General features: G+C 39.5%; 2 protein-coding genes and 3 long non-coding RNA genes across 13 annotated transcripts; 2 read left to right on the top strand and 3 right to left on the bottom strand.

Moving 5' to 3' along the window:
- Positions 1-69,349: 69,349 nt before the first annotated feature.
- On the top strand, positions 69,350-324,750 carry CREB5 (cAMP responsive element binding protein 5). Of its 9 annotated transcripts, XM_032704197.1 has the most exons (14): positions 69,365-69,428; positions 70,356-70,460; positions 70,603-70,657; positions 73,465-73,523; positions 111,955-112,026; positions 114,245-114,338; positions 122,752-122,873; positions 150,887-151,059; positions 250,177-250,303; positions 252,413-252,523; positions 309,881-310,204; positions 315,522-315,749; positions 316,748-316,856; positions 318,009-324,750. In XM_032704197.1, exons 2-14 carry the CDS (start codon positions 70,458-70,460, stop codon positions 318,170-318,172), a joined length of 1,641 nt encoding a protein of 546 aa, XP_032560088.1. In that variant the 5' UTR covers positions 69,365-69,428; positions 70,356-70,457; the 3' UTR covers positions 318,173-324,750. The 9 variants fall into 9 exon arrangements, with proteins under 9 accessions (XP_032560157.1, XP_032560098.1, XP_032560107.1 ...); XM_032704207.1 differs by lacking the exon at positions 70,603-70,657 and having other exon boundaries at positions 69,357-69,428; positions 70,374-70,460; XM_032704216.1 differs by lacking the exon at positions 70,603-70,657 and having other exon boundaries at positions 69,359-69,428.
- LOC116794987 lies at positions 223,437-225,486 on the bottom strand. The gene is made up of 3 exons (XR_004359938.1): positions 225,359-225,486; positions 224,494-224,634; positions 223,437-223,828 (listed from the first exon to the last, which is right to left on the bottom strand). It is a non-coding gene; the product is annotated as an uncharacterized LOC116794987 (long non-coding RNA).
- Positions 294,289-298,894, bottom strand: LOC116794994. Its single transcript, XR_004359941.1, has 3 exons — positions 298,829-298,894; positions 297,342-297,489; positions 294,289-294,544 (listed from the first exon to the last, which is right to left on the bottom strand). It is a non-coding gene; the product is annotated as an uncharacterized LOC116794994 (long non-coding RNA).
- Positions 324,751-374,018: 49,268 nt separating the features above from the next.
- On the bottom strand, positions 374,019-378,565 carry TRIL (TLR4 interactor with leucine rich repeats). The gene has a single exon (XM_032702426.1). The coding sequence runs from the start codon at positions 378,362-378,364 to the stop codon at positions 376,175-376,177; it is 2,190 nt and encodes a 729-aa protein (XP_032558317.1). The 5' UTR covers positions 378,365-378,565; the 3' UTR covers positions 374,019-376,174.
- Positions 378,566-392,567: 14,002 nt separating this feature from the next.
- LOC116794090 lies at positions 392,568-400,511 on the top strand. The gene is made up of 4 exons (XR_004359684.1): positions 392,568-392,610; positions 393,118-393,221; positions 395,597-395,677; positions 400,491-400,511. It is a non-coding gene; the product is annotated as an uncharacterized LOC116794090 (long non-coding RNA).
- Positions 400,512-453,860: the final 53,349 nt, after the last annotated feature.

Below are 453,860 nucleotides of genomic sequence, written 5' to 3'. Positions count from 1 at the left end.
CATTTTGCTAAAATGTCTAATTCTTTTGAATAATATAGAGGTACATCTGTCATTTGGTTTACCTGTTTCAAGCATAGCTGCTTTGCAGGTTACTATTCCTCTAATTTCTCCACAGCGTTTCTGATGTTATCAAAGGAACTTCCTCACTGTGAGTTGACTCAGCAAAGAAGGATTTGTTCCTGCTTAAGACCGTAATTCTGGAAACTCATGCTGCACAAGCTGCTGTTGTGAATAGTACCACAAAATCAGGTATGTGCAAGTGCCCATGTTATCAAGACATAAAGCAACAAATAGTAAGTGTGGAAGAGGAGTAAAATGGTAAGATAGGCATCTTCCCTAATAAATTGTAATTTTAAGACTAATTTGTGGAGTCAAACGTGTAGGCCTTCTTAAACGTATAGAGGTTTTAGAAAACATGAATCTTCAACATTGTTAACAAAATAGGGATTGTAGATTTTAGTTTTTTGTTTGATTACGAGTAGGAATCGTCATAATTCAAATAGAAAAGTTCTAAGGCAGGAAATCAAGCTTAATCAGAATGAATAATAAAGATAAGAATTTCATGTGGCTAATTTATGAAGGTCAATAGATTTGTCAAGATCTATTGTCTATTTGTCAAGATGTCTGTTATGAAACAAAACTGTGATGGACATTGGGTTGTTATCAATAACTTTTAATAGCTGTTAACAAAGAGCACTGCTCACCTACAAAGAAATGAAAGTAGGTTTGTAGCTGACAAGTAATAAACATTCATCGTTAACCACCTGCTAGTAATAGACAATGTAATGATTGCTTTTTGATGTGTGAACTTGTCCAGTTAGCTACAGGTCTGTTTTCATTAATTGTTTGCTAAATTCTCAGGATTTTTGAGAGCCTTTGAGCTAGGGAGAGCACTTAACTCTTGCAGCAGTCAAGAAGAGCTGAAAAGCCAGGAGTTATTGGTATTACATAGAGTAAGGATTCAGGTCAGTATCTTTTGATGCAGTTACACCTCCTGCTCTGTAGGGCCTGTTTTTGTACGTATTCAACTTTGATGGCTTTAGTTAGGGTAGTTTTAGCATTTCTACTTTTTTTCCTATGATTTAAGCACTTGGAACACTCTCACTGTTCTTCCATAGAGTCAGGAGAGTTTTCTTCCCAGCATAGTTAAGAGATTTCTGCCCCTGGTTTTGGTGTCCGGGCTCATGACAGATGGGCAGGTCCAGTAAAGAACGCCCCAAAATTAAGTCTTCTCATGCCTGATTCACTGTTGTTGTCATGTTACTCTCTGTGTTACAGACAAAATACATTATATTCTGATAATAAGTGGTGTTTGTAGAAAGATCACACACTCTTCCTCATGTACTTGTTCTTTTCTCTAGCATCTGGGAAATGGAGTAATTTTATCAAACTTTTTATCAGTATTTTAACCAATCCAATATATTTTGAAGTTCTTTATTATGAATGATCACAATGTGAATGATTATGATGTGACAAGTGTTGTTCCTTGGGGGTCGGTGTTGGGACCAGCACTGTTGAACATCTTTGTTGGCAACATGGACAGTGGGATTGGGGCCCCTTCAGCAAGTTTGTCAATGACACGCTGGGGAAAAGGGACACCATCCAGAGGGACTCTGACAGGCTTGAGAGGTGGCCCTGTGCAAACCCCATGAAGCTCAACAAGGCTAAGTGCAAAGTTCTTCATGTGGGTCAGTGAAATCACGAGCACAGGCCGGGGAGAGACTGAACTGTGAACAGCCCTGCAGAGATGGACTTGAGCATGTTGATGGATGAGAAACCTGACATGATTTGGCAACATGTGCTTGTGGCCCAGAAGGCCACCTGTATCTTGCGCTGCATCCTGGGTGGCCAGCAGGTCAAGGGAGGTGATTCTGCCCCTCTACTCTGCTCTTCTGAGACCTCACCAGAATACTGTGTCCACCTCTGGAGTCCCCAACATAAGAAGGATGTTGACCTGTTGGAGCGAGTGCAGAAAATGTCCACAAAGTTGACCAGAGGACTGGAAGTCCTTTCCTATGAAGATGGGCTAAGAGAGTGAGGCTGTTCAGCCTGGACAAGAGAAGGCTCTGGGAACACCCTATAGCGCCTTCCAGTGGCTAAAGTGGGGCCTATAAAAAGGCTGGAGAGGGAATTTTGGCCAGGGCATGTAGTGATAGGAGAAGGGGTGATGGCTTTAAACTGAAGAGGGTAGGTTTAGATTAGACATTGGAAGAAATTCTTTACTATAAGGGTGGTGAGACACTGGCACGGGTCTCACAGAAAAGCTGTGGATGCCCCATCCCTGGAAGTGTTGAAGGCCAGGTTGGATGGGGCTTTGAGCAACCTGGTCTCAGGGAAGGTTTCCCTGCCTGTGACAAGAGGGTTGGAATTAGGTGATCTTTAAGGTCCCTTCCAACCCAAACCATTCTGTTATTCTATGAGCATTTTGTTATTCAAGCTTTACTAGGACAGAGAACTAGAGTATCCATGTGACAAACTACCAAAGTGCTCAGAAGTTGCCCTGTCATTTTGTTCTGTGGGAGAAATAAATGGAAATTAGGCCCAAGTGATTTGTCAAGCCACAGCTAATTGCTGAGTAGATCTATTTCAGAGGTGATAATAGCTACTGTAAAGGATACTTCGTATAAATAGAACTGAGAAAAGGCTCAAATGGCTGGTGGGCCCTGTTTTATTTGTTTTTGAAGAAGTTATTTTGAAGGCCCCTAATACTCTTAGCTCAACAATCATTTCATCTTAGGCAGACTGTCAGGCACAACTGAGGGCAGGACTGTAGGTGAGAAGGATGTGCTGCTGACGGCTGGTTACCTGTGTAGATTTCTAATTCATCTGAGTACCTGCTTAAAAATGCATATGTTAGGACTGCATCTTTTCTTCACTAACTTAATGTATTTCTGCCTCATTTTAAGTCCATTTTGATAAAGTCAGAAACATGTTTAGTGTAATTTTAATTCAGTTCTTCCTTAAACTCAATGTTTTATGGTCTAGGATCCCTTATATTCTTGGATAGCCTGGTTCTTAGACCCTTTTCAATGCCTTTGGACTGCTGGTCTTCCTAATAACTAATTTTTGCTAATAACTCAGTAGTTAGACTGTGGTAATTAACTGCTATAACTGCAGGGCCTTATCTGTGGATAGGTTGCTACCAGCCACTCATACTGTTCTGGATTCCCAAAAGCCAGTTTTTCTGTCTGGAAGGCTAGAGGTCTGAATCTGAAAAATTTGGTAGTTGCTACCCTTGGTAGCCTTGAGGGTGATAAGACTTTTATTGAAGACAACACCCCTCTGTCAAATACTGAGAGGTGAAAGAAAGCCAATGCTTTCTTCAGTCTTATTTAAAACCCAGTTTAAGTACTTGTTTTCAGCTGTGTTTATAATAGTGGAGCATTACTGGGAAGACTGTTCTGACTCTTACACGAGGACAACATAAATCTGTGAAACTTGTGAAAATGATAGTCTTTTAAAAGTACGTGTTCTGGTTTTTACACTAATGAAGTCATACTTGAAAATATCTACTTAAAAATAAATCAAGGGTAATCAGATATTACAAAGCAATGTTTGGCCTCATGTTCCCCTAAAAATGTTACTGATTCATTCTTCAATAACAATTTTAATAATTTAATTTCTGCTTGCCTCTGCATACTGGCCATATCAGAAATGTCCCACAATTTGGGAAGATTTTATAACAGAGACATATCACTGCCACAGAGTAACTGTACAAGTAAAACATATTTATGCAATTTGTGTCACGAGAATCCTATTTTTAATTTATACTACTGAATTAGTTTTCTCTTGGCAGTGCATTGTATAGCTTCAGGGTGCAATGGAAAAACAAAATGTTAAGCTGGGAAAATACTGTATTCCCCACTAGTTCCAGATGCCCCAAAACAATAGAGAGAAATTCTGTTTAGCTGAACTTTCTGAAAGACTTCAAATTTTCAGAGGACAGAACTTCAGACAAACAGGAGTTCAAAGCTACCTCTGTATTTCCAGTTACCTATAGCCCAGAAAAAAGAAAATTTTCTTGTTTTGTTTTGATGACTTTAGGAAATTTGGAGCTAACGTGATGTAGCATAAACCACTATTACGGTGTTAGTCTGCCTCGGAATTATAAAATGCAAACTATTTCAGTGGTCTCTTGTAAGAACCCACAATTATATAGGTATTGAATAACCTACTCTATTCTTACTATGGATTATAGTGGAAGACCTTGCTAAAACCTTTTATGTCGTTTCACTCAGGCAATCGGGGATAATTATCATGTACATTTTAAAATAACTGGCTGGAAAAGTAACATAATTTTGTAAGTTTGTCTCAATGAAAGGCAAACTTGTTCTTTAATGAAGGTTAATGGTATAGAGTGAAATTTTCATTTTAACAGGTTTTACAGCACCTCAAAAATACAGAAATCTGTATCTGAAATTTTTGCCTTTTCCACTTTTATTTCCTAAATTGAATTCCCAGCTTGTAACCAGATTTCATGGCATCTGCTGGCATAACAATTTCTGAAGTCAATTAAAAAAGACAAATTCATTCCAAAGTATATTGAAATTATAGTATCATTTTCACACAAAAAAAAAAAAAAAAAAGAAAGAAAGAAAAGAAAAAGGTCCTAAATTAGAATGAACACTTTCTAGTGTTCTTTGTTTGGAGTAGAAGTGCCATGACAAAATACAGATGTCAAACTGTCTTATCCTCTCACCCTGAAGATCATTTGGGATTCTGTAGTTACAGGGTGACTTAAAGTGAATATAAGGCAACTCTAACTTTCGGGAGTGCATAGACATGGGACCCAAATCCCACATGGTTTCGTGTCGTCTCATGTCTTCCTTCCTATTCACCTATTCCTCTGCCCTAAATCAAAATTTACTTAGGAAAATCCAGGTCCTTCATTTCTGGATGTCCCAGTCATAGGGAGCTGTGTATCTTAGAGCCTGCAAATTCAGAACAGACTCTCTTCTGTTTAGCCTGAGAATTCCCCATTTAAAAAGTTCTTCACTGAGCCAAGAACACCGGTGACAGGGAGAATTCTGCATTGAGGCATAGATGCCAGCAAAAATCCACTTGCTAAATCATATGTAGGGGCGGAGAATCCCCAGTTTCAAACAGGCAGTTACTCAGGGAATGTTCCCTGTTCTTACAAGAAGTGCTTTTTTTCTCATTCTGAAGTTAGGTGGGGGAAAAGAAGACTTTGACATAAAGTTAACTCGCAGCTCTGGGGATGCATTGCAGTCTCAAAGAAAAGAAAATCAGGTAACTTTAACAGGAGGCTTAGCAATCATTAACTGTGGAGCATCATATAATTGGAAAGGAGATTCAGACTTCAGAATAACCCTCATTTGCAAATGAAAGAAACCTCCACCCTAGTAAACTTCTCAAATGATCTTCTTTCGGGAATAAACCATCAGAAGCTGAGATGCAAGAATATTGCAAATCAGTTGCTATCACCACTGAGGGTGGTATGCCTTATAAACATATGCTTATTGTGACAGCTTAAATCAGAGAGACAAATAATGTGCCTGTCATCATCACATGGATCATGAGGAGTGAATATGGCCACTGCAGTTCTGAAAAAAAACCAGGAGGACATCAGCTACTGAAAATTTAGGTAGTTCTCTAGTAAGAGCTGAGGACCTATGAGTATTCTCTGCCCTTCGCTGAGCAGATTGCTACATGTAGTTTACATGGAATCACCTGTTCAAATCCACAAATACATTCTACCATTGGAAGTAGCTATTAAATAGGAATAAAAGAAGCAAAATCTCTGGAATATTAAAATTGTGCTGTGCAAAACATCTGAAATGAAGAAACTTGCTGGTGAATAGTACGGTAATTAGAAAAAATAAAAAGGAAGTGGGAGAAAATGTGTGAACAGTCCTCTGAAAAAAACGTGGGAAGGATGGTCAAGGATGAGGGTCTAACACTTTCACAAAGACAGTATTTACTGTCGGCTGTCCTATGCAAGGGATGCAATTCCATATCATATAAAATATGAATGCTCACTGAAGAAAAGTGCCAAGCAGACGCAAAGCCTCCACTGTTTCCTGCAGAGGAATGCATAACTGGGAAGGCTTCAAGGACTCTTCTGATACCTTTGAATGTGTATTACATCATAAATCTTACATTAAAAAAAAAAATCGAAAGAAAAAAAAGTCAGCCTGTTTTTACATTTATCCTTTCCCTCATCTGGATAACAGTGTACAAGTGTTAGAATCTGTGAGATACATAATTACTTGAAACACACACTCATTTTGTGTGTACTCTGACTTGCATACGCACACTGACTTCAGTGTGATTGTAGGTATTTAGCGCTTTGGAGAATTTTGTCTGTAAACAGCTGCAGAAGCTCCTGCTTTACATAAACAAAAAACTAGTCATCACAGTGCAGCAAGTCACGGGTCTCTTTCTAAATAAACAAACAAAAGCGCCTGTGCATAATGCAGTATTTGGAAACAAACTTGGACATTACTGACTCTTCAGAACATTTTCTGATTTAGATATTTCATATGAAACAAAAGGAGCTAACATGCTTCTATGTTAGATACCAGGAACATCTTGTGAGGAAAGATGTGAAATAAAAGAGGATAGATCTGAGGTATTTTGATAAGGTATTATAAAGCACTGGTAGAATGTTGAAGTCTCTTACTTCTTATTTCCAGCCTTTATATCTGCGTCCTGCAAATTCACCGTATTTCAACCTAAACAAATTACTGGCTGTCCAGAACCAATTTTTTCAAACTACATTCTATAAAAGTAAAAAAACATGTTCCATGGAGATAGAGGTACTTAATCTTGCAGAAGAAGGAAGAAAATAAACAAAACCATATCCTAAGCCCTACTCATTTTCGGGTTCTTTACTACAAACTTTTAATGGAAATGTATCTTTGTAATAGTGTCCATGTACCTACAGATAACAATCCTGATGTTTTCAGTTATTTTCCCCCTTCTATGTTTATACTGTAACTAGACCATGGCCAGCCCTCCCAAAAGTATCAAAGGACATAGTGAAACGAATCCTTATCCCTGCTTTTCTCCTGTCTGTGAACAAAACAGAACAGATTATTTCTAACAGCTCACTCCTTTGTGCTCTTGTTTGGAGTTCAGATTACTTATGCTTAATTCATTGTCTCTATGAATCCATCTTCCACTATATAATTTGTACACCCAAAATTGTACCAGAAAGAAAAGATCTGAGGAGTTTAATAAGCAGAAAACTTGCTTAGCTTTTTTCTGAAAGAAGATCAGAAATGCATGCATGTGATGATTTTTTCTGTTCTACATCTATTTTTAATACTTCGTTTTATAGTTTTGGGGTATACAGATGCGTGACTAAAGAGTAGAATTAGAGGCTTCTTATGTGTTTAACAGATGTGCCTTCTTGTGATGACAGTAAAAATATATTCAGGCGCTGGCAGATTCACACTTTGTCTTCAGCTGGTTTGAGTAGCACATTTCTAGCTTAGCCATAGCTTGAGAAGTTGCATTTTCACCTTGTGTTGTTTTGAAAGTACACAGAAATATAATCTCTTAAATTGTAAACCTGAAATGATTCTTTGATATACAAACATAGAAAAAATATGATTTAATTTAGAACTCATAGTAGGTAACAATAGTTTCTTTCCATCTCCTCATTGGATTAGTAGTCAGATGTTCCTGGTTAGTCTTTGTTTTGGTGATTCCTTTGTCCTTTGAGCTTCATCACAATAATTTTTGTATGCATAAACGAAAAGTTAGATTTTTCAACTTGGTGTATTAGGTAGATTAGAAGGTCTCTTTCTGCTGAAGTAAACTCTTACAGAGCCATAAAAGTTGTTGGAGCTTTCATTTGGGTTAGGATTTCAGAGAAAAGACTATATCAGACTATGCATTGTGGAACTCTGGCCATACCCTACCCTCCACACCACAGGTGTTCCACTATGATTTAGGCCCTGATCATAGAAGGACGATGAACTCCTTTCCTTTGTCCCTTAACTAACCCCAGCTGAAGTCAGAGGGGTTCCACACCTATGTGCATTTACATGAAGTTCACAACTAGTTTGCAGTGCCAACATTTTCTGAGTACAGTTCCGCTGTCAGATCTGCAGTGTCAAACTTAACAAGATTGGCAGTGGGAAATTTATGATTCACTTTGTTTTGGTTTTGTTCTGATTTTCTTTTGTTTCTGCTGTCTGGGAAAGCAGGAGCCGAATCCTTTTTCCCTCCCTCCTCTGGGATGTTGGTTTGTTTGATAAACATATTCAAAGGACTATTAGTACTCAGGCAATACCCTTGATTCTTCAGTGTGTGTCTTGTGCACCTTTGATGCTAAATAACAGCAATGATGATGGCTTGACTTGACTCTTGAGAGCCTGATTTCCTTGGTGAAGAGCCCTGAGAAGGGTCTGCATGCTGTATTCCCCCACCTCCCAGCAACATACCTGTGAGAGAAAAGAATGATCTCTGGAGGACCTCAGGAGGCTAGTGTAGGTGATAGTGTTTTTCTAGCTGCTGTAAATGAGTTGTCTTAATAGGCCAGGACAAGTCAAACCCAGAAAATAGCACAGGTCTACAAGAAATGAAGACAGTTTGGTCAAGTGGAAGAAATCGGCTTTTATTTTATTCAACATTGTTAAACCTCCAGGGCGGAGGATTTGACATGGTACTGAGTTTCAAGGACCTTGGTGAATCTACAAACTATTTATCACTGAAAATGACTGCTATTATTGATTTAAGCAAGTTTCCAGACCCCCTCTTTGTTTTGAAAAGTAGACTTGTGCTTGTGCAGCCTATTTTCAGGTGAGAGGTCTATTTCACAGAAAGTTCCAGGCTAAATCTATTTCTGAAGTCATCAGGCCAGACTTCTCATGCTTAACTTTATGCTCTCACCACAGTATCTGCATAATCATAGTCAGCAGATTTAACTTGGCTGGACAGGTTAAGTAAGTCCAGACCATCGTTGCTCATCCAAATTGTTTGAATATCCTTCACTGCAAGGAAGCTGCCTCTTACTCTGTGGGTGATGCCGCTCAGTTCTGTCACAACTATTCACTTTTTGGGGAGGAGTAGACTTGCAAAGAGGTCACATCCTCATTGCCAACATTATTCACTGGAATATTAGAAGTTTGGAAAAATTCCCTCTTATGTTTGAATCTTGTCTCCTTTTTACTTCTGGCAGTGTTTGGGAAGTGTTGGGTCCCACAGTGACGGTAGTTGTCAGTGCTTCTTTAAGGACCATAAACTGTCAGCTTGATTTGAAGAAACACACAATTTTCTTATTGCTTAGTGATAATCTATTGTTAATTAATACTCAATACTCTTCTTATTACCAGATGTTACCTAGTGTTTTTTCATTTCAGTTTTGAGTCCGTATGGGAAAAGTTAATATATTGTCTTTTGTCCACAGTGCTGCCAGACTCATCCAATTTTGTTTGTTGAGTGGTGGAACAGATGCCAGAACACTCTGGCATCTCCTCCTGGAGGTGGATTAAGATCTCTGCTAATGGTATTAAGCCTTTCACTGCCTTTGATCACAAAATGATTTTGTCTCATTTGCTACTAAAAATGGAGGAGGTACCCTCTGGATGATAGCATTCTCACCTGGCTGAGCACTTCCAATGGCTAAAGATTGTCGCTTCATTGAGTTCCATACAGTACCTGCTTGTTTTACCTCATTTAATACATATAAGTGGTCATTTGAGAGTTCATTAGCAGTGCCATTTTTACCCTTTTTCCACACTTGGTGACCAAGCTGGCTCTATTAGTAGCAGGAGAAAGTGGTTGTGATGGATAAGGACCAGCAGTTGTGACTTAGTCAAGGCAAGGGCAAGCTGGTACAACAACTGGAAGAGATAATGATGGTTTCTGTCTTACTGATTTCAGGAGATCTTGGACACCTGTTAGACACCTAGCTGCTCATTCTTTCCTCTCTTGTCAGCAGGGATAGAAGTTGCCTGTTCAAGGATGGCAAGGCTGTACTTTTCTTTGGGTGATCAATCTCATTCCATCATAAGACATGAGCCCACATGACAGAGAATGCAGTACAAAGAGAAGACAACTAGTACAGAGAAGATTGTGAAGGTGCCATAAATCAGGACAGTGCAATTCTACAATCTGTTATACAAGCTGGTCATTTTATGTAGACTACTCTGCTGGAAAACTTAATCTCTAACAAATTGGAGCCACTGCAGAAAAAATCAGTTGTTTTCCTTATTAAGAAGCATCTCTTTCCCAGATACACTGTTACTCTTCTTTATGATTGGCACTGTCTGCCTCCTGGTTTCTGAAGTACTTTTAGCTGTTGTTTGTGATCTGTATATGACAGAGTTCTACTTAGCTGAGATATTTACTCCAGCTCCATGATATGCTAGTGCACCTGAGTCCACCTCAGGTGCCTGGCTTGAAAGCCATAATTTTTTTAGTATTTGCAAATCTGTTAAAGCTTTTTTAACACAGGCACAGACAAAGGCCTTGTTTTTCCTTTGAACTCATTGGAAGTAGCACAAGGATTCACTGGCATGCCTAAATTTAAAGTAGGTTGAGAGTGAATGGTCTAAGGAATGTGTTGTGACAAGCCAGTCTTCTGAGGGCCCTGGGCCATTGGATCTTCTTTCTTTGGCATGTAGAATATATTATAGTCGCTTATTATATTTCAGGACTACCTTTTTTCCCTTGCTTGTAGAAACCGAGTGTTGCTTGAGCAGGGATTTGAGGTTTGGAATTCTGGAAATTGTTCATTTAGTCAGGTTTCTTGTATTGCTTTTATACACACACATTCATATATATACAAATACATATATGAGTATACATCTATATGTATAAAAACATGCACATATACATATGCACACACATACATGTTTACATTATTTATGATAGGGTTCTAATAGTTCTGCTTATTTGTTAAGTGGAGTGCCTGGGTTTTCTGGCAGCATAGTGTTCTATGTAACCTGCCATTTAACCTAACAGGGAGAGGGGATCATAGTTCATCATTCTGGACTTCAGAACAGTGCCTTTTTCCATTTCATACTGCTAAGTGGAGAGTCAAGAAATAATCCTACTAGAAGGCTTCAATAATGCCAGAGACTAGGAGAACTTGAAAAAAAAAAGATGCAGTGTTTCTGTACAGCAAAAATTTGAGGGGTAGGGTAGAACTTATAAAATGCCCAATTATTAACAAATGTGTACAAAATATTACAAGTGTATTTTGTTGTGTTATGTTTATCTGTTGCCTAATACAGATGAAACACTTTAGTCATTGTCTCTCTGAGAACCTATTTTTTTCTTTTTTAATTAAAAAATTCCTTCAGCAAGACCTCAAACCCTTAAACAAGGAGTAAAAATAACTAAATCTCTGTAAATAGGAATTTAGTTCACCTACAACTGAAGCTGTTCCTTTTCAATGCCATCTCAAACAAAAGAAAAACAATCAGGTTGCATGCTCATGAAGCAATTTGTTACAGCTCCATGACTTTAGTAGTGGGAAGAAGTGCTTCCTTGCAGATATTATTCTTCCTTCTCTGAAAATAAAACTGGAGGATAAGGGGGAATTTACCAGGCCTGATTTACTCAGAAATGCAACTGAGTTTCTTAAAATCAACTTTCTTGGGTTTAGCACTTGGGTTTTTTTGTTGATACTGCTTTTTTTCAGTAAACTACTTAAAGTTTATATAGTTAAAGATTTAAGATTATCTAAAAGTTTCCAATCAGGAATTTGTACTGACCTAAATACATTGTGGGTTGTTTTTTTTTTTTAAACCCATTTAACTCAAGCCAGTGCAACTTCTTTGTACAAACAATCTTTGTATAATCACTGAACAAGAACAGGCATTAATAAGTACCCAGGCAAGGTGGAATATCCTTTAGAAGTCTTTTTCTTCTAAAATGAATGGAGGCTAGATTACTAGTGTAATCAGAGAGAGAAAAAGGCATTAGAGAAGTAAAATAATGAACACATGTAAAAGCCAGAATTCTACCTGTAGAAAATATTTATAGTACTATCGAAATCACCTCTGCAAATACCTGCAATATTATTCTGGCACCATTTAAATGGCTGAGAGTGATGCATAGATGATAATCAAAAGAACAAAGAGGTCTCTTCAAATAAAATCTTGAAGCTGCATCAGGGGAGGTTTAGGTTGGATATTAGAAAAATGTTCTTCACCCAGAGAGTGATTGGGCACTGGAACAGGCTCCCTGGGGAAGTGATCACTCCGCCAAGCCTGTCTGAGTTCAAGAAGCATGTGGACAATGCTCAGGCATCGAGTGTGATTCTTGGGGCTGTCCTGTGCAAGGCCAGGAGTTGGACTCAATGATCCTTGTGGGTCTCTTCCATCTCATTATATTCTGTGATTCTATGATTCTATGAAAGTCTCCTGAATCTTCTAGACTTTTTCAAAAAGGCAGTATTAAGAGGGTCCTGATACATTGCCAAGCTGAAGGATAATAAATAAATAAATTAAAAAAAAATAAAATAGTGACTTCCCCCCAAAATGCCACCACCACCAACACCACTACCACCAACAAAAAACATTTCTGGTTTTACTCTACTATGTAAAGTTTTGCAAAAGTGTAGCCTACTGTATTATATCCACCATAGGTTTTCTGCAGTTGCAAAACTGTACAAGGACACTTCGTTAGGTTTAGAAATTATTTGGTCTTTCTTTGATTAAAGCAGTTGATGTAACACAAACTGAAATAAGCCCAGCCTGGAACAGAATAAGACTGTCCTCACCTTTTGCACAAGGTAATTTATATCGCTTAAGGAAAGTGTTCCACCTCACAGTTTGGATAATAGAAGTATATTAACCACAAAGTTGAAAGCAAGCTCTTTGGACAGACCTTGTCTGTAGAGACAAAGAGCCATCCTATCTTAGAAGGAAGCAAACTTCAGAAAGGGCCTCCTCTCTGCAGGGGAATGCTCTGCTTTGTCACTGCCAGCCCACATTACTGAACATTGGTGGTTTTCTTGGTTTCATTTGTTATGTGTGGTGACTGTATGAACATTCACTCTGTGTGTTCTGGAGTAATGGTGTGGTTAATGCTAATTTCTCAAACACTTTATGGTTTTTTAAATAATTTGAGTGTTTTCAAAGTTTGGCACCTAGTTTCTGCCTTTGACAGGGAAAAGCCGCTACAGTGTGTATGATTTTTCCCCCAGAATTAAATGTGCCAGCAGTTTAAGAGCCACAAATATATACTTCTCTTTTTTCCCCCCTTATATACAACCAATTATTTAAATGAATATTAAATGTAATTAAATGCAATTTTGCAGTGAAAATAATTGAAGTAATGAGGGTCTAAAAATGAAAGTCTAATCAAGACAATACTACTTTAGAATGCAAAGTATTTTTGTCTTTCCTCTCTCTCTCTTTGCTTATATACGTATGCATATGTAGTACGTGTATGGTATAGAATATGTAATAGCTTTAACTTTTTGCTTGTGAGTTTTGGTCTCTCTGGTATAAGGATGCTGATGTGCTGTAGTGGGTCCAGTGGAGGGCAACAATGATCAATGACTGCTGCACATGATGTATAGGGAGAGACTTACTTTAATCTGAAGAAGAAAAAGTTATGAGAGCATCTTACTCTCCCAACCCACTTAATGTGAAGGTGCAGAGAAGACAGAGCCAGACCCTTCTCAGTGGTATGCAGTGACAGGAAAAGTGAAACAGACACAAATTAGATCACAGTAAATGTCGATTAGATATTAGGAAAATCTTTTTCACCACAAGGGTGTTCAAAATTTGGAATAGGTGCCTAGAGAGGGTGAACAATCTCCTTTTGTCTGAGAGAGCTCGAACTTGGCTGGACAAGGCTCCAAGAAACCTGCTCTTGGGTGGGTAGTGGGCTAAGCAGAGACCCCTTCCAATGTCAATTAGTCTGTGATTGTGTGGTTCTAATGACAGGACATATTGCATGATATATGCATGACATATTGCTGTAAGCAAATTCTCAGCCTGAATAATTAGACAGTTCTAACCACCTCTCTTCCTGAAAAGTTTTTTAAAATCCCCAAAACTGAAAAAAAGATTGTGATTCTTCACTATACATTAAAGTTGACACAGCAAAAATTGTGAGCAATATTTGACAACATACAGCATGGGGTTATTATTTTTAGAAGTCGGTTATTATTTTTAAAACTCCTGTTATGAGTCATATCTATTAAAGTAACTTTTATCAGTCTGTTACTGAGACAAGTGATGGCATCATTTAAGTTATCTGGGCAAGTGTACTTTCATGAAGGACCATGTTCCTTCAGAAAAATCTTTTTTTTCTTTCCAATGGAAAACTGGCCTATGGAATTTTGAGATGTCTGTCTAAATAGTACGTTTAGTATACTTCACATTCCTTAAGTGTTGTTCATGCTTGTAGTCCCTGGAAACCATGGAAGTCTGGGTTGCACTATGGCCTAAGAATATCAGTCTGGACATTTTGTAACCATAGATTCTTGCTTTTTTATATTTTCATTGCAAGTACCAGTTTAAACTAGAATCCTGTTAGGTTTTCTATAGAAGATAAGACTATTTTTTTGTGGCATATGTATATTTGAATGGTCTTCTGTAGTATGGAAACTGAACTACAAATGTATTGAGTAAGACCTTATTGATCTTCAATATTTGCCAAATGGCTGGGTTTCATAGACCAGTACCTTTTACCTCCCTCATGTCTTCATCTAAGAATGGCAATATAATTGAAGCAAAACCTGTAAATTACTATATGTAAGTTATATAATTTTTTCAGAGCGTTCAAGGCCCATGGGAGCTTTCAGCCTCTATTCTAGAATACATTCTAAATTCTTAGGGTCTTAAGTTTTTTACTTCATTTTGTTTTTTGCTGAGGCTTAAATGTGGTTCCATGTCTGTGCCTGAGGTTTTGCAAATAATTGGTAATCCAGAAATTTTTCTGTGAACCGTTTTGTTGTTTTGTGGATTTACAAGTAAAGTGTATACAGCAAATTTAACCTTCACTTAAAAAGATTGCATCTTTACTCTTGAAGAATATATTCCATTTTTGCTGCAAGATAGGTAAAAGGAATAGATCAGAAAAATGGACTGGTGATATCTGTGCATGTGAGGCAACTTCAACATATTCAGTGTTGGAGGAGCAACAGCAGATAATACAGGAACAGCCTTTATTCGGTGGGTTTTTCAAGGACAGCAGGGGGTACTGCAAACTCAGGTTTGTCTGGATGAATAAAAGTATGTGACTCAGAGTAAAAAAAACCCTCCTCTGTTACAGAGGACTGCTTTTCTGTGAGTTTAAGTACATCTTGACAAGTATAGGTGAAGCTATCAAATCCCCGGAAAATACTGGACTCTATTTATTTACAGGACAGCGGTTGCACTAAACTCCCTATATTGGCTGCCTTGACAGCATGCCTGAACCTTCCATGGGAATAGTTTAATCTCTGCAGAACTTTGGCCTCTCTGCTGAATATGTCAGAGAGTTCAAAACTTTATGTGTTAAGTCTCTTTTTTGGCTCCTTCAACTTTCGTATCTCCTAGATGGAACAGAAAGCACCAAGTGAACAAAGTAGGCTTGTTGCTCTGGCTTGACTCAGATTAGTAAATTATACCTCACTTGCTGTACTTAACACATAACACTCACATGTATATGCTAACTTTATTCTTTATGCATTGCTTTCTTGAAATATGGGTTTATTAACTTGAACTTTTTATTTATGTTTACAAATCTACCTCCTGGATACATAACCAAGAACTTGTAAAATGCATCTGTTTTCTGTGAATGATTTATACAATCAGATGTCCCATCTTATTCTGAAAAGGATAGACTGCAACTAAGTGTCATGAAATTACTTATAAAATAATAAAATTATATGTTCAACTAGATACTGTATTCACTATTTACTATATATGCTGCTTTTTTTTTCAGTATATGCCTCACTGTAACTTCAAAACAGAATGTTACATAAAAATAGAAATCTAAACAGAAAGTCTCCTTGGAACACTTGCTAACCTAAGTACATTCAAACAGTATAATTACAGAATTGAATTTAATTTATTTCTGTCTCTAGCTCTACTGGAATCTCCTTTATAATCATAGAAAAGCATAGCATCATCTTATTTTTCTCTTGATTCATACCTCAAGAATATAAACTGTCTGACATGAGAGATCATGCACTGTAATTCAAAACTCAGTGTAAGTAATAATTCACAAACTTTTAAAAAAACACGCTGTGTTTTGTAGTTTGTCTTTTTTTTAAATTCCTGAAGATGTTCTTTTGTAAATTATGTGATAGAAAAGGATAATTTTTAATATTTGGTAAGGCTGTTATAAATTGTTAGAAGTTATACTTTCAGCCTGAGATAAATTAGTCTTTTGATAGTCACACAGTAATTTGCCATAGCTTTTTATATTAAATATAAGATTGGATTCCTACAGGCAAAATACTTGACTTAACTCACAAGGGAATGAGAATTAAAATTCATGGATGATGAGGCAGAAGGTGGTGTGATCCATGACCATTACCTGAGGGCTTCTGTGTGTACATAGTAAGTTGTATGGAGCTCAAGAGATGTAGGTGGATAAGTGGTTGCACTGTAAATTGCCTAACAATGATTTTCTCAGCAGAGTCTTGCATGGAGGCTTCCTCCGTACTAAGAAAATTCCCTGAGGTGGAAGGATTTTCTGTGATCAGTGGGTTAAGGGATGTAATCAATACCCTAGAGCAAGATTTCTTCACCTCATGAATGAGTGACATCAAGAAGTCTTGAAGTCAGAGATAATGCAGAATCACAGTGATTCGTTCCTATCTCACCTCTCCTTGGGGAAAAAAGAAATCTCTAGATGTATCAGATATGAAAAAAGAAAGCAAATTATAGGAATAACAGAAATTATAGGAAATCAGCAATACTTCTTTTTTTTTCTTTGTAGATACTTTATGAATAGCTACCAGACTGCACAAAGTTAGACTACTTTTGTCTATACCTGGAAGTATATTTTATATATATTATTATGTAAGTATATATAATTCTATTATCATCCCTAAAAGTGTTCAAGAAACAACTTGATGTGGCACTTAGTGCTGTGGTTTAGTTGTTATGGTGGTGTTCGGTGTTCGGTCAAAGGTTGGACTCAATGATCTTGGAACTTTTCCAACCTTAATGATTCTATACATAAGAATTCGGAGGAAATAGCTGCCCTGATTGCTTCACGAGTGAGACAGTATCATGGGGTTAAGCCCAGCCATCTACAGACTTTGTAGGCAAACCCCCTGACAACATTACAAAGAAACTTAAAGTGTTAAGCTTTCAAAATGAAGCTTGCTTCATTCAGTAAATGTCAAAATTAAGGCTACAAGCATAAGTCAACCCTTTGAAGTACCACCCTTTTTAACCTGTGGTCTGTAAACTACTGATGGACTACAATGCTTATTCCTATACATACTGCAAAGCAACCAAAATAATCAAACCCAAACTTTGTGTTTAGTTATTTACTTAGATAAAGCAATCATGGAAGCAAAAGTTGGTCCCAGGATTTTTTCAAGAAGCTTGACTAAAACACAGAAAAGCACCTTTATGATAATATTTCATGTAATATCTTTGTGGCACAATTAGGGAAAGAAATAGATCTCCTGAAACCAATCCAATGTCTTAGAAAGAGCAGCTTACTGTTTATCCAATGCAATAAATGCATTACACAAAAAATATTATGCAATACCCTGTTTTCTGCTATACATTGAGGGTTAAAGTTAATTCTGACATTTTTAGTATTTATTACATCGGCAACTAAACTTAATTAACATTGTTTTGACTGCAGGAAAATTATGAACAACTTAGAGCAGAAATTTGAAACAGAGTATTAGAGTTGTGTATAAACTTGTTTGTCACAGCTCTGTAGGAAAGAAAACAAAAGGTACCTGATGTAACTGTTCAGTTAGTAAACTACATTTATGACCCAACTAATATCCCATAACTTGGAATGAACCTAAATCTTAATTCATTTCTTGAACTAGATCATATACAATTGTGATGGTTTAACCTTGGCTAGATGCCAGGTGCTCACTAAAGCCGCTCAATCACTTCCCTCCTCAACTGGACAGGGGAGAGAAAATAAAACGAAAGGCTCACAGGTTGAGATAAGGTCAGGGAGAGATCACCACCTATTAACATCACGGGCAAAACAAACTTGACTTGGGGAAATTAATTGAATTTATTACCAATCAGAATCCGAGTAGGATAATACAAGGAAAACAGATCTTAAAAACACCTTTACTTCACCTCTTCCTGCTTCCCAGGCTTAACTTAACTTCTTATTCTCTACCTCTTCCCCAGCAGCACAGGGAGACAAGGAATGGTGGTTACAGTCAGTTCATCACATGTTTTTTCTGCTGGTGCTTCCTCATCCTAAGGGTGATGAGTCCTTTCCCCTGCTCCAGTGTGGGGTCCCTCCCATGGGAGACAGTTCTTCATGAACTTCTCCGACACGAGTCCTTCCCACAGGCTACCTGCCTCTATGTGGGCCCCTTCCATGGCGTGCTGTCCTTCAGGAACAGACTGCTGCAGTGTTGGCCCCTGTGAGGTTACAACTTCAGCCCAGAAAATCTGCTGCAGTGTGGGGTCCTCTCTCCACAGGGCCACAGGTCCTGTCAAGAGCTTGCTCCAGCACAGAATTCCCATGGGGCCTTCTTTTGGGCATCCATTTGCTCCAGCATGGGTGTCCTACATGGGCTGCAGGGGGATCTTTGCTCCACCATGGACTTCTGTGGGTGGCAGAGGGACAACCTGACTCACCATGGTCTTCACTATGGGCTGAGGGGAATTTCCGCTGTGCACTGAGCACCTCTTTCCCCTCCTTCTTCATTGACCTTGGTGTCCACAGAGTGTTTCTCTCACATGTTCTCGTTCCTCTCTTCTTTGGCTGCAACTACTTCTGCATAACATCTTTTTCCCCCTTCTTAAATATGTGTCAGCAAGGTATAAGGAAAAACATCCCCAGGAACTTTTGGTTTTGTTCTGCTAGCATTTAGACAAGATCAACTATCTCAAATTTCTTAACACCTCCATTACCATAGAATACATATAATTATTTATCCTACCTTTTTTCGTCAGTTCCATCAGATATACCACTGTGATAGTTCCTTAAACTTCAGATCTTCTAGCATGGATCATATTAATGTGGAAATCAGCAGTCTTTGCTTTTCTATGTTGCCCTACGCACATATATCTTATCTGAGGAAGCTATCTCTGACATTATCCATTTAGTACTCTTGTCAGATATCCACTAGCAGCTAGGCTAACAAGCAGCTCTTTTTACAGAGATCGTAAGATAGTTGTGGGCTAGTGAGTGGTGTGATCATACTTACCTGGGCCAGATTGGAACAAGCAGCTGAGAGCTGAAGTGTCTTCAGTCCCATCACCCATAACATACAGACTTCATTCCATCAGTTGCTGTGTTTTTCCGTGTGACACTAGGAATATTTTGCATAAGTGTCTTTTTATAAAGGATTGAGCTGCATTACATTCTGAAATTTTATGTGTCAAACTCAACTCTTGATTAAGTCATTAAATACCTAATGAACTGAAAGCTCCTGATTTAAAACCTTATGAACCAGGCAAGAATCCAGCCTTCTTCTACAGTGTTTGCAATCTCATTGCTAGATCTGTACCTGTAACAGACGCTGCACATTTCTGAGAGGATACTTCCCAGTTTTATACTTGTTACAACCCTTCCAAATAATTCATCGGCAGATCTTGATATTAACACAGTTGCTTCTATAAACAGTGCCATGATGAGGATATTTGTATATTTCAGAGCACACGGTATTCACATTACCTCTGTAATATTGTGAACTGATGTCAAAGAAATGTGGGCTTTAATCTGACTAAACAAGTTTTTTTCTTAAATTGTTTTGTCTTTTGGAATCAGATCACTCTTAAGTCAGCAGAAAACTCTTGTGAATTAAAGCAGAACTTGAACTGAAGCTTTAGAATAGGCATGCATTTCTTTTTTATTATATACCTTTTAGATTAAAAAGGGAATAAGTATAAAAATAAAAAACACAGTAGAGTGAATATTAAAAATAGGAACCTTTGAAGTCAGGTGTTCTACAGATTACTCAAATGCATTTACAATAACCTATATAGCAGATAGGAAATGGGGTTGGGACGTTTTTGTAATGTGCAGAGAACATAGCCATGTTTAATGGCAGATGAACAGTCTGCATTTGCTAGAAGTGGCAGCTGGTGGTTTTAGGCTTTTCTATTCAAGGAGCCTGGAAAAAGCTAAGCAGGCATCTAACCTGCATCTCAGGTTATAACCTGAGCCTATATTTCATTCTCCATATCATAGTACCACCCAATTTGGCAACGTTGTTTGTATCCTTTTTAAGAAAGCTTTGGAATTGCTGGATTGCCTTAGCAGGAAAGCTGCAGGTACAGACCATTTCCACAAGCAATGCACTGGTGGGAACTGGTGAGATCCTAGCTGCTGCACCCTAAAACTGAGTGTCCCCTAGAAAATTCAAAATCTGAAAAGGACAGATTCAGAGCTCAAGCGCATTAAAGAAAGAGAAAAGATGCTGCAAATCTCCTGTGCAGCAGTTGACTAGCTCTCCAGGAGTAAAGTAAATACAGGTGAATACTTCCCCACCGAAGTAAGGGAGCACTTTAACATGGACTTCAAGAAGACCACGGTACTGTCTGTAAGTGAACAAAGTCTCTGTAAGCACATGGTCCCAGCCGTATATATCTTATTCCTGCATGTAATCCCTTTCCTATCTAGTCTCCTTCCAAATGGTTAAGTTCTTGTGATTTTCTCTGTGAATGAAGACTTGACCTCTGATTTTGTTGCTAGTGAGTATTTAAAAGTCTCTGTCATAATACCAAAAATTTGTCACTTTGCTTGCCAGTCTCTTCAGAGAGGCTAAAGCATGTGGGAGCAAAGGTGTATATGTCAGTCGTTCCCATGGATAACTGGAGAAACTCCAAATCTTCATATCCATTGATATAACACTGCTCAGCTACTAAAAATGACCCAGTCTTTAAGTGGAAAAAGTAGATTCCCTTCATGCTCCTAACTTGTCATCTTCTGCATAAACACTTGCTTCCCCAGATGAGGTTTCTCTTAAGAGATAGGACATCTTTCCTTTTTTTCCTTCTGTATTTAATCATCTCATCATCCATTATGTAGTCCATCTGCCCTCTTGTGGTTTCCTTTTTGATCTTTCCACTTTTACTTTGCATTTTTCAGAGACTTCTCGATGATTTTATATTTCCTGTTCTCTAAATGTGGGATGAGCTCACGAGTCAAGTTTCACCTCTCATTGTATTTTTCTAGTCTGAGTAATGCTGAAATCCATTTTTAGTCTTAGATAAGGCTGGGAATTAGTTGCAGCCCTGGGAAGACATCCAGTGTCATGGTCAGTTCTTTTAGGACTTTTCTCGGTTGCTCTGACACTGTGAGGAGAAAGTTCTTTCACATAATTCTCTGTTTTAAGTGTATTTTTAAGGTGTTTCTCAGCTGACTCATCTCTTTTGGGGGGTGGCAAATGAATTTTGAGAGTGCAGTTCTGACAGCGGTGAAAATGTGAAACTAGAGAAAGATGCACAACAGATGCACAGCTGTGCTAACACTTTTTCTTGGAAATAGATCCTTTAACTAAGAAGTAGCCTGCACTGCCCTTGGCTTGATGAGCACTCTGCCCTGTGGATTAACGTTAATGATGTCTATAGGCCTATTTGTTAAAAAATGGTTTTTCAGAGTGGCTTTGCATTCACCTTGGCAAATCAAGCTCTGTAGGGCAATAGGAGGAGGACTTTTTGGTGTGTGGTTGTATCACGTGATGCAAGGATGCTCATTGGTGATGAGAGGGAAGAAAACGCCTCCTTCCTCATTATCCTTTATTCTTCAAATGGAGTAATTACTAAATCTCAAATCCTGCCATCTTTACAAAAGAATGTGTTTAAAGAGAAAAGTGTATCTTCCCAGTGTATCACCACCTGGTGCTGAACAGCCCAGGTAGAAGAAAAAGAAATCAAGGATTTGATTCTTGGTTGTTTGCGGTTTTAAAATGCTTTTCAGGTCTGTCCCCCCATATAGGCAGCTGAGATGTGTGTGGGAGGTGGCTGGCAGGAGAGAGCCAGGGGCTATTCTGCAGCTTTTCAGAAGTGACAAGGTCTCTCACTGGTTCTCTTCCAAATACTGCATAGTACAAGCTTTTTGACAGAACTTCTACAGCTGGCTGATGTGTGTGCTAGAATTTGCTGAATGACGTACTAAGACCTACCTAATTTGACATTTATTTTCTTATTATTTTGGTTTCCAGGAATTTTTTACTGTTATCTACTTCTGAACCCCCTGTTTGACGAAAAAAACATGCACAATGCTATGAACCCCTCCCATTCTTTATGGCTCCTTCGAGACTCACGAAATGACCTTGTACCTCGCTTAATGAGACCTGAGAAGTGTGTGTGGGGGGAGGGAAGTTCAGTACTGAAAACGCTAAGTGTTTGTCAGAAATTCCCAGGACAGAGTGTGGAAAGTGAGAGAAATAAGAATGGACCATTGCTATATTTTTATATTCCTTAGCTTGGAAAGAACAACTTAATATTATTGCTAAAAGTACCCTGTAGGCATTTCTAAGCCTATATGAGCCTTGAAAATTAAGGAAGCTGGAAGCTGCTTCCAGGAAGCCTAAGGGTATATCTTTATAGAGAGTTGCAGGCAGATGAAGGGTGCTCATCCCACACTAAGTTTACTGGCTGCAAGCCAACTGTGAACAAGGGCCAGGTACAGCTATTTTAGCACAATCCTCAGCTTCAGCTAATGTGTCATCTGCCTCTGGGACAACAGCCTCTCGCTCTTGTGTGGAGAAAGAATTTTTTCCTTTCAGAAGTTCCTCTTTTTGAGTTGCTTAAACTTAGTTTAACTTTAGTAAATCATAGGTGTCTGCTATCTGTGATTGCTTATTGTTTGGGATGAGGACTTGTACATCGAGATTCAGAAGGAGAGGACATAGTTATTGCACTTGATTTTCCACAAAGTGAAAATAAACCTATGGCATCAGGGTGATGCACCCTTCTAAATTGAGCTCCTCTAGTGTGAGCTATAAAGTGCAGCCAGTTGTATCTACAGACAGATGGTCAAACTGTGCAGGTGTAGGGAAAGAAAGGAGCTGTCTGTGGAACAAGCTGTCTGTGGAATAAGCAAACCAAACAAAAGTAAAACCCTATCCTGCAGACTCTCAGAAGTTAATTGTAAAGCTTGGTTGTTTCCATCAGAAGTTAGAGGCTGGAGGGGACCAAAATAAAGTAAGGGGTTTTTTTTCAATTTGTTCTGAAAGCCTGGGTGACTTCACTTTTTGAAGAAGTAGAAGATTTTTCTGTTCATTTTAGGAGAAAACTCCAATTTCATGTCCCAGATCTTGCCTCCAAAATATGACTTCTGTTGATACTCTGATCTTTTTCTGATCTATACTTGACCAGAGTATTAGAAGCCTGCAGTGGTTTCAGTATTCGTGAGAATAAATTTGGTCAGCAAGAGTTACTTAATGCTACCCAAAAGTTACTGTAATAATTAGAAATCTGGGCTAAATTCTGTGACAAAGTAACTGGCGCAGTTCAGTAACTTCAGTAACTTCTGTGAAAACTCACCAGGGGTTACTGCCATGAAAACCTATCCTGACTTTTTTGTTTTAAAAAACAACAATCTTCATGTGGCTTCTGTGAAATGTAACACTTTTTTTCCTAAATAAAAGTGAATTGTAGTAAAATTTAATTTGTCCTATGCTTTAACACTTAAATTTAGTGACTAAAATGTTAGCTTTCCTAAGTTATTGCAAAGGAGTAACCTGGGATTCCAGGTGTTGGCTGCCTTTTTTCAAGAAATGCCTGAGGAAAAAAAAGAAGCAGGACAAGGCAGGGCAATTTATTGTTCTGTATTGTTCTTGGGACTTGGTATGAAAAATTAAAGGCTTTTGAACTGCTTATACTCCGGTTTTGTTTTTCAATTAAGTATTTCTGAGTTGAAGTAGAAGTAATATTTACTCAGAAAATGTAAGCAGCAAATGATTCTGTTGTGTTGCTTATTATATTCATATGATGCCACAAATAATATGGCATCATAATATCATAATTCAAGACAGATTGAGTTATACTTCTGCTGCTTCTCTGAGTGCTGATAAAAAGAGTTGATGATGGTGATGTTCAGAAATAGCCATGTTCAGTTAATGAACACCGGTATCATTACTCTAGTGTCTAGTAATGAACTCCGTAAAAACTGACAGACAGAGCACAGTCATAACATTATTACAGAATTAATATGATCTGTTAATAGCAAAAGTCTTGCTCTCATAAGGCATATGTATAGTATCAAGAAGTCCTCTTTCTGAAGTCAGGCTGCACCATTTTACCTGGAATTCAGTTGAACTTGAGCTAAGAAAACCACAAAGAGCCTAATAGCAGCTGTATCAATTAATTGGCACCACAACAAATGACAGTGTGTGATAGTGTCAGAAGAACCCATCTCATTTTTATTATGCATATCAAAGTGAAGTTAGAGTGATTTTAGAATTGCAATATTAAAACCAGGTAACTATAGGCCAGTTTTCATGGGCTTGCACGATTAAGAGTATTAAAGGCTCTATCGTCTGATAGTCTAAAGTGGTATTGCTGACTTTGGCAGGACTGCAACAGTATACATCAGAAGACCTTTAAATTTAGCTGGAATCTAATCTATGTCAAGTACTCTTCTTTAAACCTGATCATGTGAAGTTGTAAGCTAACCAAATATTGAAAACTCCTGTTGTTTTTAGAAGGAACTGGACTGTATCTGTGCTCATGTTCAGTAATGAGTACATATTTTTGTCATAAGAGACGGAGATTAAAAAATGGCTGATAGTAGCAGGAGAGAATATGAGCTATGTTCTATGGGGTTTTTTTCTTATTGAGATTCAAAAGCACCTTGAAGAAAATTATCAAAAGACTTTTTGAGAGTTTTTTGTCATTTCTAATAGTATAAAAAATAGCTCTGATAGCTTAGAGGAGCCAAGTTGTATACCTAGTGTAACAACTGGTTGAGCCTTCTGCTTTGAATTCTGATTTGAATTCATCTTGTGCTGAGGCGGATACAAGTGTTACCACATATACATGTCATAAAAACAAAAGCATTCCCCTATATCAACCTTTTCTCTTTCATTTCTTTGAGACATTTCCTAACTCCCAGCACTTCATGGAAGTTCATTCTTTCATCCCACCTCCTTGTAACCTTTTGGTTCCCCTAAATGACTCATTCCTTCTTCCCTCCAAGAGTGAGGACAAAGCAAGACCTCCTAAACCCATACTGGATGGGCCAATCAAGTTATTATGATATTTAATATTTTCAGCTCAGCTCTGTGTACGTATTCAGAGGATCCCGGAACAATTCCAAAAGATCGGCAATGGAATGGTTAAATTATACTTAATCTGTTTTCAATAAACTTTAGAACAAGTGGTGTATTGAAACCAATTGTTTTCATCAAGGTAATTTTTAAATTTCACTATTTGAAGATGCCCAGGTATGTAACAGCAAACTTAGTGGAACTGCATTTCTGCAGCTGCTTTCTTCACTACTGCTGTAGCGTTCTGGTTTCCCCCTTCTGTTCAGAGTTTTAAAAGGTTGGCAATAGGGCCTCTTGTGAATACATTAAAAATGTAGGTAACCATTAAAATGTTATTATCAAATGTTCTAGTCCAGTAAGAGAGATATAACATCATCAGTGCTCAGTAAGTCATAGCTTACTGATGGTGTTGTTTGTTTGTTCTTTTCAAGGGGTCAAAATATGAAAGAGAAGTACAAAAAACCATCCCCTTACTCACTAACTCATAGGTTAGGCTAGGTGCAGCCCCTTTGGCTGTAGCACTTATCATCCTAGTGACTTAACCCAGCAAAGCAGATCTTGTCTCTATAATGTTATCGAAATACACGGCCAGTGCTGTTGAAAGATCTGTGTCTCATCTACACCGGCAATATAACCTCTCCCACATTCCTTTTGCTTTTGAGGTCACCTATGTTACAGGTTAATACAGCATTTGGTATATCAGGTTAACCTGACTAAGTTGATAGGACACTGAGATAATTCTAAAACCACCAAAGGTGGTGTAAGAGCAAACTAAAGGACAGCAGAGAACACTAGCCTTGTAAATCCTAGAGTGTAGAAGCGTCCTTGAAAAAGCCATCCTTGAGGGGAGCATGGTTGCTAGCAGCTTCAACAGAGAAATTAGGCATGCAATGAACCTCATAAAACCACAGTTCTTTCATCAGTTTGAGGTCATGTTGTGGCTAAAGTAGATTGAAAAGGAAGGGAGAGTTTCCCCTGTGTCATCCCAAGAGGAACAACTGGAAAGAAAGCCTTGCCTGCAGAGGGAAGAGGAGGAGCACACATCTGTCTCATGCAAAGGAGCAAGAATGGCATTTTCTTTTCTCTAAATAGTTTTAAGTCTTGTAGTAAAACATAGTTGTATTGGCAGTGCAGCAAAACAAACCTCTTTATGTGACTTACGCTTTTCTTTTCTGGCAACTGTAATCTCAAGAACACCAGTCAAGGATTTTCTCCAGCTGCTACATTCACACAAAGAAGTAGTATAAATGAAAGTGTTATTGCTGCCAATCATCAGACCCTCTGAAGGAGCTTCTGTCCTCTCTGACTACTATGGTGCACAAACATTGGTCACTATTGAGTATTGTATTTTTAATGTTCACCACTTTAAATGACACAACTTTGAGTAGAAAAAGACAAGTAGCATAATAACAAGTGGACTAGCTACATCAAAAATTACCTTATTTTTATAAACATGCACACCTTCTGTATTTCACATTGTACCACCATCTCCAGTGCAGAAGGCTGATGCACCTCTTTCACTTAGGTTGACTCCAAATTATTTTTCACATTCCCTAAGAAGATCTGACAGAATTCCCACTCCTATGGATCTCCCTTGACTAGTCTTTGCCCAGTAGTAAAGTCAGTCAGCAAGAGGCCATCTCAGGACCAAAATCAGTGCTAAATAAGAAGAAAGAGCAACCTGAATGAAGGAGCCCAAGCTAACACAGCCATTCACACTACGTATGTCTGTCTTACAGCCATTAGCTTCCTCCCTTGTCTTCTCCCAGGAATCCTGTGATCTCTGAGAAGCCTAATCACTTCAGATAGGTTGCGCTGGGAGTGGATATGATTGTGTAGACAAACCTCAGTTTCCATAAGGAACATGTCAGAAATTCAGTGCTATTTAACTAAATCCGCACACTGATTTCTGAAACTTGCTGACATATGCTTTGGTGTGGCCAAACAGCAAACACGCCAGAATGGTGTTGCATACCTCTTTGAACAGCTTTTCCTCCATTGCAAGAGGTATGGCTGAACTTCCAAGATCACTCGCAGATGCTGCATCAACACACAGCATTGTTTCGTTATAGAAAGGGTCAGATTTTGAGGAATCCGCAAAACAGTGTAGAGGCTACAGAGGATCACATCTGAATGAAGATCTTGCTTCAGTGTGAATCATTCAAATAGTAGGAGAGGAGACACTGTACTGACTCTCAGGTGAAGCAGCATAAGCTTCAAATCACTGCAACTGCATATCTAAACATTGAAGTGCAGGTTGATATTCCAGACACAAGAACATCATTGACCACCATTTGGAAAGCACTGAAGGAAACTCTACCTGAAAAATCTCTGGGTTTATTGTATTTATCTTTTGTCCTACATCAGAGGCACTTGAATATCTACTCTCCCCTTTGACATGGGAATTTACAAGAAGTTAAAAAGGTGTGTATGGCTCCTGGATGAATGCAAGTGTGATCTAAGACACTCAGCAGCACAATTATTTAAAGTTACTGCTTATTAAATCACTTTACCTTAACAGTGTATTTCTAGAAAAATCAGACTGTAATGCTTTTTCACAGTTTTGCAAAATCAATACAGAGGTTATGATTGTATGTATTTACTACCACTCATTTGAGTCAGACTGTGCAATATGCCCAAAAGATAATAACTTTCAAAACTAACCATGCAAATCTTCAGTGGCCTGGTCACAGTTTGTCATACATCCAGCTGGAATTGGTGCTGTTTCAATAAAGTCAATCCATGGACTGGTCTTGAATATCAAATATAGCTGTAATTTTAAATGACCTAAGTCAGCAACCTGAATTAATCTCAGTCCAATTATACCCTGTAAAAATGTCTGAAAGAAGATTTCTGTAACAATTGGCAAAATCCTCTATAGTACAAATCATTTCTATGATTCATGTGCCTGTGGATGAAGAGAAGGCACAATGCAGCCCCTCTGCCTCCTGGTCCACTTGCTGCTCTCCCTGCTGTCCATATGTAGTTCCATCCAGAGACATGGACAGCATTTTTCCTGGCCTTCACAGGTGTGGCTTAAATTGAATATGCCCCAGTGTCCCTGAAAGGACAAGTAAATACTCATCCTTGGTGAATTTTGCCATTCCTGATGAACAGGAGAGCCTATGTGAGGTGTATGGCCAAACCTGCTGGATCTGCTTGCTCTCTGTGGTGGAAAAGCATCCCATCACTTTGGCATTGTGATAAGCAATGAGAGCAAAGAGATGGAAGGTATGAGGCATGCTAAGAGAATAATATTCACGAGGCACCATTTGCAGGCAAACTGGGCAGATTGTATGCAGCTCATTTAGATGGCAGATCAGGAGCAGCTCTAGAGAGAAGTTCAGATGCAGGGGCTTAATGCCCATCCTTGGAAAGTGATTTTGTAAAGGTGGTTGTAGACCTCTCTGCCAGAGTTCCCCAGACAAGAAGAGAAAGAATGAGATGGCTCTTGCCTCTGAGAGAATTTTTTGTATATGTGGCTGAAGATATCCATGTTGAATTCATTGAACTATGTGTTGAGTAGATGGTGTGTCTCCTGGTGAGTTAATGTAGAACTTTGACTAAAGTGCGACTGAAAAAGTAAAGCTTTGTTAGCAACTTACCTCAGTGGGATGGATATTATAAAGAAATTTTGATATCATAAAGAAATTACCTGAAATAAAAGAAAGTAGATATCTTTAAAGAACTCATCTTAAATGTTTTAAGAAATCTAATGATTTAAGAAGAAATCTTATAGATGTGATTTGAAAATGAATTTTTTACTTTAGCAAAAGTAAAGAAAGAAAAACAAAGGAAGAATTTGAATGTGCTGAAAACCAAAGATGGAAAGAATTGAAAGAAGTATTTTAATTCTTTATCAAAATTTAATCTATTCTTTATTCCTTTGGCCACCAGTGTGAAGCGCTGTGCGGTCTTCTTATTGTAAAATGTAAAATTTCTTCCCTCCACGTAGTTCTGCAGAATTGTAATGTGTTGTCCAACTATATTCATGTCTTACAAGCTGTCAGAATACTGATGGGATATACTGGCTCCCCACCCAGGCTGGGAATGAAAGTGTTGCAACTAAATGGCTGTGCTTTAAATAGTTAAAGCTGGTAAAATTTCTTCAAGACACCTCTTGCTGGCTATTGCTGAACTACTGTAGAATGACACTTCAGACAAGGTACGTTTCCTGATCCAGCCCTGGTAGGGAATAGGCCAAGGGTCCACGAAAAGAGGATTGTCACTGAGTGGCACACCTTGTGATGTGCAGAAAAATGCCTTTCTTGCCATCCTGGAGAGACATGATTTATAAGCTGATGTTGTTCAGCAGCTCTTTTGAAGAAAGTTGGCTATATTGGTGTCAGAAACTTGCAGCTGTTGTTTACTCAGGTGTTTCACAAAGCTAAAGGGTTAATCAGCAAGCTGACATGAGATTTAGTTTCTTTTAAAGGAATCTTATTTCTAAAAGCCATGCCTTTTTATGGAGTGTATTAGCTTAAGAAAGTATATCTAGAAGCAACAATAAAGAGAACAAGTGCCCAAGCCCAGAACAATCACTGACAACTTGAGTTAATTTGTATTGTCCTTCTCCTCCTTCCATTTCAATGCCACATAAATCCAGAGCCGGGTCTAATGTAGGACAAGGTGCAAAAACTATATAGGCATTCAGACCTGTATTATATGCCTTTCTTGGCAGTAAAGCTGTTTCTGTCTTGAGCGTTGAGGTGTTGAGGGAAGGGAAAGAGTTTGTCCTGCTGTTGAGTTCACGCACTTCCTACATCCCATAAACCACAGTCAGAGATAGTAGTGCAGTCTGAATATTACAGATATATGAATATTACGGATATATGAATGAACTTTTGCACCTGCAAAGATTCTAGAGAGTAAGAGTAGACCTGCGAAACACTGAATTGGGACTCAAACATCTTTTGCTCAATGACCTCAGCTTTACTGCAATCTTTTTATTTCCTGTACTGGGCAAGCCACTGAGAATAGGTACACTTCTGTCTGGAGAGGTAACTTCAGCTTGGGTTTACTTACATGGGCTAACTTTAAACTAACTCTGTCAGTCCAAACTGTTTGAGAATGGCATGTTGAGCTTCGGTGCAGATCCTTTGGGTCTGTGAGTAGACATTCAGTAGGTAACATTTGTGATTTAAATGTAGTGAACCACAATACTTAAACCCAAGCATAAAACTCAAGCAAGTGACTTTAAAGGTTTGACCTGGTGTAGGTTGCAATGTGAATAGTAGTTTAGGACTACGATGGATTTGATCAGTTTGTGCTGCAGTACCCAACTGTGTTAGGGAAACACAAATATTATTCTTGCCCAGGCTTTTGTCTGTCTTGTCTACTTCAGTGGTGACTTCTTTGGGTAGAAAATGTTTTTTATGCTTATACAGCAAATAAGGCTTGGATCTTCCTTGTGATTTGGAACAGCTATTGATGTTATGGAGCCACCTTTTTTCTACATCTGATAGTATGTTGATTCATGAGTCTCTTGCTCACGAAGCTTTCTATGGGATTTGTTGTTGAACTCCCTTCTGCACCAAGGGAATCCAGCCAAACAAAAACCATCCTCAGGTCTCTCAGGTTGTATGCTTTTCTTCATTCTCTTCTCTTTTGTATAGTTCTGAAGCAATGCTTTGGACTGTAGGGAGAAGCACTCAAATATCTATTTAATATGGCAAAGAATATTTCTCTATTTATATTTGTTTTTCCAGGAAAAATTAATAATTTGCATTGCCTTGAAACCACATTCTGTGAGTAATGACCACTGCCTCCTCTTCTTTACCTTTTGTAACAAAGCCCTTGTTTAATTATTAAGAGATATCTGTATATAATCAAACAGGACCTACTGTTAACTGTCTGCTTTCTGTTTTGATCAGAAGTCTGACCCAAAAATGCATGCTGTTCCAATAAGTCCTACTTATTTACCAGTTCAAATATTCTTCATGTATGTTAGTGTTGTCAACGGTGGTAGAAAAGAAAAACAATATAGAAAATTTCCATTTCCAGTATTTATGAGAAGAGGGATTCAAAAGTATTAGTGTAATAAATCACCTGAGACAAGTGAAATGTGTTATTCAGTATATTATAATGTTGTAACTTTGCCACTGGAAACAGTAGCCCAGCTAGGAACAGAAACCTGGGTGGGACACAGGTTATGGTAGATGGGCAATGACAAAAGGTCTGACTTTGTGGCAGATCATTTGTGTTGCAAATGATTTAGAACAGACTCGAAGCTGGACAGGCTTGGGTCAAACTGAATGAGCTGCTGTCCACCCATGGCTGCACCTTTTGTTGGAAGGATGGGTGAGCACAGACATTTAATAAAATGTTTCAAATGGAACTACTGTCCAATGCAGTGGCAGTGGCAAATTCTCCAGGTATTCTACATTTTCAGCTTCATGACAAAGCTCACGTCTGAGAATAGAATTGGGATGTGTGCAAGGATGTGGATATCTGAAGTCAGTACAGCTCTTTGTATCAGTGTCAGCCTACACTTGCTCATGGTAGTTTCTCCATGCATGTAATATGCTGGACATTCATTTTGCACGGAGATAGTGTTTGGTACTTACAGGATTTCCTTTTCCCAAAGATTTGTAAGGGATCTGTGAACCTGTGCTTGGACTGCAGAATAGTCCAGGATAATGTATTGCAGGAAAGACAAAACAACGTATTTTTTTTGTTTCTGAGGATTTAGAAGAGCAAAATTAAGTTCAAGACTGGCCATCTCTAGAGTTGTATAATTTTTTTTTGTTTGCTTTGTGCTATTACTTTCAACTATTATTAGCTCTGTAACATGATGTGCACTGACAAACTCAGTAACACCATCCTTGTAGTAATCCTTGGGCATAATGAAATAATGAATATTTGTTACTAATCTCTACGTAGCACGTACCTTGCTATTTATTCTCCATTTGAGAAATTCTCCAATTTATGAAATGTATGACCAAGGTAACCTGTTGCCAAGCCCCAGTTGAGTTCATTTGACTGTCCTCATATGCACTACAAGACTACAGCAGATGCAAGGTAATGCCTATTGAGAACTAAGCTAAATTGCATTATGCTACACTGACTGTGGACTAGGAGTGAGCATGAATTATTTCTTTTCTCATGCATTCAGGAAGATAAATGCTGCACTTCTCAACTACGTATGCCTAACTATATAACATATCAATATTAATCTATATTTGAAGAATAAATGTATAGTCCACATACAGAAAGGTGGCACCAGGGTCACCTACTGATTCCATAATATTTTTTCTGTGACGCATTGTGCAAGCTTAATATCATTTTTTTAATACAGAATATAGGTTTCTAATATCTAAACAGCACTGGTCAGCCATCTGCTGGAAAGAGGATGCAGCAAAAATTCAAACCTCCTTCTCTTAACCCATCCTGAGCCTTTCACAGAAAGCAGTGCTGGGACAGCCTTTGAAAGGCGCTCATGTCCCATGCAGAGACAATATTGCTTCTCTGCATAGTTGGTCTGCTAAGGCATCTAACTAAGCAGCCCACCAAAAAATGCTATGTATTTTTAGGATGGAGTTTAGCCAAAGTCTGCATCCTTTTTAGTCATTAACTCAGTCACCTTTCAATATATGTATGAAGTATTTAGTTTTTGCATAACCAAGCATTTTCAGGCTAAGCAAAACCCGTACTCCTCTGTAATATCTATGGATTGTCCAGGTATAACATTTCAAAGGTTTGCAAGATCCTCTGCTTATGTCTGAGAGGATATAAATAGTATTCAGTTTGATTAACACCACCAAAGGCATGCTGCAAATAGATTTGCTCTGTTACTGGCTTTCTCCATTTCTTAATTTCAAGATGTTAGGCCTTCCAAAATAAATGTATCTATTTTTTTTAAGGAGGAGAAACTTCTTCCTGCTTCTTGATAGAGAGAAATTGTTTTAATTCAAATGTTCATTTTAGTGGTGAGAAAGTAGTGAGTAAGTGAAGCTGTAGCTATGATGGACTAAGGATATAAGGCAGGTGAGACCGTGTAGAGCAGCTCATATAATACAAATACCACATTTCCCTGTTTTTTTTTCTTTCTGTAGCATAATTAAAACCATTTTGGAAGCTGTTTCCAATTATGGCAGCTGCCATTGCACCATGCTCTTCTCCCTACCCATACCCCTTCCTGATTGCAGAGGAGACGGGTTGTCACTGAAGCAGCTCCACACCCCCCCCCCCCAAAACACTTCTGCTGCAGCCACCTTCACGCAGCATGGGAGGAAACTTTCTCCAGTGGGTGAAGAATGGAATCTGTAGTTGTTACTGGGACTTGGAATTGAAAGGTTACTTAGGAGACAAGTGCTCTGGTTTCCCAAATGCAGGCTTAAAAGGCTGTAGGGTATATTTTCAAAGCAAGGTTTTAGCCATGTGAATCATTAATGTCAATGGGAATCATGTTGTTAAAACTTTGTGCAGTGCTTTGAAAATATATCCATATATGTTAGTTTTCTTTTCTAGGCAAAATTATCAAAAACAGACCTTGTGGGCCTTTATTTTAAAGCTTTTTGGTATTATATGCTAATAAATCAATGGTTTAGCAGGCTTGATCTGCTCTCATTCTGTCCTCCTCCATCTCTACTTTCCATTTTATCATTGACTTTGATTTTATGCAGAGTTATGGTAACATATAGTTTTTACAGGCATCACCTGGAGGAAGAAAACTGCAACATTTCAGGCACTGGATTGCAAATTGTGTGGAAAGCAATAATTGTGGTATAGAGGGATAATAATATTTGTTGCATCATTTCAAATATAAAGCAGAATCAGTAAGGAAAGAACCATGTATTTAGATTTTTTTAAATTACTGTTTCAATTAGCAAATTGCAACACATTAACTCTTACTTATTAAAAAGAAATTAATTTGTAGGATTCAGAATTACCTTTTCAGAATAGCTCTGGGATCTGCTAATGACAAAATATCAGATGACAGGACTGTATGCTTAGCAAAAAAACCAAACTAATATAATCAGATCTCTGGTTTCCCAGAAAGAGATTACTCTTCCTTTGACTCCATTGAATACAGATAGAATTACCCTGAAATGCTTGTAAATCCTGAACTACAACAGAGGGATGATTTGTGTAGTACTATTAACTGTGGTTTGTATTTGGTCACTGCTATGCTTTTGGTCCTTCCTCCAGAAATCAGAGACATCTCCAATGTACAGTTTATTACTTGTGCAGCAAAAAGGTGCATCATTTCTATAAGCTCCAAAACTTTTCACCTGTAGATCAGCAGTCTATGTCTGTCTTGGGAACCACATCTAAATTTGAATTAATCTCTGCAATAGGATGATTGCTGTCTGTACAGTGTATCATATGCTTCTGTAGTTTTGTTTCTCAGTTGACAGTTGTTCCATTCAGTAATTGCTCTTTTACAAGTCTCAGCAAAGACAGAAGACTAGAATTACACTCTTTTTCTCTTGGAAGTCACTGCTATGGAACAGGTTTGGGTTAGTGTTAAGAAACCTTGCATGCTGCTGCTTTGTGATGGTGACTGGCGGTCAGTCAGCAGGAATGTCTCTTAGATAATGTGAATTGAAAATAACAGATCTGGCTTCATGACTGCAAAATAAGAAAACAAGAAACTGCCAGAATTCTCTAGCTACCTAGGCAAAGGTAGATGAAGGAATTCCCGGAGAGCATAAAGAAAGTTCACCCATCCTCTTACCTGCTTAGTTTTATCTTCATTTTTCCTTTCTGTAAAGAAATCACATTTTTGTCCAATCTGCTATGTTCTTTAGCTTTCTGACAATATTAATTGTTAGTTTATGTAATAACTTAAAAGAGTAGGATTATTTTATTCAATGATAATCCTCTGTAATGATGGTCTCCTATGTTCCAAGAGCTTAAACATGCTCCTTCTTATGACTTCACGGAATGTGGCATAGTGCCACTGAAAAGTGCATATCTGGGTTATAACACCAAATGTAAGGTTGCCACAAGGATTAGTTTGAGAGAGACAAGTTCCAGCACATTTTCCAGTAGTCACATTTCCTCCTTTTTTATTTATAACACTTCTTTTTCTCCCCTGGTCTGCAAAAGCTTTTTAATATGCTTCCCTCAAAGTGTTTGGGAAAGTCTACCTTCTGGACTCTGTTGCATTGTCATATTGGTTTGGGGGAAGACAGAACTCTGTTCTACACCCAATAGTCTGTAGTCATCTGAAGTGTAATGCTTAGGAAAAAACCTGAGATAGAAAAGGTGGTTTGATTCATTGTTTTGTCTGATGGCCAGCAGCAGTTATTTCAATGTAAAGAGTAAAAATGAGAAATTGAGATCAGATACCTTGAGATTCAGTGTAGACGCAATAGGAAAACTCGAAACTCAACTTCGGTTCAACAAAGAGGGGCTCTTATGCCTTTCTTCCATCACTGTCTTATTATTGGTAGGGAAATAATTTCTCTGTTTCCACAATAGTTCTTCTCTAAAGCTCAAAGCACTCTAGTAACATCTTTGTGCTCTATAAATTCTTTATGCAGGTGGAAAAACTGGCACACGGAGAGGTGCATGTTCTCTAATGCTTCCCTGAAATCCCACCTTTCCCTGGTGCAATTGTTAGCATGGTGGTTATTGCTCTTTCTCTACTTGTAAGCTGTCCATTTTTTTCTCTGTAGAACACTGAAAGCTCCTACCGAGAGATTTTAAGAGTATTTTGGTTTGGATACCATGGTGATAAATGTAATACAAAACTACAGTGAGAGAAGGAGGGCTAAGTTTCTAAAAGTTAGGATCTGGGGGGGTTTTGTACAGTACCAAAAAAGAAATTTTAATAGATTTCTTTACACAAGGGTGTAAAGTCTTTTCTAGACTAAGTTGATGTACTGTGAATCTCATTACAATAATTACTGTTATAATTAAGTAATACTAATAAAACTCTTTCCTCATTGAGAATGGGATAATTCTATTTTTATGATGATAAGGCTAGATAGTTTCAATATATGATTTTTGTAGAAACACGAAGAGGAAGCTCTACAAATGATAACAAGGTGGTTATTTTGTGACCACAGATGTGCTTTTAAATCCTGAACCTTGTTTTCCAGTAGATTTTCGTTCTTTCATCAGGTGGACATGCTGCCTCATTGCCTCCTTTTCCAAAGATGTATCAGTTTAGCTTCTAACACTCAAAGTAAAGCAAAATCCGTGAATCTGTAGTGAAATCCTAGACAAGCCAGGTTTTGTCTAATTAAGCCTAATTAATACAATCAACGAAATCCGTAGTTTCCCTTGTCTTTCCATGGGTAATGGCCTGCTGCTTCTCATATACTCTTCCTGTGACATAACAGAGAAGTATGTAACTTCTGATGTCTTTATTACCTATGTAACTTCAGATTATATTTCAGTTCTCCTCTTTTCTATCTGTTGGGGGTAGGAAAACATCTTTTTTGTTTATCCTCTGAGTTTAAAGACTTCTTTCTTACTAATGTCTGAAAGCAGGCTGACAACTCATTCTCTGATAATCATATTGTTTTCCCTTAAATCTCAGTATGTTATAAACAAATTACTCCAATTAACGTATGACTGGGCTGATACAGAAATTGAATAAAAGTGTTGAGTACCACCACAGCTTGGTAAAGCAAGTACTTACTGTATCATGCCTGCACAGGTACTTAACCTGCCCCAGGCTCCTCTTTTCAGCAAGCAGTTGGAGAATGAACACTGGGCCCGTGATCACTGTGTTGAACAGGAGATCTGTGCACTGGATCCATTACATGGATTGCTTTGGAGGTTTCAGGATTATCTTAGAAGACTTGATTGCTCTTGTGGCTGCAGCAGTTTGAACTGGAGATACCTGCAAGACTACAAGTTTGATCAAAGGCATGATTGAACCAGAGCAGCAGGTGGAAAGACTGACACAAAACTTTTCAGTGATAATCCATTAATTCTGTATTCTAACCTATTACGGAAAGAATTGTAATAGGTGCTGAGTTAAGTCAACTTGTTTATAGAGAAAATAACCAAAAGGGAAAAGCAGCTCAAGATCAGTCACTCCCTTGGCAAATTCAGTTTAACCTCAATTGGTGGAAAACGTGGAAAAGCATGATCTGCTCCCACACCTTGAGGCTTTGCACCCCACAGACCCATGGGTCTGCCAAGGTCTGGCACTTTGCCTGGACTAATAAACTCTCTGACAAACGTGAGCACTGGGGATCTGTGTGCCGAGATACCCTTGTAGTTCATGTCTGGCAGAGTTTAATGAGTCAGGTTCAGCATCGTGTGAGAGCAGCTGCACTGCTGCTGGACGTGGTCCCAGAGCTGGCTCAAAGTTTCTCAGCAGTATAATGACTCAGTCTTGCAGTGGTGGGTGAGAAATTTTGGAGCAGGTAGAGGAGAATGGGGAAGGGAAGAGGCATTGGGAACAGTTATTAAGGCTTTCATAGTTCTGTTCATGGAGGTGCTACAAAATTTTGCACTATGATTTTGCTGAGGGAATGGACTGGGTGGAGTTAGCCATGTTTTGAGTGGATGAGTCCATTAGAAATGGATTTGGGGGTTTACAAGAAGGTTTTTCTTTCCATCTCTACTTCTGGAACCCCCTTGTAGTTTTGTCTTATGAGCGTGGAGCCTCCTCCTCTTAGGTCCATCTTCTGCAAAGATCATGGACTTTCTCTTCTCCCTTCAGTGCAGTCACCTGCTCTGAACCCTACAAAGGCAACCACTTCTCCTCTGATGTGGGAGGAAGTCCAGGAGAGACACCAAGGTGAAGTAAGTTTTGATTCTGAAGCCATTGCTAGGGTCTTAGAGAAGCCCTGGGAGGCCTGCTGGGCCACGGACTTTGCTGATCCTGGGTGGACATCCTGATCCAGACTCAGCCCATCACTATGTCCTGGGGGGTGTCCCATGCTGGGGCTGGGGCTGCCCTCACTGTCTCACAGCTGCCCTGCTCCTGGCTGGAGTGGTGAGATGGGAGTCAACAAGCTGCAGTAACTTACCACTTCTGCTGCTTATTCTTATCCCTCTGTATCCACAAGGTAAATCAAGATTGTATGTCTTGCATTGGTTGAAAATATTTTTTAAATGACAACAAATCCATTTTAAAGCATTCCTAAATCAAGGTAGAAAATTTATGGAGCCAAATTCAGGATTATCTCAGATTTTGGTAGCTACAAAATTTACAATATTTATAGACACTTGTGAAATCACCCGTGATTGTCTTATATTTTTTTATTGAGTCATATTTTGTTTTTCTTTTACACTGCGTAGAACTTTGTGTCTTTCCCCCCATATTTTGGTTCCTGTGCAAGACTTCTTTCCTTCCCATAATCTTAAATTATTTCTGTTCACCTAGATTTTATTGGCCGTTTGTATGTGTATTCATTCTTCTGCAAGTATTTTTGATTTGTATTTTTTAACAGTTTAGTCTGGTTATATCTTATTTTTTCTCTAAATAGAAAGTTAGGAAAATAAGTAAAGGTGGGGAACAGCCATCGTAGCAAAAATGGTTTCAGTACTTGCTGAAAAAAGTTGCAAAGTAATCAGCGTTGTTGCAACAATTTGTTGAGCAGGCTTCAAAGTCCTTGTAGCTGTAGAGAGCGTGGTAAATGAAGCTGAGCCCTTTGGGAAAGGTGAGCGCAAGGTCAATGGGCCATGGAAATCCCAGTGTGACTTCACAAAGAATGGAGTTTAAGATGAAATGTCACTTCACTTGTAGATATTATATTAGTTTATGTTTTAAATTTTTTTTTTTTTTTTACTTTTGTTGCTGTCTCCTTTGTTTCTTCTCACTTTCTTCTATTTCCTATTTCTTGTACTGTTTGCTCCTTTGCTCCACCCACTGTCTTTCTCCACCTTGGTCTCCTGGCTGATCAGTGCTAGAGATAATGACCCAAATGATGCTTGCTACAAATACAAAGGAGCATTGATTTTGTTATTAGTCACTAAGGTACAAATAGATTCCAGTTCTCATGAAGACAGTTTTCACACATCTGACTCACTGGGGCACAATGCTGGAAGTATTTGAAATAATGAAGGTCTTGGTCCAGTTACTGTGTGAATTGAGCTCTGTAATTGCATTTATTTTATTTTCAACTCCAGTTTTGATTTGTGTGCATGTGTATGTGTGTTAATTTTACCAGTCTGTTTTTGTTTCAGGTGCCTCTGAGTACTGTTTTCACTAATGGCGTTATTGCATTTAAGTTCTTTCCCCATATTTCATGAAAACTACCAGCCAAAAGATCAAAAGCTTTTCTGTGCAAAACAGATTGTTTAAACAGCTGAAATACTTCTTACATGTGTCTGCTTCTACTGTAGATTTCTGTGAAGTACTAATATCACACATTTAGGCATCTGCCATCTTCGAAGTGATTTCTGAGTAATGAATGTGAACAAGTCAGCTCTTCAGATGGCAACTTTCCATAACTGTATTCAATTTTGGGAGTGCTGTTATTAGATACTGCTTCTTTTTCTGGTAAATTTTATTTCCAAATTTCATTTTCATTATGTTTCTTTTTATACCATCTCCATTATTTATCCCAGGGGAGAAACCAAGACAAGTACTTTTGAAACAAGAATAACACAGAAATGACATTTGTATTCTTTTAAAGCTGGAATTTATATCCTCTCTCACAAATCATGGAAATTCATAACAATAGGCTCATCTGAGTTCAAGATGAATGGAAAAACATTCCATCGACTTCAGAAAGTTTTGAATTGGGACTTGTACTGTGTTCTTTGGAGTATCAGTGAAGCATTTGTGCTTTAAAATATTTCTGTACATTTTCTCTTCTCACACTTTTCTTTCTATTTCCTTTCTGAATTTTTGGCTTCAGAAGGTTTCTGCAGGTGAATTGTGTATGGAGAAAGTCCATTTATGCAGTTTTACATTTACTACCTTCTTTTTTTTTTCACTGATTCTTAGAATATGTATAATGTGAATTAATGTCTATATTATTTTTTTCCTAGATGTCTGGTATTTTCTTATGACAACTTTTAGTTAGTTTTTGCTTTGAAGCAGAGAACTCCAACATTTTCAATTTCTCTTTCTATAAGATTTTTCCATGTCCTTTTTTGCTTCTTGTTCTGAATTCCATCTCATTTTGCAATACCTTTATTGAGATAGCATTCATAGTACTGACTCATTTTCAAAAGAGCATGAACTCCATGAACTCTTGATATAAATAATGGCATCATTCATACAGCAACATTTCTCTCACCCTTTTTTTATGCCCTCTCACCTTTTGTTTCCTTTCTTGATCTTATCTGGGCATTGAAATGACTTAGCTGTCCAGGGCAATGTCTGGGTCCCTCTCTTTAAATAAAGCTGTCAATTTAGGACTCAGTAGCCTTTAGGGAATTATTTTTAAATCTATCTACCCACGGGTGGTGGGCTGTCTTCCAAAATTCCTTGATTGGTCTTTTATTTACTGCTTAAGAGGCTTCATAAGAGTTTTAAAGTTTCTCACAATAATTAGTCAATAAACCTCCTGAGCTGGTGGGAAGAACTGATTCCTGAGCGAGGAAGAATGTTTTATTCTCTGTAGGGTAAGTTTTCTAATGGTGTTATGTATGAGGCTGGTAGTGCTGTACTTAGCTCTAATTCAGTGTACTCTTCTCTCAGATGTTAAAATAAAGGTTGTGTTAGGTCAGCAATAGCTCGTTTTTTAAAGTTTGGTTCCAGTGCGGGAGAGGAAAAAGAAAAGACACCTGGATTTGCAGGTCTTCCTATGTGTGCACATATCTCTAATTAAAATAGAACAAAAAAAAGTATTTTTAAATTTTTCTTTTCCAAGAGTATTAGGGAAATAAGTGCTGTCCAACTGAAATCACATTCCTGGAAGGAATTTCTATTCCCAATGCTTAATGTAGTGGTACACACTAATTCCCTCTCATAAGGCAGGAATTTTGTTGTTAACACTTTTTTGGGGGGGAAAAGAACAAGCTTCTTTGTCATGTATGTATTTGCTTACTCAGGTCCTCTAAGGATTAACAGCCTTCCTCAGTACTAATGGCAAGACTTTGCTTGATACCACTAGCATTTGGTGATTCCCTTCAAATTTTTCAACATTATTGAACATTTCTTGAAGGCACAGGAATAGCAGATTGCCCAACCTTTTCAACAGCATAGGATCAAGCTGGGTTGATAAAAAGTTCTGCTTATTTTAGGGACTAAATTCTGAGTGAAATCAGTTTAAATTTTCCCTGAAAGCAGGTCAGTTATTTCAGAATTACACCAATATAACAGAGCAGGTTTTTACTGCAGATCTGAATTGTTGAACTGCAAGCTGATGTGTTATAATGTAATTATTGAAATTTCAAAAAATAATAACAAGTGATTTACCACTTCTTCAACGAATAGGTTCTGAGACACAGGTTTTTTTAAGAACAAAATAATTTCAAACTTCTTAGAAACTCACTTGTCTTATCTGGCAGAACAAAAATCTGTAGTATTTTAGCTTGGATCTGCTGTTAGTGACTGATGTGTCAGCTTCATTTAAAGAGCAGGCTTGCCTGGCTTCTTATAACTTGGCCATAGGTTTTGGAGGACATCTGCAAATCATTGAATGAATCAGAAAACACAAATCCACAACAGTTCTACTCTCTTGAGTTGTGTTTGATACTTCCTGTTTTTACGGTTTCCTTGGTATCTAACACATAGACTACTAAACACCAGCTGCTCCCAGTGACTCAGATCTGCAGACTTAGATCAATTTATCTTGTCATGATTAACCAATTTATATACTGGAAGGAGAACGTTACCCTTTTTTTAAGTAAAAAACATTGAGCAAACATCCTCTGTGTTTCTGTAGAGTACAAACCCCAGTCTTTGGTGTGTCCCGTATTGCAACTGCAGGTCCCTTTCTCCCCATTAACTCAAATCCTCTGAAGGACATGAGTTTTATTTGGAACCCTAGCTATTGTCAATAATGGGTTGCAGTTGGAACACTGTGACTAAACTGGGGTACTTTTTTCTTCTTTTTTGGAGTACTCATTTTCTTTCAATTAATTTTATATAAATATTTTATTTTATCGTCTGGAAAGAACAACAAAGGGGAAAAGATAAAAATGAAACAGTTTCACCGTGGTGAAACCTCTTTCTGTTTACAAAGTAAGACAACTTACTTCTTCCTTAGTCTCTAAGTGGAGGGATTTCAACTTTGTAGACCTGCAAATGTTGATAATGAGCATGGAGGCCCCTGTACAATTCCATTACTGATTTCCTTCAGAAGCTTTTGAAACTTCAGGGCTCTGTAGGTCATAAACAAGGAACACTTCTATGAAGCATCATATGTATGGGAGGAAGGTTGATCGTTACATATGGATATATCAAATATAATTCCATATGTATATATGCACATTTAGTTTATGTTAACAATTTTCTGCTGTAGCAGGTAAATTCCAAGTGCACCTTGAAATTTGAAAAAATTGGAAGTAGCAGCATGCATGTTAAACTTGATTCTCTTTGATGCTTACACACACATTCATTTCAGTTGTTGAAATCCTTGATTCAGTTGGAATCATTCCATTTCTATGGCATAGTTCTAGTTAGCCACAGTCACACTTATCTGAGAGAAAGGTGGTCAATTTACCCTGTTATATTTTAAAGTCCCCTAATAGCAATACAGACCAGTGAACACTTTCCTATCTGTGTGTATTTGTCCAATGTCTCTTTCTTTCTAGGTGTTCCTATGGACTCTTTTATTTTATTATTTTTGTCGAGTATGCTTGGTATGTAATAATTCAATAATCAGATTAGATGAAAAAAACCCTAATCTTTCCTCAAACCAGCAATGTATTAGTGCTCACATCATCACTTCAAATACCAAATTTAAAACATGACCTTTCTATACAGCCCTATGATGAAACTTTTTTTCTCATGTTGAAAGTTTTCACAGCCATTCTGTCTTTTTTTAATTATTATTATAATTTTAACATTACTACTACCCAGGATGGGCATTTGCCCAAAATGCAAAGGTTTCAAAAAGTTGCAAAACCACTAGATTATTCTGGAAATCCGGTCTATAGAAGATCCTACTGAATGACTGTAATGTGTTAGCAGCACCAAAGCTTTCAAAGCCCACAGGTCATATCTGGGACACTTGCTTAATCCAAAATGCATGCCACAATTATAGACTAGGCCTTTATTCCACTGGGTGTTCATCTCCCAGGTAACAGGCTTGGCTCCCAGTGTGATGGAGGAACCTAGTTTCCTTCCTCTTCTCTATCCGAGGATAGAGACAGGTGGATACTGGGTCACTGAGCAGCGATTTTCCTGCTTCCCAGTCATTATGACTATCCCACATGGGTATGGTACAAGAAATCCTCTTTGCTTAGAAGCCTGTGATCTAGGCTGTTAAGGTGTTATCTGATCAAAACAAAACTATGATTTAACCATCTATAGATGTCTTCAGAAAAAGTAGCCAAAATCAGCTGATTCTTAATATATCTTATTTTTCATTGGAAAGGCTGAGGAAGTTTTCTTAGCTCATATGAGGTCCCTGCTGTCTAGCAAACATTATCTCAGTAGTTGTTAGCTTTTCCTCCACGTCCTTCTTTTTCTTCTTTAGCCTTTTTTATTTATTTTTTTATTTTACTGTAGTACTGCATTAGAACTAAAACATACAGATGGTATAAGGAGAGTGTGTTTTCCAAAAATATTTTTTCTTGCTCTTCTTAGGTATCATTGCATTTCTTCCTGAACAGACGATCTCTCAGCCATCCACGGCTTTGTCTCCTGTTTTCTTCTCAGAGTGACACTTTCTCATACCCCTCTCTGTAGGCAAGTAGGTGAGTAAAAAGTGATCATTAAAATATTCATAATAAAGAGATTTCCTTTATTCCTCAGTTCTCCCCTTTTTCTTCTTACCTTTATCTTGTGTAGAGGAAAGAAGAATGCAGGGTTGGTTTTTAGGGAATTCCTGGTTCTTCATCCCTAGTTATGGTATCTGGTGCTGTCTTCAAATGATGTTTTAATGGGAAAATGTTTCCGCAGGTTTAACAGGAGCTTTTTCAGGGTTTCTTTCAGGTCTTACAAAAGCTTTACCACTTTGTGAGTTCCCCTTACTACATTTAAGTTTATTTTTCTTGCGTGTTTTGTGACAGGGCACATGCAGTCAGAGAGACAACACGCACAAAATTCAGCACAATTTTTTTGATAATACCTGGACATATTGAAAGGACTTCTAAAAATTTTTATTTCTAGTATACTGTTCCATTATTGGAATAATATACTTCTGTTGTTTTATTGTTCTTTATCCATTAAATCAGCACTGCATTTGGACACTTCTTCAGTATTAGGGTTTTTATTTTCCTGTGATTGGTTAAAATGATCAATTGTATGAACATATGCCAAGATGAATGTCCCCCCACCTTTCAAAAGGCTGACAGTACAGATGTTGAAAAGTAGCTGAAGCAACCTTGTATTCAAAGTATAAAATCAGGAAACTGGGAAGACATGCTCTGAATGCTGATAGCAGATTTTCTAGAGTGCCCAACAACCTTTTGGACTATCCTTTCTAGTCTCTGCCCAACAGCAGTATGTGTTGCACATCAGCACTCAGTTCATGCTAATCCACTCAGAGGCTGATAATCCCAGCCGCATGGGCATCCACAGTTTTGGTGATGTGCAATGACTCTTTTATTGTGAATTGATCTGAAAATCCACCATTGCTCTAATTCTCGTCTAATTAGCAGTAAACTGTCAATTCTTGTTTGGCATATGGGGTCCTGTTTCCAGCCCATGAGAACTGTCTCAGCAGAGCTGCTGTGCAGCTCTGGTGTTTTTGCCTGCTTTTCCCTCTTTTTTTTTTTTTTTTTTTTTTTAAAAATTATTTTTTAGTCACTTGCATCCCTATATTCTGAGAAAGGATATGCTCGGTCAACTACATGAGTCTGAAGAGATGTCAAACAGCTTTACCTGATTCCTTCTGCTTGAAAAAATATTTTTTTCAAAAGATGCCCATGTTTTGTGAAGTCCTCTTCCCCCTTCAGTAAATTTCCCTGACTTCTCATAGTGAAAGATCTGTTAGTTTTTTCTTCCGTTTTATGAGGAAAGGACCAGAGCCAGCTCTTTCAGTTATTACAAAATATATATGCCCTTCCACAATAAAACAATTTCCATCTGCTTACTTTGGAAGCAATATAGAGGTGGTATTAGATTTAATTATGTTATTTGTTTTGTAATATCTGTACCACAATTAGGAACTTTAAAAGAAAGGAAGGGGAATATCTGAAAATTGCTCATGATTGTCTTGCTTTTTTTCTGTCAGTTGTCTTCTGATACTGTCAAATCATCATCCTTCTGTATTTATAATCATATTGTTAGATCTGAATCAGATAACTTCCAGTAAAAATTCTCAATGAAACAATACTTTTGATGGTTTACTCTTGTGAGTACTACACTAAATTGCATCCTTCATGGAGAAAAAAAAGCAGCACAACACAAATGTCTTATGGTTGGTAGTTATTAAACATATTACTTTGTATGATATCAAACATACTACTTGGTTTACATCTGTGGTTTCTTAAGGGCCTTGCCACTAAAAATATTAATCAGACTTGCCCTGATACTAAGAGTTTTCAATAGCCAGAGACCAAAAGACCGTAAAACAGACTCTCATGAGAGCAGCACTTTCACAGAAACATAAGGCAGTCATGTGTATGAGTACTTCAGCCATATATATTAGGCATCTATTTACTTTTTTTCACATATTATCTTATTGAAAAAAACAAGCCATCAACTTCTACTTTCTGATTATTTTTCTTACTCTCATTTTTAAAGCATTGCAAAAGCTCATGGGGAAGCAAGACCTCTGAGAACTGAATATCAAGGCTTTTGAATATCAATACAGGCTTTTTGTACTTCACTTTGCTGGATCATATTAATTCACTTCAGATTTTGTTACATTATAATAGTCTTCAGGAATCTTTCTAAAATTAGTCCTGCAAGAAATATTTGATGTGAAATTGCTTAGATTTGAATAAGAAAAGTGGCTGCAAATCAGCACATTTTGGACAATATTCTGCAAAGTCTGTGAAAAAAGCTGTCAAAGCTGGGTATGAGTATCATTTTGCATTGTCTGGAAGTCTGGAAGCATTTATAAGTAGATTATATGGATGCATTTGACTTCAAGTGTTTGGGCAGGGAGTGGACACGTGAAAAAAATTGCAAGCCTCAAACTATATGTTATCCATTTCAAATCTAGCCTGCTCTCAGAAATGGTGGCTGAAGATTATTTGGTTTCTTTTCTCCATGGAAATACTGTCTTGGATTTTTGTGATCTAATTGACAAACATAAGCAAAGAAGTACTTTTTTTCTAGGCGGGGTGTAGGGACTTCAATATTTCTAAGAGTCAGTCAAATAAGTGTGTAGGATCTATCTATCATGTAGCTGTAAGTCATTCTGCACTGGAAAATTCAAGACAGTATTTTTTTGCTTTCTACTGTAATGTATCTACCATTGAAGCTCAAAAACAGGGAGGGAGGAAAGGAAGGAGAGAATTGACCTGGTCTTGACACAAATGAGTTAGAACAGATAAACTTCAGCATGAGGCATCTCTGTTGGGGATGCGTGAGAACAAGGAAACTTTTGGATAAGGCACGGTATTGCAGTCTGAGACTTTGGAGATACATATAAATTTTAGATTTTTTTCCTAAAATAATCTTTCAGCCCTTTGGACTTGTATCTTATTCATACACATAGATGAGTGTAAGTGAAGCTGTTCTGCAAAAAACTCATTGTGTCTTTAAGGCCAAATACTTCTTGCACTGTGAAGAAGTGGGACACGGAAGCAACACATCTTGGGATTCAGGGCAGAGGAGACTGTAGACAGCATTTAAAAAAAATGACTTACGTAAAATCTGCCTTCCCTCCTGCTTCTGCTCCCTGGGTCTTCTCAAAGGAGCATATGACTTCTGTGAATGGACAGGTCACGCACTGAGTAATGTTTTGGCTCAGTATTTACAATAGAGGTAATGGATGCTGGTGGGGGAGCACACTGGGCGATCTGTGCCATCTGTTAAGATCTGCTATGGACTCCGTTGGAGATAGCTTGGTGTATTATCTTTCTATGAATCATCATTGCTCCTCTAACAGTGTGCAGAATTCAGCTCAGCATAGCTGATAATGCTTTGGGTACACGTTAGGTCAGAAACCTATTTTCTACAGCTCCTGCTCTATGCTTCTGCCTTATGAGTCTTATTTTTTAAATTCACTCCTACATTATTCTTCTCATCTGAGAGCTGCTACTGTGTTAACCTTCTAGAAGAGGCTCATGGCAGCACAGCACATTTGTAGCAGTTGAAGGAAAGGACCTGCAATGTAATGTTTTCTTGCTTTTTGTTCTAGTTTTACTTGTTTCTGAGCAAATAGAATAATTTTGAGTGACTTTTTCCCAAGTTTGAACATACCAGGAGTGAATTTGGCCTGAAGACAGAATGAATATAACGGACAGAATGTGAATTATTAACTTGGAGGTTAATGAAATTTGAATGACCAGTGGAGTTTCTCCAAACACACTTTTTAAATATAAAAAGTGAGTTCTTGCTCTCTTTAATCAGATTATTGGCTAAGATTCAGGAATCATTTGGCAAAATTATGTAGCTTATTCAAGCTAGGTTTACATAATAGTTCATAATGGAGGAAAACCTTGTATCATGCTCAACTTCAAAATCACCACCAGCCTTCAGAATTCCAAACTAAAGATCCACAGAAACAGATATTGCAATGCCCAGAGAAATACCTTTATTCCCAAATAGCTCAGCTGTAATAAGCAGAGTTCACTGCTTTAAATAGTACATTTTAACCCTCAGAAGACTAGGATTTTCATAAACAACATTCATCTGGTTTTATCTTTGTATGATTTAATTATTTTTCTAAGAAAGTCAGATGCATCATATATTTTTTTTTTATTAACCAGCGAAGTGCTTCTTTTCATGTATCAGTGAAAAGAGGACTTGCCTTTTAAAACATATGGAAAATTCCTAAATGTTATTATGTTGTAAAATAGTAAATATGTGTTATTTATTGGAATACTTCTTATTATTCACTTTTGGGTAGAAATACCTTCGGATAGAAAGAGAAAAATCAAATAGCAGAGCATAAAACCAGTTTTCTGGAAAAAAAATTCCAATCTGCCAAAGAAAGAACAAGTACATAGGATGTGCTGGATGCATAGAAAAAAAAATGACACATTTAAAACCAATTTGTTTTAAAGACATTTTACCAGCGAAAAATGGACTTAATATTTCTGGTCATTGAGGCTTTCAGAATTTTAGAACTAACATTTCCAAGCCCCTCAGACTTTTTATTCGTAGTTTAGAAAAGAAAAACAAGTTTCCCGACTATTCAAATCCAAATAAATTTCTTGATTTGAATGAACTCATTACTGACTTGGCAAAACTAAATAAATAGAAATGAGGAAGATGTTCTCTCTGGAACTGTAAAAGAACCTATATTGGTCCTGAGTTTATCCCTTAACATATTGTGTGTCCCTATTGTGTGGGTAAGAAAAAGACTCCTCCAACTCAGTACTGTCCAATAAACTCCTTCAGCAGTGAAAATGCATTTCTTTATTACGATTATTTTAAAAATTATTTTAAGAGTCTGAATTGAAAAGAGATAAGTACATAACATTTACATATTGAGCAGTTACATTTTTAAAATAGGAGTACTAAATAAAAATATGGTTTATATGACAGAAGTGCCTTTGCTTTTTTCTTCCAAAAATTTTGTTGACTTTGATAGTAAGCAAATGTTCAGAAATTGTGACGGTGGACACAATTCCTACTAAAATTTTTAAACTGTGCATGAGGGTACACCCTGATTCTAGCAATGGGCAGGCAGAGCAGCCTTCAGCACCTTTTTATTAAAAGGAATTACCAGCTTGTGCATTAGGTGTCACTGCTGCCTAATCACTTGGGATGAAACCTTCTGCATAATGAGGTAAGGAGATGCGTGGTGAGATATTCAGAGAGATGCTGTGGGTGAGCTGTGAATAGACCTTGTCCCTTTCCTCCTTTTCTCAAAGCTCCTCTGTGCAGGTCTCCCTCAACTGGGATTTATTTATGTTAAACTAGTAATTTCCTTCAATTAACAGATCTGGACTAAGAATATCTAAAGTGTGATGTTTGATAAAGCTTTTGGAGAGACAGAGAGCCTCATCACCATGGCCTGTGAGATCTGGGCAGAGCTGCACGACTCATCTGCAGTTTTATGCAAGAGGAAAAAGCCTCCTGACAAGTCAATGTAGAGGAGGTTTACATTTTGCAAGCAAATAAACCACAAATAACTGATTAGAACATTTGGTTTCAAAGGAAAAAGGACGTTTAAGGCCATTGGGTCAGACTGCAGAAAGAAACAGTTACATATAGGATAATATAGTACTAGAGGGGAAATATTTGTGTGTGGAACAGAGCAAGAAGGTTTTCTAGGTTTATCCACGATGTACTAAAGTGCTCTTAGGTGTTTTCTTTGCCTGTCGTAGTCTCATAACCCATGGTTTTGAAGCTGTTTGAGGTCATACTCTCTTACTTGTTTGAGAGTAAAAGTCAGAATCCAGGTTGCAGTTGGGGCTATAACTCCATTGCCTGATAATACAAATAAAAGCTACCTTAGCGCCAAAAGTGTGTAATTACCTCCCCGCAGTTCCTCCACAAATGTAATTTCTCAACCTTGTTCTGTTTCTTTTAGAACATGTATATCCATCAGGTGATCAAGTCTGCAATATTTTGCATTTCTACGCAGCTCTTTAGCAGAGAAGACTTTGGGAAATCTTCTTCCCAGCATGTGCTGATTAAGCAGTGGCTCTCACCTGGGTTCAGGTTAGCAAATACAGAACACCAGCCTAAAATGACTGCTTGGATATCTTTATGCAGTTAGTGGTGGAAGTGGCTTCTATAGGTATCAGTTCAGTGCAGGGAAAATAAAAAACAACCTGTGGAATGTGCATGTGTGTGTCTCTCTCTCTCTCTGTGTGTGTGTGTTTAAAAACAAAAGATTTTTAAAAATTTATTTCTTCATTCTGGCTAAGTCAAAAGATATGAAACATTTTTTTTTTTGCGCGAAAGTGTGGTTAAACCACACAAAATGACAAAAATAATGCTTTCATTACTCTTTCAGTGCTAAAAATACAAAATACTAAAGGAAAAAGAGATTTGCCCAGGTTTTAGATAAGATCTGAACACCTTCCCACAAAATGAGTTGGGCAAATATCTCTCAGAAAGGTTAAAGTCGCCAATTAGCTGTGAAAGTTTTATCCCATGGCTGAAGCATGTTTTAAATCTGTATAAACATGGCCCACGGATGTGGGGTCCTAGAGTAATGGTGAAGCTTGATTTCAGTTGGACAAGTCGATGTGACAGCAATAGCAGCAATGTGCTATTTTGACACTTTGGAAGAGTTGTTGTCTGGCCGTGCTTGGGTTATGGATCCAGATGTCTGCATCTGAAAACAACCAACCTGAGGGCAGCCCAGAAACATCTGATAGGAACACGCTGAGGAGGGCAACAAAGCTGGTGACAGGGCTGGAAGGTATGTCCTATGAGGGGTGACCTCATTGCTCTCTACAGCTTCCTGAGGAGGGCAAGGGGAGAGCAAGATCCCTTTTCACTGGGATCCAGTGATAGAACACATGGGAATGGCTCAAAGCTGCACCAGGCGAAGTTCAGACTGGACATTAGGAAACATTTCTTCATCAAGAGGGTGGTCAAACACTGGAACAGGCTTCCTAGAGAGGTGGTCTATGCCCCAAGCCCGTCAGTGTTTAACAGGCATTTGGACAATGCCCTTAATAACCTGCTTTATATTTTGGTCAGCCCTGAAGTGGTCAGGCAGGGGGATGATCACTGTAGGTCCCTTCTAACTGAACTGCTCTATTCTGTATCTAATTCTTCATGTTTCATGTAATTTAAGATGTCTACTTTCAGATGAGAGGAATTGTGCCCTAAAAGCGCCTCTTTATTCCCAGTGAAAGTTGATGCCCTTTAAACGCAGATGTAGATACATATCAGAGTTGATGGGAGGAATCTCATACTTGGTAATTTAAATCACTAGTTTTACCAATTATATAAACAGTAAGTTTCTATTTTTAAAATAATGATACTTAAACTTGTCCTGCTTTTTATTTTTTTTTTCTGTTTTTCCTATAAGGACTATTTTCACTGGTTAGAAAAGCAGTTTAAATGAGTAAACACTTCAAGCTCAGTTTGATACTTGGTTGTACATTTTGGTTTTTTTTTCCAAAAAGAACATAATACATCAAGATATATTTATTTAAACAATTAAATGGTTTAATCTTTATCCAGATTCTCAATATTTATTTATATTTCCTCATATTAAGAAATGGTAAATTAAGTATTTCTTATTTACTGAATTTCAATTTTTACTGGGTATTTTATCAAGCTGTATTTAGATGAAAACTGTTAATGGTCAAAAGCCAACACTGTTAATTTTAGTAATTTACTTGTCAGAAAGTATGGAGTAAAGAAGAAAGCTTATGAAATTATTGTTTCGAATGTAAAATTAATAAAGCTAATGACTCTATGAAAGAAATCATAATGATATCACAGACTAAGTCTGTGCACCACAGGCATGGTATCTAAGAGTTCTATAAAGTAAATTTTGTCCTCAGAAGGTTTTCTGAAAGTGCTCAGCCAGCTCAATACTCAGCTGCTTCTGTAGTAATCAATGAGGGATGAAGTCAATGCGAATTGCACCCTCTGAAACCTTCCTGTGTTCTCATGCCTTTGAAAAGTGGGTGCCTTTTCTCCGAGGTCCTGATTCTCTGATCCTGGTGAAGGACAAACTCTGTTTAATGATTTAAATGGGGAAATAAATTTTCTTGGTTTTTTTTCCAACTGCCTAACACATTTCTAAGCAGCACAAATGAAGAAAAGATTCTTCTTGCTCCTATGAGCTAACTTAAATGCTCAGGCAAATCCAGGCAAACTTTTTTTTAATGTACAACAGTGTCTGAAAGTGCTTTCAGTCAGGAGAAATGTAAATATCAGAACTTGCTTAATTGCAAAGACTGAAAATAATGTAAATATTTAATGTAGTGCGTGACTTTGCAACATATTTATAGGGTGAGCTGACCTCAAGAGTTTCCTTAAGTACATATAAGAATAGCACCTTTTATCTCATTGGAGTTAAAGGAGAGCTCATTGATTCAGAATATGTCTAAAGTGTACATAAACAGTTTTCAGGTATTAAATCTTGGCCTTAAAGTAGGGTGTTATAAAATCAAATGTAACTTTAAGCAGGCCTATTTTTTATAATAAAATTATGTTTAAATAAGAAAAAATATTAGCTGCTATAAAGTAGCAAATTTTATCCATCCTGTTAGAATTGTTTAAAAATGCATCAGTTTTTTGGCTTAAGTAAATTAAAATTTATCAGACTGGATGAGGCAGGTGCTGCCAATGGCCTGTGTCTTTCCATCCGAGGGACTAAAGGTGTTAGGCAGTGAGTTTGGAGTGGGCTTTTCAAGCTTGGATTCTGACAGGCCTTAGACAGAGAGACCATTTATTGCCTTGGCCAGGAAAACAAGTAAGCATTGTGGAAGCTGACACACTGTCCATGAAAAGCAGAGACTCTTTTCTTGACTCCAGGGTGGGCTCAGAAACCCATCTTCTCAGGAGGGAGGGGTTGACCAGGTTGGAAACAAAGCCACATCTTCATCTGAAGAATGAAGAAATACCCTGTGAGAGTCCTGGTGGCTTGTGGAAGCAGATGGGTGCAGAGCCTGCATGTGTGTGTTATTACTGTGACTGTGGCTCATCTCTTCTGCCTGTTGCCTCTGTCATCCAAACTCATCCTCATCACCTTCTCCTTCATCTGCAAGGAGCATTTTGGGCAGTGGGCGATGCAGCAGCAGCAGCAACAGCCAGGGGCTTGCCAAGGTCCATGTGAAGTAGGGAGAAGAGGCATGTAGAGTGGAGAAGAGGATGTGTGGGTCATGGAGAAATCCACCACCAGCTCATATGTCCCTTACATAGCAAAACTAGCATTGGTAACAGCTACCACAACTCAGTCACACTTGTCCTTGTGAAGCTTTATTCACCTTTTATGCTGCTAATGCAACAGCAGGTGAGTAAATAACCAAAAGGAAGCGACTAAAAATGAATACTTCAACAACCTCCCTGATCTCGTCTGAGCTGTAGTATCAGTCGGGCCTTTTCCCTGGGGGACATATTCCCTTGAGAAAAGCCAAGAAGATTGGTATGTCTGGAGAAAATACCATTTTTCTTTGTTGACATTCCTCTTTAAGAAAAAGGTGTTTTGAAAAAAAGTTAAACTCAGCATATTAAGCCTTCCTCAAATGGATGTGTCACTTTTACTGGAATTCTAATTAAACATGGACTCATAAAAGAGTATACCTTCCCAATTTAAATATAGCTAACTCTCATGTCTGTATGATTCCAAAACTTATGACGACAGATTAATGAGTAGACTGAAAGTCTGTCATAACCTGGTAGGATAAAGCTAATCCAAATTGACTATATGCCATGATTTTGTGACACAAATTTATTGAAAAGTACAAGAATAATTAAGTGGAAATATAACGGAGGGAGCATTTTTCTGAGGTCTAGCACTGTGGGCAGAGCCTGCCACCTGATATGGTAGGTTAGAATAGCAGGTCTAGAGTAGTAACACATTTTTACACTACTTTTTAAAGAAACCATGGCTCACTAAAATTCCTTCTGAAAAAAATCATGACAGCTTTGGCAGTTTTAAAACAGAGGTGCTTTGTTTAACTGGGTGACACTAATTGTAGGTAAGAGCTCTATAAACACACTTTGTTCTCTGGAAGCTGGAGAACAGACAATAAAGCTCTGACATGACAAAAATGTCACCTAGAAATAAACAGAAAATAACTGCACTTTAATTGAACATGGATAAGAAAATAAGTTAGGAGCACTTAAGGTTAACTTTGAGGCTTTGTTTTTTCTTTCAGCAATGCTACTGAAAAGGTCTTTGGAGTACCTCCATCTGAGTTTTTCAGTGGTGTTACTTTTATACAGGTTGAGCTGCTGGTATCTGTATTTGGTATCTCTATACCAATAGGTATCTATTGGTATAGAGAGATCAGACTATTAGGAACAGATTAGTTAATTGAAGTATTATATAAACTTTAGGTGAGATGCAGCTCCACCACCTCAGCTCATCATGTATGTCTGAAACCTACATAAAGCTCATCTATGGTGTGTATACAGACTTCTCAGTAGTTGGTGGAGGGAGTGGTGCTATTCCACAGGATGAATTACCACAAGTAGTAGATGCCTATGCTGTGTTATGTTGCTGTTACAGAATAGTTTTTTAGTTACTTGAAAATGCCAAAAGTATTGTAGGTACAACATGCTTTGTCTTTACACACTCTTTATGATATCTGGCCTTGATACATTTCAGATACTTTAGTACAAACAACACTTTAAGTATTGTCATACTGAGTATGAATGTAGAATCAAAGAAACAATCTAAAATGTAGAAGTGTTCTGGTTTGTGATTAGAAATACATGTTCTGTACAGGTGAAGTATGTTTGGAGTGGGTGAAAGAAACGCATGCAGTAGCGGTCAGCATGGTAGATGCAGCTATCTTGGCAGGTGCTGAGGCACTACAGCACGAGCACCTGTACAGCAGGCTGCACTTTGCCTTCAAGGCCAATGTTTCTCACCCAAATACAGAGTGAGGGAACAGGTACGCTGTTCCTGTTCATCCTTGAAAGCCTGAACTGAAACCATTTCTTACCACTTCTGCATAAGGGCTAACTCCAAGTCACTGTGAAACAACTCCCTCCATCAGTCCACCTCTCATTTCACTGTGGTTTGGAAATCCACCTGCTGATAACCGTGGTGGTGGTGAAGAAGCAGGCAGTGGTCTCCTTGGATGTGATGGGTTTTAGGAGTGTGAAGAAAGGTGGCTGTGTTTATGACTATGTTTATGGGATATTTGCAGTCTACCTCAGGGGCCAGTTTATCAAGGTTGATTTTCGTGTGCCCTTTTATTCTAAACCCCATCCTATAGTCCAAACTATATTTTAATAACTTGGGGCAACTTATTATAGCTGGTCTTTTGTAAACAGCATGAGCTCCAATGATCTGGATGTTTTCACAGGTTGTATTGGCCATCAGTCACAAATTCAGTAACAGCATCGTTGTGTGGCTGACACCTCTGTGAACAACTGTAGGAATTTGCTTTCCTTCAGCTTCTCTTTTCTGCCTGTACAACAAACCTGCTACCCCTTCTTGCCCTCCGCGTTGCCCCGAGCCCGGCAGAAGAGGATCGGGGCAGCTGTCGGGCTCCAGATCTGCGGGGAGCGGCAGCGCGGGAGCGGCTGGCTGCCGGCAGCAGAGGGAGCTCTCCGATGGGGAATGGCCCGGGAGACATGGCAGAGCCGAATGTGCTTCAGCTCAGCTTTTCTCTCGGCCTTTTAGAAACCAAACGAGCCCGAGCCCTGTGGCCAGCGCAGCCCTACTGAGCTGACATATACAGCGCTAGGATCCTTTCTTTACCGAGAAGTAATACGGCCAATGATCCTAACCATCCCCAAACTGGGATTATCAACATGACTTTAGCTCTTTGTCGGAGGTTGACACTGAAGCATGTGCCACAAAAAGGTTGCCCGGAGATGGCATTTGTGTGGAAACATTAACTGTGGGATTTCAGTGTAAGAACAGATGGGCCATAGGTAGTGTTAGCAACGGGGTGTGCATTGCAGCTTGTACATCTCGCACATTCTGAGCATGAGACGTAAGGTGAAAGGCCAAGTGGCTGTAATTACAGTTGCAGGAACACAATTGGAAGCCTGAGTGCTTTCCCGGGATCAGAAAATATGCTTGTATTATTGGGGATGAGGGAAGAATATAAAAAAAGGTATTAAATAAATTAATTTAAAAACCCAAGTGTATTCTGAGCGGATTTTCATGCTTTTGTAATTGCAGTACTTACTTACATCTCTCTTTTCAGCAGACAATTTACTAAGTTTTCAAATAATATTGAACTGATATTTAGTTTCTTCTAAACTGCAGAGCAATAAAAATTTTATGATAATTCTTTATAAAACAGAATCAAACAAGGTAGCTCACTCTTAGAAAAGCTGAAGTAACTGAAATACTGGGAGCTAAGTAGCTTGCAAAAAGTGTGGTAGTAAGAGTTTTGCAACATGGACATAAACATGAAGTTTTATGTGCCTTTCTTATATTACTGAGTAGTATATTTTAAAACTCTAGTTTTCCCTGGACTTGTGAAGAACATTAAATACGTTGCCAATTGGAAATATGACTGTTTACTTTAAGTGTCACCTGTAAATTAAAAATTAAATAAAAAAATCAAACTTAAAAGAGAAATTCATTAAATTTATATAAGCCCAAGTGCATAAGTGCAACATCTCAAATGAAAAAGCATAGGGCAAGAGCTTTTTTGCTGGAGACTTTTTGGCCTCCCTATATAGTTTTTGTTCAGCATTTCTAAATGGTACAATATAAATACTTACAAGTTCTGGGCATTTTCAATTACTATTGTTAGACAGAAAACCAGCTCCAGTTTCTCCAAACCTTATTTCATTGAATGTGTCTGAGTCATAGGAAAAGTCATTCCATCATGTCTAGAAACTGTTTTTACTCAGAGCACTTGTCAGGAAAGAAAATAAACAAGTATTAGTTCCTGCCACCATTCATTTCAGAACAGTTACAACCAATATAATTAGGGCTCAGATTTTTTTTTTTTTAAAAATTAGGTCTGAATGAAAAGATATAAGATTATATATGTCAGTTGCTGAGCATTTGGCATGAACAGCTTTTCCAACACTTGCTCTGGTTATTATAAGGTTTGAGTTCTAAATGACTGCATTCAGCAGCAAACCTGTCAGGTTGGAGAGCTTTTCATTAAATGTTTGATCTAGAAATTTTTAATCAGTTCACAAATAAAACAAATTATTAAAGCACTACATCAGCTGCAGTATATGTAATTGGGATGAACAGGTGATGTAACTGGTGGAGAACAGCGCAAGCATTCTTGACAGAAGGCCTGGAGCTACAGAACTTGTTACCACTGGAGATGAAACAGAGCCTGAGCCTTAACCTGTATCTTGAAAATGGTAAGATGCACCTATTAAAGGCATTCCCAAATAACCTGGTGATAAATCACATACCTTGCAGAGAAGCATACACCTTGGAGAAGCTGGGGAGAGATCACCTTTTAAAATACCCCGTGTTTGTGAAACAACGCTGGGATGGAGCATGTGCTGAAAGCACAGCAGATTTTATTTATAAAAGGAAAAAAAATAAGTATTTTATATTCTTAAGATTTTGCCATAGTTCTCTGTCTTAGGTGAAGACAAGTCTGTAAGATCTGCTTTAGGAAGTTATCTACTGAAAACTATTTTGTGATTTCAATACACTAATCAGGAGTAGTAATTGTAAATGTGCTGAAATTAATGGACCTATTATTACTTCTATAGGAGGCTCTGGTACAAGTGATATTAGCGTTTCAGTTTGAAAGCAGCAGTTCTTTTAGCTACTCTGGTTAGTGAAATTTCTGAAAATGGGAGCAATAAGGTGTTGCAACTAGGCTAAAAATTAAAAGGAGTTCTAATTTATACATAGAGATTAAAACACAAGACCACGTAACAATCAGATACAATGTTATTCTACACCTCAAAGCAGAATGTTCAAGGTGGTTTTGTTTAACATTTATATCTAGACTAGCGATAAAAAATTTGTAATTTTTAAGTTTTGTTTCCTTTCTTTGAAGAGTTTAATTCAGGAAAGATAATACAGAAGTGGAGAGTTACATTTTCTTTAGAACCCTGCAATAAAACTAATGTTTCATGGCTGACAACTCTGTCACTCTGTCAGCAGAGACTGTTGCTGCAGGTTTGTGTGCTTGAAGTCAGTGGCTGAGGTGGGTCAGTGAGTATTCCCATCATCAGACTCAGGGGTGAAATCTTACCCCCATCCAAATCCCCAGAAATTTTACTACACTTTTCAGGGGAGACAGAACTTTGCTTTAAAACATTAGATTTGGCAGCAGCAAGGGATCCCAGCAATCTGTGTATCATAGGGGTTACATGCCAACCAAACACCTGTTGGCTTTGTGTTGGGATGTCCATACAAACTTTTGGGTGTTTTCATCTTCAATCACAGATAGAGAAACTCGAGATAGAGAAACTTGAGGTAAAGAAACTCAAGCCCTGTTTCTTATCCAGAGCCTCACAAGTCTGAAACAGCAGGAAGAGAACTATGTCTTAAAATTGCAGGATCTGTCAAGGTTAAACACAACCCTTGTGACAAAAACTCAATGCAACAACCAGCCCTGGCTCTTGATCTCTAGACACACATGCTAATGCTCATCACATGGAAAGGCACCAAAGAGAAATGAATGCAATTTTTGGTCAAAAATCTTTCAACTCCCCAATTTTAATTCTGTTACAGGTACCAGGCTTTGGTGGTGCCTCCCTGCAGGGTGAGGGACCTGGAGGTGTTGGAGCACCAGCCTCCAAGGCAGGAATGGTGCTAAGGGGATATTTTTAGGTGTCTTTGGCAAATATGTCTAGCACTCTGTAGGATAAGGGGATTAAGAGGTATTATTAATTGATTTAAGATGAAAGCTGTTTTGGCCATGGTTCCCTAGGCCACAGGCAGCTCCACATATAGCTGTGCAGCCTCAGCTGGCTCTGTGGCTCCCAGCCCTGACAGAGGTGCTCTGTCTCCCTCCCACTGTGTCCTTCTGGACCACTGTGGGAACAGAAAATGAGACTAATATAATTTACCCTCACCTTCAGTCTTTATTCCTGCTGTACCTTTAAACAAAATGTATCTTTCTTTTTTTATTGTAATTTTATTTTTTTTTTTAAATTTTAGCCCTTACATTTTGAACAGCAATTTATATCCTGTGTGCCTTATCTCAGGTAAGATAAAAATAGTGGCTTCACTCCATCAGTGTAATCAGTTGTATTCATATCTCTGATTGTAGACTTGGCTCAGAGTTTGCATTACCCCATATGGGCTGTGTCTGTGCAGGCACACTCTACAGATACTTTTAAAAACTACCAAATGTTTGAAAAAAAAAAAAACAACTACATGATGAGAGAGTAGTTTTTAAGAGATGTTTTAGAACAAAAAAATTTAAATATATTTTCCTTAAGGTTACAAGTCTTTAAAACTTAAATTGAATGACTTGGAGTACTTCGTCTCACTGCCACATTACTTTCTAAATACGCTCTGGCGAAGTACAAGTCAGTACTTATATAGACCGAAAAAAGTTCCCATTAGCAGAGTGAAAAATTGTCATGTGTCTCTATACACGGTAAAAAAAATATAGGTGCTAGAATTTGCTGCCTTTGAAGGTGGATGAATTCTGTACGGCCAAGTATCTAATAATATCCCCATCAGCTCTGATCAGTTTATTTCTTCCCTGATATCCTGAAGACCTCCCCATATACTACATCTTATGGTTTGCCCGGCTATTTTCTGCTCCACTTGCAATGCCAATGTGTCCAAAAGAAATTAAACTCCTCAGGAAATACTCAGCTCCCTGTTCCAAAATTACTCTTTCTCTTCTAGAGACACTTAACAGCAGCAGCCTTCTAGACAAACTTTCTCTCTGTGATTTTATTCCTGAGGCATCGAGAGCCTCGGCATTTATCTGTGTATATATTTTAATAACTCACAACACTTCTTCATTATCTGTGATCATCTTACCTTGTGTGTCCTATATGTCCTCCCCAGTTGGCCAAAACTGGGATGCAAACACCGACTCAGCAATTAATAATAAAACTTGTATGAGAATCACTGAGTCTAGGATTTCAGAATGTCACTCTTTTTTTTTCCCCCTTGCATTCCCAGCAGGCTTTTTACCATCTCTTAGGCTTTCCACAAACAAATTGATGCCTCAATCAGTCACAATTACATTCTTTTGTTCTACATTCCTGCATACTAATAAGCTGTTACTTTTCTGTATTTTCCTAGGTATTTTTGCTAAGGAAAACCAGCTCCATTTCTGTCTGGCCATTTAATTTCCATTCTAACCCTGAGATCTTCATAGTGCTGTTTATTTCATGCTACCCTGTACTGAGTGTCATCGGATCTTCTGGTGAGAGTTGTGTCGTTTTTCTTTCCTGACACTAGCTATTTATCTTCGCTACTAAAACGATACTTGAAACTATTTAGAAAAACAAGTTCTCCCTTCTTCCACGATGCACCTTTATTTCCTAAAGGCGTTTCTAGTCAACCTTGCTATAGCTGAATGATTTTTAGTGGTGCCATTTGCTTAAAGGAGCTAGGTAATCCATCCTGTATATTTAACAACATTCATCTTTTCTAGCAGCAGAGACTATGAAAAGCTGTTTTATTCTCCATTCTGATTATTCTTTAAGTTCGGATATGTCCACTCCAGCTATACAAGCGGGGACAATGGGTACTCTGTGCCCGGTTCATATGGCGGTTATTAAGGAAAAATTCCCTTGAATTTAAGGTGGGATTTTATTGAGCCAGAAGGATGAGATTTAATTTCTATACTTCTCTGTTATTTGCTCATATAGACCCCCCCATACACCCATGCTTCCTTGTAATTTATTGATAGGGCTTTGTGAGACTTTTATGCTGACAAATATTCTGGAAATTTACTTTTATTGTCACTCTTACAAATGAAAAACATAATTTTCAAAAGAAGTAGTAAATTTATTGTTCCATTCTGCATCAGGAAAGTGTGAATTGCAACTTGCTTGTTTACATAATATGTTATTTTGGTAGCTAGTGCTGCTATTAGTAAAGTTCAGCTATGTCTGAATAAGTGTCTTAGTTGTGACTTTGTGCACATGTAAGAAAAACATCTCCTTGGAGATTTCACTGCATTTTACGTACCTTGTATTTTAGAAACCTTTTTTAATTTGTTAGTCTTGAATATTACATTGCAAATCTAACTGTTGCATAAAGTGTGTTGCTTGATCTGTGAGGGGAGGGGAAGGAGAAGAGGAAATCAGGTTCACAACATGTGCTGTGTCTTTTGTCTTACTTCTCAATTTTCTGTCGCTTTCATATGTCATTTCTTCTTTTTCACACTACTATGGTGAAGTTTGGAGACAGACTTAATACACTGTAAAATAAATTACCTGCAAATATTTATCTTGCATTATCATCTAAGATTAATGAATGTCTCCATTTTTAAAGTGAAGATATTTGAATGTTTCTCCTTTTCAACCAAAGAACAAAATGTGCAAAAGAAACTTGCATAATTAACAAGCGAATCATTGAGAAAGAGATGAAGTTAAAACTGATGTATTTTTTAATACCAAGTATTGAATGTGCTTCAAAAATCCAATCTGGAATTCACCTACATACAAGTACAAGTTTTGTAAATGTTTTTCTAGGAGTAACTAGGAGAGGCATTAATGCCCGAGTCTCCAAAATATTTGTAAGCTACTCCAAGTATTTTGATGTCATTTTTTTCCAGTGTAGTCACTTGTTGGACCCTGCTACATTTTAATAATTGATTACAGACACGGGATGAAATGTTGGCCCCACTGAATCCATGGGAGTTTTCCTATTGACTTCAGTGAAGCCAGGATTTTACCCATGGGTTTACAGCAGCAAAACAAAACCAACCTGGTTCTGTACTTCAGCTAAAATAAACCCCAGGACATATTCTCTGTTACAAGAGTGACAGCAAAGCTGTAGCCTTTCTAGAAATGGTTTTGTGCGTCTATATGCTTTTGATTAAACAAATGTTTTTGCACCTGTTGGGGTAAAAGCAATAAAAAGTCAAATCGCTGTTGTTGTTTTGGTATGTGTATCTAATTTTATAATACATACTGCAGTAGTTCATCCTAAATTAAAAAATTGGAAGTTTACTTTTTTTTCCATACACTAGTAATATAATCTCTAAGTCACATGTGAAAGTACCATGTAATTTATATAGTCATGATGTCAGCAGTATATTATGTAAGTTCTTAGTGGCACATGAAGTTTAGTAGTGCCGACCGATTTTTGTTTTCCTGATTGTGATTTTTAGTAATTTTCTTCTTGAAAAAAATATCTTTTAGCCCTTGGGTCGCTATGGTTTTATTTTTTCCTGATAGGGCTGCTCTTTACGTGTGTCTAAACCAAATCACACTAAAAAGGCATTATTAACTTTCTTTACTGATGTCTGTGTGAAATGCTGGCAGTGCTGCATGGCAGCAAACACTTTACTTCTCCCGCTGTAATATCACAATTACAAACTTTGCAATTACGTGGGAACTGCTGAAGTTATTCCTCGTCATCTCCTTCTCAGCTTTTCGGCTGGAAAATAAGGCAGAAATTTGACTCTCCCTGCACAAAGCCTATCTAAGCAGACTGCAGAGAACTCTAAGAGGGGTTATGAATCCACAAACTGTGGGGAGGCTCCATTACAACCCCTCTGCAGCCCTCACCTGTGGGATAAAAAATGAGACCCTGGCAGTTCACACTATAGAGTACCCGCAGATTCTCATGCAAAATACTTTCTCGCCTCTGTTTTGAGCAGCAAAACCCATGAAGTGAGTCAAAAGAAGGTGTGAATGAGCTATCTTTATAGCACAGAAGAACAACCTTTGTATCTCTGACACTCTTGACATCCTCAAGAAGAGAAACAGCATGAGAGTATGTTAAAAAAAATAAAATTAATTACATTTAAAATATCTGTAAGATCTTTTTGCCACGTGATCCCATGAATTTTATCCATAAATATAGCTGTAATGTTATTCCAGTCAATTCATAATCAGACATGTGACCAAATGAGACAAATGAGAATTTATAGAAGAATTTGTATTTTTTCTTTCTGCTTAAATATGGTTTCTAAATTAGATTCTCAGAAACATAAAAAGATGTCATATCTTTCACCTCTTTTTTCTTACTTCATTCTGTTCCTAAGAGTGAAAAAACAACAACCCATCAACTAAAACCAGAGTACAAAGGATAGTCAGAGACCAAAAATCTCTATAAACCTCCATATGTGTCTAACTGGAGTTATACTACTCAATTATTGCTTATCAAGTCAGTTTTCCATCTTATGCACTAAACAATGATATTATAACTAGGAGAATTCCAAAAAACATAACACTGAAAATGGTAAAATGAATACAAAAGAAGACTTACAGAATCTCTATGGAGGAAAAATAATATGAAAAATTTTGTTACCTCATCCCAAAAACTCATGAAATAATGGTGTCTGCTTATGGTGGACACAAACCATTCTTTGAATTGTTGTGAATGTAGAAGGAAATATAAAATCTCTCTTTGTGGTCTCCTGGAACAGAACACATGGCACTCAGATATGAGGAAGAGATCATTCAGGTATCGGGAATCAGAACCTGCTTGGAAAACCATTGGGTACCTGCTTGTTCACAAGAGTGAAGAGTTAAATGGCGTTGTGTAGCAGAGCTGAGAGAACATGTGTGCTTCACACAGGCATCAAGAACAAACTTACACTGAGATTGGAGGGAGAGGAAGTTGGTCAAGCACAGTGTGCTTCCTAAGCAGGGATCATTCATGAATAGAGCAAGAGAAATGATGAAAAAAGAGGAGAGACAACCATCTGCCTTGTAGTTCTGGGCCTTGAGTGCATTCTGGCTGTTCTCACCAGGTTAAGGAGGCCAGCACACATGTTTCTGCATGAATTAGCTTCCATCTGGGTCTTATCTGTGGGAAGGGCTGTGCTTCTCCATTTTCCTGACTATTTTTTTCATATGGCTCAAGCACAACCCATGGCCTCTCTTAAGTTTACTAAGAGTAAGGAGAAATATGGAATAAAACTGATTTTGGGTAACTTAAGAGTGAAAAGTCATCCTTTTAAGTATTACTTAAAGCTCAGTTAGATGTACCGAATCAACAAATCTCAAATATTGGTTAAAAGCCTGCAGCTCTAGAGTGAGCCTCCTTCCACCAGCTAGCTCTGTTGCTTCTCAGTAGTACACATTGATTTTGTCCTACAGACATTCAGCAATGTAGTTCAGACAGGGGAGTTTGGTGTTAAGTGATTTGATACTTCACAGGCGGCCTTCCAGGAAATGGAAAAAATGGCAACGTTTCTGGGCTGTGGCTTCTGCAGCACAGATGAGGCGAAACACAGAGAGCTCCTGCTCATCCAACTTCAAGTCACTTTGCCTTTGCAGATACACTCAGTCAAAGAGAACATGAATCCCCTATTAGATCCATTTTCAGTGCACAAATAATCTGTAGGAGTGCCACAGTTTAGGACATCATTCAGAAATTGGAGAGAACTAAGATTTCAGTTTGCTGTTGTAAAAACTAGGAGGTAAAGCTAGACCTCTTTATTTCCAGAAAGCATAGAACTGTGGCAATTAGTACTGTTGTTGGACTAAATATGCTCCCATGTAAATCCATGATAGATGGATACTACAGATGGATGTAAAAGCCTTCTCTTGCAAAACATTTTTTTACTTTCCAAAAAAGCTCTTACTCAGACCTGTTTCTCTTTTTTATGTCCTGCTTAAGACGCGAATGTCATTAAGAAAAGGTGAGACTGTCAGATGACTGGGTGACGAGATTTACATAGAGCAAAGAAATGCAGATATGACTTGCTTGGTATCCCACAGGACTGTTTCATATCCCTGTGATGACTTCCTTTCCTCTCCAGCCCGTTTGAGAAATGATACAGTTGAACAGGAACATGGCTTACCACTTACATTTCAGCTTATAGATGTGGTTTTTTAATGTTTAATACTATTTAACTTCTGGTTAACTCTACTTATTCTCCAGTTTCTGTCTCACTTTTAAGACTAATCTGGTACTTCCTAGTGAGCTCCTGAAACCATGGAGAATACTTGGTTCCCTTTGCTCATATCTCGTTCAGTGTGTTACTAAAATAAGGAGAGATCTGAACAAAGATATAATAATTAAGAAATGGAGCGTTTCGTAAAAACACTAGAATTACATTGGTTCAGGATATCACTGGGATTATTATACATTAAATAGCAAAATTTGTATCCCCTTTTAAAATGCATTTTACTATCACCATGAATTAAAGTGTATGTTAAGATCTAGAAATCAATTTTCCCCCTTACCATTTTATTTCTAAGTCTTCACTTCTGTGTGACTAGTATAGATCTTTGCTGAAGAGAAAAGAGCGCTGAATTACTTTTTTTTAAACTTTTTTCGTGGGTAGTTTCACATGATAAATGGGGAGATCTGAAGTTTTAGTAGCATGTAAGAAGGTGAATAAATTACTGTTCGATTCGACTAAAAGATATTGCTGAAAAGTACTTGTAACGAGATAATTGCAAGTGCCAAAGCTGAGAGTAACACTCAACATTGGCAGCAGCTTAGTTAAACATGTGGTAATGATGTTAGAGGAAGAATGGGTATGTAAAATATTCAACTGTACCAGCAGTAATTATTAATTTTATGTGACAGCAATAGTGGCTTGCTGAGACTGATATTTGACATACAAAACTCCTATAATTATTTTAATATCTTTACTTCCAAATGATTTTAATGATATGACAAGGATTTTAAGTGTTTGCTGAAACAGCACTGCTGTCGTTTACTATCAGTCAAACAAAATGTCGTTCTAACTCATTTCACTTCAAATGTTGGAGTAGTTTTCATACTGATTAAACTACTGCTGTCAGGAGTATGTTCTTCTTTTGAGGTTTTATACTTACAGAATAAAACTGACAAAGAAATATCTGGAAAACAGTTTTTAGAACATATAATACAGAAAAGTGTTTAAGTAGGGATTTTGCCATCAGAATAAAGCAGCTGTATAAAAGTTTAAGCATAAAAATAGAAAAGCAGCATATGACTTTCTACCTTTCAATTAGTTTACGAAAAAACAGGTAGTGCCTTGTAGTTGATTGCTCAGTACTCTTCATTATAACTTTCTTCAATCGCCCAAAAACACTGCCAAGTTTTGAACCATTCAGGATGGAGTTTTCCATGCCAGGTGCCTGCCCTAGGCAGGATTATTTTGAAAAGCTGCTTCTAAAATTCAATCATTCCAGAAGCAATATTCCAGAAAAAGGAAGTTTCCTTGCCTGACATTAACCCATAACTCACAAGTTAGTATTTGTTTGGTTTTTCTGTTGGGAACATATAGTGCTTTTGCAGCAGGAACCTGAAGTTCTGCAGAATGATCATTTTGCTGTTCGAGGAGGTGCCTTTGATTAGCCTCTAAGATTTGTTCAAATTTGTCCCCCAGATAGAGCATGTTCTCAAGTTACAACTTGTCAGCTGAGCTGTGGTAACTGACTCTGCATACATTCCACATTTGCCAAGTAGAATATGCTAATTCAAACCACCTTTATAGGAGTTCATATTAAAGAGTTGTTCTTCACAGTGACAGCACACAAGCAGACATCAGCTTAACCTGAAAGCAGCAACTTTGCAGGCAGAGGAGCTTCTCTTGTCCTATCACCATCCCACAGTTGAAATCAAGAAAAAACTTAGAAATTATGTTTTCTCAATGTCTCTTCTCTGCTCAGTGTCCTCAGGCTAGAGGCATGGACACATTTTCTTCTCTGTGAACTGCTCAACCATCAGGCACTGAAATGAGCGTAGAACAAAACAAAGCTGCATCTCATTGTTCCTTTTCACATCCCCATTCAGAGATCAGAGTGGTTGCCTTAGGACAGAAAGAAGGTTGGTAAAAGGCAAGAGAAAAATGGAAATAGAGAAGTAAAGAGCTGGAAGAGGGAGGAAAGCAACAGGATCTGAGGGTGGCAAGTGAAGCAGAAGTTGGGCATGGGGGAAAGCAATGATATGTTACACATGTTGCAGCAGATTTCAACCTCAGAGGAACCATTGACACTATTCTATACTCATTCTACCCCCAGGACTACAGCTCATTTCAAGAGTCAATAGTCTCTCCTTGGGACCTGAGACTCATTTCAGGAATCCAGAATCTCTTTGCTCTTCTGTCAATGAAAACCAAGGTAACCACCTATCAAAGCATTTGTCACCACCCTCCAAGGGGCAGACACACACAAACTGCTGCCTCAAGCAGTCCCTTTAAGTGGTAGAGACTTGTCCAGACATGTATGTCGCAAGTAAAGTTACTGATCTGAATAAAGTGGCAGTTCTTTTCATCTTGACTTTAGGATTCTTCTTTTTTTTTTTTGCACAACATCCTGTACAGGGCAGAAGGATGTGCAGAATGTTCAATTCAGGAGCTGTAAACAAAATTTATTAACCTACAGTGAAGACCCAAAGTGAGGCCATTTGTTTTCTCACTATAGTCTGTGTACAAGTCACACAGGGTCTACAATATCATTCATATGAAAGCATCACCACTAAGCAGAAAAACTATAGCAAATACTTCACTTAGCATTTTATTTCCTTCTGTCAAATTTGACATAACTGAGCCTTACTACACAGGTAGCTGGGGGATTTGGGCCCTGTTATCCTCGACTAGCATCTGAATTCTCCATTGCCATTCTCCATGTTGGTCTCATTGAGAAACCGGGAGAAAAAACCCTGCTGTGATCCTAGAAAAACCATCAAACAGCCACAGTCTCAGCTGCATCCCTGTGAGAAGTCTGAGAATATAAATTGTATGAGAAAATCTCAATGAGAGATGCAGAGCTGCTTCCTGCATTTAAATCTTTTTTTTCATGGCCTTAAAAACTGCTGTGTTTGTGTATGCTAAAACCTTTCCTATGAGACAGAAGTAACTGCAATTATTAATTTAGTCATCTGTGTTGTTTATAATTTCAGGACATTTAGAGGTAAGGCACTTTGCACTCAGTATGCAGTTTCCAAGGATAATACCTGACAAAATGAAGGTTTACAGTGACAGCAGCATTGAGCTTTATCCTAAGTAGTTAAATGAGTTCAAAACCTATCATCAGTCACTGATAGGATCCGCTTCTCTATGCTTAAATCCTGCATAATGTGCCAGTGAATTGTTAAAAGCTGAGGATGATTATTAGACAGCCTAATATAAGCCTGCAAAAGAATGGTATTACTGAGAGTAAAGTGCTGTATTATTGCCATTTGTAAAGCAGTTCCTGATTTTGGCAGTACACGTTCAATTACTCTCTCCTCTGTTAATGGAGGATATCAGACAAAAACCAAACCAAGCAACATGTTGCGGATTCTAAGACCCTTGGAACACTGAGGTTTCCTCATGACACATCCCAGGCTTAGGTGCTAAAACACTGCATTAGAATTAAGTCATACCTCCTGGCATGAATCGGCTGCTAAATACAGTCAGTTATCACGTGTATCTTTGATACGAACACCTCCTGCATAATTGCAGTGTGGACAGCCAGGTGCCAAAGGAGCCTCCAGACCCAGGTGCTAGAGGCACTGCTGAGGAGCATTAGGCTGAGAGTAAGGGAGTATTCTTAAAACAAGAAAATCCAGAAAAGGAGGCACCGAAGAAGTTACAGAGTGGAATAATAACTTTGTCACCGGTAATCGTCCCATTCAACGGCACAGGCACACTGCCAACTAGCTGCAGAATGTTTAAGAGCTGAAGAAGCAGTGAGACCCTTAATTCTATAGTTTAAGATTCTTTATGACTGCGCTGCCCCAGAGCCCCTGGGTCCGCCCCGGCACCGAGACCCGCCAGGCGGACACGTGTGGACCGGGCACACCTGAGCAGGTGGACAGGCGCACATCCGCAGGGCTGAAGCTTTGGAAAGAGCTTCTCGGACACTGCGCTACTTATTAGACATTTCCTAGATAAAAAACCCAACCAAGCAAAAAAGCCGAAAGAGTTCGGGGCTGCCACAAGTCGAGTCCCGGCTGAGCGCGGGCCTCTCCCGCCGCTGCCGCTCGGCGGAGGCTCCGCGCCTGTGGGAGCTCGGCATGGCCGGGGATCGGGATCCGGCTCCCCCTGGCTGGCCGCTGCCCTGCCCGGCTGCGCCCCTTTCTCCCCGGGTGTCTGTGCCAGACCCCGCGACCGCGGCTGCCCGGGGGGCGGGACGCGGTTTCCAGGCTGACTCACGCCCGCCCCGCCCCGCCCCGCGCCCGGCGGGGCGGGACCGCCCGAGGCCGCGCCCCCGCCCCGCGCTCCTGGTCGCCCCTCTCCCCCCCCCGCCCGGCACGGACCGCAATGATTTAGAAGTTCAGGAATCCCACGTGACGTCACGGAGGGTGATGTAATGCTTCTCTAAATAGAACGTATTGTAACCGTCCCTCAGTCCAACGTGGTTCCTCCGGCCGCGCTGCCGGTCCCGTCCCCGCCGCGCCGGGCGGTAAGTTCCTAAAAATACAGGGCTACCCCGGGAAGGCGCCCGGCGCGGTGCGCGGCGCACCCCGCAGTGCACTCCGCATGGAGCGGAGCGGAGCAGCAGTGCCGGGGTGCGCGGTTGGGGAAGGGGCAGCCTGCGGCTGCAGGGGCTCTTCCCTCCGCCACCGCATCTGCTTCGGAGGCAGCAGCGCCAGTCCTCGCCGCGCCGCTGCCGGCAGTGGGGATCCCGCCGCCCCCCCGTCCCCGCCGTGCTCGGGGAGAGGGGGCGTGAGCGACTCTCGAGTCCCGCGGAGGGTCGGGCAGAGCAAGGCAGGGCGGCGGGGGACGGGAGCGCAGGGTCGCCGAGCCGCGGGTTAGCCGGACTCCCCTCCCACACTTCGGGGAGTTTGAGAAGTCTGCGTGTTGCTTCCCGGGATGGGCCGGGGTGGGATGCGGCAGGCAACACCCCGCTGCGTGCTGCCCCGAGCGGAGCGGGCGGGTGGCAGCTCCCGTCGGAGGGGCTGCGGAGCCCCCGCGCCCGCGGCGGGACGGACGGCTCCGGACGGCACCCGGCGGTGACAGCTCGGCGCGCGCTGCCCCGCCGTCCCCTTTCCCCGCAGTCCCCGAACTTCTGGACAAGTTTCGCGGTGGCGCCCGGGATCCCCAGAGGGCCGGGCCCCGCCGTCGGTGGCCGCGGAGCGGTGCGCGGGGCGGTGCGCGGCCGCCTTCCCCGTGAGACATCCCGGGTGCCGGGCTGCTGCCGGCCCTTACGTCATGCTGCGGGCCGGTGCGGGGCTGATGCTCCTTTCCTGATGCCGTCGGGTGCGGGGCAGGGGAGGAGTGCTGACAAGGTCCCTTCTCTGCAGTCTCGGTCACCCTTCTCAGCCCCTCTGCTCCACTCATCATCCCCCTCCCCAGCTCCGCGTCCCCGCGCCACTATCCTCTCTTACAGGGGTCTCTCTTCCCCCAGCGAAGTTTTCAGGACGATAAGAGCTGCAGGAGTGTAAAGGGAATACTTGCTAAACTCTGCCTCCTCTATTATTTATGTCCAAGCATGGTGAGTGATCCTTCATCTCTAGGGCTCAATATTAGCTCTACAATCGGAAAGAGAGAGGTTGTTTCAGAGATGGGGGTAGGAATAAAGGAAAATGAAATGTCCATATGTTGTTTGGTTTTTGTTCTTTTTTTTTTAAGTCCAGAACGATGTGGGAAGTGACTTAAGCAGCAAGATTAGAAGATTTCCATATATTATCAGTAAGAAACAGTGCTTAGCTAGAAGAAATTGAAGCTAGAATAGAAGCATATTAGTTACTGAGAAGCATCTTTTTTTCGCTTTCCTTGAGAGTGTGCAGTTTTCGGAGGGATACTCACCCACTAGCGTGCACTAGACTTTCCCTGTCTGGCTGTTTGGACAAGCAGCAGTGTGTCAAGTAACAGTGGTGTCGGAAAACTTTCTTGTAAAACACTGTCATGCAGACATAATCTAGAAACTGGACTAAAAGAAAATTGAGAGGTGGAAGGTGAGAGCCGAATGAAAAACATAGCATAATTTGTGGGGATTTTGCTGAAGGAGTTATGCTTCCATAAATGTATGGTTTATTTTCAGTAAAAAAGTGTACAGTGGTGAAAATCCTTGCTCGGTAGTTTGTAACTTTCATGTAGTGAATGAGATTGTTGCTATCAAAAGCTCAAAATTCTTTATAAAAAATGGCTAAAATCCTTATTTGTGACTCCTTAATCCTAAAGGGAGCTGTACAGGTCGCAAAGCACTAGGGAAAAGCGTGATTAATGATCAGTGATTAGTGATAAGTGATTAGTGGTTTTATTCAAACTGTTACCTCTGACCAGAAGCACACATCAGAGGATTAACAGGCTCTTTAGATAAATGCTCATTAGTGGAAGGGGGAAAGCAAAGATAATAGGCATGCACACAGGGACAACTTTCTAGGAAAATCATTCCTGTCTCTGGCATAATAAGCTCTATTAGCAGAAAGGCTCTTTAATTTAAAAGTTGCTTTTATCTTGTAAATCAAAGATGGATGTAGAAGTTTGCTGCGCTATTATAGCCTAAATTTTCCCATATCCACTAGATGTGGATTATCTCGGTAGCGATATTTTATTAAAAAAAACCCACCACAATTGAATCTGTAAGAAACTGAACATTCCCAAGTGCTAAAGCCCTGCATCCCTGAGGCATCTGCTCCTAACAGGCACAGCAGCTAACTAGATGGCGCAGTCCTGATCTCTGTGAATATGTACTCCTGGGTTATGAACTTAGCAAGTAGCAGCTTGCTAGGTGTCCTTCAACACTTACAACAAAGTTGATTCTGTGCTGGGTTGGAGGCTAGAAAGTGCTATGAGTTTGTAGTCACATTTTCCGTGTCAGTTAATCTAGGGAGTTAAAGGCTATTGGAAAAATTAGTCTCATATACTGAAAGAAATGGTGAGAGAAAGAAGAGAATGAGAGGAGGGCAAATAGCTACAGCTTGGGACATAACTCTTGATTGAACTGTTTTTTACTGCTTAGATGAAGTACAGCTCTGATAGCCTTAATTAATGAAGCCTAAAAGCTCTCGTGAGCTTTCCCCCCATCTATCTCTGGCAAAATGAGAGTTTTTTTTTTAAAAAAGTCACTAAAAAGAAAAAAACAGTTGGTGTGGTGGTTGAACGAAACAACTTGGACTTGACTGTACCCTACAGATTTTGGTAAGGAGCCTGTTTTTATGATAACTAGCCAGGGATTTCTCATTACGCTTTATCATGCATGTATTGTGAAGAACTGGTATCTACTGCTGTCGATAGACTTGGGGATGTTTCCTTTGTCACGTTAGTTTACATGGGATTTATTTTTGGTTTCATCTGTGGAGATCATCAAAGTTTCAAAACTTTAAATGAAACACTTGAGTGTAACAGGAAATAGAAATAATGAATTTACGGCATAAAAAGAAACTGCTGTAATCTTCTATTGTTGCGTCTTTAATTGGAGACTCTTAGGAATAGTCAGGCTAGTGCTTAAAACCAAAAAGTTTTGTAATAGCATATAAAAAAGGCAATAAGTGCTGTTGCCAGTCTGGAATATTGGACGGCACTTTTCCAGGATTTAAAATTGCAATATTTTTAAACGTTTGCACATTTAGAACAAGCAGAAACCTTTTCCCCTCACCAAAACACCCATTTATAGTTCAGCTTCAATTTATCAAACTCTAACTCTGCTAATTTAACCCGGTGAATGTCTTATTTAAAGAAAAGGTAGAAGTGAGATTGTATATGTCATTTCATTTATATCACCATTTAGCAAAATGACTTACACTGGTAAAGAGTAATAGGTGCTTTTTTAATTTGATGTTCACATCTTCACTTTGAGAATCTAAAATGTGCTGCAATCATTTACACATATCCTGTGCGCTGCCGAGGAATCTTCTGTAAAAGATTGTTACAGTGAGAGCTAGAGTTCACTCTGGAGCTGATAAAAGAGTGGCAATCTCCCACTGCCTTCAGAAGGTAGCTTTTACATACTAAATCTTTCAGCTCTGTGTGGGCAGAATCTCTGAGCTCAGTAAGTCTTGCAGGATGATTTGAAACTGGGTTATTAAGTTGTCTGCTCGTGGCTCCCTTTAAAAACCTGTCTCTGTGCCCTTAATCAAGACACGACGATCTTAAATATTGGAAGAGCTCTTGCAAGGTTGTTGTTGCTTTTAAAACAATTTATTTAATCAAGGACTTTACTCTTTCGTTATCCTGTGTCTCTAATTTCTGCTCTTAATTAACTTTCTGGATTTCCTATAAACCTGTTGCTTTGAGGACTTATACCTGTGTTAATGTATGATTAGCCGTCTTTCGAGCTTAATTATAATTTCAGTGACTGTCTTTCTTATAAACTCTTTATTATGAGAAAATTATTTCTGAACAAGATTTTGCAATAAAAGCAATAACAGCAAAACTGTTTCTGCTTAAAACATTTTTTAAAATTATTCTTAAGGACCATATGATTTATTATTGGAACAAACTGGTATTTTTTCTCAAGGCCCATAAACACTGATTTTTCTTGTAACTCATTACAGGAATACTCTACTCATCAGACGCAGTTGCTGGAAACACAGATAGATGTATAAACCAACAGGTATTTCAATTCTTCTTCATAGGTCCAGGTGATTCTTTTGCTTTGATGTGGTTTTGGTGATCCCATACTAACCAAGTTAACGGTAGGAACATATAATTAAGCTAGCCCATTCAGCTTAATCTTAATTCATGTGTTAATTCTCATTGATATGAATACATAGGAGTCCTGGTGGAAATATTTAAAATGCTCTGAGATTCTGTCAGTCATAAATACTGACTCCAGGGCTGATCAGACAGCTTGGCAGGTCACTCTGCAATATTTCAAAACGATTTCTGTTGATTTGCCTTCTCTCTGTGCTGCATGCTATTTAACCTCTGAAACCCCCCCCCTTATTTCTAGGTATATGATATATTCTGCTCTGCAATATATAATGCTCCAGATCTTTTAGGCCTCTAGCCCTAAAAAGGATTTTTAAGGCTTCTGCGTTTCTCTGCCTTCAGAAATGATCAAAGTTGATCATAAGTTTAAAGCAACAGTTTGGAATAAGAACTATGAAAACATTTTTTCCTCTTACCAAAACTCATATTACTATGCTAATTTAAAATTCTTAAGGTGTAGTATTCTCTGACACAGACAAAACAGTTAGACAACATCTTATCATGCTGTATTTTAACACTAGCGACATTATAGCAGTAAGTACAGAAAATAGCTTGACATGTAAAACAAAAATCCTGTTATGGAAATACATTTTTTTTTTTGGTTACATATATAATCAAATAAATCATTTAAATTGTCTCAGGTGTACATAACAAGCACAATATGACATACATAAAATAATTGTTTTGCTGATGCGATAAAAGGGCTTGTTGAAGCAGATAAGCTGTTGTGTCTTTTTACGTCCAAGGAACTGTTGTGTTGGTTTGTGTACTGATTGTTTTGCTCTTATTATGGGTCATGTTGAAGGGGCAATCCTGAAACTTTAAAATAATAATTCCTCTACTATTTTTCACTAAGATGTTATTTTACTCTGAAATTAAAATTACCGAGAGTCAGCATTTTTTTTATTAGCCATCGCATGGGAAATGCAGCTGTTATTTGCCCTTAGAGAGTTTGGAAAGGGTTGGTTGCACTGGTTTGTAAGTTTCTAGATTGTGATATCAAATGCTATTTTATAAACACAAAGAGATTTTCCAAGGATTTCGCTGAAGGCTGTAGGATTTTTGAAGTAAAACATTGAAAGCTTACAACAATTTCCTTAGCTTAAAAGATGTTTTGCTTTTGGTTCTTGTTTCCATCTTGTATTTTTTAGAGAGCTTGTTCAAGAAGTCAGTCCCCCACACAACTTGAAACACTGTCATCAGCAGTGTTTGTCTAGGTGTGCCATTTTAATAATCTCATCCTTTGAGCCAGCTCATGTCACTGTCATGCCACTCTGCCACATAAGGTGATTTGAAGGTGTTGGATGCAGCCCCACTTGGCCCCAGAGCTCCACTTAATGGGTGATAAAAATGGCAATGTCTTTAGAAGAAACCAGAAGGAATGAGATTTGAAATTAATTGGGAAAAAATACTACAAAGCCTCTATTACCTTTGCTAGCTGATTCTGCTTTTCTTTGGCTCTGAATGTTTTCATTGCTCTTACTAGGGTACTGAGACCTCTGTTAGCTCAGGAGTAGACATGGTTTGATCTCACCTGCAGCTTTCTACCCCACATAAACTCTACAAATAACTTCTATTGCCTTTTTAACCTTTGCAGTGTTTTCTCAAACAGCTTGCTTTGGGCTCATCTCAGTTTCTTTCCTTGTCTTTGGGTGCCACCACTCAATGAACATTTCGATGCAGTTAAAATGCCAATCTCAGTATGTTTGTGTGTTTTAAAGTTTTTTGTCCAGGGATGTACTGAGTTTAAACTAGTCATCCTTAAATATACTGCCTAACTTTAATACAGAGAAATGTATTTAGTTAGGCTGATTTTTCTCATTTAGAGGAAGCTGCCTTTTTGCCTATTTACTTCATGGGCTTGTGCTTTCAGTTACTCTTTTATTGCATATAAGAGTGTTGTTCATCACCACCCTTTTCTGATCTGTTTGCAAGTACTCAGAAGTTAATTTGAGGACTCTGTAGCACAGTAAATATAATCTGAGATTGAGTTTAGGATGCATTTTATGAAGTGGCTAAAACAGTAAGCACTAAATTGAGATTTTACCATATTGTACTCTCTCTCTTTTTTATTTTAATTGTCCTTTACATCTTTCAGTTCTGGAGTGCTGAAAATACTACCTGCAGAGTAGTATTCTGCCTAAGTAAACACTCAAAGATATGGATGATGATATTAGTAGGTCACTTGGTCATGTATTGATGCTGCAAACCAACTGCCAGTAATTCCGTCATGGATGAACTAGTTTACCGTCGTTCACAGTCCAAATATACCTCTCACTTAACTTTTTAAAAAACTTCTATTCAACAGCAATAGTCTGTTGCTAGGTAAGGAGCTACAAATTGTGAATGGCTTCAAGTTGTGCCAGGAGGGGTTTAGACTGGATATTAGGAAAAATTTCTTCATCGAAAGGGTTGTCAAGCATTGGAACAGGCTGCCCAGGAAAATGGTTGAGTCACCATCCCTGGAGGTAATTACAAGATGTGTAGATGTGGCAGTTGGGGACATGGTCTCGTAGTGGATTTGGCAGTGCTGGGTTAACGGCTGAACTTGATGATCTTAAGGGACTTTTCTAACCTAAACGATTCTATGATTCTCTAATAGTAAATCATACTTCCACGGGTGCTACTCTGAATTAATTTTAGCCAGTTGGTTAAATCTGGGCTTGGTTTTGGTTCTGGTTAGGTCAGTGAATGAGTTTGTCACTAAATATTTTTAGGCACCCAGCAGGAACTCCAAAGGTGACCTGATGGCAAAGAGCCTGGAATTGTGCTTGTCCAGAAATGTCACTGTCTGTATTAGAAATCTGGGCTTGCCAGGACCTCACGTATAGGAAACTTCTCTTGGGATGATTGTAAAATGCAACCTGAAGAAACTAAAAGTGGAGCAATGGAGTAGGAAAAAGATCACCAATTGCTCTGGTCACAAATACCTTTTATTACCTGTTGTTTAACTTAATTATTGAATGAATGCTTTAGGTAGAAGAAATCTTTATTAAGGGTTTCTGGCAATTTCAGCCACCACATCAACTTCCTTTTTTGTAACATAAAAAAAGAGCTCCTTTTGCTGGCCATGGCTGGGGGGAGAGGTGGCATTTGCATATTTTTTTCAAAGGTTGAAGAGATCAAGATCAACATCTGTAGAGACTTTGATCATTTTCTCGAGAGTGCACAAAATGATGGAAAAGAAGGGATTCTGTAGTTAAAAACAAGTTGAGGAATTTTCCTTCTTTCCTTACTTTTACATCTGTGAGTGTATCTGTGTAGCACTTAAAGGTTTTTTTATACCCATTATTAGATACAGTCAGTGTAAGTTTCTTTTACTGGATGTGCAACGGAAAAGTATTTAAAAAAGATAATGGGAGAAAAAAATGAATGATGTAAAACTTAAATCACTTTCTGCAATTCCCATACTGTTCTTTCATTCTTCAGTGCTAATAAAGCAGCTCATGGACTCAAGCTTGAAAATAGGTTAAATTCAAGTAATTGATGGTTTATCACAAAAAGTGAGAGAAAGCAGTAATTTAACTATTTTGATGAGAATCTTTTAAAGACAAGTTTCTCTAAATAATTTTCCATGAAACTAGAAAGCATCAAAAGAGCCATGGGTTTTATGACTGGGTAAGGAGAATTACATTCTTGTGGATTTAAAAAATATCGCAGTAGAGCCTAGTTCTCCACTCACCCCAATACAAATCTGGAGCAACTCTATTGAAATGTGGAGTTACCAACTGCAGTAACACTCATTGAGAAGAAAATTAGATTCACGGGGTCTATTCTGAACGTAGCCTATCAGTTGTGCGCTGTGCAAATCCCATTATTAAAGTAATAGCCTTACATGTCACGTTAAGGACGGCTGTTTCCCCAAGATGAACATGTTTGTAGCTCTCCTCATCTTGTGGCTACTTTTTAAGGGGGCAGGGGGATATTGAGAATACTTATTTTCAGCTCAATTAATATTCCTTCCGTGCACTCTCCTTCCTCTCACGCGCTTTATGTGTGGGTGCGCAGTCTGCACTCTCCATCATCTATCTGTCTGTGTCTCTTTGGCTGTGACAGTCTCCACTCTGGCCTCAGGCTTGCATAACATAGATGAAAAGCCCACCAAGATTTTCAGTTAAACATGGCAGGATATAATTCTGCTCCTAAATATGATGTGCATTTTCACTCTTAACGATGCAGCTGTGAATTGGAAGTAACACCTTAGACTTCAGTTATGATTTATTATTATGGAGTTTTTGGGTTTTCTTTTCAGTTTTGGAAAAAAAAAATAGATGGGGGGAAAGAAGTGGGGAGGCAGTGTAGCTCAGAAGTGTTAATAAATTGAAGTATTTGTTTGCAGCACTGGAAAGCAAGACCCAGGCCATTCCAGCATCTTGCACAGTTCCCAAGCTGACCTGACAGCGAGAACAAAGTCTTTGAGAAATGGGGAAGAATATCATCACTGCCTGAGCTACACTGATTTTTTTTTTAAATAGCAATCAACAGGGAATTTTGGATGAAGAAAAACACTGTAAAGAGTGATAAATAGACAGTGTCCAGTGTACAACCCCCACTTTCCTTAGCTCTAATCATGTATGCTTGCTTCCAGTTTTCTTCATTTGGCCCGGGATATGTGGGATCAGCTCTGTTACTTTTGAAATTGGTATAAATCCATTGACTTCTCTGAAACTGTGTGGAGTGAGGGTATGGCCCACTGTTGTTTACTAATGGCACACAGTGGGCAACTTCTGTGTATAATCTTTTATGAGAGGATAGAACAAATATTTTTAGGCCTTATAACAACTCTGGTGTGCAAAGGTTCTCTGGACCCTTAACAATCCAGAGGTTAATTTAAAAAAAAAATGAAACAAACCCACAGCTATTATTTCATTGCCAAACATTTTTAAAAAGCACTATTTATGTAGGCCCTATATAAGCACACATTGTTTTATGTTCCTTCTGCTGGCTTTGCGTTTGACTAAACCATTATTCTCAGAGTGCTGCTGTGCTGAGATCATCAGTGATGATGGTGTGAAAACAAACAAGTTTTAGCATGAGGAGTCACTATATAATTTGACAAGGAGGTTGTCAGCACCAAAACATCCACATTAATTTCATCTCTGGTCAAAGCAAAATAAAAATCAGATGGCTAGTGGGAAACAATACATTCTTAGGAGGAAGGGAAGGGGACTGGATCTAATTCTGCAAGGTACTGTGTCAACCAAAAGGAGGACCCATCTCAATTCCCATTGAAGTCAATGGGTGTTGAGGGCACTCAGGACTACTGGCATTGTGTCCTTTTTCTCCAAAGTTTAGTAAAACTGCTGACATGAAACTAAATTCTTTATTAATTCAAACTGCTAGCAAGTCCTTGGGAGAAAAGCTCTTTTTGTTAAAGCTTGAGATATGCTCAATCTCTTCAACAGAGAGCTAAAAAAGTATATATTCTAATTCTGTAGCCTTCAAGGAGTCCTTCAACATGAAGAGTTCTGCATATACCTTAATGGTACAAAAATCCTGCTTCAGAGAAAAACTTTTCTGGCCTCTGTTACATTACACAAAATAGGGAGACAGCTTCCTATTTTGTTCTATTGAAAGTGATCTTTAATATTATCAAGAATGATTTTGTATTCCCTGATGTTAAATTAAAAAGCTTTGGTACTAATGAATGCAGCTACATGTAGTCAAATAGGTGCTGTGAAAAATAATCAGATACGTGAATGCCCCCCCAACTTTTTTTTTTTTGTTCCTCAGTGAAAAATTATGGTGAGCTGTTTTTAACAGAAACAGTTAAAGTCAATGAATCCCAGATGAGTCAACTAACTTAATAATACTCTAAAATTTAGGGGTTCCAGATAGTTACTTTTACTGCTATACTGTGGTCTTACCTTTGAACCTCTTACTGCATTATCTAAGTTGACTGCAGCTTGCAGGATACACAAGGAAACACTATGGAAAACATTGCTCCCTCTGTAGCAATCAGAATGCTACGTTTTATTTTCTCTCTCATGCTGTCTGATTCTATACAATTTTTCTTGCCAAAAAGTTCTTATTCCAAAATATTAAGACAGCCTATTTCTAGGCTGTCAGTCTTCCAGTTTTCATTTCAGAGTTTTGAGTCAGTGCAGTGTCAGCCAAAAACTTTTCAACTGACTGAAAATTTTTAGGGATAGAATGAGCTTAGAAGAAATATTTTCAGCATTGTAATTAATTCTAAATTAATTTATAATGAGGACAATAAGAGATAGGATGATGGATGTTTCATTAAGCTAGTCATGAAAATATATCGGATTTTCTTTTTAAATTTTTATTTGCTATGTTGATTTCAAAGGTACTGAGGATGCCTTGCAAGGTAAGGGTCAGTTCAACATACTGTGTATGCAGAGCTCCTTGTTACATCTCTTGTTTTGAGGAAACAGCCTTCTTTGAACAGGGGAAGATGTGACATTGGGAGTGCTGTTGAGCCCCTGTGGCCACGTTGCATGGTATGACAGCCTGTGATGCACGGCGGGTGTGACTGTGGCAGTGACATCCACCCACGCCTCTCCCCACTAGCAAAATTGCAGCCATCAGGGTTCAGGTGCTTTCAGAAAGCCCAAGCAAGATTTCAAACAAGTCTCTCACTTGGCTCCACTGCTAGAAAATACTGGATAGTGAATTGCCCTTGTTTACATTTATAGAGGTGTTAGTGCAGTGTAGCACCTGAAATGGGCAGGTATTGCATGGAGAACAGATTTTGTAAAATATCAGTTGTTTGTAGGCTCACATCACAGAATTTTAAGAGCAAAACCAAGTCTGCAATCTGGCAACTGGTCCTACATACTGTAGGACTTTTTTTAAGCCTTTTGTAACTCTGTGGATACCACTTTCCTCACATACCCAGTGCCTTCCTACTAATCATCCTCAAAATACATGCTAAAAGAATATCATCCCTTTGGTGCCTACGCTAAAATACCAGTTATTTCTCCATTTAATGACCAACTCTGCTTGGAGCCACCTGTGCTCTCTCTCAAGTATGGTGTATGAGATGGCCTCAAAACTGGCAAGGTCCTGACAGAGCCTCCTGTCTCTTTCTAAGTCCCATATTTAGCACCGAGGGGATTTCCTTATCGTTGCATAGAGAAGACAGTTGGGCCACAGAGTTCTTCTCTTCACCTTTTCAATCCTGAGTTAAATCAATTAGCAGTTGCCAGGGGTAAGGTAGGTGCACTGTGAGCAGTAGTTTTGGAGACGAGTACACCTGGCCTGTGCAGCCATGCTGGTGACATTTTCTGAGGCAAAAATTATTCACCAAAGACTTTGACACAAAGTACTTCACTGAAAAGCTTGGAGGCCTGAAAGTGTTCACAGTTACAGATCAAATTTTGTGAGTAGCTTCAGCCAAAATAAAAGGGGAGGAAAATATGTGAAAAAGTCAAAATACTCTCTTTCAACATTTTTTCAAAATGAGATACATCTCCTTTGAAGATTGACTTACATTAAGGAAGACATAAGGCATTACATCTTTCAGAGATTTTTATTTTTTTTTAATTGAATAAAGTCTTTCAGGTTGATGCAAACACTTTTATGTTATCTGTTTTTATTTGTCTGCTCTTGGTTTAGGGGGCTCGGGTCTCTTTATCTTTCTTGTCTGAACAATATAATTCTGTTCACGTAAGACAGGGACAAGCTCCTGGAAAGCTGTATTGGTAGAAAACTTCAAATGGCTGGGTAGAGGCCTTTTTTTGGCCATACCTCCCAAGTATTTCCTAAGACTTGGTCTGATCTGTTTTGATGTGACTGGAACAGAGAAGATGATTGCCTTCCCTGGAGGGCAGTGCAAAATTGACTCAATCAACTGATGGGATCAGAAAAAAATTGGCTGAAAGAAACCGTCTTTGTACAGCAACTTTACTGAGAGTAAATTTAGTAGAGGCTGTCTTCTACTAAAAATGCTGTCAGAAATACCTTGGACCTTTTATCCATTAAATAATTGCATAATCGTTAAATTCATAATTTCGAGAAAATGAAGAAATCGTCTCTTTTGGTTATGCTCCTGGCTTAGGTTTTTAGGTTTTTTTAAAATTTATTTCTTCTTTACAGGAAATGTGGATATCTTAAATGGAAATATCTTATTGGGAATTATCTGGTGGAAGTTCTGATAAAGGCCTAGGTTAATTTAAATATCCAAGGATGGATTAGAAACGAGCTGAAGGAATAATTAATGTTTCCTAGGTACAGTTTTTTTTTTTTTTTTGGCTTCGAGCATATTAGTTTTTCGTTTTTTATCATGAGACATAGTGGGTTTTGATGAGGAAGAAATTCTTGTTTATTCTAGTTGTGTGGAATTGCTTTTCTTAAATCATGTGTAGTATTTAATCTTCATGTGATGGCTCTTTAACTTGTCTTTTCAAGTGTGTGTTTTGGTGGCTTGATGGTATGTAGAACATTTCCTTCCTGTACTTCAGCATTTCTAACCAAAAATCTGAGTATGTTTGAAACCTTAGCTTATTCACACTTCCTAATCATAATCCCCTTGGTTTCCTTGTCAGCACCTTTGTGGTATTTCTCTGGACACCTCTATCTAATATCTCCAGAGGTTATTCTACAGAGTAACCTTTGACAAGATCTATTACTTACTACTTACTGCTTTTAACAAGGTGAAAAGAGGTCAGTCTCTGTAAAAAGCAGGCATTATTAGAAGACTGCTGTAGAGTCTCTTGGTGGCTTGTACATCTCTTCTGGCAACACTGAAAATCAGTTCAGCCACCTCCTCTACAGCACAAAGTAAATTACATTTATGACTGGATATGACTCTATGTAGGTAACATACGTCCTTGGGAAAGTGGTTACTTCGTGCATTACAAAGCTCCAGGTTCTTTGTCAAGGTTGTAGCATACTGATGCACCCACTGGAATCTGTGAGTTTTTGCTGAGAGCTTCAAGAGTAACAGGATTTCAGGCTGTTAGTTTCTGTATGATCCATTTAACTGAATTTCATGGCCAATGCTAATGATGTTTGCTGCTGCAAGAGTTGAATTGGTAATTTGGTTACACCTCCTGTCAGAGTTCAGGATCTTCTAAATGAGAGCTGGTGTTGCCTGTTTCTTTAACCAAATTAAGATGCAAAATCTACCTCTTTCTGATTTGAAAGAACGGATTGCAAAATCTCACTTAGTCAAAAGAGTAACTACATGATCCTTTTGGCTGATGTACAAAATCTTAGAAATGAGACAAAACATATTTTCTCCCAGATTAATTAAGAAGATGAGAAATTGTTCAGGAGAGTTTAGACAGATCCCAGAAGTATTGAAAATACAATTTAAAATGAATGTCTAGTCAATTTATCTGCATGCATCCTCTAAAACATGAATGAAAAATCTTTCCAAGGAGCTTTGAAATATCGTAGTCTGGGATTTTGCCAATGAAGGATGATGATATTTTTAGTCTGGTTCTATCAGTTACTTACCACATTGTGTTCCTTCATGGTTGCTGTACATGTAACTCTTACAAAAACTACTGGTATACCTTTCATATGCAAATAGCTATAGTGCAGGGAAAAACCCCACTATCTGAGCTTAACAATAAACAATAAAGATTTTTCCTCTCAACCCCAGACACTGAAAACCAGCTAACTTGTTGATGACATGGCTTTCACTTTCTGTCCAGAGTCTATCAATTAAGCACATGCAGCCAGTGCCTGAAATGCTTTGTCTTGGAGTAGAGTTTAAATTTGATTTACCTATTGGAAGCCCATTGCCACATGACTACTGTACATGTATGGCCTGGGCAGCTGGGGTGGAGCTCTTTGCAAAAATTAGGCATAATAACTGTCTTGAGAATATTAAAAGGTATATAGGAAGAGCAGGTTATAGATGTGAAATGTATATTACTTATTTTTGCTTCAAATAAGGAAATGAAAAATGAAGAGAAATATTTCTTTTTTCTTTGGTATGATCATATAGAGGTTAAAATATAAACTACTAAGGCAAAACAACTTTCTGCAAGATGAAAAAGAGATTTCCTTGGAGTGTTGTGGTTCCTGATGTTCTGCTTGTTTCCTGTGTTAGCAACCTCTCAAAAATTAATTCACTAAGAATTTACCTGTAGGAGTGTTTGGCATATTTCTTTTTTCCAAACCCAGTCTTTATTTTTCAGCACACAGACAAGTCCATTTTTTTTTTTTTTGGTGAGGTGGTGGTGATGGTGATGTAATTTTAATTTTATTTTTAAATTGCATCTTCCCCTTTGGTTCAAACTCTTTGTAGCTGGAGATTTAGTAATATACCAAGCAAATTGACCTTTACTTTAAGTGTTAACTTTAACCATGGGATACAGCTTTTAATTTTGAGGGCTCTGGTCTTGCTGAGATGAGCAAGTGTTTGCAAAATGTTTCTTTGAGACTGAACTCTAGAGAATGAGACCAAGAGGTTGTGAGGCAGCTGCATGCATCAACATGGCAGACCAGGAGAGGGATATAAAAATCCTTACTAACAGAGAGATGGAAGAGCTGCTAGAAAGTTTTCTGGTCTGTTTTTGGAGTGAGAAATGTAAAGACTACGTAGTGGAGACTTTGGAGACAGGAGGTGGCGTAGGACCAGGATCAGACTAGCCAACAGTGGGTGAAATCTGCTTCTTTCCCAAAGCCTTCTGGTTTTGTGGAGGCTCTGAAAAAAGCCATAAAGTCATCATCCACAGGTGGAATCCATCCCTGCTAGAAACTGTTGAACTTTTACAGTAAACCTAAGTCTTAACACAAATTTAGTGCTTTGTGCATTTTAAGTTCCTGCCACCAAAGTAGGGTGCTGCCAGAATAGAAAGAAATTACTATCCTATTTTGTCTATGATATGTTAACTCACAGTTGATGAATGACATCCGATTTATATTCTGTCTGAAAAGCTTGTATATGTGCTTCTTTGTTTGTTTATTTTACTTTTCCCCCAGACTAGCCACAAAAAACTTACTGCTCATCAGTGTAAAATCTTGCACTGACTGAAGGTGGAATTCCATGTACAATTGCCAAAAGGAAAAAAAAAAAGCAGAGGCTGTAGCGAGGGAGAAAAGGAAAAAAAGGTGATGTCTCTTTATTCCCTTTTATGCTTCCTTTTACTCACGATTTTCAAATATTATCAATGTTAGAAATGGTGTCCCATTTTTGTTGCATTAATGCTATAAGGTAGATTTATATGGATTTTAGTTTTCTTCAGGCAAGACAAAAGCCTCTGCATGATGGGCAAGCTATCACTTAAAACCAAACTCCTGCTTATCAGTTCCCTGAACCAAGTGGTAGGTGGCACACAGCTTTGCTCCAGTCCCCAAATTTGGTGGCTGGGCAGTCTCTCTGCTGAACTACCAAACCCCTTATTAATTGTAAAAGACTGTGAAGCTGTAAATACAGAGACAGTAAGTAGTTGCAGTGGAAGGTAAAGGCCAAAGAAGTTTAGAGGAGTTCAAAGAAAAGAAGGAAAAGACTCAATAAATCTTTGTGAGTGTGATGACTGAGAAGATGAATTCCCTTGACTGTTAGCTTTTGTTTGTGCATAACTTGGTTGGGAAGATTTAGACCAATTTAAGTGCATCTTAGATTTTCTGTAAGGTACCTGTGTGACAGTTAACTTTAAGCAGATCAAATCACAGCTACAGATCTGTTAACAGTGGAGAAACTCACAGCTCGCTCTCTCTCCTCCACATGTACCTATGATGAGTCCAAAAAAAAAGGCTTTCTTTCCAAAATGTTCGCTTTAATTTTAAGTTTTGCAGACATGGAAATGGGAGGTCTGCTTGGCCTAGGTGGGTGTTTGCTTGTCTCCATGGGTACAGCTTTTTTAAGCAATTTTTGGTGATGTGCTTGGTTTGAATTAGCTGGAGCAGGAACCTGGAACGTGAGGCTGAGGCTCTTCATCAAGAGTTTGGACTGTGTTAGCTTTTGCCACTCATGGATCTCCTGATGAGGAGGATGTATCTCTCCTCCCTTCACTGGTACCTGCTGGATAAGGGAAAGGCACATCCTTTGCCCTGCCTTTTCCTGTAACTTTCTTGGTAAGCAGTCTGCCCAGGCTCCCTACATGAGCACAAGCTGTGGCGCATGTATCAGGGAATGCCCCCAACTCTAAGGTCATCAAAATTTTGTCTAAACATGGTGTGCTACAGTGTTTCTAACAGGAAAGAACAGCTTATCGGTGCAGAAGAGGTGTTTGCAGATTTCTGAAGGTATTCAGTGATGGTAGGACTTGTGGTAGGTGGGTGAATATTCCTTCTTCATAAGCTGGAGGATAGGATTTTCCTTTCTGGTAGACCATGCTCAAGTGATGAGCAGCTCTGTGCTCCTAGAGCAGCATCTTCTGGTGGCCTCCTGTGCTCTGTTTCTCAAGGCTGCTGAAAAAAATTTGGAGGAAACAGCCCCAGGTGAATTGGAAGAAGGGTAAAAGTGTGGAAATGTGATATTTCCCAATCATGATGTTCTTAGCCCCTCCCCTGTCTCCAGGATAAAGTTCATTTGCCATAAGATAAGGTAGGTTTTCTTATCATGAAAGAACACTCCAGAACAACTTTGGCTTTAATTTCAAAGCAAAGGGAAAATGTGAGTTCAGATCAATCAGGAAGTTGGTGAAGGTATTTTGTGTCAAAAGACAAGTTCTTTTTTGGCTGTAAATATTGTTACACTATTTACAATATAGTACTGTTGTTTACATTTCTAACTTTTTGCCCATTAGAACAAATTTACTTTCAAGATGATTAAATGCTTTTAATTTTTTAACATCCTCTTTACCTGGTTGTGTAGTGATTGTGATTTCTTATGGAATAAGTCATTCAGGTTAGGTGATTCTGCTGTGCCAGCTGGATGAAAGACCTTGCAGTAAATCGGTATGGTATTAAACCAGATTGCTGCTGTTTCTACTGTTGAGCTGGGACTCTGCTCTAAGACACTTGTAATTTCTGCATTTCCAAAGGCTTGGAAAAATACTCTCATGAAAAACTAAACATAGTGGGTAATGAAGGCTAAAATTGTTTATACTAATCACATCAATTGGAAAATGATCTTCACTCAGCAACTCTTCTATCAGCAAATTAAGACAGCAAGTGAGTATGTTGGTGTTAGGGTCTGGCTTTACTTTCTAGTAACTTCTAGCAGACTCTTGTCCTGTATTGTGCCTCAAAACAATGAATGCATCTTGTCTTCCTCTGTGTGAGGGCTTTTCTTCTCAGTTATATGGTTTGTGTAAAAAACCATTACTATGCTGTAATTTGTTGCAGTCTATCCAGCAGAAGTCCGAGTTTGTGCTCTGTGTTATCTGGGCTTTTGACTGCAGGCTATGCACACCTGCCTGTACTTCAGTGGTGCCTCTTCACATCACTAAACATAGCTTTTAGTTACCTTTTACAGGCTTCTTTAGATGAAAGTTTGAAAACCTGGAGGAACTTTTTGCATAGTTTTCTAAATAGTTGGAGGGAAGAAAATCAGAGCACTTCCAAGGAAAATACTAGAGGGTTTTGCTAAAAATGCGAGCGGGCATTTTCCAGTGCTTAATGCTGTTGTAAGCCTCCCTCTCGGACGAATTGATGCTCAGCTGCGGTTGGCGTAGCGCGGCTCGGCATTAAACGCGAGTCGGATTCGCGGTGCCGGATTCCCAGGCCTTCTCCCTGCTCCCGCTCGCCAGCAGAGGCTGCTGCCAGCCCGCGCCTGGCGGCGGGAAGGGGCGGGGATCCACCGGCCCCGCCACGGCCCCGCCCGGGCAGCGGCTCTGGCGGCGCCGTGCCCGCTCCCGGGCACCGGCGGTTCGTGGGGATGCATGGATAGATGAATGGGTGGATGGGCTCACCCAGGGTGCCACGGGGTACACACGCAGTAACACGCGCAAGAACTGACCCACGTCGCTTCAGAGGCGAATATTTCCTGCTCACTGAACAAAACCCTGGTGAAAAGGGGGCTTATAAAGAGAACTGTTGAGTTCACGTTAAGAACTCGGGGCATTTTTTCTGCCATGTACATTTTCAATCCATTCTGTCTATTCTTTCTGCAGCGATGTTTGGTCTAAAGCAAGCTCTCATCTATCAGTTTGTTTCATGTGTTCGAGCATGCAGTAACCCAGGGGACTCGACGTCAGACGAACATAAATCTCTCTGAAGAGCAGGGGAGCTACTCAGAGAACCGACTGTTTGCAAGATCAAGATTAAAAGCCAATGAATTAATGTGTTTCTGCTATGGGGCATTAAAAACACTGTTTGCATTAACAGGGATCCCAGTATTTTTGTGCTAATATGCTACTCTTTTTAAAAAACTGAGCATTGTAGGCGTCAGTGATTGTTTTGTATAGAGCCGTTTTTTTTCCCCAGGAGTGCATGGAGTTTAGTCAGCAAGATTTAGATCTTGGGCTTGTTCTCTCAGCATAGTTGTAAATCATTCCTAAGTCTTAAGGAGAGGTTCCACAAATTCCACTGACTTTCAATGTAAGACTTCACATCCAACAACATTGATTTATTTAAGTATAGGTCTCGTGCCTTTTGAGAACATATTATCTGCTTAAATTGTGTTTACTGTATGGAAGAAGTCAGCGTTTTCCTGGTGAATTATAGAAAAATGATAACCTGACTTACACTGTAAGTGACACCTGTTTGGGAATAATTTGTTAATTGCAACTTTGAGGTTGATTCTTGTGTTCTTCAACTGAATAGGTTTAGTTAACATCACATACTAATTTACTGAATAGCTACTCAGTCTAATGCAAACCTAATAACATGTAATTACCTGCTGCAGTTACTCCGCTCTGTTTGCAGGGTTCAGTTCTGGAGAAGAGGGAGGTAGAAATACATGGGATAGAGAGGAGGTCATATTCTCCACCGGTGTAAAGTTAGGTTATTCATTCATGTCAAGAGATTGCAGCTTGTAAATCTGCCACCCACTTGCTCAGTGTTGGAAGCCTTTCTCTGAAGTAGCTCTGGTGATGTACAGTCTAGGCTTCCTGCAAAGAGGGCTTGCTGGAATTAGCCTACAACTGCAGTGCTGGCGTTTGCATAACTGCTCTTCTGAAGCATGTAACATCTTCATTTAAGTCTAATTACATTCCTAACAGCTGGCCCATGAAGTTGATTGAGAATTTTTCCTAGTGAGACAAAGGGAATTTAATATTTTTAGTGAAGTAATTCTTCATATCTTCTTTCTATGTCCTGTTTGAACATGGAATATGTGTCTGACATTATAGCAGGCTATGTATATGCACGAATGTACTTTTGGTAATGTTATTTACTTAGTATACATGTAAAATTGTTAACTGTGAATGTGAGACTTCAAAGTGAAGCTGGGCAGATGACTGAAAATTGAAGGTACTGTGTTGTATGCACAGTGCTCTCACTGTTGTCAGCTGGAGCTGTAGGTGCTCAGTCAGTGAGAAGAAATTTGCTTAAGACCTTATGTACTGCTGCTGCAGGCCAGATTTCAGCCTATGAAAAGCTTTATGCAATTGTAGTGAGCCCTTTTATTGGTAATATTTATTTTCTTTGCACAGTATTTTTTCATGGCATGTACTGCCATACACACTAGTAACACAGGCACTGCATAGTGATACCTCTGGTTTAGTGCAAGACCTTTAAGTTATATTCTAGCAATGCACAAGAAAAGGTATAATTGGTCATTTTATTATAGGAAATAGATTTATTTACATACAAAAGTGTGTAAGTAAATGTATACCAAGGGGTACAGTACGTACAGTACATACAGGGGAGTAATGATTCCAGTGTTTGTAATAGATTTCCCAGTGCTAGAAGGTCTATGATGGTAATGCATTTGGCTACAACAAGGACAACTGTGGGAGAAAACCTTTTGTTTTATAGCTCTCCCCTATGGTAAAAAACATACTACTGGGAAACTGGAGAGGGACTCCTGCTGAGAAGGGGCAGTGGCCACCACTGAGTATGTGGGTATTTCATGTATGATATTCTGCGTATTACATGAGTGGACAACATGTTGCTAAGAGAAGCTACTTTTAGTGAGATAACTAATTAAAGGGGTACTGCAGCTTTCGCTGTCACTAAGTCCAGGTGCATATAAAGCATATACATGAGCTGTAGTCCCTTGGGCGATCTGAGAAGTGAGTTTGGGTTGTTTTGTTTATCTGGGGGAGGCAGGGTTGTTACTCACTTATGACTGGGCTTGAGAGTGAAGTGCTGAGATTTCTCTAGTCTGTCTTAGCCACTAGATCCTTCTCAATTTGCCATCCTATTTTATTTTTATTTTATTTTTTTTTTTTTAGTTTGCCTTTGCCTGTTTTCACTGTCTGGACTTCAACTTCCAGGATTCCCACCACTCTCACTCCCCGTGCAAGGCTGGATTTTAACTGAGTACAAGCATTACATTGCTGATGCATATCAAATCTGGAACGATGGTCAAACACTCTACCCACTTGTGTCTGGCTGTTTCTTGGGGGTCTTGGATTTCTCAGGATTTAGCACTGAGTCCCCATGTCCAAAGCAGGAAGTTGTATTGCTTTTCTATTTCAGCTTACCAGTTTTCAGTCACTTACTCTGCTGCATTTAGGAATAGCTGAAGTCGATTCTTACAGTCCTGAAATGGCTCTTCTTTAACATTTTCTACAGTGGTGGCAACACTAAGACATGAATCTCTCCTTGTGTCTGGTCCAGTTTGCAGTAGGCAAGGCTGGTGCCCTTTGTGCTTATATTTGGTAGCCAATAGATGCGGTCGTGTGCCAGACCTACTTTTATCACCATAAACTAAGATGCCTCAGCTGGTGCTAATGGGTTTTGACCTCTTTGCTGTGCTTTTTTCTCCGCAGTTTTGAATTGGTGTACATGCCCTGATTTATTTTTTTTTCTCTTTTTTGCTAAGGTGGCTGATCTAGTCTTTGCTAGTTTCTACTGATACAGTGCTTTTTTGCAGCATTACTGGATTCAGTAGCTCTCTGCATTTTAGCATGGGTTGTTTTGCTTGGCTGTACCTTGTTTTCTAGGTGTTCTTGTCTTTGCAACTTAACCTATGTGTTCAGCCAGAGCAGTGCATGACCCACAGTGACTATTCATTCTCAACGTATTAGATGAAGGAGTTGTGGTGTTGTATTGCATTCAAATCAGTGTCTTGCTCTGCCCCGTTGCCCAGCGGGGGGTGGTACTCCTATGAGTCATCTACTATAAATGCCAAATGATAGCATCTTTTGCTTCATGATGTTCTTATTGGCAGGGCTGTGCATCACCAGCACTCGGTCACATTTCTCGTGTCTAATATTGCTGCTCATCACAATTGCAGTGATCATGTTGCAGCTGGCTCCACAACCCAGCTGCAATCTAGCTAGTTGTTTGATCCAAGTGGCACAGTTGCAGATACAGCTGATAGTTTTGTATAGTGTTTGTGCACAGAAGTCTTTGCTAAAGTTACATGTCGTGTATTCTCTTATAGCAAATTTTTCTGTCCTCAGTCAATGCACCTACAACTACATGAACCACTCACTGCCTTCCTCAGGATTACTGTGGCATTATTATATAAAGCAGTTCTGTTTCCCACAGTTGTCCATAGTCTGTGTATTTTTTTTTCTTTCAGCCTTTCCTGATGCTTTCCAGATCCTATGGACAGGAGCAGGGTGCCACCAGTCTCATCTTTGTTCTGCCCTCTAAATTCTTCAAACGTGTCTCTATGTACTTAATCTTCACTAGAACTTATCATTGTTTTGATCCTTTCCCTGTGTAATTCAGCTGCCTGTGTTGTTTGCAAATACTTACCCAGGGTTAAATTTGTTTTCTTCTATTGATAGTTCTACAAATGCTCTTGGCCTAAATAATGATTTTTGTCTGTCTGAACTTGAAGTGGATGGCTGCATTGTTAGTTCTCTAATGCAAGCATCTCTTTCTTCTTAATGTCTCATGGCATCGGGCTGAATTCTTTTTCTAAGTATCATTTTATTTGAGGTCACAGAACTCACTGTACCTGATTTATTTTTCCCCCCAATATTTCCAGCATTTTAAACATAATTTTCTTATTCACTTTTTGACTATTTTTCCCCTATACTCTTCACTGTTAGACTGAGGGAATGATGGAATTATGGAGTAAAGCTTTTAAATACTGGTACAAATTCAGGTCCTTCTCCTAAGACTGTGCAATATGTTTTGTTTGAAAATTAACTTTTTTGATTAGTCTGAACTTCTTTGAAGGTCTGAATCCCTACATCCCTTGCAGCTATCCCACTAGGCTGGTTGCTACCATGTTTTTGAGTACTGATTATCGATGCTAGAGGATTCTGTTCCTCAGGTGAAACTTTTAAAAACTAAAAGTTAGCCTGCTACTTTTGTCAATGCAAAATGCTACAGAATGCCTCTTTAACTTTCTGAACTTGTGGGCAATTTTAGTAAAGTCAGTGGGAATTAACTGTTCTTCATCCCCTGGCATACAGCTGGTACCTGACATACTGGTACACCCTGGATGGCCTGGTGCAGGGATGCGGCAGTGATTTATCACAGGACAGTCTGTGTCTGCATGATCCATGGTGAACCATGGTGATGCAGACCTGTGTGTGACAGAGCTACTCAAGTGTCATTGGACTGTATTTCCTGGTGCTCTGAGTCCTATGGGGGTAAATTTGATACAGCACAAACTAGCCTGCATTGGTTTCAGGATAATAGCTCAAGGAGGACAGCGGTGTTTGAACTACCAGCCTGACCTCAGAGCCATGCCAGAGCCTCACAGGCTCCGTGTAACACCAGGTACTGTGTTTCTCTGTCGGGAGCATAGTTAATCCACTGAATCTGGTTAAGCCACCCATAGATAATTGAGAGTTGAGAGTGCTGGTGTAGGCTGAAACTTAAGCACGCAATTGAGTGCTTTGATCAACCAGGGCACTAATGATTACTCAAGGGGCAAAGCAGTGGGGAACTGGAACCAGGATTCCTGGCACTTCAGTGGGAACATGGAGAAAACAAAGCAAGTGACCAGCTTAAGGACTGATTTACAGAAGCAAGTGTGCTAATCCTGCAAGTGCCTTACTCAAGTAGGTAGCTTGGGAAGACCAAAAATACTAATACTACTCCTGAAAACTCCTCTTTTCTGCAAACTTGCGCTTCCTTAAATTTTTGACTTTGAAGCCTGTCTCATTTTTAATCTGTTCTTAACACAAATACTTCATGGCCCATCATCTCTTGTTTTAATTTGTTCTGATACTGATGTTTTCTCTCCCCTGAAGTCCCTTTGCTTGTGTACCCTGTGAATAGAACAGAGAAAATACCACATCTGTACCTTCTAATGTTAAAAGTTGCTATGGTTTAACCCCAGCTGGCAAATGGCCCCTTGCAGCCCGTCGATGGGAAGGGTAAAAGTAAGAAAACTTGTGAATTGAAGTAATGACAGTTTATGCACACACAAACAAAGCAAACCAAGTAATTAATTCACCACATCCCATGGGGAGGCAGGTGTTCAGCCATCCCCAGGAAAAAAGGGCTTCATCACGTGTAATGACTTGGGAAGACAAGTGCCATCACTCTGAATATCCCCCCCCACTTCCATCTCCTTCCCCCAGCTTTATATGCTGAGCAGGACACCATATGGAATGGAATATTCCTTGGGTCAGTTGGAGTCAGCTGTCCTGGCTGTGTCCCCTCTCAACTCCTTGTGCACCCCCAGCCCACTCACTGGTGGGGTGGTGTGAGAAGCAGAAAAGGCCTTGACTCTGTGTCAGCACTGCTCAGCAGTAACAAAGATATCCCTGTATTATCAGCAGTTTTTCAGAGCAAATCCAAAGCATAGCCCTACACCAGCTACTATGAAGAAAATTAACTCTGTCTCAGCCAAAGCCAGCACAAAGTTTATTTATGCTAAACTCTTTGCAACTGAAAAGTGATTATTATTATTACAGCATATTATACTGTGGATCTCCTCATTTTTGTTTAACTTTTCCAGATTACTTAAAAACTTTCATTTCTTCTATATTTGCCAAATCTTGAGACTTGTTCCACATTCAGAGCCAATAACATTATCACTGTTAGTCAGAACTTGCTTGGAAAGGGGATTTCTTACATATTGGCCTACACTTCATCATGGCATTGAACTTGGAAGGTCTTTGTTGCTTTTCTGAGCATAGTTTCAAACACATTCATGCCAAAGGAGAAAAAGTAATTGGCTAAAAACAAGTGATCATAGTATCTTTTAAAAAAGTTATTATGTTGATTTTCCTTGAGGGACTTCCCTTTGGATTGTTCTGTAACTTAATTAAAAAAAAAAGTCATCTTGGTTCAAAAGCCCTCTCACTGGTTATGGAGGAGTTGGTATTGCACTTATAATGAATTTAGGTTTGGGTGTTTTTGGGATTTTTTATGCACCAGAAGACAGTCAGTATTTTTTTTAATTAAAGACAAATGAGGAAAATGCAAATATTCCCTTGTGCTGGAGAGATATATTTCCGGGGAGAAACCAGGCCAGGAATGGCTTTCAAACTTCTAAAACCTTTTTATGTGGTGTATAAGAGATTGCTGTCATCACCCAGATTCAGGAAATACCAGTGCTGGGCTTAAGGGGGACAAAGTAAACTCGACAATGGACTGAAAAGAAAAATAAACAATTGACCAACCGTTTTTATAGCTTGTTTTTTCTCTTGCTTTAACAGTAACATTCACCTTCATTTACCACAGTTCTGTGAAACATCTGTATCAAGCCTTAAACTTGCTTGACCTTAGTTTAGGTTCAAGGTTCAATATATTCCATGTGCATGGGTGATTGTACAAATCCACAAGAGCTCTGCCTCTATGCAAACCTTTTCCCCTGTCCCAGATTTGGCCTCTTTCTCGCTAAATAAATCCGAGGACAACTTTCTCTCCCTGTCTTTCTTTCTCCAAAGATTGCTGCAGGGGTGCCCTTGAGGCTTGCAGGGTGTTACGGGGCTTAGGAATAGAGAGGAAAAGTTGCCTTAGAGGATGAGGTCAACCTGCTGTAACAACTGCCCTGGATGGTATTTTATAACTTGAAGAGTTGGATTTAAAGGCGTAATTTTGCTAAATCTTTAAAACAAATGGTTCAGCATTTGCATAGTTTTTAAATCTGTATTCTTCTCTCATTTGTAAAATCAGAACAGATTTCTAAATGGCTCCGAGCAAGTCTCCGAACTGAACAATTTCTCTCCTCCAGCTGCCTGGCTATATTTCTTCCCAGGGCTTCTGTGGGTTACTTTAAAACGGCATAACAAGTAGCTGTCTGAATAGGATATAAAATTTGCGTCTTAAAGAGGAACCCAGTGGCAGCCAAACCATGAGGCTGGAAACAGAAATTAAATTTTGAATTTTTTAGAGCTCCCAGCATAAGTTATATTTATAAAGTTATCATTTAAATCTATTTAAAAGTAACTTCTGTGAGCAATAGCATACAAGCTCAATCAATATCTAAAGGTGATATCTTTTACACCTATTATCTGAACACAGATGTAGTTTGGGGAAAGAAGTTTGAGAAAACATGACTTGTTTTCAGTGGCTTAGATACTCTTTGTGCTGGATTGGTCCCATAGCACAAGGTGCCACACCTTGGTTGGGGTCCTGCATCATAGTGGTTTTCCACCTAAGAAAGGTCTGCACATATTCAGCTGGAGGGTTGTTCTGGCATGATCAGGCAGGTCTCCATGCACAGGGTGTGCAGGGTGAAACACCCCTGGGTTGGTATGGGATATTTTCTCTTGCTAATTCCAGCCAGGCCTGTGACCAGGCAGTGCTACTTGAATGGAATTGAGGAGAATGTAGCCAGCTTTCTGCTTTGCTGGCAGCAAAACTCAGTCTGGTTTCAAAAAAAAGTGACCTATCTTGAACAGGTTCTGAACCTATCATTTTCTCTAATCAATGCTTTAAGAACGTGAATAGCATCCTTTAGACAGGCAGCCAGCATTATCTTAGCTCAGATATCTTTGGCAACTTTCGTTGTGGAGGAATTGGTTTTTCTGACCACATGCAGGCATCTACATGGTCTCAAGCTGATCATCCAACCTTCCTTCACGGCCAAAAATTGGCAGTTCTAGCTCATCATTCCTCTCTTCCCAGTAAAGGTATCTATGTCAAGTGAACAGTGTTCATGTGCCTATTTCTCTCCATTGATTATGGAGGAAATCTGGAATGATTGACTGAGATGGAAATGCTGGGGATGCTTAAAGTCAAATTGATTATTTGCGTGTCATAGAATACAGAAATCTCTCAGATGAGTGTAGATGGGCAGATTTCTATCTGGAAGAGGCCTTTCCCCATCAGCAGAGTTTTGTGTGTTTTGTGTGGATTAGTTAGCTCCACTGAAAGACATGGCTGATTAGCTCATGGGCAATGTTTTGCTGCTATTGCCTCCATTATTTGAGCTAGTTATCTCTGCCCAGCTCTGCACTGTGCTGTGTGAACAGACACATTCCCTCAGAATGAACTTGGGTATTTTGTGTGGCACAGCATTAGCCCAGAGAGCTAATGAGACCAGAGTTAGAAGTTAGTTTGTGATTTTACATACCTGTAGGCATGTTGTTAAAAAGAAGGCTTTGCTCTCCAGAGGGCAGGAGTTTTGTTGAAGCAGCACATAAGGCACCGGTATTTGTTTTTATCTCCAGATGGAAAATGCCTGATTGCAGGCTGGCAAGAGACAGTTCTACTCCTCTGATGACTTTGATGTCATGAGATGCAGACCTTATTTATCAACACACCTCTGGGAAACTATAGATCCCTCCTGCCCTTTCATCCCCACACAATCAGTTCAATTTTTGCCTTGAAGTAAACGAACTTTTAAAACAACTAGGGTTTATGGAAGAGGGTTCATGGAGCTGTGATAAAGCACTTCAGGCTGTAACTTACACTTGTTTCTGAGGCTTCAATTTTATTGCTTTAAAAAATTCTCATATGATCTCATTTTAGAATTGGGTACTTCAAAGGTTGTTCAATCCATGTTCCTTTGAGGCTGCCTATGCAGCCCTATAATTTTTTCCCATGTTCTGTTCTCTTTTTTTTTTTCCTTTTTCCTTTCATCCTTATTAACTGGAAAACACCAAAGGGATTTTCACACACCAAAATGTGTAGTCTTGCAATATTCTAGCCATGCTGCTTTAAAAGTTACTGTAAAATCACAGTCCATGGTGGATACGCATTTTCACGTTCATGCTTTATCAGCGAGTGCCTGAACTAGTCTTTGCTATGCAGACTCACTTATGGTAGATCTGCAGGCAGAACTGTTCCAGTAAATCCTTCCAAAAGGGATTTGATTTAAATCAGAAATCATTTTTTTACCAAATACAATTTATCACACAATTAAAGCCTTCCATCAAAAAGCACAAGCTATACAGACTTTGTGAGAAGGGATGAAGGCAAGAAAGCATCTTTCCCAGCATGTATGTAGTCTGATTTTCTTTGCTTCCTCCTCCCTGCTTCCCAAATACAGAATCATATTCAGTAGTGAAAAGGACTTGACCTCTCTTGAAATAGGAATCTTCACCACTATGAGGTTTGACTGTTTGAGTCCTGTGTTTTCTATTTGGAAGTTGTGATGGCCTCACTAATGTTGCTTCATCAACTCCTGTGATTTTGTCATCAGTTATGTCATGTGCATGAACAGAAGAGATGACCTGGAACTGTAAAATTCCCTAAAAACTGCATTGAGCACAAAACATAAAAAGTTCCATAATTATTTTTCCCCCAATATTCCCTGAATTCTATGACACAAACACCCTCCCTGAAATATTTTTTCATTGTGGTTTCAGTTTCTTTTCCCTTTTCTTTTTTCAGTAGGAAAATATGAAAATGGGAATGAGATTGCCAGAGAACGCCATTAAGAAAAGAAGATAGCAAGAACTTTCTTGAAAAAATGAAGTACATTCCTTTAATTTCTTGTTAGTGCAAAGGACCAAAATGACTGAATTTTTTTTCTTTTCTTTTGCTCTGATACTTACTTGCTAAAGTGATTAATTTGCTTCCTTGTATCTAAGATTGGGCTCTATAAAGAAAAATGTAGAGTCTTCTTAAAGAGCTGAACACTCGTGCTGAAAACAAGACAGTCTGTGAATAGTTCTAACAAATTATTGAAATGAAATAAGTTTTCATTGTATTGATCTTTGCTCTTTTATGTTTGTTACAGCCTAGGTAACAATCAGTGAATTTTTTTCAGGTTAACTTCAAGTAGAAGGTGCAGTCTGTATCTCCACATATGTTTTTTGTTATTTGTGATGTGACACCAGAAGAGATCCTTGTATTTTAGATTGGTTAGTTAGCCCAGATGTTCTTACATGAGTAGGGATATTTGGCTGCTTCTGTTCTTACATGAGTAGGGATATTTGGCTGCTTCTTTTCTTACCATTGCATACATAAAGGAGATAACATCTTAAGCCTACAGCCCAGACAAGACAACACCAAAGGTGTTGGTGTAGTATCAGAGTGCCTCAGAGAAGGACCTAATTTTTTTAAAACACCATAACAACAAAAGGATCATAACACATTGTGTACGACAGGGAAATGCATTCTATGAAGTAATAGAAAAACGCATAAAATAAACTGTTATGTAGGTAAATGCAAAATGAATGGTCCAAGATCAGAGGCTTCTTCATTTCAGACCAAGGCAGTACTTGAGACAGGAGAACACTAGGGAGAAGGAGGGAAGTATAGCATAGGGGTTTGCTAGAGGAGATAAATTGTAGTCCTTGGAAGGAGATTCATGACAGTCACGTTTGTTCTTGATGCTCTCTGAACATTTTTTGTTCTTCAGAATTATGCAAAGAATCATATTATTTTGATTATCCAACCAAAACTCATGTTAAACATTTTCTTTGCCTGTTTTGACATAAGATAATAGAACCTGTTTATAATTGCCTCTGACTTTCTTGAAAGAAAATCTAGCAGTATTAATATTCAAAAAGCTATTTGTGGCATTGACAAATGCAAAAGCATTAGTCGGTATCTGTAGCTGTCCAGAGAAATAGCTCCCTCTGTGAAGAAAACCGAGTCTTACCTATAAAAATATTGGATACTATGTCACATGTAATTATGACAGCTAGAGTGTACAGACCTAATGGCCTTCATACTGTTAGCATATACTTGGAAGGGAGTATCCTGCAGTAATACAGCTTTCCGAGAATAACCCCTGACCCTCCTCAGGAGCATGATCAAAGGCAGACAGTACACGGGGAGGATCCATCATGTGCTTAGGATCTAAGTGTCTTTCGAAAAGTGCACTGCCACTCCAGACACTGAGGCCTGGATTTGTAATCCCTTTATTGGAGGCAGTCACTGATACTACTAACCTGTGAAATCTGCCTTTGCTGGAATTCTGCCACCTTAATTACGCCTTTATTTTCTGATTATGTTACCTCTATAGCATAGGTACTGCGAAGTATAGATGGATCTGGCCAGTTGATAGAAGCCATTCATAACATGTATGCTGTACAGACACACAGATTAAGGATAGTGATTCTGAATGCTCTTTGGGTTTTTTGTGTAATGGATTATAGTATCTATATTATCAGGGAATGTGAGTGCTTACATTCAGATTACTTTCATAATAAGGCTATTTTGTTCACTGTTCTGGTACAAATGTGAGTGGTCTTCTGTTCCTGAAAGGGAAGGAAAAGGAATTATGCATTCATATGCTTGCTAGACCTTCAAAGCAGCTTATATATTAAATTCTCTTTTTAGAAACTGAGGCAATTATATGTTAAGATAGTTTTTTAATTTTTTTTTAATTCTATTTTAAGTTCTCATACAAAGTATTCATTAGTAATAACTCTGCACCCTACTTCAAAATGAGATAAATTATATTAATTAAAAATGCAAAAAGGCAGATCAGTCTATGCAGTCCATTCCCAAAATAATGATCATGTAGTTAATCAGTATATTGTAACTATAAATACATATGTATTTATTTCCTGGATTTACCACCAACTTTGCATGACTTGGGATAGATCATGTAAGCTAGAATTTTTTAGATGAAACTACAGATAAAATATACTTAAAGCTCATTGCAGTTAATTATGATTGTGAGCATCTTTCAGCTCTGTCAGAAAGAACTAAAATCAGTCTTTAAACGTGTGTTCTTTAGCCTCTTGTCTATAATTTGGCATAGAATTACATCTTCATGTTACAGAGACTACTGAGAGAAGAATGAGCAGAATAATGTGTATGTGTTTGACTTTTCCATATTTGCTTACTTTTTAAGATAAATATTCCCTAAAGGGATATGATTGGAAGAGGGTGTGTGCAGCAGGAGTTGAAAATGAATCCTTTTAAAGTATTTATGATTGGACACATAAAAACTGGAGGCACTCAGTATCACCACTTGCTCTTGAAAATCTTAGCCAAGATTTTTTCATTTTTCCCAGAAGAGCTATGGCCAGGATGGCTGAGGCTTGAAAGCTGTGTATTTACATAAGCACAAGTTACAAATCTGTGGTTTTTAGAGATGTTTGAATTTCACCGCTTTACACTCGCAGTATGTTATAAGTTGCTGTGAGTTGTTCGCAGATTGTGAACGCACAGTCTACAGAGGATTACCCCTTCTTTTTAGGAAAAGTAATTTTTTTTCATACGTGTCAGTTTTTAATATTCTTGTTTGTAGTTATGGATTGATCACTGCCAGAAATTTGTGGCTATTCACTGGCTAGGAATTGCTTCATTTTGATGTACTGCCTCCTTAACGGAGGCAATAACCCATGAGCCAGAAGTCTTCTGATAAGACACTTTTATTGGTGAGGGGTACTTTCATCCCTTTAGGAGGGAAAAAAATGTCCTTTTGCACACTCCCACCTACCCCACATCCCTGTGCACACAGACGTGCAGTCACTCCTGGAGTGCAGAACTCTCTCTCTGCTCCTGGAAGAGTTTCCCATAGTTTGCAGTGGCATTTGCCTAATGATAGATGCTGTTTCAATTGATTCTGGAAAGCAGACTCATCCCCCTGCCCAACCACTGGTAACTGTTTGCTTTGTGGTTGCTGTATTAGTCGAGAGCAGAGTGTCAGCCCATGTCAGATGTCCCCTGCTTGTCAAGTGGCAGTTGAGCAATGGCTGCATTTATGTCCCTTCTGCATCCCAAATCACTCATTCCTTGAGGTAGAGATTGAGGTCTGAGTAGGCAGAAGTATACAGGCTGGACCTGTCCAGGTTTGTTAGCAAGCCCTGAATCCAACCATGGTCTATGTTGGTTTGGGAGTGCTCCCAAGGCAGTAGCAGCTGAGCAACCTTGGGTGTGTGCCTTGGGCTGTGCCTCCACTCACTCAGCTCCCTCCAACAGAGACCGCATGTCAGGCACCGTGGAGTCTGGGGGACTCTGTGGGGGTTAGAACTAGAGGGGACTCATGGGGTGTCAGGGTAGGACTCATCCCACCTCCCCAACGAGGGAACAGGGCATTGGCACATCCCTGCCTACCCTGGAGCTCCTCTGAGATGCTGAGCTGCTCTTTTGGGTATAGAGAGGGAGGCAGACTTGTTTATCTCACATGAAGCAAATGTATTTGCAGGGGACTAAATGTATTAGTGCTGGGGACTGGAGAAGCACCTCTGACCCTCAGAAGTACCTCTGAGGCACTCTTGTTTTTGCCCAAGGAGAGGATAGGGATCACTGCTTTTGTGGTCAGAGCAAGCATATATTTGCAAAAAAGCCTTTGAAGACCTGTGTTGGATTCTCATCAAAGTTAGCCCCTCTCTTGGGTCCAGTCCTTCAAAGGCTGAGAAGCTTGACCCAAGGGTTATGGACACATCCAGGGCAGACTGGGAAGCCAAAGCCAAGCTGGGGTGTAGGAGGGCAGGGAGAGCAGCACAAAATCCTTTGGATTTTTTTTTTTTGTTTTGTTTTGGATATCTGCCAAGCAGTTTGTGGGATGTTCTGTTCTCCTTCCAAGTCAGGTACCTGAATTGCTGAGGCAGATGGTCCTCAGCCTTTTGGTTTGGTGCTAGCTGGAAGGAAGTGCTGCAGAGTACTCTGTGTTGTTGGCCTGTGTCATGGCAGGGGAGAAGGAGGCTTCTTGCCCTGGGCATCGCTTGCCTCTCCTGGTGTTTTTGGTGCTAGGACTTGGTAGCGACTGATTTCAAAGCCCTGGGAATGGCTGTGCCTGCAGCAGGGCATTGTTTGTTAGTATAACATGCATGGGACATGTCCTGTGATTACTGATGTTGCTTCAGATAATCCAGGAGACTGAGTCTAAAATACCTGCCCTGCCTCCCAAAAAGACTTTCATTAACTACTGTGAATTCTTCTTCTAGTCTGTAGTTTTAACTGTTTTGATAAGCTGGAAGCCTCCTGTCTCACAAAAAATCTCCATAAGGAGCTGGTTGTAATATGTAAGTGGGCCACCACTTATGGGGACAACCTTTTTAGCAGGGCCTGTTGTGATAGGACAAGGCTTAATGCTTTTAATCTGAAGAAGGATTGATCTACAGTAGGTATAAGGAAGAAGTTTTTTACAATGAGGGTGATAAAACACTGGAAAAAGTCACCCAGAGAGGTGGTGGATGCCCCATCCCTGGAAACATTCATTACAGGGCTCTGAGCAACCTGAGCTAGTTGAAGATGTCCCTGCTCATTGCAGGGGTTTGGACTAGATGACCTTTAGAGATCCCTTCTGACTCAAACTATTCCATTATTCTATAAAAATATAAACTTTTGTTTTAATATCTGCAGCTTCTTTGAGCGTGTATTTTTTTTTTCAGTTATTAGTTTAAGTGAATCCTTTCTTACTTTATTTGCTTACTGCCCTTTTAAAGTCTAGTTGGGCTGTGCTGTATTTGTTCAATGCAATGGATGATTTGGAAACAGCTTTTAAACCAAGTTTCAGAATTCAAAATCTCTTATTTTTATGAAGGTATTTTAATGGTAAGATGGTTCCATCTTTGTATTCCTAAGAACATATAGATAAACCTGAATCCGAATGAAACTTACCTGAAATAGGTTGTTACACAGCTGTTAGTAAAACTAGTTATATGATGGTGAGAAACGTGATAAGGTGTATGTATTGGAGGTTGCTGGTAGCTTCACACGCACAAAGTTTTAAGTGTTGCAAATCAGCCTGCCCTTGATTTGTCAGGGCTGAAAAGAATAGTATTTAGCTTTTAATGTCTAAGACTCTCTGGTGCTGAGTACTGCCTGAGGGGACGTGTGGGCTGCCAGTGTTCTCAGCAGAGATTTGTCACCCCAGAGGATTTTATCTTAGAAGAGTGAACATTGAAGGTTTGATTCAGGACTTTTTTTTTTTTTTCGTCATTTTGCGGAGAGAAGTTCCCAACAAAAAAAAAATCTCTTTAAAAATGGTAATTAAAAATTAGTGAAAGTTAATAATTAATGGCTTGTAGCTGATTTATTAATGCCCTCATTTTTCTATGTAATGAAAATTTTAAACTCTCTTGTATGTTAACTATAAAGAAAAAAAAGCAAAAAGTGAGATTGATCTTAATTTAAAATTACTTTAAACATACAGAATTGCAGAGTTTTACCCATAAGATACTAAAGTTTGTTTGCAGAGTTCTGGTTTAGGGATTATTTTATATAATAACGAGAAGGAAAATTTGGGCTGGCAAAATTTTCAAAGCTTGTGTTAAAGCCCCTAACTGCTTCTGGTATGAAAGTCAGCTAAGCAGTCTTGTGTTGTTGTTTCCCCCAGGATATCTTTTATGCTTTCTTTTTTTTTTTCTTCCTTCCCTTTGGAAATCCAAGTGTTTATTTGCATGCAAGGTAGGTGAATTCTTTTATCTATTTGTGTATCGTAAACCAAAGCAATTAGCATACTGCAGTTACAGTACACTTAAAAACCAAAATAATCCTTCAAAACCTTCAGTCAATATTATTCCTGGAGGGAAAACTCTTAATTAAATTGTATGCAAACGACAACAACAGGCAAAGTTGTTTGTTGTTTAATAATAACTGGTGGGGGTGGGGGGAGGAGTGAAAAAAGTAAGTGTAGCAGAGAGCTTCGCATGCCATTAACCCAAGGATAGAAATGAGGTCAGCCTTTGAAAGGATGGACAACACACTTATCTGCCAACATTGGAAAGTCCCAAAAGATTAGCTTATTTGCCAGATGTTACTGGGAGTTCATCATTGACACCCTCTGCTTCATGGGCTTCATCTCTCACCACAGTTGCAGTTGCCTTTTCTGCCCTTTGCAGGCTTCCTGGAGGTCTTCTCCAGTGCATAACGCTTGAATTTTTTCCTTGAAGTAGGTTTTTTTTTGTTTCACAGCAATAGGCATGATGAACCATCTTAACTTGTAAAGTTGATCTGAAGATTCTTTGTTTTTCTTTCATACACCCACAATAATGCTCTTGGCATAGGAACCACTGACATGAAGCACAGTGAGTGCTGCAGCTCTGGGAACAGGGCTGTGATTGTGAAGGGGTTTGTAGAATACAGGCGACCCACCTCACTTAATACAGTTACCCTTTTTGAGATGAGTGAATATTGGGGCAGACTTTGTGACAGGCTAAGCATTTTCTGTTCTTTTTTATCCCTTTGCCTGGAAAATAATTAGATACAATTTTAAGCAGAACATTCTTATATTATTAGCAACTTTGCAGGTAATCAAATATCACACTGAAGTGTTGTTAAGTGTGTAACCCAAAATAATTAGTAGTGAGGGAGAGTGGGTGCTATCAGGTCCATGTTAATAATGACTGTAAGAGACTGGAATGGTGTTCTCTGCATGTATCTTCTCCTTTAAATCTTTCAAGAATTTGGTAGTAAATATTGATTTCAGCTAATGGTGGTTTTAACTTTGTGTGCATGCTGTGCCCCAAGGGACTCTGTCCTGTAGAGGGAGAAGCCAAGACTTGCTCATAAAGAACAGAGCGAATATGTTTTTCCTTTAAAATGATAGATGTTAGTGGTTGTCTCTTGAAGCAAGATTTTTGCCACTTCTGTTATTGCAGTTGTTTTGCAGTTCCCCCACCTCCCTTTGAGCAGAACAATTTGTGAGATGGACAGTGACCTAAATAAGGACAGATATTATCACCATGTACATGCATCCAATCAAGGAAGTCTGAGTGTCGAAGCTTTTAAAATAATGGAGGGTCCTTTTGTAACAGACAATTTAAAGCATTTGATCCTTTGAATCTTGCTTTAACATAGCCCATTCTTTCCTTCCCTTCCTCCTTTTCTTTCCTTTCCTCCTTTTCCTCTCTTTCCTCCCTTTCCTCTCTTTCTTCCCTTTCCTCCTTTTCTTCCCATTTCCTCCCTTCCCTTTCCTCCCTTCCCTCACTTCTTCCCATTCCTTCCCTTCCTTCTTCCACTTTTCCCCCTTCCTCCCCTTTTTTCCTCCTCTTTTCCCTCCTCTATTTCTCTCCATCCTTCCTTCCTTCCCTCCCTTCCAAGACCCTCAAGTCTAACTCAGTCTCCTGACACGAGCACTTAAATTGAACATCTGATGATAAAGGACAACGACAGTATTTGTTCACGTTGAGATAAACACAGCATTAGATGCTGTTTGACTACCCCTAGACACATGACATTCTTCCTAACATTTGTCATGGTAGGTCCATAGACCCAGATACAGGGTTTACTTCAGTAGGTCTGGATTAGCTGTTGAATTTCCAGCACTGGAAATCAGAAAAACTGTGCATAGGGAAAATGGAGAAGAGCTACAGGAATGGTTTCTGTCTGCTGGTGTGCAAAATGTTGTTTTTGAATAATGCCTTTCCTTTTCCTTACATTGCAGCTTGTGCTGCTGCTGCTGCATGTTCTGTTAAGCAAACCTCAGTGCTGTCAGTGAGGTTACAGTCTGGTCTCTCATGTCATTTTAGACTTGTAACTAGGGAGAGCAGGTATTAGGGCTATTCTGCAAATGCCATCAGTGGGGGACAGTTCCAGAGCTACAAACCTGGGCCGCATCCAGGTTAGGCTGGCCCTGTTTGGCCAATCACAGAGTGCAAAATAACCATATTATTCTCAAAGTGTTTTTCCAGAGTTGAAGTAATAGCCATCTTGCCCTATAAAGATCTGAGTTCTTCTATAGAATATTTCTGTGCTGAGATAACTTACATGAACTGTTTTCAAAAGTGCTAGGTGTTGGTTTTTTGGGTTTTCTGTGTGTGTTTTTGTTTTACTCTCACTCTTCACCTCTGTTCTCCTATGTTCATTTTTGTCTTCTGTGGCCTGTGCTTAGTAACCCCATGGCCATTTCTGTAAAACACCAAATCCTTTTGCACTATAGCAAGTAAATCCATGATGGGTTTCCTATAGTGAAATGGAGAGTCCAAGAAATGTAATCATTTAGACTCATGCATTTCTTCTAGACTTGAAATACAGCTCTATGCAGTGCAGAGGACAAATCGTGCCCTCTACCAAATACTTGCATGGGTGATATACCGTGTTGAGCTCTCACACTGCTGCTATGTGGAAAGGCAGTAGGTCATCCACTTTCTATTTTGAGTTTCTTTTGCAGAGGTATCCTTTTACTCCCTTCCTCTTCCTCAGCCTAGTCCTCAGTGTTTGCAGTCCTTACTTCTACTGTTTTTCTCTTTCCTATTTCCACCGGTGGCTCCTTGCCCCCAGTCCCTTTGTGGTTCTTCCTTACTTCCTCCACTCCTTAATTCTGGAGTTTTACAAACTTCATTCTTGTTCCATTTTGAAATTTCCTGTCTTTGCCCCTTACTTTTTTAGTTATGCCCAGGCAGCCCTGCTCTTTCTTTGGAAGAAAACAGCTCTGCATAAGCAGAAGAAAGCCAGAAGGCAGCTACTTGGCTTTCTTTGATAACAGAAACAGTGATGTTTAGCAGCCAAATACTGAGTTGCGGGATCAAAACCTCTTCTCCCTCAGCTTATTTGAAGGTAAATGGATATATTTGTAAGAGGGACATGGGACAAAACCTTAGGACTGCTGGAGAGCCTTCTGAGCACTGGATTCTGTTTAGGCAGGCAATAAGCAAAACAAGTGGCCATTTAAAAAGGAACTGGGGTGTTTGGCAGCACAAAGCAAGAATCCTTTTCTTACTGTTCTCAAACGATCCTGAAGCATGCCAGTGGCCAGCGACTTCACAGATGCCAGCCACAGGGAAAAGACTGAAGGAAGGCTGCCTGCTGTTGAGGCAATTCACACATCAACTACTTTTTGAGAGCCCTCGGCTCTGCCTAAAAATTTATGGGGCTCTCTTCTTTTAAAACAATCGAGTAAAGGCCCAAGCTAAGTGTTTTTCCACATATAAATGTCATAAATGCAATCACAAGAACTTCACCGGAGTACCAGTGAGGGCTCAAGCCCCAGCTCAAATGTGCATCGTATTAAAGTCCTTCTTAGGGACTCCAGATATAAATTGCTTTCCAGCATCCAGAACCATTTGGAAATGCTTTAATCCTGAAACCAGGGGGTTTCTAATGGAAATGCTGACAGACCCGTCGTTGTAGCAGCTGAAGCAGGCAGGGTTGTGATAATGAGCCCTATATGTGTGCGTGTGGAAAGCGTGATGCAAGTTCAGAAAACAAGCACTTCCACTGAAAAGCCCATGCTGACGAAAAACACCACGCACCGTTTCAGCACAACGGTACTTAAAATTGACTTTGCTCATGCAAGTATGTATTGCTCAACCATGGGCATTAACCCTGTGTGTATTACATTTCCAAAACCAACAAGTCGTAATAGCATTTCTAATAATACTCGAATTATCTATAAATAAAGCTGCACTGAATAGCCTTGACTAGCAGTTTAAAATGCTGCATAAACTGATGGGGGTCTTTACTATTCACAAGTGGAGTTTAACCACGTCTCCTCTCACTTTTTAAACGTTGTGCCCATGACCCTAAAAAACAGGTGATGCTTCATTTATTGCTCATGTCTCTGCATACTGCTGCTAACGCCAGCAACTGTGTATTTTGTACTTGTATTTGGAAAAATCAGTGACCTTGGTTACACCAGGCTGAAGAAACCTGTCTTGCAAGCATGTGCCCAGGTGATTAATTTCAACAAACAGGTTACTTGTAAGAGTGTAATTACTCACTTGTGCAAATGGCAGGATGGGTGCATTGACCTGTATTAGACAGACACATTGTAGTATACACCTCCCCATCAGTTCTTTTCCTCTGTTAATCAGAGGCCTGAAAACCCTGCAACATTTAGACAGCTTGAGGTTGAAGGCTGAAATGTCACTTTTAAAAGAGGGTTAAAAAGGTCGCACAGCTGCAAATAATAATAGCCCAATGAAAATCAGATTCTTACTGCAGCCCACTTCAAGAATAACATTGAAACAGGAAACAAGCCTGCTTGATGTTTTTACCAGTATGGCAGTAAGATTACTGCTGAGTTTAAAAAGGAGGGGAGAGAGACAGAAAGGAGCATGCTTTCTCGGTAGTAGATGTTAGAACTGTTTTTCTGGTTCAGAAAGGATGATCCCAGGGCTCTACAAAATCTCCTTGAGGAGCCTGAGGACATGGGGTACTTTTCTCTGAATGCTGCTGAGAGGAGATGTAGTTTGTTGCTGTGTTCTGAGGGTGGTTTCGTTTCTTTTGTTTGCTTTTTATTTCTTTGTTATGTTCTTGCATTCCTTGCTGTGGGCTTCAGTTTTATTAATTATAGTAAGAATTCTTTAGAAGTATCTTATGCAAAAATCAAGGGATAGAAGAAAATCTTGGCTTTCTGCAGAAATTACTTGTTTCTCTTCCATGTGACATGGCTTGGAGAAGTCTTTCTTTTGTGTTTTTATTTACTTCTTTTTCTAATCAGAATACCTTCACTTTTCCTGAGCAGAGTGATATTTGAGGATAATGGCAGGCTACAACAGCGTAGCAGATTTCCTCACTTACACATTCTGCCAATAAGGCTCTTTACATGGTCACAGTAGGGCAATAAATGCTGACAGATGTTGTTAACATGTCTATTAAAATTCAGCCCCCTTTTCTGCTGCATAATGCCTATTGTTAATAATATCAGAACTAATGCTGACATATCAATATTAGTGTTTGCTTGTATTTATAATCCTTCGTTTCTTCAGAGAGGTCACAAAGTTGCAATAAATTAAGCTATTGATAACAGACCGAAAAAATGCAGACCTGAGCAATTTTTTAACTTTACAGTTATGAATTTGTCTGATATTCTTCATGTGCATTAATTGCAGCAGTTATAGGTAGTACTACAAGAGTTCCATGAGTGTAACTTGAATTTTTAAGATCCCAAAGGTTAATAAGCACCCTAATTTAGATGGAAAAGCTGCTGTGATTTATTTTTATTAGGTGAAGTCGAAATGTTGCCATTGGTTGCGTTATTTCCTTCCTTCACCTGCACACAGCGTGGAAAAAGAAGATGTGGAATGTGTGGCCCAGCAACACACGTGAGACATGTGAAGAGAAGTGTGTGCCAGAGGCTGTGTGCAGCTGTCTATACCCCGGGCTGAAGGATGGGAGATGCATGCCTGCATCTTGAAAAGGATGCCGTGCAAGATGTGCTGTGCACAACCAGAACACCTCTGTTGCTGAAAGCCCCCACCCTGCTGCAAACCTGGGGTGAGACCCTGTGTTGCTTGTGCATCTGTAGCTCTTGCAGGGTTCAGCAGGATTGAGGCATGCAGAAGGTTCACACTCACAGCCCAGACTTTCAGCTGCTTGTTTCTGGTCGACATTCAAGCATAAAGCTGGAATTGCTGCCACACAATAACCAAGCACCAGACACCCTTTCAAAAATTGTAGGCAACAGACAGCTTCTTTCATTCATGTACTGTTGTAAGACAGTCAATAGTACCGCAGTCTCAACTGCGGTGATAGCATCACATGTGAACACAAATTCTGCATGGGGCAATTTGTCTTGAGGGCACTGTTCTACCTGGTAACATGTAATGTGGGCTAAGTTTTGCTAGACAGTAGTGCAGGTGATACAGCTATTCTGGGTTATTACTTTTTTTAAGTTTAGTGTCTGCAAAGAATGATTCTCATGGGAACAAGCATTTGCTTGTACATTTGTGGAAACAGTTAGATGTTGAATCTGACACCTTTTCCAAGTACTGAGAATAAACACCAAGTTCATGTTTTCCCAGAGTTGATTTCCTGGAGTTGATGCTCATGCTCAGGATTCTAGTTCTAATCTAGTATATTATTTAAGTGCTTAGTCTGTGCTTATCTATCTAGATAACCTTGAGAATCATTTTATTTTTATCAGAGCATACACTGACAGATTCAGGTACTAAAGGTCAAGCTCAGGGTGAGGAGTCTTAGGCTTGCAATATTCAATAAGAAAACAAACTCCAAATAATTCCTGGTAATGTTTTGAAATCCACTTGGACGCTTGGGACCAGAATTGTTACTATCTTGTTTTCTTTAACTGCGTCTCATCTGTTGTTCTGCTATTGAAAATACCGTTGTCACTGTCCCCTGAGGAGGGGAGAAAGGGGTAACAGAAACCTTTGGCAGTGCTTCAGTTGCAGGAGTAATTGAGATATTAGATAAAGCCTTTCATTATTCACTCGTAGCTTTTCATTTTTTTTCTTCTTTCTGTGAAAAGGTCTTTAGGAAAGACAACATCCCGGGGTTACATCCCATATTTAAAAATCAAACTTAGCTGGAGGTTTTGGTTTTGTTTTGGAGGGGGTTTGTTTGTCTAGTTTGTCTACTGCTTGTTTCTTTCAGACAGGATAGCATAATTTAGAGTATTTTTATGGCTTCATCTCTGAAGAGCTTGTCTCTGCACAGTCTGGAACTGAAATAACTGAAATTAGAAGTAATTTGACACCTTTAGTTATTTTAGTATATGAACATACTCTTTCATTTCTGATTATGAGTATCCTATTTCAGTTTAACATAGCTGTAAGTTAAATCAAAACAGGATATGAATAATCTTAAAGGAGTAAATTAGGTACAATTTTAGTTATTTCAGTTCTAGCCTTCTGTGCATACATGGTTAGTCCTGAGTTAGGGTCTTTCTTGACACCTGATTGTATGTGGTGCAATAAATCACTTGGCTCAGGCCTGATGTTGGTGGAGATGCCCACATCGTGAAGATCAGTTGATGCTTATTATCACCTTTAGGGAGTAGTGTCCTTGTGAAAGTTAAAGGGCAAATAAAAGTAGAAATTCATCACTTCTGGATGCTGCTTCTATGAGTCTGTGGAGTCAGATAAAAAGTGGGGTTTATTTATGTCACAAGTAGGAAAATATCCTGTCAGGCTAATGTTGTTCACCGGAATGAATTTTAATGAAAAAGAAAATGTTATCATCCAAAAGTTTTGTTTGGTTTTTGTTTGTTTGTTTTTTTCTTTGAGAACTTAGGGCAGTGAAAATAATTGCTGCAAGTACAGGTCTGGCTGATGTTCAGGTTAATGATGTATTTATTGTTTGCAAGGGATGGGAGCAACTCTTCTGGAAATAGAGCTTTCTGTTAAGTGTGTCCTGATAATAGGAAGCAATGAATTGTGTTTTTAAAAATTACGGTGGAGTTGTGTAACTTTAGCAGCTGTCCTTCTGCAGATTTCTGTAGTTTTGAAATCACAATCTGCTTCTCCATAAAGATATTTCTCTTTTGTTCATGAAAAAATTATACAAACACAGCCTGGGTATTTTTCTAAGTGGGACTGTGGGGAGGTTGAATTTTAAGGGATTTCAGGTAATCTGAAAACAGAAGTCACACGTAGTGCTTTAAGGTGTGTCAGCCACTACATTCTAGCTGGTAATTACAGTTGCACCAAAAGGCTCAAAACATTTCCGAAACGAATGACTTATTTATTTTACATCCTAGAATGTTACTAAAAAAAATTATTAGTGTTTTTTTTCTGGTCAGGGACACTGCTCTAATATTGACCCAAATTCCACTGTGTGTTCTGAGGGTGAATGTTTCATCCTTTGGTTTTATTCAAGACTCAGGAACTTTCTCCCAGGGTTTAGTTGAAGGTTACAGGACTGGAACTGCTATGGGGAAGCTCAGTTTTAGACAAAACTTCACTTCTCAAGCTCTTGAGGATCTAGCTGACCTTTTAAAGGATGGGGATGCACCATTACCTTGTGTTTATAGAGAGATGTATGTAATGTATTTAAGTTATTAATATCAGACAGTATGGATTCAGAACTTCAATAAGTGGGTTTTTTTTCTCAGAAGTAATGTAGACGTCTGGTTTTAATGTAGTTCAGCAGGAACTGAAGGAGGAAAGGTAAAAACCTTTAATTCAAGATATTTTTGAGCAGACACAGTCTTATCTAATAACAATACTGAACATATGCTATTTTCTGAGGCAGATTTCTGCTGTGAAAGCTGAACATTTTTTTTCTTTCCTCAAAGTAAATATGTGCTCAGGAAGGTTAATAAGAATTTAGACCACAGGGAGACTGCTGAATATTAGCAAAATTAGTACTCTGAGGATGAAAACTTTGTTCTGGTCTGTTTGTGGAGTTTGAAATAAAAGCATAAACCATGACGACTGTATGTTGCATGCCTGTGTGAAGTTTAGAACTTATATATTCATAGGTTCCCTTTCTTTCCCCCTCCCCCTTTTAACATGTAGATTTATGAGGAATCAAAGATGAACTTGGAGCAGGAGAGGCCTTTTGTCTGCAGTGCCCCAGGCTGCTCACAGGTGAGTGGAGTCAGCAGTGATATTAATTGAGTCCTCAGCGCTAGCTCTGGCTTGTATAATGCCTCCTGATATTTTAACACGTGTCTAATAATAATATGTGTATCAGGGTTTTGTTTGGTGTGTATTTTTTTTTAAGTCCTTCTCCCCCTCAATTCCCTTCTTTCCCACAAGACATTATTACAATATATTTCAAGCAAATACAGCAGCCAGTCAAAACTGAGTCAGTACAAGTGCTTCTAAATCTGCTTCTGTGCCTTCTCTCATCCCGAAGCCTAATGTTTCAAGCCAGGTATTGCAAATTCCTTTAGTGACTAGCAAGAGAGAACACACTAGGCAGGGCACATTTGTCTGTCTTCTGCTTAGATGTATGATGGAATATATTATGCTTGTTATTGGATGTAGTAACCCTCCTGATTTTTTCTGTTTTAGATACTTAAATACACTGATATCTTATTAGCTGCTGCTTATTTATTTATTTATTTCGGATCTTTAAGACATCTTCCTACTAAATATTTTCTACAGAAAACGCAGCCAGTAGATAAATTTTGCCCCAGGACGTACATTTGGGATTCCTGTCCTGTTTACTGGTGGTCTGCCCTGTGTCTCTGGGGGTATAATCTGACCTGTAACATTAGATGTCTAATAAGCTTAAAAAGCCTGAAGTGACAAGGATTTCACCTGCCGAGGTTTGAATTGGGGTTTATGTGGTTTTTTGGTGATTTTGCAGTGGTGAGGGAAGTTCCCCCAAGCGCATCAATGAGGGAAATTCCATCTGTGGCACTTTTGACCCTAATTTGGTTTAGTGACAAGAGTTTGTGAGTAAAATCTTCAGGCAAGGGCGTTTTTTGGGCTTGTGCCACAGGGTTCCTGTATGCATCTATTTTAAGTGATTTTGTTTGGCACTGTGGGGAGGCTGAATTTTAAGGGATTTCAGGTAATCTGTAAGCAGAAGTCACATGCAGTGCTTTAAGGTGGGTCAGGCACTACATTCTTGCTGGGATTTCTTTATTTTTCTATTTTTTTCCTCCAGAGAATTCATTACCATTATTTAGGCTGCTTTGTCTATGGGTTTAGAGAGATTCTCAGAAGGTGTAACGTAAGGCAACTGTCTATACTATAGTCACAAGCAAGGTCACTTAGCCAAGAGTATATTGTGTTGAAAACTTTAGGTCCCTTTAATTCTGTTGCCTTTTTTTTTTCTTTATTTTTGTTGTTGTTGTTGTGGTCTCCTATGTACTTGTTGATTTAAAAAGCTACTTTAAATTCCTCCCCCCCCCTCAAGCCTTGGTGATACAACTTTTGGCCTTTACTGGTCCTGAAATAATCCTTTTAAAACTATTACAGTAGCAGAGACCTGTGTATGATCATTCTGATGAAGGAAACTTCACAGAACCAGTCTGCTCTTTGAGCCCAAGTGTACAAGTGCTCGAGCATTTATTCAAGCTTATCTCTTCATCTTGTTAAAAAAAAGCTATTTGTTGTAGATGTCTATTATTGGACTAAAAACAAACTTAGCACACTGATTAGCTTCTTACAAAGAACATCACCTTCTCTTCTTGACTAAGGAAAAGAATAAAGGGTCATAATGAGTTGCTATAAAACTGAGCACCATTGCTTTGCCACTTTGAATCAAGTTAAAGTATCAGACATTTCCAAAATTAAAACCACATTCTGCCTGAATGCTTTTGGGTAGGGAAAAGCTGGCTTATTTGATTATTTTTATTGCTGTTCATCAGATATAGGTTGCAGAAAGACACAAAAGCAGAAAAATCCAGTAGTGATTTAAGATTTGCCTTATTACTTAGCATTTGCCGTGGGCTAAGAGCACACACAGCAGCAGCTATCACAGATCCTCAGACACGTGGTGACTTGTGAGACTGTGGTAGCTGGAGACCCTTAGAATCCAAAACTTCATCTGCAGTTTTTTCAAGCAAATGCATGACACCTTATGGTTTTCCTTTCCAGAGAGCACGGCAGCAAATATGTTTCTAAATCGAATACCATTATTTGTTACTCATACTCACTTGCATTTTCAAATATTCTGTTTCCTGTGCCATGTGGACACATTTCTAGCTGGATAAATTTCTTTCTCTCTCTCATTTTTGAAATTCTGTCCAATGCCAAAAGTTTATTAGAGAATTAAATTCTTCTTTTTTTTTTCCCCCCTTTTTTTCTCTCTCTCTTTCTCTCTCTCTCTCTTTCTGTGTTTGCCTGACAGCGTTTTCCAACAGAGGATCATCTGATGATTCACAGGCACAAACATGAAATGACTTTGAAGTTTCCTTCAATAAAAACAGATAATATGTTATCAGGTAAGAAGACATGAATTCAAGAGTCAAGATAACTATTCAGATGATGTTGAAAGCATAACTCCTACCAGAAAGCTACTGGCAAATTGCCTCCAAGATTGGTTTTAAAAAGCCCCAGCTCCAGTTAAATAATAAGTAGACATGGAATAAGCTAGAATACATATCTTTGAACAAAAAGACATTTACCATTCTTATGCCTTCATACACATTTGGCATGAGAGGGAAAGAAATTGTTGAACCTCAGCCATGCTGGCAGCTCTATCATTGATTCTCGTGTCAATATGCCAGTGAAATATAGGCACTTAAGTGCGTGTCACCTGGGAGCCCAGCAGTCAGTGTGTTAATGAAGTGAATTTTGCTGTTCCTGTAAGACCGGCCATTTAAGCTGGACAGGTTCACTTCAGCAACTGGAACAGGCCACACTGTACAAGCCACCTTTATGGTGACTCAAAAACTGCCCACTGTAAATAGCCATAACCAGAAAGGTAAACCATTGGGTAATATCCAGTACCCTTTCCTCCCGAAGTGCATCTCTCTCTGCACTACCCCCATCATACTCAGGGGTTTTTTGGTATTAGGTGCAATTACGCCCTTTAGTTTCTTATGTAATATTTTTCTTACACCATCTTTTCACACTCTTGTCTGTGTAACTACACATCGATGACTTGCTGGCCTTCACTGAGTGCTGGGTAACGTCAAGCTAGCCTTCGTTTTACCTCTTCTCTCCTCTCCTATTCCCTTTCCTATTGTTTATTCTATGGGCAATAGTAATGGATTATTTAGAATAATATCACTAGGATTTTTCAGGTTTCAAAGTAATTGCAGAAAAAAACCTCTATGATGCAAATGTGTGTGTGGATGTTCACCAGCGTTTGATATTTATCTTTTGCAATGGGGTTCTTCAAGATAAATTGTGCCATTTTAGGTGCAAATACGTAATGATTAAAGGGTCTCCAGCAGACTAACTCTTTTATGATAATCATAGTTAGGTAACAATGGTTTGCAAATATTTTATTTAGGATTTTTTTTTTGTTGGGACTCTAGGCACCAGTGATAATGAGACAGACTTTATCCCAAACAGAGTTTATTTTGCTGGGACTCTAGGCACCAGTGATAATGAGACAGACTTTATCCCAAATAGAGTTTATTTTGCTTTTACATTTGAAAATGCCATAGTGGACTAAGTTTAGAAAGAAACAGTACACAGCATGTTGAAGAGTAGGACTTGTAAAGTGCCTGTGTGCCAGCTATGCCTGCAGAATCCTATGTTTGCAAGCAAGCACAAGTGAGAAAATGCTACTTTTCCATTTTGCTGTGTCCTTTGGCAGTGAAACTGTTCAAAGACATCTGTGCTGTGGGCACATTCACCCTATGCAAGTGCTGGCTTTTGATAAAACTTTCTGTTAGGCAAGACTTTTGTTCGAGTGCAGTGTCTAAGAAGTCTATTCTGTCATGAGGAGTCCCCTGAGTAGAGTAGCTCCATTTGGGTTTGGTAACTTCTATGATTTAACTGTCCTGCTCCTTCCAATGGCTTGTTTTCCCAGGCAAAATGACTGTCTTCCAGCACTACCATCAGTACTGGGCCCTCTAAACCTGCAGTTAGCCAACAGTATATACTAATGCAGAATTTTCTGGCCAGAAAGACTTCAAGATTGCCTCTAAGGGATGTATTCTTTGAGCTTCATGTATGACAATGCTCTGTAGTAGTGAAAGAGTATACCTGTTCTCAAAGACTGTGGCAAATGTGCCTGACTGTAATGGCCTGACAACTTTGTGCTGCTGTGTATTGAATTCTCTTTTTGTATTTGTTTGCTGGATTTGTTTGGCATTTTGCAATCCTTACTCTGGAAGCATCATAGATCATCTACTCTCTTCAGGGAGACATTGAAAAATAGTTGTTTCATTACCCACAAAAACCCTGGGGAAATCTAAATACCTTAAAGTTCAAGATGTTTTATTCTTAAATTTCATAATGAAAAAATAATGATATATGGGAAGAAGAAACAGACTTTTCTCTTAAACATTTGTCTTCATGTCTTCCTTGTTTTTTGCATTTTTGCTTATTTGACTTTTTTTAAAATTTTTTCTGTCGTCAGTAGGTTCAAAGAATTGCAGCACCAATTGCCCTTTAATAAGCCAGGTGCAGTGTTAGTTGTTTTTTCTTTCCCCCTCTTTTTCCTAAGCTGCCTGGAAGTCAGACTTTTTTGAGTTTTTTTTCCAGTATATTGTATACTATCTTTTAATGTCGTATTTAATGTATTTATTATTAGCAACTAATCATGAGAAATAATGGCCTGTATGCTTTCAGTTAGACATTAGAATTATCTACCTTGTTTCAAGAGATAGCTTAATCCCCAGTCTGGGATCAGTATAATATCAGTAATATTTAATGCACACTGAACATGTTTTTTATAAAGTGTTACTGGAAGTAGGCACTTAAATTGAGGAGCTGTTGGTCTTGTACCAACATGACATTTTAGAAACTGAGAAAATATGGCTTGGGAAGAAGGAACTTGTTTTTTGTGCGAAATCTGTGTTGGGGTCTGAAGTATAAATTTCCAAGGGAGAGATAAAATTATTTTACATGTAAAGTTATATGTCGTTATGTAGGTGGGGTCAGTGTTCAATAAACAATGGTTCATGACCTGATCAAAAGTATTGGTTCTATCAGGTATGTCTGTCCAAAAGCTTCCTTGTTATCAGCTAACTCCACTATATTTTCTACTATTTTTCTTCATGCTGGCTTAAGAAGAACAAGCTATATTAAATCTAGTGACTCTTGAGCCAGTTCAGAAACTCCAGATACGTGCTTACACTAAACAGCTGTTCTGTTCTGTGACTGTGTAAATGGAAGGGATGTCTGCTAGAGGCATTTCATTAAAATGCAAGTGACCTTTGTTGGATAACTTGACATTACAATTCTTTTTAAAGAATCTTATATTTTCCATTTCCATCTTTCCAGCCAAAAAAGGCTGTTTGAGATAACACGGAATATCTTGTGTAAATTTTTCATGCTACTCATCATTGCAGGCAACTTTGTAGTTAGATTGACTGAAGGAGATGCCATCTCTTCATTTTTGTACTAACTGAACATTGATTGCGTTGCCTTGAAACTCTGTGGTTTCTTTGTGTTTAAACACCTAAATATTAATGTCCGTGGAATAAGACTGTTCCCTCCAGGTAAGTACTAAAAGCCTTGTGGAACTGAACTTTGGGAGCTGGGGATTATCTACATAGAAACCCATTTTCTTCTTCATTCTATTTACTGAAGTCCAATCCTCTAGAGTTTTGGTGTTGAAGCCTACTTTGGAGACAGAAGTAGTCTTCTCTAGATGAAAAAAGTGCATGTGCTAAAGGTAGTACAAATGTATTTCTTTTCCCAGGTAATGCCTGTGTCAGTGAGATAGCTTCTGTCCTCCTTGGTTGGCTTAATTTTTTTCTCCTTGTAGTTTACACAGACGGGTTTATCTAGGCATGAATTTTGTGGAGTGCAAAATTATTTGGTATAAGGACCAATACGATTGTTTGCTTTCTTGTTTGCTTTCTTGTTTGCTTCTCTGTCTCTTGCTTTACCAAATAATGAAATGATAAGTCTTCTAACATTCTACTGGTCAGGTTCGGAGTGACCAGAAGAGTGTAAAAATTTGTTGTACCCAGTATGTGCACCCTCTTGGAAAGTCCAACCAGTGCTTTAAACAATACACTATTAAGCAGTAAAATTCCTCGTAGACTTAATCTGAGTGGAGGCAGTTTCACCATTTATGCCTAGGTGCACCTCTTCTTCCTCTCCGGTTTTGATCACCTGTTTGAGGCGTTACGATCTTGAGCTTCTCAGTACACTTGGGTAGGAACTTGCCAAATCAATGAAGAAACTTTTTTAAATTTCTCAGAACATTCCCCTGTCCTTGTGGCTGCTTGAAGGGCAGCACTTCGATTTTCCATGTTAGCCCTATTACTCTGACTTTGTTATTGTTGTATGAAAGTACAACACAGGCAAGTGTATAACTTAAACAGAGCCCACAGCTGAACAAGCCGAATGCCTGTTATTACTGCACATCAGACTAAACATTTTTTTTTTTTTGAAAGAAAGATGAAGAATCAAGTTACACACTTGGGAGCTGTGCTGTTAGGTATCTTTTACTGAAACAGAATTTTTTTTTTTTTTTTAAGAAATCTTGTTTCACATAACTGTTCTTCGGTTCTCCAGGGTTTTTAAAACTGGTATCATGCTTTAAAGTTTTCTTCTATGTTTTGAGGGATGACACTCAAGAATTCAAGGTAGTTTTATAAAACACATTCTGGGTGAGTCAAGTAAACTTTCTATAGAGCAAGCTAATGTTGTGTTTCCTGAGCTGTTGTTTTGAAAACAATATCTTGAGACTGAGTGTCCTTTCCGAGGTTATTATTTCAACTCCCACACCCTCAAAGAAACAACAACAAAGAAACCCCCATGCATTGCCAAACATTATGAGTACATAGTGGAATCTTTTGAATTTACTGAAGACTTCAAATTCCTCATTGCCATACAGCATAAATTTTTTAATGAGTCTGGAAAATCAAGTATCACTTCAGACATTGAGGGCAGATTTTCAAAATGGTCAGCAACCAAAATACACATGATATGTCAAGTTCTGGTCAGATTCTGATTGCTGAGTGCTTCTGAAATCCTCTCCTGTAAGATACAGTAGATTAACTTGGGATCTGCACAGATGAGACCTTTTGGACTTGCTCTGGGGCTTATATATTGTCCATTTACATTTTTGAGGTTTATTTAAACTTAATGTTTCTTGCAGCCTTCCTGGTCATGACTATGTCATCAGAGAGGCTGATTATTCACCTGAGTAATAGGCTGAACAAAATATTTATTGCCTAGTCTGAAGCTTGACAATTTCTGTGTTCAAGCTGGTGGTAAAGGTGAGAGAGAAATAACTTCCTAAGTAATTATCAGATGAGAGGTTCACCTACAAAGTGAGAGTTGGCTACAGGTAGATGCCTCAAAGCATAGTAAACTAGTTCTGGAGGATGGAACTAATTGAGGATGGAAAGATTTTTACACGTCGACCAAAGGGACCGGGTTGAGATGACTGATCAGAATAACAGGCAGATATCCAGGGATAACCCAGATAAACCTGTATCCCACGGATCCCAATTCAAAATACATCTTGGGACATTAAATTCCTGGGCTGTATGGGTACCAGTGTGCCTGCAGGACAGCTTCCTACATTATGCGTATCCTCAGCAGGAATGCTGAGTGGTGCTGGCTCTGTCTGAGTTTGGGTCCAGATGGATCTGGCTTATCCCGTTGCTGAAGTACAATAAATTAAAGCTCCATTCTCAGTGAGCCTGAAATAGCTGTGCACACTAGTGATAGTAACAAAAACTTTATTTGTATCAAGAGAGAACAGTGAGGTCAGGCACAAGATGTTGGAACTATTAATACATTTTTAAGTGCTGAGAATGACGAATATTTTATTAATTCTGGGAGACCTGAATATGTAGCTTATGCCAGGGTCTTCTTTGTGATACTATTCCCAGTTAAAACACAAAAGCTTGCCTAATTTAAGTAAAAGGATTACTGTGGTGTTGAGAGTAATTTCTTCTACTAGTTTGCCCACCTCCTAAAGGAAAACTGGTGTTTTGCGGAGGCAAAATAGTTGGTTGCTCCAGAGCAACACAAACCCACTGGATTTGGTAGCCCTGAAGTCCTGAAACCAGTGAGTTCAGTGTTAGTGAAGTTTAACTATGTAAAGTCTCAACATTTTAAAGTCTGGATCTTTATCAGTTCTGCTCCACACAAACATAGGTTTTATGGATTCCTGGTTTCTGTGAATGTTGAAGGATGAAGTATTTTAAGGTAAAAAGGCAGCTCTTATTTTATATCTGACTGAGCCGGCTTCCAGAAGCTCTGTGCATGGAGTTTAGGCTGGGTGGTTAGTAGAGCTTCTGCCCCATCTGGGAGGAGAGAGGGGCTGTCTGTTTTAACAAAATCTTTGTGTGAATTCCTATCAGTCTGATTTGTGGATCATAGAACTACAGTAACCGTATGGGGAGACTAAGGTAGTAAATAAGATCACCATGTCAATATGTTGGTGGTGTAAGTAGTGTCATTGATCTATCAGTTTTGATACTTTGAGATAATAAAGTAATTAACTGGAAAGTTCAACGGTAGGCAAAATTTGTTAATTTTGTGGTGCAGCAGTTACACTTTCAGCATGTGCAAAGAAAAGCCATTGAGGCCTTTGTGTATTTGAAGTCACATTCTTGCTCTGGGTTGCTTGTTTTTACTGTTAAAATGGATCTACTTCACTGAGATAACTTTTTTTTGTCAGTCTACCATTCATTGAATAGATGCTGAACAGGTTGGGAATTCAGCTGCATGTACCTCCTCACCACCTTTTTATCCATTAAGTTGCCTTTGACCTCGTGTAGCCTGTTGTACTGATGCTTGATTTTTGGATTAGTTGCATACTTTGATGGAAAATAACACAGACGATGTTAGCATATTCTCTTCTGCCCTGCCCCCCAAATTCTGGGCTCAAGCAACTCTAAAAAACCCCAGGAATTTTTAATTCTAGTGAAAGTGATGCCATCAACTTCTTTATGAGATGGTAGTTTCTAATCTTGGCCATGAAATTGATACCTTCCTTATTTGATATGGACGTGCCACTTCTTACAATAAAAAATTTATTTACCTCACATTCAGATACTAACATGCCTTTTGTGTCCAAGCTTGTTTTTTCTTCAAAGCAGTTGGGTTGTTCACTAAAGTAACATTTAATCCTTTTTGAAATTAAATCTATTTCTCCTGCATTTTAGTGCACTTCATTTCTAATACAAACTCCAGTCAAGGGTCAAAGACAACCCTGGTGTAAATCTACTGAGTTCAGTGTGGTTATCCTAGAGATTTATTTGGCACTGCTTATTTAGGATATGGACCTAAAAAGTGCTGAGTGTCCTCGGCTCTCGTTACTGTCAGCACCTTGTCCACTCATTTCCTTATGCTGAGTTCTTGCAAGATTTTTGAATAGTCTTACGTTTCTGACTCTGGTAATACAGTAGTTAGCTGTGAAAACTAATAGATAAATATGTGTGCATTCCTAAACACTTGAGTTTTGTTTCCTTTAAGCTCACAAGTAGGACGTTCAAGCCAAAAGAAATAAAGCAGAATTTTAACATTAAGTACTTGCTTTTTGAATTACGTCCAGATCTTCCATCAGAAATGCAAATGAGTGTCTTCACCGTTGGATTACCTGGAGAGTCAAATCTGCATGACCACACCTCATATAGGTGGAAATTGGAAATTCTTTATAATGGAGGAGGGTGATCCTCCCCCTTAGTTTCCCAGTGAAAACTGCATTTCCTTTTGTATGCCTTTCTTTTGTGCTGCCTTTTGTTTAAGGGTTGCTGTGTATTTCTATGCTGATCATGTAAGGTACATTGTGTCAGGTAACTGCTGTACGGGGGTAATATTAGAACTTGACCCAGCTTATCTAGGTGCAAGAAACCAATTTTTTTTCTTCCAGAACTCACTAAAGTGGGAAGCTCTTTTCTGAGGTCAGTATTGACCTAATATGAGAACAGGGTTTAGTATGACAGAGTTTTCATTCTTTAAGAAATGAATTACAAACCATGAGGTAGTTGTCAATGACTATGCAGAAGGTGTCTGAAAACCTTGTTCCTTCTTCGGTCCCTCCTGCCTGTGACATTAAAGAGAATCCTGTCCTTCATATCAGTTCTGAGAGGGCAAAAAATTCCTATAGATGAAGGCATTAAGGATCGTTTGACTGCAAATTTAATGGTTTGTATGTATTATCAACACTTTTAGATATAAAACACAAAAGGACACTTCTTTGTGGCCAAAGTTTATGATTTCATAGCTTTTATAAGTGTTGTTTCACTCCTCCTTCAAAAACTGTGGTAGAAGCAGAACTTCTCACTGTGGTTACCTTCATGTGTTTTGCTAAGTATGTGTATTTTTGAGGTGGTTTTCAAACGCTTGAAGACATTAACTACTGCACATCAACAGCAGTTACCTGCCTACTGTGGCGCAAATGTGCATTATGCCATGCACTGTGCTTTGTTTTGCATGCAGCTATTTTTGGAGGTTTATAGACAGTTCTAATGATCATTTACACGTGTTGAGGATATGCACTTGTGTTATGTGCCCTGTGAAAAGCTATCCTGTTGTCTTTCTGGTTGAATGATGCTGCATGGTTTCGGACACTGATGGCAAGCACTGGCTGTCTGCAATGTATAGTGTTGAAATTCAGCACTATGTGGGTTTTTTAATGATGACGTGGTAGGGGTGGGAAGGCAAGAAGTTTAGTTATAATTTCTCTTTTCTTGGAAAACTATATAGTTGTCTCCCTCTCCTTTTAATATTAAATACCAACAATAATTTCTTGTCATATCTCAGATCAGACTCCTACACCAACACGCTTTCTGAAGAATTGTGAGGAAGTGGGGCTCTTCAACGACATTGACTGCTCCCTAGAGCACGAGTTTAGGAAGGCACAAGAAGAAGAGAACAACAAAAGGGTAAGTGTGAGAACACTGAGCCCTTCCTACCCTTCTGATTCCTTGAAATGTCCTTTAATCTGTGTGAACGCAGATTGAGCTCTACTACCTGGTAGTAACCTTTTGGTTAGAAACTAGGTGGCACTATACATTGTGACATGCTTTTTAAACTATTGAAGCAGTTGACAGAAATGAAACCCCCAAACCAAAAAAAAAAAATCCCAGCATTAAATTTCCAGAAGTGTGTACCTGTGTTTGCCAGGGTTTGATTCCAAGTTTCTGCTTTCAAGTGAACTCTAACACAAACCACACACCTCTTGAGGGAGAGGCTTGGGAAAATTATATCATCTTTGAAGTGAGGATTTCAAACTTACTCAAATATATTACAGGGAATTGTGGATTATGAAGGAGCATTTAGTTAAGAGCAAATTTTTTTCTTTTTCTTTTTTTTTTTATTCTATTCCTTCACTATTTGATGGGCCTCTGGATTTATTTGTCGTCGCTACCAGCTTTACCATGTTTCTGCATTTCTCATATTCATGTTGAGTGGGGAAATTTTGACTTCAAATACCTAGTAGATAATGTCTCCCATTTCTAATTAATGTTCTTTTGGTCCCAGTATTGCTAAATTTTGGTTGAATTATATAGGCCACTTTGTGTGGTGTTAAGTGTACTTCTGTACCCAAAGGTTGTTCGAGTATTTTGAGGGATCCTAAAGCACTGTTAAAATTTTCAAGTAATTGTAAAAGAACTTAATGCACTACAGAAGCCAGCAATAAGTAATGCATGAAATTGTAACTTTTCTAATAATATCTAAAGTTCTGGTTGCTTGTGAGAATGAAAACATGAGCAGTGCAGGGCTTCCTACTGGAGCATATTGCACCCTGCAACATTTCAACAATCAGCCTAATGCCTCCCCTTCACAATGTTCCCTTTTGTGGCTCTGTTTCCCCTTCTCCCATCTCAGCAGCTCTTGGAAATTCTTGTGTAATGTGTCCCCTGTCATAGGAATTCCCCAGTTATTGAACACTGTGTTACTTAGTTCTCACGCTAATCTGTATTTGTCCAAATTGAACCTTAACTGGGACTAAAAGCAGGAAAAGGTTGCCACGAAGCAGCTACAGTGCTTTAGCCAGAGGACGCTTCTCCTTTGCTTGCCTCAGCATTAATTTGCCTTTCAGATTGTCTGTGCCTCCAATGACAAAGGGTTCCTCTATGGGTACACCCTCTTACAGCTACTGTATCATCTCATTTGCTTTGACTGTTGGTGATTGCTGTCCAACTCAAAATTCATCCCTGCAAGGTGTGTGTGTGCTGCTGGGGCTCATTAAATTTGGAAGTAGCAGCATTTAGGGATTTTGAGGTCTGCAAAGTAAAGGCCCAAGAGGGGCTTTTGCAGAAGAAAAGCAGTGTAAAGCTGCTTGCTGAGGTGCAGAACAGGAAAAGAGGCTTGTAGAAAGAAGATGTGAAGGGAGTCTAGGGGTGTTTTGGTTTTGGCTTATAGGGAAAGAAGTCTAGGGATGGTTTATTTGTGGCTCATAAGGAAAGAGATTGGGACAGATAGAGGAGGAGAGAGGCTGTGTCTTGGTATGCTGAGCAAGGCAGAAGAGTGTCCAAATATGAGAGAGTTCAAGTTTTGGTCAAGTATTGGGAAAATAGCCCAGACTAACCCTCACAGCTTTGTGTGTGGGACAAATATTAGGAAACAGCCTGTATTGAGATAAATAGGTCTAATTTTAGATTTAACTCACAAACTTAGTGGTTAAAGTGCTGCAGGCAGGAGTCGTAGCTAGAATCAAGGAGAACGTTTCTGCACATTCCTACTTCTTTGTGCATTAGAGGATTCCTAAGCAGCTCTTTCTGCATGGTGTTTATTTTGCAGGAGTGGGAGATGAAATCTGCATAAGTGGACCTCTGTGCAGTTAGCCACAGATTGCAACGCTTGATGTTTCGTTTTAGCTTACAAGGGGTAGTTGCACAATCTGATTAGAACCTAGACAAGGGCATCAAGTTACCTGATGATTCCAGCTGTTTAGCGGTCTCTGGGACTCTTATTCTGCCCTCCTTCTACCGACCCCTGCAGCTGCCGTTGCTGATGGTGAGGGAGCAAAAAACTGATGGTGGGGATGGGAAAAAAAAAACAACAAAAAAAAAAAGAAGAAAGGAAGGGGTGAAAAAAGGAAAAAAAAAAAGGAAAAAAAAGAAAAAGGGGGCACAAGTCCCACTAGCTGACTAACATTTGCTCTGTGTTTCTAATTAGTCTGCTGTATGTTCATTCTTACATTACCGACTGACTGTCAGATAGGAATCTGAAGCGGGTCCCAGTAGGGCTTTACACAAATGCAAGAGACAAAGGCCAAGACAGAAGGGAACTCCTCAGGCTGCAGCTATCCCTAAGGAAATGCTTCTTACAGCCTAACCCTGGAATATGAGTGCGATGTAGCATTGGCCTAATGGACTGGCTAACACATGGAGACTAAGGTTAACTGCATGGAAATCTTACTCACAACTCAGAAAAGTCTTCTGAAAATATTTTTGGTTATATTAATTTCTCTGGGTTCTGAAAGAAACAGCTTTGTTTATTTTAGTATATCACTGTGGCTTAGCACACAGCTTGACTCTGAAATCTTGTAAGAGAAAAACACTTTCAGTTTTGGTTGGGCTTTTTTTCTCCTTGAGAGTCATAATTTGAAAACTCAGAGAATAAAGTTCATTAGCTGCATTTTTTTTTTTTTAATCTTCTAAGTGAGAACCCATGGATAATCCATGAGAATTTGTTGTGATAAAGCTAGTTTTGAAGACTGGTGACATTCCAAATTAGCTGTGAAGCGCTGAGTGCATGGTTTTAGGAACACCATGTGTAAGTGTTTTTGTAAAGGTAGTATTGAGGGGAAAGCACTTCCATTAATATCCCAGCTGCTTGTCCAGGAAGAAATCACTTGACATCTTTATGCCATAGTTGCTCATGTGTAAAATGGTAGTAGTGCCAATTTCTGCCTCCAATATTTGATATGTCTTGTCATCGCAAGCTGATCTGTCAAGGACTATCTCTGAAAATATATCTGGATTAGCCTTTGCTTGGGAACTGAGTGGACTCAAGTAATAATAATGATGATTTCTCAGACCTGAACTGAACTAAGAAAAGTAAAGCTACAAACAGAAGTGAGATTGTCAGTTTTGTTTGACTCCTCTGGCTCCTATACCACACAATATTAGCTGTAAGTCTCTGCTTGAGAAAGGCCTGCTCCCTAAATGCAAGAGATGCATTATTTAGCAATAAGCATATTCATAAACATATGAGAAAGAGGCTTTTTGCATACTCTTGATGGCTTTCTTCCTGACGTAAGCATCCTACCTGCCAAATTCACCACCAAAATTAGCACAAGTAAAAGCATACCTATAGTATATTTCTACTTGCAGAAGTGTAAATATTAAAGCTCTTAGGAGCTTGAGGTGGACATAATTGACATCTTGACCCCAGACAAAATATGCAACCCAACTCAACGAGATAGGTAGTGCTGGCAGATTAGGTGATTGTCTTAGCCTGCTAGCTGCTAAGGTTTATACTGCTTGGAACATTTAAGTATCCAAAGCATTTGTAATGGGTTATACTTGCAAGCACGTGACCTTTGCTGCTACTGGACAAGCCCTGCTGTCACGTCTTGTTTTGAGCACTGAGTTGGAGCTGAGAGGATAATGTAAAAGATGGGAAGAGTTAGGATCTGTTTCTGAATAACTATTTGGATCTGCTTCATTAAAATGCATTTAGCCTGACCTCCCTGCATGAAATAAGAAAGAGTGGAAATATGCTGAGAGTAGCTAGTCGAGTATTACATCAAGTAGTATTTACAAATATTGAGTATTTTCAACATGAAGGCGTTTTTACAAACATTCTGCTTACGCTAGAATTTGGACGCATCACTTCCTGAGGCTTATCCTGCAACTTTGAAATCTTCTAACCTGTGTTCAGTTCTACAGGTTAATATGTAAATTATGCAAATAAAGCAGGGAAACAGCTATTCTCAATTACAGCTTGGTTTTAATGTGGATTGTTCAGTGTCAGTTCGGGAAGCTCATGGCTAGCAAGTCCTCTCTATGTCTTAATATTCCTGTTCTAAGTATACTACCCCACTGCAGGCACCTCACTGCTAGAAAAGCATCAGCAAGTTGAAGTAGTCCAGTAAAGAAAAAGAACAAAATCAAATACAGAGCCTTTGGTGGTTAAATAAGTTCAGTCTACAGAAGGATTAAAGAGCCTGAATATCCAGTTTAGTTGTGTTAAGCAAGGAGGACCTGTAACTGTAGTGCCCTGTTGAACACCACAGTCCAATGTGTGTTTGAAAGACATAAACTTGGGTTGTACCTTCTAGATTCTCGTTCTACCAGCATAGAAAAGTAGATAAAATACACTTGCCTAACTTATACCATCTCATGATTTCATGCTGAATTCAGTGACTCTATGACCTCCAGAAAAGAATTCTGCAAGTTTGTTTTTTTTTAAAGGAAACCTCTACAATGCAACAAGGAGATAAAAAGTAAATACCAAATCAGTGCCTTTAAATTCAGTGGAATAGAAAAGCCCAGTAAGCATTTCTTGTGTTGCACAAACTCGGTGGGTTTCACATATGAAGATGTAAGCATCCTCATACCATAGCATTTTTTCTGGATGATGCATTGAAGTACTAGAAAGATACACTATAACTCTGTATCAGAGTTTTTCTGAGGGTTATTTTGAGTTTTCATATGCGTTCATTGCATTAGGTTATTGATCTGGTTTTTTGGGTTCATTTTTGTTTTGTAACATCCCCTTTTTCTTAATTAAAATAGCTTTTGCAGCATTCCTATGGAGAAGGTAAATGCTTTGTCTCTTATTTTCTAAGGAAAAAGAAATTCCAGAGGATGTTGCTTTCCAAAGCTCCTTTGTAGTGTGACACCAAGCTCTTGAAGGAATCACAGGCTCAGAGTGAGAATTGCAGGGGATCTGGGTCCTCTCCACTGTTCAGCCAAGCAAGCAGCTTTGCCTCTTGATTCCTAAATATCTTTAGTAGCATGGCTCCAAAAGATTGATAGACACCCTCAAATGCATTTTGGTGCCTTGCTCTCACTGAAAGAAAGCAGGAGTCAATCAGAGAGCTACCATAAAGGATCTGGGCTGAAGTGACATGCTGAAAATTGCGCAGGAAGTCTGTGGCAGAGCCTCGGATTGATTCCATATCTCCTCGGTCTCAGCATAGGGCATCCCACAAACCATGTGTGTTAAAGATTTATCAGCTGTTGTTCAGTGTTGCCAAAGACAGGAAGAATGCTCTCCTCCTCTCTCCAGATGAGTAGGCTTGCTGAATTTTAACTGCTTTTCTTAACGTGCGGAGATTTCATGGTAGACATGTGGTGGTACATTGTATTTTATATGGCAGCTCTGCAGTTGGCCCTTCAGTCCCCTGGCTTTATGAGTCCTGTTTTGAGTGTGTATCCATCTCCAGGCACTTAGTTGCCACACTGAACTCTGTCACAAAAGAGACAGTTTCTGTGTAATGGTGCAGGAAAGCTGGCAAGACAAAACAGTCTTCCATAAATATTCATATAAATAGGCTTTAACTTAGGTTTGTTGCTGCTGGTACGGCACCTTATCTTCTGACAGGCAGGTCTATCTTATCTTCTGTAGAAATGAACTGTTTGAATGGATTTGTGGACTTAGATCCTCATACTCCAAGGGAAGACCTGAATGTGTTTTCAGGAGTAAGTGGCTATATCGTGCAGAAAGGCAATTCTTGAGGGCGTACGTTTTTGACTGAGTTAAACTTCCATAACCATAATCCTTCCATGTTCTTCTGAATTCCAGCTGATGACTCATCCTGCAGAGCTCAGTCAGGACAGTCCACTTTCCTTCTGCTTCTTATTGTCTCTGTCTGAAAGAAGTTGAGTCACCCTCTTGTAATGTTTGGGAGTTTGTTGTGTTTTGTACATTTTGGTTACCCCAAAAAAGAGACCTACCTAATTTCATTCTGACATTTCTTTCACAACAATGTGGTGTAGTTGTGCCTTTTGCCTTGGTCCTCCTAGGAATGTTTTTAATGGCACAGCTCTCTTGTTACTAGTTCAGATTTCAGCAGGATGGACTGGATGGCACATGAAGAAGGGATAAACCTTTCCTGTAGCGGCATTTTTATAAGTCTATCTTTTAGGTAAAGCCCCTAAATCTCAGCAGTCTCTTTAGAGCGTGCACTGTGCTATTAAACACGAGCTCTTTGCTCCCCAGAGTGGACTGCAGCCGATATGGTTGGGTGAGTAATAAGATACTGCAGATATATTTCAGAGCAAGGTGCACTTTTACTTTATTTATGAAGATAGACATGCTGGTTGAGGGCTTAATCACAGCTGATAAATCATTTTAAGAAAGCCTATTAGAACCATATGCTGATTCTTTGTATTAACATGGTGTGTCTGTTTCTAGTCTAATAAGGCAAGATCTCTTCCCCCCCCCCTTCCCCCTGCCTCATGTGCGAATTATTTATCTGTTTAAGTGATATTGCTTGCTTGGGGGCATTTCCCTCTATAAGAGGTATCATTAATAAGGCAAGGTGAACAGAGGAAAGAGGGTTTTTTGCTCTCCAGAGTCAATGAAGCTGCGTGTTCTCAGTCACCTTCATTGAGAGGGAATTGCAGAGCAAAGGTCCAAAAGCTGAGACAAGGGAATGAATTGGCTAAAGACTGGAACATCATGGCATGGCCTTGCCGGCAGCATAAGGTTGTCATTTTGGCCCAGGTGGTTACAATCCTGGAGCCCCAAGAACTGTGAGGGTTTGGGTGTGCTGACATTTCAGTTACCTCACCTTTCCCTCAGTCAGAGAGGCCTGCTGCAGGAACAGGTTCCATGGCCATCTAATGAGATCCATATTGGTGAAGTTAGTCTGTGCCAAGTCGTATTTATCATTAATTGGTGGGTTCGCTTGCAGATCTTTCCTATTATTTGCTGATTATACCCCTGCACATTTTATTATCTTGCTAAAGTTCAAATGCTAATAATTTCTTGATTTAATGTTTGTTTATAACTCTGTCTACTGCCTAAATGGATGTAGTTAGAAAATTTCGGAACAGCAACAGCTCTTTTGCTGACTGGGTTTCTTTCACATTTTGCACATGGCAGTCAACTATTTATAAACCTCCATAGGGACTCCTAAACCTTTACAGTTGGGTTCCTCCCACAGCCTCAGCCCCTTTTCTCCCTTGCTTCCCCAGGGCAAGTCTTGTTTTTTGGCATACAGACAATGATGGTGATTGTTAGGCAGAGAAAATGTCCACAAGCTATGAACCATGGGTAAGGATTTTTAATTTGAACCTCAACCAGGATAAACTGAAAGTCAGAGACATCCAGGAGAGTAAGGGTATTTTCACCATAAGGTAGAAGGAGATCCACATCTGAGTTGCTGGTGTTCTTTAGGCTTACAAAATGTGAAACCGAAACCCTGAAAACTCACTTTACACCAGTTGTGTGCACACTGTAGCATGTCCCATTTTCAGTACTGTACAAAATTACTGTCCTTCTAAAAGCCCACAAACTTAACTTTTAAATCTGACATACTTCAGAGTAACAAAAGGAGTAGTGGAGAGAAGAAAGAAGCCAGAACAACTGATCACATGTGATGGCAGTTAACAAAGCTACAGTTGGATGTATAGCCTCATACATCTCTGGGGCAGTTTCATTGACTTTAATGGCATTTCAATTTTTAACCTATTACAACTAGGCAAGGCTCTGAAGGAATAAAAACCTTTGCTCAGAGACTAGAAAAAAAACAACTGTGGTCATAAAGTGATGTAAAGTATCTGGGTAGTTGATGTTCTATTAATATGTAAAAATAGGGCATTTTAAAAGGCATACTAGGGAGGTAAAAATACATACATCTTAACTGTTTCCTTATTCTGGTTTCTCTCTCACATGATTCTTTCTGGAAGTCGCCAAGTCCACTCTTTTCAAATAAATATCAGCTTTTTTTCTTCCCTGATATGTGAGTAAACTGTGTGTGGCTCAGTCTGATCCCTGGGAAGGGAACAGACATCAGTTTGCCATGTGAATGTGCATGTCAAAGTGCAGCTCTACCAGCCAGTCTGGGGCTGGGTGGGGAGAGACATGGGGAGAATGAACTCAGTGTTACAAACCGTTTCTTTTGAATTTCTACAACCTATTAGTCACAGCAAGCTGCCCTTATTGATTTTGGTAAGAGAGGTCACTTTTAATCCTCTAAAGTGGAGAGAGCTACATGCACTCTCCATAGCATGACATTAAAATTGACACAGCTCTGCATCAGTTCTATGAAAAAGCCCTGAACCTAGATGGATTATTGCCTCGCCTTTCAGTGGATACAAGCTGCTAACCAGAGCATGCTAACTTAGATTAGGTGTAAAAGCTTTAAAAGACTTGATAAAGAAAGTAGAGCCAAAAGAAGCTAGAAAATATGTGACCATGCTAAAAGAGCTGCCCCTGCATAAATAGGCCATTAGTTTTCAAAAACTATTTTCTCCATTTTTTAAAATTTAAAAGTCAACACAGAGGCATTGAGATTACCATATAAAAGAACAAACAAAAGCTGACCTTACTCTATGATTATGAAGAAAGCTTTATTCTGGCTGTTAGCCCTTGCTAGTTTTGTTTATGTTCTTTAGAGAACTAAATCATTGAATACAATTAGAATCGTCCGACTCAAATCTTAAGTGTGCCTCAAAATAAACAGCAGAGGTGAATTCTCAGCAGTTTTCTTTTCATCTTTGTTATCCTTGCCCTGGCCCGCTTTTCCTGCCTAATGATCCTTTGTGGCATACTTTTATTAAGAGAAATCTTCTTGATGGAAAAATAGGCTTAATGGGGATAGGAAAGTCATTGTGAGCCTGGAGAAGTATTTTTTTTCTTTCTTTGGAATTCCAGAAGATGACTAGTGACCCTTTTAATTTTATGCTGGGTTTTATTTGGAAATTTGTTTTCTGAAGGTTTTTATGACTTTTTTTTTTTATTTGAGTCTCAGTAAATACTTATAATACAGTGTTTAGGGAAATTTGTTGGCTTGTCATGTAAGCCTGGTGTTCTCCCTTTTCGTTATCGTTGGTCCGATATTTTTTATTAAAGGCTAGAATTTCCCTTTCTAAATAAAAGACACTTGCAAAAGAAACTGTAGTAAAAACCCATTAAAGTACAATGTTTATCTGTGTAGCCCGTAAGTGTAATGCATGTGACATGAGGGAGGTGCCACAGCACCTTTCAGTAAATGCTAAAAGTCTTCTACAGCCGTTAGTTGAGTAGGTCTCTGAGCTCCTTCTCAAGAGATTATTGAAGCATGTGTGTCTGTGTGGGCAACATGGTTTCACTCCTATATTAGGAGATATTTACTCTTCCTCCCCATTCTCCTCACCTGAGGCATGTGTGTGTGGGGTAGTGGTATTTTCCCTGTCTGTGGATTTAGCAAGGCCTAGGGAAATTCAAAGTGGGCACAGAAAGGGAGCTGTGGCTTCATCACTTACACTGCCACATGATACCTAGAAGAAAAGGTGAAAGCTGCCTGATCTGCAGATTATCTGGGCTTCTATCTGGCAGCTTATTTTTGTCCCAACCCTACCTTTTCTTCTCCTGTCAAGGAAGAAGGAAAAATAAGGTATGTTGCCAGTCTCTCCTGCTTTGTGTTGGAAGAGTCCTCCCTGATGTCCTAGAGGGGTGAGAAAGTAGGAAGACAGGAAAGTATGGGTTGAGGAAGGGGAGCAAGAAATGAAAGGAAGAAAAGTGTCTTTGTTTTTTACTTACTTAAAGGACTTATTACTACTGCAAGTCAGACTTGGTAGGAAAAATGGAAAGGAAAATTCGCACAGAAGAAGGGGAAAAGTAATATTACTTACACGTGAAGAAAGCTGAGGAGGCTATCAGGCTTTTCAAGTGAGAGAAAGAGTGAAAAAACAGCACTCACATTAGGCAGACATTAAAAGGAGAGTTCTTTGTTTTCTGAGAAGTGGGGCATTAAAATATTCCTGTGATGTACTTGTCAGCAGAATTGGAGGAGCAGAAACAGAGGAGTGTGAAAAATATAAGTTCCTTTTCTCCCCACCACACCAACCCACCCCCAACCCAAGGAAATGGAATCAGTTTCTCCACTAAATGTCAAATTGAGATGTCAAAGGATGTGGCTGTACAAGAGAAGAGGAGAAATGAAGATGCTCAGTTAATGTTGGGTATTAGAACAGTTTTTCCCTGAAAAAGTGAAAAGGAGAATCAGTCTGGACACTGTTTTTTCTGCTTTCTTTTTAGTCTTTTTAAAATATTCTTTCTCTCATCACACTGCTGTCTTACCTCTGAGATCTCTGTGCATGTCCCTTGGGATGTATGCATCAGTGCAAGGCCAGTTGGTATAATGACAAAGTTATCATAGTTCTCCTATGTATGCTATTTTTTTTCCAGTACAGTAAACTCATGCAAGTGTAAATGCCAACATATATGTTTCAGGAAAACCAGGAAAAGTATTACACATATTACACCTCTGCACATAAGTTCTTATTTTGTGGCTTATTGTTTGGCTCCAGTCTTCTTCAGGTGCACCTCCTGTATCCCAGTTTCTTTTCTTTGCTTCATCCATCTCAGCCAGTTAAATGTGTATATAACTGATTTTTTGAAATGGGGCCAAAATCCATGTACTTCAATAGGTTTTAAACATATGGTTAACTTCAAGCATGTGTACAGGGGTTTGCTGAAGAGAGATAGTTTGCTGAATCAGGACTTCCCAACATCAAGATTTTAAATCAATGCAAACAATCCTCTATTTAATGTATTGTAACTACTGCCTCCCGTAGACTATAGGTGACTATTGTTACTCAAGCCCTGCAGGTGAAGAAAATTGTAGTTGGATAAACAGAAACTTAAGGGGAAACCCAATCTTTCTGATAACCTTCTGTGACAACTGTTTTTTTACTTCCTCTTAATAAATAGTTATGTTACATGAAAGGGAATAACGATTAGAATTTAATGTTATGATTAAAAACTTATTTTTCTGGGGGAATAGAAAAGGTCTGCTACTAAAAAAAAAGGAATTTGTTATAGCTTTTTGTTTTGTTTTGTTATGTTATGATATTTCTGTACAAAATATGGTACTGAGATGATATATGTATGTAGATGATATATATATGTAGATGATATATATATTATTGGGTCAATAATGTATGCCATTATTGACCCAATGAACATGAGTCAGCTCTCTGCTCTTTTGGATACATGAATCTGTGTGATTTTTTGAGCAAATACTTCGAAGAACTATAGAAGTGTGTATATATGTAAAAAAACCCTAAAAAGATCCAAATCAAACCAACCAAACAAAACCCTAAACCAACCGTGAAACAAACAAACCAACCCACCCAAACCCAACAACAACAACAAAAAAAAGGAAAAAAAACCCTCACAGCAAAAAGTCCAGTTGCCTTTCTCCTTCACTTGCATTCTTCTGTGTGCAGGGATAAATGGGATAGGGCTGCCTGCCCTGTATTGTTTTAATTTTCTCCATTCTGAATCACAGGTAGGTTGAGGTGGAAAGTAGATTCCACAGAACAAATGCATCTGTCGGAAGGTGCAGGGAAGGGGAAAGAGTCAGTGAGGGAAATGTTCCTTTCAAAACACTTCTTAATATACTGTTAGTGATGGAGCGCTCAAATTGCCCTCTTGATGACAGTCAGGGAAGAAAAAAAACCATATTTTACTTCTGCAGTTGATCCACTTAATACAGTGTTTTAAAACAAAGTGCTCTTTCCTTGTTTTTATGTAAGGTGGTAAGATTAAAAATATAATTGGTCTTTCTCCTTCTTTTCTTACTACTTTTCAATATTCGTTTCCTCACATTCCATCTTCAAACCAGCTAATCTGTATCCCCTTCTTCTTGAATAGCATTATCCTGACAACGGAGCAGTGAAAAGAAGTGAGACTGCAGGACTTCTAACAATGCCAGAGGGCCCCAGGAATAGGAATGCCCTGAAAAAATGTGCTTCCATCCAGCTGCCCTTCATATTGTTGTCTCTCTATCCAATTTACTAGAGAATTTCCCACTGGCTCCTGGCTCATTCCCAAATGAGAATGTAATCTTTTAAAGATTACACTGCATAATGGAGGGACAAGGAGCTCTTTATTAACTGGGATGGGGAGTCACTTGCTATTAGGCAAGGGAGAGGGATGGGATGTAGTAGTGTTTTGTGAGCTCTGCTTTCTGCCCCTTCTTGTCTCATCAGTGACAGGATGGCAGGTTGGGAGTGGGAAACCACTGCAGCTGCACTGTAAAAAAAGAAATAATTGAATGTAGCTTATGATTATGGCAATTACTTTTATAACATGAGGGATTATACCATAACTATTATATTGCCAACAAGATTAAATTACTAACCTAATACCACAAGATGTTTTCCAGGAGAATAAAAGAACCTCTGCTTGTTCCAGAGTTGATGCATTCAAAGTGTGAAAGAGCTGAGCAACTAAGGAACCTGGAGTGCTGGCTGTACAGACGTTGTCTGGATCAGATCCCTGTCACTTCCATGAGCTCTGATAGCTAGACACGCTCACTCTTTTTGGGATGTAAAGCAATGTTGTACTCTGGTAATTGTAAATGCTCCTTCTCTCTCCTGTCAAGCAGATAAGCTTCTGCCAACAATAGTTAATAAAGAGATAATCAGAAGCTAAAATTGCAATGGAGAAATTATTAGAACTTCACCAAGGGACCAATTTTGCTCATGTAAACCCACTGAACTGATTGGAAAGCTTAAGCTTCAACATGTTATCATATTGGGCTTTCCTTTTACTACATCTTTTGAAAATATTGCTTAATAGAGTGGATGTCTGTATGTATAATGAGGTAATCTTAGATCACCTCTAGTGTGAGGTCAGTTTTGCTGAAGTTTCTGGAGTCTGCAGTGTGATTTTTGATGGATTTTTTTGTATTTTTTCTCCTACATGCCTAGCAAGGTCAGAGATGAGACTTTGTCATATCGCTACTATAGATATAGCCTTGTATAGACAGTTCATGGTAGGAGTACAAGCTAAGTTAATTATGCAGGAAGAGCAGCTTCCTTTTGTTCATCAGCTGAAAAATGAGTAGAAAATTAAATTTTGGAGACTTCAGAAATATATAATGTGTTGATCATTGTGAGCAAATTAACTGGCTTCATGGGAAAGCTAGTTCTGATTCTGAAGAGAAATGTAAGTAAACAATATAATTCTATAAATATTTTAATATTTTTATATGCTATGTGCTGAATATGAGCAGTTGATTTAATTTTTGTTGTATGTACATTACAGTCCACTCACGCCATTGTGCTTTATGAAAATACCTGTTATCACAGGTTCCTGGATGCATTTGCAAAGGCTGGACATGCATTTGTAAATCACCCTTTTCTTTTTCTAGTGAAGAACTGGAGTTATGGATATCAAATTGAAGTCAAACAGGAGCATATTATTGTTGTTTTTGTCAGGATTAGAAACCTCTGAATGGCAGTTTATACCTACTTTTATTCTCCCCCTCCTCCTTTCCTTTCTTCTGAGTCTGTGAACAGAAAAAGAAGCAAATCTGATTTCACGGTGGATCTTTCTGTCCTGTAGGTTGCAGATCTGACCATTACCACGTACAAACTGTTTGTCTCAATGTCACAGACTCTTACCTTTTTGACCTTTCTATTCATCTGAGCTTGAAAGAGTCACCTTCGGCAAAAGGTGCTCTCAGTTACCTTCTGGGATTGAGAGCGCTGGGCACTATTAAGAAGGTATTAGTGAAAGTTGTGATCATAATTTCCTTGTGTTGTCTAACCAGACTAACAAGGTTATATCTCTATTTGAGCATCTTTTTGTCAGGTAAGAAAATATTTCTACTCCCTCTCTTGGTTTATATCACTTCAGACACGGACTCTATGTTCCCAGTGAAACATCATGTATTAATCTCCTCTGAGGATTTTTTAGTTTTGTTCCTGGTACATCAGTTCTTTGCTGGTAGAAACAGTTGCGCAAGCAATCAACCTCTTTTCTTATGTCTTCTATGCCCAGGGCATCCTATTAAGCCTTTGGTTGCTGCTTGCTTTTAGAAAGAAGGTCAGTATGGGTTTATTGCACATCTGCCGGTACTTTGCAAAATGCAAGATCCTCATAGTGACCTATGTGACCACCAGGCAAGTGTTACCTTTCACAGACTGCATGGAGGGAATCATAACCCGTGGAAAGAGGCCCACCAGATGCCTGAGGGCCATACCTCAAGCTGTCAGAGGAGTTTCACAAGTTCTTGCTGTTCACTGGCTTCCCTGACCTCTTTGCATCATATGCTTAAGCACCTTCTTAAAAGTCAGACTGTGGCTCAGGGCATTAACTCCAAGTGCAGTGCAACAGGATCAGCTGGAAATTGTAAAGTCAGTGATACAGATTTGTGTGGACTTCTGTTTGTGCCCTCTCACTGTTAATAGGTAATAAAACACTAACATTTCAGTGTGATGGGGGATTTTTTGGTGTGACCAAGACACAGGTGTAAAATTTTTCAAGTTAAATGAGAAACACTGGAATAACAGCTAGAGATACTAGTATGTTCAGGAAGTCTTGGAGTCATGTTTGTGTGGTTTTGTTGATTATGCTGATACTAGAGCATAAATTAGTTTGAATATAGTTTTTTCTTTCCTTTCTACAAGCATTCCAGTGGAATTATTTTTACAGCCAATGGAAAACTTCTGTAAGACCTTGTCATAAGCCATGTTTTTGCATTTTTCTTTTTTCTGCTGATCTGTAACTTCCCTTACTGCCATTAAAACACTTTGAAAACTTTCTACCATTTTATGTCAGTTTCTATGTCAGTTGATGTTAAAATCAGTGCCAAAGCCACAGCCAGAACTTTTATTTACCAAAATATTTAGCTTCCAGTTTAACCTGACCTTAGACTGAGCACACCTGAATTAAAGCAACCCAACAAATCAGCTACCTTTTATCTCCTCTGACATGCAACTGGCTGTGTGAATACTCTTAGCTTGCCCTAAATATTATGAAGGGAGGGAGAGAAGCATGTGAAGGTCAGTACTGTGGTTTACTTGATGGACAGTAGTTTATTATAAACTGCTGTGACTCAATTGTTTTTTGATACTCTGTTTATCATATCTCAACTGAAAGATGCTAGGGAAGCTTCTGATCTTTCCAGCAGTTAGATGAGCCACATCTCATGAGCTTTTATTTTCATGAAGCAATATGGACTACAAACTGCTTGGATGAAGCATGCTGTTTGCTGTATGTCCATAGAAGACCAATGTTTTGATCTCACCTTCGAGTAATATTGTAGTGCACACAACTCCTAAATTATGAGCCTTATTTTTACATTAAATATTTTCAGCTGGATGATTTTTTTTTTTTGCTTTAAAACAATAGGTATTTTTGCAATACATAACATAGAAGATCCTTTTGATGATTTCTTTGCTTGATGTAGCGACACAGCACTAGCATCTAGCAAGCGAATACATTCCTGTGGTGTTTTCAAAAGCATATGAGAAACCATATGTTTTCATAGGAAAACAGCTGTTACCAAGCATATGCTTTCTGAGACAGAGTGACAGTTATTGGAAGGGCAAAGTAGGACCACAGCCTGTCTTTTAAGTCGAATAAAGCTGGCAATAAGTCACTTTGAATATGCAGTGGCACTGCATGCAGATATTGCCATGTAGAGTGTAACTGGAAGGAGGGAGAGAAATTAACATCCATAGTCTGCAGCTTGGAAGAGACAATATAAATCTCTGTCCTGCTTTGAGCTGTGAATGCCTCTGTAGGAGTTATAGTAACAGACAAATTAGCATAATGTAATTGGCTGGCAAGGTCAGCCCTTCTCCAGGAGCATTAGCAGTGTTTACTATAAGAAGAGACAGACCAAGTATTGTAGGGTCTGTCCTTTTTGTAGGAAGAATAATCATGTTGCATAAACCTGCATCACAGACTTTACCATATCTTATTAAAATTCAGTCTATCATATTTCTGCCTTAAAGCAAATTATCTGAAAGAACAACAAAGAATATTCTCTACTATCACGCAAATCTTTATTCATTTTTTTGCTTTGAACCTCATTGAGTTTGCTTTTTTTTTTCTTTCTCTCTTGAATAGCTTTTCTCTCGGTGCTAAACGTAAACATGCATCCCTGCCAACACTTAATAAATCTTGTTGGGAGAGTTAAAATTTCTGGTCTTATTATATATCTACTATGAGTAGTAAATCCAGACAAAGTTAGCAGCTCTCTTGTTTGGATCTTTTGGAAGTGAAACTCTGGGCAAAATTCTGGGCCAGATCTAGCAATCCAGACTCACTGGATTCAGCTTTGCAAACCCTTTCACAGCTGTAGGCCAGAAATGTGAGATGATGCCCTGTATTTTGAAGAAGACCTGCCGCTGAGTCACAAAAAGCACTTTTTAGCCTTTGGTCTCAAATATGACAATTTGCACCAAGTATTTGAAATGAGTTCAAGCCCTTAGTTATGAAATATTTGGGAAATGGCTTTCAGAGTGTCATACAGGATTTGTATTGCCTTTTCCTATATACTAATCATCATGAGTGCTGAAGGTTATGCTGTTTAGCAGCTATCTTCAGCTTAAATCTTTAAAATGCTGTTTGTGTCCAGGAGGTGCCACTGTAATTTTCCTAGAGAACTGGCAGAAAGGCTAAAACAGTCACAGAATCACCTTCAGATCGCTATTTTACTGGAAAACCTATTACCTTGTGCTTAGATACTGTGATCCAATGGATTTCCAAAGCAGTGTCCATTCCGTGGTCTTCTGATGATGAAGAAAAATCAGATGGCAGCACCTAGACTCCATGGCAGCTGTATTTTGAGTCTTGTGTAGTAAAAACTTCCAATCAAACTGTAAATTAGGTGGGTTTTAAATGGCAGTGTTGTTATTGCGTTTAAGGGTAATATACTCTTCTTTAATGCTGATACCCCAGACCTAGCTGCTCTTGATAACAGGATCATGGTGCTACTTGTGCCAGGCTGGTATTCCCAACTCTCTCCTCTGTCTTTCAACTTGCTTCAGTTGTAAATATCCCACTGACACCCACTTTGTAGGCAAAAGCTTCTGTGTGGAGGAGGGCACACAGAATTAGCAGCTCTCCGTGTGCAGCTGGGTTGTTCCTCAAGAGTGCCTGCTTACCCTGTTTTGTTCATGGCTTAGCTGAAACTGCTGCTTTCCATTGCCTGAATTATGTTTTTCCTCCTTGAATGAAGTTATCTATCTGGCTGAGTCACACCATTAGAGGAGGACCAATTGTTTATTACTTAGGAGAAGGAGCATTGTGGCTCCTCAGATGGAGTGAGATTTCACCAAGACATTTCAGAAGCGTATGGTATTCTAAAGGCACGTATGTAATTTCCCCAGGATGGCTCCACACCACATTTAATTAGTGTGACTGGAAGCGTGTACATCTGGATGATCGTCTGATAGCATTATCAAATATAGTGCAGCTTGTTTGTTTTCTCTCCATTTATTCCAGTTAGAAAAGCAGATGCCTTCTCAGTTGCCTTTACAACTGAGAATTCACCCCTTCCACCACCACCATATAACCTCTGTAAGATTTTTAGCCTGACTCTTCTGAAATGGCCCACAATTTTTAGTGCCCATATTTGGATGTACAGCCAGCAATGCATTAATTGGATCCAATTTTCTGCAGACAAGGAACTCCCCTTCTCTGAAGGATAGATCCTACAATGTTATCTGGACTTTCTGGGTTTGAGTATGCAGGTTTTTTACTGATTTATATGTCCTTTTCTGCTCTCCTGTTTCTAATCATCAAAGAACTGTTCTTTTGCCTTGCAATTCTACTAATTGTATTCACCATGTAACTATTTTCTGTATTGGTTAAAGTATCTTGGTTATGATTTCTTGTCATTTCTGTGAGGCTGAAATGCATGCTACTCTAAAGTCCTGTGGAGTTCTCTTACCAAAAAAACCCCTTTGGCTCTGTCACTGCTGTGTTATATTGCTTTCTTAGGTATACTGTGTTGTCTCTAAAAGCTATTCCCTTCTTGTCACTTCCAAGCATTCTGTATTTGTTGAAGATATTTGTCCTGCTTTACATGTAAGACAGAAGAATGTGAAGTAATTTGCTCAAAGTCATGCAGTAAATCTGTAGCAGAGTGAGGAAAAGGGTGGCTGTGCAGTTCCCAGCGTACCTGATCTGCAGAACACTGTTGGAGTCTAAGGAGTTACATTTCTGATCTCTTCTGCTGTCCCAGTCCGGGGAAGTTGTATGTCTCAGCTCTACACCAGGTTGCTTACTTGTTCTTTTGCCCATTAACAGTAGCTCTTCTTCCATAGATCTCCAGCAAGCTGTGCTTTAAGACCAAAGGTGCATGCCTTTATCAATGGATGGTCAATTCTGTTTCTTGTAGAAGGATCACTATTGGTTTATCTTTCTTCCAAGAGTGTTTATTCTCATTATTCTCCTAGTCTTGTTAGTGTTTTTTCCTGCCTGTCTGCCAATTGATGAAACCAAGACAGAGATGGACAAGGGCAGCATGTTTCTGCTTAACTAGACTCCTTAACGAGCTTCAGGATTTCAGGGAACACTTTCTTGTAATACCTGTTTGTCTGTAGCCTTTTCTGTACTCACTCGAAGTGAACTTTCCTCAGCTAGAAGTGTATTTAACTTTTTTGCTTTCTATATAGACAGTCTTTTTGCCTTTCTAAACTCTAACTTTTAAACTCTTATGGCTACAAAAGTTATTAATTTTTGTCTGAATGCTTCAAAATGATGTACCTTATTCTATTTAAGTTCTTTCAGTCCAAGATTAAACTAAACTAGCTCCGTTCTCCTAGCTCTCCGTTTTTAGGTTGAAAGCATCAACCTAAAATCCATCGAAACTATTGAGGATGCTGCAAAACTGCATGCTTGCCTTTGTGATTACTTCCCAGGACGCCTGGTGAATTAACTTGATCCTGACTTGATGTTTCAGTGTTCCTTGTATTTTCCTTCCAGCTCACTTGACAACTCACTCCACTGGTTAGACCTATGATCTCTTGTGTGTAGCAAATGGTCTGTCTGGGAGCTTTTTGAGACCACCCCTGGCCTTGACTGCTGGACCTTTCCCAGCCTTTTGTTTTAGTCCCCATGTAGTACCAGCCAGCCTGGCCCAACACAGCTGCCACAGTGGGTTGGGGTTAAAAGAATATTTAGGAGATGCATTTTATTACCAGAGTAGCGGCATTTCCACTTGACTTCTTAGCAGAAAAGTTAAGCCTGCTGGTTTTCTGCTTGAAACTGCCTGAATGGAAAATCACTGGCTGTTTTGTTGCTATGATCCTTGCTCTCCTTTACCAACTGCTCTGTCTAAAAAATATTCTGGTCATTGAATGCAGTCAACAGCCACTGCTGTAACTCATGCATGATGCCAATAACTTATGCCAGGGAAATCAATGATGAGAATTTCAAAGAAGCTTTAAATAAAATATAACAAATTTAAATGCCAAAGTGCTGTCTCTGTGAATTTGCTATTAACAGATTATAAATGATTTTCATAGTGTTGAAAATGCTAGTCCCTTCAGTTAGCAGTATCAAAGGCTTGCTTAAAGCAATTCCTGGAGGATTGCCGCCCTCCCTCCCCCCCCGCTTTCTGTTTCACGACGGATAAAAACAAAACTCCTTACAATAAAGAAAGGAAAGCCAGGTTTTCAGCTACCCTCTGACTGGCCTCCAGATCTGGCAGCTGCTTTTGGATGTCTAATTGCTTGTCCTGCAAAAGTTGACATGTTCCTACTTTGAGAAGGTTCTTTGAGTACCCACTTTACGTTCACTCTGTCTGATTTACAGAAATGGAATGATAGTGCTGGAAAAAACTCAAGTAGAGCTTCAAATTCTGTTTCTTAGAGCTTTCATTTATGCATGTATTTATTTATTTATTTATTTAAAGTTTCCCAGTTTTCTGAATTTGGTCCCCAAGATAGCATTACAGATATAAGTAAATTTTGCCTTATGCAAAGTTCTATGGAGAATGTATTTTCTTATAAACATGCTTTTTATAAAAGAGCTTGTTGTTTTTTGTTTATTGGTGTTCCATCTGCTCTAGAGAATACACTTGAGAAAACCTAGCTCCAGCATGGCATATAATGTTTCATTAGCAGGCATAACCTCGTTTATTTGCTTTTTAAAATTGTATTTAGAAAAGGAAATCAGTTTGCACCATTGACATACTGCCAGGTTCCTGTTTATAAATGTCACAATAGGCAACTTGGAAGAAACAAAATAGTCAGTTTATGGCTTTTGCATAAAGAATGATAGAACTGGGTAGATCCATGCAGCCAGTTGTGCTCCCCCTATTTTTCAGCCTCCCAATTAGGAAGATATAGTGTGGTGTTAGCAGTGCAAAACACCCCAAGTGACCCAAACTGGGCTTTGCACACTTGGTGTTACTGATGGTTACTTGAACAGAAGAAGCTCTTTGTGCTCTATTGCTTTAATGGCTATCTTGGGCAAGTAATTGGGTATGAAACAAGCAACCCTGAAGAAAAATGGGACATATCTTTAGGAAACTTCAAGACATAAGCATGCAATCTAACGTCATCTTTTCCCAGAGAGAAGCTATTTCCTTTCAAACTCCAGTGAAACCAGTCTTCCAAAATTTCCTTCTCCTTTGAAATATATTCCTTTATATAACTTTTTTTCGTTTTCTCTAGTGAATGGTTTATCATGGGTACATCTGGTATACACCATATATTACTTACTGTGTATGTAAAGAAGGCTTCATATGTCAAAAGCATCGTCTGGACAGACATGCTGAAAAGGGCATGAGGAGGGTAGTGGGGGAAGAAGGGAGGGAATCCTGAAAGACAAGGGTCATCTTTCAGTATTCACTTCTACTGGTAATTAGAGGGCACCACTGAATGACTGCAATTAGATCATGTCACAAAAATTAAGATAAAAGACCAAAAATTCTAAATATCCTGCATTTTGTTCATAATATCAGAGAAGTCAGAGCATTTGCTTAAACCGGTAGCCAACGTAGAGGATAGGCAGGGAGTCTTAACTTGCCCATTGAAGAAATTTATGTGCATTTTCCTGTGAAGGTGCAAGGAAGGGACCAGAGGAGGAGACTGTGCTCTCCGCGTGTCTGGGGTGGATGTGTGGGGGTGGTGGGAGGGTGAGGGGCAGAGGCCAAGCGGAGGCATACCAGAGATTGGCCTGCAGCACAAGCAGTGTCATGGAAATTTTGTGCAGGGCTGTCACCCTTCAGGCAGCAGCCTTAAGAGGATTAGTAGTGCTTAAATGGGCCTTCTGGACTTTGAGTTATGGTGGTGACTGCTAGAGCCTTGAGATGGCTTACACCTGGCTTAGCACTTCATACGTCTGTCCTGTGTCTTGTGCCATGCTTCTTAGCAACATCACATAGTTTGCTGGAGATAAGCAGACGAGCTTTGCATCACTTGGTGTATCTCAGAGACTTTCTGATAACATAGTAACAGCTATTGAAAGAAAACAGGATAAAGAGATTATTTATGAGGTTCTTTTTGTTTGGTTGGTTTTTTGTCTCTCTTCAGGAGCATCCTGCATGTCTATGTTTGACAATAATTCATCCTAACATAAAACAACAAGGAAGTCTCCTTGTATGTTCCAGCATAGATATTTCAGATAAAATTTTGCAAAGCTCCAGCCAGCCCCAGTACACAAGTCTCATCTATTAATTAGTGGTAATTGTTCACTAAGGCTCCAGATGACTGAAGACATTTTTAAAAAGGGACGGGGGCTATTAAAGTTCATAGATACCTTTGGAAATGTTACCTTTTTCTGTCAAGAAATTCTAGTCATGGTGCTCCGAATCAGTCTTTGAGTGGCAGTTAAACTCTGGTCTGTGAACTGCTGGTGGTCGCAAAGCTGTGGTAAGTCATCTGCATCTGGTCTGTGGAACCATCTTGCCTTAATTACACAATTTATGATAAGAGTACAGAGTGCTCTGTGTGAAATTCAGAGGGTTGACAGAGGTCTGTGATCCAAAAAATTGGAAACCAGTGGCCGAGACTGATAAGTACAGATTCAAAGCTTTTTGATTTCAGTGAGAGCAATGTTTCCCCTCTTTCCCCATCTGCCTATCATTACTTGTTGTTTTTGAATAAGGAGTTTAATTTTTCTTTACATTTTTACCCCTAAGGAGATCAGGTTGATAACATTTGACTGAGCAGTGGTGCCTGGGGTTCAAGAAGTCAGATATACCCGTACTCTTCCTGGCCTTTCAGTCTCCAGCATGGTGTGGACAGCTGGCTGGGTCCAGTTAAGGGGTAAACATTGGATGGTTCTTGGGGGCAGGGAAGAGTCCTTTCCCATTCTGGGATATATCATGCCTGCTGTTTTTCGTAATGTGCCACTTTTATCAGGTAGCCATTAAGTGAGCATTTGCCTTTCTTTGAAATGTTTTGAGGAATAGATCCTTTGGCATCAGTTCTGTGTTTTTATGTGTCAGCCTCATTCAGTGACTTCATACCTCTTGCTAAGTAGGGGAATTAAATGGATTTTAGCAGTCTTCAATAAGAACTTCCTAGTGCTTTGTCCTTATGTTTAATGTTACTACAGAGCATTTTCCAGCAGTTCTTTTCTGTCTTTTTTTTTCTGCTTTAGTGCTTTTCCTCATTCAAGCTCTACAGATGTTACAGTTTAAAAAAAAAAAGACGAAAAGGTATTGCATTTCAGTTTCCACCAAATTTACACTCTCCCATCTCTTGCATAATGGAACTTTTTTCTTTTTTTTTTTTTTAAGCGTAAATCTTGATAATAGACTTTCTTTTTCCTGTAAACCTTCAATTGCATTAGTAATGTGATTCATTTTTTATCTCTCTTTTCTTCCCTAATTCCTCTGCTCTGTTTGATAGCCTTGAGTGGACAGCAGGCTTACTTGAGTGCTGATGGCAGTTTAGATTTTGCATGCTAGTTACAGATGAAACAGTTGTGATGGGCTCATGTTAGGGTGTTTTCCTTCCACATTGACCTGAATAATGAGAAAATAAATGAGCTGGTGCTGTTTCTGTGGAGACTTGCTAACTTTTGTTTTGAGATTATCTTTCTCTTCTGTCAGAAGAGAATTCATAGAGACTTAATAATTTTCATGGAGATTGAATATGATTAAAATAATTTTGAAGTCTGCCATTATTTGCCACATTTAATCTATAATTTTCCTTACAACAGTGTCGTCCAAGTTTTTAAGCGAGCAGGTTCTTTGGTTGTGTAAGCAGCATGTGCAATGGGTGAAATACACTCGTGTGTATTACATGTATTGTGAAGCTATGATCTCAATAATCAGATAAGATATTACTGTACACTTCTTAAAAGTCCATATATAATTGCCATTTGAATGTGTATCATCTTAGAATGTTTGTCCTTGTTAAAATATATTCACTGAGAGAACAGGCTATAAGAATTCTAAAATAGTGTTGTATATTTGATTTCTCTCTATAATTCTTAAAGTTGATGCCTTTTCTCTTGAACTATGTGAAAAATATTTTAATTTGTTGTGCAGGAAAATATAGTTAAATGACTCTTTGCAGAAAACAGAGTAAAAAGTGCTTTTGTTTTTGTTAAAATTAATTACATTTTTATTTCATTTTTTTTCGTGACAAATGCCTTCTGACTTGAGAATTTATGTAATAATCTGTAAAATACCTTTATGTACAACAGCTTATAGGTGACAGATCTATTGATCTAAAAGTTAACACAAACCGATCTTGAATAGTCTGCAGCTTGTATAAAATTGTTGTTTGCAATTTTTACTAAACTTCACTGTTAAAAAAAGAATAGTAGGAAAATAAAAACTGACTTTGGTTCAGAAACTAGCTCTTATAGTTTAAAACCACAAACAAACTCTGTTTGAAGCTCATATTACAAGAGGTCCTAAAGGACGTATCAGTTGTTTTCATCCTTTGACTTCAGTATGTGGTGATGGGTCACACAGGTGGTGCTGTATGACATGGATGGGTGTTTCTCTGGAAGAACCAGAGTTTAGGGCAAATGGTGACTGTCTGGAGTCATGGGATGTATTTTCCCTGTGTCTGTGAATCTGTAATTTCTCTGCTATGCTTGCCAAGAGGGTGTGTGTTCTTGTGGAGTGATGTGTAATCCTCTCCACCAGAACATGGAAGCATGACTTCAAGAAGTTTCTAGCCTTTAGAAAAAAAAAGTGTGTTGCCTATCCAAAGTTAAATGGTTGCACGTGGGAGAAAAATGCTCAAATGTTTTCTTCAAAGTCTGAAGCTAAAATGGGGAATAAAGTGTAACTGGGGAGAGGTTAAGCTGATGATGATCTGTTAGCTTTCCACTTGCAGCTGGAAAGGTTGAGAATAAGCACATTGATTTAAAAGTGTTTTGTGGATATGGCTTGTTGCTTTTTGGTTTATTTATTTGAATGTTAAATGCTGATGGAGAGTACTGCATGAGCACATGGGCGAGGGGAGCATTCCTATAAAAGTTCTTCAGTGTTATAATCCTGGTTTCTGCTTCAGTGGGAGTGACTGGGTACTTTAGTGAGGATTAAACTTAGTCCTAAAGGACATAAATTCTCTTAATATAGAGGATCATAATTAAGATTCACTAAATTGATCTCTAGGAGCAGGGGATGACTTTTGTGGCTCTACAGCTCCTGATATAAGGATGGCCTATTCCCTGTGTGAACACTTACATTCAGTTTAATAAAATAGATAATAATAATAAGCTCATATGCTGTCTTCCAGTGCTGAAGCAGAGTTGTGAAGATATTAGAGAAAACTCTGAGTGTGTGTGTGTCTCAGAGTATAGATGAGTCTTGGGAATATTAAAAGTAGAGGGAGAGCTCAGTCTGTATTATTGCTCCTGTAGACACTGAGCTGGAATGCTGGGAGCTCCCTACCTAGTATCAAATAATCTTAACCTTTGGCTTAAGAGCTGGAGTATAACGAAAAGGGGAATCAAATGAGATGTCATTTCTGGATCTCTGGTGGAAGAGCATGCAGAGCTCCTTAAAAGTAGAGCTGGAAGCAGCCTAACCAAGCAACAATTCAACTATAAAGTGGAGGTCTTCGTTTCAGCCAATGTTGCTGAATTTTTCCTGTTTCTGTAAGGGCCAAAAGTTGAGCCTTCAAGGAGCTCATTAATATCCTATCCAGACCCATTCAGAACCAGATGCAGAGCTCCACACAGCAAGGCCATTTTGGGAGTTCTGAAGACTGCCTGCATCACACACACAACGAGCCTAGTCTTGCTGTGCTGGTGATACAGAGTCGTTCTGCATGTCATGATGCGTACAAGGAGATCAGATAGGCTTAGTGTCAGATCTATTGTGCATTACCTTTCTGCCATTTTTCAAAGCATAGGTATTGTCATTAAAGTATGAACTTGCTTGAACTTCTCTTTAAATTCACAGGCATCTCACCAATGTAAATTATTCTGAGATGGCCAAATCCTTTTCTTATGAGTGTCAGAGTCATGCTGAGTTTGATGTTTTGTTGGGAAATCTCAGGCTTTTACTTGGAAGCATAAAGGTATAGTTTCTGCCCAACAACAGTTGCATTACTGAGAAGAATAGATCTCTACATTGACAGATTTTCGTTCTGCCTTTGCTTTCCATGCATCACTTATTTAGCCTGCTTTCTGAAAACAGGCAGTTTATTGGGAATTGTTAACACTTTGAAACTGTATTTCAAGTTTATGCATGTAAGCTAACAATTACAATGTCTTATGGGCAAGCAAAATTTTCCATACCCATCATATTTTATACCGTTCATGCCTTAGAGAGCTCTGGAATTATAAGAGAAAATGGGAACAGAAGGAAAAGAAAATACCAAATCTAGGAGCACAGTCATAAGATATTAAATCTTCAAGTTCTGCCCTGCCATGGTACAAAAAAGTCCAGTAAAAATTTGGGCAAATTCCAGAGAAAGGCTTTCTGAATCCTGGGCAGTTTCATGCAGTGTGTGCTGGCAATGGCAAAGGCACTGCAGAGCAAACTCATTGTGGTGACTGATGCTTTTCGTCTTTGCTGTTCCCATATATATACAGAGGTACAAGTACTGTATGCCTCTCCTCAATTTAATATTTGCTCTGTTAAACATACTACTGAAAGCAAACAGGCAATACAGAAATAATTGGGAGCATTCAGAAACTGTGGAGGCAGTGTAAACGAGAAATTAAATGAGGATGAACTTTGAAGCAAGTAAATATCACATATGGATAGGTTTTAATTGAAGCACCGCTACCTAATATAAAAGGAGAAGCTTTAGGAAGTGATAGCATTAAAATATTTACTTGCACATGGATAGATATTAGACCTGCTTTTGCAAAATCTTGTAATGATCAAAAAAGTCAGTGCAAGTTTGAATTCTGAGATTTTATATATTTTTATATATATATATATATATATATATATATATGTATTTTAAACTGAGCAGGTTTTTCATCAGAAAACAGTAATCTGTTGAAGAAGTGACATTTAAATAGGAATGTGGTCGAAGAGGGAGAATTTCTTTTGGAAAAGTTTCCATATATCTAAGGTTACTGCCTGATGGTCATGACATACTACTGTGCTATGATAAATTAGGATTAAGGTCCTTGGTCTGGCTTCCTCTTGCAATTCATGCTCCTTAAGTGAATACTTAAGAGAATAAGGAGCTTCTAGACCTGATTCGTAATGTGTAAATTATTTACTGGAAGAGGAATTCAGAGCTTGGGTCTTCTTCATTCTGTGTGAGTGGTCCAACCATGCGACTGTAGGCAGCACCTCTGCCTCTTTATGTGTTAATGAAGAGTGGAACAACTTCTGTAAAAGAAGCAGAGATTCCTGTGTCCACACTATCCTGGAAATCACATGAAGTATATAAAACTGGGAGATAGGGGGATGACAAATAATGCTTTTAATTTGGGTCCTCTAATTATTAGCTCTCCTTTCCCATGAGAAATATAATACAATCTTTCTTTTAGGTCTAGGATTCAACATGTTACCTGCCTTTTCTGTCTTCCACATTTGATCAGAGCTCTGAATTTCCTTTCTCACCAACTTTATCTATTGGGTTTTTTGTGAGGATTTTGAATGAAATATAGCTTTGGTTTTTTTAATCCTGCGTATTGCAGTGGTCAGGGAGATGCTTTGTCTGAGTCTTGGTGGCAGTGTGCATATAAAGGTGGTTTTTTTCCCCTTCTCCTCAGCCTAGCATGAGGTGACAATGGAAAGTTTCTTTTCCTCTTGCTGCTAACAATCCACATGTTGATGCCTGATAGGAAAAATAATGCTCTCAAGGATACCACACTTTTCGTATGTATACACTGTGGGTTATCTCTGGCTCGAGAGTTTTATTTGTTTTTAAACGCAGGCCAAGTCAAACCCTGCGGTTTAGCAGCAGTGTGTATTGAATGTATAGCCATAACAGGAGAGAAGTCTTATTCCATGATTCCTTCCTTAGTAGTATCCTGGTCTCTTGTGGCTTGTTTGCTCAGTGGATATGAGATATCTGTGAACTTTCTTTTGTAAGAACCTTTTAAGAGCTCTGAACTACCTGAAGCAAAGGTTATATATGTGAAAATACTATTTTATTATTCTAACCCTCTGGGATATTATTGCTCTATAAAATATACGGAGGCTAATAGAAATGGCTGTTTCATGATATATGGGATACTGTTTGTTACTTTATAACTGTAAAACTTGATTTGCTTGTCAGTCTAAGCAGACCTAGTACACACTAAACAACTCATGCAGTAAATCAAGGTGTCCTGCACTCATATGGTGTTCAGTTAGGAGAATATGTGCTGAATATCCCCATTATAAATCACAAGACAGAATCACAGAAGAGTGATTAGTCAACTTGAGGGTATTTTTCTGTTTATATTGCCCTTGAAAGTATAAATAGTTATTTTTCGTTTCTTTATCATTGTAGGTTATAACAAGATCTATTGACTTGGGATTTACCTGGAGCCATGTTGTTGATACTTTCAGATTTCTAATTGTACTCCTGTAGAACAGAAAACCAAGATAAGACATTTATTTCTTTTCATTTTCTTCTACCATCTCCCATTTCTCTTCTTTTCACAGAATATCTCCATGCATAACACAGTTGGAGGAGCGATGGCAGGACCTGGATCTCACCAGCTGACAAACACAAGAATGCCAAACCATGACACCAGCGTTGTGATTCAACAAGCCATGCCATCTCCACAGTCCAGTTCTGTCATTACACAAGCACCTTCCACAAATCGACAGATTGGGTGAGTCCATTTCCGTTTTCTCATTTCTCCCATTCTCTGGCTCCAGCAGCTGCATGTAGGTCCAGATGTTGTCCTCATCGTTCTTAAAGTTCAGCTGCAGGCAGGACCAGATGTTGTTCTTGTGGTTTTTGAGGTTACAGTGTTTGCACTTGATCCTGCCAGCATGCAGCAAGGACCCCTGCAACCCGTGTTGCAGACTGTGTGGGAATGGCCAGGTTATTCCAGACCTGACACTCTGGTTCAAAAAGGGTAGAATGCTATTCTTGTTGGGAAGTCTGCATTCTCCATCCAGTTTCTTGTTTTTATCTTCTTATGTTCAAAGTTCATGTTTCTCTTAACTGTTCTGGAAAGAAAAAGTGTTTGTGAAGCTGATCCTTTCACTTCCTTCCATGGGAGTTTGGAGTGCTCTGTGGGATTGGGCTATTTTCTATGTACTCTGTTTAATTAAGGAATGCTAGAAGACAAAAAGACCATAAAAATAAATGGAGTTTGGCACAGTGATCTCTGTGAACAGTTGCGCAATCTGTGATTATTGACAGTATGGATGCTTATTGTATTGCTTTGAATGCCAACTGTGTGCTCATGTTAGAAAACTGTGTGAACAAAACCATTCGTGTTTTGTACCCTTGGTTACTTCCAGCAAGCATGAGGTTCTCAAAGTCACAATAACTTGTTTTTAATTCTACAGAAACTGCCCAGTTGGCTTGAGGGTATAGTTTTTCATCACACAGCTCTGAGAATTTGAGGGGTTTTATGCATGAAAATGTATGGATAAAAAGATATATTAATGGACTAAGAAAGAAGCAGCAGTCTAGATTCATTATCTATCATTTGTAATTTGGTCACATCCATTATATGGTAGGTGCAAAAGCAGTTTCTGTCCCCAGTCGTCATCTAAATAATTGATGATCAACTTGCAGTCCCTTCAGAGTAAAACTGAGAAGTGAAATTCTGACATTGAAAACTCAAAATCCAGTTATTCTTGTGTTTTCTTTCAAGATTCTTGGTGGTTGGGTGAGGACGTAGGCCACAGGCTCTATGTATTCCCTCTATGTATTCCATGGTAGCAGGGATGGCCCAGAGTACTGACCTCTCCGGAAGGGTTACCCAGTCATGCACAGAACATGGATTCCATCTGCTGCTCCAGTTTTTTGCTCCTGGCCAAGCTCCTCTATTTTCATTTTTACACTACTGTTTCAGGATTTGGTTCTTAATGCATAAGTCTGATAGGATAGGTCAGGTAAACATATTTGATAGATGTGCCTTTGTATGTGTTACATATTAACAAAACACAGTATTCACTGAGATTTCATGTGCAATACAATTTGCCTATGAATCCAAGAAAGTGTTTGTCTTATATATGTCTCATTCTGTTCATGGACAGGGGGTTGGGAGAGAGGGAGGGAGGAAGGAACACTTTCTTTTACAGTTTTAGAAAGAAAAACATTAACTAATGCCATTATTTGCATTAAAGATGATTAAGCTCCTGTTCAAATTGTGACTTAATAGGTCTAGTGGTAATTATAATCCTAATTAAAAACATTAAAAAAACCCAAACAACTTTTAATACTCAGTGGTGAGGTGTTTTATGTGGGACTGTACTTGGCTTCCAAACAATTGTTTCCATATAATGAGAAAAAAACTGCATGTGGTTTTGCAAGACCCTGTCAGTCAGGTTTTAAGTTTGTGTTGGTTTGGGGCCATGGTGATTAGAATCTCCAAAGTTAGAGGGGTTGTGGATAAAAAGGCCTTTTCCTAGTCAGTGGTGTGTGTCATTTGGGAAATTTTGTCATGGCATATCTTAATTCTTCCCTGTGACTGAAACACACAAACGTTTCCTAAGTCTGAGTCTAAAGCTGCTTTATTGGGAAGCAACTGTCAAGCATTTTAGTCTCTGTGTGAGTTGGTGTGTGAATGAGACTTATGGTGTGACTCCCAGCATACTCTGTTCCCCATTCTTCCCTCTTCCTAGGAGGTTTTGTTTTTTGTTCATGGTGTGTCCTAGGAGATAATTGCTACATTTTCGACTTCATTTACTTGCCAAAGTGTTGAGCATCCTTGTTTGTCCTCTTTTCCTTCAGTCTTTTCTCTGTGGTGTGTTTTATTTATTCAAAGAGAATATCTTGTCATTTCCATTTATCTTCATCTTATCCTTCCAAATGTGCTAAGAATTATATCTAAGACTCTTTCATGAGTAATACAGACTGGACAATGGTTTTGGTATAGACAACTGAAGAAAAAAGCCAGATGGATTCAGAAAATATTTGAGTTCTTCAAAGTTTGGTTGTTTCGATTTGACCTTACAAAGTTGAGATGGTTCAGCTGTTTAACAAGCCCAAATTCTGAAGTGCTCAAATCAGTGAGTTTTGATTGGGTTCTCCTTTTTTTAAATCATCTGAAGCTATCCCAAAGGGCAGATGAGTCCTTACCATGAAGAATTGTGCCAGGGAATATGCTTTTTAATGAGCAATAAAACCCTCAGAGAGCAATTGGGTAAAACTCTCATTGAGTTCTGTAAGAACAGGATCAAGCCCTAAAGGTTATATAGAACCATCTTGTAGCAATATTCTGATTTTTATCACAACCACAAATATTTTAGTGTCAGACTATGGCCAAGCCACCTGCAAATGTTTATGATGGCCTTACTCCAATGAAAACAGGGAACAGCAATGAAAGTCTTCATTTAGCCCCTGTTCATAGGCTGGGCTCTAGTAATAGAGAATGGGACCCACCTGTGCCCGCACACAGCTCGTTTCATGGTGAGGAGTGGGCGAGTTTATAGCAGCTGACATTCCCAAGGGCTGTAAGTTTTCCCTACTTTCATCTCTCCTCTTTCTCCTCCTTATCCCTCTCCCTCCTTCCCTCCATGCCTCTCTTTTTTCCTATCCCCTACTCTGGAGTCTTGCATATAAAATGCGATATTGACACAACACATCGGAAAACAGGACAGAATGAGCATTGTTGGGCAAGCCTTACTGGCACAGCATATATACACACATTGTTTCAGGTGTTAAGCCTCAGATACTACTGAACAGGCATTCAGCCAGATTAATCAAAAAAAGAGAAGAGCATGAAGTTTATTAACTTTAAAAATAAAACTGAGTGCAGTCTCGCTTTCCTCTTATCGTGTGTATTTTGTTGAGCAACATTACCATTACAGCAAAATGGCAGCTTAGATAGTATTTATTTGGTAAGGCAGTCTCTAACCTCCTTGCCATCCCTCCTCCGTCTCCGCCAAGGCTTCTGCATGTGGGAGGAATGCTGTAACTAGTAACTACTTGTGCCGATGAAAAACCAGTTGAGGAACACTTAGCAGTGAAGGGTGTCTTTGGCTGATTAATAGCACATCATTTTGAGATAAGATACATGGAGGGAAAGCAGTAAGGCATATGGAGGAAGGGAAGAAAAAATGATATAAGACATACATTTGTCATAGGTATAGAAAAGCAGATAAGCTGAATCAGCTTGAGATATGGGACTCTGAACTTTGCTGTACAATAGCAGTGCTTGTCTTTTTTAAAATAACTCCATTTTTCTGTGGCTGAGCATACAGCAATGTGTGAAAATTCTGGTCAGACAAATTGATCACAACACAGTATACTGGTTGCTTTATCTGGACACATCTTTTGCTAGGAAAGATGCGTTTTTCAGACTATCAAATACTGCAGGTAGCTGCAACCTAACAGCTCAGCATTCCTGGAGAAGGTAACCTCCTTTCAAACTAGTTTTTCAAGCTAGTATTGGACATAACTAGTAATTATTCCATCTTGAAACTCACTTGTACAGCTCTGCAGCTCATAGAGAATATGGGAGGATTGAGGGTTGTCACAGATGCAGCAAGTTGTTAACATTGTACTAAATGGAGAGAGAGAGTAAGTTTCAGTGAACTCAGGCTCCAAAGTGAGCATAGAGCACTAACAATGTGATGTAGATTATCTGGTTTTAGTGTTCTAGAGCATTTTCAATGAGATAAGGTGGTCTTCTGGCACAGCATCAGAAGGGGAAAATTTCAACCACATTTGGTGAAATGCAAGCAGGTAGGAGAAGGCAACAAAAGGGGTTTGGAAGATGCCTCTGGTGCATTGATGTACTGAAGAAGCATGGTACTAGCGGAAGAACAGCCTTTCAAGTCCCCACATGCAACATTTGTTTTAATATCTATGCACTGTCTTCCTGTCCCTCTCTCTTCTCTCTCATGATGCCGTATGTCTCTCTGTGGTTCCGGTTTATCGTCTTTTCATGGGGTTTAATGCTTTTCAAACAGAGGGATGTGGGAAATGGAGTAGTCAGGAAAACTGCCTGTAATGGGACTAACAGAGGTTTGGTGACACAGTAAAGAGCAGACTCATTGTGACTGGCCTTGGCGATTTGGAAAATGAAAAAAAGCTTCTCAGTCTTAGACTCCTCAGTCTTAGTATGGGGCAGAAGGATAGATCATCTCTGTGGCAAGCACAGGATTTTTATGATAGTGCAAAATATCTGAGACTGCAACTGCTGATTAAGTTCTCAGAGAATACTGCTATCATCCTTTATAGCTTGATGAAACAGAAAAGATTCCTATAAGAGACAATCATGGGCAGAAACCCTTCCATAATCAAGCTAGTTTTGGAAGGCACTTGAAATAGGCTGGTGACTGAGAAGGGTTTTTGTACATAAAAGAAAAAGTATCTCTTTAAGCTCCTAGTAAGTTAGTGGAGTGTGTGGCATTGAAGAGGCCATGGAATGATGCTCATTTATTAAATTCAAGGGCTAATTCCCTTTCCAGGGAATCTGGGCTAAAAGCCTCCGTTCCAACTTATGTATTTGAACTGAAGCACCACTGTGTTGTGAGATGAGAAGAAATGTGCAGTGAGAGATGAAGTATCAAATGACCACTCAGTCACTTGATCAAGTCCATTCCACAGTCTTGGTTGTGCAGGATATAAGAACACCAGTTAGATCACTGGAAGGGGAGGAAAAGGGATTGGTGGGAAGAGAGAGAGCATCTGAGAGTGTCATTCTGTCAGAATTTTATCTTTTTCTGTCTTTGTACTCAAAGTTGGGCTTTAATTGCTGCTTAATATTCCTGCTTCTTTTTCTTCTGTTTATGCTAGGATATGTTTTCTGTAGTCCTTTCTGCTACCTTGGCCAACCTTAACACGGAATTCCATCAAGCCACTTGTGCGCGGCCACGAGCCTCTGGGAAGCTCAGAATTACATAGGAAGTAATTACAAGAGTGTCTTTCTCAGAAACAAGTTGTCTCATAGCTTACATTTAATAGAGAGGGTGATGAGGGAGAAAATGAGATGGATCCTTTCAAGCTGTTCGTCCGTTTTAGCAAGCTGCTGCCCAGGTCCACACATTGATCTGCAGATCAAACTGTGCTGGTCTGTCTGTGATGTTTAGAGGCTCTGTCTGCTCCCCAGCCTCCTCTGTTGTTTGCATCGGCATGCTCAGGAGCTGCTGACTCAATCTCTCCTGACACTGCTGAGTCAGGAAGAAAAAGAGCAAACTGCACTGGTCTATGTGTCAGGCACAGGGGTGATTGTTCACAACTTCTCTCTTCTATCCCCAGCCACACACTCCCATGCCTTCCAAAAACTCTTTCTTATTATAAGGTCTAGTTTGGGGCTGGAAAGTACTGACCTATATCAAGGTGACTTTCAGGGGTCTGAAAGTAGGATCATTAGCTTGGTAATGAATAGCCTGTCAACTTGGAATAGAGAGAGCTTAGTGTGTTTCTTATCTGACTTAAGTCAACTGTTACTTGAAATTTATGCGCTTGTTATACATGTTGATTAAATTTATTAATGAACACAGTATTTTACGCTTCATATTTTCTACTTGACAGAATTCCTAAGCTTGATAGAAATGTTGCTTTCTCACAGCAAGAACACACACACAAAAAAAGTATCAGGGATATTGTGTGATCCACTGGCCACTGACTCTCATTATGATTGTTGTCTTTCATTATGAAGGGAAACCAACCCTCTCCTGATGGTTGTTTGAGATAGGCAGCAAAACCACACTCAAGCCAATTCTCGTGCAAGTTGTTTCTAAGAAATGGATCATGAGCTCTCTGTCCTGAAAAGCTTGTCCCACCCAAGAACTAAAGGAAAGAAATGTCAGAATAGTGTACTGCACCTATAACTGTATCTGAACAGAAATACTGAACTTTCATAGGCATTGGTTGGCTCTCACATCAGAGAAAGTCATAAATAGGACTTAAATGTGATATACAGAACTTGAATAATCTAGCATTTATTCCTTAATTTTAGTGGTTGATATCTCTCACATACCTCCCATATATATATATATAATACACACTGTATAAATCTTTAAAGGTGTAATCAAAATTTATAGGCAGAGCTTCTGATTTATATGACTTTTTGAACTAAAACAGATGTAAAATCATTTTTGGATGGAAGAAGATCTCGGAGTTGCAGTGGGTTTGATATGACAGATCAAGCTTTCCTAGACCAGAAAAAGCTCATTAGAGCTCTCTCTGCTTAGCCAAATCACATAGCTCTGTTCTTCATCATGGCTTTGCACTTAACATGCCCTGATGCATGATTCCAGTATGTGTTTTATCCAAGTGTCAGCCTGTTTGACAGGTAACTAAGCCACAGTAAAACTCTAACTCAAACAATATAGATTTAGGTTGTTGTAAGGCTTTTTTTTTTTTTTCTTTTAATTTCTTTTCATTTAAGAGCATAATTTGCAGGTTCCAGAGAAACAGCAAGCTTTGGGATGCTCCCTCATACCATATCAGTTCAGAGACGGGCTTAAAGGTTTGCTGGGTGTGGCACAATTGCTATAATGAGTAAAAAGGGAAGACCTTTATGTGCAAAGAACTCTAATAAAACTTTAGTTGCTCACTGAGAAGTTATGTTTGTACCTGTTTCAATAAGGGAATTGGCACTGATGTACTGAACAGACAACACATTGATTTTACACGGTTTGTCTCGCCAGTGTTTTTTTTTTTTTTGAATGGTTGGAAGTTTTGTTTGTTTGTTATTTTGTTTTGGTGTTTGTTTGTTGGTGTTTTTGTTTTGTTTTTGTTTTAATCTGGTGCCTGGATGAAAACCAGTTGCTATAGTTCAGAGAAAAATGCCTGGGGGAAATGATAGACTATGTGTAAAGTATAGGGATCCTATTTTACCACCTGTAAAAGTAGGCCTCCTTATTAACTGATGAGTTTTCAAAATCAATGGTACAGTATAGTCCCATTTAGGGACTATATAGTTCTGTTTATACTTATGGACAGGCCAAATACACATTTAAAAAAAAACCACCCCAAAAAAACCCAAAATACCAACAATTTAAATCAAGGGCATAGATAAATCTAAGTTGAAACATCATGAAAATTAGTTCTTTTAAAAAAATGAAATTAATCTTGATTTAGAAGGAAAAAATAATTTAAATAAATTTGTCATTTTAGAGACCTTCTAACAAAGTTTCACGTGGTAAATCATAAGTTTAAATTCTCTCAGCACTTTTCAGCAAAAAATTGCTGAGTTGAACAAGGCACTGATGGCTAGACAGAACCTGCAGGTAGATTGAGAGTGCAGGAAGACTGTTCTGTGGAAGAAAGAACAAATTAGAGAGTGTATTTTAGAAACATTTGCTGCTATGACCATCTGTATTCTGCCAACAGAGACGTTTATTCTAAGCTCACATAAATGAAGTGGAATTTTGCCAGTAAAAAAAGGGGTTGTATTACTCCAGTCATAGGATCCAGGTCCTAATTGGTTTATGAAATGAAAGGGGCAATCTTTGAGCTATTACCAGCTTCCTCTGCTGCAAGTGAAGTGAATCGCAGCTGTTCTGATAGGGTCCATAAAACTTGTCGAGGTAATAAAATGTTTGCAGTGAACACTTCTCGAAATGAGTAAAATCTAAATCCCTAGCTTATTTGACAGTATTAAGAGAATTGAATGCACTTCCTGGGGAATTCTGAATATTATGTTACTTTTATCTAGTTCTCTAACTATATGAGCCAGGCTCACTATTGCTGTAAATGTGAGGGCTCAAAGTAATTTTCTTCTTTTTTAACCCTACAGATTGAAATGCAATGTGTACACATATACATATGTGATACAAGAAAAAGTTGTATTGATTGTTCATTTTCTAACCTGTCTTGCTTGTGTCTTTATACTTTTCTGTTCCCTCATCTCTTGATTTTTTTGGTGAGATGTAAAAAAAAAAAAAAAAAGGCATGGTTAGCATCAAATGATCCTACACAGAAATACTTCTGGTGCTCCTTTTGATCTTTGTAAATCTTCTTCAAGCGACTGAGAATTTTCTTGAACTGGTTAGAAGTCAGATATGTTAATTCTATCTTCTTAGCAGAGCAGTTGTTCTGAACCACTTGTTCAGTTCATGGTGGTTTTGAGAGTGATTACATACATCCAATAGTCCCTAAAGATCTCTGACATGGGTTCAAATACAACCTAACATCTTTGGGATCATTGTATACATTGAGGAATCCACAATTTTTCTTGAAAACCATTTGGTGTTTGTTTAGAGCTATGTTGTTCTTCTCAGCATTCCCAGCATTATGCATGTTTATTTAGGACTTCTTTTTTTTTCCTTCTTGCCCTCTCACCCCCCTTATAGAAATGTCCGTGATTGCCCAAACAAAGACAGGGTGATCACACCTTTGATAGTAAGATGACCTAAAAAGAATACAAATAGAAATACATACTGAGAAGTTTCTTGGAGTAATGAAGTGGGTTTCCTAGTTGGTTAACCTGGGCTTGCAGCTCACACTGCTGTGAGCATTCCTTTTCACACCTGCAGCTGGACATTTAAACAACATATTAGTCCTTGTATGGTGGATGTTGCTTGTCATATCTTAGATAAGCTGTTGCCTCAGGTGTCTAGAGGGTGATCAGCCACTACAATTCAGCTGCAAGGTGCTGCCCTCTGACCCTTTAAGCACTTTGGAAGCAAGTGCTAGCTACAGTTGAATATCTGGCTTCCTTTTCTGACGTGGTTTCTCATGCCATAAGTCCCTGGCTTGGAACATGCAGTAGGGTTGTCCCAAGTATTGCATAGAAAGATGTGTAAGAGATATAAAAATCTGAATAGTGATGCTCTCCTGGAGCATCTGGGCAGAGCTGCATGCAGAAAGCTTTCCTGACGTATTCATGGCTGAAGCTTGTGTTCTCAGCAAGTGTTTTTGAGCTGTTATTGGAAACTGTCCCTGGTGAGATGAACTGCTGACTTAATGTGTGTGAAGGAATCTCTCTCTGGATATGCTGGACTTCATTAATTCATTATTGATGTGAGTAGTTGATGTAGCTTTTTTGTGCAGCAGATGTAAATGAATATAAAGAAGGTGGGCAAAAGGCAGCAGTAGTTTTTAAATATTCAAGCAAGAAAGTCTTAAACTCAACAGGCTGGTATGGATGACTGATTCTGGTTGATATTCAGCTACAACATTCGAAGACATGAACTGTCGCTGATAATCAAAGGAGTTCAAATTTGAACAGATTTCATATTATTTCTCTCAATTTGTGCTTGTTTCGAGTGGTTTTGTTTGTCTGAGATTACATGGCACAGGTAGTAAACTAAGTCCAGACTGAAGATATGTAGCCAGTAGATTATCTAATCAGAGCGTGTTAATACAGACACCAAGTGGAAGAGTTGTGTGAAAATGTTACCTCTTTACAATTAATTGCCTTTTTAGTCTGCTTTAATTTCTTCTTTCTCTGCAGTCTGCTCCAGGCCCACAGAGGAAAGAGACCTAGAGTGTTGTTGAATTGTTTCTGATCTGTAGGGAAGTTAAAGAGGAAGTAGAATAATATTTCTACTGTGAAGTAGCAAAGGAAGTTGGGAGAAAGGAGTCAGTGAGTTCCCTTTGTGCCATACTAAATGGATGTGGAGAAAGATATGGATTCTGGGCTCCATGACAGGGAATAAAATCCATACTTGCTTCCAAATTTTCCCCTGGCCTCTATATAGTTCTATTGTTCCAATAAGAAATTTGTGGCTCAGAGGATTTATTCAAAATCTATATAAAACATAATAGGCAAAGTTCATTCCAGAATCCATCAAGTTAAACTATATTTCTCTGTGGGGAAAGCTGGGGTCCCTTCCAGTCTGGTCTTTTTCTGTACACAGTCTAGTAGCATGGAGCTTTTTGTTGCACGTTAATGCAAATCAAGGGTTGTGGGGCCCTAAGTCCTATAAAGCAAATGCTAGAAACAATATTGGACTCAAGTAGAACCCATAAATACAGAGGGAAGCAAAACCCCATATATAAAGGAAAACAGGGATTGAGAACAAAAGCACAAAACCACATTTCAAGCCTCAAGGGGAAAAAAAATCAATTTTTGTTTTGGAAGAAGCATCCTTGGAAATGTTCAATTTTCCTTATGACCAAGTTGGGAAGCTGTAAGCTGTGTCCTTGGAAGAGGGTGTAAATGACTCCAAGACAAAAAAACTGTTCTGTGTTACAATAAAACCCCGCCACTGAGGTATAAATTTCCTTCTTACTCCTCCTCCTTGTCCATTAGACGAACAGGAAAACAGAGACGCCCCTGCCATGTTTACAGGCCCTGCCTTGTTATTTGCATGATGGCAATACAGCTCTTAGCTCTCTGTCCAACACTGCTTATTGGAAAAACCTGGAAATAATTAAGGGACCTCATTTGTTATTGCTCATATATTCACCGGTGGAAATTACTTGGGAGGACAGTTCTACTGGTACAGAACAATGCTCAGTAATAGAACTGTAGAAAAAATGACAAAAACAACAGCTTTGGGGAATGGGATGTAAAATATTAGCCTAAAAATTTTGCTACATTGGCATCTTCCAGTAGGGAAAACAGAATGTAATTTGCCAGAACTAGATGACTTGTAATATTTTTACTTATTGCTGATTTACTTACTTGAATGAAACTTATGAATTACAGTGGAAGTTTCAGTTGAGTAATGTTCAATATTGGGTTATGTTGTTTTATTACTGGGTCTACTGAATGTTTCTTTCTATGGTATCTTCTTCCAAGAGCTATGGGCACTGTGAATCTTTTTCATGTTACTTTTTCAAAATCAAGGCAGTGCATTGCAAAACCAAGAAAACGATCTAACCAGGCAAAGGGACTTTTAGTATTTCAGCACACTGCTCCTTTTCTACCTACATTTCTCCTGAGCTGTCTGCTTAATTCCAGATCTGCTCCCACAGGCTGATACAGGTCTATGTTTACAAGTTGGGTCACAGGATATGAGGTGAGCGTACCTGTTGTACAGTGCCTTCCATGTTGATGCTGAGATACTGATGTGCTTTTCTGGGTGGGAAGGAGCAGTTCTGCTGTTTCACTCGAGCAAGGCATATGGCACAACATAGTGCAACAGAGAGGAGGGTTGATGAGTGAATGATGACTCATCAAGGGAAAGCAGCATAGGAAAAAAGGCAAAAATCAACAATCTGAAATCAGCTTAAGATCAGTATCTGAAGATTTCAGACTTTGTTGGAATTTCTGTTCACAGTTCCTTCTCTGTTACATAGTGTGTTGGATGCATTCTCTGTTGTGACATTTGCTGTGGCATTGTGAGGCAAACATCTGTATGCATGCTCATGCAGGTTTTCTAGAGACATGATCACTTATTGTTGCACTTAGGTGCTCTTGTTCCCTCCCGTTCTCTCATCTTAGAGAGTTGCAAAGGCAAAAATCTTTCAATATAAGTTGTGACTTTTCTATTCCCAGTTCAGTGGTGGCTCCAGGGTTCAAACTTGCAGCCTCAAAATGAACCAGGCTAAAGGGCCGTTACTGTCAAGAATAAAGCCATGTACTGTAACTGAGGGTAATCAGTTTGGATCACATTCGCAGATTCTTTGTATTAGCTTTATCAGGTCAGGCCATCAGAGAGCAGATAGACAGGTAAGACCAAAAGACCTCTGAACCCAATTAAAGTTGTACCACAAAGAAATCAAATTCATGTGGTTTACATTTCAGAAAGCTACATTTGGTGAGCTGTACTTACTTTTATTCTGTAATGTAATGCAGACCATGTGAACATTTGAAACGCTTTTAACAGTTAAACCAGCTCAAATAACACAGAACCAGAGCAGCAATAAAGAATGAATTAAGACTGATTGCAACTACAGCCAATTTTTTTTCCTCATAAAGAAATATAAATGACTGATACATTTAAAAACTACCATATATATAGTAATTTTGTCTTCAGCTTTTAGCTTGACAATAGCCATTCTCTTATCTTTTAAAATAAATGTTTGGTTTAAAAAACAATCCTAAACCCACAGTCTTTTATTTGCAGTGTTTCAGGGTGAGTTTGGATGTGCTGTGGAACCACTGGTATTCCCAGTGATGCACATAGTTTGGGAATTGGTCATACAGCTCTGAGATAATCCTGAGGAGCTGACATTTAAAATACTTGCCACAATAAGAGCATGAGCATGAGAGGATAAGAAAATTTTGCAGTCTCCTTTCTTAAAACCAACAGATGTGTGTGCAGCTTTTCATTCACAAACACTCCTTGCTTGCTGACATTAGATAGGCTTTATATGTGAAGCAAATAAAGGTTCAACTGGTGCAGACTGCTATGCGTTCAGTTTTCCTATTTGCCAAACAAAAGAGTCTGAATCAAAGTCCTGAAGACTCCAGAAGGCTCAGCTGGTGGTGGACAGTGCCAAATGCACCTATGTCCTGCATCTAACTTCAGGAAAGTGATGTGGTTTACATACAGAGGGAACAAAGTGACTGGATTGCTTAGCACCAGCATCATTCAGTTGGATCAGTAATTTTTGATCTGTAACAATGATGCTTAAGGACTCTGGGAGATCTTCCCAGAGCTGGGGAAAGAGCTTAGGCCCACAGCTCTTGCGTATGTGTTACGTTCTCTCCTGAGGAAAGAACTTACTAGGACCCCAACCCTTTCCTGGTTTCTCCAAAACACTGAAATGCAGAGCTCTTGCCATTCTGCTTTCTGGCACAGAGCCACCTGGCTATCAGCAGCCAAGCCCATCTTCCTGGCTCTGGAACATGACTGCTATCCTGAGTGGATATAGCTGCTTTCCCTCAACAGCTGTCCTGATGTGCCAGTGTGCAACAGTTTTCCTTACTGTTCCTTGTGTAGAGCAGACTGCTCTCCTGTCTTTGTCCCCCCTTTTCCCATAAGCTTTTTGGGCTGATATGGCAGAAAGGGCATTCAAGCATGGGGCTCTCAATTTGGCTTGATTGGAAGTTAAGGTGGTATATCACCCACACTCTTTTGTGCTGCTGTCCTTTCCATGGGCCACAGACAGAAATTCAGAAACTGTCCTCCTCTCCCTGGAGTGAGCACCTTGAAGATCTGCTCTGATGCTTAGTCCTCAGAAGCAGACAAATAGAGAGGAAAGACCTATATGGATTTTTTCCTTATTTTTTTTCTTCTTTTAAATCTTAGTTAAAAAGGTAGCAGATTGCTTGCTTTCTGTGATGGATTCTTCCTTGTATCACCATTCCCAAGCAGTGGGTGATGTACTGCTCATGAAACGCAAGCTGTTTCAAAGTGTTAGTGCAGGAAACTGGGGCTACCATTGCCAATTCACAGAAGGGGTGGGACCGGAAGAAAATCTGCATCACCACCAACACACAGAGATTGCTCTGCTATGTGTGGACCAAAACTGGTGGAGTAGAAGGGAACACACTCCCTGCTTTCTCTCACTTTTGCTAAGTATGGGGTTTGGCAGAGTAGTTTGAGATGCTTGCATTGAACTAGGAAAAGAGGGGTGTATCCTGAGAAGGTTAAATGGTTGCTACTTCTAACACTGCCCTCTCACTTGATGATAAAGAAAACCAGAAGACTTTGACAAGTTCTTTAGAGAACAAACACTGTAAATGGGGAAAACATTTTAAGTTCTGACTATAAGAACAACAGAACGTTCATGAAAGAATAGATAAAATCAAGCGGATGTTGGACAGAGAGCAATGCCAGACATTGTGAAAGTGCTAGTCTTGTCCTAGGAGAGTTCACTTTGGTTTCTTGTTCACCACTGATTTCTTTATGAACTTTGGCAAATTTCTTGGCTTCTCTGAGAATCAGTTCACTAACTGTAAAATATGAAAAGAAATACTCCCTCACCTTGCAGAAATATTAAAAAGGATGTAGCTATTGCAGGAGCAGAAGGTAAATAGGTTCCTCTCATATAATGTCTTGAATATTTGATGTAATTAACCATCAGAATTTTTCTCAATGTATAGTTCTTTGCCCCAGAAATAGAGAAGAATTATAGTGTTATGTAATCATCTAAGATAATTTGCTATTAACTTCCTGGAAGCTAAAATAAATTGCTGAAGATTCTTTAAACAGAGTGAGAAAAATGAGAATGCTTATACTAGACTTTCTCCAGGCATCATGTTAATACAGTCCCCTCCTATGGCAGAGGGGTTGGACTGGATGATCTTTAAAGATCCCTTCCAGCCCAAAATTATTCTATGGTTCTGTGATTTGCTAAAAATAAATTGAAATAGAATTTAATTATCAGACATATTTAGTAAAAACAACAGAATGCTAATTCAAACAAAAAATATAAAAGAAATTTTCTTTAACTTTTCAAAATCAAGGTAAAGCAAGAACTAATAAACATTAAGATCTGCTTCAAAGGTGTTCAACATATTCAAGTGTAGGAAGGTTTTTGATTTCTTTCTCTTTTTTCTTTTTCAATTCCATGGAGTGAGTTGGACATATAACAGATAAAAGTGACAACAAAGCTTGGAGGCATATCCATGCAGACTGTTTAAATGAGACAAAGCATTTTAGAAAGTAAGAGAATTATGTTTCCCTGTACATCCAAAGGGACTCTTTTTGCTTCCTCCAAACGAGAAGAACCTGCTGAATTCCAGGAGTACCTCCATTGCCTCTAATGGACAGGACAACTGGAAAGGTGATTAGAAACTATAGAAAAGCGCTGCATGTGCTCTCATGCCAACAAATGTGAGCTTCTCGTTAGGGTATGAGAATAGCAAGCTAGAAGACTAGGACAGAAGTCCATTATGCCATACCCTGAAAATATCCAGCTTTTATGAGCAGGGACACACCAAACACAAACACTGGACTGTTCAGCAGCCCTTCAAAGCAAAAACCTTTCTAAAATAACTTCCACCTGGTGTGCTCCTACGCTTTTAGAACAGATCGTTCCAAGAACACTTCATGTCTTGTTTTTTTCTAGCAAGCTATTAACAGCAGATGAAGAATTACACCCTCCAAACAATTAATGCAGCCTGGGGCCTAACAAGAAAAATCTTTATTTCCAAAAAGTCCTATTGACAGAACTGCTACGGCAACCTTTCAAAGCTGCACCCACATCCGATGACAACAACAATAAAATACTGTGCTATTTTTCTTACCTCATAAAGTTGTCATCTCAGCACAGCTAAATATCTGAGTTGCCACCCAGCCTGTAAACATCCTTATGTGTGGAGGGTTATCAAATAGGTCATGGAGAAGCAGCTCTCACATTATCTAGAGTATTATCTAGAGCCCTCAGATTTCCTGAAGCCCTTTCAATCTGGTTTAAGACATGGTTAAGTTACAAAGACACAGCTATTTCTTGGCCATTCCTACTCTCTGATTTACTAGCTTCTGCTAATGGATAAAGACTAAGTGCTCAATCTAATCTGACCTTTCAGATGTACTGGCTGTCAGAGTGTGTTTGCAGCCACCCCTTCTATTTTAATGGTGTCCCTCTAGGAAAGCGTAGCAATCTAAGAAGGAGAACACATTCCCTTTGGGTTACCAGCTTTAATTCTGTGCCCTTCACAACTTCTAGTGTTGAATGTGGTGTACTTGGCTGCTGCTTCTGGGAACAGGACCAAGCACTCCACTGTCCTAATCCCCTTGTAGCAAGCACCCTTTCAAAGATGTCCTGAGTTGGACAGGTAACGTTCTGTGCAGCATTTACACCAGTTTGATAACCTTCTTTAGTACCTATTTGACATGCCAGGCTCTAACCTCCTGGCTGCCAAGTCCTTCCTCCCCTGCTTTTGTCAGTTCTACTAAAAAAAGGAGACTGCACTGTCCTCTTCTGCAAATTCACTTTTAGAGGTTCTGTAATCAAGTTTTGCTGACATTAAAATTGAGATTACATAAAATGTGGATGCCTTGAAGTATTAACAATGAAGTGGGCAGGAACACTATCTCTAAAGATCAGCTTTAGCCATTTAAAAGCAGTGTATTCCCAGATTCTAGGTCCCCTTAAAACCTTCTCTCTCTGCACAACCAAGTGCTTGCACCTCATAGCAAACAATGGAAAAGAATCACAGTAGCAGGATCTTGCCCAGTTCACATTTATTTAAGCCTTTGTCACTCCTATATTCTTTTCACCTGGCATCCTCCTTATGTCTAAAATGCTGAGATTGCTGGAGCCAGAGAGTTATCTTATTAATAGTTTCTGTGTTTATTGTCAGAGTGACTTGGTTACACTCTCCTCTCTGGGCCAGTAGGTCAAGGGATTCAAGTTCCCCACGGAGGCTTGGAGTGAATCTCAGTGCTGACTGTGCACATTAGACTGGGAGAGGGAGAATGTGCTGCAATGGTGCAGACCTTGAATTTCCGGTAAGACATTGAAGTGAGGTCTCTGTTGTCTTTTTCAAATACATTCCAGGTAGAAACTACTGAACCACTTCTGCAGTAGGGAATTTGACTTTGGGTTTGAATGTCACTCCTTTCACATGATGGGAAGATGTGAGTTTGTGTACCCCACACCACAAACCAGATGGGGCTAACTCACTACGTTGTCATCCAGCAGGGAAGTGTCCCCTTCCCTCATATCCCTTAGGAGGGCTGGTGGGGAGGCAGAGAGTTGTGTCTGGGAGCAGGGCCTGTGCACTTGAGGTACAGGGGACTGACACACTCACTTCAGATTAGCAGTAAGTAACAGATTTATGTTGGAAGGAGTAAAAAAACATGAGTCCAAACTCCTTTTCGTAATATGACATGATGACTGAGTTCAAAAAGGTGAAAGGGAGAGAAGAAAAGCTGAGGAAGATGTTTTCTTTGGGCTTTCCCTGGAACTGTCCCTTTTTCTTCACTAAGTGGAAACTTCAGGAGTTCATCTCAGCCTTTCACCCGCCAGTCGTCTGCACTGGGAGAAAGCAGCAGAGGGGGTAAGAATGGAAAAGTGCTTGTGCTCAAGTGTTTCCAAATGTTTCACAGCCATAGGCATTTACTGGTTTTCAACCTCCACCCTATCACTACTCCCTCCATATAAAATCAGAGACTGAGTTCCGGAATCCAGGCAAGAAGGAAGCTTTCTTCTTTTGTAGAAACCTGCATGTCCCAGTGCAATGCTTATAATTCACTAGGACTCAGCTAGGACAACTTGCCAAAAGGCAATGTCAGGTAGCTGCTGAAAGAAATGCTGTTCAAAGATATCCCAGAGAGTCAGGTCATTTGGTGTGAAAAACAGGCAATAGCTCTTTCTGGGCTCATGGATATAGGGAACTTCAGCTAGACCGAAATGAAGGATTAGCAAAATTATTCTCCCACCATACCCCCTGCCTTCAATACAAACCCAGCAGTTACTTTCCACTCCACTCTGCGTGTAAAACAAGGCTGAAATATGATATTTAAATTATTCCCAAGGATGCATTTGCTGAAAAGGAAGGCATGAGCCAGACCCTCCCTTGTGCTTATTCTTTGTCAGAGTCTTGAATTTTGGATCATTATAAGGAGGGAGAGAACACACTAATTCCTAACACCACTAGTATTTCAATGAGCGCTGCTATCAATCATTTAGGTTCTCACTCTTCCTTATTATATTTGGATAAGTAAAATTGCCAATAGTGCAACAAAATCAGCCAAAGTCAGCCCACAGAAAAAAAACCAACAATAGGATTGAATGAAGTCCATTGTCTATTTCTGTACAGAACAGAAATAGTAAACCAGAATGAGCATATGAGAAGAACTCATGCCTAGATGGGATACAGAGGTTATAAATACAGGCTGCCACATGGCAGTACCGCTTTGCTCTTAGCTACTTGAATGGCTGATTGGGTTGCCTGGTCATTTAAATGCTCTGGGTCTGAATCTGGCTTCACTGCTGATATTCTGTCTGCTTTATACGGACACTGCGAAGAGCTGTTTGTTGATATAGCAGTGTAAACATGGGACAGACTTTAGAAACTTTCACTCATGTCATTATTTTCAGAAAGAAAATAACTGCTGCAAATTACATTACAAAACATGCATTTCTTTTCTTTCAAATTAAGTCTGTTGCTGTTCCTAGTATTACCAATAATGGGAACAATATTAGAATAGCTAGTACATTTCCATATACAAGATCTCAAAAAAAAAATATTTTTTTTTGAGAATGTAGGGGTTCTAGAAAGACACCAGAGCTGGGTGTCCAAACTAGGGTACTTCTTGTCACGGCATTGCCTGCAAGTGATTTCCTCATACATCTTGCAATTTGGCATTAATTTAGTGAAGCAGCAGCTTCCACATTTCTGCAAATGTAGATGTTTATCTCCCATTTTCAAGACATTTCAAATCCTTACAATTGGAGATAAATCTCAAAAACATGAGTCAACAAGTCTAAGAAGAGCAAAACAATGTTTACTTCTTTTTTAATCTTTCTGTCTCTAATCAAGAGTAAGGCACAGACATTAATAAAATTGATAATAAAGTAGGTGTTCCTTCCATTTGACATCTGGTTTTTCATCCTGTGGGGCATGTTGAGACATGCTTTCAAGTGATGCTTTCAAAGTTTTCTCTGTGTCCATGAGGGCTAGTAATGTAAGTTTTCTTTTTAAATGGAGCATTAAAGTCTTCCAGAGCCCATATTTGAAGAAAAGAAGGACACAGTGATATTCACAGCAATAATGCTGACACTTGAACTGAAGTGTTAATAATGGAAGGCCAGAGAGGGTCTCTTATTATCTTGGCAGTACTCAATTACCTCATTTCTCAAGATCTGTCTTGATACTGTCCAGTATCAAGGCTACATTCCAGTTCTACTTGTGTAGCTTTTCATATCTTTTTCTTAAATGGTAGAACCAAGTGAACTATTATAGATGAATTATAGAGAAAAATATATTGAATGGTTTGACCTAACTCTGAGATTTCATGATGCCATTCTACAGTTTTGTTGTGGACGTTCCTGTCAAGTTTCTGGGTCACTTTCCTGGTGGTGGCAGCCATCTCCACTAAGCGAGCTGTGCCCAGCAAAGGGCTGGTCCTTGGATGTCTATTTTCACCAGAAATTACTTACACATGAAGAAAATAACGGGGATTTTTTCTTGTGTTACAAATGTGTGTATGTATTTTCTTTGTATTCAATAGTGGTAAGTTGCAGTTGCAGGGAGAGTGAAGAGTAAATGATATGAACTACTGTCAAAGTCTTTGTCATATTCCTGGAATCTCGTCCAACACCTGTGTTGGCATAAAAGGTAGATCGCGTTGGAATGGCGTGCTTGCTTTTTGTTGTTGCTGTTGCCTACCTCAGCTAAGGAGCTTTCAAGCCACAGGAGATGACAGAATAGAAAAGATGGTGACCTGCTTTAATATCTGCTCTTTCAAATAAAAAGGAAAAAAAAATCCAGTAAATAATCATTGTGCTGGTGAAGAGATTGCTGGAGCGCTGCAGCTGAGCCCAGCCTGGCCCTTTGGGCAGGGAGGGATGAGTCTAACTGACGTGCTGGCACTGGCAGACTCCTGAGGGACCTGTGTCCAACCTCTCTTGGCTGGGAGAGTCATCAGGCCTTTGGGGATGGGTGGGAGGGAGGGAGGAACAACCTACTTCCACCTCTCAGCTTTGCAAGTCTTGAAAAGTGAAGTCCTGTGTGTGTGGCATAAAGTAAAAAAAATTAGCTGGAACAGAAATTAATACTTCTTTTTTAATGAATGTATGTGTCAATGTGAACATATGTGGAGAGTTTGGAGAATAACTAATATAGATCTAATAAATATCTCACTGTTTTGAAATGATTTAGAAATCAGCTTCTTCAACTGATACTTAGTCCCAGTGAAGCTATTGGAAAAACTTCTATTGGTTTCAGTGTCACTAAAACTACACTGTTACACACTACTCCCCTTTTTGGGGAGCAATCCGCCATAATCAAATCTACCAAGACTCTCCATTTTTGTGAGAACTGAGTACTGGCATCTGCATTTGAAAGACAGTGCACCTAGAAAGATCATTTTGTGCTGAATAAATTAATTTTTTTTGGTCAGGTTGGTTTAGTAGAATTGCCATAATATTGTTTTTTAAACCAGTCTCTTTCTGGTCTTTTCTACAGAATAGGCTCTGTGAAACACAAAATAACACAGGACATAGGATTTTCTGGGCTCTGTCACTGTTTGAGAGAATTGTTTATCAGTTCTGACACAGGGGGATAGATATTTTCTTATATTTCTTCATCTTGTCCTAGACAGATTTCCCTGAACCTCCTCTGCTTTTCTTCTTCATTCATGTTTGCCCTTCCTCTCTATCTGGAATCAGGATGTGGATTTCTTCCAAGTGTATTTAATGTTCTTTTTTTCCTTTGTTTTGTTTTTTTGCTTCTTAAAAGATTGATAAGTTTGAAAGTTAGGAGAGATGAAAATATGTGAATTAAACAATGTTACCTCAAGCAGAATGAAACTAAACTGTTGATTTAAACTTTGGAAAATGGAAGATGAATTCTAGAAAATTTATTAAATGGTGGCTTTGATAAATGTTGACAGATTTGGGAACAAATTATAAACGCATTTTTAAGAACCAAAGTTCCTCTAAAGAATTGCTTTTTAACTGTGACTGAGTTTGCCACAGCAGACTTCTTCTCAAATCATACTTCAGACGTACTCTTTCCCTTTCCCAAAGCCTGAGTCAAGGACTGACGTGTGTGGTGCCCATTGTATCATCAGGACCTGTGTCTGAAGATTGAGACAAAACCAGTACAACACTTCATTCCCCACTGTTCACCATCACTGCCCATTTAACACTGTTTCTCTAACCATAACCATGACTACTATTTTGCCTTGAAATCTTTAAATGGACACATTGGTTTTGTTTTGTGTCTGGCTTGTCAAAATCTTGGTGAAGATTTCAAAAGAATTTTATCATGGGATGAAACTTGTCAGGAAAGAGGACCAAGACTGAATATGGTGTAAGACTTCAATCAGAACTATTTTTGAGGCTGTTGCAAATTTGGGTTTCATGGGGGCTTTTTCTCTTCAGGCTTTCCCATGTCCACATCTGATGCAGCTGAAAATGGCTGTTTTAAGTTTCAGAACATCCACCAGTACACTGTAAATACTCAGGGATGTGCGAACTTCGCATGGTTTTGCAGCACTATTTACCTGCTTGCAGTGAAGCCAAGCTGAAATAACTTACTGCCTCAAAGCTGTATTGCACAGTTTTGCAAGAACTTACGCTGTACAAATGTACATGTCAGTAGTCTCACTGTCTGAGGTCATTGAGAACACTGAGTTGAGAAGTTTGATAATGCTTTAAAGAAGTTTTTTAATTTCACTGAAAAATGATTATATTCCTAAATAATTTCTGAAAATGAATTTACTTATGTTTACTGAGCCATAACACTAATCCTGCATTCACCTAATTTGATGTTCATGTAGTCACATCTACTTCCATATGAACCAACTTAATGCAGTTGAAATCACTGTGGCTATAGAACTGAATTTAAGTCAGTCAGCTGCTTAACTGCTGTTCTTAAGCAGGGTATCTGCATTAAAGATGACAAAAGACAAACCTTCCACCTCCTGTTGCAAGGGACCTCCCCTGACATGGGACTGGTACCTAAGCGTCTATGATAACAGCCAGCTGCTGCAGAGCACACTGCCTTGTGCTGGCAGTGCTTTCCTCCCTCTCTACTGCCCTTACTTTTGTGATAGCTCAGGCAGGCTATCACTGTGCAGCAAACCTTATCTTGCTCTATCAGTGCCAGCTCCACAGCGCTCTCTGACCTTTTCCAGTCCTGATGTTTCTGAGCTGACAGCAGCTTAAGGCTGGCTTGTGCCAAGCTTTTTTTTTGTCCTGTGATGATGGACAAAACATGATGCAGCTCGGCCTCACTCTGTGCTCCTCTGATTTGCACAGTGAATGACACTGAGCTTGTCAGAGGTCTAAGAGTGTTGAACTGATTTGTAAATAATGGGAACAGTTATTAATAGCCATTAAATACTTTCCTGCAGTTCTGTCATCATTGTTTTCTCCTTTTTTCTCTCAAAAACCAGAAACTGGTAAACAAACAGTAGAACTGCAGGTTTCTGCAACATCACATTGGTCAAATTAAAACCCAGTACTTGAATTTAACTGTCTTTAAGGGCTTGGATACCAGATACGATATTTCAGTTTATGACAACTACTGAATTTCTTTTAAACAGAACCTGCCCCTTGTCAGGAGCCCAACTGGGGAGCATCAGCGGTGGTTTAGTCTCCTAAAACCAGCTGTTTCTGTTGTGCCATGCCCCACTGTACACATCAGCCCCAAGACACAGTCACTGTGTGGCCCAGCCTTCTGCTGAGGCGTTAAAACTCGTGGGGTGGAACAGGGGTGCGGGGTTGGGTGCCATTTGTTGGTGGTCACGGGCAGAGTGGGGCAGACTGTCAGGACGATGCTGTTGCCAGTTGCAGAGGAGCTCCGTCATACAGCAGGAATCTCTGCCCTGGGTGATGGACAGTGCTGATTAGAAAAAGGCTAAATGTCAACATTGTTCTGAATTGGTAATTGGCAATTTTCCAAGAGCATTTTAGACACGAGACTTTGGAGATTTTCTCCTCCCAGGCTGCTCTTTCTCCTCCTCCTCCTTCCTCCACTAATCGCTGTAACTCATTCTGTCAAGTACTGAGTGCTGTCCCTTCAGACCTTCAGATAAATCCTTTACAGCAACAATTTTAAAAGCTGCCGTAGTGTCTCTTTCTATCTGTCTGTCTTTCCTTCTTGCCTTCCTCCTTACTAATTTATCTTGTGGCAAGGGTACAGTAGCCCTGTGTGGAAGGTGGGGGTGGCACGAAGCAGAGGGGTGAAAGCCATGTTTTGACACGTGTGGCTTTTCATTTTTGCAGAGGTTGTTAGCACACTGCTTAGTGACCAAAAGTTGATTACAAATGCCATGTAGCAGTGATGCTTTGCCAAAACACTTGGAGAGGAGACCTGTGTTTATACTCCCCTCGTCTGATTAATTTTAAAATACATTATTACCAAAAAGATGTAAAGAAAAATTTATTGCTTGCAAAGAGGGACCCAAATCCCCAGGGCAGAATAAATAAAATAAAAACACGAGAAGTGCATTTATAGTCCTACTGAAAATAGGAGTGCAGTCTTAAAAAGGTTTTCTTAAAATGAAAAATGAATGACTAAGTCGCCAACTGCTACTAATCTAAAAATTAGTACTTTTGATAGTAATGGCTGTGCTGCTAACTCTTCATTAGCAAGGGTATTTAGTTGTAGAATAAGAGTGCTTTATAGAACACTTGCTCCCCCATGGTTTAGAAATTAGCCTGTATATGGAATAAGTGAGCAAAGATAGAGCATATTTTCCATTGCCCTAGTTATCCCTATGCATGTGTGTGTGTTGGTGTGCTTTTGCACGTGTGTGTGCATGCACTAATAGCTTTGTGGTGATGATGGAGATGATCAAGATGATATAGAATGGAAATACTGTGTGATTTTCTGGAGTAAGCCTTTTAAGACTCCCTTTAGATGAGAAAGGCAATGATTTCTGGAAAGCAGGATTGCCAACAGGCTGCACTTAAGATCCTCAGATGGTATTTACTGCAGAAACTTACATTACTGTGATGTGTTTGAATCCAGAAATTATTTTTCCCACAAGGGAGAAAACACCTTGTCATAAAATATAGTGTATTTTACTTGTTTATTCAGTATTATGTTTTTCTAATAAACTGTGGACTTAACCCTGTTTTAATTTGTGTTAGTGGAAGATTTACACTTGAATTCAATCTAGTAAGATCAACTGTATCTAATACTGATTCTCAGTGTGAGATTTGCCTTACAAAGCTTATATTGACATTTCTGAGTGTCAGAAGCTGCAGCTGTTCCTCAAGCCATCAACAGCAATTTGAGTCCCAGCAGAAAACCTGTACAACCTTTTTCTCCTATGTTAGTTCATGTTTTTTCAGCCTGCATCATACTTTGTGTGAGGACTCTATCTCCCACCCTCCAATGGTCTCTGGGCAGGAGAAGCAGAGATGTTACGATAGGAATACACTGGAGTTTTCCTCCAACTCTGGCAGACAAGCAACCTGCACTGGTGGGGGCAAGAGCCAGAGAACTACATGGGCAGAACTTTCAGTTCAGCTGTCAGATCTGTTTTTTAAGAGTGGCTGGCAATGGGGAAATGAGACGTTCAAACTGATTGGAGTCTTGGTTGTACTCTGGAAAATGGATCTATTTTCTTCTTATTGTGGTCTATTGAAGGGAGTATTGTTTTCTGCTCTTTCCTGGAGAAAGACCTAAGAGAAATTCCATTTTTCTATATTGTTTTTTGAGCTGTCCTCTCAGCAGGTGAAGTCCTTCCCTGTACCACTGCATACTTAACCTCATCACCTTTTTATCAATTGGTAGCAGTGTTGAACCAATAAATGGTTTGTGCCCTGGGGCAATGTCTTAATGCTCTTGATAACAATCCTTTAAGCAAAATTTCTATTTTTTAAATTGAAAGTCCTGATAGCAATTAAAAAAACCTCTCATTAGGAACCACAGTGGCGAAAAGCCTTGGAACAACAGAAGGAGGTCTCTTGGAGAGACTACGTACAGTATCACGTCGACACCACTTGCTGATTTCAGTTATTCCACCTCAGCGTAATGCTGGACGTCCTTGGCAGAGGGCAGAGTGGCAGCACAAGCTTTATTCATTGAAACCCTTCCCGGCACTGTGGCCACGAGAACACCCCGAGTATTTTAAGTTAGCTACTTGGGTCCTATTCTTAACTTTTCATCTCATCAGATACTTTTCCTATTAGAACTCAAGATCCTTCCCTCTAAGGTAATGATGATGTACATTAAGCATCCGTGATCAAGTCCTAGCTTGTGTGTTTCTGATGTGTTATGACTGTTTTCTGTGCAATAGCTGTGCTCCAGCCTTGCTGGGCCATGTGACATAATGGCGTTTTTAATTTCCTCCTTCCAGTACGATTGTCTGTTCACATGTAGGAAATTAACTTGTTTTTCGTGTTAATTGATGGCATGACCTGTTTCAGCAATTCACCATCTCAAAGGTATGTCTGAGATCTCCAAATGACTCACTGACATAAATGCAGATGAGCTAAAGCCGCTTGTGTTACAGAAGGGCTGAAAGCCAAAGCAGAGTAGCTTGATATCCAAGATAGCCTTTTAGCCTGTAGGACCGTGAGCCCATGGCCTGCTTTGTTAATGACCACCTTGAAGTCTAGTGGCAAATGGTAGGTTGTAAGAGGCAGCCTGCAGAAACAGTCATGTTAAATTCATGGCCTCTAGCTCACTTGATCAATTGCAAGCTGGTAGACGTTTATTTAAAATTTATACCACATGAATGTCTGAGGTAATAGGTGAATACTGTAAAGGGTTTATTTAAAAGAATATTTGACCAGTAGGGTCTTTGGAGATCAAATATTTCATTTTCAAGGGTGTTCTGTGTATTTGAAGAGGAGGAGGGTGAAGTAAAGAGGGATTTGGATAATGCAAAATACCACAGAAAGCAAGATTTTCCAAGGAAAACACCAGGAAGCTTGGTATGAGCATTTAATGTATGCTGAAGTTTTTAAAAGGAAACATTAATGGTGAAACATGCCCTCAAAGGACAAGCCAGCAATAAATTTTGTGTCACAAAATTACCTGTCAGTGAGATTATGTTTAAATAACGTAGAATTGTTCCTGCTTCTTGAGGGGTTGGAAGAAACTTCATGGGAGAGTGTTCAAAGTATTCAGAATTATGTGCACAAATCCCATTAACAATAATGGGATTTGTGTGTTCAGCCCTGCTCAAATGGCATTGAAAAATGTGGCAGTTGGTTGTTCTTCCCCAAAGCACAGACATAGCAAGGGAGCAATGAAATCCAAAATATTTTCTCTCAAGATTTTTTTTACTACCTACCAGACACGGAGTATCTGAGTAGCAGCCTGTGTGTACTGCATCATGATTAAAGCCTACAGGCAGTTCTCCTTTTCCCTGGGCCAGGGGTGGGGTGGGAAATAACAGCAACAGCAAAAAGTCCCACCAAACAGATTCGATATGTCAGCGTTCCCATTATCTGTGTCAATTTGGAACATTATTACATAAAAATTCAGCAGTACTATGAGCATTTTGAATGAGTGGACTCCAGTAAAAGGGGTTCAGTGTGTTTTGGTTTTTTCCCCTAACATTCTTACTTAAAAAAATCAGGGTCTGTGTTTTGATATATTGTAGATGAGACTGAGTTCTTATAAACTAGAGAATAGTATAAGGCAGAGAATGCTCCAAAGGTGGAAGGCAGAGGAAGAAAGGGGAAAAATACACAATTAAGTCTTAAATATGACTGAACATGTTGCCATGGGATTTGATCTTATCCTATTTACAAGAGAAAACTTATGACTCATGGGTTCTAAATGATCGAGTCATTACTCATTTATGGAGTAAAAAAAATGGATACCTTTTATGGGATTTTTATAAATACTGATTACTTCCCCATATTTGTGAATACTGAGCAAAGACATGCTGCAGTCATAAAGCTCTCTATGCATGGCTTCTGTGCAGACTTTTTGAGAAGTAGTTAGTGTTAACTGATTGTTTCTCTTTTCAAGCTCTATTCTCCGTGGTGTTCTGCTCATTACCCATGCTGAGTTGTAACCCTTATTTCACGAAATCAACAAGGGAAAGCAAGATAGGTTTTACCAAAATCCAGATAGATGTTACCTAAAGATCCTGTAGTGCAGTTCAGTAAATATATGTAAAAGATATCTTTTTTTACTATTTCCTTTCCACCTAAGCCTGGGAGGGCTCTGCAGGATTCCAGCAGCGCTGGTTGCCAGTGGTCTGTTGTGATGATTATGATGCTGCTTAGCATGTACTTTTGCCTAGTCAAGACTTTTCAGCTGTGCCTGAGGAGCAAAAAAGACACTAACCTGGCCCTGCACCCTTTCTGGATACTCTCGACTTGTGGGTTATCACCCTGTGGCTCTCTGGTCCAGCTTTAGTGCTGTTTTTTTCTGCTGGTCATTGTTAGGTACAGTTAATGCTTTCTCTACCACTGCCCTCACTCACAGAGTTATTAAAGGGTAAAGAGTATAATTCCTTTTTGAACTCTGTGTTTTTTCCCTGGGAGGGATCCATGCTCTTATCACGGTGCATCTGAAGTGTTAACCTTTTGTGCTGCTAACCTTCCTATATGGGTTTAAAGAAGTGCATGTAACCATTAATAGGAAAGAGATATTTGCATATCAGATTAGAATCTGAATTGGTGAGAGAGAAATCTGTTTAAGAGGTTGTACAATGTAGACTGTCACAGAAAAACTAATCTTTTATGAAATTTTGATGTATGACAGCTGGGTAGACATGTTAGGAGGACGGATTTTTCAAGGGGAGAAATTGTGTTTTTTAATTTCATTGTTTGATGCACAGCCTGTGCAGTAATGTTTCTCCTTGGGTGGGCAGTAATTTTATAATGACCCACAACTGGCTTCTGACTGAGTTCAAATCAAGAGTGTTGTGGATCCTAGAGATCAAGCCCAACTGTAAACTTTGCATTTGAAGTTATGCATGTTTTCCTGAGGGAGATTATGTGAAGAGGAGAGGATGTGGGAGCAGTGAATGCTACATTCAAATCTTGGGTTACAATCTACCTATAATATCTTTCCAGTTGTGTTTGTGTATCCATTTTCTTCATATCCATGAAAGTATCTCTCTCTAAAAATTAGACAGACATTCTACAGAGAATTCATACATGTGAATTCTTGAAGCAGCTGGCCATAGTATTGAGATATGTTTCCAGGACTTTACTTTATTCTCTGGAGAAATGAAACAATTGGAAGATATGCATAAAATCAGTATGTTTGTACAACAAAGACATCCCATAATGTAGACATCAGAAACCCCTTGTTCACATTCATTCCTGCTACCACCTTTTTGTGTAGAGATGCGCAGGGTTTACTTTTAGGTGGATTGACACTGGGTACCAGAAGAAAGTGTAATCTACTTTTTGTTAATTCTGTTTCTGTACCAAACTATCTAAGCGTTTGTGGGAGATTATGGCTTTTAGTATATCAGGCAATAAAATCAAGTATTTGACTTGGTGTGATTCTAGCTAGCCTATGACATCCTAAGTGTTACAATACCTTCATACATTTTGGTGATTGCTCCAAGTCCTACAACCAGTCAAGGAGAGCTACATGCTGCTCTTGACATAGTGAAACTGTCCCAGCTAAAAATGAAAATTAGATATTTATATTTTCCCTTCTTTTCTCTATATATGCCTGTACTATTGAATTGCAATCTGCAGAGAATCCTTTGAAGAAAACAGAAATTACTACTTGTGGGGAATGATGTACAGAAGACAATACATTCGTAGAGAAAGAGAGGATACTTGCATCCTGTCTTTAATAGAAGACATAGAAAACATTCACATGGACTTTGCTAGGATTTTCCACTCAGGCACCTGTCAACATTACATTCTCTTCTATGGGAATATCTATTACCAGCTCTGTGGTTTCTGTTGCACTTGATCAGAAAATGGCCACTACTCAGCTGGAGCTTGTCGTGCTTAACTCTTCTAGCACTTACATGGTGTACTGTCATTCCTGCTAATAGTTGCTTGTTGAAGGTGTAATCCTGTTCTGTTACTGTGACAGGTCTGACCCATTTATCTTATGCCACCAGAGTGGTGGCACATCACTGTCCTGAACACAGGAGTCAGGGAGAGCTGCAGAATCTGAGTTAACAGTTAGGTGACAGGAGCCTGTGGGCTGGCTTTTGGAGACAATGTGGAAATCTGTTGCAATGTAGGAGCTCAAGGGGCCCACCCTGTGCATGGAGAAGGTGTGAGATGTGGGTTGTCTCCAAGTGTGACTTGGAGATGACATCCGAAATCCATTTGAAATCTAGGGATTTTATCAGGACAGAAAATATTGAGTGAGCCCCTTGTTTGCTGTTGGCAGAACATCAGTGTATCTGTGTCACCTGTAGAGAAGAGATGCTGAGAAGTTGGTCCTTAGAAAATGCTTTTTAGTTCTAGTATTCTTTTATTTGCACTACCCAGTGCTGAAAGACTGTTTTTGTAAGTTAAGCATTAAAACTTCACACATGCTTTAACTTGAGGATGTTGAGAGAATTCTGGATGTATTGTTCCTGTGAGCAGAGCCGTTAAACTATTATCCAAATCCTTCTTCTGCTTTGGTGTCAGACAAGGAGATCAGCCAAACTGCTGGACTTATCTGGCATGTATTGGAGGTCAGATGTGAACAAAATCTTAGTGCCAGCTACCAGAGTCATATCTCATATTTGCTCTCAACAAGTTAGATCAGGAATGCTGTGGTTTTTTGTTTGGTTTTTTTTTTTTTTTTTTTTTAATCATTTTGCTCTCTGCAAGAGAACTAATATCAATTGCATTCTGGATGGCTGTTGGACGCCACAGCTGTAACAACAAAAAGTAAAATTTTCTTTTTAACATCGTACTTCAAAAGTTAAATTAAAAATTCTCCTGCAAAAATAGCTCTCTAATAAATAGAGTTTGCATCAATAAATGTACCAAGGAAGGGCACCTGATATAATAAAAATATTTCTCACAAAACTTCTGTTCAAAGAAGTGGAACATTTAGTTGTGATTGGTGACTTCTGTACAGAATTTTAGGAGTCATCTATGGGATGGAATTTCTGTTTTAATAATGTACAGCATTTTGGCTTCATAAAAGGTACTTAAATATATAGGAATATCTGATCTATAGAATTCTTCTGAGAAGAATTATTTATTAAATTCTACAGGTCGCCACACTTTTCAGGGCCCTTTCTGTAGAACTTAAAAGTTTTAATAATTGTTAGTGTAAATATGGTAGGCATCTGTGGCTTTAATTCTCAACAAAGCATGCAACACTTCCTGTTTCATAATTGCACTTAAGCTCAGGCTAAATTTATGCTTACAGCAGCACAAAAAGATGTTGAATTATCCTGAACACACTTGGCAGCATTCAAACTATATAAAATCAAAATCCTGCTGGCCTGTTGGACAGAGGTGATTCTTCTGGCAAATTTCTTTTGGATTGTAAATACCATGTAGTGAAATCACTACCTGATTGAAAACTGCATTGGAGAGGAAGGTGTGAGCTTCTGCTAGCATGAACCAGGTTATACATATTCTGCTAATGTTTTCATGTGCTTGAAATCCTGCTTGCGCACATTACTGCCCACTTTGAACAGGGATTATTTAAGGAGAGGGAAATCTTTCACAGTTTAGCAGCCAGGAAACAAAATAAAGGATGATGAGGAGCTGTAGACTGGTGTCAGAATTGAAGAGATTACCCCCACTGTGTCTCCCATGGCTCCTGCCTCATATGTGCACCTCTGTGCTTGTTATGTCACAATTCCTGCCACTGCATCACTTCTGTTTATCCCTTTGTCTTTAGATCTAACTAAATTTAAAGAACTTTCAATTTATTAGTTATTATTCTTATTTTTTATTATTGTTTTAGTTTTCTACTCTTGCTGCATTTTCATCACAAAAGGGCAAGACATTTCTCAGAGGTGCTGATTTTCCTGCCCTTGCTGAAGGATTTCTCTGTCCTTCTTCGCTCTCCTTTAGGTCACCAGATTATTACACTGAGAAAACTTGTTTGTTTTATCTACCAGCTATAGCCTTTAGATCAGGGTATGTTTTACTTCGTAGCCTAAAATTGGCTCTTACTCCTTGATCTGACTCACTGTTTTACAGTACAGTCAGTACAGTATAGATCAGTTTATTTTTAGACTCTCAAAGAAACAGATTCTATGGGGATCATTTGTTTCTGATCAAGAGATGGTTCCAAACTGAAATATGCTGCTGGAGGGAATATCCTTTCAACTTGACCCTTAATGTAAGGACTCTCTGACAGTTGTTTCATGCCATTTGTATGTCTGTTTCACCCTTTGGCAAACATTTTGTGACGAGTTTAAGGAAAAAATGGGCAAATGCAGACACTCCATGTCCTGTGAGGCATTTGAGTTACTGTTTGCTGCTTTTCTTCCTAAATACAAGGTAATTTCTTTGGGCATGAAAGGTTTTGCTCCTATCTGTTCTATGAATTTTCTTTTTCTAAGAGTGGAAGTGGGTGTGGGGGGAAAGAATTTAAATCAAACTCCGCATTGTCATACAGTTGTCAGTGTTTAGAAGTTTTGAAGATGGTTTTCTTTGTTTTTTAACTCAAAAATGGAAGAGTTGGGAGCGCTGTGGTGCGCTCTGTGCTCAGCCCTAGCTGGTAGAAGTGGTTAATTAATTTTTTTATATAAATTACCAGACATTTCTTGTTTTATTGGAAGAAGAGTAAAAACTGTAGAGAGTTTGTATTGATGTATCATCACTGCCACCTGGCATATTCCTCTTAATATTCTTTTTTTTTTTTTTCATTTTTGAAGAACTTAATACTGAAAATATATTAGCATGCATGACAAAATAACAATATACTGTTAGTGTAAGAAAGGAGGGAGTCCCTGGACATACCTACTGCAGATCTCTAACATTCAGCCAAGCCCCATCCAGATGCTGATACGTGATTGAATGTTTTTGTCTGCTGGATCCCAGACAAGCAATGAAAATATCATGCTGTGCAGTAGATCCACTGGGGAGAAAACACATGTACACATCTAATTAAAAAAACTCATCCCTAACTGTGAGTACAACCCTGTGATGCTCTCTCTATTTTAGCTGAGGGTGTCATGCTGTTGAAGGGTGTGAGGAATGCTATAACAGTATTTAGTAGGATTGTTCTTCTGGAAGGCACCTGCTTGCTTCTGACAAAGTTGTTATCCTAGGCTGTGTTACTAACAACGAGAGTTACTACAAAAGTAAAATGTAAAGATAAGTTCTTGTATCCCTGCAGTGTATCTAATTATTATTCTCACAAGTTAATGTTAGATTTAAAATGTTATTCTCAATATGCTAAGAGGATAATAGCAAGACAATCTAATTTTACCTCTTCTTGTAGAAACTGTTGCTTCAACCTTAACCCATGAACACTTTTTTAATACCAGAGAGACACTCAAGGATAAACAGCCTGAGCTTGCTGTAACTGGTAAATACTTCGTAATTTTTTTTTACAGGAATGACAAAAGGCAATAATTTGGCGTTTCTTTTTTTGAAGGAAGAAATAGAAAGGGAAGGGAAATAAGGAAATAAAACCAGCAATGCCTTTTTCTCATGAACAGAAGTGGAGAGACAGTCTGATAAAGATGACTTTTGAAAGTGATTGTTTTCCTTAGAAGAGAAAGGGAACAAAACACCTACAATAAATTTGCTTCCACATTTTTCTTTAGTTAGGTGAAGGAGAGCACACATGGATTTACATTCTTGTATCCTAGCCTTTTGCAATCCCTCTGATTCTTGCAGAGACTATTGCCTTCTATTTGTCTTGGTATTAAGCACCCGAATGACCAGATTGAGGACCTGCTGGGGTCTGCCACGTGATGACAAGCAGTCAGCGAGGTGAGAATGAAGCACTCGGGCATCACAAAACACATCACAAAACACGTGCTCCACAGATAACCCAGAAGGAATTTTGGCAAAGTTAGGGTTGTCCTTAGGCTATCCCTATAGCTTACTCCCTATGCTCTTTTCAGGTAATTGTAAGAGATAATGCTCTCTGCAGGCTTTTAGTCTTTTTGTGTATTCCCACAAGAGAATCTAATTAATGCCTATTATAGCATTGCCTCTGTGAGAAGTCATTTAAATGAGGCTATCAATCTGCTGTCCAGCTGTTACTGATCCAAGTGGAATTTGAATTGACAGCAGAGTCTGAGAGGAGCTGTTTTATCTCTTTATCAGATTCTGATGCATCACTTTAAAAGCGTGCGTGGCAAGACATAGGGTTCCCAAATCTGAATTTAGGGACCTGACTTCCAATGCATCTGTCATTGAGTTGTACTGAAATTGAAGATGATGCCTCTGCAGACCAGGCTTGCTATAATTCTGGAAACAGAATTTCCAATGTGTGCTCTGTGGGCAACTACATCCAGGGATCCTTCTTGATCACCACTGCTTGTCATACACACCAGCAGTGCTACCACAGCCACCTCCTTCCCTGCACACAAATAAAAATGGGAACTGAGATCCTTCAACAAGCAATTCAGCTTCCCCTTCAGATGACTAAAGCTTCCTTGATGCAATGCCACTCATACAGTAGTAACCACCTTCCTTCCTACCCACACTTCATCATGTCCTCCTGTCACATACTATACTAGTTTTTGAGTTATGGGGAAAATCACAGAAGTTTAAAGGAGGTCAGGGCTATAAGCCAGCAACATTAGTAAATTTAACTCTAAACAGGGGCAATGAAAGGAGATGCACTAGGATGTGAGAAGTAACCAAAGTAAGCTCTTTGAAGTTTGAAACGAGGTAATGCATTTACAAGGTTGCCTGTATTTTTGGCTGTAGGCAGTGGGAGATGGGAATGGAGGAGAGGGAAGAGTAGGAAGGCCATGAATTCTTTAAAGGTTTTGTTCTTTCCTAGACTCTGGTACTTTTCAAAGGCCAAAATTTAGTTACCAACCATGCGCTAGCACTTCAAGCATATGACATTTATCTTTGTGCTTTACAGTGATCCATTTGATAAAATTTGTGATCCTTTTCTGTCTGTGATGTACTTCTAGAGTACCGCTAATAAGCTTTGGGACTTATTAGGAAAAAAGTCCTTTGACATCTTCAAACTGTGGACAGCTTTTGAGGTGGGGTTGGTGGTTGAGTCTTGTTACTCTGGCTGTGATCTAAAGCCTGTTGAAGTGAATGGGAGTCTTTCCACTTACTTCGACAGGCTTTATATCTGTATCCCTCCCTGTAAGCAAAGCTAAGCCTAAACCATTTAATATTTGGAAGTAGACAGCAACAGATCTTACACTTCCTGGCTTTGGAGTTTCCTTTATGTTGTCCTCAGGTCAAAACTTGTCTTCAAATTCTGTCTCTGCAATGTTTATTCTCACAAAAAGAGTTGAAGGTCTTTGTTCCTCTAGAAGTCCCTAGATGACTAGATTTAACAAACAGAGCAGTAGTGTTCTCACTGTTTTCCATCACCTACTAAAGAGCAGGACCTTCTCCCTTCCCCAGTGTTTCCATTTCCTCTACCTCCTGTCTTTGCAGATTGGGTAACAAATGCTGAATATTTCCTGAAGTTGACTAATGACAGGACATTGGTGTCTGCAGCTGAGCAGTCTGGTTAGTGCTGAGTTGAATTCTTGACTGAGAGGAGGTGCTACAGCTGTGTTTATGGAGTCATACTGTCATATGTCAGCCTCAGTATGCTACTGCCTTTTTCATACCTTTAAGGTATTGTATCAGCCTAGTCTAAGCTGTAGCCAACATACTTCAAATTACTTTTGATTTTATTGCAGTATTATTATTGCTTCAACAAAATGAAGACTATTATAGGCCAAACTGAGGCACGGTGTTTATACGTCTTTTTTTTTTTTCTTTCACATGCTTTGCACAATTAAGGCCATTAATGATTGGGGAAATACATTATTTGAAATGAATGGCTATGTTGGGTTTGTGTGGGTTTGGACAGCAGGGGCAGTGAAAGGGGTGAGAAGCTACTAGAAGCTTCACTTGTGTCAGAGCCAATGCCAGCTGGGTCCGAGATGGTCCCACCTCTGGCCAAGTCTGAGCCCATCAGTGATGGTGGTAGCACCTCTGGGATAACAGATTTAAGATAGAAAAAAATGTTATTGCTCAGAAACAATTGTGTCCAGAGATGATAGGAGTGAGAATACGTGAGAGAAACAACTCTGCAGGCACCAAGGTCAGTGAAGAAGGAAATGAAGAAGGTGCTCTAGCTTCCAGAGCAGAGATTCCCCTGCAGCCTATGGTGAAGACCCTGGTGAGACCTGCAGCCCATGGAGGTCCACAGTGGGAGCAGATATCCACCTGCAACCCAAGGAGGACCCCACACCTGAAAAGAAGGCTCTGACCCTGTAGGAAGGCCATGTTGGAACAGGCTCCTGGCAGAAACTGCGGACCCATGGAGAGAGAAGCCCACACTGGAGGAGGTTTTGCTGGTAGGACTTGTGACCCTGTGGAGGATCCACACTGGACAGTCTGTTCCTGAGGATGGCACCCCATGGAAGGGACCTACACCGGAGCAGTTTGTGAAGAACTGCAGCCTATGGGAAGGACTCACACAGAGAAGTTCATGGAGGACCTTCTCCTATGGGGAAACTGACCACAATCCTCATCCCCCATTCTCCTGTGCTGTTGGAGGAGGGGAGGTAGAGAAACTGGGACTAAAGTTGAGCCCAGGAGGAAGGGAGTTGTTTTAAGATTTGGTTTTATTTCTCATTATCCTACTCGGACTTGATTGGCAATAAATCAGATTATTTTTTCCACAAGTTGAGTCTGTTTTGCCTGTGATGGTAACTGGTGAGTGATCTCTCCCTGTCCTTATCTTGACTCATAAGCCTTTTGTTATATCTCCTCTCCCCTGTACTCTCTTGAGGAGGTGAGTGACAGAGCAGCTTTGGTGGGCACTTGGCATTCAGCCAAGGTCAATGCAGCACAATGGCCTTTAAAATTAAGAGGAAGAGAAGATAAGATCTTCCACAGGTGGAAATTAGTTTGGGTTTGGTTTACACAAAGTTAGGTTATGCATCCCCAAAACTGTGAATGTTTAGAACTGGGTTTCTTAGGTCTCCCAGCTATCTTTTATACTGAGAATGTAACTGCTAAGAAGGAAAGGAATTTAATGAATTTTATTTTATAGCTTAGGCTTTTCCTCTGAAATGGCTAGACTGTTCTCTCTTGTCTGGGGGATTTCTTTCTCATTATATCATTAAAACTTCAGTTGCTCCATTTCTTTGTGCTGACTGAGATGCATAGATCTGTCTTTCCGTAGGTATCAAATTATATGATCTTCTATGAGAAAAAAGTCAAATATCCATGTGTCCCTTTGTCTGATTAGTAATGGCATTGATGTGAGCAGAGTCCAGTGGCAAAGAAAAACAGACTTACAGATTATTTTCTTAGCTGATATGAGATGGCTGTTGATTCCAGTGTCCTAAAGTACTACCATATATGCTTGCTTTGGAACTAGAAGAGTCTCTTTAGAGCTAGACAAAGATCAGCAACCAAAAGCAGTGGGCAACATAAAAATGTTGCCTAACAAGGAGGGTGGGAAGATGGGATAGAAATGAGTTGTATAGTGATATGAAGATTAAGAGAAATAAGGAGTCACTCCCATGTTGCAGCAAAGTTTGTGGATCTTTGATTTAGAATCAGATTGTTCCCTTGTGCATGAATCTAATGGATGGAATCTACACCTAAATACCTGCTAGGAAATATACCTGTGAAAAAAATCTTAAAATGAGTGGGCTCAACTCCTGGCACACTACAAAAAACTATTTCTTTAACACATATGCTTATTTTGGCAACATTGGCTTATTCTTGATGTAAATAGAATTTTAGCCTTGTTTCGTAAACGAAATTTTACATAAGTTGAGAAAGATTAAAGTTTTCTGAATTTGGTATACACATAAAAACCCCTTGTAACTACTTCTGGAGCATGTTTTTACTTGCTATAACCATTTGTCTTTTTTGAAATTGAATAATATCTTCGCTTTTATAGAAATATTTATATGTTGACTATAACAAAACTAGGAAAAATGGGCAGTTCAGCAAAAAAACCACACACCATAATGCCCAAAATCCTTTTCTTCCTTTTCTCCATCTTTTTCACTAATTTTTTCCTTTGCCATGTTCTGATTGTCCGGTGTAGAGACTTTCAGATGAAAATTAACAGATGCTCTTCCACACAACCTGACTGCTCCTGAGGGGAGCTTGTTCCCGCCAGACATTTTACAACATCTGTTTGAAGCTAACTTCACGTTCCTTCTGTTCCATCTCAAATTGGAAGCCCTGATGGGAAGAGATGAGAAGGTACATGTACTGAGGCAGGGCTTTGATCCATGATGCCACACACTGACTGACATTTCCCCTCTACACTGAAACATGCTGCTCTCAGATATATGGTAATAAACAGGACTGTTCAGCTGGCTAACAGAAATGATGTAGAGACAGCAGGAAAAAAAATCACCTTTGTTAGCAGAAATTTTTTTTTAAATCTAAAACTCGGAAATATATTGCCTTGTTTATACAGTCTGTTTATTTTTTGTGTGTGTTTTATTCACCTACAACATGAAATTTCATGGATCTATTGGTATGGTAGCACACTTACACGAGCTTACTGGAGTTTGTAGGCAGAGCTTCAGGATTTTTCCCTATACCAAATCTTATCACTTCTAACTTATGCTTCTACAGTGTGCAAATATATTTTCTTTTCTTCATTAGAGCAATGCAAACCTTTCTGTTCATATTAAACGTTGTCATCCCAACAATTGTGTCTTTCTCTTCTCAATTAAAACTAGTTGCTTTTGAAATGACACCGTTCAATACTGTCTCTTTAAAAAAATAGGGAAACAAACATACACATTTTTCAGAGCGGGAAGGATATTGCAAAATTGTTTTCACAATTGTTCAATACATCTAAAAATATAACACTGCAGAAACAAAGAAATTATTTCATTTCAGGACAATAACACTAGCAGATCTGAAGTTAACTGAAAACTTTTCCACTAGTGCTGATGAACAGAGTGTTCTAGAGCTCTCTTTCTTTTCTTATGTTACCTTTTGAATGTTGAGCTGTGAGCATAAAGAAATTTTCTACAACATTTAAAAAACTTTGATAAAATGTAACTTATTTTCCTTTTTTGAAAACTGCACGTTTTGTTATTTAATCTATAGCCTGAATGCCACAGAAAAATAGTGAAAACCTTAGTTTGTTGTGGGCATTTTAACTAAAGGTGTTGAAGTACATAAAAGCTTATATACTTTGAAAATGAATAGTAATTTTACCAAAAATTCTCTGTGTCCAGTAATTATGTCATCTTTCATTCTGTTCTGGCTCCTCAAGCTTTCACAAGTTGTTCAACTCTAGTCCTCTGAGACAGGAATTTAGGAATAAATTGGGTCATCTTTCAAAGTAGTAGTGTTGTCTGAGTAATAATCTTAATAATATTTCAGTGATCCTTCATGAGATCCTCTATATCTGCACCAAGAATATGTCTCCCATTTGGATTTGGTTTGTAATGCTTGAGATGTGATGGCCACACTCTGTAGGGCAAGGAAAAGAAATGGGGTGGAGGAAAGGACGAGAGTGTTGTTTTGTCAGAGCTCAAGAGCAAGCTCTTGGGAGACTATTAACTGCCAAAACCAGCTCAGACCTCTTGTCTTTTTAAAATGCTTCGGAAGGGAAATGATTAGAGATTTTTCCTTTCTTGCTGAACTTTGAACTAGTTCCCCGGGGTATAATGAGGGATTTTCAGTAAACATGAAGAAAATATTCAGATATTGCTATGGTCTGTTCTAGTCCTTCTTCTAACAAGTAATTTTCCTGACTTATTATCTACTTCACTGTGTTGTGTTAGTGTCTGCTGGAAACAGAACTTGGTCAATGACACAGCATGCCTGTGAGAATACATTCTAGACTCAGTATTTGAACTATTTTTAGTTGAAAAATCTCTTTTAAATTGTGTCTCAAAAGGTCTGAATGTATCTTCAAGGGTTCCCAGTTGCTTATATACTATATTACATATACTTACCTACTATATTGCATGCATCATGTAACCGTGATTGACTGAGTATCTACTTGAAGATCATCACATGGTCTCACTATGATGGACACTGAGAGGTACAGAAAATTCTGTGAACTCTCTTACTTTGTTCTTCCACAAACTAAATAGATTGGCCCACTGATCACAAGATCAGTAGTGCAAAATCAGTAAACCAGGCAGGGGAAGTTGCTCCCAGATGTGAGAACCTGGTACGAGAGTTTCTAATATTTTAGGTTTTTCAGATTTGCTTGAAGCTGGTTTTTGAAAGTACCACAAACCTTAGCTGAACTATCTGACAGGATGAGGCTCAAGTGAGTTTCCTCATCTTCTTCCAGATCTATTTGAATTATTGTGTCATAGCAGAGAGAAAGTGTTTTATCTTGAGATTCAGACTCCAAATCCACAACTCTTTCCCTTCCTAGATGGTTGGCTTCAAGAAAGATTGAAGGTTTAGGCAGTCTGGTCATGTCACTTCAGATTCATGGTGGTAGGTCTAGCAGCAGTGACATGGATGAATGACTTCAATAAAGAAGTACAGTGGAATAGCATCTTCCACAAACCTATTTGTACCATATGTTATGCCCCCAAATGCTGCTTTAGTAGTACCCCCAACCTTGGGGCCTTCTGTTTGTTATTAGTAACATTTGCTTTCAGTTCCTAACAATTTTTTTTGGGGGGGGGGGAGGGTGGTCGTGATTGTGGTGTGGTGTGGTGTGGTGTGTGTGTGGGGAGAACATGGAATATCTGAAAACAATAACTCTTACTCTTGTTCATTGACATAAACCGGCTGTCAGTTCCTTGTGGGACCCAGGCTGATAAAAAACAGGGAAAAACTATTTTATTTGCAATGTAAGGAATTTTAGCCTGTGGAGATTTTTAGTTCAACAGCAGTAAAGGTAGGGACGGCAACCAGCGAGGCTGTTAAAGGTTACATTCTCTCCCACCCTCTCTTTTTTCTCAGTCCCCTGAGTCATAATTAAAACTCCAGAAAGTGAGAAGCTGTTACTAATGCTAACATACAGTTTGGCACAGCAGAATCGTGCATTTACTGACTTGTGTTTTTTATTTAATTTCATTTTTTATAGGTCAAGCTGAAATTTTACTTTACTATTTGGTTTACAAAGGGCTTTTTCTGAATCTGAAACATTTTATTTGATTTGACAGTTTCCCAGGTATAACAATTATGGAAACAACCACCTTGTTCAGCAACCTGACAATAATGATCTCCTAATGGAACAATTAGGTACTTTAATCAGATGTCTTTGGTGCTCTCAAGCTGAAAATGCTGGAGATGGCCTCTTGTGCTTTCTACTGCTTAGGATTTCTCCCAAGAGATTAGCTGGACACAGAGGCAAACTAACTGCCCTTCGTATCTTTTTGAGATCTGTTCAGATTTGAAAGAGCAGTTTCACAATGATGATATTTACATGCCATCTTTCCCAGGACTGAAACACTATACAAGGTTACTTAGAAGACCCCTACTCAGACAAGACTTAGTGAATTTGGTGGGTAAAGTCTGAGAAAGAGTTTAGAATTTTATAATGCTGCTTTCAGCCATTTCCTTGATGCTCAGAAATGTTTTGTCACTCATTTTTAAGAAGGACTCTCTGTCAACACAGGACTCCTTTGAGTACCTGTTGGAGAGGTTTATTTACATGTCTTTATATCCAGTCATGTCTTAAGTTAGCTTAGGAAGGCTTAGGAGGCCATTTCTCAGCAGAAGGTGATTATATTTCTAAGACAAACTGAGGTGAAATTGTGTTGCTCAGCCCTGAGACTTGTGTATGAGGTTATACTTCCTATGTACAAATATCACTGAGGCAATTTAAACTGATCAGTGAGATCCTTGGAAAATCTCAGAGTGAAGGAGAAAACATTATTGGCACCTGTTGGATCGCCATTACCATTTCTTAAAATATATAGCACCTTTTAAGGTCATCTATTAAAATACTGGCCACTCCGACCTTGAAATCTGCTGTGAATTCACCTCAATGTAATATGAACTAGTAGAGTTAAAAAAAAGGCATCCTTCCTTCTGCAGATAAATTTCAGTGCTTAATAGCCACTTGTGTTGTCTTTTTTGCCTTTCTTGTCTATGGCATAAGTGCCTTCATGCATACTGTTCATAATAGGCCCCAATTTTTCTTGCATACTGAGACCACAAAGTTTAGATCAGCCATTCCGTGTTTTCTGTTTTGGCATTGCTGTGCAAGACATGGATAATTGCAGGGCAAGAGTTTTCCATGGGCTTACTTACTTACAACAAGATCCCTTGACTGTGCAAGAACCCAAGTATGTAGGTGAAAAAAACAACAGCATGTCCTGAAATGTAGCTGTAATCCTTGGAGAGTATTTCAGCTGCCATCCTCATCCTCACATTGATTCTTAATGCTGCCATCTCTCCAGTATGACACCAGAAATGTGAATTGAGGAGAAAGCTTGCCTTGTTTTTATTCAAAGAATACCATCAGAGGGTTAAGTCTTCTCCACAGATTGTAAGAAATCAAAGACTGTTAGATCAAGCTGCTTTCAGAGAACGAGATGTTGCAAATTGTGAAATCAAAGAGTACTTCCCTTCTAGTTGTCCAGATAGCATACCAAAGTGTGTCTGTTGCCATATTTAATAAGGTAAAACTGAAATTTTGCATAAAATTTTAAAACAGAAGCTTAAATATGAGTGGTTTTTATTAGCTTACCTACTAAGAAGTGAAAAGAGAGTAGAATTACTTGATAAACTTACCTGTGCTGCTGCTACTTGGAGTACTATTTTGTAGTGCGTATTTTCTACATATATGCATTCATCCAATTTTAATAAGAGTGAAACTCAGACCAGGATACCAATTTCCAGATGCATTTTTGCTATCCTGGGGAATGTTTATTTTCATTTTGAATCAAAGTGAACTTTACTATCACAGAATATTTTAAATTAAAACAAAAAATCTCAAATGATGTATTGACACAGTACACTTGTTTCTAAAACCTCAGAAGAAACCAAATAAATATTCATATTGAGTAAACAGATTATTTGCTTTTTAAGTATTTTTAACTTCTGGTACCGCTCCTAGTTTGATCTCTGGCTTCTTGATTATTGAATCCTGAGGGTAGGGTCAGAAAGCCAGATGTTCTCTCTCTTGTTTTAGGTCAGGAGTTGGGAATGCTTCTTTCGTGTCTTCATGGTTTGTGACCTGTAGACACCACCATAATATAAGTAATAATAAACACACGGATGTGCACCTGGTGGAACTCCTCTGAAGCCAGTGGGATTATGTTAGTATAAAGTAAAAATTAGGCTTATTATTTGCCTTAGAGGCATCCTACACTTCTGCGTATCTGTGAAAACTATGAACAATTACTCTATGGGTAGCAAATACAGCTATGGTGCGACTGTATGAAGTTTTCCTTCTTTTTCTGTGTCAGCAATATTTAAATGTGTGCTGTCATGGAGGGTTATTAGTGCATCCCTAAATTGCTGAACATCTTATTCTGTAATGCAGCAGCATTATAAATGGCAGTCTGTAGTGCCCTTTACAGCAGTATATCCCAAGCTCTTAGGACTGTTCGTCTACATGCCATGATGGGAGATGGCACTTGGATTGACATTTCAACACCTTTCTTGCCCATACAGCAAAGCTTCAGCATTGCCAGCTGACACTTTCTTTTCGCACTGGAATTCAGTAGTTATAACTCAGTCTGTTTGCATGTCTCAACTTCTATATTTAAGCACTGCTAATCCTCAGTTAAGGGCCAACCTTTCATCTGGCCTTACAAGGGTGCGTGGTGGTGAGGGAGGTGTAAGGAGCTTTCCTGGACCTTGTGCAGTCGTCCTTGAGAAGCCAGGCACAATTGCTACCTTAAAAGTGAGTACAAACAAGATGCTCTTGCCTTATCTCCCCTTTGAATGCAGAGATGGCAGCAGCTGGAGGAGCTGTGCCCCATCATGTCCCATATGTGCCAGAGGAAGAATGTTCCCTCTCTTAAAGGTGCTCCAGAAATGGCAATGTAAATCTAGACATCTCTTCTATTGGAAGTGTTGTCTGAAGAGTGTAGCTGGTCTTTGAGGTGGTCAGATATGTTTTTTTTCTTAAACTGTGAAGGTCCTCACTTTGTGTGCTTTCCCTCAGGTTCACAGAATCATAGAATGGTTTGGGTTGGAAGGGGCCTTAATGATCACCTAGTTCCAACCCCCCTGCCAAGGGCCAGGGACACCTTTCACTAGACCAGGTTGCTCAAAGCCCCATCCAATCTGGCCTTGAACACTTCTGGAGATGGGCCACCCACAACTTCTCTGGGCAACATGTTCCAGTGCCTTACCACCCTTACAGTAAAGAATTTCTTCCTAATACCAAATCTAAACCTGCTCTCCTCCAGTCTAAAGCCATCACCTCTTGTCTTATCAGGGTTAACAGTTGTCGGTTCACTCAAGGATATTAGCGCTGTAGTCTGTGCAGACCTACCCTTGCATTTGTTGCATGTTTTCCTAAACAACAGGAAAGTAGAGATAACAGCATGGAAGTCATGGTGCAGGCTGAGCAAGCAGCCTGTGTGCTGCTGAAAGGAGTAAGGAAACTGTCTGCTGCCTGTCAGAGTGATATTTTTTCTGCTGGAAAACTCTGTTGGGAAGGAGTCAGGGCACCAAAATGGGGACACAACAAATAATTGTTTGCTTGGGAGGACCCTACTCTTGGTTTTCTTCTGTGTAGTTTTACAATCCATCTCCTCCAGCAGCTCAGTGAGGATGTGGAAGATGGCTTTCCTGCCACAGACTCCTCTGACTGCCCAGCTGCTGTTGCATCCAAACAGACAATGGAGAGTGAAGAGTTTGTTTTATTGTCTTTTGGAATAGCTGGCTTACTGAAGCAAGGAAGAATCAAGCCTGCTCTCTTGTTTCTCCTGGAAATGTTGAAGTCTCTATAGATAGGAAATTATGTTATGCTTTCCAAAGAAAAGAGGGGTAGTACATGCTATTTTTTTCCTGGTGAAGGCTCCTGTTTGTTAAGTGGCCAGCAGAAATCTAACTGCTAATACTTGAAGAAGACATGATTTCAGTGTGCTTTTACAATCAAAGCTGAGAATGATATGTTCTCTTGGAGTTTTTATTCACCTTCTGTTTACTTGATATCCTTTTTAGTCACATGTTGAAATCTGTTTCATGTGATGTCTTAAGTAGCCCATCCAGGTCTGGAGCAGTGTTTTTTTTTTAGCAGGACTAATTAGCCTTTGGCTAATAGCAGTTGGAAGAAGGACAGTGGTTTGGAGGACATGCATAAAGAAGATCTAATCAGTGGTCATATCAAAGAATGTCAGCCAAGCTGATCTTTGCAGGAGGTATAGTGGCTGTAAGACATCACACTTACCTTCCTGAAGACGCCCAGAGAACCTCCAAGCCTATAGGTTTAAAAGCATTAATCCATTAACATTAACCTTTGAGGACAAAGTAAAACACATTCAATTAACTTTTTCTTTCAAGTTAGAATTTGCAATTAAAGGTTTTTTCATCCAGGCACAAGATGGACCCACTTTCCATCTTGCATCTGGATCCCTGATATCTTTTAAGACCAGCTGTGAAAGTCTATCACAATACAAACTCATCTGCCATGTGTTAAATACAAAGCCTAAAAAAGAGGGGCCATACATCCTGTGCAAGTTAAATAAGTTTGTTTTCCAAGAGATATCTTTCTACCAATGCCAAGAAAATATCTTGAGACACACCAATTTTTCCATTACTCACTTGCACTGATATTTAGGTGGATGGTAAAGGTTGTGGTACTTGTTGTGCTCTTCTATTGATATTTTTTTAATTTATCTACTAATTTCAGTGATGATATTTCCTTGAGTATAAACTGGTATGAAATTGTCCAAGTTTGGAGCTGAATGAAATGTGCTCCTTAGTATCTGCCTCAAATCTGATTCAGTACTGAGTAGCACACAGTGTTCTGAAAGCACCGAGTATTGAAACTTCATCTTTTAATTTTTAACAGTAGAAATGAGAAAAGGAAATAATTGACACTCTGTGTATGAAGACGCTATTAACAATTTTTTGTAATTTATTATTTTACCTTATTATTAGGGAAACAAAAGATACCGGACATTTTGTTTTTCATGAAATTATATAGGCAGTAAAAGTTTATGAATGAAGAAACACATTTTGCACTAATACCACAGCACTTCTATTTCATTTTATGATTTTTTTTTATTTCACTTCTGAGAGTGCTTCTACTAAATCCAGGGAACAGTAGGAAACCCACCCAGCGGCTACTTTAACCTGTAAAAATTGTCTTTCTTCAAGTGAAAAAAAAGTAGCCTGCTGACTATTTTATAAATCTCATTTCTTTTTCCAAGATTGTTCATTCGTCTGTTGTGAAACTTCGATTTTGGTTTGGGTGTTTGTTTCTTTTTCTCCATTTGTTTTATAATGTATTTCTACTGCTAATCTAAGTTGGAAAAAAAGATAAAAATTTTGTATGTGCTTAGTAAATCAATGGACAAATATGCAAAAAAGGTGAACTAAATCTACAGATGCAGAATCTGTAGAAAAAGGAAGGGAAAAAGCCAGCTTTTTAGTGTTAAAATGAAGTAAGACAAAACCAGATTGGGATGGGATTTATGAAGCAAAGCATTCTAAAATGAAGGCATGCAAATATTTAACTCTCTTTTTATATGGTTGGTCTCAATGTTTATATAGTGAGTCTACATTGATATGCCTGCTTATCTAGGTAAGACATCTGTATATGGCTCATTTTCCCTATTACCAGTTGTCTTTTAAACTCCCACGTGACATATTTTTGATCATCTGTTATAATCCTGTTTGATGCTTATCTGAAAGCATTTCTTCTTCTCATTTAAAAAGTCTAAGTGGAATGTGACTACAATCTTTTATTTTACTTCACAGTGGTTTTACTGAAATGTTTGGGTTACTTTTTCAGAGCAGACTTTTAGCTACTTTCTTCATTCGGTTACTGTAGATTCTGCTAATCAGATCATCGCAGCTATAGAGTTACAGAGTGAAGTTTGAAGAGAATAAGGATTTGAGTTTTGCATCTAGTTGACATCTTTGCACATCCCTTTTTTATTACTGTGCTTTAGTCTGTGATTCCAACTCATTTAATTTATCATAAGAAAAAAAAACTTTCCTTGTTCTGCTCCTCTTGCAGACACATGCATTTAAAAGGCTTTGAGCCATCATGTCCCTTCCCATTATTTATGATCTGCAGAAAACATGCTTATTTAGAAAGTTATGTGACTTAGCCAGCAAATGCTGTTCGGTATCCAAAAAATAAGCTGTGGAGACAAAAGAATTTTTCTTTTAAAGAGAACTTATTTGATGGGATGTCTTACTGAATTCCTGGAAAATTCTCATTTTTGGCTTGAATTAAAATCAAAAAAAGTTTGTGACTGCATACAGAATAAACGCATGTGCAAATGCACAAGTAATTTATGTATGCAGTTACCTCAACCCTGCCTATTGGGCTCCATCTGTGTTTGAAATGAAATGAGGAATTAGTGAGCCTGTGTGTGCTAGTGCGTGTGCAACAGGTGGGAGTTTGACCCAACCAACTACGTGTGATGTTAATATAGGAGGAGGAGGTTTCTGCTCCTGACAAAGATATATTTTAGGGTGAATTATGGCATGGTTCCTACCTAGGTTTTACTCCTTGTTTTTATTGTCAGTGTCAGACTTCTTCCTGTTGCACTCCAGGACAGCTTTGTGTAGTTGGCGCTGCTACTTTTTCCAACCACACACGTAAAAGCTAATGTTATGTTGTTGGTTGAAAATCTGATCTGAGTCATGAGGCTGAAAAGAATGGTATATTTCCTTTTTCCCAGCACTCTACCCTCATTTGCATCAAGGTAATCTTAGCTTAATATCAAAGAAGCCCTGCAGGAAAGCAGTTTGTCACTGTTATTCACACATCATTGAGCAGTGGGTGGTTTCATGTGTAAGTTTTGGCTGTCCACTGCATCTGATGTGCAGAACGTTTTTTGGTCCCCACTCTTCACTTTCAGTCCTTTCAATTATTTAGTATTTTATCAAGCAAGCCTTGTGTGACTACTCCATGGTGAAGCAGATAGTAGACCAGTCAACATGAACAAGTTAAAAATCTGGGATGAAGGGGAATAGTCTACTGAATTTACCTACAGAGGGATTCTTTGAAGAGAAAAAAATTATCTTAACTGGTACTTAACATTTAGAATAAAGGGCTAATCATAAGTCTTATGAAAAATGGTGGTGCATAATTGCCACTCTAGGGTGAACTTCAAACATAATCTTGCACAGCCCTGCCAAAAAGCTCCTAATGCCAATACAAGGATTTGACTTGTAGTCAACTGACATTCAACTAGTTTTGACTTAGAGGGTAGAGTACTACTAACTGAATTGTTAACACTGAGCAGTTCCTAGGAGGCCACTAAGTCAAAAATGTGATCTTGCACAGCAATGCAGCACGTAATGAAACACGACGAAATCACAATTTCATATGCTGTGATCTCCTTGAGGCTGATAACTGTTAGGACTTAGTTGGCCATCAGATCTGGGCTAATGAACTAGACTTTCTAGGATATTAATTGTGATGACTACAAGATTTGCTTTTCCACTATTTGCAGCTGTTGTCCAGCTGTGACTGTTAGCTGTGAGCTGGGAACCTCCATTCTGTGGTTCATGTAACTTTAAACAGGCTAGCTGAGCTCCTGTCACCTCTATAGGCTGTGCCACACGGAGGTTGAACGAGTTGTCCATGCTAACCTCTTTACTGTCAGGACTGTGTTGCTTACAAAGCTCGACCTGCATAGCATCAAACTGACTCAGCATACTCTGTGAGTTACGTTCAGCACAAAACAGACTCAATCCAAGACTATGGTGAGAACTACTTAGATCAACCCCAATCCCAAAGAAATACAAGTCTGGCATCAGTGTAGCTTTTTACCTTGAAATATTTAGTTTTAAACACAAGTTCTTTGTGACATCTAAGATATTTCTTTACTGTCATTTTATGACATGGCTTTTCAGCTATCAGTAAAGGTAGTTCATGTTTGTGTTTTGTGTACTGACATTAACTTTTTCTTTATAAGGATTCCCTGTCATTGCCGTGAAACCTGTTTGGCAGCCTAGGCTTTTTTCCATACCCTGCAGAATAAATGACTCGTATGATCAGTGGAACACTAATCTTCAAATACAGTTTGCCAGATTTATATGTAAATGATCTAAAATAGAGCCTTAATGCATACCTCCTACTATTTGACCCTTTGCATCTGGAGGTGTGCTTCAGACTGTGTGTCTGTCTCATGTTATGCTGATGATGGGATAGTTTGTTGTTATTTGAGGCTCTGAGTTTTGCCTTGAATAATTAATTTTGCAAAATTCTAGCTGATCAGTCTCTTGTGTAATACAGTGGAACCAAACAGCCATCTTAAACTGGCTGTTTAGATATGTGCTGGCATAGCTGTTAGTGCAGTCACAGGCTCATTCACTAAAAAATTCTGAGAGATGTTTTTATTGCTTTATTATGTTTGTAAATCTCTTTGTTTGTGCACACTGAACAGTGATTGAGCAGAATGATCAACTCCTAGCTATAATTTCCGGGCCATTTACTGAGCAGGTATAAAAGCCCAGCTTACGACTCTCTCATGCTTTTAAATCAGCTGCTACTGACATTGTTCACCCTGCACTGATCACCTCTTTAATGAATAGGCACAAAATAACATATGTGGACAAGATCATGTCATGTGCTGCTTGAGCAGCGCTGGTAGTTACTGGTAGTGAAATAATAGAATGTGATGCCAATCTTCCGACTTGCCTCCCTCTCTGCAGGCGGTTGTCCAACTGCATTCCTCCCTGTACTGAGCTATATTGATTATCTCATGTTCTATGAGTCCAAAAGTAAGCCCCATTTCAAAAACTGCACCAGAATATTTTGCAGCCATGAATATCAGCGGCTGCTAATTTCTATACTTTCGGAAATACTTTTCAAATGTGCCCCCTTGAAATGCCTGGCACCGATCACTTTTTACTCCACACCTAGTGCGTGTGTATCTTTAATGTATCTTTTAGGTTTTGTCCTTCTATATCTTCTTTCTGAAAGATCATTCAGATCTCACAGCTGTGCTGGAGGGCTCTGGCATGCACCAGAAAGATCACGTCTGCACTGATTCACACAGAAATGTAGAAGACGGTATCAGATAGACAGCTAGATGAGGTCTAGCACACTGGCCCGCAAGCAGCTCATAGTGCTCCCAGGAGGACTTAGGCTGGGTTTCTCAGGCTCCAAGCTGATTAAAACAAGAGGTAATGTAAAGGCCATATCGAGTCTCAGTTCTGGGGCTGGAGAAGAAGCTGACAGCTGTCTTGCAACTGGAGGTAAAAGGGGCACAGATAGCAGCCACAAGTATGGGAAAATCAACTGTAGGGACTGATTGTCAAGCGCAAATTAAATTCTGGTATGCCCGTGTATTTCTTCAGGGTATGCATATATTCACAAAATAGTCATTACTTTTCTGTGTAGACTTAGAATGTCAGAAATAGGCACCAAGTGCTGTGCTCACTGTCTCTTAAAGCAGAGCAGTTCTGGTTAGCAAATTTTAAATACAAATAATATTAATGTACTAAAATACCATGAGTGCATAGTGAAGTAGAAAACACATGATGTAGACAACCCCTATCCTAAAGAGAGTGTAAGGTAAGCAGTGTCTGACACAAAACTAACAGAACTCACTGGAAATAATTAACATACATTCTTAATGTGTGGTGGTGTTTATGTATATTATAGTTCTGATGAGGATTGTCACAGGAGATGCTTTTGGAAGAAGGCAATCTGCATGGTTTGTCCTTGGGCATCAGGTGAAAGTATTGCTTCTTTCTGAGGTGTATGGGTAAAAAGAGGCAATGTGTTAAGGAGGTGAATGCAGGTACTGGTTTGGGGAACTACAGAGATGCTTATAGGGAAAGTAGGTTTGGATATCGGTGCTGTTGGCTTATCATAAAACTGGAGATCACTGTCAATATAGAAACACAGGTACATCATTAAAATAAATTTGTTGAGGTCTTTTTGCCTTAAAAACATATAATTTTAAAAAACTCAAATCTGAAAATTTACTGAGTATGGCATGGAGGGTTTGCAATTGCATTTCTTCCCTACAGTTTTTCTCCTAAAATGTCCTTGCTACTTTGCAGAGTGCCTGAGAACAGTTACCAAAGTTCTGGGCAGAATTTTTAAAGCAGGTATTGAGGCTTGTTGAAAATGCATGAATGAGATTTTATGTTCAGTTTAGCTCATGTTACGTCCTGTAAGGTGAGAATCTTTTAGAGAATTTGTAATGCTGAATCTGAGGAATGTATGAAGTTCAGAGGACTTTCAGAAAGGATTTAGATTCTATAATGCCTCGAGTGTGAAGCTACCAAATCTTATTATGAAACTTCACAATTCTGTCTCAAAGTCTCACCAGTGACTTCAGTTAATACAACTTACACAGAAAGTTTAACATCTCTGAATTTGATCTCTTGAATTTTTTGGTTTCTGAAAAAGCTGGTACCTAACTTGCTTTCTTATGACTCCTCCAAAAAAGACAGTTAATTAACTGTGGTGATAAAAAAAGACTTATTTTCTCAAAGTATTCTTTCCCAACAGATTTGCCACTGTCTTTCAAATTTTCTGCTGTGAAGATTGTTTTTATAGGTAAATTCAGGATCGTGTGGCTTCAGTGAGATTGTTGTACAGTTTGCAGTTAAGGATGGGCTGAAGTCACTTGGGCAGTATTCCTGGGCTTAACTCATCATTCATATAGTCCAAGTTTAATTGCCAGAATATTAAGCAATGCACTGCATTCTGCATCATCTCCTTAATTATTTTACCTGGTCTTTTAGCTGACTACATAATGGAAAAAAGGAAGAATACTGACTGACACCTCTTTCCACTAACCTCTTGCTTCTTGGCTACTTATTCTTTAGAAAATTAAGTGTCTCGGGCTACTGAAAGTGACCACCTCAGCTTGAATGTCTTTTGTAGCAGACAGATAAGTAGTTGCTCTTTCGGGTTACAGGGACTTAGAAAGGTCCATAAAACACTTTTTTCTCCATTTTGTAGTTCACTAAAGTCATAGTTAATTCTAGAATCATTCTACCAGTAATGAAGCAAGCTTCATGTCAGCTTTTAAAATAAATATATCTTAAAAAATCCCCACTGTAATCAAACCACCAGATCTAAAGATTACTTGCTAGTGTAATGAAGTGATGGCATTAAAAGAAAAAAATTATTTTGGCTGATCCGAGTGCAAATTTCCATGTACTTCTATTACATACTTTAGGTTTCTAAACACTTTTCAAACTGCAGCTGAGCTTTGCATGCTTAATGTAAGATCCCTCTGACATTGAAATATGAGCAATTTGGTGCTGCAAACCCTGTTACAGGATCAATATTAGCATCACAAATGCTCCAAAGTAGCACACATGACAGGTAATAGCTACTCAAGTAAAAGCTAACAGAAATTTTAGGAGAACTTATGCCAGAGAGTATTGTTTCCTGAGCTGGATCTGAGCCTTGGTATCAACCAGGCTGTCTCAGCAGAGTGATGTAACCACAGGGTCTATTTCTGTTTAAAAAATATATTTTGCCCAGGAACAAAATCAAGCCAAAAATTTCAGTGGAGAATATCTGACTTTTCATTCAACACCCAACAGTATTGCAGTGTCAATTTCCTGTTGGGCTGGGGAAATAAATCAGGATGTTCTTGAGGAAAGCAAACTTTGTATTTGAAAATTAGAAAGTACAAAAATACTAGTTTTTTGAGGTCCCTCCCTCTCCCCAAATTTAGTAAAATGTTATTAACCATCCCTTACCCACACTGTTATTAATATTGGCATGAGTTCTGAAGAGATCAGAGACAGACTCTATGGTGTCTAGTGGACAGTGTGGACAAAATGCTTTTTTTTTTTAGCTTAATATCTTTTTCTGATGACTTAGTGTATTTCCTGACACTATGCTAGGAAAGCACAACAAATGGTTTTGCCTAGTCTTTGCATGTATGAGTCTGATTGATGTGGCTGGGATTTCTTTCAGAAGCACATGAGAGGAATGGGAAACACTGCTGATGAGAACTTGCCCAAAGGGATGGGATGTACATATTATGAGAATAAAGGAGTGGCTAAGCTGCTTCCTTAAAAGGGAAATTTACCATAAAGTGATTTTTACAAGATGTCATCCTGAAAGGAGTCATGCCTCATTTAGGAAATAGAACTTTAAGAGCAAGGGCCATGTAAGTCCTTGGATACACCTTGGATCTTACAGAGTGTTAAAAAAGCTGAGACAGAGTTGAGAGACTGAATGTCGCTTCGAAGAGTCTGGAAGTTGTTGCTGGTGTAACTTTTGTAGAGGCTGTAATAAATCTTTCTTCTGTGAAAATGTGGTGCTACAAATGTGGTATTAGTTAGTTAGCCAATCTTTGAGAATAAGGAAGACCTTTCTCTTTTCCAAGCTGTGCATTGACATGGTGTATGTTTGGGAGTAAGTAACTGCAGTCACGTCATGCTCTGGGTGTAACTTCACTACGGAGTGCAGTGGGAAAGGGTGGTACCTATTTCTTGAAAACCCAGCAAGCACAAGAACATTAGAGCTGAGAAAAAAACATGTTGGTTTATTTTCTTTTTTTTTAACTGAGACATTATATATTGAAGTGTGGAAACATAGTCATTGATTTGTCACTATATAGTTGATCTTGTACATCTGTGTTAGCCATTTAACACATATGCAAGCAATTTAGGCAAGGTTCCCCTCTCACATTTACAGAAGGAGCAGGCAGTGGCATTCCCATGCGTGTGCTCCATCAGTGCTTGCACAAGTGACTGTCCTCAAAACCATAGGAGCACCACGGGCATGCATGCTTGCCTGACTGCTTTGGTGTCTTTAAAAGTATGTCTTCAGAAGATTTAGTCTGACTTTCTACAAGACAGTTCCCAAAGTGCATGTTCGGGTGTTCTGCTTATTTTGAGGATTTTTTTCGCCCACCACTAGAAGGGTAAAGTTATTCTGCAGGACAAATTACATACATGTTGCGAGATAAGAAATTAGTTCAAGGGTACATAAACAACAGAATATTACTGAAGTGAGTTTGGGTTTATAAAAGAAGCAAGAGTTTGCCTTGCACCTTTCTGATTATTTTGTTATATAAAACCCAACTAATTGATTTATATTTCTGGTCACACTTTGTGCTGAGTGGACTCTATTCTTCTCTCTGGCATGGCAACACAGGTCATATTTTTCTGTTGTAATTTTCGAATTGCTGCCCATTTTATGTTATGAGCTTTTCAAAACACATTGTAAGATAAGCCATTTATGTTAAAACCAAAGCAAGAATCCCACATGCCTATACATACATATAAAATACACTGAAAAAAAAGAAAGTTACGAGCAAATGATAGTTGTCCCTGAAACAACAAGCAAACCAGCCAGCTGTGAAGGAAACTAACATGATGTACTAAAGCAGAAACACAATATAATGGGGAAATGCGGTTCTTTGTTCAGATCCGTTTCCTATTAACACTTATAATGTTATGCTTGTGCATGCCATCCCCTGAGGACCACTTGGTCAGCCTTAAATGAATAACAGTGGAATATGTAAAAACTGCTAGATGCATAAAACTTCTGTGCACCCCTAGTCCGTTGTGTGTATGTGTTCCTTTTAAAGGAAATCTGAGCTATTTATTGCATGGAAGTTTGAGTTAAAATGCTGTTGTGTTGCCAGGGGCCAACCACTAGCAGTGATTTTAAAGGGTGAGAGCAGAGTGATATTAGGGCAATTTGAGCATGATACTTAAGGTCTCTCTGGCTATTAGTGAAGGAGAAAACATTTTAGTATTGAAGGGGGGGAAACAGACTTTGTAAAGCCATTCTGCTGGGCTGACAGCAGTGAGAGGGGCTTCTGTGAGGGGCTGCAAATCGGATGTCCTTTTGAAGTCATCAGTTTCTTTGCTCTGTAGGGTACTGAAGCAGATGCTAGTCAGGTGCATGAAGGCAGTTCATGGGGAAGGCTGCTGTGAAGCACTTTTTCCTACTGATTCGAAGCTGAAGTGGAAGATTTAAAATAACAGTCCATATGTCTGATCTTACATCCTTTGCCTAATTTGGAGATTGTTGAAGTTGTTGAAGCCAAAGGAGCAAACATTTCTCAACTACCAAAACATATTTGTTGGAGGGAGTGTGGGCATGCATATACAAAAATATGATGTGGATAAATGTAGGAAGACCTGGTTTATTGACTGCATTAGTTGCAGAACTTCACCCTGGTATAAAGAGATCGTGATTTCAGGTATTTAAGCATCTAGCATCATTAGAAATGTAAGTATACAGTTCTACTGAAAATAATTCTGAAAGAAGCTGAATGCAACAACCTGAACTATCATTGAGACAGGAGCTGACATTTACATTCTGAAAAATAAGCGAGTTTGTTGACTGATACATGAGTTGCTGCACTAAGAGCATGTTCCTCCTGAGAGGATGTGGACTACCTCCTAAGCCTGTTTGGTGTTTAAGGACTGTCCCACTCAGGGCATCATCAATGCAGCTTGATCCAGAGCTGTGGTCCTCCCTGAAGGGCTCTCTGATTAGCACAAGAGGATATTAAAAGGAGAGTATTTTTCTGTGTTAGCTGTCTGGCTTACTTAAAAGAATAATTGCTGGCCTTCCTTCTAAGGAAAAAAAAGGAATTTATAATATATTTAAATAATAAAATAACATTTTGATGTTTAGTTCTATCCTAATGAGGGAGGAAGCTGGGGGAGAAATCTAGGTGTTAAAAATAAAACAAGCCCTTTTAAGTGTAACAAAATTGGGATCTCAGAGTCTACAAGGGCAAAAGACATGCATTTGGTGTCTCAGCTTCTTAACTACCTTATTTATATCCCTCCCAAAAGCACAGCTTCAATATGGCTGTAATTAAGCAGAACTACTCCCTAAAACTCTCTTACCACAAGACATTCTCTCAGTGTCTCTCTGTGCAATATTTCTGAACACTCATCATGTCCATTTCTCCACCCTGAGGTCTGATGAGTTGAGGCTGATGAAGTCTGAACACAGACTTTGAGAGATTTCTAACGGGATAATCAGGAGGTGGCTGTTGAGTTTCAGAACATGCCATTTTCAGACTTCAGTGTTTGTTTTAGATCCTAAAGGGCACCTTAGGATTCCTTAAAGATTAGTGAATAGGGCCTGCCTCTCAAATCTGTGCTAATGCTCTTGTTGTTGGTTTTGGGGTTTTTTTGGGAGGTGGTTTTTTTTTTTAGTTGATTTTTTTTTGTTTGTTTGTTTGGGGGGTTTGGGTTTTTTGTTTGTTTTTTGTTTGTTTGGTTGGTTTTGGTTTTTTGACAAAATTGACAGCATAGTAGAGAACCTGCCAGGTAAGGGAGATAAATACAATGGAAGAGCAAACAGCAGGAGAAGAGAGGACTCGTGTGATAACATATTCTCCCTGGATGTCATAGACCATGTGCAAATAATGAGCACACTGAAAGAAAGACAGAACCTGGTTAAGTATTGTGTCAGGAGAGCTTGTGATCTCAGGCTATTAAATACTACAGTGCTCTTTCAGAGCATTATAATTCAAAAGGAAGGTGACAGTGTGGTACCCATGAGCTGCTGCCTAGCATTGGGCTGGAAGGGAAGGGGGAGAAAAATCAGAGCAGGCTTTGGGATGAAAGAAGGTTACCTCATTTTCATAAGGAAGATCACTCAAATACCTGCTCTGACCTCTTATGTTAGAGCATGAATTTCAATGAAGGGATAAATGGTGACATCTCACCCGTTAGCCAGTTTTTGAGGATTGAGTTGTGTTATATTAAATCATGCTTGGAAATCTCTGGTTAATACATTTAGAGAAACAGCTCTCAGGAACATCTACCTCCCTTCCTTCCTCCTTAAAACAGTAATGAATCCAAATTGCTAATAAAATATGAGAGCTCAAAGATGTTGTACACAGACCATGTTTCTGGGCTGAGTATTTTTTTAATGTCAGTTTTCCCACAGCAGTTAAAATGTTACAGTCATTAAGGTATCAAAACTGTCTAGCCAAAAAGAGAGACTTTCCTTTCGTTAGACTTTTGAATTGTTTGAATATTTTGTTTAGAAGGGCTCCATTCTTTGTTTCAATCTGTGGAGAAAGTAAAGCTTGTAATCTGTCTAAACTGTAAATCTCAGTTAAGAGCCATTCACTGAAAAATAAACTATGCCTCCTCTTGTGAGGCTATTTTTCTAACAGAATGAATTATGTGCCACAAACTAACAAAGGGAATTAGCACATACATGTTGTCCTATCTGCATTATCTGTTTTCCTAAATCGTAGGAAAAACTCATTTTAAGGTTTAATAAAAAATTAATTTACTGACATTCAGTGGTTTTTTTCTGCTTTAACGTGAGTTGCCAAGCAAAACCAGAGGGGCTGTATTGTAGTTCTGAACTAGAAAAGGAATTGAAGGATCAGGAATATTTTGAAGTGTATATATTTATTGAAGGACATTAGGTCCTTTTCTCATGAGCATGGGGAGCAATCAAAGAACCACGGATGTCTTCCCCTCTGCAGCCTCAGGCTACTGCGCTCTGAATCCTGACCCAAGAGCATGTTTTTTCTCAGGGCCACATGGCCATACTGCTCAGGCCATGTTAAACCTTTCTTCTTATTATATTTATATGCTGCCTCTTTGTCTCCTTCTTATGGCCTCACATGGCCTTCCCTACAAAGTAACTTGGCAAAAACATTTTCCCCCAGATCATCCAAGTTACCAAGTAACTTTTTACTTTCTTGTCTTTGTTCAAAAGAGAACAAAAACTATCAACAGAGAAAGAAATGATAGTTTCAAGATACTTTAAGCTGGACTTTAGCAGCTTTTTGTATTTTCAGAGTGGAGATCCAAACTGCCCTGAACTCAGCATCTTAACATGTACCCAAGTGATGAGGAAACCTCCAGGAAAAGTTGGTGTGTTTCTTGAGATCATACTTAAGTTTCAAGGAATGTCTTCCCTCTTCTCATTTTCCCTACCTTCCCCCTTTTCTTCTTTAAATAAAAAATGATCTGATGCTTCCCCAAACATTAGTACATTCTTCATTGTTTATTGACTTAGATGTGAAACTCAGCTCTTCTCTGTGACTTTTTGAGGAAAGAAAATGAGAAACTCAGGTTATGTCTATGTAAAAAAATGCAAAAAAACCCAAAAGAGCAAGATCACATGACCCATTTTGCTAAAAAATCTTAAGAATGGGTAATTTTTGCTGTCATCCCCCTGAAATCATGATGTGTTTTAGGCTTTTCCTTTGGTGGGGTGGAATTATTATTTTAAAGTTAATATAAACAGGAAGAAATCTGTAATGCCAAAGCTATAAATCTTTTGCTTTCATAAAAATTATGGAATCATTGAGCTATATGGCTGGAGGGGACTTCAAGTGTTCATCCAATGCTCTGCCCAAAGTAGGATTAAGTAACATCTACATCATTTCTGACAGAAATATCTCTAATGTGTTTTTGACAACCTCCAGAAATGCAGAGCACACATCCTATTGCTGTGTTTTACTGTACTCACTTTGAGACAAGGTTTTCTTTCAGGCTAACCCAAACCCTCTCTGATGCAAAAGTAAAAGTTTCTTTTATTCTTGATTCTACTTAATATAGATACAGAGAAAGATATTGTTTCTTTTTTCTATCATTAGCAGCCTCTTGTGTATTTGAAAATTCATTACGTCCATCCTCTGTCTTGTCTTCCATAGACTAACCAGCTTGCTCAGTCTGTCCTTAGTCCTCTTCTAGACTTTCTCTAGCTGTCCAAAGGCTTCTCCTTTGCCTGACCCCCCTTTAGCTAGGAACAATCCCTAAAAGTGGATGTGGTACTTCAGATGTGACATACTGAAGCAAAGGAAAGGATCCTTACTCCTATGTTTAAAAATGTGGGTAGGAAATAAAAAATTCACCTGCTATTGGTGAGGACCAAGAAGCCCAGCAACACTTACAGATGGTTCTCATTTGAAACAATGTTTGCAACTGAAAAAACTAGAAATAAATTCTTTCAGCTTCTCCAAACTAAAGGAACTCTGCAGAGAGGATTTCTCAGCAGCAACGATGCCTTTGTTTTTAATTGCAGAATCCATAGCATCACTAATAAATCATGACACTGTGACAAATGACCGGTCTCAGCTGAGGGATCCAGCCTGAAATCCCATTTGGTTAATTGTGTTGCACCTACCAAGGTTTCCGTTGGAGTAGTTGGTTCAGAGCTGACTCCAGGGGAAGTGTGCCACCTACTGAATCACCAGCTCTGCTTCCTGAAGCACCCTGGGATTTCCTTGGAGGGCTCCCAAATGCATTTGGCCAGGACCAACCCTGTTTAGCTTATGAGAGCAAAGCAGATCACAGCCTGAGGCTGTTATGGCTGCTGGCCATATTACTCATTGGGGATATTTAGTCATGTATCTCTATGAAGGGAGACCATATTGCATTATATGTCTCGAGTTAGTTCTGCATATATTGTTTGTAAATTGCTTTGTGAGCCTTTTTGAGTGGAAAAAGCTGCATATGTATAAAATATTAAGACTTAATGGAGTGTATATAACATGTATGTATACTTTCAGGTAATTTTTATAATAGCCATTCATGTATAACTGTATCATTGAAAATATAATAAAACAGACTAGGAAGGCAGCCTTTCTTAAGAAGCTTAACTGTTTCAGTTCTGAACTGTTCTGTTTTCACTGTTGAAAGTCTGAATTTGATACTTAAATACCGGTAAATCTTCAGCAAGATGGTTGTTTAAATCTAATAGAAGTGAGTACTAGGATAAACACTGTGCTGCTAACATTAATTGGAATACAATTCCACTTGACTGCAGTAAGTTCTTATTGATATTTTATTACTAATAAATTCACAAATGGTAGGCGGCTTTGCATTAACACACCTAATTTTCTCATTCTAGGTAAGACACTTCTCTCTTCCAGTAGATAGCTTACAGCAGTACTGTACAAGTCTGCCAATATTAGGAGGAGTTATAATCTGAAGAGGGTGGATTCTACTATATTGTATGAGGTATTTACTCCCTCTCTCTGACTTTTGAAGGGAATAAGAGCTAGGCAAAATAGTCATTGGTAGCTGAGTATCCTCACTATAGGCTCGACTATTACAGTTGGTCTGCTTTTAAAAGTACAGATAAACCCCAAACAACGACAAACTAGCATGCTTTGTACCTCTGTACAGATTACTAAACCTGGCCTTCATATTTTTTTTTTCTTTTAAAGATACTAGGATATGTACTAGTACTAGTATATGTCTTGTTTTCTGTGAATGGTCTCTGATCCTGGCATTAATACCCCTAATGACTTCCCTGTCCGAAGTCTTTGCCCCATTGTACCCCTGCTTTGACTGTGTATAACAGGAATTGAAAATAAAAAAGCATTAAAGAACTGCTGGCACCTTGTGGTAAATGTTTGAAAAACATTTTTAGCAACAGTTTAGACTGTAAAACGTATGAATTTTCTCAGTCATTAAAACTATTCTGATGAAAAAAGGATGCATATTATTTTATTCAATTTACATCCATTCTATGACACTTCAGTCCATTTTCTACCTGCTGCCTACAGTGTTACCATAATGAAAATAAGGGATTTTTTTAAAGCAGTTCGTAAAGGTACAGTGGGCCTAACTGTTTCCAAATGAGATAATTTGGTTTGCAAGACTACTGAGTGAGAGGTAAGACTACTGAGCCAGAATAGATTCGTGTGCAGGAAAGAAAGCTTAGCTCAATGGAAATATGTTTAGGCAGAGAAGTTAACTCAGGTGCTTCCTTGTGCTGTTTTTGCTGCCTATTAGCTGAATGCAATAATGAAGGACATGAGTTGGGTGGGATTTGAAAAAAGCAGAGCAGTGGCTTGGTGAACTGAGTTGGGAGGTTTTGCTCAGCAAAAAGAAGAATGAGACTTCAAGGGGCCTTACTGCAAGGGAAGTGATGTGGTGGAAGGGAGTAGAAGGACTAGGGAGGTCATAAATGTAGCCTAGAGTAGGCTAAGTGAGAACAGGAAGAATAAAATTGGTATTGTAGACCAGGAGAGCCAACAGATTAGATCAAATATATGTATGAAGAAGACAAAACAGAAAGTTCTTATATAAAACATTTCTTGTGAAGGAGCTGAGCTGTGTTCCACACAGTATATCAGTCTGTCTCTCATCTATGCTTGTTTCTAAATTCACTAGCACTCTGCATTTTACAGACCATTTTCTTTCTATAAATTTTTTATAGAAGCCAGGTTAGCTGAAATGAAAAATAGAGTTGTTTTTCTTAGGTACATGATTTAAAGCTTAGCGAAAAAACTTGGGGAAAACTAACTGGCCTAAACAAAACAAAACTTTCAAGGGCTTTACCAAATGAAGTCTAATTTTTATCAATGCCCTCTAAAGAATTTTTTTAGTGCACTGTTTTCTTGGTGAAGTTCAACTTAGTTCCCAGGGTTTCTGACTGTACAACTTTTTACACTTTTTGCTGTCCTTATAAATGACAGACAAAATAGTTTAAGGAAATATTTTTAAAAATATTCATTGTCTGGCAAAGACCAGGCCTGCAGTATTTCAGCCTAAAAAGGGAAAGTTTTGGAAGTTTTTAAAAGTATCTGAAAAAAGGAGCTAAAATGAAAATGATGATACAAGTGTCAACATAAATTTTCATGTCATTCATCCTGCAATATTCTTTTGTCAGCTTTATCTTTTTACGTGTCACATTTATTATATATGCATAATACTTTCTGTATGATAATATCTGTTATCTAGGTGTGCATTTGTGATATATATGTGTATTATGAGCACAGTAGTAAGGCAGGTGAAATCCCACCAGTCACAACCTAGAATTAATTCTGGTTTTGCTTTTTGTTTGCCTAATTGACTCTCAATTGACTAAATCCCGGAAGCTGCTTTTGGGTACCTGCAGCTTCAATTTCTTTTAACAGCATTTGCAAGTATTTAACATCATTTTGTTTGAACACTGTGGAAACGCTGACCAACTAAGGAATGAGATGCAACTGAAAAGAGATTTTATGACTCAACCACCAAAATCTTATGAGCTGTCCTGGGTACAAGTTAGGTGGTGATTGTGAGGGCTGCCCACCTTTATGTTCAGCCCATCTTTAGGCTGAAGATACAAAATAGCCAACACAGACAATCAAAGTGAAATAAAAACAGGAATGTGAAAACATATTAACTGACCAATAAAAATAATAACATTCATGATAATCAAGCAAACAGACTGTAGCTTGTGCTCTGAACCTTGCCAAATTTGGGTCTGTTGGCAAGCCACCAAGAGTAGCACGTCCAACAGACAAGGGCCCCTCATCTGAGAAAGCCTTGCTGCAGTCTCCAGAGAGCTTTGCCCCACGAACTTACGGCAAGAGCATCCCAGCTAGTCTGAACAAATGGCATGAGATTGCTGTGAAGAGAGAGATTCAGTTAAACTTGCTTTCTGTGCGAATTGAGATTAAGTGAAGGGACTCGGTTGTTATTTAGTAAAAACAGTTTCCTAGGTTACCTTGGAGTAATTTTTACTGTGTTGGTATGATGTAATCAGCTGGTTTAACATTTAAAGCTAGTAAAATACGCACATATAATTTTTTTTTTTAAAGATGTGCCTAATCACTTTCATTTTGCACTCACTTAACTCAATATTAATTGTTTGCATTGGCTGAGGATTTATAAACAGGCTTGGGAGTGTAATGGTCTACATTTCTACATCTGATGGCCTGAAAGTTAGAGGGAGTGAAGACTCTTGTCAGGCTCCTAGATCTTTCCTCCCACACATGCTGGCCACCAGATAAATCATGTGTATGAGTTTATAGTGGAGTCAGTACTGGATGTTAAGCAACACCCAGAAGTGAGGTTCTTGAAATAATTTCCTGTGAAAGCAACAGTAGACAGATTTGTAATCACAGATCACGGCATTAATCAAGTAAACAAACCATCCATTTTTTACTGTGACATTCTTGAAATCCCTTTTAGGAACATTGAAAATTGTACATAATGATACTGCCTAATAACAAGTGTAACTGGAGCAAAATGGCACGCAGTGACACAGGGGGCTTCTTAGGTCTGTGGAGCACAGAAGTAAAATTCCTCTCATAAAGCTGCTGAGAGTCAGAAGACATCTGAAACGTTGCTCAAATATTCTAGTAGTATTAATACTACTTATCTCCATTGTAGTTAAAACACTTGTCCTCTTTAAAACTTTCCAAAAAGTTGCTTATTCCACTCTGTCAGCCAAGAGAAATTTCAGGCAGGGCTGAGAGTGAATCAGTAAATAAGGGTAAACTTTGTCATGCACTGTTATTCACTCTGACAAATTCCCACTCAGTAAAAGCTGCTGACAGCTGCAGACTGCTCAACAACTACAGCTAATGTGGAGGAGTCTGTCCTAGGGAATAGGACAGCTATGTTTCATTCAACATGCTTAAAAATGAAGTTTGCTGGAGGAGAGAAAACTGGGTGGTGTTGAAAGGGAAAGTGCCAAATTGGAGGAGGCTGCTTTTGGGGCTACACAATGTTCAGTATAGTCCTGATTTTGATTAGTGTTTTCATTAATGATGGCAATGCACATATAACAAGTACTGCTGGTGATGCAGGGTTTGGAGACACTGACAGTTCGGAGAAGGACCTGGATATCATGCAAAAGAAAACAAAAAAGAAAAACCAACCAAAAACCCTCAGTGAGCTTTTAGTACCGAAGTAATGGCAATGGAATGAAATTCAGTATTAAAAAATGCAAGGCTGTGCCTGGAGGGACTAATAAAAATTTCTAGAAGCAGAAGAAGCTAGGAGCTCATCATCTGGAAATGGCTATGTAGGAGGAGGGCTCATGGATTGAGGTAAGTAGTCATGGAGTGGCAGCAAGCTTCTGTGGTGATCTGCTAATTTCCTAGGAACCAGTACTCTTAAATAACACTGCATCAGGAAGATGGCTTTGCAGAGGCATTGGGAGGTATTAGACTGGTATGTTGGATTGATCTGGAGCTAACTTTTAATACTGATGAAAACATGCTAGGCAAGATGGGGTGAGGTTGGTTACCAAGGGTCTTGAAACAAAGTAACTTCAGGAGGAAAACTTCGCTGATTAAGGGATACACAGAGGGAGTTGGCATGTTCAACACAAAGCGTTCGGAAAAAGGTCCTTGCAGCAGGAGTCTGGACAGATATGAAAGAGGTACAATTGCATTGGTAAAAGCCAGAGAAAACGATGTTGCAACTATTGACGTGCAGGGTGGTGAGACATATGTTCCGGTTATGAAGCAATTAAAAGAATATATAAGCCCTGAAGTGTTTTCAATCTGAATTCAGATTGGCATCTCCATGCAGAATAATTAACACATAAAAACTTGAACATAAGGGTCAAAGACAGTAGAAAATTTCTAAATCCTAAGAAATTAAATTCATGCTACTTGGAAGGAGGAAAGGATGGGAAAGTTCTGGGCAGACGGGAAGAAAGTAAAAGCTCAGGGTTTGGATGGTTAAAAACTCATGGGAAAGATCCCAGCTAAGAGGGAAAACTGATCAAAGTGCTGCTTCTCTTGTATCAAAACTATTAAGTTATAATCACAGAAGTGTCCACTTGTATTACGTCTTGGGCTGTGAGTGAATTGTGCAGGTTCTCAGATGAGTTAGTCATCATTGCTTTAATTAGTTTACCCTGTTTCCATAATAAATATTTTTTTTTCAATTTAAACAACTTAAAAGTCTAGTTTGTTTGTTGTTTGTTTTTATTTAAACTGAGTTGTGAATTATTTTTCAACAGGGTGCACTTTTTCCAATACAGAATTTACAAAAGTGCCTCGTTGACATGGGCTGCAATCACTAAGGAAAAGCACAACCATTTGAGTTTGTACAGCAGCAGGAACAAGACAGTGTTAGAGGGTGTCCAAATAGAAGACTGTGTCAATCTAGTAAAAACAGTTTATGTGGAATGTGTACTTACTCTCTGTGTATTTCAGTACACATGCTTGTTTTGTAGGGATATTTTTATTATTCTGGAGTTTGTTTGTGGGTTTTTATGCAAGAATGGAAATGCTGTATGTTTTGATTCATAGAAACTGGCATTGAAAGTAAAGCATCATCCTGCACCACAGAATGTGAAAGTGAAGTTAGAAATTATTTCTCTTTCATTTATCATTACAGTAAAACTAGTGGTTTGATTCTGATGCTAATGTCAATAAAATACAGATGCTTTCCTTCCAGAGTCCTGAAAGGATTTGTCTGAGTGTCTGTGAGAGATCTGTTTGGTTTTAGTATGTTTAGAGTTAATAAATAGCCATACTTTTCCTGAAGAAAAGCATTGAAAGACTAAACAGTATGTAAATCCTAAAAACATAAGTGAGTACAGATGGACCTCACTTGATTTCAGAAAAGATCTATCAGATAATGGATCTGTGGCTGGAGAAGTCACTATAAAGGAAACTGAAAGGGGATTTCCTGTTTAACTCGTATTACAAAAGAAAAAAAAAACAAAAATACAATAGTTATTCCCTTTTAAAATGTTTAAAATATCTACTCATGTAATAGCTTTATGTTACCAATAACAGAGTTTTAATTCTTATGGCTGACTTGTTATATTGGAAACTTTACACTACAATATGTTTCAGTTGGAGTCACTGCAAATAGGGAATTGCAGGCTGGCCCTTAGTTGTGGCTGCATCTCAGTCTCTGTGTTGCAGACTTCTTTGGTTTTTAAGAAACATTAAAAAATTCTAATTTGTACTGAGAGGGACTGGGGTTTAGGTGTCAAGATGCTGGATGTAAATTAAATTCAGATTTTTGGATAAAGCCAAGTTAAAAATGGTATCACTCAGATCATGAATTCTCATCATCCTGATAGTGATTGAACGGTGTAAACCCTGTGTCTGAGGATAAGCTAGGATCAACAGAATTACTTGGCTCCTTGTATTTCATGGAACTCCAAAATTTAAGTCAGTTTGTCCAGCAAGAGTCCAGAAAACATTTCCTAATGGCCAGTTATAGCTGTTCATTTTCATAGAGGAAATACTGTACTATCAGCTGGTTTACTAACAAAAGAGGGTGTATCTTTAAAAAAAGCTATCTTGTGTATGTATTTATCAGATAGCACTGTAAATCTGTCCTGTAATGATGGTGGTCTGAGTTCCAGCACCCTCATTTCCCAGTTGGAACTGAGTTCCAGATATTTGCTTATTTAAAAAAAAAAGTTTCATTAGAATATTAATTACTGTTGTCATGCTGAAAAATAAAGAGCTAACAAATAAAGGGCTAACAAAAATGCATGGATGTGACAGTTTAGAGGAAGGATGAAATTTGGTTTAGAGCTAAAATTTATTTTAGAGCTGTACTCAGTACTAACCATACTGTACTTCACAGCATTTATTTAATTACAGCATATGAGATTTGTATTTTAATCCAGATTTTGCAATTTTAGCTCACTTTTCTGTCTGTTAGAAGCACAATGGAGAAAGAGCATCAAAACCAGACCCTTTTTGCTGTTATAAGATTTGAGATCAGCTATACGTAATAAAGTTTTCACTGTGTCCAAGATAAAGCCTGTAGGGTTTTGCACTAACGATTAAGATATCTGAGATCTGGGGTCAAAATACTTAGTGTAGACGGATGGCAAAGCTTCTTCAAGCAATTCTAAAAATAGCAGTGTCTTCACATTTTAACCAGCACATTCTAATTATACATTAGACTAATTAGAATCCCAGTGGGGGAAGGGAACCTCCTGTTCATTATGCATGAACGTTAAAGATTACATGATGGTTTTTACCTAATTGCAGCTGTTTACTTCTGTCCTTAGTCAACATCTCCCCTTTGCACTTTTGTGCTGTTTGCTGGCTGGTTGTGATCTCCCATGTCAGGGATGACTGCACCACATGACTTTTTATGGCTGGTCTGCAAGATGCTTTGGAATATTTTGGGGTTAAAGGTTATACCAAATTATAAAGCATTATTTATTATTCTGCATAAATTGATACATTATTTGTCTTAGGTATTCGTGGCTTACATCTGTAATAAAATAGGTGGCTAGTCTGACTGGATGATTCAGTGACATATAATTGGATACAAAGCTCTTCACTTCCAGGTCATCTGCTTGCCACTGGTCCACGGTTATTTGATGAGTATATAGTAAGTAGGCAATTCTATTTCCTAGTAGTTGAGTCTCCCCAGCACAAAAAACCATGATCCCAACATGCTTAGAACTGTTATTTGGGCAGTGTTTCTTATCTTGAGATCATTCTTGAAGATTTGGGTTAAGATTTACTGCCAAAATGTTTGGGGGAAATCTACTGGCCCTCATGCCCATTGCACATTTCTGGGTCCAGAAATGTTGGACTCAAATTTTGGCAGTTCTTCTTCCTTAAATATTTTCAGTAGGGTGTTTCTAATGTAGCAGCATGTTTGAGCATGTATGTGAGAGCAGATCTTTGTTCCAGAATTCATTTAGACTTCATCCAATCCAGTGTCTTATGTTCAAGAAATCTGAGGCAGTTCTCATAAAGGATGTTTCTAGATACTTTATTTCATTACCGTTTGGAGAGCTCATAGGAAAAGCAGCTATATCTCTGATACAATTCAATGCTGAGCACTTTGATCTGAGTCTCCTTTAACAAAGAATGTCTTTTGCTGAAGTGAGTTGGGAACATATGCCCCAGTATCTTATGAGCGACTTAAGAATCCACTCTTAACCCTGCCTTCCTTTAGGTCAGCTGAAATTTTGGACCTTTACATTCTTATGTCCTTGCTAGTGACATCTAGCCTTCTCAGACAGTCTCCCTGTGCACGCACTTGTGCAGACAGTCCCTCTGTCCACTACGAAAACACAGGACACCCAAGTTGAGCTGAATGCTGAATACCACCACATGGGTTTGCAGTGGTCTGTAACTGAAAAGGTTCACTGGAAGCAATTTGCAAAGAAATCCTTAGGAAACCACCTGGATGGTTATTTTAAATTAAAAAAGGAAGAGATGCCACTTAAAAAAAATAATTTTTAATACTAGGTTTAAGGTTCCATACATGTGATAGTCATTAAAGCTTATTTAATCCTGAAATTATCTGGCCTCTTTAATTCCACAGGGACTGTAAGGCTCTTGGGTTAGAAATGAAAAATAATGTCAGAATGAAAATGAGACTTTCCTGAGTGCAGGACCATTATTGCAGAATAGTTTCTTAATCAAGCCTCTTTAAGAGCCAAGTAGTGGAGAAAAAAATAATCAGGCTGTACTGCTTTCATCCACAGGTCTTTGCTGATGCTTTGGCCACTGATTGAAATAGGCAAGAGTCAGTCCCAAAGGCTGTATATGACAAACTCATCTAAAATGCTTGTAGGATCGGTGATTTGTCCATCCACAATCTCAACTGTAGTGTTACAATACGCATTTGAGATAATTTCAGTGCACTCTGACGTTTGGGCTCTCAAAATTCAGAGCTTTCTGATCGTTGAGACTGGAAACTTTCAGCAGACGCTGTGATTTTTGTCAAGTTTCTGTTACACCAAACATCTGTGGTGTGCCCCACCACCCTTTCCCTAAGGATGAAACATTCTGCAGGGAGGGTGTTGCAAGAATTCCTGAACTAGACAGCTAAGCTGGAGTCATAACTGTGCTGGCCAGGGCCCTAGTTTGAAGAAGGCTCCCATTAGAATTAAAACATCCCATAACTCTCATCACAACAGCTCTATTCTTGAGCATGGCTGAACACAGAAATTTAAGGCTGGGGTTGGAGTGGGGGGAGAATGAAAAGACAGACAAGTAAACAGATAAAGAGGGAGCTCTTGCATGCAAGTGGAATTTCCTCTGAGCACAGGACATTCTTTATCATTAACTGGTCTGTCACAGGAAGGAAAATGGGAAAACTGTGTTTCCTGTTAGGGGGAAGAAAAAAATCAATCAATAGGCCTTGGAAATACCTGCCTGGAAAGAACTTTTTGTTTTCCCACCAGCAAGCACAAATAAGTTTTTAACTCCTTTGGTTCATGAGCTCTGTTTTAAAGCAGTTTCCTTCTTGAAATAGGACTTCAGTCTAAACACGTAATTTGGAAATGATCAGCAGTTCAGACTGCTTCGACCTTTCTTGTTCACTTCAGAAAATGCTCTTACTCCTGGAAATATCTTCTGTAAGATGAACACTTTTGAAAGCAGCTTAATTCTTCTGAGTTTGTGTCCATGAAGATAATAATAATAAAAAGGGCCATTTACCATACACACACAGTCTCTCCTGTGCTATTTTGGTTAAAACACCTGGAGATGGGTAATGGATCTATTACTGCTTCTGGTGAACAAAATTTTTTTTTGGAAAGAACACAGTTGCCAGGCAAATGGTTGAAGCCTCAGGAGAACAAGGAACTACACTGCAGCTCCTGTGTCATCTCTTTGTTTGCATTTTGCTCTGAATATCTGCAGTGGTGGAAGTTAGGGTTTTCAGAAGAGTGAGAAAACTGCAGGAATGGCTGCAGGAATGGATGTATTTGCATAAACGGCCCCACGGTAACTTGGGTTCCTCAGGGCAATCCTTTTTCCTTTTGGTGGCAGCTTCCTTCCTTCCTTCCAAAGCTGGGCCTGAGAATTTAAAGTTGTGCCTCAGTTGTAGCCCAATTCCCCTGTTCTGAGCCCGGGATCTGTCCTGGGCCCATGACAACATTATAGTCAGTGGCATAACTGGATGAGCAGAAGCAATGTAATCCAGCAGTGTAAATGTAAGAAGACAAAATAAAAAGAAGGAAGAAGGGAGGATGACTTAGATGTGCACAGAAAAAGGGCTAGAAGTCTCATTTTTTTAAATGGAGAGGGAGAAGTGGGCTGATCTTAAAATGAAACTATCAGCAAGGCTGGAATTAAAAGAGGGCTTTAGGAATGATCTAACTTTTATTTTATTACATGTCAGAAGACAAAAAATCAATAGCTGGTAATTCAGACATAAATGAGTTATACAGGCCATTGACACAATGGACCAAACTTTATAACAACCACATCTGATGCTGTCAAGCCACAGGCTTCAGTGGCGCCAGTAATAATTATGGCTGATCACCTCTAATTCAGAGCTCCCTTGCTTGATAAAGGTGTCACTCTGAGTGGCTGCAGCATCAATATCAATTGAGGATGTCATCCAGCAGGTCAGGCTCCCACAGAGAACTGTGGGTTTTTTTAATTGAATAGGATAAACTCTTGGTTTACTCCTCCTTTTATTCTGTCTGTAAAAATAAATATAACTTAAATAAAAAATCACTTGAATTCATGACTACTTGAATACAAGACTAAACCATGACAGAAGCTAATGGTGTTGTTCCATAGAAATATAAAGATAATTTATAACCATAAGAGTATGCTCAGAGGAGACTTTGATACTTTACGATAGTCTCTGTTGCATTGCTGCTGTGATCAATTAATGAACCCACCCCCAAAAACCCTAGTGTGGTAAAATGGTGCTAGGCAATAGAAATTGCTTTTCCATAAACTCACATCATCATAAAGAAGAAAACATATTGACTTTGCTGTTTTCCTACTGTTTTCTGAATTTTGGTGGCATAAGCGCATCCACTGAGTGTTGGAAAACTGAGTTTCACTCTGAGGCATGGGGTGAAGTGTCTTTGTGAAATAGTTCTTGATCTATAAAGAAAGGATTAATTTTTAAACACCTGTCTGGTGTTATAGGTGCCAAAAATACTTACATCTGCAGATTGATGTTGAAACTATTAGTCTTGGAATTGCTCAGGGATGCTATGTGTACTTAGACATTTTCATTTATTATTATTACTACTGCTACTACTTAGGCTTTGCATTCTTTTGTGAACCAGCTGCTTGGTACTGTGTTGACTACAATTAATTTGAGTGATGAACAGGAAAAAAGCCCTCTATGGGGGAGGACACGAGAGCTTTTTCAGCCATGGTCACTAGCGTTTAACATCAGGAGGACTCAACCACAATACGATGCAGCAGAGTGCTTCACACTACAATACCTTTTGCTTGCACACGTGAAAGGTTATAGTAAGTTCCATTTAGAAACATTCTCTATCCTTAAAAAAAAAATCACTAGTATCAGACTTGGGAGAGAAACACCAGAAAGGCAATAGCAGCAGCACAGCAGTGAATTAATCATAACCTTGTAGTGCTGTACAGTTTGGGGCTTTTCTGATACTTTATAAGTCATGGAGAAAGAAGGTGCTTTGCACCTGTGTGTTGGCATACAGAAGAATACAAAGCAAGAAACAGCCCTGTCGTTTTCCTTCAAAAACATGGGGCTCAATTCCAGCCATGCGCTGCTGAGGCAGAGAAATCCCAATCTAGGGCACAACCTGCAAAGCACTTCCTTCTCCCCAGACCCACACACACGCGCTGTGTCCGCTTCTCCATTGCCCTCCTCATCTCCTGCTCCATCTCCTCCTTTTCCAATGGCCGGACCTTCCTGAAGCGCAGACCATGCGGGTGTTCGGGAGCGACTCAGTATCTTCTGATGCTCCCCAGTCAATCATGTCATCCCCGTTCCTGGTCCCTGGGTTTTCCTGCGCTCCGATAGGCAGCTGCGCAGGCCCTTCAGAGGCAGCACTGTTTCTTTCTCTGTTTACCCGTTTCCAATGGCAATTGCACCACCGAGTCTCAGTACGTCTGGAACTTGGCCTGGGGCTGTTTTGGTTACATTGAAGTTTTTGCTTCAGCGCTGCCAGATTTAAATGGTGACTTCACCAGCACTGAGCTAAAAAGGAGAAAAGGGGAGGAGGGAGGTAGTGCAGCGAGCGGGAGCGAGGGAGAGGGCCAGGGCATTACATCATCGCTTGGACGGGAATCAAATGGGAAGGATATGACTCACTCGGGCTAGTTAAGCTTTGGCTCAAGTTCTACATACACTCATTCCAGGGCTCTCATGTTCTGCACCTCAGCAGGGAATTCAGGCTCAGTGATGTCCATGAGGTTTGTTTTTAATTTTCTTTTCCTTTTCTGATTTCTATATAGTTTCCCCCCCTCCTTGCCTTCCTCCTCCTCTCCTCCTCCCTTCCCAAGTCCCCCTTTCCCACTCTTTTCCACTTCTACAGAGTTTGTTTTCTGGTGCGTGTTACCTCAGCTCTTAGGAGCAGAAGCTGTTTTTGTTGACCAAACCAAACCCAAACAAGGAGTACAGTAAACTTGAGAGAAGTTTTGGTAGTTTGTTGTGGTTTGGTTCCCTACCGCCTCCCCCCATCACTGTGTTGCTCCTAATCGGAGGAGACAGGGAGAGAGTTAAAATGCAGGAACCAATCGCTTGGATGGTGATGTAATGCTGGAACTGCAGGGTTGTTAAGTAATGTGAGAGGAAGGGGGTCAGGGTTGCAAAGCATTTACCTGCTGTCAAGGGGCTTTAAGTTTATTATCAATTGCAGTGACTGTAACTGGCTTCAGACTGCACTCTCTAATTATTCACAGACTCCCCTTTTTTTTATCTTTTATTATTAAAAGTAAAACTATATTATGGTATTTTAAAAAAAATGGTATTATCACAGCTGCAAATTATTTTCCACCAGGGTTTTTTGATATTTTTTAAATGGCTTGAAACTGGATGTTTCTTTCACAAAAAGCCTGGAGAGAGCAAAAAGAAAAGAGAAAGGCAAAAAGGGGTGGTTCTTCGAGCGTGGCTGGCGAATTTGAAACTGTATGAAGAAAGCAGTTCAGCCTCTGCCTAGCAGAGCGAGTAAAAGCTCCTACTGTTGGAAATCTGCTGTAGAAAATAAAGCATTTAAGGGAGGCACTTAGCAGAGCTCATCCTAATGAGCTTCGGCTTCCTTTGGTTAACCCTGTGCTTGTGGCTGGTTTGGTGGGTGGCTGTCCTGCTGTTGCTGAGACCGCGGAGGTCCTGACTTTGCACAGCAGATCCCTTGCTGTCATGGTTCTGCTCTCTGGAATGACCTGGGAATTGGGGGACCTGCCTGCATGGGTTTCCTTTGCAGGACAGAGCACTGTCTGTAAGTCTGTCTATGTCCCTACAGACCTTTCCATCTTTCTTCCACATAACAGTCTCTAGGTCTGGCAGGATGAGAGAAAAGGTACCTCTTTCCTGAGTTCACTGTGAGTACATTACCCTTGGGATGGGCCACAGAGCTTAATGCTGACTAAGCCCCTGCTTGGGCATTGCTTGTGTTTAGATGTGGTATGAATGAGAAATATCAGGTGTGTGTTGATGTCCTGAGGATACCCGTTCTGCTCGGAGGAGCCCTGCATCAGATTTCTGTGTCAAGAGCTGCCTTAAGATATGGCTCTTGGAAGTACCCCTTTGAAAGGGAATTTCTGTCTCAGATGGAAGCACTGTATTAGTGTCCACTGGATCAGCAGCAGACCACAGATTTGCTTGGCTAACTAAAGATAGCCCTAAACATGCTCTTAAGGGTTTGGTGAATTTTTTTTTTTTTAATAACCTGTACTGGGGACTGACTGAGCAAAATAATAAACAGCACTGTTCTGTGGTGGTGGCAAAACCTCTGCATCTCTTTCTGAACAAGACAAGAGCCCCAGCCAGCTCCTGCCTTCCCTTCGCTCCAGTAGCCCCCTGCAAAGCCGTCTTATGTCGAGCTGTTATGTCCCTCCACTTTATTCACAGCTTTTCCCTAAGTGCCCTTATTTCCAAGCTCCTCAGTCAACTGCTAGAGCACAAATAATTGCTCACGTGCCAAACTTTTATCATATGAGAGCCTAACGTAAGGCCGCACCCGACTCTGGCCCACGTTGCAGTGCAGATACACCATATGGATTGGATTGCGCAGTGCTCTGTTGAGGATGTGTGGGTTGTGGAGGGAGCTGGGCTGCTGCGGGAGTTCCCGTAGGATTTCTGACTCATACTTTCTCCTAGAAATGTTGGGAAGTGCAGCTCCATGGACCATCAGAATAAAGCGTAGTAGATTCTTCCCTGCTTTCCAACCCGCTTCAGGTGCTGGGGTGGACTTGTCTTCACTCTTTCCCTTCCTACCTTTTCTGGCTGGAGACTGTGCAGGAAAAGTCCATCAGTGCTGTCATAGGATAGTGTCTAGCCACACTTGCAAGGTTCTGGGCAGAGGATAACAGATTGTCACACTGCAACTTTGCCTATGCAGAAATGCATCCTTGCTGTTTCTTTTATAAAAACACTTGTAAAAGATGCTTTTTGGTACGGCCTGAAAGTCTTTGGGTATTGGATTGCATTCCATGGGGGATCAGAGTATCACTTGTCTGGTACTTGCTTTTAACATTTCACCTGTCTGGAAGGGCAGCAAGGGAAAATGTCATGGTGCTCTAGTCAGTGTGGACTGACTGATGACCCTGCCTTGTACTCACAGCTTTCACAGATTATGCACCCTGTTGATTCACTCTCAGTGAAGCTGGGTAGAGGGTGTAAAGATGTAAATCCTTCTTGCCTTTCCAAAGTGCACTGCAACTCTAAGTTACAATTTACTGCCGCTACTTCACGAATTTCAACACAGCACCACAGGAAACACAGAAAACAGGCTTCTTTCAAAAAGTTGCAGTTGTGAATTCCATAGGCGTACACAAAGGTGTGTGTATGTATGTATGTATGTATGTATGTTGTTTGTTGAAGCAATGAAACATATAATTCAGGAAGTATAAGTGTCCAGATGAGAGCCAAACAGCTCTGGTTATGCTTGACAGGTGCTTTTGAAATGCACATTCATCTCAGACAACAAAAAAAAAGAAAGTAGCTACCCATTTTGGATTCTTCTGCTACTAGCTGCTCAGCTTACCTGGGAGTCAGTGTGCAGGTCTGCCAGTAGACTTGAAGCTCATGGTAGAGGTCAGCAGCTCTGACAGTCAAGTTCTACATGCTTAGAGCCGGGTCTTCTGGCAAGAGGATTTTCTTATTGAAGGATGATATCTTTAGGGACCTAATTTTTAAACAGCAGCCAAAAGAAATGTTAACAGCACTATGAAAATGAACATCAGAAGATATATTCAGAAGCACATGTAACCTGTCAAACAAACCAGAGGCCAAACACAGCAGAGCTGGGGAGTGATGTTTGCACTGGAGTGCCGACTGTGCATGATCAGCCTGTGAAGAATGGCAATCTGCTCCGAGCAGAGCCTGACTGGACGAGTCCCAGTAAATTTTCCCCACCAAGATCCTAAGTAAGATTTCCGCCTGCATCACTGAATGTGTGCATTGGCACAATATCCGCTCTATAAGCTGTGTGATTTTAAGCCATAATTTGGTGCTCTTTAGCTGGTCTCTGCATGCACGAAAGAACTGGCTCTGTACTTGCGGTATGAAACAAGAGGTAAAAATCAGATAGCTTGTTTTTACTTCACTGAATGTGATCCCTCTGCCTCTGTATTCCTCAGTTTTCCTAGCTCTACAGTGAGACTATTTCCCTTAAACATTTCTGGAAGACTCGGTTGATATTTGTGAAGGCCAGTGAAGTTTTCAGGCTGGTGTCATGAGTGCTGGGGTCAGAGCAGGTCAGGTGTTGGACAGAAGTGGTGGCAGGGCTGGCCTCATGTCACGTTTTGGACACATGAGGCAGGAAGACCAAGTTGTTTGCTACATTTGGGTGAGGGTGCTGGGGCAAAAGCAGACCTCTTGCGCCCTTCCCCATCTCTCTCTACTCTCACCTTCCACCCTCTTTTGTTCGTCCTGCACATGCCTGGGCCGTGTTCAGCCCAAACTGTTGAGATCAGCTTTGCTGAAAATTACACTTCAGATCAAAATACGAGTTAGGTTACTCCAGTGTAAAGTGAATGCTGGGTCTTTCTCTGCAGCTACAGATAGACCAGATAGGAAGGTAATTACATCTCATTCCTATCTGACTCTCTTATTTGCCATAATCTCTTTTAATCCCTTTGATAATCATCATAATAATGTTAATCTTAATGAACTCATTTGGTATTAATGCGGATATGATTTGTAAGTTCAGAGCAGGCTTGCCATTCTTGTTTAGTGTTCATTAATATCCACTTAACTGTGTTTATGCTCTCTTTCTCCTGCAAATGGACTTCCATATCTTTGTCTTCCACCTAGATGATGTCACAATTCCCATAGTGGAACCCTCTTTCCACACTCAGGTTTGTATTTCCTTTCTCTTCTTCTTCCTACTTACAAGATATCAGAGCAACGAGCAGTTGGAAACACTGCGTCCATCTGCTAATGGCTTTCTGTACCCCATCACTTAGTCATTTCTTCCACTTTCAACATCAAAATTGAAGGAACCCTTATCCTCTTATTTCTTATTCGTGTGGCATTCCTTCTTAGATTGCTTCAGAGATATTACCTTACTGTAGCCCTCTTTTTATTCTCTCAGAGGGTGAACAAGTAAGAGACACAACCCCTAATCTTGGCAAAGAGAAAAGTTATTCGTTGTTTACTACCATACTCTCCCCGAGCACACTGTTTATGGGTGGGGTACCTTGCCCAAACATTTTCCAATATCACCAGCCAATTTTCATGAGTGAGCACTACTTTTGGATGTTAAGGATGACCCAAAGCTTGTTGCAGTGAATGGAGTGCTGCCTTGATGGGCTCTGGATAAAATCCGTGGAACTATGCTCTTTTCAATCCTTTGAGCACCCACATATTTTTCAACATCTCTAGCTTTGGAATGTGCCCTCTTGAAAAACTACTTGTTCAGTCACAGTGATCCCAGAGACTGATGAACCTTGGATCTCTATTAATGTGTGATTTCCTCCCTACGTGGGTGCTTGTGTTTGTTTTTAAACGTGGCATGGAATTTCTGTGTTGTAGTGCTTGCCATCCTCCCTCTCCACTTCCTCCAAACACATTTTTAAAGCCTTGGTTGTCAAATAGCATGAATTATTTTTCAGTTCTCGTGACACACATTTTGCTTTTTAGGTCTTTTGAATCCTGACAGAGCCAGGAAAGTATCATTTACTTAACAGAACACTGTTTATTCCATCCTCACTTCCATTCTTTATTTTATGTCCTGATGTTTCCTTGTAGCATCAGCTTCCAGTGTTAAAATGAATAACTCTATTGAAAACATATAAGTTTTAATTTACTGAAAGATTTCTGCACATTATAATAAAACTAGCTATTGTCTTGGTAAAAACTACTAGCTGGGAGTGAGAATTATAGTCTCTCAGATCAGCACAAGCTGTATTTCTGTGGTACTCTTTATTTTAACATAATATCTTTCATTCAAGAGCACTGCAGGATATTTTGCAAATTGCAACCATTAGTCAAACATATTAAAGCTCTTTATTAGTGTGAATACAAGAGGCATTCATGTAAATAACTAGATGGAGAGTTTTACTGCAGATATCTACAACTCTTGTGCTGTTCCATGACCGTAAAAAATACGGACAATGTGCTTCAGTTGGGCACTATTTTCTGCAGATCAATAAATCTGTGCCCATTAGCAGGAACAAAACAATAATTGTAATAATAAAAGTTCATTACATTTTTAAAAAATGTCAAGTAGTTATCACAAGCCCTGTCAAAAATAATATCAGTAGAATGTTTTACCACACTGGAAAAGCCCATCAGCACCAATAATCTTATGTCAGATTTAACATGAGCTAGTTTTTCCCAAACAGAGTCCTACAAACTAGAATAGAAAAAATGTACTGGACCAAATTCTCCCTTGACCTCAGTTTAAGGCCATGCAGTATCATGAAAAGTCAGAAAAGTTCCAGTATTGTGTTCTTTGTTATCGTTTGGTTTCCAGGTCAAAATGAACTTTTCTTTCACTGCAGCTAAGGATATGAGCTGTATTTCTCTTGTACCATCAGAGGACTGCAGGAATTCTTATTGCCCTGAATACTTTTTAGTTTTCTGGTATACTTAGGATAAACGAGTTTCTTTTGCAAATTCATGTAGGAATAAGATTGGCTGAAAAATTAAGGTTCAGTTTACAGATTGCCTGAACCACCAGATTCCTTGCTATTGGAATCCAGTATTGACAAGTATCTTCTGTGGCCATTCGTGTGAAAGAAGAATGTGTTGCACAAAGTGCAGATTATTACAGAAATCTCTGTATATGTGGATCTGTATCTGCGTGTGTGGGGTGTGTGTCTGTTGCCATATTTGAGACTGCAAGCAAAATTAACTTCTCTTATTCCTAAGCAATCATATTGGAAAGAATTTATCCAAGTTGATGACTTAAGGCGGTGATATCGGTGTATAAATTTGAATGACGATTTCTTTCTTTTTGAAATTAACACTCTATTAGCACCCCTCTATTAGCTATACCTCACATTTCAGGTTTTTCCTTCAGAATGAGAAAAGTGAATTTGGGGCAAAAATTCAAATAACAGCTGCAGGGGGACATAGCTGTGCATCACTAAATGTTTAGTTTGGCTTTTTACTTGCTCATCTTGTGCAGTATGGAACTTTTTCCATTCAGAGCAAAACCTGATGCAGCTATTGCAATTCAGTAGATATTCTAATATGTTGAATGAACGAGCAATATATAGCAGATTCCCCTTTAGTAATGAATTTAGCCAGGTTTTTTTTTTCATTTAGTTTTAAACTATTTTGACAAGACTTCATAGTGCTCTATAAAAGAACTGCAGTACATACTTCAGGAAAAGTATAAAACCTTACCAGCAACCTTTATAAAAAATGCAAAAATAAATAAATACTATAGGAAAAAAAAAGTTAGTTGGAAAAGCATGGATTTATAAAGATCTACTTAGAAATGTGAAATGTGGCTGATTGGAAAGTTTCCAACAAGATCGAATAATTGTTAAAATTTGGGGGTTTGATAACAATTTTTTCAAGGGAGATTAGGAATTGTTTTAAGAGAAAATGCTTCTCTTTCAAATCGGTAATTGTTTTTGCTGAGAAATACTTTTTCTGTTATTCAAAAAAGGTCTTGAAAAAGAATAAGTTTCTCACTTGGTGCACACTGAAAGATGATTAACCTTTGTACATTTTATTTTCTGTTTGATGTCCAGTGTCTCTTCTAAATTGTTCTGTTACTTCTGATTTGTTTCTCTGGGAAAATGCCCACAAAGTGTGAAAAGTAGCAAATGATGAAACAGGCAACAATACTCTGGCAACTGCATATGTTACATTCCAGAGTTTTAAAATTTGGTCTCACCTGCTCTCATCTGGGACAAGTTCTTGACTGATAGCATGTCCAGCTGCAACTTTAACACCTCCTTTCCCATCCTCCCTTCCTCCCCAGTATATAGTTCTTTATCTTAGGGGACTTATTTTAAAGATGCAATGCTCCAATAAGAGGACTTAAAGGAGCACAGATCTGATGGAGCTGGATGTAGGAAGGGTATGAGTCTGTTGCTTCTCCGTGTAGCACTGAGCGCCGAATTTCGACAGCACATCTGCATTGGCATGTATCTCTTGTGCAGAGTAATTATCAAGTAGGACAAACATTAGATATAATAAGTAACTGGTTGGCTCAGGGTCAGATATTTGGGATTGCCCAAACAATCCCCAGAGGACTTAGAAAGATCTGTGTTATGAGAATACGAAATTTCTGCACCCAATCAAAATCTTGGGCAGTTTTGGGTGAAATCTATTCGGACTGTTGAATATCTCCAAGCAAACGAGCACCCCAAAACTGCACACTGTTCCGCACTGAGCCTGCAGTGGCTTATGACACTGCAGCAGAGGAAGATGGGTGAGTTGCGCAGAGGACAGATGCCATTAGGGACATCTTCCCTAGGCTGAAGGTAGAGAGTATCCTGAGAAGCAGAGAGCAGGAGAATTTGGTTTATTTAGCCTGGGCAGATGCAGCTAACTGGATCTAATTGCAGCCTTTAGCTACTTACAGGGCAGTTACAGAGGAGGCAGAGTCTGCCCTGCTTTGTAGTATGAAGATGGAGGGCAACAGTTGCAACTTTCAATGAGAGAAATTTCCATGAGACCTAAAAAAAGAAAGGCTACCGCAGGAGGACCATGGCAGGGCATAGCAACTGGCTGGAGTCAGTCTCTGCTGCTGTAGATTTTCACACTTTGCCTAAACAAGACTCCCAGCACCCTCCCTGATACTGCATTTAGTCCTGGTTGGAGCAGGAGGTTAAACAAGGTGATCTTCTGAGGTGACTTCTGACTGAAACTGTGCTCTGTACTTGCACTGGGCATTGATTGCAGCACTGGCAGTCTGTACAGGGGTTGGAAGCAGGAAGAATTTTGATGAGGAAAAAGCAATAAGAAAAGCAAATGGTGAGATAAGAACATAATGTCATCTAAAGCATAACCTGTGCCTGCTTGTGTCCACCTTGTTTCGAGAAATAAAGAGTGTATGCACCTCATGTAGCAGCTGTAACTTTGGACTCTGAATTGCTCCTGCTGGGAGAACATGAATTATGCTTCAAGGTGCTTAACTTCCTAGGTTTCCCACCATGCTGTAAGTGTTGCTCACCTAAGTTTTAGTAGATGCCTTATAAACATGCAAAGATAAAACAGGAATCATGGAAACTAACCATTTTTGGCTGAAATGTAAGTCAAAATGCAGCCAAATATCTTTTCAGTTTATAAACATCTGAACAGGTCTTGCTCCCTCCTGAACTGATCATCTGTAGTGTTTGTTTATAGTCAAGAATAACAGAATTCTAAAATGCTAGGAGAAAATCTGTCTCTGAGCTACTTCCAAACCAATCAACCATTTAAAGTACCCTCACCCCCCTTTCTATTTTTTAAAAAATAAGGAAATTAAATCATAACAAACAAAACTTCTGAACCTTCACGGTAATTTTCAGCATGTTTTACAAAAGTTGGAGACAAGCTTTGTCCATAACCATGTGAGAAATCCATTTGCTAATATCCCTGTAAGCTCAAAGGTATGTTTTACAGGAACTTAGCTAGCAAAAACTGTCCCCACTATAAAAGTAATGGCACATTAATGCCTTTTTGCAGTGAACTCCCTGTATACCTTATCCTGCATTCATATTTGTCCATTAACTAATGACTATCCAATATGCTGTCGCTACTATTGCACGTAAAATCATGCGTGCTCAGTTATTTTACTATTGCAAAATAAATAATTTATTACAGATTATAACATAAAGACTGAGGAATAGTGCCTGTATATGAGTTTTCACCAACAAAAGCATGTGTAGTGATGCTGACTCAGTCTTATATTCATCTTGAGCTAAACGGCTCAGAGAACGATGTTGTTCCTATTTCTGAAGTTTCCAAAAGTGCGGTCCCAGGGTGTACAGCCTTGCTCTCACTACACCCCTGGTACATTCCTTACTGTCATGCATTCACCTTGCTTGCATACTCTTTTTTTGCAATCAAGATAAGGTCTGTCCTTTTAAAGTGCTGCATCTGACGCTTCGGTAAATGTCCAAGATGATTTTGCACTGCTGTCAGACGCAGAGCAAATCACGGAATATGGATGTGTGGTAAAAACTTCCTGGCTGGAAGAGCTAATCCCATTGGAAAACAAAACAAAAAGTCCCATGCTTTCCTGTAGAATATTGTAGTTTCTCTTGAAAACAGCATTCCTACCCAGTTAATTTGTTACTGAATCTAATCAGTCTTTAAGATAGCTTTGAAATACCAGTGTTAGTTCTGTTTTTCATTAATATGTTGATACTGATGTCCAGGTCTCTAACTAGCTGTTAGAATCAGTTAGAAAAAATCTAGGAAAGAAGACATAAAAGAGAGGAATGAGTTGTAATACTGGTTGTTTTTAATAGAACAGGAAATGAAGAAAAACTGACAGATTTAAGATTTCTTTTGTGTCATTGGTGTGCTTGAGGCAGGTGAGCTGTAACAGTTACTAGTTTTATGTGAATAAAAACTTATTGACTTAGTAATGTAGGTTAAGTCAATATGATTTAATTTCTTAATTATTCTGTGCAAATAAAAAGCGAAGACATTCTCAGGTTTTCAAGAAAATTAACTTTTTTGAATGAACTAGGTAACTTTCCAGAAAAATACAGCATTTCAAACTTGAACATTTAGACATGCTAAAAAATTCTGCTTTTCCAAATATTCTATACTTTTCCACTTCTAAGATTTATTACACATAACTTATTAGTGAATTTAATGATTTTGGTCAACCTGAAAGTACTACTCTACCTTTCGAGCTTGGCTGCAATTTTCTGCATAAATCACATCAGTTACAGGGCAAGTGAATTAACCACCATAGAGTATATTTAATTTGCACACACGCTATAGATAATTGAAGTCTCTATCCTCATATAACTTCAGGGTTTAAGCTGATATCAGGAGCCTCTAGAAAAAGCTTTTTGTCATTTCTAACACAAGCATGGTATTGTCCCTGCTATGAAAAGTAAGGGGGTTGGTGCAGAAAAGCTTTTGCAACTTAATTTTTTCCAGTGTTTGTTGTTGCCCAGGGTGGGTTTCAGGGCCAGCAATAAATTGTGCTATACTTTCATCATCTCTGCCCTCACTAGAACTAGCTGCAAGTTACTGTGGCTGAAGAAATCTTGCAAGATTTGTAAAACTGAAGAATATTAATGTAGGGCCTGTAAATTCATGTATCTAGATGCTTTCAGGATTGGAGACTAGATGTCCATAGCGGATGATTGAGAAAACGTGTTTTTCACCAGTGACAGGTTAAAAATAACTCTCCACTTTTACCACCATTTCCGATTTTTCAAGACCTCTGGGAAAGAGCTGCTTTTTGCAGAAACCTTGTGCACAGTGACCTATAGAGTTAAATCTTCTCTTTGGTGCCTGCATTCCCTGGAGTGTCAGCGGCTTATCATTTTGTGCGTCTGGGATTTTCACGATTTGAAATACCGAACTGTTTTCACTGTCACATAGTCCTGGGACTGGTGGTCAGTAGGGTAGGTGGGATTGGATGCCCAAAATGATCATTGCATTTCAAAACCATGCTTTTTTTCGTATGGGATATTTCTCAATTATTTTTTCCTCTTCAGGTAAGAGTCGGAAGTTAATGAAGAAGCCCATAAAATTTCATTTTAAGTTTGCATTCTCTCAGTCAAAAATAAAGGTCCTCTGAGTGAGACAAAATGTACTAAATATTGAACGCATTACTCAGGATGACTTTTTTTTAAAATGGCCTTTTTCCTCAGAAAAGAATACAAATGAAACATATGTAACCCTAAATCTAAGAGAAAATTATCAAAATCTGCCAAGTTTCAGGGGTTTTTGTTTTTGGTGTACAGCAAGGTTTTGGCTGTGATATACTTTCAGTTGTTGTACTCTTTATCCCGTAACATGGAGTTCTCATTTGGTTATTTCTCTTTGCACTGATCCTGTTGCTTAAAAAAAAAGTCTGAGCAGTTAGACCATATGTTTATATCATAGCCCCTAATGTCAAAATTTTAATTGATTTTCCCACATTCGGGGTTAGGAGGGGGCTGTATCATGTTCCACTACGTCATAAAAACAAAAATATTTAAAATATGTTTCAAATAAAATGAAGGGGTAGAAGAAAAAATGCTTAACTTAGAAAAGATGTGGGATTCATTAACAAAAGAAAATACTGGCCATGGACCAACGGCAAGCCAAATGTTTTGCCAGCAGTTTGCAGTTCACAGTCATCATTGCATGTCACTCTGCCTCCTGCACCAGCCCCTCCAACCATACAGACCTTTATTTTAAAGAGAAACCTGTCTGGTTTGAGTTGAATAAATTAATTTGGGTTTACTTAGTTTAAAAACAAAATATAGAGGGCCCAATTTTATTTCATTATGCCCATGGGTAAAGCAGTCCAAGGTAATTACAACCACAGTGCTGGTTGCTCTATCTTAATTAAAGAGGGTTTTTTTGCACAGAGGTTTTTGCACAACATAATAAAATAGTTTGTGGTCTGGCTAGCCTCAGTGTCACAAGAGTGTACTCACTTCAGAAATTGTCCAGCTTTTCCAAAAACTGAGGCCCTTCCATTGAAGAGGAAGCATGGAGCTGCTCAGCAGAGCACAGGTAGTTTACAGTAAGGGCACTATCATAAATCATGTAGCAAACAACCTTTCATACAATCTTGTACACTAAGTGGCATACTTGTCAGCAGCAATGAATTTGGACTTCAGTAAGTCTTTAAGCAATAAGGTACTCTAAAATGTGCAACACTGTTATACATCTGTGACCAAACCTCTTATTTTTCCAAACCTTCCTGGTAATGTTTTGGGTTGTTTGGGATTTTTTTTTTTTTTGAAGAGGGGTCTCCTTTGCAAATAAATATGATTTATTGCCTAGCAAATAATTTTAAAGAAAAGGCATCAAAGACATTTAAATAATGTACTTGGGATGCTAATTAAAAAACCCCAAACTCAAATCCCAACAAGCATGACTAAGATAGCCTGTTATTAGAAAAGTCAAAGGAGGCATGTTTGCTAGCTGAATAAATCAAGTAGTGTTTTAAAAACACTGTCTCAGGATGATTAAGGGTAAGTGATTTTCATTACTACATTAAGTTCTCCTTTCTGTTGTGGTGCTTTTTATATCACATCAAGCTTAGCTATTCACTTATGCTGCTTTAAAAAGCCCCAGCACCTCACTTACTTAAATCATGACCTGGTGCATCGATTCAGAAAGACAGCAACCCAGGCTTGACTTACTGCTCAGGAACCTGACACAGGTCCTTCCTTTGCGTGCTCTCGCTCATACAGTTGGTAAAACTGACTGAATTCAGTTTGGCAAATAGCACTGGACCAGACCCTGGGGTAACTCCAGTCAGTAAAATTTCACTGCTTCCAGCAAGTTCCCCTCTCAACATGGTGGTTTCCTTCAAGTTGCACAACTTTCCCTTTCCTTAGATTATAATACTCTGATATTTAGGGTCACCATTTGTCCCCGAGCCAGATTGTGGTTGCACTACTTTGCACATTTGCAAGGGCACGGTTCACCAATATTTGTGAACCTTGCAGGAAGGATCTCAAGGTTGGAATAAGGAACATAAAAAAGGGCACTGTATGCTTTGCTCAGTGACCAGCAGTGGATTTTGTTTCTTTCTGTTGGGGACATAGATTTTCCTATGAAGGGATAAATGGGTTTAGCTTCAGCTGCTTGAACTGACAGTTTCACCTGAGCTTGCATTTGCGAAGAAGGAAATGCCAAGGGGATGTGCACTGTATCCCAAGCCAGGACTCCAACCAAGGGGAGGGCAGCCCTCAGCTGCATTTGTGCTGCTTGAAGTGCCATTAGCAGTGGCTACCTGCAGGACAAGGGGAGCTGGAACATGCGGTATTTGACAAAACTGGGAGTGTTTTCCAGCTTCCCTAGGCATGGCCCAGGTCCTTGGCTACATAGTCCTGGGAGTGTGATTATAGGCATCTGGTCTTCCTAGAGTCTCCAAGCATAGAATTAGGCATGTGTAAATGGGGAGAATTAGCCTAGAGGTGGATCAGAGAGACTTCCATCCCCCACATTAAAGTTCAGAACATGAAAATACTGATTTACTTCCCACTCAGTGTGGCAAGACTGAAGCAACAACATCCAAATATGCTTCTAGGATGCAGCTGCCAAAGAAACGTTTCACAACGAACACAGAGGGGCATCCCTGTGGCAGCCTCAGCTGAGGTGCTAATGATTTCATAACCTGTTCTTTTATTATGCAAGCTATAATACTTGCTGAGACTATTGAGCCTGGGAGTGCCTGCCAGGGCAGGAGCCAGGGCACAATGGCGGATTGATAATGGTTTTGCATGTGGAACAGATCTGTACTGTGTTTTACATATATGGCTTTGAAACTATAAGAAAGCAGACATTTTCTATTTCCATTTGCATTAAAGACTTCTCATGAATATGGACATTTATTGTGATCATAACCCTACTACAAATTAAAATCAGATCCCAAGTCCCCTGTGAAAAAGAAGCTCATTATAATGTATGGAGATGTCAAAATGATACTAAATGACACTTAACTTTAAACCCCAAGCACTACATTTATCCATAGCTTAGGGTTAAATCTACAGTGGAAATAAGACCAGGAGCTAAGCAAGGTTTACGGGGGTGGGGGATGTCCCAGTAGATGTATAGTCACAAGCTGAAGAATAAACAGCTGGTTGTATGTGTCTGCCAAATATGAAGTGTCTTGCATATATACTGCTGCATTTTCTTCTCTCAAGTCACAGATTACCTGTGTTACATATCCTACATGGACCAGGTCAGATTTATACGAGGCGTAATTTGTTGATTCAGATGGTTTGTTGCTATAGGGAAAGAGATAAAGGCAGATTTCCATGTTGGTCTAAAGGTACACATATGAACTAGTATTCCTAAATACTCAGTTTCTCATCAAATTTTATGTACGAGCCATTTTAAGGACTTGTTATTTGGTAGGCTAATACAAGGGCTAAATCCGTGCTTCACAAAATAGAGAGACCAGGGGAAAATAAAACAAAAATATGCTGACCTGCAATCTGACTTTGCCACTATTCTTTACATTAATTTGCCTTTCCTCTTAAAAAAAGTGAAATAGAACGACAACAGAAAATGTGGAGCGGAGTGAGTAAGCCATGGCTTCCGACCCCTGGAAATCGGCCATACTCACTGCTGTGCAAATTCCTGCTGCTCTCTGAGCTGAGATCATACTGTTGGAGATGGCAAGTGTATAGAGCACAGATCCCTATCTTTCTTCCATTGCTAAATATTAACAGTAAAAAATAAATGCAGGTGATGCAACAGGCTTTGACTGGGTCTATTTATGTGATTGTTGAGATATTTTAACCAGATCAGTCAAATGTCTGGCTCCATGTGGCCAAATCAAACAGATCTGATGTTATTGTAAACTGAGTGGAGCTGCCACTTTACTGTTTAGGTAAAGTTAACGTTTTTTAACATGTTCACCTGTCATGTGTCTCAGGGCACATGTATGATATTTTATAGGAGACATCTAGAAAAGGACATGTCTCCCTCCTTTCCATTCTTCACCTTCTGCCTCTTCCCCTCCCTAAGCTGACAGTCTTTTTCCTCTGCCCTCTCAACAGCTCCAAGCAGTTAAAAAAACAAAACCAAAAAAACCCCAAGCCAAACAACAACAAAAAAAACCCACAAAAAAACCCCCACCACAAAACCAATTAATGTTTCTTGAATGTCAGCATGCACTGACTGTCAGGCCAGCAGGAGAAACAAATTGCATTGTCAGAGGCCTTCCACTGACAACTCCAGCCTACTCGTTCCCACAGTTTAAATCTGGAAACTCTTAATTCAAATGCTGCAGTTGATTCTGATGGCTATAGTGGCACTTCACTGAAAAGCAGTACTTTAGAGTCGGGTTTTGCGCATCAGGCAGTCAGTGGGAGTTGAAATGATACTTACGTTCCTGGGAGGGCTGTTTTCAGACCTGCCTGTCTACAGGAGACCTGGAGCATCTCTAAGTGAGTGGCATTACTTTAACTGTGCAAATGCAGCGAGAAAGGCCCTTCTAGCCTGGTCAGCCAGGTCTTTTAGATTCTTTTATACAAAGACTGTTTCCTCCTTGCTGAATTGTAATATTGAAAACTGCAAGGTGCAAAATCTTAAAGTTATCCAGTACCCTCAGAGTTTCAAAATTCATCTGATTCAATTTTTGTCTCTGCTCATCATAAAGCTGCTCTTTTTCTTTCCCTGGCATGGCAGCTTTCTAGTTAAAGCACTGTTTCAGTAGCAGTTCTCAAAGGAGAAAAAGTGGAGGAAAAAGAAACAGTGCAAGCCATAACTATTCATGGAGTATGCATCAACACTTAGGGTTCATGTTAAAGACATTAAATAAATAATTAGCAATGGGTTAGTTCATAGTGCAGACTCTTGGAAGTTGACAGGATGACCTGAGCTTTTTTACATGGCTGCCTACTGACCATTAAACACTTTACTCTAAACTGGTGCAGAGGATGTTATTTTAATCTTCAACACAAAGTTCTAGTTTAGGAGAATGTTTACTCTTTAAGACACATATCTTTCAAGATAAAGATAAAATTTAAAAAAACCACAAACCACAAACAAACAAACAAAATGCCTCTCAACTGTGAAACACTAAACCAGAAACATCAGTACAAATTGGAAGGAAAAGATGAAAAATAAGCTTTTTTTCCCTTAGTATGATGTAGCATATCATTAACACACATAAGTCAGTATTCTGGGTATAATTTAGGAAAATATCTTCTTAGGGGTCATACATTTTTATGGATCTAGTTCTGTTCTAAATGACTGTATTAGCAGCATTCCTGTGAACTTTAATGGCAAGAACATCATGCCCAAAAGAACATCTGCCATCTCTCCTTGTCTTTCTCAGCTCAACTGTACATGCTGCACAAGGCAAATAGGATGATCGCAAAGAATAGTGGAAAGCTGGTTTGCAGATCAGCATATTGGGTTCAGTGACAGTATCAAGAAGAGCAGTGAGGGTAGAATTTGGACAGTGTTTTCAGGAGAAATTCTGTGAATATTATGGTGATCCCTCTGCTTCACTTCATAAGCTAATCACCACCAGAGGTCAGGAGAATTTACTTGGTAGTAGTCCACAGATATCAAGGTGTAAGATGGGGATTTTTGTTTTCTTTTGAAGCATAAGACATAGATCACTGTCAAAACTTCTTTTACAACCAGATGTAATGCATGTAGTATGCTGTCTGTTTATGGAGTGTGTGTGCATGTGTGCATATGAGTGAGATTCCCAGTTGGTTTAAATCTATTGTCTTTGGCAAAGCTGTGTGCTGTACACCATTGAGAATTGGCTCTATTGCTGTTGATGTATTCATGCTTTTCTTATTGTTTTCTCAAATTATTGTGTTAACTGGGTTACAGCTCATGAGGTCTCTTTATTTTTCAGTTTTATATTTCCACAGCAATAATTGGTCATAAATGAGCATATTTTGAAGATCACCAGGTAGACTAATGTGGAAAGCTTTTTAGGAGAAAAATTATGAATATACTTCTGATTGTTTCATTTCAAAGAACAGTTCAAAAGAGAACATCAAAATCCTGGTAAAAAACCAACCCCTAGAGATACTTGTCTTTTCGTATTTTATCCCACTTCCACACGCTATTTAGAATATTTCATAATAGTAAGTAACATTTCTGCTTTAAGCTGGAGAGTCTAAAAAAAGTGTACTTTGGTATTTGACATTACTGACCACTTAGACTTGCTGCTTTTTATTATAAGCATTGGCTGGTTTGTATGCATATTTTTAAAACTAAGATTTGAGATTTACATGTTATTTGGAATTTGATCTCTAACTTGAAAGGCTACTGTAGCCACAATAAGAATGAAAATAACCCTGAACTGTTGAAAATTCAACTCTGAGCACCCAAAGTGGTAATGACTGCAATAGTAGTTTTGTCGATATTTATAAATCAATGCAAACCAGAAACTGGATGTTTTAATTTACTACAGTTTCAATGTAACTGATACCCTCAAGTTGAGAGCTTTAAGCTTTCTGAAGTGCAATGTTATTGCAGGGCATGCATCCAATTTTTAAAACATTATATAGATTGGAGACAGATGAGCTTTTCAAAATTATTTTAGGCCTATTTTGATTGAATGCCTGAGATGCATTTTCCAGTGGAAATTAATTGGATTGATGTGAAAACAAATGAACTCCAACCTCAAAATTAGCTGCAGGTTCATGCTTAAACCAGTACTTAAAAGGGAGGGAGTGGGCACTGATAGTGACTGGAAATCACGATGAAAATATGCACTTTGTTGGAAGAATAAAATAATGTTTCTTTCAATGCTTGCTCTTTTTTGGTGTCTCTCTTAGCACGCATGCATGTGTAGGGAAAGAAATTTTCCCATGTATCTGTGGTTGCACATGAATAGACAATGGCTTTTACTAGCTCTCACTGCTTCCCCTTGCATGCTGCTGGAAACCTCTGCTGGCCTGTGCCGGCAGCTGAGCATCGGCAAAATCTCCGGCAGCCACTACCTGTTGTCACAGGAAATTTCTGGGGCACACCATTCATGGGGATTGTTCTGGGCAAATTTATTAACAAATAGCAGCTAACGTGATTTCTACTGTTCAGTGAAATTTGCCTTAGCTTTGTAAAAACTGCTGTAGATGAGGTTGGGATTCCTGTTTCTTCGACTGATGCTCTCAATCAGTGGATATCTCCCACTGAGATGCAGCGGAGAAGGAAATGTGAATTCTTTAAATAATGAGACGAGAAAGCACTGGCTCAGAGCTGATCTCTCTTGAAGTACAACTGCAGCAGTTCTCCGTGACTTTGTTCTATCTGCCTTGAAATTCACCTCTTCCCCGTGCTTTTCATCGTTTGTACTAATACAGCTGTCAGCTGGGATTTTTAGCATGTTTAAGAGATGAAGCGCGTGCAAAGGTTCCTCCCAAGAAATGGCATATATTCATTTTGATCAGTTTGAAGGGAATCAGTGGAGTGAGTTGGGAGTGGGAAGAAGGTCACTGAAGATATAGAGCTATTTGGCAGCACTAAGATATTTTTACACCTGGAAATGACTTGCTGAACACATAATGGAGAGTACATCCTCATGTATGTGCTCCTTTCCCTTCTTCCCCACTGCCACCCACTGAAACAACCAGCAGCTTTGAGATGCTGAGCACATTTGGGGCTGTGACCCTAGTGGGCCATGCACAAGTGCTAACTTTCCTCTGGGCCACAGAGAGATATTGGCACCACAGGAGCAATGTGCTGATGGCAGAAGTGCTCAGGAAGCAATGAACATTAAAAAACACAGAGTTTCTCTATGGTATTCTTGTTAAAGAATAGGATTAAGAGCTGGATTTTGGTCTGCTGCTGATGTCATATATCATCTCAGAGTTTTTCGAGCTTCCAGTTCTCAGTTTTACTTATTTGCTATTTTGTTTAAGAAACCATGTATTATTTTCTTATATAATGCCTCAACAGTAAATCTCAGTAAATAAATAGTCTCACACGTTGTCCTGATTAGCGACTGTGCTCTGCTAACTGTAGCAAACTCTGCTTTCCACAGTGCATACAGTACACTTGTGTCTCGTCAGCATTAAACAGACTGAGTCTGCCAGTGGCAGATACTGGAGTGGTTTTTTCTCCTTTAGGCAGTTTTCTGTAGTCAATCTTTTTCTAGCAAAATTGTGATCAAATTGTTGCTTCCTGTCCAACCACAGCTTTATGGCTACATGTGCTATGAGTTGTATTGCCACATGGTCTTGAGACTCAGCAACAGTTGGAGCCACTGTCTGTGTCTTTGTTTAAGCTCTAGACTGATGAAAATGAATAAGAAAGTGATGGGTACAGTTTTATTAATTTATTAATATGGAGATGAAGAAATGCAAAGATTCAGATTAATCTCTTATTTGTTAATATTACTTTATATTTAAATTCCTGGAAGCTTCTTTAGATGTGTACTATGTCTGTTGACCACCCACAGCAGCTGTGTTTCTGTGGGGACCTAAGTTAGGTGCCTGAAGTGAAATAGCCATGATCAGAAACTAGTCTGCAATTTAAGGCCTTCACTTAAGTAGCAATCTTAATTTAATTAATTAATTCAGGACCCTTTTCCCAACCTCTTTAGGCACAGCAACCTTCCTGCTCTAATTTTAGAATGTTGGATGTGGGGACTCATGGAGGGGATGTTGAGGAGGAAAAAGTCAGGAGATATTAAGCCACCCAAATTATAAGTATAGCAGTCCTGTCGGCCTGCAGGCATATGAAGAGATCAGCAAGTACATCCTGCTTAGACACCCAAGCAGGTAACATCTCTGAAACATGGGGGCACGAAACTGCTGCTGCAGCATCCATCGTCCTGTGAAGAACAGTGAAAACATGTACTGTCATCTTTGACATTTTAATTGAAAAGAAAGCTTACACAGATTTTGACCTTAAGCAGTGTGTTTATACAAGTGTATACAGAGAAATAATCTGTCAGTTCAGTGCAGGCTCATTGCTATAGGAGTTGGTTTAGTAACTGAACAATCCAACATTAGCTCACACACCTTGCCTTGTTCCATGCCTCAATAATTTTTAGTAGAAATACTTTGCCTAGAGGCATGCAGTTATTAAAAAAGAGACTCAGCTTGCTTAAAGTCTGGAATTATTAGCTCATGGTAACAAGCCTGCACTGGAGAAACTGTTGGTTCTTTGTTTTCATAACTTTGCTGTAATTCACCATCTTATTTTCAGAGACAAACTTCTACTTTGTTTGGGAAGTTTAAAAAAAAAAAAGAACAAAAAAAAGAAAAATAAAACACTTCAAAAAGATTATATTTTTTTCATTTTTATTATAAATAGAGTTTACAAAGCTCTTTTATCTTAGTATTTCTATTAAATTGCACTGGTCCAAATAATAAAGGTAAACAGAAAGACTTGAGAAATTTGTTTTACCTCATTTCCAGTATAAGGATCTGTTGGTAGTGAGTATTCAGTGAGAGCTCTCCAAAGACGCTCTCAGCCCTTTAGGAGTAAAAGGTGCTTTTTCTGTATCCTTTTTGCAATCTACTATTTCTTTCAGATTAAAAGTTATGAAGGTCAAATAAAATCCATTTGCACTGCTATAACATGTTTGTGGAAAAAGTCACTTGAGCAAATGAAGGTTCAGCACGTTTCAGTAGCACAAACCTGGCAGAAGAATTACTTGCTGTTGAGTTGCCTTTATCTGGACAGTAGGGATAGATTTCTTTCCAGGTGTTTAATCTGTTGATATTTTTCCTCAGTGAGCCTCAAATTTTCAAATTTTCTTAAATTTGCACGCCAGGCTGGAGTTTTAAGGCCAGACTTTAAAAAGAATAGGCATGTTAAAAAGTGTTTGTGTAAGCTTTATTGCTGTTATTATTCCTGGTTTTAAATAAGTTGCCATTTGGTGCATTTGTGTATTATTGTTACCTTTTTCTTCATTGAAAACTGATACACCTTTATTTGCAGTGCTGCAAAATCACTTGTTTTCCTGGAGAATTAAGCTTGGTCCTCTCTGAGCTAAGAGACTGTGGTGGAAGTGGAATCGGTTTGACGTTGTTGCTTGCTTTTATGATCAAATCATGTTTATGCTGCAGTTTTTTTGGTTTTATCCTACTTTTTTTTTAAATTTTATTACAAGACCATGTTTTATATGGGCTAGTTCTTTATAATCCCTTGAACCTGACTTTTGCAGTGTTTCCCTGCTTTGCTTTAACTATGCCATTATCCTCCACATATCATTTGTGAGTTCCAGCTGTGTGCATAACACTGTGCAGAACATAAACTTCTCCAAGGAAGTTATAGTCTAAGAAACCATTCTAGCTTTTCTTATTTTTCTTGTAATGGGTCAGGCAACAAGACCCAGTGAAATAGAGGGAAGGGAAGATTGAAACCAGCAGTTTCTAAGACCTGTAAGAGACAAAAGGCAAATGTTAATGGGTTCTGTGAGGCTACCAAGGACCTGCTGGTCCTTGTACTTGTGCTGAATTTGCAGAGGTTCCTCAAACATGTGTTCAGGAAATATAGGTGGCATTAGCAAAATTGGGGTTTCTAAAGGTAAGATTTATCCTTGATTAAACCTTTAAATAGGCTTTGGCCCACTGAATACATGATGGGGCCACTGATTTGTAGGGCTTTTCTCCTACAAGCTTGGGTGAAAAGTACAGAATTCTTAACAAATTTTGGAGGCATTTTTCCACAGGTTTATAATATTTTACTATATACATCCAGTCACTGGTTGTTTTTTTGTATTACTTTCCCTTCATTTAAGTGTTCTTGTCCCTGTGTTTTAGAGCAAGTGATCAAGAATGCATTTCTGATGGAGTTGCTTTGTTCCCAGTGAACAACTTCTCCTTAAGTGACATCAAGGGATACATGAATTGAGAAGTAACATCTCTTGGTTGCTTTTGACTTTGTCCATATAGTTTCATATCTGTATGCTGCATCTTGCTCTTTTTGTGATGCTTGTTGTTGAATTCCTTCTTCCTGTGTGCCGATGTATATTTTGTTATCTTAATTGTGCCAGCTCTTCTCAAATACTTACATGGGCTTTTCCTTCACTTCTGAATCAAACTTCTTGTCTATAAGACTTTTTGCAGCTTAGCCTTATCTAATCACAGTCCTGCAGTTTCTCATTACAGTGTCAAGAATCACTTTCACTTTGCCAATGTCTTTACCAGCAGCTAGTTTCTTTTTCACAGGCTGAAATCTCTTCTTGTGCAACACTGGGAAAATACCTAAAGGTAACATATATGAAGATATATGAACACTCCATTTAAAAATCTCTACAGAAAGCATATCTTTGTCTAGATGCTTCCCAAATCCTTTAAGTTACGAGCCATAATTGTCCCTCTACTAGAGTGTTGCCCTTCCTGTGTCTCAATCTCAGTTACTCCCTTCCTCTTGCAAACTTCCTCGGTCCTGTCATTTCTGAGCATATCAGTTAAATAAAAAACTTACAAAGAGACAAAAAAGAACCAGAGGAGTGCCTCTAAATTGTCTCCAATTTTTTAGCATATTTATTTGCTTGTGTGTTCTATCTCTGTCTTCTACTTTTCATCTGGTTTTCGTCTCTAGATTGTAAACATATTCTGTAAGAATTGTCTCTTATCTGTGTTTGTACAGTGCCAGGCTCAATGTGGTCCTGCTCCCGACTGAGACCTTTGGGCACCACTACAGTATAAATGTCTGCTACTGATAATAATAATCTACCCACATCATGCAGATGTCTGAATTATCTGAGAAATACAAAAAAGCATCTTTACTAGGTTGGCAGGGAGCCATGAATTCTAGGTGCCAGTTTTCTTTTCCCCTGAATATGGTTTGACTCTCTGAAAAATCTGGTGACACAAACCTCCCACTTCTTGGAAAGCTTGGCTCTCTAGTGATGCTGTGATTAAAACACTGTTAAACATGGGATACAGCAGGTCAGGTGAGGTCCCTTGCAACTATGCGAGGTATTCCAAGTACTTGTCTGATGCTTTGTTGTTGCTTTCCTTTGTGTTTATTTTTTTTTCGTCCTCTGAATGACAAATGGATAAATTGAAATTAGACAGAATTACCCTGCTTTAAGGCTGAGAGGGGAAAGAAATAAAGGACCACAAATGAGGAAAGCTCTAGTTGGATTGATAGGCTTAAATAATGACACTGTGGATCAAACAACAGCAGACCAGCAGTAAGTGAGGCAACCCACCATTCAGAACACATCTCTCAGATTAAAACGTCCCCTTCATGTCTTTGCCCTCTGACTGAATTATTTGAATAGTAAAGGCCCAGGACAGCACTTGGGCCAGATACTCTGTCTGCAGTAGCTGCTGTAAAAGCAGCTTACAGCTAGTCTGTAGAACCACATGCTCCAGTGAACTTACTTTTTAGCAAAGGAAAGTTTAATTGTGACAATACCTGTTTGTCAATGGGACATTCAGAGGGTAGACCGTAGCCTGCTCATTCTCACTATGCTAGGATACTTGGATCCTTCACCCAAACCACATGCACATACTGACATCCCTTGAAAGGATGAAGGCTGCTGGTATGCAATGATTGCTCCTCATTATATTGATCATAATGATATCATTGCTACCTTATTCACCTGTGTCTCCCTATTCCTTCCACTCACTCTCCCTCATTTTTAAATTATCTACAAACTTTTTTGGGGAGGACCTCACCCACAATTTTTAAACCATTGCTTCTAGGCACTGTTGTAATAAATATATATGTATATGTGCATACATGCATATTTTTATATGTATATATATACATAAAATGGTGAAAGTCTGATCAAGTCTGTGTTGTGTAACTGGAGAGTGGTCCAGAAAGCCTTCAGCCAGCACTGACCCAATGTGGTGAATTGCCATAGCACAAACAGCCACTTGTGGGCTGCTCCATTGTGAGATGGCTGGGTCTGGAGGCCACAGACGGTCAAGAGATGAGCTGCTTTGCTCCAGTGCAACTCTATATACTTTGGCTTAACTTTCTTCACACCAGAGCTAACTGAAGTGGAGCAAACATGAATGTGATGTAGGTATTCTTGATGACCTTGCATGAATGCTATGTGCAGGGGAGTAAGGAGCAGGAGAGAGGTCATGGTAAGACCCATTCACCTGCAGTGCTTCACCATAATAGAAAACATATTGCAGTGATACTTTAAATAGTATGTAGCCTCAAATGTAGCATGTAGCGTTTTGCCTGTAGCCCCAAATGGTTTAGTAGGTTCATTCAGTATGAATCTACTCTCATGAGACCTCAGCAGCAAATTGTCATCCGCATGAATTGTCCTTGAAGACTTCCAGTTAAGGGAAGCCTAGTCTTTTTATAGACGAATGTGGTGGTTAGTCATCAGACAGTCTAGAAAACTGGGTCAAATAGGTGTTGCATCATATCAGACAGAGGATTTGGTATTAATCAAGGAGCCGCATAGTGAAGTATATATCATAGATATTTGATTACATTAGTGGAGTTATCTTTAATCATTGGGTAGAGTCATATGATGGAACATGATCGAGTCACCATGGCTTAGCGGGGTACCACCCATCTGTTTAAATGTTAGTAAGGATGACTCATGGTGTTAGCACGACCATGTAGAGGAAGAGCCAACGTGGTCAGTTACAGCAACTTGGCTAATGTGGTATTTTACTAAGCCAGCGTAACACTATCTATCCAGCCCTTGTATGCCAGAAGGGACGGTGTACAACACTGACCAAGACCCCATCATATCCAACAGCAGGCTTCTGCTGGAATACAATGAAAATTCCGAAATTTTGGGAAAACACCATGGGTGGCCATATTTTCAGTGAGGTTGAGCACCTGCCAGTTCTCTATCTTATCTGTCCTTTATTTGTGGGCTGTTTGCCCAACAACCCTATTTATTTAGCAACACAGGTGCCAAGGAATGAAAATCCCACAGTCAGCAATATTGACTGACAGGCTGCAGGCAGCACCTCCTCAGCCCTTACAAAGAGAGAAGCGGAGTTGATATGTTCAGCATTAAAAATAACCATTATAAAGTTTCACTGACTTTCTTTGCTGCTGGTTAGAAAGCAACGGCAAAGGAGACTGTGTTGTCCTTGGAAGAGGAAGAAATGTCTTAGACAAACTGAGTATCTCGGCCTGTGCCATACGCATGCCTTGAGCTCTGTGAGAGTGAATATGCACAACCACCCGCTAATCAATGACCTGCATTCAATGTAGGAGCAATTCAAGTATCCATGAGTACTGGCCAAAGTCGGTTTACCCAGTGGGGGGGAATCCCATGAGGATTATGTAGCATTTTTATTGGTGGCAGAAGTGCTACAGGTTTTTTGAAAAGGAGGATCAGCCTTGAAGCGCAAGGTTTCTCTGACTTCTCTGCACCTCTTTGCAAAAACACAGCTGGGAACGTACTAGCAGGAGTGCAGCAAGAAAAAAATACCTCAAGTACTAAGGATTTCTTTCGCTCTAGCTGAGTGTAAAGCATATGGCCTCCCCCAAAACAAAGCAGCGTTAAAGGTAAAACTGGGGACAGCAAGGAAGCTTCTTTGCCATTTTAATAAATACCAGTAATTCCCTTTTGCCCAAGCTGCATATTCCCAAGCTCATTAAAGTAATTTTGGAATTTTTTTTGGCTCTGGAACATATAAGCAAAACTCAAACTGTGCAGTCTCTTGAGAATCACTTGCACAAATTGTATAGGTCAGGCCAAAATAAGTTTCTGTCAAACAGCCTAACACCTAAGCTTATTATGAAACTGGTGACTTGTACAAAGGGTCTGTATGTGGGACATCTCAGAATGAATAAAGGTGTGCGGGGGGAGCTGTTGTCACTTTACCACTGAAAACTCAAGTGGTATTTTTGTTGAGTGCATTGCTCTGGTTAGCCAGTGCAGTTCCTGTAGACTGTGTCTAAGCCAGTGGACACAGAGGGCTCTAGAGCTCCAGTGGGCAGGTAGGTGCACACCTCAGTCTTATTCCAGTACAGGTGGGAGAGTGCACTGGTGCTTTCTCCTTCCATGCTTACTCCTCCTTGCCTGCTCTTTGGGAGGAAAACCTGTGTGCATTCCCAGCAGGGGCTGCAGCACACTCTGTTCATCCCCAGATGCCCCAGTATGGGGGTCCCAGCCCTTCTGTCTGGCACATGGACTTTAAAGCACAAGATAGAGAAGACCTGTTTGAACTTTGCTGCTCTGCAGGACAGTAGTGTTGGTGGGGATGGACCAGTGGGAAGTGGACACTGCCTGTGGGGGTCACCACAGCCACTGGAAACCAAACTGAGATCGTTCACATTTAAACTGGTATCTCCTCACTTTTTTCTTTTAAAAGGAGTATGTTTTTCATGCTATTTTGACCTCATCCTAATGATTTGTCAGTTGTCTCATGTGAATGAGTGCTGGTGCGTGGCTGTGTTTAAGTGGACAGTAGAATGGGCCAGGGTCTGTGTACCTTGAGTATATTTTCTGAGCTCATTTTTTCTTTTCTGCATCCTTTCCACTCACACCACCTCCACAGCTCCCAAGACTTAGCCTTATGCTGAGCTGACCATAGAGTCCCCTATCCCAGAAGCTCATTCATGCTTCCTCACAGTACTTATTGCGCTTTCTCACAGGATTACACCACATATCTGGGAGATGTTGTCTTGAGGTTTTTTGGGGTGATATGAAGATATAAGTACATTCTATTCCTCCATCAACAGATAACCAGAGAGGAATAGGAAGAACTCATTGTTTGTATCTGCGATATGTTTGTTGCTGCTTTGGGATTTCTTTTTTCCCTCTCTGAATAAGTACTGTGTGTGTCTGGGAGGATTTTTAAAACACTCTTCAAAACACAGGCTTTTTCTCTCCATGGAGAACCAAGACAAAAGGATGGGTTCAGTCGTGTGCAGCTGCTAAAGAGAGGGCAGCTGAGGGCAGAGGGGTGGGAAGAGTGGGGTGTCTGAGTATGAAGGAATTGGCAGGGCAAGGATTTTGAGATGGCATTTGTTGGGACAGAAATGTTTCTGGGGCAATGGGTTGAAAAGTGGGTTGAAGGACTGCAAGTCCAAGGATGGGAAATACTGGGGAGTTTTAGGGACAAGTCAATTAGGTTGTTTGAACTCTTGGTAAAAGAGTATGAGACTTGTAGGTCAGAAGAAAATGGTTTTGCCATGAGACAGGTGCCTCCACTTTTGGAGCCTGGATGTGGTGTCCTGCATACTGGATGTCTGTGAATCCCATCGTTCACAGCCTTTGGAGTCTTTGCTTGTTGTTAGATTACTAGAAGTGACTTCTAATGTTAGAGAAGGGGTGTACATATTCATGATTGCCAGTACAAATTAAAACTGGAGGGCCAAGATGTAAAACCCTATCATGTGGTGTGACACAGTTCAGACCAAGTGGGATAAACAACTGTCTTCTCCTTTGCAGCTCTAGGGTTATGACTCTGCTTCTCTGACCATGTCAGCCCAGTTTTGAGGCTTTCATGGCTAGCTGTGGATTCATCACTGAAGCAAAGGATGCTTCTGCCAAGGCTGAAAATCAACTGTGATGGTTAGAGGCTCTAAACATCTTGGACTCTTTCCATGCTCCCCCAATAGAGGCTCTTCAAGCTCCCAGACTATGCTCCCTTCTCTCCAGTCCTTCTTGTACCTTTAGGGGTAGCTCTCCTTCCCAATAAACAGTGTAAACCACATGTTATACTGCAGAGCAGTTCTTTGTTCTCTGAGAATTTAACATAACGTACTCATACTAGCAATGTTTGTTGAGGCACTGTACGTGAAAACTTTCTTATTTTCAAGCTTTTTGAAAAGGTAATGAGTTATACTCACCCCAAACTTCAAGCAACTCATACCGTCTTCAAAACTAAAAAAAAACCCAAAACAACAAATAACTGATTAAGTAACTCCCAAGACCACATTCTTAAAGGCTATTTTTAAAGTGTAGTTTTGTTTAACCCGTTAATTTTATGTTTCTCCTTTGTGAGTGGGCCTGCTTTCTCACATGCACTCTTTTCCCTCTGCTGTACTTAAAAAAATCCTTCTAAATCTTTTGAACCCCCTTTGCCAAAATAATCACTCTGCTTTTTTATAGTCCATACGTTTTGCTTTTATAAGCTGCTTAATCAGAATGTAATTTTCTTTCTACTTTTTTTTCCATTTTCTGTGTCCTGGTACTGTGCTAAGTGGTAAAATTAGTAACCTCGCTTTGGAACAATGGCTTGGTAGAGTTTCACAGGAGAGAATATCAAGACATGAAATACTCATTTTAGAGTAGTTTATTTACAGGTGATAGAATTTAAAAAATTATTTAAGAGCAGATAATTTTCTGTCATAGCCTGCAAAACTATAATCCAGATATTTTTGTTCCTGAGGGCTGAATTTACAGCAGTGAACTGATGTGGTATGCCAGGAAATTTTCCTGCCTTGTTTGTAGAAATCTTTTACTGGCCACTGTAAGATGCAGAGGTGCATAGACTGAGACCAGCTGATACATTTACACTCATGTTATATCAGATGAACTATACTGGTGCTTTAACTGACAAACAGCAGAAGGAAGGTGATTCATCTTCTTCTTCAAAACTTTATGTTCCACTGATTTATGCAGGAAAGGACAAATCCTGGATTGGTTTATCTGTGCCTGCTTGTCTAGAGTTGCCTGTGCCTAGCTATGGCTGGCATGGTAAGGCTTGTTTAGGTCTCTATAGCCCATGACAACTTTTTTACTTTTCTTCTCTTCTAGGCCTGTCCCAGGTTCTCTGTCTTCACTACTGCACCTACACAACCGACAAAGACAGCCTATGCCTGCCTCTATGCCTGGCACCCTGCCCAATCCTACCATGCCAGGATCTTCTGCTGTACTCATGCCTGTAAGTTTTTTGGTTTGGATTCTTTTAGCAGGGGAGGAAGGTTATTTTGTGCTTGATTTAGTCTATGCAGAGGTGAAAGTCTGCTGCATTTTGTAAAAAATCAAAGTGAAATGTGTTAAGGAAGCTGGGCCTTTTTCAGTGCTTCATCTTACACAAGAGTATTTCTGATGCCGTTAACAACATGCTAATTAGTGTGAGAGTGATTAGAAGCAGTTTACATGAGACTACAATTTCTGATTCTCACACTTGTCACATAGGCGAGGTCAACATATCTGTTCTGGAATGAAAAGATTTTTCTGAATTCAGACAAGACTGGAAAAGCCATTTACATAAGTTATATCAGTGAAGTCTAAGTAATCTTTTTGTTTGTGAGAGATAGCCACTTAACAAGAAAGAAATGTGATTTACTTTTCTGACCTGTTAACTTGCACTTATTTAGATTTAGGTCATGATCACTGCTCATCTTTCACTCATTTCTGCAGGGATGGGAATATTTCCCATCTTATTATGGGAGCTAAAGGAGTGCTTTCCAGTTGTAACTTCAAATTCTTAAATGATTTTAACAACGTTTTCTGTATAAGAGTCTTGGGCAGGTTAGGAGTGGAGATGAGTAAGGATAACATGGGGAAGGAGAAGTTTTTGTTTCATTTCACGATATTAGGTTTGGAAGACAACCTGGGAGCAATTGACCATAGGAGGGAGGAAAGTACTGCTTGTTCTGGATTTGCTGGAGCAAGGGGGGCACTCCACATGTATACAAAGATTCAGATTTGGCTGCTATTTGATCAGTCATTAATAAGTTATTACTTAGTAACTTGTCAATAAGGGTCTCCTGGAATACTGACCAGGAAGTTCAACAACAAAAAAATAAGACCTTTTAAAAATAAGATACTGTGGGAAGCTTTTTTCCTGGCATAATTCCCAAGGAACATGAAATGGAGCAAACATCCAGCAATGGTGTAAGTTCAGTGGCTTCAGGCTGCTGCAGGGGAACCCTTTGGGCAACTTTACTTGCAGATGAGCAGGTGTGCTCTGGCTGAGAGCCACAGAGACGTGAGCTCGGAAGTGAGACAGACGTAGTCAATGCTGGCTGCCCCGGCTGCAGCTCCTGTCCCTTGTGAAAGGGCTGCAGGGGAGGTGGTAGTGGGAGGTGCTCCTACCCCATGGAGAGGGGGTAGGAGCGTTGGCAGCGGCAGCTACGCCCCGCCAGAGAAGCAGTGGGATACTGACATCTCCCCAAGGCCCAGCACCCATTCTTGCAGGTATCATGGAAGATGGGAAACAATCTCACCACAGGGTACGAAAATACCCCCCCTGCTTGAATCAGAAGGATTCAAGAGCTTCTTTGCAAGAGCCAAAGATTTAGGGGACTGGCCCAAAGCACATCAGGATGCTCAGCTCTGGCTGAAAGCAGCACCATAACCCTGTTTACCAGCTCTGCCAATGCCTAACAGTGTATGGGGCTTACCTCACTCCAGGAAATGATTTTATACAGGACTTAATACCATTAGATTTTGTTTGAAAAGTGTATCCCTCCCTCTCCACCTAGGAGATTAGCTTGCAGAAAGGGCTCGGAATAGCCAGGAGGAGTTCTGCTTTGTTTTTTGCTATCTCAGCAGTGCATGAAAGTTTCCCTTACAAGACATATGGAAAACTCTTCTCATCTGAGTAGTCTGAGTGAAGGAAAAAGAGCCAACTTGTTTCCCATACACTTGAGATTGTAGATTTTTATTTATGCTTTTAACAAGCTAATTTGGGCTGCGCTGGTAGGGGAAGCTACAATTTTATACAGTGATGCTTTTAAAACCACTTAACTCTGAGTGTTGTTACACTGAAAGGGAGAAAATCATTACAAAAAAGCACAAACCTGGGTGGCTGATACATTTGTTTATTAAAGAACCCCTTTCTTTATAATTGGCTGTGAGTTTTCAGGGTCGATTCTGATGAAACACACGCCTGCATGCATACACACATTCAGTTCATGACACAGATTGTTATTTTTTCAGTCATGACTTGAAGAAATAAAGCTGAGTCCATTTAAAAAGAAACCGAGAGTAAATTCTTGGAAATGTCTCCAGATGTTTTCAAATATTTTTTTTCTTTTAAAAGATGGAGCGACAAATGTCAATGAACTCCAACATCATGGGGATGCAGGGACCGAACCTCAGCAATCCGTGTGCTTCACCTCAAGTTCCCCCAATGCATTCAGAAGCCAAAATGGTAAAAAGACAATTTTTTTAAAATTACTGTATTTTCTCATATTGCTCTTGCATACCGGTTACCCAGACAGTGGGGGATGTAGCCAGACACTGCTTACTTCATTCTTAGTCATACGTTATACTCTTTTTTAATATGCTGCAGTAAATTGCCTTTGTTTGTATGAACTTTCAAGATGTTCCTAGTCCTAACTGAACTCTCAGTGAAAGGCAACTGAAGGGCTGTCTGATCTATACTGTGTTAAATAGGACTTTTGGTACAGATTAGTAGAATTTAGGCAAGTGATCTGTCTATTTCTCTAATGGTGTCTGTGCTCCACAACTTGACTTAAAGAAAATTGTCAGTCAATAAAGAGTGCAGTAAAAAGTGTGTGCTGTGGAGGGAGTGTATATAGTCCTCATTTTTTCCAGATAGGAATGTGGCATGTCAGGGTAATGGCAGTGCTAGAGAAGCACACCAAATAACATGTATAAAACTGGGATATTTTCTTTTTCTAGAGTGCAACAAGGTAGTTGCCATCAAAAAGAAGTGTCAGAATTTGGACAAATGTAGTTAATTTATAAAAAAATGGTTTTTAAAGTTGTTCTACATCTTACAAGTCTTCTCATGCATATGTACTGGAATAGGATTAGTGTAGGTAATCTAAACTGCAGGTGGGCCTTTTTAAGTTTTCCCAGCTTTATATACACTTTTGTGGAGGTGTTCAGCACTGATATCCTTGACATCAAGTTCATGAATGTAGAAACACTCGGGGTTTTTCAGTTTCAGAACTGCCATTTGCTGGCTAGTGGAAATATGAGGACAGAAGTTTTTAGTTTTAACTCTGCAGGGTTTTTATCCTCTCAGAATATCTCATAGTAGTGGAAAACAAGAGTAACAGAACTTCTTTCAGTGATATTTTGCCCAGTTAACATTGTCATTAGTGAGACAATGAAATCAAACTGACAAAGACTGGACAACCCCAGGTTTTTATATATTTCTACTTTCATGACTGGTACGGCTTTTAAAGTTGTTGTCATTTATCCTGAGGCATAGAAAGATATCTTCTTGTCTATAAGTATAAAAATGCATGCAAGAGAGTCTGGGTTAAGAGTAACAACATATACGAGCTTATTCTACCTCTGTTTTTTAGATTGGATAGGTCATGCCTTCGTCTCAGTGTTGGTCTGGGTTAGGCTGTTAACCCAGCCTCTGTTAACACTCCATCTAAAACCACACTGCGTAAACATGCAGCCAGTTGGCCAGAAGAAGAACGATAGCCAAAAACACTGGCTCCCCCAGCCAAGGAAAACCTGTGGTCAAGAGTTCTCTCTGCTGTACCACACAGTGACGGTGACAAGCCAAATGGCAACAGCATCTGCAGCAGAGCTTGTTAAAAACTTTTTGGAACAGGCAAGTGTTTTTTCAATGCAAGTGTAGCTGAGCCAAGCTAAATACTCCTTGGCTGAATAAATCCAAAACTGGCATCTGTTTTGGGGACTAAAGGTTCTGTAGTTTACTCTCTCCCAGCACCCCCTGCCTCTATTTTACTGGAAGTGTGAGGCTACTTAAGAACAAGATTAAATTATTGCAGCATATGGTGAGAATTCTGTGCTTTAATAACTGAAACTGTACATTAATATAAATTACTTTTTAGTCTGGGTAGGCAGGTTTTGTCCCTAAATCTAATGTATGAAGGCATGGTTCTTTCAGATAGAAAGTGCTATCCAAAACATAGTATAGTGAACAAGCAGTGCCTTTGCTTCTCAGAGGCTTTCTGCCACTCTTCCAAGGGTGGAAAACATCTGCACACATTAACTCTTAAGAGTAAGAGGTAAAATTCAGAGCTCCGAGACCTTTCTTATTTTCAAATGCAGGTGGTTTGTTTTTGTTTTTTTTTTAATATTCCATATTTCTATATTCTAGTTTTATAGTTTGTTTCAGTCTGAGCACACGTGTAATGTAAAAGGCCTTTTCATTTAGCCACTGCTTTGAGCATTATGAAGCTATTAACAACACTTGGTGTAAACACAAAGTTGAAAAAAATGTGGGAAATATTTAGAGAAAAATTATTTCTTACATGTAAGTTCATGGATTTTAAATCAGAATCATCTGTATTACAGGCATGTTTGTTCTTATTATTAACTGTTTCACTTTTCTTCATGCTTAAAGCATGAAACTTCACATACTCTGGCAACTTTTTTTAAAAAGTCAAAAGTGAGGGTGCTTAGTACCTTACTGGACTGTGTCCTGCATTAGGAAGGAATTTTAGATTTCGCTAGATTCTGCTAATGCTATTTCTGCTGATGCATTCAGCACTTCTTATGTTCTCTTTGGCTGGCCCCGCTCTGAGAAGAATGTGTATGTCAAACACTAGATAGTCTCATCTAAGATGCTTTCAGCTAGTGACTGAAGTAAATGGAGAAGTCTGGGGAACCTTGAGCCTGGTTCATCAGCTGTCCAAATCCATGGGAAATGGATCAGCACCTTTTTAGGGCCTACATGAGAGAATAGCAGGATGGGCTCCTTTAAGTGTGAGACCCAGATGTGAGACCAAATCCTTCTGGCCTCATGAAAGTATGTACCTGAGCAATGCAAGCATGATTTGGTATGCAGCAGTCATAACACTATTTGGTGACTTAATTTGCTTCCATAAAATGCATAAAGTAATACCAGTATGAATGCTGTGTGATGCCAGTTTTTTAAAAGAAAGCAGATAGGCAGCAAAAGATTCCCACCCTTGATTGGTTCATATGTGCTGCATTATTACTGTAATGTTTCTATAATAAGCAATTTATTTATCTATATGTATTTTAATCAGCTTGTATTACCTGGCATTTATGGAAAGCCACACTCTGCCACCCAAGACTCTCATTTCCTGGTTTATTTTTTTCTGGAGAATGTTCCATCAAGTATTGCAGATGACATCCCAGAACTGATTTAATTTATCACAACAATCTCAGTTTCCCTCACAGTATGCCTCTCAATTAGGTTATCACCTAATGCTTTAAAACTGTCCTAGTAAATGAATGAGTGAACATCTAAATCAATACTGCTTTCTTCTTAGATTCAGAGCTGAATGGATCAAACCCTTATGCTGGCTACCAAAAACATACATTGATTTTGTGTTAAAATATATTGCATTGGAAAGAGGATGAAACATATAGCTCTTAAGTGTATGTGGCAAAAGTACACAGGGTAGCATGTGTAGTGTATTAACATGTGGTTCAGTAGCCTGAGAGCATTATGAAATTGGAATTGTTGGTGGTGCTTTTGCCTTAATATACTGCTTACATACAGCTTGGTTTTGCAGTTTCAGAGTATTGGAGGTTTTAGAACTCGGAAGTGCAATATTGTGTGGATTACTGGAGTGAAAGATAAATAGTGTGCACTGAACTGCTGGAAACCTGTGTGACAGCAGGTCTTTTTGATGGAGCCGATGCCTTTCTGTCTGAATGTTGCAAGGCATTGATCTTTACCTGCAGAAATTTATGACCTCTGAAAGGAGGTGTAAAAAGCAGGCTGGCAATGAACATAATTGAACTTAAAAATACAGTTTTAAATTTGACCTGGTAATTTTTTCTTTTACCCTTTCTGTCTGCCACTTGTTGGATATGTAATTTTATAAAATTTAAATAAAATATAATATGTGTAGCTTGGCTGTGCTTATATTCCTGACAGAATATGTATGGTTCTTTAAAAAAGAAAATATTTCTGCATCAGAAGTGTGTAGGACTCTGGGCTATTTTTTTGCCTTATATGCGTTACTAAGTTGAACAGTAATAATAAAAAAATCAATTTGAAAGTGTCTATCAGATGAAAGAGTGAAAACATAACCAGAAAAGAAAAGTAATAAATCGGTAGTGTGCGTGTTCCCAATTATAACAGTAAAATAACTGAACCTCCTAATTCACCTAAGAATGCCGAACAGCTTTGGCAGAGGAGGAGGAGAGAAGTGAAAGAAATTGCATTGAGCCAGTTGTCATCAGCACTGGTTTTTATTCAACTTAATGAGAGCTAAGGGTCCAAATCCTACTAGTGGCTGTGAAAATCCTGGTCCAAGCATCACTCAGCTCTCCATCCCAGAGGAAAGGCAGGACTGGCTGCGGGGACCCGGATGCATTTCTTATGGCTTTAAGACAGGCACAGCTTGCTTTCTCCAGGAACACAGTACGTCAGCCAAATGGGAAAGGCTCGGCTATGAAAGTGGAGGGCTTTCATCGGATGCGGATTGGGGTCTGAGTTTGGATGGAGCCTTCTGCTGCTTATTTTACAAATAGCATGTATTTCCATGCTGGTTTACTGTGACTGTGCAACTGGTGCAAACTGAGAAACAGCTGGAGTAAGCTCTTACCTTGGCCCCGCTTTGATATTCAGCTCAGCCACTGCAGCAGCCGTTGGATGTGGAAATGAAGAGTGCTGCCCTAACAAGCAATGGTGTGCTGGGACAGCTGGTAACCTTGGGAAGCACATCCCTCTGGATTCCGGCTTTGGGCCCAGGTCTGCAAGGTTTCCATACTGATTTGAGGCAAGAGGTTAACATAGGTAGTCTAGGCAGGATCAAAACCATTGAAGCTCTAGGTTTAGCTACTTAACACTTCATGACTGAAGATACTTGGTTAAACAAAATAAACAGTTTGAAGTCTACGTTTTCCTATCAACTAGCTGGGAAAGGAGTCACTTTAATAGAGCAGCATGCACAAAGAACAGAAAGAAAAATGTTGCATCTCTTCAGAGTTTCAAAAGCAATTGCTTATCTCATCCTTCACAATAAAGCAATGAAAGCAACATAAGGGAAGAAAGAACGTGTAAAGCAAAGTCTTCCAAATAAAAAGTGTGATGAAATTTCCTGTATCAGTAACTGAGAAATGTTTTCACAGAATGGACAGTTAAATAGTTAAAAACCACGATGCTTCTGTAACTGTTGATGAAACTCCCTAATCTGAAATTGTATCTCCTGTTATATTTGTTCTTATGTTTTAAAGTCTCCGAAGCCGAACTTTTAGTGTGCTCCTGATCTGTGCTTTAAAATCTTCCCCAGGCAGTAGCTTTGCCTGCAGACAGTGTGCCTTGCCGTGGATTAAGGTATTATCATGATGGGTGAAGCTAACTGTATTCTGGTTTGTTTATTGAAACAGGACCTTGTACCCGTCATGCCTAAATTCTGGATTATGAACTAGACAGGGTAGGAACTAATTCTTCTCAAGCTGTCAGTGGCTCAGTAAGTTCACTAGGGAAGCAAGGCAGCTCAGTTACTCATAGCTGCTGCGAATATGTAGCAAATATCTGGTCTTGCTTCTCCTGAGTGCATATGAATTGCGTTGCTTGTTGTAGGCACAAGTTGTAACAATTCCTTGCATTTTTCTTTCTTTGTGTCACTTTATCCTGCCGTGATCTTATCAGCACTATTTCCCCAGAAGAACTTGTATTTTATTATTTTGTTTTCCTTGATTCAGCTGGGTGTTAAAGTGACCTCGCTTTCTCCCCCACCCACCAGCCCTCACCCTTTCTCTTTTTCTCTGTTTCTCCACCACCCTCACTTTCCTCAGAGGATTTATCGTCTTTGTAGATTTGTTTCTCTTTTGCCTTTTCCCTCTAGTGTCCACCCTGATTTTGTAACCATAGCAGTAATTGAAATACAATTGTAATATTTGCTTGCTGTAGCTATCAGCTAGCCCAACACATGAACTGCTGGCTTTTGTATGTCATAAGATTTTGAAAATTAAGTCTGATGCATCCATATACATGAGGATAGCTTGTTTGGTGCCCAACTGTACCCTAAAGAAAAGATTTTGTTTGTGTTAAGTTGTGTGTCAGTGGGCACTGGTACAAGTAAAAGCAAGTCCTTATGGTAGCGAAGCCGGGGAAAAAGGAAAATGTAAAGATAAAGTTAAGGTTGCGTTACAGGGAAGTTCTGCTTCACATAGATATATGTGATATTTTCAGTCTTTTGCTTGGAATATGTACAACTTTAATTTTCCAAGATTTTTGCAAGATCCATGAATAATGTAAATTGTTTTGCACTTCAGGCCATTGCACATTAAGCCCAGTGTTTGATTGGGATGTGCTAGTGCATCTCATAACAAGCAAGGGGCTTTGGGTTGGAGGAGATGGTGTTGCACACTTTACCAGCCTCATATTTTAACCACTGAGGACATGAGAGCTGGAAGCAGAGTTCTCGTGGCAGTAAATCTCTTCTCTATGAACAGGCTTAAAAAGCATTTTCTAAAAACTATATAGTAACTAATGAAGCAGTTTATTAATTATGATAGCCTTCCTGTGAGATAAATAATTTCAGACTGTTGAACTGAGAGAGAAAAGTGAAGTGACTCACTAGAGGCCACACAATTTGTCAGTGGAAGAGCTGAAACAAGCACAGAAGAATTTCTGGCTGCCAGTTCAAGGAAACACAATTTTTGTCTGAGTAGAATTTATGTATATGGTTTTTTTCAAGTTAATATTAATGTTGGTAATATCAATATAATTGTTGAAATATAGTGTTTTTTCAGGACTAGGAAAAGAATGGGGAGGCTGAACTCAAGCTTACAGGGGGTGCAGGCTCAAATTTAGGATTCACATCCAGTTGAAGGTGGCGGTTTGTGTTTGGATTTAATACCTTTGAAATTTCCTGAACTTTACTGATGAGATTTTGGCTCAGAATGACAAAAATTAACTGATCTTCTGAGACTTCTGTCATCTGAGATGATGGAAGCCTTGTGAGATCAGCTTCCCTGGCATCATGGCTTTCACTGAAATCTCAGGAGAGCACTTACTTTCACATAATGTCAACCATATCCAAACCAGGACTAACGAATACCCCTGTAGATCTTCTCCTAAGATCATAGGCATATTTGAAACACTTCTACAAGCTGTGTGCAGTCTGAGGAAACGTTCACAGCATTTGTTGTGTCCTCTGTCAGATATGGCCAGTGACACTTTTCAGTGGTGGGAGGGCTATATATACTGTCTTCCAGATGTTCATTAGTACAGTTTTTCTTATTTATGTTCGGAGAAGTATTAACGAGGTAATTTAAAAACTGGGACAGGCTGAGTCTCCCACCCTGGAAATACTTATGCAGGAAACTTTGCTCTGCTCTGGTTTTTACTAGCAAATTGCTGGCCAGTAAAGTTTATCTGAGATTTTGGTGTATAAAATGCAATGAAAAATCTTCTCAAATGTGCTCTGTAGTCACACTGCATGGGATGTGGCGTAGTTAGTTGTGTCCTCTGCACTCTGTATCTTCTTTATTCTACAGTTACTGCATAGCCCACTTTACGGGACACCCCCATCATGCCCCTGCTTTACCCCAGGGAACCTGAGCTCTCTTTACTCACAGTTTGTTGCTTGTGTGCTGAGGACTAAATGCAACTTCTCTGGCAGTGTTACTCTGTTTTAGATAGTTTCCCCCGTTTAAGTAACTTACGTTATGAAGAAGACAGTGAAATAACTGACATAGCTGGAATATTGCAGAGACAGGGGGAACGTGGACTTTGACCAGCCAAAAATGAACTAGCATGAACAGATTTGAGTAAAACATTGTTAGGATTTTTAGGTAGAGGATTCGATTTATGCAAAATCTTCCTCTTCTGGACATGGATGTGCGTTTTTTTCCTGCCGTTTAATATATGAAGGTCACACTGAAACCAACTCATTTTCATATTGGAAAATATTCTACAAATCTTATTTAAGGTAGTATCAGATTCTTCATTTAGTGACAGTATCAGTGTGGAAGTACTTTAATTTAGGATTATTACCTTTGTTAAATTACATTTTCATTCATGAAAGCTTGGCCTTAAAATAATGTTGTAAAAAAAGAAAGCTTTTGTAAAATATTAAAACAGCGGCCAGGATTCCTGTAGTTTTGTTGCTCATTCTACTGAAATTATTTAAAGCAAAATATCCACCTTTTCACTGCAAATCCTCTCCCCTCCTCTCCTCTCCTCATTTTAATTTTTTGAAATGAGTGTACAGAAAGGAGAGACAAGCCCCACAAACAGCTCAAAATAGAATTTCCTAATCTTCTATCTTTAAAAAATCAGAGGCAAGATTTTTGGTGTAGTCAAAAATTACTTTTGAAATTTAGCCCTGATCCTCAGCTGGTGTAAACCTGTGAAAGTTGAATTCAAAGGAATTGCATGGGTTTTGCATCAGCTGAGGATATAGTTTATACTTCTAAATCTCAAAATTTCCTTTAGCTGGGCTCTGGCCACAGTTTGATACTGCCAGGTAAGCATTTTGTTTATTTTGGCTTTAATGTTATTTTATTTCGAATCCATATTTTATATTCTACAGAATGTTCTACAGACTACATACAGTGTGACTACAGAACACATTCGGGAAGATTATTCATGGCATTTTATACACTAAATATTTAGTACTTATTTGCCTCTTTTTTTTGCACACTGGTGTTTTGACCAGAATCTTATATGAACTTTTTCTTCCTTAATTTTTCTTAACTCTGCTTCCTAGAGGTGTTCATTACATAACTTCAAAGGTAAATTATTTACTCTAAGCCCCAAAATAATATCAGGAGTTTTTATGATGGATTCATCATACCAAACAATCACCTGGAGTTTTGTGACAGGTATTGGTACCTGTCCCTAATGATTCATAATGAAAAATTGCCAGATATTTCTTTGAAAATGATGGATGATTCATGTTGTTATATTTAGGCCACATTATTCTGGAATGTTTAAATTAGCCACCTCTGAATATACATGTGCAAACATAGAGTATATTTTTAGTTTCCCATCTGGAAATACATATGAAGTCCAGGACTGTTTTCAAGTCTCAAGAAATATTGTTATATTTTTATTATGGTATTTCAGTTCACACTCATACTAATATGAAAAGTTTAGTAATGGCATATCCTCAATACTGCCCTCAAATGCCAAGGTTACATATGAAGTCCAATGGGATCTAGCAAATGTTTAAACTTTTATTAAAGCCCAAAGCCCAAAATAGACTTTACTAGACCTGTACAAATTATTTTAAATTATGTAAATATTTTTAATATGTCTGGCTTCTGACAGAACACCACTATACACTGAAGTATGACATTTGCCATACTGTGCCAACTTTTTGCTTTTTTTTTCTTTTTTTTCCCCAAAATACCTAGCATTATTACTGGATTTGACTAGAGCCTGCTTTATGTGCTGCTTGTAGTTCAGGAGAAATGTATGTAATGAGGATGGACTGTGTTCTCCGACTGTTAACAGAGGCTCTTTAGCATGAGGTTAAGCGTGAACTTTGTTTTGGCTGCCAGCATAGCAGCCAGGAGATACCCAGGATAAGGGTGGGGGAAGTCCTGATCTGCTTTCCATCTAATGGATGTGTGCAGCTGCTCTGCAGGCTGGTGTCAGTGTGCAGTGTGTGAGTGTGTCAGAGAGAAAACTATGTATTCAGGGTTTTGTAACAGATACTGCTCTAACTTCATCTTCTAGGAATTTTCTTAAATTAAAAAATCCTGCCAAAAAATTAATATCTGGATGTGTACAAAATCTGAACTTCTGAGTACTTCATTTAAACAAGAGGCAGTGTAGGCAATAGTGACAACTAACAATCTGAAGAGCTCCAGGTTTGTTGGTCAGATGTTTGCAGGTATGCGTGTTTGTGCACATGTCCATTTATTTTTTTATGTGGTTTTGGTAGGTCTTTTTTCTTCCTCTATTACATGTAGTTTTACTGAGCAAGCATAATCTTATCTATGCCTATTCGCCTAACTTTGTCCATCTCTTTATTTGTGTATTACCTTATCTTGTTTTAAGAAACCACTTTTCCTGAAATACTTTAGAATGCTGCAGAACAATAAATGTCTGAAAAATCTGTGTGTGTTATCCAAAACCCACTTACTGACATTTAAGGTGACTAGCATTTGCACAAAGGAAATTTGTTCAGCTACATCAACTTGCAGAGGCTTGTCAGTCTTCTAAATCATGTTAGTGGTGGATTAGTTTGATTGGAAACTTGATCCAAGCAATGTTTGAATTAGTTGCATACAGAGTTCCCAGAGGTAATCTAGAGTTTATGTGAAAAATGGTGTATAACTGCATCAGTATTGAGATTAAAATATGAATGAATTGCCCGTGGTGAAATTTGTGGTTTCTGGATTTGTTTAAGGGTACCCAAATCCTTCATTTAAATAAGAAAATAAGGTAGCTTGATCTAATTTTAAAGATTTTAGAAAGTAAAACTTCCCTTTCTACTACACTTAAAATTCAAGATGTTTTTATACTAGTCCTAGTATAACAACTGGTATATGTGACTCATGACGTTAGTTTAATGCTACCCACAAAAATCCAAATAATGTAGCTATGACTTGTAGTACCCATCCAGCATGTGCTTTCCTCCTATAGGACGAAAGTATCTATAGGGTTCCTGATCACTGCAACCTGAGCAATGACCAGCTGGATGAAGCAGCTCTAAACTTCCTCACTTTACTAGCTCTGATCTTTGGTTTGTTCCCACCAAGGTGAAAACAAGAGATTACGAACATGTATTTTTCTGGAGCATGTAAGATCTTTATGCAGACTTCTAATGTCTGAAGCAAAGGAGAAGCTCTCTTGAGTTGCTTGTGTGAAGGAGATGATAAGCAACCCAGATTAAATCCTGGATGCCTTTAAACAAATTCTGTTTAAAGAATCTAAATTCTGTTTAAAAAAAAATCTACTGTAGATTCTGTCCTGCCAGTTACAGAAGAGATCATGATATACATGTAGTTGGGAAATGGCATTTGCCTGAAGTCATGATCTGCCTGCCTGTCAATCTCCATCCTTTGTTTCTCAGTGGGATGTTAGCATCACAAGTGATGGACCTATATCCACATTAATGGGACAGCATTGTATGCCAGGAGCTCCCTACAGGAGCCTAGGCAAAAGCGAAGGACAGAAGCACAGCAGGCTCTGTCCAGGCTCCAGGCACTTCCAATGTTGAAACTGGGCTGCCGTACCCAGTGAGGAGACAGGGTCCGCAGTCCTGGTGCTCTGGAGGTGTAGGAGCATATGTGCTGGGGGGAGTAAAGCAGGACGCTTCCCCTGTGGTGTTTTTAAAACACTGTGAGAGTCCAGTTCTCACTGGCAGACATCTCCTGACCCTTCCTGAGCCTTGGTGTAGGGTAGGCAGGCACTGGGGTGGGCTTTTCTTTCTGTGGGAGCACATGCAGAACAGCCAGCAGTGCATCCATGTCTGTTTGGCTGCTTGTCTGCTCTGACAGAGAAAGCCACCCATGACACACCCCCGAGCACCTCTCCTCTTCTTTTACACACCCAGTAGGTAATGTTAGCATGGTATCAGTGAACAGTCTACCTGTCCACCTGAATCTCCATGTAGCATTTGATGTATCTCCCTTAATAAATTATGTACTTGGAGGACCAATAACAATAGCTGAGATTCTTGAGACAAGAAGAGTCACGTTACCAGAAGTACCAAAAAGGCTGATTAAAATTAAATCGTAGCAGACAACAGTTGTGTTACAAAGGAAGGCTCGATTACAGCCAAATCACTTTCTTTGCTAACCTCTGACTTATTTATTTCTCCTGCATGCTGCAGTCTGCATACTCTTTCTGATTCTAATGAGCATTAATTGATTAGCTGGATCTATGAAGAGCTTGAGCACTCGTAAGTACTATCCCAGTGGGTACACAACTAAATAGTTTATGAGATAATTAGTATTTTAATGCCTTTTCTAATGAACCTTTTCAGTAATGAAATCTCATGAGAACATTATTGGTTCATATATATTTCTTCAGACAAAGCAGAAGGTAAGCTAATGCTATTAAGAGATTTTAAAGCTGGTTTATAAAATGGTTTTTAGTAACTTATTTTTGAATTCTTGCCTTGGTTCATTTTGTTTTATTAAAAAAAAAAAAGCCATCCTAATTTCTCCCGCTGCTCTGCCTCTCTCCTGACAGAATTTTACACTATACTGCAATTTCAAATAATTGGGATAATTTTTGAGGCTGCTACACGATCTCCTAAGCTCAGCTGTAAGTAAATAATACCATACTGTCTGAGCGTGTTGTTTCAGATGTGTTCTCATCCTGGAAAAAAAAACAACGCTGTGCCTGGCTGCACAGTGCCTTGGATTTATGACTGTGTCAAGTTTGAGAGAATGACCAACCTCTACAAAGCTTTTCAATGTCAAGCTGAGTGCTATTTGTAGGCTTGAAAGCAGCACAGAACTTGCAGCCATACAGGCAGTTTTTACTTCACCTCCTCCTTTGGCATTGTTGGACATGTTCCATTTTACCTAGGTTTAACCCATAGTGGGAAGGACAAGTCCTGTGCCTTGAATTTTATTTTTCTGATACCTAAAAAATACAGCTGAAGATGGCTTTTCTGGGAAGAGTTTTTCAGTGTGTGAGTGGCTCATTTTATCATTGGTCACAGGGATTGTCCTTGCTTTTTGTTCTCTGGAGATCACAAGGTAGCAGCAGCTTCTATGTTATCATCTTTTAGGGCTCACTTCTTCTATCTGGGAAGCGCAGTCTTGTCCTGAGTGGCACTTGAGCTGCAGCTTAGCAGCATATAGAAATGAAGGGAAACAGCCTGGACCAAACAATGAAGCACATGTGCTTTGGAAGCCTGTTTAATAAACTAGTTTTACATCATCTAGGTGATATATACCTTGAAATGCTTTAGAAACTTCATTTTAAGTCAGGGATGTACAAATCCTATTTAACACTAGAAGCTGTAGGAGTAAAACTGCGAGAAATTCCCCTATACAGATCTCATTATATAATGTAAGATGCAATGAGTCTAATTCATCCTTGGGGTGTCTTTAATGGTGTCAGCACAGTTTTGCAAAGCATGGATTTGGCCTAGGGACATTACCACCATAAAACCTCACTGTCTTCTGCTGGTATTTCTCTCTTTGTCTCCAAAGCTTTACTGAGACTTGTCACTGTGTTATATTAATAGCTTAGTCTTTGTTAGTGAGTCTAAGTTATTAGTAGCATGGGTGTTGTTTTCTTCAAATGAATACAGAAAGCTACATTTTCAGTTCAGGTAACCCTAAAAGCTCCCTCCAGAACATAGAGAAATGGTGTCCTTAGACTTTGTGTGACCTTGCTTGCAATACATGCGTTAGCAATGCGTAGGAGATGAAGAACGCCCAATGCTGACCACTGCTTTCCACATTGCTTGCCATCTCCACACCCTTTTGCAACACAAGACCCAACTGCACAGGGAGGCTAATGCCTCCTGTGTCAGCTCCTAACTGCATCTGCAGTGTCTTGGGTTCTCAGTGCTCAGCTGTGCAGCGGTGGAGCCCTCTTGTCAAGGCACAGTCCAAGACAGTTTTAAAATGGAAGCTAAACAGCCTAATCTGTTCCTTTGGCTAAGATATGGTAGCTTCTTATGTTTATTGTTTGTTCAAAGTGCAAAATAAATCAGATTTGCCTGCCTTGTCTTCAGAGGTGAGCCAGCCCCCCAAGCTCCTCTGAGACCCTCTGCACGGTCAGCAACCTGACAGGCTGCACCCGCGCCAGTGCCCAGAGAGGAAAGTTCAAGTGAGAAGGTGCACATCAGGTTACCAGCCCAAGAGTAGAGGAAAAATATCCTCAGATAAATATTTTGGTTTCCATTCTGGAAACTTCGTAGAGGGTGTTGCTGCTCTGTAGTATTCAGAAGCTTCCTTAGAGGAGAAATGGTCCCTCATCTGTCTGAGGGTAGGAGCACCTAACTGACTGTCTTTCATGGCCTTTGGACTTTGCTAAACACTAATGGAGCACAGTAAGAATTAATTTGGGGTGGTGGGCAGAACAGGTGCCAGATGTTCGATTTGATTTGGTAATATTTCTTTTAAACTTGGAATGGGCTGGAGTTGTTTTCCTTGCTTTTTCTGAGACTCTCTCTATTTGTTTGTGCTTTCTGAGTCATCACCTGTCTTTGCCAAGACTTTATTATATCTAACAAAAGGTATATTATTGATGTACTGTGGCATGCACAAAGCCTTTCTATGAACTTTGTTGGACATATAATCCTTCCAGAATCATTTTGCTTCCTGTTTCTGCTCCTGAACAAGGAGGAGAACAATGCTTCAGGCTTTGCTCTGACAGTGTGTAAATGCTCAGTAAGCTTTGACGCCTCATCTGCTTAAAAGCACAGCTTTTTCGGCTTCTTATGTATTTAGATCAGCCCTCTTACCTGTCATTCTATAGTAACACGTATGTATATACATACATACATATATATATATATATGCAGTCTCTTTGGTGATTGCTAAAAGAACAGCAGAGAGGTAGGCACTGAAGAAATGTCTTGTCTCTATTAGAAATACCTGGAAAGAGCAAAAAGCATTTAAAAGTTTGACACTTTCTATTTCTTTCTCCTCCTTGTGCATACCATGAGATCATGATTAATGGCTTTGTTGATGTTTGGAGGGCAGAAATCACTTATATGTTCAATTCAGGAAGACCTCTGAATCAGCAGGGCCCAGGGGAACCAGCAGTTCTGGGTCTGGAAGGACCCATGATGTCATCTCATGTAGGCACAGGGGATGCAGCTATTACTTCTTTAGGCATTATTCTTGGATAGGACTAAGGCATGTGGGTTTTTTTGGCCTTGCAAACACATTAATTCTGCCCTGAGCAATGGGAAGATTCCCCACACTCAGGGGAGGCTGTTCAGGATGGGGAGAGTCTTAATGTGCAGAATGGGGGGCTGTTGGGGGTGTACAGGCAGAATGACAATCAGAGAGGGTTCTAGACTTTGCAGTTACTCTTCTAGTGATGCAAACTGAGTTCAAAGGAATGGGAACCTCTAAATGAAGTGTACTTGAAATAAAGCTACTATGAGATAGAGAAATATACACAGTAGAGAAATAGGATATCTTGACACTTATTCATGGCTTTCCTAGGGTGTCTTGGACTGTATAAACTCACTGCTATTGTGTTAGTGAAACCCTAGATTCCCTGAGGCCATAACTGTTACTGAAATTTAACTTTTGCTTTGAAGAAAGAATAGAAAAAGTAAATTTATTGCAGTAGTGTAACTCCTGTCAATCCCACACATAAAGGAGTATGAAAAACACATAGTTTAAGAAATTATGGACAATCTTGTAATTTCATAATGATTTCTTTCCAAATAATGTGCATTTTAAGAATACATACTTTCTGTATAGAAGGAGGAGTGGAGTTGAATGCCTTCTTCTTCTTCAGCCTTTTGTTTCAGTAAAAGAAGATGCTATTGAAGACACATTGGGTAGACTGTCTGGTGTCCTTGATGAACTCTGCAAGAGATACGCTATCTCTGTTTTGCTTTTAAGCTAAATGAATACATTCAGAAGTCATGGAGACTGTAAGCATCGTATTCTCAGGATATCTTATTTCCTTACAACCTACTAAACTTTAATTGAGAGTCATTGCACGTTGTATTTATGGTTCAATTTAGGTAATGTTTACTTATGTTTACATATTGTGCCTGGCTAATAGATGGCAGATACAGAGTGAAATTAAAATACAGAGAACCCAGACAATAAACATCCCAGTTCACAGTTAGACTGTGAGTCTTTGTGCTCCTTCATAGTGTCATTTCAAAATCTAATTAAGCAGATGCTTAAGGAGTTTGAGGATCCAAGCCTTAAATTGCTCAATTAAATTACTTTTTCCTATCAGCATGAGCTTAAGTGTCAAAGATAAATTTACAATAAGGAACAAATATTTAGGATGAAAAGTATGACATAAATTAAACTACCTCAAGCCAGAAATAAACTGTTAGCTAACAACACAATATGCAAACTAGAAATCTAGGGAAGTGCAGTACGTCTTACCACAGGGTTGCCTATTTTGAAGAAGATAGAGCAAACATAACACCTAAATGTCTGAACTGTTTTCTGGCAATATGCTACTATTTTGCATGTAGGTATTATTTTCATTACTAAGCAGGAACATTTCCTTTCCCACCTGTCAGTCATATTTGAATCAAAAAATTATCCCAGTGCATTTGGGGGGATAGGAACAGCATGTAGTTTAAACTAAGTAGGAGGAATATCCTACTTTATGTGTAAATAATGCAAAAAACAGGGATGCCTTACATGGTTAAGAAGTTAAATTTCCTTATGAATATCACTGCTCTATTTCAATAACAGTGTTATTCCTGAGCAAAACAAAAAAGATTTCTGGATTTGTAAATGAAGCTGAAACCATGGGGTTCGCAGTATGAGGGCCACCCTGAGTACAATGTCTGCATTAATCTTTGCTCCTTGCACAGAAGGCTGGAGCTGCCTGCCAGAGCTAATGAATGGATTCTGACTCTGCCACGTTAGGCTTTTACCAAATACAAAGGCTGGTCACAAATTATAGTTTGTCTGATGGCTTCAGATATAAGCATTAGAAAAACATTTGCTCAACAATAATAATTAGTCAGCGATAGAGGCAAGTTTTACAGATTGCTTTAGAGCACTGAGGCAAATGTGCCTTTCTGTGGGAAAAAGCCTGTTGCCTGTCTAGTGATTCATAAAAAGCAAAAAAAGGCACTTTAGTTACATCTTTTTTAAAGGTGAGACCAAACCACAGCGTTTCTACAAAACCCAAATAACCTCAGTCTTTACTGCAAGCACTGTAGTGTTTCAGAGCACTACTTTTCCTCCATTAAACAACAACAACAACAAAAATCTTATTGGAGAGTTGTTCCTGGCTTGTATTAGGGTCATGCTTGCACAGATACAGCTCTTCGCTGAGTGGATTCTATTTAGCTTAAACCTTAATAGTTAAATTAAACAGAAAACTCACAACTGGCTCAGAGGAGCTCAGCAAATCACCAGGCACCCTGGGCTGCTGAGATGCTTTCGTTCTTTAGCAATGAACTCATACCTTGGGCTTTTGTATTCTCGGAGAGAAGAATCCATAGTTCAGAGAACTGCTAGAAACAGGATGGTTAAATGAAGCCCAACAGTAAGCAATTCGTGTTACTGAAGCATGTCATTGAAACTTGGCACTAGTGCTGGGTCAGAGCTTATGCTGTGGAATGGCTTTAAGTGCTTGTCATCCCATAGATACCGCTGCAAATGTTCTGTACTGTCTCTCCTTTCCTGCGCTGTCTGGGAGAGTGAGTACAAGAATAAGTCTATGCATTTTCATTTGTTTGAGTTTGAGTTTTCTGTGCTTTGGTTTCAGTAGCATGGCTATTAGATGAATGAGGCTGAATCCATGCCAGGAGAGATGCAAAACAGCCCATTACTTCATTGTGTGGTTGATTTGCGTGTTTGTTTTAAAAGTTTGCATGTACTAGTGAATGCAAGGGGATGATAGCATCTAATAATTGTAGTGCTGGCAGGAGCAATGCAAGCTTACCCACACAGCCTGCCAAGGTACCTCTAGTCTGGCTTGCAGCACCTTTTTTTTTCCCAGTGGTTGTCCTGCTGCCGTAGCACAGACCCAGAGAGCAGCTTTAAAGTACTCACAACTGGCATATGCAGGGAGACCACCAAATCAATTTTCGTTTTTGATGTGATTAGTTTTTGACTGCTATGTTGCCATATCTTGTGGCAAGGTACTTAACAGGGGGTTCCTGCGTTTCCCCTTTTGCACTGATGTAACTAAAGGGAAATTATTCCCTTCCCAAGCTGATAATTCTGTGAAAGATTTTGAGAGGGATCTGCCAAGAACAGAAAATATGAATAGATTAACAAATGCTGGTAATCCCTGCATTGCAGAAAGATGGAGTTGATCTCTGTATGTTTGCAGGCTTGAGTCAATAGTGCAGAGAAATATAAGACTGTCCTACAGAGCTGATAATAGTGTCAGTGCATACAGTTTGCTTCAGTTATTGTCGTTCTACAGTACCAAGTGTTAGTTAAAGGTATCATGATGAGGGCTTCCTCTGGTGCCCATATCGTCTTGACATGGACTCAGACATAGTAAGGACTTCAGTGGTACAATCTGTAACAGGGACTTCTGTCATTTAGAACAACAGAACATGGTTGGTAATTAAATAATCAATTTTTTTAAGAATGTCTTTACCAGCGCTAATTAAAATACCTGTAATTGCTAAATTATCTCATTAATAAAGATAAATCTCTGGATTATTTTCTGTTTACTAGGTTGCTAGGTGTACCTAATGCATCAATATGTATAGAAGTATTCAATGAGATTGCCAGGTTTTTTGAAAGATAAATAGTTTTACATGCTTCAGAAGTAGACTCCAATTGGCTAAGGAATTGGCCAAATGCTAAAAAAGTGACATCATTCTTGGCAAGTGATAAAGATGTATTTTTGTTAACAGACATTATATAAAAAGTGCACTATACTACTTCTAAGCAAAAATCCGTGTGTAAGAATAATGCAATGTCTTTTAGACCAGAATAATTTTTAAAAGAAATTACATTTACTGACCAGTCCTGTGTACTAGTCTGTGAATGCAGTGTATTTGTTCTTCTATATAATTTTTTCTTTAAATACAATTAATACGTATGACATGAATGCTTTTAAATCAATACCATTATTTAGCAGATAAATGTAATTATTCCCTATTAATTCTTCCATCAAATCCATGTTTGTGAAATAGACATACTGTAATTGTCTTCTAGAGTCCAATCATATAATTCAGCTTTCAGCAATTATGTTTTAACTTAATTCCAATGACTGATTAAAACCATGTGTATTCAGGTTTAGATAGATGTGCTTACTACGGGATTGTTAAACCTGCAGAAAATATGTTTTTAATAATCCATTAGTATTTAATTAGCATGCAATAACTGTCTTATTAAATCTAAATTAAAACCTTATTTGAGGCATGTAATTGAAAGTGCCACTGGGTAAAATCTAATCTGTCAGGGATGAATTTACATAGAATAACAATGCTAGACTTTTCTTTTCTGCAGTTTTCAAGGTCTTCCCAACATTTGCTTAGTCATCACAGTGGAATCTTGCAACAATCAGTTTTCTGCAAGTGCAGCATTTAAAATGTGTTTTGGGTCAGAGTTGTCATCTTTGGAGAGTTCATCTTGATTTGAAAGATGATTCTTTGGGGAGAAGATGAGGAATTCTTAAACTTTTACCAGATGCCAAAATGTGTGTGAATGTTTCCCACTAGCCAGTGAAGAAGAAGAGATGGTTTGCAACATACATCACATGGTTAGGTGTCCCTCAGTGCCCCAGCATACCCTGACAAACATGAAAGGAAGAGGTGGTTTTGTGATTATATCTCTTTACAACGGAAAAGTTATTACTACATGTTGATATGTGAAGGGGTCATACAACGTAACTAGTGAGAGCAAATTACAGTAAAATTAGACTATTTACAGAAATTGTGACACTTTTCACTGTTCCAGGATAAGAGGGATCCATAATCCATCCAGGGACGTGAATTCATAAATGCTACTGGTGAATTTGCTTCAACAGTACAGCTGAAAGAGTCTGTGTAAATTATCAAAAATTATCAAATTGCTTATAAAATTCTAAACATCATTGGTTTGAGATTAATAGCTACTTGAGTCCCTGTAAAGATGTGTTTAATTAACTGGCTAACAAATTTCTAGCAAAAATCTCTCTGATCTGATCTGCAGAGCCCAAGTTTGCTGTTCCCTTTTCTCATCATAACCCCATGGTTCCTTGACAGTAAGTGGGAAAACTGCAAACACAGGAAACACAAGATGGAAGAGCTGTAATTTAGCAGGTGAATCCCGGGAGATAATTTTCCTAGGTTATTTTATATTGGTGCTTAGCCATTGTCAAACTCAGTCTGCATTGAGTGCTAGTCTCCATGAACATCAAAGTCTCATTTGGGAGCTAATCATTATCTTGCTTGTATCCTTATTATTACCTTGATCTGGGCAATGTCCTCATGAACCTGAGACAGTTCATCAGATTGGGATTTGGCAGTAAAGGATGGGGTAAGTTCAGATGTTAGTGGGTCTGTCTAAGGATCCAAGACTGTGGTTAGGGAGGGAATAAAAGATTACTAAGGATGGAGAGCAGGGAGAAGCAGCAAAATAGTTTGCTGATTCCGTAGACAGTGTTGGCCAGCAACACCTAGAGTGTTGACAGACCTCAGTTCCTGAGTTGTGGTGGACAGTTCTGTCCATTCTCAAGCTGCTCACAGGACAGAAATCAACTCCTCTCTTTTTATTAACAAGCTGGGGAGGATGAAGATAAAAAAAACATCAACAAAGGATGTAAACCAAGGAAACTTTCAAAGGGGAAGGAAGACGCTTGAGAGCAACCTCATCTACGGCAGAAATGTGGCCTTTGAGGGAAGACAGGAACCTGCACAGTGCAACAAGCAAGGTGAACAGAGAAAGGCATCAGGGCTCATTTGAAGAGGGGGAAAGAAAATTATGTGTCCAGTAATGGGGACAACCTCTAGAACTACCCAAGTCAAATTACATGGTTCCTTTTACTTGTAATACATTTATGATTAGGCCACACGTGAATAGTGTCATAGTGAATGCACTGAGTGTAAACCGTGATCTGTTTATTTGAACTTAGACTCCAAGTGTTACTGGACACCCATGCAAAACTGGAGTGCTCTTACTCCGCAGCAGTGAAAAGTGTAAATATTTCTGTAAACAGCTCTATTTTGCAATTTGCTACCACCAGCTGTGTTCTGTGATTGCTTATACAGAGCAATATGTGATAAAAACTCTTTTATTATAAAGAGATACGGCCCATGAGAAGCCCATGAAAACCCATGGGCAGCAGAGTTCAGTCAGATCAGTAACCATCCAAGTACATGAAATACAGTCAACACAAATTACTATACCCCATGGAGGAGTTAAAAATCAACACTGAGATGCTGACATGATGGGGAGGTAGCTAAGGCTGAGAATTGCTGAGCAGAGAAAATAGGGTGCAAAATTATTTAATTGCTCATCTTTGTTTGAAATTGGTCAAGTGTCAGGTCTAGCAATGGAAAGTATGTAGGGTTTATTTATGTAGTCTGATTTGAGGCACCTGTCTAAATCAGGAGCCAAAGCTCCTAACAGGGTTAATAGAGCACTTTGGTTAAGAGCTAATTACAGCCTAATGTGAGGTTCTCTGAATGGCTCTCTAGTGGCACCACTGGACTGGGGGCAGCCGAGACTCCCCAGCCAGGGGACTGATTCAGGTATTGTAAGTAAGCACTCATATCCTGAGCTTCAGAAGGTTCAACAGTGGAGTATTCTATAGTGTTCATCAGTATCGTTAGTGCATGGTTAAAAACTGTGCAAATCATAGAGAGAAAGACATTGTAACCACTTAATGAAATATCAGATATTTTACTAGCAGTGTGGGGTTAGGGTTTCAGCAAGGAATAAATCTAGTGTCTATAGAGCTATGTTGACTTCAGCAACACCAGTTTACACCTACTGAGAAGCAGATTCAGGGTTGCTTTTTAAAAATCAGTCTTCTATCTACTCTTGGTGCATACTTGCATGTACTATCTTTCCTTCTCTTGCTAATATTTTCAAGCAAAAGAAGCTACTGTGGCATCACTGAGGACAAGGATATTAACACGGTTATCAGAGAAATTATTACATGTGGTTCATTGTCTTGTTTTTCAATGCTGGCCTGTAAAATAAGGATTAACAAAAAATAAAAAAGTCTGTTGCGGTTTGCAAAAAGTAGAAGTATTTTACTTTCATTTCTAATTAAACAGCCTAAATATTCATGTTTATGTGCCTAAATGAAACTTTTGTATGCAGTCTTCCATCCCATCTGCATGAATAGTGGCATTGTAACAGGATGAGGTCACTGCAGAAGGGAAAGTGAGGTAAGAACACAGCTGAATCTACAGCCTATGCTACATGGTGCACCAGCTAGGCTTAAAGGAATACAGTGCTTTCGCCTGAGCCAGAGCTGCTGCGGGCACTGCCTGCAGAGCTGAATGCCTCTCACAGGGCTCTAGATGCATTCCTGGCTCTACTGTATGGTCTGATGCACAGTATACAGTTGTCTTTGCTTTCACAAACTGCTCTTTAGAGACCTCTTTACACATCTAAGATAAGTGAAAATCCATATGGTTTATTTTAAAGCCTTCATTAAAAACAAAAAGTTATCAGGCCTCATTCTGCTTTGACTCATGTGGCATAAATCCTGAGCCGTCCCTTTGTAATATTCGCTGATGTTCAGGGTTTATGCCAGCATCAGGGGGAGCAGTGTTTGACCCATCAAAGGGATTTTTCCCTCTCATTCTTTTCAAAAGAAATGACTCAACTTTATAAAGACTGATGGCTTCCTATTGGCATCACCTTTGTACCTAGCGGGAATTCTCACATATATAGGGCATGGCATAACCCAGTGTGCTGAGGGCTGGGCAGTGGAAGGGTGACATAGCAAAGGAACATTTGAAGGAGTGTAAAATTTGCTAAATCTGTATGTCACCTCATATTTTACCTATTCCTTGTGTTAACTTAAAAGGCCACATAAACGTGTTGCCAAGGGTACACTGGCAAATCGCCATTCCTCACCCACCATCATAATTAGAACTCTGAGAACTTGGAAAAACCTGCCTAGCAAGCAAGCCCCTCTCACCCTTTTTCCACAAGGTTCTCCAAGCTCACAAACCTGGGTAGACTTGGAGCAGCTGCTATTTCAAATAAGACTATCCATCCCAGCCCCACCACCCAGCATAGGAGCCAAAGGGGCTCTGTTTTCAGCCCATGCCACCTCTTGCTGCTTCAGCTTCTCAGTGTGGCTTCATGCGTTCCCAACAAATTTGTCTGAAATAGAAATACCTTCTTGCTCCTGATTGCCTTTGCCATGCTGTGCAGCAATGAACCCATCGACCCAGCCTTACTGGAGTAGCCTGTTTCTATTTCACTTAATAACCTCTTCCCCTCAGTCAGCAGCAGTTTGACCTTGAGGTCAAACTGATATGACATCTGATGTTTCAGAAGCAGGACACTCAGTACTCTTGTTCCTGCTGCAGAAGACTGCTGATCAAGACAACACCAGGGTTTATTAACAAATGGTGCCTTTTTCTTTTACTTGTTTTTTGGATTTTGGGGTTTTTTCCTCACTTCACAGGCAGTGGGTTGAGCCACAAGTGTTATCAAGGTTTTTCAGCTCATTTGGTACCCTCATCTTTGCCTAGCACAGGAAAACCAGGTAGGAGCTGGTGAAGCAGACAGAGAAGTTTGGAGAGCCTTTTCTCTGGGAAAACTAGCCATTTTTTAGTTACGTGAGCCAAGACCTTATTGACCCGAGGTTGCCAGGTTTGTGTGTGTCCTCTCTGCAGAAAAACTAGCTCAGAGGCTCTTTTATCTTTGTTCCACGCATCCCCCAAACACTAAAATAATCTCTGGTTTTCCTGTCCCGCAATATCCAACTTACTCATGAGCATTGGAGCTGCAAATGGCAGGCTGAGAGCTGTCCCTGCTCTGTTCTGGTCTAACATCTGCTCTTCCCCTCGGCCTCTCTGATGTACTGGGTAGTTTAGGATTATGGCAGCACGAGGAGAAAGGGAGAGAGAGAGAGAGAGGTGAGCCTGGGTGATAGGGACAGCGATGATGGGATGTAAAATGACATAAAAATAAGGTAATAAATGAAGCAGAAACTTAGAAACCCATAATTGTATAAAGACCCTGCAAAAGGAAAAGGTTGTCCAGAGAGCTGTGGGCAAAAAACAAGTATCCGGGTAGCATTTCAAATAGCCACATTCAGTCTGTGGAAGCTAGACATGCACCACAGGCTGCTTTTATTAGGAGAGCACAGTATGAGACACAAAAGACTAAATGTTTCTGCTTCTTTCCAGTTCTGTCCTTTAGTGTAACTTGCATCTGACTCTGTTATAGAAAAGGAAACATTATGGGGCGGAAGCAAGAGAAACTTGCAGGGCTGCCGGAAGGAGCAGGCTGTCTGCTTCCCTTCCCTCTCTTTCCTCCTCCTCCTGCCTCTGGCCACCTGTCAGCATCCCCTCGCCTCCCCCATCATCCTCCTCACTCCCACCAAAACCTCCCTTTGTCTTAATGTGACTTTTAAAGCCTGATCTTTAATTATATTTTCTGGTGGCCACTGCTTCTTTCCCAAATGTCTGTGTCCTGTTTTTGTCAGGACAGGAAAGGCTGAGAGTCAGACAGTGGAGGGGGAGAAACTGAGGCTTGTGCAGCCCAAGCATAAATGAGCCTTTTGCTTCCCAGTCAGTAGTTCAAGTCCAGCCCACAGAAGTCGAGCTGGAAAGTGATAGCTGCTTTGGAGCGTGCATGTACAGCATTAGTTGGTGGTCTCATTTGGGTTCAGAGCAGACAGGTGTCCAGTTCACTGCTGGCTCTAATTGACATCTTTGCTGGCAGCTTCAGAAGCAGGGCCAAAGACTGTGCGGGCACCCAGCCTGCAGTACCCTTCCCTGGGTGGTCTTCCTGAGTCAGAATCACAGCGAGCTGGCAAGGTAGCCAGGGGACACTCAGACTGCTGTTGTCTGTGTTGTATCCATTCTGTAAATAAACAGGGATACTCAGCTCTGAGTGCTGTTCCTGAAGCTTTGATTTCACTTTTAAGAAGGTGCCTTTTTTTTTAACCTTTGAAATAATTAAACTTTGAAGAAAGTAATGGATTAGAAATTAGAACTAAATTTACAAAGAGGCAGTTCAGGCAGGGGCCTCATTTCAGAGGGGGGGCTGGTAGAGATGGATAAACTGGTGTTACTGAAACAGCTTCAGTCCAGGACATTTTAAATGATTTTTGTCTACCAAACTGTCCCAGCCAAGACGCCTGCTTGTCCTCAGGGTAACCACCCTTGTGCGAGTACAGGATCAGTGAATGTAATTTGCAGCAGGATTATGTCTTGGTCCGTGATGCTTCTGCACCATCTATCTGTTTCTACCTACAAATAGTAGCTTCCAACAAATAAATCTCTGTAGGGTTTTTCCATGCATTTCTGAAAGCCTCAAGGAATTTTATTTTAAATATGTGTACTTGCATCCTTCAGCTTCCCCTGGAAATCAGGTGCGTGAGGCTGTGTGATGCTGGTCTGTGATAAGAGCAGGCATGCTGGTGCAGATTTGTGTGCTGGCATCCTCCAAACACACTGATGCTGGGGTGGTAGAGGGTATTAGGCTGTTTGTGAGGATTATGATGTCCTTTAGTGGTGCCTGACTGCTATGTAACCTTCCTGTCCCTCTCCTGCTCCAACACCCTAGTAGCTGCAGGTAGCTGCTGCAGGTAAAATTTTAGACCACGAGGGATGTCTCAGTGTCCAAATGAAATTCCCTGAGACCCTGGTGCCCCCAAGTAGTGGAACAGGAGATGAGGCCAAAAGATTTGAGTTACATGGGAACTACTAAGTTTCCATGCTCACTGAGCAAAGCAGGGTCAGTTCCCCTGTCCCAATGCACAGGTCTCCTAGCCCACATCTAGGCATTCAGGAGTTCAGGATAAGATGTAAATGAATCTCAGTGATCTCTTGGTCCTCAGCTCATCTCAGAGGTGCTTGGAGAACTCTCATCTTTTTCTGCCCATGTGCTCTACAGTTTTGTCTGCCACAGCTCAGAGCCCTGCTAGGGACAGGGTTGAGGAGCCCGTGTGCTGGAAAGAGCCATATAGGAGCCTTACAGAAATAGGGAGCACATGGAAACATCATGTGTGATACACTAAACAACTTTGTCTACTGTTGTAAATCGTATGTGAGTTTATATTGACTTCAGCACTCTTTCATCCATTCACTCCAGGTGTGGTTCTGCCCAATAATCTTTAAAACAGTAAAAACAAGTTCAAAAAATGTTCTCCACCTTTGCTCTGCTTTAGTGAAGCTCCAAATTCTGCCTAGGGCTCACTGGGTACAGCTACTGCTCTTGGATTGTTTAATTCTTGCAGTGGTGCTCTCATTGCAGGATACTGTAAAATTTACTTTTTGTCTTAGTCCAGGTTATCGTTGCTAATTGTACATTTTCATCTACAAGTGCCAAGTTCCTGCTTTAAAAAAATAAAAACATTACCACCAATCATATGCTAAATTCCTAACTGTGTAGTAAAGATTGATTACATGTGTTTATGTGTAACATAAAAATGGTTCATTCAGGAAGCGTATGGTCATTTAAAGGCAAGTCTAAAATTTTCAATTTTACCTAAGTTTATTTATATTAGGGAAAAGGGCCTGGAGTACTAAGCAAACCCCCATGATATATAGGGTTCAGGCTGAGAATTCTCTGAACTATTTTATATATATTTTTATTCTATCAATATGCTCTTTCATGGCTACTAATTAGTTTTGTTAGTCAACTTACAGAAAAGCATATATAAAATAAGGAGTAAGTAATTCCATAGCACTAATAGTATTAGTGAAAGGCATGAAGTCTGAAGGCAGTTGTAAAAGAACTAGTTCAACCAAAAAATAATTCTCATTTGAATTAGCATGATTAATTTCATAGCTTTTCCTTGTCACAGTACACCAAAATCAAAACAGTGAGTATGTTTTAAAGCTTTCAGTGTATAGTTCTAGTATATGTTAGAAAAAAGGTATATACACAGTGTATATACCTTATTAAAGTAAAGCTATAAATAAACAAGAAAGACTAAACTTCAGTTTTACTTTTAGCTAATTTTTTTCCACTTTAAACAGTATTTAATTTAATTGGAGAGGAAAGTAAATGTGGCTGTAAGTTGTCTTTGGTTGCTCCTATGTCAGGCAGAGGACCCCACAGCTTTTGCACTATGTACCTAATTGGTTTACACGCTGGATGCATTCATGCAGGCTGGAGCTATTTTGCCTGAAGGGATGAAAGAGGAATCACCCTGCTTGTTTCTTTTGCATACTAACTATCGTATTTGCTTACTAAAGATGTTGACTCTATAGATGTCATGCTGTTTGCTGTTTCTGAATGTGGGGCTGATGGAGTGCTTGCTGGTGCACACAGAAAATGGTAGCGGGTGTCATCCCTCCCTGTGGGTGAATGTGAATTGTTCTCCTCTCCAGTACCACACATCCACGCAGTGTTCCTGACATGCCCAGGTTCCCATAGGCCTATGGTGTGTCCTGGGTGTTTATTATGTGGAAAAAAAGGAAATCCTGCCAATCCACATCGATAACGCAAGTTTGTCAAATGACATCAGCAGCGGAGGAGAATTTAGTTTCTAACCACATGCAAATAGGTCCCAGACTGCTGGTTATGCCATGATGTCAGCTCTGATTTCTCATCCATTATTTGATGGGCTTCAATGAGTAAACGCAAGATATGTTTCCCCTCCTTTTCCTCCCTCCCACGCAGAACTTCTGGTTTTGTTTTGACTTTATTTGTGGAAAATGTGTTTTGAACAACAAACATACCTCCTCAGGAGAAGTTTATTTCCAGGGTGATTTCCTATACCACCTTTCCTTGTCTTTGTTATCGTTTTGCATTATGGCGAGCTGTTAATTACTAGAACAGTTCAGATATTTCCCCAAGGGATTCAACTAAGCGTCGGTAATAGTTCCAATGCTCTTTGTCATGAATTGGCATTAACTTTGTTAATAAAAGCTACTGTATTATTTTGGCTGTGGAAGCATTAAAGCATGTCAGCCTGCCTGCAGGTATGCCAAGACACAGCAGCTAATCAGGTCATGTCATGCAGGTTAACGTCAGGTTAGATTTTACGGCACGTATGTCTACTTAAAATGGCACAGGCCTCCAGACTGTGTAATTTGGGGTACTAGGACATGGAACTTGTCACTGCCAGGTCTAAGGGTTGAAGCCAGCTGAGCTATAAAGACTGTGTCTCTTGTCACCAGGTGTTAGCTGTCTTGTTCAGCCTGGACTGAACTCCTTCTGTAAAGCTGTAATCACTTCCAGGGGGTAATTCAGCCCAGAGGCATGGGATGGTTTGTCCTGTGCAGAAATAATCTAAATATGTATTCTAGACTACTGAGCCTAATTTTAGACTAATTCTGATCTCGATGAGCTCTCTCTAACTGCTGTTCACTGTCATTTAAAATCCATTTTGTTCCAGTATCCTTTTTTTTTTTTTTTTTGTATCTTTCCCAGAAATATGAGGAGGGCACTGGCACCTTCTGAGCACAGACTACATCCCTCTGCCTGCCTATCCATAGACCTCTGTCCTAAGAGGAAACTGCATTAGTCGTTCTTTTAGTGAAGAAACATGAAGGACTTGAGATTTCTTAATGACTTTTGGATTTAGCCTGGGTCAGTTATTTTCAGAGGAGAGCTTAGAAAAGGTGGGAAACAGAAACTTATGCAGGTGTCACCAGCAGTTTAATTTGGTTTTCAACCAGAGGTGTCTGGGTCAATTAACTTCACACAGTTCTGCATACACCAGTTCAAACTGTTCCCTTATAAAGCATTCTGTAAATAGTATTTCCAACAAAATAGAGCTTAAGTATATTTGCAAAGCTGCTGAATAAATACACAATACCAAATAGAAATCAAATTACAGGGGCTGATGTCCTTCTAAAATGCTTAGTAATGGAGGTATTACAGGCAAGTGAGATACACCCCCTCCAAATCACAGAGATATAATTAATTAATGTCTACATTGCAAAACAAAGGAAAATATTTTGACAACAGTTACTTGGAACAATTAGAAATTGTTCTTTCTTTTAGCCCCAAAAGGCAAAAACAAGAATGTAACTAGAATACATTGCCGTTTTTTCCCCTATTGTTTCTTTCTGATCAAGTCTTAGTGCTCACATATTGAGTAACTGGGAGAGAAGCCAAAAACATTCCCTTTACAAGTGATTTTAAACTATGCATGAGGTGTGTTTTTTCCTTCTGTTTCATGGAAACATCTCTGTTGTTGGCAAAAGGTTTAAGTTAGGAAAGTTGGTCTATAACTCTGCGTTGCCAAGGTTTCAAGACCAGGCCTAGATGGTCCATAAAACTATTTCCTCTTAAACAAGAGTTTCGCCTTATTGAAAACAGAGACCATGGTCATCCCATGCCTTTCCCTGATTGCTAACTCTCCCTTCTGGGGATGCACAGATGGTGGGAGGTTCAGCAGCCCTGCGTCTGCCCCTTCCTCTTGCTGGAGCTCCGGGACCTCTGTGAGGTTAGTGCTGGGCTCTGGTTTGAGGGTAGTGGTGGGGTGATGCAGAGGTGGAGAGGGGCGTTCCTGCACTTGGGACCCTGCTGGTGTTATTGGGGATACTTAGGGAGGCCTTGAAGCAGTGGGCGTCTCCTGTATCTGCTGTCATGATGGGGACTGTGCCAAGGGCAGTGTGCTTTTGGGGAGGGAGCTGCTAGAAGAGCTGATGGAGGACAAATCTGTCATGGCCCTTCCCTTCAAATCTGCTCAGGCAGGAGCATTCATACCTCAGACCTCCCCTGGGGGAGGAGATTCAAGGGAGAATCAAACAAGGGAGGCGAAAGTCTGCAAGTAATGGGGCGTCAACCAAGTAGGATTTGGCCTCTGGCTCCAGTTGGCAGGTCCCTGAAATCATATTCTGAGAACTGACTGCAAGCCCTGGCTGGAGCATTGCTCGCTCCTCACTGCTGGACAGACAGACAGTAGTGCCCTGACTCACAGCCAGCTCACAGGCAGCCAGCACCCGCCTTGCTCCTCTCTATCCCCACGCATCTCAGTGGAGGTGCAGGTTTATGAGATGATAAAGCTGCTTGGTTTGAGCCATCCCTCATCAGAGCAGTCAGTGCTGTACAACCTAGGTCTCTGCTGGGGGCTGGACCTCTGCTTTTCTTCTCAATCCCAAATTCCTTTATTTTCCCTAAATGTTTTTGGAAAGTTGTAATTGCCAGAGCTGAATAAACCTCTACAGATTATTGCTTTGACTAATTCAGCCCAAATAATATGCATGCTTAAATGAAGAGGGCTTAGCTTATATAGGAGCCAAAATGGTAAATAGGGCATTTTGGATGTTTATTTCACAAACTGTCTATAGTAGAAGTACAGGTAGTCAGAGACTAGTCCAAGAGAATGCAGTTAGCCCAGGAACAGCATTCAATTTAAGATTACTCTCGTGTCTGTTTCAAAACTACCTGGGAGAGCTCGTTGAGCACTTTAATCGAAAGCAACCTTCTCATGGGTATTTATCCTGATGCTGACAGATTGACTTAGCAACACATGGGATATAGGTCAAGGTTGCTGAGTGCATTTGTGTCTTGCATTTGAACTTCTCAGGTATGCAGGAGTCAATTACACCCACACTAGCATATGTGAAAACAAAATTTGGTCTCACCCTGGTTTTGTATGCTTGCAGCCTTGCTACAATTCTTCTGGATTTGTTCTACCATACATAAAATTCTGATCATATTTGTGATATGAACTGAGGTGAAAATATCACTGCTTGCTTTATTTTGAGGGCAGGAGGAGAGAGGCTGATGCATATCGGGCTTGATACAGACTGAAATCCAGTGATTTTTTTCCTCTCTAATTTATATGAAAGAAATACAAAAAATAAGTCTCTTACCATCTTTTTTTTTTTTTTTTTTTTTTTTTTTAATTTGTCAACTGTTGGGAAAATTTTGATACTTACAAGAGAAGACAAAATGAATCGGGGTAGACAATGTGTAGTAATACAGACTTGTGTGCTTGTGAACACAAGCAAGTTGTAACTGACCAAAGTAGTTGCCATGTCCTCCTCCTTAGTCATCTCACTGCTGTACAGCTGGACACACCTTCTGACTTGATGCATTTCAGGTGCAGATGTCCCAGGCATGATGGGATAAAAGAGATGTCAGAAATTTGGTGAGATTAGTCACTGTCTGGATGTGCTTGTTTGTGCCTTGCATAGGCTACAAAGGATGCTTAGGTGACGGCATTGAACAAATTTTCTTCTTGTGGAAGTAAAGAAAAATAATTTCTTTTAAATGGGATTACTGCTGAATAAAATAGGCCAAACAGGTACATTTTCCATATGTGCAATCTAATTGTTAATACTGAAGATGTCTGTGGAGGTGATGATTCCTGTTGGAGTCTAGTTTATCTGTACAGTGTGCTTGCACAGTCATTTTCATTGGAGTTCCAGGTATTTCATAAGTCTCTGAGTTTAGAGAGAGTGAATGGCGTACATTCATATAAAAACCTTTACATTTTGTTTGTTGGTCTGTATATGCATGTGAATGCAGGCAAGTATGCATCCTTAAGAGTCATTGTCTCTGTTGAAAGTCTTAGCAGTAATTCTGCTATTACCTCTCAGCACCTCAGAAAGGCCATGTAAAAAAAATAGTACATACATATTTAAAATAATATGTTTCACATGTTTTTTCACTTTGTCCATTCCCATGAAGGTTGGAAGCAAAATTAGAGTTGATTTCAGTGGGAACAAAGTCAAGTTTATAGTGTGGAGTTCAGACTTAAATTTCACTTCCTGTTAATATGAAGAGCAGTTCAAAGTGGTAGATTATAAAGTCTTTACCTACCATATTACTCCCTATTTTCTTTGATACTTTTGTCATTTAATAAAAAAGTCTTTCATACCTTACCTTAGAGTAATTGGAGACTGGATATCTATAATGCTCCTGCTATTTCCACATTTCAGTTGTCACCTAGGAATTTATATCTATACTTACGATAATGAGATTTAGTGGGGTCATTTACACTCTGTGAGCATTACATAAATCACCATTACCCGTTTGTATCATGTGGCTTTTACCTTTTCTATCGTAGATAAAGATTTTATACATTTTTTTACTATTCATATTCTCTTTATAAAATTCAGCATATACTATTCATTTAGACAATGACAACAACTGGAGATAATGTCAGGTCCAGTATTAGTCACTGGAGTGTGGTTTGGGGTTGCTAAATCAACAAAAAGCTAAAAGTGTAGATTGTCTTTCAGTGCTTCATTTATTGCTTTCAGATGTTAAAAAGGCTCTCGCCATACTACAAGCAATGGTTATAATCACTTACTATCACTAGAGACAGTTAAAGCAATTATGTTGTCAAAATTACATTTTAAAAATCAAAACAATAGTAAGTTGCAGTGTGATCGTTCCCTGAATGTCTTTGATAAATATCCATTTCAATACTCTTACTTATGTTCCTCCTTTTAAATTTTTCTTTTTTCCTTCAAATGTAAGTGATGAAAATCTCTCTTTTCCTACCTAAATGAATTCAGAAAGTGCCTTTTAAGCTCATAACCATGTCTTCTATAATTCTGATTTTAGTAAAGCAACTGGGTAAACAGTTTGAATCTTACACCAATTTCATTTTATACCTTTGTCTTTCTTGGCCTGGGATCTAATTTCTAGTTGAGCTGTACTTTATTACCATTTGCCCAGACATTGTGGCACACAGGAGCACTAATATTTATTGGGGTGGTGTAGACTCACACAGGCAAACATTGTATGCTAGCAGAGGAGATGAGAAACCACTACCTCTCTAGTCTTGTTCTGCATTCTTCCCTGATTTGAGCAAACTTTATCATTGCCTTCATGTTCCCAACTCTAGACAAAGGGGGTTGACTTAGGAAAACCAGACTGCACCAGGGGCAGTGGGGGCAACACATGTGCAGAGAATTGACCAGAGAATCAGAAGGAAAGGCATGCACTGACAGACATTCAAGGGATCTGAAACTCCTGATTGCATTGTATTTTGACAATAGTCCTATTAAAAGTGAATAATTTTGTGTATTATTCTTCTTACTCATTCACCTCATATAACAGGCTTGGTCCAAGCACTGCTGAAGTCTTTCCACTGACTTTTCTGGAAGTGGGATGAGATCCTCAATGCTACATTAGCTGGGTGCTTTCATGGCCAGTTGTAAAGCTGTTGTTTCATTCCACACAGCCTAGAACAAAAATACTGAAGACTCAGCCTTCAGTAGCTGGGTTCTTTCTGCCTTCTTTAGCTTGGCTCTTTTGACCAACAGAGGTACAGTAATATTACTGATAACAAAGAAACATGTCCTTATAATGATCCAATTGTTTGAGTTGTGCCAGGGGAGGTTTAGATTAGATATATTGGAAAATTTTTATCATGGAAAGGGTTGTAAAGCACTGGAACAGACTGCCCAGGGAAGTGGTGGAGTTAGCATCCCTGGAAGTGTTCAAAAGACATGTGAATATGGCTCTTGAGGACATGATTTAATGGTGAACATGGTGGTGCTGCTACACTGATGGTTGGACCTGATGATCTTAAAGGTCTTTTCCAACCTTGAGGATTCTATGATTCTGTTATAAAGTATGAAAATACTCTAATGGCATTCAGAAAGGAAATGGGTACTTTCATACTATGTCCTGCTTTGAGCTCTGTTGCCAAAAATCAAAAAAGGCTTTGGATGAACTCTCTCAGGCTTCAAAAACGGCACATTGAAATAAGTCTACTGAAATTATCTATTTGGAAATATTCAAAAATAGTTGTTAAGTTGAAATGGTGCAAGACTCTACAAAATAAAGGTATCACATCCAAGAATTAAACCCTATAAATGAAAATTGATGTACACTTTAGTAGTATCTCTCTGAGACATCTCCACATGTAATATCTTTCCCTGAATATATCTCTTTCCCTTTACAAAACTGGGCCAATGAATTTTGCCCATTAAATGCTAAATTTACTAGCTGGTGTTTGCTGAATCTGGCCCTTATTAAATGTCCAGACAAGCTTGTTGTAGTTTATTTTGTAGGATGCCTGGTTAGAACATTAAATACAACAAGGAAAAATAAAAGTAAAATGGTTCAACCCTTGCCTTACTGGGAATTTTTTTTTCCTTGATTGAATGGAAGCAGAAACAGATCACTGTTTCCAAGTGAATTATCCCAAATTTTAATATTAGATCGAATAATTTTTGCAAGGATAAATCTTACCAAGAAATGCTAATTTGTTTGGTTGGTTGGTTTTGTGATTCTGGTTCACGTGGAGTGATTACATTAGTTTCTACAAAAGGGAAGATTTAGTCGCAACATTTGTGACTAAAAGATACCTTGTAGTGTCACTCAGAAAAAGTTCTGTGTCTTTTCATTTTTACACATTATGATCAATATTTTCCCTCTGAGATTCTAACTGTAATTATTTTTAGAAGATAAAATTGTAGCCTCTAAAAGATAATATCGCATGTGAGACTGTGCCAGCCCATGACAGGCTTTGCCTCTGCCACTGGAAAAAAAAACAAGCTGTGTCTTCATTATTTTTTTTCTCTTTTTCTCATGGTCTGATGTCTTCAGCAAATTTTAAACTTATCATCAGAGTCAGCAGTGAGCTTCTTTATTTCTTAAGCAGTCTAGCAGAAATTTCCACATTAATTTTAATTACTCACAGGTTTTTAACAATCTGAGATCAGTGAAAGTCAGTATTTCCCCCAATTACTACACAGCAACAGTGATAATATCATTATAATTCCCAAGCTTAGCATTTCTCTGTATTAGACTGAAGGGAAATGGATTGTCTAAGGTACCGTGGCATATTAAGTAGGAAGTTTAGTGGTGATAGGTCTGTAATACCAACCCTGTAGTCAAATTTTTTGAGAATTGCTCAGGAATGTGTAGTTATTATAAACTTCATTTGCAGTAGTACACTCAGCAGGCTGTGATGTGTTCAGTACTGAGACTTTGGTACATTGTGTACAAAGATTTGCAATACCCCAAAGCAAAAGCTGTCAGAGTGGTTGCGGGGAAGGGTTGCCTGCTCTGTCACCCTCTCCCATTCCCGGTTTGGATTATGATCCTTGGGACATGTTTGGTTTAAGCTGTTTTGAAGTGGCAAGTTTTGTTGACTTACTGCTCCATCCAGCCCTAATCAACATCATCTGTCAGCCAGCATCCTGCCAGGCTGTTCATGTCTTCCCTTTCCTAATCTTCCTGATATTTTTAAAGCTTTGCTTACAGTTGCAGACACTTTCCCATGATGTTGAGCAAATTGGGTGAAATGTTCCATGGGTTTGATTAGGGAAAAACCCCAAAACTAAAGACTACTTTCTATCAAGAAGTGGGTTTCTGAGAGACATTCTGCTGAAAACAAAATGTTTCCCACTTGATGTGAAATGAAAATGGGTGCACTGATAACAATGCTGGGCTTTTCTGTGCATGCATCCCTTCTGCATCACCAGGACCAAAGTAGAATCCTCAGCTGGTCACCCTTGTGACTCTCTCGGTAAAGCTCAAATCTCTTGGTGCCTCAGCTCAGGAGTTGCTGGAGAAGGCAGGGTAGGTATGCAAATGTTTAGTAATGTAATTATTACGTATCAGTATTGTCATAGTGCCTGAAGAGCCCAATATATTGTTCTGAGAATCTGTGGGCGGATGCTGAAGTAATAGGAAATTACAGTGACTGTGGGTGGTAGAACTGAAACCCAGAGGTAAAAATACCATAAAATGGGAGATATTCATACTGGCAGTATGAACCAGGAACATAAACCTTTACTAAAGCATCCCCCGAGTGTTTCTGTAGAGCAGTGTTTCTTCATATTTTTAGAACTGGAGAGGCCTCTCACTTCTATGAACAAACTCTGTAGATAATGTTGCATCCCACTGTTGTTTAGATGTTGGGTAGGGAAGGCAGTGGTGTGATAGAGGAGATATGCAGCACTTATTGTAAACTGAATATTATTTTGTGAATTCATAATTTTGCTGCTTTAATTACAAACATGTTAATTAGAATATTAACAAAAATAGGGCACTGCCTCCCAGCTACAGCCTGCCTACAGACGCTTACCTCCCAGCTGCACAGGAACAAGTGTATGTGTTTCCACACATTTCAAGGACTAACTTCTGATGTCTTGTAGACCACTAGTTGAGTAACACTGATCCAGGACATACTGGGTCCTATCCTAGAGGCATCTGGCATTTACTTTTTACACATGGGTAAATTGCAGTCTTCATTGCTCAGGTGGTGGGATGTTGCATTTTACATGGGTCCAAATGACTACATGAGATGCAGAGAGTTAGATGTGTTGTATTTCAATGCCAAAGCCTTTAGTGAGTTTTATACTAAAACCCTTTTAGGTACAAAGTTGTAGCTTCTTAGAGAGAAAATCAAAACCTTTCAGTAACTTCAAACGTCAAAAAAGGGAGATATTTGCAGGCGTAATTTTAAGGATGTGCAATATGAATCAGGTTAGATTTTCATCTGTATACCTCTTTTCATATGACTGTTGTAGGTAAATTCTTATGGTACTTCAGTGGTTGTAAGTGACCCAGGCTTCTGTTTGAAAGAAGAAAGGAAAAAGTGCTTTCCACCAGTGCATTTTTGCCACCCCTCACCTACTGCGCAATGCTGGGTGACTGGTTTTTGCTAAAATAGAAAGCAGCATGCCAGCTGGATATCTTCCTGCAGTAGCTAGGTTTTCCTTGGAGGTTTCCCATCTCTATACTAACTAGGCTTGACTATGCTTGGCTTATGAGCTTTTGCAAGCATCCTTGCCAAGGTGGGATGACTGTAGGCAAAATAAGTGCAGCAGGGAGACAGAGGCAAATAAGTAGGAGTGATCAAAGTCTAGAGATTTGCTGGCAGACATGCTTCCTTCCTACGCTCTACAGCCAGTGGGTCCAGTGCTTTCCCCTTCTCCTACGTATGAATCAACACATCCAAGCAAGTCATGCCAAAGCAGGGGGTGGGTAGGAGACAGTCTTAGCACTGTGTGACAGCTGTTGTTTTGCCAATATACTCAGTAGGAAATTCAGAACAGAATTTGCCTTTTGGACCATGAGTCTCATTAAAGTTCACCAATGACACTGGAAAAGAGCAGAATTAAAAGGTTTGCTGGGGGGGGGGTTGTCTTTTTTTTTTTTGGCATTTTTTTTGTTTGTTTAATGCTGTTACAATAAAAGACACTATGTAGAGGTTATAAAAGGCTGTCGTTAAGGTTTGGTGAAGTTGTCTGCTGCCAGTCCTAGGGAGATGCTAGGGGTGGTAAAAAAGTGAGTTTGACAGCAAGAAACATTTATTACTGCATGGCAGAAAGTGCTTCCTGTTGAACTGACAGATTGGCAGAGATGCTGAACCCAATTTTCTTTAGTTTCTTCACTGGGGTTTTACAAGAGATAACTGATGTGAGCCAATAGATATAGAGTGGTGTTGCTATTCTCTTAGAGCTTCCTTATTCCTGTTCTCCTCTTCTAAATTCAGTAAAAATATGTAGATGCATTTTTACATAAAAATATGCAGTATGTATTTTACATGCATGTAAAATGTAAAAATGTATGTAAAAATGTAAAAATGCTATGTATTTTTAAGGCTTTTCTTTTGTGGCAAAGATCTTAAAAAACAAAGTGAACCCAAAACATAGAAGAAAAGCTTTTAGCTGGCACTGCATGAAATGTTGTAGTACCAACTGCAGATTTACTGGGCCATTAGAGTTTGATTTATACTTTCACATATGGGTTTGAGTGGGTTGGTCACAGCTTTTTGGTGCCTTATTTTCCATATTTTGTAACTGGTTAATCATTTCGCTCGCTGAAGTCCCTGTGCCCAACAGCAGAGTCCTACCCTTGATGGGTGGCACATTCGTATTTCTTCAAGCACGGAGCTCCTCCACAGTGTTAGATCCCCGCCTTCTCCCTCTGGTTCCAGTAATGTCTTTTCCTTGCTAGGCTGGAGGAGGAGGAGATCCTGTGCCAACTCTTTGAGCTCTCACTCAGCTGCTGCCTTCACAACTATAAATGTTACCAAGCGCCCCCGTTGTTTTCATTCTCCATCCGTATACTCTATACTCGCTTGGAAGTGAACCTTATGGAAATTTTGGTTTTGTGAAGAACCTCACAGATATTTCCACTTGAAATGCCATGGTAGCAATAACACACTGTGCTTGCAGTTTGTTGTCCACCTAGTGACCTTGAACTGCTTTGCAGTGGCTGCACAGTGAGACGCTGAGGTGGTGGGAGCTGTGCCCAAGGACCTGAGAGAGGCTGAATAAGGGCACACAGGAGGATTTTACAGGTGGGCAAATGAGAGGGAGTGCAATGAAAAAGGCACACACACATGGGTGTACAGTCTTTAGTCCAGTCAGTAAAAGCATAAAGGGTAAGATTCACGTCAACTACTGTCAGACACATATGCGGCAATTAGCCTCTGTAATCTCTGTGCACAATCACTGACAATGCAAATTTAACAAAACATTCTCCTCCACTGTCCTAAATACTGCAATCATTATTTGCAATCTCATCTCTCACTGTCCTTCTGCTAATGCAAAACCACATCAGAGTAATGTGCAAGGTGACCTGCAAAATGCATATAAACTCTGTGTCACACCACTAGAGTGAACAGCAGAATTTCTGGGATGCTTGCTGGCACTTTGTACTGGGCTTGGGCTTGCATGGGTCACCTGTACTGGAGAACCATAACCTAGATGAAAAAGTGGGCTTTGGTGGCATACAGGGGCATACATGATTCTGTTCAGTTTACCTCATGTATATAGTCTGTAGAATTCAGAGTAATGCACACAGGCATTGTGAAATAAGCACAATTATGCTCAGACTCTGTGGACTACATAAAACCTCTTACACAGATTACTTGTGTTATCTAGTTCATTTCTGGTTTTTTTTTTGTTCAGCATACTGCTTTAGCACAGTATTTTGAGGAAGAAGTTGAATTAGGGGAAGATAAAAGGCATTCTGTGGTTTCTTTTTAATTGGAGACTGGAGGCAAAGTGCCTCCAGATAATTTCTCAAAGAAAAGTCATTGTCTTCTCCCACTCTTGTCATTAATCTCTAAAATTATTGCACAATTTTTGTTTAATGTGTTAAGATTTCTTAATACGTTAAGACAATGTGGAAAGACAAATTTGAACAGGAGGGAGCATGTTTCTTTGAATGCATGATTTTTAAGTCTTTGTCTGAAGTCTGCATCCATCTTGCCAGGTGTTTTGCAGTTAAAAACTTCATGAAACTCAGTACGATTAAAAATACATATTTTTATAATGGCAATTCATCAAAAGAATTGGTAATTGATACAAATATTGAGAGTGATGGTCATTCAGATTTTGCTGAGGTGTAGATTGCTTGTGCTGAAGCTGTGTTAACATCATGGAAAACAGAGATTCCCAGCATATGGCTCATGTTATATTTGCTGTTCCACAGTTTTTTATGTGATACAAAGGACTTGATACATTCACAGTAGTGAATGTCAATGTATTCTAGTGCAGGGTATGCTTAAATGTAATACCATGCCTAAATGTATTGTAGTACATGTATATTTTGCACAGTGTATTGCACAATAACCATTATATTATTTCCACAAACAAAAATTTGGGTTCCCTCAGTCTAAATTTCTGATTCTGTAATTTAGTGTGATGTTGCATTAGTGAAGCCTTTTTTCATCAAGCAGAATCAACAGACCTAAGTTTGAAGTATGCTGTGAATCTATGGAGTCCTCACACAAGCTTTTTTGCGTGGTTTGACCCTCATTTTAGTGTGAAATAACTCACTTGGATAGCCTCAGTGAAGGACTCTCCGATTTCCAGTAAGAGGGCCACCAGCGAACTGTTATTTTCCATTTTAGTTCTGGTGTCACAGCCCAAGCAGTCTTATGGTTCTTGTCAGTACATCACTTTGAAATTTAGTAAGTCAGTGCAGGTGTATTTGTTGACAACCTGATGTTGAGCACTACATCAGAAACAGCAGCTAACTGAATGTGACAATGGCATTATTTGCAAAAACAGTTACTCTGGATTTCCCCCCCTCTCGCAGATCACTCTCACTCCCTGGATTGTTCCATATCCAGCTCAGAAGGACATGTTTATAAGACTTGTTATTCTGACTCACTGATTTTAACAGCATTACACAACTATTTTTCTGTCAGTCATGGGATAATATTGCCCAAACCATCTTTTCCTATGCATTTGCTGGTTTTGGTGGATGTTCTACTAATCAGCAAGGTGTGAAGTATTGAACGGGTATCAAAACACAGCCCCTGGTGCTGCAGAGGGTTACTTAAGCAACACTCTATAATTTAGATGCTCGATAATCAACTTGGGGCATTGCGACAGTTTGAGTTGTTTTTGTTAACAGAGATGAAATTATGGGTGTAACTAGCTGGCAGTCTTCAAACAGACTTTTGCAAGCTGTTTACTCAGCTGTCCCACGGCAACAACTGCATACGTGAAGTGAATTCTTCCAATATCTCTGCTGTGGTATATTTAATTTATCCTATTTTGCCACAGCGTGAGAGAAACAAATCTTGAAGAAAGTAGGACTCATGTCAGACGCTGCACTGCAGAGGCTGTGACACTGGCTGTGAAGTTTGACATTGTGGGTGAAGATTTTGTTAATTCGAAGGATATGCTTACTTATTTTCCACTAATTTAAACCTCCAGAATCAAAAGGAGGAAGAGACCAAAGAAAAACAAATCACAGGATGTCTAGTATATAGACAAAGATGAGTTTTATTCTTAAATCAACATGGCTGATATTAATAATAAAGCCTTCTGGAAGCAGCTACTGAGATTTGTCTAATTCTAGTTTAAACTAGTATACGTCTAATTTAAGTGGACAGTATTTGGTCCACCCAAGCATGTACTAGTTTATGAAACACTTCTAAGATAAATCATTATTTCCTTTCGTGGGAAAATCTTGTCAGATGCAAGTTGCTCTCAGTAAAATCACTTCTTACTCAAAATATAGTGATCTTAAGGTCAGAAAGACACATTCGTCTGTGCCTCCATGGTTGTCAGTCGGAAGAAGATAATGGAAAAAATATCCTTTTCTAAGTATGGACTTTGAAGACTGGTGAAATTATGTAGGACCCTCCTTTGAAAAAAATAAAAATATTAAATGAGTGATGTTGTCTCTTAATCTTACTAAAATATTTCAGAATGCTACTGTAACAGGAAAAAGATGCTCATAAAATTGATGGGAAAGAATTAGGAAAAATTTAAAACAACTTGCAAGCAGTTTTAACTGCCACTGTATCCCATTACATTTTCCCTTCCACCTCAAATGTGCTATGAAATAAAATAGCATTGCAGTTCTTCAAGCAATTGCAACAGAAAAGCGCTTGTGATAAGAAATAATATTATGGTCTGATTCAGAACTGTGCAGGGCAAAACTGACTGTAATACTTAAATACAGAGCAAACATGAAGCCCTGTTTGCTGTCCTGTGAAGCTCTTCACTAAAACAGTGTATGTGATTTGATGGATGTTGTGGTCTGAGCCATTTCTGAAGCAGGGAGGCAGGAGAGGAGAGGGAGAAGGGAGAAGGCGAGGCATTTGTAAGGAGTGAGCCCAATCGATCACTCCTGTCAGCTGCTCAGAAAATTAACTACTTTACAATTCACTGGTGTATACAATATATCATATTCCTCAACTCCAGATTAAAAAGGTGTAGCACTGCTGCAGTTACGGATGAGACTAGCTCACTGTCTCGGGCTTGTGATCAAGTTTATTTGAGCGTGCGCAGCTGGTTTTGAATTTTTTTAAAAAATAACTCAGAAAAATTTTAGAGGGCTGCTTTCAACATTGTTTTTTAAAAGCTGGTAATGTCTAGACTGATTTCTTACACTGCAGAAGACATTGAGTGTCCTTTTCGCTACAAAATGTTCCTTGTGATTCATAGGTCCTGGACACCTGGGTCCCTTAAGACCTGGAGTACTCGAGCTACAGATTTTCATTGTCATAAAGGTGATAAAATGTATAAACCTCAAAAAAAAAGTCTCTGGCTGGCTTCTGACAACTCAAACACAGCCAGATGCGATGTTAACTGGCAGTGCTGGCATGGACTCAAATGGAGGGACATGTCCAGGTTCTCAGATGACATGCACCAGCAGCCCCCGGGCCAGCCACCATCCAGCCGGGAGGGAAGGGCAGGGGAGGGGGGATGCCTGCCTGCCTGCCTGCCCACCTGCCCTGCCCACCTGTCTGCCACACTTTGTCTGCCAGCACTGACTCTACAGAAAAAAACAAATAAGCAGCAAAAGATATGGGCTCCTTAGCTTTACTTTTCTTTGTGAACAATTTATGAACTGCTTTTTGATGGCTGAACAGTCATTTATAAACCAAGGAGAGATGAGACACAAACAAAATGAGAAGAAAAAAAAATCAAATAGCCAGCCACTCAAATTCAGAATAACTGTCCTGCCAGGTGATGATGGAGTTGCTTCAGACTTCCTCTTTGAAGATGCATAGCTTGCTGCGCTGGCCAGTGAAGGACTGAATTTATTAGCTGCTGAGGGACCAGGGGTACCTCATTTAGAAGAGATAAAGTGGCGTTCACAAGGAAAAGTTGTGAGAGAGAACTTTTCTGTCCCAAAAAAAGAAACTCCTTTATTGAGTCCATCTTGGTCAGTGCTTTGAGGTAGCACAACTGCTGAGCTAAGAAGGAAAGGATATCAGAGAAAAGAATTATTTCTTAAACTGTAGAGCAAAGTACATCCCTACATACATGCCCATGGTTCTGCCTACAACCCTATGTACGTGATCTATTTATCTTAATAATTAGGTCTGAGAAGAATTATACATTCACTGATTTGTTAGATGAGTTTTATCATTAGATTTTTGTTTACATGACATTAACTGCCCAAAGTAACCACATAGTTAAAGCTTTTATATATATATATATATATGTATAGTTTTTTTTATTGTCTGTTCCTAGATGTAAGTAGAGTTATTGCCTCTAATAAAGCATAAGAAGGTAGACCTTTATTGCATCCTGGGGACTCACAATGCCATCAGCAGGGAAGAGTGAAAAGGAGCAATACTGTTCCCTGTTTGTAAGCAAGTCAGCTCTTAGACTGTGCTTCTGGCTCTGCCACTAATGGTTTCTCTGATACTGGGGCAATCTAAGAGTTTTAGTTCACCGATCTGTAAAGTGGGTCTCCCACCACATTTAGTAATATTGCTTTAATCTTTAAAGCAGTGTGAGGTGCAGCAGCATGGATCTATGCAGAGAGGCCTGGCAAGTTTGGTCTGATGTTTACAAAATGCTTTGGGATTCCTGGAAAGCAAGAAGGCTTGTTGTTCAATCACAGCAGATTGTGTCACCGATTCCCAGGCCAGTTGCCTCATAGACCTGAATGAACCAACCAACAGCTCAGAATATAAAATATTTTAAGTAGCATGAAATTGTGCTTGCTACTGGGGAACACTGATAAAGCTTCCAGCAAAGCCAGACTCTCTGATTGCTGGCTCCCTTCTGCCTGCTCCTGTATGAAGTGGTGGTAACCCTCTCCTAGGTTAGGTCTTTGCTAGACGGGTCTTTATTTTCCTTTGGTGTCTTCCTGATGTTTGAGTGAGCAATATGATTACATGAGAGTTTATTGAAAACCCAGGCTGCTGCTGTACTAAATAAAATTAATGCAAGCCCAGAATTGTATAGGATAGCTTTGCATTTAAATTTAATAGTTTAATTTCACATTATGCTGTTATACATAGCAGATTTTCTGCAATGTGACAATAAATGCTTGTTTCTCTTCTTTTTCTGCTGTTGGCAATGTAATACCTGTAAACTTATGTTGTTTTTCTTTGGGGCAGTTGCTTATATCTATGATGGCAAGGAGTAAAACATATTGAAACAGTCATGGTTACAATATTTATAGATTCTGAATGCATGCTAAATTGGAAGCAAAGGATAAGCAGAATTACATTTGTTTTGTAACACTGTACAGTTAAAGGCCAGAACCATTCCTGCCAACGCATCTGCAAATGTTTTAGCTCATAGCTGAGAGTCAGAGCAACGTTGCTAAACATGGGTGGATGGTGTAGTACAGCCTGAGTGTCACCCGCTGAACGAGTAACCCCACAGAGAATCTGGCGGGAGTAATTAATGAATCCATTTGGAAAAGTCAGTGCCCTTCAATTAGCCTGAATGTAGCAAAGCAGATGGGATCCCATCCTCCAGGGACAAAATTGAGAAAGATCCTAAGAAATACTGCATTGGACTGATTTATCTGGATAATTATAAGCCTCATTTGCACAAAACTGTTCAATATGGTTGCAGTGAGAAAATTAAGAATTTATAAAATGTTGATAGGTGGTCTAAACTATCAGTGGTAGTGGAATCATCTGTCCAGCTTTGATTAAAGGCTGCTTTGAGCTTATTTGCAGTAGAAACATTCACTGCCATCCTAATTAGATATGGTGTCCTGCCTTAAACCATCCTGCCAGAATTCAGAAGGCAGAAGAATAAGTCTAAAGAAACATAAAGAAGAAGAATTAAAATATGCAATTTTTCCTTAAACATTCAGTGGTGGAGGAGCAAAATGAGAAGAGTAAGAAAAGAGCATTTGAGAGCATTTGTGTCTTAACCTTATCACAAGGAGTCTCATTTTTAAGTTAAAGCACTGCAGGACTTGCTTGTATGAACAGGAAGCCACGCGTGTCTTTTATGAACTAAACTGGAAGCCAGTACAACTATATTGGAACTGTGTTTATGTATGATAGAAAAGGAAGCTGGTTGGCTTATAGAAGCAGCAAGAGAAAAATAAACACTGTTTATGACAGCACTGGAATTGCGTAGAAATTATGGCCCTCAGGTTCTAGGGCTGAGGGATTTTTTTGGCTATAGGGAAATCGCACTCCAGCATGATGGACTTTCTACATATTTTATGTTTTCAGAAACACTTCAGGTCAGATAGCTCCATGAAGCATTTTGCACAACATTTTCTGAATTTGGAGCTTCAGCCGTCAGAAGTCTGAGACTTTTTAACAAGTGACAAAGAAAACCCATAGTCCCACATAGGCAGAACAAAGAAGTGCCCTCACCACTCTTCCAGCCCTCCTAACTCAGGGCATTTCTCTGCCGTTGGAAGGCCAGTCTTTTTCCCCCCTATTTTCTTCCTCCCCCACAAATATCACTTTTTCAAAAATGACAAGTGTTGGTGGGCACCACCCTTCTTGCCTTCTTCTACCCCATCCAGCAGCCCTGTGATATATTAATGTGCTGGTTTGAACACTATTGCCGTTGAACTAAAAATTCAAAGTGCATTCAACTGTTTTAATCAATTAAAAAATTCAGTTCTGGGCAGAATGTCAGACATAACTAATACTTTTAGGGCATGGAACTGGTGGCGGCAAAGCAGTGTGACTCTGGTTGTTAGCCTGCCTTGAACATTCACTGGTGTGCATAATGTGTGCTGTTAGATTTTTTTATTTTAGTTTTTTCTTTTCTTACCTCAGAAGGCCTGAGATAATGCAGTGATGAGTGCACTGGCTGGAACGGTGGGGGTGGGATGTTCTACTCCTAGTCATCCTCTCATCCCGACAGCAGGCGGTCTGAGACTGGCACAGTTTGGCCTGTGACTGCACCTTCTTGCCCTCTGCTGATAAATAAGCAGGCTAATTGAATTAATAAACAGAAAGCTCTTTTCCCTGCCAACTGGAGCACCATCAAAATGTGTGATAAATTATCTGTCAATGCTTTAACTGCAGGGAAAAAATGAAAAAATTAGCTGCCTCAACATTTCCTCTCCAACTCTTCCCTTTCCCCTTCCCCCATCCACCCAAGCACCCAGTTTGGTTTGCCTCCACCCTCCTTGCCCCTTGTCTTTTCTCCTTTGGCAGATCTCCAAAGTAACAGCGAGAGAGTCATTAATTTAGCCAGGCCGCTAATGGGTTATTAAGGCTGTAGGCGGAGGTGGGATGCAGACGTTCCTGTAGCTCACTGGGAAAGAGGGACAGAGGCAAGTTTGGGGCAAGACTGCCTGTGTCTCAGCTGCCAGTGCACAGCAATCTCTTATTGTGACCTCCTGTGGCTGAGACAGAAGGCACACATGAGGGGCAATGAGGGGTGCAATCAAACTGGAAGGGATCCTGTTTAATATTTGCAGCTGTGACACAGACAGTGTGATCAAGTGCATCCGCAGGTTTGCAGATGGCACCAAGCTGAGTGGTGCAGTTGACGCACCTGAGGGACAGAATGCCATCTAGGGGAACCAGGACAAGCTTGACAAGTGGGCCCATGGGAACATTATGAGGCTCAACAAGGCCAAGTGCAAGGTCCTGTAACTGCGTTGGGTCAACCATCAGTATCAGTGCAGGCTGGAGGGTGAAGGGATTGAGAACAGCTCTGCCAAGAAGGACTTGGGGGTACTGGTGAATGAAAAACTGAACATGACTTGGCAATGTGCTCTTGCCACAGCTGTATCCTGGGCTGCATCAAAAGCAGTGTGGCCACAGATCAAGGGAGGTGATTCTGTCCCTCTACTCTGCTCTCATGAGACGCCACCTGGAGTACCGTGTCCAGCTCTGGGGTTCTCAGCACAGGAAAGACATGAACCTATTGGAGTGGGTCCAGAAAAAGGCCACAAAGATGATGAGAGGCTGGAACACCTCTCATGTGAAAACAGGCTAAGAGAGATGGGGCTGTTCAGCCTGGAGAAGAGAAGGCTCTGGGCAGACCTTATTGCAGCCTTCCTGTAATTAAAGGGGCCTACAAGACAGACGAGGACAAACTTTTTAGCAGGGCCTGTTGTGACAGGACAAGGAGTAATGGTTTAAAACTGAAAAAGGGTAGATTTAGACTAGATAGAAGGAAGTAAGTTTAAAGAAGATTTTTTACGATGAGAGGGGTGAAACGCTAGAAGAGGTTGCCCAGAGAGGAGGTAGATGTCCCATCCCTGGAGATATTCAAGGTGAAGTTGGACTGGGGGTTTGAGCAACCTGATCTGATTTAAGATGTTCTTGCTTGTTGCAGGGAGGTTGGACTAGACAGCCTTTGAAGGTCCCTTCCAACTCACATTGTTCTATGGTTGTATGATGTCTCATAAGACAAGGCATCAGGAAACCTTACATTGACTTGTTGGCATGCCAGACAAAAGGGGGAACTTCATCATAACCACTAAGGTCACAGAGGTGGATAGTACCTGAGGCTTTTTTGTTTCAAAAGAGTGGAAAATGATGAGACAGAACAGGCCAGTGACTTTCATAATACAGTCAGAATGTCCCTGCCATCATATCTTAAAGCGATGTTCCCTTTTGGAAATAACATTTATCTATGTAGAATCCCTCAACAGCCCTAAGTAACAGAAGACGAGAAAGATTTTGCTGCTTCAGACTCTAAGTAGGAGGTAGATAATTGAACTTTCTATGGTATTACTTTGATTTCCAATGTGCTTGTGTAAGTGCTTATGTGCCTTTGCTGACCCGGTCTCTCATCACCACATCTCCTCTGTAAGTTTCCCAGTAAGCAAGATGGAAAAGCTTCCCAGTCCTTCTCTTTCCAAAGCAGCAAGAAATGGGAGGTGCTGTGGAGTCTGAGATGGGAATGAGATCACAGTGTTATGTTCTTGTTCAGAACATGACATTTTTTCTGGTGCATATGTCAAATGAATCAGGCAATGTTGGTGTCAGGAAGATGGATAATGCTGTCTGCAAGGCAGGGAGAGGAGACAGGAAGAGATGTTAAGCAAGATGGTATTTATGCCTTTCTCCCTCACTCAGTAGAAATACAGAAGAAATATTAAAAAAAAAGGAAGATAAAGTAATAGCAGGAGCAACCAGATCCCTGTTGTGCTTTTAGGAAGACTCATTCATGCTGTGAAGGACAGTGAGCACAGACCAATAACTGGTGTGCAGGAATTGCCTGTTCCTGGGATGCTGGCAGCTGCTTCTGGTATGTGGGGAGGCATCTGGTTCTAGCATCACCCCAGTCCCATAGAGGATGCTCACTCAACACATAACTTTCTACCTCCCTCAGGGTGCAGGGTGCTTTGTGGCCCCTCTGTCCATCTGTCCCCAGGCAGGTCACCTCTGTCAGGAATTCTCCCTTAGGCATTTATTTCTGCCCTCTTTCCACTGGGCAGGAGGGACAGGTTAGAGTCCACAACCAAGCAAGGCAGGATATGCTGTACCTGTCACTTGGTGCTGGAAAGGAAATCCTGCTTGTGTGACAGCCACCGCAATTGTGGGTCTAGCCAGGCCCCTGACCTGTGCAAATTTGTTCTGTATCCTGTAGTACATGCTGTAGGAAAGCCAAATCCAGCTGTCCAGAAATGGCAGGATGAGTCCATGTCTTACCAAGCAGGCAGCATCATTTCCTTCCCTGGGAAGGTTGTTTTTTTGGTTTGCTCTAACATGTTGCTCTGAGAAGTAGCATTGCTGAAGAGTAAGCATGCCATGTGCAAGAGAGTAAGCTGCCGAAATATTGCATTTCATATATTGCTGAGCCACTGGGAGTGTGTGGGGACGCATTCCTAGCCCTTTCAAACACGATGTAAAGCCCATTAGTGTAAATCACTAATTCCAATAAAAAAGAATAGTTGAGGGCCTCATTTTTCATATCTCGTTTCACACTGTAGATATACTAAAGTGTTTTAAAAGACCTTGTGGCACTGATAGAGTGGCTAGCTGGTATCTGGTAGAAGGTTGAGATGTTGCTGTTCTTGGAGCCTCAAGTGGCTTTGAAATTCAATGCGTCTGACCCAAGATACGGCTGTTTGAAAGCAGATGATATATGCGAGGTGGTGAAAAACAAGGCAGCAACTTGAGCTGCCTACGAATGAAGAGATGGTGTTGCAGGTGAAGAACAAAGGGGGCACAGTGGAAAGCAGCAGCCTGAGGGATGGAGTTGGGGACCATATGGGGAAAGGTGGGAGGGCATAAGACACCTTACATGGGGGTGTAAAAGGACAGAACATATCAACACTGATATGTTCAATGCTGAATATTCATGATATCCATTCAGATAAGTCTCAGCATAGATTATATTTATTTTATAACAGTGAAACTTGACACTAAGTGAACCTCTTCACAGTCTTTACAGTTTGTATCTGTGTACTACATGCCATATCTGAGTGTATTATTTAAAAAGCTACTAGTCACTATGTTTTCATAGCTAGATAATTGAAAGCTGTCTGCTGAATTAAAATACCATTTTCATTCTTTTGGATTAGATGATGAAATAAAGCTTTAAAAAAACATGAAATAACCCATAAGAACACTCTCATTTTTTATGTTCCTGTACTGTACTTTATATTCTAGTAATTTCTTCAGAAAAAAAAAAGAATCCATGAATGCTTTAAAAATGTTTCAGGAATCACTTAACTTAAGAAACAAAGTAGAAAAATAACTTCACCTGAAACTACGTGGTAATAAGACAACGTCTAATTACCTGCATTGAATTCTTCAGTCAGGCCAATAGGCTAATGAACATCAGTACTCTTTCACAAAGAGCCCTGGGATCTCTAATGGCTGTAAGTGGTCAGGGCTTCAGTTTTACATTTCACAGTCTGCTTGAAACACATAATCTTGAAACAAAATCTACAGACCAGATCGTGTCCTCTATGCTCTGTGTGTGTGTGCGTGTGTGTGTGTGCACACATGTATATGTGTATACGCCCTTGAGCACTGCACATCTGGGATGAAATCAAAGGACTTTTGAGTGCACATGTATCCGATTTCTGGCTTGCTGGTAGCCCTTTAAATGTGCTGGGTTTAATCCAGGAAAAACGAGTATTCAAAAATCACACCAGCGAAGGAAAAAATAAACCCCCAAGTTTTATGTACTTGGATGGCATTTTTCTTTGAATATGAATGACTTAATCATAATCAGCCTTAGTGAGAGGTGGCTGATGAAAGTTCAGAAATCTTCTGACAGGAAAGACTTTGAACCTGCCTTTCTTGTGTCCTTGGTGTGTGTATTATGCTTCTGAGAAGGACAAGGAAAACAAGCAATATGCATTGTTGTCCAAAAAAATGACGTACTCATTAAGGGGTCTCAAGGCTTCAGAGCAGTATTCTGTAGAGAGAGATTTTTGTGGTGCTAATCCCATCTGATCTCTGAATACAGATTAAAATACCCAAACTCACAGTGTTCCTTGTAGTGTTATAGAGTGCTCTGATTTGAGGATTTGCTTCATATCTGGCTTGTATAGGAAATTCCTCAACTTCCTCTGAAATCAATTCCCGCTTTTCTCATTTAATACATTAATAAACGTTCATTGTGTTCTCAGGCAAGATATATATATATAGCAATGCAAGCATGGTACAAGCATTTCTCGCTTCCTTTGTAGTAGAAGATGGGAACATGATTTTAGAAACTTAGTTAGAGTGTCTGCTTGCAGGAGTGAGGAAGACATGAGTTCCAGCTCCTCTGCCAGAGGCTTTGCCAAAGTGCTTTATATCCAACGTGAAGAAAGAATCTGTGATCTCTTGGCTTGGGAACGAGCTGTAATATGGACATTAGAAAATAGATCTAGAAGATGGGCTGTACAGACTTAAGTCCCCTCAAGCCCAAGTTTTTCCACTATCTGTCAGAGTGCAACTAACACTGAGTGATTTTATTGCCACCTCCTATGTCTGTGTTTTCCACAGGTGACAATCTAGCATGCCTGGGAATAGCCCATACGTTAATCTGGCAGAGACAGTGAGCAAAAGACTGTGTATTTGGAGAATTAGAATGGTGATTTGTTTTGTCCTTGCCTACTGATAACAGGCTGTCATGGCTTAACCCCAGGTGGCAACTCAGTCCCACACAACTTCTAGCTCACTCTCCCGCAGTGGGATGGGGGATTGATTTGGAAGGGTAAAAGTGAGAAAACTCATGAATTGAGATTAAGACCGTTTAATAAAGACAAAAGTAAAGCAAAAGCTGTGCATGAGCAAAGCAAAACAAGGAATTCATTTACCACTTCCCATGGGCAGGAAGGTGTTCAGCCATCCTTGGGAGAGCAGGGCCCCTCAAGCGCAATGGTTACTTGGCAAGACCAATGTCAGCACTCCAAATGTCCCCCTCTTCTTTCTTCTTCCCCCTACTTTATATACAGAGCATGACATCATATGGAATGAAATATCCCTTTTGTCAGTTGGGGTCATCTGTCCTGGTCAGCTGTTCCCTCCCAACTTCTTGTGCACCTACCCCCATCCTGCTTCCTGGTGGGGCAGTGTAAGAAGCAGGAAAAGCCTCGTCTCTATGCAAGCACTGCTCAGCAATAATATTTCAGTGTATAATCAACACTCTGTTTAACACAAATCCAAAACAAACAGCCCTATACCAGTTACTATGAAGAAAATTAACTCTATCCCAGACAAAACCAGCAAACAGGCACAGGCAATTAATCCCCAAAGTGTCAGGCATTTTGCTGTCAGAAACTTGCCTCTCCAGGGGTAGGTAGCAGGAAAGTAGCAGCTTTTCTTTTAGACTCTGGCACACAGTGGGGAAATCAGTCAGAGAAGTTGGTTGTATTTTTTGGATCCTTCCATTGGTATTGTATGTTGAAATTATATGACACCATTTGCCTGTAATAAATCACTTTGCTGTCTGTTGTGTGATTACATAATTAAATATCCCTTGTCATGGATACACATGCAGGGATTGACTTAGACTTGGTTTGATTTTTTGAACTTCACATTTCCTGGCTCCTGTGAAAATCAAATCCAGTTGTTTAATATTGCACTGAGAAATGATTCATGCAAGAAATAGTATATAGTGAGAAGTACAAACCATTCTTTGAGTGTATTTTCTGTTTTGATTATAATTTACTTGTTCAATAAAATGCATGTAGAATAGGAAGAGAATTTAGTATTTTTCTCTTTCTAATCCTTAAAAAGATGGTGCATTGCAAAAGGATAATGATACTTATCTCCTTTGCAAGGTGCTTTGAGATGAGCAGAACGAAATTGCTGGGTGAAGATGGGATGTAAACTCATGTATGTTTTCTGCTGTCCCTGGAGCCCTGGCTGTTCTCAATAAAATGCCATCACCAGAAGATGGCAGTTCCGTCAGAGTACCCTTGGGCCACCCTGGCTTCGACCTGCACTGGATTACTTAAGACTGGCAGTCATCCTGAGAGGTGTCACTGGGACTGATGTCAGCAAGCAACGTGGCTGCTCAGAGTTCCTCTGTGCCCTGAGTTCAGGGACGCTGAAGCAGCTCTTGCAGCTGACCCGTCCTTGAGCAGCATGGTGTCTATTAGCTTTATTGCTGTTTTGATTGTTTGCAGTTGATTCTTGCTGCTTTCTGCTGAAGTTTAATTCAGTTTGCATTTGGAAGTACAAGGGAACAAATCTGTTGTTTTTATTAGAGGCTGAGCTGCACTGAAGGCTGGATGATGATCCATTGTTCATGTTGTTACAAAATCTGACTAAGTAGGGAAAAAAGTATAAAGGGAGGGAAAAGTATAATTCAGATATGCCAAACAACCTGCGAATAGTTAGAAGATTAGCAATTCGGCACTGTTTACTGGAGAGTTGTGAATTAAATGTATCCCTCTTTTCTCTTTACATTAGTGTAATGTGTCACTTCAGTTCCAGATTTTACGTCCTTCGCACACCTCTCACTCCTCCTTTTGTCAGTAGGCAGGACTGTATTCTACTGCACAAGAAATGTAGGAGAAAGCATTTAATGTGGCATCAGAGACTTTCTAATCACCAGTATCTGAAATGTGCTCATAAGTATCTGCAGTTCACTTATTGAGTGAAGATGAATCGCTTCCAATTTGCTTTTATAAATGCGAGTGGAACATTTGCAAAGAGTGGTTTCTGTTATTTACACTGTGAAATGCTTGTCAGCAGCCAACTGTAAAAGACCTGAGTGACATTTATGCTAAGTTCTCTCCTTGCAGTCACAGTTGGAGGGAAGGATAAAATTCATTGTGGTGCTCTGAAATGCGCTGGGTGAAGTTCTGTTCACAGCTTTAGCTGTTGCTGGCTTAACTCTGTGTATTCATCTTGGGTATGATGCTTAAAATAAAAAGGAAAACTTGACTATTGCAGATGAGAAAACAATACTAGTGCCACTGAAATCAATAGTATACTTGCCATGAAGTTTGGCTAATCAAGATCATTACCCTGAGGTTTCTCCCTAATTGCAGATGTGTGGGTATGCTTGATGTCTGTAATTTTTTCTGTTTCCCACTGCTCTCTAAATTCTTCTGTCCCCTGTGGGGAACTTATTGCATCCCTGTATAATAGGGACTAGAATCACAGTCACTAGTGCAAGAAAATATCTTTGAGATCATATTTCATGCGCCTACAGGGGTTTGATATAATCTCCCGATAAGAATGTACCAGACATTAAGCAAATAATACAGCTGGTCTTGTCTCTTCCTAATTTAGTGGGATTTGGGCATGCAAACCAGAAGGGAAGAGAGCTTTTTTTCTGAGTGCAGCAATGCATACTTATTTGGAACAATTCAATTCTATTCAAAACCAGCATTCCATGTCTGTCTCAACCTAAAATTCAGCCGGATGTTATAACAGCTTATTGTTTGATGCAAGCACAGACCACCTGCAAAATCAAAGGAGATTTTTGTAATTTCTCCACTGAGAGATAAATGGGAGAAAGTTGTAGTTTATAGTCATATATAGATTATGGCACATAATATAAAGATATAACTCTATGTTTACTGTAAACAGTATAAAGATGTATTAAACATTATAAATATTAATATACAAATGAAACCCATAAAATTATTTGCACTTTTAATTGTGGGAAAAGCAATCTCCAAATTTACAGTTTTCTTTATCCTTCTTTGCTTCTTTTAACAAACTGAAAAAAATTGCTACCTGCTTTTCGCTCAAAATTTTTGAGAAAGAAAGGTGGGGCAAAACCCAGGGCAACTTTGAAATACATGTCACAATAAAGAAAAATTAGAAAGCAGTAAGATTCTAAATTGCAGAAGTGTTAGGGAAGCTGATACTGTTTTTCATTCATGATCTCAAGTGCTTGTAGCCCATTTTTGGTTTGCCCAGAGATGTTCAATGTATAAATTATGATCTATGTTGATAAAAGGAAGCATCAAGCAATTCACTGCACCATGATGTCAGGCTTTAGATAGAGGAAGCACTGTGAAAACTCTCGATTTCCAAAAAAAACAGTATTCCAGGTACAATGATAACTTCTTTGAGGTGTTAACTTCATATGGCATTCAGTGGGGTGGCTTCAGAGTAATTGTGTCAATCAGGGACATTGCCATGAGTACAGGGAACACAACACTCAGGCCTGTGAAGCACTAATATCCACTGTTGCTATTTCCTCTTAAGCATCAAAGATGACAGTTTATGTGCATCTGGTTTCCTGTAGGATCAAAGAGGAATTTTATTTATTTACTTGATCAGAGGCAAAGCAGGCTGTTCTCTGTGAAAGATTTCTCTTTTCTGTGTCGCTCGCAGCCATTTATTGAAATGTCATGACTGAGTGGAAATCAGCTGTAACTGATTCTGGTCACTATGTTACTTTCATAAAATAATAATTAAAATAATCAGTGAGGGCCAGAAGCCAAGTAAGATGAGCACCTGCATTTCCTCTGGGCTTGAGAATGGTGGAGATTTTTTTAAAAATTATCCTATAAAAAGGAAGAAAAAAGGGGTTGTGCCCTAAAAATCACTGCTATGAGGTTAGCAGAAATTTCAAGTTTCGGTGAAAACAGATCTGAGTAGCAAATCTTCTGTTTTCAGTCCCAGTTTGTGAACTGCCAGGTACTGCAGGCTCTGGTGAAGTTGGTCACACAGTTCCTGAAAACACTGAACGGCTGCAGGATTAAGTCCTGGGTTATTATTTCATTCTAGAGGGGACTTGGTAATGTCGTCAGTCCAGTAAGCTGAATTTTTATGCCATCTTATTTTATTTGACACTAAACCAAAACAGATGTTTGCAATTAACACACATAAAAGGAACAACAATAAAACTGCAGCCTGCCCTTCAAGCACTACACATACTCAGTGCAAAGAGTTTACCAAGTTCTGGTGATTTTCCCTCCCTCTGCTCTAACTAAAACATCCATATTGATCTCACTGAAGACCAAACAAACAAACAAACAAAATGTTTATCATTCCCTGAATGTTTCTGATGGGCAGCAGTGACTGGTTAATGGAAGATTAACACTGCTCTGGATGAATGCGCGGACAGGACTCTCGCTGCTGAGGAGCTGACCTAAGCATGAAGCTAAAGGGAGGCGATGGCTGTTGCTGCCCTGGGACAGGATGATGTAGAGAGCTTGTTTCTTACCACGACTGGGATCCAGGGCAGCTGGTCCACCCTCCCATTGGGAACAGTGAACAAGGAGCTTGTAAAATACACAGACCAAATGGAAATGACCCCTATTGACTGAAACCAGCTGCATGTCAGACCTCTCACTGTCTCTCTTGATTTGCTATCTCAAATAAATGGATGTGGTAGATGGGGCTATGAAAAGAAAACAAAATAATTTATTCTCCTTGAAGTCGTGCCACACTAATAAGTCTCAGTTTTTACAGCTGAAAAAAAAATGTTTATTTGCAGATTAGGTTTTCCCTCCTTTTTTTTTTTCCCCTTTGAAAATCTGCAGTTTAGAATAAGCCATATTTGGTTTCAGCGGTCTTTGACAAATATAGAGTTGGTAGATTTTGTTAGGTATTCATCACATAAAACTGCTGGCTAATGAGAGCTTGTTTATTTTGCATTTAGATTCAGAAAACAAAGTTACAACAGCTTTTGTTGGTGCTTTGGCTTAGATGTGCATGGTGGCTCAGCTCCATGAAAAAGATTTTAGTGCGTTTTGAAGAAGCATGACATGGAGAAAGACTTGGCTTATTAATGTGTTTTTTCCCATATTTTTCCTAATACACTTCTGGGTAACGCCAGTTATTCTGAGCATTGTGAAGAGCTGCTTGCAGTAACCAGGGTAGCACTTGAATCTGGAAATGTCAAGGACAACAGCTGCTCAAATCCTCCCTTTGATACCCAGGATGTGTTACTGATATGGATATTAGATTGACCTCTGTTCTGACTTTGGAGGTAGGATAGGAGGTATTTAACCTCACTGCCACAGTCACCTTGATCTCTGTTTGAGAAGATTGTCAGGTTGTGACACATGTCATGGTGTGGTTATGGTATGATAGACTTTCTTAAGGAAACTTCTTAAAAGTCATCAGTCTATATTTCCTTCATGCAAACTGAGGCACTGATGTGTTTTGCAAATATATCTTTTTGTAAAGTCTTATTCAGTTGATCATCAGTGAAATAAGTCACCAAATTTGGATTAATGGATCTATTAGAATGTCTCAATGAAATGACCTTCATGACATCTGCAAAAACATGTGTGATACAAAAATTTGAGGATGACACTTTAATTTCATCATGTTACTTCTTTTTGCCTTCCACAACCTTCTTTTTTTCCCCCTCTATTTCTCTTTTTTTCTTTCTCCTTAAGAATTTGTTTCTTCCTCACTCAGAGTTGTACAAACCCAGTAGGGTTATAGCTTTGAACACAGAAGCCTTTACCTGTGTCCTTGCAGTGTTGCAACAGACAGCTGTTATTTCAATATAAAGCAGATTGAAATTCCCATCTATAGGTTCTGAGTGTCCCAGTAGTCACCCTTTTTGCTTTGAAGACAGAACCAAAATACAGTTCAGTCTGGTCAGTTTTCCTCTATTGGTAGATTTTAGTCACATTGGCTTGGAGGATCTTTTGACCATCAGCTGTGACCCACAGATATTGCTACAGGGAAAGGGACATCTCTGTGCCTCCTGCTGCTGCTGTTTCTTACTGGCTGTTGTATGGTGGCATATCTTACTGAAGAAGTCTCTGCTGTGAATTACAAGGTGGTTGATGGGTTATTCAAATCTGGCATTAAGTGAGACCATGGGCCTCCTTCCTTCCATTTTTATCTTATCATTTTCTGATAATTACTTGCAATACTAAGAGTAAATCACTTGATTTCTTTGAAAATTTAAAGAGTTGAAGTCTTGAGTGGCGGCCTGTAAATAATTTTCTATGTTGAGCCAGATGAAGAACCGTTGATGCAAAGGAGATTTCCACGGCTTTAGAAGAAGCTTTTCTCCTAGCCAACATCTGTCAGGCTCTACCTTCAGCACACCCTTCCAGGATGCCAGTGATTTCAGTAGTCCAAGGGTAGGATGACACCAGCAGGGTGTTTGTTTGCCAATACAGTTCATGGCTTTGGGATGACCCTTTAATTGAGCTGAAAGGGAACATTTTTTTACTCTGTGTTTCAGCTATATCCTTAGTACACAAAGGCCCTATCTTGCAGTCAAAAATGTGGCAACCAATCCCACTGGCCTTTGTTGGTGCTCAGGTAAAAGTGAACAAATCCCACTGATATAAAGGAGAGTTTTGCCCTAGCCAGACTCCAGGGCCCAACCCCGTGACATGTGGACTACAAAGCAGAGAGACGGATTAGCGTTCAGTAACAGCATAGCAGACGCTTGAACTTTCCATCAAAGAAAGAGGATCAGGTTGAGGCCACCCTCAATATTTTCCCATCTTTCTGATGAAAGAACAGGTTGGGTGTTATTACACCTGAGTTTGAAAAACATATCGATGCAATATATTTTTCAGTGAGTCTTTTAAATAATATCTGTAGTAAAAACAAGACGGGCACTTTGTTGCACCTTTATTTTAATCAGACATTCATTTTTAAAAGTTACCAGAATACAAGCTTGATGAAGCTACCCCTACTGAGCTGGCCAAAGAAGGAAGGATGAGAGCCAGTTATTTTTCCTCAGACGCACAGTAGGAAATGTGTAACTGATAAATTTCAATTCAGATGTTTATATCTTTAAATATTTACAGTGTAAAACTAGACTAGAGCCCAAGAATATGTTCTTTCTCAAACCAAAATAAGATGCCTTTTATCAAGGGAACAGCAAGAAAAATACCTAAAGAAATCTCAAAACACAAGACAAGGCACCGTTTCTACAACAGCAGTAATCTTACTCTGATTGCTCAGATCACAATGTGTAAGTGTTGAATTTTTTGCCTTGTTCTGTTCCAGAGACTGAAGGCAGCACTGACTCATCATCCTGCCACCATGTCGAACGGGAATATGAACACCATGGGCCACATGATGGAAATGATGAGCTCGCGGCAGGACCAGACGCCACACCATCATATGCACTCACATCCTCATCAGCACCAGACACTGCCACCTCATCACTCATACCCGCATCAGCACCAGCATCCAGCACACCATCCTCATCCTCAACCTCATCACCAGCAGAACCATCCCCACCACCACTCTCACTCGCACCTTCACGCACACCCAGCACATCACCAGACCTCACCACACCCCCCGCTGCACTCAGGCGGACAAGCACAGGTAGACCTTCATGTCATGCTGCATTGCTGAGTTTTGCTGTTGTGTGGAGTTAAAGCCTGATCGCTGTACTGTTTCTTCTTGCATGCATGTCTTGTTAGATACAAAACCCTCGGGCTGTTCATAAATGTCTGCTAATGGTGATGGGGAAGCTCAAACTTTATTCAGAAAATGGAGTGAAGCAACAACTTGTTTTGCTGGTTAATTTATTAGACATTTGTAATATCTTACTTTATAAGGAGCTCCAAAGGCTTTTCGGTGCTCTGAGCTCTGCAGATTGCCACATATCCTTTTATGGATGAGGTTTATTACAGAAATTGGCAAATTATATATGTTGCTTAATGTGCTTGAACCTGAACTTCTTCAGCCAAGATTTAAAAATCTGTATGAGTTCTACCTGCAGAAATACGTAATGAAGTCTTTAGTGAAATGAAATGGCACTGGTGTGTGTGTGTTGGGGGGGTGTTCAAGACTGGAGATAGTTGAGGGAGTTCTAAGGTAAGATACACTGGCTTAGAGGAAAAGATTAAAGGATCCAGGTCCTGTGAAGGGGACAGACATCTGCCAAGGTTAGCTGAGGGTGTGGGCAGTAGTTGGTGCCTGCTGTGACAGGAGAAAAAAGATGGTGAAGCCAGTCCCAGGAGAGAGATTTAAGTAAGAGAAGCTAGACTTGTATTCAGATAACAAGTCAGTGAAGCTCTCCATTGAATGAGATGAAGGACTCCATTTTTGGACCAGGTATATTTGCTTCAGCAATTGGTATAATTCGATATCTGAACTGAATGTTTTTTGAACTAATGAACTAGCATGAACTTTAGCAGAGTAATTTTTAAGAGGAATTCTATTAATTTCTTAAGATGGTAGGCTTCTGCATCAGGATTTCACAAGAAAAATAAAGCTCTAGGGGCAGTGACTGTAATATGTCAGGTCTGGGGAGCAAAGTTAAGGAAGACAAATGGGTAGTGCATAGAATGTGAGGACAAAGAGGAGTGCCAGCCATAAGAAGTTCAATCTGTGAAGTATTGTGTTGCTTGCAAGTACCTTTCAGACAAGCTCTTTGAAAACATTAAAGAAAACGAGAAGAGTTGGCTGACATCCCAGTGTCCCACAACATTAACTATTTACTGACATCTAGCTTTATTACTGCAGAGTCTGCAAGCACATGGGATTTCCCTAAAGCATTTGCTAATGTAAAATGAATTGTCAGCTTTAGAGAAACTGTCTAAGATAGCAGCAGACTCCCCTGTGAGAAGATATCCAGAGCTTTCCTAAGTTTAGTTCAGTTTTTACTTCGTGAATTCAATTATTTTCCTATCTGTTAATGAACTATTTTCCTTGGAGTTGTTTAAAAACTCCAATAAAAAGACATTATCTCATAACAGAGAAACCAAAAGTAACCTGATTGCTGTCTTGGAGATCCCTGAGAGAACAAGGATAAAGTTGTACTTAGCAGACTGAGGACTCCATGGAGGAGATGGGGGAAATAACCTTTCTGAAGCTTTTAAAACAAGGGTAATAGTACTGACACTTCACCGAGTTGGGAGAATAAACATGTTAATACAGCTGAGGGCATCAGACCCTACAGTACGGAGCACTGCTGCAAAACATCCACAGCACCACTTTTAAGAGGGGAGGAGAAAACAGCTACCAGAGAAAAAAAATGTCACAGTTTTAAGGATAAGATCAGTGAGCCAATGGTCCTCATCTGGAACCACTTGAGCAGGTCCATGACTTTTTTACACAGTTAGGACAGCCTTGATTTCTTGTGCTTTGTATTCCCTGCTAGCTAGGCACTACAAAAGACTTGCAGGCAGGCAAGAAGAGATACAGGCACCAGGGTAGGTGGACTGACTGGCAGTCACAAAGTCTCATCTTGTGTCCCAGCACTACACAGTCCCTGGCACTGGGTCTGTGCAGTTAGATAAGCTTTGCCATGCACAGCATGTTACTGGAGGCAACAGACCCCTAGAGGGATCAAGGAGGTCTTCACCTTGTCCATGGGTGGTAAGTGTCACTAAAGGGATGGAAATGGAGGGTGATGGAGTAGGAATCCTAGGGTCAGAGGCTTCCCTGGGCAGCAGAGCTCTTGCTGTGCATCTGTTCGCATAGTGGGAAGGCAATAGTGATTTCTGAACAGATGCATTAGAGGGGAGAAAAGAAGGGCTTGCTGAGTAATAACCACATGGTTATTACTTTCAAAGCTCATCCATAGTCCCCATGGTAATGGCTTCTTTGGGGATCTGATTGCTCCAGCAGACATTAATTTTATGGTGCGATTTACTAATTATTAATCTCCTTATTCTTCTGAGACAGATTCTTCCATTCCAAACCACCTGCGAAATGACAGCATGGTTCACACTGCTGTAAACCATGCAGTCCCATGCCGGGATTGTTGTTATTATTTACTGCACCCTTCTGTAATGTCAGAATTCGTTTCATGCTTTTTGGCTACCATTTTGATACACAGGAGCCCAATGAACTATGCTTTCATATAATGAGTGAATGGGTATTAGTTTTGTGCTAAGTTGCAAAGAAAAGAAAGAAATACAGTCTCAAGCATAAAAGTAGAAATCACCTTCTGACAGGTGTCTTTCTGAGAAAGTGAGATATTTTATCAAGTTATGGCTATGTTGCCTCAACTACTACAAAAATTATACTATTATTCTTGTGTTGATCCGGTAAAGATTTCTTCATATTAAACTTACCAGAGTGATAGCTTAAGCAGAGTAGGGGTTTAGATGCCATTTCATTCTCTTAGCTGTCCTACCTTTGTCTTCATTATGGATGTGTGACTTGCACCCTCTAAAAAAACAAAATCAACCTAAATTTTGATATTTAGTTAATGTTCTTTCTTATGTTCCTAGGCAGGGCAGTGAAATCTTCCTAGAGAATGATGCTTAGACAGTTACTAAGACATAGCCTAACAGATTTCAGGGTTAAGAGCTATCAAGTAAGAGTCAGTTAATTATCCCATGAGACATTATTGGTGGAGTAATGGCAACCTTTTTAATTAATATCTGCCAGAGATGGAGAGGAGATTCTGTTGTTCTGAAAATGCACTCTGACTATCCAGAGACTGCCTGGTACATTCTGAAAACATAATGAAATATTCAGGAGAAAATGACCATATGAAGAGTATAAAGAAAAATAAAGAATTGTATAGTTACTTTTTTCTGCCTTTGTACCAAACAGAGTTAAGAAATAAGAATTTTTAGAGCTGAATGAAAATGACCATATGAATAGGATAAAGAAAAATAAAGAATTGTATAGTTACTTTTTTCTGCCTTTGTACCAAACAGAGTTAAGAAATAAGAATTTTTAAAGCTGAATGAAAAAGGAGAAAAAAGGGATAAGGAAAGATAAATAACAGATCTCTGAAGTCTAGAAAGGTGTTGTGTGTGAGAAAATGAAAGGCCTTTGATGAGATGTTGACATTAAAAGGCATTTCTGAGACCTCTGTGCTCAGACATACTGCTAAAGGGGTGGCAAGCCTGGCCCTGGTGGACAGGGAGCAGCTGGAATCCCTTGGAAACGATCTCCCAGCAGAAGCCTGTGGATGCTGGTGGGAATGGGGGCTGTAACCAATGCTCCTGTGCAGTGCTGGCCAGCAGTCCTGTGCAGTGCTGGCCAGCAGTCCTGTGCGGTGCTGGTAGCTGTGCCTACTGCAGCTGCCATAAACCTGGGACTCCAGCCTCCAGTGTGGACAGCGTTAGAGATTTTACCAGCTAACATATGGAGCTGATGCAAGCTGAAATTGTAAAAGTCAGTGAGAAAATGCAGGATGGCTTATTTATTTTTAGAAGTTATTTTTTAAAAGCTTTTTTTCTGCTCCTGCGAGAGAGATTCCCTGACTGTGCAACACAGAGCTGGGAATTAATTCAGCTTTATGCAAAACGCATTATCAGATGCACAGAATAATTACACATAAAATTGCCACTGTAATTGCCACAAGTCAGCTGAGGGAGGGAGCAAACTAGATTCTAGACAGAAAAGCGACCTCAACTTCGCAAGACTCAAGACGATAGTATCATTTTAATTGAGACAGACAGAGGTGTTAGGAAAACACATGTTAATTGCTGCAATTGAAATTCAGGGCTCAGTCTGACAAAGCACTGAGTACATCCACTCCCTGGAGTCAAAAGGAAGCACCTTGGAGGTTTGGGTCCCTGCCAGAACAAGAGGGTTAATTTTGAGTCAACAATTCAAGTTTCCAGACTGTTCCAGACTGTGCAGGAGTGGCAGCAGCAACGTGAGCAGCAGCAGGGGCTCCCACTGGGTGTAAGCAATGGGACCCATGGGTTGGGTTTCCAAACTCCAAGCAGAGGGAGAGAGAGGGTCTCTCCAGAGCCCCGTAGCCCGGGCACCACACAGAGGCAGGGAAGTAGTCCAAAAGCTGGCTGTTCCCAGGCAGCTGAACATTAAATCTGATGCTGATTCCTGACAGGGACACGGAGCACAGTCTACATGGGGCTGCCCCTACCATGCACCTTTTCTGTAATATCATGGGCCAGTTACTCTCAGGAGCAGGATCAATACTCTCCTGCACTTGAAAAGGCATAAATACATATTTTTTCATAGTTTTGTAGCAGTGGGCTGGATGTGGTATGCATCTACTGTCAAAGCCAGGCTGTTGAATAAAAATGGGTATAGTGTCCACAGGGGTCTAATGGAAATGTCTAATAAGAGGAATATCCCTTCTCCACATAGTTCAGGGATATCAAAACACAGGTTCAAGTTCAGGTACCTAAATCCTTTCTTTGTCCCTAGCTGAGGGGCAATGAGGTCTGCTGGCCTTTTGAGATCCCAGCCCACAGCTTCCCAGCTCCACTCAGGTGCAAAGAGCTCTGCAGCTTCTGTCTCCAGAGATGGTAAAGCGTGAGGCAGAGATGGTAAAGCCTGGGAAATAGAAATGGCAAAATATTGGAGGCAGCTGGGGGAAAAAAAGAGAGAGACAGAAATAAGGCCACTACAGTGTTCTGCTTTGATTAAAATAGGTCCTGAGAGAAACTTGGCATTTCAGGTTTGAAATAGGTGGTGACAGAGAATGCACCTAAGTGAATATTTTTAATAACTAACTGTAAGGGGAAAAAAATGTTCCCTACTAATATTCAGAGGATTGTTTCAAAAAAATCTGCCCTTTGACCACAGTAAGGATTTGCCAGCAGCTAATTTCAGTGGCATCTGGTACAACTTTCAACTCATGTCTGTTGCAGACCTTGTTGGGGAGCAGGCTGTGTGAGATTTCCCTTCCCATTTCAGGATCCCCCTCTGTAACTTCCCCCCATTGCCACCCCCTGAAAAACCTCTTCTTCCCCTCCAGGTTTCGCCAGCAGCACAGCAGATGCAGCCCACACAGACGATACAGCCGCCACAGCCAGCTGGAGGTCGCCGGAGGAGAGTGGTGGATGAAGACCCGGATGAGAGGAGGCGGAAATTTCTGGAAAGGAACCGAGCCGCTGCCACGCGCTGCAGACAGAAGAGGAAGGTCTGGGTGATGTCACTGGAAAAGAAAGCAGAAGAGCTCACCCAGACAAACATGCAGCTTCAGGTGCGAGCCACTGTCTGCACCCCTGAGGACACAGAGGGGCTCTTTGTGCTCAGAAGGGCTGGCAGTGCCTTTGGGGCTGCCCCCGCACAGTCAGCTCCTAGCGGGAGCTCAGGCATGATCAGCTGGTTAATCAAGATGTGTGTGCTTCAATTAAAGAAATAATTACATTTTAGCAGGATAAGCCAGGAAAAAGCTGTCTTGGGATTTAGAAACCTTCACTAGATGAAGTTGTATTTATTTTCTTTTCTTGTCACCGCTTTTTGTGGGGATTTTTTTTCTTTTTTGAAGTGCCATTAACTCAACTGTAAAAGATTTCTTCAGAGCAGGACATGTAGCTAAACCCTCATTCAAAGCCAGCAAGATAGAAGCATAAATAGATCAGTCTACTAGTAAGGAAAATTAACTGGATGGATGAAAATACTCTGAATATGATAATAAAAGCCTTTCTTACAGTGCTGCCCTTCTAATGGTGGGCACAGTACTTTTGCCTCATGCAAAGGTGTGCCTGTGTGCTACCAAGGGCAGAAAAACTATTTGTATAATGGCACTCCTCAAAAAAATTCTCCCACAAAACACAGGGGTGTGAGCAGCACCCAGACACCGGCTGCAGTGGAGCCGTAGGTGATAGCAGTCCTGCCACCACGCCCCTGAGCACAGCAATGTGCCCTTTGCCCCCACAGGTCTGCCCCCCTGGCCTGGTGCAGAGAGCCAGAGTATTTCCCAAGGGGATTATAATATTGCCTTGAGTATCTCTGGTGCTGTGAAGTTAGTTCATTTATCAGTTTATGTCACCAAATCTGGAAACCAGACTGCCTTCAGAAGTTATACAATAATGTCACCAGCTAATATTAACTTAAACCCAGCACGTAAACACTGAGTGCCTTTTTTGCTCAGTTATTCCAAAGTTGTGGAGCAGTTTTTGTGTTCTTGGGTTAAAGCTTTGCAGAAGAGCCTGGTTTAAGCTTTGTTGCAAACCAAACTCTCTCTTTTTTTTCTAGAACGAGGTTTCCATGCTGAAAAATGAGGTAGCACAGCTGAAACAGTTATTGTTAACACATAAAGACTGTCCGATAACAGCTATGCAGAAAGAATCACAAGGATATTTAAGTAAGTAGCTGATATGTTTGCGCTGTCTCCACACTCCTCACAGGAAAGCAAAGCTTCCAATTCTTCCCTCCAGAACCCCTTGTTGGTCATATTATCACTTGAACCTGTCTTCTCAAACATCATCCGAGCCATCCAATCTCCTGCCCTTATTTATCCAGCCCTGCTCAAAAACAAAAAAGCCCCGGTTTTCATCCCACACAGCAGAGCTAGTCTTCCCCACCCCTCCCTCCAGCAAGGAGATGCACATGGATGGACGTTCACTCCCCTGTGGAGGATCCCGCTTGAACTCACAGCTCCAAACCTGCAAGAGTCCTCCTGGGTGCAGCGCTACCAGAACCTTAAAATAACTCTCAAAAGGAAAGTTAAAAAGGAAAACATTACAGTCCCCTCCAGTGAAAATGGTACTGTGCTCTGACAGTGGCACAGACCAGGCCTGGCGCAGGTTTTCAAGGTTTGTTAACTCTTTTTTAACTCTTATCTTTCTTTTTTTTTTTCCCCCAAAGAATTCTCAGTTAATGGAGACACTGAATCAGTTCTGTCTAGTTGATGCATTTTATGAGTGTGGCAATTTAAGGACAAATTCTTTGTTTTGCTCTAGAACAGTTCAGAAGAGCCTCACGGTTAATACTTGCTAGATTGTGACATTCTCTTAAAATAGAGTCCATTTCAGTCTCCTTTGCATCCCTATGCATCTATCTCTTTAACAGTACTCAAAGAAAAAACTCCATAATTGCATTACATGCCTATCAACTGTTGTTCAAATTAGATTTTCTGTGCTGCAGTGCACTGCACTCTAATTTTGATTCCTGCTAGAGCAAATAAAGCATTTAAGCATCCCAACTGATTTTAAAGGCCTTAAGATAACGGAGTTTTTAACCCAACATTAGTTTTCATAGTCATTAAGGTTTTGGACTTCTTTCAAGGTCTCAGTCCCTGAAGTCAGGTTGATATCAGAGGAGCTGGCTTGAAAAAAATAACAAAAACTAAAAAGATCAGAAGACAGAGAGTGTTGGATAACTGTGTATTTTGAAATCTTGGGACTTGTGCATGTCTCAGGTCTTTAGTATTTCCTTGAGTGTCACCCAGCCTGAGCTTTTTACTCAGATGGAAAAATGAATGTGTGTTGTCTCTGTGCCCTCACCCCCTTCCCAGGTCCTGAGAGCAGCCCTCCTGCGAGCCCGGTCCCAGCTTGCTCCCAGCAGCAAGTCATCCAGCACAACACCATAACGACCTCCTCCTCTGTCAGCGACGTCGTGGGAAGCTCCACTCTCACCCAGCTCGCCAGCCACAGAACAGACATCAACCCCATCCTTTAAAAGTGGTTGATCAGAAACTGCTAGGGGAGTGTGGTAGCGTATCGAAGCGTCCTCTCTGCTAAGGACATTTGCAACTGTAACTCAAGCCTGGAAGATTCCTCAGTTCTTGAAAGACTCTGGCTATTCATTTTTATAGTTATTAAAATGTCTTTTATACTTAGTTACAGAAAAGGGAGTTATGCAATTAATATGCTATCAGCTTGAGAAATGCTTTGGTGCTTTCTCCATTTTTTGGGTACCATTTACTTGTTTATAAACCTAACTGTTTCTGTACATAGTCATGTTTTCTTCTCACAAATCTATCCTGAAGCCTCAGAAATAAGAAGCTGTGTTAAACCGCAGCTTGTTAGTCAATGTGAGGCATGAAAAGTATTAAACAGAGTCATACATAGGTAACTAGGAGTAATTAGGCTATAAATACAGAGAGAGGGCATCTGCTGACAGCATAATAAAAAAGAGTTAGCCTTGTGCTATCAGCAGACCGCGTCTTGCATTCAGAACCTCTTTTAAAGTGGTTATATAGGATGTGGCTATCAGGACAAAATCAAGCCCAAATAACGTGCTCTTTTGTCTAGCCCTCCCCCTTCTCTCTCCCCAACCCTGGCCTTTTTCTCCTGCAGCTGTTGTCACTCCTTCCTCTTCCCTTCCCAAACTCCTTTAATTCCCCACCTTCTTTTTTTCCTGCTTTTTTTTTTTCATTCCAAGGCTTTCTTACTTCCCTCTTTTCCTCAAAGAATCATAACGAACAAGCAAAAACTTCAAACTCACCTAAAAACTGTTGGCACGGCTGCTGCTTTCACTAGCTCTTCACCCGCAGTTGTGCTGTGCTGAGCATTTGGCTTTTAAAAAACAGAAATGCTCCTGATTTAGTGTTTTTAATAAACAGAGAAAGGGAAAAGCAGTGCAGCCACAGGTGAAGCAGGATGGAATGCCAGCTGTGTTGATGCTAGCAGCCCTGTAAGCTTCTGTGGTACAGTACAGCATAGCGAGCAACACCTGAGAATCACAGCAATTCTTTTGCACTGCCAGTCATTAATGTAGAAAAATTCATGTAGTATATAATAATTTGGAAAAGTTCTGTTCCCTACCCTGATTGAATTGTTCTAGCAACGAAAGCTAACAGCCTCAGGCTTCATGGGCTATAAATGAGAAATAAATCAGCATAATGGTTTTGACCAGTTGGAAAATGCCATTTTTAATTCCCAGGCAAAGAACCTACTCTCTGCAGGCATTCCTTTAAACGCTCACCGAGCTGGCAGACAGCAGTGTAGCTTCACTGACTTTAATGGCACTTAACTCCTGTTTACTCTGGGTAAGGAATTGTTCTTTAGGACGCTAAATAATTTTTAGAAGGCATGCAGTGGCTAAAAAGTGCTGCAAGAATGCCAAGTCCCACTGCACTTGGGATGAAATACGGTCCTGCAAAGAGGGTCTGGAAAAGAGCCTTATGCCACAATTAGGTTTTTTGTTTGGACTCTGAGCCTGCCCCTCAGCGCAATTGATTTGCATCCCTGAGTGTTCCCAGTGATTGGTGGGAAAATTAGACAGACATGATGCCAGTTAATTATGCTGCCTTGCTGTATATTGGGACCTGATTTTGCTCTCAAATCTGTCAGCAGCAAAATCTCCCACTGCTCACCCAGGGAGCGGGCTCCAAGCTGGTGAAAAATGCTCAAAACATTGCATCTTTAATAGCAAAATTCACGTTATTCCCAGCAAATCCTCTAGCCCTGAACACACTTTGTTCTGAAGTGGAGCTCTCTTTCTCAAAGACTGTGTCTTTGGTTTTTAGAGGAGTTGTGGGTTTTAAGAAGGTGGGTCTTCTCCATGAGGGAAGGAGAGTGAAATAACTGAGGTGTGAGGAGGCACTATAAGGAGCAAGGCCTGTCTGGAAGGGAAAGCAAAATTCTGAGCATCATTCATTTCCAAATTAATTCTTATCTTGGTAACTTTTTATCAGTATTCTTTTCTTTAACAGCTCACTTTCCGTTTATGCAAATACATTAAAAAGAAGAAGGTTTTTAATGTACAGTGTAAATCTTGACTTGATTATATAGTCTAAGAACCAAAAAAAAATTACGAAAAAATACAAATGTAAAGGATTTTCTATTATATTTTAGACAAACATATACTTTTAAAGTGTTTTAAATACTGAATCTATAATTTTTTTTAATGTCCAGTTGTAATAGCTAAATGGTTTTGCTTCATCGCAGCTCCCAAGGGAATTTTTTTCAAATATGCAGTTGAGCAAAATGTTCCAGCTGAGTATCCACTATGTAAAAACACCAAATAAGCATTTCCCATGCATCTGAATGTCATCATTCACCATCAAAAATGAAATTTGCATTGCAGGGTTAATTTAAAAACTTTCCCTCTATATGGGCAGCACTTAAATACATTAAAAAATAAACATCAAAATTGTTGGTAATATTAGAATACCCAGTTGAGCTACACTGCACTAGAATTATGGTTTAGCTTCATTTTATTCAGTCTCCTCAATTAAAATATTTAGCTGTTAAACTGAAAGCCTCTACATTAAAAAGAAAAAAAAAAGGAAAAAATACAAAAACCTTGCCTAAGTTTTGTTAAATTCAGCAACTTGACAGTTTGACTGATGTGTATTATATATAGCTCAATTATTTCTTTTTTTAATGCTAACTAGGCAAGCCAACCACACATGTTGGCCTAAATGTGTAATTACAATGAAATGTCTCCTCTCTATACTATTGGCCTTTAGGTATAATCCTTGCTAGTGATGTGGAAATAAGTAAAGGATGAAAAGCTATTTGCTATTGCTTCTTGTAACTCTGTCGCAGGTTCACAGGCCAAGACAACATGCAGCATATTTATATCGGCTGTATCATCGGGAAAAGGACCAACAGTACCAGGCACCTTATATTATCCGTCAGATTTGCTTCCACATTAAAATGCTCTTGTTTTCCAGGGGGATGATCCTGCAGCCTTTCCTCAAGCTGCTGGTCTGGCTGGGCCCTGGAGACTGTCTGAGCAAGGGCTGTGGCAGAAGCCCCAGCCTCTCTATCCCCAGCATGTCCCTCTGCCATGTGGTCAGTGGCAGCAGCCTCTTCCTAAGTGCGTCACTCTAAATGCATTTCCTAGGGTCCTTCCATTAAGGAGGAATCCTGCTTTTCCATGAGCTACTTCTGGAGACTGCTCCGCTTTCCTCTTGCCCTGCCAATCCAGCTTGTTGCTGGGCTCATTGGGCTCTGTGCCCTATCCCACTGCCAGCGAAGGACAACTAAGACAACTTCCATCATCTGCTCTCCTGGGCACTCACAGGGTGGTGAGCCTTGGCCAGTGCCTTGCTTAGGAGGAGCTATTTCTGTAGACAGCATCTCTTGTCATGTGATACTGGAGGCACGTTGGAAATCTCAGCCACGGACAACTGCAATACTTTGATTGGAAAGAAATGATGCTGTGATCCAGCTCCTTCATCCCCAGTCCCCTTTCCCCAAAACAATTTATGCAAGCCATATTCATAATGCTGCCTGTGGGAGACAAGTAGTTTGTGTGCTATCATGGTGTGTTTTATAAGGACAATGATGATGATGATGATGATGATGATGATTTATGGAGAATTTCACACTGTTGGAAGTTAATTCCTGCTATGAAGCTAAATGTCTGCTGCCCATCTTCTGAATAGTGGAAAGTCAATGGTTCAGTGCCTCAGTGCGTGTGGATTTAGTGTTAATGACTCAGTCCTGTTAACTAACAAGCCAGCTATAACTGTTGTTAAATGCCCAACTTTTGAGGATTCATATTTTTTTAAGCAACAATATTTAGTGTTGAAAACTAGCCTTTTAGTTTAGGCAAAATGTGCTTTTTAGCAGCTAATACCTTTTTTAAAAAAAAAATCATATAGAGTGAATTTATGAAAATTCATGAGGACCAAAGCAATTTTAAAACAGGAATTTATTAATTTAGTATTCGCATAGAATTTTATGAAGTATTTATTAATAAATGTTATTTTAACACATTCCATTTGAACAGTATTCTTGTACAGAAACTGTTGGGGTTTTTTTAAAGTTACAATATTAGTTTTGCAATAAACTACTCTAGGTGTGTGTGCATCTTAATCTTTCAGGGTCTCAAGCAGAAGTCATCCATCTAAGATGGAAATGCTTGCTGAGGTCAGTTGTACAGAAATTCCTAGAATTAAATGTTTTCCTTAAAGCAGCATCTGCTTTTTTTTTCTTACCTTTTTTTTTGTGACAGTGAAACAAATTATAAGCCTTCAGTTTTTTGCCTTTTTATTGGAACATGTGCTCTCTCATTCTAGAAAGCATGAGTCAACATATAACTGGAAAGCCTGTCTTTTTTTTTTCTACCTTTTTTTTTAAGGATGATTTTCTACATCACCACAGAAGATCTAACCCCATCCTTGTTTCTTTTCTAATATCACATAGTAAGTTGCACTATTCTGCCTTAGCATTGCCTCTTCTGTCCTCTTACTAAGCAGTGTTCCTTAGATTTAGACCATTGAAACTCCATTATACATCAGAGAAAATTACTGGAGGGGGAAGAAGAGAAAAAAATTGATCTGTAGACATAAAACCTAAACTGTGCCTATAAAACAAAACCAGTTACAATTAATTAGTATCTTATTTCTACATTTCAATTATTTATATTATTTTAAAATTGCACTTTAGCTCTTGCTCTCTTTCTTGCTCTCCCTTGTTGAATCATTTATGAATACTCTAGTAAAACTTTTGCACCAGGTACATTTATATGCTTTCACTGGTGGCATATCTACAACTTGTCTCTCATACCTGCCCAAATGGAGAAGCTGAGACCAGCCAGTCTGCAGTGTGACTTAGACTTTACACCCTCTTCATGACAGCATATAAATGTTTTATTATGCAAAGTGTGCGATGTGAGGCAGCATCTTAGCTACATTTATAATCTCTCATCCTAAGAACCAAAGTGTCCTGTATATTGTAAGGTCAGGAGACTGGCTCTGTTGTGCATTCTCATGCACTTTGACTGTTGTCCAACTCACGGTAGCTGCAAAGCTGCAGTGATAACAGTGGCCATACTATGTATTAGAGTTCTGAATCAATAAAATATATTGCCTTATAACTTCACTAGGGACAGCACCTTTAAAAAAAAAAAAAAAAGAGACAAAAAACTTCTAAGGACAGACAAAAGCAATAAGACCTCAAGTGATTTGAACACACACACCAAAAAAATCATTTTTTTAACATCTCACTGCAAAGAAAAAAGAGACTGCTTATATTCGTAATGTCTTTTTGGGTTTTTTTTCCAGAGCTTACAGTTATCTCAGTTTTATCAGTGGCTTTACACTTAAGAGCTAAATTCCTCACCATTATTGGTTTTCCATAGCTTTCAAAATGACTTTATAGCAAATCCTAAACTGCATGAGGCCAAAAATGTCAGTGTTCACACACTCAGAGACAAGATTGATTCTCTAAGTGGAAATCTGATCCTTTCCCAGGCCCTTCTTGGACTGGAATCAATAACTGCAATTCGCTATATTTAGACTAATGTGTAATACCTGGGATCAGGATCTCCAGTTCTATATTTATGCAAATTAAATGTTAGTATTGTTGAGTTTCACCTGGTGGAACTGCTCACAAAGCCCATAGTCATAGCCTGCCATCTGATGCCATGAAGGTCTTAGACCCAAATATCTTTCTTGACTAAAAATATGTGTGACAGCCTTCTGAACAAAGACTGAAAGCTCCTTCCAGCTTTGCAGGAACTGCAGCAGTGTCAAGGAGCGAGGGAGGTAGGAGAGTTGATAGGGCATTTCAAGGGAAATATTTTCCTTGCTGGAATTTAGGAAATTCCAGAGAAACTTTTTCCCCACCCCTCGGAGCTAAGATTACAAGGAATTCCTTGTCAGAGATTACCTTTAGCACGCTTCCACAAGACAAACTATTTTGCACGAAAGGTGTATTCACTCTTCTGAATAAGAACAATTGCCACTGAGAGTTTTGCCAAGGACTTTATCATTGGGACCCAAATGTTTCCTAGCCCATGGCTGTGAGCTCTGTACCCCTCTCTCTGTAACAGCTCTGTTCAAACACTGGGTAGCACTCATTGGTAAATGTTGCTTCTTTGGACTATTGCCATTGTCCTGGTTTAAGGAACTTTTAGCACTGCTTGGAGTAAGCCTAAACTATCGAAGTTTATATATAAATATATATATATATATTATATTAAAAAAAGGTGCTGTCACAGTAAGTTTTGGGCTTGAGGTTGTTTGTATTGTATGCAAAGGTTTTGTGTTTGTCTGTTTGTTTTATTCTGTAAAGAAACCACCTTCCTTACAGGAGGGAGATACTTTTTTTTTTTTTTTTGGTACATAAATGTAAATACTTGCTGCAGCATTTAATATGTTTAATTTTATGTTAAGCTTTTTGTTGCATTGTGAACCCATTATTGTTACAAATGGACAATGAGTTCATTGAGACTGTTCAACTAGGTCAGATTTTTACATCTCTTTCTAGCTAGAAGAGACAGGAATTTTGTGCATTTGTACAAATGTTAATAATATCACTGCAATTCCAATATAATAAAGCACTCAAATACAAATAGTTCCAGTAGTTTGTCTATGTCTATACTCCAGACATTTTACCGTACAGATAACTCCTGCAATTAAACCAAACTACTCTTCAGTGATTATGAGCTACAATGCCTCATCTCCCTCCAAACTGGAGGAAGACCATGGTGCAGGGCATACTCCTGTCTCACAGCAGGAATGAGGAGCTGTGCAGATCTTACAGCTCACCGTTGTCCTCCAGCAGCTGAGGTGACTTTGTAAGAACAAGTTCTCTGAACCTTTTCCAAGCAGGGAGGCTGCAAAGCCTCAAACAAAAACTTATGTGGTGGAGCCTGACGTGAGGTCTCCACATAAGGATGAGACAAGCTGTTATTTTACTTTTCCTTGCAGCTGGAGTGTGCTTGTATCAAAATACACTCTATGCTTGTTATCCCGCCAACCTTGCCTCTTGCCAAAAGCTGCCTGGAAATGGATTTCCTGCTGGGCTAATTAGCTCTAATTGTGATGCCCCTGTTATCTTGCCAACCTCATTTCTCACTATAAATTGCTCCAATACAGACCTTGGCACAATAATGCGTAAACTGTAATCTAAAGTTAGTCGGGATGAACCCATCTCTCCAGTGGGAATTAGATTAGCTTTAGATTAATGCAACTTGATGTCTTGCTGGCAGTCCCAGAGTGATGGCCTGACCCAAGTGGTGCAGCCTCAGTGACAAGGACCAGCCTGCCTGCAAGCACTCAGTGCTGGTGTTACGCTGCGGGATACCAGCCCCAAGCGGCATGACCATGCTGCTCCCTTGGGGGCCCTGGCTTCTGCTGCTCTCCCCCCTGGCTTTTAAAAGGCTAAATCTGGCCAAGAGCATTCACCCTCCTAAAATGGGTAGGAAAAGGCAGAGCCATGCCTTTGTTCCTATCCTTCCTTTGTAAAAGCTGGAAGATGGGGCAGTGCAGGCTCCCTCTTTAAGGGAGTACGGCAGAGGTTTTCCCTAAACATCAGGGCATGGCATTAGCTGGATCCATTTCTGAGGACATGTATTCCAGCATCCCATTTAAAGCAGGGATGCCATGCCACTGCTTAACATGTATTTATTTATACAGCAGGGCTCTTGCTCCAGGGCCAAATACTGAAAGAGGATCCTCATATCTGTAAAAATAGGTGCCTCTTATGAAGATGTATCACAAGATAACTTTATTGTCCACACAGTTATATTTACACCTGACAGTATGAGCTAAGCAAGATGTATTCAGGCTGAGGTAACACTGTCCTTTACAGCTGATTCATGATTTCCCAAACCTGATCACAGTATTTGTTCCTCTTCCAAGCAGTCCACCGTTACTATTGCTCTCTCTGGGCTGCTCTGGACATTATAACAAAGTTATTACTAATGAGAAAATGTGAGTGCACACTCTCCTTTGCAGGGAGGCAGCCAGAAATAGACTAAGAGGAGGACACGCTGCATCAGCAAGAAGGTTGTCTCAGCTTATGCTAGTCAGAGCAATGGTAGAGAGAGACTCCTTCCCTCTGTGGCACCAGCCCCTCATGCTTTGGTTGAACCCACTTTGCCCCTCAACCTGTCCCCAGCTTTCTCCTGAACCCAGTCTGAGCCTCAGCTACTTGCTGTAAGTACACTCAAAACTAATGGCAATGTAACACAGAGTTTCAGTAGGGATGATAAGCTAGCACAGAGGGCACTGTAGGTACCCAAAGGCATTGGCACGAAGCAGGCAGCGTAACAGCAACAACAGTAATTTGAAGAAAGCAAACAGCTCCCCAGAGAAGGGGTGCAGGGCTAGGGGAAGGGGGTGAACCTAAATGAGCCCAGATGTAAGCTCGTGCAAGAGCTGAGAAACTGGAATTGGACAGGTACTAAAGAAACCTTTCAGCAGGGGAATGGAGAAGCAGGCAGACATGAGTGCTTCTCTGTTCATTTTGGGGTGATTTTTAAAAAATAGTAGACATGCAAGGATGCAAAGCCCTTCACTATCACTGATCCTCAGCATTAAAGAGACAAAGCACATCTGACCCCCTCTTGGGGAATCTTGCCACATGTAGCCCTTGGGGACAGGCTCAGAAATGGTGCGGTTGGTTATGGTCCACCCATTAACAACACTTTCTACCTACAGCTCTAGCAAAGTCTTGCAGTACAGACCTACCTCTCAGCTTTCCCTGCCTACCTGGAGTCAGCACTGCCTGGCTGAAGCCAGGCAATGGGATGGTTTAGAGGGAAAACCAATTTTCTTCTCCCCAATAGCTACTTGTCGCTGAGGCTGGGAGACTCCAGCTCTGGGACTACCCCCAGAATGAACCCACTTTTTTTACAGAAAGATTTTACTCACAGTCATTTCTGAGCTTGGCCCACAGGGAATAAGTACAACGTTAATCACAAAAATTTCCTGAGAACTTGTCTCAAGGGAGTAAAAAAATTAATCAAGCATCAGAAAGGAGGGATCAAAGCTAAACCAGGACCACCACCACCCTTCAAATCACAGCCAATGGGACCATTTGGTCAGTCCTTTGGTCTGCTATGTTATTGCAATTGCCCTAACTTTTTTTTTTGCCTCTAATTTGCTGTGCCGCCACAGGGACTTTTCTTTTAGTGGCTCTAAGAAGGGCATTAGTGCTGCCATTTGCTTAAAACTCTCTTTCTGCAGCACTCTTGAGCACCATTTTTTCTCCAGCCTACTCTATTCTCCAGCAACACAATGTCACAGTATGAGAATGACCCAGCAAACCTGATAAAATATTTAAGGTGCGTGTTCTGATTGTGTTAGGTAAGCAAATACCATGAGAGCCCAACCATTAGTGAACCTGATCAGTCCATTCCCCCAGGACCTGCCTGCAGAGCAAGCCAGAGCAGCCTGAACTAGAAGCAATGAGGCAGCTGCCTCTCCCAAAAGAGAGAGGCTCTTGAAAGTGTATTTTGCAGAGACTTGAGGAATTTGCAACCTGTGAGCCCCACTCTAAAAGCAAGTAATATAGACATATAGATACACAGATAGGTAGACATAGGTTCTATAGACACATATAGTTGATAGAGATATATAGGTGCAGATGGTAGAGATGTGTGTATATGTCTGTGCGTGTATATGTGTATACAGCAGGTCAGCAGGTGTTTTCACAGGGTATTGCATTCAGCTGACAGCAAGTCAACTTAAAAGAAAGAAAAATATTTGACATAACTGGTCAGTTCATGTAGGAAATTGAGTCGAGAAAAAATAAATAAAGGCAGAAACCGATTAGTTGAAATCTGGGGCCCTCTGGATTGTAATGGATCCCATAGGAAGACAGGAGGTTATGTATGGAAAGACTCTAATATCCTCCTTGAACTTTCTCTTTTGTTTCACTAATCATTTTCTTTCTGTGTTTTAAGGTGGCTGAGCCAATTCCAGCTTAGTAAAAGTTTTTCTTAGCTTCAAGAAGCTGTGCTATAAAGACAACATATAGCCATGGATAAGAAAAAGGAACTGTCAGCAGGGGACATCTGTGGACTCCAGTTACACAGGGTTGTGTTGGGTATACCAACATCAGCACCAGTCATTGTTTTGGCTTGGGTTTTTTGTTGTCAGTGTTTTGCTATAGCTATTCCCTGTATTTTGATCTATATGTTAAATTGCCAGAATTAAAGCCAGGCAGTTTTCAGAAGCCAAATGGAGAGGAGGAGGGAGTAGAAGTTTTGCTACCACTGTCTTGCTGCAAAGGTGACTGCTTTTAGAGGCGTAGTTTTTATCATTCAGAGGGAGTAAGTGCAACCCGAACTGACTGACATCCCCTTGGTGCCCAGTTCCTGCAATCCTAAACTCATCCCCTAAAATAGCCCTCTGTGAAGATGTTTCTGCTACCTCTTTGTGCTTGTACCATGTGGGATGAGGTGGAAGACCTGCAGGGACACTCCCAGCCCCACATTTCTGCAGGAATACAATGTGGTAGCATCCTGGTTGCACTGGCAGCAAGATTTGCAGGGCTCCTATCGTACTGACCCCTTGGCACTGCCACTGCAGGTGACTCCTGCCACCACACTACAAAAGCTGAGCTAAACCAAGGTTCTGCCATTAGGCTGCCTGAGCCTCAAGCCAATCTGACTGAGTAAAACAGGGAAAAAATGTAGTGAAAAGGTATTTATCATGTTGCCAGTGTAGCACTGGTGTGGTAAACCATGCAGCTGTCTGTGTGCAGAGCCTGGAGAGGGCAGGCAGGACAGTGTGCAGGTGGGTGGGCAGGGAGTGAGCTGAGAACAGGGAAGGTGGTGAGATGGAGATGGCCAAAATGTTTGTGAGTTGCTGCGTGGTGAAGCTGTACCCCTGTGCTGTGCCCAGAGCACCAGACAGAAACTGAAATGAGATGGTATTTGCAGCTTGTGACCTCGGTGGCAGTGGTACTGCCCCATTGTCCCTGTGTGGTTTGTCCAACTGAGTGCACTTCTGGTGCTGACCCACCAGCAAGGCTTCACCTAGAGCTGTCCTTCCCCTCCAAAGCCCGCAAAGCCAAAAGTCGCTTTAAAACATGACCTACTCTTTGCCTTCAAAGAGTCAGCAATCCTCACTCTGCAGGGGGAGGGAAACCCAAGCTACTGATTACAATGTGGGCTTTTTTAAATTCTTTTTACAGTGGCTTTCCAGAGCAGAACTCACATTTTTAAGACCTTCAGGCATGTCTCCATGAGGGAAATTTCCTCTGCCACGTTATGCCGCATGTCACTCAAGGAGAATTGTAAAAAGTCCTTTTTGCAGCAGCAAAAACAGGTACCATTTTGATGCCTCTCACAAAAACATTTCTCCTTTCCTTGCAAGCCCACGCCAAGCAAGGGGAGTGCACATGGCTGAGCCCTGTCAAGGGACGGTGCCACAGAGGAAGCACAACACCCACACCCCTGGCACTCACAACTTGTTTCTGGGACAGGATGAGAAAGGCCCGTTTTTCCCAATTGGACATTAAACTCCCTTGGCTTGTTGAAGTCAGGAGTAAGGCAGTCCCTTTTCCAGGAAAGCTCTGCTTCTAATGTTGTATGAGCAGTAGGAATCCATCAGAGCAACAAAGCAGAGCTCCATCAGCCGCTGCTCCATCGGAGCCAGCAGCTGGGAGGGGAAGCCAAGGACAGCTTTTAAATGCATGAGGTGGAGAGAGGAACGAAAAATATTAATTTTAAATGGATTGACACAGCCTTGAAACTAGGAAGGCAAACATCCAAACCTGTCAGGAGGGAGTAATGAGGGCTTATAAATTAGATGTGATCACCTATCTGCAGCTATACAGAGTGTTTGCTGTGTATCCCCCACACCTCAGGGAGAACTCCAAACGTGAGGTTACAAGCAGGCTGTCCGTCTATGGGCTCTTTCATCTGAAAGTTTCAAGTGCTTCTCAGGCTTTAATTTAGTGCCTTAATCATGCGGGGATTTAGGTAAATATAATTGTCTTCATTTTCCCAGCAGTACACAGAGAGCAATAGACTGACAGAGTAACCAGAACATGTGAGCACACTCCCCACTCTCCTACTCCCCCTTCCTGTGCTTACCAACAGCCCGTACATCAGGGCCCTGCCAGGAGACTGCAGGCAGGCAAACCTTTACCTGATGAAGGCATATCCGTGCAGTCCTCCCTAGAAATCATAATGCTTGCCCTCAAGGAGAAATGAGCTGTTTTACTTTCCATTTTTCTTCTTCAAAGATCTGGCCAAGCTTGTCCTCATTAGGAGGCCATTAAAACACCGATGTTCTTCACATTATGATTTCCTCTTGGATTAGATGGGAAGATTTTTATACACTGTAAAAAGATTCTCTGGTTCTGACATCTCCTTTTTTATTTGCCCAGACCAAAAGCTTGCAAGGAACAGGAATGGGAAACCATATCGGCATTCAAATAAAACGCCACAATCATCCACAGAGGCGAGGGGAAAGCCCTACAGTCTCATTAGCCAAACTTGCACATGGTTCTAATCAAATGGGTGGGAGGGAGACATTCCCTTGGCCACGGATACCACTGATTTTTTCCTTAGGTTCCAATTCTGTAACTCTTATTCATCCGAAGATAAACGGGCTTTTCAGACGGGGAAAGAGGGCTTTGGGACCGGGCTCTAAGGCTTTTCATGTATTCATGAAGTTGTCACTTGCCTTTTACATTCAAATTCTGATGGGTTAGACTTCCTAGACGGTGTCTTTCAACACCTAATAACTCACCCAGCAAGCTCCAGTGCTAATACAGACGTCTTCTTATCAAGCTTGAGACAGAGGAGTTTGAGGATTATTTTAAAGACACTTTTTGGATTTATACCGAATCTTTCACGAGGATTATTTATGTGGCATTTCTTTCCCATTACACAGTTGAAAACATCACCTGTTTTAGCAGGAGATTTCTGGGGTGAGTGCAGAAATATTTTGAGGAATTTGGTCATCCCCATTTACTAATGGAAAATCTAGTAACAGAAGCAGTTTTTTTAAAACCACAATAAATTTTATATTTGTTACTGCTGGATTCCCATTAAATGCATTAATTACAGGAATGTTTAATGAAGCAAATAAAAAAACCCCACTCTCCATTATGCATAGAGTACTGTGAAAAACAAGTTATTCAGCAGCGTGTGCTCTTATATACTTTTAATAAAAGACCTTACCTTAAGGTAAAAACCCAATAAAATATGCCATAATGTGCTATGGGACCCACCATTGATTTACAATACATTTGCTCCTTTAGCACTAAGCAACTTTTGGACAATACACAGCCAGCTTTTATATATTTATATATAAGACCTTTTTTCTTCTCACAGAGATTTATTGAATTTCCCCAGAGCATATTAATTTTCTAAAAAGTTCTTTTGCTCTACTATATTCATTGTAATAAAGGCAACAATCTCCTTCCTGATTGACATTTATGATATTAAAGTTACCAAAAAATGAGAGTTGATATCATAATATTTTATATGGAAATATTACTCTGTAGGGTCTGTGAGACTAAACGCAAACTGAGTTTTGCTAATATCTGGCATCTTGCAAAACTGCGGCATGTTGGGCGAGGCCTAGAAATACACGACAAAAATATTGTAAAGTCCCAGTTTCTAATTCCTCCAAGGAACTATAAATGAGTAACTTTAAAAATAAGCTTACACACCTTCTGTTCCCCCAAATTTAAATGATGAACATGTAAAACCCACAGAAGTAAGTTCAGTATAACCGCTGAGAAAGTTAAATTATGCATAACATAATGAACATGAGTTGAAATCCTTGAAGAAATGAAAGAGGATTCTCTGAAATGCACTTGCCAATCCTTTGCATGTCATCAAAGACTATTTTCTCAAGCACGATGTAATGTCTCATGATATAATGGAACAGTTCTCGGTGTTCTCTATTAGTCACACTGATTATTATGGTTGGCACAGAGTCCTCTGACATTCACTCCTTAGAGGTACGTTTGCTCTCTGATGCCCATTCAGTCCACTATAAAATTCAGTCCTCTGGTTTTAAAAGGGCTCCCTTCTGCCCCAGCTTCACCTGTAATAATGGAAGGGGAACGTGCAAGACCCTTGTCCTGCAAATGTGGGCACAAATGCACGGAGGGACCGTCCTGCTGAGCTCTGCAGTGGTTTGCTCTCGTGTGCACGTACACACACAGAGAACTGTGGCCTACAAGTAGAGCAAGAGCAAGAGATTTTGAGGGGGAAATGCCTCTCTGCTCGCCTTCCCCAACTGAGGAAGGGCAGCTTTGCAGAGAGCAAGTGTCCTTCTGTTCACACGCACCTTTGGGGCAGTGGAGTGAGGTGGAGACGCTTCTCTGCCTTCCACGAATCATTCAGCTCTCCCATTGACACTACCGAGCCCGTTATTTCCCGCTCCCAAACCCCGAGGCCGGCGATGAGCGGGAGCATCGCACAGCCCACTCCCTCACCTGCCGCCATCCAGCCCGGCGGACACCAGCCCCGCTCCCGCCCGGGCCAAATGAGCCGGTGGCCGAGGACGAACCCGGAGAGGCCCCAAGTTCTACAACATCTCCAGCAGGTGTGTTTGCCCGGCCAGGCGGCCCCGGCACCGCCGGCCGGCCCAGCCGCGGGCGGAGGTCTGGGCTGCGGCCAGCACAGACGGGGCATCTCTCCGGGACCGAACCCGCGCTAACCGGGACCGGCCGCGGGCGCTGCGGCACGGCGGGGCGAGACAGGCTGGGTGCACCAGGACACGGTGCTGGTGGGGCTCGGCCCGGCTCGGCTCGGCACGGCACGATACGACATAGCACGGCAGGGCTCGACTCGGCCCGTTTCGCTCGGCTCGTCGCGGCGCGTTCCCGGTGCGGCCGTGCCCCCCTGTGGCACGGCCGGGAAGCTCAGGAGGCCGGAGCCGCCTGTGCCCGGCCAGCACGGCTGCGGCGCCGGCTCCGGGCGGGGTCCGGCCTGCTCGGCCCCGGGAGGCGATGGCCGTGCCGGTGTCATCTCGCGGGGCGGGTCGCTGTCAGCGCCGGTGGTGATGCTTTTCCTTCCTGTCCTAACATCGGTGGCTACAGGGCAAACTGTCCCCGTGAACTGATTCGGCTGAAAATTAACTCATCAAACCCCAGCAAAGGCAAAAAGTTACTACCCAAAGCTTCTGGAATTGTTTCCTCCCCACGTCGGCCAGCGCCGTGGCTGCGTGGTCACTGGGTTTCATATTAAAAAAGAGAGTGCAATACGTTTTTTGCCAGAACAGGGAACCATGTTCATCACTTTAGTGGCAGCCCCACCAGGGTAGCAGCAATGGGAAAATGCTGCCCTGACTCACGTAATGGCTCATTTATCTGGGGCAGGGAGCTGAAAAACTTGATGAGTTCAAAGGGCTGACTTCTCACTCCTCCTGCAATGGTCCCTAAGAAGAAATGAAGGGGATTTCACTGGTGATTTCTTCTCTTTCCTATTTTAGAGCTGATTATTTTCAGCAAGAAACCAAGTATGAGGCTGTACCTGTAGGAATGTGAATGAAGACTTCCAGTCAAAAATGAAAGCAAGGGAATTGAGGTCTCATTATAAGTGGCATTCTTACTCTTTATGTATAAGTAGGTGATATTCAAGGTCCCTTCCAACCCAAACTATTCTATGATTATATGAAATATATATCTCAGCAGCTTTGTCCATGGACTATGCAGACTATTTCTATTATCAGCTTCAACCATTGTTGAAATGACAAATTGAAAATTTGACAAGAAAATGCTCAGCAAGAGTAAAACTCTGGAGCTTATTAAGGAGCATACACAACCATGTGCTGTGAATAACGCATCTCTCTCTTTGGCACAGCAAGAACAGTCTTCAGCTTTCTGAAGCTTTTCCTGTTAAAATGCTAATCCTGAAAGGACATAAAACGAGCAACACTGAGGTCTCTTAGGGGGGATGGCAGTCTGCAGAGGGCCCCTTGTGCATTGAACATGAATAGTAGTTGTTTGGTAGCAAGGGATGACCAGTGTGGAAGTGTGATCAGTGTGGAAGTGTGACCAGTATGGCATGAATCATAGAATCATTAGGGTTGTTAAAGACCTCCAAGATCATCAAGTCCAACTATTAATTCAGCACTGCTATGTAACCACTAAACCATGCCCCAGAGTGTTACATCTACCGTCTTTTAAATACCTCCAGGTATTTAAATGGTGATTTCCTGGGCAGCCTACTCCAGTGTTTGACCACCCTTTCCATGAAGAAATTTTTCCTAATATCCAATCTAAACCTTCCCTGGTGCAACTATCACTTGTTACTTAGGAGAAGAGACTGATCCCCACATTGCTACAACCTTCTTTCAGGTAGTTGTGGAGAGTGATAAGGTCTCCCCTGAGGCTCCTTTTCTCCAGCATAAACAACCTTGGCCTCTCCTCATAAGGCTTGTGCTCCAAACCATTCACCAGCTCCACTGTCCTTCTCTGGACACATTTCAGCACCTCAGTGTCTTTCTTGTAGTCAGAGGCCCCAAACTGAACACAGGATTTGAGGTGTGGCCTCAGCAGTGCCAAGTACAGGAGGACAATCACTGCCCTGGTCCTGCTGGCCACACTGTTTCTGATACAGGCCAGGATGCCATTGGCCTTCTTGGCCAGCTGGGCACACTGCTGACTTATGTTCAAATGGCTGCTGACCAATACCCCCAGCTCCCTTGCTGCCAGGCAATTTTTCAGCCACTCTGCCCCAAGCCTGTAGTGCTGCCTGGGGTTGTTGTGACCCAAGTGCAGGACCTGTCACTTTGCCTTGTTGCACCTCATACAACTGGCCTCGTCCCATCAATGCAGCCTGTCCAGATCCCCCTGTAGTGCTTTCCTACCCTCCAGCAGATCAATGTTCTCACCCAACTTTTTTCAGTACCTTAATTAGTAATCAGAGATTTATGTTAATTTCCAATAAATAATAAAGTAAAAATTCCACAAATTGAGCGTTTTTTGCCCATGACACCCAGAGCACATTAAGCTGGCTGATGTGAATAAGGAGGCCATAACCCCTTGTTATTTGCACTGTAAATCTACCCTAGTACAACATACCCTGCACTCACTGTCTTGGAAACTACATTATTCATCACAAAAGTTACTCATGCATTTCCAGTGATATAATTCATCTTTGGACCTATATCTTATGGGAATCTCATAAATTATCATTTACGTGAGTAAGGCTTGAGGTATCAATGGGAAGAGCAGGAACTGAGAAGAAACCCAAGTCTTTTGGCCACATAGGATTTCTCAAAGAAGCTGGACAGGTTTTGCATAAAAGCATTTGAAGGTTTTCAGGCCATGTGCGAAGATTTCAATCCAAAGAAGTGCTCATGCATATTAGGTGAAAACACTAAAACAAGAGTTTTAGGAAATAAGACAAATCTCAAATATCTGAATAAAATTCTGCATTGCACACATCTTACAGTTAAATCTCTGTAAAGTAAACAGGAGAGAAAAATGTTGTTACTATTCACCAGAAAGTTGTTTTGGTTTTTTTTCCAATTTTGCTGTGGTCTAGCAACTCCCTTTTATTGGAGGGATCCTTAACAACACAGCACATCTTCCTTCTAAATGCTGTTGTTTAGAATGAATATCTGAAGCAGGCAATCCAAACAAATAAAGCAGCCCTTTGAAGCATGCTACTGAAAGTGGGTTTTGCTGGAAACTACTTCTAAAAAACAGTCAATAGGTTAAAACCAAAACTGAAACTCTCCTCCTTCATACTGATCCTCTAAAATGGTACAGAAGCTACCTGTGCAAGTGCTGATTTTTATGCCTGTGCTTAACTTTTAGTACCGTGGGACTATTTGTGGAAGGGCAGATAGGCACACGTTTGAGTGTTTGCAGAAACTGAGCTTATATCCAGCTTGTATTAGCTGGATTCAGGGTGCTCAAGCAGACACACATTGTTTTCTCTCAGGAGCCATAGGGTGAATAGCCTCCAAGTTTCAGATCTCCTTTTCCACTCTAAAGTTAAAACTTCAAAAGTCTGCAGTAAGAACCTTCGGGGATTAATGTAATTCATTCTTTCCTGTCCAGGTTTTACATAGTGGGGTTATTACACTGCTCACCACAACTGCAAGCTCTGGGCTAGAGACAACTGTTTCAGTTTATTTTAACAGGGTGTTTACCTTATTAAAGTAATAACAAAGAGGGATGATTGCATTAATTACTACATCAAACTAGCTGCCATGGCACTCCCCTGCCAACCCTCAAATCAATTAGTTGCATCTGTAAGTCAAGTGATTGAAAGTTTTTTGATTATTTTTCCTTCCCCCTCCTTTTTTTAAATCCATTTTGCCATTTAATACTGTCTCTTCAAGTGAAAGCTATTGTTCTTCACGAAGAGAAGATTTAGATGGACTCCTAACATGTGGTAAGAGGTTCAAAGCTTGATTCATGGTTACTCACAACCTTCTGAAGTGATACACACCCCACAAAGTGATTTTAAAATGCTACTATTCTACTGATAGCAATTTAGACTTGTCTTGCCCTGATGTAATTGGTTACAGGGGTGCAAAAAAGCAGTAAACCTTTGGGGTTGTCATATTTCTAAGAACAAGTGGCATTACTGGTGTAATTAATTTAATGTAAATTCAGCACTAAGAACATGACCAAAATTAGCTACATTTCTTGTTTCTATTTTAGATCTAGTTTCCTAATGAAACAATGCATATGTGCTGCATGCAGGGCAGTGAGTATACATCTTTATCTCCCTCCTAATAACTTTCAAATCGGTCAGACAATTTCAAAAAGTCAGATGGGCAGCAGTCACAAAGCTCCAACTGGTTTCATAAGAGGAAAGTGCTGGTAAAGAAGAGAGAGAAGACTTGCCCCATCATTGAGAAAAAAGTGAGCAGGGACCTCCCTGTCCACACGAGGCACAAAGCCATGGTTCCGCTGCTCCTGGGCAGCGTGGGCTGAGCATGTGGTCTGGTGGGTTTGGAGACACCCACTTCACTTCCCCACACAGCAGCCATTGCAGATAAGCACACAAGGGGTTTCTTTGCCCCCAAGACTCTGAAGGGACATGTGTAACCAGGATTTTTTAAGAGCAGAGTTAATTCTTACATCAGGGAGAAAGGGGGTGCCTCTTTATAGGAAGCTGCCTGCCTGGATGGCAGCAGGTACAGCACAGCCTCCTGTATATCTGATGGGGATAAGCAGCAAGTCCCTCAGTATTTTTAGCAGTTACCCCACAGCTGCCAGTTGCATCTATAAGGTAGAAGAATGACAATGGAGCTGGCTGCTGCTTCCCAGTTCTAAATTTATCTAAACCAGATCATGAGAAGTTAAAAAAAAATGGCTTGGGGCTGCTCTAAGCTAAACCAGCTGTTTATCAAGAGCTTGCAAGGGCAGGGAACAGCAATACTAGTCTTGTCATCTCCTGTCTTCAGCGTTCTGCCTGCCACCAGCTGCAGAAGCTACTTGGGCTACAGATTTCCCAACAATGGAATAAACTGCACTGTGGGAAGATCCATCTCTTTTTGGTCCCATTGTTCTAACAACACAAAATGTCTCAGTGCAGCTGAGAATCTGGCTCTTCACATCTCTCCCAGCTTCTAATAAATAGGTTTCACCAAGAAAATGCATCGTTTGTCCCATTTTATTGAGAGTACATAATCACTGTCAGAGACATTCAAACAGATTTTTTTTTGGTGAAAAATTGTTGCACATTGGACATGTCGACTTAGATTGCTTGAGATGAGAATAGAGTGAAATATAGGAGAGGCTTCTGCCTGCATCATAGGGGAGATCACAGCAAAATTACTGTAATGGGGGACATCGCTTTTTAATGTAGTTAACAGCCTCAGTGTCACCACTGCAGTCAATTATCAAGACTAGGTATTCCCCTGGTATCTCTGGGTCAAAGTCTGCTAGTGGATGCTCCATTTGGCTTCCATTTCCCTCAGCTGGACTTCATGTATGCATCTAAGAGTAGCATTTGGCCTAAAAAGAGGAATCAGCACTTCTGTTACAAGCAGAAGCATTTGGTATGCCTTATGTGCGTTTTCATTCCTGGGTGGAAAAGTCTGGGGAGATCAACAGGGTTCCTTTGTTCCCAGTGATTTAAGGTGTGTTGATTTGCATGACTTCATCTTCCACCTTCCAACACTTGTGAGGCTTTACTGAATTAACTGAAAGAGAGGCAGCAGAGGAGTGGGAGAATGGGACCATCCCACATGGATCATTCATGTGTGCTGGTACTTACAACATTAGAGAATTCCTGTGTTTATGAAGAAAAAGAAAAGAGCCCACCCACCATCGCTGCACCCTGGTGCTTATGGTATTACACCATGCAAGTAATAGAGGGTATGTTTGTGTTTAAAAGAGTGTTTCAAAGCCAAGTGTGGTAAAGAAAATACCTGGTGTGATAATAAATCACTTAAAATGTTCATAATCTTACAAAACAGGGATTACTGAGAATTTTTGTGTTTCAATCCACATTTTCTTTCAAAGGAACGGGAGGAGAGAAAGTTTTCGATTTGTCTTGTAGACATGCAGTTTTCATGTTTGCATTATGCCTTTAGGTCTTTGAGAAGCATAAGACATTTGCTTCCATTGCAATACCTTCCACAATGAAAAATTAAATTCCATGCTACTTGTAATGGTAGGAAAATTTTCATCTTCAAAAGAAAAAAAAATGTGTTCAGGCCAAGGCATTTAACTAGGACTCAGGGCATATAAAGGCCAATCCAAGTGCCAAAGCACAGGCACTTAATGCAATAGATGCAAAGTAAAATTGATGCCCTGTGGCTCCGAGATACCTGCTTGAGTCTGGCAAATGTGACATAGGACTCTATAGCACATTTGCAGCCTCAGGAAAGGAAGGTGAAAGGCAGGTAGGCTGTCTAAAATGACACCACTTACCATTGCTTAGGCAGTGGAATTGCTATGCACTATTGTAATTTATTCCTGCATAGGTTTGACATTCTTCCGATTCTGTGTTTGATGGGAAACACAAGAGAGCATGGGTTTCCATCTTCATTATTATCATATCTTACTCCGTCTCTCACCATAAAATAAGTTCTGGAATAGACTAGTGGTCTCTTCTGCAATACCATACTAAAAAAAAATAATTATTATAGCAATGTTATTCCCAGTGATTCATTCACAAATACAAGGATTACATCTTTTAATGCAGGCAGATATACAGCATCAGATAATATTCACCTACTTTGATGGTTTTTTCCCAGTCCTGCATGGTACATAACACTGATTTTTAAGTGACCAACAGGTGCTTATTTTAAAGGCTCCAAGACCTTTAAAAGTATGGATGAACATCAGATTGACCAAAGCAAAGGGTGAAATTGAGCCTGAATTTATTTATAACATTAACATGCACTCTGAGAAGATGATTGGACTAAAGAGCTTACAATGGAAATATTGACACATGGAAAGAGAGAGGCAACAGGAGCTGCTACATTAAAGGGATGGTGGATGGAGAGAATACAAGTCAATTTAAACTAGGAAAGAAAATAATGTCTCCATGAAGAAGGAGACTGGACAAAGTAAACATTTTTATGTTGTAGTGACTCTACAGTAGACATACGTGAGCAAAAGTGCACAGAAATGATGCCATAGTGTTTATCGGACTTCTCTTTCTACATTACTGACACAATGAAGATTCATCAGGGCCTAACTGCAAGTGGGAAATCCAGAGAAAAGCTAGGGATGTAAAGTATGCTCAAAGGCATAAAGATAAATTCAAGAGCATTGTCTTCACCTAAGTTACCTTATGAAACCAGTATGTTCCAACTGACAACAGTCATTCACCTTCACTGTGGTCTGAGGAAAATAATCTCTGGACTTTTTTTACAGTTGAGCATTTAGTGACATAGTTACTCCACAATAAGTGTCCTTAGCAGCAGTTTCCCAAAGTGAACAGAGTTGAAATCAGACTTGTATATAGTAACCCTGTCTGTGCATGGGCTTATAACAAAATAACAACCTGGAGATGATTATCAAGATTAATTAAACCTATGGCCTTTCAAGGAAAATAAAAATAACTTTAAAGAAAATCTATTGGGGCAGTGCTTCAAAGGTTTCCCTCAGCTTCTTTGGTTTTAGTCTAGGAATTACATTTTGACTAGAGCTTTACTGCTTTTGGGAAGTTGCAAATACGAGTCCTCAGTTATACAAAATCATGGAAATTAGAACTCCTTTGGCAACCCAGTGTGGTACTGTTTCCCATGGGCTCATTTGAAGAACTGCCCAAAGGCCAAACTGTACCCAAGACTTGGAGCACACACAGCTCACACTCGTGCCGATAGAAATTCCATGCACACACCTAAGTAGTAAATTGTGCTGCATACTTACCGTAAAAATTGGAGATAAGGAGAAACATAGGAGATTTTTAAGGAGCTTGTGCTTTGTAAGAATGACCGATATCATCATGCATAAAGTATTGAATACTAAAATGGGCTGGGGAATCTCCTCTGCTGATTACTTGATGCTAAAATATGTCACTTCAGAACTCAGAATACCCTTTCAAAAATTTTGTAACTTTCTCACTCTCTCTGGAGTCATTAATTATACAGTTTTGAGAATCAGTCAAGGGACATACTCAGGTTTTTTTCTCCACTAGGCAGAGAAATACAGTTCAAAGTACTCTACCTAGTCTCTCAGAAAATTAATAGACTGGCATATGTGCTTCCTTGGCTAACACTTTTCACCTGTGACAACTGCAGGTAATTATTTTGCTGAAGTGAAACTGATTCTGGGCATTCTCAATGAGAAAACCTTTCTTTCCAGGTTCAATAAAATTTGGTATGCATTTCACCCTTGGAACTTAGATCTTTCATTATAAAGTTGTATGGCAGAAAGAACTGACTCTTTGCATTTGAATATTGGTCTCCAAAGAGACAACGATAGTGGGAGCAAGAGTGCCAATGTTACTCTTTAAAGATGAGGTAAGTTACATCCTGTCCAACCTTAGGAGAGAAATGAGCTTGTGACAGTTATATTTGTTATGACAGGGCTGCCTGCAATGGTTAGAAACAAGCTGCTGCACCAAGATTTCTTTTTTAGGATAAAGGTAGGTAAAAGGTGAGTAATTCTCCTATTTCAGGTAAAACTGGCTACAAATTGATCCTAAAATCTAAAGGCCAACAGAGCTCTGGCAAACTCCACTATTTTAAAACTACTGATTGTTGCCTGAATATTTACCAAAATCCCATCAGAGCAACACTAGATGAAATATTATATTCTTCATGTAGACCTTTGTAAAAGTATGTTCTTCTTTGAAAACATCAAAAAAAGAACAACAATAAAACAAAACAAACTAAACCAGAACAACTATTAAAAAACAAAAGCAGAAACAAACAAACAAACAAAAAAACCCAAACGAACAAAACCAAAAAACCGAAGAGGAAGCACAGGTTCAAAACCAGAACCAATGCAAGGGCTCTCTGGCCATTGTGGTCATAACCTGCCCAGCAGACCATGTTAGTAACACCTGCCTTCCAGTGTCACTCTTTTCAGAGTGACACCACTCTCACACCTGCTGCTGATGCAGCACCCCACGTCCCAGTGAGTTTCCCTGTTTGGGTTCTGTTCTACTTTCTGAGCTGTATGGCCATTTCAGCATCCTGCTGTACAGTAGTTCATGTACACTCACAGAAATGTTAGTGTTGGCAAGGAAGGAAACAAACTGACTCTACTCAACTTCTGTTATGTCTTACCCCATTAACATTGCCTATTTATTTGAATGATCTGAGAAGAAATAAACAGTATACTAAGGAGACAGTGTAGAAAAATCATGGTATTCTGAGACTTGTTTGTAAAGCATTTTCAAATATTCAAATGAAATACAGTGGATGTTGGGTTATAGCTCATAAAATCCAAGTAACTTATTGAAGTATTCATGAGGTGAATGCAAAATTTACATCATTAGTCTTCTTAAAACTTTTCACAATTGAATTCTACAAATCAGCAAACAATGAAATTACTCCATTGGTTATTGGGTGTGGTAATATCTACTTCACCACTATAAGTTGCTTTTATTGGGCATTGTTACATCAGCTAATCATTAGCAGGTCTGCCCTCAGGAAATTTTGTTTAGCAAACCAAAATTATATCTCTTTTTAATGTGAAACAGTTGACATGAAGGATTATGGATATTAGATGAGGGTTTGTATTTCGAAAGGGGGAGCTGGAATGTGAGAGGCCCCAAAGCATGTATATTCCTGAGCCGTCTGTTGTACCAGCTACACAAAAGCAAAAGAGGGCCAGGAACTGCTTGAGTGTGGGAGTGCTGCCATGAATAGCAAAGGAAGAAGGACCCACAGACAGGACCCTAACAGCCACAGACTTTAGGGCAGGGAGGAAAGAGGAGCATCTCAAGCAAACTGAGGAACCAAATTGCATCCACTTTGCTTTCTGGAGTCCAGTACTCCCACAACCCACATGCTAGAAACAATTGCAATCTTTAGAGCAATGAGTAATTCAGAAACCTTTTGAGGAAGTGCTGGAATTTGGATGCTGAGAAGTGCTCAATAAATTTAGTGCTCAGTAAATTTATTTACCCTATCTCATGTTGAGAGTCTCTGCTATTATTTTTTTTTTCTTCAATGACCAGGCCCTCTCTCTCCCCTGGAAAAAAGTCTACTACTAATGAAGACTTAGAAGCATTTAAAAAACCCCTAAGAAATAGAAAAAAGCTTTAGCCCTTCATCCCAGATAAAGAGGAAACCAACCCACTTTCCTATAACTGTCAGAAACAACAGAATGGTTTGGGGTTTTTTTGCAATAACCACTGGAAATTTTGCTCAGTTATTTTACAATTCTTTAAAGCTGGATTCTGTCATAAACTCTTGGAAAGCAAGATTATCACTTTGAAAGGTCAAGAAGTACTATAAGATCCACAGAGCATTGAAAAGTAGCAAAATAAATGCGCAAAGTAAGTTTAAAAGCATAGATGCACTTGGCAAAAATTACTGCCACAGCAGAAATATACAGTACTCACACCCCAATAATTGGAAACATATAGGAAGTGGTTTCTTCAAACCCCACATTTTCCCTCACAACTCAAACATTTCTGAATGTCAGTGCAATTGCTTACAGGAGTAAGTAGAAATTCACATACAGTTTTCAGGATGGGACTCCCTCAGTCAGAAGCTTCTCAGACATGGACTCAGCCATTTACCAAATGCAGGGAGATTGAACATGTCACTACATAAAAAACGGTACAAACTCAGAAAAAAATGAGAAAGTTAAGAAGCTGGGATGACTGCCCTGCGATCTGAAGTTTGTTATCCCTATGAAAGTTTCTGTGTGGAAAATAATAGGAATAGGCTGTCCCACTGAAGTGCTTCAAGCAATGGTGAGAGCTCTGCCCACTTCTGCTCTGAGCCATTCCTACAAGCACCAGGTGAGAGTTCACATTCTAAGAGGCTGCCAGCAAAAGTAGGAGTGCAACACATCTTTATTCATTTCACATAGATGTAGAAGACTAAATGCAATGCAGAGTAAATGTAAATCTGTTGGTTCATGAAGCAAAAAGACTTGCTTAGTCTTCCTGACCACCACACGATGGCTCTCTCCAAATCCATGGAAGGGTATCTATTGAGGTGCTGGTCTTTTGTGACATAAACATCACATCATTCTTAACAGAATAAAGATCATTGAGATGTTTAAACCATTTGAAAGAGATAACCATTTTCAATCAGTGCTTAATTGAGATTTAGTCTTGAATCCTATTTGTGGGGAAAACATATACCTTTCTCAGCCATTCTGTGGCTGACTTGTATCCTGTCAATTTCCAGACTGGCAGTTATAGCTTTGTTGAGGAGCTTTTCACTGTTTTTCTCATTTTTGACTGACCCAAAAGCCAATAAAACTAAACACAGAATGTTGGGGAGCCTTGGGTTAGCAACCTTAAACACTCTCCCCTTATCCACATACTCTCCATGGAGTAAAGACAGGGTTCTTGAATTTCAGAGTTGGGTGATAAGGAGTTTATTTCTCACTTGAGTGGAGAGTCATAATTTCTTTACCAAAAAAACCCACTTGTTTATTTTGGTGTAAATTTACCACAATGTAAATAGCGCATTGCTTCCTTTAACAGACATTCTATTGTGGCTCCCCTTTATTCCCAGCACCATATCCTCACTTTACTCCCCAGAAAAGCATGTGAGTGCAGCTTAACTGGGCACCCAGACTTTCTGGAGTTGATACCTTGATACAAATGGCTTACAGCACCCAACACATGCAGATGAACAAGGTAGATTCAAAAGGTAGTATTTTTCTCTTCTTTGTACAGTTAAGGAGACAGCAGTTCAAATGGGCTATAGTTCATCTGCTCACACGCAAATCAGTAGATAAAATCATAAAAGAGAGACAGCTTGGCTCTCACGGTGTCCACTGCAGCACTGTCACTGACTTCAGGGGGGCTCTAAGGTCACCTTGCACCTTTTATGTGAGCTAAATACATTGCAGATACCTCTCCTTCTTATTGTAAATTTGTTGTGTATGTTTCAAATTGCTGAAAAAGGTCTTGATTTTCTTTAATTTGGCAAGCAAAAAAAGTGGGATTTTCAAAAGAATTATCCCATCATGCCTAAATAATAAAAGTCAGGAAAGGAAAGAATAAACTACAACAGAATTCTATTAGGGGAGTGAGAAGAGTAAGATCTAATGGGTTTCTACAATTTTATTTATATCTAACTTAGTGTTTAGAGAAGCTAGATAAGGTGTCTAGATAGATAATGTACTAATGTTCTATATGGCAGCAGAGAAACTGCACTACAGATATCTTCAGCATTACTGAACCATACTTTACTTAACCTCATTTGTATAAATAACTCAAAAAATTTACTTGTTTTTCACCAAGAAAAAGTTAGGTAAATATTACTGAAACACAATCTGACTTTTTGATCTTGTATTTACACTGCTTTGACAGCAATGCACTCTTATAAACCAATGTTCATCAGCACAGAGGCTTGATGTCTGAAGAAGGATTTGATCATGAAGCTTCAAAGGCAAGACAGGGAATAGAAATTCAGAAACATCTTTCACATTTAAAGAAACCAATGAATATGCTCTAATAATTCAGATCATACCAAAGTGTCCGTGTAGAGTCACGACGGTCGATAAAGATACAAGGAGTCAGTTATGTGCAGAAAAGATGCCTGAAGTCCAACTTTATTTTCTCATCTGCCTTTTCTACACCCCTTCCTAGCAGCAAGCAGTAACCTTATTTTAGGTAAGCAAGCAACAGCGTTTTCATTGGCTAGGATCTATTGGTGATACATTTGGCAAAGCTCAAGGCCTTATTGCAGTTCCCACATCCTAGGCCTACCAACTTTACAGTCTGCCTTTGTTTCTTCATTAGGGCTGCGTACTGACTTCCTTATCATTGAGGATACACCCGAAAGCTTGCCCAGTCAATATCTTCATCCTGGGAGCTAACAGACCTGCTATATACCCCTTCACCAAAGCTTGACCAGTTGCTGACCAGATTTCACCTCTGGTTAAGGATTAAAAGACTGACTGCAATTTCTCTGTAAGAAGTGCCCAAGAAATCTCAAGACAAGACATCTATTATCCCAGAGGTACAACAACATAGTACCATTGTAACAATTTAGTTCTGTAAGGGTATCGTGTATCTGAAGAGAATTTTGAATATATCAAATGTATACAGGATGTGTGGATATGAAGCATTCCATTGAGCTGTCTGAAAGCATATAGACCATGTCAATCCTAATGTTCAGCCAAATTCTAATTGTAGCTATTTATCTGAAGAGGAACAATGGGAATCAACCAAAAATAATAGCAAATGATAACACACACCCTCCAGGGTCCATCCAAACTGACTCACAGTTTCTACCTATGACTGCTATCATAGAATTCATGAAGTTTTCTACATGTCAAAGAGCAGTCCCAAACAAATCCCTCAGTTTTAGAATTACTTAAATCCTGGTGAATTCCATTCATAAAATTCACATGTTGTAAAATCAGATTTCCAAAGCTGAAACAACACTTGTAGAAAGTGAAAACCAAAACCTTCATTTGGTGGCCCAAACACCGCTGTGGTTCATGTGAAAAGAAGCAATACCTTCCCAAGCACATACAAGTCATGTCCAACTGACATTTTAGAGACTCTGCAGAAGAATGTAAATTCATTTATCAGAAAGAGCAAAATTACATTTTTATGATGCTTTAGGAGATACCTATACTATTCCTTATCTCACTCTCCCTCAGTAGGGCTTCAACTCCTAAGAATCTTCTATTGGTCTCATTGAGTTTTAAGGAAAGCCCAAGGATAAATTTATTGAGAGACAGTGATTAAAAAAAAAGCTTTGTTTAGTAAATAGAAACAGGCATTTCAAAGAGGCTTCTGACTCTGGGTGCACCATGCTGACCTACTTTCCAAAAATGCTCAGCACCTGCAGTTCCCCCTGCAAAGGAGGCTGGAGAATGAGACATTCCACACCTCAATTAGTGTACTGAAGGCACAAAAGCTTTAATTAACATAAGATCCAATGCAGTGATTTATGCAGATTAACCTTATTTACAAAGTTGAGCCCTAACAGGTGCTTTGCTGTCCTCCCTCCAAATTTAACAGTTTTTTAATTTTTCACTTAAGCAATCAAGCTCAAACAGAAACTAAGTTAAATACATGGATCTGCTTCTGCCATTCTCACTTCACAAAGATCATTAAATCTTAGAAGAGTGGACATCATCATAACAGGAAAGAATGCTGTATAATAAAGGAGAAAAGAATTATGAACAATCCTGCAAGTATAAGAACGCCTTTCAAGAGAGACTGAATACTGAATGAATCCTTGCAATCCTTGCAGTAAAGCTTCATGTATAGTACCTCCACTCTTGGATTGTCAGCATTATGCCTTGCCAACTCGTAATTAACATCTGCTGTAGCTAAAGAACCCAATGTCACATGAGAACTGCTAAGGTCCATTTAAACTGTGGCACCACAAATGCAGAAAATTAATTTCTTCTGAGGGGGAGAAAGGTTCAGAGAATGTGATCTACAGAATGATTCACTTAGAAGTCATGCATGGCACAATTTAGGTAGTTTTTTTCTGTAGTTATCTGAAAAGTAGGAGTATGGAGTCAGTTGGTGAGAAGATGCCAGATTATCAGGCTGTGTCACCATCACCTGCCTGCCTTTGAGTCTTCGTCTTCACCTGACGCCTTAAATCAGAGAAGTTGTTTTGCCTATGTCTTACCCAGAGAAAAGACTTCAACTCCATTTGGCCTATTTGGCTGTTCATGAAGGATTTAGTTAGGATCACCTGCCAACCTTTTTAGATGGTGACGAATAAATGCAAGAAACAGATGTAACAAAACAATCTGGGGATCTCTGGTCAAAAACACCCTCATATCCAGTAAATGGGGAGGTGAGTTTGAGGGTGACAGAAACCAGAACCTCCTCCAAAATTAAAATTCACTGTGGTATCAGCAAGCAAAGCTGCGTGTGTGCATACAAAATTAACACTGTCTGTGAAAATAAATAGCCTTGGCAGCAACACTCCAGAGCTAGAGCATAATTGGCCTGCATTTTACTCCCTTTTTTTTCCTTGTAATTTCTTTGTGCTGTGTTTCTTTGTGTAAAGAAACCCTTGTTCAAGGGATTTGTAGCCTTTCAGGGAGGAAATTAAAGATTCAGTGTCCCTCCATCACTCACAAAGAGTGAGATTTGATTTTTAAAACAAATTACTGTTATTTGTGGCTGCAGTTTATCTGCATATCTTCAGACGACATTGGCTGTTTTCGCATGAGAGTTTGAAATACAGCAACTAGTGAGTGTGACGGGATAGAGTTAAAATAGGAAGCCTTTTCTTTTCCCTCCAAGACATATTCAGAGCATGGGGTTCAGCTGAACAAGGAGACAGCCCATATTTGTACCTTCCCCCTCACACTTGTGTGGATCAGTCTGATGAAGGGTCCAGATTTAGGTTCATAGCATTCCTTACCCTACTTCTCCTAACACTTGATAAAAATAAAACTCAGGCATCCGATTATGGATATTCCAAATTTTCCTCCCCACCCCCCGACATTACATTGAAACTTCAAAAAAGAGTGTTCTAAAGGGGCCTTAAAGAGCAGGATGAGAGGTTATTCATTACCTCCTGCAAACTGGACTGTGTTAAGTGCCTGGTCCTCAAATAGATCTGATCCTGCAAGAGGGGGAAGGTCTGGGTCCCACAATGGGCTCAGTGTGACTGCCCCCCTTGCCCACACAGAATCCCATTGACAGCACTCAAATAATCTTGCTGGCTGATGGGTGTTTAAAGGTCTACGCTGGCTGTGACACAAGGTTTTTTCCAAGAATAGCTACGGTTATTCATCCTAAATGGGCCAGAAAGCCTGAAGACAGCTCACATATTTTTGTTGAACATTATGCGCACAAACATGAAATCACAAGGGTTAGTTGTAGACTTGAGGAGAGAAAGACCTTAAGTGTAGGTTTGTTCTACATGTTTAGATCCGCTTTCTCAGAAAAGTGTGAGAATTAGTCTGGTGATACATAACCATAGTCCCTCCTCTGAAGATTGCGGCAAATGGAAACAATGAAAAGTGCTAAAGCTAAATCTGACCCCTGGGTAAATGACATAATCCTCCCCAGTGCCAAAACGTTGCCTGAGGAATTCCTCAGTTTTATACTAACCTACTATAATTCTTTTAGGTGTCCCTTAGCTCTCGTACCACTCTCCCAGGCACATGAAACCTGGCTATTTTACTGGACTCAAGTGTTAGGACTGCACAGAGAGCAAAAAAGAATTTCATAGGGAAAAGGATGTTATGAAACCAAACCAGGACAATTTTTTCAATATAAATAACTTAAAGTTTCTCACTGTCTCTGTTGTACAAGCTTCATGAAGAAAAAAAATAGGTGCTCTCCTAACCTTATTGACCATGGCCAGATTTCACTCCTAGTTAATTTTGCCTCATAATTATGGGACAGCCATCCAATATTTCAGCAGTAGGCCTTTCACTTTTCATTTGGAAAATCTAATTAGCAGAAAAATCTCACTTTGGTTGAAATTCAGCTATAAACTAATCTTCATAGTACAGACTTACACTTTCAAAATAATATGCCTTTTTGGGCATATATATCTGCTTCATACAATAACATCCCAAAATGCTGCAGTAATCAGGAATTCTAATAATAGTACTCTTATGAGTTGAATCCAAAGACAGTTTTCTGGAGATACTCTGAAGAAGACAAGAAAGACTCTAAAGTACAGAATAACACCCTGGACAAGGGAGAAAGGGAACTACTCTTTTCTTCTAAAGGCGCCATACAGATTGTTCACAAAATATTCCATAAAGCGGAAATTTTGAGGCTTGAAGAAGTATGCATAAGGCTTCAATAGTAAATGCAATAAAGTTATGTGTAAGGAATATTATGATCACCTGTATAATTCCATGGGGAATAGGGAAGAAAATTCTCTGAAACCTCATGAATATATTCGAGTTCATTAAACAAACCAGTCGTCCCATGGGAAACTACAGTTGATTGTTGAATTTCTGAAAGACGTTAGACAAGATCTCTCACCAAAGTATGAAGAAGAAGCTAAACTGACACAGGGCAAGAGGAAAGGTCTTTCCAGTGAGTAGGAACAAATACTCATGTTTCTCTGTAGAAGGAGAACATCAAATACTCTGATAGAGTGCAGTGCTGGGAGCCACACTGTTCAACAAATTCTTAAAACTGTAGAAAGAGAGGTGGGTAGTGAGGCAACAAAATTGTTGAAAATTGTAGGAATAAAGGACAAATGGGAAAAACTGCACGAACACCAGAAGAGAGTAACTGGGTAAAAAAAAAGGCAAGATGAAATCTGCAAGGAATATAGACAGGAAAACCAGCCATCAGTTGTGTATTATGTACATAATGCAGGCTTCTGAACAATTTACAAGTACTCAGGAAGGAGATTGTGAAGTTAAAAAGGTGTATGAATATGTATCATTTAAGAAAGGAATATATATAAAATAGAAGGAAAGGGGGAAAGAGGGGAAAAGAATAAAATGGAGAACTGCTATAGCTAGAAAATGTATATTACTGTGCAGTTCTTATTCTACCCCACTTGAGAAATTATAGAAGACCTAGAAAAGGTATGGAAAAGGCAATAAAGGTGACCGATGCTAAGGTACAGCTTTCATATCAGGGATGACTGGGGAGGCAGAATCTCCAGACCTGACTACAGGGTGGTGTGCTACAGGCTAATGAAATGATTAGTGACAAAAATAAGATAAATAAACAAAGATTATTTATTGCCTTCTAATCCAAGAACTAAAAACTATCTAAAGATAAAAGCAAGCAGCAGGTTCAGATAATGAAGGGGAAATACTTTTCCATTCATCGTATTCTTAAGTCATAGGACTGTGCTATGTCCAAAATAACCTATGTCATTTTGGAGTTGAAATTTATGGAGATAAGTCTACAGACACCATCTTGGGTCCAGGCAATCCCTAAGCATAAACAGCTGCAGGCTGTCAGGGAAGTATCATGTTTTCCTACATGTTTTCCTCTCCTAAAACTCTCCCCTGGACCTCTACTGTTGTCCAGTAACAGACACTAATAGATTTGGCTTCTTTATGTGAATTAAAACAGAAAAACGCCTCCTGTACTAGAGTTACAGAAGAGACGTGAGGCATTATCTAAGAAGACAAGTAAAAAACCCAGACATTTGAACAGTAAATAAAACAATGCATTAGTCATGGAACACAGGCCAAAGGTAAGTTCGTAATCTCTTTCGTAACATGAAATGGAGGAGGCATTCAGTCAAAGTTAAGTGTTGACAAAACTCCGAGTTGGCTGAAGAAAACACCTTCCACATGATGTGCAAACAAGGCTTCAGCATTCCACGCAATGGGAAGCTGTCAAGGCCATGAACTTAGCAAGAATCAAAAATGAACCATATATTCATGTGGATAAATCACTGTTAATGATGATAACTTTGGATGGGAGATGAAAATTCACACTTTTGAGGTTAAGCCTGTCCTTAGAGGCTAACTCTAATTAGGGAGGCAAGTCATCCAGTGCCTGCTGATGCAGCATTCTCACACCTTCCCTTCTCATCAGGCAGGACACAGACATACATAGCTCCTTGGATCAAATCACAAGCTCTACAATGGGAAGAGTTTAGTAGCTTTTTAAAAATTTTTGTACCAGTTGTAGTTTCAAAACGGATTTATTATGTGCTTCTTCCTGGTTTTAATAAGAATTAGTAGCAATATTTATGATGTCTTTATGTCTTTTCTGTTCTTTGGGGAAACTAAGAGTGGGAGAGATGTGAAGGCTCCAAATGTATTGTTTATGGCCATTTGCCTTGGCCAGGAACTTAGTTTATTGGCTACATCCCCACATCCTTGATAATAATCATAATAACCAACCTGTGAGAAAGGGAAAGAAATGCCTGGCCATATCAGAACACAATAAAAACAGGTAAAAATGCTAAAGCATGGAGCTATTACCCAGAGCCTACGTAGCAAATACAGTTATGGTACTCATATCAGGGACTGTAATGGTAGCAGAAAACAGCACCAAATGAATCCATCCAGTTAACAAAGATCACACTAAAATGATACCTAAAATAGACTAAATAGCTTATTGAGTCTGTCACATATAAGCACTAGCTTGGATTATGATTCCTGGGTAGTCAATAAACCCCCAAACAAAATTTCACTGGGCTAAGAATGATGCAAAGTATTTTAAAGCAAAGCTAAGAGGTTAATTTACTCACCAACAAAATCAATCTCTCCAGAAGGCAGTGTGTGAAAAGTCTTTTATGTGTCAGGAACAATGTACCATTCTGTGACATGAACTGAAAAAGAGGTAAAATAAATCCGATTAATATATTTGCATATGCAAACAATGGAAAAACTGAATACAGTAAACTTAAGCAATGAAAAATGTTTTCATATTTTAAGGTGTTTCAACAACCACCATTACTGGTAAGAACAGAACATAATTCACACATTTTTTTACCACACATGTGAAACACAGCTACTAATTTAATCAATGGTGTGACCTGTTGACACAAAGCTATCATATTTCATTATCCTCAAATTGGAGACAGTGGCATAGTGTCTGTGGCAGGAGACACCTGCATCAGCCACACCACCACCATCCAGCCACCACCAAGGGCCAGGTTGAGAGCATGAGAGGCAGATACAGGAGATGAAAGGAGGACATTGGTAACTCAGGCAGGACATAGTAAAAGCAGGGAGGTGGTGGCTTCCTAGGAAGGACTATGAAAAGGCAGTAATGGAGTAATAAACTTCAGTTCTGGTCCTTGTTCCCCACCCTTTCCCAAGATACCACACCCGTTATCTTCATAAATGTGGTAGGAGACTTCACTAACATCTGTGAAGTGCTTTAAAATTATGTCATTAAGTAAATCCTGCAGCTCCAGCTTGCCCAAATGGTTCTGCTAAAGCCAATGGGAATAATAATATCTGGGTGAGCAGGAAAAAAAATTCTCTTAAGGAATAAGCTGGAGCAAACCCCAGAGCATTTATTTTGAGAAGAGGGGAAAATGAATATTTTATTCAGTTTATGACAACTATTGCACAAAGCTGCCCTCACTTGCTTACCCTCAAGGGGTTATACCCTTTCCAGGAATAGTGGGCTCTGCCATTTACATCAGCCATTTTAGTCTCAAGCTCTGTTCTTGTCAAAGTTAAAAGAAATTTCACAGGGGCCTCCCAGGGCAGCCTTCCTAGCTTGGCTGCCGTTGTTGACATTTAGTGCAATCAATCTTATTTCCATCACTGAAGTGAGGAACCGGGTAATCTTCTGTGCACATAGTTACCAAAATAAGCATTTATATATGAATATACAAAGGACTTATTTAAAAGCAACACAAAGAGGACTTGAGAGGATAATGGACTTTATGACCCGAGTACACAGTTAAAGGGGATGGACACAGGAGTGGGGGGAGACATGAAACAGTTAAAGAGTTGTAAGGATGGAGTTTTAAGGTGTTATTTGGCATGGATGTTAACATGAAAAGGAGACCCAAAAGATTCCTTTTTTTTGATGAAAACCTATCCTGTGTAAATTTAAGAAAGGCCTGTGATTCAATATTTGCCTTAGACCATCCTGCTGCAGACCAAGATGTTTCTCTCACAGTTTTTCATGCCACTGGCCCTCACCTCCTCTTTCATGCCAAAGTGTCTCTGTGGAACTGATCCAGCTGAAAGCCCCCATTTTTTCTCATTTACCCATCAACCAGCTCAGTTTTCAGACCTGTCTTCCTCCACAGATACTGGTGGCACAAGGTGGTGCAGGTGAGGAAGGACCTAAATCACAAACAAGGAAGGGACAGAAAGGGGGAAGGACTGATCTACAGTATCAAGTGAAATTATTTACTAGGAATTGCAAGAGATATCCATTCCCACTCAAAACAAACCCCAACAAACCAATGGTAAAATTATGAAATTTCACAATCTTTCTAACATGCTGGCCTTGATAACAATTTGTTACACATCTTGCAGAGGTACATAACGCTCCCAAAAGGGCAGCATACAAAATATGGAGAGATTTCTATGTTCCAACATTCCGAGCTCCCACCTTTTTAGAGGCTGAATAGGATAACTCCACCTGGATTTATACTACAGTAGTAGGACCAAAAAATCTATAAGAGTAACAAGAAAGTTGGTTTCAAGCAAGTCTTTTACTAAGTATCTGTTTAACCTAGTTCTGGTGGGAATATGCTGCATGAAGCCTTTGCGAAGACTTTGTTCAACACTAGTGAGAGTCATCTGTAAATCTTCGAGCTCCCCTGTGGTCAGCTGCTGAAATGTCTAAGCTCTCAAATGACCATCTCTTTTACTATAGCACAAAAGCAGAAGTGCATCAGCCAAACCAAAGGAGATTATTGCCAATCTTAGCAGACTCAACAGATTTTGGTACATTGAAAGGAACAGGCTAACGTTAATTGCATACTTAACATAAACATAAAAAATATTACCTCCAACATATGGTCACTTCAGTTATTATGTTCTATATAAAAAAAAAAGTGGTTTATGAGTATCTTCTGTTCTGGTGTAGTAAATGAATCTCTCCTTCTCCTTAGTTTTCTTTTTTTTGTTACTGTTTTGATTTGTTTGATTTTAATTTGCCAAACTAGAAAGTTGAAGTGTAGCACCAGGGATCATGTTAAAATATTTCAAAATATTACAGGACCAGACCTGCTATTGAAATTTCGACTAAAGCCTAATGAAAAGCACAGTGCCTTCCAGATCCCTACATGTCTGCAAACATCCCTAGTGACAGGTTGAGGGCATGAATAAGTTCTGATATTAAAAAAAAAAAAAGAAAAAGAAAAAATGATAAAGTTGATGAAAATTATAGATGAGAAAACCTTATTATATCACCTGCTCCCACACAAAGATCTCAAATACATTCTCTGATACCCTTCAAGTTCTACAACTTTAGTCCAAGTCTGAAGTGGTTTAGATTGCAATAAAGGCCTTGCTGAAATAAAATAATTTTAATTGACTGTTTTTGTATGTGACTAGGAAGACTTTAGACTCTTCACCATGAAGACACAAGAGGGGAAAAAAGTCATAATGTTACATATTTTTCACAGTCATTGGTACATTTCCTTTTTACTTTAACTTTGTTTCTGATTTCATTTTCACAGTTCACACACAGTAACCAATCATACCTTGAATACACTAGGTTGAAAGTGGGGGTTTTTTGTACTTTTTGCTGCCAGGTTTTTATTTTCATGAAAACCACCTGTGGCATTCAAGAAGACTTTATTTTGACAGTCTATATAGGAATCAAATAACTATATATTAAAATCTTCTTTTTACTCTGACAAGGGTGAAACAGATTCAGACTTGAAGGCTTTCTCTAAACATAATACAGAATTGAGCTCTGTAAATGTAAAATAAATTGAATAACACAATGATAATATTGCAACTACAACCTGCAACTACAACTGCAACTACAATATGATCAGTTACATTCTTTTTCATCCTTGCACAATTTAACAATCATTTTTTCCCTTCCTTATAACTCAGTGGAAAAAATATTAAGAGGGTTTTGCAGCATTTGAACAATCTTTGAAACCTTGTTATAGCTTCCATACATTAAACAATATTTTCATTTCCCATTTACAAAGAACCCATGATTACTGACAGCATTACAATTTTTTTTGAAACTGCATAAAATTTGTGGGTAACCAAAAACCTGTAGTTTTGCAGAAGTATTGACAGAAGAGAGATAGTTTGGAACACCTCAAACACAAGCAATTCATTTGCATCGGAAGGAGGTAATGCCACACACTTTTGTGACCCTCTACCACTTTTTTGCTTCCAGCCATGTGAAGGACATGGGAATATCAAGAGGTTCAACAAGGCCAAGTGCAAGGTCCTGCACTCTGGCCAGGGCAAACCCCATATCAATACAAGCTGGAGGATGAAGGGATTGAGACAAGCCCCACTGAGAAGGACTCAGAGGCACTGGTGGATAAAAAACTGCCCATGAGCCAGAAATGTGCCCTTGCTGCAACCATATCCTGGCCTACATAAAAAACAGCGTGGCCAGCAAGCTGAAGGAGATGGTTCTGCCCCTCAACTACACTCTGGTGAGACCCCCACCTGGAGTACTGCCTCTAGCTCTGGGGTCCTCAGCATGGGAAAGGCATGGACCTGTTGGAATGGGCCCAGAGGAGGGCGATTAGACAGTGATTAGAGGGATGTCTCAGCTCTCCTATGAAGACAATCTGAGAGAGTGGGGGTTGTTCAGCCTGAAGAAAAGGGGGAACCTGACTGCAGCCCTTTAGTACTTAAAGAGGGCTTGTAAGAAAGATGGGAACAAACCTGTTGCAGTAGAACAAGGAGTAATGGTTTTAAACAAAAAGAACGTCAATTTAGGTCAGATATAAGAAATAAGATTTTTACAATGAGGGTGGTAAAATACTGGAACAGGTTGCCCAGAGAGGTGGTAGATGCTCCATCCCTGGAAACATTCAAAGTCAGGCTGGATGAGGCTCTGAGCTACCATATCTAGTTGATGTCACTTCTTATTGCAGGGGGGTTGGATTAGATGGCACTTAAAGGTCCCTTCCAACCCACACTATTCTATGATTTTACAACAGCGAACTTATAGATATTGGCCTCGTTTCTCGCTTCCACTCTCAAGAAAATCACGGCATTTTTACAAAATAAAGCGAAATCACATGGAAGTCTGCAATAAGCGCCAGGGCCGCTGGGTGGTGGTATCCGTCTGCGGGTGAGCCGCGGGACTGCCCGCAGCCCTTTGCATCCCATACAAACCACACGAGCTTTACGGAATCCACAATTCACTGCAGTCTCGGTTCGTTTAAAGGGCTGTGAATATCCTGCAAACCCTCTCTTCCCGTTCGCGTAATCTAGAGCTCCTCTCGAGAGGCTTGCATGTGCGCTTGGTTGTTCCAGCACGGCCGAGACAACCCTCTTCCGGATTAAAAAAGAAAGTTTTCCTAGACACAAATACTATCTGGAATACTATGAACAAAGATGTTCTTGTATGATAATCACTGTGAAAGATATCATAGTGTAGACACATATGCTTTTATCATATTTTTTTTGCAACCTCGATTTCTTCACATATATAATTTGCATCACTCTTTAATCCCAAAGAAACTCTTTAACTCTTTTTTTTTTTTTATGAAGTATTTTCTTAACAAGCCAAATAGGAATACCTTCAATGATTTTATCCACTCCTGAGTCTAGACAGACAACTCACTAGCACTTATAAGCAGACAGTGTTAATGTTACATTCACAAACAGAAACACTGAGTAAGCTATGCTGAGCCCCAGTGGGGTCAATAGGGCTCCACAGGTATTTTCAGCTTGCAGAAATCTCATTACTAGTAATAGATGGGCTGGAAAAACACAGCTTCTATCTCAAACACAGCTGAAGTCTGGGACCAGAAGTTACCAAAGGCATCTTTCTACTTCTAAACTGAAGAAATACCTCATAAAATGATTGGAAGAAAGCTATATGTAAAAGTAATGTACTTCCTTTCAAGCCCTCTAAAACAGACCAATGAGTCTTATTACAGCCTATAACAATGCACTGAGTGTTGTTCAGTTTTACCAAAATTACTTTAAACTCTTACAGACTGAGGACATTTTTCTCAAAATCACATATAATATTCTTTCACACTGCTGGAGTGGTGAGCAACCACACTGTGGCTCAAGTGAGGGGTGCTTTTTTTCTTCCAGGAGCAACACACTGAAGAAAAAATGTTGATGGGAGATGCTGGATTAGCAGTCAGTGAACTGCTGGAACGACCCATTGCTGCAGCTCTGTGGCCTCGCTATCTTGATCCATTAACCACCAAAGTTTCAGCATCCTTTCTAGCACAAGTCAGTTAGCTGATGCTTAAAGCACCATCTAATCATGCTGCACAGGTTTATGCTTCAGGGTTGAAATTCTCCATTACAGTTGAAGATAATCCATTTGGTCTTTGGAAGTCTCGTGCTTTTTTTTCTCCTGCAGAATGCATTTGTTTGACTGTAAATCAGACAGGAAGAAGCACAGGAAGCCCTGTGACCATCTCACTGATTTTGGCTTCCTCTTCATTTCTGGACACTGAGACTGTGAGCTGCACTTCAGTGAAGCTATCTGAAAGCCAAATTGTCTGCAAGTTGAAAGCCCCTGTCTACAATTCAAGCATGATCCAAAGATTTATTTTCAGTTCTCCACTCCAAAGCACCCAGAGTCAACAGCAGAACTTTCCCTCTTGAGATGCTATTAGAGCTGGAGTTGGTGGAGTTCCAGCACATGTATTTAAAATACATTTATGTGATTTAGTTTCTGTGCAATTCCCCCCTACCATGCACTCTCTGCAAAAAGGGCTGTAATTAGGGCTACTCAGCGCACTGTGGATATCTTTATTTAATTAGTGTTGTTAAATTACATGGCAAAAAAGCAATTCTTCCTCTCTTTTCATGTACATGAAGAGTCCCACAGACAGCAGAATCACTATCTTCCTGGGAAGCAAACTTTTATTACATCAGACAGGAACTGCATATTCCCTAACATGCCACAGACAGTCTCTACAGACCCTCTGTGTCATTGGAGACAGAAGCAAGAGCCTGAAGAGAGCAAATTGCAGTTCTTAGAGTAAGGTCTCACACACTGTTGATTTCTTTCAGCCCTATTGCTGGATCACTACTGTCTTGAACAGTAGGATTACTTTTTACAGGATTATTTTTGGCCCTATTTTTTTTCTCACTGTATTTATTTCCAAATAGTAATTTTGTACAATATACAGAGGAGTCTTTGATGAGCGTTCAATTCGCACAACAGGAGACTTAGCATTCAAAATGATGAGTACAGGCACATTTTAAGATTACATGATCTTAAAACATGATCTCACTAAAGCATCCCAGTTTCAAATAAAAAAGCAGATTTCAGTACTGCATCAATGTTACAGGCTTGCTTGGTATCTGAATAAAATAACTTTCTTGCAAGCATTTCACTACTGAAGCTGGATTTTTTATTACTGTTGTTTCCTTTACATCAAACCGATCTTCTCTACGAGCTATATATCTTTCCCTGTTTAGAAGTACTGGTTCCACTCCAGCATATAAGAGTCATTTTATTCTGCAACAAAATTGTACAGTGCAAGAAAATGAGAGGGGGGTCTTCTGCATCTGGCAGATGATCCTTAGAAGTGGAAAAGAAGATGTGCAGGCTTATGCTATTAAACTTTTTGAGTTCAAATGGGATCCAGCTGTTTGAGATCCACAGCATTCTTGCAATTTAACTGTTCACAGTATGTATACTTTCAATCCCTTTATTTTTGTTTTCTTTAATTGTTGGGGCCTGAGATCATAAACGCCTCAAATGTGAAGTGCAGCTCTTGGTAATTTGTTCTAATCAACTGCAGTAAGAAATGTCTGCACCATAACCTTGAATGCTTTTTCTCTCCCTTGACAACAGAATAGACTTCTTACAAAAAATAAACATCTGGTTTGCATTGAACATCAACTTGCAGTTGCTTTAAGTGCCAACTATTAAATTACCTCAAATGTTTTATGTTTGAACATGATTTTTCAAGACAGCTAAATTTTTTAACTGTAGCACAAATGCACATTTAAAATTAATTTAGAAAGTTAAATCCCTTGAACATAGAGTTGGTGGTTGTTTTTTTTTTTTTTTTAAATCGTGTGTAGCTTGGTCATTCTTTTTGCTTTCCATTTACAGAAATTATTACTGACACAGGTTTTCATACAAACAAATATGCCTCTTCAGATGGTAAAAGGGAGAAAAGCTCTATCTAGAACTCAGTGACTCAATTCTGAACTCTACAATATATGGAGGGATTGTCAAGCCTGTCCAGAATTTATTAAGTAAAACTAAAAAATCCTGTGGACCAAAATTACAGCCTGCATTTTCATCAGGAAGCTAAACATTAAAATTCATATCTAAGACTTCCCTCATCTGAAAAACCAACCTGCTTTCCTTATCTAGCATTATTTTCTGGGGGTGAGTCTTACAGTCTGATTTGCATGACAGCATTTCAAATCTACAGTTTTACATAAATGTTGCTATTTTCCTGAAACTGGCCAGCTCTTGATCCACCACATTTTTGCAAGAAAGGTTTTATTTAATTTTTTTCTTTTTTCTTTAAATAGGTTTCCAGCCCTCTCAGTCAGAGGGCACTTTTTAAGATAGAAAACAGTACAATTTGAACAAATTTGAGCAAATTAAAATGAACCCCAAATATGCTGATTTGCTAATGCTTGCAAAATGCTAGCAACTGGAATTGACACCATTGCAGAAGATTCTTTATGACGTTTCAGTGAAACACAAAAAAAAAAAGTGAATGTTTTATTTGTTGTGAGAGGGCTCTAAAAAGGCACCAGGGAAGCATAAATGAAAACCATTTTGATATTCCCTTCAGTATTTCTGCAAAACCGTTCCCCAAACCAAAACAGAGTAACTACAAGTGCTGACCAATAGTATCATTGTTTACTTCTTCTTCCCAGACACTGATCAAAGTGAAACTACACAGAGAATCAACAAAAAAAAAAATAAAAATTAAAAGCACAGATGACTGCAGCTGGGCAAATTGCTGCCAATTACTCTGGTGACTCCTAAATTGGATGTGACTCAGTGTCAGTGGTTGTCTACGCTTGTGTTTTCACCAAAGGTGATTGTAATTGTTGTGATAAGGTTACCCCAGGAATAAATAAGTAATTACAAAGGTGGGGCCAACTGATGAAAGTTTCTATATTATTGAGGTAGTTATTCATAATACTGACTGTGGTTTTACCTATTTGAATTCTATAACATAGATCAACCCTCAAATTCACTGAGGAAAAAGATGAAAGCTTGATCATAATAAAAATCTGCTGATTGTTTCAGGTAGTGCACGGGAACAACAGTGACTGTGTAGGAACTGTAGATAAATAGGAAGAATTACTTTATTTATGTTTTTTGCTAAAAGTGATTTGAATGGGTTCAAGAGACATAAAGCCGAAATCCATCAAAGACTACAAAGAGGTCATTTTCGTTCTGGAAAAAACCTAAGCCAAACCTGACTAACCAATCCCACCATTGCTAGACATTCAGAGTGTCTGGACAATGGATGTATTTGATTTTCACTTAATGAACTTCATCAGCACATATACTATGGTATTTGTGACTAGGGGGAAAAATGCCTACATGTCTTCAACCAGCAGTTCTTCTTGTAGCTTGATGAAAATGGTTTCAGTTACCATTTAAATAACACAAATGGGTAAGGCTGAAAGTTGCCACAGAATCACAGGAGGTGAAGATGTGAAATTGGAAGAGACCTCTGAGGATATGAAGTCCAATCCCCTTCTCAAGCAGGCACACGTAGTGCCAGCTCCCCAGATTGTGTCTAGACAGTTTCTATCTGTGTCTAGATGGTTTTAAAGTCAACTTCTCAATAATTCTGCTCCTTAACTTCTAGTCTGACAAAGTAATTTCAGTCAATATTACTTATTGGCAAAACTTTGCTGATAGAAAATGTGATGGAAACTATTTGGTTTCATGCAGTACTTTGAAAGAGGTGATGCTGTTATTTAGGTTCTAGAGGAAAACCGGATCAGGAAGTAATGTGAAAATTACTACCACAAACCCAACAAAAATTGCAAGAAAAATATTAAATGAGAAGATAAGTCCTGGAGGCAATGCCCTTTCTCATCTGAAGGGCTTTTAGCCTGAGCTGAGAGCAGAAGTGTTCTGGGATCAGATGTGACAACTAGCATGTGATTACTCAAACAGATATGCAGTCAATACCGTTTGTACCTACATATTCCAAAAAGTAGATATAGTTCCAAATACCTATTCAACTACCTAAGATAGTTTTTTAAAAAAGAGGTATTTATTATTTTCCTTCCACTTTTCCCCCAGAATTCACCTGCCTGGTTAATATTAACAGCAAAAGAAACCCCAGAAGAACTAACAAGCTTCATCTAGTTTTCAACTGAGATGTGTTACTATTTTTTGAAAACTGCTGAAGCCCGGCTTCCTTTCAACATAACCCATAAGGGTAGAGAGGCCCTAAGGATCTGAGGCATGTTAACCTATTAAAAAGTTCTCCTGTTGAAATAATTTGTGGAAATCTATTCCAGTTGAAGTTATGAGATAATTATGGAATAGCATTCAATATCAGAGCAGAATTATTTTATCACTTTACCACCCAGGACTCTACAGTCAGTCTTTAAACCAAATATCATCTACCAAACTGCATAGGCCTCCAGCAACATAGAGTTTGAAAGCTAATGAAGCCACTTTTTTCTATGTCTGTGAAGGTGGTTGGAGACTGAAAATCAATAATTTCAAAATAAATATACTTCCAAATTTTATGAAGGAGACATGGAAACACATGCACCAAGTCAAATAAGGATGTTCAAACAAGGAAGAAAAAGAAATAAGTATGCTTTTGTACTGAGAATGAGAATCAAAGTAAAACAGGAAGAAAAGGGTCAAAGAAAACTAGCTGCCCTAAAAATGCTCCACTGTTTTCAGGATAAACCATGTACAGTAATAAAAGGCCTGAGGGCATGGATGTTGCAGGCTACTAGGGCAACTCAAGCAGAGAATACATGCCAAGGTTTTTTGTGTCATCCCGTTTTGTATATACATTATCAAATCAATTACTAGCTTGTTTATAATCTTAATATATCATCTCTGTAATTATGTGTGACAACATCAAAATTCTGAGGAGGTAAAGTGTGCATCCCCAAGGATGAACTTGTGAGGAAACATGCTTGAACTAAGACTTTCAAAAGGGCTTAAATGAGTTCATTTGTAAGCTTCACATCTTTTTTGAAGAAAGAAGAAGAGAAGCTGTGCTCAGGAAACAGGCCAAAGTTACCATGAGAAAATCTGTCAAGAGATGCTGGGAATCTTCAGAACATAATTAATCTGGGGGTTTTTTTTCAATACAACATAAAAGGTTAATGAACACTCAGCTAGAAAGAACACTGTGAGGGCTCTAACAGATGTGTGGGAACAATGTCAGTAGCAAGGAGCTGAGAGAAAAAGTAGAAGGAAAATACAGGAAAAAAAAGTGAATATAAAAAGAGAAGGAAAGAGAGAGAAGCAAAAATAGCAAAAATTATACTAAGCCAAAATAGCATAAGAGTTGCATTTTAAGAAATGTATGTGGGTTCCTAGTTCCAAAAATTCAGCTACTATTCTGGACATTCAATACAACATTCTCTTTCAGTCAGCTTCTGTGGCCTTACAGAGTCTATAGGGGTTTTGACTTTTACTGACTTCTGACTCTGAGTAGAAAAGACGGGAGGTTCAAGGAGGATGGGTACATGCATAAAATCTGCACAGTCCCTACAGTGAGTAGCCTGACTGTTTAAATGGATGATTAAATAACTGTGTGCCTTGAGCTCTTCTCAGGCCTCAGCATACCATATTCTCCAGGGTTATGCAATGCCAGCCAAACTCTGAGTCTGGAAAACTCCTTTTACAGATGCCAAATCTTCCCCCAAGGGCTTTTCTACTAATCTGAGCAAGTCAGCTGCAGCAGGGAATTTCTCCACACCTCTGCACGCTCCAGCGAGATCTCCTGCGAGAGCAGAGGAGGAAGATCTCATTCTTTCTAGAAGAGCATCTATGGGACTCAATTATCTCCCTTGTTTGTGGCTGAAATAAGAACTGGGTTTGACTCTATGAACTTGCCCACATATTACCATTTCTCTTATGAGTAGAAGAGAAGTCCATGCAAAGTCCACTTACATTTGCTAAAAATTATGTGCAGCTTCCAGCCAACACCACCATTACCCTGACGGGAGCTTACACATACACTGCATGCATGAGTGCAAGTTTCCCATGACTTTTAGCAACTTTTTAAGCAATTACTTTAATTTCCAAGAAATGCGATATTTATCATTACTTGTAATTTGACAGCATCAACCCACGACTGTAAACTTCATGCCAGCAGCCTGGCAGAGCAAATGCGACATACAGCAACATGTGCAGGGAGAAACAGAGAAGCAGCAATGCTGTATGGCAAAGGTGGAATTTGGCTCTGGTGCCTCCCTTTCCAGCTGCTCCCAACCCAGGAAGAGGCTGTGATTCTATTTAAACTGTCTTTAGACCTGCTTACTGCTAAACAGTGATACTTTGCTGCTGGAGGCAGCAGCCTACAATGTGGATGGGCCCTATTTTTTCAAGAAAATTCTGTCCTCAGTGATCTCTGACTGACTGGGGTTGTGGGGTGGTGAGAGTGTTGAAACACTCATATTCCTTTATTTTAAAAAAGCACAAGCAAGCAGGGAGGTCTGTCTCCTGGCTGTTAGACAGAGAAGGAAGAGCGAAACAATTCAGCAGGCCAAAACAACCCTATGAGCACTTCTGGCCTTGAATTTTCATAACCCGGTCAAAGGTTATGCATGCTGCAACCCTTTTGCCTCACCAAGCCCCTGATTGGCCATCATCCTCGTCGTCACTGCAGTTTTGTCTCCAGGCAAAGTCTCCCTCTCTTTTTTTCCCATCCCTGAGTACTGCTACACAACTGGTCTTGAAGCCATAGTTTACCCTCTGGGATTCTTTCCCACACATCACTGTAGTGGAAATCTCGATGTCCTCATGCCTTCCCACTCTCCTTAACAGCTGCTCCCCTCTGGAAGGCAGAGGAAGGGTGTCCGTGGCATCCCACCCAGTTAGGAGAAGCCTGCAGGGGTTGAGCACTTGCACACAGGGAAGGACTCCAAGGTCTGAGCACGCTTGGACAGAAAGTAGCAACATAGAGTGAGCCACCATGGAAGCAGGCTGCAACAGGTCAAGAATAACTGGTGGTATTGAAAAACCAGTTCGAGCAAACCAAAACAAGCTATCCCTAGTGCACTGAAGATCTAAAATTTAACCTCCTTAGGTCTATCCCAGAGGTGTATAGACCTGCTGCCTAGTAATCCATATAATCATAACAGGTAAACATTTGCATTTATCCTCCCATCCCTGATGACTGCTTTATCTGTTCAACCTTTAGAGTGCGACGTCCTTTGACCACAGATCTATAATTTGCTTAGTAGAGTTGACTATTCCTATTATTTGTGCATTGTCAAATGCAAATAAACAATCCAGTTAACCTTACCAACAAGCAGTAAGGAGCTGCAACAGATCAGTAGTGCTATTACCCAGCATGTGCTGGATGGACAGATGGAGGGGATGACCATCCACCAGCAAATACGACTATTATTTGTGGTTTGTGCTAGCTTAACCTCATTGGGAAACTACAGTTTCTTTCCCTTCCCCAACTTTACTTAGCATGCCAACAAACAAGGGAGCCACAGAATAACAGAGGCACAGTGAACCTTGAGGTCCACACAGTGTTTTAAAGAAATATGTGAAAAAAATACTCAAACCAGTATGGGTTAACATACAACAAGGACACTGATACCAAAGCTGCAGTCCACTGGGGATACTTTGCTGCTGGATCCCCCCAAGAAATAGCTTTTGAAAGAAAATCATTTCCTACATAATGTTTTCTAGTCCTTTGTTTTTCTCCATCCCTTCTTGTATTATTTGCTGCTTGAGATAGCCCTTGTCAGGAGAATCTAGACAGACTTCAAGAGGTGCCAAATTACAGAGACCTCAGGTTTTTCACAGTTAGTTGTTCTTTTCACTGTTGGACTCTTCTAAAGCAAATGAGATTGAATTAATATGTTTTTACTGTATCTGTTCCTCTGCTCTGCTGTTTCCCATGGCCTAGTAGAGGAAGTCTGATTGCCAAGTGTTTTCTCATTTTGTTTAATCTGATACAAAAGGTCACATCAAGTATCCTTTTGGTATTTGCTCTAGAGCTGAGTATAATAGGTGGCAGACCCAAGAAGAATGCATGTTGCTAAACTTCAGAAATATTTGGGGTTTTAGATACAAACAGATGTTTCCTTTTGGTAGCTTCATTTTCCATGTGATATTTCAAGAAGTATAACGGGTGTAGCTGGATCACAGATGAGCATTTTCCAGAAATCAATTAGTTTCACAAATTGCTTCACAAATTATGAGAATATAACTTCACACTTATGCGAAAGAAATAAATACTTGACTTGTTTAATCAGACTGCTGTTTAAATAGACCATCAATTCTTCTTAATACCCACAGATAAATTTTGCAGCAGAAGCAGGAAAATAGAATTGGTTCAGGTTCAGGTCTGATGTAGATCCATCAAAATTAGCAAACACTGGGCTGCCTTGGGATCCATTGTGCTACACCAGTTTGGCATAACGTATTTGCACTGATAAAACAAATAATTCTAGGAATAACAATTTAATCTGGAGGACTTGTAAAAAACTGTGGTTTATGTTGTAATCCCGTAGTTTAAATTTGTTAATAATATATAATAAACATAGTTTTAGTTATATCCAATGCTGTTCTCCAAAAAAATCCCATTTGCAAAGTGATATATAACTTCATTTAATTTTAAATGGATGGATAATAAAGTCTTCCTGGATATACTGAGAGGGCTTCTGTCCTCTCAGGAAAATACATGCCATTCTGAACTTTTCAGATACGAAGTATGTGCTCTTTGAAGTTTATATTTATGGGTCAGACATAATGACTTTAGATGGAAAAGATGAGTCAGGAAAACTCCACTTACATTTTCTGAAGAGTAAATTGAGCATTTGAGGACATGGAAAGGTCAGACAAATTGTGAAACAAAGGTTGTTTAAAATATTTCAGCATTACAGTTAAGCAGATAAAGAATCAACTCTAACCCCTGACTTCCAAACAGAGGTCACAGTACCAGTTTGACACCAGTTTTGGCAGTTCTGCTGTAATGATACAGTTGCTGTAATCCTGATGTTTAAAAACCTAAAAAGGCGAAGAAGGAGGGGACATGGACAGGGCCTGTTAAACAGCAGAAAAAAACAAAACTCAAACAATGAAACAAAACAAGAAGCAAATCAACCTTCTAAGGCTTCTGAAAAATGCAGGCTCATGCCAGCAGTGCGCAGAGGGGTGGCATGGGAGAGAGGTACAGCTCTGCAGGGAAAACCAGTAAGAGAAGGCTGCCTAAAACAAAATTAGTGCTTTAGAGAAGAATGATGCCAGATTCAGAATTCCTCTTTACAATGTATGAATAACTCTTGGTTTGAATATTCAGATTCCCGGACAAAAATTAATTTCTGGCTGTTCCTGCCTGATTCTGATCGCTTTCGGTCCAAGGAGCACTGTCTGAAAAACAGGCAGCTACACAAGCTTTTTGAAGTGAAAACATACACAGGTGATAAAAGCTCTACCTCTGTCCTGTATGACAGGATTTTACCTCCTTTTGTAAAGAAACTGAAGAAACTAGTTTCAACCAAAACGGAAAGATCACAAACATAGAACAGGAGAAGTCCGACAGCTTTTCCTCTCTCAGGAGAGAGGCAGCAGTCTTTCTGAAGAATCACAGCAAATAGATCATACAGATCACTGAGGCTGTCTGCTTGGACTATTGTCAGCTGAATGATAAAGCTTTGGGCAAGAAACCCATTTTCTAAATCCTTCTTGTCTTGTATTCATTCATACTGCATAAAAACAATACCCAATACATGCACTGGCCGCTCTGGAGAAAAATGGAACCTTACTGGCTACACAGTACTCAGGATGAGGTCAAAACACAACGTAAGAGATACAAAACATGACACCTCATTACAGATCAAAAAAAACAAAAGGCAGCTAACAATGATAAGGGGATATACAGGGAGGATAACAGATGAATTTGGACAGCTATCTATGTAATGACCAAAAGTTGAACTTGGACACCTCTTGAAGTCTGTATTTTGCACATTTTGTAAGGCATCATGTTTTCTAAGCACCTGCAGCTTTTCATACACATTGGATGCTCAGCATCCAAAAACCCACGTATTTTGGTCACTCTTGCTGTATTAATCCAAAAGCCACTAGCCAAGTGAAAAGAGAAAATAAAACAGGGAAGAAGACAAAGAATATTTTTGGGCAAAAAAAATGACATAAAACCTGGTAAATCCCAAAAGTATAAAATCAGATCTAGTGATGTTTTTCACGTGCCCAAATTTTGTAGAGTTTCAAATCTGAACAGCCAAATGATTATTCCAGTGCATATACCTTTGGGTTCTGCCACTACCGTCTCTACTGGTAAACTTTGGCAAAAGTAATCTATGGCAAACCTCTAATCCATCATGTTTATTACCACAGTGGAGGGGGAGGGAGGAAAAAAAAAACAAATCTGCTCTGGTTGTTAGAGTTTGTCTGTGCTTGTAAGGCTGGAAAAACTGACAATTCTGTTGCATAAGCAATTGCATATCTAAAGGCCTAGCAGCTTGTAGGCTAAGATGGTTTTCTACTGTGGTATAAGCGAAAAGGATAAAAGTAAAAAGCTGTAAGTGACAATAGCAGAGTTTTTCAGGTACTGCTGTGCTAATTGGAACGATACATGATTTTAGCAGGTTGGATAAAAACGTGATCAGACTGGAGTTCAGGTATGCCTCAGGTGCACTTGCAAGCGCAAATAAAAACAACAGAGGAATTCAGAACCTCAGTCAGTCAGTATCATTACAAGCTGATGGTTTGGAATTCATTAGTATTTTCTGCCTGGGACATATTCTAAATACATCTAAACAAAATACAAGAGAGACTGAAAGTGTACCCAATTGCATATTACAGACACTTCAAAGAGCTGTTAACACTTTCAGCAAACTGCCACTTACTTCAGTCTGTTCTGAATTCAGTTTTACAGAGAAAATTAAGGAGGCTTTGTCTCCAAAAATGTCAGGTTTTCGACGCTGCCTTAAGTATGAATCCTATTTATAACTCTCCAGTTACAAAATCAGCTTAGGTCAATACATGTTATAGAATAAATAAAGTTCTTAGCCATTTAGTGAAAAAGATGCTCAGCCTGAATCTCTTTTCCATTTGAGCCACAGAAATGAAAGTAAGGGATGTCTTTATTTTCTGTTGGACCTCTGCAGTCTCAGGTTCTCAGGGATACATCCTGGTAGGAAAACCAGAAGACTGTACTTTGCTTTGTGCAGTAGAATAGTATTAGTGGGATCCCAGTGAATCATTCTAATCACAAGTCATTCCTGAAAAAAATAACTTCTGTTTAAGTAGTATTTATTTAAAATTCATGTATTCCTTCCTTCTCTTTCTAGGAGCAGACTGTATTTTAAACTTTAATCAAATCAAAACAAACTCCCATTATACAGAATTTAAAAAATGAGATAAGAAAAAAACAAAAAACTGCTGAGCTGAACACCCCAAATCTCTTGGAAAAAACCCTGTGCCAACAAGCAAGATGCTAGAAGAAGGTAGGGCTACACCAGTAAGAGCACTCAAGTGGAAGGCACAAGCAGTTAGGCAAAACTGTAGAGCAAGGATCTCAGCACCTTCACCAGCATTACAGAAACTGTAATCTGTGAAGTTCCAGATTTTTGGTACATTTTCTACTTTATTCATTTTCACATTAAACTCAGTGAGTACAGATAGCTCTGAGATATTTCTGCCACTCTTACATTATAAAGTTACAACAGGTTGTAGAGTTTTATACTGCCAATACCTAATACAGGAGCAGTGCTGGAACAAAGAAAAACAAGGTTTTGACAAAATGTTTTAAATAATATCTATAACTTTTTAGGCAACAAGAGGAAGTGGAGAAGTTTGGTTCAGGGGAAAATGAGTTAATTGGGTCCTTATGGTAATGTCACCAACAATAAAATGGTGTTCAGTTTGGCATCTTTAAGTTTCAGAGTTAACAACTTACTATGAACAACGTCATGAAAGATTCCCCCTCTTCAGTAATTATCAGTTGAGAAAGTCATTTCCATGTCAGTTAACACTAAGGTTTATCTCTCCAAGTTGATCAGATCTGAGAAGTAAATATTTTATTTTTTTTAAGATGAACGCTGAATATTAGAGCACAGTCCTTCAAAATGATTAATTCCATCAGCACAGACCTATTATTGATGGGTACCTACATTAAGAGTCTTGAAATCTTTTCACTCTTATGAAGTGAAAACAGAAGAAGGATCAAGCTGTTGCTGAAAAAAAATGGCACGCTAAAACATCTGCTGTATGTACTGATCAACACTCCAAACTGTCTCATAAGTCTAACATATGCTCCTTGTCTTGCATATACTCGTTCAAGATTTAAATCATGGCACAGTAATGGCAAATAAACCATGTTATCCTTCAGTTATAAACAATTCATTTTTTTTCTGAAAGCATGCTTTTCCTGAGCATGTTCCTCTAAAGTAAAATGATTCTTGACCTTTCATCTGATTGGTATTTCTACTGAGTATCCTCCCCTACTTCAAATTGTTTTACGGTAGTCAGATAGAGGCTGCTACAGTGCTGAGTAACTTCAAAATTTTAACTTCAAGATTTGAATAGTTAGCAAGATGAGGAAAATAAATTGCACCATCATAGATATGTCAAGGGTACAATGACAGACGAGGCTAAAAATTGGACTAAAACATGGATTTGGACATATCAAAAGAGTTCTTCTGACTGTCAGGATAAAGTCCAGTAGTGTAACAATGAATCCCTTAGTTTAAAAGTGACAGCCCAGATATGGTTTCAGTGAACTTTTCTTAATCCAAACGGGATACACGTGTATCTCTGTGTAATGTAATTTGTTAACATAATGCCAATCTTTGCTCTTGTTGGCAAGGAATTAAATAATGGAATATGTAATTATTTGCAACCTTCCTACTTTCTTCATGTTCCAATGAAAGAATATTCCTTTCTTCCCTTAAAACTGGCATTCAGGTTTATTTTCAAAACAACATCCCTGAAGTATTTGTCCCTTAGAAGATAAATCAATCTCTCAATGAGAAAATTTGTCTCATTATCTTTCTGTATATGATTTTTATCTATTATATGTATCCAGGCCTTCTTCAGCTATTCAAATGACTTCTAAATATTTACTACAACTAAACAAACATACACTAATGACAATGAAACAAATTGGACATGTGAGAACTTAAGTGAACCAGGAACATCCTGGCTGACAGGATTTTTGCCAAGAACTTCACAAAAAGCTTATCCACTCTATTTCCTTGAATTAGAATCAAGTATTTTTTTCTAGTCTCACATGGCAAAACAAAATTAACTAGACCAGACCAAACTGATGCATAGGGTGCTATATTACATTAATACATTTGCCATCACTAGAAGGTACAGCTGGGACTCTGCATGAATGTTCTGTTGGGCATTCATTCTCACAAGATTCTAAAATACAAGCCCCTCACTTCACAACCTCTGAGCACTTGCTGCATTATGAAGTGCTACACATATGTTGACTGACAGATTGCTCTAATGTTTGTTCAGATTCTTTTATGGTACATGGATGGTTCTCTGAAGAGCAGCAAAGTATTTCAAAATCCTGAATATACAAAAATTTGAACTATTTGGGGGAAAAACAGTGATTTGAGATTATGTTTGTCTGGAGATTAAAAAAAAAACAAACCTTGATAAAGTAAAGAACAGGACTATACTCATTTATCTGAAGTCAAGAGACATCATTTAATGTATTAGCTCAGGACTGCTTTACTTGGCAACAACTTCAAATGCACTTTGCATGAAAAAAACAGGTAATATTTTAATGAGAATAAATATTTTTAACAGTACTCCAATTTTTTTTATAGCACTCAATAGCTTTTAAATTATATATATGTGGGCACTTCCCTATCCCCGGACAAAGAGTTCATCTCTGTGACATAAAATTATTATGCATAGATTATCAAACTATAAATAAATGTACCTTTAAAAATCCAACAACAGGTCACAGCATAAAAACTCATAAATTCTCTTTAAAGTGTCAGATTCTTCTTTGATAGCAAATATCTCGATTATGTTTGAAGCCGTTTTCTTCCAACTATTTATTCATACTGTATTATTTGTTCTAATTCTTATGGTTTTGTTTGTAAAAACAAATGAGCTAATTTATTTAAAAGGACTTATCAAGAAGCATCTCTATAAATACAATCATGTACCATGATATTAAGATTAAGATATTATTGTTTAGGGACAATTGACTATTTTTCTATGGGAATTTAATTTCTATGGGAATTAAAGTATGCACTTGAGAAAACTCAACTTTTTATGGGGAAAAACACAACAGCAGTATTTGGACAGGCTGCCAAAACTATGCTATTTTTAGCATGGAGCAAAAAGAACAAATCCAGCATCCAGCACATGCAGTTTCCTAATATTTATTCCCCATTTCTACTTAGCAAATATCAGGTTATAGATTCAACATTTATAAAGAAACTTGTCTCAAGAGTTGCCCAGATGAAAAATCAAGTACATTGCTGCAAAAACATCATTTGGTTGATTTGATTTTAAAAATAATTTTTTAAACCAAAGCTTCACTTGTGGACCTCACACAACACATGTACACCCTTGGTGGCCAGAGAAACATCAATTAGTGGGAATCACCAGATTTTTGAAAATATGTAGTATATCTCTTGCTCGCTGGAGGAGTTTTCTGCAAATACATGTACTGTCATGGAAACAAATGACTTTTTGTGGACTCATCCACTACAATCTAAATGTAAGTTTACTGGTTAAATAAATACCCTGATGAAACTGGAGTAGTCTCTTTTTTTCTTCGAAATTCCTCATTTTTCAAATCTCTCTCAGGAAAGAGCAGAAAGGAAAAGACACAAGAAACATATATAATTTACCAGGCCCCTTCTTCTAAGGGTTCAAATGTTGACAATATTTTAAAATGTGGCATTTGAAGTGCATTGTGAAAAGTAAAGATAGCACTGCATGAAGAAATCAATAATTTTATAATTTCAACTCTGTTAACTCAGGCTCTGATAGTCAAGCAGTTCTTTTTAACAAGAGTTTTTCATCCACATGTAGGTCTTCACTGACACCATTATACCTCTGTTCTCTTCAGATTATTTCTCTCCAGCCCCATGCTGTAATGTCAATGTTTCTAGGATCTTACAGAGAAGTTCTAAGCATTTTCAATTTTGCAGATCATTAACCATTTCCAGTAAAGGTATATCATCTACATAGGATTTTTATCTAATATGAATAGCTTAGATTTTCTTAAGACTGTGGACAAGCTGAATGTCAAGAATACTTGAGATTGTTTAAGCAGCTTTCCGTCTTTGACTCTTTTTTCCTTCCTTTGAACTCCACGTCCACATTTTGCTACTTCCAATGCTTGTGTGAGTTGAGCAGAATCCAGGAAATTGAGCTCTCCGAAAAACAGGGAAGAGGAAGGTACTAGGAAAGGCTATTTTTCAGGAGATCAGTTTTGCAGTTCATCTTCCAGCTGCACAACCAACCATGCCAGCTGACTGCAGTGAGGGTCAATGTATCAAAGCGGGGGAGCAGCAGGTGGCAGAGGCTGCTGAACCAAGCAGTGCTGCCACTAGAGAAGCCACAGTACCTTTTGCAGACCCCCAGCAAATTAGTCTACTTAATTTGGTGGGGCAATATTTTGGTGATTTACAATCTTTGTTACATAACGTGCTCAGTAATTACTCAGCAGGAGAGTGGCACTCAGTCTACTCTTCCCCAAGCTGCATGGATTCCAGGAGACATCAAGGCAGTAAAACTCTTATTTCTGGTAGAAGGACAAATATTTTGAGCAAAAATTCGTGGCAGATTCATCCATTTAGAAAGGGCTGTTTATACAGTCATTCTTTAGAAAGAAGCTTACTTTCAAAAAGACCCAAATATTCATAAATACTACTGGTAAAAATAGAGCCATGTTATATTTACATCAGACATTCAATATGTCATTGACACTTCTTTCCTCAACCACCTGCTAGTACAGTTCCCTCCCAGCAAAAATGCTGTAACATCTGCAGACAAAGCCTAATTATTCCTAGAGATACAAACTTGTGACTTTTTAAAAGTCAACAACTTCATTCTGTTTACCACCTTTTTGTTGTTGCTGTTGTGCAGATCTGTGTATCTGCTTCTCCTGAGATGGAACAAAGAGCCATTGCCATTTCATTCTATCAATTCTCCAGATGTTTGTATAAATTTAAAAAGAAGCAGTGAATTCTTAATTAGAACACCATACATATGCTCAGTGTGACATGTTGATATCATTAGCTTGAAAATGCTGAAAAACACTCAGAACTCTAACTTCCAATGAGCATAAACTATTGATACGATCCCAATCATTAATTAGCTTATAAGGAATCATAAGTTCACTGATGTAATGGCACCTTGTTAGTCTGTACTGGGACAGTGATCTACCTGTTTCAGAACCATTCATTTTAATCAATTTGCTGTTTGCACTATCCAAACATATTACAAATAAAATAGAAAACATACTGTATGATGAAAAGATATGACAGACTGATGAGACACTGTTCACAGTCCTCATGTTCGTCCAGCAGCAGTGCTTGTAATATGAAGAAGCTACAGCCAGTAGCTGATTGAAGAGGGATGAATTATGAGATACAATCTAAGACACCAGTTTTCTTTCAGCAAATGGATTTATTGACATAATTGATTATAACCATGTACAGCATCTATGCATCTCCCATTGGAAGAATATCCAGTGATAGAGCTAACGTTAGTGTGATACACAGCTTTACTCAATAATCCCACTGCATTTCTAACAACAAACAGTGGTGTACTCCACAGTCATAAATGGCTAAAAACACCCAGACGTACAAAAGAACGGAAATTTAATATTCTTAACAAAAGAAAATGAAACCTGATCCCACATTCCTTCAGTTTTAATTCCATTCAGCATTGTGTCTATAGCAGTGATGAATTTTAATCTATACACTGACAACTGTTTGGTCCCTGATATTCCTGAAAACTACAGCCTGTCAAAATGAAGTCTCAAAGGACTTCTTGCTACTGACCAAGAAACAAGACTTTGATTTTTTTTTTTCTCTATTTAAAGGACAAAGATTAAGGCAAATGATCTCTCTCCTTCAGAACATAAAGTGTTTTCTCTCCATTCTGTCACTGAACTCCAATTGAAGGTACCAGTTACTATGGTATCTTTTGTAAACACTTGTTCAGCTGAAAAAAGAAAAGGGGGAAAAAAAAAAAGAAAAAACCCCAAATTGCTTACTTGCAATTATGGTAATAAACAACTTGTAGTCACGAACACCTCGGGTCAGCAATGAATGCATCATATTGAGACAAAATGTCTCCATAGTACACTAACACTTCCTTCAAGCCATTCAGTTCCACAAGAGTTCATCTGAGGTTGCACATTAAATTCAAAGGAGCAGAAGTAGTATCAATGGTCTCAGCAATTTACCAAATTCCATCTAAAACATTTGCATTTAAATTGCAACTCTGGTTTGGACTTCTTTAACTAGTTCATTTCTAGACCACACAGAGAGAATTATTAATGTAAACTAAACCACCATACTTCCTAGTAACAGAACCACATTCTGTAAATATTTAGGAAAGTCTGAGAAGTAGAGAGCAACTGACCATAAAATGATTAGCACTGTTCTGAAACCAAAAGCAAAATTCTAATTTAAAAAAAACCACAACAACCAACAAACCAAAACAACTCAAACATAATATACTACTGCATAAGAGTTTAACTTTCGTATTTCTCACTCAGCTACACAAAATACAGAATCTAGGTTAATATACAAAAACGTTTATTTCACAGTGAGGTACATAAAGCTTCTAACTTTAGCAGGCTAAGAGAGAACGGCCTGTTATGATGAAGATCGTCTCATGTTCCTGAAATATTCTCACCTATTACTGTTTCTGAAGAAAGGCACCAATTATTATTTATCCATCAACAGTTCACCTCTGCATCTGCCCATTTAGAAATGAAGATGTGAGGGTCAGCGGTCTACTGACCATCATGGACCCAGACAACTATAGCACAAGTACCAAGCTGTATGTATTCAAAAACAATTTAAAAATAGCTCATTTGTAAACACATTACAAAAATAATGTTAGTTTTTCTTAGTGGTATCAGCAATATATTCCTGTAGAACTAACTAGCTGCATTATTGTTTCTCGTTTACAAAAACAAAAAGAAAACCCACTTGTGCACATTAAATAGCCTCACATTCAGTTTGAGTGGAAACGACACAGCCTTCAAACTGTCCAGTGAAAAAATCATTTCCAGCCCTCCAGTGACTCCCTGGTTGCACACAGTTCAGTTAAAAGATTGGTCCAAATTTTTGTTAGGAAGAGCTGGTGCCTTGGAAAGACCTGGTCAAAGCTTCCTCACACAGGGCCAGGCTGCTCACTGTAACGTGTTCCCAACTGCAGTTGGAGAAAACCACCTGTAAAATAGCACACAAATTAACGGCTCTGAATTTGCTTAAGGGAGGCACTGGCTGCTGCTGGCAGTAGCTCCCGCCGCTTTGCTCCTTGTGGCAAGGCACAGTTACCGCCGGTCAGGGCTTTTCCTTGGGTTACTGATGATTCCTGAAAAAACAGTGACATTCCAGCAGAGGCAACCCCATCTCACAGGCCGCCTCAGCCCCGGTCTGCAGTAAGGGCAGCTGAACACAGCCACTGCGCTGCAGCTCTGCCCCTCGGAGGCCACGACCCCGGGGCCCGCACCATCCCCTCAGAGACCACCTTCCCTCGCAGCACCGACTGCAGCTCCCGGCCGGCCTCGGGGCGTCAGCGGGCTCAGTCGGTGAAGCGCTGCAGCAAGTGTTCATCACCATGCCGGCTGCCCCCGCTGTCCATGAAGCGCTCGCAAGGGAATTCGATGAGGTCGGCCTCGCTGAGGGCACAGGCGGCAGCGCCACGGGGCGGCCGGTGGGACTGGAAGCCCGAGAAGTCGGCAGAGACGCCGGTGCCCATGGAGCGGAGTGGGCGGCGTGTGGAGTAAAGCTGCCGCACGTGGACAGGGGCTGCCTTCCGACGCCGACGCCCCAGCACCTTCTTGCGCAGCAGGCGGGCAGCCCAGGCGGCCAAAGCCGTCAGCAGCAGCAGCGCATTCACCGCCAGCAGCACCAGCGTGAGCAGCTGCTGGTCAGGGCCGCGGGGCCCACCTGCCGCCGCTGCGGAGCCGCCCTCGGGCAGGGTGACCAGCCCAGCACAGTGGTCCCGCGGTGCCACTGGGCACACGCGGCCACCCAGGATGCCCTCGACACAGACAAGGTAGGGGGTGTCCGGGTGGAGCTCCTGCAGTGTGGCTGCCGGCTCCCCGTGCTCTGGTAGGTACACAAAGCGCTGGAACTTGACAGCGGCGCCAAAGCGGTCAAAGAGGAGGCGGAATCGTGCCGGCCCAAGCAGGCGAGGGCTGCGGTGTGGCCGCACGGCCCAGCGCACTGTCACCCAGCTGGAGCCAACGGCCTCCACCGACAGGTTGTGGAGGAACAGCTTGTTGAAGTCGCACGGGTCGGACACCAGTGGCGGGACCCCAGCGGCACTGGCCCGACGGGGCCATGCCGCACTGGGCAGTGGTGGCGGCGTGGGGCTGGCAGCAATGGGTGCGCCCATTAGGCGGGCAGTGGAAGCGGCTGTCAGCGGCCCCGGGGGCAGTCCCACGGCGCTGCTGTTGCCACCGAGCCCCTCAGGAGATGGCAGGGAGAGAGAGTCGCCATCGGGGCAGGAGCCACCATCCTGCGGTGGCAGCAGCTGGGCATCCTGCAGGTAGTCAAGGTACTTGCCAGCCAGGGTGGACGGCAGGCGGCACTGCACGAAGACGGTGAGCAGGCGGCCCTGGGAGTGCCAGGCCGCCAGCCAGTGCTTGAGGCCACGAAGGCGGCAGTCACAGCTCCAGGCGTTCCCCTCCAGCTCCAGGCGGTAGAGGGCCAGGCTGGAGGCAAAGAGCTCACCAGGGAGCGTCGCCAGCGCATTGTCCCGAAGGCTGAGCTCCCGCAAGCGGCCAAGCTGGCTGAAGGCAGCTGGATGTAGGGTGGTCAGCGCATTGCGGCTCAGATCCAGCACCTCTAGGTTGCCCAGCGGCTCCAGCAGGGAAACGGGCAGGTGGCTTAGCAGGTTCCCCTCCAGGCGCAGCTCCTTCAGTGAGCCCAGCCCTGTGAAGGCATCCGGGGCCAGGTGAGACAGTCGGTTGTCACTGAGCGAGAGCTTTGCCAAGCCAGGCAGGTGCTGGAAGAGCCCTCCTGTCAGCTGCCGCAGGCTGTTGCTGGCCAGCAGCAGGGTGTGGAGGGAGCGCAGCGGTCCAAAGATGTCTGGGTGGCGAAGGGAGCTCTGCTGGTTCCCCGAGAGGTCGAGAAAGCGCAACTTGGCCAGTCCAGTGAAGGCACCACGGCTCAGCCAGCGGATGCGGTTGGACTCCAGGTGCAGGTAGAGTAAGTTTGGCAGCCCTGAGAAAGTAGAGTCGCCTAGCGAGCCCAGCTCATTGCCATCCAGTCGCAGCTTGACAAGACTGCTGAGGCCGGAGAAGGAGGCAGCGCTGAGGCGGCCGATCTCGTTGGCATTCACGTAGAGGATGCGCAGCTTGGCCAAGGTGCTGAGTGTGCCAGGGGCCAGCGCAGGCAGCAGGTTGTTGCCCAGATAAAGCTCCTCCAGCCGGTCCAGGCGCTCAAAGGCCTTGGGATGGAGCGAGCGGATCCGGTTGTACTGCAGGTCCAGGCGCTGGAGCCCTGCCAGGCGGTGGAAGTCGAAGGCGGAGATGTTGACGATGAAGTTGCCCCCGAGGCTGTAGGTGAGGATATCCTTCGGCTCGGCAGCCTTGGGCACGGAGCGCAGGCCCCGGTTGGTGCAGAGGAGGTGTTGGTGCTGCTGGCAATCGCATGGCTCGGGACAGATGGGCTCGGCCGCGGGCAGCAGCAGGAGGATGAGGGGGACGGAGCCCCAGAGTACCCGCGGCAGCACCATCAGGCGGACCCGGCGCGGCACCCCCATCTCGGGACGAGACGTGGGCTGCTTCCCCCGCCGGCTTTGTGTCTATCCGGCATCCCCTCCGCCTCCTCCGCGACTGCTAATGGGCCCCTCCTCTGCTCCGCGCCGGGCTGAGCTCCGCGCCGGGCAGGCAGGCGCGGCGGCGGCTGCAGGTCGCGGTGTCCGGCACCATGGGCTGGCCCGCGGCGGCCGGGAGCGCTGCCCCGCCCGGGCTCTGCCGCCCCTGGCGGCCCGCGGGTGCGGGTCGGCGGTGGCGGGGCCGGCGCTGCCGCGGGGGGCGGGCGGGATGCGGAGCGGAGCGGAGCGCCTGCTCCGCCGGCACTCCCAGGGTGGAGGGGGCGGGCGGGGAGGAGACGGAGGGGGGCGGCGGGCGGAGCGGGGAGAGGGAGAAAGACGAGCTCCGAAAGTTGCCGAGAAAACTCAGCGGAAATTCGTACTTCCCACACTGTGCCCTGGGGGACCGGAGGATCGGATGGAGCGGCGGAGAGGGAGGACGGCGCGGCGGGGGGGCGGGGGGAGGAAGCCCGCGGCCAGTCCTGGCTCGGTTCAGCCCCGGCAGCGAGCAGGGGCGCAAAGTGGGAAAGAAGGAATTGGAACCGGCTGTGGCTGCCTCCCAGCCACATGGGTTACAGATAGAGCTGCGCATCGGGGAGGGGGAAGGGAACAGAAGTAAACTAATCGTCGTCGTCCCCTTTTTTTCCTCTGCTGTTTAGAAACCTGCCAAAAGCAACAGTTACGGTTTACCAGGGATTTAGGACTTTCTATTGTGTTGAGCAAACAGCAATCAGAGGACTAAGCTAGTTATAGTACATCAGAATGAATTTTCATTCTTTCTCCTCACCGTCCTGCTCAGTAGGTTCCCGATAAAGCTGCCAATAAGGGTGCAGTTGAATATGGCTGCAGCTCCATGAGGGGCTCGTCAGAGCGATCCCCATGCTCTTCAGAAATAATTCCCATTTTTAAAGAGTCTTCTTTCTCAACAGCACAAAAATTTAGAGGGAAAAGAAGGTATTGGAAAGCATATTGAAAACAAAGCAGACTAGGTACCCATCCGTTCAATGACTTTCCTTTCCTGTTGGCATTTTTTGTTTTCCTAAGATGTTGCCAATTGAATAAATGTCTAAGGGCAGGAGAAAATGCCTAGATAGGTAGGTATATAAGACAGTCAAGGATGAGGAGGGAAAGAAGGTAATGACCAAAATACTGTGTTGCAAATTTAATAAATATGTTGGAAATTGTGGTCACTTGAAGTTGTGTGCAACTGCATGCTCTTCGCATACAGTTCTGGACTTAAAACTGTGTACAAACCATGCTTCTTTCTCTTAGCAGAAGGCAGAATTTAGATAGCTTTCATAGAAATTTTGTTCGAGTGGCGATGCCAACGTGAACATGTAGCATAGTGTGTTAGTTTGTGCTGAGTCCCTGTTGTCTGCTTTCATGGTACTTTGATCTAACTGATTTGGTCCTGAAGGAACCTTGAAGAGAAGGGATATGGCTTGGTTTGGTCAACATCACTATGAACATCTCAATTCCTATCTCTTGTAGTTATCTGAGGATGAACCTTATGAAGAATAATCTTTTTGTAGTGCTAACTGCATTGTGCTGGTGTGAGAAGTAATGTTTGGGGCAGCAGAGTGATATTTTAGATAATCTGGATAAAATTTGCAAATATCTTCAAAAATCAGGTGAACAGCTCATTGGGAAAACCCAGTGTGAACAATAATATGCTATAATATGTGTATGACAAGGAAAGCTAAGAGAGTCTTTGGGTTTGGGTGGTTTTTGTTTTTGTGAGATCTTTTTTGGTGAAAAATGGCTTTTGCATAGGCAGTCTTTATAAATTAAAATTAAAAATTTTGAAGCAAAAATAGTGGAAATCAGGGTTGTCAGAGTCCAGAACTTGATGACTTCTGCAGACATGCACTATCTTGTCATCAAACAAGAATATTTTTAGATTACCTTGTTTTAAATTTGTGTCCTAAATTGTTGCTGCCTTGTTTTCTGAGTGTGAACAGAAGCTTATTTGCTGCTTTAGTGAAGTGGAAAGTTTCTGGTTTAATTATTTGTAACTGCTGTATTTTGAACAGTACATGCTTGATTAGTAAATTTTTTTTCCCCTGAAATAAGTTTGAGTAAGTCTCACAGAAGGAACTTTTTTGCTAGTCTTTTTTATTCATTTTCCAGGTTCCTGAAGAAAACCATCCAGCATTTGTTCATGATTCAAGTATCCATGGGTTAAGAATCTAGACCTTTTAGCTTAGTCTTTTCCTTACTGACTATTTTTTCACATACCAGCTTTCCAGTATCTATCACATCATATCTAATATTCAGGATGAAGTATAGATATTTTTTCTGCTGCAAAAATTGCATGTTTCTTTCCTCATTTTCAAAGCCACTATGGTTTAAGGAAAGACATCCTGACTGAAAGTTTTCTTTAATTCTGAGCAAAGCCTGAGTGACTAGTGACAAATTTACTTCACTGTATTGTACTTTAAATAGTGGAATCGTAGAAAAGCATTCTGTATAATGGTATGCTTATTTTCTATTCCTTTGGGTTTTTCTTCGAAACATGGTTAAGCCTATAAGGGCAATTTATGAACTGTCCTTCCTGTAGAAGCACCATAGATCTTTTTCTAGCCATATGTCATTGCAAATACTAAAAGTTTAAGTCAAGTTTTGTCTTGTGTATTGCTTTTGATTTATGCTTTCTGAAACTTAGCCAATATGATTATTTTCACTGGGTTTGGGGAATTATAAGTGGCAAGAATTTAATAAAAAAATTTAACTAGTGATTCTTAAGAAGAGAATTCATCAGATATTTGTTCTCACACTGGAAATATTTTATACCAGAAACAAAATAAACAGATACAGTGGGGGTTTTACTGATACTTTTTTTTTTTAATTCAAGTAGGAAGTTATTATTCAAAACAATTAGAAGCACAACTGTTGAGGTGAAGGGTGCCACATTTGTTTTCCTACTTTGGAAGAAGAACTTTCCCACTACTGTAGTTCTTGTTTCCTTATTCAAGCACACAATAAAATTTTTAATGCATGATTGAGAAATAGTCATCTTTTTTACCCCAACCTGAAAAAGCATAAATCCATCTATGAAATACTGGACAGAGGAGGAATTAAAAAGTAACCTATTCTTATAAGCTTTAAAGGTTATCTTAAAACATACCTTTATGGTTAAGATTTAAAGATTGAGGACTTTGAAGGACCAAGAAAAAAGCAAGATCAGAAATACCATCTTTCCACTGATATATATCTATTCCTATGACAATTATGAGGGAACTGACCTTAAATAAGGTATTATTCATGGCTAAATGGTATCCATATGTTTGTTATACCTAATACCAAATACCTCTGATTTTCTGGTTTTAGGCGTTTTTTTCAAGAGATGTTATTTAGGTACTGGTCAGGGGACTGGTGGTTGAAAGTGAGCACATATTTATAGGTAGAATGTGAAATGGAGTGAAAGAAGCTGCATGTTCAATGTAGCCTATCCCAGCATATACTGTGTCTGTGGCAATGTCCACGCGAGAAACTTCCATTAAATAAAATTAATCTTTCTTGATTCCAGATTAAGAGAAATGGAGCTGATCTGGTAAGTTTGAGTGCTGATATCTCATAGCTTTATGTAGTTGCCAAGAATGGTAACTAGTAATGTGGAACTGGAGCTTAATTTCAAAAGGGGAGTTTTTGATTGATCTATACAAATTTTCCTGCCCACTGCACATCACAAATGTTTTAATCTTAACTTGTAAAAATGTTTCTAGAAGTGTTAGCTTTGAACTTTCTCACTGAGCCAACTGGCTTCATACAAACTTTATTCAACCTTAGTGCCAGAATTCCCATTTAAAACAATAAAAACTTTCCGTAAGTTGATATATCAATGTGTTTAGTTGATTACAATATAAAAACCTAATTTGAAGTTATTTGACTCACGATGTCATAGGAAGTTATCATATACAACCTTATGAGTCATATAAAGCACAGAGAGAAACAGAAAGATACTGCATAATTCGTGTCTTCTACCTGATAAAGTGTCACTGTATGATTTTTTTTTTCTTTGAAATTGCACAAAGAGTTCACCAATATTGTGGAATTTATGTTGGTTGCACTTAGTGTAGTAATTAAAATTTTAAATAAACTTTTTCCTGATGCCATGGTTTGTGCATAATGAAATGTCACTTGCCACATCCTGTTCTTCAGGAATGAAGCATGACTCTCAGTTAATATTACATGCCTGTTCAGCTCCACAGGACAAAATTTATCAGATGTTTAATAGATTTCTAATCCTATCATCCGTAGAGGTCTGTGGCCTACAACACTGCTACAAATATCTCTCAGTCTTTTCAGAATTAAACATCTGAGTAAAGTGTTTGTGGTTTTTTGACATATGATGCTAGTCTAGACATGCTTTTACCATTGTGTGCTGCTTTGTCAGCAATCAGACCCCACTGAATTTCATATAGTGTACAATACACCTCTTAGACTTCCTCTGGGCAGGCAGTTGCAGGACTTCATGTTGATTACAGCAATTGTTTCCTTTGTGCATATTAGTTTGCTGCCCAAGCAATTTCAGATCTATTTTTTGGAGTTTCCCTGCCTAGACTGCATGAAACCAGTTGTAGCTATATTCACAGGTAACACTGTGTTCACATGTTCTCTCTGCAGGTGAAGATCAGCTAGCTCACTCTATACAATTAAATGCAAATAACACAATAGATCTTGTTGCTATAGTATCAGTATTTCATAAAAATGAATGGAGAGTTAGGTGTCTGCGTCCTTCTGTGTAATGATCTCTGCCAGTATGTATCACTTACAAACTAGTTTTCATAGGTTAGACTGGCTGAATCCTACTTGCAGAAGTCTATCTAGCTGGCATATTTGTCTGTATCCAACATTTATTTCCTGAGGAAAAAACTAATTAATGGAAGTACGTACTTTTTGTGTGGTTCAGCATCCATGACAGTAAGAAAGGAGAGAACCCAACTTGTGTCACGGTAAGAGTGGTGTAATATATGTAAAACAAATCCATATGTAGCTTATGCAGAGCCAATTAGCTTTTGCAGTGTCTGCAATTCTTTCTCATGGTTATCTGTTTATATACCCAATCTTTGCAGTATTGTTAGACCAGTTTTTCCATAATGGGATAACAAATCAGGCAAGTGTTCTTGCAAACGTTTTCTTCTTCTCTTTCTCCATAAAAGGATATGTGTGCTTATGGCAGTCTCTTTCATAATGTGTAATACTCTTTTGTCATGTTTTTAGAGTGATAGATGCTCTATTCTGTTCTTATCATCCCATAATTTGGAGAGTCTGTAACAGAACAAACCTAAACAAAATACCGCTTGGACCAGGACTTCTCTTACTAATTGGTAAAACATGTTCTGGTAGATACGCAGAAAAATAGAAAACACTCACTATTTAATGCTGTATTCCCATATCAGGTTAGAAGGGATTGTTCAGTGCCACTTAGTCCAGCCTTCCAACTAAACCTAGTTGCTCAGGGCTCTGACAACTCTCCAAGGATGGAAGATCATGGTGTCCCCCATTAGCTAGCTGAAGACAGTAAAACTCTCTTATGGCTAAACAAATACGTTCATTGAGGAGTTTCAGTCTCATGATTATCTGTGGCCTTCCATTGTACTCTTTTCTGTAGATCAGTGCTGTCTCTCTTGTATTGGGGCAGCCAAAAACCCCAGGGCCACTAAGATGATGAAGGGAGTGGAGCATCTGTCGTATAAGGAAAGGCTGAGAGAGCTGGAACAGTTTAGCCTAGAGAAAAGAAGGCTCAAGGGGATCTCATCAATGTGTAGTAATACTTGAGGGGAGGGTACAGAGAGAACAGGGCCAGGTACTTTTCAGTGGTGCCTAGTGGCAGGACCAGAGGCAGTGGACATAAACTGAAACACAGGATGTTCTGTCTGAACATGAAGAACCACTTTTTCACTGTGAGTATTATGGAGCACTGGCACAGGTTGCCCAAGGAAGCTGTGGAGTCTTCATCCTTATAGATATTCAAAAGCCAGATACACTGTTCAATGGGCAGGACTTTACTTTTGCCTGTGTTCAATTTCAAGAGGATTCAATTGTCTCTTTTCTCCAGTCAGGTGAGGTCCCTCTGAAGATGCCCTCCAGCATATTGGGTGCCTCACCATGTGTTATCATCCATGGTGCTGCAGTGTGCACTCTGTCCCATTGTACTCCTTGTTAAAGATGTGAAAGTGTATTAAACGATGTTAAAGAGTGGATAAAGAGCCACCTTTAGTACTTGGGGCATGACCATAGTAAGTGGTTACCAGGTGGACTTAGTATTACTGATCTGAACACGTGTCTGAGAATCCAACTGATTTTCCATCCACTTTATCCACTTATTTAGCCTATGTCCCACTAATGTTGCTATAGTGATATTACAGGACACTGTTAAAGGCTTTGCTAAAATCAAAATAAATATGATATTTCTCTCATCCTTTGTCCACTGAGCCAGTCACGTTATTACCAAAGGTGTTTTCAGTCACCTTTTGGTCCTTTATATGCTCAGAAATTACATCCCAGACGACTTACTCCATAACCCTCCTCGGAACAGAGGCAAGGCTGAGTGGCAAGTGGTGGTCTGGTTCCTCATTGCTCTCCTTGCAGATGGCCTTTTTCCAGTCATTGAGACCTCCCATAATTGCCATAATCTTTTTAAGACAGTAAAGAGCAGCCTTGCAATGAAATCAGCCAACCAAGATGCAGCCTCTCTGGGCCTGTGGACTTGTATATACACAATCAGCTTTAGTGGTTCCTGATTTGATTGTTATTTGTTGGGTGTAATGCTTTACTCTCACAGTAGACTCTGCTACTAAGATGAAGGAGCTGAGATGCTTAAGAAAAGAACCTTGCCAATAAAAAGAGAGGCACAACGGCATTTAATACCTCAGATTTTTCCATTTCATTTATGATGTTCCACTACCCTGTTAAGCAATGGTGGCACCTCTTCTTTAGTCTTTTTTTTGCTGCTGGTACTGAAACCTTTGTCTTTTCATATCTCTAGCTACTTTTGGCTTCCACTGATCTTTGGCTCTCATATCTGCATCTCTGCCCTCTCAGACAATGCCTCTCTTTTTCCAACTAGTCTGCTGCATTGTCCATCTTTGGCAGTCCTCTGCCATACTTGCTTGTTTTCCTGAGTGTCAGGGAGGACCATTCTTATGCTTTGATAGGTTTGTCCTTGAAAATCAGCTAGCTCTTCTGGACCTTATTGTCCTTCATGGCAGTCAGTATCCGATAGGTCCTTCCAGGCAGGTCCGTGAACAAGGCAAGATCTGCTTTCTTGAAGGCCAGGATTGTAATTTTAAACATTTATCTTGCTCATATGACTCAGGATTTTAAACTCCACAGTGTTATGGTCATTGCAGCTAAAGTGTCCCTCAACTTTCACAACCCCAACTGGTTCTTGCTTGTTCACTGAAGCAAGTCCAACAGAGCACCTACTTAGCTTGTCAGTTGTCTGTATGAAAAAAATTGTCATCAACACACTTCGTCAGTATATGCTTCCAAATGAAATGGTTTTAAATAATTAAAAATTGTGTAGTAGACCCTGACATGGAGTGACTCAGTATACCTTTGACATTAATAGAGCTATGTGCTTGTTGTCATCATTATCATGGCTGGGCTTCGCGAACGAAGATTTGGGAAGGGCTCTACCCACATTTGTTGCAAGCGCGTTGGTGGCTAATAAGGCCAATACGAGATAGACACGTCCTATTGCAAAAGGCACAGCAGAAGGACTCCTTAGGTGGTAAATTCTGCAAGACACGATTCTTTCTGCATTGTCTTTTCTCCTCGAGAGTGATCAAAGGAAGCAGCAGCGTTATAGATGGTGTGTCTCCAGACCTCCCGATTGGAGGCCAGAGTAGACCAGTTATGTGCTTGTATGTTTTCACCAAAAGATCTGGCCTCAGGTCGTAGATGGTTTTTAAGAAACCATTTAAACACGTGACTCAGTTTTGATTAGAAATACTGACTGGATCATTGGTTTAAGTCATCTGGTACCCAAAGAGTGTCATATGAATCGATTCACATCCCTTTGAGAAATTATTTCAGGTTTTTTTGCTCCTTTTGCTGCTTCTGGAAGCACCTTTGAGAACATTCTGGTTCTAGTAGGCAAGTCTCCACTTTCTGACATAACTTCTTCCTGTTTAGTATTCATTTCTTCTTGGGTGTCTGAATTATCCTTTAATGGAAAAAACTCTACTTTTGGCATTTAGTGTTCTGATATTTATGGAGAGCCCAGTCCTATCTCTTCAGGCTGTTTTGCTGTGATAAACAGTCCAAGCTGGTTTAAACTGCCATAGAGAGATAGACTCTTGATTCCCCTGTAGATGCTAATCTGTCTCATCTCTACTTTAATTAGTCTTTATTGGATATGAGTGATAGAAATCTACACCCAGCTCCAGATAAAATCTCTTTAGTGCCTGAAGAGAGTTTCATATGCTTAAAATTATTCTTACTTTGAAATCACTTAAGGTCATTTCATTCAACCCCCTTCACTAACTTGTACATTTCTGTTGTACATCAACAGTGACACCTCTAGATTTAATTGAAAAATCTCTAAGATTTTTTTACTTCTTCTTAATACCACATTTTTGCTATATATGGGGGTATGTGATACCAAGAGTCATAGTTTTTAATGAAAATGGGCAGTAAAGCAGCGCTATATAATACTTCAGTCTTAAGCACTGAGCATTTCTATGTAAATTCACCTGCAGATATTTGTGTATTTAGTGGGACAAACATAAACATTCTGTCTTAACACTGCAGACAATGAGCCTTTGAAGCAGAGAAATACGTATTTTTAATCTTGTATTGGGAATTGCTCTGTGCAGCCACCTAATTTGTTTAAGAACCTTGATACAGTGTTTGTAGAGTTTTTCAAAACATTTGCCAATTCAAATGAGAGGACCTAGAAAAATGAAGCATTGTAGCCCTTGCATTCTTTTATTTTTATAAATATTTGCATTTTGATTACACTAGACTTAATACCACATGAGGAAATGTGATATTGGATCAAAGCTGTTGCTCATGCTGTAGCTGAGACTTGTTTAAAATGGCTGATTTATTTGTAGTATTCCCTTCTACTCCATACTGTTGAGTTACAAGTTACTTTAGCTGAATATGTTCCAGTTAGCTCTAAAGAAGAGTAAATTATATTGTCCAGCATTGTGGACAAAAGAAAATCTTGCTATGACTAGAACTGATGATGAAAGAGATGTAAGAACATCTAACATAAATAAGAAACTACTCTGATATTCTCAGGATCTGAGAACATGTAGGCTAGATCATAACAGTCCAAAGTGGAGCTAAAAGGGGCAGGAAAACTTATACCTGATCTGTGTTGGTAATTCCTCTAAAATTTACCAGGTTTGTCAGCTTTAGTTCTGCAAGGATTTATGCTCTGCATAATCTGTCATTAAAAATCTAGATGATGGAATAGAAAATGCTTATTTGGTTTACTGGCAATGCTGCACAGAGAAGGAGATGGAGATATTGGAGGGTAGGCTCAGAGTTCATAATTAATTTAATAATTAAATAATCTGAGGAAAAAAAGTTATAATCCCAAAAAGGATATGGTGAAGGAGAGAATGTAGGCAGAGAGGGCAATAAGGATGATGAGTTTGGGTAGTAGGTAGGATATATAAGCTGGTGTAATGTGCGTGTCTGTAATTTTCACCACTGTAAGTAAGAAATCTTATCTTAAAAACATGCTGGTAATGCAAGAATTACTTTTATTTTTGGGGTGGTTACCTAAGGAACAGAGCTCAGTAATTTTTGAGTGTTTAAATTGAGAGGCCTCATCACCTACTTTATAGTAACTTTTTATGTGGTATTTAAATATTTAGTATATAACTTCTGCTAACTGAACTTCCACTTTTAATTTAGAGGTCACTTTTTAAAATCAGACTTTCCAGATGTTTCAAATTACACAGCCATGAAATAAAGGACTCCAAAGTTGTGGGGGTTGTGCGTTGATCTGTGATAGAGACAAAGATAGAATCCACTACTCTGTGGAAGCATTTAAGTATTTGGACTAAAGAAATGCTTTTTCTACTTAACCCTTCCAGTTCTTGTCTCCTGTACAGTTTCACTCGTGTATCAGGCTGATAGCAACCTCTTCAAGTCTTTGAATTTCCATACCACTAAGTCAAGATCCATGCTTATTCATAAAGAACTATGCAATACTTAATGTCAGAATGTAGGTTAATAGATATGTACATAAATGCTGAAAAGGTTTGATAACAACCTAAATTCTGAAATTTCTTAATAGCTAGATGTTTATCTTTTAGAATCATAGAATGTTTTAATGTGATTTTTATGTATTTTTAACTGAAGTTTATAACATTTGAAGTTCTTAATAGTTCCTGTGGTACAATAATTTTCTTTGTACATTATAAAGGAAAAAATCTAAATATTAACTATTTTTCTTTTCCATATCAGATTGTGAAGAACAATCCTCTCCTTTGTCCGGATATCACCATGATAACCGATGACCCGGTTTGAAAGTTGCAATCTTCTGGGAAGTCTGAAGTTACTTGGACAGTGGATCCTGAGTTCTATTCTAGACTCTTTTCTTTGATTAAGAACTCTTACATATTACTCATGTGCCACACTGGATTTAGAATATTAATTTCTACAGTCATATACAATATAATTTTTATTTCTGTAGCCTTATATAATATGAATAGAATAACATGTCGTAGAGTCTTGAGAGGACTTGTGCCTAGTCTTGTTCAATTTGTCATTGTAAAAAACCCTATTTCAGATTAGTGCTGGATATTTAGGTATATACATCAGCATCGTTCTAGCAGTGTTCTTTTAGCTCACTCTTATTTTTTTTTCACCTCCCTGCCTCTGTTTTATGTGATGGGTAGTGTTTTTGCACAAAATTAGGAAAATAAGCCTGTACCAAAATTGACATCCTCAAAGTAATAAAACTTAATAGAAGCCACATTTGTGATGGACTTCTTGTTAACAAGAATCTATAGGATCACTACCAACATATCATGTTACAGATATCTCACTCTTAATCAATGTAGGTTCAGAAACTTGGTTTCAGAGGTAGAGGAAGTGAATAGGGGCAGAAGGAAGAAATACAACTTAAGGGTAGAATCTTGTCGATTTATATTTTTGTGGTATTTTCAGGTTATTTATTGAGTTTTGTTACTGTAAATGGCTTATTTGATTGTCCTTGTTATTTCATAAATAATTTTACATTTCAGTGACTAGTTATAGCTGACCTAATCTTGATTGTACAGGCCATGTGAGAAAAGAGAGTAAACGCTATTGCCGCCAGGGAACTTGCTTAACAAAAACCAGTGCTGTCCAGTCTAAAAGTATGGACTGGTCTTTAAAAAAATCCTGATTTAGCTGGAATCTCAAATGAAACAATATACTTGTGCCTGTGGTATAACATACATGTACTTAGAGAAAAGTGCAGCAAACACAGAATATTTGACTTTTAATTATTTCTTTACCGCAGTGACTTCTCTGTTAAGATGAATATACAACTGTATTTTTGGCCAGATCTTCAGTTGGCATTATTTGTTATACCATTACTGGCTTTTCTTGACACCAGTTAAAGTGATGGTCCTTTAGCAGGCTGTGTTTTCACTTGATCCCTCCTGTAAACATTTTTAAATCTTCTATAACCTAGAGAGATTGAGTTATGTATGAGGCCAAATTACCATAAAAATGAAATGTATTCAACAAAATAAGCACTTTTTCCCCGGTGGTAGAATCTCCATGTTCAAAGGTTGAAATGTAATAAGAAAAGTGCAGAAAGGATAGTTGCAACTTTTCAGCTATAGAATCAATTTTGTTCATGCTGTAGAATAAAAGTATTTCTGAAGCAAGTCATTCATTAAGAATTACTGGGGACTTCAGCCTGTGTAATAACCATGATATAAGGGGCTTAACATTCAGCATGAATTATAGTGAAAGCATATATTGCATATATATACACACAGTATATCATGATAAAATTGTTTAAAAACATTATTAAAGTTTATAATAATATATTCAAACTTTGTGAGGTAAAAAAACTTTTCTGTTTACTTGTATAACTTCAAAATCATAAGGAGAGAGAACTTCCTTCTCTCTTCTTCAGTGTTATCTATGTCAAGAATAGGTTTGTGTGTTGGTGTTCTCCTTTCCACCTTTCCTACTTGAGACAACTTTTTTTGAAAAATCTATGTTTAGATTAGATATTAGGAAAAAATTCTTTACTGTGAGGGTGGTGAGGCACTGGAACAAGTTGCCCAGAAAGGTTGTGAACTCCCCATCCCTAGAAATCTCCATGGCCAGGCTGTATTGGGCTCTAAATAACCTGATCTAGTGAAAAGTGTTGCTGCCCACAGTAGAGGAGTTGGATCTAGATGATCCTTAAGGTTCCTTCTAACCCTAACAATTCTATAATTCTATAAAATAAGTAAAACTTTCCTCCATGGAATGCTGCTTGTTATTTTAATACTTGAAATATCATGTGAAGTATAATTCATGTATTGAAGAAGTGTTATACCTTTGGGAGATGATTCTTCTCTTTCTCTGCTAATAACAAACAATGCAATTTTATATTATGACATACTGTGACTACAGTAGGTTTAGAAATTGAAAGTTAAGATTAGCAAACAAATATAATTTCTCAAAAGAATAATTGTTTTTATAGCTCAGGGAATAAATATCTGAAGCAGAAGGAATGTTAAGAACTCCCATCATTTGCCATGACGATTAGGCTGTAACCTTTCATGTTTTATGAGAGAAGCTTTCAAATTTCTCCATCTCAATGAAATATTTCAGAGTTGTCAAGTCCACCAGTAGAATAAACATGAAGTGGGATGCTTGGACTACAGTACAGCGGTCCTTCAGCTTTAGGCATCTCAAGTAGAAAAAGTCAGTGGCAGTGGGGTCAGTTTGTCTTCTCTGACTTAGTAAAAGTGAGAGTCTCTGGCCTTGCCCCTATTTTAAAGGCATGCTTCTGGCATCAGAAAAATGCCCTGGTAGGCTAGAGAATAAAATATATGTTATCCCACTGTTATGTTTGTATTTAAAATACCTGTATTTTAAAAAGTGGAATAAAAATAGGCAGGCTTTAGTTAATTGACAAACATGGCAATAATGACCAAGTTTCTGGGAAAAAAAAAGGCAAGAATTAGGATTGTAATTGTGTGCAAACAACTTTAGGTCATGATTTTGATTGAAATATGTTATAAAAAACTTTCCTTGGATGAGGAAATATGGGAAATCTGTGACTGAAAGCTTCTGCTCTTGGGTAATCTGACTTAAGGGCTCCTCACACATGACAGTGATGCCATTATATAGGAAGAGAACAGTTTCTGAGGCCAATCCAAGGCAAAGTGTACAGTGTTGTGAAGTAAGGTTGGTGCTCTACTCTCAACTGTCTGTCATAGGGAGACAGAATTTATTTTGTCAAAATACTGAGGTAACAATAACAAACTAAAAACATTTACAGAAGAAGATGTAGAATAGTCTATCCTACCATATCCATGAAGATTTCCTTTTGTTTACTAACCTTTAGCTTTTATTTTTTTTCTTCTTTTTTTTTCTTTTTCTTATTTTTCTTTTTTTTTAAAACATGATTTTGAGTTATCCATTAAAAAGTCACATATTCTTATTTTTTACACCCTTCTTAATTATTTCCTTTAATTTAGATAAAATATATATTTTGTGGAAATTAAACTTGCTTCCATGGTAAAGGAAGATTAATAAGCTCTTTTTGTATCACCACTTACAGTTCCCTATGAAACTGCCCTTGTGCAGCCTCATCAGCTATTTCTGTTGGCACACAACAGAGCTGGAGTTTTGCCTAGAGTAGCACAATCTTTTTATTTGCTAGAGAAACAGCTAGTCACCACCTCAGCTATATGATACTCTGCCTACTGCTATGCAGGGACATAGTTGCTCACTGTTTGTGCTAGTGCCCACATCTCTAAAGCTCTGTGATGTCCCCACTTCATGATTTTTTTCCTAACATTTCTCTGTATTCCTGTTTTTTATATGTTTCTGTTGGTTTCTTTCAGGCTCTTACTCTCAGTCAGTGCCTGACTTGACTACTTGCTTACAGTTGTCATGCCAACTACCAGTCCTGGAAACTCAAGTAGAGAGAGGATTTATCCTTTTTTCTCCCCTTTTTTTGTGAGAAGTACTCACTTCACAGTTACCAAGCTGCATGAACTGAATGCGTAAGTATGGCAAACAGCTCTGTGACATTGGGCTGACACTTAAAATTCTAAATATCTGTTTCTGCTTCATAAAGACTGAATATCCCATCCTTAATCCTTGCTGCTTGTCTGCATGCTGAAAATCAGGAAAATTTAAAAGATCGGTGACGTGGGGAGGGGATTTTATAGACAAGTCATTGCACTTTTCTTATTTGAACTGAACTGCAACCATATTTCAAATACCCTACATAGAAGTAATATTTAAAAAATCCATGAGTCTGTTCAGTCTTTCTGAAAGTTAGATATTAGTCAATTTGATTCACTTTTCATGCCAAGTCATTCAATATTTGTGTATATCACATTTCCAAATAACCAAGTGAAAAATACAAGAGAGGTACAGGAAATTAAAAATAGTAACTCTTAACTCCTTATACCGAAGTCATATGTAACAGTTCTGTGAAAAAAACTGCTTTCCAAAATAAACAGTAGTTTTAATAGGTTTGGTGTAATTGACAACTACATTCACAGATGAATTGCATTGGAAAACAATATGTTAAAAGGGAATTGCTTTAGAAAGGAAGAAACATGGAAATTTCATCTCAGATAATATTGCTCTGCGGAGATTCCTATAGGTAAGTTTGTTCTAGGTTTCACAGGAACCATCTGTATGACTTGTGTACTATTGCATCTAACACATATCTTGCTTTCGTTAAGTTAAAAAATGTGTACTTTATAGTTGAAGATCTTTCATATATAAATACTTGCTGTACTTCATTACAGTTTTTATTTGAAATTGAGCTTTCCAGGCTGCAAACTTTTATTGAGAACATGCATTTATTTTTCATGAAGGACTTTAGAGAATCAAATAAACTGGCTCAGCCTTTTCTCAATTGTTTAATAGTAAAGTACGTTTGCTTTAACTGAGCCCATTCTAAAGTGGAAGGCTTTTATACCTCATTGAAAAAGGCAAGAAACCTCAGATATCTAAAGAAGCTTTAATTTAGTATGCAGCTGTTGTGGATCAGGGTTCCAGAGCTATATTAAGCATTATCCAACACTTGGGCAACCTTATAATAATCTCAGATAATTTAACTCCAAATACTGGAGACTCAGCAGTTTTTCTAAAGCATTGACTTTTTTTCCAGCTGCAGACCTCTAGAACAAGAGTCTATGACTTGCATTGGGCCTTTATAAGGACAGAGGAGTAGAGATACTTTCATTGGTCGAGAACTTCAGGTCTTAGTGATTGTAGATAACTGCAATAGGTGTTAAATCTAAAAGGATATAGAGACCATTTGTACCTCTACAGAAGTCTGTAAAGAAAGGCCAAGAGTTACAAACTGGCATAAGAAGAAATATTAAACATTGAAAATGACTTGTGGTCGTGTGGTAACACAATCTCTGATCAATAGTTTCTGCATGATCTTTAGAAGTGTGTACATACGTGCTACAGGAAAAAAAATCCCTGACAGGACTTATTTTTCTGACCCCAATTCAGATGTCTTCTTTAAGTGGGTATGTGAGCAAGGTGAAACAGGCTGTCCTTGAGAGGTTTAAATGCTTTCAGGAGCACCAACACAGCCCAACTTGTTTATTTCTTCTTAAGCCTTCCGTCCTAATACTTGCTCTTGATGGGACAGGATTTAAACGACATAAAAACAGACGACCAGGCAGAAAAATGACCAAGAAATATTGTTTATATTCTATGTCTGCCAAGAGGAAATAAACTCTTGGTCTTCTATGCTAGGAATGCAGCTTGAAAAGCAATGTTACTTTCACATCATCTCCCTGATATGTCCTTTCATGCTGAATTTTATGCATCTTTTTCTAACTAAATTTATTGTGAGAAGATCCTGGGATGGGAGGAGACAGAGCCAATCAGAAGAGCTAATCAGCTGGAATGCTGAGAACCATTACTTTGGAGGCCTTTCATCCACACGGCACCATCAAATGCACTTTGCTGAGAATAGGACAACTTGTTTGTTTTGGCCCTGGCTCATGTGAGCAGAGATAGTGAAAAGCCAGGGAATCCAATTGGATAAAGAACATCTGCAAATGGTGTTCTCTTAAGGTATATTCTATCCAAAGAAGCCTCGATGCTTGGTCCCAACTCTGGTCTTAGCCACACGTTGCTTTGTCAGGTTCATTCAGAATCAGCTTTGGTTTCCTGTAAATAAAGGAAGTGCAGAGTCTTTTTCATGCTATTCCACAATAACAGTGTAAACGGTTAAGCAAAACAAAAAAAAAAAAAAGAAAAAATCCATTATTGAACTACTTGAAAAAACTGCAGATTTAAAAGTTTAGTCCAGTGTTTTGTTGTTTGAATCTTGCCTATATTTCTATATGTTTTCTTTTACTTTAGTAACCAAAGAAGATGGACTAATTTGGCGATCTATCAATAGAATATGAGAAATAAATTGCCTTCTGTTCCATGTCATATAGAGGCTAAAAAATTAAATATAAAATTTTGAAGAATATGCTAGGTGAGTTTAGAGAGGAAAGGGGGTCATATTGCTGCAGGACGAGCTATTTGTTAGCAGTTCTGTGAACTAAGTTACAGTTCTAGAACGAAGTAATTGGTCTTTCAGTCTATTAATCTTTTTCTCAAGCAGAGACATCTCTTCAGTTATTTACTGCCGTGATCCTAATGTATTAATAGTCATGAATAACCGGTTATTACAGTTGTATGATTTCTTCATTCAGCATGAGTGTTCATTCTGTTCAGTCTAGTAAGGTAGGATGAGCATAATCTTGAATTTTTTTCCAAACAGAAAATATATATTATTTTGAGAACATAGAGTTGGAGAAAATTTGCATTTGGGACAAATTCACATTTAGTTTAATTGCTGGAAACCACAGGCTGAATTTCATGTCCTGCACAGATGCTTTGCATGGACTCACTGGAGTTGATAGCTGATATCATGTCCCACAAAATACTGTTGCAATATTTGTCATGAATCTTTTGTCTCAAGGATTCAACCCTTGATGTAGATTATCTTCTCCGCAGCCATTTTTTAGTGCAGAGAAGAAAAGATTCATCATGGAATGACCTATGGCATTTTATATTTACAGTATAGTCTTCAACACGGTAAGCAATAAGTTAATAGCCAGTATTTCACAGTCTAACAACTGCAAACATCTGTATCTACAGTGTCCCCTTATATGAATTTGGATTGTTTGGTAAATTAAGATAATAACCTTTATATATTTTGCTACAAACTAATCTACTCTTAAAGCTACTTAACAATTATACAGTTGTTGCAAATTTAATTTTACAAATCAAAGAGTTTTAGTATGAATTATTACTTGCATAAGAAACCATAATAAAACAACCAATTAAGCTTTCTTAATTGACTTTCTGAACTGACTCTTGTTGGGTTAATGTATACATTTTTTCTCTTTTTTTTGTTGCTTATATTTTCTATATAATGGATTTGTGTGACTTGGCTGACAGGTTTTGGGTTCTTTTCTTTGGTTCTGAAATTCTTTGATCTTCTATTTAACGGATTCTGTTAAACTAATAAGAAAAGAACACACATGCCCGGTCTTGGCACTTAACTGGTGTTAGTGAGACCATGGTGCCATGTTTCTAAATTATGAAGAACATATAAGAAGACAGTGAAATTTCAAGTATCTTTTCATTTTTATGTGTAATATATCCTCTCCCCACTGTTTTTTTTAATATTAATATTATATTTAAATAATAAAAGATCTTTTTTCTTCGTGATTATAGTGTATCAGACTAACTTGTCAGCAGCTCGGACACTGGGAGTAAGAAAGCTTAAAATTGAAGAGATTTAGCTTTTTATACATATATCACTATTCTAATCTATGAAAATTTCATTTTGCAACAAAAAAATTCTCAATTAGCCTGTCAAAATTGTCAAATATCCCAAAGAGTAGTTGAATGGGAACCAACTGCATTGGTTCTCTGTCAACTGGGAGCTCCAATCAACCTAAGAAACATTTTAGTTGAATATACCAGCTGCTTTCCACTTGAGAAATATAAAGAATCTGGAATGCAGTGCAGAATGGACCTCATTCCACGCTGACAGACCAAATAATATACCTTGTGGAAAGAGCAAATAATATACCTTCTGGAGAGATATGCTGTCTCTCCCCTCATTACATGAATTATTTCAGCCTGTGAGGATCTTGGGGATTTTGTGAATTCACTCAGGAGCATTGCCAATCTCTGTAACTCAAGATACACAAACTTGAGTGCAGATAAATAGCCTGAAAATTTGACGCTATGTGGACAGTGTTGCTGCTCAGATCTAGGTGTTACCAACATGTCTTTTATGTCATCACCAGCTGTGCTTAGTCCAGGGTTGGACAGGTTTTGCTGATCTAGGTGTAGCTTTAATTTCAGGATTAGTGTTAATGGTAGGGTTCAGGCTGGCATGAGCAGGAAAGACAGATTCTTGGTCTAATTAGGTCAGTGAGGTTGGATTTGTGTTTTTGATGGCAGGATGCAAACACTCTCCCTAAGTGCAACAGAAAGCCCTTTCCTTACACTTAGCCCTGTAACAAACCCAAGAGCTCTGGTCATCCTAGCTGTGACCTCATGCTTTCTAGCCCATTTCATCTAAGGGTAGCTCATGGCAGGGAGACCCTGCCATGTGAAGATGTAAGTAGAAAGAAATGTTCCTGGTTAGAAATGGTCCTCAGCAGCTTTTTGAAGACTCAGCAAGAAATTAAATTAATTGGGCAACCTTGTTCCTTTCATTAACCGTAAGGTCTTCTTGAGTACTGCATCCAGCTCTGGGGCCTCCAACATAGGAAGAATGTGGACTTGTTAGAGTGGGTCCACAGGAGGGTCACAAAGATAATCAGAGGGATGGAACACCTCTCCTGTGAAGAGACACTGTGAAAATGGGGGTTGTTAAGTCTGGAGGAGAGAAGACTCCAGGGAGACCTTACAGCAGCTTTACAGGACCTCAAAGGGGGCCTACAAGAAAGCTGGAGAGGGACTTTTGACAAGGGCATGTAGTGACAGGACACTGTCACTGATGGCTGTAAACTGAAGAGAGTAGGTTTAGATTAGATATTAGGAAGAAATTCTAATGAAGAAGACTTTCTACGAGGGTGGTGAGCCAGTGCAAGAGATTGCCCAGAGAAGCTGTGGATGCTCCATCCCTGGAAGCATTCAAGGCTAGGTGGATAGGGCTTTGAGCAACCTGGTCTAGTGGGAGGTATCACTATCCACGTCAAGGGAGTTGGAACTAGATGACCTTTAAGGTCCCTTCCAACCCCAAGCATTCTAGGCTTCTATTCTTAAAACTGCTGTATGCAGAGAACAGTGGATTAGTGTCACTGTTAATTACTGCTCCAAGCAGAGCTCAAAAACTTCTCCAGGATCTGCAGCAACTTGGGTTTGCAAGCCAATATTCCCTGCCCACCTAGGACTACAGAAATAGAATCTGAAAACAATTGTCCACTCACCCTGGATTATGTTTCCTGTCTCCAGTTGCAGGGATTGCAGCTCACTAGCTTTATCAGTCCAAATTCTAGTCCTACACCCTCTCTGAAATTTATTTTTCAGCCTAAAATCTCTTACGAATGCTGCAATTAAGGGCAGTCAGCTGGCTGTAGCAACTCTAAACACATCTTGATGGACCCATCTTTAGTAGTGCAAATTCTCCCATCCATCCAATCCTCTCTTACAAGCTCTTCTCTCAGGAGAATAGTTAAATCTTTTACTGCATTTGGAGGGTGTAAGTAAGTAATTCAGTGCTTCTTCACCTTACACAAAAACACTCCTTCAGCGTTAATCAGGGGCAGAATCTTTCTGATTCAATAGGTAATTCTTCCTGCTGAGATGCTTTTTAATGCATAGTGGTGAATATGTCTTTTACAGCCTACTGAAGTTCAGACCAAATTTTTCTTACCTCCAAAGCACCATATAATACAAAAAAGGATATGAGTTGAAGTTTATTAATTTCTTTTATTAGCTAGTAGAGGATTTTGAAGTGGCAATTAGGAGAATGGTTTCAAATGCTTTTGAACAATATAAAGATTAACATTCTTTTTTTTTATGAGTGATTTATGCTATGCACCCATTTTGCTTTTGAGAATAGGATATTAGTGGCTTTTGAAAATTTCTCATATTGTTAAGATACATTTTAAAAAACCCTGCACTTCATCAACCAGACATTTGCAAGTTAATTACTCCTATACCATTTGCTCTGTTAAAAAAATTCGAATGTATTAATCATGTCAAAAAGTGAGTATAGTTAACTCAATACATATTAGATTGAATACAGCTTCAGCACAGCTAGATACAGTATCAAATGATGTCTGAATTATTCTTCCAACTGTATATAAACATGAGCAAGGAGGTCTGTTAGCTAATCTTAATTGTTTAAAGAAAAGTGAAGCTTGCTGAAGTAAAATTAGATGAAATCTGATTTGCATTACAGAATGACAGATTTTTTTAACATCTCTACTATGTTTTTGTCCAAGAACATACATGTGAAACCCTGTATGATTTATGTTTTGTTGTATTTTGGAACAAAAGATTCTAATCCAAAGTATTACTTTCAACTCATTCAGTTCACCTTTAAAAACCAAATTACTTCCATCCAACTCATTTTATCTGTTTAATTACATTAAGAAAATTTCTGTGTCTGATTTTCTAAGGTATGAGTTCCTCTTTTCTGAAGACGTTTAAAATATATAACTGTTCCCATGGGAAGATTAGTAGATTTAAAAAAAAAAAAATCTCAGTTCCATGATTTCTGACATTTACACAAAACAAAAAGAAAATGCAGGAAGAGCAGGAAAATGCATTACTCTGTCCCTTCATGTTGACGCTGAGTATGAAAACTTGGACTTCAAAGGGTGAGAGAAAGTTCAGGCTTAATGCTAAATCAGTTTTGGGCCTCGCTCCCAGGATTTGCCAGCTATGCCAATTTCTCTAGGACATAAACTGTAAGATAATGTTAACGGAAAGCAAACCACAGCTACCACACTCGTTTTCCTTTGGCTGGGGATCAGTTTAAATCCCCAGAGCAGCCAGTGCTGTATCCTTCCAGACAGCACTCTTTCCCCTAATCCAATCACCGCCATGACCAGAAGCTGCTAACTGTGCTGTGGATTTCCAGATTTCTGCCCTAATTGCCAATCTGCAGGAACTTGAGGCACAAGACAATAGCTGGCGCAGTCAGGTGGGTAAACATCTGCAGCTCCCCTGCTCCAGGCTCTGCTTCAAAGGACCACTGGGAGAGGGTCTCCCAGCATAGTCCACATGCTTTGACTGCAGTTGACGTGCTCCTGAGAAACAAGGGTAGCACTGGTGTCCCTGCTTACATTACTTGTGACCCAAACTTTCTCTTTCACCTCTGTGTTGTGTGTAGGAAGGGCACTGGCTTTAGGATGTAACTACCCTGTGTGATTGTATTAGAAATAGTGTGGCCAGCACGATCAGGGCAGTGGTCATCCCCCTGTGCTTGGCACTGGTGAGGCTGTACATCGAATCCTGTGTTCAGTTTTGGGCCCCTCACTACAAGAAAGACATTGAGGTACTTGAACAAGCAATTCCCAAAGGTTGGAAGTCAAGCAGAAGAGGCAGAAGACCAGCTTGGCTTAGCAGGGACCTTCTCTTGGAAATAAGGCAAAAAAGGAAGGTGTATGCCCAGTGGCAGCAAGGTCAAGTGACATGGAAAGAATTCATAGATGCCGCTTGCCACTGTAGGGAGAAAGTTCATGTGGCCAAAGCTCTGCTGGAGTTGAAGCTGCCAGAAATGTAGGGGACAATAAAAAGAATTTTTTCAAATATATTAATGGCAATAGGTGTATAGAAATATCAGCAGCCTGTTACAGGATGAGGATGGTCACCTCACAAACAGGGACAGAGATGAGGCAGAGGTGTTTAGTGCTTTCTTTGCCTCTGTCTTCAGTGCAGATGCTGGATCAAGGGGGTCTCAGTGTCCTGAGCTGGAGGACCATGGCTGCGAGAATGATCGACTCCCAGCCAATCCTGAAATTGTGCAGGATTGGTTGCTTCACCTGGATCCCTACAAATCTATAGGGCCTGATGGAATTCGTCCCAGAATCCTCAAAGAGCTAACTGATGTCATTGCAAAACCTTTCTCGATGATTTTTGAGTGGTTTTGGTAATCTGGAGAGATCCCAGCCGACTGGAAGCTGATGAATGTTGTCCCAGTTTTCAAGAAGGGCAAGAAGGAGGACCCTGGAAACTCTAGACCTGTCAGTCTCACTTCAGTGTCTGGTAAAGTTATGGTGAAAATTATTCTGAAAGGTATTGAAAAACACCTGAAAGACAACACAGACATCAGTCACAGGCAGCACAGCTTCACGAGAGGAAAGTCCTGCTTATGAAACCTGATTTCCTTTTATGACAAGGTAGCCCACCTAGTGGATCAAGGCAAGCCAGTTGATGTAATTTTTTTTTTTTCAGTAAAGCTTTCAATAATGTCTCTCACAGTATCCTTCTGGACAAACTGTCCAGCACACCATAGCCAGCACACAGCTGGATAAACACATCATGTGGTGGGTGAGCAATTGGCTTACAAGTAGAGCACAGAGGGTAATATTGAATGGGGTAATATCAGACTGGCGACCTGTCTCTAATGGGGTTCCACAGGGCTCCATCTTAGGCCCTGTGCTCTTCAACTTCTTCATAAATAAAGGGTGAAGAGTCTGGACCACAAGTCCTATGAGGAGAGGCTGAGGAAACAGGGGTTGTTTAAACTGGAGAAAACAAGGCTTAATGGGGACTTATTGCTCTCTACAACTACCTAAAAGGAGGTTGTAGCAAGGTGAGGTCAGCCTCTTCTCCCAAGTAACAAGCAACAGGACAAGAGGAAATGGCCTCACGTTGTGCCAGAGGAGGTTTAGATTGGATATTAGGAAAATTTCTTCATGGAAAAGGTGGTCAAGCACTGGAACAGGCTGCCCAGGGAAGTGGTGAAGTCATCACTTAAATACCTGGAGGTATTTAAAAGATGTGTAGATGTGACACTTAGGGACACAGTTTAATGGTGGACTTGGCAGTGCTAGGCTATCAGTTTGACTCCATGATCTTAGAGGTCTTTTCCAACCTAAATGAATCTATGATTGGATTAGCCAGGAATTATAACAGCAAAAAACATTAAGTTGGTTGAATGACATCATTGTGGTGTGTCTCAGTGGATGTACTCCTGTTATGTACAGTCCCAATTAAAGTAATCATGAGTAAAAGAGTCTGGTCTCTGTTTTAAGTTGTATTAAAGCTTGCAGGAGAGATTGGATGATCCCTTGCATGTGGCAAACCTTATGTGTCAGGCAGAGGTAACTGCAGATAGAAATTGTTGCTTTCATCACATGTCAGATATACCACATGGACGGACAGACAACACATTTTTTTATTGTTGGCCTCTCTGTGAAGGAACCTACAGCAGCTGACTGACCTGGTGCCATGGTGGATCCCACAGGTCACTGACATGCTGTGCAGGGTAATGTTTCTTTCTGGATTATATTTAGCTTCTGTTCACTTTAAGCCGCATTTTGCTCTTTCGTAAATAACACACTTTAAAAGAAAACTGAGGCGTTTTTTTTTCTATAACATACCCTTTCCAGTAGCTAAAATAAGTGCCTCCAGTTATCTTTTTCATATCCATTTCTCTACACTGTCCTTTCCCCCAGTACTTCTGACAACTATTATCTCCTAGATGAACCTTTCCAATAGCTGTGATCAACACTGCTCTAGTGAAAAGTGGTCAGGTCTCTACGACATACCTCCTGCAGAGAAACCAAGGTCATGATGGACATAAATACTATTGTTATTTACTGTGCTCAGCTATAGACTGAAGCCAAACAAATGTCCGTGGTGGCTTGCTGTCAAGAAGGCTTTGGAAAGTCTTTGAGGCACTGCTGCAGCACTGCACATGAAAAGAGCAGAGATTTCTCTGCACTGGACTTTTCTAACATAGAGCAGCATTGTCCCACATTTTAGATGAACAACAAACAATGTCTGACAAGTGATGAATTCTGAAGTTTAAACTAATTTGTTAAATGGGTGAACCTATTGTTTAAAATAAGTACTAAAACAATCAGTGGAAGTAGCCAGTCTCCCTAAAGGATATTATTAGAGAATGAATGAATTATTAAAGGGAATATGTTTGTTCTGGGTCCCACCAAAACCGAGATCTCACTGACATCCTTCCTTTTATCCAAAAAAAGTCATTGCTAAGGATAAGTCAAAGATTTAGCATGAAGATTGCAGATCTTTTAAGTAAAAAAAAAAATAAAAAATTAAACCTCCGTGTGTAATTAGCAACATCTGCAAAGAGAAAACTTATTTCCTTGATGAAGAAATAAAGATTTTACTTTTTTTTTTTTTTTAAATGCTGCTATTTCTTTTTCTTTCTTTTCTCCTTTCTTTGTTAGCCAGCTTTATGCAAGCGGTTCCTTGTGGTTTGTCTCGGATATCAGTAAGCATGTACAATTAAGCCAGTGAGAGGAGTGCTGCAAAACAGATGTGGACAGATCCCAGCCTAACTGGGCAGATGAACTGCTGGAAGCACAGAGAGGAGAAGGCCAAGTGTGTTCTTGTTTTCTGATCTCTAGCATGGGAATGGAGTTGGCTGATAGTGGGTGTTTTGAACAGCCCTGTGGCTTTGTGGTAATACAGTGCAGTATCATTTGGGAGAGCAGCTGGATTCCTGATGTGGAATTATTGTTCCCTGGCTGGGATGTGCTGTGGAAGCAGTGAGCTCTGCTCCAAAACTCAAAGGGCAACCGGCCTTACATGGGGAAAACTGGAGAGTAAACTGATAAGAGACAGCTTCACTCCTAACACACATGGTTGGCAACTGCAAGGAAGGAGACTCAATGTTTAGCAAAATGTGACGAAGAGCTGTGGGGTGGATGGAGATCCAGGAGTCTCAGATTGATTTTGGAATAGCTCTGAATGAGTAGAACGGGTGTCTTGGCTTACAGTCTCATGTGCAGTTCCCAGTAGCTATAGAAAACCAGACTGGAGTATCAAATTAATAAATATTGGCATCACATAATTCATGTGTTAAGGGGTTTGCAACCAGATTTTGTGCAGTTCTTAAACATTATTTACATACTGAAACTAGGAAAACTTTTTATTTTTAGATAAAGCTATGTGAAACATTCCAAAGACATTCAAATATTCTTCAATTCAAAATTTATTTTAAATATGACCACAGCAACTGCTTTTCTCTAAAGAATATGCCCTCAACTTTCTACAAAGTGCCCTCTACTTTTAGAGTAAAAAAGACAATGAGAATTTAATATGAACCAATTTAAATACGCAACAGGAAAAGTCAAAAGAGCATTCTGACCAGTCAAACATCATTGTAAAATCTAAATCAATGGTACTGTTTAAAATAGAAGGCCAATTTTTAATGAACCAAACAATTGTGTTTCCTTTGTTGGCACCCCCTCACCAGCACTGGAAAAGGATCATGTCCCTTGCTCCTTTACATTTTGCAAGAGTTAATGCAATGGAAGAGGATCCTGCTTTCCCTAAGGAAGAGCATACAAGACAGATTCACTCCTCTCTCCACAGCACACCCCAGAGGAGTCACCACTGATTTGTAATCAATGCGTGCAAAGGCAATATCTACTTTGTGTCAGCTGTGAACACCAGGCAATAAAGACCCTTTTTATTTACTGCTACATACTTCTATAAAAAAGAATTTTGTGCTATTAAAAGCCCCTTTTCTTATTCCACCAGCACAAATGAGTGTCTTCTCAGCTATTTTCCATACACCATGGGCTTGTGCCTGCCTGGTTTCACCCTCACGAGCCAAAATGAATGTAGCAGTTCTTCATTCTGCTCATACTAATGGCAGTGCATTCCATGTTTGGAACAGGCTGCATAAGCTGTTCATTGTGGCTGCCCTTGAGCTGGACATAGTGGTGGTGTCAGCTGCATCACTCACAGTCTTGTTCCAAGGCAGAGAAGTCCCTGGTGATTCAGTAACTAGCTGGGGGAATTTGGAACTTCAAAATAAAACTGAGGTCATCAAGAATTTGTTTGAAATTAGTTAAAACCACTGTCTTTATATAAATACAATAAAACCTTGGGGGAGAATAATTGCTTGCTTACTCTATTGAGAAGCCCTCATCAATGAACTACACTGGTGTTGATCCTGCTTTATCACAGCACTGGATAATATATTAATAAAATATTATTCTACAGTAATGCCTATGAAGTGCCTAGTGAAGACAGCAGTTTTCTTGTATTAAAGATCTACAGGCATAGGTGTTTATTTGGAGTGCAAGGTAGGTCTTGGAACTTAATTTGCAGTCTGATCTAAATGACTTATCACTCCCATTTGGTATGATAGTATGAGGGGAGAATAAATAGTCCTGTCTCTTTCCAGGATATTTTCAACATTTGCTACATATTTCGCTTGCATGTTTACCTCAACCAGAAACTACAGAAGAAGGATTGTGGTATTTTTCTTGGTTCATGTGAGTAACCAAATTGATTAAGTTAAATTTGTGCGAGTAGCTGCAATGAGATATTCACATCTACTGAAAGGGATGAAAGAAGGACCAAGAAATGGACGGCAAAAAATTGGTAATTTTTATATTTTCATTCAGTAAAGGTAAAAGTTAAGCTACTAAGTTGTATTACAAAGTGTTAGCCATGCAACCATTCCTGTTACTCAGGCTACTCTTGGAAGCCTCAACTTCTGCTGAAGTCCTGGAAGCACAGTAGGCAATCTAAGAAGAGGCTCGTTTACCATGTGTGCGCTGCAGGCATATAATCCCAATTTCATGAGCAACAGTTCAGGTGGAAAGCTACAAATCACTTGGCATGTTAGCTTTTTCAGTGGCTGGACAAGAAGTGTTTATACAGTAGCATTACAAAGGCTGTGAAAATAAACGGGGTCTCCATAAAAAATTTAAACACTCATTTTGACAGAATGACAACCATGACAACCATGAAAGATGTTTTAAAATCTAAATCTAAAAAGTTACATGGTTAGCAACAATAAGATATTGTTAACCACTTCCTAATTTGTGTAATTGTTTCCTATTTTAAATCACTGCTTTCTTGAAAATGTAGAAGATACATTCATTTCTATTGTATTTGACTACCCAAAAAAATTCCTACTGTAGTTAAGCTCTGCATTCAGCCTGTGGTACACGATTGAGGTTTTTTTTGGTATTGAAATTGCAAAATGAACATACAGTGAGGATTATATTTGGGGAAAAAAAAGGGAGAATCTGAGGATTACAAAATGTGTACCGATCCATCTATCAGGTTTGCACACATATGTATTTAGCTATAACTAGCATTAAATACTATGCTGCCTATGGCTATACTCAAACTGTCCATCTAGTTTTCTTTTCAAAGAGCTGTGTCTAAGTAGCAAATGAGAATCCAGTTTCATGCTTTGCAGAGCAGGCATCTGCATTTTTAATTTAACAAAGATTGCAATAAAATCAAGGTTTTCTTCCTGAGAAAGAACTGAACCAGGAATAATTATCCCAAATCTATTTAGCAGTTTGCAGACTGTCTAATATAATGTAATGCAATGGGGTAAAACAGAACTATCTGATTAGGATTTGTCAGCTTGCTACCTGTATTTTCTCTTTAAAAGATCTTGCTTAGAAGGTTGCCAAGCATTTGATTTTATTTATTCAATTGTTTTGCTTAAAATTCTGCATTACCTCCTCTGAGTTCATTACATACAGTATCATTTTGGCTTTTTAAATTATGTTGCAAATATTAAGGTTTGATTAATATCACAATTGCTTCATTGAAATTAATCCATACTTTCTAGGAAAAGGGATTTGTTTAGAGAATTTTTGATTTTGGTTTGCTGCTAGGCCAATATATCTAGACCTGTTCTAATTTGGTTTAATAAACTAGCACTTGGAAAATTAATGAAAACCCATTTCCAAAGTACAAGTGTATCAGCCTATTCCTTAAATATGCTTTAACATGACTATCATGAGAAAATATTTCGATGTTCCAGTATGTCTATCTTTGCAATTTTTAATTGTTCTATGCAAGTTTTTTCTTATTTTACTAAGGCAGTGACATGTAACAACTCTGCAACTATTTTCCTGCTCTGTCATCTATTCCCACAAAGGTTGAATATTGCATGAGTTTATCTTTCTACTCGCTGCTCTCTCTTTCACCTGAAAGGTTAACGTGCAGAGGAGGGCAGGAAGAGAAACAAGAGGCACAAAGCACTGTCCACATAGTGGCTGAGCAAACCAGATCTTCTCAGTCTGCAGGGGGCCAGTTGAAGTAAAATGATCGTCTAGTAAATAATGAGAAGCACAAAGAGGATGGATAGTGATCGGTTTTTCATGTTTTCAGTGCAAGCACTACAGAGTATCTAATAAAGCTCATATGAGTCGAAGCTTAAAAAAAAAGGAGGAGGTTCTTTATCTAACTTACAGACAGGCTATGAATCTTTTTGTCTTGCAGTACTGTGAATACTAGAAATTGATAGGGAGTCAAAGGGAGAGTGCAGGGATCACTAGACATCATGTTTGATTCACACGATCCTTGAACGATTAGTGGCAGCATATTGGGACTGCTCTTGCTTAGCTCCCATATCTTCCATGGAAATCTGCTTTTGGCCAGTGTCAGAGACAGAACTTTGGGCTAGCCTGTCCTTCAGTTTTATCCAGTTCCTATGGTGACTGTTGATGCATGAACTCGTCAGGTGTACTAAGATTCATATTATTGCCAGTACTAGCAATTTAAGTCATGTTGTTGTAGCATGTCCTTAAATCTTCATGTTCTCCTTAACTTGGCCTCATCTATAGTAGAAGATTGTAGCAGGTAAAATATATTGTAAAATGAATCAACCAAACTCCAAAAGCATACCTATGCTTAGCTGTGTTGAACGTGACTCCTCTCAATCCAATTCAAGTTGGTAATATGGTAGTTTTGGTTCATTCAAATAACAAGCTTGTGCTGCATTGGAGATCAAAACTCAACTGTACCCAGTTACATGGAGTCATGTTTCTTTGCTCTTAATTTTATGGCTTTTTTCTTGAAGATAACATTTTCTCCCTTTTCTTTAACACACTGAGCACAGACAGTAAGCATCTATCATACTGTAATTCATTTTAAATTTAAGAGCCAAAGGATTTGACGGAAAAAATTTTCATTTTGGTCAACGCAAGCATACACTTCTGTTTTATGTAACTAATGCCAAAATGAAAGTCCACAGCAATTACAGCCCATTTTTCCATTTCCACACACTTACAATTTGTAAAGTCTCTGAAGATTCAAGTTTCATGGAGAATGTTTTTTTTGTTACTGCTCAACAATTGTATTTGATTTTTGAGCAGTGAGAAGACCAGATCTCTGCCAACATTTTTCAAATTACCTACATAAAAATGCAAGGGCCTGGATACAGAATTAAACACCACTTACTTATCGCAAACACATGTAAGTCTCTTTTTTTCTCTTTCTGCATGTTGTGAAATGTTAGAATCTCCTCTCAACATATGTGTAGAAGCAGTATGGTCTGTTGGATAAATCACTAGGCTTAGACTTCTAAGATCCAGATATTCTACCCTGGACTTTGTTACAGACACCAGGGAAAATGCTATCCCATTTTTCTGGACAAACTTTATCCAGAAAAATCTAAGGACAATAGAGCCAGATAAAGCGTATTTATTTATGATTATTTGCTTTATTTTATGGAAAGAATTAATTACATCCTGTAATTTTCCCATAGTTTCTGTCAAGGCTTTCAAAAAAGTAAGTTTGCTTGTCTTTTCACACACCTGCAATTTGCTTGTACTGGTTTAAATTGGATCCACCTTCCAGACACCTAAGTACTTCAAGAGCATCACTTGTCACAAAAACAGTCATAAATGTAGGAGGATGCATACACAGAAATAAAATGCAGGAGAAAACCTGAGGGATTCTTAAGACCTTGTTTTCAAAAGGGAAGCTGCTTGTATTTAGCATTTTTGTTCTACCTACTGTATATCTCCAGACACAAAACAGGAAAAAAAACCCGACACACAAAATTTATGTAGATAACACTCTCCACAGTAGATTAAACTCCAGAAAGGCTTAGCTATGTTTCACTATACACAGCAATAGGGGATGCTCAGGCAGGCTAAATAGTTCAACTAATCCTCCAGCTGCTGACCCACAGTAAATCCACGGCCCTTTGTGAATCGGAAGAGTCACTGTTGTTACGGTGAAGACCCTTGGAGAGAACTGTTATAGAGATCCAGAGTGACCTTGCAGGCTGCCTGGGGGCAATCCAACCCTGTGAGAGTGGAGGTGCTTGGAGCACAGAAGCATGTGCCTGTTTCTGTCTGCTGTGGTGCGATGCTCTTCTAGGGCACGAGCAGGGCCAGGAGCGCTCCCTGCCATGAAGAGACAAGTGTGTGGCAGAGCAGCTGCTCGGTACACTCTGTGCAAAGAACTTCTTAACAAACCTTTCCTGTTGGAAAGGGTTTCTCGTCCAGGAAGTATTCAAAAGGCATCTCTGTGACTTCCCAGAGACAAGAAACTGAATGGCCAAGAGTTGCACTTTCTCTAGGTGGCAAATTGAATAGGAGAAGACTCTGTGGGTTGAGGACAGAGAGGGTAAAAGTGGGAGCAGAGATACATGGGAAGCCTGCAGGAGCTTATGGACCTATTCTCAAAAAGAGATTATTTCAGTTTGCACAATAAAAAATGTAGGTAAACATTAAATTCAACCTGAAACACTTACAAACCCATAGGATGTCTGTGCTTTCCAAGGGTACCATTTTTATGCCTCTCTGAGTTGGATCCTGAAGGTCACAGACAAAATTTTTCTTGGCTTTAGCCATAGGATCAGTGTGTGCTCTGGCTCTTTTCTTCTTAACCATTTCTGTGTAAGTGGAATGGATTCTAATCAAGGGGTTTTTAATAGGTTTTAATTTTCTTGTTACAACCAAGAAAAAACTACAGACAATTTAAAGCACATTTAGCAAGACAAAATACTGAAACAATATTCAGAAGAAAAAGAACATCTTTGAGATGCTATTTAAGAAAATAGATGTGTTTTCTTCTACTCTGAAAAACTTTTACTCATCCCTATCACACCTCTGTATATAGTTTGAAGTTTTTAGAGGAGTTCACTAAAGAGCTCAAAGTTATCAGTTGTGATAGGAATCTCCATCTGTTGCCAGCCCCCTTTGAAAGCTTGTCTTTCATATTTGAAGACATTTAGTGAAGCATTTTGCCAGCTTTTTAGAATGACCGTAAGAGGCCTCAGACTCTCAGCTTTCATAGCTATTTTCCAAAATTAGTGTGTTCTCACAAATTGGTGAGTTTCCAATTTCTGAAGCAAAGTATGGCAAAATCCAGCACTGTGAGCTATTAGCACTTGTCCCCAGCATCCAATGTCTAAGCACCTCTGCTGGTGCTCTCCAGCTGCCCACAAAAGTTACCTGTACTGCATAAAGAAATTACTTAGAGTTGGAACTGTAGTTCAGTTAACAGGAAATTTAACAGGGGCAACAAAAAGGTCATACTTAAGAAGAAAACCACCACAGGAACCTTATGAATATACTTCAAACTAGTAAAGAACACAGATTATCTTGATACTTGTCTTTCCATTGTTAATTCTGTAATAATTTTTCTGGAGATGCAAAGAAGAATTTAAAGAAATTAGTGTGGATCTCCTTATTAAATATTTTTTCAACTGGGGCCCAAGCTCTCGTTTTAATTTTTAAGGAGAGGATAGCCCTAGTGAGGAAATGTCTTGAGCCTTCAAGTTTCTTGCTGAATGCAGGGATAGGACGGGGCTGTGTTGGTTACAAACTCTCAGCAATGATTTCTCTGACTGCACACCACCTTTTCCCAAACAAAGAAGATGCTGCTCATGGCAAACACAGGCCCCAACATAACCATCCTCATTTGTCTTCATTTTCAAGCAGAGGGCTTGTAAGGCCAGGTGGCTTCACTGAATGCATTTTGTTTTCCGGGGAAGTGCTCTGTGTTTTCCAGAGTTGCTGAGAAGCCACTTTTCAGAAAACCACCTTAAAGTAGACCACAGAGAAGTAGTATAGAGTACGTACATTTCATATTTCAGTGACAAAAGAAGAATTCACAAAGGTTCACTTCAATGAGGAGGTGTGTCAATGATAGGCAGGTTTGGGGGAAGATTTAGAGCAGGAGCTTAACTTCAGGCACTCTAAATTGTACCTCTGAAGGAACCCCTTTCTTTCTAGTACCTACAGAGGAAGTGCAGAGAGATTAGCCTCAATCAACACTCTTCTAAATGTCGATGCAAAAGATTGCATATGACAGCAGTTAGGAAATCAGATAGTTTAATGCAACCAATAATTAAACAGAAATATTTTCATAATGCAATTGAACTAGAATTTCAGTGTTGGAAGAGATCTTTGTAATTAATTGCATCTGTGGAAGCAACAAAATACTGTGTGTCTGAAAAATTATGCCTAGACGCCCTTAGCATTGCATTTAAGTGAGCAAAAAAAGGTACCCTGTCTTTTCATAAGCACACTTACAGTACTAAAAGAGGTGGTTTGGAGAGCTATCATTCAAAACATAGTATATAACTGTTGCAGCATATAAATAAAGCAGAACAAAAACTTCGTTAAAAGTATTTGTGCACACTATAAGATTTAAATGTTTCTTTAAAGACACCATTTACAAATGTGGTTGATATACTAAAAAATGCACTTAACCTTTGGACTGTGTGTCTGAGCATTTCCTGATATAAGTTCATGGTGGCAGCATCAGGAACCATAAATCCATGGAACACACCACAGTAAATGTGGGAACAGATGTTCTTGGATTCCATCATGGGTGAACCCATCAAGTTAAGGGAAAACAGGCAAATGCTTTTTGCTCTCTATTGGGCAGGGAGGAGAAGTAAAGGAAAAACTGTACTTCTGTGTTGAAAATACACATTGCTTTACAGAAAGCATATTATCAACAGTCAAAAAAACCAATACGTTGGGTAACATTAATTTCTAAATTTCAGACTGAAGTAGCATTTACATTTTGTATCAGTCAGGAGCCAGCAGCAATTTTGTAGGACTACAAAAATGAAGATCTTTTTATGTGCAAAATATAAAGGTCTTTCCTCTATGAGTTACTAAAAATCCCAAGATAGGCACAAAGGTTTTTTGAAAAGTCTTGTCCCAACCCGATGAATGAATACTTGCAATGTTTATATATGTGAGTGATGCTGAGAGATCTGTATTCCTCATAATTTAAGAGAATTTTCTGCAGTTGCAATATTTACCAGCATAGACACCATTATTTACACCACATTATGGATGTGAACAGAGAGAATTATTATATACATAGGATTATGCATTTTAACTGTGATATTCTTCTGTAACATATGCTTTCTGAAATGTTAACAAGCACTCTGATTACACTCATTGTTAGCATTAATTTCTTCTCTTATTTGCTGTTGCTAAATGTTTTTATTAAAGTGTGTACAGCTTTGTCTACCTAGAAAATGCAATAACGTATTCCAATGTAATGCAAATATGAGACTACAATACAATTCAGGGAGAAATCATAGACTTTGTCCATCATTTTCTCCATCAGTAATTGTTGCAATAGCAGCTTATTTGACACAGAAGAATGAAATGCTACTTCAGTGATTGTTACTGAAAAAATAATATCTCTGACATGTAAGAAAAGTCAGCAGGTCCTTACGTGTTAAGCAGATTATTAGAAAGATGAGATAGACCATTCCAGTGCATATAAAACATTTTCTCATTAACACTATTTTATTAAGAAGTTTTCAAAAACTTATTAAGTGCATTATCACTTTACCAGAATTTCCTTTATTATCAGTTGATATAATGACTCTCTCTCTCTTTTTTCCTCCTAAGGCTCTAGGATCACTTAGTGGTAATTATTAATATGTTATCAGTATTTTGGCCCCTAGTATATAAATGTGTGTTAGATATGCAGGTACTGAGCCATGCAAACACCATTAATTTCCAGAGGAGGAATTTTGGAGGACGTATTCATGGCAGCTGAGTTATGGGAGATTTGGTGTTATGTCTGGGCTCTCAGCCAGCCTTACGATCCTTCCCATACTACCAGCCATCGAGGGCACACAGTCACTGATGAGGGTGTCAGCTTGAGGCTGTATAAGAAAGCTGAGACCCAAGGAAAGCTAAATATATGAGGCCGGTCTGAGGCAGCCTGGCAGTAAGTCAGCTTCTAAGTAGCAATGCTTGTATTAAAGATATTCTGCCTTCCATGCTTAATAGTAATAATGTTTGATTGAAGTTATGTTCAAATTGCACTGTCTGATGCCAGGTATTTAATATTAAGCAGTTTGGGGAGTTTTGCTATCTGAAGCAAAGGGGGTTTAGATTTATTCCAGACTTTCACAGTAGAAACTTGCTTTATGACCTGGTGCCACTCAGCCAGGAAAAAAAAAAAAAAAAAAAAAAAAGAAAAAGGCTACTGAAGGTCTGATCATCTTCCTTTTGGCAGAAAAACTCATGGTTCTTTTGCATGCTTTTCAAAATTGTTTTACCATAAGAGGAATTGCCCTTCGCTGCAGCAACAGGAAATCCCCATTTTACCTTGAAACTTCTGCAGGGTCCAATATGATGATATTATTTTTTTCTAAAAGTTCAGAGCTCAGAAATCCTGTGATGTCGGACTCCCATCTCTCTCTTTCTGCCTCTCTCCCTCTCTCTTTTACACAGATACTTCTTTGCCCTTGTGTTTGCAAAGTTAAGTTTGCTGTAATCAAGAAGCTCAAAACCAGAGAAACAAAAGAAAAGAACCACGAGTTACATATTGGCTTTTTCTTTGTTGTTTAGAAAGCCTCCTGATCCTATGGCAATTTAATTATATTTGAAGCCTGGCTCATGACTTTTGAATACTCGCTGGTGCAGCAGATATCCTTGGGGACCCACAGCAGGCTATGATATTCCATAAAACCCGTATTAGGTTAATACATAATTCACCATTTAGAAGACAGATAGAGGGACAGCCTTGCTAGTACAAATTCTTCATTTACTTTTAGGTGATAGGCAATACAGTGCCTGTATTTGAAACTCTGATTAAAGAATTTATTAGCTCAATATTTCATATCACTAGCTAACAGCACACATGCAAATACGTGTTGTATTCATTTGGATTTGCATTTGCTTGGGTGGTTTTACCTATAATGCAGTCATAGACACTGGAAAGGATAAGAATTGTCAATAAAGTAATCTCTATACTGAGGGAGATAAAGCCCTACCTGGAGCATAAACAAAGAATTTAAAATTCAGAACCATTAGCATTAGGGGTTTTGAAATGTGTCTACAGGGTAACTGTCCTCTTTCCAGCCAAAGCATGCAAACATGTCACATCTTTCTGAGCACACTTAGTTACACCCCAAAGTAACAGCTGAAGGTTGTTTCAGGCTCTCTACTTGATGTCAAGAAAGTTTTATTCTTCTGTCTCAACACCTTTTGTGCTTTTAAACTAATTTTATTGCTACATCTTGGTCACTTTCTAGGAGAGGATAATATTTTGCAGACAAACCTGTAGGCTTTTCTTAATGACCCAGTGATCTCAATCTCCAAGGTTTTGTGGTTTCCTGCATGGAGAAACACCAAAGCAACAACCTCGGCTCTTTCTGCAGATTGATCCCAGCTGACTGCAATGCATCTACATTTTGACTGCTTTTATATTAGCTGACCAAAACAAGCCAAGAGTCAGGATGGCAGTGAAACATCTGCAAAGAAGAGAGCATATTTCTTCCTTCTACTGCTGGAGATTCCTAGCTAATTTGAAAATGCTTTTGGCTACAGCAACACAATAGTTTCAGATTTGTACTCTTTTGTGCCTCCTGTGTTTTTTCCTTGCTGCAGGGGAAGTTGCATTTTCTCTGGTGCAACTGTTTGTGTCAGGTAAACTCTTCATAAATCTCTTCTTGAGGAATTCAGCTCATTAAAGCCCAGTTAGACACCAATGGCTTGATTTACCTCATTAAGGCTAATTTAAATTAGCAGAAACAGCAAATTGCTATTAGGGATTTATAGCTAGAGTTTTAGTGAACTGTGGACAGAAAATACCAAGGCAAAGACTTGGTTCCTTTTACTATACTTTTCACTCACTCATAATTTTGAGCATAAATACATATTAATAGAACATTTACTAAACCTGGAGCCAAACTGAACGTGTAACAAGGAAGACATTACCAAATAGAGTAATTCAACTGCAATTCTTTTTGGTGTTTTGGTAGGGATTTTTTTGGAAAGGGGTCTTCGATTGGGGTTTTTCTTTGGTGTTTTTTGTTTTTGTTGTTTTGTTGTTTTTGTTTGTTTCAAGTATAACCACATTTTTCTTTGAGCTATATTAGGTAAAAAAAACTAAGAAAAAATAAAATAGTCTGGATAAGTTTTTCCTTTCTCATAGAACCTTTAATAAAAGAAAATAAAATTCCTCCAGAATTCGCATTTGCAAACATTGCACCTGCCAGCATTGCAAGAGCAGGTTTATTCAGTTTTGGAAACAATTATATATGCAAGAGTCTGTGCATGCTTGATGGAGAAGAGTAGGGACACTATTATATACTCACAATGTTAAGAACTTTCAGAGCAAATATTCTGGGTAAAAAATCCCCCAGGTATGATATCCAGCTCTTTAAGAGTCCTGGGTCATTGTGGACGAGAACTTGGGTTCTTTTCTTTACCAAGCTGAAAACGTTGTCTGATGCTCCATTATCCCAGAAATGGCTGCATGAGTACAGCAGGAAAGCACCTACACACATTTATGTGGATCTATGACTCTATTTGGATTCATATAATCAACTTGTGTTCCCAGAGGCCTGTAAGCAATCAAAAAGTTTAATACCTAATCTATACTGCTTGTCCAGGCTCCTCTTAAGGTTAACAGAGATGCAAGAAGACTTTTTTAGGTCCTCTACAAGAGCTATGCGATCATGTTGTCTTTATTGCCAGCCTGCATACTACACAACTGTGTATGCTGAGCTACATTGTTTTGAGAAGGCAGAAGTTAGGTAAGGTCACAAGTTGTCCTTTTTTTCAGCTTACAGTCAGCTGTCATATATTTCAGAGCGTTTACTAGAGGTAAATTTTCAGGATTTTGAGTAGCCATGTCATGAACTGAATGCCAAAAGCCTCACTAAACTACAGCATAACTATAAATGTGTGTGTGTGTGTGTGTGTGTGTGTGTATACACGTACCATTTGACAAACAAAGGATATAATAGTACATTCTTTGATTTATCCAAAAGTTCTTCCCCAAGAAATGCCAATCTCAGGAATGATTTCCACCCCAGATTTATGTTCACATAAATTAGGTTACATGTGCTTTAGATAAAAGTACTCAGGTACATCACTGCCATCAGTTTGTGCTTTTTTGTCCTAAGATGCTTAAAGGAGGAGGGACAAGTTGCATAAATCAAGTATTTGAACATTTGAACTTAGTTTATAACTGAAGTTGATAATAAACTTATACAGCAGAAAAATGACAAGTTTGAACCACAGTTTTCTCTTGTACTAGAGACATTGCAAAAATGTGCTGTATCAAGAATAGTTTCAGCTTAAAATACCAGTTCTTTACAGTTAAACACTCACACAGGCTACAGACTGAAAGCTCATCAAAGCCATTGAACCATGTCAGACAAATCAAAAAAGGTAGGTATGCATTCAGCAGTCATGAACCAATGCAAACATTATAACAAAAATATTATCCATCTCAAGTAGGAAGTTATTTCTGATATTCTGAAAAGAAGCTAAAGCATTAATAGCAGGAGAAAATAAAACATAACTGTGACCTCAAGGTCACTAAAAGTTATGCTGAAGCTTTGTAATCATGTGTCTTAGCAACGAAGAGATAATAATAACTTTCTGCCTTGGAAATTCATCTTCAAAATACCCACAGTTGCCATAGCTCTCTGTTCTCATTGCTCTCTCTGACCCATCTCAGAGTACTTGAATAGAAATGGGACAAAAGACCATGTCCCAGATCTGGAAGTCTCTTTGTACTTCTTAAATCTTCCTTCTCTGATTTTCCTAACAGTCATTTCTAAAAATGCCTATCTCTCTGTCCTAAAGCTGACTATCCTTTTGAAAGCAATGTTAAAATCCAGTTGTTAGTATGCACTTCATCTGGTAAAGCTGTCTCTGGTGAAGTTCGTGGGAGAAATTTGGAGATCATTTTACACAGAAAACCAGGAAACCAGAAACTGACATTGCAATTTAGGTCACATGAAGCCAGTTCTCTCAATTAAACTGAATTTTCACTTCCTCCCCCAAGAAAATTCATTATCTGAAAATTTGCACATGTCAGCTAAGGGGAATTTTTTTCAGAAATTGTGCAGAACAGCCTTCCTCCATCTCTGCCTGGACTGGGAGCAAGCCTACGTTTACCCCAAAGTTAAAATCAACAATTAAACTCTTAAACACTTTTGACATTATGGTCTGGTGAGCAGCTGAGCTGGTCTAAGTGTCTGCTGTTGCCAGAAGGCAACACCTTGGCCCAGCTGTTCCTCCTCTCACATTTCAGCCACGGGATTACCCCTTCTGCAGAACATCAGGCCCCCTGCAAAGCAGCCACAGTCTGAGCAGAAAGGGAAAGTAGAAAAAAAATGACTGCCTCAAGATTACACAGTAAGGCAGAAGAAAAGAGCAGACCAAAACTCTGATCTTTCAAATGCCAGCCTCTGACACAAGTTCTGCACTATGCCTTGTCTAAACAGTCCCAGATAGGCCAGCACAGGAAAACAGGAAGAGGTAAAATAAGCAGAGGACTTCTTTCTCCCTCCTTTCAGGAAACAAAGTGATCAGATCAAAGGAACTGGTTTTCTGCTTATATTTAGAGAAAGGCGTTGATATACAGAGATCATGTTTCAGTTTGACAAGTAATATCAAATAATACCCAGTTTGTGCAAGTCACAGAGCAGTGAAGCAGCCCAGTTTTTAGCCTGATTTCAGAAGGGAGTCCTGCAGCTGTGGTGTCCATCTGACTCTTCCCACAGTACTCAACCAGTTTTAAACCTGTTGGCCAACTTCAACCCAATATTCATACAAACCCATTGCTAAAGAGCAGAGGCAGAAACCTGGATTAATACTCTAGGAAAAGCAAGACTGCAATCTGTGGTCATTGGAGGCAGAGGAGAGAGATCACTGTGGGAGGATTTAGGAGACACAGAGGTAACTTGATGATATTTCATCAAGGAGTAAATTGAGACAAGCAGAGGCTGTCTCTAAAGGGTCATAGGAAACACCACCACAGGAATACAGATTTGCTAATTCTGTTGTTTTTTCATAGGTGAAAAAATATCTTTAAAACAGCATCAGGTGTTTGAAACTTTCCATTCAAAATTTTTTCTTCTGAGTTATCATTTGCTTTCAAAGAGACAGGAAGAGATTATATGCTTAAACCTTTTGTGGAGAAGATCCTACACAGAAAATAAGTGATTAATGCCTTTGTATAATTTTGAGTTATACATGTGCAGTTTTCCAAAACAAAAATAAACTCACACACCCACAAGAACATCTGTATTTATTTGGCTTTTTCAAAGTGAAGTTCTACAGCTTTTTACTAGTGTGTTCCTAATTGCTAAAGTAAATGCAAAATTAGGTCCAAAATTTGAAATGAGACACCATAGTGCCTGTCCTAATTAGGAAGAGACACTTCCACTGTTTTTTTCCAGTGAGTCAGAGACAATGCAATACACTCCTGAGCAGTAGCAAAAGTTTAGAATAAAGTGTACGGTCACAGGCAGCTGTACATCCTAGATTTTGTCCATTGGAAGTTAATGAGCAAGTTATCCATAAAATAGCCTTAATATCTTCAAGTTCATTCAGAAATAATGCTGGCAAATACTCCTTCATTATTCAAGTCCAGAAAAGTTCAAGTAAAGAAAGTCAATTGTTTAAGTAAATGTTATACATTTCATTAAGTAAATAAAAAGTCTGATGCCTGAAAGAGCAGAGGAACCCCAGCGTAACCTCACTCTGGCACGTGGGACTTCAGGGGTTAAACAAACCTGCCCACAGGAGGGCTAACACCTTCAAATTCTCTGTTGCCTAACAGCTGCATCTCAGTAACAAACTGAGGCATTTCAGCAAAATGAGCAATATCAGTTTTGGAAAGAGTAACAGCATGGGCACACTGCAGTATATAAAACAGGCTACATGAAGAATATCCTGCCCCGAGTGTTCAGCTGTCCTGTACCATGCATACTAGCCAACAACGTAAAAAAAAAGAGGTCTGAGGGAAGATGTTTGGCCTCCAGTACTTGATAAATTAGTGCAAATTAATAACTGATATGTGATGAACTGTAGAATCAGAGCTGAACATTTGTATTTCTGTGCAGAGATATGCAGAGGCAGAGCAACTCAGCATCAGTCAACAGAGGAAGGGGAAAAGACTCCAAGACAGCTATTGACCAAACAGACATGCAAAGGCCTTGCAAGCTTTCCCAGAGAGCTTGGAACACTGCCTCATTTATTCCAGATGTAACCTACAAGACTCATTTGTTCTGATGATGGCTAGATAGTGATTTCATATAAGGGTCTCAAATGGTAAGTGCCTAGAGGTTAAAAATAGCTGTCACACAAGTGCTGTTCACATCAGCAAGCATGAGATCTGGGATCAAACTTTAAAAACTTACTTTGTTCTGTGTCAATAAAGGCTGAGAACATGGCACCAAGAGTGGCATGAGATGACTTTGCTCGACATTTTTCCCTGTAATGCACCGAATGCTAACTTATCAGGCTCTTGGGGTTTTTAATCTATAAAATGAAGAGATTCTGTACATCACTCAAGTTTTGCAAGACCTGGTTTGTTAGTATTTATAAATTTGTTCTGGTATGGAAAATGTACATCACATGAGACAGAATCAGGGTTCCAGAATTTCTGAACAGGAACAACTGTGCAGACATCATCTTCGGATGGGTGATAATTGTTATTCAGACGTCAGTATTTAGCATCAGAAGATTGATGGGCAATCTTGCAGAAATGCATTACCACTTTCTACACATAAAAGAGTAGTTTTGCGAAAATTAAATGCATGCTGTATTACAGCCTAGAGAAATCTTCTTGTGTTTCATAGATTTTTAGATTAACTGCAATATATTTATTTATTTTTTAACTTTATGAGTTTTTTCCCCTTCAGGATTGATTGTTATCATTTTCAAAAATAGTGAGTGTCTAAGAAGACAGCCCATAGGTAAGTGCAATATAATTGACAGAATCAATCTAGGCTAATAAGTATAGCAAAACCTAGTAAAACCAGGTGCTATAGCTAATGTGCTAGCATGCTTACTCACAACTTCAGCTCCTCATAGAAAATCATGCAGTGACAATATATCTCAAACAGGAGGCTTAACTACAATTTGAATTTATTTACCAAGGTGGCTCATTTGAAAAAGATTCTTAAATGTTGCATACCAATGTGGAACAAAGATGATGAAATATTTTGAAAAAAACAAGCAGAAGTTTTCATGCAAAAAGGCAAGAATTTTCAATTTATTTCAGTGATCTAAATGCTAATTATATTGGAATTATCCCACTGCTACAGAAATTCAGAAACTTTTGTAACAATTATATATACACTAATTATAGGTCTTTAAAAAAAACAAACAAACAATTCTGTCAATTGAAACAAGTGATTGGTTTTCTTTTAAACTGCAAATAAAAGTCAGTGATTCAAGATTGGTGCATGCTATCTCCATCTTCAAAAGCCTATCCTTGAGGAAAAAAAGCACTCTATCACAATTCTGACTTGTGGATTGCTCCTGAAAGTAGTCATCTGAAATTATGAATGATTCCAAGTTCTGACTTTTGCTTTAATTTGTCCCAATGGAAAATACAAGAAGGACTTGGAGGTGCTGTTGGATGAGAGGCTGTACATGAGCCAACAATATGCTCACAGCCCAGAAAGCCAGTCATATCCAGGGCTGCATCCAAAGCAGCATGGCCAGCAGCTTGAGGGAGGTGATTCTGCCTCTCTACTCCTCTCTAGTGAGACCCCACCTGGAGTGCTGCATCCAAGTCTGGGGTCCGCAGCACAGGAAGGACATTGACCTGTTGGAGAGAGTCAGAGAAGGGCCACCAAGATTAGAGGGATGGAGCCTCTCCTATGAGGAAACACTGATAGAACTGGGAATTGTTCAGCCTGGAAAAGAGAAGACTTCTGGGTGACCTAATTGCGGCCTGAAGGTAGCCTACAAGAAAGATGTTGAGAGACTATTTACAGAGGCTTGTATTGAGAGAAACAATGGGGAATGACTTTTCAGCTGAAGAGGGTAGGTTTAGATCAGATATTAGGGAGAAATTCTTTACTCTGAGGGTGGTGAGGCACTGGAACAGGCTGCCCACAGAAGCTTTGGGATGCGCTAGAGGTGTTCCAGGCCAGTTGGATGGGATTGTGAGCAACCTGGTCTAGTGGGAAAGTGTCCCTGCCTAGGCAGGGGAGTTGGAACTAGATGATCTTTAAGGTCCCTTCCAACCCAAATCCTTCTATGATTCTATGATAAAACCACTGAGAAACTAGATGCTGTTTATGTTTTGAGTACAAGGTATGAGGTATGCAAGCATGCTTTTAAAGTTGGACATTGTCAACAGAACTTTTGGATATGAAAATATACTTTGAATGATCTATGAAATGTAGGTGTGTTATTTATAGCAAATAACTACTCGATACATTTTTTTCTTGTGATTTTGATTACGAAATATTTCTTTGGTTGTCAAAGAGACAGGACTCTTCCCAGCAAATCATATGATGACAAAAATGTGATGGATAATTTATAGATAATTCTATAGAGAGTTATTCATGGGAAGGAATAGAAGGAGCAAGAGAATTATAATGAACAAAAAATGAAAAAGAAACTATTTTCATGCACTAGCAGGAGTATCTTGCACTAAAAAAATAATGTCCTCTGCATTTCCAGCCTCTTCTGGGAATAAGCTTTACCTCTTGAACAACTGAACTAAAAGATTGAATAACCAGTATTATTAGTGTTCTGAACAAGTTAAACCTCTGCATTCCATTGCTTTCTGTACAAGAAGTGACTAAAATAAGGGAAATATGTGGATTTTAGGATTTCAGCGTGCTAATTAGGCTCAGAAACACTAGGACCTGGAGTACTAGGGTGAAGCCGCAAGTAGCTGCATTTAATGAGCTTGTAATGATAAGTGAACAGGGCTATGTAACTTTACAGCCATAATTTCCTGACTAGATGAACTCTTAAACACTGCAATCCTACGTCCTACCCCAAGGACGTTGACCTTTCTAGCTGCCCAGAGGAGAAACAACTGCCTGCAAAGTTTTTAGGACCTACACCAGTATTTTAGCAACAGGAAATTCCTATAGTTTCAGGGCAATTTCTCACTCTGATCAGAGCAAGAATCATTCCCATGCTAGTCTAAACATTTTTTCTACTCCTTATAATCTAGTTTATGTGGCTAGAAGTGTTTTTCTGATGACAAGGGGATCCTCTGAAGTAGCCACAGTCAGATAGGATATCAAGGGCATCCAGTATCTGTAACCACATCAAATACAGTTTGGGTGATGGAGAGGATACACAAAGAAAGCCTGTAATAAAACACTTCATAAAAGAGAACCAGAAATGCAATCCCAGAAAAGCAAGCAAGCCCCAACTTTAGGAAAACTCTGTAACATTCACAAACATCAAGGAGAAAGTCTGCTGGATAAAGCACGGGTCTGAGAATCAAGTGACTTGCAACCATTAATTGCTTCTGATTGTCCATGACTTTTGGCAAGTCATATTCACACTGCCAAGCTTAACATGGGGAATGTTACAGATAAAAAAAGATGATGAAGTTCTTAGATTTCCCTGTGGGAGACACTGACATGTTGCTCATGCTTTCAAAACCCAATAAAGGGAAGATTTTTTTTTAAAATGTTAAATTTTCTAGAATAGATAAACTGTAATATGTGCCACACCCATGTGATCACTTATATGTTTTTTCTCCTTCATTCCTTTGCCCTCCTTTAGCAAAGAGCACACACTGGCCATGATTGATAAGCACTCTAATTGAATACGGCCTTTATTTTTACTTTTTTTGTTTCCAGCCACCATCCAAGTTCTGTCCTTCCATTTAACAGAATGTATAGTGAACAAGATTGAGAGATAATGCCTATACTGAGAGATTGGCAGAATTTAAGTATCCAGATCTATGATGACGGTAAAAATCCCTGTTCTTCTGCAACACATGTCGTTGGAGCACCTGAGATCTCACTGGACCTTGACACTGCCTGCCTGTAAGTGCAGCAATAGGTTGTCCTGAGAGTGAGCTCCTACTCATGTTGAGGATGGTCCAGAATTTCTGCATAGGTCGTGGAGGCATTGAACCGCCAGAATCTGGCAGAAAGCCCATCAGTATGGTCACATTCTTGGGAAGTGTATACAAACCATATATACACACAATTCATGGCACTGCTTGGCACTTTGGAAACATCTTTTGAAAGTGGGTGGGCAAAAGAGGAGAGTGATGAAGGAAACATTAAACACAACATTCCCCAAATGCCACATCTGCTATCTTTACTGTTATATTTGTTATGGTGGGTGTATAAAGCCAGCAATATGATACCAACTGAGCACTTATCAAAAGTCCAAGGAGATAATAACTGTTCTGATATGTAGTTCAGAAGTTCTGGGGCTGTGAAATGTGTGGTGACATGGAAATCCTCAGCAGCATTACCAGATGTGATATCCCTCAGCCTTTTTCCACTACTCACCACTCTTTGCTTCCTCAGTGGCTTGACATGCAAGATGATTAATTTTTTTCTGGGGCTGACAGTAAAATAGATTATTTTTACTTTGCTTTTTTCTTACCTTGTTCCCCAATCTGGTGCCCAGCCTGGCTGACAGGTAGTCACATTCACACAGCAGAGAAGGCACGGCTGCTGTGACAAGGGAGTAGGAGTACATTAAACCAATTTTGCTACAAGAAGAGTAACGTGTAATGAAATTGTGTGGGAACTGTGACCTTATCTAGCTGTGAAAGGAATCAAATACAATTGCAAACTCAGTTAACGCCCTTAGGAATTAATTACCAACTACCTTTTGTGCTGTAAAGCTGGCCTAGCTTAGACGAATATTACCAAGCTTGATTACACTGTCACCAACACCTACAGCTATTCAAAACTGCCACACACTCTCCACTATTTAAATAATTAGGTAAGGAGGAACATGTTTATGCAAAGACAGATCTTTGCATTTAAAGATCACAAGTTCTTTGTTGTGGAATTCTCCTGTAATCAACTTTTTTGTTTTTATCCTACCTGATGGGACAGAAGGTGGAGAGGTTGCAGACAGGGCTCAGACACAGCTTCCTTGTGCCAACCTTACTCCTGGGACATACCTCTCACTATTTTAGCTGAAATAGGCAAAGGCAAATAGCAGGAGTGGAGAAGGACATGGATTTAGTTGCAGTCTTAGGAACTGAAGAACAGTGTACTGTTCCAGAAAGTGTCTCTGGGGGAAAGGCAGAGCCATGATCCATCTGTCTTCAGAGAACTCCAACTCAGGACAGATTTTGTAAAGTGGAATCCCATTTCCAGCAGCACTGGGCATTGTGCTCTGAGGGAGGGCAAGAGTGGGAAAAGGAAGCAACAAAAGGTCCGAGATATTTGGCTACTACTGCCGAACCCTGGCATGCTATCTGCCTGTTCCTAATGCAACTGTGTGGGGAAGGCTACATCTTCATAAAAATCAGAGTAAATGGAATGCTGATAGGCCTTGGTTTTCTTTATTTCCTTGATTGTTTTTATGGACCACTTGCTTGGCACTTCTCAGATTCTGCAAAAAAGGCTTTCAGAGATGGGTGGACAATAAGCAACTATGACAAAAGCTTTCAACAGTCATCTAACGTCCCAACTGAATAACTCAATCTGAAACACAGACTTTAGAACTAAGTGCCAATAACAGTTATATCAAACCTTTCCTAACATGCACAATTATGGCTTGCCAAGAAACACAAGAGTGAAAAGTGATGTACCACCAACCTTGTGAGATAAGCAGAAGAGTCACACAATTCACACTGGCAGGCCCACAGACCAGTAAACTGTTGCATGTTCCTCACAGTATCTGGATTTCGTACCATTCTTACATACTGGTGGCATAGCAGAATCCTTGGTGAGTGGATAACAAGCGTTTGCCATGTTAGTGTCATTTCATGAAACCTGTTTCTCAGCCAGTCCACAGGTATTTGAAGAATAAATTATACCATTCGACTTTTTTTTTCAATTAAAACAACAGCAGCCAAACACTTCACATGCAAGAAGATTAACATATGTGAATTATTTCCTGAGGTCCTTTTCTGATTTCAGTATGAACAATGCAGCCAAAGTTGTGGGAGAGCCTTGAAAGATGGCCAATTTGCCTCATGTGCCATACGTTAATCACTGCCTAAACCTGTTGGTATAATACTTCCTTGAAAGTGTCAGTATAAAATATATTCTAGAAAGCTTGATAAAAATCTGCAAACAATGCAATGAAATTCTTCAACACCTGCAAGAGGGAAAGGTACCAAATTCTTTCTACTTTAAAGGCAGCTTGATACATATGTCTGAGTAAAAGAGAAAAAACCCATAGTCTAACCTCCAAACCATAGCACAGAGAAAATATACCAAGGAAAAATCCTATGTCCTATGCTCGAGCAGTGAAAATGTTTTCAAAAGATCTTGTACATTTTATCTTCAATAAAATAATATGAATTAGTTAAAACCCCTTCTGAAACACGCTGGAATATAACATGATTTGAGAAGAGACAGCAGTAAGGATTTCACCAAGTTTTTGATCCTTCCAGAGGTCTAAGTTTAATTTAGTCATCGGGTTTTCCAGCCAAAAATCCCCCTAATGCAGAAGCTGCCTCATAACTGTAATTTATCAATAGATAAACTGGTGGAAATTATCCATTCCGTCTTCCAGCATGATCGGTGCATGATGAAGAGTAAATCATCATTTGGAAACAATCACCTTCCCTCTGTTCCCTGCAGTTTAATCCAGCAATTCCAGTAGTGCTCTTAAAATAAGATCTATAGCCAAAAATGGTTTCCCAGGAATTCATTAGCTCAGTAATGCTATTGCATTCTTATATAGTAAAGAATTACATATATTGATAATGCTCCACCAACACGATCTCTGGCGTCTAATTTTCAAAACCGATTTGTTGCAACTAACCACAAAGTAGCTTTCATAATAAATCCACATGCTTTTGCTGACACACAGTAAATACTCTGCTATGATCAGGGCAACATGGAGCTTGAATCCCTAGCTAGTGTATTGGATTGAAGGCATTTTTCACCTATGTGCTACGAGTCAATGCAAAAGCTGTTCAACTGCCTAAGTCTGTATCTGTTTCATTTTCCTTGAAGTTTAATCTTAGTCGGGATTTCCTGAGGATGTAGTGTTTATCCTTGTGATAATTATCTTAAATGACTGATTTATACACAATCTCAACTGCAGTTTAATACTGCTTCTAAATAAAAGGACTTCCTTCTGTTTTAAAAATTAAAGAATTTTACGTATAATCTAAATTAAAAAGTCAAAGAAAAAATGTTGGTACAATAGTTGTTTGAAGATATGTACCATGAAAAACATTTGCTTCTGCAAAGTGGTGGAATAGGCTTTCATATCTCTGGCTGCTCTTTGGTGCTTTAGAGCTGCAAGAAGCAGTGAGTACCCCAGCCAGGGGGGTTAGTGGGTGATTTCTAGCACCACCTGGCCAGGTGAGGGAAAGGTGTGAGCCCTGAGGCTCATCTGACCTTGGAAATGGGAAGGCAACAAACTTCAGAAGCTGCAGAGGCTCAGTGGTGAATTTTGGGCAGACAGATGGCTAGGAAATAGAATCATAGAATAGAATTGGATTGGAAAAGACCTCCAAGATCATCAAGTCCAACCTCTGATCCAACTCCAATTGGCACTCCAATCATGGCACTAAGGGCCACGTCCAATCTCTTTTAAAAACCTCCAGGGATGGTGAATCCACCACCTCTCTGGGTAGGCCGTTCCAATGCCTGATACCCTCTCTGTAAAGAATTTCTTCCTGACATCTAACCTAAACCTCCCCTGGCAGAACTTGAGCCCATGTTCCCTTGTCCTATTGTTGGTTGCCTGGGAGAAGAAACCAACCCCCCACCTGGCTACAACCTCCCTTCAGGTAGCTGAAGAGAGTGATGAGGTCGCCTCTAAGCCTTCTCTTCTCCAGACTAAACAACCCAGCTCCCTCAGCGTCTATCCCCATAGGACTTGTGCTCAAGTCCCTTCACCAGGCCTCGTTGCTCTTCTCTGGACCCGCTCCAGCACCTCAATATCCTTCCTGAACTGAGGGGCCCAGATAGTTGTAGGAAATGAAAACTGCAGTAAGGGCCAAACCAACCAATTCTGGGGCATTCAGAAGAAGTGAATAACATTCATTAAACCAACAGTGAGGTGTGATTGAGGCTGGAAAATAGATATTTTCTCCCTGCCTGCCTGCCTTCTTCCTCCCTCCTTCCTTCCTTCCTTCCTTGCCTCCTCTCCCCCTCTTTTCTCTATTCCCTCTCCTTTCCTTCTCTCAGCTTCACATTCAGTAGCCACACCCCCATCATGAACAAGGGCAGCGCATGATTTCCAGCACTGCCGTTGAGTTCATCCATACAGCTCCATCACAGACAGGATTTTTGCCTGTGCTGAGCAGCAGACTCTGGCACCAGGGCCAGTTCTAGGGGAAGGAACTACCTGATTGCATTGGCTTGTCAGCACCGCCTAAGAGGATAGTTGGAGCAGCCACCTGGTTTTGGGGGAGGAAGAGATAACAGATATAGGAACGCAAGATGAGCTAGGATTGTTTTGCTGCAGGGTATTGAATAGCCTCTGGTCTCTTTAATTTGATCATGTCAGTGCTGGCTGTTGAATCTAGGAAATACACAAAGAAGCAATTTATCATGGCATTAAGAAATAAAGTCTGATGCATAGGAAGTGAAGTTTGTGAAAGGGTAGCTTCGTCTCCGTGAGAAATGGGAAACACAACCCTAGGTGCAGCTAATGCATGAGATTTCACTGATTTTTAACAAAATGGGATGTTTAAAGGTCTATGTTGCTATTCATAGCAAAGACATCTTTAGTCAATAAGGGTTACAGTTCATTAAAGGATTGATTTATTCTTAAATTTTATGCCAATAACTATTAAATCTAGACATATTCTAAAGTTTTCTTTATACATTTAGAGTAAGTGTGTGATGTCATTCGTGCTTAACAAAATGTTTGAAAGAAAAATTTAATTCATAGATGAGGAAGTGACTCATCTAAGAATAGGAGAGAGAAGTGGCTGAATTATTTCCTAGTGAAAAATTTACTCAGAGAGAAAGAAACTCTGCAGCCGGAAACAGAACAATGGCTGAAAATTAATTCAGGCATGGGAAAACTAAAGCATATTGCCAGGGCTTGAGCTAATTGTAATTACTAAATTTAAACTCCTTCTGGCTTTAGAACAAGCCTGAACCAGTTGCTTTGCTTTGTATTTGCATTCTGCCACAGACAAGCCAAGCAATACCTGCCCCAGCAAGTGTTCAGTCAGGATAGGTACATTTGTTCGTCCCTCACTTCAGCTTGCGGCATGCAAGGATATATTCTATGACAAGGATTGTGCTCCATTTTGGAGGACAAAACACATATCACTCATCATCACAGAAGTTGTGCAGCTAAGAGGCTTTGCAATTAAGAACCCTCACAATTGTATTCCATAATTTATTCATAGTATCAATTACAGAATTCCTGGTAGAGGAAGTCAAACTAATTATATTTTTTAAAATTTAAATTAGTTTCTTCTGTTCAATTAAGGGAAGCCAGAAACTCTTCAGGGTACCCATACTGCCAGTGGCAAAGTGTAATAGCTGGAGCAGCTGCAGAAAGAACACTCTACAGAACAAAAAACTCCAGTAAAAATGTGTTAGTCAGTTTAGTCTTGGAGAGTGGCTGCTCAACCTGCTGATTATATAAGTGCTACTGGTTTTATAAATGATAATAATTCTGCAACTTTTAAAACCAGACACAATGACCAATATTCAAGAAGTACAGTCTGCCTCTCAGGGTGATGAATAACCTCTCTCTGACCAGATGCATAAGTGCAGATGATTGCTTGTGAGGCGTGTGTTAGGGACATACTCATTCTAGACCCAAATCGCCCTCGGGGTACTCCTCATCACTGAACAAGGAGCAGGGAACAACCATTTCCTAGGTCAGACCCCTCAGATGCATTAACTAAACCAATAGTTTTGGCCTGCAATACCAGAGCACAGCCAAGTTGTGTGTTTATGTCACCCTAATGTGATGTTTGTTGCACCCTCCAGGCTGGCACTGGTGGTTGAGGGGGCTGAATTCAGCAGAGCTCCCCCCTTACATCCCAGGCTGCATCCCTGCCTCCTCCTACCCTCATTTCACTGGGACGAGGATATCACTGAAGGTGTTTTGCAGGTTGGAGAGAGAGGGGAAGGCTTAAGTTTACACCCAGGATGAAAGATTCTTTATTATATTAGAACCTCTGAAAATATGTCCTTATTTTCAAGGAGGGTAGTGCAACAAGCAGCATTTCTGGCAAAGAATGTTGTGGACATTTTCTGATGTGGGTTCAAGTACCAAATAAAAAAGTGCTGGGCATGTACTTCATCCACAACTGCTTATGCCCTGATAACAGAGCAGAGGGCCCCAGGACCCATCACAGCAGTTATTACAGGACATTCCTTCACGTATCCCACACAGTGAATTACATCAAGCTGTATTATAAATCCAGCTGTATTTTTAGGTGCATTAGTGGTCGCTTGACTACAACTAAATCTGGTCAGAGTTCAGATGCTTGGTGGAGTTTTTTTTATTCCTCTCCTTTTCTTCTAAGAGCTATAAACTCATTTTCCAGATATTTCACTCAAAAATGTCAGAGCTGCAACTTCCATCTACTGAGCAGAATGAGCAGAGTGTGTGTAGGGCAGGTATTTCTTTCAGGAAAAATTCAAGAAAGATTTAGATACTACAAAGCAGTTTACTGTATTTTCTAATTCCAAAGACAGCAGGTTACCAGATCGAGCAAAACCAACACCTTGACATTGATCCATTCCTCGTGATGCAACAATAACTTTTGGTAGAAACTTCTCAGTGTCTGGATCAATGATTTGTGGATGGCTAGGAGATGGGACATAGGCAGTGTGAAAGCAGCAGGGAAACATTTCTGCACAGAAACAAGACCAGAGACTATGTGGTTAAAAGCTCTTGTATGCACTAATGCAGCTAACAAGGCTTTATTGTCTTCCTCATATTTTCAGTTAAAACTATGCAACTACAGTCCCGTTGTGGAAAGTGCGGTTTCTCACGTGGGTGAAGTTATTCAGCCTGGGAGCAATGAAAAGTTTGCAAAATTGCTACAGTCTTCAGGCTCCTGTTTTAAGGGAAAATTGCTGGGAAAGTGCTGTAAACAGAATTAGAAGTACCCCAAACAATACAATCTGCACCTATTTCCAACATTATGATGCAGAGATTCAATGGTATATTGTGAAAATTACCACATAAATAAAGGAAAGCCTCTCCTGATTTTTGAAATCTCTCTTTAGCACTTCAAAGTCCTAAATCATTTGACACATTTAGTCATATTTTTGTCAGAAGAGAGAAAACAGCAAAGTAACCCAAACCCTTCTTGTGATCTGGAGGATGACATGTTTTCTAACAGAAGAGAAGGTAAAAGATTTTCTTTGCAAAACAGTCATGCTTCAGATACCACGTCTGCAATCCCACTTTCTCCCAAGAGAAAATGCCACAGGGAAGCAAAGATATTACACATAGTCTGTCCTTGATCCCCCTCTGTGATGAAGGAGAGTAGCTACTTAAGTTGACATTTTTTGCATGCCAGGCAAGGAATTGAAGCTAATTGTATCAAACCCACTCCCAGCAGTATCTTAGGGTATTCCCGGTCGTTTGAACTCCATGCTCACAAGGTCAGATATAAGGCTTCACTTTTGGACTATATCATGGAATGCAAAAATATAGTTTATACAAAATGGCTGAACCACTAGAACTATAAACTGTCAGTCTTTTAAATATGTCTTTGTAGCAAAATATACGGAATTTGAGGTGAGTTTGTATCCTCTATCAGTCTATATAATAATCTGCTATCAGCCATGTCAAATATCTAATCTCCTCCAAGATAGAACACTTACAATTAAGAAACTCCTTTTTGGATGATCCCATAGAGAGTATAAACATCTTCTGACAGACTTAAATAAACCAAGTAATCAACAAATGATACCTGTACTATCACTGTCAAGCAAAGAAGTCTCTTCAAAAGAGTATTTACATGGGGCCCAAACATGCAGTTATGACACACTCTTATCAAAAATTTTGGCTCGTTATTGTGAAAAATCAGAATGATCCTGGCTCTAGAAAGCATTACACCTGTTATGGGGAGTTTAATTTCAGCTTCTAATTTCATATTCAAACGCCAAAAAATGAGGAGCAGTTTGACTTCAGGCACCAAGATCAGACCATAATCCTTATCATTTATGCTTGTCATAGCATTTGTGAATGAGTCCACTGCAATCCTCAAATAACCCCTACTGTAAGGGGAAATGCCCTTCACAGAAACTGAAGTGGAGGAGAGGTAAGACCACAACCATGCAATTAAGCTCTATTTCTGTTCTACATGGAAAGGAATTCCTCTCCAGCTAGAGACAAAGCTGTAGTATAAAAGGTGATTGGTCTTAGATAAAAAACTATCGAGAAACTCATTAATGTATCAAAATGTCCTTATTACCAGTGTCTGATAGTCTAAGCTTTAGCCTAAATGAGTCTGTAAGCCAAATATTATGTGCTTGAGTAGCCTCTTTGAAATCAGCAGAGCTCCTCCTCCCTTGGATCAACATACAGTGAAATGCATGAACAGATGGCAAGGATAAAGTAAATTTTACGCTAACTACATTTAGGCTATTTCCTAGGGCTGGTATAAGAATAAGACATTTATTTACATTAAACCATGGTTTTTCACTTGTACACCAACTGGGTGGCATAGCAAGGTTGTTTGTTTGAATCATACTGAGAGCTTGCCTGGCAATAAAAGACATTATAGAAGTTAATATATTCTGTAATATTCTTAGAGAGGGAAGGAAGATGGCTTGTATTATTATATAGCCAACCTGATAATCTGGAGAAACAATCACTATAAACCAAGATGGATGGATGCATTTAAACACACACCCTATGATCAAAATTTTCTTCTACATGAATTTGTTTTCTAGGTCACATACTGATGAAATTTATATTTCAATCTCCTTCTAGGTATTAATATTAAATGACTGTTTACATTTTTATACCTAACCCACAGTGAGAGAAGAGAACACTTTCATATTACTGGTTCAATAATATGGCACAAAGTGTTCCCTCACACCTGGAAGGAATTATATTACTTTTCATTTAAGAAGTTTCGAATTTACAGCCTAGCTTTATAGGATTCAAAGATTATCTATCCTCCATGGAAGCTAATTAGGACTATTTGTGCAGTGTAGGACTGGTCTGTTGATATTTGTAACTACTTGTCTTTACTTACAGTCATCAGACCTTTGTCTTTCATTTTCTATAGCGGACTGAGGTCTGCACTTAACCACAGAGAAAACTCTTACAACTAAGAAACTCCTTTTTGGATAATTCCATAGAGAGTATAAACATCTTCTGATAGACTTATTCTGCTCTCCCATGAATAACAGGATTTCATTTTCTTCCCTGCTCTCCCATTGTGTTCCCCTTTCCCCCCTTAACACTAGATTCTTTTTAGTTTCTGGGTACAATTCAATTTTAAATATTTAGATTGTTATGAATTCATGCCATTTTTAAGCCTCCATTCAACAATCCTTGAATTCATGCCCAGTTCAAGGTGTTCTCAGAGAAGCTTTCCAGTTTGGATTTTAGTTCAAAAGACTTGAGACTAATGTTTTCCAAAGGGATGTCTGCTTTGTTTCACCCCCAAAAAGAGGGCTAGGAAAAGGTTTATACATGCTTATGAATAACAAGTCCCTGCAGGGCTGAAGTGGACTATGCTTACCTGTGTTATCATTGCAGTAAAAAATAGTCATTAGGAGACAAATTCCATTATTCCAGGCACAGTGCAAATATAGAGAGAAAAAAAAAAGATTTTCAGTTCATTTACAGCTTGAAAAATAGGTTTATAGGTAGTTTCAGCTATTATTTTATAAATCCCTATGGTATCTATGCATTGTGCTATAAGAAAATTTCTACTACAGTGGGTGTTGGCTAATTATCACAAAACTTCTCATTCAAAGCAACTGTTATGCAATTATTTTCCTCAACAGCAATCAGTAAGTGTTAAATTATCATTTGCCAAAACCTTCTGCGAAAAAAGAAGCAGCCCCTAAGTTTGAACTTGTCTTATAAAATGGCCTGGCATACATTTCTGTGAAGTCTTTTACCTTGTTTAAATTAAGTCTTGGTGATTATCTGAACTTTAAGGTGAGTGATAGTGCAATTTATTCCACTGTTTTAACAGAGGCTTTGTCAGATACATTAACTCTCTTCTATAATTGCTTGGGTTTTCACCTTGGCTCCCATAGCAGGCCTTCCATTTCTGAATACCAAAGCTTGTGGTCGTATGAAAAGACATTGGGTTGGGTTTAGAATTGATCTGGAACATCTTGTTGCTCTATAACATTTTTGTCACAAGTTAGTCCTTTAAGATGTCAGCCTAAAATAGTGGGCTCGGAAAAAATAGATTAATGATGCCTTCACAGTGACACTGAACTTCTGGCCTGAACAAATATCCCTTTTCTAACATACTGTGATAGCTTTTATTATTCACACCAGTGTAATATGTGAAAGAATCTCTTGAATATATTACATCAGAGACAAAAATTCTTGCTTTTAAGGGTTCACACATTACTTCATATCTACTGAGACAAAGAGTAATGGAACAGATCATGTAAATCAGCTTTGTAGTCCAAATTTTTTTTGTATAGCAAGTTTATGAAAGTCACCTTCAAACATTTGTTTTCTTTCTATTTGACACCCTGTAATTCAAAACATTTATTTTTCTGTGTGTAGTGGCATTAAGTTAAAGCAAGATCTGGAGGTACTGGTTGGCAGTGGGCTCAACAGGAGTCAGCAGTGAGTCTTGGCAGCCCAGAGGGCAAACTGCATCCTGGGGTGCATTAAACACAGCATCACCAAAGAGGTGATTATCCCACTGTATTTAGCATTGATGCAGCCTCACCATGAACACTGAGGGCAGGTATGGGCCCCACAATTTAAGAAGGTTGTGAAGGTCCTTAAACGAGTCCAGTGGAGGGCAATAAAGCTGGTGAAAGAGCTGGAAGGAATGTCCTATGAGGAGCAGCTGAGGACTGATTTGGAGAGAAGGAGGGTGAGGGGGCAACCTCATTGCTGTCTGCAGGGGAAGTGGAAAGGGAAGGTGCTGATCCGTTGTCCCTGGGATTCAGTGATAGGACATGTGGAAATGGTTCAAAGATACATCAGGAGAGGTTCAGACTGGTCTCTCTACAGGATGGTCAAACATTGGAACAGTCTTCCTAGAGAGGTGGTCTTTGCACCAAGCTTGTCAGTGTTTAACGGGCTTTTGGACAACACCCTTAATAACATGGTTTAACTTTTTGTCAGCCATTAATTGGTCAGGGAGTTGGACTGAATCATTGTGGGTGCCTTCCAACTGAACTATTCTGTTCTATTATATTCTCATCTAAACATCTCAATCTCTTTATGGTATTCAGAACCCCACAGGGCCAGGTCTTCCTAGTCATATAATTAAATACTGCTCTTCTCTAAATCTCTACCACCTTTTAGGTTTTTATGCTAAGATCCTCATGTACCCTAGTTTGGTAAAGAAGTTGTTGGGTTTGAGAATAAATACATGCTTTGGTGTTCCTGGGGCATCTTAACTTCTGGTTCCAGATTAATATTTTTTATCTGTTTGGATTACAACACTATCCCATGATGGAGCACAGAAGTAGATTTAAAGATTTTATTTCAGACATGTTAAGAGCAATGTCAGAGCCTACTTAACCAGGCATTTGTGTGAGTTTTGCCAGATTACTTTGCTTTCATTTGCCTTAAATTTACAGATCCAAACTAAGTCGAGGCTCTAGACTATTCTGAGTGACTACGTAGCAACTTTCCAACAGTGCAAATCTAAAACATAGAAAGGCAGGATTTGTTGGGAAAGGTAAAATCCTTTATTGTGAAAATTTGGAATTGCCTTCTTGTAAGCAAAGATACAGACAAACAAAACTGTAGACCTTTGGAGAACGTTCCCTGTCACACTTTTAGGCTTGGATATCCCAAAGTTTAGCCCCCAGACAGGAGCCAAACTTTTCAGCCATACAAATATCTCCTCACTGGAGGTGAACATTGGCCATCTCTGAAGGAGTGACAAGTTACCTAAATGTGGGCATAGATACACAGATCTGACCTTGTTCCTTGTTCCTGCAGCAACACCAGATTGTCTTTACAGAATTTGTCTTTGCAGTGTTCTTATGAGATGAAACACACAGCTTTGCCTACTTTACAGCAGGGACACTTATGAGATGAAACACACAGCTTTGCCTACTTTACAGCCGGGACACTTATAAGATGAAACACACAGCTTTGCCTACCTTACAGCAGGGACACCAGCACATGGGGCCTATGGCCTCATTGTAAACCTTTAAAGGCATCAAGGTAATTGGAAACAGCCAGTACTGTGACTATGAGGGAATTTGTCAGGTCAATCTACATCTTATCTAACGGAGAGATTTTACAGGTTTTGAGACATGGGGACATTACTGCAGTGGATTATTTGCACAGACACAGCCATATCAGCAAAATGTGTGTCTTATGTGAATAATCCCCCCCAAAGCCAAACAAGACACATCAATACAAGCTGTCAGAAGCCTCTAGCTCATATGTAATTTTGCCAGGCTATTTTCTTCACCTCCCGAGTGGCAGAGTTATATCGACATCTCGTCCCTGACACCGCTGTCCCAGTCTTACAGACAGGCTGCTCTGGGGCTGGCTGTGCAGTGGGAGGATGCCTTGCCACAGCTGCTGGGTCAGTAAAAAATAATTTTGGTAGTACATGGCTGATTTTTTCAAGTTTTACTCTGAGCAGAGCCTTCATGTTTTGGCCCAGATTAAACATGAAGTTTCTAAGGACTTGGAGGCAGGTGTCCAGCTCTCAGCACACATGCCAATGGGAACTTTTCACCGTAGTGGATATGTTGCTCCAACCTTATCAAACTGGCTAATTGTTCCTCTCCAAAAGGAGTAGTGTACTGCCAGACTTCTTGGAAGACTAAAATAATACTTCATTTTTTTTAATTGTAGCATCTGTATTAATTTATTGCAGTTTTTTACAAATTTTAATGAGGGACAGTTTTCTCTGCATTAAACATGTAGTAGTCCAGCTAAAGAGATGGCCAACACTTATACATATGACGTGCAAATACTTATTGAAAAGCAAAGTTACACATTAGGCATACAAAATGATAGGATTATGATAGTAGAGCTTGCTGTAATTTATTGTGAGTATATTACTTTGTGCTTAGAAAGTTTGTGTCATAAGCCTCTAACAGCTATGACCTGGTATCCATCAGAGAACTCAATGCCTCCTTGCAGTCTTTGCTCAACTGTGCCTTAAAACAGAGCTGCTGCTTCTGAATGCAAAACTTATAAAGCATGTGGTCAAGCCCACATCAGCTCTGTAGACTGCATTTCTTCTGATTTCCATGGGATAAGTCAAACCTTCAGGACTCAGCCTTAGTTAAAGAAATTAAAACAGCTCATGAAAGACAGGATTGTATAAACAGATTCTGAAGGGGCTCTGTTTGAAATTAGGCCAAAGCAAACACTGAGGCCAGCTCTTCCTTTCCCCTTGGTTGCCTCTCTGCCCTCGGCGCCGCTGCAAGGGACACCTTTGCCAGACGGCTCCTGACCTCCCCCACGCCCCTTTCTGACCCCCAGCCTCTCAGATGGTTTTAATTGCAGACAGCTAACACAAGGTCTTCCAGCATGTACTTCAGTGGCATCTCTTCAGTTCTTACGCAGGATATATTTAAGGGCCTGCTCAGCCAGCTGCTGGACGTGCCTCTCTGACTCCTGTCCCATGAATCTGTCAGTGAGGAAACTGCACAGCCATCATCTTTTGGACAGACACACAAGATCTGACACTGGTTCTTGGGGAAAGGATAGCCTACTGCTCAAAGATAATTTTCATTTGATTTTGGAAACTAACAGAAACCTGAATGTGTTAGAACACAGATTAGGTAACAAAACAGATAATCAGCTTAGTGATGTCTGAATTTTTTGACAGCAACTAGACATATAAATCTATCAGAAAATCATTTGCGAAATGGCTTTTATCAAAGTAGGGCAAATGAGTCTACTTAATTGCAAAGAGAATAGAGATATAAAGAAAAGGTAAAGCTCATGCCACCCCCATCTGTAAACAATTTCTTTGAAGTTGATCATGACCTGGGAGCTAGTATAGGTGTGCATATAGCACCAGATAGCAGGTGCAGAATTCCCATCCTAAGATTGGTGGGACCACTAGGTTGATTGAGTCAATGAGATTTAAAATGAGATTACATGGTCTGTTTTGTGTTAGGGCTGAATGATTTCTCTGTTAGACTGCCTAACAATATTTTTAAATTCAACTTTCATACGGTGACTATGGATTTCCAGTCTTTTTTGTTTCTGTTTCTTTGTGGCATTCAACTAATCTATTCCTAATGAGCAAAAATTACACTTAATATCATAACCAAAGGGACTCAATATTCTGTGGGCAAAACTGCCTAATCATGAGGATTTGAATAAAAGTATCTCATTACTTACAATGGAAATCGAGCAGTCTAACCACATAGCAATCTGATCCTTTAAAAGTATTTTTTTCAGAACAATTTTAGTCATTATCCAGGAACACAGAAACATGACATAACAGCTTTCTTTTCAAGCTCCTACTTTACCATGCACAACATTAGGTCTATTTAACTAGTGTCTATAATGCTTATGGCTACAAAGAAAAAGGCTAATGTCTGAGCAGAATAACAGGTGCAGAGCACCTGGAATAGCAGCACTAGGACCAGTGAACTGCCCTATTCATCCCAATGAGCCCAAGGTGTAGCTTTATGATACAGCTGAGCCCCTCTATGTGCAAACTTCTCACAAACCAGCATTGCTCTCCTCCTCCACCAGTTCCTTTGAGCCATTCTGGCACTGGCTTGAGCATGAAGTAAATCAGATCAGGACAAATGAGACAGAAGAAAACTTGCTTTCCAAGGCATCTCTAATGGCTTAGAAGAGGGAAGGAAGAAGAAATACTCTTTTCCATGAACTGAGAGAATGAGGAAAAAAATGGCTTTCAAATCTGCAGTCTGCAAAATGTAAGAATCTGGCAACTTATTCCTCTCCTCAAGTAAGGCTCAGTATATGATTAAAACCTTATAGTTACCTTGTGAAAAGACCCTTGAGAAAGCTGTGATGGTGTTGACATGCACTGGAACAGGTTCCAGAACATGTTAACCACAGTAGCATTGTGCTGCTCCCAGTCCTGAGAGCCTACCTCAAGAGCAGCCATGGATAGAAGGAAGAGGGATTTAGTCACCAGCAGGACCACACTGACATGGCACCTCACTTGAGACTTTGCTTCCTTCTGGGTGGCATGGAGGTCACTATGCTGCATGTGCACTGCAGCTCCCTAAGAAGCTTGAATCTGTGATCTCCTCATTCTCCCCAGCCAAGGATGCCCACCGCTCTCCTGGGACAATGTTCATGCTCATTTCCCATATTCACCCAGTCAGGAGATGCATGATCCCAGGGGAAAGACAAGGTAGGATTGGACTTGACAGGATTGAATGGATTTTTTGACACCCATATAAGGGCCTAAGCCCATGAGAAATTTCTTCTGTGTGCAGGTGGCTATTCAAGGCATTAACTCTGCCAGCACACTTTCTAGACTGTTCTGACCTATTTACCTTCAATGTGGTGTCCTATGTCACCATCATTTAGGAGACTGATTGCCTCTCTTTGCCTAAGACCCAAGTCCAGTGGGTCAACAGTCCCATGAGAGTAGAGTGTGCACATCTTCCATGTATGTCGTTCAGAGTACTATATTGCTGAAAACGGTAGTGGTCCACTGTTTCCCATCCTAATGTATCCTTTGGGTTCTCCAATAGGAAAGTTTTGCTGTTAAGGACAGTTATAATAAAATCAATGACCCACCAAATAATGGAGTGAAACTTACTTGTCTCTGTTCTAAATTTCCTATTCCATACAGTGACTTCGCCATAACATCTTCAGGAAATTAAATGCTGAATAAGAAGCAGCTGGCACAAACTGAATCTGGTAGGAATGCAGTGGTCAAGATGGAAGAAGAGAATGGCTTCAAAAAATATGTGGTACATAAATGTTACCTTTGCTTGCCTCTGTCTCTGTTCATGGGAGCATACAAGTCCTAAGTCGTGCTAATCTCATCATCAAGGTAGCAAATCCTTAGAGCATCAGCAAAATATGCTCTTGACTTTCTTGCAAGAAAAGATCCTGATCTCAGACCGTCTTACTGTTATTGATCCTAGAAAACAGGGGCAGTGGTGAAGAGTCTCACTCTGGCAGAAAAATGCAGCCTACCTGTGCTGGCAGCTGCAGATGTCCCTGCTTGTTCAGCCATCTCTTTGTCTTCCAAACACTGCTGGTCAAATTTCAAAATTTAATCCTCACATTTCACCAGCACCTCAAAATCCACCTATCTGATTTCCCAGACTAATTATACAAGGCCAAAAGAAAGCATTTTTCTTATTAAAAGAAGTTAAGTTCTCACAAGCAGAGACCGTGGAGCAAAGTTTTAGTGTTCTAATGGAATTAATTTACCCTTAAAGCAATAATTTCCTTATCATTTCCTTTTGGACAAAGATTTTCCCCCTTTTTAGTATGTGCATATTTTCATTACCATACTTCAGTTTTGCCCAAGGTAGGAAGAGATTTCCTGAAGCGCAAACAAACAAACAAACAAAAGCTCAATATAATTTCCTAAAAGGATAGGCAAAAACCAGTGAATAAGGGCTTATTCACTCTCATAAGCCTAAAGAAAGCCATATAAATTCAATACCATAAAAATCCAGGTAACCTATAATATTTTCTATGAGCAAAAAATCTGAAGGTGTCATATTGGTCTGGAGGTGGGCAGTGCTTCACAGGAACATGAGACCAGGTTTCTATTTCAGGAAATGGGACACCAATTTTACACTTAGTCAATGTAAAACAATGGGTTATGTTGGTAGGTAAGCAGAATGGCAACATACCTTAAGTTCTTCACAGGAGTAGAGTCTGTGTTTTACTGCTTGCAAACAGAAGCATTACTACTTTATATGTCTTTTCTGGCCTATGCTGTATGACTTACCCATTTCTGTGAAAACAGGCTGAGCTATTTTCCAGAAATGTAAAGCATAACGAAAGGAACCTGTCTCAGGCATTAGTTAGACAGTGTCTAACGCATGCTAATGTTTTTAAACAAAAAACAATCATTGTCAGAACTTTTTTGTGCTTTTTCTGTTGTTCATTACTACTGAACCAGCAGCTTTCCTAATGAAGAAATCAGACTGGAATCTGACACTTCAGAGTCAGAGTAGCTGCAGAGAACAAAACTATAATGAAAACAATATCCTCAGACCAGCGTTTCCCATGTGTTAGCAGTTACTGTTGCTGCCTCTCTCAGTACTGCCTATCTACATAATCATGGGCTGCAAAGCAAGTTCAAAGGGCTTTTCTACAGAGGAACCCCACACTGCTTTGGTTACGCACAGCACATCCCTGCATGGATGCCCAGCAGTTTAAAGCTGAAAAACAAGACTTTGGCTTGCTTCTGTCCTACAGAACTGCAAAACTTGCTATTGTGTGCTGGAAAGACAGACCAACTCTATTCTGTTGACTTAGTCACCTAATTAATTTGTCAAATCTATATTAAATACTCAAACTAATTGTAGAATTGTCTTGGCCCAAGATTGCTTGTCCTGCTGTTATTTTCTTTTGCGGGTGTTGCTACTGTTTGGCAGCCACAGGCAGGATCACGGGCTGAGCAGGCTGTAGGTCTGATATCATACAACTATTATTATATTCATGTGTTGATACAACTCTGTATTTAGACCCAGGATGAATACTTGCCTCTAATCCCATAAATAATACTTTGCCATTAACTTCAGGTGGCCCAGGATTTCACCTTAGACCCCTAAAATCAAACAGTGTTAATTTGGAATAAGTTTCAATTATTTATATATATATATTAAAAAATCTAGACAAGGGTATTAATTAAAGGAAGATATCAGCCCTGTCCTTTAAAAATCACTTCTGACATGTCCCAAAGAATTATTTTGACCCAAACTACCCCACACGAGAAGAAGGTCTCTCAGATGTTTCACTGGAAAGTAAGTAAAGCAGATATAATAATTACCATATTATTTCTTCTAGAAAGTCCCTAAAATCCATTGTTCCATTACCGAAAAAACCGATGGCTGTGCTCCCTCAGCTGGTTAACTCCTGAATGCTTCCCAGAGCTATGTTAGTTACTGATGGCTGAATTTTCTGCAGCTTGCTATACTTTACATGTGCAAAGATATTTGTCTCTACAAAAAAAGAGCTTACAATAGCGATAGCAATGTGCTGTGGGGAAGTAAAATATTAGAGCACTACATATTATCTTAGTTGTCTGACAGCGTATCGAAAGATAACAAATGAAAGCAAACATTGACTCTTCCTTCTCATCTCCGCACACTTAATTAGACTTACCCTGCCAACCCCTATTCTTTAAATAAACAACATTAACCCATAATTCTGTGCTCTTGTACATGGCATTATACAAGAGCACAGAATACCATTGCACTTAACGTGGTATTGTAACTATTCAGGAAAACTGTGTTTTCTACTATGGAATTCCCTAAAGCATTTTTTTTCTGTTATTTTCAACACATTTTTATTATTTAAACATTGCCCTCTCAGTGAAAAGCACGCAGGACTGACCACAAGCTCTCAAATACGCAGCCTGTGGAATCCATTCACTGTAATAACCCAGCATAGGCTTAAATAGACAAGTAGGAGCTCCTCATCCATGAAGCTGTGGTTTGTTTGAGGTTTTCCTCGGGATACCAGGCAATTCCATTTTTGTCTCTGTACCTTTTTATTACCAAGAAAAAATTTTTACCATTATATTTTATTCAATTATTCCCTATATTTATTGCCTCTCTCTTCTTTGTCTTCCTTCTTAGACAAATCTAATTGAAATGTGGTAGGCCTACTTTCTCTCATTAAGTTTCTGTAAAAATAAAATGTGTCTTCAGTATGTTTAATGAAAATACGCAATGAAGTGTCAACAAAGTAAATTTAAGAATTCTTTTTAATTTACATCTTTGGGTAGATTAAAGCATTATATGCTTTCATTGTAAGTGAAAATTTTCTTTACATGCCAAGAAGAAAATGAAGGAAAAACAGAGCTTCTAGGAAACTAAATTTTTCCACAGAAGAATTCTTCCATTATTTGTGTTTCTTAATAATTACAGGTGTCTTTCATGAAAAGCTGTGTTGGATTGTTTGGTTCTTTTTTAGTACAGTCCCGATATTTGCCTGTACTAAACACATAAGTTAAAATAAAGTTACAGGAATCTAGTTATTATTTGCCATGCAAGACTGGTACTTAATAGTGGTTCTACAAGAGCAGCTTGTACATATATTACCAACTTGGGAAAAACAAGCATCTTTTTTTTTTCCCATATCTGAGATGCAGGTAATATTCCACAGAATAACACAACTTTTTGTAAGCAATTTGGTACAAGATTACTTAGAAACAAGATTAAGAAAATTTTGCAGGTGTAGTTGAATTCAGAAGAACGTAGCCATCTGCCTGAGACTCCTACGGAGACTGATTCCTGATTCTACTTAATTCCAATGTTGTCCTTATATTCATTGGCTAGGCTTCGCGAACGAAGATTTGGGAAAGTCTTTATATTAATTAGCAAAGGATTAAACAGTCTCCAGAAAGGACTCAGATTCATTTCAGAGTTTCCTGCAATGCCTTGGATCAAAGATAAGGCAAATTTGGTGCAGGAAAAGAATAAAACATCAAAGAGAATTGAGTGCATGTTGAAAAAAAAAAAAAAGAGACAAAGTAGCAGCCCTGGCAAATGAAGAGTGTGTTTTTCTCTGAGTCTGTGGAGGCAATGGTGATACCGGACCATGGTCAGATATGTTTTAGCTTTTCTTTGAAGCTCCTTAAGGATCTTCAGCAGGAGACTAGCCTCCAGCCAGCCCTGCAATCTGAGCCGAGGCGATGCTCAGGGTGCAAAACAGAGTGGTTCATGAGGTGAAGGCCCCAAAAAAAAGCTAGCCTGCAGCTTTTCACCTAGATTTCTGACAGCATTTTAAGGTCAGACAGTTAGATAAGCATCTGTACAACACTATAAACCCTTGCATATAGTTACACCATAGAGTTTCTCTAATCAGAGAAAGGAAAACCAGCAAAAGTCTCATGGAATGCACCTTCCCTAAGGAGTGAATGATGGAAAATAGAAACCCTTCAACAGGTAGAAAAAAGAATTTAGAGGAAATCATTTCAAAATATAATGCCTAGCAGCACCTTCTAGCAAGCCTCCAGATAACTCTGGGACTCGTTTACAGGTCAATTTGCTAATTTCCAAATACGGTTGGGAGCCTAGCTTTAGAAATCCAAGTTTCAGTATCCAAGCTTGTTTAACAGCAGACAACTGCTGCCTGATCTACCAAAATGGGAATCCAATGAAAATCTGATAATATTGTAAAAAGCTCCAACAACATTTTTGTGGACCTACTGTAATAATGTATCCCATGAAGGAGCTAAAATGAAAAAAACTATTCCAGGCAAGTGTCTATTCTTCAAATATAAATCCAGTCAGCAAAAACACAGTAAAGCAAAGTTTTATCTAAAATTTATCTCTAATTATTTTGGGGAAGTCGGTTAATAATTTATCTCATATATTTATAAGTAATGGTAGCATCCCCTGATAGACTGCTTCTCTGAAATAATTTTCTGAAGGAACTGGGGAGGAATGTGTATAAATAGAACAATGTATGTGATTACTCTCCCTGTGAGGTATACAGAGAATTTAGATTCACTTTTTTGTCAGGTAATCTTTTGCTAATCTAATAACAAAACTGATATATACCGATAGAGACCTTTAGAATCAGACTCTGATAGAGAGAATTACATGGGACTTGAAATGCTTCATATTAACCTATGAGAAGAAATAGAGGATTTACAACAGAAAAATGTTCCTACCCCTCTTTACCGTAGGAAGAGCCTAAATCTTCTCTTTTATCATTCTGCTCACTGGTGTCTGTCATTGAGTGTATGGCAATAAAGATTTATTCTTGAGATCTCAAGTAGTTATAAAGTAAGATAGTTTCCAGGGACTGGGGGCTGTGTTATCTGAAGTCATTTCTCCAGTAATACAGAAATAATTTTTCTGGCAGCACAGAAATCACTGGAAAAAAATAGGTAAATGTATTGGGCTATAAATAAAAATACAAATCAGGCATATATAGGAAATGTTCTCCCAATTCAAGAAACACATTTTAAAGTAGATTACTTGAAATACACAGTAGAGTTTCATATAGACTTTGCAGGATGTGGTTGTTTGGATCGGTAGTCTTATCATTAGAAAACTCATTTTGCTACGTTTTATGGCACTTTAAAAGATATAACTGTCTCATTACTTGGTGTTGAAAATATAACTTCAGCCTGAGCAGTCATCTCATCCAGAATTCACATAGTTTATGGGAAATGCAGCCAATACTAAAGGGCATCACAGGTCACAACATTTCTAAACTGACCTTTGGAGACAGCAAATTTTTTTTGCAATAAGATGATATTTAGAATTTCCTGGCTCATTTGAAGGAAATTTGCATGGTGTCTATGCAAGCATTAAAGCTGAATTAAGTTCTGTTTCTTAATTCTGTAGCTAGCCAATAGATATCACTCAGTCTCAGTGGAAATGGGATATGACAGTTTTCATCTGGTGAAGCTATAACCAGTATTGTTGAAGGAAACAGATCTCTCCTTCAAGAAGACAAAGAGAGGGAAGGATAGCTGGCTTTGGCTTAAGCCCTGGCCATAAAGAGGGCTGTTTTCTCTGTGTACCTCCCTGGTTACAAGCAAGCAGTAAACATGTTTAAGGTTGGAGAGAACAGACCTGGGGTTATGAGTGAGAGAAGTGTGTTAAGTCCTGGAGGGCAACCATCAGCAATAACTGAGTATTTAAGTGAAGGGAATGGAGGGCATAAAGCAAAAAACGGCCCACCAGACCTTAATTTCCTTAGCTAGGCATGCATTTCTGGAAATTTTAAACTTGCTTTCGCTTTCTTCTCAGTTCTAGGCAAGGAGACTGTATAGGGAGGGGGGAAGATGCCTGAAAAAAATGTGAAACCTATGAAGGGACAGCTGAAATCAGTTTTCTGCACTAGCCTTTGATTAGCTGTTCTCCAGCTCTAAACCCCTAAGCTAAAGGAACTAAAAAACCCAGAGCCATAAACATGAATGCTTTGAATTAGCTTCTCTTCATATGTCATGCAAGAGGAGAGGAGTGACGTGCCCCGCAGTGAACAGCCGCACAGAAGGTCAGCTGGAATCTGCAACAAAGTCTAAGGTTGGAAACTAATAGCTAAAAACATCTTCAGGACTCTTAAGAAAAGCCACATAAAAGTCAAGACATTTGTTAATTAGCAAGTAAAACATTGTTAATGCAGGAGAACGGTCACAACCATCTGAACATACGGGGGCTTCAAACTCTGCCCCCATGCAGCCCAAACGCTTCTGTCCCATTTCCTTCAGTGTTCAGCCTCCCCAGGATCATGTCTTGCTGCTCAGGGGTGTAAAGAGACAATAGATCTAGAAGAAAGTAATATATCTAATACAGGAAATTCAACCCATCCCTAGAAGATTTTGTTCCTCAAAACACCAGGTGAATATCTGCTTCGACTAGGGATGAAAAAAAGATGAAAAAGATCTATTAGTTGATAAGTGCTATCCATTCTGAAGAAACCATTAACACTGAAATCATAGTCTTGTTCTGACAGACGTCAAATGGGCCTGTAAAGATCCAGGATTCAAGTCCACAAGTGGACTTTTCACATAGTGTGTTTATTTAAAAAAAAAGATCAAGGCAGAGGCATGCAAAAGAGCTAGTAGAGATTTTTTTTCTAAAGAAAACAAGGAAACACACCAAGGTTGTAGGATAAGAGTTTAAAGGCATAAACCAGACAAATCTTAGGAAAAAATAATTTATTTTATTCCTGCTTGGTCATGGGAACCAGGTATTATGGTTGAATTTTTATAAGGATTATTACAAGGCAAGTGATTTTCTTTTTTATCATTTTGAATCATTACTTAACCATTATTTTTCCCTTAAGTTTTTTATTTCTGATTTTCCTTCAGTTAATAATTTATATTCCAGGCATTACAGATGATTTGGTGCCCCAGAGAGATTTCTTAACACTAGTGATAATCACTAAAAGCAGTAATTTTGTCAGAGCCCCTTTTTACATAAGTTTCTTTAAACTGTAAAGGAGTAAAATATGAACTGGAGAGAGTTTAGAAGTTGCCCAGGAGATGTTAGCACTAACAACTTCTGGGAGTCCAGAAGGCAATTGTTTAAAAGCAGAAATAATGCAACCAAGGAAGCAGCATTTACCTGTACAAAACCCTTCCCACAAAATCTTCATTTACTACATATCCTGTAGCATTAGCATAACTAAAGGTAATCCCAAAATATAGATAAAGAAAATTCTAAGACACATGAAAAAGAAAAGCCTGTTCCTAGCTCTTCATCACTAACCAGCTTGTAGGGTTTTGCTCATTTTTTCTTTTACATCTAGAAGCTAACATAGTTTTGCTTCTTGATATTAAAATAATACATTATAGTTAGGGCCACTACATTTTATGGAGACTGGATACTCTTGCATTTTTTCTTATTTGGCATTCTACACAAGCCCCAGAAGATAGGAATCCATATTTCATTTTATCAACCGTTTTTTAAAATCAGAAAGAAAAACCCAAACTGCTTTGGGGTTTCTGTCTACTCCTCAGCCACCATGCTCCAGGAAAAAAGAGTCTTCCAGAGGCTGCAGACTTGAAATATCAGGATGAACTCTTTTTTTTATTATAATTTCTCTAGTAAGAAAGAAAATGTATGTTAAAGTGAAGTTGCTCATTTAGCCAAGAGATGCTCAAAAATGTTTAGGTGGTTATAAATCGATGTGTATTTTATAGATTATAGAATCATCTCAGAATTATAGAATTGTTTAAGTTGGAAGGGACCTTAAAGATCATCTACTTCCAACTCCCCTGCCACTCCACCTTCCACTAGAACTACTTGCTCAAAGTCCCATCCAACACGGCCTTGAACACTTTCAGTGGTGGGACATCCACAGCTTCTGTGGGTGACCTGTTACAGTGACTCACCATCCTCACAGTAAAGAATTTCTTCCTGTAATATCTAATCTAAACCTACCATCTTTCAGTTTAAAGCCATCTACCCCTTGTCCTATCACTACATGCCCTTGTGAAAAGTCCAACAAATTGCAAAAGCCTATATGCAGCTGCCCTTTTCCCTGTGTGTGTACATGGTTTAGAAAGCTCTCTGTCTCCAAAGGTTTCTTTGTTTCTTAAGAGCCCGGTACTAAACGGATCTTGGCAAGTATAAATCATTTACTTTTAGGTATGAAGGAGGCAATCTGTATTCAGTGTTTGCACTTACAATATTGTCAATGGGAAACTCGGATGTACAAGGAAACTTGTTTATTCACTGCTAATAGGTTTTTTTTGTCAGCCCTGACTCTTTTTAATAAACAAATTTTTCTACTAAAAAAACTACTACAGAGGCAATATGGTAGATTTTTCCCTATTTCTTTTACATGTGACACTGATTTCAGTAGCACATGTAAGAAATAACTATAATATCAGTGTTATAAAACTAACATCACACAGCAGCTACTGTATTTTCCCATTATGTTCTGTATTATCAGTGTTGGACCATTTCCATTATAAGTCCTGTTTCAGTTGCCCAATTTCAGCCATGTTAAGTAGACAATTTTAGTCCAGAGTTCCGGCCAAGACAATTTAAGGGAGAACATTTTTCAGTTTTACTTTTCAATCATTTCCGGGAGTTACCTTAAAGCAGCCTGTTGATTTTCCCTTTAAAAGGCTCCTGTGTTTCCCACTTCAAAGCTGGTACTTTATGATTACTCTGTTCATAATGTACCAGAGGAAATAAAGCTGATGTGGAAAGAGGTGAGGATGGGACAAGATGGGATGGTAGTTGAGGAATGGAAAAAGAATGCACAAGTGGTTGGCAAGAGGACGGTGGAAGTGGTCTTTTTCCCTGCTAAACCTGGATATCAAAGTGTCTAATGATGGAAAACACTAAAACTGGAGGAGAAAGTGCAGGAGGAAGAGCTTGGGAAGGGTGCTAATAACACGGGTTCAATCCCCTATATGGACCATTCACTTAAGGGTTGGACTCAATGATCCAACCCAATGATCCACACAATGATCCTTGTGAGTGCCTCCAACTTAAAATGTCCTGTGATACCGTGAGATGGCAAGTGGGAAGGGAAAAGACCAGAGAAGGAACGATGCTCTTTGGGAAGGTGGAGGTGACAGAACAAAGCTTCTGAGAGTAGCTGAGAAGTCCAGAGAGCAGGCTGATTTGAGATTAGAAGCACTAGGGGAAAGTTTCAGATGGCAGGACTGGAAGGTTTGGCTGGGTAAGAAAAATTATACTGGAAGCGGGAAAAATGAGGAGGAAGATACAAAGCCAGGGCAGAGACAGGCCTGGTGCAGAAACATGTGGGTGGAGAAAAATAAAGCAGAAGAACAGACTTGGGGCTGGAAAACAATGTCAGAAGAACCTATGCCCCATGGGAAAAAAAATAGCTGCCTTTTAAAAGAAAGCTTTTGTCAAGTTCAAAAACTAGAAAGTTTCAGATTAAGGTTGCATGTGTAACCCTAGCACAGTCTTATCTGTGGTATTTTTGTCACAACTCTCACTCAGATTAGTAACTGTTTGCTTTTCATCGCTTCTCATCATTACAAGGAAATCAAATTCTAAGACATGCAGCAAAGAAAACACAAAGAGGAGATAATATTGGTGAAAACATTTTTTTGAAGTGTAAAAGTAACAGAGAAACAGGGATAAGAGAGTTCATTGCAAAGAAAACGCTACGGTATACGCTAGGTAAGTGTAAGTCATCAGTAACATCATCCTTTCCTGAAAATTATATACTAGGAAACAACCTGTGTCAAACAACAAATAAGCAAGCAGCACACTGGAAGGCTGGCAGAAGCCTATTGCAGGGGCATCTATTTAAGGGCAAAATAAGTCTGATTTATGTTGGATGTAGGAAAAAAAGGGAGCTAGGGAAGTTAAAAGGACTACAGAAAATTACAAGGAAAATATTTAAGAGCTGTGTGAGTGTTTCAGATTTACATCAATAGCGTATCTCTCAGGACCATCAGGATTCAGGGCCACTATACAGTCTGAAATAAAAATCCAGCCAGGAGATCCCAATATGAAACAGCAAGGCCAGAACTTATGGAGAGTACTAGCAACAAAGATCCAGGAGAAGAAAGTGTAGGCAAACTTTTCTACTATTCTACTATTATTCCTTGTCAAATTAACTATACTTGTACTCACAGTGCAGCAAAGAAATGTGAATGCTACCAACAATTTTTTTCTCCCTTATAAATGCAACAAAACTCTTCAACTAGGATTCTGTCCAGACAATAATGCTCTTTCATGCAGCCTATTCCAATATAAAGGCAGCTATTCCAACACAAAGAAAACACAGGAATTTCTAAAATAGTCTTCCCTATTTCTCAAAAACTTTTGAAAGCTTCTCAATCTTATTGTCAATAGTGACTGAAGAATTTAGAAGTTCCCTTTCCCATGGCATTCTCTCAAAGTCTCTGGTGATAGTAAGACTTTGGAGAACTAATGTGTTTTAAAATCCAGTCTTCCTTTATCAAGCAAAAAACAAACAAACAAACAAACCAAAACAGAAAAGATGTAATGAAATGTCATCCTCTCTTTTAATGAGTTTCTTCAGTTTTTCTGATGTAACGGTAAAACACTTCATTTAAGGGTCGCTATTGACAAAAAAGTTACAGTCAGAAAACTATGTTCAGTGTCCATTGAATTCTCTTGATGCCCCCTGCAGGCCATACTGGCTAGAAAGCCTAAATCCTCCTAGGAAAAATCCTGTAGCTAGTATCAAAATACCTATTTTGAAATAGAGCTGTTTCCATTTTAGCTTGTCTCATGAACTTACCAATACACAGTCCTTCCTGTTCCAACAAGCACAAGCAAAAAGTAAAACAGCTCTAGATTCCTTTCCGATGACCTAATTAGGCAGAATAACGAAGGCTGGAGGAACAGTGAAGCACAGAGATGTGTAACACCAAATATGGGGGTAAAATTGCAGATGCCTGTGGTACGTGAGACTTGGAGGAGTCTTCTCCATCCCTGTGGGCACATGCAGCTTTGCTGTTTCCTGTCCCAAAGATACTGATCTGTTGTCAAATGCTTTCACCTCCATCTGATAGTGTCTCTTATAGATGAACAAACTTCTGGAATTAGTCAATGGCAGGGCTAAAGTAGAGTCAGTCACCTTCAAGAAGCTGAGGGTTTCCCATTGTGGTGGCTTCTCCTTACTAAATGCCCTCCAAGACTTCATAGTACCTGCCTGTCATTGCTAGGCTCTCCTCTCCAACTTTCTGCAGGTTCAGGATCCTCAGGGACAAATGAGATAAAACTGCACTAGCTGATTATTTTTCATTATTTTTCTTTTTAACCTTGAAGACTGCACATATTGTAGGTTTCTCATAAGGGATCTGTTTTGCTAGCAGTTTGGAAAAGGCTGACTTTATGAGATGAAATATTCAACTTCAGTACTCAGGAGGAGAGAAAAACTGTAATCACACATCGTTAAATGAATCACCCCACTATCCTAGTAGGATGTAACAGGATACAGTGTGCTGCAAAAACCTGCTTTAAAAACTTAAAATCACTCTTTCTTTAAAAATCAGGATCAATCACCCATTATTTGTTTTGAGAAAAGATACATAACACCTGGAAAGGATGAGGTGAATATGGTGGGATAATTCCCAGCTAAAAAAATATTAAGGGTATAGATTAAAGAAGAAATAGAAATTTCGAAAAGCTGTTTGTGAGACGAGTTGCAGGAAAGTGAATAGTACTGAGAATAGATAATTAGCAATGGGAAATTAGTACAAAGGAATGTAAGGTTCTCATAACCTTTTTTGTTCTTGCTGTCATCTGTTTTTTAGAAAAAGAAAGCCCTCTGAGGCAGGTTGTAGAAGTTTGATGGACGCACACAAGCTGATCTGGGATCATTCTGGACCTCTAAAGTCAACCTGCAGCAGTATGGAGCCAAAATGAAGCCAGTAAATATAATATGAGTAGGAGAGAAAGGACACAAGGTGCAAGCAAATCTCTCCAGAGGAATCACTGCTATTATCTGGTCTTCATTACACAGATGTTAACTCTGAGCTATTCTGTGTGCTTGTTTGATAGCTAGTGTCTAAGGTATAGTGCTTTTCTTCTGAAATGTCATCTTTCTATTGTGAACAGTGAAATAACTGCCATGCTGAGGTTTGGGGGTAGATTGTTTTGTTTTGTAGAGTTTATCTCTGCCAGCCTCTCACAGGATAACTCTGCCTTGGCAGAGAGCACTCAGAAGAGATTGCTGTTTCAAGTCTTGCTCAGTTTAAGGAAACTAGAATAACTTTTCACTTTTATTCCTTGGAGAGGACGAGTCAAACTTAATTTCCTTCCCAAAGACTGAGAGGAAATTAAAACAAGTGTTTAAAAGGAGTGGAGTATATTCTCAAAGTATTTCTGAGAAAGTCAGTTTTATTTAATGCACACTATTGGTAAAGCTCTCAAGGCATCACCTATTTTACTCATACACTGAAAATTCAATATATTTACAATGTAAAGTACTTTGTGCACAACATTATTCATCTTAAGACTTGTTCTGATTTATTCTGCTAACTGAGGTGACACTGCTGATTCAGACCATAAAAGATGTGGCTGGGTGAGGAAAAGCCCTGGTTCAGGCAGACAGTAATAGGTGGTTTTTCAGTTGTACAGGGTGTCAATGGAAAGACAAAAGCTATTCACTTTAGTTAATCTGACATTACAAGGCATAAACTGATGGACAGAGATTTCTTACCCATGATGAATGGAAAGAGAAGAATAAGATGGGGATAGACCAACGTCATGTATCCTATTCCCCGAGCAAATATTACTATCTGGGCATCCACAATTCCCAAAGTTAATCCTTTCTTTACAGACTGTTAAAGAAATGGACAATAGGGGATATCCACACCATCAGCATCTTAATTTAGGGTAAGTGCCACATAGACTTCCATTCCTGGTCCTGTGTGTGGGATGCCCAGCACAGTGTGGAGCGCAAGTTGCACAGCGAGCCCTTGAAGCAATGAAGAGGGAAGGTAATTTCGCTTACTAATGATCTTATTTCTTCTGGCACAAGGCATTTAATTTGAACTAGTTTCTTAGGATCCTGGGTTTTGCTAGATATTTAGTAGTACTTTGGAAAACGTAAGCACTTGCTGACTTGTTATAAGAGAGGATAAAAACAAAACCCTATTTGGTTAACACAAATTGTAAATCTCACAATTTTGTTTTCCATATTTTCAGAAAGTTTTCAGAGCAGAGTCTCATGTTTCCAAAAATTCCTTCAAAAATTAGTTATTTAACAGTGTGTTCAGTAATATTTCAAGCACCAATACAGTTAATGAACTCTGCTGTTGCTGTATGAGCAGTACACTAGGCTATGTCATTGCAGTCTCATTTAATCTCTTGCTTTGATTCGGAACTCTTGCAGAAATTGGCAGTGATGGGGAGCTCCAGATCCCTAGCGAAGGCTAGACAAGGAGTCTATAAAGTTGTTTTAACTCATTGCTATTTTCAAAAGAAAGGGTAAGCAAGAGCAGCTGCCCTGGGTGTCCTCTGGATGGCTTGCAATCCTTTATCTCCCTAAAAAAAGACTGCTGCTGACTTCTAAGGTCCATGTAAGCTCAGCAAGGACAGGAGAGCTGTTGTTTTAGACACTGTCATTTAATCATCTAAGGTAGGAAAATGCATCACAGATCTGAGACAAGAATCTGCTGCTGTGCTTACTTTGCTTTGCTTAATGGTCTATCATGTCATTCCATTTTATCTCCATCTTAAGATGGTATGAGGAATCCTCTAGGCGCCCTTTATCTAATACCTCCTGCAGAACAAATTGCTTTCACTTTAAGTTGTTCTCACTTTCACAGTGATGCAGCAGAGAAAAATAAAGTTTCTGATGATTTACAGCAGGAAGTAGATAACGTGCCCTCCTGACATCATTGAAGGAGAAGCAGAAAGGTTTCATAAACACATTTCTAAAAGGCAAGATCAGAAACAGCACATTGCCACTTCAGAAAGGCCCCAGCTACAGAGTTTGCATTTATGTCCAGAACCTCTTGCACTTTGGGATTGTTCAGGTCTCTAAGGCTGCTTTTCCATGATACTACAAGCTAATTATGAATTTTAAAAACAGCACTTCTAAAAGGTTTTATGTGTTGATGTCACAATTCTCAAACAATGGGAAATGAGAAGGAAAAAAAAGTCAGCAAAGACTATGAAGGCTAAGAGCGGCTGGAAAGTTGCCTGGCAGAAAAGGACCCTGGTAGAAAAGGACCCCTGGTCGACTGCCAGCTGAACATGAGCCATAGTGTGTCCAGGTAGCCAAGTATGCCAACGCATCCTGGCTTGGATCAGAAATAGTGTGTCCAGTAGGACCAGGGAAATGATCCTCTCCCTGTACTTGGTACTGGTGAGGCCACACCTCGAATCCTGTGTTCAGTTTTGGGCCCCTGACAACAAGAAAGACATTGAGGTGCTGGAGTGTGTCCAGAGAAAGGCAACAGAGCCTGTGAAGGGTCTGGAGCTGTAAGGTAAAATACACATACGTATTTCCCCAAAATGCCAAGGATTCAAAAAGATTTATTTGAAGGCAAGGACACTAAAAACTTAGAGTGCAGCAAGACAGCACGGGGCCTCAGGGGAAAGGCAAGTTCCTGTGCTCTTCCAGGGCTTTTTTATTTTCTCTCTCCTTCTCCAACCTCTCCAGCCCAAGGAGGCCCTGTACATGTCTGTGAACATTAGCTCTCCTGCACACCAGAGAGAGAGGGGGCTCACTCACAGTTCTCCCCACAA

Source organism: Chiroxiphia lanceolata, chromosome 1 (genome assembly GCF_009829145.1).
Source record: "Chiroxiphia lanceolata isolate bChiLan1 chromosome 1, bChiLan1.pri, whole genome shotgun sequence".
Taxonomy (NCBI): domain Eukaryota; kingdom Metazoa; phylum Chordata; class Aves; order Passeriformes; family Pipridae; genus Chiroxiphia; species Chiroxiphia lanceolata.
The sequence above is the reverse complement of the archived record's forward strand: the minus strand, read 5'-3'. Positions and strand labels throughout refer to the sequence as shown.

What these genes read in the sequence shown, in the direction of transcription:
- CREB5 (XM_032704197.1), top strand. An exon ending in ATAGATGTATAAACCAACAG is followed by an intron (nt 73,524 to 111,954) that starts GTATTTCAATTC and finishes TTTAACATGTAG; the next exon opens with ATTTATGAGGAATCAAAGAT. An exon ending in CTTCTGCTGTACTCATGCCT is followed by an intron (nt 250,304 to 252,412) that starts GTAAGTTTTTTG and finishes TTCTTTTAAAAG; the next exon opens with ATGGAGCGACAAATGTCAAT.
- TRIL (XM_032702426.1), bottom strand. Translation starts at nt 378,364, where the DNA reads ATGGGGGTGCCGCGCCGGGTCCGCCTGATGGTGCTGCCGCGGGTACTC.